The following is a 490,317-nucleotide window of genomic DNA, read 5'->3' on the forward strand; positions in this document are numbered from 1 at the left end:
CCCTCCTTGGGGTTTCCCAGTTGCTGGTAGAGGGAACTGACGCTCAGAGGACATGAGAGCCTTGACTAAAGTGACACATCTGGGCAGGGGAAGATGCAGGCCTTGAACCCAGGGTTCATCCCAACGCCTAACCCTTTTGGCTCCCAGTTGGTAAATGAAAATAAGACAGATTCAGATCTGCCCAGTGAATCCTGACTGAAGGCCAAAAAAGGAGAGAATTTCTTCTGAGGCTGAGAAAATCCAATCTCAAATCATCCGAAGTCCTACCACCTGCTGTGCTTGTCCTTTACCAGTGCAAACCATCCTCAAAAATGGAACGATTCTGTCATGGGGTAAAATACAAATAATCTGGGGTCAAGAAGACCCCTCGGGAGTATTTGGGTCACCACGAGCCCCCTGGGATAATGTGACCATGTGACACTGCATTTCTTTCTCCAAGGAGCTCAGGGTAAAAGCCTTGAGAAGGGAAGCCAGTTGTTCAACATGGTGTTGGGGTTAAAGACAGAGTGAGAAGAGTGGATAAAGACCAGAACTGTTCACCTGCTGCACAAGCGTGTCCCCACACGGCGAATGCCTCCTCCTGGTAGCCTGACTTCACTCAATGTAAACACAGGCTCAGAGGCTGGGCGGCGTGGGGCCTCCCAGGGCTCGGGCTGTGCAGCGTCCTCAGTCTCCACACTGCTTGGCTTGCATACGCCCCCAAAAGAGTTCTGAAAAGTAAGTGCCTTATCGTACACTTCAAGTTGACATCCCCAAATTTTCATGATAAGTTTAAATGGTTGTAAATGATGCAATTTCTGGTGCTTTGTAGATCTTGACAGTTTAAAGTAAAATAAAATTGTTGCATCACTCTTCAAAAAGTTTCCAATGAAGTATAAACACCCGAGCTATTTGAAACCTTCTATTATCCATTCAAAAATATATGAGAGCTCTTTTTTAAACAAAGATTTTGCATCATTTCTTTTTCTCCTTGGAAATGTATTTCCATGCTATTTTCTCCATAAAACTATCCTGATACAATGTATTTTCATGCCTGAAAGTCTTTCACTGATCCTGCTATCATACGACTCTGCAACAAAGAGATATATACATTGAACTTTAAATCAAAATAAACTTCCTGTGACTACAAGGCTCCATGCTCCAGATTTCTTCTGGACCCAGAATATTATTAACCCAAATAGTATTAGTGTACACAGGAGCAAAACAACAAGTTGTATTATGAGCTTTTAAAATAATTATTAATATAAAATGTAAATAGTATTAGAAATATGTGATAAAGGGATGGATACTTGGAAGGGTCCGCCTGATTAAAGGAGGCCTTCTAGACACCAGTGTGTGAAACACCTTTTTCTTCAGTGCCTGGAAGGAACCATGTCACTAGGAAATGGACCCTGGAAGGATGGGGAGTGTGAATGGGGTGACAGGTGTGTCTCTCCTCTGCAATGGGCGAAGGTGGCTGAGAGAGGTCAGAAGAGAAAGGATAACCTCAGTTCCACATGGTCCTCCATCCAGTGTTAAGACTGAGTATGTATGAAATTTGAGGCTCTAGAAACACATTCCATTGAAAACCACTCATGTATCACATGGGTTACTCATACAGCTGTTTGGAGATGCCATAAACAACCCCAAGCACTTTCTAAGCCCACTTGGGAAATTGTTAACATGCTCTGATTCACCCACATAAAAGCAGTCTGCATAAGCTATTTGATATAAACATAGGCATCGACATACCTGTACTTTTGGCAGATTTAAAGAAAGAAATGTGTTTTGGGGGTATTTCATCTGTAAAATCGATTGAAATGGAAATTGTCATTGATTTATCTAGAACAAATAAAAGCAATGATATGCTACACAAATTATAAATGCTCTCAATATTCCTCTGTCATGAAACCATCACGGTTGTGACCTTCCCTCTTATGAATTAGAATCATTGACTGATTTTATGCTGATTGGAGTGGAAACCAATTCAACTAATCAGAACTTGGCAAATCCCTGATCACACGCGGATCACACACAGAATTGTGGTTACACATCAGTCTTTTGGTTGAGGCAGGCAATTATATATGCTGGTAATGACTTCTGAATTCTTGGGACTTAATAGAATAAAAGCTTATTTCACCATGTGATAGCACTTACAGGTGGAATCTAGAATATGGCACAAGTGAACCTAGCTACAAAAGAGAAACAGACTCACAGACATAGAGAACAGACTCGTGGTTGCCAAGGGGGAGGGGGAAGGAGTGGGATGTATGGGGAGCTTGGGGTTGGCAGATGCAAATGATTACATCTAGTATGGGTAAACAATGAGGTCCTGCTGTATAGCACAGGGAACTATATCCAATCTTTTGTAATAGAACATTATAGAAGAGAATATGAGATAGGGAAAAATATATATATATTTATAAAATGTATGACTGGGTCACTTTGCTGTGCAGCAGAAATTGGCACAGTGTTGTAAATCAAATATACTTTAATTTTTAAAAATGTAAAAAAAAAAAGAAAAAAAAAGCTTATTTCTTGCTCATGCTCTATGTGCAGATAGGGTCAGTGTGAGAGGTTCTGCTTCATGAAGCCACTCAGGGGTCCCAGGTGATGGATGCTTCTTTATCTTCTAGCTGCTCCATCTGGATTCTGGGACAGAAGAAGCAGAAGCATCACAATGGGACTCTCATTATTTCAGCCTGAAAGTGACACATGTCACTCAACTCAAATATCATTGGTCTGAACAGCCCAGTAGTGTATTCGAATACAGGTTGAGAGGTACACCGTTCCATGTGCCCAGAGGGGAGGAAAACAGAATATTCTTGGAGCCAAACTGTAGTTAGAAGTTTATAGAGGTGTTACTTTATAAGCAGCAGCAGCCAATTTGCAGAAAAAATTTGCCACAGTTTGGTGATTAATAATAAAATAATGAAGTTATATTTATAGCGCACAATGATTACTGAAGCAGGACTAAACATGAGAAGAGCAGAAAATTTGATTCTGTTATGGAATATGGCAAGACTGGTAAACTTTGAAGGAATGACGGTCTCCAAGTATGACCTTGACCTATAACCTCTCTAGGGGCAGAGCTAGTTCTGCAGGGTCTCATGAAGAGATGATAGGGAATGTCCTGGTGCTCGAACACCGTCAAGTTCTTGGTGGCACCAGGCTCTACCTGGCTGTTGAACGGAAGTCATTTGGCAAGTTAACGATGTCACGGCTCAGAAGACATGGAGTCTGTGGCCACATAAGCCCCCGGACTTGGCTTTCTCTGAGTTAGTGTCCAGATGTATTACAGGTCCTGAACTCACTGTGTGGGTGCTGGTTATTAGTGACAACTTCTCCACCCCCAGGACTGGGAAAATCACCTTTCAACAGTTCAGAAGACAGGGTGACTAAGCCAGTTCTGGTACCAAGTGTAATTAGTTAGTGGGGTCCCTTTCTGAGAATGTAAATATTTAAAACGTTTCCTTTCTGTGTGGCCTGTATCAGTATTCTTATAGTTTGACACAGGGAAGGCACTGCTCTAGGTTGACCCAAGGGTGTCCCTCTAACAGATCCCTAGAATCCATAATCCAAACAGAGCACTATCTTTGAAAAAAACAGAAAAAGAGGGCTTAGGGAATAAGGATCCTTTTTTGTTTAATAAGGTGCCCTTGCTCCGAACATCAGGCAAAGGGTTACCTGACCTATGTCAGATTAGGAAGCAGAGATTTTCTAGTCTACCATGATTTCTGATATTGTAGGAAAACAAACTGGAAATTCATGCCACGGATCTAGGAGGGGTCCATGCAAAGTGACCCTTCGGGAAAGAATAATCAGAGCACAGACATGAACTGAGCGATCATTTCTTGCCATCCATGGCAAGAAGGAGAAGAACCAGGGGTCAGAGAGTGCAGGCATAGGAGATTGAAAGCCAGCTGAAACAGCAAGGGTGAGCTGAAAGGACCGAGAGCTACATTCCTAGGAGGGCTGTGAACTGGACAAGAGCGCTGACAGCTGCTTTCCCATGGCCAGAGAAGGGTGTTTACTCTCAGACCATGTTTTGACGATAACCGAGAACTCAGAATGCATTCAGAGAGGGTAGAAGGAGAGGCGAGAACCTTTGTAAAGCTAGTTAGAGAAGAAAGGTTCTGGAAGGCCTGCTGAAGGGACGTCTTCCGCTATACATTGAGAAAACAGTTTCTCTCCAGCCTGAAGAGTTAGGAAGGTGAAGGGCTGGGGAGGCAGGCGGCAGGAGGGGGTCGGGGAGTAAAGTCAGGTCCACTCCTGGCTGCTGATCCATGAGGCCAAGTGACCCCCCTTCCCAGGCAATCAGTTGTCCTAATTCAAAAACTGGGGGGTGCTGTTTCCCCCACAGGGCTGTCCCAGTGTGAGATGGGATACCAAGGGATGGGTAAGCATCCTTCTATGTAAGCAGTCATGCTGGATTTATTTACCACTCACTTAAGTCTTCACATAAGCCCGATTTCAATTTTATAAGTTAAAAAGGGAGCCGGGCAGGGTGGTGCCAAAGTTTCCTGTCTTTGAGGGTCAAATGAGAGTGGCGAGGAGACCTGAGGGTGTGTTAAGGCCATGTGTGGGGTGAATGGTGGTCCCTCAAAATATGCATCCAGGGAGTAACCTGTGGTTTAGTGGGTTAAGGACCCAGCGTTCTCACTGCAGCTTGGCTTGGATTCGATCCCTGGCCTGGGAACTTCCACATGCCGAGGGCTCAGCCTATATATATATATATATATATATATAGTCCATGTCCTAATCCCTGGAACGTGTGACTGTGACCTACTTAATTACCCTAAGGATCATGAGAAGAAGATGTCATCTTGGATGATCCAGGAGCCCTAAATCCAATGACAGGTGTCCTTGTGACACTGGACTGGAGAGGAGGAGGTTACGGGACCCAGAGAGAGCAGGAGTGGATGTGGTTACAAGCTGAGGGCAGCAGCAGCCACCAGAAGGTGAGGAGGCAAATGGACTGTTCCCTGGGGCCTGTGAAGGGAGTGTGACCCTGTGGGATTTGGGACTTTTAGTTTCCAAAGCTGAGGGAGAGAAAAATCTGTCTAAAACCTCCTGATGCATGGTGATTTGAGGGCAGCCCCAGGACACGGCACATGCAGGCAACGTGTGTTCATGATGGCCTTTGAGCCCCTCAAAAGTGGGAGGCTGGGTCTGAAGGGGGCTGAGGGCTTCCTTCTGGGGTCATCAGGTCACCCACAGCAAGGTAACTTCCCCAGGGCCTTGACGAGGCACCAAAAAATCACTCCAACCATTTAGCTCTTTTCTGGTGTCAGCTCCTCTTTGCAAAGAGCTGAAGGCCACGGGCCTGGGGCCCCATTTTGCAGGTGAGGGGCACCAGCTGGCTGTGTGACTCAGGTTGGACAATATCCCAGTTTGGACCACGCATGGGGCCGGAATTCTGCTCCCAGGAGGGCCGGTCGCCAGGGGCAGGCTATCGACGATGGTACCATTTTCTGTCTTGGGTCTGTCTAGGTCACTGGAAATGACCAGGGGGGATGTATTGGCGCCTGCGATCTGAGGGGCCTTCAGGATGAGGATGGCTGAACGCCCACCCCCACCCCCCGCCGCCGCCCGGTCCCCGCACTCTGAATACTCTGGCCCCACCTTGCGTTGAGATGGGGCTGAGCTCCAGCCGTGTTGCCTTAAATGCAGTTTGTAAAGACAGCCGGCGGGTTTGCGGGGATCTGTCCTGTGGCCTCTGGACAAGCCGGTGAGGAGGAGACATCCCATGTGAGGAAGGGGGGTCGCGCTCGTCAGCCCTGCTCTCTGTTGGGGGAGTTTTCCGGAAGCTCTCATCCCCCTCCATCTTTGCTCCAGCATGCGTGTGTCTTGCGTGGCCTCTGGGTCTGCCTTGACTTGGGTTCGAAGCCCAGGTCTCTCAGGCACTGCCCGAGCAGTCTTGGGGAGGAAAGCTAACCTCTTAGCTACCGTTTTACTCCTGTACAATGGGGGTGGTCAGCCTCGTGGGCAGGGCTGGGTGAGGTCAGGCCCCTCAGGAGCCACGTGACACGTTGTGTTGCCTGCAGGATGCAGGGTGGTAGCCATCCACGTGCTTCGCCTGGATTATTAGAGTTAACTCTCACCAGTACCCCAGGGAGGCAGGTACCACGGTTAGCTCCATGCTGTAGAAACCGGGTGTTAGGCAGTGAGGTCAGGTGTCCAAGCTTCCAGAGCTCATGGCGGGGAGCCCGGGTCTGTGCCCAGTCCATCTGCACAGACCAGGTTCCTCCCCGCAGGTGCTGGAAGTGATGGTCATTAGGATGGATTCAACAGCTGGGCACTAGCCACTTACTCATGAAAACATCTAAGCAAGTAGCCCAGGTAAAGCTGTGAATGCCACACGGGCATGTCCCTAGGCTGGATGGGGGAGTGGTGAGTGACTAACTGCAGGGTGTCCACTTTACCCAGCTGTGGGAGTGGTGGGGAGTCTGTGGGCTGCTGCCTCAGTGTCCGAGGGTAAGAGGACCAGAAGCCAGAGGCACAGGTGGATGGGACCTAGGAGAGAGTGAGATCTAAACTGACCCCATGACCAGTGGTGTTCCTGCTGCCTCCCCACTTTTACCCTCGACTGTGTGGGGCTGTGCCCTTGACCCCAGACCCTGGCGTGCCCTTAGCCCAGGACTCTGAGCAGCTGAGGGGAAGAGCTGGGGAAGCTGGAGGCACACATCACAGGGAAGGCCATTCTGGGAAACAGTTCCAACTCTGTTAAGGTGACTCTCTGCAAAACCAAGCACCCTGAAGTTCCAGGCTGGGCTCTGAGAAGGCCCCATGGGGAGGTAAAGAGGCAGCCTCTTGGAAGGTGCCTTGTTGCTGGGCCATTCGGTTTCTCCATCACTCTTACCCGCCCTGAAATGCCCACCCTTGCATATGTATACACAGACAATCCTTTGGCTTAGAAATGAAAGGATGAAACCTACTCCCAGGAGGTCACTGTTCAAATGCACCCACTACCCTGGTGCTGTCAGCTTCCTCCTGTCAGCAGGCACCTTGGCAGGCAGCAAAGGCCCCCTGAGCATTTGCACTCAAGATGCTGGACAGGTAATTTCTGCAGGTGGCGGCAGCATTTCGTGCTGAGGGAGAGGAAGGGAAGGGACCCTTTGGGCCTTCGACGTGGGAGTTGGGGGCGTTATTCCAGGTGGTTCCTCACAGGTGTTCCTGACTCACAGGGGGAGGTGTGGTGCCTGTCTGCCCAACTGGCTTTCGAAGCTGTGGGCCAGGCAGGAAAAAAGAAGAACATTTACCCATAATCCCACCTCCCAAAGAAAGTTACTGTCAATATTTTGGTGTGACCCCTTTTTCCTAGTTCAAATTATACACCTGTCTTTAAAAGAAAAATGGAGTCATAGCATACATAAAATTTCATAGCTTATCTTCGTTTTGGTGTAAATAGTCTTTTTTCTATGTTGCTAATATTATTCCTTAATGTGGTTTACATCTGTGTAGGGTTGCATTGTATGAATGCTCCCTACTTTATCAACAAATTGGGTAACAGCAGAGGCTCTGAGGGTGGACAGCTGAGGTTCAGATCCCATGTCTTGCAACATTCACCAGCTGTGAAGTCTACCCTTCTGTGAAATGACCCCTATATAATGTGGCGCAGTACAACCTATAAAATGGGGCTAGCAGTCCTTCCTTTACAGAGTTGTGCTGAGGAGCAAATGGCTGTAATGATCTCGCTCTTAATTGAAATAGAATTGATTTACAATGCTGTGTTAGTTTCTGATGTACAGAAAGGGATTCGGGTATATCTATGATTCTCTTCCATATATAGGTCATTATAAGATATTGAATATAATTCCCTGTGCTCTATAGTAGACCTTGTTGTTTATTTCATTTGTAGTAGCGTGCATCTGTTTGTCCCAAAATCCTCATTTAGCCCTTTCCCTTCCCCTTTGGTAACCATAAGTTTGTCTTCTGTGTCTGTGTGTCTGTTTCTGTAAATGGTATCATTTTATTCTTTTTTATGACTGAGTAATATTCCATAGTGTATATTAGGGAGTATATCTTCATCCATTCATCTGTTGATGGACATTCAGGTTGCTTCCACATCTTGGCTATTGTAAATAGTGCTGCTGTGAACACTGGGGTGCATATATCTTCTTGAATTACAATTTTTATCTTTTCTGGACATACGCCCAGGAGTTGGATTGCTGGATCATATGGTAGTTCTATTTTTAGTTTTTAAAGGAACCTCCATACTATTTTCTATTGTGGCTACTGTAATAATCTCTTAATGTTATTATTTAATCAACCTTTTTTTTTTTTTTGCTGTTGGATATTTCGATGTTTCCAAGTTTTTACTCATACAAATGTACTATAATTAACAAATTCAGTGTGCTCTTAATTACCCCCAAAGGAAATATCCATGGTCACTTTAAGGAGTCTTTTCTAGAGTGAATCATGCATTCGACATACAATGAGTGTCCACACATGCCAAGCACTATGCTTTGCACAAAGAAAAATGAACACAGTTCTCCTCCCGAAGATGTTTAAGAAGACGTGGGGAGGGGGTAGGAGAAAGGGTGCATTCACATCCAGGTATCACAACACAGGCAGAGAGAGTGTTCACCTCAGCCCCTTCCACAGAGAGTCAGATCCTGCCACGACAGACAGAAAGATTCCCATCGCCTCCCAAACCCCAAATCGGAATTGTGCCTGGTTTCCCTTTGTCATGTGGAGAATCTGTTACCTGGAAAGGGAGCACCGAGGGCTGTGTTCCAAAGTTAGAAGCCAAGATTTGGGTACACGTTGCAAGACCAAATATTTAGGAAGTAACTTTTTCTGGAAGGGAAAGAACATATCTTAGCTGAAAAGAGAAGTGAAAAACGAAACTGGAGAGGCATGAAGGTAATATTGACTTGCCAAATTCACACAGTGCCTACCTTTCAAAGAGCCTGGCTGTAAATTCCACATAATCCCAGTGAGTTCCCTAAGGCATGTGGTGCGGTCATTTCACTGTCACTTTCATCTGCTTGGTCCCCTGCCCAACTCTAGCTCACCCTTGGTCACCCCTCTGAGAGTAGGATCATGGTATCAACGTGTGTTTGGAGCCAGACCCTCCTGGGCTAAGTCCAGGCTCCAGAGTTTACCAGATGGATGACTCTGGACATGTAAGTTAAAGCTCTAGGCCTCAGTTTCCCCATCTGTAAAATGGGCATAATAATCACAACAGCAACACCAGCCTTATCCTTGCAATGAGGATTAATGATTAGAGCCTTTTCTTATTTTTATCAAAGTATAGTTGATTTACAGTATTGTGCCAATTTCTGCTCTATAGCAAAGTAACCCAGTCATCCACACATACATTCCCTTTCTTCTATTATCTTCCATCATGTTCTTTCCCAAGAGACTAGATATAGTTCCCTGTGCTACACAGCAGGACCTCATTGCTTATTCATTCTAAATGTAACAGTTTGCATCTGCTAACCCTAAACTCCCTGTCCCTCCCACTCCCTCCTCACCCCCACCCCCCACTCCCCCTTGGCAAACACAAGTGTGTTCTCTATGCAACAGTATTAAGTGAGATAAAGTGGTAAAACACCTATCACCCCCCCAGAGCACTCAGCAGTGTTAACTGTCACTATTATTCCTGTATTGCCCTGTGTAAAGAAGGGGCAAACCAATTTTAATATTCGTTTAAACACATAATCAGGCTCATGGGCCTCTGAAACACAGGCTTATAATGCATTCTAAAGCTAAATGGAGGAGCTATTTGGATTTATGTCATTTCTGATTTTCTCTCTTAGCTTGAAAATGGAGTGTGAACAGACCAGAATGAAGAGGCCAGATTTATCTTGTAGCCAACAAGATCTAGATCATCATTCACAGTAGAAAGACGGATAAGGCTTAATGCCTCTGGTAGGGGCGTTTGCATTTTAAACTTCGCCAAAACTTGGCCAAAGGAGCAAAGATGGAGCTGTGAGTTTTCAGACACCAATCAGGGATCCTACAGAGGCATTCTGGTGTGGTGAATGGTGGCACTCTTGAAACTATCCCAGGAACTCATTCACTCATTCCAAACATATTTATTAAGGAACTGCTCTCTGCTGGACATTGTTCTGTACATTTGAGATATACTGATGAACAAAAAGGACAGAGAGCCCTGCCCTTATGGGATTGACATTTAATCAGTGGGGGATACAGACAATAAACAAGGTAATTAATGAACAAGTAGACTATACACTATGTTATACAGGGAGGGATTAAATACCAAATAAAAAGTAGGGAGAGGGGAGATCGAAGTTGCTAGAGGAGCCGATTCGGCAGCTTGTGGTGCAGTGGTCCCTTGATATTTGCGGGTTGTTGGTTTCAGGACCTCCATGTGTATCAAAGCCTCCCGATGCTCAAGTCCCTTTTACGAGATGGTGTCCCTTAGTTGCCCTCACCCCATCTGCGGTTCCTCAACCGCAGATTCAACCAACCGTGGATCCATCCGCAGATTCGCAATCTGTGGATACTGACTTTGGACTGTACTAGGTATGGTGGTGAGGGTCAATCTTCATGAAAAAGTGAGATTTGAGCAAAGTCTTGAAGAAAGTGAGGGAGTTTATCAGGTGATATCTGAGGAGAGAGTGTTGCAGGCGGTGGGGATAGCTAGAGCAAAGGGCGCCAGTTGTGTGTGTGTTTGTGTGGGCACACGCGCGCGCCACGCGCCCACGAAAGGGAGTAGACTTCCTGGAAACCCTGGGGTACAGCACGGGGCCAGTGAGGCTGGAACAAGTGTGAGATCAGTAGGAGGGGCCTTGAGAGAAGCTGTCCCCGCTGTTCACAGGGCCCCCGGGAAGGCTCCTCTGAGGACACGGGCTTTGACTAAGTGGACTGGGGAGCCCTGGGGGTTTGAGCAGAGGTGCTGGGATGCGACACTTTGCATGTGTGGCTCTAAATGTAGCACTGAGAAAATATCAAAGGAGGGGAGGGGGCCACCGGCCTCTGCAGAAACGCAGGTGAAGGACAGGAGGATGTTGGCTCAGGCCCGAGATAGGACATGAGAAGTGGTCACATTCAGAATTTTTCTGTATTTCCCAGAGGATCGGTGTAAGGATGAGAGAAAGGAACCCAAGAACGACCCCAGCGTTTTGGTTCCATCAACGGAGATGGGGGAGGGGCAGGTGAGGAGCAGGTATTGCTTGGAAGAGAAAGAATTCTGCGTTTGGATCTGTTAGGGTTCAGATGTTAGCACTGATTTGGCTGTGTAGCCTGGCGCTCAGGAAGACAGGCCTGGGCTGAGGACACAAATTTGCTGTGGACAGTGGCTTAAGGCCAGGGAAAGAGATGGGCTCGCCCCGGGGAATTGTGCAGTTGGGGAGTGGGGTCTGGGCGCAGGAAGTGGAAGTTTTCCCAAGAGGGAGCTGTAGGCCGCCCTGCCAGGGTACAGGCCGCCCCACTCTCAGGAGCCCGGGCCTGCAGGGGGTGCCATGGACCTTCCTTGTCTGCCCGAGGCACGGGGAGAAAGGTTTGCTGATCCGGGAAGGAGAGGCGCTCAATAGATTCCCGCCGGAGTGGCAGAAATAATTAAGAGGAGAAGGTAAGGATATCCTAGCAGCACGCTGCTCGGCCCGCCTCGGAGGAATTGAGAAACCCCGGGTCTATTAATCTGCTCAGACATCTGGGCACCACTGCCTTGCCAGGAGGCTCCGCCTCTCGGGCCCTTTCCCTCTCTGCCCTCGCCTCTTCCCACCCTCGCCTCTCCACGCCACTCGTGCACCGGTTCTGATCGTAATCGATCGAACAGAGCTGTGGGATCACGGCTCGTTTTGCTGTTTTGCTCACTGGTCCGATCTGCAGAGACTCTAGGTGGGCAGACGGCAGCCCCTCCAGGAATTGCGCGCCAGAGGCCGCGCCGCTGTGGGGGCCGTGCGGGCCCCGGGGGCCGGGGCGGGGCGCGAGGGGTGTGTCCGGGCGGCATGTGGGCAGAGGCGCGGGCCGCCGGGCAAGTGGGGGCTCAGGCCGGGCTCAAGTCCGCGCCGCGCGCCCCGCGCCGTGCGCCTGGCCCCGCGCGCCGCCGCCACATCTGGAAGCGTTCAGCGCGTCCGCCTGGGGCGCGCCGGGCGAGCGGGCGGGCGGGGCGGCGGGCCGCGGGGTGAGCGCCGCGCTCCGCGCTCCTGCCCGCGGCTCCCTCTCGCCGCCTCTGCAGAAACAGCTTCTGCCAGAGCGGCGCGCGGCGCGGCCCGGAGCGGCGGCGCCTTCCTGCCTCCTCGCCCTCGGGACTCGCCGGACCTTTGGGCAGAAAAAGCGGAGCAGAGCCGGGAGGACGCGCCGAGAGCGGGCGGAGACGGTTCAGGCCGGCGGCCGGCGGGCCCCTCCCGTCCTGGGGTCCGCGCTCCCCTCTCCCCCTTCCGCCTCCTCTTGCTCTGCCTCTCCATTTATTTTTTCAAATGCTGTGGCCGCCAGAGGTGCGGCGCTGAATTCTTGGAAGGGGCCCGGATGTGCTGAGGATGCATTACAATTTCACTGAAGGAGGCGGTAGTGGAAAGGATCAGTTTTTGGTTTTTGATGCAATAATGGGAATCAGGTAATCAGCCAAAGGAAAGAAGAGATACTGCAGATCCACGGCTTCCTCGAATTTTGCACGAAAGCCGCCGACCTCGGAGGAGGGATTAGTGCAGACCCGCTTGGGGGTGTTTGACATTTCTTCCTCTTTGTGGCTTCTTCTCCCTTTAAAACAATTCTTGGTCCATGGTCAATGAAAACACGAGGATGTACATTCCAGAGGAAAACCACCAAGGTAAGGCTAGACCCCGCCGCCGCGCCCGTCAGCCTCGCCGGCTCATCGGCGCGCCCCGCGGCCCCGGCCGGTCCCCGACGCGCGTCCTTCTCCCAGAGCGGCCGGGAACCCGCCGGACCCAGGCCGAACCGCGCGGAGCCCCAGCGGAAAATCCCCGCCCCTCCCCCGCCCGCGGCCCCCGAGCCGGGCGTCCGGAGAAATTCCAAGCAGGGGGAAAAGTTCCCAAGTGTCTGCTCCTGCCTCGTTGGCTCGTGCTGGCCGGAAGAGCCCGCCGAACGGCCCGCGAGCCCCAGCCCGGCGGCCGGGGTCCTCGCCTCGCCCGGGGCGCGGTTGGGAGCGCGCGCGCGCCCCCGGCACCCGGCCGGCCGGCGCCCCCGCCCGCTGCCCCGCGCCCCCGCCCCGGCAGCGCGCTCCAGGTGGCGGGTGGGGGCCGGGAGGCAGCCGTGAGTCTGGGAGTCTCGCCTCTCCCTTCCCCTCTCCCTCTCCCAGTGGACTACCCGCCCCCCCCCATCTCTCTCCCTCCCTGTGTCCCTCTTCTCTGGCTCACCTACACCCACCCACCTCGCTGCTGCCGCTGACCCCCAGCGCGCCCACGCCCCGTGTGTTCGGATTCGCACCCACATGTGGGCTAGCACCTGAGGATGTCAGCGGTTGGGATGCGGGCGGTGTGTGGGCTCTGCTTTTTCATGTTTTGAGGCAATAATGAAAGGGTGTGCCGAGCTCACGCGGCTGCACACTATCGCCCAGTGTTTTCCCAGCAGCTCCATCCTTGGCATCAAGTGTCAGCAGCTCCCCCTGTGAGGGGGAAAGGCTTTCAAGCAACTCCCCACTTCCTGGAAACTTTCTAACCCCCCCCCCCCCATATTAACAAGTGATTATTTTTTGGCACTGCTCAGCAGTTAAGGTTATGGTGGAGTGTAGAGGGACAAGTCTTGCTGGCCTGTGGCGGTCCCCAGCTCCCTCTGCCTCCCCCATGGCTTTCTCTGTCTCTGGGTGCAGGCTCTTCCTTGTCTCTCCTGGTTTCCTGAGCCTCCGTGTTTATACTCTTCCTTCCAATCTCTTCCTTCTCAATACCTGTCGCTGTTGGCCCTGCTACTTCCTGGGCACTTAAAGTGTTCCTCTGACGATCAGGCTGTCTCTGCCTCCTCTTTCCAGCCTCCTCCCTCCTGCGGCCCCCATCCCCGTGGTAGCAGGCAGAGCCCCTACCCTGTAGAACCCGAGGCCGCCAGGCAGCTTCCCTGGCCTCCATCCCTCCTGAAACTGATTTCCAGCTTGGCTGGCAGGAAGGGGATTTTGGCCTCTTTTGGTGGAAAGAATTTTGTCCAGGGTCGTGAGTCCTGGGTGAGCCAGGGCTTTGGGGTCACAAGGGCAACTTCTGTCCCTAGATTTCTCTAGGCCGTGCCCCACCCTCACCTGTTCCCCGTCCCCCTCCGGATGAAGCAGTGATGGGTTAGGAGGGAGGCCAGGAGAGACACAAAGGAAAGGGTGACGTTTGTGAAGAGCAGGGATGGATTTCTCCCCTCCGGCCTCTCGGCTCAGTCCCGGCAGCCTCCAAGAGGAGGGCCCAGTGGCCGGTCCCCGCTGTCACTGACAATGGCAGTGGGCTGTGGTCATAATTATTATTCACATGGTGGTGATGGTCTTAGTTCCTGAGGCCTCCCCTCAGTGCAGGACAAACCCTTTTTAGCGCTTTTCCCCCTTCCTTTTGCCCCTTTGTCCCCCCACATCTCCTCCCCACACATGTTCGGGGAGCAGACATTAAAAGTAGGAGCAGCGGCCTGGCCCCGGCGAGGCTGTGAGGAAGATGGAGGGAAAGGCAGTGGCGAGCGTGGCCGGAGCTCTGCTCTCCCAGCCACAGCCGACAACCACTATGGCAACCTGGATTCCAGCCCTCTCCCTTGAAGCTGCAGTGGTTATATAATTCTCGGGAGCAGTTTTGCCTTCTTTCTTGGATGCAGTTCTCAGGTGAAAGAGTACCAGGGTCCCTGTCTCCCCTCATCCCTGTGCCCTGTCCTTGGCATTTCTGGGGTCTTCCTGGGGGTGGAAGGGGGAGGGTGACGAGGTGGGGAGCAGACCTGAAAGCAGGAACATCTTCCGGGAGTGGGTTGCTGTGGCTTAATAACTAAAGGGGCCATGAAACATACCTGGGGGTTGAGGTTTCAGGAACAGAGCGGGAAGACCAGCAAATGATTACCTGGGGTGTATGGAGCACCCAAAAAGTTGCCAGCGGCAGGGCTTACAGACACTGCCTCACAGAGGCACTGAGTGCAGCGGGCCTTTCTCCCCAGCTTTGCAATGGGCTGTGTGTGTGTGCATGAGTTGAGGATTGGGGTCTCTGGTGGGTCGAAGCAGCCTGCTGGGGTCAGGCTGGGAGTGGCTCGTGGGCCTCACCTCCAGCGCCCTATCTGTGCTGGTCGCATGTCAGCCTCCCACTTTTCTGGGCTGATTTTCCATTGCAGGCTCCCGCTAGCAAATGAGTTTCTTAATAGTCAACCATTTAACAAATAAAACATCAGAATGTCGCTTATCTGCTGGAGACAAGGCAGAGGGGGGAACGCATTCTGGGAGAGGAAGACATACCGTGGTTTTCTTTTCAGAGCACTGCTTAGCAATGCAGCAGACAGCGATGACCGTGAGAAATGATGGTACGATGGTCACTGGTCAGAGAACACTGTTGCCGGCTTCTCAGCCTGTGCAGGTTGAGGGAAGCGTGACATTCACGTCTTCCTCTTGGAGGCTGCTTGGAAGAAACAGAGAAAAAGGGCTCTTGAGGTTCCAAATATGGTTCCCAGGACTGCTCAGCTACTTTCAGTGTATCAGAATACTACACAATAGAATACATTACAAGAATCAATTATTCATTATTTCCACGGAGCCCATGCTAACAGTGTTTAAATGTGCGCGCGCGCACACACACACACACACCCTCCGAATAAGGAAAAGCTATTTCAAATAGATTGCACAAGAGCCTAATGCCCTTTGGGGGCCTGGCCATAGCAGCCAGGAATCCTGGGGATGCACCCCCCGGAGACTGTTTGACAGCTGTGCCTCACATTGGGTGAACGGTTCCCTGCGGGTACCAGGCTTTGCAGACTTGATGGTGGCCCCAGGCCCTGAGTCTTGGTGATGACGTGGGACTCTTCCTTCAGTTTTCTCTGTGACTTAAAACCAGCTGCGGTGGGTTCTTCTGGGTGGGAGATGAATGCTAAGGGAGACCTGGGCCTGTCCTGGGTGGGGGTCTGAGGCCTTGCTGACCTTTCCCCCACCTTCCAGCACAGCCCCCAGACCAGAGGGGGTGTGGTTTCTGCCTCTTCCAGGAGGTGGCGCCCCAGGGCTTGGGAGTCAGGAAGGGGCATTGGCCGGTCTGGGCCAGAGGGACAGAGGCTAAGGAGGGCACGTCCTGCTGCTGAGCCTCCTCTGCCTGCCGGCCCCAGGGCAGAGATTGGCAGACCTGAATGTCCCGCAACACACATGCAGGGGCCGGAGGGTGGGAGGTAGCGTGACTCACCTCAGGCTGACCCCCCGCCCCCCAAGCTGCTCTCGGTAAGGAACCTGCTTGGATTTCACTTGCCCCATCATTCTCCTATCCCAGCCTCTGCTGACCTCTGTCCCAGGCAGCATCCCGCTCAGCTGCCCCTGTCACAGTCCTGGGTTAGCTTTCTCCCTGATTGACCGCCAGGGCTTGGTAACCAGAGGGGCTGCTGGGTCCCAGGCCGGGAGTGAGGCCGGTCGGAATGGGGGAGCTGGAAAGCCTGGCCTGTAGGGCTGCAGAGCCTGTCAGCTGAAAGGCAAGAAGGCAGTTTCCTAACTTTATTAGGGGAAAAACACAAAAACGACTGGGTACACTTCACAGCTGATTTCTGTTTATGAGTCTGGCTGGTCTCCTGCTGGGTAATGGCAGAAATGCTCCTGAGACCTAGGGTAGGAAGTAACTGAGATTTGTACTAATTTCCAGTGATGTTTTCCAGCTCCCAATGTTTTCTTTTCTATCCTGGTCCTCACTTGGCTTTCTTGGTTGTTGTGGTGAGTTCCCGGGGTCTGAGGACCCTTGCGTCTGTGCTGAGAATGTAAGTGGGGGGGCTTCAGTGCCCTTCCCCTGCCCCCCCAGATCCTCCTGCCAGGCGGACCGTTTGTCACTCGGCGGTGACCCCTCAGCCAGCGGTGTCTCGCTGTTCCTCGCTGGGACTCTGGAGTCAGTGCTCTGCATTCAAAATCAGGAGACGATTTTATTTTCCAGTTTGGACTGAAGAAAGCTGATAGATTGTTTGGGAGATACCTGGAGACTTAACAACAAGACCAATTAGCGAGGTAATCACACTGATTAGTCTGTTTCAGGTTCTGCCTCACTGTTGCCCAAATTGGCGGTGGGCTCTGCAGAGGAGAGCAGAAGACTGATTTTTTTTAAAAAGGCACGGGGAATTGTTTTGCAAAATATCAGGTGCTAAATATTTAGTGACATAAGTGCTAAACATTCTGATAATGAAACCACCCTCCCAGCCATGGCTGTCACTATTAAAATAATTTAGTAAACACCTGTTTACATGAACCTCAGGGTTAGCTACTGTACAAAACAAGTCAAAGCGACAAAATCCCTGTGGGAAAGCCAAGGGCTTTCTGCACGGATTCAAAGCCAGGCACAGACTCCCCCGATCTGTTGCGGGCCAAGCACCATGGAGGCTGAACCGATTCCTGTGCGTGTTTATGTTTGTGGCTCAGGTCCCAGATGGGACGCTCATTGCTCCAAGGCCAGGCTGCCCCCTGCTGCCTTCTCTCTGGGTTCTGGGGTGCATAGAGGCAGCTGCTTCAGGCTGCGGGGGGGCGGGTGTCAAGGACGCATCAGGTCTTCAGGAGCCTGGGAACCCTAGGGCCTTGCTGCTTCTGGCTGGGGGACTTGTTGGGGGTGCCAGGGGACCTGGGAGAGCAGAGCTGTGGGATGGCTGGGGGCCTCAGGGGGCATAGGGGGAGGCCCAGCTCATTAGGTATCTGGGGGGACCTGGGGGGCACACAGTTAACTGCTGGTGGATCTGGATTAACTTAAGTGGGAATTTAAGGGACAGAGGAGAGCAGCTTGAGCCTGCAGCTCAGGAGGCAAACAGAGGTTGAAAGTAGGCCCTTTACTTCCCTGGAGACCCAGGAATGAAAAGGAACAGTTGATTTGATCTGGTTTTGAACAGAGGTGAGGGAGACGGGGGCTAACTGGCCAGAGCCTGAAACGCCACAGCACCTGGTCCCCAACCCTTGCTATGCTCTCCATCCTGTGGCCTCTTCACGGTAGTCCTCTGGTGGGGTGTTGTGTGTGAGCGTGAGCACGTGTGTGTGTGTGTGTGCGCTCGCGTGCGCCGCGCACACTTGAGTGAGAGGGGAGGGAGGGGCGGGCCCAGACTCATGTTCTCTGAAGGGTTGTCAAGCAGACAGAGTAAATGCATGTCTTGTTGGGAACTGGCTCTCTAGGATCAGAATGTTTTACCGGTGAAAGGAACCTTAGGAACAAAGTCCGCTTCTGATTGAGAACACAGGACCCTGTAGGGTCACTCAGGAGGGTCCGTAATGGAGCGTGGCCTGCCCTCTTCATCCTCCTGCATCCTTGCCCGTACTTGGTGTATGCGGACCCTCTCGGGGCACTGTTTCTGCTTAGACTTGGCTGAATGAAACTCTTATCCTGTCCCTACCCGCCCTGTCCTGACTCCACTTTTGTTCTGGCTTAAAGTCACTTCTGAGATGTTAGATTTTGAAACAGAATTGGGGGTCACTCTCCTTAGAAAGGTTTAAACATTTTTTTTTTTTTTTTTGTCTTTTCTAGGGCCACACTTGAGGCACATGGAGGTTCCCAGGCTAGGGGTCTAATTTGAGCTGTTGCCACCAGCCTACGCCAGAGCCATAGCAACACGGGATCCAAGCTGCGTCTGCGACCTACACCACAGCTCACGGCCACGCCGGATCCTTAACCCACTGAACAAGGCCAGGGATCAAACCTGTAATCTCATGGTTCCTAGTCGGATTTGTTAACCACTGAGCCACGTCGGGAACTCCAGGTTTAAGCATTTCTTACACTGCAAAATTCATGTATGTCCACAAGAAACTCCTACAAAACTCAGATCACTATTTTGTCTGTAAACAGACATGCCCCCCAGCCTCTTAATTGGCTCACTTTGTTTCTGCCCATCAGGGCTCATTTTGGCCCCAGAGGGAGAAAGGCTGGGCAGTGCTGTCTGCCTCCGGGGTTGGGTGCTCTGGACTGGCCAGCCTTGCTGTCAGCCAGGCGAGGACAACAGGTAGAAACCATGGGCAGTCAGGCTGCAGCTGCCAGAGGCCAGGCTGCCCGGAGTCCACTGAGTTTGGAGAACAAAGGCTCCTGGCTCCCTGGTCAGGGCTGGTCCCCCAGACCCCTGCTCTTACCAGGAGAGGCTGAAGTAAGGAGAGGTCTGTGTTCGGCAGGGGCAGCGCATCAGCTAGGGCCTGCCTCTGACCTTCCCACCATCCCTGCGGCCTTTGCCTTCATGTTCCCAGAAACCGGAAGGCCTTTGAGGCTGACCTGGTCTCCAGCTCTAAGACAAGACATGAGCCTGACTCAGACACATGTGGCCTCCGAGGTCCCCGGAGGAAGCCACCATTTCAGAACAGTGTTGCCATAATTTCATGAAATATTCAAGCTGCCCATTTGCCAACAGAGGTTTCTCTCAATACACTTGGCTAGGCGTGGTGCTGCCCGTTGGAACCTAGCTAAAAGGAAAATGAAATAGTCTTGTCTCCTGTCCTTTAGAGAGACAAGCCAAAATCCAGACAGTAAATGAATGTTCTCCCCCGTGTTGCCTGTGGGCAGAAATGTTGAGAAATGTTGACTTGATTACTCAATTAAGCTCTATTTACTTTGTAACCATTGTGTCATGTTCAGTCATTTATATATATTTTTCCTTCTAAAATAATCCATGTTGGGCTAAAACCTTTCAAAGATGTTAGCAAAAGTTAAAAAAAAAAAAAAAAGAAAGAAAGAGAGAGAGAGACAGAAGGAGAAATAAGGCCACACCTAGACAAGTGACTCAGGTCACATTCTTGACTTGGTGTTTTTCTCTGTGAGTGTTAAAGAGTCACGTCTCCTCGTTGTCACCTGTAAAGTGGAGGCAGTAACCCCCGGGCAGCCGGTGTTGCAGGGCAGCAGCGAGGCTCCACACAGGAGTGGGACTGTCCTCCACTATGGGGGTGGTAGCTGTTCTTAGCAGAGAGCAGGACCCTGGAGTTGGAGAAAGTGGCCACGAGACAACTTCCAAAGCCATCCAGGCAGCTTTGTAGGTGGTGTTGGATGGCTGACATTTTTCAAAATTTCAAGGATGGAAAGGTAGAACAAAGAGAAACAGGCCGAGTCTGTCTGGCTGATACTGAGTGATGAAGGGAAAACCAGAGGGGCCTGGAATTTTGGATTCTCTTGACAAGTGTCAGCCAAACTGAACCGGCAGGATCCCAGGACCGTGGGGCCATCTCGATCGCTGTTTCCAGCTGGAGGGTCGGGCCCAGGGAGTCTGGGCTTCCTCGTACCCAGCAGCCGCCCCCTGCCAGGCTGCCACCTCTCAGCCATGGCACGTGGTTCCCGCCTGCAGCTCGAGGCCCAGGCCCTGCCTTCCAAACTGGCTGGAAGTCCTCTGAGGGTTCGAATGTCTGAGTACAGGGCCCCAGAGAGCAGGAGGGGCAGACAGGCGTGTGTGATGAGGCACTTACTTTTTGGAAACTCTTTTGGGGGATATACAAGCCTAAGCATCACTTCTCAGTAAAGGACAGACTTCCTGACAAAGAAAGCTTGGCTTCAGTTGTAAACCTTGGCTTTGAAAAATAAACTAATATTTTCTAAAATATATAGCAGAAGTGCTGGAGGTTTCTGGATAAAGGGAGGGAGCCATTCCCAATCGCATCTTGAGATACTTGTCAAAAGAGGAAAGGGCTTTCCTTTCACATCTTCGGGATCAGACTCGCCTTTAGTTTCCCAAAGCAAAAGTAATCTCGTTGTCACGAAGCCTGCTGGGACACATGCACTTAAGTTTGCGCCTTGCCCCCTCACCAGCCCTCTCCTGGCCACTGGGCCTGTGATCTCTGGGGCCACCCATGTTTTCATCTTCATTTTGAAAATAACCGACAGGGCTGTGTGGCATCAGCTGTGTTATATGTGTAGGGTGGGCAGGGGCAGCTGCGACATCATTGGTGCTCTACGCACCGAGTGCTGTTGCATCCTTCCACCCATCTTCTAGGAGGGCGTTCATGATGTTTTTCAGATGAGGGACCTGAGGACCAGTGGTCTTGAGTACTGTGGCCAAGGTCATCCAGACAGTGTTGGAGCTGGGGATTAAGTTCAGTTCTGTTAGACTTTCCAAGCACGTGCTCTTTCTCTTCTCTCTCCATGTGGGGCCGAGGAAGAAACGACCTTGAGCCAACCTCATGGAGCCTGGCTTGGATTCCCTCTGTGGTCTCTCCACACACCTCCCTTCGCTGTCCCCTCCTCCAGCTGTTTGTTGGTCCCCGGGGTTCCTGCCTGGGCCTCCCTGGTCCTCAGTTCCCAGTGGGGACCCAGATCTGCCCAACCTGGCTTTGAGACGATGGCTCCATGGCATGGCCTTCACCCCATCCTTGGACCATGTCCTAGGTTATTCCCTCCCAGGGAATAAGTGCTCTCTGGCCCCAAACAAGGTTCCGATGTGTTCTAGGATCCTCCTTGCAAGCTGCGCTCCCTGGACTGCAGGTGTTGATTATTTTTAAAGACTATCTTTGTAGAGCTATCATTTACATGTGATAAAGAGACATTTCACACACCTTTAGAGTGTACTCTGCAGTGATCTTTCGTGGTTTTACAGGATTGTACACCCATTACCACTGATTCCTGCACATTTTCATCACCTCCAAAAGAAACCCCACACCCACTGGCAGTCACTCCCCACCCCCCACGCCTTGACCCCTGCATCCCCGACTGACTGTGGGTTCTCACGCATCCTGGGCAGTGATGATAATTCTGTCACTGGGGCTCACCTGTACTGTCTCCTTGTGGGTGGCGCATCCCTGCATCCCATGCGTCAAAGCATGTTGTGATGATCCATGTGATACATGGTTTGCGAGACCAATGAGGCAGTTAAAAGGAGGCTAGTTAGGGACCCACGTGTCATTTGCAGGTGAGATTAAGCACTCTCTTTGAGTTAATGGGAAAAGTGGCTTTAAGATTTATTTCTTGGGGAGTTCCCATTGTGATGCAGAGGAAACGAATCTGGCTAGGAACCACGAGGTTGCAGGTTCAATCCCTGGCCTTGCTCAGTGGGTTAAGGATCCTTTGTTGCCATGAACTGTGGTGTAGGTTGCAGGTGTGGTGAGGATGTAGCTCGGATCTGGCGCTGCTATAGCTGTGGTGTAGGCCGGCAGCTGTAGCTCCGATTAGACCCCTAGCCGGGAACCTCCATATGCCAGGGGTGTGGCCGTAAAAAAAAAAAAAAAAGATTTATTTCTTTTAACTATTGTGGTAAAGCTAAGTCTGTAAGTCACATCTACTACTAGTTGAAGATGTGAATTATGACCTTTTAAAATTTGTTTATTACAAAACATGTATAACAAAGTTTTCTGCTTTAACAATTCTTAAGTATACAATTAAATGGTGCTAATTAAATTTACATTATCGTACATCATCACTATGCTATTTCCAAAACTCTTTCCTCATTCCAAACAGAAACTCTGAAACTTCTAATTGATAGCTCCTCAGCCTTATGTAACATCTAATCTACTTTCTGTCTCTATGAATTTGCCTATTCTAGATATTTCATAGCAGTAAAATCATACAATCTTTGTCCTTTTGTGCCTGGCTTCTTTCACTTTGCATAATCTTCTCAAGTTCAACCATGTTGTATCATGGGTGTCAGAACTTCATTCCTTTTCATGGCTGAATAATACTCCATCGAACAATCCGACCACTTTCTCCTTATCCATTTGTCAATTGATGGACACTTGGGCTGTTTCCACCTTTAGGCTCCTGGCAGTAATGCTCCTGTGAACGTTAGGACACAAGTATCTTGCTTGAGTTCTTGTTTTCAGTTCTTTAGGGTGGATACCTTGAAGTGGAATTTTGGGGTCTGAATTATGGCTTTTTAGTTAGAAGAGCCCATTTCCTGTGTGGCTTCCGCACTTGGAATCCCATGTAGAGGAGGGTGTGAGGTATTAGGAGACTCCACTGTGGCAGTAGTGAGGGGCGAGTACTTTCCCTTAGCTCCCGGGGCCCGTGTTAGAATGTTTACTCTCATGAGGTGTGTAATAGTCCAGCACCTGCGTCTGATGGAGAGTCCTGGATGCCACCCCTTCCACAAAAAACGAGGGTCTCTAGATCCAGTTTAGCCCCACCTTCCTGCCAACTAGGCGTCGTAACTCCACAGGAAATGGGACTTTGGCAAGACAGAGCGATGTAGGCTGTCTGTCTCCGTCTGCCTGTCTGGAGTCCAGGAGTGCCCCGGCCTGGGAACCGTGAGGGCCCCCGGAGAGGCTGGCTCCCGCGGGGCTGGACAGTGTGGCCAGGTGGCGGCTGGCGTGGGGCCTGTGTCAAGCTTTGGGACTGTCTGGGGGACAGCCATGTCCACGCCCTCGCCAGCTTCTTTAACAGCTAAAGTTGAGGAAAGAGGGAAAAACATGCAAGGAAAAAGGAGGAGTGGTGGGAGAGAGTTAGGAAAAGAGGAAGGAGATGAAGGGGACAGTAACACTTGGTGGCCCTGAGTGGGACTGATGGCCAGTTAGTGACTCGGGAAACCCTTTCAGTCTTGGGATGATAATTTTTTTTTAACCTAAAAACTTACCTTTTTTCTATAACCATTTTACCTACATTTTACTTAAGGTGATGTGTAAACAACATCCCTTTACTTTTTGATTGTTCTAAAATGCTTTTAAAACCTTTTCACCTCTACTACATCAACAGTTCTTTCAGGAAAAGAAAACGTCGAAGCAATGGGACATGCTTTGTTATTTCCATTTTTTTCAGATAAGCAACTCTGGGCTTAGAGAATTTGAACAACTTGCCTGGTTAGGGAAGGGGAACAAAAACACATGCGATTTTTTTTGTTTGTTTTTGGGGAGAATATTGTGTTGAACTTTATCTCGTTTACCTTCGTGGGCTCACGTGTGTTCTTCGTTTGATGCCTCCAGGAACCTGTTCAGGTTGGTCAGCTTTCTGCCACAGAACAGCTGAACTGCTGTCTCCTGCCTCTTGGCTGAACCCCTCTTACAGCCTGACTCTCGTCCATAGGGGCGCGGTGTCTGCCGAGGCTCAGGCCTCCAGTCCTGTGTCTGTGAGCTGCTTCTGCCCCAGGCCCAGCTCCGTGACCCTCAGGGTCAGCTGGGCCGTAGGTGTGCCGTGTTCCTTCTCACGTTAGCAGAGCTCCACTGCCTAGGACAGAGTGCAGGTCGGGCCCTCTGCAGCCGATACACTTAGTTTCATCCAGCTTTTCGTGAATCCCCCCTCTTGTGGGTTCTGCCTTCACGTCCCCTCCCTGGTGCTGCTTACAGGTGTGTCTCGGCTGCTGTCCAGAGCTGAAATGTTGCACGGTGTTTCTCCAAGGTCAAAGCCTCTGCCACCATGTCTGGCTGCCCAGGACCTCCTGGGGATCCGAGCTGCACATCTGAGGGGATTACGGTGACTCAGATGTCACATTTGGTGTGCAGTGGATAAGATCCTGTGGCTCTGTTTTTCAGTTATTTAAAAGGCAAGAATTTTGACCTGTGCCCAGCTGTCTGAAAGACCAGGGGATGAGGAGCCTTTTCTCAGGATAAATTGACTTGAAATGCCCTGAAAATGGGGAGGCTCATGCCAGTTGTGATGAAAACAATGCCAAGTTGTCTCTCCCCCTCCAGAATTGGGACAGTCATTCGCACAGTGCTTTTGAGCATCTGTGGGGCAGTCTGAGTTCGAGGAGGCCTTCAGGGTTACAGCCCCACAGTTATCCCTTCCTTTGGAGAGTGTGTAGGCTAGTAGGAGGTGAGAGGCAGAGACACCCATAAGTGAAATAACAGGCAGGACATGCTTGCTATTTCAGGGAGGTGAGGATGAAAGGCTCCCAGTGTAAAGAAGGAGGGGATGCAGTCTGCTGGAGTAAACGGAGAAAGCATGTACCACGGTGGTGACAGCTGAACCTCGGAGGTCGGGCAGAAATAGGGTAGCGACGAGGGTGCATGTTCCCAACAGAAAGAGTGGCATGGACAGGCCTGCATGTGGATTTTAAAGGACGGCGAGTTGAGGTTGGTCAGAGCACAGGCCAGGCGTGGAGAGAGGTGAGTCAACTAGTGAGTTTGTGTCCTGTTTGGTGGGCAGCGAAGGCCATTTGACGTGTCTGAGTGAGGCAGTGGTGTGACCAGAGCTGATCTTCCAGAAGGCTAGTCAGGCAGCAGGGTACAGGATGAAGTGGGGGTGCTAAGACCCACAAGTGGGGGGACAGTTCTCAGGCTGTTGTCACAGCCCAGGCAAGAGAGGGAAGAAAGGATTTTCTGAACAAAAGCTAGAGGGCAAGGAAGCCCTTTATGTACATGGGAAGGGCTGTCTAGGAGGGTGGGGCCATCCAGGTGGGTGGGGTCATCTAGGTGGGTGGGGACATCTAGGTGGGAAGAGTAGAGGGTGGACCCGGAGGGCTCGCGAGGATACCCAGCAAGCATGCAGCATGAGAGTTCATTGATATTTGAAGCTGTGGAAATGGATGAAATGATTAGGGTGAGAGAACTGAGAAATGTAGGGCTGAAGACAGAGCCCGCATATTTAAAGGTCAGGAATTGAATAAAACAGAGGAGCCAGAGCTAGAGGCGTCAGAGAGGTGGAGGAGAGCCTTGCTACTGTGGGGTCACAGAGGCCAAGGGAGTCAATCACTGTCAGAGTGGGATGGGGCGATGGGGAGGGAGGGGAACTGAGAGCCCTCCCATTGAATTTGATGACCTGGTTTGCAGGGGACCTTGAGAGTGGGTTTGGGGTAACTGCTGAGCAGAGGGAGAGCAGTGGAGGGGGGGCACACATGGACCGCTCTTCCAGGAATTTTGACTTTTGAGTGAGAAAAGAGGAGATGGATTTGCTGGCACAGGAGAGATTGGAAATGGAGGCGGGGGTGTGGATGAGGCAGATCTGGAAGAAAGCCATAGGCAGTGGGGTCAGGATAGGAGTGGAGGGTTAACCCCAGCTGGGGAGGAGGGATTCTGGCTTCAGAAGCAGACCTGAGCAGCTAAGCAGAGGACGAGAAGCTGTGGCTTGGTGTCGGGGGTGGGGCGTGCAGCTGAAAGAGATGATACCTACCTCGGGGAGAAGGTACCTACCTCTGGGTGTTCTCACCCCCACCCCCACATCCTATCCACACTAGCCGAGCTTCCCAGCCTAGGACATGGGCTCTCTGGAGGACTGGCTAGCCTTCCTGAAGCGTTAAACCCTGTGATTTGATATCCTTATAATTAAATCAGAATTTCACGTTTCTTAGAACAGAACATTTTGACATTTTTTCTTTACTCTCTCCTCCCTCATAACCCTGCAAGAGAAATGCTACAAACCACTGGAAAATCTCACTTCGGATCCTATTTGAGCTTGGCCATGCCCGAATTTCCCTGTAACCAAGACAAATATCCTGAATGTTTAGTGGAAGGACAGTAACACTTGGAGCGCCGGGGAGACACCCCCTGCTGGCCACACTGAGTTTACTCTCGGTCCAGGGGGCAGTTCATAACCAGAGGGCACCCTGGACTCTGCCCCAGGCTGTCTCATGTGCAGGGGCTCTGGTTGTGAGGTCCACATGGCTGGACGGGAAGGCTTTTCCTGGAGTCTGTAGGGGTGGTGGTGCAGAGCCAGGCTGCAGAGTCAGGCTGCAGAGCCCTGCACTTGCTCCTGAGTTGTCCGCACTGCCTGGCAGGTGAAATGCACAGACGGTCCCAGGCCCAGAGCCCTGCTGCTTTTCTCCAGCTCCTGTACCTACCGTCTACCCCCTCCACTTCAGAGGACCTGACCGCAGGGGTGGGTAACCAGGGAGGGCCGAGGCCTTTGCCTGGAGGTTATTTTCTCTGCCTTTCTTGGCTGGGCAAGTGACACAGCTGCCCATCTGTCTGCCCAGAGGCAGTATGCTGCCACCCCCTCTGGGGCCTGGTGCCCTGTCACTCTGTGTGGCCCTCCCTGGATACCTGCCTGCAGAGCGTGGCCTTATTCTCATGAGCCTGGAGGGCAGTGCTGACCCCAGCCTGATGTCTTGCTGGGTCTGGGCAGCAAAATGCTCTGGTTTCCCTCTCCCACTCCAGGGCAGAGCATTGGCTACAGAAGAAGCTCTGAGTGCGGTATTAGCTGTGTCACTCTCCAGACGACAGGCCCCAGGTGTGCACCTGTGGAGTGTGCCTTGGCTTTGATAGAGTAGAGGAAGTGAGAGGAGAATCTCAAGAGTGAATGACCCGAAGGAAAATGCCCCCTAGTTGGGTGAAGTGATGGAATGGGCCCGGTAATGGAAACACCCACTGACATCTGGGGTGAAGTCACGTTCAAGCAGGTCTGGCCATGGATGGGCACAGGCCAGAGCCTCCTGAGCGGTTACAATTAGGTTGTGGTCTGTTTGAAAGGCAAAGAGGATGACCTGGCACTAGAGGTCATCTACTTGTGTTTGTTCGCTCAGAAGCAAATGAACAGAAGCTGTAAATCAACGACCCTTACGGAGTGCTTCCTCTGTACTTGGGGCCACACACAAGATCTTTGGTGTGTGGTGTGTGCACGTGTGTAAGAGAGAAGTGCCGAGGAGAGAGAGCAGTGGACTGAGCTTGATTCTCCAGGGTAGTGGGCTGCCAGGGCTCAGGCGTGTCTGGGCCCCAGGAGATCTGTGTGTGGCTGTCCCTCTGCCTCCTGCTTTGGCGTTTTTTTAATCGCTCACCTTCCCTGTGTCTGGGGAACTGCACCCGCTACCCCCAGCTGCCTGATCGAGAGTCTGTTTATTTTTTTAACCCCATTTATAAATGACTATGACTTGAATATTGCACAGGGATTAACTGAAATACAGCAGGGGAAAACTCTGTGCATCTGGTCCTGTGTGTACTGTCAGCTGCATGGAGACAGGATCACATAGGCTCAGATTTGTAAGGCGAGTTTCTAAGTTTTCCCTGAGAAAGAATGTCTTGGGGGAGGGGCAGGAAGAATGCGGAACAATCCTGCTTCTTGATTTCAAAAATAGTAGCAAAGAAAAGATGCTTTGGGTTTTAAAGCCCTGGCGGTGTCCTGTGTCTCCTTTGCCTTGTGTGTGAAATGACTGAAGCAGCTCGAATTGGGTGCCTTATCTTACAAGGGATAGCTGTGGCTATGAATCATGCCTGCTTCCAAGAAAGTCTTTAGGAAGAAGCCTTATTGCATCTTGCATTCTCTTCCCTCCTTCTGAATTTCTTTCCTTAACACTGAAGCAATGCTTTGTAGTTTTGGGGCAGTGGTCTATTGTGGTAAAATTCCTCAGTCTTTGAAGTTGCTTTTCTCCCTTTCTTCCTTCCATCTTTCTTCCTTTCTCTCTCATTCACGAATAATGGTTTAGTCTGGTACAGAATTCTATGTGAGCAGTTGTCTCTCTCATTCATGAGTAATGGTTTAGTCAGGTACAGAGTTCTGTATGAGCAGTTGTCTTCCTTCAGCAATTTGAAGATATTCTATTATCTTCTGGGCTCCATTGCTGCTGATGAGAAGTCTGCTGTAAGTCCAAATCGCCATTCTGATTAAAAAAAAAAAAAAATGCTCTCTTTGTCTTTAGTCTTGGGCAGTTTTACAATGTTGTGTTAATGCATTGATTTTTTTTTTTTAAATCTTGCTTGTGATTTTGTGAGATGCTTCAACCTAAAGATCTGTATCATTACCAGTTCTGGAAAATTCTCAGTCATTTTCCACTATTGCTTCACCCCTAGCCTTTCTATGTTGTTATTCTGGAACTCTGTTATTAACATATGTATTGATCTTTTAAATTTTACCCTTTCTCTTAAATGCTCTCCCATATTTTATATTTTATTATCTTTCTTTGCTACATTCTGGGTAATTTCTTCAGGTCTGTCTTCCAATTCACCAGTTTTTTCTTCATTTGTATCTAAGCTGCTGTTTAACCTTTAAATCTATTTTCATTTTTAATGATTATGTCTAACAGTTCTGTTTTGCTCTTTTCCAAACCTTTCATTGTTCTCATAGTGTATTTTGTCTCTTTATGATTTCTGTTCCATATTTTAGATTGTTAATCATTTAAAACATATATATGCTATTCAGAGTCTATTTCAGATTGTTTTATTCATTTCAGCCCTTGGGGAGGGGTTATCCTGTTTTTTGTACCTGCTGACTCTAACTGATGGTAGATCACTTCCTTCTGTGGCATGCACATTTTGAGTATCAGCCCATCTTCTTTGCAAGTTTTTCCTCCATGAGATTCTAAGCCACTGGATTGTAGAGGTGATGCTATAGTGGCTTTTACATTTGCCTCCAGTGGGTAATCTTGGTGATTTCACTGGTCTAGAAGCAGATTTTTAATATTTCTCCTTGACTTAGAGGGTCCAGAGCATCCTGGTACCATGAGAAACAATTCTCACACCCAGAATCTCAGTCAGAGGCAGGGGCACAGGCGTAAAGGATGGACTGATTCCTACAAACAGGACACCTTTTACTTTCCAGCACTGCTGTGGGCAGACCTGCTCTGCTGACCCCCATCTCCTGGTCTTTCCACCATCACAGCCCATCCTAGCTTTCCACTCACATTTGATTGTTAGAACATTTCAATACTTAGGACTCCTTTTACAGACATTCAAAAGTCCATGGACAACTTCAGACTTTACCCAAGGCTTTCAGATTTGTGCAGAGGAAGAGGCTTGCACGACCTATTCTTCTTCCTCTGGTCCTCCCACCCTGGACTTCCAGGACTAGGGCAGAGGAGAGGGGCTCAGAGGAAACACGGCTCATGGCTTTCTGCTTGGTGCTGGCTGCTGTCATGCTCTCTGCCACAGCAGCCATCTCAGTGCTGACTCTTTCTTGGGGCACCTCTGTGGGTTCTTGGAAGGTCCCTGTGGCGTCCTTGCCGTGGGTGATGTGACCAGGCCTCTTGTAAGTCTCACAGCCTCTTTCTGCTGAGACATCCCTCTGGGGTGGAATGCTTTGGCTCAGATCCAGCCATCTACGCGTCATCTGCTCAGCCCAGTGGTGGCCAGTGTTCCATTAACAGCAGAGCTTCAGGCTGCTCCCCACCCCTGTTGCCTTGTCTGCACAGCTGCCCCAGTGCCTCTGGAGAGTTCTCTGGGCCGGAAGCATACACCATCCCTCGGGTGTGTGCACCCCAGACTCGGGAAGACGTGGGTCAAGGCTTTCCCAGGCCTGGTGCTCTGCACCAGGGTGGGCCCCTTCCTGGGCATCGCTGAGGGCTGGGCTTTCTTTATCACAGGCATCCGGTCTTTAGGGATGCATCTGGGGCCTCTGTTTGCTGAGAGGACCTCTCCTTATTGTTCTTAGCTTTGACTTCAGCTGGAATTCCAGGACACCAGGAGAAGTCCCAGTCACCATCAGGTGGCCCAAATCCTTTTCCCTTTCTGGGGCAGGTGGGCAGAGGTTTTAGACTCTCTTTTCTGGGGAGCACATGTTTCTCAGCTTTGTGCCAGGGTCTCAGTTCCAGCCTTCAGCTTTGTGGGCCCTTCAGCTACATCTGCTGTCCTGTGTGGATGTTTAAGTCCCAGCCCTATGCCTCCCATGGCCATTCCCCACAGCGGTGGGGCCTCAGCTCCTTACTCACATGTCCTTCCTTCCTGGGACTGAGGAACCCCTTCCTTTGGTGCTCAGTTCACATTGTTCAGCATTTTTCTGCATCATAAAAAGACTGAATCCCCTGTTTCTTGGTGGTCTAAGCTTGGCCTGCCATACCACTAGACTGGACATTTGCACCTGTGTTTCATAGACCACCAGGAAGCCTTCTTCCTCCGTCACAGGGATGCTGTGGGAATGGATGTGCTTTGAAAGTATGGACACGTTATAGGGAAGAGGTTTTTATAAGTGTATCTCTGCCTGGTTTGTTAAATGACCCTCTGTTGAACTGGGCACTTGGTCAGAGTGTATTTCAAAGGGGAAACTCTCAAAGACCAATGTGACATGTTGCTGTAAGAATTTACCTCCTGGAACTCTCACCTCCCATGTATGGCATCTAATGGTTTCCAGTCTGTCCTTTGGAATTTACTCATTTAGAGCATTTTAAACTTGCAGGATATCAGTCCATTATTTCTTCATTTTATATCATTTGCATAAACGTTGTATATTGGGTGTACAATAGAATATGTATTAGGCACATTAGGTATCTGTTGGATAAAGTGCATTTGGCACATTAGGTCCAGACTGTGTGTATCAGGGGGCTCACTCTCCTGTCTTCACTTGGGAACTAGAGACAGGACAGGCTACCAGTCAGTCCTCAATCAATCAATCAATGAAACACTGCCATCAGTCAGTGTTTGGTGTGTTTCCTGTGAGCTGGCACTGTAGTAGCCACTTGGCATCAGTCAAAATCAAGCATAGGCAACTTTGACAGCCGTGCATGGTGTCCACTGGATGTCAGGGTGACAGTGAGAGGCAAGGAGGTGCGAAACAGACGGACGTCCTCCCTCCCCGTGGTGGCCACGTGGTACGACGTGGCAGTGTGTGTTCCTGATGAGTGAGTGGGTCCTGCAGACTCTGGAAGTCTCGCTCAGTGTTGACGGAGCCCCCTGTGTGGACGAAGCTCCGCCCCCATCCAGGACCACGTGGAACACAAACCAGGCCAGGAGTGGCACAGCTCTGGGGACAAGGGCTTTGTGGACTCAGTGGCTGTCTCTGTCACCAAGGTGTATCTCTGGTTGTCATTGTCCCCCTCTGAGCTTCTGGTAGGCTGTGGAACTTTGCATGTCACCCTCCAGGATCCAGAGCCCTCTGCCTGTACGTACCTCTCCTCCTGTGTAAACATGCCTGGGAAAGTGTTCTGATCCCGCAGCACCATGCAGCGTGGCCCCCACTCTTCCTGGCATCCGTGGATGATGTGAGTGACCGCTGCTGCCCCTGGAGACCCAGAGCCTCCGTGATGCAGAGAGCAGTATAAGACCTTCTCCAGGAGGAGCAGGGCTGCCTGGACCCTTCTCAGAGGGAGGCTGGAATCAACTATTTACATTTTGTATAAATTCAAGTCATTTTGTGCCCTCTCTGGCGTATTTGGCTTTTGTTTAACTGCGAGATGAAAGATTTCATCTTTTTTTTCCAGGAATTTCAGGCATCAGCAAGCATCAGGAGGAATTAGTAAGATGGAGATTATTATTATTATTATTTTTTGTCTTTTTGCCATTTTTCTTGGGCCGCTCCCGCGGCATATGGAGGTTCCCAGGCTAGGGGTTGAATTGGAGCTGTAGCCACTGGCCTACGCCAGAGCCAGAGCAACGCGGGATCCGAGCCGCGTCTGCAACCTACACCACAGCTCACAGCAACGCCGGATCGTTAACCCACTGAGCAAGGGCAGGGACCGAACCCACAACCTCATGGTTCCTAGTCGGATTCCTTAACCACTGCGCCACGACGGGAAGTCCAAGATGGAGATTATTGAGCCTGTGATTTCAATTTCAATCAGCCAAAGGCTCACCAAACCTTAGATGACAAATAGGTTTCAGATCCCTTGCGGATTTGGGCCTGGTTATGGTGCCTGAAGTGCTGAGTGTTGAAAGGATTCTGAGCTGCAGCCTGAGCTCAGGACAAGGAGTGCAGGGATGGATTGGTGATGTCTGCCCTAGACCCAGGATGGAGGGAAGGTGTCTGGCATACCTATTATTTTGGCTGTGCCTGGTAGAGTTGGACAGATGATTAGGCTGTATTTCATACAGCCAGCTGATTCAATCAGTTCTGTCAAACAGCCAATCAGTGGGAAAAAATCAGTTGAAATATATGTTTGGTGTAGTGCATGAAAGAAAGAGAAAAAATGTACCCATTTTTATAAATTCTGTTTTTTGCTTGTTATTCAGCTCTGTTGGTAAATCATAGACATATTTTAAAAAGTGAATTAAATCTGAGAGCTTCTAACTTCCAGTCTGACTTTCTTGAAGGAGTTATTAGATGGCCATCTATTATAGTTTTATTACACAGTCTTGCTAAATAGTTTTCAGAACATTTCACACATAGTATCTCATTTTTTCCTCCCTCGATCCCTGTGATAGAAAGTGATGCTTGGAAGTGACCTGACCAGTCATCACAAGCAGGTGAATGGTTGACCCTGATCCCTCACTCCTTCCTTTGCTCTCTGAATGGTCTATGTCTCCTCTGGGGTCTGGAGGCAATTTCCACCCAGGTGATTATTGTTGCTTTGTGCTTTCTTGGGGGCTGGAGCTTGTTGGTCAGAGCAGCCGCTCAGGATAGTGTGTTTTTTGTTTTGTTTTGTTTTGTTTTGTTTTAGGGCCGCACCTATGGCACATGGAGGTTCCCAGGCTAGGGGTTGAATTGGAGCTGCAGCTGCCAGCCTACACCACAGCCACAGCAACGGGGGATCCAAGCTGCGTCTGCAACCTACACCACAGCTCACGGCAACACCAGATCCTTAACCCACTGAGTGAGGCCAGAGATCAAACCTGCAACCTCGTGGTTCCTAATCTGATCCATTTCCACTGCGCCACAACGGGAACTCCTCAGAATAGTATTGACGCCAGCTTCAGTGGCCCCTTTCAGCAGTAGGCCGATGCCTTAGACCCCATTGCTCTGATAAAATACTTCGGGGTTTATAAGATGGAAAATTTTGTTTGGGAATGAGCGCAGCCCGTAGTCATTCGTACCCTGGAGCTGTCAGCTGGCGGGTCTGAGTCACCCCTCACCATCTCCTGGCGCCCGCGGGCCTCCTGGTCCACCTACAGTGGTCTGAGCTTGGCCATATTTGGCTTTCTCGAGCCGGTTGGCTTTGGAAGTGCCTTTCAACCTGCCAACACCCGAGTGGGGACCCAGATCCAGCCGTACGTTTAAGTGGCAGGCGGTGGGGAGCGCCGGTGTGTGGAGACGTCCAGCAATGTGAGGCCTCTTACTTAACATAAATCAGATCTTGGCTGAGCGTTCTTTGACTGTAAACAGTTTAGTGTCATGACGGCCAATGTCTTCTCTCCCCCACGCTCCCAGCCCAGACCTCGATGTGGATTTGTTTCTACAACCAAGGACTTTGACATTACAAGGGGTTCCTCCCTTCCTCCAGCGTGTTCGTGCCCCCACTCCGCCCCACAGTGGGTGCCCTGCTCAGTGCGCCTCATCCACCGTCTCACTGAATCCTCACCTCCAACTCATGAGCTAGGAGTCGTCTTATCCCCATTTCACAAAAAAGAGAACTGAGGCTCAGAGAGCCTAAGGAAGTTGCCTCAGGTCACACAGCGAGTAAATAGTGGTGCTGGAATTTGAACCTAGCGGCTGTTTTCTGAGCCCCTGTCCTGGAAAAGCCCTGCGTGATTATGTGTTTTCCCTCCTCATTTGGCCAGATCATTGGCCTCTTGAGATTTTTCTCAGTAACTTAAATGGCAGCCCATTCGCAGGCAGCACAGGCCCGTGGGTCTGCCCAGACCTCCCCGAGCAGGAGGGAGGCTGGGCTTGGGAACACATGTGCTCATGGCAGTGGCCTCGTCCAGACCTCAGATTCAGGCCAGCAGGACCCCGGGTCCGAGAGTCTGGTTTGTGCTCTGCCCCAGGTTCCTCTGAGATGGGGTGCCCCCGGGCCTGTGCTGGGGAGACTGCTTGCAGGCAGGGAGTCCGTTCTGGTACAGACAGAGGGTGGTAAATTTAGAACTAATCTCTAGGGACTGTCCTGTGTGTTTATCTGCATTCTCAGAGATAAAAGTCAGGGAGGTGGGTCAGCAAGAAATGCCGGGGTTGACATCCCGTTGACACAGTGGCTCTTTCCCAGGGATACGGGGCAGCCTGATACGCAGGGCCTATTTTAGGGTCTTTCTTTATCGGTTTGGAATTGTCACTGTCTGCACTGCAGGCAAACAAGAGCAGCCTGCAGCTGCCTCTCCTGACTTGCAAAAACACCCTCTCACAGTCTTGCCTTCTGTCCTGTCTCTCCCCAGCCTGCCCGCACACGTAACCTCCCAATTCACTGGATCATTTAGGGCAGAAATTTGCAGAGCAATGTCAAGAGGGGCTGTTTTCACTTCTGGATACTACACACGCCTAATGTTCCTGCTTTGAACGCACTCCAAGAGGATACAATAAATAAGAGAGCGCACACGTCTATCTCGGCGGCAGCTGGCCCCGCGTGGAGCCGGCTGCTTTGGGGGATAAACCACACTTCTTTCCCCCTCTCCTCCCCACCCTCCCTCCCCTCCTTCAAATATATTTTTCATTCATTAGATAAAACAGTTTTCCACAGGACAGGACAGGGCACAGCGATTACATCTCTTGCATCAGATGTTTTGCCGTCATAACATTATTTGCCTCTGGCTTTTCTTCCCAGTTTTATCCCCATTTATTCTAGAGGCGAACATGCCAGTATGAGGCCATTGCTGATCTCTGTAAGATGGCTCAGTTCCACCCAGCTCTTGCTTTGTGTAGGGGGCTTCTTAGTTGGACCTCCTGTGGGGAAGGCCCAGGAAGCTTCCCGCCCTCAGTGCGGGAGGCTGTGCTGGAAAGATGGGGGTTCTGCTCTGCTGTACCTGTCACAGGAGGGGAAACTGAGAAATGAGCATGGGCCATCCGCCAAGGAACCCAGGTGAGGGCAGAAGTACTGGCCAGTGGGACCCTCGATTTGGAGCCAATGCCAACCAGCCAAGGGCGCCATGTTTGGCCACGAGGCTGAACAGTGTTCCATGTAGTACCAACACACTGCCACCTGGGGCATGGATGGACATTTGTATCTGTGCTGTCCAAAGTGGAGTCTAGGTCCAGCTAAGAGCTGTGTGTGTGTGTGCGCATGGGCATGTGGTAGGTTGGTGAGCGTTTTGTGCATTTTGTTTGAATTGGAACATTAGCTAATCTGGACAGTGTTTCATGTTGAGGCTGTCTTATCTATAAAATGATCCTGGGGTCAGACTTTGCAGTTGACTACAGATATGTCTTTTACTTTTGTCTTCTCCTATCTCTTTCAAGAGAGTGGAGAGATGTTTATGTAGAAGTGATCCAAAGTATACAGTGTGAAATACTACAGAGGTTGAATTTTTGCTACCTTTTTTTTTTTTTTTTTTTAAAAGAGCAAGGTTAGTAGTTGGGGCTCCATGGGGCTGATTGAGTTGAGAAATAGAAATAGCCACAATTCATTGACTGTTAGTGTATGCTAAGCTTTGTATCAGGAACTTCACACGGATTGCATAGTTTACTTCTCAAAGCAGCCGTGTGTTGTAGGTATGCGTGCTTTAACCTTACCAAAGAGAGGGTAGGTCCAACATGGCCAGAGGCATGGTGTTCCAGCCAAGTCTGGCTCTGGGAGTGGAGCACGGGGTCTGAGGGTGGAGGATGAGGGTCATGGCCTCAGGCCTGTGACATTTGGGGGATCAGGAGTGGAGCCCTTTGGTAAGGCCCAGAACCTAAAAGAACTTTCTGTTCCAGAAAGGAAGATGAGAAACACTGTTTACTGCTCTGGAGTAGACAGTGAGGCTGCTCACTGTTGGTTCTGGGGCTTCCTGGCCCACCCGGGGGGGAAAGGGGGGCTCTGCCTGTGTCCTCATGGAATGGAGTCTGGATTTGTGCTACTTGCTTATCACAGGAACACTAGGATTAAAAAGCAGACATAAAAACTCTTATCTTAGACTTTGATGATTGAATGGATTCAGAAAATGTTATGTACAGATACTGCTTGGACTAAGTTGTGTCCCTTCCAAGTTCATATGTTGAAACCTTAACCCCCAAGAGATGGTACCCAGAGATGGAGCCCCTGGGAGGTGGTTGGGGTCAGATGAGGTCTTGAGGGTGGAGCCTCCATGATGTGATTAGTGCCCTTGTAAGAAGAGATACAAGAACTTGTCTCTCTCTCCACCTTGTAAGGACTCAGTGAGAAGGTGGCTGTCTCCAAGGCAGGAAGAGGGCCCACACCTAGAACCGGTCACCTGGTCTTGGACTTGTAGCCTCCAGAGCTCTGCAAAAATGCACGTCTGTTGTTTAAGCCATTCGGTCTGTTGCTTTTTTTTTTTTTTTTAAGGGCCGCACCCGAGGCATGTGGAAGTTCCCAGGCTAGGGGTCAAATTGGAGCTACAGCTGCTGGTCTATGCCATGACCACAGCAATACAGGATCAGAGCCTCGTCTGTACAGCTGTGGCCTACACCACAGCTCATGGCAATGCCGATCCTTAACCCACTGAGCAAGGGCAGTGATAAAACCCATGTCCTCATGGATACCTCATGGGTTTGTTTCTGTTGCGAAACAATGGGAACTCCCAGTCCATTGCATTTTGATATGACAGCCAGGCAGACTAAGACGTGTTCAATGAAAATATTCTTCAGCCTTGAAGAAGAAGGGATTCCTGTCATATGTTATAACCTGGATGCACGTTGAGGACATCATGCTCCGTGAAACAAACCAGGCACCAAAAGACGAATCCTGCATGATTCCACTCCTATGAGGTGCTGAAGTCTTCAAGCTCTCAGAAATAGAAACTGGACTGGTGGTTGCCTGGGGCTGGGGGAGGGGCAGGGCAGTTAGTGTTTAATGGGAACAGAATTTCCTTTTTCAAGATTAAAAAGTTCTAGCTGCACCAAGGTGTGCATATACTTAACAGCACTGAGCTGCACACGTAAAAATGGTGAAGATGGTACATTTTGTGTTTTTTAACCCCCAGCACAAACTAGGTACAGGATAATTGGTATCCATATGGTCCTTCAAAAATAAACAGAAACAACTCTGAAGAAACTTCTATATCTAGGGCCCTCAGTACTTTCATAGAATAAGCAATCCTGGCTGAAGACGAGTGAACAAGTGAAAACACAAACCTTAAAGAAAATAAACATCCACGAGGAAGAACTGGCAGATACAACAGCAGGAGGGTTCGTGCCCCAAGAACTAAAGTAACTGGTGGTTTGAAGGGACCATAAGATAAACTCGTGTGAAACAATCGAAGAGACAGAAGAAATAGAAAACCTAATAAAAGAACTGTTCTCTATGAAAAAGAGGAGGTTTGAAAAAAGGGCCCACACAGTACTTTTGGAACTAAAGAGCAGTCATTGAAGTCAAGAACTTCATGGAATGGAGGGAACATTGGGGTAGATACAGCAGAAGCGAAAGTCTGTGCCTGGAAGTTGGGCCTGAGGAAATTGCCCAGAATTCAGCACTGAGGGATAGAGTATTGACTCTGGCAAAGAGCAGTTGAAAGAATCAGGGGCTAGAAGGAAAAGATTCAATACATGTGTAAATGGAGCTCCAGGAGAAATAGAGAAGAAGAACATTATTTTAGAAGAACATTCCAAAATTGAAGAGCAGTGTTGATTTTTAGGTTGTGGTGGCACACTGAATAGTGGATAGGGTAATTAAAAATACATCTCCATCTAGACACTCAGGCTCGAAAACTGCACAAGTGCCAAAGAAAATGAGAAAAATCTTAAAAGCACACAGGGAGGAAAGACAGATCACTGGCGAAGAGCACACATCATCAAAACCACAATGGAGGTCAGAGGACAATGAGCTAACACCATATCCAACTCGAAATCTCTGCAAAGCTCGATTATCACTCGAGAGCCAGGATGAAAAGGCATTTTCTTCTATAAACAAAGACTGAGAGCATTTACCTCGCAAATGATCGTGGCTGAGAGCTACCAAGAGACATGTTTCACAACGAAGCATTCGTAAGTTCTTTACTTTAAAAGGAGGCTACAGTTTAGGATGATTTGAAAACAGGGTCGTTTTGAACGTTGAGCAATAATACGGCGGAAGATTAGTGATAGATGGGGTGGGTGCAAAGATCAGAATTTAATGCGTTCTGAGGTCTTGGTATTTTTCAGAGGAATAATGAACTCTCGTTTAAAATCCTTCACAATTCAAAACAAAAGAGAAATATCCAGACACTGACTTTGGATGCTGGTCATGCACACTCTAGGGAAACAGTTAATGTGTATCGAATTCTTTTTTCATTTATGTTATTTCATTTCATCTCGAAGCAACCCTATGGAAAAGGCATCGCTCCCATTTTGTGAGGCGAGGAAACGGGGTATGTTTATCATTGTACCCCCACCCTTCAAAGCAATGCACAGCAATAGTGTGTTTGGTGAAGGGGACTTAGCGACCCAGTTGAGGTTAGCATGCTGGCTGGTGTCACAGCATCAGAAGAGTGCCACTGGATCCTCTACCCTTAGTCCCCACCTTCTGCAGGGTCCTGCCCCCATTGCCGGGCAAGTGACCTTCTGCACTTCTGTACACGGATGCCCGCGAGCCCTCTCCCGCGGTCTCTGGTCTCCCAGGTGACAGTGTCCTCAGACCCAATGTGCCAGCTGTGCTTTCGCTGCAGGTCATAGGCCAGCAGGCCTGCCTCTTGGTTTTGGTTTCTCAAGCTGGGGCGAACCATCTCCCCAGTGTGTGCGTGGTGCCCCAGACACCGTCCTAGCACTGAGGGGCCAGCGGTGCAGGGAGGACGAGCCTCAGCCAATCCCCACCCGCACACCTGCTAGGCCACCTGCACAGGAGGGCCCCGGGCTGCCCAGGGCCCTGCGGCTACGTGTGGTCTCAGAGCTCAGGTTTCTTTACCCGAGGAGGTGTCCACGAGAAAGCCAGCGCCTGGGGTTGCTAAGCTACACCGGACCCTGTTCCAGTTACACACGGAGGGGCAGGGATGGCCCCACTCAAGGAGGCTCAGTCAGATTCACATTTCAGATAGGAAGGCCTACTTGTCTCTCTGTCTCTGTGTCTCTCTGTGTCTGTCTCTTTGTCTCTCTGTGTCTGTCTGTCTCTGTCTCTCCGTCTCTCTCTTTGTCTCTCTGCCTCTGTCTCTCTCTCTCTGTCTCTCTCTATATGCCGAATAAGCCAGTTAAGTCTGTGAAGGTAGCTTGTGGTTGTGGTTTGTGTTTTGCCCCTTTGCTTGGTTAAATCATAGCCTCGCGTTTGGCTCCTGCATGGCCAGGTGCTTTCAGGCCCCAGCACTTCCTCGGCCGGCCCCCTCCACCTGACTTGCTCGTAGAGGGAAGGGGAGCTCTGAATGCCCTTATGTTAATATGTATGTGATGTGTGCTAGGTTTCTGGCTTCTCACTCCTTGCCATTCCCTCAGGAACATTTTGTGTTTTTGTGCATCTGAGTAGACCTGAGAGCCTATCTGTCTCCGAGAGGGGTCTGTGCTGCGGTGCTAGCCTGGTGTCTTGGAGGCAAACAAGGGCTTGTGCTTGCTGCTGATGGAAGCCATGGGCTCCTCTCCTCTGCTTCTCCCCCAGAGGCCCTGGCTGTGGGTTCTGGGCACCTGCGGCGTTGAGCCGTGTCCTTTGTGGCTAAGGTGGAGCATTTCCATTTGGACAGGGCAGCTGGAGGGTTGGCTTACCCCTTCCTGGGGGAGATGGCTCAAGGCAGGTGGGATGGCGTCCACTCAGCAGTGGGAGGAGCTGGGCTTGGTTCTGCCTCCCCCGTCCCAGATGCAGCCTTGGGAAAGCCTGAGCCTTGGTTTCCCCAGCTGTCAATTCAGGGTATCAGTCATTCTTCATGTGGTCAAGAAAACTGAGTGAGATGACAACACGAGAAATGGCTTTGCACGCTTACAACGCACACTGATGTGGGCATTGTCACTCTTGGTGCTTGGAGAATGGACTAGGGGAGGCCGGTGGCCCTTGCTGTCCCATTGTTCAGTGCCAGAAACAATGAGAGCATCCATAGGTGTTGATCAGTGAGGAGGTGGAGAAGCTGTTGGGCCCTGTGTGGAAGCTGGGTTTTATGTGACAAATGGACGTCTCTCCCTGAGCAGGTGTTTGTTGAGTGCCTGCTGGATGCCAGGCACTGGGGCTGCAAGTGAACGGCCCCTGACTCATGTTTAATGTTTCCTCTGGGCTCCCAGAGCTGGAGAAGGAAGGTGCGTTTTTCTGAAACTTAAGTTTATTCAATGTAAAGGATTGCCCTTTCTGCTTATAATGTCTTTCTTGCTCTTTGGTGATAAATGTCTTTTTTTAAGGAAATGATAGTGATAGTAGATGATAGTTGAGTTTGAAAGATTGCTCAGATAGCAAATTAAAAAAAGGCCTCACTGGTCCTTGAAATGCAGAAACTTAGAAACCGGCCCCTGCAGAGTCACTTCCCATTCCTGAGAGGTGGTCATCTGATTTCGTCTCTGCTGATTCCAGGGAAGGGAGCCGGACAACTTGCCAAACAGGCATTCGGGTTTTGAAGAGCCTTTATTTTTTGAAATAAGATGAAGTCGAAATATATCTGCCCTAAGACTTCCGCCCACCCATCTGACCTCCCTCCGGAAATGTGACCATGTTTCTTCTAAGGATGTTTTCCAGGGTTCTTGCCCTTTTTGCCACCCAGTTCTCTGTGGCTTTGTTCTGACTCTTCACCCTCCTCTGATCTCCTGCCCTTTGCTGGGGTGCCTGGTGGAGTCTGTCGCCCAGGGGGGCTCCAGCTGGGGGCTGACTTGTGCTGCTTCCCTGAATGCAGATTACAGAAGAAAGACGGGTTTTGCTTTTGGCAGCTGAGCTTACTGTGGACTCACAGTGAGTTACGGTCTCCCAACCCCGGGGGTCTCTGTCATCTGAATTACTGAGAAGCCGGGGGCCTCCCGCCTTCGTTTGGGCAGTGATGATTTTTCATGTAAACGTGGGGTTTTATAATCGTGCCTCTTATATTTCATCCTGTCAGTTTGAACAGGTTTCAGACAAGTTCCCATAGTCTCAGCGGATTAAGGTCACTCGAATCTTGGGTCAATCTTCCAACTTACCAGTGGTTCCTCCCAGATTTGTGTCAGCAGCACGGTTGACAAATTTGCCTTCGTCCAAATTTGTAATTCAGTGTTTAAGAAGCAAGAGCCAAGGACAGAGCCCTGGGTCACATCAGTAGAGACCTTCCAAGCTTAGATGCATCTGTGAATCGGTGCTCCAAACATCTGTGCCTGGACGCAGGGCATCTGTGCATCCACTAAGCGCAGATCCACCTGAGTGTGTTGGCTCACTGCTGATATTAGTTCTCTCTCTGACCCCTCCTCCCAGTTCTCACGGTCAGCCACGCTCATCGCCGAACCCATTGTTGGTGGGGTTCTGACTTTGAAAATTACCTCTTCGGCCCACATGTCTGCCTCCAGATTGTATTTTGATTTTATTTATTTTATTTTTTCTTTTTAGGGCACCCCCGTGGCATATGGAAGTTCCCAAGCTAGGGGTCGAATCGGAGCTACAGCTGCCAGCCTACACCACAGCCACAGCAACGCATCATCTGAGCCCCATCTGCGACCTACACCACAGCTCACGGCAACGCCGGGTCCTTAACCCACTGATCGAGGCCAGGGATCGAACCCGCAACCTCCTCGTTCCTAGTCGGTTTCGTTTCTGCTGCACCACAACGGGAACTCCAAGATTGCATTTTTAATTTGCTACTGGACATGGCTAGAATGTTTCAAGTTTTTCAAACTCAATCAATTCATTCTCTGTCTGCCAAAGCAGACAGAGAGCCTTTTTCCATTTCTGGCTTCTGTGATCACTGTTTCAGCAATGGCACCACCGCGTTGGTTAAGCCGGACACAGGGCCCCATCCTCCACATCTTGGTCTTCTTCTCACTCCACAGCAGATTAAGTTATCTGGTCTTGGAGATTCTCCACCCTGGTCTTACTCCTTCTAGTTCATCTTCTACTCTGTTGCCAGAAGGCAGAATCGAGTAATGTTGGTTTTCTACCTTGAGTCCTGTGCTGGGTCCGCGTTGACGGGAAATGATGCTGGACCTCGGCAGCCTGGCCTTTCCTGATCTCATCAGCCTGAGCGCTTACCGCATCCTCTGCCAACTCCATGCTCCCGGCGAACCACCTGCTGCTGGTTCCGGATGCGGGCATTCATCTGTACTTTGCACATGCTGTTCCTTTTATACTTTCTAGTCGACTGACTTTCAGAACTCAGATCACAACACCCTCTGCTTTGCAGCTCCTCCCCTGACCGCTCCAGGTGGGGGTAGGGGTCCCTTTTCTGAGCTGCTGAAACACTGGGGGTGGATCTGTTAGTGACCGGCTCACATGGTGGAGGAGTGGTTGTCTGCCTCTCCCACGTGGTTGGGGCCCCAGGACCAGCTTGGGGCCCAGTTCATGGCAGTTGCTCAGGGTTTGTTGAACAAATGGGGGAGCTGGTGGCCTGACCCAATCATTTCCTCTTTCACCTGGACTGCGTGATCATTTCCTGGCTCTTCTGGGTCTGTGTCTGTGGCATCTCCCCACCAACCCCCAATTCACTGGCCTTGTAATTCTGTTGGAAAAGGGGTGCTTTGACATTTCATCCACATCATCTGATTTCTTATCCACCAAACGTTTAATGCTTGGTCACAGGCTTCTCTCCCTGACCCTGAGTGAGTGAGGGCTGCAGCAGCCCCGAATCCCCCTGGCTGGACACAGAGTACTTCTCGGGGGTGCCAGGATGTGGGCGCTCCTTGCCAGAGGGCCTCCACAGGGGGCTTGGTGACCCAGGCTCCCCTTGGGTCTGTGCGCTATCCTGGTTTTGGGCACCAGAGTCCTTCCCATGCAGCTGATGTGTGGGAAAGAGCAGCCTGTGGCTGGGAGACAGCGCTGGTGTGGGAGGCTCCCTGCCGGACAGGGTGGAGCCCCATCACTTCTGCTCACATCTCACTGGTCAGAACTCTGTCCCAAGGCTGTGTCCAGCTGCCTGGGAGACTGGAAACTGTGGGCTCCCTGTGACCCCGGAGGAATAAGGGCACAGATACTGTTGCATTAAGGGTTCCTGCCACACCCTCAGGCTCAGCTGACCCCACATGTCCCGGGCTGCATTCCAGAGCCCTGCTTGTCCCAGCTCTTCCCGTGCTCCGAGCATGTGGTTATTCCATCTCCCAGCCTGGGCTGTGCTGCTTGCTCTTTGCCTTCTCGTTCTCCAGACCCTCTGGTCTGTTGTACCCAACTCTCTCTGCCTGCCGACTTGGCTGGACTTGACTCCCCATCTCTCTGGTCTCCTAGCAACCCTCCTTGCCTTGCTCACGTGTCTGGGATGGACCATCTGATGCCTGGTAGCTGCCTGCCATCACCATGTGTTCTTCTTGGATGAGAGTTCACTCGGTCCAAGTCCCAACCTGACGGAGCGGGGGGTCCTTTCCGATGTCCGGTGTGCTCAAGTCCTTCCCATGAGTACTGGGATGGATTGAAACTATTTGAGAGATAATCAGAGAGTGCCAAGAATAGCAATGAGAGCCGTAAAATAAGTAAGACAGTGGAAAATACAGCTTTAGGAAGCCAAAAACTGGTGCCGTGGATCTCAGGGAGAAGCCTGAAGGGAAGAGCCGATCTTTAAATACAAGTCAAAAGTTGGTTTAAAATTATTTTAAAGGTGATGGCGCTAGATGTTCTTTTGTTTCTCTGAAAAGGAAGTTAGCTCATCTTTTAGCGTGGAATTTTTAGGTAAGAGACAAAGAAAGATTTGCCAGTTCTAGAATTTGGGGATCTGGGGATGGGTTCCTGAGAGAGGTTAAGTCACGTGCTTTCCTAGAAAAGACCGTGAGTAGGACAGCCCAGCCTGTCCCTTAGAAGAGCAGCTCAAAATCTTTCCCCATGTTGTGTTTTTGGCTCACGCCTCCTTTGAGAGACGCTTATAGTTAAAGTATTTGTCTCTGGGTGATATTTCCCAATGATTTCATAAGAGGAAGGGGTAATGCCTTGTCAGGTTTCAAGAACTATGATGCCTGAATTCCATGACCTGTTTTATCATCCACTTGCTGGGCAGGTCGCTTCTCCCATCTTTGGATGGTCTGCTTATCTGTTAAGTGGGGGTGGGTTTGCAGGCACTGTGGGTGAGAAGTTGTTCACATTTGTCACGAGCTTCCGAAAACAGAGGGGACACATCCTGTACCAGGTGCATGGAGAGGCACGTTTCTCCGCATCTGGTTCTTTGGTTCTTGCCCTGAACCAAACTCTTTGCAAACACTTCTTCTTAGAAACAGCTCTCAGTGAGGCCTGCAGGTGCCGTCTGCTGAGATGGGGGCTTGGCACCAGGAGCTCCATGGGCCTCAGCCTTCTCAGCTGGGAAGTGGTTGTAACCGTGGTGCTTGCTCCTGAGGATGTGGGAGGATAAGTCTGCTAACACAGGCCAAGCTGTGAGAAGGGGACCTGGCCTGAGGTAGATGCTCTGTAGGGATTATGGTTATTTTTAAGCGAGGGTTTCAGAAGGCGTCTCCATCTGGCTTTCTGTCCTGTGACTTGCTGAGCAGCCCCTCCTGTCCCTGCCAAGGACCCGGGGCTGACCTGGGCTTGCAGACAGGAGAAGAAAGACCCTGCCTTGTCCCCATGCTGCCCGAGTTGTGTGGCAGGGTGACCGCCAGTGCCCGGGGGTTGGTGTTTTGGCTTCTGGCGCTTGTGGAAGTGGTCGCTACAGGGGATCACAGGATTCAGGGAGCGTCAGAGGAGCCCCCTGCCTGAGTGGACCAGGCAGCTGGATCCGTCCCCATTCTCACATGAGTCTGGGAGATGCTGGTGGGGGCCGGAGCACCCAGACCCATGCTGAGCTTCTGGGGTGTGGCCTTGAGTCTCTGCCTTTCAGTCTAATGCAGTGTGAGGAAGGCTGGGCTGGGTAGAGGAGGGATGGCAGATGAGCATGTGGAGGATAATAGTGCTGTGTTTACTGGCAGCCAGGGCCTCCCTCAAGCCCCAGTCCACCCCCTGCCCTTCGTGGTGTCCCCTGGCCTAGGGCTCACACCCTGGGGTGAGCCAGGGATGGGGTGGAGGGTGGAAGACTAGAATTAATTTGCAGGGAGCTAAGGCCACACTCTCGTGAAAGAGCCATGTCAGCGGGTGTCTATGGAGCGCCCCCTGTGTGTCTAGCATGGCTCAGGTGCCGGAGGGCGGCACCTGGAGTGACCATACTTGACCCCTGTCCTCGGTGAGCTCATGGGCTCTGGGGACACACCAATAAACAGACCAGGTGTGGCACGCTGGGTTCACGTGGTGATGGGAACCCTCACAGGGCTGTGCTGGGCTTACACTGCACGTGTCACACACTCAGAGAACATAATGGGTTTTTGTGTTTGTTTGTTTTATTGTGGTGAAAAACATGAAACATAAATTTAACCATCTTAACCAGTTTCAAGCGTATAGTTCAGTAGCGTTAAGTATATTCACGTCATGGTGAACTAGAGCTCCAGAACTGCTTCAGTTTGGGAAACGGAAATTCTACCCCCTTTAAACAACTCCTTGTCCCCCCCAACCCCCTAGTTCCTGGCAACCATGCTTCTACTTTCTGAGCCTATGTACTCAAGTCCTCTAGGAACCTCATATAAGAGGATTATACACTATTTGTCTTTTTGTATCTGGTTTGTTTCACTTAGCACAATGTCCTCAAGGTTCATCCACGTTATAGCAGGTGGCAAGATTTCCGTCCTTTTCAAGGCTAAGTAATGTTCCATTGTGTGGGTGGACCACATTTTCTCATCCATTTACCTGTCAGTGGGCACTAGGGTTGCTTCCACCTCCTGGCCGTTGTGAGTAATGCTGCCGTGAAATGGGTTTACTGAGATCTCTTCTAGATACTGCTTTCATTTTCTGGACTATATAACCGGACGTGGGATTGCTGGATCATATGGTAGTTCTACTTTTACTTTTTTGAGGACCTGCCATGCTGTTTCTAGAGTAGTTGCCCCATTTTACAGTAACACCAACACAAAGGTTGCAGTTTCTCCGCATCTTCACCAACATGTGTTGTATTTGGTTTTTGGCAGTAGCCATCCTAATGGGTATGAGGTGATATCTCGGGGTGGTTTTGATTTGCGTTTCCCTGATGATGAGTGATGTTAAGCATCTCTTCACATGCTTATTGGCCATTTGTATATCATCTTTGGAGAAAGGTTTATTCAAGTCATCTGTCCATTTTTTTCATTTTTTATAATGATTTTTATTTTTTCTGTTATAGTTGGTATACAGCGTTCTTTCAGTTTTCTGCTGTACAGCAAAGTAACCCAGTCTCTCTCTCTCACACGCACACATTATTTTTCTCACATTATCCTCCATCATGCTCCATCACAAGTGACTAGATATAGTTCCCAGTGCTATACAGCAAGGATCTCATTGCCTATCCATTCCAAATGCAATGGTTTGCATCTATTAACCCCAGACTCCCAGTCCATCCCACTCCCTCCCCCTCGGCAACCACAAGTCTGTTCTCCAAGTCCACGAGTTTCTTTTCTGTGGAAAGGTTCATTTGTGCCATATATTAGATTACAGATATAAGTGATATATTTTTCATTAATACCCAAAGATTTTGTTTCTGTTCCGCCGATACCCCCAGACATCTGGCATTGGCCAGACCAGTTCAGCACCAGTAGAGGCCAAGGGAACCAGGGACATCGCCCTCGGGAAGTCCCAGGTGTAGGGGTTGCTTATCTCTGTTAGCCAGATAACCCTGACCATTAATTCTGCCTTCTTCCTGTTCTTTAAGCTTTTGATGAGTTTACGCAGGTGAGATGCTGGGGGTTTTTGGTTCCCATTGCTTCTGTGGCAAGTTATCATGAACTTAGTGGCTTCAAAAACATGATTCTGGACTTCCTGCTGTGGGTGCAGTGGGTTAAAAATATGACCTCAGGGGCTCAGGTCACTGGAGAGGTGTGGGTTCAGTCCCTGGCCCAGGAACTTCCATATGCCATGGTATAAAAAACTAATTCTGGAGGTCAGAGGTCCAAACGGGCTCCATCCTCTCTGGGGCTCTTGGGGGAAGCTGTTTCTTTGCCTTTTCCAGCTTGTGGAGGCCCCTCTTCCGCCTGCAAAGTTGGCTGTCCCGGTCCCTCTGCTCTCTTGCCCTCCTCTTAGGACCCTAGAGAGTCCATTGGGCCTGCCGGATAATCAGGCCAACACCCCCCATCTCAGAAGCCTCCCCCTCATCACACCTGCACGGTTTCTGCTACCACGTAAGGTCACACGGTCACTGTTCCCAGCCCCTGGCAACCACCCTTCTTTTCTGTCTATGAATTCACTCTCTAAGCCTTCCTGTAAATGGAGACATGCGGTGTTTGTCTTTCTGTGACTGGCCTCTTCCCCGAGCTGTTCTCAAGTGTCCACGTTGAAGCACGCGTCAGGATTTCCTTCCTTTTTAAGACTGAATAGTAGTCCGCTGTACGTGTAACATTTTGTTGATCCAGTCACCTGTCAGTGGACACTGGGGCTCTTTCCCCCTTTTGGCTATCCTGAATGATGCTCTGAGAATGGGGGTGTCCCGGCTTTCAGTTCTTTTGGTAAATATCCAGAAGGGGGATTGCTGCATCGTATGGTTTCGTTGTTTGAGGGACCACCGTGCTGTTTGCACCACATCCGTGCCATTTTACCTTCCCATCAGCAGGACACAAGGGTTCTGGTTCCCAGGCACCCTTGCCAACCACTGTTATTCCCTGGTGACACCATCCTAGTGGGTTTGAGGTGCCCTCTTGGGCCTTGAGAGCTTCCATGTAGACCTTGTGGAGACCCCAAAGTCCTGGGAAGACCCTGGGACAATGAACTAGAAAAGAATGGGGGGCTGGGAGTTGTCCTCTCTGTTGCCCTTCCTGGCTGTGGGGCCCTGAGGTTGAACTTGCCCAGGCCTGTTGGGGGCAGCCACTGAGGCCAGCTGAACTCCCCCTCCCAGGCCACCCCTCTATTCAGGAGTCAGCCAGCGAGCCCTTATCAGCCCTTGTCCCGAGGTCTGTGGGGAGGAGAGCTGGGCACCCGGGAACTTGGTGGCGCTTAGACCGGCCGGGGCTGGGGGTGGGGTGGGTGATGCCTGGATCACGGGGTTCTGGGAGCAGAGAATCTGGCCTCTTATGGTGTCTGGCTTAGGCTTCTGGCTCGAAGAAGGGGAAGCCGAGAGCCAAAGAAGGAAAGTGATTCGCCCGAGTGCCCAGAACAAATGGCCGATGGAGCTGGGCCTGGAATTCAGCTCTTTCGACTTCTGGCTCGCTTCCTCCCCGCCCAGCCCGGGAGAGAGTCAAGGTGGTGTCGTGTCTGTTTGCAGCTTAATGTTTACCAAGGAATGACAGCCTCAGGGCCACCTGCTTATTTTTTTGTTGCCTTCCCCCTTCCCGTCTGCCTGCTGTCTGGCAGAGGTTTCGTGGGGATTAATGAGATAAACGGCATTGACTTTTCCAAATGCAAGAAGCTTTATGCTTCATACAGAGGGTGGTTATTAAGCGACCTGCGAGTATAGCGGAATCAGCTTCTTTTGTTCCCTCTGGATGAGAAAAAGCGATGTCCAGGAAGAGGACAGAGGCCGTGCCTGGGTGTATCTGTATTATGCACATAGCATGTAAACGCACGACCCCCCACCAGTGCAGTCGCACTGACAGTGGGAGATTCTCAGAGCCTCCTTCCGAGAGGGGGGGCCTTGGAAGACGGAACATGGGCTTCTCAGGAAACCTCTGTATTCTGAATTCTCTGGATAGATTCACTCTTTCGCAGACGGACGCTGTTACTATATGCGTGTGAGATACAGCACTTTTTAGAGGGGGTTGCTTAACAAGGAGGGCATGCGTCTAGGAAAAAGCTATTTTTAATAGAACAGTTTTTGTGTTTTATTTCACGTCACTGAAGATGATTTCCACTCCTTTGGTGGCCTGAGGCTTTGTATGGGTGCAGTGATCCTTGTTAAGCCATACTTTGTATTTGGGTAGAACGTTCATAGACAGAATCTCAGTCCTGAGAGTGTCGGGGGGAGACTGTGTTACCACCTCCATTTCACGGAGGAGTAAACTGAGGCCTTGGACAGCGCCCGCTGCCTGGTACTCCACAGTGTGGCTGGTGGGCCTTGGGTTCTGATATGGCGACGCTGGGCAGCTGGAGGAAAGCCACTCCCTCCCTCCCTCAGATGCCTGGTGCTGCATGAACTTCTCCAAAGGGCTTGCAGTTCCATGATTTGGAGTCTCGGGCCTAGGGGCTGAATCCAGGTGTCCCGACCCCGGGGCCTAATGCCTTTCCCCACGTGTGAACATAGCTGCTCATACTTCAAGGGCCCCGCTGATGCTACATGAAGTTGTTCCGAAAAATCAAAAGACAAGGCAAAAGAAGGGAGCTTGCCTGTGTTTCTCAGCTAATTTTCAAAGCAACATTTTCACTTTATCGCAAGCTGGAGCCTTTTGTTTACAGAGAGCTGCAGCTGCGGACAGGGTGCGAACCAGCCTCAGTCCTGCGCTTCGGTTGGGATCGGCAGAGGGCTGCAGGGAGGGAGTGGTCTCAGTTGCTTGGGTTTCCCTGACATGCTGGGGGCTGGGAGGAAGAGGCTGCAGGTGGGGTCTCTGGGCACCCCCACCCACCGTGGCTGGTCAGCAGCTGGACGAGCATCCAGGGCTGGCTCGGCCACAGTAATTTTGGAAGTGTGCTTAAACAGTCAAACAAAATCACAACTTTTTTTCTTTCTGATTACCGACGAATTATGTATTGTACAGAACTGGAAAAACACGGTAATACGAAAGTGGTCCTTACAAGGGTCTTCCTCTCGGGCCTTATGCTGAGGGCTTCACCTTCCTCAACTCGCTTATGTGATGGTCTCCGAAACTATCTCCATTCGCAAGTGAGGAATCACAGGGACCAAGAGGTCACGTGATGGCTCCCCTCGCCTGGCTGGAATCCCAGGCCAGAGCCCCGTGTGCCAGGCTGACCTGCCCTCTGCAGATGGATGGCACTCGTCTCCACTAGTACCATTTCCGTTTTACTAGTTTCCTTTTAGCCTTTCTTCTGGGAAAAGAAATGTGTTGATAACATTGGGGTTCTACTATAGATGCTTTTTTTTGGACTCGGTTTCTGTGGCGTAATGTTATGTTGTGAAATTTTTTCTATGTTATTTTTCAAAATGCGATTCTTCCAATTTTCTCATGTGACCATGCATTGCTTTGTCCAGCCAGTCCCCCCTGTGGTGGGCTTTGGGGGGTTTCTGGCTTGATGTTGGTGTAATTCACCCCGTGGTGAATACTTGCCCAGCTCATTGCTTGCCCGAGCCCTGTCGAGTCCTTTAGGATGGCTGCTGAGACGGGTGTGGACTGTTTGCATTTCCTAGACTCTCGTTAGGGCTGAGTGGCTCTCCTGACCGGGTTTGTCAGCTCCTGCTCCCGTCTGGGTGTGAAAGAGGCCTGGGCGGAGTTCCAGAGTTCAGCTTCCTTGTCCCTGATGGGGCTGGTGGGGCTCTGGGCATGGCCAGCCCTTCTCTCCTGAGGAGCAGGAGTGCTCTCAGCCAAGAGAGATGCTCCACGCCTGGGCAGGGCTGCACCTCTGCTGCTGGGGGCATCCTGCCGGGGTGCTCGTGGGCACAGGGGTGGAGCTGAGGAGGCACTGCTGGTTCCCAAAGGTGCCTGCCCCCTCCTGGTGACGAAAGTGGGCAGGTGAGTATCAAGGAGGCCAGCCCTCTTGTCCCCTGCCCTCCCAGATGGTGAAAAGGAAGGAGGTTGGGGCCCCTGAAAAGCTGTCCTCCCAAAGCAGCATGGCCCCTCATCGATGGTCTAGTCCTTGTGGCTGGGAAAGGCCTGTGTCTGTGTCTGTCTTTCTGCCAGTGACAGGGCCCAAGCAGCAGACCCCTCAGGGCCCTAGGACAGTTGCATTCTGCATTCATTCCACTCATGCATTCATTTTACACAGCTTGTGCTCACGCATCATGTCCAGGTGTCCCTTGGGAGCAGAGTGGTGAGTAGGATGGACAAGCCCTGCTTCTTGGGGCTTCCCTTCTGGTGGGGGACAGGAAACAGACGTCCACTTACAAGGACATAAGCGCGCTTAGCATATGGCGAACATGCTCATCTAAATGCAGGAGTAACAGCATCTCTGTGAACTTCCGCGTAGAGATCTGTGAAGCCTCAAGGAGAATTCTGCAGTGAGTGTCCAGGCAGCCGCTGTGCTTGGAGCCCGCCTGGTACCTGTGCTGGGATTTCTGAGGCTGGAGTGTGTTCCCATACTCAAGGGGCTTACGGATGGTTGGAGTCCAAAGAGGGTGGGCGTTGGAGTGTAACCCCCTGCGCATTGGTTGGCCACAGCACAGGAGGAATGGCTGGGTTTGGGTCCTGTGGGTGCTGCTCCAGGCCACCGTGGCCTTCTTCCCACTTTCTGCACCCTGCCTGTCCCCAGACATCGGCGACCTGGAGGATTTTCCATTTTTCTAGCCGGTATATGACCTCAGTCAGGGCTGGATCTACATTTGTACTACAAAGACTACTTTGTGGTGACACTTAAAAAGCTCAAATGCTGACTTTCAGTAGCCTTGAATGAATGCTCATCTAGGTCCTGTAATTTGGGTTTGCCATCACCAGGTGGTGACAGGTGCTCTTGTTCAAATTGCAGGGGGTGGGATGTCCCCCTCCCTCTGCTGGGAAGTGAGTGGAAGATGCATTTCCTTTTTCTTTTGGCCACGCCCACATCATGCAGAAGTTTCTGTGCCAGCAGTGACTTGGGCCATAGCAGTGACAATGCCAAATCCTTGACCTGCTGAGCCACCAGGCAACTCCAAGAAGTAGGTCCTTGTGACTGCACTTGATAATCTTTGATTGGAGGGCAGGGTTGACCATGAGGATCTCTGTTTGCTTTCTGGCTCTTCTTCCTTCTGTTCTCTGATGTCAGTATGACCTTGAGCACCACGGGATGGCCGTCTGGTTAGGGTCATCTGCAGATGGAGGCTTGAGTGCTCCTGTGAGAATTCCTCTCAGGGTTTCTTTCCCTTCTTGCCTGCTTTGGACTCGCTGTCCTGTAAGAGCAGAGGGCAGGCTTGGCGTGCTGGATCTCGGGACAGTGGGAACGCCGGTCCTCTACCTCTTATGCTTTTCCTGTTGGTGAGCTTCTGCATGGCTCCAGGTTCTCAGTCAGCCTTTGCCCGACATCAGCAGAGGTGGGATGGTGCACAGAGAAGAGATGGGTTTATTTAAGGCATCGCCTGATAGGTTGAGTCGAGGAGACGGCCTCAGAAGTCCTGGGTCCCTCACTGTGCCTTGTTTAGGGGCAGCTTCGATTCCTGTGGCCACTGGAGGATTCCTGTTCTGAGCATCCCGCCTCCCATGAACCGTAGAAGGATGAAGGGAGAGGAGGGCGAAGGGATCAGGAGGATGCTGTTGAGAATAATGCGGAAATAGCTCGGGGAAGAGGAGGAGCTCATGGTTGACATGCCTAGAAGTCCCTTCATGGGGCTCAGTCTGGGGAGGGGGCTTCCCTCTCAGCTGGGATGTCCTGGGGCTCCCATGGGCCCAGCTTGGGGAGAGACATCAGCTTCCCCACCTGTCCCCTGGGAAAACTAGTCTTTCATCCGTTGAGTATTAACCCCTGAAAAAATGACTTTTTGTTTCTGTGTTGTTTGTTGGATCTTAGACTCTCTTGTGCTTTGAAAATATGTCTTTCTGCATAGGGTGGTTATTTCCTGATCAGAAAATCCACCCACCCGGCAGCCTCTGAATCAGGTCTTGATTGCTTTTTTTAAGTCCCTGCACAAGTTGGAATTTAGGGCTCTGCTGTGCGCTCTCGTTTCTCACCCCTTATCCTCCTCATCCTGCACTTCCCATCACGACTTCGCCTTAATATAGACCGTGCTGTCCACACTGGTAGCTGCTCGCCACAGGAGGCTGTTTAAATGTAAATTGACTGAAATGAGAGACAATTTCAAGTGTTGCCCTAGCCGCGTGTCAAGTGCTTCAAGCCAGTGCCTGGTGGCTACCTTCCTGGACGGAGCCTGTCTGTGCCTGTGCGAGTTCTCTCGGACAGTGCTGCTGGAGCTGCCTGTGTCACTCAAGGTCAGACCCAGTGTGGACACTGCCTTGGCCATTTTAAGAGGAGAGATATTGGAGTTCCTGTGGTGGCACAACAAAAACAAATCCGACTAGGAACCATGGGGTTGCGGTTCAATCCCTGGCCTCCCTCAGTGGGTTAAGGATCTGGCATTGCCGTGAGCTGTGGTGTAGGTTGCAGACGCAGCTTGGATCTGGCATTGCTGTGGTTCTGGTGTAGGCTGGCAGCTGTAGCTCTGATTATACCCCTAGCCTGGGAACCTCCATATGCCGTATTTAAGGGCCTACAAAGCAATGGGAAGTGTTGGGACAGCAGGGTCTAGGCAAGGCCCCCAGGGGTCGTCCCAGAGCCCCACATGGTGGAGCTGGGTTGCTGAGAGGACTGGGGCTCTGCTGTTATTAGAAAGCTGGGGGTCCTGGACGTCACTATGCCGAGAGCTGACTTCATGATCTCAGCACCTGATCCACATCTCAGAGACCAAGAACCCACTACCCTCCCCCTGGACTCAGTGCCCGTTCTGGTGTTGAGTTGGCCAACCCCATGGTCACATCTGTCTGGTCACAGGAGATTGGGAACAGGACGGTGCAGAGGAGGATTTTGGGCGACTAGGTCCTTAGTCCACCAGCCGGTCCGCACGGGGCCGGGAGGGCCAAGCCTCCGCAGGGTGAGCACCCGGGCTAGCGGAGGTCCAGACCGCGGCTGTCTTCTGAGATCACAGCGTCTTCCCTGGGTGAGCGCTGGCCATCTCGGGAGCGCACTAGATAGAGAAGATTAATGGCCTCCTGCTTTCTGCTCATTTGGCCTTTAATGGGCAGAGAAAGCTCGGTTTCTGTTTCAGGTCAGCCGCGATGCTCTTAAAGGGAACGTGGGCCCCTCATCCCTGCAGCGAGATGCAAGCTTCTGGGTGGCAGTTGGCCCGAGACGAAGCACTTCCTTCACACTGCAGGGTTGCTTCCCATCTCCATAAATCAGCTGAGGTTGCATTGTGTGTACAAAGCCTGGCTTCTGTGAATGGCTGAAGGTAATGAGACCAAAGAGTGAGGTCATGCTTACAAAGCTGGCCTGCGACCCCAGCCTCTTCCACACACATGGCTAACTGGGGTCCCCATGCCAGGGGTTTGGGCTAATGTGGAAACAGGAAGACAGGGAGCACGCTGGCTGCTGGGGTTTGAGGTCTGCTTGTTTATACTGGGGGTGTCAAGATTTGAGAAGGATTCCCCAAGCACAGAGCAGAGTGAACAGCATGCTGAGTACATGCAAAGGTCCTGTGGGGCAGATGAGACACTGAGCTTGTCTGAGTGAAATGGGACCCGGACAGCAAGCGTGCGTTGGATTGAGAAGCTCAGAGAAGTGGGCAGGACCGGCCCTTATAGGCTCACAGTCCAGAGTCTGGACTTCAAGGAGATTTAACTGGGAGGATGACAGGGCATGAGTCATGACTTATATTTCTAAAAGGTCACTCTGGCTGTGCATGGAGATGGCACTGGGGACAGGCAAGAGAAGTGAGGGAAAGGTCAGGGCTCCTGCAGCATCCTGGGCAAGAAATGGGTGGTGGCCTGGACCAGAGTGGTGGCACCGTTGGTGGAAATCACAGCCTCTCCCTCCGACATGCCCCCCGCCCTCAACAGTCACAGCCAAGAAGCAAGCAGGGGAGCCTGGGAAGGCTTGTCCTTTACGGTTCAGACCCATCCCAGCCATGTTTCCCAGGTCATGCTTATTATGATGTCATTGTCATCACAAGCTTAGCCAACAGATATTGGCATCTTCTGGATGCGGCCCTGGAGCAGGTGCATGGGTGGAGGCGGATTAAAGAAAAAATCAATGTTACATCACTGAGCAGCTCCCGGCCCCAGCCCCATGCCTCCATCACTGGGGTCCCAGGGAGCACATGGCTTGTGTACGTCTCCTCGCCTGGACCCTGGCTGCATGGATTGTCATGAGGCTGACCTGTGTGTGCTGGGGTTCTGGCTGGTCCTGGTCCTTGGGAGCAGCAGCCATGTGTGCAAGGGGGAGCTGGGCTGTTTCACATGTGGGAGTCACTTTCTCCTATGGGAGGAAGAGTCCAGAGTGGGCACTCCGCTGTGTGTGGCCCGGTCTAAGCTGCCGCCCTGGGATTCGCTCGGGGTCAGAGCGTCAGTGCAGCTGGGCCAGGATGGTGGGAGCCAGAGCCGATGTACGTGGTGGCATCTTTTCTGCTGGCAGCCAGGAGACGGAGCTTTGAATTAGCTTTATAATTTGAAAATTGTTCTCTTTGCATCAGGTGGTTATTTCGTGCTACAAGGAGCCATCAAAACACTGCTGTCCCCCCTCCTCCATGGCTTTGCTCGGGGTCCACACAGTGGGCTTGGCAGGGAGCTTTTCCATTCCTGGCATTCTTGGTCACTGTGCCCGCTTGTCTGGGGCCTGGAGGTCCTGATAGAGCCTTGGGCCTGGCTGGGGAGTTGTCCCAGTTGAGGGGGTGGTAGTCACTTAGAGAAGTGGAGGCTGAGCCAGGCCTTGAGGCATAGCCTTGACGGAGGCCAGCCCAAGGGGCACAGCTGTGTGCATGTGTATGTGTGTGTGTGTGCGTACGTGTGTGCATTCACTGCACTCTTCGTCACACTGCACGGCTGCAGTGTTTGGGCTGCCAGGACCAAAATACTGCAGGTTGCTTTCTCATCCCCCAGCTGGGGAGGGGCTGACATCCCCCTTCCCCCCTGGGCTTGTTCGTCTGTGCTTCTCCAGATGGCGCGCTCCCCAGAGGGCCTCCTGCTCTGGGAAAGGTCCGTGGTGTAAGTGTGAGGTCACTTGCAGTGTGGGGTGGCCCCGAAGTCAGCCCACCAGGATGAGGCTTTCCTACCACCTCTGGCCTCTGTGGGGCCCTGGTCTCAACACCTCGGGGCACCCAGGGTGCGCCCATAACAGCCTTCCCCACGTGACGATGTCTCCTCGCTGCTGCTTCCTGCCTGAGCCTCAAATGTCGCCCATGGCCTCCAGGATTGCGGGAGGTGGTCAGGGCTGTGAGAGGGGGTTGGGGAAATGCTGGGGCCCGCAAGGACAAGTGTGGACAGTGACCTTCAAAGGGGTGTGGAGGAATAGAGGCCCTGTTGTCAGCAGACACCAGGGTTGGAGGGTCGGATGGGGTTGGAGACACGCTGCTTTACATTGTGAGGCAAGAGGAGGGGTTGGTCCAGAAGTTCCAACAGCTACTCAGCATTGTCAAATGCTGGTGAATTTCAGCCCTCTCTGGTGACCCAGTGACATATGAGATCCAGGGCAGCAGGTGAAAATGGACACGTCCCACCCTCCTCATCCCAGAGGCGCTGGGCTGATGGGGCGAGGGGCAGCATCCCGTGAACGTCAGATCAAACACTTAAGGTGTTCTTGGGGTCAAAAATGCAGCCCCCTCAACCTCAGGCCTCCGTAAACTCAGCAGGAAGTGCTTTTCCAGTGGCCACATGAGCGTGCATGTGAAGCGCGTGGGGTCTGTGGGAGCGGGTGAGGCCATCGTGGACGTGGCTAGCAAGTCACCTTGACAACCTGCTAGTGCCTTGATCATCAAGACCTTTCTCTCACTCTTTTCCTCTGGGGTCTCGTAAGAAAGGTGACGGCCGGCTTGCTACGGTCTCCCTTACTTTAAGTTTTGGACCCGCATGGAGGGGTGTGAGATCCAGGACCCCTGCTGGAAAATGCTGGGCTCCCCAGGCATGCGGGTGGCCTGAGCGGCTGGGGACAGCGAAAAGGGTGATGGCAATCAGTGTGAGGTGAGAGCAGACGGAGAATTGAGCGTAGAGGCTCTTCTCCAGGCCAGGAGTGGGTGCGGGGCTCTCATGCCACAGAGAGCAGACGGTGACAGTACAGGAGGCAGCTGGGGGTGCAGTTGCCCACCTCCTGTTCCCATGGCAGACAGCACTCCTCTATCATGTTACACTTTCCCCTTGTGCTCAGATAAGCCTTACAATCCTTGAGATACGTTGTTCTGGATGGTCAGATCAGTCAGTTGCCATGAGACTGGACACCTACCCTGTCTGTAGTGGTGGAAAGGACATAGACTTTGGAATCTGGCAGGAATGACAGCTCAGACAGATAATGAGCTTGTAGCACTGAGCATGCATATTTGGTCTCTTTTGGTTGCAAGGGACAGAAAGCTGGTTCACACTAGCTTAAGCTAAGCTACCTAAGGAATCAAACTGGAAAGCTCAGGGTAATTCTGGCATCAGGTGTGGCTGGATCCAGGAGCCCAGTTGTTCTCTGAGTCTATCTCTAGGATGATGTCTCTGGGTTCTGTCGCTAAGGAGGGGTCATGTGCTCATCTCAGAACTGTCCCAATCAGGCAGTGGGTGTGAGAGGGAGAAAAAGTTGCCCTGAAGGTCAAACCTAAAAGAAGAGTTGGGGGGAGCTGGCCAAGCAAAGCACCAAATGTCCATCTGGATCCAGTGCCGTGTGGTGAGGAGGGAGAAGGGCCTGTGAGACACTGTGCTACGGACCAGCAGCTTCCCTGGAAGAGCCTTGGTGTACCAAGCAGAGAAGAAGATCACTTTTGGGGGGGCTTGCAAGTGATGTTTGTGCCACTGGTCTGCCTCTGGAACAGATGCCAGGCTCTCTGTCCACAGTACCCTTTCTCTGCCGCTTCTCCTGATCCTGCAGCACCTGGCCAGCCAAGGTCACACGTCTGTCCTGGGGTCCAGGCTGAGCTGATCACTTGGTAAACCTTGCAGAATTCTGGGGCGAGGCGCTGTGTCATGGAGACAGTCTCGAAGGCTTCCATTGCCTTCAAACCCGAGCAGCGCAGATGCTTCGACTCTGGATTTCACTGGTTCCCACCCAGGTTTCCTTCTGGATGGTGTCCCTGTACCCCTGTCTGGTCACCCTTGCTACACACAGTGTGGTTTCCCAGATACCAAACGCTCCATGATGAGTCACCCCAAACTAGTGGCTTTCCATAGCACACATCACGCCATCTCCCCCAGTTTCTGCAGGTCAGGATTTCAGGAAGGACTTGCTGGGCAGTTCTGGCTTGGGGTTTGTCATGGAGGTGCTGTCATGTGGTGACTGGAGCAGCTGCAGGTGGCTGGGAATCCCCCCAACCCCCCGTAGGCTGGCTGGGCTTCCCCACAGCATGGAGGCCCAGGGCTGATGCTGCGTGTTTTTGACCTAGCTGAGAAAATCACATCTACTGTTGCCTCTGTGGAGCCTTGTGAGTCAAAACAGTCACAAAAGGCCAGCTCCCTTTCAGGAGGAGGGAGTGTAGGTCCTATTTCTCAGGGAGAGAATGTCAAAGAATCTGCTGACATGATTTAAAACCATCAGAACCTGAAGTTCCTGTTGTGGTGCCGCAGAAACGAATCCGACTAGGAACCATGAGGTTGCGGGTTCGATCCCTGGCCTCACTTAGTGGGTTAAGGATCTGGCATGGCGGTGAGCTGTGGTGTAGGTTGCAGATGTGGCTCGGACCTGGTGGTGCTGTGGCTCTGGCGTAGGCTGGCAGCAACAGCTCCGATTGGACGCCTAGCCTGGGAACCTCCATATGCTGTGGGTGTGGCCATAAAAAGCAAGCAAACAAACAAAAAACCCCATCACGGCCCCCAACTCCTCCTATCTAACACCCATCAGACAGGCTTGGGGTACCTGGATGTGACCTTGTTTTGGTTTGACCCCTTCATTGATTATATTTACTTTCATTTGGGGGGACTCAGGTGCAGATTTGAGTGAATTACAGCCTTTAATTCATTGTATGTCAGCCTTGATTCATGCAGTGGCTCGCACTCGTCCATCCATCCTCCATTCATTCTTCTTTTCTGTCCTCATATCCTATTCTCCTCCTCACCTTCCATAAACATCCATCTTATTCGGTTTGTTTGTGTTCTTAGAAATATGCATTTAATTGATGTGTGTTGCATATTTGTCTTTTTCTGCATCCTCTCCTCAGGGTGTTTCTAAGTCCATACGTGCTATAATGCATACGTCTCATGTCTTGTCCGCCTAAAATGAGGCCGTAAGACTGGAGCAAGGCATGACGCATCCAAGGTCACACAGCTGACCTAGCCTGATCTAGGACCTGAACAGAATCCCAGCATCACACACTGATGCTTCTGTGTGCCACCTCCCTGGTTCCTGCAGTAGTTTGAAATAAGTTTTTTTTTTTTTTTTTTTTTTTTTTGAGTGGTGAGTCTGGGATCCAGAGAACATCACAGGCTCTCTTGTGTTCTCCCAAGTAACTGCTGTCCCCTGTCCTCTCCTCCTGCAGGACCCAGCTATGGGAGCCCACGCCCGGCTCACGCCAACATGAATGCCAACGCCGCCGCCGGGCTGGCCCCCGAGCACATCCCCACACCGGGGGCCGCCCTGTCCTGGCAGGCAGCCATCGATGCAGCCCGGCAGGCCAAGCTGATGGGCAGTGGCGGCAACGCGACCATCTCGACGGTCAGCTCCACACAGCGGAAGCGGCAGCAGTACGGGAAGCCCAAGAAGCAGGGCAGCACCACCGCCACCCGCCCACCCCGGGCCCTGCTCTGCCTGACTCTCAAGAACCCCATCCGGAGGGCGTGCATCAGCATTGTCGAGTGGAAGTATCCTTTGTGCTGGGCGGCTGGGGGGCCCCAGGCCCGCTGGGCAGTGGGCTGTGCTGGCCGGGCAGGTGGGCAGGTGGGCAGGTGGGGGGTTCTCAGATCTGCTGCCTCTGTCAGCCGGATGCTGTCTGAATGCAGATTTCCAGGCCCTACCCAGACTTGACAAGTCAGAGGCTTGGAGATGGGGCCCAGGAATCTGCGTGAATAGCAAGCTCCCTGGGGATTTTTTTTTTTTCTTTTATGTAAGAAGCAGTATTTGAGAAAACAAGCCTAAGGGGTGGTGAAGTATCCCGTCACCAGGCTGACCCGCTAACGGGCGGGATGGACACTCCCCAGCCTCTTCTGCTCCTGCCGAGTGGTGGGCTGGCGCAGGTGCTTCCCTCTGGGGCAGAGAAGCCTGGGAGAGGCCAGAGGGCACTGGTCAGCACCAGCCCTGGTTCTGTGCTGCCCAGGTTTGGAGCATATCAGCATCACTTGGGAGAGTGGGACAAAGCACAGGTGCCTGAGCTGCGCCCAGTCCTGTTTAAACTGTCCAGGTGCCGCTGAAGCAGAGAGCACAGGCCTGCAGTCCTGCAGACAGACCCCTTGGTCTGCGTGGGACCCAATGAGAGGGGCCTGCAAAGAAAATGGCTTTGAAGGGCTGGGCTCTCACCGTGCAATTGCCAGCCCCTTCTCATCTAGGAATTGTGGGATGGGGGACATGGAGAGGCCCCTGACTTTCCCCATAATGATATCGAGCCTATAGAGCCACACGGTCAGTGACGGACAGGGGAGCTGGTGCCTCTGGGTCAGGACGCCTAGAGGGGGCGTGAGGCCTGGAGGAGCTGCACTCACCCAGGTCACGGCTGGCATCCAGATCTGGGTGCCCCAAATCCAGATCTGCTTGGGGGATGCCACCCAGCCCAGAGGGACACACCGGGACCCAGATCCACTTTGCCACCTGAGCTCTGAGGGGTCATGGGTCATCTCAGTCCCCAGGGCTGTGGTTTCCTGTCTCTGACTAACCTGACAAGGAGTCCTGGGCACTCGATAAAAGGTCAGGTGACTCCACAGCCTGGGGAGGGGGGTGAATACTCAGGGCAGGAGGGGAGTCATGCAGGAGCAGGCCTTCGTCATGCATGTGCGTGACAGGCCGTCCACAGAGACCTCGAGTCCTGGGAGGCTGGAGTCAGGCCCTGGATGGGGCAGCCACAGTGTTAACAAGGTGCCCGCCGTGGGCCTCAGCCACCAGCTCCCCAAGGTGGGCAGGAAAGGACAGGGACCAGCCTCAGTGGTGCTGATTGGTGACATCCCCAGATTGCAGGGAGGGCTGGCTGGCCAGATAAGGAGGTGGCCTGAGTGTCAGCCCTCTAGCGCTCCCTGGATGCTGTCACAGAAGAGAAGCCAGCTTAAAAATGCTTGGGCCACCCAGGGTGACACAGCATCACAGGGCTGACCTGGCTTCTCCATGTTGCAGGCAGCAGTTTTTCTTACCTGCCTGAGTGGTTTCCTTGCACAGTCTCTTCCCAGCAGTGCCCAACTTTAACATGGAGGGGCCGGGGACTGACAGCATAGGAGGCACCCACTTTGGGGTATGGGTTAACATTTGGGGTCTAGGGCCGGAGGAGGGCTCAACTGAACTGAGAGGCACTTGCCCTCGTTGGGGAAGCACAGGGCAGATGACTGGACCAAAGTCCGGGGCTGTCACTTTCCTAAGGGGGGGGGCAGGGAGGGGGGCCTAAAAGGGCTGACTTCCTAAAAATGCTCAGGGTGACTTTAGGATGGGCAGCATAGAATAGTCCTGATGCACATAGCCCCCTGTCCCACCCCACCCAGGCGGCCTGACTCTGGGCCCTTGTGCCTCGGCCTCCTCCTCACTCAGAAATGGGATGATAATGGCATGTCCTCCTCGGTGTACATATGTGGAGCGTGGACAGAGCAGGGCCTGGCCCGGAGTGTGCCTTTAGCAAGTGTCGGCCCTGTCTGTGCTCTCTGCATCTCTGCCGGCACCGTCAAGGTCCCCTCGTCTCCGGGCGCTCCTTGGCCAACTCAAGGGGCAGCATGGCCCATTGGAAAAGATGAGTCAGAAGATCTGGTTCTGGACCTGGCTCTGCAGTTTGCCAGTCCGGGATCTGGGAGAGGTTGTTTTATTTCTGCATCTGTCCAATTGGGAGGTTGAGCAGGCCCACTGCAGGACTTGCTATCAAGGCCCTGCAGAAAATGACAGTGCTGGTGGGCGTGCTGGGGGAGTGGACCCCCAGTTGATCCATGGGGCCGAGGAGCTGGACAGCGCACTGACCAGGAGGCCCTGAACCAGGTAATCACTAAGATTCCTGCCAGCCCGAGCTGCCCTGGTAACACAGACCAGAGGCCATCCACAGCTAAGCAGTGAACTGTGGACTCTGTGGTCAGAGATCTGGGTTCTAGTCCTGGCTGGTCAGTGCCTGCTGTGTGTCTCGGGAAGGTTTCTCAGGCTCTCTGGGTCTCAGAGGTTTGGATGTGACGACCTCCGAGGTCTCGTTCTGCTTCAGGATGTGTTAGCTTTGTGAGCGCAGGTTTCCCCAGGAAATGGAGGAGGTCCCTTCTTTCAGGAACATCTGTCCCTGTCTTCTTCGTCCTCCTGTGAGGCTCCACGGACAAGGCTGGAAATTGGCCGTGGTTGGGGGAGTGGAGCCAGAAGAGCAGAAACCAGGCCCTTTCTCTGAAGTCCCCCACCCCCACCCCACCCCCCAGCTCTCAATTGAGAATTCAGGGTGGAAGGGGTGTTATCATAGCTGCCCATTTTTCTCTCAAGAAGGTGTCTATCCTGATAGTTTGATGCAGAAATCCGGGCACAAGGGCCTCCCTGGGTGTGGGGAGTGAACCGTGGCTTATCCCTCTGGACCCCAGCACGGCCCGCGGGAGGGTCAAGAAGACCTGGGACCCAGGGTCTCTGCAGACTGAAGCTGCTCGAGGCCTCTGTGCAAAAACAGCCGCCCTCTGGAGCTCGCAGTGCACACTGCTCAGGTCCTGGACCCAGAGCCCCTGGCCCTCTGCAGGCTCTCTGGAAGCAGCCAGAGAACAAGGGGCAAGAACAGAGCCACTACTCTGAACTTCAAGGAGAAAGGTTGAAAATACTATCTCCAAATTCCAGTGAAAAGTCTTCAAGTCAGGTCTCTGCCTCGAATGGGCGGGTTCCGCCTCCCCCACCCCAGGCTGGTCGAGCCCTGTGCAGGCAAGAGAGCTGGAGGAGGGGGCTGCCGGGGGCTGGCGGTCCTGGGTGGAACAGGCCCCGCTCTTTAAAAGCAACTCCGAGCACACATGAGGGAAAATGAAGTCCGGCTCAATCTAAATAAATAAAAGAAGGGAAAAAAGTTTCAGAAATCTGTGTTTACTCTGGCACGCGACTGGCCTCCACTGCTTTTGACATATTAGGAAAAATTTTGGCAGGGCCCCATGAGAAGCACTTAAAAAGGCATATGTTTCTTCTCAGAATACAAGGGGCTTGGAATGTATTGTTTAAACAAAATTCTTACGAACCTTTGATTCATTTTTAAAATATATATCTGTGTATGTTTGTTTCACGGGTGCTTTCCGTGGCATTACCTTCCTTAACGCCCTCCCTCAGGCCATTTGAAATCATTATTTTACTGACCATTTTTGCCAATTGCGTGGCCTTAGCGATCTATATCCCCTTTCCGGAGGATGACTCCAACGCCACCAACTCCAACCTGGTAAGTGCACCGTGGCGTCTCTGCCTGCCCCTCGGCGCAGACCTGAGCTTGGATCATGTGCATTCAAGCCAGACCATGTTCGCTGCACAGAGGTCGGCCCAGCTCCATCTCGAAGTCTCTTTACCTCTTTGTTCAAATCGGCACATGTCTAAGGTTAGCCTGTTTTCAGAGAGAGGATTGCATTCTGGTGGTCTGAGCTGGGTGTGCATGAGTGTGCGTTCTGGGCGCGCCCGTGGGTGCTGGGAGTGTCCCTGTCCTCAGGGGCAGGTGTTTGCAGGGGCCAGCATGCTCTCGGGATCGTCGGGCGTCGTTTGCAGGGCGTCTGTTCCGCTGGTGGGATTTGCTCAGGTGATCTGCCGATCGGCGCACGGTAAATAATTTCTAGGAAGCTTTTAGGAAAGTTTGTGGTTTGCAGCCAAGATGTACTGTTTAGTGTAAAAGGTTTAATGTTCTTGGGAAAGGCAACTTTCCATCTGGACAGTGGGGAGGCCAGGGCTGGCAGTTTGGGGTTAGTATGTGTCCATGGAAAAAGTGTGGAGACTGTTTACTTTGGGCCGAGGGTGAAGTCATCACAAAGGCCTCTGCGCCGTCTGGGCACGGGGGGAGCAGGCCTGCGGAATGCAGCTGGCCAAACCGGGCGCCGGGGATGCTTGGCCCGCCTCTGCCCTCCCCTCCCAGGGCACCATAGCGCCCACATGACCCCTGTAAAGCGCATCCTTCCTGTTGTCTGCACCTTCCTCTGGTCTGTGAGACTGGACTGTCCTGTGACAGTTTCTGGGAGAAGCGGGAGGGTCTCAAGCCACCCTCCGCTGTCTCTGGCTTCTCCTGATGTCCTGGGGCGATGTGTTTTCCTGCCTTTTAGCCATTGACACTTTTTCTGGGCCCTTCGGCAAGTCCCTCTGATGTTCGGTGCGCTGCCGGCCCATCTCAGGGAGGTGGAGCGGGGGGTCAGACCCCTAGCTGGCTGGTGAGTGGAGTGAGGACACGGCCGCCAGAGCCTTGGCCCAAGTTCATGCAGCCTTCTGGGGCGTGACCTCGCCTCTTAGCAGGCCAGAAACCTTTGCCATGTCGACAGAAATACACGAGGAGTGTCACAGATGGCCCCTGGAAAAGCAGGAGCCTCTTCCATTGGTGTCACTTTTTCTCCCCAAACCCCTGTAGCTTCATGCTTACTCTGAAACCGAGAAGAGAAGAATCGCGTGCAACTGGAAGCCAGTGAAGCATTGGGGCCCCTCAGCCCAGAGCTGGGGACTAGCAGGGCTTGGATGCCGCACAGGTGGGCGTGCTGGGCCCACACCTCTAGGCTGGAGTGGAGGGACTGCGGTTTGGAGGTCACTCCCCAGAGCGATGGGCCTGCTCTAGACCCAGATGGTGGTGATGGTTGCACAATGTGACGACTAAAGATCTCAGGTCGTGCACTCACGTCCGGCCAGTTTCATGGTGTGTAAATTGTACCCCAATAAAGCTGTTTTGAAAAAAGGGTGGCAGAGGCACCAGGCCCACACCTGTCAAGGCAGTAGGGGGGGCTTTCAGGTGGAGGGAGAGCGGAGGTAGGGCCACCAGGATTTGTTGGGGAGTGACACTAGGGATCTGGGGGTGCCCGAGAGAGTGAGGGGCTGGAGGGGTTCTCGTTGCTAAGGCAGCTGCTGCCCCTCTTGAGCCAGAGGTTGGGCAGTGACTTAGTTAAGGAAGCGTGTGGGGAAGAGGAGGGGTTCCTCCACCCTAAAGGCAGGCACGTGCGTGTGCACACATACACACACACACACACAAAAGGACACAGACATGGACACACATATACACACTCACACAGACCCACAGGTACATATACACAAACACATGGACACACATAGATACCAACACACGGACACGCACAGACCCACACAGATACACACGGAAGTGCTTCCCTGGTTGTGCTCTATCCCTGAGCCTTTGATGGACACACGTGCACATACATGTGTAAAGTTTTAATGGGAATCTCCCTGAGGAAGGGTCTGCACCCTGACCTCCTTTCTGCTCTATCCTGGGGCAGTGAGGGCCAATGGACGAATGGCAAGGGGTATAAAAAAACCCCTAAACAGACAACCAAGCAGAGCGCCTCACCCCCCCGCCCCCCTGCCCTGTGGCGGATGAAGCCCCCGCGGCGGATGCATCAGGATGCTGACCTGCCCAGGGATGCTGCACCATGGGTGTCATGGTCAGGACGCGCCCCTTCTTCCTGCTGCAGGAGTTTCTGTCATCAGAAGCCCCTTTGCAAAACTTTCCCCCAAACTGTGGCTTTGGGACCCAGTTACTATCTAGTCCCTGTCACCTCTGTCACCATTTCCCTGCTTCTTCTAGCTCCTTTTCCTGCATCTCCTGGACTTGGACCAGGGTTCTGTCTGCGCCTCTCATCTTGCTTTTCTGTCCTCTCCCTCGGTGAACTCAGTTACTTCTGCAATTTTTCCTTCCCTTTCTACGGAAATTGTTTGTAGACGATGTCTCTGGCTCCAAGCTCTTTCCAGAGGCCTGGACCAGCATCTCTCAGGTTGGCCAGGCCCATGGACCAGCGCAGTGACTCCCAACCCTGCTTGGTTGTTGTAAACGCCTGGAGAGCTCGAATGGCACAGACTCCAACGTTTTGGAAGATCTGACTCAGATTTAGTAGTTCGGGGGCATGGGCCAGGAATATGCATTTTTAAAACTCTTCGTGGTAGGGTGATGTGGTCACTAGGTGCTGTGGGCCAGGGGAAGGACTTCAGGAGAAGGTCACATTTAAGGGCCAGGGCGGGAGTGAGGGAGACAATTTGAGTTCAACCAAGGAGCCCCTGGAAGGTGCAGGAGGAGATGTCCTATCGGGGCAGGTGTGGGTCTAAGCTCTGGTGGCAGTTTTTGCTGGAGAGGGACGGGGATAGGTGGATGGATGGAAGAACCCCAGGCCTGGCTCTGAGTACCTGCTGCAGGTGCAGAGGGAGGGGCAGGGCCTGGAGAGCCTGGACTGTGTGGGTCTCGGGGGAAGGAGGAGGAGGGTAAAGGCCCTTGGTTGGGGGGTTGGCCAGAGAGTCGGAGGGAAGTTAGAGAGAGCAGAGTCTCAGAAGCTAAAAGAGCAGAGACTTGAACACATCAAAATGAACCGGGCGCTGGTTCACACTTGTGTCTGGCTGGACCACAGCATGAGCTGGGCTTGGGGCTCCGTGAGGGAGGAGATCCTGCTGCAGCCTCAGCGGTCCTTGAGGAGGAGGTGCTACAACGATGTGTTGAGTTTTGATGACAGAGACACCCCCTGTCACACCAGAACGGGGTCCCCTGAAATGCAGCTGGAGAATTCCCAGCGACTCTCGTAGCTGGTTTTATAGTGAGACGTGGCAGTTCTGGAGTCCCAAGAGTCACCTGGGGAATGGGCTACAATGCCTGCAAACCATCCCCTGCCCCCGGAGTCGGTGTTTCTAAGCCTTTTGGGAAAAGTGACCAGAATGTTTATGTCCTGTGGGTGGGTCCCCATCAGCGCTCCCTCTCCCCACGGCTCAGGATCTGAACAGAAAGAAAAGACACGTCAACTGCCTAGAGGTTTCCGACTGTCGGGTCCAAGAATAATCCTTTTAGCAGAGACACTGGCACCATTGTGGGGAGGGGCCCCCTGCCCACTGTGGGTTCACCGCCACTCCTGGGTGGCTTCTCTGAGAAATCTCTTGGCTTCCTCCCTTCTCTCCAGCCCCTTCCTCCCCCACCTGCTTAATAGAACCCCGTTTATTTTCCTAGCACTTTGCTCCCTTCTCTTTCCAGGAGATGAACAGTGTTCTAGTATGGCATTTTTTTGGGTCTTTTCCTCATTATTTAAGTAAGGTTCTGTTTGTTTTATGCTCCATCTAACATAGGCTGTTGCACCCAAATCCTTCATCTTTGTTATCTTTTCCTGGTGCTAGTGGAGCAGAAGGAAACGGGAACTGGTCCATGACATGATGCTTCTTTCTGCATCATTCACAGTCTTGTTTTTGGCAGTGCTGCCTGCCACGCACAGCAGCCCATAGAAATGGCACCATGACCCCCTCCCACCGCCACTGCCCTGCAGGTAAATTGGACCACGTCTCTTGAGCCTGTTGCCAGCAGAGTGGACTCATGGTGTGTGGGAACCTCCCAGTTTCCTGCAAGCCCTGAGGTCCACACAGACTTGGCTTAGGTGGAAATATGAAGAGGATATATTTGACACTTGACCTTGTCCAGAGAATAGGGCTGTGTGCTTTCTGGAGCCAGAGCCAGGCAGTACCTGGAGGTGGAGGTAGGTGGGAGGAGGCCAGAGGAGTCATGGGTGGTCGAGAGGGGAGTATGCTGGTCAGAGAGGCCTGAGTGCTGGGAAGAAGGCTTGGGTTGTCTGGTTTCCCACTTATACTGTGAATTGGGGGTGACAGTGAGCATGGTGGCCTAGGCTGGCCATGAGGGTGGGTGAGTCAAGGCACATGGACCCTTAGAGCCGTGCCCACACAGGATGGTGTGTGCTGCCTGGAAAGCTCCCGGCCGGAGGCTGGGGGCCACTGAGACTGGTCCTGGAAACAGGTGAACCCCGTGGCTCTCCGGAAGAGCTTTTGTGGGAGAGGGGGCAGAGGCTTTTGTTTCTGGCGACTCTTACCTAGGGGGCTGGGTGTGTATGCTCTGGTCCTACTGCTCAGGGAGGGGCAGAGGGGCCTCCGTGGCTAGAGAAGGAGCCCTGGGCCCCGAGGCGGGTGAGAGCTGGTGTTTGAGGGGTGAGCAGAGTCACCTCAGCCCTCGTCCTCTTGCAGGGAGAGGGCACACTTTTGTCCTCAGGTTTGCTCTGGGGCAAGAGGTCTCTGTGGGGTGTCCACGCATCACGAGTCACAGTCACGGCAGAGGGAGAGTCAGGGCTGCTGTCGGCAGGTGTGTCCTCACACAGAGGTCCAAGCTCTGCGCAGATGGGCTTGTGAAACACAGGGACAGGTGACCACAGGGTATGGGCCACGTGGTCCCCATCGCAGCCTGCCTGGTCCTCCGGCCTCCGGAAGGTGCTTCATCTGGGAGGGATCCCCTTGGAGGGTGCAGCTGAACTGCTCTGGGCCGGGGTCGCAGGGGCTGACCCAGGAGAGAGGCCTGGACTGTGTGGCCTCCCTCAGTCACTGAACCTTTCTGTTTGCATCTCTCCTGGCAGGTGGGGGCCGCAGATACGGCTTAGTTATTATAGTTACCTTTATCGAGTGACCACCAGGCGCCGGTGCTTTGCACACATGGTTCCTAATCCCTGACAGTAAATGATCATATCTATTTACTTGTTTACTTGAGGGTAGAGACTGGATCATTGCTCTCTCCCCGGTGCCTGGGGCAGGAGCTGGCATACGCCGGACTCTTGATAAATATTTGTTGAGCCAGTGGACAGGAGGATGAGGTGGTGGGGGGAGAGGCAGGGCCCTGCCAGATGGTCTCCCTTTGGTTCAGAGGAGCAAAGTGACTGGTGCGTGAGGGCTGCTGGTGGCTCCCACCCTGTGTTCTGCCAATGAGGGACTTTGTGAGCAGAGCAGGAGGGAGAAGGGAAGGTGCCCCAGAGATTAAACACCCCCGGCAGCGTTAACTTTTATGAAACAAAAGCTTGGTTCTGTTGCAAAATAAATTGGGTAAACACTGAGGTAACCCGAGTTACAGGATTGCTGACCCTGAGTCTCTTAGCTCAGTCCTGATGGGCCCTGTGTATGTGTTTGCTCCGTGTGCAGATGCTGACCACAGTGCCGTGTGCAGACACTGGCCACAGAGTCGTGTGCAGACACTGGCCACAGTGCCATATCTACCCAGTCATTTAAGCCTCCTAATAACCCTCTGGGATCTTGCTCTTGTCGTCCCATTTTTCAGATGAGGACACTGACACCAGAGAAGGAGGTGGTCTGCCCTTGAAACACAGACGCCATGGTGTGGGGTGGGCCTGCGTCCTTAATGTCATGTGACCGCTGCCTCCATGTCCCGAGGCGTCGTGGCTCCCTGGACGGGGCAGGGCGGGCATCCCCTTCCCAGCCTTCACCGTCACAGACAGCACCAGGTTTAGAACTGCCCGTGGTGGAGAAGCCCTGTCCCCAGGACCAGTGCCGTGGGGAGAGATGCAGGATGCGTGGGGAAGCCAGTGCAGGGCAGCCGCACCCAGGCCAGGTGTCTGACAGGCAGAGGGAGCCCCGTGCGCGATGAAAGGGTTCCCCTCCCGAGCGCAAGAGGCACCATCCACTCTGCAGTAGGCAGTGGACAGGGTGAGCGGGACGAGGCTTTGAAGTCTAAGTATGTGACACCTCTTGCTCTGTTTTTATCCATTTGTCTTCATTTGGGGGGATTGTTCGACAAATACATTCACGTGCTGTGTAATGGCACGCCTTTCATGCACCGAGCTCCTTTTAACCTAAGTGTGTTTGAGGAAGGTCTTTCTAGAATGTAAATATCAAATCTCCGGATCTTTAAAAGGAAATTCTGGGTCTATTTCACCCCTTTCCAGTGCTGCACCAGCCTCCGACATTTCGGGTGTTGAACCTGCTGTCAGGCTGCGAAGCCATCGTGAGGCAGGGGGCAGCTCGGTGTCTTGGAGCTGGGGTCCCGGAGGGGCCCCTCGTGCTTCTCAGGGACGGGCCTCAGGATGTGTGCCCCTGCTCCTGTGGCCTGGAAATGGGTCAGCAGCTCCATCCAGCCGTGTGCTCGGTGGGAGCAGGAGGACCGAGGGGCTCACAGGAGTGAAGTGCGTCAGCTCCCGCCTGTGGACCTGAGAACGTCGATTTTGGCTTCTTAGGAGTTTGTCCTCCTTTGCTCCCTTTGTTCCTGCTTCTCCATGACAAGTGTTAGCTCAGCCACCCCCCTAATGATGACAGAGACGTCCACGCTGTGGGGCCACGCTATACCGCAGGCACCGCTCTGAGAACCAGGCAGTGCCCACTGGCCTGGCCCTCTCTGCACCCCTGGGAGACCCTTGAGAGTTAGAACCACCACAATTTAGAGACAAGAAAGATGAGGCACAGAGAAGTGGAGGAGCTTGCCCTGGGCAGCACAGCCATGACGCAGGGGAGCAGGGGTTCCAGCCCAGGTGTCCAGGTGCATGGGTCTCAAGACCCTTAATGCCTATGGGTCCGGCCCTCCGTGGCCTCAGGGAGGGTGTTTGCCTCTGTCATCGGGACCTCACGCAGCAAGTGTGCCACGAATGTGAGGGTCTGTTCACAGTGATGCAGGGGGTGTTGTGTCTGTGAGTCTGGAGGTGTCTGGAGCCCCTCAGTGCTATCTGGAAGGCGCTGGAGATGGATGAGTGGGGAGCTGTGATCTCAAAGCAGGTGTAAGGGCAGTGACCCGAGCTGGGGTCATCGTCCCCAGTTCCGGCTCCACTGTCTGTGGCCTCGTCACTCCACTTCCTGGACAGACCAAGGTGGTGACTCCCACGGAGGTGTCGCGGCTGGTCCCAGAGGAGAAGATGGAAATGCCAGCGGCCGGGGGTGGAGCTGAGTTCTCACGATGGCAGTCGGCACTCTGTCATTGGAACAGACGTGCCCTGCCTGGGGCCTTGACCCCTTTCCTGGCAGGTTCCCCTGTGAACTTTTCCCGCAGCCTCTTCTCAAGATGACTTAGGGATGTGAGAGCTCAGAGCCAAGCTCCCAATTTAGTTCCTGACCTTTCCAGGCTGGATGGGAGTGGTGTGGCGGGGGTGGGGGTGGGGGCCGGGGGCCAGCGGGAGTCATTGGCTTCCTGCGAGGCCCGGACTCTCCCTCTGAGCGGCCCCTCACGGGCACCTAGTCCAGTGCTCTGGCTGTGAGGACTTCCCTTGCCGGGGTCCTGCGGCCTGCCTGGCCTCCTCAAATGCAGAAAACGTCTGAAACACAGGCTTGTCTGTCTGAGGTCTGTGCGCAAAGTCAGGGTCTGAAACATCCTGTCTCTGGAGACAAGGGGGAGGCCCAGAGAGTAACGGGGCATAGGGTGTGTGTGCCAGCGGTGGGGGGAGAGGTGCGGGGGGGGTGTCAGGCCTTGTGGAAAAAGGTGTGGAGGCTGAGAGGTGGCTCTAGTCCCCCCACCCACCAGGCTACAGTGTGTGGATGAAGGGGCCCCACAAGCAGACGGGGCGGCCCTCCCCGCCTCAGGGACAGCGAGCAGTACCTGGTCACTCCCCTCTCCCCGGCACGTGCACGGCCGCTGTGTCCTCAGGAGGCCCCCCAGGTCCAACTGTGGGTGAGGGTGAGGCAGGAGTCAAGGCAGCAGTGGCGGGGGCACGGGCCCCTGGAGCCTGGGTCTGAGGATGCTCACGGGCCCTGCTGCAGGGTGGGGTGTTGTTCTGAGGGTGAGGATCGGGGGGGGGCTTGGTTCCCCCCAGGGGGGCATAGGGAGGCATCGTGAGAGGTATTGTGTCTTCTCACGTCTGGGACCTTCTGTGTGCCGCCTGTGGCCCGGGTGGATGTCACCAAGAGGAGAAGCCCCAGAAGGTGCGGGTCACAGAATCACGATGAGGGCACCTGTGAGAATGCCTCGGGGACACCGGGGTGCCTCTGGAGGCTCTGGTCTTGGCACTGCTGCCCTAGTTACCTGGCAGCTTCTCTGCACCAGGTTCAGGAGGGAGCCATCTGCCATCCCACAGGACAGGTCCCAGCTCCCCCTGGGGGCTGGAGAGGCGTGTCCGCCCAGCTGCAGTGCCTCCTGGGCTCCAGCCTCAGCTTCTGCTCTCAGAGGAGGAGGGCCTGGTCTCCATCTCTGCCTCTAGGCCGAGCGCCCAGTGCACATGATGACAGCCTGTCCTGGTCCCAAAGGTGTCTGCTCATTTGCATCATCCCCCCACTTTGGGGGCGGGAGGCCAGGTTGACCTGAAACTCAGGCAAAGGAGTGAGCACTGAGCTGGGGCTGGATGTCCTGCACGGCCACTGCTGGCCTGGGCCCTTGGGTACAACACCCGACCTTTGTGTGTGCTTCTGTCCCAGGCTCCGTGCCTCCCACTGGCACCTCGTTCAGTCCTCCAGCAACCTGGAAAGGGAGGGGACGGTCACCCCTGTGACCAGAAACACCCTGGTGCTACGCTGGGTGGTGAGGACGAATGGGTGCCCATACCCAAACCCTCTCCTCTCCTGCCCTGACACGTGGCCGGGCCCAGTGTCTGCATCCTCAAGGTGGGGCTGGAAAGGTGAGTCCTTTTTGACCCCGAGGGCGTATGGATTCTTCCTTGAATCCATCGCAGCACAAGCTGACAGCACTCACGCCCACTTGCTAAAGGGAGGACATGGAGGCATAATCACTACACAAAAGTTATTTTTAGGACTCGACCAAAATGAAGGAAAATCAGAAAGATACTTGGTACTGTTCTCCCTCACAGACTGTATACTGCGGGGGCTTTAAAGAGCTTTGTTGCGAAGACTGTTGACGTGGGGTTTCCTGGCTTTGTTTGTGGGGGGGAGTCTAGTTATGTTGGAGGAGATGCTTGTCCTAAACTTACGCTGACTCCCCACCCCCATCCCCAGTGGGACATGCTGTATATATATATGCTAAGGTGTATCTTTGCTTTAAATTTGCTTAAAGACATTGGACTATAAATCTGTAATTGCTGGTGTTGCATTATTTGAAGACAGTGACCATGGTGGGCTGGTTAGTTGGTCCATCTAAGCACAACTGAGCTGGGCCCTGCTGTTGCCTGTGGTCCGCAGCAGGTGGGCCTCAGGCAGAAACGTCCCACACAAGCATGGAGAAATCAGCGCTGAGACAGGGGAAAGTCAGGGGGCGAATGCAGGATTCTGAGATACTAACGTGATTGGTAGAAAGCCCCAAAGACTGGCGGGTTGAAAAGTGGTAGAAAAGGTTTTCCTGGGAGAAGTTCTCCAGGTAAAGCCCTGAAGCCTGAAGCTTGTGGGCAAATGGGCCAGCCCAATGGTCGGAATGCCAAAATTGCAGGTAAGAAAAACAAGAGATACGATGCCATGCGAAAGGTATGATTTCAACCTAGAAACCTAGGTTCTCATGGTTCGATCTAGGGACATTCTTGGAGTGATCTGCATTCACTCGTCCATAAATGCTTACTGAGCACCTGCTTTGTATAAGACACAGCCGTGCTTAAGGCAGATGCCCTCACGAGGCGTCACTCCAGGGAGCAGTACCAGCATCTAATTAAGAGACGGATCACTCAATTATAATTGGCCTCTCAGATATGTATGTTTAGGTTTGGATGTGACTATATGTAAGTTAATATTTCATTTAGGCTGCTGAAAACACAAAACCCAAACTAATGATCGCCTTATTGCCTAGTAGGGAGGGCTGGATCATGAAATCTCTGAAGTTGTGGTGAATGCCATGCTGTAGGGTAGGTTGTGGAATTTTTAATCCTGCTGACATGGCCTCTAGAACTTAAACCTTGAGATTTGCTGGATCAGAGGGGTTAAGAGTGAGGAGGGAATTTCCCACTGTGGTGCAGTGGGATTGATGGTGTCTCTGAAGTAGCAAGGACATGGGTTCGATTCCTGGCCCAGCACAGTGGGTTAAGGCTCCGGCGTTGCTGCAGCTGTACTGTAAGTTGTATCGCCAGCTTGGATTTGATCCTTGATCTGGGAACTTCCATATGCTGTGGGGTGGCCAAAAAAGAAACAAACAGAAAAATGTATTGTAAAAAAGAAAAAAAAAATGAGGAGGAAGGATATGTGGTTGTTGCTTGAAGGAAGGTCACACCTGTTGTCAGGTGCAAGGAGAAGGTTCTGGAAGGACCGAATGGAGACAGCTTGTCAGCTTTTTGCCATGTTGGGGTCAGGAGGGAGCACCACTTTGGAGAGATCATTCAGCAGGAAAATGATGTGCAAAAAAGTTCCTGCCTTTAAAGGATGTTTTACTGTTGAGAAGATGCTGCCTGATGTCATGCGTTACCTCTCAGGATGATTTGAAATTCTCTGTTGCCAAAGTCATTTTTCTCTCCCTGTAGCCAGACATTTTTAGTAAAGCTTGTTTATTTTTATAGAAATTTTTTGCTTTTTAGGGCCTCATCCATGGCATATGGAAGTTCCCATCCCCTTGCGGCCACCGGCCTCCCTGAGCCTCGGTTTCCACCAACTCCTCATCTCGAATCGTGCCGAGCCTCCAGCTCGGGCTTTCCAGGGAGAATGTTTCTAAAAGCTCTTTGAAACCGTGTGGCATTATTCAGATGGAAAGTGTTGTTGTTGTGATTACTGTCGGCCCCCGAATTCCAACGCAGGCTGGTGGCAGATGGAGAGCGGGCGTGTAATATCTGTCCCTGGGCAGGTGTTGTGGGTGGGTATAGACCAGGGACCAGCTGCACAGGGGAGGCCTGGGCAGGGTCCCCTCTCTGGGAGTTTAGGTTCTGATTCAGGTGAGGGGAACCCACAAGAGAATCACGTAAAGGTTGAGAGAGATGGGAAGGAGGTGTGAGGTCAGCCTTCATCAGAATCATCAGAACCAGAATCACCTTCTCGCGATTGTCATTAATAAGTCTTTGCTGAGCAGCCGTGTGTGGCGGAGGAGGCGGGTTGGTGGGGAGTCGCATGGAAAGATGTCCGAGGTACAGACAGGATTCCTTCCTGCAGGGCAGGTGTGGGAAGTGCTGTGGGAAACAGGGAGGGGTGCCCGGTTTGGAGGTCATTGTGAAGGGTAGGGTCCAGACAGACACAGAACCATCTGGAAAGCCAGTCCACATTTCTGTTCATTGCCGGCATGTAATTACCCGTTTTCCCATTAAGCTTGAAGAGGTTGCTTTCCGCTCTCCGCACCTTGTCTTGTTTCCCGGCGGGTGGGGAGAGCACGAGAAAAACCCCGTCATGCCGCCCGTCCTCTCACCATCTCCTCCTTTTACAGGGGTTTGTGTGACTTCCTGTGACTTTTCATTCAAGGTCAAGGTCTGAGGATCAACTTGATCGGCTGTGTCCAGCGCTGCAGGGCAGTGGGAGATCCTAAAAGAGGGACAGCACTCAGTGTAACAAAACACACAAGACTTTCGCAGTTAGAAGGTGGGGGACCAGGAGGCACTCAGTTCCACAGAACACGGGATCTAGGCTTTAGCCCTCCTGACTTTTGTTAGGGAAGGTGATGTAGGTTAACAAGCAAAATCAGGTGCAGGCAGTGACAAAGCCACCTCTTAGTGAATAATAAAGGAAACTACTAGCACCCAGTTACAGGTGCATACCTCTAGGGCATAGTGCAGCTGCTCATGGTTAAGGCGTAACTCCCTTACCTTGTCTTCGAAGGAGACCCTCTACGTTCGAACTCTGCGTCAGCAGTCCTTAGCTTGTTGTGCTTTTGCACAAGTGCCAAGTTTGCCTTTTGCAGAGTTCAGCAGTTCAATGGTCGCCAACACTGACCCGCGTAGAGCCAGGAATGGGGGTTGTGGGGGAGGAGTCCACCAGATGTGGGCAGAGGACAGACGGGTCCCCCTGGGGTCAGAGCACATTCATGTTCGGGAATTCCCATCTGCACCCCCTCATCACCCCAACTCCACGTCTACACAGTTCTGGGCTTAAGGACTAGGGTGACATCTGGAGAATGAGCCCAGGGCACAGAGACACTGCAACCCCCTTGGGGTGTGTTTCAGGAGCCCCAGAGGACTCGGGTCACAGAGGCTAAGTTATGAGAAGGGGGCTGAGCAGAGAGGAAGCTGGGGCTGCCGGGGGTGGGGTGCAGGTGCCGGCTGCCTGGCTCCTTCCAGGCAGGTGTGCGTGACGTTAACAGGACGAGGGGGTTACCACCAGCCTCCTCGGGCAAGCTTGGAGTGAGAAACGCCAAATACAGCACAGCCAGCGCTCCGCTTTAGTGGTATTGGGGCTTCACCTGAGTTACGATCCGTTAGTCCTTCCCGGGGCCGACCCCTTTGGGGCGAGTCCGGTGCTTTCCAGTGGCTTGTTGTCAGGAGCAGACAGGAGGAGAGGCGGTGCAGAGAAAAGTGCAAGGCAGCTTCCGGATCAGAAGGCGAGGAGAGGTGAGGTGACTTGGGACATGAAGGGAGGCCTTCTCAGGAACCTCTCTGGGGAACTGAATAGGCAGCAGTTCTCCCCCAGATGAGCCATTTTGGGAACTTCACCCCAAGCACGTGGGTTTCCCTGCTTTCCTTTCTGGGTGCTAGGATCACCCGTGTCGGTCTCCCAGGTCCCCGTGGGAAGCAATGTGCCCTCAGCGCATCTGGGACCGTTTAGGAGGATGCGGGGGTGGGAGGGCGGTCCATGGGGGCAACTTCTAAAGCTTCTTTGTTGCTTCTGTGTTCACCTGCACACATACACACTTGCACTTATAGAAAAACGGTCAAAGCTTTCAGAACTTTCTGAAGGAATTCACATGAGAAAGTCATAAAGAAATCTCTGAAGTGCCCTCCGAGTAGGGACGGAGGAGGAAAACAGCCTAAACAGATCACAGCGCAGCAGAGCCATCATCCCCGCAACCCCAGAAATCTGATAAATCTCTCGTGAAGTGAACTCCCTCCTGCGTGACAGTCTGTCTGGAGCTGTCAGCTCTGCCTTCGTATTAAAATACTGTGTTGAAAGGACCTGCCACGGAGATATTGATCTCACTCACAGGCCAGGGGCCTTGGATCTTGTCTTCTAGCTGCCACTCACAGACCCGTGTGTTAACCCCACCATTCACGTTTCATATTTAGCCAGATCTCTATGGCAAGGCTGGGGCCCTGATTTTTGGGAACATATCCTGTCAGGGGGTCTGAGTCCCACCTTCCTTGGTCAGACTGATAATGGCTGCGTGGTTGTAGTTCTGCAGCAGGTGTCTGTGCCAGGGACTCTGCTGTTTCCAGCTCTAGTCTGCAAACGGGAGAGCAGGTGTAGGGGAAGGTGACCTGGCCCAGGTCATGGGGAACCACGTTCCATGTGACTCTGCTTATTCTTTTCCAGCCCGCAAAACATTTGCCACCATGCCCAGCCCAGGTATGTTACCAAGGAGCCAGGGGCAGGGTGGTCTGGGTCTGAGACCAGGGGCGAGATGGCTGCAGCCCGTGTGTGACTTGAAGCTGCCTCCGGGCAGGCTGTGTCCATGGGCCTTACTGCTTGTCATCCCCTCTGGCCGGCTCTGAAAAATGTTCTTGGCCTTTCCAGTGGACGTGCCACAGAGAACTTGATTTTTCCCGGCGTCCCTTGGGAAATGATGCTATGCATATGGGAAGATGTGGTCTTGGCGGCCACCCGGGCGGTGGCAGAAACCGTGCCAGATGACATGTGGGGCTTCTGTGGAATTAACGCAGAAACTGATGAGTCTGCAGGGCCTGAGAGCTGACAAGGGACGTTTGAATGTCTGAGGTGAGGAAGAAAGGGCGGCTCTGACCCGTTTTGGGATTGTGTGCTTTGTGCTTGTAACCCTTCAGAAACACTCAGACAAACGCTCATGCTCAGAAGCCTGCCGGGCTGATGTGCGTCCGTTCCAGGCTCCAAGCCAGGGGAAGGAGAAAGGCAGGGCAAACAGCACGGGAACACCGTGGCCCTTCCTCCTGGACTCACTTGAAAAGCCAGGACCTATGTCACGTTTCGAGTGCAAGAATTTTCTCTACTGATGGCTTTTGGAAAACAGGAGCCTAGGAGATGCCCAGCTGTGGGAATCTTCTAGTAGCGAGAGCAGGCTGTTGCTTTTCCTGGTTTTCAACAGTATCTTAATTTTCCTATTTATGAACCATCCACTGCACTGGAAACTTTCTTGGCCCTCTTCAGGAAGGGTTGGTAGCCTGAGCGCAGGGGAGAGGCTTGTGTCAGCCGAGGGCAGCTGGCGGGGCCTGGACTTGGGCGGCACATTCCTCTGGGCAGGTGCAGGGTCCAGGCTGGGGCCTGGGGGGAGGGGACGTGGGCACAGCCAGTGGCTCAGGACCCTGAGGGCACCAGAGCACCTTTCCAAGTCAAGACAAGACTGTCGGTAGGAGGCTGGCTAAGGACCAAGGCTGGGTCAACCGGGGATGGGGTCTCGGGCACAGAGAGCACATGACAGGGGCAGGGACCAGGACCAGGCAGGAGGGTGGGCAGAAGATAAGGGGCTGGCACCTCCTATCAGCAGGGGTTTCCTGTGCTGCTGGGGGGGCCGGCCCTCAGTCCTGCGTTCGGCTGCCGGGATCCTGCAGGTTGAGTTGGGTTCTGGCGGGAGCATAAGAGCAGGACCGGGTCTCCGCCTTGGTCTTTAGAGGAGCCACTGCTTGGGAGAGCAAGTGGTCAGTAACTGACTGACCAACAGGACTTGACCCACCTCCACCCCCGGGGATGGAGCAGAGCGAGGAATCCCCACCTCCTGTTCCCACGGTGACATCCTGCCCCTGGTGACGCCCAAGCTGGGCTCCCAGGCCCACAGCCCACCTTCCTTGGACCATGCATGCATGTCGGGGGTGGGGGGTGGTTCAGACAAACGAGGGCCAGATGTCACCAGTGACAGAAAAGACCCTGTCATGCAGCATCCTTTCTCCCTGTTGTCCATCCCTGGAGCCTGCAGGACAGTGTCTTTCTTTGGAGGTGAGGTTGGGGCTGGGTTCTGGCGAACAGGATGCTGGCACCCCCCTCCCTGCCTCCTGCTGCTGTGAACGCCCTCCTGAAGAAGAGAACAAAGCATGGCCCGAGGGACGGCAGGGCTACAGTGAGGGGCGCTGGTGTCAGCTCCCCCACCAGCCTGGCCCCCTCCGGGGAGCTGGTCAGCCACTCCCAAGAGAGCACAGTTATTTTGGTCTCTGTCCCTGCAGCTGGATTTATAATTCAGGCTATTCCTTGCTTGTTGGGAACATTGATTCTAAAAAAAATTAAAGATAGCAGTTGGATAAGAAGGCCAAGACCAAGCGACACGAAGAAGAAAGGTTACTAGAACAGGGAGCTGTTTCACGTGGAGGACAGTGCCTGGAGAAAGGGTGGGATCCCCCCACCCCCGCCCCCAGCTCCAGACGCTGGTCCCACAGCCCTTTGTGCTCGGTGACACGAGGGCTGTCGTCCAGCCGTATTCTCACAGTGCTGGGAAGTGACAGACACAGTCAGACTGGGAGGCGGGAGAAGAAGGTGCTGGAGTTAATTCCAGAAGAACCAGCTTAGGGTCCAGCTGCCCTTCCCGGTCAGCGTGGCACAGACGGCAGAGGGAAGGCCAGAGACAGCCTCCCTCTGGTCTAACTTTAATCGTGAGTTTTCGTGTCCAGTGAGTCAACGGAGCACTTGGCTCGCCGTTTCATCCTCAAACTGCCTCTTGCCGTTTGCCTGAGGATCTGGCCCTTCCTCCTGAGAGGAATGAAAGATAGCGCTCAGCTCATCGGAGGCAAGTATTCTGCTTGCATAACTCTCCATTTTAGGATGGTGTCTCCTCTTTTAAAAAAATTGCGGTGAAATGTACCTAACATAAAATTGACCATTCGAACCATCTGGAAGTGTCCGCACAGCTCCGAGGTATTAAGTCCATTCACATTGTTGTGCAGCCGACAGCAGCAACACCTCCAGGACTCGGTCGTCTCCCCAGATTGAGACTCTGTCCCCAGTAAACACTGAGTCCCGGCACCCACCCTTCTCTTTCTTGTCTCTGAATCTGGCTCCTCCTGTTCCTCTCAGGGGAAAGCACACAGCGCTGGTCCTTCTGTGGCTGGAGGCCCCTGGACGGAGGTTGGGGAGAAGTGGCGGGGGCCCCAGCCAGGAGGGACTGGGGTCTGTGATCTCTGGGGATGTGCAGACCCCACGCTGTAGCTCTGCTTTCCCTCTGGGCGGGGAGGTAGCCCTGGGCTGAAGTGTCCTCCCCCATCTCACGTCCCTTCCCTGGGGAGGAGGGGACTGGTACCCGCCTTCTCGTGTGCAGCCGTGGACCATGAGTAAGACAGCCGGAATGTGCCTGGCAGAATATGCAGTGTTAACTGTCTCAGAAGAGCTGAATAATCACAGAGCCCCTTCAAGCTCCACCACTTCTGTGGCCCTCTCAGCATCCTCGGATGTGCCCTGCCTCCCTCAGTACAGGGTGGAAGTTCTCTTACATCCTCTGCCTTCTCCGCAGGGACATTCCTGAGGTCTCTTCTCCGACCAGGGAGAGGGGAGATTTCCCACATAAACTCCAACAGGCTTTTCCAGAGGGTTTCCCCGTGATCCTCCATCCGAGAAACTTGGGTTCTTTCTTTCTGATAGCTGGAGGCTTGGTCACCTCCCCCCGTGACAGGCCTGAAGCTGAGATGGCCCCCTGCCTGGGGCATGGGCGGGGCTGGTTGGCAGGGGCAGTGCTGGGGCCTGAGATTGTGTGGCTGGGCAAGCAGGTGGCCAGGGTGGGTGGGATGCCCCTGGAGTGATGCTGGCATCTCTGCCGAGGGGCCTGCTGTAGCCGTGGTGGTCACTGCATCCAGCCTCCTGGAGCCACTCCATGCGTTGGGTCAGCAAAATGTTAGAGGGAGGGAGGGAAGCCAGAGTGGCCGTGATGGACTCTGGGAGGGAGGACCCCAGTTCCCCAGCCTGGAGCCCGGATTTGGCTTTGGAGTCAGCCTCACAGGGGTCATGTCAGAGTGTCCAGGACCTGAGAGGTCACCTGTCCTGCAGATGGAACATAAAAGGCCAACAAGCCCTGTGGCTCAGACAGGTAACCCTACTTCACTTGAACTTCAGTTTCCTTATCCAAACAAAGAGATTACCCTAAAAGGGTCTTTAAGGACATTTTCAGAATGCTCTATAAGTGAGATTTGATTGCCATTTTCTCTCTGTGCTTTGGCTTCCTTAGAACTGCCTGGAATAACTGGCTTGCTTTTTAAGGAGTGGCTGCCCTTGGTCCACTTTCCTCATGTAAAGACTCCATCAGTGGTGGGACCCACAGCTCCCAGCTGTGCCAGGAGAATATTGGATTGTGAGGGGAGACACCAGCCACGTCTTAGAAGACATTGCCAATTCAGAGCCATTGTAGGGGAGCTTTCCACTCACTTTGAAAAGTCTAACGGTGGTTCACGCTTCAGAGAGAAGCATTTGTGCATCTGAGGATCTTCTCTCTTAAACTTTGGGCAAGTTATTGAACTTCTCTTTCTTTACAGCTCACTCCATAGCTCCCTAACACCCCTTGTTTTTATTATTAATGCTGCAAAGGATTTTTTACTAAAGGGTAAAGATGTGGAAAAGAATACGTAGTTGAGGTAAAACCACAAGGATGGAGCTGACAAATGTAAGGTGGGATGAGAGAAGAAAGATGTAGCAGTAATGTCCCTATGAAGCTAAAAACAGGCAGAACCAAACCGTCTTTCAAAGTACATGGATAGGTGGTGAAACCTTCAAGAATAGCCAGGAAATGGGGATGGCAAAAGTGGGTGGTGGCGCAGGCGGGAGGGGGGATGGCGTCGTCTGGGGAGGGTCATGTGGGGTGCTGCCAGTGTGTGTGTCCTGATCTGGATGGTGGTCACAAGAGAGGTTGCTTTACGATTACTCATTAATCTGTAAAAATGTGTTTCATGCACTATCCTGAATATATGTTCTGTTTTATAAAAGTAGAATAAAGTGGCATGGTAATGAGGGAAAAAACCACAGCAGCTTAGACATTGTGATTGAATGCTCTCCTCCAAAATCACGCTAAAATTATGGTAAAGGATCTTTAAAATATGCATAAACCACAAAGATAAAATGAATGGAAAATAAGACAACAGCAACCATATGTGTGTGCATATATATATATATATATACACACACACACACACACATGTATATATTGGAGGACAGGGTTTTTATTTGTTTGTTTTTTTGTGTGTTTGAAATAGACTTTGATGACCTTTAGGGCTCTGGAGTCTTTGCCGTGATCCTTAACAACCATGTGGCTACAACCAACCCACCAACCGCTTTATAGGGCTTTGCCTCACTGATGATTTTGCAGAGGCCTCTCTGTTCCTCTAGTTTTGGTGATGAGCAGCCTCAGTTCAGCGGATCACTGATCAGCACAGAGTCCCTCTACCAGATTTTTCTCTGTAGGCTCACCACAGTTGGATGGGAACACACACGTGTGGCTCAAGCAGGGCTCTGGTGGGTGAGGGCATCTTTATCACCTCTTTTAAAGCTGAACTGATGTCCATTTCACCCCAGAAGCAATGCCTTCTCTTTTTTTTCTTTTTGGTCTTTTTGCCATTTCTTGGGCTGCTTCTGTGGCATATGGAGGTTCCCAGGCTAGGGGTCGAATTGGAGCTGTAGCCACTGGCCTACACCACTGCCACAGCAATGTGGGATCTGAGCCGCGTCTGCAACCTACACCACAGCTCAGCAACGCCAGATCCTTAACCCACCGAGCAAGGCCAGGGATCGAACCCACAACCTCATGGTTCCTAGTCGGATTCGTTAACCACTGAGCCACGATGTGAACTCCCAGCAATGCCTTCTTGGACCATGGTGGTGGGTTAAGTTTGGTGCTGAATCCAGAGCTTGCCATCTTAAGAGGCCCTGGCTCCAGGCAACCCAGTGGTGCCCAGGAGAGACCATAGCAGCTTCGACAGCTGGAAGCCATATGAGATGACTCGATCTTAAGCTGCAGAGAGGAGAAATGAGACAAACTTGCAGCTCACAACTCCCAAAAGGGAGTTAAACTTAGGGTTGGTTTGTGTTAGCATTAGGGTTAGGGTTTGGCAATTAGTGGTCAGGTATCTTTGGAAGGAGAGCTGAAAACTGGAGATTTGTTTCAAATCTGTTTAAGAAGGACTTGGACCCCAGAACCCCACTCCCTCCTAGCAGTCCATACTCCTCCCCACTTCAGTGGGAGACTGGACGGCTGTCCTCTATTGAAGGCCAAGAGGAATCTCTCTGGCTGTGGTGTGGCTGGCACACCTAAGATCAGGACACTAGGGGGGGCGATGGGCTGAGAATTCCCAGCTGTCTTGCCCCTCAGCTTTCACAGAGAAGCCCCTTGGCCTGTGGTCTCTAGGCTGGAGATCTGAATATCCTCCAGGCATCCTTCCAGCTGGCAGTCTGGAAAAGAAAGCCCTGAGGACCCGCCAGAGTCCACCCAGCAGACCAATTCTGCCGCTGCCTCTCTAGCTGAGTCTAGTTGACAAGTCCCCCCCCTCCCCCGCCCCGTCGGTTTTCTGTTGTTTCACTCTTAAATGTGACCCATCAATTAAGATCCCCTAAATATTTGAGGATGTCCCTTAAAATGAAAATAGACACCAAAGCAAACAAGCAAAGGATGCCTATTTAAAACAGAATATGAAAGAATAAACCTTGAAAAAACCCACACCAGCACCACTGATATTCTTTTCTGTCTTTAGAAAGATGAGAGAAGACGTAACTTCCCTTGAAACTGAAACTGATTTCTATGAAAAAGGAACATTCAAGAAGCAACAAAGAACTCTTAGAAACTAAATATGTTGTAGCTGAGAGCTCTGAATCATTGGAAATCAAAATTAATGAATATCCACGAAAGCAGGGCAAAAAAATTAAACTGGAAATTAGGAGGAAAAAAAAAAAAACATGACAGTGAGATGACCAGTCCAAGAAATCCAGCATCTGCTGGAAGTTCCAGAAAGAGATCACGGAATTGAAAGCAGGAGGAAACCAACAGTGAGCCAGTTCTAGGATCCTTCCTACAGCTAGTGGCCGTTGATTTCTAGGTTGAAGGGCTCGTGAAATGCCAGTACACATGGACACATCATGAAAATTTCAGAAAAGGGGGACAATTAGACAATATTACAAGTTTCTAGAGAGAAAAATAAATACATTACAAAGGATCAGGTATCAGGCTGGTGTCAGGTGCTTTAACATGGGAAGCTAGAAGATTGGAGCAGTGCCTTCAAACTTCTGAAGGAACATGATTTCCAGTTGGGAATGTTATACCCAACCAAACCACCACTCAAGCAACAAAGACATTTTCAGATGAGCAAAAATCTCAACTCTAATAACAACAACAAAAACAAAAGAAAATCCCCAAACCAAAACCAGGTTAGCTCCCATGCAGGGAAGCTATTGCAGGAAGTTCTCCACCATGGGGCAGGAGTAAACCAAGACAAACATGGGTTTCAGGAAGGACAGGATCCAGCACAGGAAAAAAGCAAAGAGTATCTGTGCTAGGGCCCCTTCCTAGTTATCATGATACAGAATAGGATGCTGATCCCAATTCAATTATGATACAGCTATTGAGGAGGGCAGGGGAGGATAAGAGAGAGAAATTCTCAGTTCCCATTGTGGAAGAGAAGTTAAAATCTGGTAAGAGGTTATATAAGCATATGATTTTAAAATATGGAATTAGGAGTTCCCTTTGTGGCACAGGGGAAACAAATTGACTAGGAACCATGAGGTTGCAGGTTTGATCCCTGGCCTCGCTCAGTGGGTTAAGGATCTGGCGTTGCCTTGAGCCATGGTGTAGGTCACAGATGCAGCTCGGATCCCGCATTGCTGTGGCTGTGGCATAGGCCAGCAGCTACAGCTCCAATTCGACCCCTAGCCTGGGAACCTCCATATGCCATGGGTGCAGCCCTAAAAACCAAAAAAAAAAAAGGAATTAGGGAGTTCTCTGGTGGTACAGTAGGTTAAGGATCCAGTGTTGTCACTGCTGTGGCTCAGATCACTGCTATGGCATGAGTTCTATCCCTGGCCCGGGAACTTCTGCATGCCATAGGCGTGGCAAAAAATATGTACGGAATTAGCTATACAAAGAAAAGCTAAGGAGCTGCAAGCGGTGTTTGTTAGGAAGGCAGAAATGTGTGGTCAGGAAGAGAACTGTGGACTTGTCTTTTGTTTGCTTTGCGATGAGCCTTTGGGAGCTGTTTGACTTGAAATTATGTGGCTGTGTAACAGATAAAAATGAAAACTGGAAAAATGTCATAGCTTATGGCCGAGAGGTGGCTATCTCCTTTGGAATTATGTCACATAAAATGAGAGTCCCGTGTTGTTTCACACACCTCTTCTTGATCCTCTGTTATGTCCTAGGCATTGAGGCAACTTCTTTCTTCAGAGGTTGTCCCTCTTTTCATTGCCCCCATCTAGACCCTCCTGCTGGTGGCCTGTCCCGGATCTCTGCTGGCTGTAGCTGCAGCTCTGATGCGGAGGCGGAGGGCCAACATGCCTCCTTCAGGCCCATTTGGCTTTTTCTTCCAAAAGGAAGAAGCAGACCCCAGCCATAAGCTCCTGGAGGGCCCAGACTGTGGTATATTTGCTGTGCACAGTTCTTGGCACATATAGGTCCTCAGCGATGCTGAGCACAGTGGTTCCGACAGGCTCTCCTGTCTCTTAGCCTCAGTGTAGACCAAGTATTTACCTTCCTACCTCCCCAGAGCACCCCTTAGCTCAGGCAGAACAGGGCCATTAGGGAAGGCCTACAGTAGCCCCCACGACTGCCCAGTATTTACATTCTTGCTACCTGAAATCTGATGATTTGAGGCTCAATTCTTTGAGTCTTAAAGTATTTGGGAATTTAAGAAAAGTACAAATGCCTCTAAGAGGAAAAATACCATGAGCCATTCTTGTGGTAATTTCCAGCCTGACGTCCTCACACTCTAACATCTCATAAAGGGCATAATGATGGCTAGAGGGTTCTTTTGAATATTTCAAAACACCTAATGGAAACTGCCCATTATTCCAGAGAAGGCTCTAAAGAGTCTGTAAATGTCAGGGTTCTGTGCGCTCAGCGGCCAGAGCATGTCCTGACTTGGTGCCGCCGCTCTGGCTGCCCCACCTTGACGAGGGGCCCTGGCTGGTGGCATCTACCTGTGATAAGTTTAGGGATGCAGGGGGAGGTCACAGGCATCAGTGCCATGTTCTTGGGTGGCAAAACCTTGGCAAAGGCACTGCCGGGCGGTGGGACGTGAACAGGGTCTTGGGGAAAGAGTTGAGGGCTCCGTGTGCTCCCTCCCTCCCAGGATTTGTGGCCGGCTGGGCTGAGGGCAGAGGAGGGAAGCATGGAGCTGAGAGCACCGCAGATCCACTGCGCCACTGGCTGAGGGCAGCCTGGGGGGCCTGCGTCACCTCTCCCCCAATTCAGACCCCATCACGCGGCCCTGTGGCAACAGAGATTAATGCTCCGAGGAGACGAGCGAGGCCAGAGCATGGGAGCCTCACGACATGAAAAATGACGGGGACAGTGGCCTACTTCTCGCCTTGTACAAGTACTAGCACTTTCTGGGCACAGCTGGGTGCTGGGCGGGGGGGGGGGGTGCGGGTGGTGGACACGTGCGTGGAGGGAGGCAGGGATGCTGTTGGCACACGAAGGCCAGGCTCAGGCCTCTGGCGGTTCTGACTTCTGAGCCCAGACCAGAGAAAGCCCCTCTGGAGACCGTGTGAAGCTTTGCTGGTCGGTTTCCTGGTTGGTGACTCAGGGGGTGGAAATGGTTTGGGGATTTTGTTTTTGTTTAGTTTTGAAGGAGCAGCCTTTTGAAGCAGGCGTTGGGGAAACACTAGATTTGGGCCGTGGGGTGCTCTCTTCCTTTGGCCTGGTCCGATTTTGTGTTTCCAGCCAGATTCAGAGGTCACTGACCTCTGTGTATTTACCAGGAAGCCTCAGTTTCTCGTCTGCAAAGTGGGTATTCATGCCTTCTTGCAGGTTTGCTGTGAGTGATAGGGGCTCGGGGTTCAGGTTTGGCTCTGCCCTTCCCCTTCCTGACTCTTTCAGAAAGGATCTTCCTTCCAAAGAGTGAGATCTGGCTGAGGGGGTGACGTCTTCCTTCAAAAGCCTGGCGAGCCTTTGATTGGCCCCTCTCACTGGGCCCCCTTGTTCCCTCCCACTGCGTCCAGACCAGGCTCTGAGGAGCAGACCAAGGATCTGTTTGTGTGGCTGGGAGGAGAGTGCTGGAAGCCGGGAGCACAAGAGGAGTTTGGAGGAAATGAACAAGGGATGGGAGCCTTTCTTTCTCATCATCGCAAAACAGATGAAAGAAGAGGGCCTGCCTCTGAAGCCCATTAGCCCTGCCCATGAATGTCCGAGGGCAGCTCAGTAGCCCAGATACCCATCCTATAGGGAGCCCTGGGCAGGGGATAGGGAGAGAGAAGGAAGTGCCCTCCACAGATGGCAGAGGAAAAACAAGAGGACCAGTTAGAGAGGAATACCAAAGCCCTAGCACTGGCCCGTCGGAGGGGCTTCCCAAGGTGGGCTGTTGTTTTTAGCAGGGTTTTCCTACTAAACAATATCCCTGGCAGTAGTGTGCCTTGGTGGACCACTTTCCTACGAACCAGCACCAAGCAAAGGGCCTTCTTGTGCATCTTCATTAAAACCAGAAAAATTTCTGTTCCTCACTTGCCCATGTGTCTGGAAAACCCATGGATGTGCCACCCCTCTTTAAAAATATGACCACTTGGAGTTCTCATCATGGCACAGCGGAAATGAATGCAACTAGGAACCATGAGGATGCAGGTTCGATCCCTGGCCTTGCTCAGTGGGTTAAGGATCTGGTGTTGCCGTGAGCTGTGGTGTGGGTCACAGATGCGGCTCGGATCTGGCATTGCTGTGGCTGTGATGTAGGCCAGCAGCTGTAGCTCCAGTTCGACCCCAGCCTAGGAACTTCCATATGCTGTGGGTGCGGGCCTGAAAAGACAAAAGACAGAAAAAAAAATATATATATGACCACTGAAATTTGTGTGATGCTTTAAAATTAACAGTGAATTTCCTCATCTGTCATTGGAGCCTCATTAGAGCCTGTAACCCAGCAGTGGTCTGAGTGTCCTCCCTAAAGATGAGGAGACTGCTGCAAAAGTGGCCATGTTCATAGAGTAAGTGCACAGGGAGGCAGGACATGGTCTTCAGATCCACTTCCGGGCTCCTTCCTGTAATCCGAGATGCTTCTTCCGCCCGCTAATGAGCACAGCCACTTTCTTGTCACCTCTGCATGGAAGGCATCCTGTGCAGCCTCTTCTGCCTTCCAAGGGGGTGGGAAACATGGCTTTCTGCTTTGTTGAAGGTTCACAGAAAAATGGGATCCAGAAATGTCTTCGAGTCTGGTCCGGGTGCCAGAAGAGTTTGGCAAATGAGTTTGCCACGCTGCGTCAGGCCAGCCCCCGCCCCCGCCCGCCGCAGACCTTGGATCGATGTTGCAATGACTCTGGCAGTTCCTTACTTTTCCCTTGGCCTCGAAGGCATTCCAGTGATGATGATGGCTTGTCAGGGTCATGGCCCTGGTACAAAGCAAGGCTATTTGTGGCTGATGGAAAACATAACTAGAGCCACCTGCTTGTGAGGCTGGCTTCTCAGGCTCTGGGGCCTGGAAGCTGATGGGTGAGCTGTTCCTCTTGCTGCGTGCAGCAGTTATCAGGGTTGCATATGTGTCTTTAGGTTTGCCTTAGTGATTGGAGAACCAAGTTGTCGACTACCCTGCCATGTTCAACCAAGCCACCCGGTTTCTCCTTCCCACCCCGAGGCCTGGAAGGTCCATCTTCTCTCTCTTTGTCTGTCTAATCTCTGCTTGCCTGCAAGACTCTGCTTCCTCTCTGGAGTGTCAGTTCCAGTGTGCAGGTGGCCCGCTCTCTGTCACTCATGGTGGTGCTCTATTAAATACCCCTCATGCTAGTGGTGAATTGCTTTGTGCACATTTGTCCTGACCACATTCTTTGGGGCCAGACACTGGGTCTGCATTGTTTTTCCTCTGTATCCACGTGTCCGAGATATGGGCACTGGCTGTATGTACTGACAGTCATCTGATGAAACATGGGGGGGAGGGTTATAGGAGAAGATCTGGGAACCCAGAGATACAGTTTTATTACCCGGACAAGTCCTCCTCCTCTCTGGGCTTCTGTCCTCTGTCAAATCAAAGAGTTGAACTGAAGATCTCGGGACCAAACCTAAAGTTCTAGGACGAATAATGGGTTGATGAATCAAGAGAGCCTCCTAGTTTGGCCGCATGCCCGCCCTGAACTGTCCCCTGTTGAGATGTCTTTGGCTTATCACTGGCACCTGTGACTTGGCTGCCTGTAACTTTTTTTTAAAAAGCTCTTCGTGTCTCAGAGGGAGGGCCTAGGGAGAACAGGGAACAGAGACGAGGAGTCAGGCAATCCTGCCTGGAATCCTCGTCCCACCATGTGCTGGGTGTGCAGTCTTGAGCCTGTTACCTTGTTAAACACCACTTTTGTCATCAAAATAGAGTTCAGGATACCAGCTTCACCCAGGGATGGAGGAATAAGGGAGATAAAGCAGGTGTAGTGGTGCACAGGCAGTGTAAGTGCTCAGTAAATCATGGTGAGAATAATACTTATTGTAATTGGGAAGCAGAAGGGTGTGTCTTCTAATCCTTGGATGAACACTCTTTCATTTGTAAACTGTTGGTTGTATTTTTAAGACAATGCCTTTATCATTTGAATAAGCAGTGTAATGATTTGAGGAGAATCATTTCAGTTCTAATAAGAACACTAGCAGTACTAATTATGCACGATGGCATTTTAATAGAGTTCCATAATTTATGGAATTGGAGAGACTTACAAAAACATGCATTGACTCTCTGGCATCTCAGATTCCTGGTGAGTGATTCAAACAGACTACTCTTATTTCCTGCCAGCGCAAATAAATCAAGTGTAAACCTTTACTTTTTAACCAAATTGTAGAAAATGGAACAAATTCAATGATAAGAAACTGTTTTAATGAGACACTTCATTCTTGAGGTGATTTGCTAAAGAGGGACTCTCCAATTTGTTCTCGGACTACTGAAAGCAACAGACCCATAGTTGTAGGTTTTTTTCCCCTTAGCTCTTCTGGGTTTAAGCAACTGAAACTTCTCAAGTATTAAAGTTGGAGGAGGTGGCTCAGTGATCCAGCAATGGAGGCTAAAAAAAGACTTTGGGTGTAAATCAAAATTTTCTAATTGCCTTGTCCTGAGATGCCAGAAAAGCCACTTACAAACCTTGGGTGTCTCAGTCTTACCAGCTACAGAATTCTCATGATGGACGTAACTGGCTCTAGAGAGTACTAGTGAGGAAATAGAATATTAGATGATCTTTTTCTGTTTAAGTGGAAAAAAAATCTATACTGAGAATTACTTTTTAATCCAGTGTGTACATGTATTAGTCTGAATTTCAAACATTTGTAAAATTTTCCTGCACACAATGACTTTCAGAAAACAGAGAAAAGTCTTTCATCAAAGTAATGTCTCTCCATCAGGGAAGGTGAGCTGGACTTAGGACTTCCAGATCACACATGTCTTTACAATTTATGTTTACCTGAGTTTCAACATTGGCTCTCAGAGTCAGAAAGAATTCCAGAAGATAAAGGAGAACCAGCATGCCAAACGTCAGTAACTACTCAGCAAAAAGAAATAATGGAAATGGCGTGCATTGCAGAGGGTGTGTGGCTCATGGAGGAAGAGCCTCAAAGTGTCTTCTGCCTATTAATCCCATTAGCGCTGAGAGGTGGATTATCTCTGGGGAACTGTGTTACATCAGTCCTCAAACTGTGGTCCTGATCCCATTAGGCCCAGCAGACACTCTATGCTGTTGGGATAATGGGCTTGGAGGCCAGGTTTACCCATATTCCTCCAGCTTGTCCCCTTCTCAGCAACCTCATCAGGAGCAGATCAGTGCCTCCATCCTTATCTGTGGGACTAGCTCCCTTACACCCCTCTGGAAAGTGAGACAAACCCAAACAGGATGGGAGGCAGCATCATCTCGGTTACGTGTAGGTCAGCTGACCAATTCTTCATCTGACTTTGGTGTGTATTTAGGATTTTCATGGTGGGTAGACATGCTGTTTCCTTTCAAAATGCCTCTTTAAATTCAAGCAAGCTACCTAAGGAGTGTCCAAAGTGAGAGGCAAAATTGCTTCTCTTGAAGTCCTTCTTTGTCTGGTATAATGGGCAAAGGCGTTTGCCAATTGGTACCCTTTTTATCAAAAAGCTGCTCACAGGCTCAGTGTTGATCTGAGTAAAATGGCAGTAATCACAATAATACCTCCCTCATAGGTAAGGAGACTTGAATGGGTTTAGTGTTTGGTACATGTGCCTGCCTGGCATTATAGAGGGTATTCCGTGAAACTTAGCTAAGATGATACTAACATTCTAAGGGAAAGGTTCAGTAGGCATATTGGGAATTGATATTAAGAAGGAATAAGATCCATATTGGGAAAAATAGGGATCAGGAAGAATACCAGTGAGGAGCCTTCTGAATGTGGGAAAGTGCAGGATCTCTATACTTGGGCATCCATATCATCCTTGTACAGAAATGCCCTACATCAGACACAGCAAGAAAAAAGGACTCGTGCAGTTTCAAGCCTGTGGACGTGGTATGGAGGGGCTACCCTTGAGTCAATGATACTTAAGCCTTTACTATCACACTGTTGCTTCATTCATTGCTTCATTCATTCAGCCCACATTTATTATCCAACTTGTGCTGTATACTGATGTTATCAATAAAAATGACCCATTCTCTACCCTTAAGAAAGATGACCAGATAGTTGGACACAAGTTCATGTGTGATCAGGAAGAATGAAGTACACTGGGAAGGCTTCTTGGAGGAGTTGACACCTGAGATTAGATGAGTGAGAGTTACTTAGTAAGGGGAGAGCGTTTTTTGCTGAATGATGAGATGGTATGGATGCCATGAAGGCATGGATGACAGACAGAGTACTGTGTGTGACAAACCTTGTCTGCCAGTTCCAACATCTAGTCATCTAAGGGTTGGTCTCCACTGATTGCCTGTTCTGTTAAGTATAGATCATATTTTCATGTGTCTAGTAATTTTGGATTATATTCTGGGCATTATCCTTGGTCTGTTGTAGAGCCTATGGATTCTATTATGTTCTTATGGAGAGTGTTAATTTTTTATTTTGGCAGGCATTGAATGTGATTGAACTCAAACCCCAAACTCTACTGCCCTATGGGCAGAGACTGAAATCTCTGATCAGTTATTAATCTTAGCTGGGTTGCTTGGAATCTGTGCCATGCAACAGCTAGAAATTTAGGTCCACAGTAGGTATTTCAGGAACTCCAAGCAGTTCATTATGGTTGGAGGGGAGTGTGTGTGTGTGTGTGTGTGTGTGTGTGTGTGTGTTTTGCAGGGCAGGGACACAGAACTTAGAGAAAAGCAGAGGCCAGGTCATCAAGAGCCCCATGTGTTACACTGGGGAATTTGAGCTTTGCCCTGAAGGCTGTGTTGGAATGCTTTTAATCAGAAGAGGAAAATGATCAGAATTGTGTCTCAGAAACATTGCTTGGCATCTGTATGGAGGATAAGCCAGAAGGGGTAGGAAGATGGTTAGGCAATTCATGGGTAAAGTAGAATTCAGTTTTCCCCTCTGTAAGATGACAGACTGAGCTAGCTTGTTGTTATGTCTCTTGTAGCTTTAACATTCTGATCTTCCCACCAGTGCCCTCACTTGGCCTCCTGGAGCTGGGAGTTTCTGCAAGGCTATGTTTTGCAGAGGATTATACACAGTTCTCTGAGTCCAGACTTTGTATGACCCCATTAGAGAAAAATAAACTAGGTGGTGTTCTATGGTTGTGAATAGATTAAAATAAGGGGGCAGAAGGCAGCACTCATGAATGAACCACGGTGAGAACAGCCTTCGAAGGTCTCTGGCTCTCCTTTCAGACCTGCTGCAGCACAACAGGTATTTGGTTATTCCATGTGAATTGGAAGGGCTGATTGTTAATCTGGCTTTGAGTTTTGCAGCCCTCAAAGGGAAGGAGATGGGTCTGGTCAGAACCAGTGATACAGACCCAATGCAGCTGGGGTACCCGAATTGGGAAAGCTGGGAAGATATGCCGTAATGGTCTCTTGAGAGCCTTGGTAGATGCTGGGGGGGTGGGGGGCGTGTTGAATCCATCCTTTCCTGGCTCTGGACCAAGAGGAAAGCAGAGCTTCCTGGAGCCCTGGACTTCCTGGATACGAAGAGCTCCTTTGTGTCAGATGCCACGCAGGATGCTCTGAGGAGGCCTGCGGTCTGGGGAGGGGTTGTCTGAGGACATACTTACCAGGTTCCATCTGGGAACCGTGGACGGCAGGTGTGGGGTGGGGTGAGTCTCAGACGTTGAGAGAGAGCATTTTCAAATAGTGGAATTTTTGCTCAGTCTTGTTCTTTTGAATGTAGCTTCAGCATGAACAGGACTCTGAGGAAAGGAGTGTCCTTGCTAGTGTGGGATGGGCCTTCATTTCTGATTTCCCTGCTGAGCTTTTGGTCACACACCTGATTTTAGAGGGAAACGTCCAAGGTAAGGGGCCAGGCTGTCGTTCCACTTGGCATGTGGGTGCCTGGGCTGACCTTGACTGCAGGCAGGGCTGGGTCTCACCCTGGAGGTAGAGTACCCACTGGAGCAAGTGGCTTCAAGAAGATCAAAATAATTAGTCAGTTTTCACTGCGACAGTGAGTCACCCTTTTCAAGACACTGTGTTCCAACTAAAGAGTTAGGAGCTGGGGCAGAAGCCGCCTGGCTCCTGTTCCCGGGACTTGGCTTGGGGGTGGGGGCGGGGAGCAGAGGGGCCTCGGTCCCTTTCAGCTGCCCATGCTTTTTGCTCCCTCCCTCCAGCCTCCGGGGGGAAGTAATGTGGGAGAAACCACGTAGGAGGTTGAGCTGGGTTGGAGTGGAGGCAGGCGAGTATCAGCAGAAGGGGGTCTGCTCCCCTGGGCTCCAAGGCCCCTGGGGCTGCTCTGGGGCGACTGGTGGGAGTGGGACCAACCCCACAGGGGAAGGGGATGGGTATCTCTGTGTCCCTCAGCCTGTGTGACTCTGCCGGCCCGTGCTGGTTCAGAGTGGAAGCTTCTCAAGTTGGGCCTGGGTTCTGGGGTCTTCCCTGGAGCATCCCTGATGGGCTGCCTGGCCGGAGCAGAGGTATGATGGGACACAGCTCCCCTGGGAACCAAGTGGGTTGACCCCCCCCCCCCAGGGGCTGACGAGGCCCCCACTCCAGCTAACTTGCAAAGGGGGGGAGCTGAGAAGAGCTGGTGCAGCTGCCCGCACAACCTCAGTGCTGTGGAGGTGCAGGTGACCCTCAAGCCCCCCTCCCTAGACTCTTGGAGTAGACGGAGGAGCATCAGGAGGCGGGGGGGATCCTGTCCAGGCCCTGTCACTTCCTGACATGTGACCCTCGGACGTCACTTAATATTTAGCCCTTCTTTCTGCCCATCCCCTCTCCCCTTCCTTTTCCTCCACGTGTATGTCTTGAGTGCTTTGCAGGGGCTCAAAGTGCTAAAATCCAGTGCAAAATAATATTGACAGGCTGACGTTCTGCTGGCAGGAGAGCCATAGATATAGGTGATCAGCTAATAAGTGAGGTGGATGCTGGGCAGCACGGATGAAGACGTGAAGGGGGCCTGGGACGGGAAGACCTCCCTGGGCAGCGAGTCTGGGCTTCCAGCCCCTTGTCGCAGGTCTGGAGAAGGGTCGTTATAATTGGAGGGACAGCCAGAGCCCTTGCCCTGGGTGTGCATGAGGCCACAGTGCCCTGAGGGGCCCAGAGCCTGGTCTCTGCATCCCTGTGTGCAGGAAAGCTCCTCAGGACTTGTTTATGCTTTGGACCATGAGCAAGAAATAAACTTGGATTGTGTTAAGCCACCAAAGTGTTGGTGTTTATTTGTTGCAGGGTTAGCACCAGCCCAGCAAGCACAGTGTAGCCACTGCGGGTGGCAGTGTGAGAACCTGGGCACAGAAGGGACAGCCAGGGGACGGCTGCACATCCCCACCTCCTTCGCAGTCTCGGCTGGAGGCTCTGTCCTGCTCTGATGCCAACTCAAAGGCAGGCTGTCACGTCACCAGGAGCTCTTGGTGCCCGAATTAAGCAATAATGTGCTTGTCCAATAAGTGCCATATGGCTGTGATGAGTCAAGACCAAATTATCTCAGCTTTAAAAATTGATATTATTAATGGTGATAATGAAATCTCAGAGTCGCATGTCATGCTTTTCTCCTAAAGGGCTCCACATGCCAGTATTAAAATATAGGTGTACCTAGCCAACCCACCATGCCTTCTGAAGAAATGGGGATTTGGGAAAACGGCTTCAGGCTTGAAGGCTCAAATCTCTCTGTCTTTATCTGTACCCCGTAAGGATAGCAAATCTTTCCTAGCAGTAAAGCAGAATAGTGTGAGAGAATTAAGGAAATGGGATTATTTTAATGCCACAGTAAGGAAACGAAACACAAAGAACTACAGCTAATTAGATACTACAAGATGCTGAGAGTGGGTAGCTCGCCCTCTGCACCTTGTCTAGGAGGGAGGGCATGGGGTGGGGCCGGGGGCCAGGGAAGGGGACCGGGCCAGCCTGGGGAGCCCCACTGCCTGGCCGTGGCTGTGACTGCAGAGCTGGTGAGGAGCCCAAAAGGGACTAAGTAAGTACGAAGGGGCAGGTAAAGGGAACCCAGAGAAGATGTGGGGTGTCCCAGGCTGTTGGCTGGACGGGGCATTTACATCTGAGGGGAGTAGCTAGGAAAGGGCTCTGAGTCTCAGGATTCAAGAGTTGCCACGGAAACCACGAAGACAGTACTGGGTCATTCCTCCGTTTCCAGGAAGGTCTCTTGCCATAAAAAAATTCATTAACCTTTTACTTAACAGGTATTAATGAATTGGCTATTATGTGCTTTTCTTACCCCGGAGAAGTGGATAATTCAGGTGACCATAGCATTTATCATCCAAACTAGGACATAGTTGAAAAGGGAGGGGCTCACGGTTAGTTGTCACGTGGGGACAACAGGCACACACAGAGACTGACCTGGCCTAAGCTGGGATGCCGGGTGACCCCACCGTGAGACCGGCCCCGCTGCCCCCCAGGCCCACCCCCTCCCTTCCTCCTCCTGGGACCACCCTCTGGGTCGTCAGGGCCCGCTCAAGCCCCACCAGCCACTCGCCACCACTCTGGCCGCTGACTGGGTCTGTGACCTTGGGACGTCACCTCCCCTTCCTGTGCCTCCCTGTCCTGGTCAGTCCCTGCCTTGCGGGGCGCTGCTGAGGACCAAGAGTCGATGCAGATGTACCTAGAACAGCGCCAACACCGTGTAGGACCTGGTATCATCTCCTCATCTCAGTGAGCTGGGCGCTGGCTGGTAGCTCATCCCACCCCGCCCCGCCGCGTCGTGCCCTCATCTGGGACACAGGGACATGCACCTGCCTTTTATGGGCCTGGAATTTGGTGCATGCCAGCCCTGCTTCCTCCTGCTGCCGACATCAAAGGGTGCGCTTAATACTTTCCACCCAAGTTCACAGATTTATGACATAGCGTATTTAGACGTGGTTCAGGAACATCTCAGGAAGGGACGGAGGGGGTGCCGAGGGGTCGAAAGCTGACCGGGAGCTGGCGCTTGGCCTTATATGGGAGACGTGGGCGGGGACCAGAGGGACGGCGGCCAGCTGCCCCATGCTCTCAGGCCAGGGAGAGACTCTCCACGGCACAGGATGGGCTGGCCTTCGTCTCAGGAGAAAAACCAGAAGGCCTTTCTCTAAACTTGGGGGCAAGGCGCTTGGGCACATCCTTCGTCAGAGGACGCCAGCTCTCCTGCTCCTGGGATTTGCCCTGCACTCAGGGCTCCAGCCAGAAAAGCACAGAACTATTCTAGGTACTTTGGTGTTTTTTTTTTTTTTTTTTTTTTTTTCTTCTTCATTAAGTTCATCTACAAAACAGGAAGTTGTATATTTTTAAAGAAGGGTTTTATGATGGAAAAATTTGAAACAATCAAAGTGAAGCGACTTACTTGGATGATGGGTTCCCATGTACCCCGCTCCCAGCTCCAGCTTCAACAGTTATCATCGTTGGCTGATTGGGTTTTATCTATTTCCCTCAAGACTTTAATTTTTTTTTGTCCCAAGATGTTTGAAGGCAAATGCCAGTTCACCTGTAAATACTTTGGAATGCATCTCTTACAGATGTGGCCTTAAAAAAAAACCAAACGTGTATGTATTAGCTCAGACAACAAAACCCAGGAAATCCTTAATATCATCTACTATTCAGTTTATATTTAAATTTCCCTTCATTATCAAACTATCTTTTGCCACTTGGTTGGTTCGCATCAGGACCCTAATAAGGTCCAGACTCTACATTTGCTGTCTGCCTCCTAAATCCCTTTTTATTTGCAAATGTCCCTCTCCCACTTTGAATGTCATTTGTTTGCTGAAGAAACTGGGTCACTTGGCCTGTAGAATGTCTCGCATTTCGATTTGGCTGCCTATCTCCTCATTTGGTCATTTTTTATTCCTTCATCCTCCTTATTTTCTGTAACCTAGAAGCCAGGCTCAGGCTTCATTTGCTTTGGCGGGCCAAGGGTATTCTGGTGGGGCCATGCCCTTCCTGTGGGGTAAATCAGGAAGCACTTTGGATACCGAATTGGGTCCAGCTTCTTGCTGCTCAATAATCAAAAGAGACAAATGTTAAAGGAAAGGAAAGTTGCTTCTAATCCAAATGCAGGCAATCTGGGGAGATGGTGGACTCAGTGTCCCCCCAACCTCCCCCCCCACCCCAAGATTCTGCTCGGTCATAAAAGCTTTGAAAGGGAAACAGGGAAGTGATCCCAGTTAATCATGGAGATGGGGGGCGATGTGAGAGTGGTCTCTTCTCCCCGCCCCCACACTGCAGGCTTGTCAACTCCTCATGATCTTTCTTAGATGCCTTCTTGTTCACACAGTTTGTCCTCAAGATTATCGAATGGGAGCCTGGGGGAGAGACCTGGTCATGTGTTAATTATTCTTCATTTCTACTTCTTTGCTCTACAGAAAGAACCCACAGAGGTGTTGTATGGTTGAAAGATCTGAAAGGTGTGCTAGGGCTGGAAATGAGGAGAGCATGGGGTGCCTGGTTTAAGGTTAGGGACAAGACACAGGGGCCTCCTGCAAAGAGCTCTTTCCTGTTAAAAGCCACTTCCACTTTCAGTGATGCTTTGCCTGGGGAGTGGGCTAAGGGATTGTCACAGCCCGGCCCTTCCACCCTAGGGTTCCCCACTACCTCTCACCTCATGATTTTAGCAACTATGAATGACCATTGCTCCGGCCCATGAGTTCATTGCAGCTTGTGAAATGCCCATTTCTGATTGCATCGTTCCTTTGCATTTAGTAGCTGGAAGTCTTCTAAAGAGACAGGTCTTCCATCAGCTGTTTCGTTATCTGAAATGCAGTTTGACAGATAAAACAGGACAAGTGTTTTCCTATCACTGATCAATTTTTAGAGTAATGAGTTGGTGCCCTAGCAAAGGAGAATAGATCTTTAATTAACTAAACAGGTATTATTGAGTTCTTACTGTATGTTGGGCATTTTTCTAAATCCTGATGGTTCAGCAGTGAACAAAGCAGAGAAAAATCCCTGCTTTCTTGGAACTTATCTTCCAGTGGGGAAGACAGACAAAAAAGAAACCTGTTTATATATTGTGTTAGGTGATGACAAAGGGGCACAGGGAATGGGAACTGGGTTTGAAAATTTATTTATTTATTTATTTGTTGGTTTGTTTGGGTTTTGTTGTTGTTGTTGTTGTCTTTTGTCTTTTTAGGGCCGCACCTGAGGCACATGGAGGTTCCCAGGCCAAGGGTCTAATCGGAGCTGTTGCCACCAGCCTACGCCAGAGCCACAGCAACGCCAGATCTGAGCTGCATCTGTGACCTACACCACAGCTCACAGCAACGCCGGATCCTTAACCCACTGAATGAGGCCGGGGATCAAACCCTCATGGTTCCTAGTTGGATTTGTTTCTGTTGCATCATGACAGGAACTCCTGGGTTCGAAATTTTAGATAGCGTCAGGGGGGCTCCTGAGAGGGTGACATTTAAGCAAAAAGTTACAAAGGTGACAAATGGGCTGTCTGCATGGTGGAGAGGAGCATTCCAGGCAGATGGGCCGAGGGAATAACAGAGCCGTGTGGCCGGTGTGGCCTGTGAGGCTGCTGAGAGATGGAAAAGGGGGAGTTAGCAGGAGAGGAGGTCAGAGGTGGGGACGGGGAGGGGCCTATCCTGTAGGGCCTTCTAGGCCATTTAAGGACATCGGGTTTCCCCCTGAATGAGATGGGTGGCCACTGGAGGATTGAGGGCCGGGGGATGATATGCCCTGACTTATGATGGAGTAATCAGGTAAGGGCAGATTGGAGTTTAGACTTAAAAGCAGAGAGCTTCCTTCCTTCAGAAAGGGGGGAGGGGGGCGAAGGGGCTTCATCTGTTGGCGTCTGGTTAACAGCTGGACTCCAGGAAATGAGTCTCTCTGAATCCATCCTTGAACTTTCCTAGGTGTGGCATTCTCCTTGGCGCTTTGAGTGCTTCATGCCATCAAAACCCAGGGCAGAAGTCTTCTTCCTACAGACTCCAGACAAAACAACTATATGCCCATCATCCCAGAGAATTGGAATTCCATCCCCTATAAAGGTGTGATCCATGGCGAAATGCTATCCCTTGACCTAATTCCTTGTTTCTTGGCTGTGAGTCTATCAGAATATCTCCGCATCACTGAAGAACTAGTGGTGGCTAGCCAGGAACATCCAGCAGGGAGTTCCTATCAGTCCAGAGCTGGGCCAGCACTTACCGTGCCACAGGCCATCCATGCATGCATGCATGCATGCATGCATCCATCCATCCTTATGTCCATCCATCCAGGGTCACCACTTTAACCACAGCAAGGGTTGGCTTAACCAAGAGGCTCCTGACAATGTAGACCAGGCACCGTTTCCCTTCCATCCCGACTTCCCCAGGCAGCTTAGAAGCACACCTTTTCACGTGTGCTGCCTTCTCAGCATCCAGAGAGCCTTTTTGTGGATGAGCATCTGTCTGTGCCTGTGACTCCTGCCCGTTATAGGCTGCTTATGAATCTCTGGGTGCTTAGCAACCAGGAGAGGAGAGGATGCAGGCAGCCTTTGCGGCTGTCAAGTAGCTGTTTCCCTCTTTCATCTTCTCCTCTGGGTTTGTATCTGCAGTGAAAGCATCCAGAGAGAGACTCAACCTCGACTTAAACAGTGACTTTTTAAATTTAAAAATTAATCTGAATCTAGTTCAAGTAGATCTTGCCTCAGAGAAAGCTTGCCAGCCTCCCTCCTCATCATCCCCTGTCGTTACTTCGGGCACTGCTCTGTAACCTTCTGAGATCTTTCCCACAGGCCTAGTGTGAAGGGGAGATGCACCAGGACAAGGCAGGAGGTGGGAGAGGCTTGGCTTCTCCAGCTGTAGGTTTGCAGAGAAAAAAAGGACATAATAAGAGAAGCAGATTCTTCAAAGAAGGGACCCCATGACTTAGAAAGAGGCTCCCTGCCTCTTGTTAAGAGGGAGGCTGCTTGCTGCGGGAGGAGCTGACATTTGGGGTGGACGACTATCCTTGGCATCTGCCTGTACCAGTCGCCAAAGCAGGATAGACATCGGGGGCCCTGCGCCAGGAGGTGTCCTGAGGAGCCAGGAGCCTGGGGGGGAAGGGAAGAGGGTGCTGCTTCGTTTACTGTGTCTCCAGGAGTCATGCATGGTTCACTGTTTTTCTTTCGAATACCCGTAGGAGGCATGAGCCTGCCTCAGCATTGATGCTGAACGTGAGCTCTGTCTGTGGATGATACAGGTCCATGGAGGCCTGAGGATGGGTCTGAGTTGAACTCTAATTAAACTCGCAGCTGACTTGTGGTATCAGGGCATCTGTGTCTGGGGGCTGGATGCCCAGTCCTAAAATTTGGGCCCTTTCTGGGTTGTTGCAAGAGGCTGCAAATGTCTTTCAGCTCCTGGAAATGCGCTTTTTTCCTGGCCCCTGGGCGAACCCTGCAACTTCCTTCATGACCAGGTTCCCACCAGGGAGCCTTTGGGGCTGCTTGCACCAGCTTCTTAGAAGGGCTTGCGGGTGTGCTCTTTATTCAGAGGAATTCCACGGGTTCCAAGAGGAAAATGAAAACATGGACGCCATGGGGGTCTTTTCTGTGGCTGAAACAACCTCACTTGTTTAACAAGTTAAACAAGCATTAGAATGAACATTTGAGGACTCGGAATCCAGTCTTTTCTTATGCTCTGAATGTTCTCTTGTCTTTCCCAATACCCATGACAGGTTACAGGCATCCGGCCAGGTGGAGCTGGGGGCACAGAGCAGAAGCAAAGGGGGGTGGCGTGTTACCAAGGATTCCTGAGCATCCTTTGGGGCTGCTGGTGGTTAGCTAGTGAACTGATGGTTTTGGTCAGATTCTTGATGGAGCGAGTTGTCTAAAACATATCAGTGAGGTCAGTGCCTTAGACCCTTAGACTCTTGAAGGTCAGAGGGTCTTTCAAGGTCATCCAGCTCATTGCCCACTGAGCGCTTGACTAGGAGTTGGTGCAGGAACACGGCCCCTGTGCCCAGCATGGACCTCGCATTACTGGCATAGAATACAGCATTGCAGTTCGGGCGGTGCTGCAGGAATCTCGGCTCCAGACCTGAACCCATAAACCGGGGGAGAGTCACAAGCAAAGACGTCCAGAGGAATCTGCGGATGGCAGCTGCACCAGGAAGCCACGTGGCGGGGACCTGGGTCCGCGCGCAAAGCAGAGCTGTCTGATCACAGCCACAGGGGGTCTCAGTGGTGACTAGGAGTGTCCTTGCCCTACACCCATGTGGCGCGAGTCCTCTTTGGAGCGCTAACTCTCCTGCGCGGCTTCCTCACCCCACACTGCGTGCGCGAGCCAGGGGCTGAAGCCCTGGGCAGCGCTTCTCTGGGACTCTTCCCTGCGCGGATGGAGACCGGCTGGGCGGTGCGGTCGGGTCGCGCGGCGCCTCCAGGGCCCGGTTCCTCCGCCCTGTGCTGGGGCTTTGAGCTGAGGCGAGTTCCCTGGCGCGCTGAGCACTTTACTCCGGAGTCGGAGCTGATGCCCGCTAGGACATGCACGTTTCCCAGTCCCTGTCACCTGCGCTAAACTCTGTCACGCGTTGAGCACGAGGTCAGCGAATGTGTGCTTGCACGAAGCCCAGGTTCTGAGTGTGAAACGCACGCCCTCTCACAGCCCCGTGTGGATGCGGGGAAGGCTGAGGATCGGGGCTCGGAGGAGAGCGCGGGCCTGAGACCCTGCGGACACGGAGGCCAGGAGCCCCCTCCCTCCCGAGGAAGCCGAATCCCTGCAGGCGGGCAGGACGGGTCAGTGGGAGGAAGGAGCAGAGTGAGTCTCTCCTGAGGAAAGGCTGAGGGAGCTTCTCTGGCGGAGGTGCCGTAGGTCCTGCTCATTTGGACGTGGACGCAGCGGGTAAGTGCCGGGGAGGAGAAGAGGGGGGCGATGCAGGCGGTGCTCCCTGACGCCCAGAGTACTGCTTCTAGAACGTTTGTGCCCAGAGGGAGGCGGTAAATGAGGGGCTGAGGCGCTCAGAGCCGGGCGACCTGGTTCTGATCCTGCGCTTCCCAGCGCCCTGGCACCTCCAGCAGCCACTCAGTCTAGCTCGGTTTCGTCCTTTCAGAGTGAGTGTTGTCACTAGGGCCCAGTGAGGCCACATATCCGCTTCTTGCACGAGGTTCTGTTGCGGACCTACCATACACCTGGCCCTGGGCTAGGGGTGTAGAGGTCGCGGTGGGAAGACCCCCGGTGGCGCCTGCAGGCAGGTGGGAGGTCACAGCAAGCCCAATCACCACCCCTGCGGTTTTCCCAGGGCCAAGTCGTCCTTCGCACGTCAGTGTCTTCATCTGTAAAATGTGGAGCAGCTGAATCAAAATCCTCTCTCAAGTGAACCCCCCCTCGACTTCTCGTCTGGGGCTGGTGTTTCTGAGCGCGTGTGTGTACTATTCAGGCAACCTCCGGACACACCCAGAGACAGCTGCAGGGGCAGCCTGGGCCTTTGAGTGGGGGCAGAGCTAAGATCCTAAGCTTGATCAAAACAGACCATGAGGTGAGACATGAGGTTCTCACCTGCCTGAGACTTAGATCCCAAACTCATGATGAGGAGGCCAGACTCAGGGCAGTTCCTTTGGTGAGCATCCACTTAGACAGCTCATAGTCCAGAGTCTCTGCAGACCAAGATGTCATTGGATTACAGCTCTTGAACCCCATCATAACCGTGTGAGGTGATCACTCTTACTGTTACCGTGTTAGCGATGAGGACACAGAAGCTTAAGAGAAGAGCCGGAATCCGAGGGATGCTGGTCCATGGCTCCTAAATGACTATGTTTTAAGGTGTCGTAAGGTGTAGGCTGAGTTTGGGTTTGTCGTTAGTGCAGAACTCAAGACAGTGGTGGATGCTGTGGGTTCAGGAGGGAGCTCTTTGGAGGCAGAATACCTCCGGAGCGGCGGGTTCTCCCCTAAGAGCAGAGGCCAAAGATGGCACTACCAGGCTCTCCTCCTTGGCCCCTCACCCCTGAGAGTGGCAGGAACACAAGGCAGGGGGTGGGTCACCTGGTTCTGGCGGGGAGGGAACCAGTTGGGGCATCTCTTCAGTTGTCTCAAGAGGTTCTTAAGATACTTGGTTGTAACCAGCCTGAAAAGCTGACGTGGAAAATGTTTCCGTCTGGTTCCCGTAAACGTGAAATCTGTTTTGAATTACATCCCTCTGAGAGAGAGAGGCCAAGAGAGGTTTGGTGTGTGTGCAGGAGAGCCCGCCTCTGAATGGTCTGAAAGCTTTTGCAATTTTTCCTAATTGGTCCAATCCTTTTCTGTAACCAATCTCCTCTCTCTTTTGTCCATCCCATCCCCACTGCCTGCAGCTTTGGATTCCTGGCTGGGATGTGGTTATTGCCAGGAGTTCGGGTGTGTGTTTCAGGTGAGAGCAGGCAGGAGGGAACTCAAAACCCAGGTCTCGCAGTTGAGGGGACTTGTTTTCAACATAACCCTGAGCTTAGGAGACCAGGGCTTTTTTTAATGTTCTCTGTATTTTTGTATGTCTCCTAAGATGCTCCTTAAACTGCTGGGGAAGATTTGTGATGCCCTGAAGTTCAGTGCTGCAGGAGAGGGGTACCCCCAGCTGACTGTGCCCCTGATGGTGGGAACCTGATTCTCTGAATTAGAAGAAAAGACCAAAAACAGACAAAGTTATTATCAACACCATACCCAAGGACTCTCCTCCCCAGGCCTGAGGTCACCTGATTCTGGTGGCTCTACCCTTCAGCATATCAACTCTCTTAAAGTGTATCCACAAACCATATTGAATAATGTATTTTTGCTATAACAAAATTAGAGAGACGGTTGTATTTTTTATAATGTTAAGTTTTATTAAGGATAAATTATTCATTTTGGTCTTGTGTCATAAACTCTATTACACTGATGGATGACTGTGTGTTGAGCTACATTTCACTAGTTGACACAATGTTAACTTTTGTAGACATGGAGTTAAATATTCATTTTCATTTTGCAGACAAATTTTTATATTTTGGACCCAATCTAGTTTTGTTTTTAAGCTTCAGGTATTTTTGTGGGACAGTGGATAGCTCCTGGGATATGGACATTGAGCTTCTTGGGCCTAATGGATAAAATCTCCTCTGTCCCCCACCGCCGCCCCCCACCCCCACCCCCAGAGAGGGGAAGAAATGCAGAAATGGCTTCAGGGAACTGATGTTCCATCTCTAGGCCTAAATTGTGCAGGTTTTCTTGTCTCCTCCTTGGTCTTGTTTTTATGACAACGAAATATAGGAGGTGTTCTCTGGGAGATGTGGGGCCTTTCCAAACATCCCAGGCAGGGAGCATGTCATCAGTTACCTGAGACCCTCTGACAGAGGGATGAATTGGATTCCTCTCATGAGTGTCTCCATCTGCTCTGGTCCAGAAGGGAGGGCAGGGTGAGGGAAGGGCTGCTTCCTCTTGAGCCTCTGATTGGCCCCTTCGTGTGGCTCTGGCTTCATGTGGGCCCTGGATTTCTCCCTGGCTCCACAAAGAGCTTTGCTCAGGTACAGCCATGACAGAGGCACCGCCAGAACTGTGTGCAAACATTGAGCACCAGGGGTGTATTGAGGAGGGAGAGAACCAAGTCTGTACACAGAGAAGGAGGCTGGAGGGTCTAGTCCCTGGAAATGGGGACTGAGCTAGGCTCTGGCCGTGCTGCCCAGGATGAGGGGCCAGGTCTGTCTTCCAAAGGGCAACTTCAAGGTAGAGGGCAGCTGACCAACTCAGGAGGTTGAGTAGGACCTGTGGGGAGAGGAAATGAGGGGCCCTTGACAGCAGTGACCACCTGACATAAGGAAGGCTGCAGGGGGTTGGGACCCATTTTCATCTCTGAGAAGTAGTGATTCTTGAAGAAAAAAGAAAACACACAGAAAGACCCCAGGAAATCTCCTCCGGGAAAGGAAATACAGATCCTTTCAGATCCCTGACCTAAGAGGACAAAGGGGGTCTGGGGGTGGTTGCCTTGATCAAGGTCAGAGCCAGAGTCTTTCAAGGTTGGACACTGGCATGTCTGAAACCTGAGAAGCATCTTTTGGGTCATACCTGGCATTTGTGCATTAAGGGACTAGAACACTCCACCAGAATTAGCTCCTTGTCAATGGGGTGGAATCCCCTCCTCTACACTAAAAATGAGATTATGTGAAACCCTTGAAAATTTATTTGAAAAAGGGAGGGCTTTCTGTGCCTGATGCATTACCATAAAATGACACTGTCTTATTCTTTATTGCCTAATTAGTAATATTGTACTTCAGTGTGAAATGGCGTGTTTAAACATTGCCAATTGATTTAAACAAAGGATTTCAAATACTGTAGGGAAGAGCACCATGAAAATTTGCTGTCAGCCAGCACCTCCGAGGGTGCATTTTGTCACCTCCAAGGGTGCCTGCCTAGCAGGACCTGGCAGAGGGAAGGGCATACCCACCCCCTGTGTTTTCTGGCCTCCATGCCCTTCATCCGTGGCTTAGCTGGTCTTGGGGCTGTTGCTTTTTAATGAACTTTGAGGGTGTGTAGACACACATTGGGCTCTCAGCTGGGCTCTATCTTCATTCATTCATTGATTACCCACCTAACAAGACAGACGTAAACTCTAGTTCTAGGGCCTCAGGGTGCAGAGCAAGTGTTAGTCAGCCCAGGGGGAAATGGGTGTTTTTGTGGAAAATCGAAACAGCTCGATTTGTTCCTGCTCGGTGACGAGGGTGGTGGAGAGGTGAGTGTGTCCTCGTGGTGGCCATGAAAATGAGTGTCTTAGGGTAGCCTGTCTGTTGTGACAAGTGTCCCCCACCCCTGGTGGCTTATTTCTTGCTGACACCAGTTATTTCTAGCTGACACCACTGGATTGGCACAGTGGCATTTGGGTCCCTCGGGGCCAGGCTCTTCTGTCTAGAGGCAGTGCATCCCATTGGGCCTGGAGATTTCCCTCTGGACCCCCTGGATCTAGCTGACAGATGGCGATAAGGAAGAGGGCATGAAGGGGGGCACCCAGAGTTTCAGGGTCCAGCCTAGAAGTGGTGCCCACCATCTCCTGCCTGTCCCGCCGTCTAGAACACTTGGCCCAGCACTGCCTCCTGCAGGGGAGGCTGGGAAATGCAGGTTTGCCGTGTGCACAGGTGGAGAGAAACAGGTGTCTCCGTGGCAGGGAGCAGCCCTCACACCTGGGGAGGCAGGAGCCCCTCCATCTGAGGGGAGCCTCGGGGTGGGTGGGGCTGGTGAATTGATGGGGTTGGGTGCAGGGTGGGGACCGCAGGTGTGAGAAGACATTCAGAGCAAAGGGAGAAGAAATAGCTTGTCTGTGTGTCAGATGGAACTGAAGTGTGGTCCCACAGCTACTGGAGCCATGACCTTGGGCCTGGGGCCTGTGATGTGTCCCAGGCGTCACCTTCCTCCTTTATCCCAAGTCTTCTCAGAGATGTGCGTGTCCCCAGGGACCCTCCATCTGTGGTCACCATGGCTGCAGTCTCACCAGGAGCCACTTTTTCTGACAGACCCCTTCTTTCTGTCCTGGATGAGCCCTGACAGGGACCCTTCCACCGGGTCCCCCACACAGGTCTCTGCAGGTGGCACAGTCCATACCCATGTTTGGGGAAGTTCACATCATTGTCACAGATATTGGCTGTTTGAGATTTCTGTGCTTGAAAAGCCCCTCAGGTGTTTCCCCAGCCTGGGTGTCAGCACTTTATTACTTTTCTCTCTGGCTTTTCCACCTCTGCTACCCTGAACAGCTCAGACACCCCTGCCCACGGTTGCTGTACGGAGCGCTTCCGTTCCTTCTGCCCCCACCCCCGCCCCAGCTTGGATCCCCCCTCGTGCGTCCCCAGCGTGTCTCCCCCACCAGGGCCCATCTCCTTCCACAGGGGAGACTTCTTTCCCCATCACTTTGAAGGCAGAGGTAAATGGAGTCAGCTCTTAAGAGACCTCTTCTTTCTCTGATATTTCACATCACCAAAGTCGGATGGGAGTGTTGCCCCATTAGCAGGGTTGCCGTGAGGCTTACGAAAGGTAACACATGCAGGTGTGCAGGAGCCCAGCACACAGTCACCCTCCATTAAAAGGCAGCCCCACGGCCTCCTGTCCCCGCAGCCCTCAGCGTCACACTGTCCTGTAGTCAGAGGGAGGGTGTGGTGCGGGGGGAGCCAGAGGTGGGGCTGGAGAGGAGAGTGGACCCCACAGCCTCACGGGTATTTTTCCAAGGAGACAGGCCTTCGTCCTCTGCATTCAGAAGTCGGAACACAGCACATCAGCTGCAAATGGGAGGAAAACCTTTGAAAACTGCCATGTGTCTCAGCAGAGGTGTTTTGCTAAGATTCAAGATGTGGCTGCAGGATGGGTTGAGTTTTCAGGGACACCCCCCAGAGGCTGGGGGGAGCTCAGGGGTCCCCATCTGGGGTGGGGGCAGCACGGTGGTCCCCTTGGCCAGCTGACCCAGCCTGGGAGGCCCCGCCCAACCTTGCTGTCCACAGAGGTGGTGTGTGGGAGAGGGACCATGGGGGAGAGGCTGGGGTCCCAGTGCCCCATGGGGCCTCCACCTCATCATTTCTTTACAGGAAGAGAGCCCCAGACAAGCTGGGTGGTCATCAGGGTCTGGCAGGGCCCTGGGGCCGAGACCGTCCTCTCTCCTGCAAATGCGAGGAGGGTCTCCAGGGGCCATCTGGGAGAGGGGGCTCTCCTGCCGTGGCCTGGACAAATCTGGGGCATCTGCCCTCCCCAACACCTCAAGGCATGGGGACGTCTGCAGTTGTGGGCAGGTTCCCTTAAAGACCACTGACCTTCACTGTGCCCCCTGGATGGAAGGAAGTGTCCTCTCTTCCTGCTATGTCCTTGCTGACTCTGAAGTCATCCTCCTCAGGTACCCCCCCTTCTCTGTAGCCCCCTCCCCAGTCCCACCACCTCTTTGGAAAGCTGCTTGACCCCCAGCTCTCAGTTCTCCCGCAGGTACGAGCACTGCTGCTCTGTTAGGGAGCAGCTCCTTTCTGCCTAGTGGCCAGATGGCCCCCGTGTCTCCTGAGGTAAAGGTGGGATTGGGCTAAAGAGTGTTTTTAGCCATACAGTTCTGCAGTTGGAGATTCTCTGTTATTTCTGAGATAGGTTCCTTTGGAAAGCATTGTTGTCACGTGAAAAAAAAAAAATTGCTCTGCCGCAATGTCCTCTGGTCTTGGACAAAGGGAATGAGGTCGGTGCCAGGGGTCGGAAATGGTTTCTACAGGAAGGGGGTGGGGAGGACTGGACCACACGTCCTGACTCTGTGTCCTGCCCTCAGAACCCCTGGAGCCAGCCATTGGCCAACCAGTAAGGGTCTTCCCCTCTGCCCCAACTCAGACCTTGACACCAGATCCCCAGAAGGACCCCAGTGACCATTCAGTTCACCCCTTCATTTTGTTCGGCATCAGTGGAGCTCCCAGCCTTGGAGAAAAGAGATCTCTGGGGCCACTGGTCCGAGCTCTGGGTGGACCTCTGTGAAGAGCTTTCAAGTCAGGTGGGCTCCCAGGCCATGCCCCCAAGCACGCCCTTCCCATTATAGTAGCTGCGGACCTGGACCTCGGGAGAGCAGGGCTTGGTCCTCGGGAGAGCAGAGCTTCCTCTGGGCATGTGGAGCCTCAGTGCCTCCGCCTTAGAGGCCGCAGGCTAACTGATGGAGACTCCCGAGGCTTATTTACGTGCTGATGATGGCAGGGCAGAAGCTCACTGGCCAGGCTGTCTTAATGCCATATTCCTGGGTCAAGGGGTCCCTAGCCCTCCTTGGTTTGGGAAGATCCCCTGCCCAGGTCTTGTCCCTCCAGCCTGAAGACCTGTGGTTGCCAGGTAACAACCTTTTTAGGGGGACTCGATGAATGCAGAGCTCTTCGTTACTTCTCAGGTGATAAACGGTGGTGAAAACACCATCACAACTTCTGGCAAGACTTCTAGGCATAGAGAGAGCCTGAAGGAGGTCCCATTTTCACACAAAAGCAATTTATAAATGATCTCCAACTTTCTTTTAGGCATTGTCCAGTTCGTGTTTCAGACTTAGCAATCTTAAATGGCATTTAGATGACCAGGCTGGGCTGTTTAACCCGTAACACAGCTGAAACACTGTCTAGTTGCTGAGGATCATCATGGGATATAATATTTTTTGCAAGTGAGCAGTATAGGGTTGCTATTCCAGCTTCCCTCTGTCTTGAACCACTTTTGGAAGGAGGGCCTTCAGCAGCTCCAGCTCCAGCCAGAACATAAGTATATTTACCCTGAAGTGTAAGAGAAGGATGTCAGATTCCCCTTTATTCTGATGAGAAGGAGATGGGGAAGGAGCCAAGGCTATACTGCTGTGTGCATCGCAGCCCCAGGAAACAGCAAAGATAGCAGCCAGGTCTCTGCGCAGCCCCGATGGTTTCCTGTAACCATTTCTTCCTGGGTATTTCAAATATCTCATGGACTCGCCCATCAGAGCTGAAAGCAGCAAGGTGGGCAGAGAAAGAGAAGAACCTAGGCATCCAGAGATTTGAGCAGGACCGAACCTGACAGTGGCTTCAGTAACTAAATGTCCATTAAATCCAAAGTGCCGTGAGACTTAAACTGTACCCCAGGAAATCGGACCCAGTCTGTGTTCCCATTGATTTAAAAAAATTAAGACTCAGTGGTATAAGGTATTTCATTATTATTTAATAAAAGCCTATTACGGATTGTAATTTTCAGTGACTGACTTAATTTTACTTATTAATGTTCATTTAAATCTTAGCTTATTGTATGTTCAATGCTGCAAGTACTGGAACCATTGTTCCATAGAAATCAGCTGTTTGGAATTTTCTCATCAGTGTAAACAAGACGCCCCTCCCTTCTTCCAAAAACGTTTAGATTAGTGGGGTTTTCTTACATTTAAGTCAATGATTGACCAGGACCAAACTGGAGGATAATTGTTTTTTGAATCAGAAGCACCAAAGTGAAATGAATTTTATTAATTTCAAAATCTGACATTTTGAGAACCCTTTGATAGGAGCAGGGATTCTGTAAATAACCTCCCAGGGAATCAGTTCCGTGCACCCTCTCTTAAAATGCAACATTAAGAGCTTTGCAAAGCAAGATGTGGGTTCACTGGGAATGTGACTGATTTACATTTTCTGAGTTTAGTGAATTCAAATCAAATTTATTTCCTCCTAAATGAGTTTGCACTAGCGGAAGGCACTTGTATGGAAATGACCCTCTGTCACTGTGTGGTTGCCGGCCCCAGAGAGTGAGGTGGCCTTGGAACTGGAGCCCAGGCCAGGGCTTAGGCCTGGGGAGCCGCCCAAGGCCTCCTCCGTCTTCAGCCTCCCCAAGGACGTGGCTCCCGCCAGGCCCTGAGATGTGGGTCCCGGAGCCCTCCCCTCAGACCGATTGTTCAGGGCACAAGAGTGACAAGCCTTTAGCCCTTCGCTGCAGCTCCTGAGATGTGAGTGCATGGGCGCCAGCTTTTCCCTGTCGTCGGACTGTGGGGACTTTGGTTTAAAAAACAGAAAGTGAACCATGTTTGAGGAAAGGCAACTTCCTACAGTGTCCTTGATAGGAAATCTCTTCATTTCCCTACCAACTGCAGCTCTCAGCCTGCATCGGCTTAAACTCCACCCCACCCACCCCACATGGGGAAGGTTAGAGTGGGAGGATTGGATGGGGGTCCTGGTGTCAGGGGTCACAGTGGGGGTGTAGGACCAGGAACTGGCAGGAGCACTGTAGCCCAGGCCCCTCAGAGGCACGCCCTCAGCCACACCTTCATTTTCTGTGATCTTAGTTTTGAGTGAGGAATGCATTTTGATGTACCTTAATTGTTCTTAAACGCATATTAAGGTCTGTTATCCAGAAATCTATTCCACCTTTCCCTGAAGCCCTTGTAGGTTAGGCATTGGCTTCATAAGCTATCCTTCCTGACCCTGGTGGCCAGTACGTAACTCCAGGTTATTCCGTCTTTGTGCCTATCCTGTCCCAGTGGACCTTGAGGCGTGGTCTCGCTTGGTCTCTGTGCTCTGCCATCTTCGCAGTGGCAGCGCCGTCCTCTGAGAGCTCCCCTGGAAGTCCCTGGACCTTGGAAGCCTGGCGGGGAGTGGCCAGTGTCCAGGGAGTGGGAGGCAGCCCTTCTCTGCGGGCCTGTCACAAGCAAGGAAACCTTCCTAGAAGTGTCTAGCTGACTCTCTGCAGGTCTCCTTGGCCAGGAGTTGGTCAGGTGTCCCTTTAGCCAGGAGAATGGGACTGTCCAGGCTGCTCAGCTGCATCAGGATTGAACTTGATCCCTGGCAGAGGGGTGCACCCTACAGAACCTGCGCCTGCCAGCAGGGAGGGGAGCTGTCGCTCCTGGGGCTGCAGTTCTGCCACCAGCCTTCCCAACCAGGACTCAGAGAACCTGGACCATTATATTTCTCCAGTGCTGCATCACAGGCAAAATATGTGTCCTTTTCTTTCTATGTTATGATAATTAGGGAATGAGAAGCTGATGACCTTGGGCCTCTATTGCCCATCATCTGAGCTGGACCCAGCTGGGCCATGTGCAGACCTTGCTCCCGATAAATTGGACCTTAGAGTCGGAAGCGTTAGTAAAGGCTTCCCTCTGTTTTACAAAGAGGGAAACTGAGGCTCAAGCTGCCGGGAGCGGGGGTGGGACCTTATAGCTCCTTTAGCTGAAGCTTTGGGTGCCTCACATCCTTCCTACTTTGGGGACTCCTAGTCTCCCTGCCCCAGGCAGTCACTGCTATTGTGCACTTAAGTTTCTCTCTCTGTTAAAACCTCCTCGGGAGCTAAAGAACCAAATAGCAGTCATTTATAGCCTAGCGCGAATGTCAGATATTTCGCCCAAGTCTTCTCGAATCCTTGAAAGGCATTTTGAGCTTTATTAACAGGTGTAGGGTGACTGGGGTAGTGGCCAGGAGACCTCGAATTCTCTTCTGGGTCCTCTGTGTCTTGTCCCCAGGAGGTGTCTCTCCTGTGCTCTGTCTCCCGGGGGGCAGTCCCCCACAACCATCCCAACAGCCACCGCTCGGGGACAAAGGGAAGAGCATCCCGCCCCATCTGGCCTTGACCCTTCTTTTAACCGAAAAGTGTTTTGTGAGTAAACTCCAGGCTCTGCCGTCTCCCCCCAGGTCAGAGGTGAGGGGAGGCTCGCGGGCAACCGGCTGCAGCTCCCATGGGGGCCCCAAGCCCCACAGGTGACGTCTGACACGTGCCCCCTCCCAGGCAGACGTCCCTCTCCGTGCGGAGATGCCTTGTTTCTGGAAGTCGAATGCATGATCCCAGAGACCCAGGAAGTGCTATTTGTACTCCACACGTTTCCTTTATTCTGTGCAGGAAGAATCCTGGGGTCCCATCAAAGTCCCCTAGAGTGTCTAGGAAGTGACTTGATTGCCACTCTGAGGGTTGTTTGAAGCGAAGTGTGGATAGTGTTTGCCCCAAAGCGGGGATCCTCTGAGCTGTTCAGATGGAAGCAGCATTAGGGTGGAAAAGGGACAGGTGGGCTAAGAAGGTGGTGCCAGTGGCACACCTGACAACTTGTCTTGTGCCCCCCCCCCATGCCACTCAATGTGGCTTCAGGCCCACTCCTTCCAGTCCCAAGTGCTCTCATCCCAGTGCTGTTGGCTTTCTGGCTGAGACTGCTCGTCATTGGGGTCTGTTCCCCCCATGGGGGCTCTAGAGCCTTGGCTGCCCCCCACTCAGTTCCCCAGCCAGGCTGGTGACAGCCAGGTGCCCCACTCCCTGCTGCCAGCCTCAGGGGACATCCTGCTCATGGGACACAGAGCTAGTTCAGGGTCAGGACTCTGGTGCCTGACCTGGTCCCAGGCTTGAGCCTGTCCTTGATTTGCTCTGTTTTTAGGGCCATTTTCTGAATCTTCCTTATGTCATCCACCTGGACCCACACAGGTTCCCTCAACCGATGGAGGGAGCATGGGTGCCCCTGGACTTCTGTGGATCCCGCATCTCGGCATCGAGTGTGTCCTCACAGCCGAGGGATCACTGAGCAGAATCCAGGCGGTGGGGGCCCCATCCTGTAGGGTCTCCGTGTCAGGCCTGCCCCTCACCCATCTCAGGGCCAGGCCTGGGCTCTGTTCCCAGGGCCCGGGCCACCGTGACGTCTGCATAACACACTTCAAAGGGGCACAGGGCTGGGGAGGCCTGGCTGTTTCTTGGACATCAAACAGCGCTTGCAAAATAGTTAATGACTTATGAATGAATCAGAACCAGACGGATTCAATTTCCCCCAGAATGCATCCTGAAGACCTCTTACACATACCCACCCCCGAGAACACTCAGCCCTCCCCGGGGATGCGGTCTTGGCCACAGGGGCTGGGGGCTGGGGAAGCCCGTGTGCTTTTAGCCCATGAGACTCCCCAGCTCCTCATTCCTTCCTTTCTCCTGGTTGCCACTCTTCCTAGAAGGAGATCACCCATCAGAGCCCTGTCAAAGGGCTGAGTGACATCAGACCATGGGCTCTGTGGTTAGGCTGGGAGGCCGTGTATAAGTTCAAGTCACTCTCCTGCCCATCCGTCCTGGCGGTGGTCGGGTCTAAGTGTCACCTTGGGCCTCATGCTCCACTGTCACCCTGGGCCTTGCCGCAGTCTTGCTTTTGGAGGAGGAGGTGTGTTGTTATTGGACTTGCTTTCATAGAAGCAATAATCAGACACCTTAAAAAATTGTAAGTATTGCTTTGTGTGTCACTATAGCTCAATAGAAAACCCACGGAAAACAGACACCAGCAATCCTCAGGAACAAAACAAATGGACAGTCAGAAGTGGTCTGTTTGGTAGTTGTAATAATTAGAAATTCACTGGGAGGTTGTTCTGTGCCTGAAATGCAGTGGCTCTTGAGATCAGTGGTGTCCATCTGTGTGCATCCGCACGTGAGAGAGACAGAGCCAGACAGAGACAGAGACAAATAGAGAGAGACAGAGAAAGAGACAGAGACAGGGAGAGACAGAGACAGAGATAGAGAGGGACAGAGACAGAGAGACAGAGAGAGACACAAAGAGAGAGGAACGGAGAGAGAGAGGGACAGAGAGGGGGAGAAAGACAGACATAAAGAGACAGAGAGAGCGAGAAAGAGAGAGGGAGAGAGAGAGGGACAGAAGGAGACAGACAGGAGACAGACACAGACCGGGAAGTGAGTCCACGCTGCCCTGTGGTGTGGGTGTTTCGTAAGGTTTTTACTGGCTCCCACCACTGTGTACATAGGGCCCTATTAGCAGTTGCTTGGCCAAGAATAAAGAATCTCTAATTCTGTTTTAGAAATACAATTTAAGGAGCTGGAGTTTAAAATAACTGTCCTGAGCTTCGGAAAACTCATCTCTGGAAACCATCCATGGAAGGATGTTTGTATCCCCAGAGGGTCTCATGGGGCAAAAAGCAAGTCAGATTTTTCTGCATTTCAGGCAGCGGCTCCTGAAAGGTGCCTCATGCATCTCTTTCAGACAGTGACTGCCTTGCTTTTGCGAGAGCCAGGGCCCCTCCAGTGCCCTCAGTCACATTCTCAACTGCAACCAGAAGGTTTAAAATCCAGTACTTTGAGTGCTGTATACCCTCCATGTGTGTCTGGTTCTGCTTTGTGGAAGCAGCTCGTGTCAGAGATGCAGCAAGTCCAGCTCCTAATGCTTAGTGCAGGGGAGGAGACGGGGAGACCGATAACGCTGCCTTGTCTGCAGGGCAGCCCTGCCTTTTACTTTCAGCCCTTTCTAAAAATGGCACATGCAAAGTAAGAAAACAAGTTTATCTGTTGCTGGGAGGAACACAGGCGGGAGAGGAGTCTAGTCTCCAGCTTGGTGTGATTTTATTTTTATCTTTCACTTTTGCAGCAGAACATCAGGGGGCTAGTGCAAAGCCAGGTCGGCCTGGGCTTCAGGTAGCATCATCAGGGTCATAGAGGTTGATTTCACCTGGCCCGGGATGGGGACCGTGTGAAGTTGGGGGTTGAGGATGAGGGGACTCCTCCATGGAGTCTCTTTAGAAAAGCCCAGTTGCGTGTGTCTTTGTAACTCAAGAAGACACCAACCCCCGACTGTCCTTCTCTTGAGGCGGTCAGTCAGTTCACAGGGCACTGGTCTGGGATGTGGGCAGATAAGCAGCCGGGCCTGCTCCAAGACCCCAGTCGTCCTGCAGCTTCTGCACTTGCCATCCTGTCTCTGTGCTTCTTATTTGCACAAGCTCAGGGTAGGGGGGTTGGAGGCAGGAACCAGCATTTGGATTCATGGCTGGGCAATCCAGAACAGTCGAAGAACCAGGAGATAATTTATGTTTTGTTCTGGGTTACTTATTTTTATGGAGTGATAGTGAGAGAAATAATGACTTTAGTTTCCTAAGTATAAACTCCTTGCGCCGGTATTAAAATTCGCAGTTGTTTGCATTTGCTGAGTGCATATCCGCTGTGGGGGAAGAGAACCCAAGGCAGAGTGTGGCAGGGGGTTGAGGGGGAGAAGCCAGGAATTTAGGTGCTGCTGTGGCTTCTCTCAAAACAGATTCTAACGACCACAGACTCTCCGAGTTACATTAATTGTACCTGAGAAAAAGTAGGCAGGTCGATGTTTGATGAAATCCTGTTATGATTGCTTGCAAAGGAAGTTATTGCCAACACAATTCTGGATTTTAACGGATCTGATCTGCTTAAAGCATGATGCACCCATGCACACAATAAGTCAGTGCTTGAGACGAGAGACCTGTTCAGGGAGTCAGACTTAGTTCTTGGAATGCAGAGCTTGGCATTTTAGAGAGAGGGTGCTTTGTCCTGCTCAGACTTTACTGCTGTTGGCATCTTGCCATCACCTGGAGTGTGGTCTCCGCTGTTTCTGATCAGCTGCCCTCCTTCCTCTGCATGCTTATTGCGCGCTCTGCATCTGGGGTGATGCTTAAGCGGAGGTTAGGAAGGTGAACAGTTAGGTGTGATTTCTGCCTTTGTGGAGCCTAAAGGCTGGCGGGAGACACTGGCAGAGGACACAGAACTGCTGGGCACCAGGCCTTCTCTCCTCTGATGCTCTGATGACAGGACCAACCTGGAAGACCCTGGAGCTGGTTCTGTCACCTGGCCCTTGGAGGTGTTTGCAATTTCCCCATGTTTTGTATTGTTAGGGCACCTTACTTTTTGGAATGAGCATCACGATGGCTCTGCTGGTATCACAGTCGTAAAAGGAACCATAAACCACCCAGTGCTGCCTCCCACGGCCACACTCTTGGGGCTGGGGCCTCTTTAGGCATTTTCCAAGAGGAACGGTCCATGGGGCCCCTGCTACCTCCTGTTCTCAGAGAGCCAAGGAGTGGGGTGAGTTCCAGCTGCCTGGACAGCCCCTGCTTCAGGGTGGAGGTAAGGTCGACCCTGGAAGTCAGTGCCTGGAGCCAAGGGGGCACCCCTACCCAGGCTCTGCGAGGCCGCCTCTCGGGGCTGCTGGCTCTCTGCCTTTGGGCTGTAGCCGTCACCCCTGCCTGGTGTCCTGTCAGCGCGGCTCTAGGAGCAGCTGTGGGGGCTGCCTGGGAAGGAGGCGGCGAGCTTGCTGCTGGTTACACATGGACATGGAGACATAGCGGCTTTATTTTTAGGCTTCGCTAATTCTCGCTCTCCTCCTAGTTCTCAGCTCCCTGGCAACAGCTTGTTGTCATGGCAACGCCCATGTTAATGAGTGAGGCTCTCGGTGTGTCTGTTCCACCCCGGCCAGGACAGTGGTTCTGCCTGGAGCCCAGGAGAGGATGGAGGGTTTATAGTTTTGCTTACATGGCCCTGATGCCATCTCGGTTTGCAGGCCTCTCCTCCAGCCGGGCCCACATGGTCTGCCTGGGGATGCAGCTGGTCATCAGGGCCTGGTCCTGAATTCTCAAGGGAGGACACTTCCAACAAGTCCTGGGCGGCTCCTTCCACCCTGGACATGGGCAGGGACCACTTCTTCGGTGCCTCCTCCCAGTCCCTGCTGCCTTGAAGGACTGGATTATAATTCCCTTGAGGACGGAAGAGGCCTCGAAGTGCTTCCTACCTGCTTCCTCATATCAGCATTCCTTCCAAGAAAGGCCCAGGCTCTTAATGCACAATTAGAGATAAAAGGCTGAAACCGGAGGAGGTGATGCTTGGAGTGGGCGTTTCTCAGTTGAAATATAATCAGTCCAACAACTAGGATAATTGACTGGTTATCAAACCATTTTTGCTTTTGATGGTAGGAAAGGAGAGAAGTTATTTGCAAGGCAGAGATTTTGTAAATAAAGAGAAGAGCCACCACTCCAGGAAAGTTTAGAGCAGTGATTCTCCCTCCTGCAAAATTATCTCGGGAGGGGCGTTCAAAACATATCCACTTCCTCTGCCTCAGCCCAGGGATTGGAATTCAGTGGGGCCCAACACCCCAAGATGATTGCCGTACTGGTTGAACCACTACAACCCAGTTGCAGTCAGATTAAACCACTGAAAGATGGAGGCAGACTTGCAGACCCCAGCATGGAGTTCACTGTTTCTCAGGCCTGGACCAATGGAAGACATGTCCTAACTTTAACCTGCAGTGCTATGTTCTGAAATATACATCAGGAATTGAGAAGTTTAGGTGCTTAAAAAAAAAAAAAAAAAAAAAAAAAAACATTGTTGTACACCCATGTACACAGCAGCGGTAGTCACAACAGCCAAAAATGGAAGCAAACCAAGTGTCCACCAATGGATGATGGACAAATGTGGAGGGTGGGGGAGGGTCTCTGCTTACAGGGGAATGTTGTTCCCCCTTGAAGAGAAAGGAGGTCTAACACCTCCTGCGATGTGGACGGACCTTGAGGACATTGTGCTAAATGGAATAAGCCAGGCACGAAAGGATGAGTATCGCATGATTCCGCTCACACGAGGCCCCCGAGGAGCCAAATCCGTAGACACAGAGGGTGGCATGGTGGGTATCAGTGCCTGGCGGAGGGGAAGGGAAGAGCTGTCCTTTAACCGAGACAGAGTTTTTGTTTTACAAGATGAAGAGTTCTAGAGATAGATGGGTGGTGGTGGCTGCACACCAGTGGAAATGGACTTAATGCCTCTGAAGTGTACTCTTAGAAATGGTTAAGACAGTAAATATTATGTGTATTTTACCACAATTAAAAACATTTAATTTCAGATTAATAAGAATCATCTGTTTGTCTGTTTTGTGGAAGAACAAATTTATAAAGAAGAAAAATTTTTAAATCGCCACTTGATATTTAGATGTATTCTTTTCTCAGTGTATGTGTAAGTGGGTACACACACGCATGCACGAACGCACACACACTCACTCACACTGAATCTCTCTCCACTCATGACGTTGCACCCGGGTTTCAGTTGGACTCATGTGGTTTCTCGCTATTTCTTAGCGATGCCATTTTGGGGAGGCTAAGAAAACCCCTTGTTTGCTGGGCCACATGGTATAGTTGGGTTTGGAGTAAGAAAAACTGAGTTCAAGTTGCAGCTGCGACACTCAGGGCCTGTGTGACCTGGGCCAGCTTCCTCATTTCGGGTTGTCCTGGAAATGCAGCACTGCCCCGTTCTCACTTAGGCCCCAGGAAATGCACTGATATTGCAGGACTGGAGGACCCCACCTGCCCAATCTGCATCTCATCCACTGGAGAGGGGGCTGCGGGCAGCTGGGCTCTGAGGTTTAAGAATCATGGCGACTCTGCCCTGCTGTGGCCTGGGGGCACACTGTCCCCGCTGTCTGTCCTGCTGCTGCATTTGAAGTGAGCACCAGGCTTTCAGGTCTGGAGCGAGCGTGAGGTACCAGGTCTGCTGGCCCTCCCGCCGCCGTCTTGTCAGGTGGACAGTGACAATACGCCACGGCACGTGATGGCATGCACCGACGTGGGGTGACACGCAGCAGCCTCTGGGGAGGCTCTCTTGTCTTTCTCAGGAAGTCAGTTTGCTGATGCTGCAGGCCGTGCTGGTGAGGATCGTGGAGAGGCTCCGCCAGGCCAGAGGGCAGTTTTCCCTCTGGGCAGTGAAGTGCCTGAATGGGGCAGAGGAGGGATTGGTTCAAGGGCCTGAGAGAGGCTCGCAGTCCAGCTGGGAGCCGAGGGGAAGGTCTGTGTGGGAAATCCAGTGAGGCTGGCTTGTTCCAGTCAAGGTGCTGTATTTAATTTCACTCTGGGCATCACTTGATCCTGTCTGGGGTGCTAGGGTACGTGAAATATATTTAAGAAGATGTATTTTTTTGGAACCATGGGAGTGCAAGGGCTGGGGGCGGGGACTGGTACAGCACATAGGAAGTGGTCGTTTCAGTTGGGTTGAATCGTGGCAGCTGTGGACTCCCATGGGTTAGCGGGTCTGTGTCTAGTGGCCTCTGCATGGCTGTGTGGTTGCACGTGTCTCAGAGGTGCAGTCTAGGATGTGCCTTCGAGCATATGAGATCCCTGGCCTGTGAGTGGCCTGTGCTGTTGTGCTGGCCGTGCAAAGGGAGGCTCAGGTCTACACCTGTGCTGAGTTCAGCCCATCTGGCAAGGAGGCATCTGAGGATCTGCTTTACCCACCAGCCCGATGGCATCTGATTTTCACAGTCACCCTAAGCACTTGGTTAACGGTCACTACCCTGTGGCAAGGGTGGCCCTGGCCTGTGGTGGCCGAGCAGAGCCCTGGGTTAGAGCCCACAGACCCACCCTCATCCCACTTGCTGGCCCCGAGGCTCCAGGTGGCTGAGTCCTGCCTCTGCTGTGGGTCCAGGTGTGAAGTTAGGAGCCACCATCCCCCCAACCTTCCTTCCACTCAGAGGCCCACCCACAGGGTGCCCACCCCACCCAGGAAGTGCTCCCTCACCATCTGCCTGGATGGCTAGAAACCAGACATGTGTGTTTGTTGTTCAGAATTGGGTTTTGAGGACTTGCCACCCTCTTGGGTTGCAAATGAAAATAGTTGTCTGTCCAGATTTATCATAGGCTTCCAGAGGGGGCTGCGACTAGCCTTCAGGGCCACCTTGGTCTATCCCTCGCCCGTGACACAGGCTAGACGAGGAAGCCGACCTCAAGGAACTGTGACGCTTCCTCTCAGGGCCTCCTGGGAACATCCCCCCCCACCACCACATCCACCTGGTGAGTGAGGACACATAGCAGCCGGGGCTGCTGATCCAGGGCCAAGGGGACCCAGGAGAGTGGCTGACCTGGATGGGAGATGCAGATGGGGAAAGCTGTCTCGATGGTAGGAGGGATCTCCCGAGGGAAGTGCTTCTTTGCCCTGGCATCCAGACTCCACAGGAGAGGGTGGGACATGAGGGACCAGGGGCTGGGCCCCCCATCGTCACCCTGGGCCACTATGGGGAAGTCTGGTCTGTGTGCGCTGGGACCCTGCAGGCTTGTGGCCTCTGCAAACCCCGATTTCCTGGCTGTGGGAGTGGGGCTGTGGTTCTTGTGCTCGTGCAGTCAGGTGCCTGGGGAGTGCTGGCCACCCACCAAGGGCTCAGTGGTGGGCGACCTGGGGGGCCAGGGCTGCGGTGGCTGCCATGTGATCGTTCCTGTGGTCGGGAGGCCTGATGTGTACCTTTCACCTCTTTGAGTCACTCCTGCATTGGGTCTCAAGGTCCTGCAGATCAGCTGTGGTGCTCACCCCTGCCTCACTGAGCCGGACAGGTCCTGCGACTCTAGCATGGAAGCACTTGAACGCACACTCAGACGGGCTCCTCCATGTGGTCACTTCCTAGAGACGTGACTTTCTAACAGACGTAGCTCTGTGTTTCCGGCGTGGTAGGCTGTGTCCGTGGCATGCGAGGCCGCAGCCCCAGCCAGGCTCTGCAGTTCCCGCCGGTCTCGCTGGCGGCGGTGCCCCGTGTCTTTCTCCCAGTTTCTGAAAGGCAGCAGGAGTGGCTACCATAGACGCAGCCCTCCCCTTGCACTGGGTTAGGGCAGCGCGGTGTTTCCTCTTCCTGAGCTTTGTTTACTTGAGTGTGGACCGAGAAGCCCCCCAAGCCAGGCCTCCATCCTCTGTGCATGCGGGAGGTGAGGGATCTTCGTGAACCCCTGGGAGGTAAGGGATCTTCGTGTTTCGGTCAGCTGGAGAAAGAAATCTAAGAGGCCAAACAAAGCGATGGAACTGTGTGGCCATAGCAAGAGTGGCACTTGGAGCTGGGGCCAAGGAAGACCTGTCTGGAACCTTGATGGCAGGAAGGAGCTGGACCAGCAAGGAGAGGAAAAGCCTTTGGGCAGGGGAACAGCAACTACAAAGACCCTGAGGCAGGGCATGCTTGGTGTGTGTCAGAGACAGAGGAGCAGGGCTGGCCACAGCCAGTGACCAGGAAGGTGACTGGCCAGGAGGTCAGAGGGGTCGGCAGAGGCCAGATGAGGACTCGTGGAGAGGCAGCCTGGTTTGACTTCGAAAGCTCCTTCTGCCTGTGGGTTAGAAAATGGATTTGGGAGTGTGTGGGGGGGGGCGTGGGGGGAGACCAGTGGGGAGCCCATTCGGTCAGGCAGGAGGGTTGGAGCCGGGACTGGGCGCCAGTGGTGGAGGTGAGATGGATGGACAGGGCTGGCCGATCCTCTGGGCCCTGTAAACTGTTACTGGCTTTGAAGGGTAACTCGGGAAGAAACCTTCATGTTTATCCCCTTTGGCCCAAGAATTCCATCCTGTGGAAATAGTCAGAAATACACACGGAGACTCTTTACAAGTATTGCACTATAGTCTTACTCACGAGGGAGTCAAACTTGAAATTATCCCCTCCCTCTTCTTGTCCCTGGGGGACTGGTGGCATACTGTGGGTGCACCGGTGTGGTAGAACACTGTTCAGGTGATGGCACATGTGATGGGACACTGTTGAGGTGATGGCGTGGGTGATGGGACATTGTTGAGGTGATGGCGTGGGTGGTGGGACACTGTTCAGGTGATGGCGCAGGACAGTTGGTGGCTTGGGAGATGTGAACTCCACGGCCGAAAGGGAGACTCTATCACAGAGTTGTCTGTAGAACCATCCCAGTTTTGTAAAACGTAGACCCTGTTTACATGTCACAGAGGTCTGGACAGAATATACTCTGTCCCAATAACTGGCATATGGCAGAGTATTAACAACAAGCCATTTCGAGGAATGGAAGGACACATTATTACTTTCTCCCAATATTTATGATCCCTTCACATTTTCTACGACAAACATCTTGAAATCAAGAGTTAAAAACAGTGTTATTTTTAAAACCTAGTGATGGGTGCTCTTCCCTGGCCGAGTATGAACTGGAATCGTGGATAGTGGATGAGTAATGGCCCTTCTAAACACCCAGCCTCACACAAGGCAGCATTTGCATTCAGAGAGTTTGTGTTGAGAAAAGCCTTGGATTTGAGTCAGAGGGACTGGGGTTGGAGCCCCCGCTCTGCCACTTCCTTATGCTCAGCCTCTGCCACACAGACCTGGCCCGCTTCAGCTTTGAGAGGGAATGAATGGTGGTGATGACGGAAGCAGTAAGAACACTCTCATGGAGTTGTGAGGGTTGAACGTGGGGTTGGGGAACATTTTGCAGCAGGAGGAAGCACAGTGTAAGTGTTGATACGGAGGCTGGGTCCTCACATGCAGGCTGAACTGTGGGCACAGGTGTACCTGGGCAGGTCACCGTTTGGCACATGGTTCGGGTGATCCATCCCATGAGTCTGCATGGAGTTGAGTGGAGGGAGGTACCAGCTAGAGCTGGGCTGAAGGAGCCACACGATTAAAGGAGACATTTGGTTTTTAAGGACCCTGGTCACTGGGATCTGAAATGTTCTGTCCTTAGTACAGAATGGACATGCACAGAAACTCAGATGATCAGCTCACAGGCCCTTCGTTTTTAAATTCTCAAGTTGCTCAAGCCCAGGGACATCCTGCCTGGCTCTTCAGGGCTCAGGGTGTGCTGGATGGTGGTGTCCAAATCAGGGCATCTTCGAGGAGAGTTACCCTCCAAAGAGAAGCTGTTTAGACAACAGATCCAGGGCTAGAGCATGAGGGTTTAAGCCCCTGCTTTCAGCTGGCATTTCTGGGAAAAGGAGGTGAGGCGGCCAGGCCTGACCAGGTGTGTGTCTCTGGGGACTCCCAGCCCCCGAGGTGGGGAAACACAGTACACGCCAGGATCAGCAGATGAGCTGCTAGCGAGTGGAGACGAGAGCCCCAGCCTTGTGTGAACAGCTGCTTCCCGGTCCTCCCGCGGCACTTGACCCTGCCAACCTCGGGGAAGATGCCCAGGAAGGATGGTTCCAGCTGGAGCTGCTGCTGTTCATGACATGTACTCTGTGCCGAGTGCAGTGCCAAGAACTTTACGGGTGTCTTCTCCCTTAATCTCGGTATTGCTGCCCCCATTTCACAGAAAAAGAAGCTAAGACTACACAAATTGCCCAAGTTACTCGCCTGGGGCTTGAACCCAGGTTTCTCTGACTCTAAGGTTCATGCTCTGAGCACCTCCACCTCCTCTGACTGAGCTGTTTTTTCCAGCACCAGGGATTGTTTTGAATTCAGTTCCATCGCACGTTTATTAGCAAGGGCCTGTTCTGAGCCAGGCACAGCTCCTAGACAAAAATTAATACGTTGTGGTTCCATCTCTTAAGAAACTTACACACATTACTCTTAAGAGTTTAACGTCTATAACAAGAACTCAGCCCATAATTAACAAATAAACTGTAATATGTAAGTTCAACCTCAGCCAAATTTTGATGCATATCCTAAAAGATGCACAGGAGACATCCTTTGGGAGCCTAAAAAAGGGCAAGAACACCTCCGTTTGGAGAAACCAGAAGAGCAAGCTTACTGTGATGTTGAGGTGGGCCCGAAAGGTGGGCTCTTGATGGGTGGAGATGGTGGGAATTGGTTCCCAGCTGACGTCGCCCTTTGGGTTGTAAACCGAACTGGTTGCGGCAGCTGGGTCTTGCCACAGACCCCGTGTTCCTGGTTTGTTTCTTTCCATAGTTCCGCTTCTCAAAGATATTTGCCACTGAGAGCTCAGAAATGAAGTTTTTATTTTGATGCACATGGTGGGCTCGGGGGACCCACATGAAAAGGTGAGGCTCCTGATCGCCCCTCAGGGCCTCCTCTCTGTGACTGTGACTTCACCTTCATTCTAGAATCTCTCCCACACCTCTGATCCCCCTGGCTGATCCTCGGAACTCGGTGTTCTGAGCCCTCAGACTGAGGTCTGGAGCAGGAGGCACCCTCACCCGCAACCTCCCCTCCAGGGAGGCCCCGGCCGCCCACCCACCTGTTCTGCTCAGTGCCTCCTGGCTGGAACAAGAGCGGTCAGCCACACTGTATTTTATTTTATTTTTTAATAATTCAACTGGTTTTATTATATTTAGAGTTGCCAACCATCATCACAACCTGATTTTAGAAGGTTTCCATCCCAAACTTTCAGTCCGCCCCTCCCTCCCCACAGCCTGTCCCCTTTGGTAACCATAAGTTTTTCAAAGTCTGTAAGTCTCTTTCTGTTCTGCGAGTAAGTTCATTTGTATCCATTTTTTAGATTACACAAGTAAGTGATACCGTACACTGTTTGTCTTCCACCATCCAACCAACTTCACTTAGTTTGAGAATCTCTAGTTTCATCCGTGTTGCTGCAAACAGTATATTTATAATGTTAAGGGATGGACAACTGGGCCAGAGTCTGGTGTGAAAAGGTGACTTTATAGGTCAGGCTCTTTCGTTGGCTCCCTTTGGGACCTTGGCATCACTTGCCATCAATTTCTTGATGAAGGAAAGACAACTTGGCTTCTTCCGTGTGCGCGACCAGATCGGTGTTGGAGATGATTCAATTATGAAGCACCTTGGAGCCCAGAGATGGGAGGGCTCCTGTAGGCAGCCCTGTGCCCAGGGGATGATAAGGGAATATTTGCTTACAAGCTGGTTTCCTGATGTTCGGCAGAAAGAGGACTCTGTACCGGAGCCAGCTGAGGGCTGTTTTCCTTCTGGCACAATTGCCAAGTGCTTTCTGTCACACCCAGATTTGCAGGCCGGGGGAACATGGCTATTGCCGGTTGTGGCTTTGAGAGCAAGTGAATAAACAGTAGCTCTCCAAATGGAAGGGTTCAAAGGCTGTCAAGCCTCCGGCTCCGATTTGCTTTCTGTTCACATGCAAGTCCTTTCACCTCTCTGCTTTTCTGTGTCTCCATCTGGGAGCCATTGCTCACTTTGCCAGGATATCTTCAGTATGAATAAGATAATGTGTGGAGCCCTTTCAGCTGCTGCATCATTAAAAAGCATTTATTCGGCACTTAACATACAGTGACACAGAGAGAATTGTAAAGACCAGAGCCCTGCCCTGCCTGCTAGATTATATCCTAACATCGTCTTAGAAAGGCAGACACTTGGCGGCCAAGGAGAGCGACAACTCAGGATAACTCTTTGTGTCTGTGACACAAATAATGAACCAGGACTGACATGGAACAAGGTCCAGTTGTCAAGATGGAGCTCATGTCAAAAAAAAAAAAAATGTAGGTCAGTGATTGGTGAGTTCTCACCTATCTGGAGCCAAGTGCTACAGGAAGCTTGTTTTGAAATTGTCAAGATTTGGTCCATTGGGACCCACAGGAAGGAGACCCTGGGGTGGAGGGCGGGGTCCTCTGGGAAACTTTGCTTGGGGTTGTGGTTTTTAGGCTTCTGTCAGTGTCTCTTGTCCCCCAGACTCACACTGCAAGTCTGGATCTGAAAAGGAGACAGGCGCGCTATGTGTGTGTTGAGGGGTACGGCTCTGGGGAGCAGGCCGCCACCAGAGCCTGGTGGTCAGCCTGGGATGTAGGGAGGGTGGGATTCAGATTAAGCTGGACGTGGATGGAACCCAGGGACCAAGGCCACTGCACGAGAGCCAAGCTGGTCATCTGCATGTCATGCTGGGGGACTCTCAGAAGTCTGTGTCCATCTGATTCCCCGTCAACTAAAGGCTCTGGAAGGTTAGGCCAGCGAGAGAGTGCCCTTCACTCCCCCAGTGCCGGGCCAGGGGTGATGACATGCAGGCTGCTTACTCATTTGTACCCTGCTTCTGCTTAGGGATGTTTGCCATCCCTAGTAACACACACACACACACACACACATAGAGAGGGTTTTCTTCCTAGGAGGGTAGTAAACCTTCCAAGAAAGGGAATTAAATGAGCTATCCCTTTGTGCTTCTCTTCGTAGTTCAAAGCATCCTTTCACTGGTTTGATCTCATTTGATACCACAAACTAGTTCTCATGTAGGTGAGGCTGATGACTGATGAGATAGACAACCGATGCTTGACCTTGGGGGTCACCTCTGCACAGATGAGGCAGTTGGGACTCAGAAGTCAGACTTGGCCAAGGCTGTCTTGTAAACTGAGGACCAGGACCAGATCCCTGAGCTGCACTTGGCCTTCTCTCTGGAAGGGCCACCTGTATCTGAAGACCTGCCAGTGATGACCCTTCCAAGGAAGGCGTCCAGCCCCCACCAGATATCTGGATTTCCTCTCAATGTCACAAACATTTGGAGTATTATTCTTTGCCACCAGAGCACACAGTGTGGTTAAAACCTGACTCACTGCTGCTAATAATTACATAATGTCATCCTTTCCTCCAAGGAGGCTCCAGCTGGAAGATGGGAGCCCAGATCACCCTTCACTGAGCCTGGGTCCCAAGCGGTTATTAAATTCATGAAGCTTGACTCCCATCCCTTGCCTGTTCTCAGCTCCCTTCCCGATGTTTCCAGAAAGGGTTTCAAGTGTGCTGTGGTCACTAGGAGAGCTCTTGAAAACTCCAGGCATCAAGCTGATTCCTTTGTAATGAGCACGTTGTGCATGTGGCTCTGAAGGGCTACATCTGGGGCCCTGTCCAGGTGGGAGATGCTAGACTTGCCAAAGGCCAGAAAATCCACCCATCCTGGGCCCAGTGGGGGTGGTACCCTATTGCTGGCACTGCCCTGTGTGGAGAGGCAAAGCGTGTGGTTCCCCCAACACTGGCCGCCACCTGTCCCCTCTGTGCTGAAATCCTATTTCCTGCCTTTGCCAGGATGTCCTTCCAGCTCCCCACCCCTCTGCACGGGGCTAATTCCTACCCTTCAGTGTCAGGTTCTCCCAAGGACAGGAGCCTTTCAAAACTCCAGTGCTCACTGTGCAGCCTGCGGGGCTGAAGGGTTTCCCAGATGGGGGTGTAGTCGGCGCCTCATGCTCTGGGCTCTGTGGTCACATGACCTGCATCTGAGCCCACCTCCACTCTTCACTAGCCTTCGGCCACTTGGCCTTTCTGGATTTGTAGAATGGAGATCACTGTCCTGCTGGATGGCATACATGCGGTCTAGAAGCCCCTGCACACCCAGCCTGTGTCCCCACCTTTCAGCTCCATCTCTCCCTCCTAAAGACCCCACAGGGCTCCTTATCCAGGAGGAACCAAAGTGCTTTTACTGGCAGGGGTTACCGTCACCAGAGAGGGGCCCTCCCGTGGTTTGGGGTTGATACACTATATTGTAATGATTCCAGTGGTTCTGAGATGCACATTTCCCCCTAAATTTTAATTTCTCTGAACCTGGGATGCAGTCTACAATAGCAGGTGTGTTGCAGAAGAGTTGGCAGCATTTTTCTCTCTTACTGGTACATAAGATGACGGGTAGGCCTTACAATCTATGACTTCTCTAATTTGATGAAATATGGCAGAAGTTTTTAAAAATCTGAGTTTAAATCCCTTAAACTCAAGTGTCAAATGGCTGCTGTGATCTGCTGATCTTTGATGTCACGTGTCCAGGGTCCCCAAGAAGCAGGGTGCTGTCTGCGTGAAGGAGCTGCAGAGGAGGAGTTTCTGGGCAGCACGAAGCCAAGCTGCATGGTCCAGACTGTGGGCGGGGAGGTGGCAGCGGCAAGCCTGGCAGACGTGCTGAGGGCAGGCGGGTCTGCTGTGGCTTCACTGGGCTGTGCTGACTGGGAGGAGGGGCGGGGATGAGCATCAGAGAGAGAAAGGACAGGGGTGTGTCCAGGCATTGCTGATCCCCCGAGAAGCCTCTGCAGATCTGACACTCAGAGTCCCACCTGAGTGTCCAGAAGGTTAGGATGAGCCGGGCGAAGAGGGGGTTACAGCTGCCCTGACCATCGGCAACCTCTGGGTGGCCGGTCCACGCTCACCTGACCGCTCATGCTCTTTCTCGCCTGAGGGAGTCTGCTTTTCTGGAGCAAGGAGGGCTTTGTAACTAGAATTTTCTGTTTTGATTTGTGTGGGTCTTTCTCCTGCTGTCAGTCACAAAGCCATGAGTACGTTTCCCCAGGACCAGAAGAAAAGTAACACCAGCAACTGACTCTTGCGTGGTGCCTCCGTATTTGGTGCCAAGTACTTGATTTCTGTCAACGCCCTTGATCTTCAGAACCATCCCACCAGGAAGGTGGTCATTATCCTCATTTTGCTGAGGAAGAAGTTGAGGTGAAGGGCCTCATCCAAAGGCCCACAGCTAAGAGGGGCCGGGCCCTTATCCCACCTCCTGCTTCTGCCCCCGGAAACCTTCTCCCTCTGCCCTTTATCAGTCTTGTACTTGTTTGTCCTTCATCGTGTGAGGGCTTTTTGGAAATCATTTGTGCAAATAGACACACAGGAGCTGTGTGGTCACAGGGGAGAGAGCTGTTGGCTTCTGTCTCTTCCTGTGTCTACGTGGTGACTTACTGGGATGTGTGTCACCCCCTCCCCAAGGCGGCACCCTTGGGGAATTTCATTTTCCGTTCACTGGAGCACCTAAGCCTATCCTTAAACGTGGTAGGTGCTCATAATCTCATATTTTCATAAAAAATATGAAATCATTTCTAAAGTTGATGGATGCATTTGGTAACCAGTTCTCCCGTAAGCTTTTCCTTTCTAACAACAGTGAAGAGGAGAACATTTAAATATGTGAATCATAAGCCAAGGTTACGGTTGAATCAGCCTTTTGTGATTTTTTTGGAATCTTCTATACAGGTTAGCTCACCTCACCTCCCAGCCAACCCCGTGAGGTGGCAGGAGACAGGTTATGTTGCCAATGATGAGAACGCCGAGGTCAGAGATGGGATCTGCCCAAGGTCACCAACGCTGGTTTTTTGTTTTATTTTTTGTTTTGGTTTTTATTTTGTTTTTGAAATCAGAGCAGATGTCCGAACCACCATCTCCTGGTTTGCTGTCCATTAGCAGTGGCAGTACCCACACCTGTCGGGTTCAAAGCTGGGACGCAGGCCCCGGTAACGTTCACTGGACTTAAGCAGCAGGAGATCAGATTCCTGTCCTTTTGGTAAACGGCAAACGAGCTGGCACAGCTCTACTCAAGATGCAGCCCCAGCCAGGGGACCGGTCCCGCAGAAGGTACAGCAGCATCCATGAACACGCTTCGTTTGCCGGGCTTTCCCCCCTTTTACAATGATTTTGAAATAAAGTGAGGCTTTTGTAAACATTGGAAAATGGTACGGAGAGTTCCCACAGACCCCTCACCCAGCTTCCTTTGGTGTTAACACTGCACGTGATCATAATACAATGGTTAAAACTCAGAAATGGCCACTGGTACCGTACATATGGTTAAATTCAGCCTGTTTCAATCTCACCGGTTTGCCCACCTATACCCTTTTTCTGGCCCGGGATCTGATTGGGGACCACGTGGCAGGTGTCATCTTGTCTCCCCTGCATTTCTGCCTCAAACACTTGCACAGGATGAGTCTTGTCTGGCCAGAAGCCCTGGATGCGCGTTCCTCTGATGCTCATCGTGATTTGGTGGGGGAGGGGTCATGCATTTTTGCTTCCTGAACACACACGTTGCTTCTGAGTATCACAGAAGCCACCTGCCCTTCACCATCTGTCACATGGGGACCCGCGATGACCAGGGTCTTTTTACTGATGCTATTAAGCTCCATTGAGCTTCTTGACCATAACGCCGCTGTTTCACCATTCCTAATTAATAAATCATCTGGGAGAGGGTTTTTTTAGCTCCTGTGGACACATTGTTTCTTCTCAAACTTTTGCTCAGATTTAGGCCACATCGTGGATGGTGCCTACAGCATTGTCACCATGGTGTCTGCTTCAAATGATTTTCCTCTGGTCCTCTTTACCCAGCACCGGGATTCTTCTATTCAGAAGGACTGTCCCTCCCCGCCCCTCAGTTCTTCTTTATCCCTCGTTTATATCATCTTTTCAGTCTGTTCTGGGGGTCATGGCCCAGCACCTCTGTCACTTGTTTCCTTGTTCTCACATTGTTGGTCTGTTAAGACTGCCTCCCGCCTTCCCACAGGACCCCCTTTTTCAAGCATTTTCTTTTTAAAATTGATGTACAGTTGACTTATAGTGTCGTGTTAGTTTCTGCCGTACAATAAAGTGATTCAGTTGTACACACACACACACATTCTTTTTATTCTTTTCCGTTATGGTTCATCACAGGATATTGAATAGAGTTCCTGGGCTCTAAGGAGGACCTTGTTGTTTATCCATCCCTTGTATAATCGTTGGCATCATCAAGCATTTTCTTGCTTTTGGACCTCAGGATGCTCCAGCATCATCTTGGATTTTCCCTCCCGAGCCCCGGAATCCAACACCTCTCCAAGGAACCGTGGTCCCTTTTTCTGGAGAATGGCATTTAAAAACAGAAATCTGGGGAGTTCTCATCGTGGCTCAGAAGAAACAAATCTGACTAGGAACCATGAGATTGCGGGTTCGATCCCTGGCCTCGCTCATGGGTTAAGGATCTGGTGTTGCTGTGGCTGTGGTGTGGGCCAGCAGCTGTAGCTCCGATTAGACCCCTAGCCTGGGAACCTCTATGTGCTGTGGGTGCGGCCCTAAAGAAAGAAACCTGGGCACCGGCTATGCTCACTGTGGTCCCTTTGCTTTTTGGCGTTAGTGTCTCCTTCATAGAGGAAGCGGTGTGTCCATTCCCATTGTAAATGGCAGTCAGCTAGCTCCTCCTCTGGTCATGGAACAGTCATACTTTGTGGCCCTGCCACTTGGAGTCTTCTTAAGAATCTGTCACCATGTTCATGTGACCCATCTGATGGCAATTTAGAATACTATTGGATTAAAGTCATGGGTCAGCGTATTCTTTCACTCTCTGTGTGCCAGGCTTTTAGGTGCTGGGTTTCAGTGTGGGAAAGGTCTGCTCCCCAGTGAGCTTGTGATGTTGCAGTGTTTTCCATTAAATCTAGGAGACAGGACTCTTTTTCTTTGGTCACTGCAAATTAGGAGAACGCCTCTTTTCAGATTATTTAGCATTCTGAAGCCTTGCCAATTTAGCCTGGGGGATTTTTGACTTTGATTTTAGATTCAGGGGCTGTTGGACTATGAAGAGATTGGTTCCCAGCTCAGCGCCTCTTGGTGCTGTTAAGACCTTTGCCCACGGCTTGGTTCCACCTGTAGGTGGTGGACTCCTTTAGGCCTCATGTAAGGAAGCTGGGGTATGTTTTCTGACCTGGACAGACCTTTGGGGTCTAACTACTCCCTCCAGGTCTCGTGTGGAAGGGCATCTGCCAGCAGGAAGGGGAGAGCAGCTGAGGAGCTGGGCTCCCTCTCCAGGTGCCCATCCCACGGGGCTGGGCACGGGGTGGGAGCAGTGTTCTCCAGCTGCTCTCAGACCCCGAAAGGATCCCTCGGCAAAGGTGTGTCTTCAGAGGTTGTGGCCTGACTTTAATCCACCTACACGTCAAGTGGGTCTGGGCTCAGGGTGAAGGAGACTAACAGCAATGTGGATTGAGGCCACCTGAACATGTGTTGTCCTCACTCCCACCTCTTGAATTGATTTGATACAACCTGGCCCTGTCCCAGTGCTTCCCCCTTTGGCTGGTTCTTAGTTTTCCTTGAACTTTTCAGTCATAGATGGACTTGGAGGCGCCCTCACAGCCCAGAACCGTGTCCCTCACAAGGAGGAATCTGCGGGTTGGTCAGCGCAGCCGTCTCAGACAAATCTGGAAGCATCTCTTACTTTGAGGAGAGATGGAAGTGCTGACAACTCTTTCCAAGGCTGGTGCCCCCTTTCCTCAGTCCCCTCTGGCACCTACTGGTTACATCTTCTGTGGCTCTGAGCAAATGCTCCGTGCACTCGAGGCCGCCTCGCTGCTGGTGCTGGGAGGATGGGCCCTGCGGGCCATGCTCAGGCTATTGCCAGGACTCAGGTCGGAAGGGTGAGGGCAGCAGGGGTCACACGCATCCTCCTTGAAAAGTCACACAGAACCCAGGCATCTGAGAACATGTGCCAGATGCGCCAAAGCTGGGCAGCCAGGGGGCTGCTCCTCAGCCCTGAGCCGTTCACCAGACTCGCCCCAGCCCCAAACCTGGCAGAGGGGTCTTTATGCCTGTCCCAGGTTGTGTCTGGTGCTTTTCATGCCTGTTTTCTCTGTGTGTGTTTTAATACGTGAAATCCACTTTCGAGGACGGCTTCGTATGCCCTGTTCTGTGTGAATGTGGTGGTCTGCCCTTGAGAATTCAAATGAGCTGACCTACATAGCTTAACCATTTCAATTAAAAGTAAGAGGGAGCGTCGCTTGGCAGAGTTGGAGGGCAGGGAGGGGAAGACCCCTCCCGGGAGGGAGCACAATGGCAGGAGGCTGTGGTGGGAAGCCTGGACGTCTGACACCCCGGGGGCTGGAGTCCTTGGGAGCTGGCTTCTTGGTGCTCTCAGCCGGGGTTGGGACCAGCTTCCTCTCCCTGGGAGGGGCTGCAGCAGCATCATTCCAGTGGCTCCTGCACATGATTCCCAGCCAGGTCCCAGGGAAGACAGGGAGAGGAGATTGGAGGGGACGTGCCGTTCAGGGCACAGGGCAGCCCCCTTGCCTTTTACTCTCTGCTCTTCCCTCCTGCTCAGAATTCCGATTGCACGGAAGTCCCTATTTAACGTAGTCGCTCTGCAGCGATGAGGAGCTCACATCTGGAGCTTCCAAGACAGGAAAAGCCACTTGGCCTGGATCCAGCACGGCTGCGCTCCCTGCAACCCGCCCGGCAGCTGGGCGCTGCACCAACCTGACATCGCAGGAGGACAATGCCAAGGGCTGGAGCGACTCAGGGCTAATTGTTTCACCCAGAAAATCATGGGTTAGATATTTTTAAATTGCTGGCTTATTTTGAAGCTTTTTATTGGTAGGAGATCAGGAGATGGTGCAGCCACCGGAGGGGCCATCTACCCATGCTGCCTGTGTGAAGCCCCTGCAAGGCTCCCTGGGCGCAGGGGACAAGGCAGGGCCCTGTCGGGGGTGGGGATGGGAAGAGGACAAAGGAAGGGACGACTGACGGAGGACTGTCTCTGTCAGGCTGGATGGAGGCAGTGGGGTGCACAGCAGACGTAGAAACCACTCCTGGATCTTTTTTGAGGTTCTAGTTCACATCCATCGTATCATCTATCCGCTGACCCTGTGCAGTGCTTACTGGGTGACTGCGCTGCTCTAAGTGTTTTGCATGTATTTACCCATTTGGGGCTCACAGGACCCCGTGAAGCTATTACCCAGATGAAAACTCAGGCACTCAGAGGTTTGTAAACCTGCTCACGACCACGTGCTTCTGCAGTGAAGGTTTGAGCCCGGGCACTTGGGCTCAGAGTGCCGTCTGCTGTAGGAAAAGCAGGTTGTTGGAAGTGTGGGTTCCCTTCTGTCCTGGCCTTACGGGTTCATGGAAGAATTCTGTGTCCCTGAGGGCAGTGCCTCTCAAACTTCAACTTGCGTAGAAGTTATTGGGGATCCTGCTGAAATGTGGATTCTGGTCCAAATGGTCTGGGGTGGGGCCTGGGCTCACTTTCAGCCAGCTCCTAGGTGACACCAGTCCGTGAGGCTGACCTGTGGTCCACACGTGGAGGAGAAGAGCCTTGACTGTCCTGTCTGGTGGTCACTGTCAGGTTGCACTTGAAGACCACGGCATTTAAACAGAGGGCTCTTGCAGCCACAGAAGATCACCAGCACGAGTTTAATAAGTGATCTGCTGGAAAAGAAAAGAACCGCAGTGCAGGGAGTAATCAAGTTTGTTTAAAAGCTCATTTTCTTAGGCTGTGATGGAAAGTGGAGAGTATGCCCTCCTCTTCCATGTCACAGCCAAGGGGCCTGCTCTTGTTCAGCTTGGCGCTTCTGGGCCAGTTTCAGTGCTGAGCTTTGTCTGAGTCACCTTATTTCCAGCTCTCCCAGCCACACCCTGGCAACGTACAAGGGGTCAGACACTAATTCTTATTCCATCACAAAAGCAGAGTCACCCTGGTAACCACATCCTTTGATTCGCCATCGTGCCCAGCAGCCTGGGCAGAGCTGATAGTTGAGGTGACCCAAGTTGCTCTCCTGAGAGATGGAGAGGCGTGGCACCCTGCCCTCGCCGGGCTGTGGGATCTTCCTCCCTATGGAAGAGGGCTGCCCCTCGCTCTGAAGCGTCTGGACATTCAGGACCCGCTGCCCCCCCTGGAATTGTGAGGCCGCCTTCAGGTGCTTCCTAAATGACCAGCACCAGGAGAATGCTGCCATGCTTGGCAATCCTCTTGTTCTTCTGGTTCGAGTTTTGGTGGATAACCACCTCTGAGTCTTGCTGTGTGAACATGTCAATAGTCTGGTTTGTCTGCTTACTGGTAGTGTGGGGCTTATGGCAGATGCAGTAGTGAGGGGGCTGGCAGACTGGAGCCCCCACGTGGTGGCCTCCGGGGGACTCTTGATCTCGCTGTGTGAACTGACTGGATCAGGGCTTTATTTGCTAAGTTAAGGCAGATGGCGACCTCCTGTCATTTGGAACAGTCTCCCATTGCCCCCTGCCCCTCCGGCCTGCCCCCACACCTCTGCTGCTCAGAGGAGGCCCATTTTGTCCTTCTTGTTGGGACGACATCATCAGAGAAGCCCTCCGAGCCTCTCCCCTGAGACCCAGGAGATGACCTAAGGTTTGGCAGAGCTAAGAAACCAAGATGGCCAGTGGAACGTGAGTGCTGGTTTTGCTGATCATTGTGTGACTGGAAGGGGACAGTGGACTGAGAAGCATGAGCTTGGCTCCTGGACTCCTTGAAAGACTCCTCCTGGACATGGACACCCTTTAGCAGGTTGTGCCCAGCGGTCAACAGTTGACCTCTTGAGACATTTCCAACAAGGAAGGAAAGACAGGCCTTCGGGTCTCCTGTGGAGTCTCATTTTCCACAATGCTGCTTTACCAGGATGTGACCTGGGTCCAGACGCTGATTCCATCTCACTCACCTTACTCTTCATTTTCTAGCTAAGCTCCCAGAAACCAGTGTTAATTACCAGCACTCTTCCTACCACCAAGAGGACCTTCAGGAAGGAGCGTCTTAGGTAGAACATTAATGAGCACGTTTGCCGTCAAAGTTAAGACCCTGCTTGCTGCTTCCCTCTGCCTCCCACCAAACTCTGATACCCTTATCCCAGGTCACTTCAAGTGGTGTAAAAGGGACAAGTTTTAATACTGAAAACCCAATATTAATAAATGCGCTTTTGCTCCTGTCTGCCTGTTATTTTGCGAAGGTTTATTTAAAAGCCAGACAGTCCTGCTCCTTCCAGAGACCCTGTTTGGTCTTCATCCTCCAAGCCGACAGAATGAGGTTTCGGAACAAAGCTTCTACACTTGACATGGGAAAACTCTGGTGTAGGAGAAACATTTTCCCCCAGGGCCCCCAGTGTGGATAGTGTGGTGTGTACATCGACCAAGATGTGGTTCCCGTGATGGAGTAACTAGTTCATCTTGACATGATCTTCCCACAGAAATATTGGTGTTGGACCAAAGAAAAACATTGCCGAGTTTAGAAAGACCTAGAGTGTGTCAAAAAGTGTCTTCTTGCTCTCGCCTGAAGTGAGGTTAGGGGGCTGCAGACCCCCAAGTATCTCAGAAGCCCTTCTCTGGCTGTCGTGGTGAAGGGTGAAAGATTGGGGAAGCGAGGAGGTACAGTAGAAATTCCACCAGAATCACGTTGGATCTTATAGGAAAATTGGAAGGGAACCAGTCTGACTGCCTGATTGCCTTTGTGCCAGAATCAATGGGTAATCCTGATGGGACCTTGAAGTCAAGTTAGTGCAGGATGACCTTGGGATGGGCCCAAGGAGTGCTGGGCCGGGGCGGGGGGGCAATCTCAGAGGGTTACCTGGTCCTTTGGGTGGAAGGTCACTGTGTCTGAAGGGCATCCTTGCCCGTTATCCTCTTTGAGAAGCAGAGTCTGGAGGCCGTGCTTGTAGGAGGTGGAGAAGAAAGAGGAGGAAGAGTTTGGAGAAAAGGCTGATGCAGGGACTGATCCAGCACAGTCGTGGGGGCCCTGACCCTGCCTTTAGAGACAGAGTTTCTTATTTGGACCAGCTTGGCCCTCAGCCTCTTCTGTGTCCTTGAGCAAGTGTGTAGCCTTCCTGCACCTTAGCCCCGGCACCTGTCCAGTGGGGATGCTTGTTCCACAGGTTAGTGCGAGGCCCGCATGAAGTGGCATGTGTGAGTCACTTAGCCGGCCTCTCCTGTCCCACAGTGCCCTCACGGTCCACGAGTTACTGCTGCCTCCACATGTGTTACAGTGTCAGTGGGCAGGGAGAAGGGGCTGCATCTCGGGGCAGGACGGGGGCATCGGGGCAGGAGCAGAGCAACGGGAGGTCCTCTGTCCACAGCACTCAGCTTGACCCCATCCCCAGCATCCACTGGACACAGGCCACACACCTCCCCTGCACCTTATTTCATCCCGAGAGGGCTCTTGGGGCCACAGCTGGGTCTGGGCTGCTGGGGGGCAGAGGTAGCACATGGCCCACAGAGGGTGCTGCCTGGTCCCCAAGGTCCCAGGGTTACTCTCACCCCCTTCCTGGGAAGCCCGGCTTCTCACTGGTCCCAGTAGGTGTCAGCTCCCTTCTGTTTCTGGTCTCTTTCTTCCCTCCAGCCAGCCGCCCCCTCTGCGCCCCCCTCCCCCCCATTTCCCATGTTAGCTGTGTTCCCAGGGCAGGTTTCAAAAAGCCTGGCTCTCGAAGGCCATCTCCATGCGGCCGTGTGCCGGCACCGGGCACGAGGCTCAGCAGTCTAGCCCCATCTGTTCCTCTGGCTGCAGCCCCGAGCATCTGTGGGGGGCGGGAAGCCTACCGGTGCCCAGGCGGGGGCAGGGAGGACCTGGCCACGTGGTGACTTGCCTGCAGGGGCCGGTGGGAGACCCACCAGTGGGTCCTGGTGACTCTGGGGCAGGAAGAAAGTAGAAAATGAGATCAAGTTAAAATTCAAATGTTTAAAAAAGTGATTTGTGAAGAGCTGAACGCATTTCTTTCAAGCTGCTTTATTACTCATAAGAATTGTATCAATCAACAGTGAGCGCAAAATTGCTGGGTCAGTCAGGAAATATTGTTGCCGCTGAAGAATCAATGCTAATTGAATCATTGGGGCATTATTACCCGAAATGCAGATAGTCTAGGATGATGACTCCTGGCCCTGGTCTGCAGGATCTGCAGGCCGCGGTGGGTGTGGTGGTGGGTGTGGGTAGATTGTCTTCTGCTAAAAAAGCCCACCTCTTGAAGTCCATGCTGTTGAACAGCTTGACAGGTAAGAAGTTAAAGAAGGTGGAACTCTTTGGGCAGGGCCCGTCCTGTGCGAGGATGCATCTGCACCGTCCCGAGATGTGCACAGTCCATCGAAAACCAGAGTACAAGGCAGGACCTGTGACAGGGTGGGGGGTGGGGTTGCAGCCTGGACACTCAGGTCTGACCCCCTGGCGGCTGGGGCGACCCCCGAAGGAACCCAATGTTTTGTAAGGTCTGGGCCTGCCATCAGCACGGCTGTCTCCCCACCCCCTACTCCAGGCACGTGGAATTGACCCTTCTGCATGGTGGATGCTGATGGACCTTGAGCAGAGGAATGAGAGGCGTCCCCCTCGTGTCTGGTCCTTAGCAGATGATAAAGTGGGCATGTTGGCCCCTGTCCCTGCCCGCCCCCTTTCCTTCCCCCACCCCCGGCCTTGCCCACACCTGGCCTCCGCAGCCCCAAGCCATCCACTCTGCCGCTCTCACCCCTGCTGCCTCCTTAGTCAGTGATCAGTGGCCCCTGTTCTGAATCCCCCAACAATGATGGCCCCTCGCAAAAATGCCCGGGTGCCTGGGTTCCCATGGTGAGGGGCCCCCATCCCACCCCCTTAGGGGGTGTTTTGGCCAATGTGGGCTCCCTCCCAGGGATTAGGTTTGATCTTAAAGACTGTGTCCTAACCCAAAAGGAGTGATCATTGAGAGGATTTCAAGTATTTCTTCGATAATGTCAGACAGAGACCACCTACCTTGGTGGAGACCCTCCTTATGCTGGAGGTGATGGGGTGGGGAGGGAGCGGTTTCCCTGGAAGTCCCCAGCGGCTGGACTTCTGACTTGTAAGGAGGTCAAGCAGCCTAACCTGCCTGGTGCTGGGGCCAAGGGCCCAGCGGAAGGACAGTGCCCCTTGCAACCCCTCCGCGTCCTGCATGGCCTGCCTGACATGGTTCCTCTGACCCTCCTTTTAAATGAGAAGATGGACACCTCGAAGCAGTAACTTGCCAAGGTCATGCAGGGGAGCTGGAGTTCAAGTCCACGTGACGTCAAGTCCAGGTCTTCCCGTTATGCCACACGGTGTACTTGTCTCTCCCTCGCCCATCACCCCCCCCCAACACACACACACACACACACACACACACACACACACGCATGCACGCACATACACAGGCACACACTCATACTCATACATGGGCAGGCACATGCACACATGGGCACACACGCACATGTACACACACACACACACACACATACACGACTCCTCTCCAGACTCTGCCCTGCTCTCGCCCTTTCTCCACATCACTTCCTTTGTCTGTAGGACCTCCTTGTCCTCCAGGCCACATCCCTGCCCTCTGCAGGCCGTTATGTCCTCTCCAGCCTCTTCTATCAGGGTATCCACCAGGGTCCTGGTGCCAGCCTGAGACCAGGTACCCTGTGTATATCATGGTGAGCAGTACCCTATGATGCCTCCATGTTCTCACTGCACCTACCTGGTCCACACGCCCTCCCTCCACCACCAGCTCATGCCAGCTGCCCCTTTACCTGCCCTTCCAGCTCTGTGATTGCCAGAGGCTCCTGAGCAAGACACACGCAGAGTGGCCAAAAAGGAACCCACAGAGAACACTGTTAGTGGATTGTTCTCAGGGGCAGAAATACCACAAACATCCCTCCCTGCCTGGCCCCTGGCCCCTGTTCCTGACTTTTATCCCTCTGCCTCGATACCTAGAGGCACACAGGCATGATTCCTCACACGCCCCAATAATTACTTTTTCTATCTCTTCCACCAGTGAAACTGAAAGAATTGTCATCAGGGGCCATGAGCTGGGCTTGTGTTTCCCCCCTTTTCTGAATGCAGAGGCCCGCTTGCCTGAGACGTCTGGTTGTCAAGGTGACCTTCTGCAAAAGCTTAAAGGTGGGGGTGTCCGTGAGTGTACATGTGTGCATGTGTGCACGCATGCGTGTGGCGTGTGCGGGCGGGCAGGAGAGAGCTCGTGTGGGGGAATGTGTATGTGATCAATCACACAATGTGAGAAGCCTGGAAAAATAGGTCAAAGGAACAGCAAGACCCACTGTCTGTGCTGTGATTCTGAAGTTGGTCCACGTCTGAGAAGATGGATGAGTGGGTTTCGAGCTGCTCTGTGCTTGCTCGGGCTGGGCAGTGCCAGGCCTCCCCGTCCCTGCTCAGCTGCCCCCCCCCCCCCCGCCCGGGGAAAACCACCAACCCAGCCATTTGTCTGTCTGCCCTTGCTCCAAAGCACCAACCCACAGCTCTTGGCTGATGGGGCAGAAACATTAATGGGGTTTGTGGCGAGATCTTTCCTAGCCTGGCTGTATGTGCCATGAAAGCAGGGACTCTTTATCTTGCTTTATCCCCTGTGTGTTCCCATTTCTGGGACACAGTGGTGCTCAATAAAATGTTTTTGGATGCACAAGTTTGCAAAGCATTTCTCCTGTTCTCAGCCACCAGCATCTTCACCTCCTCTCTACCCCAAGGTAGCGCCATGGTGCCCAGTCTCCTGGTTCCCTGCAGTTGCCACCCTCACCCAAGATCCCAGCCCCATAACACAGCCTTGTTCTTGATCCCAGCTTCTCCGCAGCCCTGCAGCTGCAACAGCCCCTGCACACATCCCTCCCTCCACCCGGGTGGCACCCCCACCCTTGGCTTTGCTGTTGACCTGCCTCCTGACCTCGCAGAAGTCTCTCTGTCCTCAGGTCAGAGGTTGCAAACTCAGATGCCTATGGGAGCCAGACAGAGAAACGTGCACAGGTGATGCAGGCCAGGTACGGCGATGGGGAGGGGTGGTGCTTCACTGTCCCAAGCAATGGTTCATTGCCATCGTTGTGTGAAAGTAGGAGAGCAGGAAGATTGGCAGACAGCTGCTGATGCTCGGCCTCTGTGTTAGAGAAGCAGCAGGGGCTGAGGATTGGGGATGGACTTGAGCACGTGTCCTTTTTCTATCATTATGAGCCCTACTCTTTGAAGACAGGAAATCTGGATGTTCGGCGAAACCCATTCCTTCTTAAATGTTGGCTCAAAGAATTTTTTTAAAACTGTGTCAGCCAAATAAAGTACATCTTCCTGGGTCACTGGATTTCCCCTCCCAGGGCTCATGCTCCAAGTGGTGGGGAGACCACTGGTGAGGAGCTAGGGCCCAGCGCTGTACTCCTCGTCCTGCTCTGGCCTCAGTCTCCTCATCTGTAAATGGGAGCCATAGCGTTTGACCTGTCTAGGAAGATAGTAGTGGCCAGGTGCTTGAATTACAATGTCGAAGTGCTTTCAAGTGCCTGGTTTCATTTGACCTTCCAAACAAGCCTGTGTGGAAGGCTTGAAAGGTGCTTTTGTTCTTCATTTAATAGGAAGGGACTAAGCTCTGAGTTAAGTGACCTGCAGATGAAGCTGGTGGAGGGAGAGCTGGCCCAGTGGTTTGGTGTCTTGTGTTTTGAACTTTGGGGTAGAAGGAGCTCCTCCGTCGGAGTCAGTGCTGTGTGGGTCTGTAAGAGGGAGCAGGGAGCTCGAGGCTCTGCGGGCTGTTCCCTAATGAGGCAGGTGTTGTACGTTTCCGCTCAGTTTGGTTCTTCGGTCTGTGGTGACCTTGCTTCTCTGACCAGAGGTGCCTGGACCTGGGAGGGGTCCTGGGCAGAGATGCCTGCAGAGGCTTTGGGAAGAAGTTACAGAGAAACTGGAGGAAGGAGAGAGGTGATGCTGCCTGGTCCAGAACCTCTGCAGCTCATCGTCCCAGGAGCTGCTGGTCCCAGGTGCTGTTCATTTCTGTTTATAAGCTGATGTCAACTTGGTTCACTTGCCAAGACCCCAAACTGGGGTGGGAGGGCTGAGTGGCCTGGTGGCCTTGTGGTCTGGGTTTAACAGCTTCGTGGCCATGGGGCAGCAGCCTCACCATCAAGTGAGAGTAAGGAAGCGACCCCGAGGGGTGGGCAGGAGGCTGAATAACGCACAGCACGGCGCAGACCGCAGGCTGTGATGCCTGCCTGGTGGCCAGAGTGCCTGTTAGAGCCGTGCTCATGAGGCCCGTGTGTGGCCTGGTGGCCAGGCTGAGCATGGAACCCTTGCCAAGGTTGCCCGTGAAATCTCTCCATCCTTTATAACAGAGCCTTTCAACTTGAGATTTTATGAAGACAATGAAAAGAGGCAGAAAACGACTAGGTCTATGTGGCAGAGAGAGAGCAACCTTCAGTTTAAACTTAAGGCCTGAACTGTCCATGAGGGTGGACTAAGTCTGGGGCATCCCAGAGTCTGGGGACCAAAGAGCAGTCCTCGAGGACAGGGTGGTGTTTCAGACTCTGGGAGGCAGCCCAGCCCCCCACCCACCTGCCCCTCTTTGCTGGAACCCCCTTTCCTCTTGCTGCCTCCCTTTGCAACTGGGCTTTTGCTACAAGATTCCTTTTGCTGCAGCCCTCATTAATCCCGATGAGAAGGGGCCTCGGCGCCTGGGGCGCTCTGCCCATCTCCACCTGCCCTGGGACGTGTGGCTGATGCCCACTCAGGGCTGCAGCCCGTTTCCTTCACCAGGCTGGGAAGGCTGCTGCTTCGGGGGTCTGTCCACTGTATGAGGCACTGTGGCCATGCCGCTCCTGTGCAGCCCACAGACCAGCTGGCACCCCCCTCCCCGGCCCAGCCATGTCCTGACACCACCCATTTTTGCCCACTCTCTGAGCTCCCCTCTGACCAAGGTTGGCAGGAGGGCTGCAGAAATCTGGTGGGGGCCTCCTGCGTGTGAGGCTGGGGCCCTTGAGAGCCCTGTCCCGTCCAGGAGCCACAGCTCAGGGCCTCACGTGGCCCCACCAGGAACACGCTGAGGATTAGCAGTTAATGCCGGTAAAGCACTTGGGCCTATAAATGTCAAGTTTAATGTTAACAAACAGGAGGATTAGGTTCATTTATGCAAAAAGGAGCTCTCCTCACAGAGGACACTGGGGGAAGACTTTACTTTTATCAACAAAAACAAACAGAGTAAACTGTAAACTCCGACTCATCATGTCCTAGGCCTCTGTCCTGTTCCCGCCTTAGTATTCGGGCTGGATTCCTCGCACAGTTGTAAACTGGGTTCAGCTGCTGAGCTGGTTGCCCGATTGTGTTTGTGTGTTTGATGTCTTTGGAAGTGGACTTGTGGAAAGGGAGCAAACAGCAGAGACAGCCCAGCCAAGCGTGGGGGCCGCGCCACATCAGGGGCCCGTGTGCTGCTGCTCAGATCCTGGGTCCGGTAGGGGAACCCACCCGTTGCTGGCCCTCTGTTCTCCCTGCTTTGTGCGCGACGCGGCCAGAGAGCAGACAGATACACAGGCCACCCTATGGCATCGGCGCTGTTCTTAGGGCTGTAGCTGCCTAGCCCACGACTTGGAGGTGCTCTCTTATCCCCGTTTTATAGATGAGGAAACTAAGGCGTTGGGGATGCCCATGCGTGGGGAGGTAGGGGCTGTCGTGCAAACCCAGCCCCCGTGGCTGCCATGTCTGTACTTTAACTGCAGCCCCTGCCTCACCCCGTTCTTCCTCAAAACCCAGGATTGACCGCATCTTGGGCCCGGGGAACCCCTCAGCTCTGGGGTTTTGACCAGCACCCCTTTCTTCCTTGGCAATGCGCTGGTGGTGGATAGGGGGACTGAGGCAGCTCAGACAGCTTGGGGTAGGGGGGGGGCGTCCTGAGGTTTAGGAGCCAGTCTCTAGGAAACATGATTCAGTGTCTTCATGGGGCTCATCCCCTGCTGTGGCTCCCATGTAGATGCTGCCTCCCTGCCTCCAGCTCCCCGTGTCCCCCGCCCGCTCCACCCGGGATTCCCATATGGTATGTAGCGCCTGCCCTGGGTGTTAGGTGGAGCTGACATCTGGCAAAATTAAGGGAAGCTGGGGCTGTGGTTGGAAAGGCTACATCACCTTCCCTCCTTCAGGCCTTTGACTCCAAAATCTATGGCTTCTCTTCAGTCATTTGGAGTTTGTCTTCCGGTTTTCACCCTGATTATTCCAGGAGCAAATCGTATTCTTTTCTTGAACCCACCCTGGGTGGTGGGGGTGGGGGTAGGATACACTTGCTCGTGCGTCCTGGAAGTGGGGGTATCTGGCTGTTTCCCAGGAGGTCATGCGTGTGGGCCCTGTAGCAGGGCCCTTTTTCCAGTAAGTCAGAGGCGCCTTTGTCCTTGGACTCCATTTTCCGGTGGCTTTAATTAGCTAAATCTGCATGTGCCAAAGTGAGGTAGAACCTTTGTTGGGAAACTCCTCAGGGATTTCCGGGACAGGGCAGCAGGCGGTGCCCCATTGTGATGGGCCGGCCTGGTTAAGCACGTGACCGCAGGCCTCATCCTCCTGGCCAGCACTTTGTCCCAAGCCTGGGCTCCGGGCGTCCCCTTCTTCCTCCGTTCCCTGCAGGATATGACAGCAAGACTTTGCAAAGGGACAAAAGAAATCTTTCCGGAGACTTTTTTGGGTCTTTAATCACGCATTCTCTTTTCTTCTTCAATTCTGAGCCTCTTTGTCCTTCTTCCTGTAATGTTCTGTCACCTTCACTTACCCTTGTCTTACCTGCTGCTGTTTCTCTTTGTCCCCAAGGGAGGGGAAGACAACTTGCATTTTAGGAACAAAGCGAAAAACCTTATGGAGAAGGAAGAAGCGCTGTGACCCCAGCAGAAAGTGGACAGATGGTTGGGGACCTTTGCAGGGCAGGGGGACAAAAACACTTCTTTTCTTTCCATTCTCAAAAAAAGAAGGTGTTTCTAAAATTGGCTGGGTTATTGGGTATCTTTGTCCACTCAGACTTTTTTTAACTTAAAAGTTCTCTGCGTGTGTGTGTAAAGGGTCTGTGCTTCCTCTGCTGAGGGGGAAATAACGCCTGACATAGGTCACCTGGGGCTTAGCTCACGCGTCCAGGGTAAAGTAATGAAACAGCAGCTCCTCCCTGCTCGCTCACACTGGACGTTCTCTTACTGAGTCTCGGCTGCTCAGGCTACTCTTACAAAATACCACCCAGGGGGGCTTAAACAATAGCCTTCTACCTCTCATGTTCCTGGGGGCTGGATGTCCAGGAGCCCTTGGCCATGGTTCCTGGCCAGGGCCACTTCCTCCTTCTCACGTTGCTCGAGGCCCTCCTGGGTCCACTGGCAGAAGGGGAGAGGGAAGCTCTGCAATCTCTTCCTTGATGTTAGGTCACCAGTCCCACCAGTGGGCCACCCCCATGAGCTCATCCACACCTGGTCACCTCCCAGCCCCGTGCCTCCAGGGACCAACACGCTTGGGGCTTGGGGGACACAGGCGTCTAGGCCACATCTGGCATCCACGTCCTGCTGAGGCACTCTTGTTGGCAAACACAGCTGCTGAGCTGAGCCTCTCCCTGCACAGCTCCTTCCCGGCCACAGGGAGGGCAGAGGAGCTGGCAGCCACGTGAGTATGCTGGGAATCTCCCAGACGCCCCTCCTGGGAAACCTCCTCTACAGCGGGGCCGAGGCCCCAGGGAGCATCCCTTTCCTCAGGGAAGGAGCCAGTTGATTCCCTGTATTTTAGTTAGCAGGCTGCAAGTGAGATGTTGAGCCCATGGTGCTGGAAGAACTGACAGGTGATGTGTGTTGCTAAGTGACGTCCAGACTCAGCAGGAGAGGACATGGAGCAGGGAATGGCTGCCATGGGAACAGAGGGGTCCCTCCTTCGAGGAGGACCACTGGGCGCTGCTGGGCAGGTGCTCAATGTCCAGAGGCTCGGGGAGTTTAGGCTCCACCTCCACTGTCACCAGGAGCTTGGAGAGTAGTGTACCCATGAGGGGAGAGACACAGCCTCAGGCTGCAGGCCCTGCGCAGGTAGGGGAGGTGAGGAGGATGGGCCTGTGTCCTGCTGACGGGGTCCGTGGATCAAGTCGGTGATGGGGGCTCAGGGGCTATGGCCAGTCCATGCGGGTGCCTTGCTGCCTCGACCTGCCTGTTGGAAGCCTCTGCTGGAACCCCCACAGGACTGGGAGCCCCTTACAGCACCTGCTTCCCATCAGAAGGGCTTCCCATCAGAAGGGCCTTGCCTTATTTCCCTACTGCTGAAGTCGGTGGCTCTGACTAGCTTTCAGCTCTCTTCCGGTGCTGGACAGCGATTCCCACGGGACTGGCCCAGCCACATGAACCAGTGTACGTAACTTCTGGTGGGAGATGAGAAATCATTTTATAACCGAACTGCTCTTTTGGTTATGAGTCTCTTGCACCAATAATGAGAATCAATGGTCCTGCAGAGCTCCATAGCTTGGAGTCTTCCCAGCCTCTGAGAAGTGACAATGCATAGGAAACTAAACAGAATCAGGGCTGGGGTGAGAGACCGGGCTTCGGGCACACTCGGGCCACCACCTCCCATGGCCCCCAACCCCATCCTTTCTCTGACCTTCAGGTTCTGTGTCTGTGGAACAGGCTAAAGAACCAGCCCCGCTGGGACGCCACCTGAGAGTCACCCTCCCGCTGAGCAACTCGGCCACAGGAGACAGTCTGCATCCTGGCGTGGTGGGTCGACGTGCTTTGATGAGTGGGTGGCTCAGCCCAAGCCACATCTGTCCCACCCTTAGGATTTTTGCTGCTCTTTGTGGAGTAGCCGCTGGAGTTCAGAAGGCCTGTGCTCCTGCCACAGTTAGAACGGGTGCTATGACCGCATTAATAATGATTTTCTTCAACCAGAGATGGCTGCTCGTGTGAATGCATCATGTGGGCTGCTCCCTGGCTGTACACACTCGGGTGCCTGAAAAAGAAAGTCCAAAAAAGGGCTGGTTTATTCGGTGCCGCCCCTGCGATCTGTCCACAGTCAAGTGACCTCTTCAAGTCATTGGGGCTGACATTGTACACAAACATTTGGGTCTCGGGGACAGTCTGCAAGGGGGAGGGGGACCTGGCAGAGGAAATCAGCCCAGAGCCACAGGTGAGCTTCTGCCTGACCCGTGGCCTGGCCTCACGTGGGCCTCACAGCATATGGGGTGGGGGGTGGGGTGAGCATGGTGGCCCCGGGGTCAAAGCTGTCTCTGTAGGTGGCGGAGGCTGGCTCTGTCCTGCAGGTCTATTAGATTCTTCCCAGAGCAAATGCTGGGCGGGATCAAGGTGTTTGCACACAGCAGCTGCGTGTCGCAGGCCTGTTGAGTCAGGGCCCCTTCCTTTTCTTGCTGAGCTCCTAATCCTGCCCACTCATGCTTCCTGAGACATTCCTGGCTCCTTCCTGGGTCTCTGCATCATCGCAGAGCATGTCCCTGTACCCCGTCCATGGGTTACACTACTCGCCCCCCACTCACGTGGCCTAAAAACCCTGATGACCCCCAAAGAGGGGGACACATGCTGCTGTGTCCTGGGGGGGGCATTTCCCCCCATCTCTGGAGGGTCTACTGGTGCCCATGATGCTGGCCAAGGAGAAGTGAGTTATCTGACCCAGCCACTCTTGGAGCTCTCTTGAATCTCTTTGTCCCCAGAGAGGGGCTCCCCAGTTGCTATGGCTGCCTCCAGCCTGTGGGGAGCCCAGAGTGGTCCTGTTCTTCAGGTGGGTGAGCAGGTCAATTCTGGTGAAACCTCAGGCAGCCAGCCCTTTGTAGCCGCACACAGAGGCCGTGTCCTCCTGTTTAGAGTTTGTTTGTAATGAAGTTTTTAGCTTGATTGCAGTCTTTGTCCTTCCCATACCTTATCTCTTAGTTGGCTCTGAACTTTATGGGAAGAGAGGAGTGTTATCCACCGGAGCCCCAACCCCCTTGGTCATTGATCCATGCACGTTCGGGCTCTCCCAGCCGCTCTGGGCATAAAGGAGGCAAGGCGACGTCCATGGACCCTTTCTTCCCCCTGGAGCGCTATTTAGAATTCTCCAGAACCAAAGCCCATGGCCTCTGTGTTTTGAGAAGGGCTGCTATGGAAATGTTTTTATTTCTCCCTTTCTTCATCTCGATGCTTGCCTGACAAGGGCGTTGGGAATTCAGTGAAATAATGCACATTTGCACTAAGTAGGTCATCAATACACGGTAGCCTCTCCTGTCTCTGGGTCGCCTGTGTCCTGGCTAAATGGAGCTTGCGGTCAGAAAGTTCATTCTGGTGTCTAAGATGTGCCCCTCCTCCTGCAATCGAAGGTCTTTTCTTTTCATCTCATCGAGAGCAGTTTATTAGCTTCAAACATGATGAGGAAACCTCATCTCGCATATACCTGATTTATAGGCCTTTGAGAGAGTGAACTTCAGAGGGCTGAGGGCTGAACGGGAGGCAGTCCAGAGGGTGGGGTGGGTCTTGGGCTCCATCCCTGAGATGGTTAAACCTGCCACGATTAGCCTGGAGTATCGGCTGGCTGGCTGGCCTCATCTGGACAGTCCTAAGTTTGGCTGTGCCTTGTTCAGAGCCAGATGACACGGTCCTGAAAACAGTTCCTGGAGGGGTCCTGCAGGAACCTACAGTTTGCTCTCACCTACTTGAAATGCACGACCTACTCGTTCTCCTGGACCTGCTCTGTGTGTGTCCAGCTCAGGCTCAGCACTGTGGGACCTCTGGGCAGGCAGCCCCATGCCTATCTGTGCTCCACAGGAGGAGTGGGTCAGCAGGAAGTGGCTTGAGGACACGGCCCGAGTCTGGGGTAGCCTCATGCCCTGGCATCCAGAGCAGCCCTTTCACTTCTTTCTTACAGAGTCCTTCCTCCCCTGCCACCTTCCTTTTCTCCCTCCTTCCCTCCCTCCTCTCTCCTTCCCCCCCTCCCCACTTCCATCCTCCAGCTCTGGGTGTGATCTCCATCTGTGACCCTGGTTTCTTGGTTGTCCCTTGGTGCAGGAACAGAGGTGTGGGGTCCGGGGGCCCCATCGCTCCCTTCTTCCTGTCCAAGCAGCAGGGACCTGGCACAGGGTGCACGACTTCACCCGCAGCTGTTGATTCCCAGGTCTGGGCTTCTCCTGATCACCTGAGTCTACTTTACCAATGACAGCCACCCCGAAGGAGGAGGTAAGGGGACATGCAGTCAGACGGCACCTTGCACTCCTCATGTGGGGCCTGGGCGGCAGTGGGCCTGGTCAGCCGCCCGACTGTCCAGGGAGGGGAGGAGAGAAATGAGGACGAGGTCTTCAGATGGTCACATGCGCCACCGCCCACCCCATCCTGAGACCCGAGGGTTTGCTCCATCAGGAGAAAGATCTTGCCTTTCCCCTCTCTTCTCTTCACCACGTGGCAGTGGAAGGGCAGTACCCTGGAGGGGCAGTCCCCTGAAGGGGCTCACCCGAAAGGTCTTGTAAACGAAGAAGACAAAGCCCAGCTTGGTGTTTCTGTTCCGATGGGGCCACAACCCAAATCTGAGCAGCCTCAGCTCCCAGTACAGCCGGTGCGAGAGCTTGGCTGCCCTCCCTGGCTTCACAGCTGACCTGCTGTGTGACCTTGGGCAAGGCAGACTTGCTCTCTGTTCACCATCTGCAGACGTGGATGAAGACGCTGGCTGCCACTGCTCTTCCTGAGGCACCGACCGAGGCCCAGAGCTGTGCCCAGACACAGCCCGGTTCTTAGGCAGGGACACCGCGGGGCGAAGGCAGGCTCCCGCTCCCTGGAGGCCCCGGGCGGCTCACTGGCTCAGAGGAGGCAGACTGGGCACAGATGGTCCTTGGCAGAACGTGCGGGTCACGTTGAGAGAGGAAGCTGGCTCCTCAATTAGAACCGGAGCAGATGGGCCCAAGGCAGCCGGGGGACACGTCCTAGGTGCTCAGGTGTGACAGTGAGCTGGTGGCCTTCAAAGGACGGAGGAGTCACCTGGTATCCCGTTCTTGGAGGAGGGGTGGTGCTCAGAGTGAGTCGGATAGCCGAGTCTCCTCCCTCTGCAGAGCTGGCCTCCTGTGTGCCGGGCAGCCATGAGGCCCGTGGTTAACACTGGACAGCCTGGACCTGGCCTGGCCTGTCCACACGCCCATGGTGTCTCACCACTTGCATAGGAATTGGGGCCGGGGCAGGAGGTGTGTCATAAATGCAGATTCCTGGGGCCCACCTGGAACTACTAGGTCAGGCTATCAAGGGTTAAGCCCAGGAACCCACATTTTAAATAAGCTCCAGAGCTGATTCCTGTGCTTTGGAGTTTGTGTCAAAGAGTGCAGTGACCAGCCCCTTCCTCCACCACTGGCTCTGAGCATGAATGACGTGTGTGCCTGGAATGGTTTTTTGCGAGTCCAACCCCAGGGCCTAGCTTGCCAGATAAGCGCTTTCCTCCCACTTCTCCTCGTTGAATGGAAAATAACTACTCAAATGAAATGGAACTAAAGTGTGGATTGAGCGTTTGATCACCTGCTTGAGAAAGAAATCTGAAAGCTATCATCCTGGCCCCTGATGAGCTTGCAGCATTCTTGGGTTAACAGAACCCAACAGTTAACCAGCTAGATCCGGGCTGAGCCGTAGAGCAGAGGAGGGTCCCGGGCATCCAGTGTGAGGACCTGGGCAGGGGCAGCATCATAGCCACATCCTGTCCACCTGTCTCTTGACTCAGTCTGTTGACCAGACTCAACATGTACTAAAGAAGGGGAAAAATATCCTGGGAAAATTCAAGAGATCGGTGTGGGGCATAGGGGAATCTGCCCTGAATGAAATGTCCCCAGTGGCTATGAGGTTTGAGGACCAGAACCGCGTCTGTTTAAATGATGTATAGCATGCTTTTCCCCGTCCATTCTTCTCTTATGCAAACCGTGTTAAGAGCTGAGTCCTGAGATGTGGTGGGTTCTTTCATTCTTCACGGAAGCCCTCTCAGGGGCTCGGTGGCTCTGCCCCTTAGGTGTTGGGGACCAAGGCTTTGCCCTGGACAGCTGCTTCCCTGCCCTTGGGAGCTGGGGTGCAGCAGCCAGCCCAGCAGAAGATGAGCAGGCAGTGATGGCGGCTCTTCAGGGCCAGGCCTGGAAGTGGCCAGGGGTCAGCCTGTGGCTACGCTGTCTGCCAGGCGCTGGGAGTGCAGGAGCCCTGGGACTGGGTGGAGGGGCTGGTGTGGTGAACTGTCCCCCAAGCCCGTCCCTTCTCCTGCAGACTCCCCAGGCTCGGAGCCGTGAGGGTCACTACTGGTTATGCCACTCTAGCCTTGACTTTCATGCTTGTCAGAACCGCACAGAGGGCCTTGAAACTTCCTCCGCACCTGCCCCTCACCTCTGCTCTTCCCTCCTTCATTTGGGCTTCCCCTTAGGCTAAACCGTATGAACTTTGGCCTACCAACCTGGCATTTTCCTCTGGTCAGTGGAACATCACACACCCAACTTTCTCCCGAGAGGCCGTGATGGAAATGCACTTCTGGTCCACAGCAGGCAGGGACGTCTCAGAGAAGCAGACCCAGGAAAGAGGGCAGGCGTGGCCGGCTTTCTCTGCATGGGGTCCTATCCCCCTGAGGAGTTTGGGGTCCGCCCTGTCTCACCTCTGCCTTAAACCTAAACGATGACATCTTCTTTCTGCTTATTTACTAGAAGCTTTCACATACATCATCTCTTTTAATTGCTTCGAGGAATTGATTTGTTTCCGCTTCTCAATTAACGAAATAATGAGAGTTATATAATAATTTCCTTCTTTAGTTGAACTGCCAGGAAACAGGCTGGCATTTATGATTCATCAGAATAATTGTACTATGTTTCTGGTTGGTATATTTAAAAAACGGTTTTTTAGTTATTAATTTTTGATAGTTGTCATTTTTGTCTCAAGGCTAAAGATGTGAGATTTAAAAATTCTCAGGTCCTTTCTAAAAATGATGCGAGAAAGAAATAATTTTAATTCTATCATAACAACATTTGAAGAAGACATTACTACCTTCGTCTTATATATGTGGAACTTGAGAGGCATAAAAGATTTTGGAGTTTCCTGGTGGCCTAGTGATTAAGGATTCAGTGTTATCACTGCTATGGTTCAGATTCAATCCCTAGCCTGGGAACTTCTGCATGCCGTGAACAAAGCCAAAAAAAATGTTTTTTAAAGAAAAGGTTGGAGTTCCTGTCATGGCACAGTGGAAATGAATCCAACTAGGAACCATGAGGTTGCGGGTTTGATCCCTGGCCTTGCTCAGTGGGTTAAGGATCCAGCGTTGCCCTGAGCTGTGGTGTAGGTTGCAGACGAAGCTTGGAACCTGCGTTGCTGTGGCTGTGGCGTAGGCTGGCAGCTGTAGCTCTGATTCGACTCCTAGCCTGGGAACCTCCATATGCCGTGGGTGCAGCCCTAAACAGCAAGAAAGAAAAAAAAAGTTTTTTCTGAGCCCATTAAGTGGCTCAGGTGGTGCCTTGAACTGGTACAGGTCTAGCTGCACCCTGGTAGTCTTCCATTACACCTTTCCCAAACGTCCCATCATCACTTGAATCTCTTCCCTCTTAATTTCACCAGAGTCATATTTTAAGAGACTCAAATATTTTCCATCTTATTATTGTAGATGCATGAGCGCCATCTAACTAAAAGGAGGTCACTGTATATTTTTTAAATCAAATGGTTAGTTTTGTTTCCTTAAAATGAATGTTTAAGTTTTCAGAGGATAGGAAAAGAGGCAAGAAGCCTTTTTAAAAAGTAGACTTGAGAGATGGATTAATAAAGTGATGTTATGGGTTCAATATAAGTTAACTTGTATATCCTCTTAAATTCCAAAAATCAGTGGGGGAGATGGAATTACTAGTGAGTTAACATGGTTACCAGTGATGGTTGGGAATGTTTACATGGGCCTGGGGAAAATCAGACAGCTCAGTATTTTCTTTACTTTCTTGTGTTTTCCTCCTGGAGGAAAAAAAAAATTTTCAAGGGCCGCAAAGATGCCAGAAAAGGTAGCTTCAAGCAGCTATTATCAAAATGTGGTCTTGAACCAGCCACATTGAAAATCACCTGGGAACCTAATTAGAACTGCTGATTCTGGGGTCCTGCCCCAGATGGCAGAGCAGAACACCCCCAGGTGGGACCCAATACTTTGTTCCAAGGATCCCACCAGGTTTTCCTTTTCTTCCCTTCCTTCCCTTTCCATTTTTTATGGTTGTACCCATGGCATACGGAAATTCCCAAGCCAGGGTTTGAATCTGGGCTGCAGCTGCAACCTATGCCACAGCCGTGGCAATGCCAGATCTTTTAACCCACTATGCTGGGCCCGTGATCGAACCCTCACCTCCACAGCAACCTGAGCTGCTGCAGTCAGATTCTTAACCCACTGTTCCACAGCGGGAACTCCCCACCAGGGTTTTCTAATGTATGCTGTAGGTTGTGACCATTTGGCTTAAAAGGACCTCCAAGATCAGCTGGAAGTGACTTCTTTACTTGGTTATGAACTGGGTAGTTAAGAGATCCCTTAGCAATTAACAATGCTAATGAGGAAGATTTCTACCTTTTCCCTAATTCTCCCCCTCCCCCAAACCTTAGGAATCAGTAGTAGTTAAAGCCCAGAGGTTGCTCTGAGGTGTTGGGGTGAGAGCAGATCAGAATTTCTGAAGGTCCCTGAACGGGAGGAGGTGGTCTGGGAGCCTGGCAGTGTTGAGAGTTCTCTCAGATCTAGGTATGTCACTTCATAGAATTTAGAGCAAGAGTTGTACTCATTAAGATTATATCTTTAACAATTAGTCAATTTATGATTTTTTTAATTGGTAGAAAAATCCTAAGTCCCAGGCTTATAAGTTAAATCCCGGCTTTCTTGGGTGTTGTCATGGTTGCACTCAGAGCACCGTCCTTGCGCTGGCGTCCCCAGATTGTACATGGTGTCCGGGAGAGCCATGTCCTCAGAAACTTGGCCCAGCAACCTCAGCCTGCCGGGAGGGGAAGCAGACGTCTGCTCCTCCATGAGGTCACAACCCCTGTGCTGGCGCTTGGCTGAATCTGGGGAGGGAATATAGGTGGCCCAACCCCGAGAGGGCACAGCCTGCTCCTGCTGGGAGGCCACGGACCAGTCCTGGAGTCAGTGCAGCACGGCGGTCAAGGGTGTGGATGGTCACATGGGTGGTCTGCTGCCCTGAGATGCGGGCAGAGCCCGTGCTCGGTCCTCTGGCAAGAGGCTCCAGGCACGTGACAGTCAGCTGGCACTGCCAGCCGCTTCCTGTGGCCTTTCTTTGAGTCCAGAAGCCATCCTGCAGGCAGTGGGCTGAGTGCAGCCTCAAGCTGCCGTGTTGGCCGGGAACTGGGAGCCCCACCCCTCTGCCGTCTATTAAACACCTGCTGTGTATTCAGCCCCATCTGTTTCTCCCAGCCAGGGAAGGAACAGGGACCGTGACCAGTCGGGGTGGGCTCAGACCTGCAGGGGCAGTAGCACAGCCTCCCCATGGCTGATACCTGTGACTCTGGCCCCATGGTGGGTGTGAGTGGACCTGGTTATGGGGGTCGTGAGTGGCCAGGAACCTGGGGCAGCAGATGTGTCAGAGCCTGGGATTGGAGGCAGTGGGCTGGGCGTGGGTGTGGGGTCTAGAGTGTAGGCCAGTGGTAAGAGGCCAGGAGGTTGGAGAAGGCGGGATGACACCAGGCACAGGGCAGATCCGGGACGTAGCTTCTGGCCCTTCTGTGGGGTTGTGCTTGGGCTGCCCAGTGGGGAGGGGCAGTGCTCACTCAACAAGGATTTACTGAGCCCCAGCCTGTGTGAGGCACAGCGGTCACACCGCTTGTTGCGTTGGTGAACAGAACAGGCAAAGATCCCTGCCCTCAACCACGTGCTGATGTATGGGACATGAGGTCCGGGGCGGGAGTGGCTCTGAGCAGCTGGGAGCCTGGCGAGAGCCACTGCCTGAGTGGGCAGGAGAGGGCCGCCTGGGAGTCCAGACAGTTTGGCGCAGGTTTGGGGCGTGTCAGGTTAAGATGTCCAAGTGGAGATGTGATGACAAGAGGTCCAGGCTGGAGCAGGGAGAACAGGAAATGACAGGAGGCAAGGGAGAAACAAGTCCTGTCCTGGAGCAGATGGTAAATGAGAGGGTATCTCAGACCAGCCTCCAACCCTGGGCATTAACCCCAAGTGCAGGCCCTTTGTGCTCCCTCGTGGGCAGCACAGGGCGGAGGGCAGGGCTGCCCGGCCTGGATGGACGAGCGCGGTCTGGTTATCTCGGAAGAGGGGGTGGGGCTGCCTCTGTGGGGTCCTGGGAACCTGCTGGGGATGCTGCAGGCTCCACTTTTCCCCGACCAGGCCTCTGGCACTGTGGTTCCCCTGGGCCTGTCTTCAGATGCTTGCGGTCATCCAGGGAGGCGGAATTGGCAGATCAGAGTCCCCGATTAGACCTGCGGAACATCAGAGCTGACAGAGAGCATCCTGTCCAACCCGCTCTTCTTACAGATGCGGGAACTGAGCTCCAGAGAGGCCACGTGACCCCCAGGCTAGGAGCGTGGGGCCTGGGGCGAGTCACTTAACCCTCACAGCCGTGCCAAGCATAGTGTCTTCCCAACCACACTGGCCTGGAGACAGCGTGTGTGCCCAGTTCTTCCTGCTCCTCAGCCTCCTCCTTCAGGTCACTTGAGGAGTGATTGACAGCCCGAGGTCACCCCGCCCTTTTGGCAATCTGGCTGCCCCATGGTAGTCTGAGACATGGATTCCTTGGCAGCAGTACTTCCTCATGAAATAACTTCCTTAAAATTGATGGTGCCTCTTTGGCGTCGCTCTGTACCAGGGTGTTCCCCGCCCTGCCCCGGCCGGAGCCATTTCCTCCAGTCTCCCCGAACCCACATTCGGCCCTTATGTTCTCTGCAGATCTCTCTGTCCTTCCAACTGTCTGAGCTGCCTTTTTCCTGACTACTATTTAAGCCTCTGGATTTCTCCTTAAAGATCAGCTCCAGGATGTCTGCCTGACGAGCTGAGGTCATTCCTACCCTTAAGTGACCTGTGGATTAAGCAACAATACCAGGGATTCTGGGACAGTGAGTTTGAGGAGCAGCATCCGTGCTGGCATCTTTCTGGAAGTGGGCAGAGGGCCACTGACCTTCTCCCGGGCTCCAGGAGGGAACTGCTGACAGTGAGGCCCGCTGCCTCACCCTGGCCAGCGGCTCAGGGCTTGCAGACGCGGACCACTACTGCTTCCCAAAGACCCCAGGCCTGGCCTCTCTGAGCACAGAAGTGCTGATGTTCACCCCAAGCAGGGAGCAGGGAGCAGGGAGCCCTCTCTGTCTTACGCTGTGTCCTGCTTGGCTCCCTTGCTGGGTGTCAGCAAGGATGGGGAGCCCTGGGTCCCTTCCTCCTACTCCCTCTCAACAGGGACTCAAGCCTGTTTCGTCTGTGGCTGCTGGGTGGGACCCTGGGGCCCATCTTCCTGCACATGCAGATGAGGCTGTGTTTCTACCAACACTCTTGCTCTGTGGGGCAGTGGGTGAGCCTTGGGGGCGGGCAGGAGCTGCCTGGGCCCAAGCCCTCGACCCTCCCTCGCCGCGTCACCCAGCAGGTTTCTACTGCCTGGGTTCCATCTCCCCCTGGAAGGGGTGCTAGGAGGGCCTCTGGCTCAGGTGTCCCACATTTCTTTGTGGTCCTCTTGTTCTCTGGAGGATCCTGTGTTACTTCTGTGGGCATCTCCACTCCCCTACCAGTGACATCAGAACACCCCCACTGCTGCTCCACGGCCTCATGAGACAAGGCCTCGTCCTTGTGCTCCGTGGACACCCTCCTTCCCGCCACAAAGAACTAGAAGCACAGGCTGCCAAGGGGGACGGGCAGGCAGGCAGTGGACTCAGGCATATCCCTAGCAAAAGCACGCTGTCTCTGCCCCGAGCCCTTGTCTTCCCCAGAGCCAGCCCACTCCCCTTCCTCTCCCCTGAATGCTCCCTCCACTCACTGGCTCTTTAGCCTGTGTTGGAAGGGCTGATGTCAGGGCATGCGACATCACCCTGAGGGGGGCTGCCCGCTGGGCGCCCCCTCAATGGCCAGGCCCTAAAGTAATGAAGTTGTGCACTTGGATCCAGGGCAGCCCAAGGCCTCGGCATCTGCTCCTTCTCTCCCTCCGGGTCCAGGACTCACCTGTGAGGTGGACCGTGGGGGCCCACGGGGTGGCGTGATGTGTTTGAGCCTGGAAGGCAGCTGGTTTCCAAGAGAATTAGGAGCTGGTGAGCTGACACAGGCGGGCATGTGGGGTGGGTGACCTGGGGCCTCACTTTCCCCATAAGCAGGAAGGATGTAGCCATCAGGTCCTTGGCTCCTGGGAAAGCGGGTCTGGTGAGGGCAGGAAAGTTCGTGGGGACCTTTACTGGTTTGTGTGATGTCTCTGTTGGGGTCCCGAAACCAGCGTGGCGCCTGGCCACCAGACGTGCTCGAGAAATCCTCGTTCGGGAGAAAAGACTCTCCTTTAATCCCCGCAACAAACCTGTCAAGCGCACATGATTATTATCCCCATTTTAAATAGGAGCAGAATGAGGCCCAGAGAGGCTAGGCTCTGTGCCCAAGGCCACACAGCCAGGAGCTGCAGAAATCAACCCCGTTGCTCAGTGCCTGTTAGGACTCCTTGGACATTGGTAGGCAGAACGGGGCAGGGAGGAAGCAACTGGGCACCCACTGGAGGCACCATCCGCCCTCACAAAACATAACGTGCCCTGTACCCCTCATGGTTTAATGCCCTTTTGACAGCTGGGGAACGGAGGCCCAGAGAAAGGCCCGGGGGCGCTGCTTGGCCCGACCTGACGGAGACTGTGCGAAGGAATTGATTTCCCGCCTCCCCAAGGAGGGGCAGTGAGGGGGGGCCGGCCAGGCTGAACTCCTCGCATCAGCACCGCTGGGAGGGGCCTCTCCGAGGTTCTTGGGACATCTTGACGTCTGGCTGGCCGCCAGCCTATTCCTCTGACTGTTCTTTTGTTCTCCAAGCGCCCGCCAAACATCTGCCTCTGCTCAGGGCCGATTGCACGGAAAATGAAGAGTGAGGAAAACAGTTTTTTTCCCTGTTGTCATCTAAGGCCCAGGTTTTTAGGGCTTTGATTCTGTCCCAGAATCACCGTTATGCTGGGCCTTGGCTCCTGCTGAGCAGCCCATGTCTTTTGCAAGAGGTCACTTTGTTTTCATCTGTCATAGGACCTAACTTGCTCCAGAAACTTTGAACCAGGTGGTTTCTGAGAGGCGGAGAGACTAGGGTTGGGGGACCTCTCGTTTCCTCTGAGGAGAGCCCAGCTCTCAGGATCTGAGAGGAGGAGCGGGCAGGACGCCCCAGAGGCCAGGGTCACTGGCAGGATCCGGGGAAAATAGTGCTGCGGGGCCGGAGTGCGCCAACCCTGCCGTGTTAGTTGATCGACTCTCCAGGGCTGGGGCCAGCTGCTTTTGTTCCAAAGGATTTCATGGATTAATTCCCTGGGCTTCAGACAATTGTTTCTTTTTAAGAAAGGGAAGTTTGGGGGTAGCTGAAAGGAAATGCCCCTGGCAGGTTGGGGGCTGGGGGAGGGCTGGCGGGGCAGGGGCCCAGATCAGTAGATGGGAGGCCAGCCGCTCCCAGGAGGAATAATAGGGCTTGTGGTGTCCATGCTCCTGAGCTGCAAGGCCTCCTTGTCTCTGCAAGGCCTCCTCCAGCAAGTGCTGAGTCTGGAGGGGGCATTTGGGTGCCTTGTAGGGGAGCATCTGGGCATCACGCGGGAACCCAGCGAGCCCTTGCGGGCCTGGAGGTTGCTAGGCACTTGGGTAGGTTCCCCAGGGAGATGTGGCTAGAAACACCGTCTGCCAAGGATGTGCTGGTCCCCAAAGAGGCAGGGGTGGATGAGGCACTCCTCACTGTCCCAGTTAACCTTGGTTCTTTGGGGGCCAGCATTCCTTCCCCGAGTGGATGAAAAGGCAACCACAGCTCTGGGTGAGCTGGGCATCTGGCAGGATGGGGCCACCTCCCTGCAGGGCCCAGGGCTCCCTGCTCTGCGCTTGCTATCTGGCACCAGCAACCCCACGTGTGGGGAGGGGGTGTCACAGGCAGAGGGTTAAAGGTACTTTGTGAAAACACTGACACTTACAAGGGCCTCTGCATCTACCCGGGGAAGGGTGACCTTTGGGCAGGGACTTGAACACGCTGAAGTCATTCCGCGGAGCCCGGCAGGAATTGGATGCTGGAGCCAGGAGAGTAATGGGGATTAGTGCTTGATTTATAGGCTCTCGAAAGAAAACTGGGCCAGGCCTGCCTGCACTCTGCTCTCCCGAGTGTGCTCGCGGGGACCGGCCGGATTTGCTGGGAGTTCTGGCTCCTCTGTGGGGAGCAGAGCACCCGGCGGGGTCAAGCGGGAGGAGCTGGGAGCCCTCAGTCCTGGACTTAGCATCACGCACAGTCCTGCCGACAATGGAAAGGGGCCGACCTGTGGAGTTGAGAAGGGAGAGTGTTGGTGGCCCCTTTAGGACAGGTCTGGACACAGCTGCCCAGAGGGAGGACTTAATGTCCAACCACGGAAGCTCTACTTTCTCTACAAACCGCCCTGACTACAGAGAGTGGGCATCACAGTGGGAACACAGTTCCCGCTGACAAGGCCTCACTGAGGGGCGTGTTTACAGAGGTGCCCTGGGCCAGTGCAACAGGGTTGTGCCCACTGAGGACCTAGCGGAGGAAGTCGTGTTCCCCGAGCCCAGCAGTTGCTAGAGCTGGAGAGGGAGGACCGAGGGTTGGAAACTGGCCCTGCGGAGACCAGGGACCACCTCAGGGGGGACATGGAAAGAAGGGCCCTGGCTTCCCTTTCCTTCCTCATCAGCCAAACCAACCAAAAGCCAGAGAGCAGGGGAGCCAGGGAAACACGGTCCATAGGTCCAGACACAGACCTAGGAGGGGAGGGTGGCGTCAACAGGGAGCAGGGTTTATGTGTAATATTTGCCTGGTTTAGCCAACTCTGGAAAGCTCTTCCTGAGAAGGGGGGCTTGTAAAGAGCTTACCCACTTTCAGATTATTCTGTTCCCAAGACTAGCATGCTCACCTTGCAAAACTCTGCACAGACTATGGAACTCGGAAATCCCCACATACGCCTCCTTTGTTGGTGTATGTCCACTTTCTGAGGGCAGGGACAGGACGGTCCCTATGTGTGGCCCTATATGTTACAGAGTGCAGTGGCACAGGGAATCTTCCCAACACTTCCAGGCTGACAGGACTCCTGAGTTCTCCAGCAAGGGAATGTGGGCAGGCCTGGCTCCATGATGGACCCAGGCTCTCTGAAGGTGACAGTAAGCCATCCACGGTGAAGGACCAGCCCTGCACCTGATGGAGCCATGGCAGCGAGGCCAGAGCCGGGGAATCAGCAGTGTTCCCTGACCGGTGGCTGACGGCATCTTCCCTCCCGAGGCCGTGAGGCCCGTGTGGCAGCGGTCAGCCTGCTCCTGGGGAGTCTTGATCCTCCTGAGGCGGCGGCCTGGAGTCATGAACACCCAGACCCTAGCTGGGTGAGGATGAGGGCACGGGAGTGCTGAGGGCTGGAGGCCTAGGGCCTGCTCTCCAGGATGAGGACCGAGGGGACACTGGGTCTGGTGGGCTTTGTCATCCATGACCTCATGAGGTGGCCGGAAGGGCCCGGGCAAGTGGCGTGCAGACCAGTTCATGCTCTAGTTCTGTCCCAAATGGGAAAATATCTAGGGATTGAAGTCCAAGGCGCAGCCCTGGATGGAGCTGGCGTTTTCCCTTTTGGCACAGAACAGGAATGGAGACAGCCCAGGCCTTGGGAAGGACCCCAGAGGAATTCCCCCACCAGGCAGGGATGCCTCGGGCCTCAAGCACAGCCCTGAGTTCAAGGCTGGTGTCAGTTACCCAAGTCAGGGTTCCCTGGCGTCCTGGTCTGTACAATGAGGACACACACGAGGATGGGGTCGGGGTCAGAACGTCTGCATGCACGGCCCGGGCATGGGCAGCGCCTGCTTTGTTCTCATGAGGCAGCCCTCCTAGGGTGAAGGGACATCCAGGAGGCCCCCGAGGGGCCACCTCCCTCTCCCCGTCAAGCACCTCTCCATCTAGAAACCTCGAGTCGGCCTGCCTGGGGTACAGTCCGCTTCTCCCCACCTCTGGCCCCTAGCCTTCCCTGCTCCTTGATGCAAAAATCAGCCACCCCGGAGAGGTCTGTGGGCCCCACCACAGACTTGCTTTTACCTCTGGGTTTCCACCTGTGTTTTTAACACTTTCTTAAGAACACGGCGCTGCAGAGATGTGCAGACTTGGCTTTGTAGGGAGAACCCATCCAGGCAGTCGACTTGTCTGTCTTGATACGTCATTGCTGTAACATGGACACAACAGCACTTCAGATGCCGGCAAGAGGGCATCAGTCACCAGGGCTGTGGCTGCTGCCTCTGGCTCTATCTTTTCCTGAAACAGCGTCATGACCGGTATGATGAAGTACTTGTTCTCTTGGGCTCAGCACTTGAATAAGTTCATAGGAAAAGAAATCAGTTTAGGGAGTTTCCGTTGTGGCTCAGCGTTAAGAAGCCAACATAGTATCCATGAGGTTGTGGGTTTGATCCCTGGCCTTGCTCTGTGGGTTAAGGATCTGGCATTGCTGTGAGCTGTGGTATAGGTCACAGACGCAGCTTGGATCCTGCATTTCTGTGGCTGTGGTGTAGGCCAGCAGCTGCCGCTCCAATTCAACCCCTAGCCTGGAAACTTCCATATCCCACAGGTGTGGCCCTAAAAAAAGGTAAATAAATAAATAAATTTACAGACAAGTAAGACTCTGACATTGGTCCTTTGAAAGAGAGACTGCTTGTGTTATGTACGACACTTTGATTTTGTCCCGTTAGAAGCCTACTGGCTCAAGCAGATACCTTGGCTTATTAACTCTAAGCCTAATTGCTAAGTTTTATTTACCCAGATGACACCTTGATCATCTCAGATCTAAACTTCAGTAGCTGGGAGGGGGGACAGGAGCCCAGGACGACAGTAGGGAAGACGTAGAACTGGAGGGAAGGGTGCTGGGCCCTGGAGGCTGACTCTGTCCGTAGCCTGGGTGGCCTGTTTGGGGGCCAGGGCAGGACCGGCAGGCAGCTGGGCCCCTGGGCACCTGCTCTTTCTTTCAGAGCTGGGAAGAGTGTCTTGCTTTTTTCTGGGAGTCAAATCAACGTGAAACCACAAGAAGAATGTAGACCCCTTGTAGTCGTTTGGCACACGAGGCCCAGACAGAGGGCATACACGGAGCTCCCTGGATGCCTGTGAGCTGAGAGGGATGCCTGCAAATCCAGGAACCAGGGTCATGCTCCTGCTGAGAAGGGAGCGGCCGCCGTCCTCCCGAGCTCAGGAGGTGACGGCACAGCTGGACATGGAGGGGAGCCTGGGAAGGGGCCAGGTCCTGGGGGCACTGCCTGCAAAACTTACTGTGTGACCTTGAGCAGGGTCCTTTACCTTTTGGCTCCATTCCTCTCATCTGTCGATGGTGAGGGTAACGGTACCCCCCTCAGAGGGCTGGAGCAAGAATTAGATGTGTTAAGGTATGTTCCATGCTTAGAACCTGGCACACAGTGCCCACGGTTTTAGTAACTGACAGTGGTGATGACGTCATTGTTGTTATCAGAGTATTTTTATTCAGGGTTCCATGAATAAAAGTTCCACCTTCCCATGACCCAAGGTGACTGTCCCCAACATTTGGGGTTTGTGATGATGGCCACTCTGACAGGTGTGAGGTGACACCTCATTGCGGTTTTGATTTGCATTGCTCTGGTGATTAGCAATTACCTGTGTGATTCCTGATTCTCACAGCAACTGTATAAGGTAAGCATTTCTATGTCCCTCTTTCAGATGGGGACATAGAGGCCACCTGCCTAGTTGCTGGTGGATCTGGAGGTTAGGCTGGGCCTCTCTGATTCAAGGCTGTGTTCTTCCCACAGCTCCTCAAGCGTGTGGTGTGGAGCTGAGGCCTTCGCTTTGCTTAGAGGAGCAGCAGGTGGTGGGGGAGTCCAGAGCTGGCCAGCACGGTGGCCCCTGGACCCCAGCCTCAGGCCCAGGACTGATGTATCTGTTGGAGTATGGTGGTCCCCAGGCAGCCCACACTGGCCTTGACAGGGAGTGACAGCTGGATTCAGCTCCTGCACCAGTGGCAGCAAAAATGTGGTAAAACAAGGGGGAAAAGACTGTAATTACCTCTTAACACGTTGCCACGTTTCTCTGCTGTCAGAATGGTTTTACTTTCTGATTTATTTTGATCTGCTTGAAAATGAATTGCCACAGTTGCAATTGGTGTGTGATCCTTGTCCTGCTAGCTAGCGATTGTCATCGGTAGCAGAAGCCCAGCCAATGTGACTTTCCTCTCCTTTTCCCAATTTATGTCAGTTTCTGCGTCAAGAGCAGGGGGAGAGGATGACTGGGTATCTATCCCCCGCCCTCTCCTCACCAGGACCCCAAGAAGGGCTTGACTCGCAGCGGTGCCCCCACGACTGTCTCCTGAACCTACGACCTGAACTTGGCTGCCCTGCTTTCCACCCCTCAGACAGCCTCCCATCTGCTCCCTCCCAGCTTGAGGCCCCCACAGTCCCACTTCCCACCCTTGACCCACCTCCATCTGTTGTCAGGCGCCCGTACCCGCTCACAGAGCTGTTATCCTTGAAACCGAGAGAACCGGGCCTAATGCTGCCTGCCCATAGGCCGCCAGCTCTCTGTGCGCTGTCCCTGGGAGGTGGTGTCTTAGTCCAGCTGTGTGGCGGCCTTTCTCTCAGGCCAGCCCAAGAGCAGAGGGAAGCCAGCACATAGCCATAGAAGCTTAGGTGGAGCAGAGGGAGCCGCCCCTGAGATGGCGAGATGCTTGTTAGTCCCCCAGGATGAGCAGTCATCCACAGGCTCTCACGGGAGGCAGTGGCCATAACGAACACTCCAGAAACAAGGGCTTTAGAGCCAGAAGGAGCCTCTGAGGTCCTTGATCCCAGCAACTTCATCACCTGGAGGAGAAAGCCGGGTCCTACAGTGGCGGAGTGGCCTGCTCAGGATGCAGCTGGGTGGCAGTATGTCTGGGACAGGAACCTGGATCTCCGCTGTGTTCTATCCTGAGGGGCTGGCAGTTTCAAGATGGGGGTAGACTGTGCCCCGTGTGCATCTGCCGTTTCTCCCCTGGGAGTCCTGCCTGTTGGAGCAGATCAGGGATTAGCAAACATTTAGATCCAAAGAACCTGTTCTTCTAACAAAACCCTCCATGGAGAAGAAGGTGCATGAGCCCACCTGTTGAGCTTCTCTGATTCTCCACAGAACCCTGAGGTGTCTGTTCAGAACCACCAGTGCCCATGGGATGTAGTGAGAAAACATTTAGGGTCCCTGTTACCAGACAGATAAATAGATAAAGACACTCCTACCTTGACATGACCGCGTGGGCATGTTTGTCAGAGTAACTACAAGCAGGGACCAGGACTGTGCAAGAATGGGCCTCCCAACAGGAGAGTTTTGATTAGGAGACCCTCGGAGAAAGAAGGCGATGTCTATGGCCTGGGAAGGGCAGGGTTAGCTGGGTCCTGTTGGGTGGAGTGTGCTGGGCAACCTAGGGCCTCCTGGAAGCTGGGCACCTTTGTCAGGATGCAGGGACCACAGAAAGTCTCAGACTTAGACTGGTGGCCCAGTGACACCACCCCAAGTGTGCATGCCTTGCCCTTTGGCCTTGGCCTGCAAGCTGGTCCACAGTCACAAGGGCTGCAAGGTCCTGGAGAAAATGACAGCATGAAGCTGCCTGTCAGAGGCTATGCCCTCCGCTGATGCTGGAGCTGATAATCGCCTCGAGGCTTTATAAGAGCTCCCCACCCTGGCTGGTGCTCCTCATACCACATGAGATGCTATGATGATGATCCCCCATCTCACAGAGGTAGAAACATGGCCTCTGGGGCCCAATGAGCCCCTGGGTGGAAGCACCATCAATAGCAGTGACTCCCAAAGTCACATCAATCAACTTATGTCCCGGAGGTGCACTCAGTCCACCTCTCTTTCCTTGTGGTCAACAGACAGGCAGACATACAGACAGACAGACAGACCCACATAGCCCTCTCTTTCTGACTCTGAGGGCTGGTGAGAAGCAGGACCCGCTCTGAGCTCCGCTCTGTCCTTGTTCTCTAACAAAGCTCTCTTAGGACCTCCAGTTCCGCTGATGTCCGAGGGGCCACATGCCTTGCTCTGGGCATTCAGACTGCATCCAGAAGGACACCGCCTCCAGAGAGGGACCCTCTGTCTTGTGCCCCCTCCACCTGATGACAGGTGACTCCTGTCTTCTCCATTCCACCCCCACACCCGCTTACCGCACACAGGTATATTTTCTCTGGTACTTCTTTTTGTTTGTTTGTTTGCTTTGTATAATGATTTTTATTTTTTTACATTATAACTGGTTTACAGTGTTCTGTCCATTTTCTACTGTACCACATGGTGACCCAGTTACACATACATGTATACATCCTTGGTAATTCTCTATTTCATATTAATGTCTGTAACTCCTACACTTGATCCTGTCACACCTGCGCTGACAGAGAGCAGAGTGGGGCCGAGGTCCCCATGCACATTAGATGCAGACACCACCTGCAGTCTGGTCACACTGAGGTGACTGTCATCACTGCTCAGCGCTGAGCAGGCTGGCCCTGCCACCAGCGCCTGGGGCTCAGAACCCAGCTGCTCCAAAGCCCACAGTAAGGCTGGCCTCACTCCCCACACTTCCCAGGCCGGGGCCTTCCAGGTGCTCTGTCCCTTCCCTGCTGCTGGCCTGTATGCTACTGTTGTCATTTGTTGTAAACATATATATTGCTTGTAATGTTTGTTCATAATACATTGTTACTGCCTTTATTTAAGTAGTCTTTTAGAGGAAAACCACACATACATTTCTGGTACCTTAACTGTTTTTGTAGATCCACATTTGCATCACATATCATTTTTATTCTGCCTTGAAGAGTTCCTTTAACATGTCTGTTGATGAAGATATCCTGGTCGTGAAGTTCTCTGGCTTTCGTCTGTCTGAAGAAAGTCTCTTTTTCTCCTTTATTTTTGAGAGCTCTTTTGACTTAGGGTAAAATTCTAGGTTGACATTCTTTCAGTAATATTAGAGTGGTTGTTCCACTAACCTCTTGCTTAAATTGTTTCCAACAAGAAATCTGCTGTCAACCTTGTCTTTGTTTCACCACATAAATGTGGCTTTGTGCTCTATCAACTTTTAATGTTTTCTCTTTATCACTGATTTTGAGCAATTTGATTATGATGTACCTTGGTGTGTAAATTTTTTGTATTTCTTATGCTTGCTGTTCATTGAGCTTCCTGAATCTGTGGGTTTATATTTTCAAAATTAAATTTGGTGAAGTTTTGGCTGTTGATTTTATAAATTTCTATATCTCTCACTTCCCTATTCCTGTGGGAATTCTAGTTATACATTAATATATGTATATAAACTACTTGACGTTTTCACACAGTTCACTAATGCTCTTTTCTTTTTATTTTATTTTTTAAATTTGTCTTTCATTTTGGATAGTTTCTATTATTACATCTTCAAGTTTACTATTTTTTTGGCTATGCATAATCTGATGTTAATCCTATCCAATGTATTTTTTAATCTTGATCACTGTAGTTTTCATCTCTAGAAGGACTTCGGGGAGCCTTTTAAATATTTTTCATGTCTCCTCTTAACTTTTTGACCATGTGGAATACCATTATGATTACAGTTTTAATATCCTTGTCTGCTAATTCTAACATCTGTGTGATTTTGGGTCAGTTTAGATTGATTTTTCTCCTCTGCTAGGGGTTGAATTTTCCTGCTTTCTTGCATTAGATGCCACACATTGTAAATTTTACCTTGGATAATTTTGAATTCTTATAAATTTAATTCAAAATTGTTGTATAAATATTTTCAAACTTTTTTTCTGGGACTCAGTTAAACTCCTTGGAAGCAGTTTGATCCTTTTTTGTCTTGATTTTAAGATTTGTTAGTCACAATCAGTGCAGCATTTAGTGCAGGGATAAATACCGTCCACAACTGATTCCTCTACCAGCACTCTGTGAATCATGAGTTTTAAAAGTCTGGTTGATAGGCATTACCCTCAGCTCTGTATGAGTAATGGACACTGTTCCCTTTAATCCTTTTGGATGTTCCTATGGCAGAAGGACCCTAAGATGACTCTCGATGGCCCCTGCCTCTGTTGTTCAGGCCTTGGTACAGCCCATTCCCCTTGAGTGTGAGCAGGACTTGAGATTTGTTTCTAATGAATGAAATATGACAGAGTGATGGGACACCTCTTCTGTGACCAGGTAATGTTATATGGAGGATGATGGCTTGTCACTCATATGATCAAGCTGCATTATATGACCCCACTTTAACCAACTGGAGCTAGAAGACCTTCTGTGATCTGGGCTGGAGGATCCCGTGTGGCCAAGTGGCCTCTAGAACCCAGGCTTGGTTTTAACCCCTAAGGTTGTGGGAACTTTTTTCCCAGGAATAATAAACAAATACAGTTCTCCCCTCAGCCTGTGGTGGCTTCCTCACACGGATGCACCTGTCACCCAAGGGGGCCCTCTGCAGGGTGGCTCTCCCTTGTCCAGTATTCTGTCCCAGAAGTCCATCTGCCTTGGTCTCCTTGGACCCTCAACTCCCTCTCTTCAGTCATCTGCGAGGCCCCATTGGGTCCCTTGTGTGTGCCATGGCCTGAAAACGCTACCAGGGCAGCAGGTGGGCAGGCGTGGGGCCCCCTGGTTGGTTTCCTATGTCTCAGGGATCACCCTCTGTTGCTTAATATCCCAGGTCCTGAAAACTCTTGTTTCAGCCATTTTTGTTTCTATTTTGTTTTTGGTTTGGGCTGTTAATGGCAAGAGGGTAAGTCTGGTCCCGGGTGTCCCATCTTGGGCAGAAGCATAAGTCTTCAGTTATGTGACTTTTGTCAAATTCACATAATCGTATAACCACTATAACAATTGAGAGAAAGCATTTCCCTGGTCCCCAAAAGCATTCTCTGCCTCTTTATAGTCCCTCCCCCTGCCCCAGCCCCTGACCTGGTTTCCGTCCCTATTGCTTTGCTTTTTCCAGAATATCACATAAATAGACCATTCAGTATGGAGCCTTTTGAGTCTGGCTTCTCTCAACTTAGCACAATGCGTTCACAAGCTGTCCACGTTACTGCATGTGCCTGCCATTCATTCCTTCTTATTGCTGAGAGGATCCCATTGTGTGGGCACATCTGTCCTTCCAGTGACTTTGGAGTAATTAGTCCAGAGAGCCACATATCAGGGGAGGAGGTCAAAGCCTAGGTCTGCCTGCTTTGCTTCCTTCTTCCCTTCCCTCCTTCCTGCCCTCCCGCCCTCCTCCCTTCCTGCCCTCCTGCCTCCACACCTGCCCCTTGCCTTCCTTTAGAAGACCCTAGGTAGATTTACCCAAACACTTGAGAATGGTTGTTATTTGGAAACAAACCCAGAGTTTTTCAACCTGGACTCTGCAGGCTGAGACATTGGCCTCTGTCCCCCAAGCTGCACTACTGGTGGAGGTGCTGGAGGGAGTAACTCCAAGGGTATGTTTCTGGAGCTGGTGGACTTTGTGTGACATCACCCTTTGGAGGCTGGGTTGGGATGCATCCAGTTCCTCTTGCTTCCTCTTCTTCTTTCCTGTCCCCAAAGGAAGGACAGTCCTGAGCCAACTGGCCTGAGTACATCCCTGGCTTGCTGGACCTAGTGCTTGGATTTCCTCCGCAACAGAAAAGCCTGGGGAGGCTGCTTTGGGAGTGAGGGGGGACTCACTCGATGGAAACAGAGAGTCAAATAAACACCTGGGGAGAATTCAGGCTGCTCTGAAGTTCCTGGGCTTGTGACTTCAGGAGGTGGTCGCATGACCACTTCTCACCATGGCTGCTCAGGAGCTCAAGAGGATGAGGAACAGGTGTGATGCATACCTGTGCACAGTGTCAGAGCCAGCTGTGCCTACTGAGCCCTCTGCAGAGCTGGGACTCACCCAGTTCCTGCCAGACACAAGGGGGGAGCAGGGGGACCAGTGAGTCTCAGGGGAGATGCAGGCTTGACCAGCTCCTTGAAGACCCTTCCTCATGCTGAGGCCTTAGAGCACTTGTTAATGAGGAATATTTGCAGCTTCAAGTAACAGGAAGGAGGTCTAGAATAGCATAAGGGTGCCGCTAAGGACCCAGGCTCTTTATTGCTTCCCTCCTCCTCATCCCAGCCTGTTCGCACTCAGCTCCTTTTCTCATTCTTGCCCATGGTTGATGCAGACCCAGGCATCACACCCATGTAGGTTAGAGGGACAAGGTAGGCGTGGTGCCAGTGACACTCTGTCCCTTTTAACAGGACATGGAGGCTTTCCCAGGAGCCCCCAGAATAACACTATTTGAATTTAATATGCATAATTATCACCTGGGGATCTTGTTAAAACACAGACTTGGATGCCCATCTGGGATGGAGCCTGACATTCTGCATTTGGGCTGAGCTCCCAGGGTGTGACAGTGCTTCTGGAAACAGCATGTTGAGTGCAAGGTACTGATTGCTGGGATTTAGCCATCCAGTTATAGCTAGCTGCAAGTGAAGCTGACAGAGTGGCTTGCTCTTTTCAGCCTTTCCAGTGGAAGGGGACAGAAGAGAAGAGGAAAGACAGAGTTTGGGTCGCAAACCATCAGCTAGAGTGCCCTGGAAAATGCAGGCATGGAGCTGCTGACATCACGAGGTAGACTCGGGACAAACAAGAGCTTTTGCCCTGCTTGGCTGTGTTCCCAGACCCCCGCAGGGCAGTAAGCATGTGTGCTGGGCAAGTGTACTCATTGGGGCAGAGACCCCACTGCAGAACTGCTTGTCTTGCACCTTGAACCTTGCACCATGCATGGTGCCTAGTGCCCGCCCAACACACAGCAGGCCGCCAACAGTGTCTGCTGAACCAAACTGTCCCAGCAACCCTCTTATACAGTGCTGCTTCATGTGGCCCCAGTTCACCCAGGTAAACAAGGGGAATCTTGTAAAAATGCAGATGCTGATTCAGTACACCCAGGATGCGGATCCAGGATAGTTTTTTGCAAATCCTCTTTCTTTTATTTTTTAAATTTAACGATAGTTGACCTACAACTATAAATTATAGTTGATTTACAGCTATAAATCAGTTGTGTTAGTTTCAGGTGTACAGCTTCGGGTTCTTTTCCTTTATGGGTTATTACAAGATATGAGTATAGTTTCCTATGCAGTATGGTAGGACCTTGTTCATCTCTTTCATATATAGCAGTTGATATCTGCTAATCCTAATTTATCTCTCCACCACCCCCTTTCCCTTTTGGTAACCCTAAGTTTGTTTTCTATGTCTGTGAGTTTGTTTCTGTTTTGTAGATAAGTTCATTTCTGCCATATTTTAGATTCCACATATGAGCGATATCTTATGGTATTTGCTTTTCTCTGTCTGACTTATTTTACTTAGTATAAGAATTTCTAGAGAGTTCCTGTTGTAGCCCAGCAGTTAAAGAACCCGACTAGGATCCATGAGGACTCGGTTTCAATCCCTGGCCTCTCTCAACAGGTTAAGGATCCAGTGTTGCTGTGAGCTGTGGTTTAGATCGCAGACACGACTCAGATCCCACGTTACTATGGCTGTGGTATAGCCAGCAGCTGCAGCTCTGATTTGACCCCTAGTCTGGGACCTCCATATGCTGCAGGTACGGCCCAAAAAAAAAGACAAAAAAAAAAAAAAAAAAGGAATCTCTAGGTCCATCCGTGTTGCTGCAAATGGCATTATTTTGTTCTTTTTTTGGCTAAGTAGTATCCATTGTGTATATGTACCACATCTTAATCCATTCATCTGTTGATGAATATTTAGGTTGTTTCCTTGTCTTGATGGATATTTAGGTTGTTTTCCTGTCTTGATGGGTATTTGGGTTGTTTTCCCTGTCTTGTAGTAAACAGTGCTGCAATGAACATAGGGGTGCATGTATCTTTTCCAATTAGATTTTTCATCTTTTCAGCATGTATGCCCAGGAGTGGGATTGCTGGGTCATATGGCAGCTCTACAATTAGTTTCAAAAGAAATATTATATTGTTTTCCATAGTGGCCACACCAATGTACATTCCTACCTACGGTGTAGGAGGGTTCCCTTTCCTCCACACAGGGTGTTGCTTTTTGAACAAGCCTCCCGGTGACCCCACTTTGAATAGAAAGGGCCCAGGACACGCAAAGTCAAGGCCTTCTTCCTGACTCACCCAGCCGAGCGGTTGTGTGGAAAGATGTGGGCAGATCCTGGACACAGACCTGTGAGGGAGGGGGGGTGCCTCATGCGTCTCCAGGGCAGGGCCTGGATGCCTGCAGATCTCATTCCTGCCTCCCTGAGCCCTGCCTGCTGAAAACCAAAGTGAGCAGCACATGGGGTGAGAGGAGAGACCAGCCAAGCAAATCTTTCAACAGCTCTTAAGGCTTGGCTCTAGCTTCCAGGCAGGAACGCGGAGCCCGCATCGGTCTGGCCTCTGGGGCCCTCAGGCGCTGCGCAGAGGGCCTTGTGCTGGATGGTTGAGTCTCCCCAGCCGAGGAGGGAGGAAAGGGGTGGGGGAGAAGTGCATTTTCTGTGAAACTTTGTGCCAGGGGAAAAGCTGAGTCCTCCAGGGCTGGGCTCCGGGATTTTTTTTTTAAGTAGCGGGAACGCAGTTACTGGAATTTCTTCTGAATTAAAAGCCAAACAAAAAGTTTCTTGCGGTTTTAGTTACACAAGAGGCTGCTGCCAAGATGGAATGAATAAGGGCTGCTGAGAGGGAGAGGCAGCGGGAGCCAGGCCGGGTGGGCACTCCGTGCCATCAGCTTTTGGGGAGAGCTGTCTGCCTTGGTCTTCCTCCCAGGATCACAGTGGGGGGGGGGGGGCTTGCGAAGGTGGTATGCGGGAGGGCACGTCCCCCTAGGAGTGGTTATGCATCTGTGACTTACCGCAACCTGGGCCTTGCACTCCAGGGGGCCTTGCTTTGTTCAGATTCCGACCCATGGGCAGTTGGGTCACATGGCTGTTCGGGCCCTGAGTTCCAGGCTTCAAGGGCCTTGCTCAGAGGGAGGCTGTGGGCCACTTCCACTGGCCATCCCGAGGCTTCTTTTTTCTGGGCGCCTCCAACCCGCTGCCTGCTGCCTTCGGGGGCCACTAGGGCTGGCGGCTGCATGTCTCAGACCATGTCCCCGCTCTGGAAATACGCCAGGTCTACCAGACAGGCACCTCCCTTCCTTGGGTCACGTGGGTCGGGGGGATCACAGGAGCCAAGGGAACCCATCCCTCTGAAGTGCATCCTGTGTCATCAGATCCACCACTCAAAGAGGCCCTGGTGGCAGCGTTGACACCACAGAAATCAGCAGAGGCTGCATCCTATCCCCGTTGAGCCCACGGAAAGACCTGCCCGTGAAGGTGTGGCTGAGTTGGGGGAGCCTGGGGGCGGATGGGATCCCTTTGCCTCTCGGCCTTGCTGGCCCCACTGAGCAGCTCTGAGAACCCAGAGCCTGTTCTCCAGAACTCTCTTTGGATCCTTCCTCACTCCAGGGGCTCCTCCTCCTCTGGCTCAGAGCTGGGCTCAGTAAGCTGGGCTGCAGACGATTCTTCTTCTTCTCCTACCCCCCCCCCTTTTAGGGCCACACCCACGGCATATGGAGGTTCCCAGGCTAGGGCTACAGCTTCGGGCCTGCACCACAGCCACAGCAATGCAGGATCTGAGCTGCATATGCAACCCACACCACAGCTCATGGCAATGCTGAATCCTCAACCCACTGAGCGAGGCCAGGGATCAAACCCGCAACCTCATGGTTCTCAGTTGGATTCATTCCTGCTGTGCCACAGCGGGAACTCCTAGATGATTATTCTGAGCTCCCAGCCTCTCTCTGTCCCCATCCACCTTCTCCTATCATCCAGACTCTGTCTCTCTGACCGTTTTTCTGCTCTTTGTTCCCAACCTGCAACTCCTTTGAAGAGACTGCGGATGCCTCCCCAGGGACTGTTTTGGGACGTGTGGGGGGGGCAGGGTATTGTTAGGGGTCAAAGTCAAAAATCCAAGGACAACCACATGGATGGTGGAGCTCAGTTTCTGTTGGAGGCGGGTGAGTGCTTTTTAAAATGTGCAGCTTTTCAGACTTTGTGATGTGTGTAGTTGCCCTAGAAACCCTTAGTCAAGGCCTCATGTCACAGGGAGGAAGTTGAGGCCCACAGAGGTTTCCTGGAGCCTGAACCTTAACAAGTGGGATCTCTTGGGCCCTTGGCCCATTTTCTCACTCTGCTTGGGTGGATCACGGGAGCTGCTGGTGTTGTTCGGATGGACGGAGTGACCAGGCCCTACATCCTCGTCATTTGCATCCGACTGTATCTGTCTTTACTTGTCCTTTTTCTTTTCAAAGGACTTTAAAACTCGATGCCCGTTTGACTTTCCATTTAGAGTTAATGTCAAACTTGCCAAGAAATAGGTTTGGTTGTTTACGCAAGAAGGATTAGGAAACCAGAACTTGACCCCCCTAGGATCTTCTTTAATAAAGGAACTTGAGAGAACATCCCAGTGGCTGGTGTTCCTAGAATACGATTCTTTTGGAGTGAAGCAGGCAGAGAAACACGTACCTTAGCGGGATGCCAGATCTCAGGGGCCAGTGTCTGGAGGATACACGGCCAGGGTCAGAGATGTGGCCGGGAAGGGGCCTAGCCAGGGGCCGACTCTTCCGCTGCAGCCTGGCCTCATGGTGCCTCTGGCTGCTGGAAAACCAGGCTGGTGAGGTTCTTTCAGCAGCTCGCGGTGATGGACGCGGTGATATGCCGGGTGTTGGCCCCTGCTCTGGACGGCCCGCTGGCTGGGATGAGGGGGAGGGGCAAGCAGCGAAGAAACAAGGGGGTTTGGGTCTCACAGGCCATTCTCCTCTGGGGACAGGGAGGTGGAGCCAGGGAGGCATTCCCCCAGTTTTGTTGTTTTGTTTTTCTTACTGAATGAGACTCATCACAGGGTAATGGGATTCTTCTCTCTTCCAAAAGAATGTGCCTCTGGTGCTGACATTGGCCAGGACACGCACCCTGGAATCCCAGTGGAATTTTAAACAGATTTTTATTCCAGTTTTTGGGAAATGAAATCCAGAGTCCACAGGTGGGGGCTTGTGCGCCTGGCCCGGCCTCTGTCACCCTATGCAGCGGGGCCCCCGGGCCCAGATGGGCCTGCCCCCCGCACTCCTTGGATGTGCAGTAGACTTTTTTCACTCTCTGTGGTCTCCTGGTGTTTTTACTGCCCTCTTCAGCATCTTCCAGAGGAATATTCTAGAGGGGGCTTCAGGAATGGGTGCCCTCTCATGGAGCTCTTGGAGGGGGCAGGAGGATGCCCAAGTGGTCCCTGCTCATCCTGACTGAGGTCCCCACCCAGTCCTTCATGCAGTGTCGCTGGAGCAACGACCCAGAGGAAAGGGGTGGACGCGAGCAGTTATTTGGGGAGGTGGGGGTTGGGAGCAGTGCGTTGAGGTGCAGCTTCCTCCTGCAGTAGGGACATGGGCTTGTTCATCCCTAATGGGACCCACCTCCCATTCTGTGGTTCTGGATCAAGGGCTCGTGTGTGGTGGGCAGTGACCGTGCGATTCTCTAATAGCTCTTATTGACGACCACACATCAGGGGGGGACTGATGAAGACACAGGCTCCTGGCCCCCAGAGCTTCAGTGGTTCTGGGGTGGGCTCGGGACTTTGCATTTCTGACAAGCTCCCGGATGCGGCTGGGCTGGGACCGCACCCAGAGCGTCACTGTGTGGTCTCAGTGATGTGACGGATGACAGCTTCTGCTGGTGTGACCAGGCATCAGGCCTCTCTCAGACCCCCCGGGGTGATTCGGTTGTACGGCCACGTCTAAAAGCTGCTTCAGACTGCGGGTTTATTGCATCACTGATCAGCCAGTGCCAAGGCACCATATGGAGGGGTGGACAGGCCTTTGGGGCCCTCTGATCCCTGGGTCATCAGAGGGGGCACAGTCCTGTCTAGGACATGGGACACGGTGATTGTCCTTGAACTTCTGGGAGGTCACGTAAACCTCCAACCCCAGCCCTGCCCCTGGGCCCGAGTATGTGGGAAACTGCTGATGGCCTCGCCTCTTCCCTCAGCCTCCTTCCCCTTCCAGCCAGCTTCTCCATTAGGTTTGATCATCTCTGGCCCGGGACATGAGGATAGACTGTTGATGCTCTCTAGAGGCTTGAGGCTCTTGTGGGATCTTCCTCCTGGGGGCAGTTCAGGCACGGTCACCAGCTGGCCCTGGTGGCCTGGAGACACAGTCTGCTCTGGGCCGCCTTGTGCTCCCAGACGCCCTCCCACCATCGCCAAGCAGCGTGTCCGCACTTGCCTCCTCCTGCATCAGTGCTTCTGGCCCCAGGCTGCACTGCTGCTTGGTTCTGTGTTGCCGAGGCCCAGTTTGGGCGCTGGGCTGAGAGCCTATCCTTGTGTCCTGGGGGTCATGTCCTTGGTGGACCTGAGCCTCCCTGGCCTGGTCCCTCCAGGACCACTCACTGCCCTGTACTCAGTGGCCACACTGTGAGCAGCCTGAGCCAGCAAACCCTGTGGTGCAGCCTCATGGGCCAAGCTGCCTCTACGTGTGACCTGAGGATGACCACGTAAGCAGCAGGCAAGTCATATGGGAGGTGAATTGTAATTAAGTCTGTTTTCCGGCTCAGTCTGCCTGAGAGGACATGGATGCCAAGCGCAGGCTGCCAGGCAGGTTGCAAGGGTTCCTTCGTGCGAAAGGATGGGGGGAAAGAACGGGCCTCATTGAAATTGGATGCCTTTGATTCATTTCGTGCCACATGCAGCCCAGATGGGAAGACCAGCCCCAGACAGGGAGCCAAGGCCTGGAGGGGTGGGCTCCTCACAGGCGAGGCTATGGGGGTGCAGGGGGCGGGGCAGGGCGGGAGATGGGCTGTCCAGTGGCGAGTGGGGCTGTGGGGAGCATGGCAGAGGCCCAGCGTGCCAGAGAGTGTGCAGAGCCCTGGAGGGAGGGATGGGTTGGGAGGGCAGCCTTCATCTCCCACCACTCCTCTTCGTCCTGGGACAGAGGCCCCCTTAGAATGTTTTCTTGTGGAAATCCCCAGAAAAAGGTTGGAGATGTGCTGCAGAGGCCATGAAATGCGAGTCTGCTGCCCTGGCTCTGGTGGATTCAGGTGTCAGCCCTGGACGATGGACTCTCCTTCCTGCAACAAGCTTGTATTGTGCGTGTGCAGCGAGCTGGTGCGAAGGTCCTGAGGTGGCTGTGCCTCTCTGAATATGGGGGGTGGTGGGGTCAGGCCACCCATGCAGTGCTCCATGGGGCTCATGGGTGCAGACTGGGGACACCCAGCTTTGAAGTGATTTTTCAGATCCTAGGTGATCAACCCAGATACTCTGCTGCATTTATTTTTTTGCTTACCAAAGACCAGCCTCCCTGTTTTTGTCATTTATGCTCACATTCATGTAGCTGAAGGGACTCTTCTGAGAAGAGGAGGTTTGCATCAAGTCACAAAGAGTCCAAATATTTGTCTTTGGAGGGTCGCCTGGTCCAGGTCTCCTACTTTAAATGTGAGGATACTGGAGCCAGAGAAGTTAAGGAATTTGGCCAAAATGATGCAGCTGGTCGGCAGTAAGGTTTGGATGGCAGTCAGCCTTCCTGACTCCCAACTCAGTACTCCTTTGATTTACCTCATTGTGTCACCTTTACAAAAATGAAGCTCTTGCAGGGGACATCCTTGGGCACCGACCCCCTGGGCTCTCTCACTCTGAAGAGTTAGTGTTTGAATTGGCTCCGCAGAGCTGAAGTCTGCAGGTGGGTAAGTGTGGACAGGTGGAGAGTCAGCGTCAGGAGAGAGCCTGCTGACCACAACCTGACTCCAGCCAATGTCATGGTGACATGGGGGTGGAGGGGAAGGCAGGAGAGACCTGAGGTCAGGACACTGTCTTCTGGGCCCCCAGGCTCAACAGGGTAGATGCTGGTTTCTGGAAGGGGTGGTGCCGGCCTCTCGGGAAGTCTTGCAGGGATGGCAACTCTGTGTGTGAAGCGCCTAAATGAGAAGAAAGTGCTCATCGCAGGCAGAGAGGTTGCTCTCTTTGGGGAGAAATAATCCGTGTCAGGAACTTCAACCCTGAAGACCTGGCAAGATGACCAGAAGGCAGGGTGGGACGGCTGCAGTGGTGACGTGATTCATTGCACTGCCTGTGACAAGGGACCAGGGAACCCGCCCGGGGCTGCTCTGCCTGGGACCCCTCCTGCTGGACCAGGGTTGTTCTGCCCAGTGTCATGGGGAATGAGAGGGGAAAGCTGTGCTCAGAAAGAGGGTTGGCACATCACAAGATCTTGAATATGTGGGAAAGGATCAATTGTCTAGGACTGGCATTTCCAGTGTCCTTGATCCTGCCTACGGGATATGTGGATATGTGGATGCAGGGATTGCTTCCTGGCTGCTCCAGAATCTGATCTTGTCCTTGGCTTTCTCAGGTGGCTGATCTGAGTCAGCCAGCCTGTGGAGGAGAAATGGTGTGGTTTACAGCACAGATTGGAGTTCTGTAGCTTGGATTTAAATCCTCAGTTCTGAGTTTCTATTGTGGTTCAGCGGGTTAAGAATCCAACTAGTATCCATGAGGATGCAGGTTCGATCCCTAGCCTCACTCAGTGGGTTAAGGCTCCGGTGTTGCTGTGAGCTGTGGTGTAGGCCAGCAGCTTCAGCTCCAATTTGACCCCTAGCCTGGGAACTTCCACACCCTATGGGTATGACCTAAAAAGACAAATAAATAAATTCTCCGTTCTGCCAACCATGAGGCAGATCACTTAGCCTCGTGGAGTCCTGGATCCTTTGTGACATGAGATGCTAACTCATGCAATCTTACACCTAATAGTATCGAAGGTGCCTAGCAGTGGCTTTGGCTCATAGGAAGCCCTAAAATGGTGACCCTTATTAAAACAAAATAGTAAAAGCTCCTTCCTTTGAAGCTGAAAAAAACCTCCATTATTTGGAAATGGAGCAGTCTTTTCATGAGGGAGCCTGAGAATCTGGAAACACCAGCCTCAGCGCTTCAGGCTGGAGCCTGACAGCTGTTGATCTGAGGCCTCTGCTTACCTGGCGGTCGGCCTGCCAGCCTAGGCCCAGGGCTCGCAAGTTCCCTCCACTCCCCACCTCTGCCTGGACCTGGCTGCTTGGTGAGCAGGCGGGAGGTGGCTGGTGGGAAGGTGGAAAGGAAGGTCACCAGTGGTTTTGCGACTATTTAGATGACTTCAAATTGATATGTTTGTAAATAAGACATTAGCATCTGGAGATTTGGTCTGGTCTTGTGTCCGGCATAAATACAGTTTTATTAAAACTTGTCACAGCCGCATCCTGCCATGGAGACCACGGGATTCGGCCGTGACAGAGCTGGAAGCAACTTCTGAGAGGCAGCCCCCACAGGCTTGCTCTGGGCAGCATGCCCAGGCCACTTAAGGGCCCCTGCTGTCCCTTCTGAGAAGCGAGACAGGGACGGTCACCAACGTATAGAAGCTGGTCTGTTTGCCATCAGCTCTGTTTACTGTGGGGGAAGTGGTACGTACACAGGAAGAGGCCTTTCCAGAAATCCTCAGTAAGCGGGGAAGGGAGATCCGTACTAGGCGGAGCCACGTTTTGTTTTGAATTGTGGTTGGGAGGCTTTTTTCCAGTTGAGCCTGTCACCACTCAGCTGGGCTAAATGACTGCTTGGTCTGGGGCTGCAGTGTGGGGTCAGCAGGGACCGGTGGGGGGGCAACCCTAAGATGAGAAATAAGGAGACAGACACCTGTTAAGCACCCTCAGTGCCAGGCTTGGTGTCAGCTCCTGGGGAGGCCTAACTTCATCCTTCAGAAGACGATGGCTCATGAGTGAGACGGCAGGTGTAAATAGGGGAAGGGGTCCTAGGACACAGGCCCGCTTGCTTCTGGAACCTTCTGGAAGGGAGACAAAGTTAGATGTGGTTCTGAGAGGTTGGTTCAGTCCTATGTATGCTTCTGCATCCTCCTCCATGTGCAGAAGGTGGTTGTGGAGGCTCTGAGTATTTGGAGCGGGATAAGTTTGGGGACCCTCGTCACCTTCCCTCTGACAGTTCCCCCCCCTGCACACCGCCATGGCACAGCAAGGGTCAGCAGTACCATTTCAGGAACCAGCCCATTGGAAACCTCCAGCACTTACCAGCTGTGTGACTTTGACCCCGTTATGAACCTCTTGCACCTCACTTAGCCAATCACCAACCCTGTTGTACGTCCACTGTGAGACGGGTGGGCCTGGAGGCACAGCAGGTGTGAGGATGGAGGGGCGGTAGCAGGCTGAACAGAGCGACCTGCCCTGTGTGGCAGGGCCTCCGTCTCTCAGCAGACCTCCCCCAGAAGGCGGACGGGCCAGGCGGGGAGGTGTTTCATGTGTCTCAGGGTCCCTCCCTGCCTCTGTCCTCAGCCCACCCCGTCTGTGCCCTGCAGCGTCAGGCCCATTCTGAGTGCTGTGGTGACAGGGCGTTGCCAAGGAGCTTTCCACGATTGCTTCCTGTCTTTTATTTTCAGGCATATTTATATTTTGAAAAGCCCTTGGCACCTGAGAAAATCCCACTTCCCACAGTAGCTCCCCAGTACCTTCCTTGTCTATGCCTAGGCACTAACACTTGTGTGTGTGTGTGACTCGGTTTTTCTTGGGGGCCCTGCATGCGAATTTCAGGCCTGGGGTGGGGAGGGGACACCTGGACCCTCAAGGCTCAAGGTTCGGGGTAGAGTGACACTTTGACCAGTTGTCTGCACGTCTGTGTCCTGACAGTGGACGGTCAGAAGGTGCCAAGGGACAGGCCTCTTGCAAGGAAACGCACTACTTTATATTGAAGTACAGTTGGTTTACAATGTCGTGTTAGTTTCTGGTGTATAGTGATATGATCCAGTTACACATGCATGTCGCATATTCTTTTCCATTAGATTTATTACAAGATATTGAATGAGTTCCCGGTGCTGTATGGTAGATCCTTGTTCTTTATCCATTCTATATATAGTAATTTGTATCTGCTGATCCCAAACTCCTAATTTATCCTCTCCTCCACATTTCTCTTTAGTAACTGTAAGTTTATTTTCTGTGTCTGTGGGTCTGTTTCTGTTTCATAGATAAGTTCCTTTGTGTCATATTTTAGATTCCACACGTAAGCAATATCATACGGTATTTGTCTTTCCCTTTCTGACGTACTTCACTTAATAGGAGAGTCTCTAGGGCCACCCATGTTACTGCAAATGGCAGTATTTTGTTCTTTTCATGGCTGAGTATTATTCCGTTGTAGATATACATACTGCATCTTTATTCATTCCTCTGTCGATGTGCACTTAGGTTGCTTCCATGTCTTGGCCTCTTGTAAATAGAAACAGCACTACTTTTCCTGTGTCCTCTGAAGATGGAAAGTGAGAGAGATGGGCTCCGTCTTAGCGCAGGTGCCAGAACAGATGGAATAGCTTCCCTGATACAGACAAACGCCCCTCTGCTTGTTAACAATAAGCTCTTGTAAGTACAGGCTATTCCTCTGATTGTGACGTGTTGACAAAAGTGTGGTTCTGTCTGGAAGCAGAGGGATAAATGATATAAACATTGGTGTAATTCATACTTTCAATCCTCTGACTCCACGAATGCCTCTAAACCAAGTCTTTCGACAGTTTGATCTTTAGAATAGTTTTTTTTGGCTTGTTAGCTATTTTATGTACATTCTTATATAGTTATAAGTTTATATAGTTGTTATAAAGTTTTATGTGATTTTATAAATGTATATGTATTTAATTTTCCAAGCCAGATGATACACTTATTTTCATTCATAGCTCTATAGAGCCTAGAAGAGCGCTTGACTAGTGTTAAGAATGTGTTTGATGAATGGCCAATAGATCGGAGACACTTCCAGATTCCGCCATTGCCTATAATATAATTCCTCCTTTCTCTTGAGGTGACAGGGAGCTTTTATAACTCTCTAATGTCAGTTTTTCTTTGGTACTAATATATCAATTTAACCACTTAGTAACTGGCTGATAACATGCACAGGCATTGTTAGGTGCTGGTAGTCCAAGGTAATTCAAGGCCCCATCCACATAGGGAGACACATTCAAACTGATAGAAAGGTAGTGCCTTTGTTTAATTTAAAATGAAATAGGAGTTCCCGTCACGGTGCAGTGGAAACAAATCCAACTAGGAACCCTGAGGTTGCGGGTTTGATCCCTGGCCTCACTCAGTAGGTTAAGGATCCTGCATTGCTGTGAGCTGTGGTATAGGTTGCAGATGCAGCTCGGATCCCACGTTGCTGTGGCTGCGGTATAGGCCGGCAGCTGTAGCTCCAATTAGACACCTAGCCTAGGAACCTCCATATGCTGTGAGTGTGGTCCTAAAAAAATAAAATAAAATAAAATGAAATATCAGTTAATAATGTATTGATACAGAACATGTATTCATAATTTACATGGAAGGAGTGCTTTTGGTCGGATATAAAAGGGCGGGTTCCATAGACAATATATTTGATCTGGACCTTGAAGATATGCAGGACTTGGTTGGATAAAATGCTGGTAGGTAGAGAGAGGAGGAGGAAGATGCCACGCAGAAGGAGGAGCGTGTCCCTGGTGTGAGGTGAGGCTGGCTGGCGTGTTTGGGGAGCCCGAGCCAACAGCCTGGGGCTGGAGCTGGGGGAGCTGTGGTGCACCCTGGGATGGAGCCAGAAGGCCCTGAGTATCTGGGGCCCAGGTCTGTCCTGGGAGGCTGGTCAGGTCCCCGGGAAGGGTCAGAGGACAGGAGCTTGCCCTGAAGCATCGGACGGGGAGGCTGACTCTGGGGCCACATTCTGGAGCTGAAGATGGGAAGTGGGGACAGTCCATGAGGGTGGGGTCCGGGTCTCCCAAGTCGGGCGAGGCCAGCAGAGCTGCTGGAGGAGTGCTTGGTCAGCAGCTGAGGGGTCACCGTGACAGGGACACCCAGACCAAGGCCAAGGCCATTTCACCATCCATCAAGCAGAACCCCCGTGGGCCTGGCCGTCTCTGTGCACCTGGCCCTCGGTGTGCAGGTTACACTGCTGGGCAGGGCTCCCTCCCAGGGAGGCTTGTCTGGGCCCGTCCTGTCCTCTGTCCCACCTCCTGTCCCAGTGCGCTTCCGGGGCCCGAGTCTCTGCAGTCGTCCCCAGCTGGCCTCCCATGTACAGCCCCTGCTAGGCCTGCTTCCTAGCCCTCTTTGCCCTTTCAACCCCTTTGGCTCCTAGAAGCCCAGACAGTCAAGACCCTGGATCTGAGGGGTGGCCCTTGACAGCCCCAAACCGATGCCCCATCAGTCTCCTGCAGGAATTGCCAACGTGGCCGAGCGGGTCAGCGGCTTACTCCCTGTTCTTGTCATGCCCTCACCTGCCCAGGTCCCCCCAACCCCCATCTGAAATGCCTCTCCCTCATCTGCCTTTTGAGGTCTCATTCAAAGCAGACACCTTCAGTGAGGCAGCCCTCCTCTCGTGTCTGGAGGCCCTTACGACGCATCTGGCATGTCTTTCCGTAGCAGGGTGTTTCCTTGCGTCTCCCTGGACTCCGGGTATCTGCAGAATTCCTAAAAGTTACACTCTTCCATGAACGGGTGTTGATAGTGGCAATTCTGGCTCGCCTGAGGGGGCCAAAGAGATGCCAAGTGGTATCAGGACTGGGAAAGGCTTAGCAGGAATAGCAAAACCTACCACTTATTCACGGCAACGGGTCAGGCCCAGTGCTGGGCCCTGTACCGTCCTTCTGTGATCAGATTGCACTAACCACCCCAGGTCAGTGTGCCCCCACAAATCAGTGCCAAGTGCATGGACCGCCATCTGGTCCTGCTGCTCTCCCCCAACCCCAGCACGCGCCCTGACCTCCACCGTAGATTGCGTGGGGCTCTCTCATTGTTTTGCTTTGTGGACGTGCCACCTCTTTATCCCTGTGACTGGTCTTGCCCTCCCCTCTGATGTGGGAGCAGCGGGGAGGATGGAAGGGGTGTCACATGCCAGAGTGCGCAGAAAAATGAGGCTGCTCAGCCGGTGTCATGAAAATGGATGACTCGTGCCCTGTGCCTCCGAGTAAAGATGGGAAAATGAAAAGGGAGCGGGGAAGGAGGTGTTGACAGATGACGGGGAGGCACAGGTGTTTATCCATGCTAATGGCCTGGGCGCAAGGCCGCTCTGCCCTGACAGCTCTGGGGCCAATCCTGGCTAAAAAATGTGGGGTGAATCTGTACCCTTGGGACAGAGGAACCTGAAATCCTGGCTGCAGAGCATGGCTGCTGCATTTCTCCTGTGGTTTTGTGATCCAGAGATTTGATATTTAGGGGAACTTAACCCTGGAATGAGTGGCTCTTTACCCTCTGGATCCTCAGGAAGTCCAAGGCCATCTGCAGCTCTGAACTGTGTCTGGTCGGAGGCTGGAGGAAGGTCACAGGGTCAAAGGCATCCAGGTCCAGTTTTCTTTCCCTTCCAAGGTCACCGCACTGAAACAATTGGATCTGCTTTCAGATATCCTCAACCTGGACCCCCACTGCCCACCACCACTCACACATGATGCCAGGTGCCTTGCCCCAGCCTCCTGCATGGAGGCTGGGGGCACAAAGAAAGACCCTGCCCGTGGCGGCCTCGTTCTGTCCCAGGCCCAGCAGTTGTTCCAGAGCCGACTTCCTGGCTGGCTTGTCTAAAGAAGTTGTGCTCCCGGGGTCCGGGTCATGACCTTTGAGCGCTCTCAGCTGTCATGCCCCTGGCTGGAACCCGCAGCCTCGGTTTCCCCTTCCTGCTGCTGGCCTGGCACATTGTGGTCAGGGAGGCTGCCCACAGGGTCCCCAGTTTTCTTGACGAAGAAGCGGGTCGTTTGTGCTAGAGCTTAAAGTGCAGGTGTCCCTTGGGTGTCCTCAGTGCCGATCTGTCCCTGCCTGCCTGGCGTTTGGAATGTAAGATCAGGGCCTGGGGGCCTCACAGGTGACCACCCTGGGCCCCTGCCAGCTGCAGCCATGAGGTGGGTCCTTCCTGGTCTCATCCCCTCCTGGCTCCCCAGTGCCTCCTGGCCCACCTGTGCCTGGTGACACCAACCACACAGGCCACCAACTCATAAGGGACTTCAGGACGGCCATGGCCCTGGGATCAGTGTGTGTGTGTGTGTGTTCATGGTATGTCTGTGTATATTTGTGTATATGTGTGTTTATATGTATGTGTGTATATTTGTATGTATGTGGATGTGTGTGTGTGGATGTGTCCTGTCTTACTCCTCTTCCTGATTTGAAAGAATTTGGGGCCGGGGCAGGGGGGAGACTTTGCTGCCCCACTCACCTTGCTTATGTGAGAAAGGAGCTTCCTAAAACCAGAGGTGGATGGCCGGGGTCTTTCATCCTAAGAAAAGACAGGTGCCCAGGAGGCGCCTGAGAATCGCAGGGGAGGGTTTAAACATCCTGACGTGGGTGCGCTGGGCCCACCTCTTCCTGGCTCTCCCCGCCTTGCCAGCATCAGTGTTTTTTTTAGGTTCTTACATTGATGCTGACATGCAGCAGGGTTGAAACCCACTGGGCTACATGGGAGGGAAGGGGTGAGGTGGGAAGTGGGCGGCCAGCCAGCTGTTTCCCACTTCCTGCTTGGTGGGTGTTTGGTGGGTGTTCACCAGGGCCTCCTGTCTATACCTGGCCGGGTGGATTCAGGGCCTGTGGACAGAAGGGCGCAGCTTGGGTCAGTGCTTCTTAGGCCTGAGGGATCATCAGAATCACTGAGTGATCCTGGAGAAAATATTGATTCCTGGGTCCCACTCGGATTTGCTGACACAGAACCTCTGAGGGCAGCAGTATTGCTGGTGTTATTTGATTTTGATAAGCAGCCAGATTCACAAACCACAGGAAGGCCAAGATTCAATCCTCATTTTCCAGGAAAGTAGATTTTACACCTTTCCTTTTGATATTCTGGTGGCTCTGGGGTCTGCTAGATGGACTGCGTGTGTGCTGAGGGGGTGGGGGGCCTGGTCAAGACAGCCAGGCTCCTTGAGCCACACTTCATCATCTGTCAAAGGGGAGCCATAATGGGACCCACTTCTTAAAATCATTGGGAAGCGCGAATGGCTGAATTTGGGTAAAGCGTTTGGCTGCCACAGATGCTCAATGAGTAGTGACGATCCTCATCAGTGTCATCGTTTTGTGACTCAAGGAAAAGCTTCGGCCATAAAGAGAAGCATAATATTTAAGGAGGATAAAGTCATAAATGTGGCCCTGACGTCGGCAGCAACTCCAGGGTCTGGGGAGGGTAGATTAACGTGTCTGAACCAAGAACCTCCTTCTCTGGGGACAGTTGGAGTAATAAGATCACCCAGGTCACTCAGGATGTATTTGTGAAGAATGGAAAGCATCAGTGGGAGAACTGTGAGGTCCTGATTACCAGCCACGGGGAATTAACCAGCACCAGTTTATTGAGTGCCTACTGTTTGCAGTCTGGTCTGAGAAGCAGAGGCTGTGTAATGAAGAGCTAAAACTGTGTCACTGGACAGTCCTCAAACACAGGATTCCAGCCGGGGGCTCAGTGGGCCCTGAAGACAGTTGGGGCGGGGAGCAGTCAAGTCAGGGGGCCGCAGGCAAGTCCAAAGGCAAGTAAAGTCCCAGGAGAGGCCACCAGGAGGCCTCCTGGGACAAGCATGACCACGAAGCGGGTGATGAGCAGCTGGCTGGCCCAGGGTCCCTTTGACTCAGGGTTATTCGGCTCGTGGCTGCTGGACAGCTCCTGGAGGTCTGCGGGCATCTACTGCTTCCTGCTGGGACTCCCTGGGGTGGTGGGCACAGCCCAGGAAGGGAGGCAGTCACGTCCAGGGCTGGACTGAGGTGGCCTCCGTCCTCTGTGCCACCATCTATGGGACTTCGGCAGAACACTGTGACTCAGAAGACCAGCTCCATCTCCTGCATTCCTGTCTGTGGGTCTTAAAAGCTTTCCCATCTTAGAAAAATATTTTTAACAGTTAGCTTTTATCCTTCATGTTAGGAATGTTGTGGCCTTGATTCCCCTCCTGGAGAATCACAAAGGCCAGCATTGTCAGGGTTCAGAGATGTCTGACAGTGAAGGCCCCCCAACCCTAGAGCCCTTCTTCCTGCAGAGCACCTGTGAGCTCCTGAGACAGCCATGTCCCTGGCTAGTCCCCTTGGGGAAAACCTGGTAGGAAAGTCCTGCGGTGGGAGTTCCCATGATGACTCAGTGGTAATGACTCTGTCTAGTACCCATGAAGATGTGGGTTTGATCCCTGGTCACACTCAATGGGTTAAGGATCCAACGTTGCCGGGAGCTGTGGTGTAGGTCACAGACGCAGCTCAGATCTGGTGTTGCTATGGCTGTGGTGGAGGCCAGCAGATGCAGCTCCAATTAGACACCTAGCCTGGGAACTTCCATATGCAGCACATGTAGCCCTAAAAAGTGAAAGAAAAGAAAAGAGAGAGAGAGAAAGTCCTGCAAGGCTGAGCATGAAGGAGCCTTAAAGACACCATCTGCCTCTCACTTTCCACATGAGGCGCACAGTGGCCCTGGATGCTGAGGAGCGTTTCCTGAGGTCCCCCAGCCTGGCCTGGGGCAGAGGTGGGAGCCCAGCCCTCTTCCTGGCTTCATATTCCTTGAGGTTCATCCGCCAGAAATAAGGTTGAGGGGGAATGGGCGGGCTTTGCCGTTGAAGGGGCTATCTGTGTGGCCGGAAGCTGTTTTGAAGACATTCTAGATTTGTTTATGGGTCTGTTATTTTACAAAAGAGTATGATCCAACTGATTTATTAGGAAGAAATTTGTAAACTTTGGTGTTTGGGTTTCTGAAGAAGATGCTGTTTGTGAGGCTGGACGATTTTCGTGACGGACAAAGGTTTAGGAGGTGAAATCTGGCCGCCTCTGCTCCTTAGTGAGTGCTGTGGATTCCTACCCAAGGCCTCTTCCTGGCTTTTTAACCCCCAGCACCATCCTCAGCCCTCGGCTGGGGCCTCTCCCAGGACTGGACCAGATGGGAGGCAGAGAGGCCTGGCCTGCATCTTGATGGGGGCAGCCTGTAGCCTGTGGCTCCCTTCCTTCTGCTGGGCCGGGCTGCCCAGTGCTGCGAAGCAGAGGCCTCACCTTCAGGAGGAAGCTGGGGCGGGGGTTGTGGAAGCCTTGCCTCAAGCATCCTCCTGCCCCCTCCCCAAGAGGGCAGGAGTCGCCCATTCCCAGAAGCTCTTCCCTTGAGAGTCGGCCTCCTGGGAGCCCCAGGACTCTGCTCTGCTGGGCGGGTCTGTGCTCCCCGGGTCTGTGGCCGGTCCCCTGTGACAGTCCCCAGTGAGCTGGGTGGGTGCAGGTGAGGAGGGGTCTTCACCCCCATATGGCGCCCTTTCTTTAGGAGGGTTCAGCGCATCAATAGCGTGTCCGCCGGAATGTGCAGAACTATTTTTAGTGCTTTGAACATGTTGACTCTTACATAAGATTCATCAGTGTCTGTAAACTATTCAGTAAATATTCCCTCGTGAGGAGAATGCTCTTTGGTTGCTCTGTTCCCCTGCCCTTCAAGTTCTAATTTTGCAAGGGGGCCAGGCCTGCAGCCTTGGGGAGGGGCAGGCTGGGGCCTGGGGGCCTCGTGGATGCCAAACTTGTGACACAGAGCAAGCCCTGGGCAGGACCTTCACGCAGGCGCCATGGGCACATGGTTGGGACTCTCCCTCTTCTTCTGACTCTCCACCTCCTCTGGTCCAGGCCGGGGTGGGCATTGGGCTGCAAGGGCCTCAGCGAGAACCTGGGCCGTGGTGGGCTGGTGGCGGGGCCCTGGCTCCTTGCCTGCCAGTGTCCAACAGCCTAGAGAAGGAGTTTGCTGGGGCTGCTGGGGAAAGCACCCCGGACCCGCAGCCTAAGAACAGAAGTGTGCTCCGTCCACCCAGGGGCCAGAAGTCCAAGATGGGGCGTCTGAAGGGCGTGTTCCTCCTCTGGCCCCTCTCCTTGGTGTGTGGACAGCCCTTGTCCCTGTGTCCACGCTTCCTCTCCTCATCAGGACACCTGTCAGGTGGGGTGAGGTTGCCAGGGGACTTCGTGTTGGCTTCATCCCTCTGCGAAAACCACTTCTGTCTCCCTGATGTGGGGGTCCTGGGGGTCCGGGCCTTGTCCTGTGAATTTAGGGACAGAGTCGTCAGTGGGTATGTCTGGATGGGCCCGGCCGTGGGTGAGATCCATGGGATAACCTGTATCCAGGTCCCACTGAGGGGAGTAGGCCTGTCCCGGGACGTGTGCACGGGCCCTGGGATCGCAGCCTGTTCTCTGAGCTGCCTCGCTACCTCCCTGATGGGATGTGTCCTTCCTGAGAAGAGGCATGACATGGGCCTGGGGGGCTCAGCCCCTCACCTGCCAGATGCAGTGGGAGTAGGTAGCATTTGTCACCTGTGCTGTCAGAGCTGAGGGTTCAGCTGAGGACAGACAGGGTGGCTGCCAGGGCTCTGAGCTCTGGGAGGTGAAGTGAGTTACTAGTCAGTCCAGACTTGTGTATGTATATGTGTGTGCATGTGTCAGTATGTGCACGTGTGTGCCTATGTGTCTTTGTGTGTGTATGTGTGTATGTCTCTGTGTGCCTGTGTGTGCACCTGAGTGCCTGTGTGTGAGGGTCGGGAGGGCGTCTGGGGCGGCACGAGGCCTTGGAAGGAATCCAGAGGAAAGACCCTGGGCCCGAGTCCTGTGGGGGACGGGCTGCTGGGATGTGAAAGTGCACTGGATGCTCCAGGCCCCGGCTCAGCTGTTTCCCTGGCTCTGGTCCCAGGTGGGAGATGCGGGGTGAGTGGACAGGGAGCCTTCAGCCCAGATGCCGACGGTCAGCGGGCACTGCCCTGCTCGGGCGCAAGTCTCCTGAGACTTTGCCAGGAGACATGTGGACCTGGGGCTGGGGTCGCCTCACAAACAGCTCGTTTGAGCCCTAGAACCTAAGTAGTCATAAAGTTAAGTCCCACACTGCACAGTGTAAAACTCAAGGGAAAACCTTTAAAATGTTTCCCTCTCCTGCTTCTCCCCTCCTCTCAATCCTCAGAATAGCAGCCTTTTTCCAAAACCCACACTCAAGCACTTCTGGAACTATCTCTGTGTGTTGCACAGTCTTCCAGAGAACAGAGGATAAACTTTACTTGTAAAAAAATATCTGTCAGAATGAAGTTGGAGGCTCTCTGGCTTAAAAACAGGCTGACCTGCCCTTCCAGCCACGCCTGGGGTCTGGCCTGGGGACGCAGCCAGCCCAGAGGGTTCAGGGCTGCATCCTTCAGCATGCTGGGGTCCTGATGGAGCACCCCTGGGCGGCCGCAGGTGGTGCTTGCTGCTGCACTTGAGCCTGTTTCCTATGTCCAGGTACTGCTTTGGCAGCAACAATTTCATTGCCAAAGCAAAATCTCTAAGCATCTGATTTTGTTTGACTCCCTTTGTTTAAGTTTAGAGCGAGACAAATTAAGGCTCCAGGGTGCCTGGGGACCAATGCGGGGGTCACACAGCTCCTCAGAGGCCCAGAGCCAGGACAACAACCAGCTCCCCACTGCTCAGGTTCACAGCTGCATGACTGTGCCTCTCAGCAAAGCTTGCTGGGCTGAGCTGCAGGCCTGGAACTTTGATTCTCAAATCTGACTGTGTGGCATAGCCATCTATCCTGAAGCATGAAGACCATGCAGGACAGACCCGGGACGTCGCCTGGAAAGATGCTTCTTTCTTGGGGGACTCTGGATTGAGGTTCTTTCTGCACTGATGACCCTGGCACACCAAAGGGCCTCCCTGCCCTGTATTTGACAGGCAGAGGGTGCACGTCCCTTGGCTTTAGCCCATGCGTATAAGTACCTGGCCACCCCCGCCCCCACTCCAAAGACAAATGCGCACAGTTGCAGACTCTGAAAAGCAAGGGCAGGAACAGAAGCCTCCAGATCCCAGAGGTCATGCCAGGGGCCTTGTTTCAAGGGGAGGTCCCTGGCTCTGTCCCCAGGGTTGATGGTCCAGGAAGTCCGGCTGGAGGCCAGGAATCTGCATTTTTAACCAGCACACTTCCTCCCTCCACCCCCACCCCATGTGGTTTTGATGCAGCTCATCCTCGGACTCCACTTGGTGAAATGCTGACACACACAGTAATGAAGCAAAACTGCTTAATTACAGGAACCATTCCAACACCCACGTGCTAGGCTGTGAAGCAAGGGTGTCCGGTCCATGGCTGTCCAGGTGGGTGAGAAGGAGAGGCCAGCGTTCAGTTCTGGGTGCAAAGGACATGTCTTCTTGATGGTCATTCTAAAAAGCCCTTCTTAGGCACCACTGTACAGGTGGCTTTGCAAGCACCACACCCTGCGGGTCACACAGATGTGGCCCTGTCTTCTGGCCACTTGCAGTCCACAAAGAAGGGACAGGGACATGGAGCAGAACTGGCCATAGATGTGGCCCTGGTTCTTGGGCTTCTGGGTGCACCCAGCACCCTCTGCAGCCAGACAGGGTGGCCAGGGTCCACCGTCCACATGTGCATCTCGATGCTCGCTCCCCGGAGTCACTCAGCTCACTGCTCAGGCACCCAGGGAACCTCTGGAGCTCACAGGGGACCCTTGACCTTCAAGCGCCTCCACCTCACATGCAGCAGATGGAGCTTGAGTCCATGTCTAGATCTGCTGGATCACAGGGCCCATTTCCTTTCTGTCCCCAAAGCCAGGAAGACATGGCCACATCCAGTCTACCCCTCTGGGTTAGAGTGACCGGAAGAGAATTCCTGAGTGCGTCTCCAGCAAACCCGTCTTGGTTTGGGTGAGTGAGAGGCAAAGACTTTGACAAATAATAGGACTTGTGTGAAGCTTTGATTTGATTCGAGAAATCCTGCTAGCCCTGTAGCCTTGTTGACTCATTTGGAAATTTGACTCCAAAGGAGCAAATGCAAAGTGTCTTTCGTAACCCAGCCTCCTTCCTTAGCTCTGAAGGGGGCGGTCATGTGGGTGGAGGCTGGAAGGGAGCACGGGGCCTCCAAGGGAAGCCTGGAGAGCCTCCTGCTCCCAGAACCATTCACTCGCAGGCTCCTGCTCTCTGTGCGTCTGCAGACATCACGCGACAACCTCGTAACGCTCTCAGACCCAACAGGAAAACCAGCTGCGCCTCCATCACCCTCCCCAATGCAGACGGAGTTTCCTGTGACTCCAGGAAGGGGCACCTGGTGGGGGTGGGTAAGGAACAGGCACAGCCAAGGCTGAAATGGCATGAAATAACGTCTAACAATGCCATCCTGGTCGTCAGTGTCACGTCTTTCCCCAGGCTCTCGTCCCGGACTTCCTTCCGTGCCGAGGGCGGCAGAGGTGTGGCTTCCCTCTCTGCTCAGAACCCGCGGCACATCACTCTGGCTCCAGAACTCGCCTGGTGCTTTCCTGTGTCAGCAGCTTGGGGAGAGCAAGTGACACCTCATCTCTCTCGAAGCACATCGAACTTTCCCAAAGAGCAAACTCTGTCTCTTTTAGCAAATGACTTCCAGATGCTGGAAGCAGCGGCCAGTGGAATTTTATTCCCCCCAAACTGCGGTTCTGGGCCACATACTTCTGACTTGAAGGTAATTTGGAATGTAAACATTGCAAGGCGTGTACTGGAATTAATTAAAGCTACCCTGGATTCTCCAAGGCCTGCTAGCCTGCAATTAACTGTTTACATTAACACGCAGCCAGCAGATCAGCCGGAGTGTAGGTGAACCCAGGATTATGACTTTCCCCCTTTACCTTCAGAAACGAGTGAAACTGGACCCAGGCTGACCCGTTTCCCCAGCGGCAGCCATCCATCCTGACATCAGAAGAGGCCTCTAAGCCATCACCCTGGCCCCAGCAAACAGAGGGCAGACCACGCAGGGACAGCAGAACTGGCCCCGCGCATCCACAGCCATGAACCTCCCACTTGCTGTGTCACTATTAGGAGCCATCGAACTAGGAGAGCAAGTGTGCTCTGGTGGACAGTCACGCCCACGATGGCTGGACGGGGAAAACTGTGGCTAAGAAATCTAGAAACAGCTTTGGGGAATAATGACACAAAAACGGGATGGATGTTTGGACGACGAATCGTGGTGATGGTTATATAGCAGCGTGAATGGACTTGATGCTGCTGAACTGTCTGCTTAAAAAGGGTTAAAATGATCAGTTTCAGGTGTGAGTGCTTTATCCCACATGAGCAAGCAGGGTGACTGGGCTCTAAAGGCCCTCGGGGATGGTGTCAGCTCTGAGGTTCCTGGGAGGGTCCTCACCCCCATGTGACGCAAGCATCCAGGGACAGTTCCACACAATCCAGGGTGTGTCCCAGGCGTGCATAGAACATACCGGGAAGCCATGCCCTGGGCTGGCCAGCCCCTCACCCCCCACATCTGCAGAGCTGGAGGACTGCTGGCCAGGAGCATGTCGTACCTGCTTTCATTATGGACGGCAGCCTTTGCACGGGACTCTGGAGGTCAGAGGTCATCTCAGCCGACCAACTCCTCCTACAGGAGGAGAGAAACTTACCTGCCACAGGGTCCACACTGGGCTCAGTGGACATTCCTGCTAATACTAAGAAACAAGCCCTGTAACCTGCTTGTTGGTCCTGTTCTTCTCTCTCTTCTAAACACAGAGTGAAGTGCCAGTTCCTCTTTCACTAGTGCTTTAAGAATTTGGAAATAACATTTCTGTGCCCATCTGTACCTCCTCCGATTCTCCCCTGATTCTTCAGCTCTGATGCTTCAGTTCCTCTGCTTGTGACCAGACCCTCCCCACCTGGGTGTCTTCCTTGGGCCCCCAGCGGGTTTTTTGAGTGATGCCTGGAAGCAAACATGATCCCTACCAGTTGTCTGCTCAGGGGATCTTATGATCTGTTCTGATTTGACCTCTATATGTCCAACAGTGCAGCCCTGTGTTACATTTTAACCCTCACATCATGCTCTTGCCTTTAAAAAAGCTCATGGTCGCCTCAATCCTCCAGATTTAAAGACATGAGTGGCTGCTGAGCAAGTGCTGCTGAGTCTTGAAGTTAGGGAAATTTATTTACCTAAACCCGGAAGTTGACACTCAGGCTTTGGGTGATCCATTATGCTGAATCAGGCCCCCAAGACACCTCAATTCCCTCAGCGCTCCCTGGCCCAGCTCTGAGCTATAATTCTGTAAATCGCAGTGTGATAGAGGTGCTCTGGCCACCTTGTCAGTTGCAGAACCGATCACAGCTGATCCGCCTGCCCTGTCCCCCAGCCTGCATGTCCCCACTCTGTTCCCAAGGCCGAATGCGGCCTCTGCTGGGTGGTGGGTGAACCAGCCCATTGCTGTCCACGCAGGCTGAAGGGCAGTGGGGCTCTCGCCTGGGGGTGGGTGCCTGACACTCTTGGGGCAAGTTAACCAGTGGAGAGCCGGTCACCCCACCTCACTGTAGGTCCGAGTTCAGCCTTTGCTTCCTTGCCGCCCAGACTTCCTTCCAAGCAACTCACCAAGGGTGACGGGGCTATGAGGAATTTCTCCAGGAGCCCCAGGAGGGTGCTGGTTGGCAGGAAGGGAGCTCAGGAGCTCTGGAAGGAGAAGGGACCTGGGACTGGGGCCTGGAAAATCCCCACGAACCAAAGATCATCCCTGCAATCAGCAAGGGACAGTTTGGGGCATTTGGTGTCATTGGTTCGCTGAGAACCTTGCTTCCAAGACTGGGGAGTGGATTTTCTGACTTGAATGAGAAGGCCCCCCACGTGCCCCCTCGCCTCCTCCCCGGGCCTCCCCGGTGCAGACACCAATGGGCTGGCTGAGACCAGGCTTTCAGCGGAAAACGCTTTTACTGCTCTTTGTCTAGTGACGCCTTTTCAATGAGGACACCTCCTGGGAGATGGCCGGTGGACCCCTGTCTGAGCAGCTCCCACACCGCCAGGCACCCTCTCTGCCAGGGAGGCCCAGGGCAGAGTCAGCAGCCTGCTGACTTTCTCAAGCTGTCACATTCAGATGGCAAAATGCAGGACCTCGGAGCGTTTGGGGCAGCTGGACGGGGTCTCAGGGTGGGCACCACTGTGCAGCCCAGACTGCAAAGCAAACTGGTGTTTGCATCCCTCTTGTGGCCTTTGTCACCACCACCCCCAACCGATACGCAGACGTCTCAGCTCTGCCCCCTTTGTGCTTTGCATACATGGAATCCTGCAGTGTGTGTTCTGGGACTCGTTTCCCTCCCTCAGTTATTCTGGGAGACCCACCCGGGCGGCACCTGTGGTGCTGCCTGCCCCTGTGAATAGCATTCCTTGGACCAATAACCAGGTGTTTTTATCCATCCTGCTGTCGATGGGTATTTGGCCCACTTTTTAGAAGAGCAAATGTGTGCCTGCTCCTCGGATACATGTGCCCTGGGGCTGGAATTGTGCAGATGCTGAGCTGTATTGCTGCCGGTCTCTTGAGGTGGTTGCATGGCCGTGAGAACAGTCCTCTGCTGCCACCCGGCTACCTCCCTGCCTGTCCGGGTCTGTCCATCTTCGCCCTCCCTCAGCCTGTGAAGGCCCCTTCCTTCTGAGGGATACAAGGGAACAACTGGCTGCGCCCCCCGCCCCCGCCACTCTCCTGCACCTGCTCCTTCTGGATGGTTTTCCACAGGTGCCTTGGGGTGACTCTGCAGGTTTACACGCAGGCGAGCCAGCAGGAGCCGTCATCTTGTCCTCGTTCACCAGGGTGGGGTCGGGGGTTGGGCCAGCGTGACTCCTGCCTGCCCTTGACGGCTGTCATCTCTGTCTGCCTTCCCTTTGCGCCGGTGGTCTGGGAATGAGAGAGAAACGAGCATTTGCTTAGACCGAATGTGTGGCCCATGGCCAAGGTCCATCAAGCCCTGCCCCCCACACCACCGTGCTCCCCGGGGTTGCCTGTGTGCTGTGTCGACATCTACCATCCTTGGAGGCCTTGGCAAGGGTGTGAAAGGGAAGAGAATCTATTTATTGAGCAAAGAGTAAGTTCTGGGTGCTGTTCAGGGACGTGGTTACTGAGAGAATGAATGACGGAATGACTCCCTGTGGAACAAGTGAAAGGGCTCTGGCTCGCTCCCCGCAACAGAGGTCTTTGGGTCTCCTAGTTCCAGAGTGAGACAGCGCCACAGATGCGTGGCCTTTGTCAGAAGTCTCAGTGTTCCTGACCCCAGAGGCTGGTCTCATCTACAGGTCACAGCAGACTGTAGCGGTCGCGTCAGGCTGCGGCTCTTTGCACTGCGGACTCTCCTGGCCTCTGGGAACCAGGTCTGAGGATGAGACTCGTCACAAGCTGCAGTCGGAGGACAGGCCTCATGCACAGAGCGCAGGCGAGCCGCCCAGGAAGTCATGGGCTCCTCTGAGGCAGCCGGCTCTGTCCTGTTTACCTTCCACTCACCCGGGGCCGACCCCTGAAGCTGGACACGTGTGAGGCACCGACCGGCCGGCCAGAGCAGCCAGGGGCACGGGCTTTGCGGCCTCTTAGCTGTGTGACCTTGAGGAAAAGCCTGTGTTCCCCGCAGACCTTGGTTTCTTTATCTGTAAAATGGGGTGATCCCAGCTCCCTCGGCTGTGTTGTTGTGAGGATCAGATCAGCCAGCGTGTGCAAAGGGCAGGACGGCTGTTGTTGGAGGAGAGAATTCAAGGCACCTTCTCCAAGACATGCCGGCGAGCATCTGCTTCCTGTACCAGCCGAGATGGGGCTGAGAACAGTGCTCAGACAGAGCTGGTCATCCCTGATTCTGCTGGAGGGGCAGCCTGTGGCACTGCTTGGCTGGAGAGGCAGCTGTAGGTTCAGGTCCCTGGAGACAGAGCCCTGAGGCCCAAGACACTACGCAGCTCTTCTGGTGCCAGGAGCACTGCTTGCTCCTTCCTGGCCAGGTCTCCGGCCAGGTATCCATGAAGGCTGCGGGCTGGCTCCCACCCGGTGCACGTGTATGCCATAGAGAGGGCTGGTTTGCTAGGGAGAGAAATGCACACTCGCATGAAAAAAATGACCAGTGATGAGGGAAGAAGGCAGCCACCACTGCACTCGATGTCCTGGGATCTTGTGGCTTAAACAAGAGGCTTCATGCCAAGCACCAGCCAAGTGCCTGAGCCAGGAGAGGGAATCACTGCCTTACACCTGCTAGGACCCTGCCCTCAAAACCTGAACCAAACCAAGACAAACAGGAAGTAACAAGTGCTGACGAGGATGGAGAGAAATTGGAACACTTGTGCCTCGTTGGTGGGGACACAGCACGGTGCAGCCGCCGCAGGAAACAGAGCGGCAGTTCCTCCGGCATTTAGAATATCACCACCAGGAGTTCCTGTCACGGCTCAGTGGTCATGCACCCTACTAGTATCCATGAGAATGCGGCTTTGATCCCTGGCCTCATTCACTGGGTTGGGGATCTGGCGTTACTGTGGCTGTAGTGTAGGCTGGCAGCTGCAGCTCCAATTCAACCCCTAGCCTAGCAACTTCCATATGCCGCAGGTGCAGCCCTGAAAAGACAAAAAATAAAAAATAAAGTAGAACCGCCATATGATCCAGCAATTCCCCTTCTGGATATTCACCCAAAAGAAGTAAGGGCAGGGTCTCAAAGAGATATTCGTACCCCCGTGTTCAAAGCAGCATTATTCAAATATGCAGAAGGCAGAAGCAACCCCATGTGTTCGTGGATGGAAGGATGGATGAGCAAATTGTGGTGCGCATCTACCCAAAAGGGAAGGAAATTCTGACACGAGATAGGACGTGGATGGACCTTGCGGACATTATGCTCAGTGAGATAAGCTACAGTTTAACTCCACTTATGTGGTCAAATGGTCAAATTCGTAGAGACAGAAAGTAGAACAGTGGTTCCCAGGGGCTGAGGGGAGGGGTGGGGAGTCAGTGTTTAATGGGACAGAGTTTCTCTTTTGCAAGACTGTTTGCCCAGCAGTGTGAATGGTCTTAACACTCCTGAGCTGCCCCCTTAAAGATGGTTAGGAGGGTAAATTTTGTATTTATGTATATTTTGCCACAGTTTTTTTTTTTTAATTTAAAATTTAAGAAAAACTTAAAAGGAACTCAGTAAATATTGGCTGCACATAAATCCAGCTGAACTGAAGAAACGTGTTAGAGGGCAGCCCGAGGGTCCTACTGGTGACTGGATTTGCGGACACAGAGGAGCTGTTCCCAAGGGGCAGGGGGTGGCTCCCAGGGACCTTTGCTGTCTGTGTCTAGAGGAGAGATTCTGGGAGAAAGCATCATTAGGCTGAAAGCAGCCCCGTCCTGGAGAGGGAGCCACCCAGAGAATGAATAGCTGACCTCCTGTTCCCGAGCTTCTCTGCTAATTAAAACTTGCTGTTAGTGGTGTAGGGGCCTGGCCCTTGCTGGCTCGGTTGGGTTGTTGCAGCCTAACTGCCCTCCCCTGGGGCTGACTCAGGAGCGTGTGAGGAGTTACCCGTAGGCCCCTTAGTGAGTCTTTCTGCCCCTGGAGCTGGGAACCGCACAGTCAGGAACCCACGAGGTGATGAGGCGTCTTACTCTGCAGATGCCTGGATAGTGTTTTTTCACTGGGTGGGGGAGGGACGGCGGGGGCCATCAGTGCCCTGGTGAGCATGGCCAGTGCCCGGCCCTCAGGCAATGTCACTTCCAGTGGAAGTGGCCTCCTTCCTGCTGATTGCCTCTGGGCATCCCTCCACCCTCCAGGCGGCTGCATTCTTCCCAGCTTTCTCTGTAGACGCTGTGTTGGGCCACACGGTCTCAGGTCTCACCGGGGCTCCTGCCCTCAAGAGGCTGGTTGTCCAGAGGCATCCTTGCCGAGAGTCCCAGAAAGGAGAGGAGTCAGGGTGGCTGCTTGGGCAGTAGGGACACGGGGCTTGGGTGCGCTTACAGGTCCCCCATGGCAGGTGGGCAGGAAGTGAGCGCCCAGGGTGGGGGAGGTGACTGGAGGGGGAGAAGGGAGGGAGAGGAAGGTTAGAGGGGAGGCAACGGGGAGGCAAGTCTGGCTCCTTTTCTGACAATGGTGGCACCTCTGAGGACCAGCCGTCCATCTGCAGAAGGCACTGATAGGTCTCTTGCTCCAGCTCCTGCCTATGTCCCACGGTGGATCAACAGCTCTGGGACCTGTCCTGGCCGGGCAGGGTCCCCATGGGTCACTGCAGCCTCACTGCCCCTCCCCTCGCTGCAGGGGCCTGTGTGAGGAGCAGCTGCCAGGGACCATGCAGGAGAGGGTCCCTCCCACCCAGCTGTCCAGAGGGCAGGCCCTCGGCACCCCCAGCTTCCCACACTCTCTTGCCTTTGGGGACAGGGCCAGGTGGTGCTGGTGGGCTGGACCCCAGGGTCCCCACACAGGGCCCAGGGGTGAGCCTCGAGCTGGCGTGGCTGCACCAGCCTCCCGGGCACCCGTCACACTTTGCTTTGATCTCGGCTGCGGATGTGATGATCTGCCGCAGCTGCAGCTACTGATGTTGGAGGGGGTGCGGGGGCGGGGCCTTGCCCAGGAAGGAAGGCGGCTGATGCGCTAGCAGTCAGGGCCAGGCCCTGGAGACACAGCCAGGCACCCCTTACAGTGGAGGGTCCAGCAAACACTTCATTTCCTAGGGCCTGAGTCATTCCAACATTTCAGAGAAAATGCAGGCTGCTGCCCAGAGCTGAGGAAGCCCACAGCTGTTCCCTCCTGGTGCCAGACACGCCCCTAGAGCACAGCCCCTGGGGTTTGCTGCAGGAGCTCTCAGCTCTGCGTCAGGCACTTCCTCTCCCTCTCAGACCACCAGTGCCCTCCACCGTGCCCTCTGGGGCTTTTCCAGCTACCTGGCCCAGGGCTCGGCCCCTGGACACGTGCCCTGCCTAAGGAAGAGCCACACCATGCCTGACCTCTGGGTCCCCGGCTCCAAAGCTGAGCAGAAAACGGATGTCCAGGGTCAGCCCGTGGCTGCGCTCCAGGCCTGGCCTCCGGGTCCTGTGGGGTCCAGGCCCCTCCTCCCCGCTCCCAGCCTCAACCTTGTTCCCGGCAGCCACAGCAGCCTGCCCTCTGCCCTCCCTGACTGTTTCCCTTGCTTTCATTCATTTCCCATGCATTTGTTGAATATATATTTTTAGCAAAAAAGAAAAAAAGAGCAACCCAAATACCAGCATGACCTGTTCCACCAGGCGCGGCGTCTGCTTTCTTGGTCTGGGGAAATATACACAAAGCATTACATAGCAGTCATTGCAATTAGCGGCATGTGCACGTGAGCCAGCAGCCTTGGGCCCTCCAGGTACCGCTCTGGATTGGAGCTGCTGTAAGAGGCACAGAGGAGGGAGGAGGGGGCTGGCTCTCTGGGCCTTCCCCCTCTAAGGCTGCCTTCTCTGGGACCCACTGTCAGCACACAGCTTCCCTTGAGGACAGTGCTTTATTAAATCAGCCCATCTTAGGTCCTCAGCCTCCATCAGGCATTCAGGCCACAGCAGGGGCAGGAGCAGAAGATGTGCTTGGAAACCTCAGCCTATCTGCACCCCACACCCATCCCCCTCAACATACTAATGGCTCAAGGATAGTTACAGGTCCTGAGGGACAGCCAGACCTGCCAGGTCCCCCAGAAGCCCTTGGACCAGAGAAGGAGCATCAAGGCCATGTCCCCACTGTGTCCAGGCAGCCGCCCTGACTCCTCAGCCACATATTGGGGCGGTATGTGGCTGAGGCTGTAGCAGTAACCATGCATTTGCAGTGGCCAAGTCACTGGAAATTCCAGGTGTGCACAGCCCTGCCTCCCATTCAGGCTCCACTCAGGCCCCAGTGTTGTCACAGCTGCTCCTGCTGGCTCTTCCTGCCTCTCACCTTTCCGGGCACCTCTTTCTGGCTCCCAGGGGCGTGGCAAAGGGGGAGCAGGTGTCTTACTAACATTGGCTCCCAATGTCCCCTGGGTCTGATGGGAGTAAGGGGGAGGTTTCTGCCTTCTGCCTCCAGTTTACGCAGTGAGCTCCACTTCCAGCAGCCCACGTTGACCTGGGTCAGCATCTCTGCCAGCTTCCTCATCTGTAAGGGGGCGGGGGGGGGGGGGGGAGTCTGTCCCTACCTCATTGGTTGGATGGGATGATTAAGTGCAATCCCACTTGGCTTGGTGTTGACATTAATTAATTGCTTAATTCATTAATTCTGGTGAGCACCATGGGTGTCAGGTATGGACGGCTCTAGGTTCTGGGGATAAAGCAGTGACATAGAACTTCCATGGAGTGGTATGTGTATGAGGGTTTGTGGAGGGAACAGACAGGAAACAAGTAAAAAATGAGGGGATTTCAGACAGTAACATGTGCTAAGAAGACAGTAAATTGTATGGGGTGGGGGCCAAGGGCTCAAGCAGAAATTCAAATGAGGAAAAAGGAGCTGCGTGTCATGTAAGGAAGGGCTTTCTAGGCAGAGGGATCCTTTAAAGCTGAACCAACTGTATCAGAACAGGAATTGAATCCTACCTCAGAGGAACATTGCAGATCCAGCTTGGGGTGAACCCTGAGGCCACCTGGGCCTGACCATGCACCAACAACTCTTTAGGAGATGTTCTGAGAACACACAGGGCCAAGCTCCAGGAGGCTTGTGGTTTGGTGAACATTCTCTCCATAGGGCTGAGCAGATCCATCAGTTACCCTCTAGTATCCATTCTTGCTCTTCTTCCATCCTTCTTTGTCCCTTCCTCCATCCTCTGCCAGGAATGTGGATGTGATGGCTGGAGCTCCAGCTATCATGTTGGACCATGAGTAAGAGGCACACATTCTGGAGATGACAGACTAGTGAGCTGGAAACCTCTGGTGTCTGTGACCTTTGTAGAGTGGACTATTTACCTCCATACTTTGTCATGAGAAAGAAAAAATAAACTGCTATTTTGTTTAATTCACAAACAAGGAAGCTCAGACCCCCTTCTTGAGACTCAGATCCTGGGTGTTGGAAGCCTGTTCCTCTTGTATTTCTCAGTAGCTTTATAAATCTTTTCTGGTAGAACCACTGTCCTTATACATCCTTTGCAAATCTTAAACAGTGAAACACAGCGCCGGGAAGGTCTGATGAACGGCACTCCTCCGCTGATTGTGTGATTGATTGAGCGATTATTGATTAGGTTACCTGTCCTGTTTCTACACAGAGAAGATGAAGTCCACTGATGGAGTCAGGGCTTCGGGTTTCCGTCTGATCAGTAACTAGTTCCATGGCCTTGCAGCTGCCTGTGGGCCACTGTAAAGGACAGTTTGGGACCAGGCACGTCCATGCTCCCTCTATCTCTAATAAGCCAAGAGGCTTACCTTAGTTTTCAGAGGCTTTTGGTGGGGGAAAGGTGAGCAGGAGTTTGGAGTGTGCAAACCCCACGGGGAGCTCATCTTGCGACTCTGCTAGTGCAGGACTGGGACAGAGGTGGGTTGGGGGGCGATGGAAGAGAGATGGTGACCTGGGAGGGCTGATTGTCTGGAGCACGGTGACAGTTCAGTTGCCTCTGTACAAACTCGTAAGGGACGACGGACGCCAAAGGAAAAATCTGCGTGACCAGACCTTGGGACCTACAGGCACTGGGAGCTGAGGCTGTACCTGACAACTGGCACCCCACCCTCTCTTCCTCCTTCACCTGAGATCTGTCATCCTGAACGTCTCATTCAGAAATGAGCCCCTGTAATTCCTCCTTTGGAGGGTGGATTCCAAATGCTCTGGATAAGGGCCCATTCTTAGAGCTCAGCCAGAGGAGCGGTCTTGTTCGACCCATCAGAGAGGCAGGGCCGCTCGCTCCCTCTCCCGCAGCGTGGTGGGTGGAGAGGACGTTGGCCGTGATATCCGTGTCCCCCACAGACCCTAAACTTTGAAGGTCTGTCCCAGCAGCTGGTTCTCTCCAGATGGTTCACTGTCTAAGCAGCGTGTCCCTGCTTGGACAGTGGTTGCCCCATGGGCCTTGGTGTAGGTGTCACGGATGTTCTCAGGGATATTCTCACAGCAGTGAAGTCACCATGATTCCAATGTTTTTATCTGTTCTAAACATTTGTCCAAACTTGTCACTTGTCCAGAATGGGTGTTTGTCCAAACTTGTCACTTAGTTCTGTGCCCAGAATGGGTGTTAAAATGACCTGATGGGGGTGTTCCCCTTGTGGCTCAGCGGGTTAAGGACCCGGCGTAAGTCACAGACACGGCTCCAATCCAGTCTTGCTGTGGCTGTGGCGTAGGCCTGGCCGGGAACTTCCACATGCCGTGGGTGTGGCCATAAAAAGAAAAAAAAAAAAAAAAAAGAGAGAAGAATGAGTTGATGGGAGAGGTGGATGGGGCCTTCAAAGTGAGATCTGAACACAGGCAGGTTGTCCAATGTCTGCTCTGTCCACTCACCCCAGGAAAGGCGTTAGGAACCCGAGTGACAGTGGTGGCTCAGCCGTCTTCCGACCAGCATGAGCAGCTTCTATTCTTCCAGAGGGGTCCTGAGTGAATGGACACCCCTGGGCTGGTCTCAGCTGTTGGTTTGCTATCTCAGTGCAATTAGACGGTGGTGACTGGGCTTTTGTGTGTCGGCCCTGTGAGGAAGGCGTCTTAGCTCCTGCTGACGTGTCCTCTTTATTATGCTGTTGGCCACCTGCAGCACACAGACAGTGCAGGGACACAAGGCCACTTGGGGGCAGCCTCCAGGGATGACCACAGGCAGGCAGTGTGGAGGCTGTCCGTGTACAAGCCAGCTGCAGTGACGTCCTGCTTGGTGTCACCCCTGTTGATTTGTTCAGGAACAGCAGTAAGGGTGTCAACAAAATCTGCTGTGAGCACCCCTGGTTTGTGACAGAGAATAGATGAGTGCCTGGGAGTGTTGTCCTTGTGAGGTGGGCTTCTATGTCCCTCTGGCCACCCCTGGCCACGGTGACCATGCAGACACAGCGGTCCTAACGGCATCACCTGTTTTCTTTCTCAGAATCACATCATTTTCCTGTGCAGTATTGCAGATGGTCTTGATTAGTGGGATAATAACACCAGTGTTTTCCATGCTGTTTAATTATTCCAATTTTTCAAACACTTGGAACTTGGTACCAGAATGAGGCGCTGTCTTGGGATTATATCAGTTGTCTGCCACACACAAGCCAAGTAGGGATACTTGCTCACGGGGGAAGGCCCATTCATCTGCAGTCATGGCATGGCCATGGGCGCCGGGCCACCGCCAGGGCAGGTGACACCCTGTGTCCACCTCATTAACAGCGACCTTCTGGCCTGGCATCAAGTAAGTGGTTCCTTGGAGGAGTTCCCATCATGGCTCAGTGGTTAACGAATCCGACTGGGAACCGTGAGGTTGTGTTGTCGATCCCTGGCCTCACTCAGTGGGTTAAGGATCCAGCGTTGCTGTGAACTATGGTGTAGGTCACAGACCTGGCTCAGAGCCCGTGTTGCTGTGGCTGTGGTGTAGGCCAGTGGCTATAGCTCCAATTTGATCCTTAGCCTGGGAACCTCCATATGCCTTGGGTGCAGCCCTAGAAAAAGGCAAAAAGACAGGGACAAAAAAGAAGTTAGTCCTATTCTGCATCTGCCATGTGATCCAGCCCAGCTTGTCACCTTAGACACTTCAAATCCTAACAAAAATCTTGTTTATAACATTTTGACCAAAGGAAACAATCTTTGCCACCAGCCATAGATGCTGTGTGGTTTGTGAAATGGGACCTGTGAGAGGTTTTAAGCCTGGGAAAGCTACAGTCCAAGCACACTCTAGAAGTTTCCTTGGGGGAAAAGAATTGGGGAGGGGGAGACCTAAGGCAGAGAACCAGGCAGGTGGCCATGACATGACCATCATGGTCTTTGTGGTGAATAAAAATTCCCTTCCAAATACTACAGCAAAGTGCAGAAGGGCATCCCATGTCTTTGTGTAAGGCCGGGACAGCTGGTTTTGCTCCGTACGGAGTAGAAGTCTATTGTTAGCAGTTGAGCCCCAGATGGAAGTATAGTTGTTGGTTTGCATTTAGGGGCTCTGCTGTTGGAAAAAAATACATTATCTTTAAACACTGGCCACCCACCCGACGTGATGAGATGCTACCTCTTGGAAAAGCTCACCAGAGCTAAGAAAGACCAGGTGGCCAGCTGGTTGGTACCTCCGAGCTTGGAGGGGACACCCGTGTGCTGAGTGTCGGGGTAGATGCGTCATGGGCACTGTTTGAATTGCCTTCTCCCCACTCCCTCACTCCCTCCCTCCACCTCCCTCGTTCTTTCCTAGTAGAATTTTCCTTCAGTTAAAAGCATGAGATGTGAAGAACTCGCCTCCTCTGTGGGAGATGTGCTAGGATGGGCGTCTCTCATCTGAGAAATAAAGGAGGTAACATTAAAACATCAAAACAGGAGTTCCCATGTGGCTCAGCGGGTTAAGGATTAGGGTTCTCACTGCAGCCGCTCAGGTCACTGCTGTGGTGCGGATTGGATCCCTGGCCCCAGAACTTCCACATGTCATGGGGGTGGCAAAAACAAACAAACAACAACAACAAAAAAAAGAAAACCAGCAACAAAGCAGTTTTGAAAATAATGACTAACACTGGGCTCTTCCAGGTGCTAAGTACTGTTTCAAACATGTTAAGTGTTTTGACTCATTTAATTTCACAGTATCCTATGTGGTAGGTACAGTTGTCTCCATTTCACAAGTGGGGAAGCTGGGGCCTGGGTTTGAATCCAGCAGCCTGGCTTCAGTGCAGACACCAAATGCTTAGACAATGTGCTCCTTTCCCAAGGATCTAAATTATGTGAGATTAGGAGAAAAAAAAACCAGTTTACCCTGCAACCTTTATGAAAACCACTTGGCCAGATGGAGATGCAAAAAGCAATTTCTAAAAACAACAATGATAAATCAGTGATGAAGGGAAGGGTTATATAATAAATGGCGCTGGTACCATTGTTTAGCTACTTGGAAAAAAATATCAGAGCAATTTAGGTCCTCATCGCATACAATTTGCCACAATATATTCCAAGTTGATTAAATAGATTAATGGAAAAAGGAGAAAATAGAAGTAAGTACCAAGTCCCCAGCTGGGGGAGGGCTGCAGTAGTGCAAAACAGTGGTAGAAATTCCAAAAGTTGATGATAGTTCTAACTTCAATAAATTAAAAATCTCTAATCAGGAATAAAAAGTCAAACCTTGGATCTGAGAAACGAATTACCACAAATGTAACATTTTGCCTAATATCTGTGTTTAAAAAGACATCTGAAGGAATAAGAAATTCAAAAAGTTTGATAGACAGAAGGGCACAAAATCCATCCAGACTTTAATAAACATTTGGAAAAGTATTCAACCTAAGTAGTAACTTTTAAAACTAATTTATAAATAAATGCCACATTAAAATCATTATGTATGTGCATACATACTATATATACAGATATATGTATATGATTTTTACACGCACTCACACACACACACACACACACACTTCCCAGTTCTATAGCTGCTGAAATAACTTTCAAGTGACACCCCATCAACAATGAGCACACTGGGCATCCAGCTCTTGTTCTCTAATGCTGTTCTCCACTCAAGGAATCAAAGGCAAAGATGCATACAAGAATCCTGCAACGTCTGGTGCCAGAAACTGGTGTTCCTGGGATGATAGGGATACTTCAAGGACATAGGAGCCAGCTTGAGGGGCCTCCTTCTGGTTATCTGAGATAATTGAGCTTCAATAAATGACATCCATAGATTAAATAAAGTAATTCTCTCTGAGTCTATACTGATCTGAGTTAATGAGTCGGTAAATGAGCAAGAATGAGACAGTGTTTTCTTATAACAAAATGTAGCTAACAAATGTGGAAGGAATGATGGAGTTAGAAAGTTGCCACCGGGTCACTGTCCCATTGCTTCAAGCAGGAATCTGCAGAGCTAAAACTAGTAAGTGACCATTAACAAAGGACAGGATATTCTCCTCATAACATGCGTATTGGTTCAATAGTAACTTCATAGTAGAGAACCTGGACGCCACCTTAACTAGTGGCCAAGGTTAAGCTCCGCACTGATGGGACGAGCCAACATCACAGACCCCCAAAGGTGCATGCAGTGTTCTGTGTGTTCCTGCCACGAATGCATGACCTTGTCCCAACCGTGAGGAAATGTCAGACCCAAACTGAGGGACATTTTACAATACCTTGGCTTGTCCTTTTCAAAACTGTAAGGTCATGAAAGACAAAGACAGATGGAGAGAATGGTCCCGGGTTAAAGAGACTAAACAGACATGACAACTAGATGGGATGCATGATCTTGGTTGAATCCCAGACCAGATTTCTTTTTCTGTCAAAGACATTGGGTGAAATTTAAGGTCTTCAGATTAGATTCAATATTTATCCAAGTAAATTTTCTGATTTTGCCAATCATACTATGTGAGAATGACTTTGTTCTTATAAAATGCTCCCTAAAGTATTTAGATATAAACGGGTGTTTGTTACTTAATCTCAGGTGACTCAGAAGAAAAATTACATACGTATTTATGTATGTGATATGTTGCTAGCGTATATGTCTATGTCTCCCTTTGTCCATGTATCTCTCTGTCTCAGGAGAGAGGATGATAAAGCAAACATGGCAAACCATTAACAGCTGGGCTATTTGGGAGAAGGGTATGTGAAAGTACCTTTTACTGATCTTGCAAGTTTTCTGTAAGTTTGAAATTATTTCAAATAGAAAGTAAAGCCATAGCAAGAGCTCTGTTTCGCCTCTAGAAGCAAGAATAAGCAAATGAGAGGACCACAACGTGGCAGACAAAATCTCTCATCCTCTTGTCGGGGTGGCTTTGCCCACCCTTTCTGAACTGCAACTTGGCAGTTCATATTGAGAAGCCTAAAAATATTTGTAACTTTTAACCTCATTTCTCCTTAAAGAGAATATACGGGTGTGTAAAGATTTATGCACAACACCTTCTTGCGGTGTTGCTTTCAAAGGTAAAAAGTTGGAGACAGGAGTTCCCACTGTGGCACAGTGGGTTAAGGATCCAGTGTTGCCACAGCTGTGGTGCAGCTTACAGCCGTGGCTCGGATTGACCCCTGGCCCAGGAACTTCCAGATGCTGTGAGCGTGGCCAAAAAGAAAAAAAAGTTGGAGACAAGCTAAATATTCACAGCAGGGCTGGTCTGAGCGCTGTGCAATAGGATGGCCCTAAATGACGTCCAGGAGCATTGTCGACAGCGCGACCAGATGCTGCTTACCCCGCCGTGTCCCACAGCATACCTGAAACACAGGACAGCAACGGAATCTCCATTAGATCCAAAATATGCATTACAAGCTCCGGAAGAAAACCTTAAGAGGCTGCCTCTCAGGTGTAGCCTTTTTTCCTTACTTTTAAGTAGTTTTCAGTAATACTGCATTTTGACCATGTGCAAACAGAAAGCAGTAACAACAACAAATAAAGCAGCAGCGAGAGTCTAAAGCTGTCTGGGCCACGCGAGGACAGTCCTCTCTCCAGCAGCCATGACGCCGCAGCCCCCTGACTCACCCCAGCAAGGGTGAAGACAGAGGCTAGAGGCCGGGCCACTGACGTCAGGGTGACAGTGGAGGGTGAGCCTCCCTCGGCTGCCAGAGTTTGGGCCTGGGTCCCCCGGCAGCCCTGATGATGTCTGTCCCATACTCGGGACTCCATGCCTGCAAGGCTGCAGCCTGCCACCTGCCGGAAATCATTGGGGTTTAAAAACACCCATCAAACAAGCAGCTGCAGTGTGTTGTGTTAGGAGCCAGTTCCTTCCTCTGGAAGACAGTCTCCAGAGGTGGTTTTCCTTAGGTCAGTTACTCCACATTGAGCAATGACCTGGAATGCAGAACCATGGGCACGTCCACAAGGGGCGGGGGGCATTACCTGATGGGCCCCCCATGAGACAGAGAGAGCACCATGCCCTCCCCCCACGGGCCCCCACCTTTCCCTGGGGAGCAGGCCTGCTGCTGTCTCGCCTCCCAGACCTTCTCTGTGTGCACGACATCGGGAGTGGGGTCCTGGGTCAGAGACCGGCTCTGTCGTGGCCCCTGGGCCACCTCTCCCTCTGAGCGTTTAAACAGAAAGTGATGACATGGGCCAGCCACATCCCAGGTCACCATGAGGTCGCATGAGGCAGAGCAGGTAAAGCCCGTGGTACATTCAGAATGAAGTTAAGCTGTCACAACTTTGGCCAAAAAAAGAATACATGACAGTGGTGTAGGTGTCTTTCTCGAAAGTACAGCTAGTGTAAAATCAAGGCTGGTCCTAAGGCCATTCAAGTTCAAATGGTTCATAAGCAGTGGGAAAAGCTATGAGATTTTTTATACAGGGAGAAAACCCTAAGCATCCTCTGTTTCTCTCTGACAATTTGCCCAACTATTTTAAGGCACATTGGTTCTCAAGGGAGAAAGTACCATGAAAGCTCCAATGGGGAAGTTTCGTTTCCCTGCCCCTGCTGTGGATATACCCCATGCTAATTTAAAGATCTAGAACGTTCTGATAAAAACCACCAGAATGTGTTAGGTATAATTATTCCAAGTCTGCCCATCTGCTTTCTGTCTCTGGTACCTGTCCACATAGCCAGTTGATTTCCAGAGGATTCGCAGTGGCTTATTTACATTTAGGTTCATGTAAAAGAGCACAGTTCTAGCCCCTGTTTGCTTTTTGCATTACAGGTAGGGCAGTAGTGTTTTAAAGAGCCGTGTTTGTCTCTGTCCTATTTTGGGGCCCAGGTACAGGTCCCTATTTTTAGCAGCTCTGCGATGTTGTGAATCTGGATCTCAACCACAGTGAGTCAGAGGGTCTGGCTGCCCAGAGATGCATGACTCAGATGGGCAGGAATAGTCTGTTCGACGGGAGATGGGGCTTAAGGGGGAGGGGGGTTGGCTTGTGCTTAGTGAAAAACGGAAACGAAGCATAATGTTTAGGTAAAAATCTGTTGCCCTTCTGCAGGGAGCTTTCCCCTCACCCCTGAAAGCATTTGTCCCATACCCGGAAGAGCCTTCTGGCCCCATCAGCATTAGAGTCAACAGAGTCCCACAGGCAGACCTGGAGGGGGGCTGGAGGAAGGGATGGAGCAGGTGTTTGGGCAGGTGAGGGTCCTGGGGAGGGGATTTTTCTAAGAGGAAAAAATGTGAAGGAAAAGGTGGTCCCCCTGAAAGAGGGGAAGCAGCAGATGGTCTCATCTTGATTGGACCAGATTGTTTTTCACCATCTGTCTGTCTGTCCGTCCCTCCATCCTATTATGCGGACTTCCAGTAGACACAGTAGAACTTGAAAGCTGATTGTGTCCTGGGCTCTTTGCCAGACTCAGGGGAGCAGCCCCTTACAGAAGGTGGGAGTGGGGGAATAGTCCAGCCACAAGATCCCATCCAAGGCTTCAGTCTTACCATCCCCAGCTGTCAGGAGCTTGGGCACTGGGCTGGCGTCTGTCCAGGCCCTGCTCACGTGGGTAGAAGGGACCCCGTGTACCTCACGGGATAAGCAAACCCAGAGGAAGCCAGTGCCCTTGGTTTGAGGGCTTCCTTCTCTTTTCCCTCAACTCAGACCTCTGGCGCTAAGTACCTCTGGGCGTGGCCAAGGGGCCCAGTGATCAGAGGTGGCCCCCCTCCAGCCTCTCCTGGGAGCGGGGACGGTCATGTTTTCAGCCGCTGTTTAGATTTTCCAGTGTTCCATGAAAGCTCCTGAATCTCTTCCCCAAATAACAAAGTCCTGTTTGGTATTTGGTGAGCTGTTTGCAGCACGGTGTTCAACTGAGCAGAACTAAGCTGCTGACAAAATACTGTCTCAGCCGTTTAATCATAATGGCCAACATTTGTCTAGGGCTGTGTGGTTTAGCCCCCAGTGCCATCCATCCGGGGGCGTTGCACCCACGGAAGATGCCGGTGAGGTGGGATGCCAGCCTCCTGGTCCCTCTGAAAGCCTCAGCCACCCTCCTCTAACCCCGGTCTGGTCTCAGCCCCCCACGGCCCACAGCCTGCCCCCCACTCTCCACCCTGGGCCCTTTTCCTACTTTGGCCCCTGGAAGGGCTCTCGCAGGATCAAGTCCAGCTCTCAGTACTGGATCCCCTCTGCACAGCTTGGTCCTTCCGCTGTCCCTCCCCGCTCACCAGCAACAACTGTGTTCTCTGTGGACGGGCTGACCTTCCCCGGGTGCTGGACCAGGCCGCGGCCAGCCATAGGTCCCAGGCCCGGCTGTGTGTCAGGTGGGAGGGCTGTAACTCTGGTTTTTTCTGTAATACCCTCTCTGGTGTCTGGCAAGGGGCTATTTAACTAGAAGTACCCCTTCTGAACCAGTAAGTCAGAGAATCTGAATGAAGTGGGCATCTCTGTGGGCGTAGTGGCATCACCATGGAGTCAAGAGCAGATGAGGCTGCAGGGTGGGCTCCTTTTGGGCAAGAGGCTGCCTAAACTAGGTGCCAAGGGAGAGAGGCGACGTCTAGTCAAGGCACACTGGTCAGGACCTGGTGCGTTGCTCAGGTGTGCTGGAGCCCAAAGTGCCTGCAAACCAAAGACGTGCCCCCTAAACCAAAGATGCCCACCCCCTAACCAGAGACACCTCCTTCTCCTGAACAAGACAACCCCACCCCCAAAACCAGAGACACCAGACCCCCCCAAACCAGAGACACCCCCACCCCCACCAGAGATGCTCACTCCCCACCCCACAGTGACCACAAAAGGGTGATCCCAACTGGTCTGTGGGTCCCCAGAGGCTGGGTGAGGCCTGAGGGGTGGGGAGGAGAGTTTGAAGGGACTTTGGAGCAGAGTGACCAGGAGAGTGGGGCCCAGTGAGCCCTGTGGTGTTAGGAGCAGGGGACCGTGGACACCGAGGGGGGCCCTGGAAGTGGGGTAGGAGTGGCTGAGGCCGAAGAGGTCAGGACTCCCCTCCTCCTCCATACGCCTCCCCCTCCCCAGCACACCCCACAGAGAGCGGCAGTGTGACCACTGTGAGCTGGCTTCACTCCTCTCACTGTGAGCTACAGTGTTGTTTTACCGGAAAACTACTTTCGCTCTGTTTTCCAGATTTCAGTCATAGCTTTGTTTTAATTTAAGAAAAAAATTTTAAAGTATAATTACATAAGTAATATGCAATCATTATGGAACAATTAAAAGACATTTAAAAAGTAGGGGGAGAAATCCCTTCAGAATCGTAGACCTCAGGGACACTGGGGTCTTTTTGTGTATATCCTTCCAGCCTTAACCACACAAATGCAGAAAAGTTTTAAAATGTTTAAAAAAGAACCTGCTACATAGTGCTGTGTACCCTGATTTTTCTTTACTTACAGACTATGGCTGTGCTTCTCTGGTATGTATGAATCTACAGCGTCATTTCAGTATGTACCTAGTATTGAACTACACGAAGGTGCCATAATGTGTTGAATCAGTTCCTTGTGTGATCAGTGAGGCTGTCTTCACTCATCACCTGTGTTCTTCTCTGTTCACCTTTACGATATGCACAATGATACGAAGCACAGACAATTGATAGCCTTAATCCACGTGCATCTCTTTTTGCATGTGCCTTTTCCTGACAGTAAATTCCACGCGTGGGATTCCCAGGTCACAGTTACGCCTCGCGCTCTGTGTTGGCGAGGAACACAAATGTTGGTCCAAATCTAGATTCTCAACAGCAGACGTAGGAGTTCCTGGTTCCTCAGACCCATGCCACGTGGCCAGGCATTATCTTTACTAATCTGGAAGGAAATAGCAAACATGACGCAGCACTGGAAAATGTCTTCTGAACCGACCTTCATTCTTTTAAAACACAACCCAAGAACCACCTGTAGAACCTCTAATAAAACATGGCCAGACCCCGGGGATGGGTTGGGGGAGCTTATTTCCACCCAATGTTAAGCAAGATTCTGGTGTGACAAAGGAGTATGGACAGTTCCTAGAAATGTACTGAGATGAGGTAGATTTGCTCCATAGCTGAAATTTCCTTGGGAAAGGAGGTCATATTAAACATTTATCAGTTTAATTTCTGCCCCAGGGCCTTTGTTTCCCAACCTGCTGTGACTTTGGATGACTGGCCAATGTAGACCTCCTGGGAGCCCTGGGCCCCATCAAGGGCCCCACGAGCCTGGCTGTGTGCCCAGAATCTGGGCCTGGATGGGCCCTCCCGCCCTCGCCCTCACCCGTAGGACTTGGGGCCTAGGCACCAGTCAGCAGCCCCAGGTTCCTCAATGTGGGGCTTGAGGAAGGGTTCTGTACCGTGACTATGCGTCTGCCTCCCAGAATTGCCATGCACTTTCAGGAACGTGTGACCAGCTTGACACACCATCATCGTTTCTCTTCTGCCCTTTGCTTTATCATCTGTTCAAATGAGGGATTCAATTATCTGATCTTTAAAAACCCTTTTAGATCCGGTTTCCTTAGGATTTCAAGTTAGCACGAGTGAGGTCCTGCCTCTTTAAGCACAGATTTCCGGCAGCTGTGGTTCAGCTCAGAAAGAGGTGCTTTTGCTGGCTTTGATTTTGCATGGCCACATGCATCTTAATCCACTGCATCCTCCTGCTTGTCCAGCCCACCGTGCCCCACCCGCGTCCTCCTGTCCACGTGCTGCTTTGGCAGATGTTTGCGGTTGTCTCCTTTCCTCCATGGTTTTTGGCATCCAGGTTAGAAGATGAATTTCCTCTCCTTTGGCACCCCCCACCTCCTCCTGTGAGCACCTGTGGAGTAGACCCTGTTCAGGCTCAACTACATTGTTGATGATTGACAGGGAGTTGGACCTGCAGGGAATTTATTTCGGCGGGTCAGCCTCGCTGGTCCTAGCTGTGACATCCTGGTCACTGCTGCTTGATATTGGCCTATTTTCAGCCCATGTGCACAGCCCAAGGCCCCCATTCAGCCTGTGTCTGTATGTACCTCTCACAGGAACCAACCACTAGCTGCTCTGACTTTTCTGCACCTGTCCTGATGGGTCAGAACGTGACAAAGGCCAAGCCACTTTTTGGGAAAACAACACAGAACAGGTTATTGTCATAATATTAGAGGAGGGGACTCAGTAACCATGAACCACCCGGATGTTATCTTTAGAAATGTCTTCCGGAGTTCCCATCGTGGCGTAGGGGAAACAACTCCGACCAGGAGCCATGAGGTTGTGGGTTCGATCCCTGGCCTCGCTCAGTGGGTTAAGGATCCGGTGTTGCTGTGAGCTGTGGTGTAGGTCACAGACGCGGCTTGGATCCTGCATTGCTGTGGCTCTGGCGTAGGCCGTCGGCTATAGTTCTGATTCGATCCCTAGCCTGGGAACCTCCATATGCAGCCATACAAAGACAAAAAAAAAAAAAAAAAAAAAAAGAAATGTCTTCCCCATAGTTGATCCAGCAGCTGAATCTGGCATGATCACTGAGTTGTGATCCCAACTTTCATGCTTGTCGCACTTGCCGTGATGAAAAAAACCCTCCGAGTCTCCACGTCATTCACATACCTGCCTGGTTGTCCTCCTGCCCTGTGCTGTTGCCTGTCGTATATGGGAGTTAATCCAGTATCCTAGTCCTTTTTGTCTCCAGCACTTTGTAATTCACCCTGGGAATTCATCCACCGCTTCCTCATTCGTTCCATAAATATTTACTAGAGGGATAACAGCTAGTTTCTTTGCGTAAAGAGCGTCCTCTGAGCTCGTGGGTGTGGATGTGGCTGCACGTGCCTGGCACACAGTAGGTACTCAGTTCCGGTGGGGCCGGGTCACATTCTGAAGCCTTAGAGCCTGGGCAGACTTGCCTGGATGAAGTTCTTGGCTGCCTTCTTAAGGCAAATACATAGAATAGAACTAAATCTTCTCCTGCTACCTTGGGGCCATTCTTTCGAGCACCAGTGCCTATGCAATGAGGTCACCTCTGCTCTGCAGGGCCACACCGGGTTCTGGGCATGAAATAAGTTCGGAAGCTGTCTCGTGGCCCTTGTGTGTGGTTTTTAGAGTTTGTGTCCTTCCTCGCAGTGAACCCGAGGGATGCTGATTTTCCTTTTCTGTCAACTGCCTCTTTGTGAGAAGCCTTCCCTTTGCTTAGCATTTTTCACATGTACTATTTCATTTATTCCTCACATCGGCTCTGCAGGTTAGATGGGATCATATCAATTTGTTGATTAAAAGAGAGAAAGAAAAACCTGACAGCTTTTAAGAGTTAAGTCGGAGATCCCATGGATAGAGAAGGGGATAGAGAGGGTTCTGGCTCCCAGCCTGGGTCCTCCCTGTGCCAGCCTCCCTCACCTGCTCCCTGGGGCTGGTGACTGCCGCAGGCCCTGTGGAGATGGGCTGTAAAGTGGTGGATCAGCAAGGAGGATGGTGGCAGCTAGGGTTGCCAGGTTTAGCAAAAAAACAAAGCAAATAAAAACCAAAATGATGATGTTCACTTCAATTAGAATTTCAGATAAAAATTAATTTTTTCTTCATATGCATAATTTCCCGTGTACTATCTGGGACAGGCTTATCAGAAGAGAATTACTTTTTGCCTGAGATTCAGATCTAGCTTGTGTCTTGTGCTTGACCTGCAGCCCTAAGAGCAGAGCTTGGGCTGCGGGAGGGTCTGGGACCGGCAGTGATGGAAGGGCCTGCGTGGGAGCGTGGCCGGAATGGAAGGGAAATCCGCAGTGTCCTATAAGGAGGGAGCTGGAGCGCTGCTCGAGCCGGAACAGGACGAGGCTCAAAGCAAACAAGGATCAGCCACTCTGACTTACTCAAGATGACAGTGATTTGTCCCTGAGTCGGGGGTCACCCTGGTCCCTGCGGTGGGAACGCAGAGGACGGGTGCCCTCCCACATCGTCCCCCTGACCATGACTGCTGGAGAATCTCTGGGTCCCTCAGGCAGTAAATGCAGGGTGCAACCTGCCTTAAAAATGCAATTAGGGGAGTTCCCGTCGTGGCACAATGGACACGAATCTGACTAGGAACCATAGGGTTGTGGGTTCAATCCCTGGCCTTGCTCAGTGGGTTAAGGATCCGGCATTGCCTTGAGCTGTGGTGTAGGTCTCAGACGTGGGTCGGATCTGGCGTGGCTGTGACGTAGACTGGCAACTATAGCTCCGATTAGACCCCTAGCCTAGGAACCTCCATATGCTGCAGGTGCAGCCCTAAAAAGACAAAACACAAAAAAAAAAAAAAAAAAAAAAAACCAAAGACACAATTAGGTTCTAATGACATCTTCCAGAAGTCCAGGCTTTCTTAAAATTCCAGGCTATCGTTGTTTGCCCATTAATGAGATCTCATGAGTCCTGCTTTAAGGCTGATTGCTGCCAGCTGTTAGGGTTTCCCTGGGAAGAGCCCAGGTAGAGGAAGTTTCCAGGACACACTGACAGCGGCTCCCTGCCGACCCAAATGGAGCGAGACCTCCTCGAGTGCCCTGTCCAGGTGTTAGTATTTACCACGGGAGCGGGGACCCCCTGGCGCCCCATCTGCATCTCCCTGTCTCTTCCTCTGGTGGCTGGTCTGCACCACAGATAAGAGACCACGTCACTCCCATGTGGCGTTAATATTCAACTAACTCTCCTCGGGTGCCTGTTACAGCAGACACCTGTGGTGATGACCTGCATGCCGCCTCTCGCCACGGCTCCGGGGACCCGGCTGCAGAGGAGGGGAGCGCAGGCGTCTGTGAGCAGGACTGACGTGCCGACAGGGCATGGGGCTCAGGCACGGCCCTCGCCATGAACAGCCTACAGCTGCTTTGTGGGAAGGTCCGGGGTGAGGAAGCCTGGGTGAGAGACCCTGCTGTCTGAGGGCACAGGCTGTGGACCCACCAGTTCTCAAGTGTTTTCACTGTTTAGATGCTTACTTGAATCATACCCTGTTACATGATTGATTCAGGTAACTTTCACAAATGACTCTGGGCATCAGGTCTTGTGAATGTCCCCACTTCACAGATGTGGAAACTGAGACATACCTGGAAAATAGCAGAGCTGGACTTGAACCTTCTGTTTCATCTCGAAGCCTGTGCTCTCAGTGCCAAGGCAACTTTTGTCTCCTCGGCCTTCTGCTCCCCAGGGGTTGGTCTGAACTAGTCACCAGAAGCCATTCCTCCCAACACAGTGACCTGCTGTGTCTGAAGAGCTCCAGTCATAGTGTGGCCTCCCCATGATTGGAATGCTGGTCCCAAGTGGCCCTTCCCCAGTCGGCACCACAGCCCTTCCAGGACTCAGGTCACCAGCCTCTCCCAGCAAGCGGGCGGCCCCTGGTGTGGGAACATCCCCTGCCCTGGCCTATCCCCCAGGTGCAACACAGCTGCCAGTGTCCCTAGAGCCACAAAAGTCCCTCCCTGTGCTTCTGCTGGGTTTGCAGCTGCACAGTGAGGAGGTGGGCAGAGTGGGTACCACCAAGAGGACACTCTTCTGACACCCAGAACCCAGATGGTGGGCCTTTGCCAGAGACCTCTCCTGGGCAGTGCCACCGAAATGTTCTGTCCCCTCCCGGCCCCCTCCCCTCTTGACTGTGAGGTCCCCCAGCTGCCTGAGGCTGTCAGAAGGCCTGTGAGAACTCACTTGACAGGCCCTCTGGGAATGCAGTTCCCCTGTAATTAAATCCTTAGGTTAAAAAAAGTCTTCATCAATCATACAAAGCAGGCTGCCTGCATTTGATGTGTGTGGGTTGCAGGAAGGTTTGGTAAAAAGGTTTGAAGTCCTTTGCAAGGCATGGGGATTCCCTGTCCTGCTGCTCTTTCCCTGCCTCCTTCTCTACCCTGGGGTGGGGGCCCTGTTTCTCCAGGGGTCACCAAACAGGCACCAAACTATTTGTTGGGGAACAGATCCAGTGTACACTCGGGTGTTGGCCTGGCCTCAGTGTGATGTGGGCTCTGAGGGCCTGGGTCTCTCTGAACCTGCGTGTTGCCTGTCCGTGAAACCACGTCCACACTGCCTGTCTCCGAGCAGTGGCCAAGATCAAGTGAAGCTGTGAGACAAGTGCCTTTTCAATACACAGATGGGACTGAGGGCCCATTCCTAGGGGGAGGGGTGGATTGCCTGCTGAGAGGCAGTTGGGGTGCCGGATGCTGGTGGGAGGTCCCATTGAGGCAGCCGGTGGGAGCCAGGACCAGATGCTGTGGCTGGGATGCCTGCCTGGTAGGTGTCCTAGAGCAGAAGTTGAGCCCTGGCAGGATCTCGGAGGGGGCATAGACCCTGCACAGACACCCAGGCCACCTGTCTCCTCTGCCTGGGTCAGCCCAGGGGAGCAGCGGCCCTGGTTTCAGGAAATTCTGAAGCCTGTGGCCCCTCTGGGCAGCTGGGCCCTGCCTTGGCTCAGCCCTTGCACTCCCTCCCTGTCTCCTGCAGGGACATGAATACACTGCCTGCCACCTTAATTACCCTCCCGGGAAGTGGTCTCCATGCTTCGCATCAGGGCCTGGAGCATGGAGAAGGGCAGAGTTCACCATGGGACAGAACAGGGTGGAGAGGCCTCTCTGAGCACGGCAAAGCCCAGGGATCCCAGGGAGGAGGCTGGCCGACTGCCTGCCCCGAGCTGTGTTGAGGGGCCCCCAGTGGTGAGGGGTTGGGGAGCGCACGCTAGTCTGCTCTGGAGGGCTTTCTGGAGGAAGTGGGGCAGGATTTGAAGGGGCAGGATGTGAAGCAGGCTCGAGGCCAGGATGACAGGACTGTCTCCCCAGGGAGTGTGATCAGCCCTTCCTGGCTAGGGCAGAGCTGTGCAGAGGAGATGTGGAGCAAGTTCAGATATAAGAGGTCTTTGGGCTCCTGAAGTGAGGTCACAGCGTCTCAGTGTCCCCTGCAGGGGTGTGGAGGGAAAGGAGCTGTAAAGTGATGCTGGCCGTGTTCTCCAGCGATTAGTCTGCATCTGTTTTCACAGGATTAGAGCAGAGTCCAGAGACAGGACCCCATGGGGACCACTGCCAGGCGGGCTGGGAGTTGCTTCCAAAATGTAGCTGTGGAGGGAATGGGGTGTCAGGAAGGAATGGTTGGGGTCTCTTTCCCAGAAGCTCCTGGACAGGGAGCTGTTCCCCATCAGCTCTGCAGGTGACCCTCCCCCCTGCCCTAGGATGCAACCCTCGCCTCTCTGCTCCCCTCACCTGAGCCGTCATCAGACCCCCACAAAGCAGAGACTGGAGAACAGACCCCTTTGTGCCTCCCAAGGTGACTCGGGAGGCTCTCCAGCTGCCTGCCTGGACTTTGATGAGTCTCATGTTTCTTCAGGAGAGCAAAGCTGCCAGCCAGGGACACAGCTCACCAGGTGGTCCTTACAAGATGCCAGTGGGACAGGACGTATTCAAAAGGGACTGAGAACATGGTGCTGGACCGAATAGCGTCTTTGATTTGCGATTCCTGGGCTGTGAGCCCTCCCGGCTGTGGCTGGAGTTGAGAAGTGTTGTCCTTTTCGGAAAAGACGAGCACTGGGGTCCATCTCCTCCCTGCCTGGCAGGAACATTGGCCATCCTGCCCAGGGCAGTTAACATGGAACTGTCTGCACCTGCTGGTGCCTGGGCTTCTGGCTCCTCCCCGCTCCCTTTCAGGTTCCACCCAAATACTCGTTTCAGAGTGATGGTCCCTCCAGCTCCAACCAGACCTGCCTTTCCCCGCTTGAGATAGTCCACCTGGTCACAGGTAGTCACCTCTCCTTTGCCCCATAACATGTGGTTTATACCTCTTTGACGGAACTGCTGGTTTTTAACCTCATATTACAGCAGTGGTTCACACAGGGACACCGCCCTGGGGAAATCTGTGTCTGTCGGAGCAGAGGCAGTGGACCAGGGGGCAGAGGCCAGAACATTCACATCAGAGGGTCCTCGTCCCCACACGTAATGACACCAAGGTCCAGAAACCCCGTGTGGCTCCATCTGTGAACCCTGGAGGCAGACCAGCCACCTGGTCCTGCCCCCGGATGGAGGGCCGTCCTTGCCTAGATGGCCCCTGAGTACATGGCTGGATTGAATGCATTTAGTTAAATTGAATGGAACTGAGATGCATGTAAGCTGCCCCACGGTCATTAGGCAAGTGCACCAGTTACCCCCAGCTGTCCTTCCGGTGCTGCACTAGCAGGAAGCTTGGAGGAAGGCCCTTTGGCCCCTGAGAGGGCTCGGGGATACTTGTGAACAGTTTGTGGCTTGGGGCGGTGACAGGGAGTCAGTCTGGATCCTCATTGATTCTGCATCTCAGTGACACAGCTGTCCGCTTACCCTCTAGTCCCTCAGAAAGATGGGCAGAGAATGGCCCCAGCCCAGCTTGTCCTGGGCAGGCCTTGGGGAAGCTCAGGACCATCCTGCACCTGCACCAGGAGGCAGCACCACAGCCCACGAAGGAAATACTTGTGTCCGTCATGCACCAGGGCCTGACCTTGACTGTGCACTCAGTTCCCTCGTCTGCAAGTGGGGACAAGGAGGGCTCCCCGATCTGAGGCAGGGGCTGGGGCTGGCCACCTGTGCTCCACTGAGCTGCATCAGGGATCTGCCGTCAGCGTCCTTGTCCCACAGGTGGGGCCCTGGGGCTCCGCAGCTGGAACTGCCCCTTCCCCACCTTCCTCTTCTCCACCAGGCAGCATCTGCCCATCCAGTGTCCTCCCCATAGGTTCTGGAAAACATGAGACCATTTGGCTAGGAGTTTTTCAGCCACCTTTGGAAGGAGATCTCTTCCACTCACTCAGTAGAACCCAAATCGGACACAACTAGAACCGGAGCTTGTGTTCTTGTCTGAATTGGCTTTTCTGTCCGTCCCCCACCACCCAGAGTAACCTACAGTTCCCCAGCACCAGCCCCCTCCCCCAGCTCAAGAAGATCTCATGTGACAGGAGTAGCTGCTTTGAGGCAGCGGCACTTCTGATGAGAGTAGACATTAGCGTGGGAAGCACCCTAAAGCAGGGGCGGCCTGTCCTCACAGGAGGCAAATAAAGCCGCCTTCTTTTCCTGCCACCGTAAGGCCATGCCTAACCTGGGGTGTGTTCAGTTTGGTTCGTATCTGGGAAGTTATTCTCCTCCAAGACTTCTCTCTGGGGACACAGCCCTCCTTGCAAGGTGAGCGATCCCCTCTCCAGCTGCTCGCGATCGCTCGTGAGGGAACAAGAGGCCAACACACACAATCAGCTGTCAGGCCACCATGTAGGGTGGAACCATCAGGAGGAGAAAGAGGTCAGCCTGTTTTTGTCCTTCCTTAGAAAAGAAACACAACCAAACATGCCGCACTTCCCCAGCGGAGTGACTTTGGTCACACCTGAGTCCTGCCAGCATGTGCGAGCCATGTGAGAAAGGTCACGGGGGATTCCTTATCCCGTCACCGTGGAGGCCCCAGAGCGGCTTCCCAAGAGCTGCCATCTCCTGTGGGGTACGCAGGGTCCTACCCGTCTGCTCTGACGGTGCCGGGGGTCCCCTTCTCCCCTCTCATCTGTCCCTGCCTCCGCCTCCCCCTCGGGATAGGGTGCAGAGGGAGGCCCACGTGCGCCTATCCTGTGAACAGTTCTTGGTGTGCAGCTACATCATCTTGTTGAAATCCCATTCCAACCCTTTCCACTTATTGGGCGCAGAGATGGAGGCTAAGATCTATAGGCTTCCTCGGGGCACCTCTGATGGGCAAGGGGCAGCACCAGAAGCCGGCTGTGGTCTCTAGCTTCAGTGCCTGTAGTCTTGGGATGTGTAACTCATACATGCCGGTTTCATTGGGAAGATGAATGCGCCCCATAAGAAATCCAGAAAGAGAGATGTGCTAAATTAGGAGATACTTCCTGGAAGCTGCGTTATCATGGTGACCACAAGTGGTTCTGTGAGGTCACCTCTCAAGAACCATGTAGAACTTGCTGCCCACTTTCTAGCTTCTCAGCAAAGCACCACGGCCCCCTCCTCGCTGGGCAGAGCAGTGACTGTTCTGGCCCCTGAGGCTTCAGGGCAAATCCTTTCTGGGTTCCCTGCCCGCTCTGTTACCCTTTCCTCCTGGGGCACCATATCCCCTCTTCTGGTCCTAGGGACAAACAGGTCTGCCCCGACCTCTGAGCTGGCCCTTCCCTGTTCTCCCCACAAGGGGATCTTCCTTATCATAGCCTTGAAGAGATGCTACATGGCTGAAACATCTTTTCCAAAGGGGATCGGTGCTGACGGCAAAGGTTGGCTGTCTCCAGGGTGACGGATGACCAACCCGCATCCCCCCTTCCATCTGGCTCCATTGCCGAGTCCCAGAGTCTTAGTGTCCCAGCCTGCCCTGAGTCCGCATCCCAAGGATCTGCTGAAAAGCTTGACCGTCCTTCCTGGCTCACTGGGGGGCCAGCAAGTGGACCCAGCCCCGTAGACCCGCCTTACTTCTTTAGAAAGTGCCCAGAAACTTTTGGGGTGTGTTGCCATGGAAATGATTGAGCCTTCCTTGTAGTCCCTCCCTCAGACTTTCTTAAGGAACCTGCCCTCTTTCCGGATCGCTGTGATGCTGCAAGGAGGTTTCTTAAATTAATCCTGTCAAAATAGCCTTCGAATTCTTTTGGAGCAGGGTTTTTTTTTTTTTTTTTTTTTTTAATTCTCAAGACACAAACTGTTCAAGGGAAGAACTGGGAACAAAGACGGGGGGAGGCACTGGAAGAGCTTGGAGAGTTTGGGAGGAAAGCGTGAGCATAACTGTGGACTGGGAGGGGTTGGCAGGTGAGCTGGGCTTCACTGGTGGGAGAGCAGGCTGAAAGGTGACCCAATAACAGGCAACACAGGGTCAGTCTGGAGGCCGGGGATTAGCGAGCTCCATCTCCGGCTGAGGAGGAAAGACGCTTGAGGTGGGTGATAGGGGCGCGTGAGGCTGCAGGGGGATGGTGACCTCAAAGGTGAGTCACAAGAGCTCCCAGCAGGGTCTCTCCCTTTGAGTCGGAAGAGTTCCAATCTGCAGTGTTAGAAAGAGAGGAAGAAAGGGAGGAAGAAGGGCTCTGGCGGAAATTATTAACTTTGCTTCTGAGCTATTGAGGACCAACCACACACCCTGATACTTTTTTTAAAAATGGAATTATATAGAGTATAAGAAAAATTGCAAGTTGTCTACCCCAGCACCTGATCTAGGCTTTCTCCTTGGTAACTGAACCTTGATCTCCACCTGGCACATTTCTACAAAGGCTACCTAGATTTTTGTGTCATGTAAGGCTTAGTGACAATTTCTGGCCAATGAGAAATTTAAAACTGTATGCTATAATTTAACGAAAGCACCAAAAGCCGGTAGATGAGCCTTTTTTTCTCCCCTCCTTCCTGCTTCCTGGAATGCAGTTGTAATGGCTGGAGTTCTGGCAGCTACATTAGACCGTAAGATGAAAGCCAGGCCTTGAGGTCAGGGAAGCAGAACAAAGCCAGCCTAAGAATCCATGACCATGCAGCTACCATCTGAGCCAACCTCCCTTTAAACAGCTTCGTTTGATAGAAAAATAAATCTTCTGTTATTGTTGTTTCATTTATGCAGCTGAACCAAATCCTGGTAGTTACACATGGGTTCCAAGGAGCTGGCATACATGGTCAGAGGGAAGGTGAAAGGCAGCTCGGATAGCAGTGCCACGGCTGAACTGCCGTGCAGCAGACCTTCGACAGGCCAGTGCAGGAAAGGACCCGGACAGGGTGGTGTGACATCCAGCTCTGCCTCCGATTTACCATGACCTTGACCAAGTCTTCATCTCCTCACTTATAAATTGGAACAATCATCTCTACCTCACAGGCTTTTCTTAAGTATTTGATGCCCCACTTATGAGGAGTCTTATTTAGTGCCTAGCTCACTGTGGGTGTTTAAAAGTGGTGGCTGTGCATGTGTGCGTGTGTCTCTGTGTGTCTCTGTGTCCCTCTGGCTCCAGGCACTCTGCCATCCCTGGGCACAGGCAGAGGAAGACAGGAGACCCTGCTTTCGGGAGGTCTTGGGTGCATGAGATACCGAGGGGTGTCTCTCTTAGAGCCTGGATGACTGCCCCTCCCTTGTCCTCTGGTCCTACCTGTTTTCATGGCCCTCTGACACTCTTTCTCTTTCCTGGAGCCATCCCAGCTATTCCTGCCATTTTGTGACATTTCACCGAGTTTATTTCAAGATTATACCATCCAAGGCTTAATTTAGTCTCCTCCTGGTATGTGTGCGTGTCCATCCTCTCCAGCTGGACTGTCAGCTTCTGGAGGCAGAGACCAGGTCTTGGCGTGCTTTTTGCGTGGACTGGATGGCGGGTACTCAGTATTGTTCTTGAGAAAGTGGAGTTCTGCAGGTTAAGCATGATTGTTTGCACTCAATCCCTGGTCGGGCCTGCAGCCCTTCTCCTCCCGTGGCTGCAGGTGTGATGAGGGAGGGAGGGGTGAGCAGGGCCAGGAGGCCAGGCAGACTTGGGGAGCCTTCCCTCCCCAGGTGTGAACCTGTTGGTAAGAGACAGTTTCTTACCCTCGGGAAACCTCTGCACAGAAGTTCCTCCATGGAAATCCTCCCAGAGGCTGTAAGATGCTGTTGGTCGCATGTGATAATGACTTAGGGGACCAAGGTGGAGGGGGCGGGGGGCAGGCATCAGGCAGCAGAGAGGGACTGTCTTTTTCTATCAGGAGAGAGCTCTTAAAACCCACGTGTTTGCTCTCAGAGGGACCCAGGGCTCAGCCCAGGAGGAGCTGCCCAACTTCTCGCCTCCCGGTGCTGCCCTGCAGCTGGCTGAGTCTCAGCTCTGTCTGCCCCCAAGAGTTCCCGTAGGGCCGGGGGACATGCCACCTTGGAGGCCTTCAACAGTCCTGGCTGACTCGATGGTGCCCTGGGAAGTCCTGAAAAACACCAGAATGATCCTTCTCCCTCTGTATCATTTCTAGGTTCCTGGTTTGTAAAAACCCACATCATTTTGAGCTGGCTCCCTAATACCACAGCCCTTTCACGTAACTTGCCAGCCAGTGCTGCTGGGACAGTCAGAGCTGTCGGAGGGGAGTCACGCCAGCTCCTCCCGTCAGTGAGCCCATTCACGGGCACCACATCCCCGTGTGCTCTCCCAGCCTCCTGGCCCGCTGGGGCCCAGCCTGGTCTGTTGGCCTTCCTCTGGAAGGAAGAAGAACGGCCATGATGAGAAAGAACGGTCATGATGTGCCTGGGGGAGGTCGAGGACGATCCCTGGGGCTCTGTTTCAGCCCAGGGGCCAGGTCCTCCTGGGCTTCTTGGAGAAGAAGAGGCAAGGGGTCTTGTGAATGAAGGGGGTCTATGCGTCCCTGGAGCTGGTGCTGAGGGGGCAGGCCAGCAGCGTCCAGGCAGCAGGCAGGCCCCCTACCTCCTGGGCTGGCCACTCCGGGCCCCCAGCTTTGAGAGCTGGGTCAGCAGAGAGTGGGACAGACCTGGTCTCCTCCAAGGGCAGGCCTGATCATCAGCCAGCTGTCCCCACCCCGACCCCATCCCGGGGTCCATGCTTCTGGAGTGAGTCCTTGGACCTCAGTCAGAGGTGGGATCAGAGTCAAGGCTGACGGCCCCTCTTAGCTCTCTTTCTTCCATGCTTGGTGTGATTCTAGGTGAATGTGTGTGAGAATAATGATGTAGGATATGAGAAACAAATGCATATGAGAAATGTTCATGCAAAACGGGAAGTGAAGTAGTTACAGGCATCTCTGTCATTGGTCAAGCCCAGGCAGGGAGGGTTAAGTTTACAAGGTGCATCTCAGTGGAAGCAGCTGGAGTGACTGTGGACATCAGCATGCCCCCCCCACCCCCTCCGTTACTGTGTAGACTGGGAAAGCCGGGCGTGGAGGCCCCATGCAGAAGAGGAAGGAGCGTGAGTTGGGTTGTGGGATGTCCCACAGTCTGCCTGGGTAAGCAAAGGCACGAAAGCTAATTTCTGATTATGGTTGGTAGAATAGGTGCTGAAGCAAAACAGTCTCACTTCTGCTAGAAGTCTCATTCCGTTAAAAAGTGGAGCATTTAAATATGCTCCCACCATGGATGCCTGGGGAGGGGGGCTCTGTGCAGGACTTGCTCTGAGCAAAGAGGGCATCAGGGACTAGAGTGGTAGTGGTCTTGGGCACCTGCTCACATCAGAGCAGCTGGTACACACAGTGCAGCTCGCAGACATCAGGCGAGGATTCTCTGCAAGGCGCAGAAAACTGCCTTGTGATTCCATGAGGCTCTGGATGGGAGCTGGTGCTGGAGAAGCCAGTTCATCAGTGAGGCTGATGAACTGGGAACAGGAGGGGGGTTCGGCCCCCCACTGAGGGTGGCCTCGGCCAGAATGCACAGTGAGGATGCCACAGAGGAACTGGAGAGGTGTGCGCCCAAGATCCGCCTGTCTTCAGGGGTTCAAATCTGTCTTGTCTGACTCTGCCCTAAATAGTGAACAGGCCTCCAGTGTTTTCTTAGAGCCTCTGAGGGGTCTCAGTGAGGTAACAGGACAGGTATAGGGACCAGAGCAGCAAACGTGTTTCTTTTCCCAAGTCCAGAAGCTCTACAAGAGTTAGCTTGGTGGGACTCCCCAACAGACTCCTGGATAGCTTCCCTGAGAGATGGCACGTCTGTCTGTGTTTTAGGAAGGAATCAGTAATTTTAGGAACACGTCAGAATAATGAATTTTCTTTTTTTGTGTGGGGTTACTAGGCTTAGCTCAAAAGAATTCTTAAGATAGTGTTGGTTTCAGTAAGGCACTTAAGAACATCAATCATGGTTTCTTTGCAAAAAATATAGAGAAAAAGGTTTATAATCGGCCAATTCTTAATCAAAGAATGTGGGTTAATAGACGGATGTCAATCTGGAGAGGGGCCTCCAGTTCAACGCCAGGGGGCTCACACCTGCTCAACAGTCTGCAATGAAACTGCCAAAAAGGAAACATCCAATTTGTTGAAGATGCAAAGTTGGGAGATGACTAATGCCATGAATAGGAAAAAAATATTTACAAGATCCACAATGGCTTCTTTCTTAACATGGCAGGAGACCAAATAAACTCAACGCACTTCCTAGGAACTCCCAAATTAAACACCCCTAAGTATTCCAACGAGTTTTAAATTGGCAATGGCAAAGTGAATTACAGATCAATAAGGAGCACACATCAAAGAGGAAGCAGCATTCTCACCGCAGGAATGGAGGAGGGAGAGGCACATTCCCGGCCTGCCTGCCGCACGTGCACTGGCCCACAGCCCCCAAAGAACTGGATTGTTAAAAACCAGGTGATTCAGATGGAGAGATGTTATAAAAACACGATGGTGTGCAAGGTCTCAGAAAATAAACCAGTCATGTCTTCCTCCTGAGACAGCGAAACAGGCCTTAATGTTTCAGGTGCCTGCAATGAATCAAGATCAAGGACACTGGGATGGTGTAAAATGGACCAGTGGTCAACCTGAACCCAGTTTAAATGAGCCAGGGCATTAAGAGCACAAGCTTTGGGATCAGAGACCAGCAGATGAATTCCAGCTCTGCCTCCCTGCTGATGTGGGGCTGTTCACAGTTATTTAACATTCCTAACCTCACCAAAGAAGCAGGGTTTCTGTAAGGATTAAGTAAAAAAATCTAGGTAAGGTGCTTGATGCAGTTCCTGGCACATAGCATGTACCCAGTAAATTATAGCTCTTATCAGTATATCTTTTGATTTTATTGAAGTCTAGTTGATTTAGAATGTTGTGTTAGTTTCTGCTGTACAGCAAAGTGATTCAGTTATATATATTTTTTTTTCTTATTCATATTCTTTTTCCGTTATAGTTTATCACAGGATACTGAGTTTGTTGTTTATCCAGTTTTTATATAAACTTGTTGTTCATCCAGTTTATGTATAATAGGACCTTGTTGTTTATCCAGTTTATATATAACAGCCTGCATCTGTTAATCCCAGCTCCCAATCCTTCCCTCCCTGACTCCTGCCCCCTTGGCAACCACAAGTCTGTTCTCTATGTCTGTGAGTTTGTTTTTGTTTTGTAAATATGTTGATTTGTATTGTATTTTAGATTTCACATATAAATGATACGGTATGGTATTTGTCTTTCTCTTTCTGATTGACTTTGCCTAATATGATAATCTCTTTAAGTTCATCCATCTGCTGCAAATGACATTATTTTACTCTTTTTGATGGCTGAGTAGTTGTCCATTGTGTATATTACATCTTCTTTATCCATTCATCTATTATTAATATTAATAGTATTATTAATACAATTAAGGATTATCAATCCTATGAATATTAGTAATAAAAAATAATGTTATCTCTGGTTACAAAATAGAAATTAGAAGTTATTTTTTAAAACTATTTTGGGAAATAATTACATAAGAAACTGTACATATAATATAAGATTAAATTAATAAGGACAAGGAAATAGTGGGTGCCAGAAGAAAGCAGGTATTACATATACTTAAAATATATTAAATATACTTGTCAGAGTTCCCGTCGTGGCGCAGCGGTTAACGAATCCGACTAGGAACCATGAGGTTGCGGGTTTGGTCCCTGCCCTAGCTCAGTGGGTTAACGATCCGGCGTTGCCGTGAGCTGTGGTGTAGGTTGCAGACGCGGCTCGGATCCCACGTTGCTGTGGCTCTGGCGTAGGCCGGTGGCTACAGCTCCGATTCAACCCCTAGCCTGGGAACCTTCATATGCCGCGGGAGCGGCCCAAGAAATAGCAACAACAACAACAACAACAAAAGACAAAAGACAAAAAATAAAATAAATAAATAAATAAATAAATATACTTGTCTTAATGAGGGGAGCAATGAGTTATGGGGTTTTATTATATACATAGGCATTTCTACAGCATATGTATATAATAAACATAAAGGTTAAAAATCAGGTTTTCTACCTTCAAACCATCAAGATGTTAAAATATAGTCTATGAAATAAAAAAATGAGAAAATGAACATGCACAAAAACACTCAGAAACATACAAATGGCAAAAGTAGGGGTCAAACACATCAACTATGATAAAATATGTAAGTAGGTTAAATGTTCTTATCATTAAAAGTCTAAGACTTTCAGATTTAAGTTAAAAAATAAAGCTCAATTATATCCTGCACAAGAGATACAGTAAAAGCAAAGTGATGCAGAAAGACTGGAATAAAATTAATGTTAGTTAATTTAATGAACAGTGTAAGAACAGAGTGGATAAATGTGTCAGGGAGCCAGTGCTATGAAATAAAAAATCTGGGTGACCTCTGGAAAGGTTAGAAATAAAAAAGAAAAATAAAATTAATAATGAACCATGGCATATGCAAAGGAGATTTCAAAGTTAAGAGAATGAATGCTCAGAAATTAAAAAATCTCAATGGCAACTTTCTGGAAAAATATCAATTTCAGTTTTAGATAATTTGTCCCCAAATCAGAAAAAGATTAAAGTTAAAATTTCATGTAGTAAAAGTAGCATTATCCTAACAAAGGTGTCACTCACACAGATTTACAACAGTCTTACATGTGTATACAGATGAAATTTAATTGAATCCAATGGATTCCAATCAAGTAGGATCTAGCCAATGAACTCAAGGACTATTTAATATTAGGAAAAGTATTACTATATAAAATCAACTAAAAAATAATACTGCACGTGATAAAATTCAATATCCATCTCCATTGAATGGATATTGAATGCTAATATATGCTAAAAAAAATAGTCTGATTACTAGTTGATAAAGGACATCTATCCCAAACCAACAGCAGACATATAGTGGTGAAGCCCAGGAGGCATTTCTTTAAAATCAAGAACAAGGAGAGCGTGGGTGCTAGAACCAGTGCTGGTTATTATTGTGCAACATTTAAAGGATGTGACAAAGTAGGAAGGGGAAGGGAAGAGGCAACATTGTCAATATTGGCAAACAATATGATTTTAGGCCTAGAAAATCTGGCTGAAAATGGAAGGACAAAAGCACTCAGAAAAAATGGCTGGAAATGACACAAATATTTTTTAAAATATCAATAGCTTTATGGGCATCAAAAATTAAATACATTAGACTGCATGAAGAATGAAACTTAACTGATAGACATAAAGAACAGTCTGAATACATGGAAACATAGCATGTTTCTATAGACTGAACCTTTCCAGGATGCCAAATCTTTCCCAATTAATTCGTAGCTTTAAATAATTCCAGTCAACAGCCCTAGGTAGTTTTTTTCAGGGGAGCAAAATGGGAAGAAGGAGGGTACCTGGCAAAAATAATGATAGAGTTATATTCCTTCTTCTACTAAGCAAAATTTATAGTAAAATAATAGTCATAAGTAATGATAATAAATTGCTTTGAAGTACTGGAAACTAATAAAGGAAGTATTTGTCCTAGGTATCTATAGTATTATAGGAAATTACATTTGGAGCCAACATTGTCACATAATTTTAATTGGATAATGATGTTGTAAAGGGAGATTTAAAGTAAAACAATCCATAACATAAGGTTATAACCATTGAGGAATCCAACACACAGTTATTTTAAAAGAAAAAAAAATGATAGTATTAAGGACTTGTGGAATAATAAAAATTGTTTAAGTTCAAGAATAATGATAGCATTTATCTGGAAGGATACACAGGCAGAATTTACCAAGGAAAACACTTGCAGAAGTCTAGAGAGGCGGGGGTCTTCTGTCTAAGACGATCTGTTACGGTCGTCAAACAGAGTAATATGGGTAAAGGGATCCACAGGTAGAGCAGAGAAGCAAAACCTCTGGGAAGCAAAGTCCAGTAATGTTGTTTGCTGGTGTATGGAAGAAAACCTTGGAAAAGAAATGTGTTGCCATGACCTTATGCACAGTGGCACCATTTAACAGTGGACGGCCAGAGCCGTCAAGTAATAACACAGGAGAAAACTTGCATTGTCCTGTTGCATCTCCCCTGTGGCATATACCGTGGACCAGAAAACAAAACCTGCTTCTCCTTGCAAAGTTAGCTTAAAATTAGCTCTAATTCAGGTATGGTAAAAAGAACTCTAAAATGTTTCTCCAAAAAGATGCAATGGGGGTGTGTTTTATTTAGGTGCAACTATGACTCTGAGAACCTACCCTATGGTAAAAGAAGCTTTGAAATCCTGGGGGAAATGAGGGAGGTCAAGGGGCCAGATTGCTAAGTACTGAGGGGGAAATAACTTTACACACCTGCCTTACACATTTAGCCAAGACACATTCATATGGATGGAAGAGTGACATGTGAAATAATAATCATCCATAAAAGCTGGGAGGAAATGAATCATTAACTACTCTCACAGAGAGGGCTTTCTAAACATAAAAGCAATAGGAGGAGTTCCCATCGTGGCTCAGACGTTAAGGAACCCAACCAGCATCCATGAGGACTTGAGTTCAATTCCTGGCCTTACTCAGTGGGTTAAGGATCTGTTGTTGCCATGAGCTGTGGTGCAGGTCACTGATGTGGCTCAGATCCCATGTTGCTGTAGCTCTGGCGTAGGCCAGTGGCTGCAGCTCGGATTAGACCCCTCACCTGGGAACCTTCATATGCAGGGGGTGCAGCCCTAAAAAGACAAAAAAGTTAAAAAAAAAAAAAAAGCAATAGGAGAAAACACCAAGGGAAAGATTGAGGTTCAACTCATAAAAGGTGTAAAACTTTTACACGGAGAAGAATTCCAGAAACTTGGAGTTCCCGTCGTGACGCAGTGGTTAACGAATCCGACTAGGAAGCATGAGGTTGCAGGTTCGGTCCCTGCCCTTGCTCAGTGGGTTAACGATCTGGCGTTGCTGTGAGCTGTGGTGTAGGTTGCAGACGCGGCTCGGATCCCGCGTTGCTGTGGCTGTGGCGTAGGCCGGCTGCTACAGTTCCGATTCGACCCCTAGCCTGGGAACCTCCATATGCTATGGGTTCGGCCCTAGAAAAGACAAAAAAAAAAAAAAAGACAGTGTGGTACTGGTACTAAAACAGACATACAGACCAATGGAACAGAATAGAGAACTTGGAAATAAACCCAGACACCTATGGTCAATTAATCTTTGACAAAGGAGGCAAGAACATAGAAAACAGTCTTTTCAGCAAGTATTGCCGGGGAACCTGGACGGCTGCATGTAAATCAATGAAATTAGAACACACCCTCACAGCATGCACGAAAATAAACTCAAAATGGCTTAAAAACTTAAATATAAGACAAGACACCATCAAACTCCTTGAAAAGAACATAGGCAAAACATTCTCTGCCATCAACCTTACAAATGTTTTCTCAGGTCAGTCTCCCAAAGCAACAGAAATAAAAGCAAAAATAAATCAATGGGACCTTATCAAAATGACAAGCTTTTGGACAGCAAAGGAAAGAAAAGAAAACAAAAAGACAACTTATAGATTTGGAGAAAATACTTATAAATGATGCAACTGACAAGGGCCTAATAACTAAAATATACAAGCAACTTATACAACTCAACAGCAAAAAAAGCCAACAACCCAATTGAAAAATGAGCAAAAGACCTGAATAGACGTTTCTCCAAGGAAGATGTACCAGTGGTCAGCAAGCACCTGAAAAAATGCTCAACATCACTGATTATTAGAGAAATGCAAATCAAAACTACCACGAGATACCATCTCACATCAGGCAGAATAGCCATCATTAATAAGTCCACAAATAAATGCTGGAGGGGCTGTGGAGAAAAGGGAACCCTCCTGCACTGTTGGTGGGAATGTAAGCTGGTACAACCACTATGGAGAACAGTATGGAGGAACCTTAGAAATCTATACATAGAATACCATGTGACCCACCAATCCCACTCTTCGGCACATATCCAGACAAAACTTTCCTTTAAAAAAGACACATGCACCCACATGTTCATTGCAGCACTATTCACAATAGCCAAGACATGGGAACAACCCAAATGTCCATCGACAGATGATTGAATTAGGAAGGTGTGATTGATATATACACAATGGACTACTACTCAGCCATAAAAAGGAAAAAAATAATGCCATTTGCAGCAACATGGATAGAACAACATGGACGAACTTACTGGGTCACCATGCTGTAGGGTAGAAAAAAAATTGTATTGGAGAAGTAACAATTTAAAAAAATAAATAAATAAAATCAGCTTTGCTAGTAAAAAGAAATGCAAGTTAAAACAAGATATTTTTCACTTATAGTGACACATTTATTTAAAAAACAATATATTAACAAAAGTTTTGGTGACATGGACTCTTATGTACTCTGTTAGAAATAGGAAAATGTGTACCTTTCTGGAAACAGTTTAGTAATATATATCAAGGTCTTCAAAATGTCCCTGCGCTTTTGCCAATAATTTTCCTTCTAGGAATCTAGGCTAGAAAATAATTATGCAAAGATTTATATTTATGTACAATGGTGTTCATTGCAGCATTATGTATAACAGCGAAATAATTAAAAATAACCAAGATCAAAGGGGAATATTTAAATAAATGGTGTTATAATTCATGTGATGAGCTAATAAAAATATGTTTTAAAACTTACAAGTCAAAATGCTCATTTTGCATTAATAGTAAGATATAAAACATATGGACAGCATAACAACAAAAAAGGGAAAATATAAATGCATAATATCACATTTTCTATACAGCATAAAAATAAATTCAATTGCCTGAATAAAAGTTCTGGACCAAAACTAATGAGAAAAATGTATTATTAGAAATGTAAGCTTCTGTGCTCAGGTTCAAAAATAGTAATGGAAGAGGAATGACTTAACAATTGCATTTTTTAAAAAAATGAGAATGTTTGTTGCCCACAGGCTGGGAGGTGTGTGGTGAGCCAGCAGCCCTGGGCTGCCCGGCAGGTCTGCGGTGTCCAGGTGGGGCGGACGGAAAGCCCTGTGTGTGAGGTCGGAGCCCATCTCAGCATCGCTGGCCATGCTTCTAGGGCTCGAGGTGACCCCACATCTCACTTTGGTCATGTCCCATGAGGGGACCATGTGCAAACCCTGCTGCATAAACCCCCATAGAAACCCCAGGATGTCCCACCTGGAGAGAATCCAGCGCCAGCATCGCCAACGGCATTAATGGCATGAAGGGCTGTTGTCACAGGGAGAAAAGTCAGGCTAGTCCTGAGTAGCTTCAGGACACGGAGTGGCTCTTGGAGTGGAGTTAAGTGGAGGTCAACTCAAGACCCACGTGGGTGAGAACTAGCTGTTACAACGAGGCCTCTTCTGGAGGAGCTGAGCTGCAGGCCTCAACGGTGGGACCCGGACTGTCCTCAGCACCCCCTTGGGAGCCCGTGGCTTGGTGGGGTGGAGGCCAGCCACAGCAAGGATGTATGTAGCCTGTGGGAGACACGGGCAAGTGCTGGCTTTCTCACCTATGACCTTGGCTGTGTTGAAATCTGTGGAATTAAAGCACAGGCTGTTGGGAGGGCTGGTGGCAGGACAGTACCATCACCAAGCCAGGGGACCTGATGCGGATGTTAAGTGTCTTGGGAAGCAGGGCATGCAATTTTTCTGTCCCTTTTCAGCTGCTCTTACTTGGGGTGGTAGGGGGAGTTCATTGTCCCTTAGAAATTCTCGAAGGAAATGCAGTCTTGGTCTCGGGCCTCAGAGGCCCACTGTGAGCTTTTGTGGGTTTGTTTTGTTGGTTGTTTTCTTTGCACCAGAAGGCGGCCTTCCTTGGTAAACACTTCATTATGGTTAAAACAGTTTATAACATAGAAAACCAAGGACAGGCCCCAGAAGTTTGACGGTGTCCCCAGTGTCTCTAATTTGAAAGAAGACCTGTACCTTCTGTGAGGGTCTCAGTTCAAAGGGAGCCTCATTGGTTTAGGGAGGAACTGCCAGCCCCACCCTCTCCCACCCCCGCTGCTCTGAGCAGACCTTGTGCCTGACACACTCTGGAGTTGGTTGCCATGGCACTGGGAGGAATCCAGTTCCCATAGCAACATTAGGTTGACTCGTTACCTTGCGCCACAGGCAGATCCCAGGCGGTGGCTTCTGTGATCTCGCGTTAATCTGAGAGAGAGGAGCACATGCAATCCTGAGAAACATTCTGTTTCCCTACAACCCTCCGAGTCCTGCGTGCCTCCCCCGTGTCACCACAGTAGAACAGTGGTAACAATTATACATGCATGTTCTTGGACCTAAATGGTGCACCAATGTATTACTTTGATGTCTTCATCAGATTAAGGTGTAGCTGGAGGCTCAGTCCCTATTTCCCGCCTTCTGAGAATCCAGCCAGCAGGCCTGGCAGCCTGCGGGGAGGTTCCCGTCCGCCAGAGACCCATGTGTGGGCCACGTGGCGGCAGCTCTGAGCAGGCCTCAGAGGACCCGCCTTTCCTGTGTGAAGCGTCACCCCAGAGGCCGTGTGCAGCCTGAACAAACTAATGGAGAAGCAGCCCCAGGAGAGGTGGCGGGTCCAGTCTGAAGGCCCCCCGTGGCTCATTCTCCAGAGAAGTTGGGTGTAGTCCTGGGTCTGAGCTACGTGGGGCACCGGCCTGTGGCTCCAGGGCCCTCACCCTCTGGACTCGGGGAAGGCAGGGTAGGACACGAGCCACATCATGCGCAACAGGAAGGACTCCACTGGCTTTGAAGGCCCTCAGCGAGGCGGGGGCTGTGATCTCCCCATTCACCTGAGCGCCTTACAGTTCCCTTGTGACCTCAGTGGTGGACCATCACAGTCCACTCAAGCACCGGCCAGCCCTGTGCTCACCCTGAGGTTAGGGCTTTGAGAAGCACTAATAGATTTCTTCTCTCCTGGCACCTGCGTTCTAACAGGAAGTACCAGGAATGTGATAAAACACAGCAATGTGATGGCGGGTGCTGTGGGTTGAGTTGGGGAGGCCTTCAGTGACTGTGAGCCCCCTGCAGGAAGGAGACTATCTTCGGATGAGCGGGAGGAAGGGCAGCCCTGGCAGGACACCGTGACTGGTACTGGGGCTGTCTATACTGGGAGAGAACAGGATGGGAGTGGAGGGTACCAGCCATGGAAAAAGCAGGGATTTCCAGGGGTGGGTGTGGGAACCATGGAGGGCCTCTCAGCAGGAGAGCAAGAGTCAGACCCCAGCTGCCCTCACACTCTCCAGCCCATGGGCCAAGGGAGGAAAGCCGCGCAAGTCCCGCATCCCTGCCTTCAGGCTCCTAAGCTCAGCCCCATCTTTCTCCCCCTGCAGGTGCACGTGGTCATGCCACCCCCCAGGGACACCCCAGTTCCTTTTGCATAGAGTCCTGGAGCCCACAGGGCCTGGGAACCAGCCAGGTCCCACAATAGTTTTACAGACCACGCAGCTCAGTCTCCAGGGGTCCAGGGGTCCAGCCGGCCAGCATCCTACAGTGAAGGGCTGTGCTCGGCCTGCAGCCCACCTGGTTCCCCTCCCCTTGTCTACTCTTGTCTGCCTTCCTCTAACTAACAGCCATAAAGGTTCGCAGAAGTGCTGAGCTCAAGGCTGAGTGGCCCTGGAGTCCCAGCTGGGGGCAGAGGTGGGGGGACCGCTGTCTTGTCCCAGGAGGAGCGAACCCCATCAGACCTCACGGGGTTGGGAAGGAGCCCAGCCTGGAGCTCAAACACCCTCCCGTACAAAATGCACCTGAGCTTGGGGTTCCCCCTGCCTGCACCCCAGTGGTCAGATAGATGATGAAATGGGGACAGAGGGGCAAATAAACGAACCAGCAGGGTCTGGGTGCAGCAGAACTTTCCTGACTTAGCAAGTGTTGTCCCACCTCCAGAGATAGGCCAGCGGGTGCCTCTGTCTACTGTGGTGAGACCCCACCCCCACCCCCACCCCCTCCCCTGTAATACCTGGCTAGGAGCTGGGATTCACTGGATCCTGCTGCTCTGGGCCAAACGCTGACCAGGAGAGGGCATCCCAGGCACATCTTCCTGCCTGCAGAAATCCCCGTGGGCAGAGGGGAGGCAGTGGCCGGGCCTGCTCAGGCAGTGCCTGCCCGCCTGGGAAGATGGGTGACAGTAATCACAGGGCGGTGATCTGGCCTTTTCTGCAGCCCACCTGCTGCTGCGCTGTCACGCTCTGTGCTGCGCCCTCCGCCTGCGCTGGTGGAGCCGGCATCTTGGCAGCCCCGGGGTAATAATTAGGGTGGGGCTGCTCCCCAGCTGCTGTGATGCTCCAGGAGGGACGAGGCGGGCGGGGGCGGGGGGGACGGCTGGGACCCAGCCAGCAGGAGCAGAAATTCCATGGCCTACCGGGAACCCAGCCATGGAAACTGCAGCCGGAGCTGGGGAGGGTCAGTGCCCCTGCCAGGCCTCCACCTTCCAGACACTTCATGCAGGGCCTGGACAACAGGGGACAGAAAGCAAAGCAGCCTGGGCCCCTGCGTCAGCACTCCCAGCCTCCCGACAGCCCCCAGGATTGACCGTCTGCTCTGGCCCTGCCCAGCACCCTATGCCCTGCTCTACAGGCCCCGGCCCAGAGGGGATTGGGGTTCTGTGTCATTTACCGTCAGTATCATGCAAACTGCCGTTCTAGTTGTGGGGAGACAGGACATACTGAAAAAACACAAGCATGGGTGCAGGGCCCTGAGTGCAGCTGGGTCCTTATAGCACGTAAACACCCATGGACTGGCTGGGTCCCCCACAGCTCCCATGCGTGAGGAAGGGTGTGAAACAGGTGTGTCTGCCCTCTTGATTCTCCACGCCGGCCCCCAGAGCAGGACCCGGGCCTCAGAACCTCACCATTTCCCCTCCGTGGGAACCCAGCAGAGAGTCTGGTCCTGAGGCCTCTGGGTGACCGCCTGAGCTCAGGGCCACTGGCCTTGCAGGCGTCGTGGTCAGAGCCGGAAAGAAGGCAGGCAGTGCATCCTCGGCAGAGCTGAGCTGTGACTTCTTTGCAGCCAGGGCTCCGTGCAATCACCTGCCCTTTTCTGGACTTGAGTTTCTTCCCGTGACAACGGTGACAGTGGAAATAACGCAGTCAGTCATCAGAAGTTAGTGACGCCGTGGAGCGAGTGAAGCTCCGGGTCTGGTGGATGATTCTGCAGGGAGAAACAATTGGGAAAATAGAAAGTGGCCTGCAAGGAGGGCTCTGGGTGTCAGAAGGGAGCACGGGAGGAAGGAGGGGACCAGATGCTTTGTGCCAGGTGGGGACAGGCTCAGTGACCCCTGCAGGCCCTCCCACAGGCAGGCCTTTAAAACCACTTTCCATCAGGTCATCCCAGGCTGGAGGATGACCCCCCACAAAGGCACCATCCTCCTTACCCAAGACCCCTAAGGCCATCAAACTCAGGCACATTTAGTCTGGCCAGCCGGCATAGATAGGGCTGTCCCAGTGTAGTCAGCAGGTGTAGACAGGGCTATACCAGCGTAGGCAGCAGGTGTAGATGGGGCTGAACCAGTGTAGGAAACAGGTGTACAGGGCTCTACCAGCACAGGCAGCAGGTGTAGATGGAGCTGTACTAGTGTAGACAGCAGGTATAGACAAGGCTCTACCAGCATAGACAGCAGGTGCAGACAGGGCTGTACCAGTGTAGGCAGCAGGTATAGATGGGGCTGAACCAGTGCAGGCAGCGGTCTGCTCTTTGGGGCCATTCTGCCCTGGTGATGCTAAATCACCTCGGTGATGAAGACCCCTCCCCCTGGGCAGGACGCCTCCCTGCCCCCACCTCCACCATGAGAGCCACAGAACCTTCGAGTCGGCTGTTCTTATATTTCATCTGTTGGGTCCGTGTCTTTTCCAGCCCAGAGGCCACCTGTCACTTCCGTGACTCTTCTTGGTCAATCTGGTGTTTACTACACAGATTTAGTTTTTTTTGTGGTTGCCTTTAGGCAACGACCTCTGGAGTGGTAGGAAACCCCAGGAAACCAAGCAAGGAAAATACTGTTTTCCTCTTTCTGTTATTTACATATAAATGTCACAAAAATATTCCTATTCATTGGGGTTTTGCATGGTGCTTTTTAAAATCGAGGCCTCATCCTGGGCCTCCCTGGGCGGTGTCCCTCTAAGCAGATGGAGGGCGGGACAGCCTGGCAGGGACGTGTGTGGCGCTGTAGAGGTGCCCGTACGGTACAATTTTCTGGGTCCTGACTGATAAATTACTGTGCGTCTTCCGTGGGCTCTGACGTGCGGTACAATTTGTCCGCGGAACCGTGATGATAGGGCTGTCCTGGGCTAATAATCAAGAGCCTTTATTTAGCTCCTCCAGCCTTTAGAGGAATCGCAAGTGACTGCTCTCGTCCCTTTATCGGCCTTCTCTTCCATATTGTAGCATAAGTGGGAAAAGCTTTTAACCTTGAGAATTTTACTCACACGCACGGGGGGTGCTGGGGTGAGGGGTGCGCATGGAGCAGGGTGGGAGGACCGGCTTTTCCTCGGCCGGCCTCGGGGGAGCACAAGCTTGTGTGGTAGAGCCTGTCCAGCCCGTCCTTCACGTGACGGGTGGGAAAAGCAAACCTGGAGGGTGATAGCTTACTGAGGTCATGCTGCGGATACACCCAGAGGTGAGTCTGGGCTCTGCCCATGTCGGAGGGCCCGCCACCGGCTGCCACGATGCTTTCCCCAGCTTGTTCCCAACACACCCACCCACCCAGTGCTGCCCCGGTCAACACCACCAGCTCAACACTCTGCCCATGTGGCCGGGCGTGCCCAGCACCGGTCAGAGCTGTCAGGGTAAACCGTGTGCCGTCTCTGCTCTGCTGAGCGTATGTGGCAGGCAGGGCAAGTAACTAAACAGTGCTGTGTGGGCAGTGTTCTTGTGATTCAAACCCAGTGTCCAGAAGAAGAGAACACGGATGAGGGGCATCCACTAATGAGCACTCTATCTCCCCTCACTGAACCCGCAAGGGGAGCCTCCCGCCAACTTCCCCAATAACCCAGCCCTAAAGTAGGTTGGTTAGATTCCCAGGGTCCCCTCCCCCAACCCTGAGAACAAGCACACGAGTGTCTGGCAGGTTCCACCACGCCCTCCTGTCCCCATGGGGTGCCCAGGGCATCTCTGTCTGCGCCCGACCCTTCTGGCTGTGACCTGGGAACCTGGGGGTGGGGTCCCACACTGACACGCTCTTTCAAGCAGCAGTTCCTCGCCCCCGGAGGCTCTTCAGCCCCAAGGAAAGACATTGCTCCCCTTCCGCCCAAAAGCAGCCCTCCCTGCAGACGGGTCTGTCCAAGTGGGAATCACGGAGGCTTGTTCCGGGCTGGGAGCTGGCACCAAACAACGTTAGAATTAAAGCCATGATAATACCAATTAACTTGCCTGTGCCATGCTCTCTTCATTTGTTATTTGTGTAGAGATAAAGCCTTAAATAACAGGGCTGGCTCTCTGGGAGTCCCGCTGTGGGGCGTGGGGAGGAAGGCAGTGTCCCCATTCCAGCAAGTCAGACGGATGGTGCTCTGACCGTCCACGTCTCCAGGACCCCTGGGAGGTGTAGCCTCCTTCGAGGCCAGGCCTGGGACAACCCTGGGCAGTTTCCAGTGACTTGGCTGTCTGCCTTCCTGGACCAGTGGGAACGTTGCAGGCTCAGCCTGGCGGCCCATGGCTATGTGACAGCCCTGTGATTCTCTGGTCTTGACTTTGTCACCTATGACTGGGGCAGCTGGGGCTTAGATCAAGGGGCTCTTGAAGTTCCTGAAATTCTATGCAGAAAGTGAATGGCTTCTGGGCATTTTTGAGGGATTAAAGTCCACTGCTTGCCTCTGACTCTCCAAGGGATGCCTGGACTGAAGTTTAAGGCCACTGGGCAGAGGCTCCCTGTGTCCGCCTCGCTCCTCTAGTGAATGATTTTAAAGCTGCCTAGCCGAATGTGTCGGGTTGTGGGACAAATGATGGACACTTGGCTCAAACATCCTATAAACTACTTGCTTTAAAGCATTGACCTCACAGCAACTACTATGGGGTGGCCTTGGTGTCACCCCCTAGCCTGCTGCAGCTCTGGGAGCTTGCTGTACCCCTCCCGAGGATGATCTCGATGCAAGACCTCCAGGACACTCTTGATCCTAGGCCAGCCCTGAAGACCACTCCTGCCATGGGCAGCCTTGCAGTACGGAGCTGAGCCTGCCCCCAACTGCTGCCTCTGACTCCCTCCCACTCCAGGGTCTGTGTCCTGTAGCTTCTTCTCAGATCAGCTGATTTGCAGAGCAGTCACCAAGCAGCCTGTCTCATTTGAAATTTTACTAATGAATTGGTAATCATGAGGTTGACTATTGGGATTGCTTGAGAAAATCTTCCAGAGTCCTTGCAAGTATCCTGGGAGAAAATAGAAACAGCTTTATCTGAGCATCGGAGCATCTGGGAAGATTCTGGGAGACTGATTCCCAGGACTGCCCAGGACCAGCCCTCTCGACATAGGTCCTGCCTCTAGCTGAGGATAGATGTCTCTCTCTGCTGTTTTCCCAAACCCTCCCCTCCAACACCATCTCTTTACCTGAGGTTCAAAGGGTCTGCAGGTGGAATTCCAGAGGGTCCAGGAACTTAGACGGGTAACTTCACTTTCACAGACTTCTTACTAGAAGTGTCATGTGACTCCTTTATGAATATGGGCAGTAAACCGCAGTAGTATCCACCAGTGAAATGCATGGATATTTCCCTGTCATGTCAGGCAGGTTGCAGGTAGCTCAGAAGAATGGTTTTTCCTGCATCAATGCTCAAAGTTCTGGTGGCCCACGAGATTTTGTTATTTGATACATAAAAAAGCGCATATATTTTTACATTGCAAATGTGTCTTTTAACTATTTTTCATAACTGTATTTCACCATACTTGATTTTCTTTGCAACCCTTTATTTCCACTTTAAAATGTTATTCTGAGAAGCAGTCCACAGGCATCGTTAAAACTGCCAAAGGTGTCCAGGGAACAAAAAAATGTTGCAGAACCCTGCTCTGCATCAAGAATTCACATTCAGGAGTTCCCGTCATGGCGCAGTGGAAACGAATCCAAGTAGGAACCACGAGTTGGCGGGTTCGATCCCTGCCTTTGCTCAGTGGGTTAAGGATCTGGCGTTGCTGTGAGCTGTGATGTAGGTTGCAGACGCAGCTTGGATCTGGCATTGCTGTGGCTGTGGTAGGCCAGCGGCTACAGCTCCGATTAGATCGCTAGTCTGGGAACCTCCATATGCTGAGGGTGTGGCCCTAAAAAGACAAAGAAACAGCAACAAAAAAAGAATTCACATTCAGTCCTGTGCTGTTTCTGGCTTGTTTGTGTCCCGGTGGAACCCTGAGCATGTGAGTGTCACCCAGGCCGGGAAGCAGAGCCGGGGGTGGGGACGGCATGTCTGCTAAAAGCTGAAACCAGCCACATTCCCTACAAGAAAGGAGCCTAGCTTGGCAGCCCCCAGGGTGATTTTGCCCTGGAGGCTTATTTACGTCCTCATTAAATCAGGAAATAACCCATGAGAGTTGAAAAGGAGCTTGTAGCAGTGGGAAATAACTTAGAACAGAGCTCATCAAACACTCTGAGACCCATGTACTACTCAGCTGCTCTCAGCTGGTCCTTGGGGTCCCACAGGAGGCAGGAGAGGGGGTTACACGGAGCCTCGGTATTAATCACCTGGGCAGAGCTCAGAGTGGAAGTTGGGGTGGCAGTGTCGCTAAGGGTCAGATGGTGAACCCAACGCCATTGCTCACTAGCCCTGTGATCCATCCAATGTGTTCACCCTTCTTGTGCCTCAGAGCCCCCCACCCATACAAAGGGGGCCTGACTCCTCAGCGCCTGACAAATGTGGCCCCGTTACTACCGACTGTGCTCCTGGGGGCTGGGGAAGGAGAGGGCAGGGAGCCTGGCCACCACACCCATTCCTTCACTTGATCTCCCTGCTGCTCCTGGGTGACCAGGGGGACCCACCCTCTTCCCTGGTTGCTAAGCGCTGGTGTCTTCTGTGTGGTCGAAGGAGGGAGCAGCATACACCCCCAGTCGTAAATAGAAGGGTAGGTTCCCAGAGCAGAGGAAGGGGCAGTGAGACAACAGAGCAACTTGCAAACCATCCCTGCCTCCTCTGTCATGACAGGGCCAACGGCCACGACCATCAGCCCAGGAAAGGACTCAGTATCAGAGGCAGGGCAGGGAAAAGGGCCTCTTTCCCAGGCCTTCCTGGGGAGCGCTCAAAACCACGTCAAAACAGAGGAGCCAAAAATAGAACGAACTGCCCTTTGCCCCTCAGTTTCACAGAGAAGCCAGGACAGGACAGCCAGCTGCAGGGGCCAGAGTGGGGGGAGCGGGGGGAATCCACCCAGGCTTTAACTCCCTCCTCTGATCACTTCCGAGAGGCTTAATGAGCAGGAAATCTAATTGATTAGCATCTCGCCTCTGCTTCCCTTGCTGCCAAAGGTGCTAATGAAGAGGAAGCCACAGAAACCTGAGCAGGCTCCTGAGGGGCCACATGTTGCCCCAACCTGGGCACCTGGGCATCTCGCCAAGGGTCTCTCCCACTTTTAATGCCTACGGACTAATGCCCACTTCCAGAAGCAGTCATAGGGCCAGGGGGAGGATCTGTCTGGGGCCCCGATTCTGGGCTTGTGGGGTTGGCCAAGTCCACCAAGAGCCCCAGTGCATTTTCTTTAAAGAGGCAGTTAGAGTTTCGGATCTGGACTTGGGGAGGTGGGACAAATATAGCAAGAGGGTCATCAGCTTGTAGGTGGTGACTGAACCATGGGAGCCAAGGCCACCCGTTACCCAGAGAGTAGAGTGAGGGGACATCTCAGGACATGGCCGGCGTGGGCAGAGCCGGTGACAGAAGTGAGACCCAGGGGCCAGAGTAGACGGAGGGAACTGGGAAGCGTGGAGCGTGGGACCTTTTCATAGATGGATGGCAGTGTCACACTGTGACTGTGGTGACCACTGTGTCTGACCCCATGGGCATTCAGAGCTGCCGCAGGCGCGTCCTTCTTTAGCCTCGTTTCCCTGGTAACCAGCTCTGTGACTCCCTGCCGCCTCCTAGTCGTCACCCCTTGGGCCTTCATCTTTCCTTTTCCTGAGATGTTTATAAAACCCAGCCTCCCACCACACCTCCTGATTCCCTGTGTTTGCAGGGTTCTTGCCCCAGTTCCACCCGGCCCACCCCTTCCTACCCTGCCCAGTCCCTCTGTCCGTCCTATTTCTTTCCCGGCCATGTTCCAGCTGCGTAGCATGGATGCAGGTAGTCCCGGCCTCGCTTATCTCTCATTATCAGAGTTTACAGAAAACCGCCTGGGTTGCCTCCCATTCCCAGGCTGAGGAAATTAAAGTGGCTGCATTTTTATTACAGCTTCTCTCAAGGATACTTCCAGAAACCACAGAATCCGGGAACCTTATTACTGAAGTGGAAGTTGAGAGGTCACCTCCCATCCCCTTCCTTCTAGGCAGTTGGATTTCTTTTTGTTTTTGTTTTGTTTTGTTTTTGTCTTTCTAGGGCCGCACCCGCGGCATATGGGGATTCCCAGGCTAGGGGTCTAATCGGAGCTGAGCTGCTGGCCTACACCAGAGCGACAGCAACACCAGATCCGAGCCACGTCTTCAACCTACACCACAGCTCACGGCAACACTGGATCCTTAACCCACTGAGCGAGGCCAGGGATTGAACCCACAACTTCATGGTTCCTAGTTGGATTCCTTAACCACTGCGCCATGACGGGAACTCTGGCAGTTGGATTTCTAAACTCTTTATAAATGGACCTTCTTTAAGATTTCTATGTCGACAGTCACAACTCGGGCCTTATGATAGGGCAGCCATGGAATTTTTCATTCAAATAGGCGGACATGCAAGAATGAAAGGCACCCTGACCACACAGGACCCCAGGGCAGCTGAAGCAAGCTGGGGTGGCCTTGGGCTGGCTGGGACTTGCGGTCACTTCCACACAATGTGTCCAGCAGACGGAACCTGAGAAACTCCTTTTTGTGAGAGTTTACTGTTTGTCACGAGCTGATCTCCAAGAGTTTTCTGGGGCCATTGTTTCAGGTGCTGGGACCAAAGTGAGCAAGGTGCAGTTCTGGCCTTGACGCCGTCGGGGAAGAAAGACAGGAATATAGTTTGCTGTGATTCGGTTTGACTAGCTTTGGTTTCTGTGTGGACAAGGAATAGCTTTGTGAACAAAGCAGCAGTGATGGAGGGGGGAGCCAGAGGCAGTGACACGAGAGGGGCCTGCGAAGAATGCGCAGGATTCCGCGGGGAGGCTGCAGACCTGGGGCAAAGCAGGGGCGTGAAGAGCATGCGGCCCAGCACAGTGTGGCCCGGGGTGGGGAGGCCGGGGCTGGGAGTGGGCCCCGCTGAGGAGCCTCCGCTTTTGGGGGCCTCCTTGGTGCCGGGCCTTCGTATTCTCCTCCTGCTCCAGTGTGAGGTCTTGTGAAGGTGGGGGGGGGGCAGGGACTGGAGGCGGCCCCAAGACCCTCTGCCCCACAGTGGGGCGGGGACCCCCAAACTGAGGCGTGTCAGGAGGAGGAAAAGGCAGAGAAATGTCCAGACTGTGGCTGCCAAGACAGGGGAGGGCCACGCTGGTGCCCGGATCCCAGTGGTCCGCTCACGAGGACCAAGGAGAAGGGACTTCCGCTGGCTGAGTCATGGGGTGACAGGGTTGAGTCCCACACTCCTGAAGGCAGTTTGGGGCACGTGTGTGGCAAAAAGGGGGATCGACTCCTGCAGAAAAGTTTGATTCCTTAGTGGGTTGATCAAAAACAAGGTGGTAGAAGAGCGTGGTCAGGGAACAAGGGTGGCTTGAGGGGACTTGGGGACCATCTCACCCCAAAGTGGGGGGGATCGTGAATGACAGGGAGGGCCATCCAGGAAGCTGGGGGAGAAGAGCCCATGATGCCAGGGTGACCAAGGAGAGGCTGTTGGGTCTCAGAACTAGATGGCCATTGGGAACTTTCAGAGGAAGCTTTAGTACCGTGACTGGGCGGAAGCCAGGCCAGGAGCTTGGGAGATGGGGAGCAGGAAGGGCCTGCTCCTTGCAAACAGTTGGAGGAAGGAGGAAAGCTGAAGCTGGAGGGTGAGCTGGGGCTTCATGAAAAGTGCTCCTTTCCAGGTTAATAGAGTCTTGAGGAAGTCGCTATGGACAGTGAGTTAAAGCCCGCCCAGTCTGGGCTCTTGAGGGTCATGCAGGCTTCCCACTGCCCCGTAGACCTGTCCTCTCCATACCCCAGCCGCCAGCCGGGTATGGCCATTGACATCCAACTTGATTAACATTGAATCAAATTTCAATTTGATTAAAATTGAAAACTGGGGTCTTCCATCTCATCAGCTACATATCGAGTGTGTAGCCACGTGGCCCATGACTGCACGTCAGACAACACCCACGAAGCGCGGGCCCCTCACCAGAGCTGCCCTAGGCTTCCCCACATCTGTGGTAGACTGATCACCTCCCATTCTGCCTTTTCGGGTTTCATGGGCTCTCAGCATTATCTGGTGCCCCAACCCAACTCTAAAGTGAAGGAAGCCAGATGATGCTTTTTGCAGAAGTGCTGAAGAATTCTTAGCATTTTAAAGTCGACCTTATCCCCAAACATAGGCCTATGATAAATTGCTCCATGAAGTTAAACAAGAAAAGAGAGAGGAAAAAAATGTAAATAAGTGGATTATTTCTGATGAACCATCTATTTACAGTCTTTTCATAGTTACCATCGAACTATTTTCATCTGATAATTAGCCTTTGTTCATGCACAGAAACTTAATTCTTGTAATTCTTTCCCAGTTATGTGCTCATTAGAACAATTTGGCAACTTAGCCTCCTCCGTCCAGGAAGCCCTGGGGCCCTGCTGGCTGCCCACCTGCCTGGGCACTTCCAAATAGACCTTGAGGGCTGCAGGGAAGAAGAGGCGTATCTGTTGGTGGTGGCAGGTTTCTGAGAAACCGCTGCATCTGGGCACAGAGCAGGTGTCTCGTTCTCTCTAAGCCACTCTGCCCTCTATCCTTCAGAGGGAACTCATCTCCAAGATGCTTGGGTTTAAAAAGGTCTTTCCAGGAGTTCCTATCGTGGCTTAGCAGAAACAAATCTGACTAGTATCCGTGAGGATGCAGGTTCGATCCCTAGCCTTGCTTAGTGGATTAAGGATCTGGCATTGCCATGAGCTGTGGTGTAGGTCACAGATACGACTCGGATCTGGTGTTGCTGTGGCTGTGGCATGGGCTGGCGATTTGACCCATAGCCTGGGAACCTCCATGTGCCACTGGCACAGCCCTAAAAAGACAAAAAAAAAAAGCCCTTTCCGTTGGATGCGCCGAGGTCGGGGATGTGCAGGTGGGAGGTCAGGCCTGAGTTGTACATGTGGGGGTCACTCATGGCCTTTACTTGGGGGAGGAGAGCGAACTGGTTGAAGGTTCTCGATGGCCTCACCCCGCGTGGTCGCACTCACGGACACGTTCAGCAAAATGTGACCAGGTTCACAAGCTGCAGGTACAAAGCTGGTCTGAGGCAGACTTTACTTCAATCAGGATCCAAATTCTGCCCTGTCAACTTGTCTAATTCTATATGTTTACATTTTGTATTTGTTTTCTTTTTCTCTTAGTTTTCTAGGGAATTTTTCATATGAAAATTCCCAGCCTTGTTTTAGCTGAATGAAGGGAAAGGTTTTTTTCCAGGACTCCTGAGAAAGATGGAGGGAATTCGGGCGCCCCTGGTGGCTGTGGTGGCAGCTGCAGGGAGAGTAGCCAGCTTCCCGTCTGGTCCTCAGGGAGCAGGTTCTGTGGGAAATGTCCGGGAGATTCAGAGACGCCCGGCTGGTGGGGTTTCTTCCTGCCTCTCCCTACAGGGCAGGACCTCCGTGTCCATCCCTGAGCCCCAGGTTGGAGCCCTGGAGCCCATGTCCACACTCAGATCTGCCTTGCACTGAGAGTTTGGAACAGACTGGGCTCTGGCCGGTGTTGTCTTATTTAGTACTTAAGCCAGTATCAAGTTTCAGGGCCCCAGTTTTCAAATGGACACACGGAGGCTCAGAGAGTGATTGGTCCAGATCACATGGTCAGGAGATGCTGTTCTGTCTCTCTGGAGCCTGGGTGCCCAGCCTGATCTGCTCCCTGATATTGAACTGTAGGCAGATGGCCCTGGACAGTTGAAGGGGTACAGCTGACACAGGGAGGCCATGTGAATGGTCCAGCTTGGACAGCCTTGGCTGTCACGTCTACCGCGCTGGTTGAACACATACAGCTTCTAGAAAGTAGGCTGCGTTTTCGGTTGTGGGCTGTGTCCTGTGGTTCTGCCTGTGCTGGGTTGTGTATGCTTCAGTGACAGGCGCCTGCTCTCCCAGCCTCCTGCGATGGAAAGACCAGGAAGAGGTGAAGACAAAGACCCCTCGAGAAATCTGGAAATATCTGCAGCTTAGCCACAGCTGAGTGTCTTGCTAGCAAAGCTGTTCCTGCTTCCTTTCCAAGTCTGAGGACACAAAGGGTTCTCTTCTCCGTCTTGGGGGTCGGGGGGTGTGGGGGGCAGAAAGGCAGTCCACCAGGAGTGGCGGTCTGGGGCAGACCCTTTGGGGGCTGTGCTAAGCTTTGATCCAGCTGAGCAATGGCTGGCTGCCCGGGCCTGTGGTCCCCCACAGTCCCTGTGAGGCTCCCGAAACCTCAGGCCCCTGTGAAGAGGGTGAGTTGTTGTCACAAGGCCCTGCCCTGTCACCACCTATTAAATTTTCTGGGGACCTAGCAGCCCCCGGCCTGTGGCCACTCGGCAGCCTCCTCCGGGCCAAGAACTCTGGCGTGAAGCTAGGCCTCTCCCACTATTTACTGTTTCATTAGTGGTTTTCCAAAGGCAGGCGTCCAAGCTTGGCTGGGCCACGCCATTCGGAAGTACGTGAACACTTAATAAAACCAAACTGCTGAAGGATCCCAAACCCAGAAATCTGGTCTCTTAGAAGTCCAGGCCGGAGGCCCGGGGTCTGCTGCATTGTCCCTGGATACTTCTGTGCCACTCATCTGTCTCTGAGCTCTCCAGCCTGCTAGCAGTTCTTAGCTCTTTGGGGCTCACTAACCTCTTTTTGTATCTGAAGAAAGCTTTGGACTCTCCCCAGAAAAGTGCACCCCTGAACATGCAAGCAGCATCTTGCTTAGAGTCACGGGATGCTTACAGCCGCCCTCTGAAGAGGGATCCCGCTGAGAAGCCTGGGCTAAACAGCAGCTGCTTGCAGGATAGGTGGAGTGTTTTCTCACCAAGAAGAGTCAAGAGGCTTCTCAGTTCTTGGTTTTTGAAATGCCAGCAACCAGGATGGGGCCTAAACCACCAGAGTCACGGCTGACCTCAGAGGCCAGAGGGAATTCAGTGCCCAGGCTCAGAGTCCCTGTGGGCAGCTGCTCAGAGCCCTAGGCTTCGGGGCAAGTCGGGAATGGCTGTGGGAGTCAGGAGTGGTTTTCAGCAGGTGCTAATGGCCAGAGCCACGTACTGAGGAAGCATGGTCACCTTGAAGGTGGCCTTGGGCAAGTCCCAGTCTGTAGCCTGCGAATGGTAAAAGGCCAGCAGTGGATGGGGACTGGGGCACAGAGTGTCTGAACAAAGTAGGAGCTGGGTAAACTGAGTGGCGTAGAGGAAGGGGAGTAGTGAGCACCCCATTAGAGGGGACGGTGTCGGCATCGAGGGGGGCTTCCTGCCCTGCTGGTTTCTCAAGCTGGGAGCCTTTGAGAAATCTTCTGTGCCCCCACCCTGCCCCCATCAGAGCTTCTAATCTCAGGAAGGTGAGAACAGAGGGGAGAAGGGGGAGTTAGTGTTTTGGTGGCTGGTTTTGGCAGGTGGCATGATTTGTCCCCAAAACAAGCTCCCTCAGGTCCCCTAGAAGTGTGAACCCCCTGAGGGCTGGTCCAGAAGACCTTGGACCTGCAGTTCCTGAGCCTCTACCCATTGGCCCAGGGCTGGAATAGACCCTGGCTGGGCTGGAGGGACGATGCGGAGGACGGGGCTGCTGGGGCCCTTTTACATGGGGGCGGGGGTGGGGGGCTGCTCACCTCTGTGCTCTAAACCAGAGACCTCTTTTAAAGTCATCTTCTGGAGTTCCCGTCGTGGCGCAGTGGTTAACGAATCCGACTAGGAACAATGAGGTTGTGTGTTCGATCCCTGCCCTTGCTCAGTGGGTTAAGGATCCAGCATTGCTGTGAGCTGTGGTGTAGGTCACAGACACGGCTTGGATCCCGTGTGGCTGTGGCTGTGGTGTAGGCTGGCAGCTACAGCTCCTATTGGACCCCTAGCCTGGGAACCTCCATATGCCGAGGGAGCGGCTCAAGAAAAAGGCAAAAAGACCAAAAAATAAAAATTAAAAAAAAAAAAATAAAGTCATCTTCTGAGTTCCGCTGTCCGGGAGCAAAGCCCAGTAGCCGGGCCTACTTAGCCTTGGAGAGTCTCTGCCATCACCTGCCCCCCGCCACGGCCTGTCCCCGGCAGGAAAACTGTATCAAGCTTTCCTTGGTGACGTTTGTATGAGAAAAGCAATAGCTCTGTTTTCATTTCTCATATGAAGTTGTCACACTGAATACGCTGCTCTAAACCACGTGCGCTGTGTTTGGACAAGTGTCCACCCCTTTGAGATGCTTCACCTGGGAGGAAGGGCAGTGCCAGGGCCCCTGGTTGTTCAGGCTCCCAAGTGCATCAGGGACAACTCAGACCCCACCTTGGTGCCCCAGACTCCAGACCACAGACCCAGGAAAACAGAGCTCTTGTATAGTTTGACCCAGGCCTTCTCCCCTATGCAGGCAGGTTTATGCTCTCTTTTATTAAATAGCTGCTCAAGACGCCCTCAGATCATTAGCGACTCAGAATACAAGCTCCTTGCTCAAAATCTGAATCCTGGCTTTCCTGTCTCTTGACTTCTTGGAAACATTAATGCAAAAGCTTCTGCCCAAAAGCACCGGGGTGTTGATCCCTGCAGGGAATTAGGAGTTTAAACAGTGAGGCTTACAGCAGCAGTGGCCCACTGTTAAAAATGTCACTTTCTGGAGGTGAAAGCAAAGCGGGCAGGTGTCTGAAACTGCCCTGGGGCGGAGGTCAGGTGCTGGTGCTTTGCCTGACCCCACCCATTCCTCACTCCACCTGTGGGATGGCTAATGTTATACCCATTTTACAGAAGTGAGGACTGAGGCCTATATAACATTGTCACTGGTAGTCTGGATTCAGACTCAGCCTCCTTTGACTCTAGAAACCAGTCTTCCTTCATATCTCGTTGCCCTAACCTGAAGCCTAACAGCACAAGGTCCTCAGCAATGGGGCAGCCCATGGAGAAGCAGGCTTCAAGTGGCTTCCACGGAGCAGGTGCTCATATGGTCCACACTGTCTTCATCACCTGCCAGGGTACCAGGCTGAGCATGGAGCAGGCTTTCAGGAGCCCTGGGCCCGCTGGACGGTAAATACCAGCGTCCCTGTTTGGGTTTTAGGGCATGACACTCAGGTGTGGGTGATGACCTCCTGGCCTTTTTCCTGCTTATCCAAGGCTCCATGATCAAGGTTGAAGAGTTGGGGTTTTTTTTTAAGACAAAGCTAAAGTTTGCCTTTTTATTTTCATGCTCCATCACCATCCAAATTTTTATTTGGCCCGTAATGTACATGGTCCTCTGATAGATATTGAATCAAATGAGATTAACAGACCTCTTGACTGCATATTTCAGACCCCAAATCAGACTCACCAATGAAGACATAAGTTGCGTCTTTGAATGGATGGATAGAGAATGTATTGCACATGTGTTCGTGGCACACGCTTGTAGGAAGAGGCACTTGTTCCTGTCTATGGTCCCATCTGATCATAGCCAGCCTCTGAGGTTGGTAGGTGGGGCAGGTGTTCCCTTGGACGCTTGGGGAGACTGAGGCAGGGGTAGGAGGGTCTAGAACCAGCCAACTGGAAGCAACCAGTCTCTGCCCTGATCACTGCCTGGGCAGAGCAGCCAAGTTGGGAAAGGGTGGGCAGGATGGATCCAGAGCCTGGGTGTAAACCTCAGCTTCCCCCTCCCCCTTGAGTTTGGTTTCCTTGACAACTTAACTCAATCTCCCTGTGCCTCTCTTTTCCCATCTTTTAAAAGGGTAAAATAGCACTCATAGGATCATCGTGAGGATTAAGTGAGCTTAATAGCTGCAGAGCAAGTGTTAACTTAATAAATACATGCTTGGTGCGCAGAGAGCACTGAATGTTTGCTTAATGAAACTGCAAACCCGGCTGTGCAGATGGGGCTTCTTTCACCACGTCCTCTCCTTGTGCAAACCTCTGAACGTCCCTGTCATGCAGAGGAAGGAACAGAGTGTCACCCGGTTTTCTGTTAATTAAGGGAGGCTCCAGACATGGCGTGAGCTTCCCGAGGGTGGTTTGAAATCCTTGCCAGAGCGTGATGGGCAAATCCTTGCTCCATGCGTGAGTGCTGCCCATCTGCACCTCCGGCAGGGCAGGTGGAAGCGGGTTACGGGTCTGAATATAGGATGGTGGCTTCCCCCCCGCCTCAAGTGCTGGCACATCCGGCTCAAGAAAACCTTGCATTCCCACCTGGGCCCATGACTTCATCAAAGCTGGGTAACCATCCAGGCAGCACCTGACCTTTCTGACTGTGCTCCAGGCCTTTAAGGATGAGAACGAGGAGCAGGGAATACTGTCGCAGTAGGCTGGGAAGGGGCCGCAGCCCAAGAGCGCAGTTTGAAGGGGCCGTGCCATGTGCTCCTCGGCCCTGAGGCAGACCCCACGTGGAGCTCTGGGGAAGAGCAGCCAGCCAACTGGAGGGGAAGGTGGGAGGTGGCATTTAGACTGATGGTTTCCCAGGCCTCACTCTGCCACGCACTGCTGTGTGACCTTCAGCAAGGCATTTAACCTCTCTGAGTTTCAGTGGTCCCATCTGGGAAACAGGGATATTAATACTGGCTCTGATGATTTCACACATGAGATCAGCCTCACTGAGAGCGTGAGCTGTGGGTGACCAGCCACATGCTGGCAAAAACTTGCATCACCAGCCAGCCTAGGGGTCCCAGTGGCAGTGGGAGCCTCCAGCGCCTGGTCTTGGGAATAGCAGGGAAGTTCTGCAGCACCACCAGCAGCACCAGAACTTTTCTCCCTTCCGGATTTATTTAGAGTTAGGGGTTAAGCCATTGTCAGTTATAATTAAATAATTGTAATACCTAATGAAGAATAAGTTTTTTAGATTTTTTTCCTGCCCATTTGACCCCCTGTAGGGAGCCAGTTTGTTTTGTTTTCTAAAAGGAGAGAGAGCTGGGAGTTCCCATCGTGGTGCAGCAGAAATGAATCCAACTAGGAACCATGAGGTTGCAGGTTCGATCCCTAGCCTTGCTCAGCTGGTCAAAGATCTGGCATTGCTGCGAGCTCTAGTGTAGTTTGCAGACATGCACGGATCTGGCACTGCTGTGGCTGTGGCGTAGGTCGGCGTCTACAGCTCCAATTCGACCCCTAACCTGGGAACCTCCACGTGCCATGGGTGTGGTGCCAAAAAGATAAATAAAAATAAAAAAATAATGGGAGTGAGAGCTGAAAGGGACAGGCTGATCCTGAGGGTCATGGAGCTGGGGGATGAGAATGGCCTTTTCGGGGCAGGGGCAGGGATTTGGGTGTCTAGACGACAGCAGGGACACACAGGGACAGATGTTGGCCTGTCCTGTGATGCAGGACAGGTCTATCATCCCAAAATTTTCTGAAGGTCAGTCTGATTCTCATACCCTTAACTCCTTTCTGACCCGCATCTCCCTCCACGCACCCCCTACCCCTCCACCCCCAGGAATCAAGTTGAAGCACATACAACTGCAGGCCAAAGGTCTGTCTGGTGTTAAGGACCAACTGGGTGGGTTGCCGTTTACTCTCTGTGGAGGTGGGGTGGGCTGCGGATAGAGGTGTTCTTGAGGGTCCGGGGTTGGGGGGGAACTTGGCGATGGAACCGCAGCTCCTGCGCCGGTGTTCCTTCAAAGACAACTCAGCAAGGTCTGGAACCACCGTTTCAAGGCTGCTTTCCTTCGCTTCCCTTTTTTCCCCCCTTTAATTAATTTAAAATTTTTTGATTAAGTGACAGCTTTCATCACTCCTGGCAGCTGCTGAGAGACAAGATAATTTATAGACACGCTGACACTGTATGATTAGGACAAGTACAGTAAATACCAGCTGAGAGGTGACTCGGAGCAGTCTGAGGCCCCATCTCTTCAGCCCACCCCCTCCCCTGCCAGACAGGTCCCAGGTAGATGTCCCCATGTCACCCAGGGATGCAGGGAACCTGAGATGTCTTACCCACTGAAGGTTGGGAGTCAGGGGGTGCTTTCTCAGAAACACTTAATTCTTCATAAGTCCTCTTGTCAGAACTTCCTTGCTGGTTATGGGGGCACCCCCACCCCTGTAGGCTTGGTCCAGGCAAGGCGAGGGACATAGTGTCTCCTGGGCCAGTCACTTCCAGCTGACTGTGAGCACACCACCCGCCTCCCTCTGAATGTTATTGTCCCAGGCCTCACTTGGAAAGGCTGACCCTGCTCCTGGGCCTCCGACAAGGACAGTAACTAAACCACATCAGGGACTCAGCATCTTCCTGAGCCTGCATAGCTGTCGGGTACCCAGCCCTGTCAGGAATGCACCCTGTACCTCTTCACCATGTCAACCAGATGTCCATGGGTCACAGGGCGAAACAAAAGCCCTTTCTGGGTGCAGCCCATTTCCCTGCCCTCCCCTGCCATGTTGCATCCTAAGCACCCCTCTTCCCAAGGTGACGGATGCTTGGCCCAGTCACAAAGGGTCCACTTCCCAGGCCGTTCATGTGCAGCGTGTGCCCTGTGTGTAGAGTTCATATTTATGAGGCAAGATTAAATCAGGGACATTCACCCCTGTGTGGCCCTGACAATGAGATGCTGAATCGGAAGCTTCAACTCCATCCCAGTCAGGGCTCCGGCCTGCGGTGTGTGGCCTCTTCCCACGTGGCTGGCAGGAAGAGCCACATGCCTACCTGATGAAGGAGGGACCCTGGTTCCAGAAGATTAGGTAAACGAACCACATTAAGATAAACCAGGCAGCCTGTCAGCTTCTGGGGGTTGCTCGTTACAGGAAGAAGCCAAGCGCAGCCAAGCACTGTGTTCCCAGTGAAAGAGCACACATTTGTGGCTGGGTGTTGGTGATGGTTCTTTGTGAAGAGCCAAGTGAGCGTGAAAGACTGAGGAAGTCCTGGAAGCGTGAAGCCCTGGGATCTGGGGGAGGGATCCGTGCCACGTGTGTTCCTAGTTGCCTCTGGGTTGCCAGGCACTGTGCTTGGCACACAACACACATCAGTGCCCTGGGAGCCTAGCTTGTCAGGGGCCTGGCACAGTGGCCACCCGGTCTGGACTCCTTGGGGAGGAGCTAGCTGATGGACAACAGGACAGCGGGTGGCTGGACATGGGTAGTCCTACTGAGCCAAGTCCCTTATGATTTCAAGATCTTTTCATGGTAATGTTTGTAGATTCTTAGGAGCTTTCAAAGGTATGACAGAGGTCACCATGCCCATTGGTTACATCCAACTTAACTATGGTACAGCATCAAACCAGGACCTGACCTTGGTGCAAGTGTAAACACCATTCACTCGTGTGGATCTGTGTAGCCTCCACAATCATGACACAGGACTCTCCTGTCATCACGAAGATTTCTGTTCCACTGCCCCTTCATCTCACACCTCTCTTCTGTCCACTGTCCCCACCCCCGGTGAGCACTAATTATTCTCCATCTCTGTCTTTTTGTCATTTTAAGGATGTTGTGTCAGTGACTTTTCACCCTCCTGTGGATCACTTGAACGTTTTAGAGCTCTGTGTTTATTTCCTTCTGGTGTTTCCGACTGTATCTCTTTATATAGCTCTTTTAGTCTTGCTCTCAGTATTACATTGTATACTCATAGTTTATCAGCCTACTGGTATTACATTTACCAGTTCAAGCGAGGTGTAGGTACTTTATCTCCCTTTACCCTCCCTTTTTATTTTTTAAATTTTGGCTGTGCCCATGGCATGTGGAAGTTCCCAGGCCAGGGATCGAACCTAGTCACTGTGGTGACAATGCCAGATCCTCAAATTGCATATCCCCACTCTTTATAATCTAATTGCCTTAGCTATTCCCTCTACATACAGGAGAAACACATTAGTGTCATAATCATTGTTTTAACCATCAAATGTAATGTGGAAAACTCAAGAGAATGAGTATTTACCCATGTTTTTGCTCTTTCTGTTCTTTCTTCCTGATGATGTAGGTCTCCTTTCTTTTAAAAAAAAAATTCATTTCCCTTCTATTTAGAGACCTTTCTTTAGCTATTGTAAAGGAAGATCTGCTGGCAACAAAATCTCTTAGTTTTTCTTCATCAGTGCAAATGCATTTGTTTCCCCTTCATTCACAAAGGATATTCCTGCTGGATATAGAATTTGGGTTGATAGTTCTTTTCATTTAGCACTTGAAGAATGTTATTCCACTTTCTGATACTAATGGTCTCTAATTAGAAACCCACTGTCATTGGAATTGTCCACCCACCCCCCCATCCATGCATGGAGTGTCATTCATTTCTCTCTGTTTCCAAGACTTTTTCTTTGGCTTTAGTTTTCCAGGATTTGACTGTGATGTGCATCAATGTGGATTTTCCTGTTTGGGATTCACTCAGCTTCTTAAATCTGTAGATTATATCTTTTTCCAAATTTGGGGTACTTTCAGTCATTATTCCCTTGAATGCTTTTCCAGCCCCACCCTTTCTCTTCTCCTCCTGGAACTCTGATGACATGAATATTACATCTCTTGTGTTTTCACTTTTTTTTGTTGTTGTTGTTGTTTGTTTATTTTTTTGCCTTTTCTAGGGCCGCTCCCGCACCACATGGAGGTTCCTAGGCTAGGGGTCTAATCGGAGTTGTAGCCGCCGGCCTACACCAGAGCCACAGCAATGCGGGATCCGAGCCGCGTCTGCAACCTACACCACAGCTCACGGCAGCACTGGATCCTTAACTCACTGAGCAAGGCCAGGGATCGAACCTGCAACCTCATGGTTCCTATTTGGATTCATTAACCACTGAGCCACGACAGGAACTCCTGCTTACTTTTTAAAGACTGCATAATTTTACCTGTTTTTCACACTACATAATTTCTGATGTTCTGTCTTCAGATTCACTGCCTCTTTCCTCTCTTGTTTCCATTCTGCTATTGAGCCATCCATTGAGTTTTTAAATTTTCTTTGTTAGAGTTTTCAAGTCTAAAATTTCCTATTTCTTTCCTGAGACTTTTCTATTTTTTTTTTTTTCATTATTTCATTGTCTCAAGCATGCTTGGAATTGCCTGTTGAAGCATTTTATGATAGCTGCTTTAAAATCCTTGCCAGATAATTCTAACATCTGGGCCATCTCTGTGGTAGTGTCTGTTGATTGTCTTTTCTCATTCAAGTTGACATTTTTCTGGTTCTTGGTGTGATGAGTGATTTTGATTGAAAACTGGATGTTCCGGTTGTTAATTAACAGCTCGTGTCATTGCTGGTTTTCTTTGATACCAGCCCAGCAGACAAGAGGAGTGCTGCCTCATTTCTTCCAGACGGAAGTCCAGCTTCTGCATGCAGTCCCTGTTGAAGGTCAGCAGGGCAGGGCCTCCTCTTTGGGGCATGGTAGTTTAGGCTCCCCACTAGGTCTGCCCTGGGACCACCCTGGCTGGGTGATGGGGGGAGGCCTCATCCCCCTACTTAGAAAGCACAGAAGACAGCTTCAGAAACCCTGATCCTTCTGGATACAGCAGCTTGGCCGGCAGTGTGTTCAGAACTGTCCCTACCCTGAGAAGCAACACCAGAGCCTGTCCTGCCCCTGTCCAGCCCTGCCCGGCCCTGAGATTGCTGGAGCCTCTGGCCGTGGCCTTCCCACTGCTCCAGACACCAGCCACCAGGTGGCCTGGCCACCCCCCACCTGCAGAGCTTGCTGAGAGGCACTCGCAAGAATACAATTGCAACACCCCAGCAGCAGAGGGGCTGGGCTAACCTAGCTTCCACCCAGCACCACGGAGATACCTTCCAGTCATCCCTGCCCTGTGCCTTTACATGCAGCTCAGGAGGAGCCAGGAAGCCAGCCCTGTTTCTATGGTGCCCAGGGATGTCTATATTCTTTCATGGAAGAGGCACGGTTGGGAAACTGGAAGGTCTATGGTGACCAGGCTCTGCTGCCCAGTTCTTGGGCACCGTTGGAGAGATTGCCCTGGAAGGAGCCCCTGGGAGCCCCCGGGATGAGCTTGCCAGGGCTGCATGATGGAACCCCTCCTACAGCAGATCTCCAGGGTGCAGTACCCATAAGAGGGCACTCTAGAAGCTCAGTGTCAGGCATAAATTGGTGACGAGCCACCCCATTTGGTGTCTTTTGAGCCCTCCCTGCATCTTGCAAGTTGTGGGGCATATGTGGGGGACGGGGTGGAGCAGGGAGACAGGCAGCATCCAGAACCACTGGGCCAGGGTGTCAAGCATGCTTTGCCACCAGCTTAGGGTCCCATCTCTCCCACTGAGCACGTCAGCCTCATCCCGTCCTCTCCAGCCCACGGAGAGTGCTTCATAAACCATCTCAATCTCTTGAACCAGGGAATAAATAAGTATTTTGACCAATATGTAAATAAGTAGCTATCTAATAGATGCCTATCGAATGCATTTACTGCGTTTTCAAACCGTTGAAGCCAGAAGGAGGGACCGTGTTGAGGGAAAGGCAGTATCCAAACCTAGGTGTCTATAACATCACCCGTGACCCAGCACATTTTCCTACATGGCAGTGTGGATAAGATGAGGCAGCGCTGGGGGAAGACAGAAACATGCATTTTTGCCCAAATCTACCAAATTTAAATGTAGGTGAAATTTATCATGCAACCTAAGAGACTAGGAGAAAGAGCCATTCCCAGCATCTGTCAGCTTTTGCACCTGCCCAGTGCTCTTCCGGAGAATGAGTGAATGAATGACCGAGTAAATGAACAAATGAGTGAGGGAGTGAATGAAGGAGTGAGTGAATGAATGAATCGATGCAATCTGATAAGCTGAGGATGACTCCCCACGCTCCCCCCATGCCATGCTCTCCTGCACCCTCTGGAGCCCTTTGCTGCCTAAGTGTCAGTATGAATTTATAGCACCTACCAAATGAAGCCCCCTGAGATGGAAGTATTAATTTCTTGGTACGGTCGTGTGTCAGCTCAGCTCTGATGGTTGCTTCTGCCACCGTTCTAAAGACTAGAGTGTCTCAGAACCACTCATGGTGCAGCTCGCAGCTGCTGGGTCTGGGCTTTGATGGCTGCTTCTGGCTGGATCTGGCCCCATCCTACCACGTCTCTCACATCCCTCTGCCACACAGTCCCTGTGCCACCCTATCCTTTCCTATTGTCCTGCAAGTGGAGACCCGTGGTTTCAGGGTCTCAGCCCTGAAGTGGTGTGGGTTGGGCCAGGGGTGAGAGGAGAGGGTTACTTCTGGGACCCAAGCCCTTAAGTGTGTCCCTTCACTTGCCCACAGGTTTTAGCGGGTTTCTGGAATGTCCCTGAGAACTTTGAGACATAAAGGCATGAGGTCGAGCATGTTGACCCTGTCTTCTCCCCATCCAGCCTCTGCCAGGGGCGCTGGGCAGAGTCAGGCCTTCCCTGGGAGTCAGCCTGAGGCTCCCAGCCTGGCTCCAGAGAGCCCAGCCCTCCTCACCTGCAGAAAACAGCAGCAGTCGTTTGCAGCCGTCGTTGTGAGGATTAAAGGGTGTTCGGGCGGCGGCTCTGTGCACACCTGCACTTCTGGGGTGAGGTGTGTGCACCAAGACCTTTGTCCACTCCGCTCCCCGAAGGGTAGGGAACACTCTCATTTCAGCCAGATCCTGAATCAGATTAAAAATGGCACAATAGCCAAAAAGGGATCTGGTGACTAACAGAGTTGACGTCCCAAGAATACACTTTTATTTGCCTTTAAATAAAATACCCTGATTATTTTTCTCATCCTCCCAACCCATAGGTTAGAACATGTAAAGCTGAGCAAAAACACCTTTCAGGGACCTTATAAAACATGTTGGGAAGGTAATTTTTTCAGTTAACTAGCTTTGCAAACATTTTTATGGGATGATCTGCTCAATTAACCCGATAATTTGAGAACTTGAAAACTTTGCTTCATGAATGAGAAAATGTCACGACTGACTTGGTTAATGTCCCAAAGCAATGTAGGGGCCCCCCCTGGCCAGGACCTCCCACACCTAGAGTTTCCTACCCTCTCTTAAGCCGCTTAGCTGTGGAGGGTTTTTGAGGGACAGGTGGGGTTCACTAACTCAGGGTCATCCAAGAGGAACTATCAGGTGCACACGGCCCAGCCCACCAGCTGAGCTCCCTGTTGTTAGAGGTTTCCCCCCTACGGAGGCCCCTGGCCCTCTCCCTCTCTCCTCGCCGGCTTCCACAGTCCCCGTGTCATGTAATTCTCCACCCCTTGTTCTGACTGTAAGAAGACAGAGTAAACTTGGCAGTGAGTGAAATACCTTTCTCTCTTTCTCTACGTGGGGAAATTCATCAATAATTAGACTTATTTTTCAATTTTGCCATCTAGATACAGAAAATGCCCATAAATCTTGCCAGATCAAATGGAGCCCGTGTAATTACCAACGAGTAAACAAGGTGATTCTTCCTCCGAAAGATGCCCAACACATTCGTAACTGGCTGATTAAACTACCATGGAAGCGATGATTCACTCTGAGGGGGAGGCAGGAGGGGACAGGGGCAGGGAATGGCGAGCTTTCCACAGTAAAGTGAGGAGCTGGTACCACGGGAGGAGGGGATCAGGAATAACCCCGTGGTGGTGTCACCTCTGAAACAAGTCTGCGATGCCAAGGCGAGCCTCGTCCTTCCTCACCTGGACTCTCTCTTCTCCCCCCAAGCCCCCACATCCTGTAGGAAGATACCCCCAAGCCTTCCTCAGGTCGCTTTACCTACAAGGAGCAGGGGCATGGCAGGTGCTTCGGGAACCCCATGAGGTGTGATTAGGGTGCTCTGGTCTCTAGTTTGCCTGAGATGTTCCCACTTTGCACCTGTGTCCCAACATGATTCTTACCAGTGCCCTCCTTCTCGCTCAAACCCCCCCTTTTTGAGTGACAGACTGTATGGTCACCCCGTGCATCTTGCAGGGAGTCAAGTTGTGAGTCAGCACTGATGGATCCACTGTGGCCGGAAGCATTGGTTGGAGGAGGATTCTGAGGTCACGGTGTGGGTCAACCAGAGAAGTCACAGTGACAGCTGAGCAGCCTCTGCCAGTGGGGCATGTGAGGGGCACAGCTTGAACACTGGACAGGATTCAGGAGATGGGAGCCTATACCCCGCGCTGCCCTGGTGTCCTGCGTCATCTTGGGGGAGGGGGGGTCACTTCCATCAAACGCTGAAGCAGGTCACTCACAGGTCAGTTTCTGAGCCTAATTTTGTGTCGAGTGGGACACCTGAACTCCCTTCTTCCCCAAGATTGTGTGGTCCTGCAGTGATTTCCCAAGGGGAAGCTACACTTTGGGGTGATGCCCACTGGTATTTCCACAACACTTTACATGCAGACATGAGCACGAGCACATGACACAGACTGTTTTCATTCTTCTCATTTGATGGGTGAAAAAATTAAAGCCAGGAGTTTCCTGGTGGCCTAGTGGTTAAGGACTTTGTGTTGTCACTGCTGTGGCGTGGGTTTGATCCTCAGCTCGGGGACTTCCGCACACCGTGGGTGCAGCTGAAAAAAATTGAATTTTTAAAAAATTGAAGCAATTTTTTAAAAATTGAAGCTAAGGGAGAGTGAGGACCAGCACACTGGGCCCAGCAGCCTGAGTTCAAGCCTTGCCTTGGCTCTTAGGGTCCACACCATCTGGGCAAGTGGATGCTCCTTCAGTGTCTCAACGTCCTCACCTGAGAGGAGAGGTGGCACTCCTGTATCCTGATGTGAAGATGGAAGGAAGTAGTGCAAGTGCTTGGGAGCACAGCCGGGGTTTAGAATATGCAGGATGGTAGAAGCTGGTGCAGGTGGTGATGGCGGTGGTAACCAAAAGGTAAACGGCACAGCCGGGACTCTGGACCCCAGGGTCTGTCTATGACCCCAGCACCCACTGTCCCCGCCTGCCGTAGGAGTCCCATCCACAGCAGAACAGGATAATAGAAGACCGTGTTCAGGGCGACAGTCTGCCCATCTGGCCCCAGGAGAGTGTGAGCCAGAACCTAAAGCCCCCTTCCCCGGCCTCAGATCCCCCAGCAGAGGAGGCAGTGGCAACGAGGGCTGTATTTGGGCTCCCATGGGACCTGGGCCCTTCCGAGGGAACCTGGGCTCACGCCGCCTGTCCACACAGGTCAGGAAAGCCCCCATCCACACCCAATGGGCAGTGTGGGCTGCCTTCGTCAGTGTCCCAGGCTGTTTTTCCATTCCCAGTGGGTCTGCACACTTTTCAATCCATTTGCAAGAAATAAGCAGTGAGCCGAACTCCTGTGACCCCATGGGTGCTGCCCTCCCTCAGGTGGAGAGAGCGACGGAGCAGGGGCTGCAGGGAAGAAGACGCGTGGGCTGGAGGCGCAGGGGCGACAAAAGAAAGGTGGGGGAAGTAGGGACGCTGGGGCAGGAAACACATTCGCTCCTTTTTTTTCCCATGGCTCCAGGACCCCTCATCCACTGGCACCAGAAGCCTCAGCGTTGGTTTGGGGCTTTTCTCCTGCCCCCGCCAAGTGAAGTCCCAGGTTTGCCGCCTCTACCTTGTCCTGAGACTTGGGCAAGCTGTCCCCTCATTTTCCTATGAAATGGGGGCTTGACTCGGCATCACCAAGACCCCACCAAACACTGGTGCCTGCTCCTGTTTGGTGGTGTCTGAACCACGGGAATCTCAGGAGCTCCACGGGGCTGCCCCCTGCCAACCAGAGGAGCCCCTCTGTGCACGCCGCCCTCAGACTCCCTGGGCAGATGCGTAAATCACGGCTCCTGTCTTGCCACTGGGACCCCAGGGCTGTTGAATGTGACCCTGGAGACTTCGTGGAAGATGTTTACAGCCTGTTGTTAAACAAAAAGCAAGGTGGTTAGGAACTAAGCTGAGCAGTGTGAGGACGACTCTTCACGCAGAGGAAGTATTACGACCACAAGGGACAAAATGCTGGCCAGGTGGCGAGAGTGCTCTTTTTTATTTTCCTTTTTGCACCTTCAAATTTCCTTAAATTTCTAATATAAAATTTTTTATCTTTGCAATTAGAAAGGAAAATGATCAAGATTCTAGGAAAGAAAGGGACACGGCTGGGGGGCTGCAGGACCACAGGAGACAAGCTCCAGTGGCATCATCTGGTGACATGGGGAGGAAGACGCAGGGCTGACTCCTCCCCAACCTCTGGGAGGCCAGAGGGTGGACAGGGGAGTGAAGACCTTGATTTTAACCCTGACAGCCTGAGTCACTTGTCGCTTCCCTGCTGGCCTCAACTCCCCCTACCCCACCCCAGCCCTTTGCAACGCTAAGCTTTTCATCTGCGTCATTGCTGCCCCCAGCTTTGTAGTCCCCTTTGAAGACCTTGATGGGGCTGAAACAACAGGAAGCCTGATTATCCGAGGCCAGTTCCCCGGGGGCAGCCAGAGATCATGGTGGTTGGGGGGAATCGAGAGGTCCCAGGGGGCTTGGGGATCAAGTCAGAATTTGGCCACAAGGGTTTTCCCTGCTCTGGTTTGGGTGTGCCTCTGACTCGGGTTAGAAAGCCTGTGTTTAGGGGACTGAACAATGAGGTGAGTCCCCCTGGGAAGGTGGGGGGATCCTGGACCCCGTGCAGGGCTAGGGTCAGGCACTGGGAGGGCTGACCCGTGCGAATTTCACGTCTTATCCATCACTGAGCAGAAGAGAAAAGCCTGTGACCATGCTGGGGGCAGAGCTGAGTTTAATGTAAGACACGCGCTACCCAGGAAGGACCAGCGATGTAACTGAGGAGACAAGAGGGTGAGGTAAATGAATGCAGGACTTGCCCTGGGGCTAAGGCTGTGACCAGCGCCACAGGGGTGACACAACAGGATGCTCTGGGAAGACGAGGCCCCTGACCTCTGAAAGTGCGTCTCTCCCCTTGTTTCACGTGTTTAGAGCAGGTTCTCCTTTCTGCCCGTCTGTGTAACAGTAACAGCACTTTGACAGTCCAGCAGCCTCCCATGTATGTTTACGATTCTTACTGCAAGTTCACCACATCCCTGCAGGTAACTTGTCCTGCTACCTTTTTCCAGATGCAGAGATGGAGGCTTAGAAAGCACATCAGCACTCGGGTTCTGCCACCAGTATCTGCCGTGGCTTCGGGGGCCTGATACAGGGGTGACACCCAGGCCCTGACCCCCAGGTGGGCGAAAGTGACAGCAGAAGGAGGAGGTGCTCCCGGCACAAGGCAGGAAATTCCCCCGACAAGTCCTCCCAGTGCAGCCCGGCACACGCGTGTCCTGGTGGAAGTTCTGATGGTGCTGCCAGCACGCTAGGGGCCAGGAAGAGTATAGATGCACACTCGGGGGGGTGTTTGTTTTTTTCTTTTTAGGGTCATACTTGGGGCATATGGAAGTTCCCGGGCTAGGGGTTGAATTGGAGCTGCAACCACCAGCCTACAGCACAGCCACAGCAATGTGGGATCCAAGGCGTGCCTTTGACCTACACCACAGCTTATGGCAATGCTGCATCCCCGACCGACTGAGCGAGGACAGGGATCAAACCTGCCTCCTCATGGATACTAGTTGAATTTGTAACCTGCTGAGTGAGCCACAACGGGAACGTCCACATATGGGTTTTAATGAGCATTATTACCTCATTATTTACACTCTGTGGCTTTGGGGGCACCCCTCACCAGGCCGGTCCACCTCTTTGTCCTCATCTGGGCAGCTAAGGCGTCACATCTGGCAAGCCTTGGTTCCCTGCCCAGAGCATTCTGTGCACCCCTGGGCTTGGTGGCCTCTGGCCTGCTGGCACCAGGATGGAACCAGAGCATGGAGGGGCACATAACGCAGAGACCAAGGCTGCATGAGCGGCCACATAGGCAGGGAAGGGGACCAGGAGGACATGGCGCGTGTCCTCACCTTGCCCGTAGAATGGATGCAGCCCTGCCTGTCTCCAGAGCATCTCGTGACCTGGACAGCCTTGGGCCTGAGCCAGTCTGGGTGCATGAGGTGGGGAGGGGACCACAGCCCTCTCTGCCTCCCCATCCACCCACCCACCCCTGCATTCACTCCTTCCCTGGCTTCTCCCCACTCACGAATCAGGTACCTCCTGTTACCAAATACCACAGTCGTCAAGGGACCTTGAAGGAGGTGCAGACGAGTCCCTGAACCCCTCCCACAGGTACACACATGTGACACACAGGAGAAGTGGGGGCCCTGGGCCAGGCAGGTGCTGCATATCAGACCCTTGTGTAACACTCCTGGCTTTCAACAAAAATCAGACATCAGTGTGGCCCCCGACGAGTCCCTGTGCAGAGGTGCCAGGTCAAAGTGTCCACCCTTCCATCACTGCAAACAATGGTGGAAAGCATTAGGGTCTCCGCTCCACAGCCCCCTGACTGCAGGTCTTTGTGAGGTTACCCAGACCTTCCCACCAGCTTTCTCGTGTGTGTAACGAACAGAACATTCCTTATCTGTCATACAGTCACTGTTAAGATTAGAGCGAATGCACAGGCTCTGACTCAGTTGTTGGCGGCTAGCTGCAGTGGAAGAGGAGGCAGAGTCAGTGGTGGTGGTGGTGACAGTGGTGGAGATGGTGGGGGTGGGACAATAGTGGTGATAGAGGGGGCGGGGATGGTGGCAATGGTGGTGGTGGTAGTGATGATGACAGTGATAATGGTAATGTGATGACGGTGACAATGGCGGCGGTGATGATGGTTATAATGATGGTGGTGGCTTGATGGTGGCAATGATGACCATGAGAATGATGGAGGAGGTGGTGGTGACAGTGATAGGGATGGTAAGGGTGACAGTAGTGGTGGAGATGGTGATAATGACAATGACAGTGATGATGGTGATGACATGGTGATGGTGGTGATAATGACCGTGGTGGTGGAGATGGCGGTGATGATGACAATGGCGGTGGACATGGAGGTTGCTAGTGAGGGTGACAGCACTAGCTGGTGATGGGGGTGGTCCTGGCAGTGAAGGGAGGAGGAAAGGATGTGGGGTGAAAGAAGCAGGGAAGAAATTACCTGCCTTCCTGCTTCACCAAGTGGTCGTGAGCTCAACTTAAAATGGGAGGCACCTTGTAAACTATAAAATTCTGCCCCTCGAACCCTCACTGAGGAGAAGACCCCAGATCTGCAAACCTGCTGAACCCACACCCTTGTTCCTGAAGGGCACTTCTGTTGTGGGTCACCTCGTCCACATGGCTCAAGTGGGTCGCTTCAAGAGACCCTTGGGAAATGCCAGCAGTGTGGGGCTGGGGTCTCTTTGGCCAGAGTGGAAACTGTGACTGTGGGGCTGGGGCTGGGGCTGGGGAGGGAGGGTCATGGGACCAGCGAACGCACAGGGAAGTTTCTGGTTTGGTTTTGTTGCTTCAATAATAGAAAGCAGGTGGGAAGCCTCAGGCTCTAGTTTTTGTAGAAGTCAAGAGGCTTAAAAGTGAGTCATGCTGCCTGGGCAGGAGATGCAGCAGGGCTTCGCTGCGGGTGCGTGCGGGGAGCGGCCCAGGCAGGACCTCTAGGGACCTACAAAGCCACCTGGAGCATGTGTCCACCCCACTGACGCGTGCATGCCCGCTATGCCTGTTGCTGAGCCCGAGGCTGCCGTCCGAGTGTTGACTGTGACTGCTACTTTCCCAAATCGCCGGAGCTGGTGCAATGTTCCCACTTCCCTGGTGAGCAAGATTATGTGTCTAGTCCCAGGGAAGCCACTTGACCCCAAAGCCCTCTTCCTCCATCACTTTGCCCCTCATTCAAAGACACCTCCTAACTCAGGAGTCACAGATGCTGGCTTCCGTCCTGCATGCCTTAGTCCTCAAGGGAGAAGCATGCAGAAAACACACACGTTGTAATGGGTGCTATAACCTGTCTGCAGGGGCCCAGCGGCGGGTGGGGAGCATGAGGAGGGTTTGCAGGTGGAGAAGGGCAGGGTCAGGTTGGGTGTGGTGGGTCTTCAGGTGTGGCTGGAGTGTAGGCTGCTGGCCGGGGATGAGGCCAGAGGGACCATTGGGGTCCCCTGGGACAGGCCTGGGATCCGGGCAAGGGAGGCGAGACCCCCATTCCAGGCCCAGGGGCTGTGCGAGATCCTTAGGCAATGAAACAGCCTGGATGCCAACAAGACCGGTCAGGAAGCTGCCTTATACCCAGCCAGCGCCAGGCGGGGGTGTGCTGAGCAGCAGCGAGGGTAGAAAAGATAGGGTCTGCTCCGTGGGCCGGCTGTTGGTCTGACTCCCTGCAAGAAGGCGGCATTTAGGAGAGAGCCTTTAGGCTCCTGCTTCACCCTCCCTCTGTTTGGGAAATGACACACTAGCCACAGGTCACTAAGCACATGTCCCCCAGAGCCTGATTGGTAATACCTGTCACCTCCCTGCTCCATTACCCAGAGCAAAGCTAACATCCCGGAGCCAGAGTGATGGCCTGGGAGAGAAGGGACTGGCCACACTCTGACCACCCGCACTGCCCACAGACGGATGGCAGCCCCATGGGCCGCGGGGGAGGTCGGCCCAGGGAGAGCCTGCTGTGGGGTGCAGCTGCCTTTGAACTCCAACATGCTGTTGACCTTCTGACCAGCTACCGGGGACAGGCAGCTGAGACAGGTTTACACGTGACCTCAGGCATTTTAGGAAAAACCCGTGAAAGCTAGAAAATCTTCGCTTCCAAAGGGAATGCTGTCTTTTTCTTCTTTGTGGCAAAATAAATCTGCCACTCTAACCATTTTCAAGTGTACACTTTAGGGGCATTAATTACACTCTATCCCTGCTGTCTATCCCCATAGCCTTTCGTTCCCCTCCCTCCCCAGCCCTGGGAACCTCTGATCCACAGTCTCCGTGAATTTTCCCGTTCTGGGTGTTTTGTGCAAGTGGAGTCGCACACACCCTCCCTGTCCTCTTAGGGCTGGCTGCTCACACAGCTATTCCTCTGCGCCTGCACACACCACACTTTCCTGGTGGAAGGTAGGCTCCTTGATTGCTGGACTTCGGGCACCAGTAAAGACCCTGAGAGGGAGGAGGACTTGGGGACCCCTCCTGACACCCTTGCAGCCACGGCACATAGGTGGCCCGTTACTGTCTGGTGGCCCCAATGGACACAGTAACCCAGCGGTTCCATCCATCTGCAGCCATCGGTGACCCCAGGGCTCCTTATTTGGGCTGGGACAAGCCCCCTCCTCCTCTGTGTCCCTCTGAGGGTCCCTGCAGCCCCCTACATTCTGCAGGCCCATCTGTGTGCTACGAGGGCCCTCTGGAGGTGTCTGTGACCCCCTGAATGGATGCAGAGCAGGGGAGCAGAAAGTCGGGGGTCCCAGCTTTCCCATCTTCCTTCCCGGAGGGCAGGCGGGAGGCTGTGCTGAGAGCTCAGGTTGAACGACCCCAAGCCGTGAATCCATCCAACGCCCATGGTGCCACCATCGTCGCACCTTGGGCTGAGATGGAGCCAGACGATGGGGCTTCCTTGTGTTGGGCGCAGGCTTGGCAGCTTGGTGAACTTCTCGGGTGCCCGAGGCTCTGAGTATGAATCCACACCTGGCCTGCCACAGAGCAGGTATCCACTGCACGGCGTTCAGCACGGACATGTGTGTGCATGTATGCGTGTGCAGAAGCGTGCCCACGTGACAGCCTGGCCCTGGGAGCTCTCGCCTGCCACCACTTCCCTCACAGGAAGCACAGGCGTTAATAACCTCGTTAATGAAGGATTCTTCACCAGAAGTTCTGTCTGTGTTCATAGTGACCCTCAGGACAGTGAGGACAGGGACTCCCTGTTCCTTCCATGTCTGGAAGTCTGACTGCCGTGGGCAGAACTGCACGCGGACCAGTCACAGGCTTGACACGCAACTTTGCAGAGACTTTGGAAGGCATGTACCACTTCAGAAGCGGTGTTCCAAGTTCCAAGAAAAAAAAAAGCAATCATTCCTCTTTGCAAGTAAAATCTCAGGCAGAACCCAGAATCTAAAGCCAGCAAGTCACCCAGATGGGCCAGGGATAGAGGGCCGTGCCTTGCCTGTGTGCTCTGTCACACTCCACAGTGTGGACTCCCCAGGCTCCAGTCACCTGTGTGGGACTCGTGGACAACTGAGTATGTGGTTAAAGGTCACTGCTCTTGGTCAAGGTTGGGGGGTGTGTGTGTGGGGGGAAGCCCTACCTTGTCAGCACCCCCACACACACACACCTGAATCCACTCCCTAAGCAGCCCTGGGGAGCTGAGGGCTCTCGATGGCACCATATTTTTTATTTGATGCTGAATTTTAGTTCTTCTCCAAATGAGGATCAGGGGAAGGTAAACGGCTCTCCCAGACACAGAGCCGACTGCTGTCAGAGGCAAGGTTATTGCCATCAAAAGACAATTGTGTCTGCTGTGTAGAAGCTAATAAGGCGGTTGAAAGGCAAGGCACGTGGGCGTGGAAAGAGAGTGGTAACCTCAGGTGGCCTGTGCCCACCAGCACCTGACCAGCCACAGATGCTCCTGGGAGCCCAGGGGCTCTCTGGGGGAATTTTCTGAGTGTCAGACATGGGTGTGCCCATGGGCCCAGCTGCCAGTGGCAGCCCTAAGAAGTGAGCAGGGAGAGAGGAAAGACAGACGAGGAAAGGATGCCCTGGGGGAATCTGTCGGGCAGGAGGAGAGCGTGGTGTGAGGGGAGAGATGGAGCGTCTGAGGGGCAAGGTCCCCACCCTGCTCTGGGCGCCCCTCCCCCACTCCCATGGGGGCACATCCCTGAGGTTCTCTGAGCTTCATCCCCCTGCCTCCCCAGCCTTTCGGATCTCAGGACACAGAGCGGGGCCGGGATCCGCCTGTCCCAAGCTGGCCTCCAGGGTTGCCCAGTTCCCAAGAGCACAGATACAGGAGGTCCTAAGCTGCCCTTGGGCGCGTCCTTGGGCTTGCGACCCCCAGGACTCAGGCAGGTCCAAGGAGGCCACAGGGACAGAACTCACGCAGCCAGAGGCACCAGGCACCAGCGAGGCTGGGGGACGCCTTCCACAGCCACATTGCTCCCCACCCCCGAATGTTTCTATGGCAACACACAAGTATTTAGAAAGGATGACCAAGCTGTTTCATTTGTTTATGGTTTTTTTGGCTTGTTTTGGGGTTTTGAAGAGGGGGTTGGAATTAATTCCGTAAGGACACGCATACCTCTGACGTAGAGTGAATACAGTGCTTTCCACAAGAGCAGGGCCATACACGCTTACACACTCACACACTCACGCACTCAACCACTGGAGACAGCGTCCAGACTTTGTGACCACAGGCTCCTGCCCCTTGCCTGGGTTCTTGTGCAGACCTCTCTTCCTGGCTCCCTTCAAGGTCTGTCTCAGGCCTTAAACGGGGTAGCCTGAGGCATCTTAGGGGCTAAGCGGGACCAGTGAGGGAGTTCCTGGCCCCCGGGGAGGCAATGACGTGACTGGACCTTGGACAGCTGACCTGGGTGCCTGATCAGTGTTCTAGTCTTTCGAGCAGCGGGGCTACTTAGATAACCGCTAAGTTCCTTTTACCTCTAGACCCCGTGGCTTGGAGCAGGATCCTGTCACTTCTGCCTGAGACAATTTCCATAATGTGGACGTGCATCCCCTGGGGACTTGGACCCCAGCCTCAGCTCTCCTCTGGTCCCCAAGCTCTCCAGCCACCCCTGTAAGCCCAGTCTGCCCCGACGCCCCCTCCATGTCCACCAGCAGCAGCACTACCCTGACATCCCGCAGGTGCCTTAACATCAGCATGTCCAGAGTGGACACCCCCTTCCTCCTCCTCAAGTGCCCACTGCAGTGGGAGGCTTCACACCTGTGTCACCTATGAGGAACCCCAGGGAGTGGCAGCGCCCTCTTTCACTGCCTCTCCCCCAACCTCACAGGCAGCCAGAAAACAAACTACACCCTTTCTATCTCTCCAGTCCCCCCCACCTCGTTCTCAGCTCCCCCTCCATGACCTCTGCGTGTGTCACCCCAGCCCTCTACCCCCTGTCACCTCCCCACCCGCAGCACCCCATCGTGACAGTGCCAGAGGGCCACACACATCCCATCCAGGGCTGCTGTCTCCTCAGAACAGAAGCCGAGTGTCCAGGCCTGGCCCCAAAGTCCCAGTCACCTTGCTCCTGCCACCTCTCCAATCCACCCGCCCACCCACCCCCCAGGCTTCTCTGCCCCCACAGTCACCTGGCAGCTCTTCATCCTTTAAGGTTTCATGCCTCTGGGACATCCACCCATGGCAAATTGTGCTTCCCTCTGGGACACGGCACACCCATTGTGCTGACCTCTATCCACTTGTCCCCATCGTCCAAGAGCTCCTCGAGGTTAGTTTCTTCCATCTCCACCCAGCATGTACACGTGTGACAGCGAGAGAAGGGCTTACTGCCATGTTGGTGGGTCCCCCTGAGTCTCCACCTGTTATGTCATATTGTATGGATTAAGGAAGGCTACAAGGGTCAAAGGTCAACAGGAGAAGTCACAGGTCCCCAAGTCCCCCACCCCATGGGAGGAGTATAGATCTGCCCTGAGTGGAGGGACCGGGACCCTCTCCCCCACGGCCTCCTCTTTGCCTCAGATCAGGCAGGGGAGGCAGCTTTGTAGGTGAGGGAATGAGCAGAGTGCGGGGCCAGGCAGCCAGGGGCGGTGGCGCCAGCTTCCCAGTGCAGAGGCCCTCAGGCCCTGGGGGTGGCCATCCTCCCTGCCAGGGGAGGAGAGGATCCGAGCTTGGGTGCTCCCTGTCCCAGCAAGCTTGCCATGTAGACAGCTCAGAGGGGCTCCAGCATCACTTCCCAGTGATTCAGCTCGTTGTGCCACAGCTGTGATGCGTGACTGGACAGGGGTGGAGGCACCTGGGACACAGGTACATACATGACAGCACCTGACCCAAGTGGGTACCAGCCTGCATTTGTTTCCCTTCTCATCCCTGCTCCAACTTTGTGAGTCCTGCAGAGGTTTCTGGGGTGTGAGGGAGGTGGCCCTGTCCCTTGGGGCTAAACGTGAGAGCTCTGGACCATTATGGGGATGGGGCTGAGTAGCCGTCAACAGCTCACCTTCCTCAGGCATCCGCAGGTGTGTTGTGCCCTTACGTAACGTGCTTTCCCTTCATCACTGCCCTGAAATATGTTTTAAGCCAACATCACCCACTTCCTAAACCGCAGCAGTCCCACACACTGATTTGTTCCTGGGTCACAGCCCCCAGTAGCCACATCCCAGACCAGCTCCATGATGGTAGGAGTTCAGGACCAGCCTGCCTCCATCCCCTCCCCACGGTCACCGCCCGATCTGGACCTTCCTCACCTGTGGGCCACTGCTTCTTAAACTTCAGGGTGCTTTAGAAACACCTGCAAATTGTCTGGAAGGCATTGCCAGGCTCACAGCCAGGAGACCCAGCAGGTCTGGGTGGGGCCAAAACGCCGCCCTTTGTAGCTTTGTGTCCCAAATGTCGTCACCCGAGCTGGGCCCGGTGAGGCTCTGTGTCCAGGGGATTGGGGAGGATGGGCAGATTGGGAGCATGGGCGCAGACCTCCCTGCAGGGCCACCCATCTCACCCACCCCAACCCCCTGGCCTCGGAGCACCAGCAGTAGGCTGAGTGGCAGGCCGTGTTCCTTCCTGGGACTCCCGCTCCCACCCCTATTCGCAGTGTGGGTAGAGCCTGGCTGGAAGCAGGGTCTGGCTGAGGGTCCCACAGAGGTGGGCAGAGGATGTGAAGGCAGCCAGCCACCCCGTCTAGTGGGGCCAGTGAGGCGCTGCCCTGGGGACGGTGCGGGGGGGAAGGGCTGGGGACAGCCAGTGGATAAGCCCCCATTTGGCTCTAAGTGAGCTGCCAGGTCTGTCCTGCCGAGTGAGGGCCTGGGGACAGAGCCGCGTCCCACAGCAGAGCCCTCCCGGACCCCGCCCCGCCAAGTGCCACCTCTGTCCTGGAAGCAGGGTCCCACGTCCTGTCTCCATCTTTGACAGAGAGTTTCTTTCTTGGGAAAGAGTGTGCTCTCCCCGGGGAGGTTGGAGCCTCGCAGTCGCCTGTTTCTGCGGCTGTGGGAGGTTTGCCCTCCACTTCTCAGGGCTCGGCTGGTGCTTCGGGGTTTGTGACTCAAAACTGGGGCTCAGGCACCGTTGTGAGTTCTCTTCTGGGAAGGTGCAAGGAACTGGTCACTGCTTATGTCTGATGCTTCTCAAAGATGTGCAGTTCCCCCACCTAGTTTTTGCATTTTAACATTTGATGCCCTGTGGGCCGGAGCTCCCTTGAGGAAGGGACTGTGAGGCTGGTGGTTTAGCCAGGGGTCCCTCCCCAGGTCCCCCACATCTGACCACAGAGGGGCTGCTTCTCCTCCACTCCCTGCAGTGGGATCTCTGCAGGTCAGAACTTTCCAAATCCCCGAGCTAATGACTGTCTTTCATCTGCTTTTGTTTCCTAGGAACGAGTGGAGTATCTCTTTCTCATCATTTTTACAGTGGAAGCATTTTTAAAAGTCATAGCCTATGGACTCCTCTTTCACCCCAACGCTTACCTCCGCAACGGCTGGAATTTACTAGATTTTATCATTGTGGTTGTCGGGTAAGTAAGCCACCCTGCCCCTCTGCCCCCCGCCCCAGTCAGGTCCCTTTGGGAGCAAGTCCCTATCTGTGGGCACGTGGATGGTCTTAGGGATGTTTGGAGCTGCTGTAGGATTTTGGTCACTTTTTTTTGAGTGACCTGCGTCAACATCAGGAGCATGGAAGTTGCTGGACTCTCTGCCACATGCGGATGTTGGATGAAAGTGCAGTCGCTTCTGTTCATGCCAGGATGAACAGAGTGACTGACAGATGCCTTGAACTAACCCAGCAACCGCGGCAGAAGTCTTTAACGTGGTTGTTCCTAATGCATCTCAATCCTTTTAAATTCAGCATCTTTCTCAAGGCTTCAATCTCCCAGGAAACTCACACACTTGTAGAAAGAGCCCCAGCAATGAGATCTGGTGTTTCTGGGGCCGACACAAAGAAGAGGGTGCCTCACAGGGACCAGTTTTGTTCAGGCAGAGAAGCCACGTCTCCTCCTGTGTGAGGCATGAGTTGGCATGGTCTGTATGTCCCTCTGCCCCAGACATGGCCTTAACCTCCACATGGGGATGGAAGCAGGTGGCACGGGCAGACCTCAGACCTCCTGGGGCAGGAAGCAGGCCCCACCTTGGAGCTGCCATCTCTCACTTGTGTGGCCCAGCCTCCTCCCACCATCACAGCGGGAAGGCTGCTCGAGGCCCAGCCCAGATCCTAGCCGTGTCTCCCCGGGCCCGGCCTCTGGCTGATGAAGGCACTCGTCCAAAGGATGCTCCGGTCTGCCGTTTACAACACGGGGTTACAAGGCCAGCGCTGACTCCGCTCGTGTTCCACTCTTCCCCATTGATCTGCCAAGCGGCCACATTTAGCTCCAACTTTCTCTGGAGCTCAGGTCTTGGCTCTCCATTCTCAACCCATCCTTCTCACTCAAAAAATGGCACACACTGCATGGAGGGTGTGACCCAACCACCTCTCTTCAGCCGAACCCCCTTCCTGCTCCTTCCTGGATGGGCCTTATCTCCCTCCTGTCTCCTGGGAAACACCTCTCTCCTTGGTTCCTCCTAAGCAGCCCCTGGCCTCCTGTAAACCAGGGGGTGGGTCTGCCTGCCCTGGGGGAGGTGGGCTTGCCAACCTGAGTGCCAGGCCGAGGGCCCCTCTCCCTCTCTGCCCGGCCACCCCGAAGGCCAGTGCCAAAACAAAGCATTGCTCTCCCCATGGGACCTGTGCCTTCCCCAAGTGGAGGCGTCTCCTCAGTAGAGCCCAGTGATGGAGCTGCTGAAGGGGTGTGGAGAGAACCTTGGAGTCTCTCTGAGCTACTCCCCCAAAACCAGGCACCCAGGAGTCCTCCCACCCCACCCCCAGGCACCCAGGAGTCCTCCCACCCCCACCCAGGCACCCAGGAGTCCTCCCACCCCCACCCAGGCACCCAGGAGTCCTCCCACCCCCACCCAGGCACCCAGGAGTCCTCAGTAGGTGCACCTGCTCGGACCACCTACTGCAGCTTCAAAGGCCTTTATTTCATCCCCTTTCCCTCCCAGCGGGGGCCCCACCTCTGGGCTCACAGGCGGCCTCTCTGTCCTCTTTGACAAGCTCTACTGTCCAGCTAAGGAACAGGCACAGCGCCTGGAGAAGGTCCCCCCGAAACACCCACAGCTGACCCGGCCCTTAGGTACAGGAGGGTACAGAGCAGTGGTTTCACCTCTACAACGTCTGATTGCCGAGAAACACGCTGGCCCTGCACGCCGAGAACACCTCCAAGACCCGTTGCTGAATTTTCTTCCCCTTCAGGGTTAAAAAAGAGGAAAGTTCTGTTCCCTTCACTGAATAACATTTGTGAACATCTTGTACTTTGATAAGCGTATTCCTTTCTTCCAGGAAATACGAGGAACCAAATCTGGTTTGTATTTGGAATGTTGTTCAACAAATGTCCAAACTGGCCTCCATCTCCTAAGGTTTCAGTGATCTGGGTTTCAGTGGAGAGACCATTTCTCTGGGAAGAAAGGGCCCCGCTCCCCAACCCTGGCGACCTCTGCCTGGGATGGAAGGTGCCACCAAGCAACACCCGAAACCCTCAAACTGTCCAGCCGGGGCGAAGGAGTCCTAGAGCCAGAGGGACTTCAGAGGTGGTCTGGTGGAGCTGTCAGGCTCCCAGCCGCAGGGCCCGCTGTGCACATGCAGCCTTGCTCAGGCCCCGTGCAGGAAACAGATGGAAGGGGAGCCTCTCAGCCCTGGCCTTGATGCCTAGCAAGTCCCTCAGGGCTTCCGTGCACGTGGCTAATCCAGACCAGCTCCCTGGCGGCTGGGCCAGCCTGGATCTGAGCCGCTGCCAAGCCCCCAGCCGCACCTCCTGGTCCACAGTCCCAGCTCCCGGGGCAGGAGTCACAGGCGTGCCCCGCCTTTTCCTCAAGACCAGGCCGCCCCGGCTGGTTCAGGTCTGGTCCCTAGCCTTCCTCCTTGGCCCCAGGCACAGTGAATCGGGGGCATCTCTAAGTGCAGAGGCCAGAGGTTGTCCTCAGGGCCTTTTCTCAGTTCCCACAAGTAGCCAGGATTCCAGACTCCTGTTCCCACTGGTTCGCTGCATCTTCTGATCCCTCTCCCTCGACCCCTACCCCCAAAACCTTCTCCTGGAGGCCGTGTTCCCCTCAATCCCTTCCCATTCCAGTGTCAGCAAACATTTTCTATAAAGGCCAGAGACCAGTTTTCAGCTCTGCAGCCAGTAGCCTCCATCCCAACTATTCAGCTCTACAGAGAAGACATCGGTGTGTAGACGGGTAGAGCTGAAGTCTGTTCAGTCTTATGCAGTCCTGGTGGCCCGGTGCTGCCCCAGCCTGCAGCATCCTCTCCCAGGCAGTCCCACCAGAGAAGGCCTCTCCCCTGTACGTTTCACAGCTCAGGGGGGGGCCTGCTCTCCTGTCAGCCAGCTTTCAGAGCACCACACCCCAGCCCCATAGCTGTGATGTTTGTGTCCTCAGACCCCCTGCTTCTCTGAGTGGTGGTCCTCTGCACACCTTCAGGTGTCTCCTCACTCCCTGGGATGTGAGCGCTGGGCTCTCTCCCCTCTCCATCACGCCCTGTCCTGCCATCAGCCTCCCAAAGCTTCCTGGGTCTTTGCTGTCTTCTTCCCCCAGGGGTCCTGACTCTGTCCTGTATCAGCTGCCCAGTTCCTGGGTCACAGCTGGGATCCCCCCTTGACCAGTAGCCACCCCTCCCCCACCATCTCAGCCAATTTCCTGTGTCTAAGCAGTGCCCATCCTTCCAGCTCCCTCCCTCCGGCCCTTGACGCCAGCAGCCCAACCAGACAACACCCGCCTCCGGCCGTCACGTCCACCCCTCCTCCCCCTGCACGGGTGCCTATCCTGCCTCATCATCTCTCACTGCATCTGCTCCCAGCTTCCTTTCTCTGTGCTTCCTTGACTTGCTCACCTGGAAAAGCACTGACTCAAATCACACCCGACCAGCTAGACGTCTGGTACCAGAGCTGTGCCGATGGAGGAGGAGACACAGGGCTGTGCCGATGCTTTCACTTCCCCAGTGACCACCTCCTCCGGGAGGCCGTCTTGGATGACACTGGCCACCCTCCTGCCCGTCAGGACCTTGTTCACGCTCCCACTTTCTCCCGTGGCTCTTCTACACCTCTACTTCACCCTTCAAGCTTTCGGGGCTCCCTCCCCTTTCATGTTTCAGCCAATAACTTGCTACCTGAGAAAACAGGTGCCACTGGAGGAGAACGTCTGTCCGCAGTCTCCTCTCTGAACCGATGAACCCTCCCACCTCCTGGGTGGGCGCCCCTCAGTAGGAATTGTACCCTCCACCTGCTGGAGGGATACAACCCCTCCAGTAACTGCCCCCTCGCTTCTGCATTGTCTGCTATCTGTCTGTTAGAGGATCCTGTTTTAAAACAAACAAGCAGGAGTTCCTGCTGTGATGCAACGGGATCACTGGCATCTTGGGAGTTCTGGGACATGGGTTTGATCCCTGGCCCAGCACAGCAGGTTGAGGATCTGCGTTGCTGCTGGGATGTGGGATCTGATCCCTGGCCCGGGAACTCCATATGCCGTGGGGCAGCCAAAAATGAAAAAAATAAAAAAGCTTTTTAAAAATTTAAAAAATAAAAACAAACAAGAACAACTGATTCCACGCCTTCTCCTGGGAAACAGCTTTTTCTTCTCCTGCCTCTTACAAAATTCCTCAGGAAAGGCTATTTCTCCAGAACGTTCCCCTCCAGCCATGGTGGCCACTGGCCACTGAACAGAGGTGTGCTGTTCGCCCAGAACACACAGCAGATTTCAAAGATTTAGCACAAAACAGAGAGTGACAAATGCCTCACTAAAAACTCTTTGTTACAGTTGAAGTGATAATATCTTGATTATGTTGGATTAAGTAAAATCTCTCATCACAGTTCATTTCACCTGTTCCTTTTTCACTTTTTTATTGTGGCTACTGGGAAATTTAAATTGCACACACAGCCCACATCCGTGGCTTGTGCTGTTTCTTTTGGACATAGTCATCCAACACTCTAAACTCTTTCGAGCATGTGTCTGTCAGCTCTCATCCCCATCACTCCACCAGAATAGACATTGACAGCGTCTCAGAGGCCCTTGTGTTTCTAAGGCTGGTCGGTGGTCAGTTTCCGGTCCTTGTTCCTGGCACACCAGGTCGATTGCTCTGGGACCCTTTGTGGCACCCAGGTACATATCAGAGCAAGGGGCTTGTCACGAAGGACGTGAGGGAATGTGGGTCCTGTGCACATGCAGAAAGAGCCAGGGCACCGTGGGGGGCAGAGGGCACCGCAGGGGGACAGACACTGGCAGCCACGCTCACCTGCCTGACGCTCTGCCCAGGCTGCCAGCACCCACGAAACCAGCTGGACGGGCACAGGGCTGCCCGGGGCCTTGCTCAGACCTCTCTGGGATGGGACCCACCCAGAGGGATTGTCATCTGATGAGGGTCTCAGAACCTTCACACACTTGGACTGGTTCGTGGCTGGAGGCGCCTGCACGCTCCACTGTCCCTGCGGGAAAGCAGGACTCCCTGACATGCCCTCTCTCCTTCCCTTCCAGGCTTTTCAGTGCAATCTTAGAGCAAGCCACCAAAGCCGACGGGGCGAATGCTCTCGGCGGGAAAGGGGCTGGATTCGACGTGAAGGCACTGAGGGCGTTCCGTGTGCTGAGGCCCCTGCGGCTGGTGTCCGGGGTCCCAAGTAAGTGCAACTTCATCCTGTTTGCCATGTGACCTTGTCAGTGTCTCCCCTTCTCCCTCCCTGAAGTGCCAGGGAACCGGATTTCCTATAAACAGGGTTTTCTTGAATGGGTCCTTTGCTCTGAAGGACCCAGCACTGATGTGAGTCCGTTAAAACACACCTGGCCCCCATCTCCTGCTCCTGTAATCACCTGGGGAGTTGACAGCAGTCACACAGCCAGATGGCGGCAGCTGCGCAGAGAGGAGCCCCCAGGCTCTGGGCTGGGGATTTAAGCACATTCACAGCAGAAGAGCCAGTTAGCAAATCCCTAAACCTTGAAGGCCTAGGGGCCAGTGGGATTAGTGCTTCTGTCTGTATTTTTTCAAAGAACAATCAGAAAAACATCAGTGATGTTCAGAAAGTTCCATTTGCCACTTCTCCCAGCCCTCTCCTCCTTTCATGTCACGTGGGGCATCTCCTGCCTCAGAGGCCCTATTTTTGGACTCCCGCCTGTCAGAGTGAGAGCTGGTTCTGCCGACAGGCGGAGAGCGCTCGCCTGAGCCTGGCCCGCGGGCGTGGCGGAGTTACTGTCTGTCAGGAGATGGGTCCCGGGGACAGCCCCCCTCCTACCTCTCCTTCAGACCCCCCCATTACTGAGGGGCCCCAAGTCCTGGATGCAGAGCATCTGCTGCAGCTTGCTCCCGGGCTAGGTCTGCTTTACAAGAGCTCCGTCCACTCCTCCTGTTCGGCTGGTGGTCACCGAGCCTAATTCGGACGTGGGTGCCAGAACATGTCACCCTCGAGTCAGCTCCACCAGGTCTGGCTCATAACTCAAGGTGGAAGAGATCCCCAAACCAAGCTGAGGCCAGATTAGCCTGGAGATGGGCCGGACCAGGAAGACAGAGAGGTCCTCTGGATGCCCACCTTATACTGCCCAGGCACCAGAGCGTGAGAAAGGGCATGAAAGCGTGGGGATGTGAGGGTCCTTGTCGACTGGCCTTGTGCTTTCCACGAACGTGCAAAATAGTGGAAAGTCCTCCCAGAGGAACTGGCAGCAGAGCAGAGAAAGCCAGGCCTCCTGGCTCAAACCAACTCAGCCCACGGCGCCGCATGACCCCCGTAAAGGATTCAGTGTATGTAACCCCTGATCGTCTCAGGCTTTTACACATATATCCCACCTCTTCAATTAACTTACAAGCCCGTGAAGCCCAGAGTTGTGCCCTGTGTTATCTCTGGTCTCTGCTTGGGATGCGGGAACTTCCTAGCTGGATGGAGGCGGGAGCATGGGGCCCTGGACAATGGTGGCCTGTCTTAACTCTGAGCGAGTATAGACATGGCCACACCATGCTGTGACGCAGATTCGCTCTACTTGACCCTAACGACTGGGTCACTAGAAATAGAAACTGTACCTGGTGGCTAAGACCCAAGGCCCTTTTTGCGAAGCCTAAACTATTTGGATTTTCTTGGTCAATCATCCATCACTCAATAGGCCAGAATCAAGGAATGAGAGTCAGGGTGAAAATGAGTTTGAACCTGATTTTAAGGGGCTTGTTATGATGGTGCAGCCCATGTACCAGTGACCAGAACTGTAAACAGACCCCACAGGTCAGTCACCCAATGCTACCATGGATGCAGTGACGCTGACCCGATAGGTAGGTCTGTGATTATCAGGGGCCCACAGTTTTAGAGCATTGGGTTGGGTTTGAGGACACATCATGAAAAATAAACACGGTCCCTTCCCTCAAGGAATTTGAGCATCTAATAAAAAAGTACACTGGTCAACTTTAGCAGCAGGAACAAAGAATCCCAAAGTCTTGGTGACTTAAAACCAGAATCATTTTCACTCGGCTCTTGTTACATGAGGCTGTAACCGGGCTCTGGGTTTGACCGCATCCGTTCTCACCTTGTTTCAGAGCCCAGGTTGAGGAAGCGTCCCTGGAGTCCTTGTGGCAGAGGGCAGACCTCACGGGGGCACACGGTTAAACCACACAAGCCTGTTTTAGGCCTTCGTTCCACATGGCTTCTATCCAGCTGCTCACATCCCAGTGGCCAAAGCAAGTCACATGGCTGCCATTGTCCCAGAGATGGTGGGACACAGATGTGTCCTGTCCCTACAGGGAAAGACAAGTAAAGAGTTGTGAGCAAATAGTACCCACTACCCCCAAAGAGACATGGGGGGTGCTATTAATAGGACTGGTCACAGTAATGACACTGCTCTAGGATTCTTCATGGAGACGAGGGGACAGGGTTGACAGAGGAGCCGGAAGGCGTCACCCCTCCATGTGCGGTAACAGCGGCAGCTCTGTGCTGTGGGCCAGAGTTCTCCCATCAAGACCAAGACTCCATGACCACCTGCCATGAATTCAGGGGGATGTTCTGTTGGTAAAGATGGTGGTCTTGCTGCTGCGGAGCCTGCAGGCAGCTCCAGCTTCCACAGACAGCTCGAAGCTGGGCTTTGCTTTCTGTAAACAAAGGTAAAAGGGAACAGCTTGTTTTGGAGCCTAGAGACAGGGCTGATCCAGCCTTTCTCGCTGGGATAGTGTCTGTGCGACTTTTTTTCTTTTTTAATATTCTTTTTTATTTCTTTAAAAAATTTTTAAAACGTTTTTAATTTTTAAAATTATAGTTGATTTACAATGTCGTACCAGTTTCTGCTGTACAGCAAAGTGACCTGGTCATACATATATATATATGTACATACACACACATTCCCTGTCTTTTATTATCTTTCCAGCATGATCTGTCCCAAGAGACTGGATAGAGTTCCCTGGATAAGCACGACCTCATTGCTTATCCATTCCAAAGCAATAGTTTGTATCTGCCGATCCCAATAGCCCCAACCACCCCACTCCCCACCCCCCACCCACTTGGCAACCGCAAGTCTGTTCTCTTTGTCTGTGAGTCTGTTTCCATTTTGTAGATAGGTTCATTTGCACCACATTTTAGATTCCACATGTAAGTGATATCATATGCTATTTGTCCCTTTCTCACTTACTTCACTTAATATGAGAATCTCTAGTTGCACGCATGTTGCTGCAAGTGGTATTTTGTTGTTGTTGTTTTTATGGCTGAGTAGTATTCTATTGTATATAGCTACCACTTCTTCTTAATCTATTCATCTGTCAATGGACATTTAAGTTATTTCCATGTCTTGGCTGTTGTAAATAGTGCTGCAATGAACACAGGGGTGCGTGTACCTTTGGAATAAGAGGTTTGTCGGGATACACACCCAGGCATAGGATTGCTGGATCACATGATAGTTCTGTATTTTGTTTTCCAGAGTAGAAAGCAGTATGTGCAACTTTTTAAATAGCTGAGGGTGTAGACCAAGGTGGTTAAGTGCCCGGGGCTGTCTGGTTGATCTCTTCAAGGATGATGTCACCCGCATTTCCTAGCAAGCAGTCTCCACATGCACCACCTTTAGCCTTTTTAAAGGGTTTTTGCCATCTGTCTTATTTGGTCCTCATGACAGTGTGTGATGTGCAGCTGTCCACATAGGTGATGTGCTGCAAGGGGTTGTTTCTAGAACAAATAGACTGACGAGTGGTTTGAGGGTCCTGAAATTCCAAGCCCCAAAAGTTACCATTATTTTTTGTGTCCCTGTATGTGTTAAATGCCAGTGAAATCTTAAGATTATGAAGGGAAAGAGATGATTGTGAGGGTACGCGTCTATGAGTCATTTATTAATTAGTTCAACAAAACCCACTGAATTCCCACTTCCTATACTTCTCCAGCCTTCAGAGCAGATACAGAAATGAGTCAGGTGCAAAATGTGTTCTCAAAAAGGCTGAAATGCCAAAGAAAATAATGTTCATAGAAATGATGGTATAGAACAAAAATTGGAGAAATGCAAAAACAAAAAACAAACAAAAAAAAACCTTGAGTAAGATGTGATGGGCTCTGCGACAGGTATGCTTTGCGGACCTCTGTACTTTGGAGAGTGGGGATAGAGATCAAGGCAAGTGGAGGAGGTGGCACTTGGAATAGACCTGGAAGGATAAGACAGGAGGGGCATCCAGGAAATCAGGGTGAGGAAGGAGGGTGGCTAGGGCCTTGGAGTCGTGCACAGTGAGACTGTAGGCAACAGGTCAATGTCACTGTGAAGGTAAAAAGCATCTGGCTCTCCCGCTGAGATGCTGTGTAACTGAGGCTTGTCCACTTCGCTCCGTCGGGATTTCCACAATAGAGGAAATCAGTTCCCACTGCTTGGGAGGCCCTGCTTTCCCTCAGCAGAAGTGCTGAGGAACAGGCATGTGGCACCAAAGAGAAGCCATGAGGGACAGTGAACATTATGCACAGTCCCCCCTCCATGCGAGGAACAGCACCAGCCTCTCCCATCAGCATTTATTCAAGCACTTCCTGTGAGCCAGGACTCTGGGTGGGCGCTGGGGACATAGACCAGCAGGACACCATCCCCTCCGCTGGGGTGCGAGATGCTTGAAGGATTTCCAGGGATGTGAATTTTTATGAGATCGGCTCTTTCTCAGGTAGCAGTGTTATTTCTGGAAGCACACAGAGTAGAAAACAGCTTGTTATCAAACAAGGTTTGCTTCTCACTGAGAGGTGAGAAGGACCACGTGCGGAGAGCGTCGGGCTCTTGCCTCCTCTGTTCCTGTGCTCAGCTTAGAACTGTTACTGAAAAACAATCAGCACCAATCCATCCACACATACCTGCTGACTGGCTGCTCCGTGGACGGCTCCAAGAGAGCCTTGACCTTGGTGGTCTTAGGCAAGAGCCCTTGAATCAGACTGGCTTCCTCCACTGACTTCCTCTGTGACCCAGGGAAAGTCGCTGAGCCTCTCTGGGCCTTAGTCTCCCCATCTGTAAAATGGGAATAATAACAGAAACTATTTCCTATGTTACTCAGAAGATGAAGTGAGTTTATGCATGCAAAGCCCTTGAGCTGTGCCTTGTTTAAACGGCCACCCTTGTGTTATGTCATATACATCATGTGACGTGAGGCATGTCAAAGAGAAATATGTGACAAGACCACTGTTAAGGCAAAGCATTTATGCTTTTAACATAAAGACTCTTAAAGAGCGAAATAGCAGTGTGCGAGCAAAGCCTCCCAGAGAGGCCCGTGTGCAGACTGTGAAATGGACTTGAGGGTCCCGTGATAGTGGCAAGTCCAGAGGGTTTTGTGAAGGAGCAGGATATGAGATGAGCCTTGAGGTTTATGTAGAGGAGTCTGGGTGGAAATGAAAGCACATTTGGGGTGAAAACCTCATTTGTTTGGGTCACTGGCGTGGGTCAGCCAGGCCGCCACAAAGGAGGAGCACAAGCCAGAACTCAGATTCCAGTCACTTTACCCAGGACCAGCCCAGCGATCCCGGGAAGGCCTGGTCCCCTTCTGATCCGTTCCACCTGTAACTTCTAGGGCCTGGGCGTCAGGGGCCCCGAATCTCCTTCCTACTCCACCGTCTCACACCCCACCCGCCATGCCCGTGTTGTGCCAGCCCTCCCTGTACCCCCTTCTCCTCTTCCATCTCCTTGGACTTGGCGCTCTAACCCCCTCACTTTCTAATTTGCTTCCTCTAATTTTCATTCCTTTTGTCCAAAACGGGTCTTAGATATCATGGGGTCTTTACCAAAATGAAGGACACTTAGAAGGAGGGGGCCTGGACACTTACAAGGACAAGGCCTGGGCAAAGGGCCACCCTCCAGCCCATCCCCACCCTGCTTTCCACGGCCAAGGCTGCCCGCCACTGCCCAGCCCACTCAGGACCCTTCCTGCAGCACCTTCCATGGAGGGAGATGTAATAAAACCCTTGCCTCCTTCAAGCATCTCATGGTGCAATTCCTGGTCAGGGTGTCTGAGTGGGAAGTGACAGTGAGCAGGTGTCAACACCAGTCCAGCCAAGTATCCACTCTGCAGACGAGCGAGCTGAATGGCTTTCTCAGGGTCATACAGCTGCCAGGTACCAGAGCCTGCACCGGGGGTAAGAAGGGGATGGTGGTCATGATGGGCCCCAGCCTGTATGGTCCTGAGGCTCACAGAGCCCCCTCCGCATGTTCTCCACAAGCACCCTGAGAGGGAAGCAGCCGGGGGTACGGGTGCCCCAGCAGCCCACAGGCCTGTGTTCACGCGAGGAGCAGAGTCCTTGGGGACAGCTATGCACAGCCTGACCTCTTAATGTTCCAGACAGGTTGGAATCTGCAGGAAGAGAAATCTGAAGCCAGCTCTCTGGGGCAGCCTGCCCATCAGGAAGCGGAGCAGAATCAGGATGGGGTCCCTGCCCCCCACCTGGCCCCAGCACCCCTCACGCCCAGGCAGCTAGGAATCCAAGCTGGCCCTCCCCTGCTGCCCATGATTCCAAGCTGCCCCTGCAGCATCCCCTCAACCCCCAATTTGGCCACTCTTGCCCCATTCCCCACCTTGTGGCTCCCAGGGGCCCAGACTCTGAGGTCTGAGGCACAGTCAGTCCCACTCTGCTGCCTGCCTCTCTGCTCCCTGCTCCTCGCGTTGCCTCAGTTTCTCTCCCTGCAATGTGGGGTGAATGGTGGGTGTTCCTCAGAAAGGGGTGAGATTCTACCTGTAAAACCTGTGGGCTTCTAGCCGCAAAGAGTCTTGCAAACCCACCTCTGAGAGGTGTCATGGACGGGGATGAGCCCCAGCGCCCAGCCCTGAGAAAAGAAGCTCAACAAAGCAAGTTCCTTCAGACAGCGTGTGCCCTCCAGAAGCGCCAGTCCTGCTGCCTCGGGGTTTCACTGAGACGTCATGCAGCAGCAGTAGCAGCACAGGCTCAGCTAGGAAAGTAGTCGTGCTCTGCCCGCGGCCGCTTCACAAGTAACCGTGACCAAAACAGCGTGCAGTCACACGGTAACTTCTTGTGTTTACTGAGGTGCACGGACTCCCAGGAGAAAAATGTCCCTTCTTGACTTGAGAACAAAACGCAGGTGGTAATGACGCCAGGGTCACCACCAGCTGAACGCGATAGTGGACATCTGTGTGAGACTCTTAGGTTTCAAGAGCTTTACTGGCTGGTTCCCGGCGCAGTGGCCCAGGAAAACTGGAACGCTAGTGCTAATTTACACACAGACAGCTATGTCCCCAGTTGCTTCCCCCAGAGCCCTCAGCAGAGTGAGCTCAGGCCGTTTTCCGGGGCAGGACTACCCCCTGCAGGACACGTGCCTCTGTTGTCAGAGATGCCACCTTATGGCAGGTGTCCACCTGGCTCTCGAGATCAGGGACCAGCAGTACCTGGAATGTCGGTTTATGTATATTTTGATGGTCCCCAAACCTTGGCCATAGTGGCTGATGCCCATGCCCCTGAGGGCCTCATGGCAATGTGGGGGACCCCCTGGGCCTGCAGTGAAGACTCCAGGCATTCAAGTCTGGCCATTCGTGTGACCCACCACTTAACCTCCAGCCCTCACTTTTCTTGTCTGGGAAAGGAGAGGTTTGTTAAACTGTAGCTCCTGAGGAGTATCACTGTGCCTCAGGGACAGAGAACGGCAGTGAGCTGAGAGTTTCTTTGGAATCACTAATTCTAGACAGAGTCACAGCCAGGGCATGAACCTCTGCCGATCCCAGCACGGTGGCAGTCAGTTCAGAGGGGCCGTTTCCTAGGCACTGGCCTTGTGCCCAGGACCGTGGCAGTAGTGCCGCTTAGCAGGAGGGAAAGCATCTGAAACCTGGGAAGCCTCACCATTGATCCTCTTCCCTGTCCGGCCCTTCCCTGGAGATCCCAGACCAGAAACTACAGCCAGCAGCAAGGTGACTGTCACCTAATTTAAAATAATGCTAATAATAAAGGCCACTTAGGCTTACAAGTGACCCGTGCTCTATAAAGGCTGGGAAGAAAAATGAGGGGAGAGGAAATGAAGACACAGCATGGTCAGTGTCCCATGAAGGGATCGATACGCAGAACATAAGCCTCGGTCACCTGTGACGCTCGGTCCATTCCCTCCCTCTGGTTCCTGAGGATTCGCAGTTGAGGACATGGACAGTGGAGTCCCACTCCCTTGGGTACATTCCCAGAGCCACCACTTGGCTGTGTGCCTTGGCTTCCTGATCTATAAAGTGGGGGTTAAAATTACACTGACCTCGTGGTCAGTGAGGATTAAACACGTAAGTGTTTGCAGAGCGTTTAGAATTGTGGTCAACGTGTAAGATGCGTTCAGCAAATCTTAGTTTCGCGGTGTTCCTGTGGGTCCAACTCCCTGTCTGCCTACCTTAGACTCCAAGTTGGACTGATTAGAGGAGTGTGCACTTCCACTCTTGACTTTTTTTAATTTTTAAAAAAATTTTTATTGAAGTATAGTTGATTTACAATGTTTTGCTAATTTCTGCTATACAGCATGTATCTCAGGTTTATATATATATATACACACATATATACACACATATGTACATATAGTTATATATACATATATATACACATATATAGTTATACATGTACATTCTTTTTTACATTCTTTTCCATCATGATCTGTCCCAGGAGTTTAGATATAGTTTCCTGTGCTGTACAATAGGACCTCATTGCTTATCTATTCTAAATGTAACAGTTTGCATCTACTGACCCCAAACTCCCAGTCTATCCCATCCCACTCCCTTTCCCCTTGGCAACCACAAGTCTGTTCTCTATGTCTGTGAGTCTGTTTCCATGTTATAGATGGGTTCATTTGTGTTTTACTTTAGATTCCACATATAAATGATATCATATGCTGTTAGTCTTTCTCTTTCTAACTTCACTAGTGTGAGACTCTCTAGTTGCACCCATGTCGCTACAAGTGGCATTACTTTGTTCCTTTTATGGCTGAGTAGTATTCCCTTGTATGTGTGTACCACATTGTCCTAATCCAATCATCTGCCATGGACATTTAGGTTGTTTCCTTGTGTTGACTATTGTGAATATACACTTGGTTTTTTAAAATTCACTTTATTAAAGCAAAATTTATATTCAGTACAAAGGTAGGAGCCTTACAATACCATCTATCTGTGTGATTGTTACACATCTTCTGTTTAGACAAGTATTATAAACCCAACTTCTGTGTTAATATTTTCTGCTTTAAACAGTCAGTTGTCTTTTAAGTAAATTACAAGAAAAAGTAAAATGTAGCCTTTCATATTTGTCCACTTATTTGCTTTTTCTGGAGCTGTCCATTCCTTTCTGTACATCTGAGTTTCCTTCCAGTGTCATTTCCCATTACCCTGAAGGACATGCCCTAGTATTTCTATAAAACAGGTCTGCCGCTGATGAGTGATCTCAGCTTTTATTATCTGAAGATGTCTTTGTCCCATCCACTTCTCAAAGAATATTTTTGCTGGATATAGAAGTCTTGGTTGATAGTTTTCTTTCAGACCATTTGAGATGTTGTTCCACTTTCTCCTGGCCTATATTGTTTCTGATGAGAAGTCACCAACATTCTCATCATGGTTTCCTGTATATGTGCTTCTTTTTTTCTTGACTCTGTCTAGATTTTCTCTCTGTCTTTGGTTTTTAGCACTTGACTATGATGTGTCTTGTCATATATTTGCCCTGTTTAGAGTTTGCTGAGCTGCTCAGATTCATCAAATAATTGGAGCTTTCCATCAGGTTTGGGAAGATTTTGGCCATTGTTTCTTCAAATATTTTTTTTCCAACTCCAATTTTACTCTTCTCTCTCTGGGACTCAAATGCACTTATGTTTGGCCATTTTTTATTAGCTCCTTGCTCCCTGAGGCTTTGTCCAGTTTTCTTCAGTCTTTTTTCCTCTGTGTCCACAGATTGAATGATTTCTATCAATTATTCTTCTAGTCCATTATTTGTGGTTCTGCACTTGTTGGTGCAGATCTGTCCAAAGCTCAAGCTCCTCACCTCCCTGCTCATTTCCCTTTAAGATCTTGTCAAAACTTGGTATCTTGTCAGGATGGGTCTAGAGGAGGGTCTTACTCCAGGGTAAGATGCTGACTCTTAAGATGTTCCCTTTCTGATGTCTCAGTTGGTTTCCCAAGGTCTTAATGAGATATTTACTTGATCTTCCCACTGTGCGGGGCCATGGACACACAGGGAGCCCTACACAAACTTCTGGGGCCCCAAGTCTATCTATCTGTCTCACCACAGCCACCCCATCTGCCCAGATTCTCAGACCAGGAGGACTGCAGTGGTCTGTCTGCAGTTTGTCCTGCAGTCAGGAAATGTTCCCAGTCAGAGAACCGGGGTGTATATGGTGTTCGCCTATGAGGTTCAGTTCTCTCAGGGATTAAAGCCTGTGCTGCTTTATGTCCATGCTTGGAAAGCAGTTGTCCAGTTGTTTAATGTTTATGGTGAAAGGGCTTATCTGATACCAGTTCCTCCAAAATGGCTGGGAATAAAATATACAAGATAATTATATTTTAATGTAATATAGTATAATCCCATATTATTCAAGTTACACATGAATTCATTCATCACACATTTATTGAGGATGTATTGTGTATAAGGGACAGTAGTAGTTGTTGGAAGGAAAGGTGCTAGAATCTTTCTTAAGATATTTGGGAAATAACAACCTAGCAAATTTTAGAGCCAGAGAGGGCTTTCTCACCCAACGTCCTAATTTTAAAGATGTTGAAGCCTAGTCCCTAGACAATGACATGACTGCCAATGTCACACAGCTATTAGTGGAGGGGAGAAAATAGCCTGGCATTTTTTTCCAGTAAATCTGAAATTTCTTTAAAACAAAACCACTAAGTCTGTTTGGAGATTTTTTTCCTCTATAGAAAATTTGACCAGTGCCAAGATCCCTATTGATTCATTAGTGATTTTAGCCATATGGGAAAGAGGCCCATCTGGAATCCTTTGAACATGCATAAAAAGTTTCTTTCTCATGGCATAGAGTTGCCATAATTTGGCAACAATAAATAAGCTTGTTCTTTGTTAAACTCCACCTCACGGCCAGGAAGAGAAAGCTGGGAGTTGCCTGGTTTAATGTATTTGTCAGAAAGAGAGTTAGAGCAGGGTCATGAAGGCCACCTTGGGGTCTCATCCAACCTGGTAACTCGTAGGCAGTATGTCTAATTTGCCACCAAAATCTTGGAGATATTTTTCAAGTTTCCTAAAAGCCACACCTTCTATACCTTTCTGAGAGCAGAGGTGAGACCTCACAGCAACTGTAACCAAACCATGATCCCTTCCTGTTTAATCGTATTATCAGGCATGTCACTCTACACAGTCAGTCCCCAGAAACTTCAGTCCTAGAAGCCCCACCCAGGGTTCAGCACTAAGAGAGTCTGACTGGCAGAGATTGCCCAGCCCTTAGGAATATGTCCATTTATTCAAAGACTCAGGGACCTGGTTCTGAGGTGGGGGTGGGGACAAAAATATAATGAGGAGACTTCCTTGGGGAGCTTCTTCCTTAGGAAGCGCTGGTCATTTTGCTTTCTGAAATGGCAGGCAAGGTAATTTGGATCAGTTGTCTTTCTGAAGACAATAAGAAATTTCTGGGGAAAATATTCTAAATCTTCTCTTTTCTAAAACTTGGAAGAGATGCCTGACAAAAACAAACATGAATCCTCTCTGGAGAAATAACATCATCAAAATTCTCCAATTATTTTAAAAAACAATTTTTTAAAAATAGGGTCTAATCCACAGTACAAAAGAACGAGATACACAAAGAAACAAGACATGAAGGAAGAGGAGGAGAAACTACAGACAATAGAAATAGGCCCATGAGGGACCTGAATAATGGAATTTTCAGACATAGACTTGAAAATAACTGTTATTTACTATACTCAGAGAGATTGAAGCCAAGATTGATAATTATCCAGAAAACCAGAGATATGGAAAAGAACCAAATGTAAATTTTAGAACTGAAGAATATAACAGCAAATATGAAAAATGCAGTGAATTGATTTAAAGATTTGGCACAGCTGAAAACAGAATTTTTTTATTTTTTATTAAAGTATAGTTGATTTACAGTGTTGTGCCAATTCCTGCTGCACAGCAAAGTGACTTAGTCATTTATACACATACATTCTTTTTTATATTATTTTTCATCATGGTCCATCCCAGAAGATTAGATATGGATCCCTGTGCTATACATTAGGACCTTATTGTTTACCCATTCTAAATGTAATAGTTTGCATCTACTAAGCCCCAAATCCCAGTCCCTGCCACTCCCCCTTGACAACTGTTAATATTGTTCTCTGTCTTTGAATCTGTTTCTGTTTTGTAGATAGGTTCATTTGTGCCATACCTCAGATTCCACATATAAATGATATCGTATGCTGTTATTCTTTCCCTTTCTGACTGACTTCACTTAGTGTGAGAATCACTAGTTGCATCCATGTTGCTGCAGATGACATTATTTCATTCTTTCTATGGCTGAGTAGTATTCCATTGTGTGTATACCATATCTTCTTAATCCATTCATCTATCAGTGGACATTTTGGTTGTTTTTGTGTCTTGACTATTGTAAATAGTGCTTCTGTGAACATTGGGGTGCATGTATCTTTTCAAAATATGGTTTTCTCTGGATATATGCCCAGGAATGGGATTGTTGGATCATATGGCCACTGTATTTTTAGTTTTTGAAAGAGCCTCCATACTGTTCTCTGCAGTGACTGCACCAGTTTACATTCCTCGGCGGTGTAGGAGGTTACCTTTTCTCCACACTGTCTCCGTTTGTTATTCTGACTGGTGTGAAATGATACCTCTGTGTAGTTTTGATTTGCATTTCTCTAATAATTAGTGATGTTGAGCATCTTTTCATGTGCCTGTTGGCCATCTGTATGTCTTCCTTGGAGAAATGTCTATTTAGATCTTATGCCCATTTTTTGATTGGGTTTCTTGTTTTTTATATTGAGCTGATTATCAGTGGTTAGCTTGATGTAAGAAGGATTACTACCAGGAGGGGCTGTGAGGGGCTTCTATGGAGCTGGTAATGTTCTATTTTTTGACCCGAGTAAGTTACATGGTTCCATTTTGTGATAAATTATACACTGTAACATCCTTATTTTTTACACTTTTCTGTATGTATGTGATATTTCACAATTTTTTCCCAGAAATGTTTAAAACAGAGGTAAACATGCAGGCCCAGGCATCTACATCATTGGCAGGTGCCTAAAGAAGACTGCATCCTATTTTTCCTGTAGCAGAAAAGAGTTTGTCACCAGTAGGGAGGCAGCATATATGGGCTGGAAAATCATGATGCAATCATTTCTCTTGGATTAGAGCTATTGCAAGAGGTGTGCTTTTGAGAAGGAGTCAAAAGGGAAAGAGGCTGTGGTCCCCCTGTACCGGCATCAGCCATGGGCCAGGGGGTAGCTTGTATATCTGCTATCTGCCTGGATGGTGGCTGAGAGTGGAGAGTTTGCAATCAGGTCAGCTTGGTTTTTTAATTCCAGCTCAGGTGTGTCATCCTAGACAAGTCATCTGTCTTCCCCAAGCCTCAGATCCTATACCTTTATCAAGGTATTTGGAGAATTCAATAAAAATACTGTGTGTAGAGTGCTCAGCACTGTGCTCAGCTCATGCTGGATCTTCAGGAAACAGGAGCTGTTGCTTTCATCATTGTTGCTCAGTCTTGTCTCCATCTTGCCAAATTTATTTTCTTGTTAATATCTAAATTGTTTTCCTATTTTTCCTTTGAGCTTCTCTTTCCAATTCATATTGTTAAGCCAAAAATTAATTCAACATGAAGGTTGATATTTTAATTACTCTTACAGTTTGTAATTTATTAGGCAGCAGAGTATCCACCATTCCTTTCCCAGACCAAAACCCTCCTTTAGTGCTCACCAAAACACTTGTGAGATGGAGAAATTTATTAATATGGAAAGGTTAAATTAAAAATAAATGAAAAGCTCTAATGAATAAAGACATTTTTAATAAGAACATGCAAAAAAATAATAAAGCTTGAGAATGTAGGAAGCTATCCAGGCAAAGGTTCTTCCTCCCTTCATCAGGCACCCTTGAACCTACATGTGATGAGCTTACTCCCCGACCCAGGAGAAAAGCACTGCCTTCCCACTTCTAAACCTATTTTCTTTTGAAAGTTACTAATCCTGTAAGACCATTAAAAGTGTCCATTGCTGGAATTCCCATCGTGGCTCAGTGGTTAGCGAACCCAACTAGTATCCATGAGGATGCGGGTTCAATCCCTGGCCTTGCTCAGTGGGTTAAGGATCTGGTGTTGCCGTGAGCTGTGGTATAGGTTGCAGAAGCAGCTCAGACCCTGCGTTGCTGTGGCTGTGGCATAGGCCAGTGGCTACAGCTCCTACTGGACCCCTGGCCTGGGAACCTCCATATGCCACAGATGTGGCCCTGAAAAGACCAAAAAAAAAGTGTCTGTTTCTTCATTAGCCTAAAAACGTGATCTGTGAGATTTATCACACTTCCAATTTCTAGCCAGTACAAACTGGTTCCTGTAGATCAGAAGTAAGCATAGGCCAGTCGTTTCACCCAGATGATGGTGGTGCTGATGGTGGTGAAGATGATGCTGGGTGTTGTTAACCTTGATGGTGGTGATAATGCTGATGCTGACTGATGATAATGGTGATGATGGTGGTGCTGGTGATGATGATGGTGGTGATAGTGGGGATGTTGATGTTGGTCTTGGTGATGGTGGTGCTGGCGATGGTGATGATGGTGGTGCTGGTGACAATGATGGTGATCTTGGTGATGGTGATGACGATGGTGGTGGTGGTGATGTTGATGGTGGTCTTAGTGATGGTGATGTCTGTGCTTGTATGGTGGTGATGGTGATGATGATGTTGATGAGGGTGATGAAGGAGATGGTGATGATGGTGATGGTAGTCACAACCACGCATACTGATAGGAGTGTGCATTACTAGACTCTAGTCAGATATGAGTGTGGAAGATGAGGACCCAGTGCTGGCTACTGAGGTAGAGTCAGAGGACACATATCTGACCACCCTCCCTAGAAGAGGATTTGGCTCATAAAACTCAGAAGCTCCTGGCTTAATAGAATGCCATGGTGCATATAGAAAACCAATGACACTCTGCCAGCCACTCTACGCTCAGTGTTCACTATGCCCCACATTGTCCCCTTTGCCACCACACCCCCTCTCCACTTCACTCTCTGGCCTGAGGAGCTGACTACTGGGTCAAAGCCTGCCTGCCCCTGCCTTCCGGTTGGGTTCAGTCCATGGCAGGGTTTCTCTGTCCCCAGATCCTTTCCTTCAGGCTGACAGGCTGCCCCGCTCAATGCTCCCTCCACTCTCAGATCTCCTTCCTGATCCCAAGAACCATCTGTTTCTTGCTGGAACCCACTGTTCTGCTACCTGTAACCTGTTTTCATTCTTTGCTAAACACGTTTTGAGTACCTACCATATTTGGCCCATGTAGGAGGGATTCAGAGTCTGCTCTTGATCATGGAACCACTGTAGGTTCTGCAGGGCCATTGTGGGCTGAGTCATGGCCCATGAGCAGAATGGGTGGGGGTAGGCGGGACCTGGAGCCAGGAACTCAGCCTGCGATTCCAGGCAGGAGACAGTGAGTGGGGAAGGGCGGGTGCCACAGTTGGACAGAGAACTGTCTGTTTGGTGAGTTGCTAAGCCAGGTGACTGCCAAGTTGGGGCCTTGTGGGGACCCGTTTTCGGGAGGAGGCTGTGAGTGCAGGGTCATGTTTCTTGAGTGTGAGGAGATGGTAGGACAAGCCAAGAGAGTGTCTAGTCGGCTTCTGGAGTCATGTCTTAAACTGAGAAGGGAGGACAAAGAATGTGTAATTGCCCACTGGACTCACCTCATGGAGGCGACTGTCGAGCCTTTGGAAATGCATTTCCCAAGAGAAAGTTTAGAGAGAAAGAGGGTGTTTAGGGTGAGCCACACAAAGCAAGGAAGACTGACCAGAGAGGGGACAGAAGGAAGCTTCACACACACAAACACACATGCGCCCACACACACACACACCGACACCCCCCCTCCGACACCCCCAACCGCCAGCTCCCGTCTCTGGGAGCCACCTCCCTCCCCCATGCCCCAACGCTCCTTGAGGCACAGGTCTTTGCCCAGCATCACCCACTTCTGCAGCCAGTGGTCCACCTCCCCACCCCTGAGAGCAAAGGCACTTGATGGCCAGCCCCTCAGTCAGCCAGCGTTCAGCCCATCGGGGCTCTGGGGTGAACAGCATTCTGCAGGGAGAGGACAGCAGCTTAGACCGAAGTGTCTGTTCTCTGAAACCCGGGGTGTGGCCCCAAGCGGGGCCGCCCTGACCCTGCCCGGGGCCTGCACCGGGACAGTCTTCCCCCTGACGCCCCGACGCGCTGGCCATCAGCAGGAGACCTGGGAGCTCTGTGTGAAGGCGCTGCTGCATCAGGCGTGGGGTCGCCCTGTCTTAGAAGCATTTCTGGGCGTGAGATTACAGGGGCTTCTTCCCACCCATCCTCCCAGGCGGCAGCGCCCTCGACGGCGCAGCAGGGTGTCCACCTCCACCTTACGGATGACGAGAGCCTCTCTCAGGTCCTGCCCAAACTGTTTCCTCTGAAAGTGATTTCTCCCTCCTCACAAGTCAAACAGAAGCAGGCACCTGGCTTCCCAGATCTTCCAGTAAGTTCTCCCAGGAGGCAGAACAGAGCTAAGGGAAGGCGTGAGCCTGAGCGATGGGGGAGCCACAGGCCGCCCCTCAGTTGTGCAGGCCGCTTTCATCCTCGGACGCACTGGCCCCCCTGCAAGACCCACCTGCCCGCGAACCTGGCTGGGTCCTCTCCATCACGGGCTCAGCCTCCAGCTCACAGGGACGACTTCCTCCTGAGGACACCTTGGCAATCCCTGACTCAGGAGACCTTCACCACACCCCTCCTGGTCCTCTGAAACAGTTGTGATTATGTATCAATTGTATGCTTGTTTGGTTAAGGTCTGGCTTCCTTTACAAGCTCTGTGAGGGCGAGGCCTCCAGGTCCCTCCTGACCACCGTACTCCATCCTCGGAGCATCAGGCAGCCCATGGAACCTGGATCAGTAAACATCCTTTGCGTGAAAATGAAGCATTGACTTAGGGGGTCCTGGAGTCCCCTTCCCTTTCTGGCCAGCTTTGTGCCCCGCACCCCTGTGAGAAACTTGTACCTACCCCCACGCTGAGCCCAGACTGCCGGTTCAGTGGTTATCAACATGGCTTCCTGTAGAGTCGTGATCGGGCCTTCCCGGTCATTTCTGCTGCTTTGCTAATGCTTGGCCAGAACCACGGAGTCTGAAGTTGGGACGTGATGTTTGTGTTCCCACCAGCCAAGAAGCTCTGAGTCAGTGCGGAGTCTGAATGGTGAGGTCAGGCGAACGTCCGCAAAGAGCTTCCATCTGGGGTCTTCAGCGGTCTCCCCCTCCCCCTTCACACCAGGCGACAGACGTTGAATTCAGGAGCCTGGCTCTGCCACAGACACACGGACGATGCCTCCTGGGAGCAGGCTTGGCAAGAGGCTCTTTGACAGAATGGAAGGGCACGCTGTGCCCCAGCTGTGCGCCCACCGCCAGAGCCAAAGTTCTCACTCAACACCCTGCTGAGGGAAGAAGCCAGCTCTGCTTCCCGTGATCAGGGGAAAGCAGCCTGATTCTGAGGCTGGCGTGACCTGGAATTCCCACATCGGACCCCGGCAGGAATCCGGACTGTGGTCCGTGCCTCACAGCAACATGAAGGGAAGGAGAGGCCACGGCAGTCAGCTCAGGGCTTTCTATCCTAATCCCAGCCGCCGCTGCCGAGGAATCCGCTTCCCAGAGCCAGGCCCCCTGGGGGTCTTCTTAGCACCGTCCTCCACGAACCACAGGCGCAAGACTAGATTTCCAGACTATATGTTCAGCGCCCCGCGTCTTCCAGGGTGGTTCTCACGGCCAGCTCCCTGTCCCGTGGCCCCTTGAACAAGCCTCTGTTGTCAGCTCTCACGTCCTGACTTACGGCGAGGAACACGTGCACCTTCCAGCAGCTGCAGCCCCAGGCCTGTCGGGGACCCTGCAGAGGGCCTGGCATCTGCTCGGCGGCCCCACACGGCCCACCCCAGGAGAGCACTTGATGGAGAGAGGCCGCCGTATTTCCGAGCTGGGATTGAGCAGAAGGGGCTCTTTCAGGACAGCTGTGTGCCTGCCCTGAGGCCTCGATAGCCGATAATGTGCACTGGGTTTGAGAGATGGGCTCTGGCTGTGACTGCCCGGCCAGCTGTGAGAACAGTGCCAGGAGCTCGAAACCTGACTAGAGGGGCCTGGGGGCAGCTGAGCCCCCCAGGAGCAGGGTGAGACCTCTGCCTTCTGGCAGGTGTGGTGGGTCAGACAGATTGGGGAGGCTGAGAACCTCCACTGGGGGTGCAGGAGGCACTTAGCACCGTCCTCAGGCCCTGGGACGTGGAGTCAGGCCACTTGGCACCGAACCGCACGCCACCCCTCACCAGCTGGGACACCGCAGACAGGCCATCAACCCCTCCAGAACTCGCTCTTCCCTACACATACAGTTAATGACATACCTACTTCACTAGGTCATGCCAGGAGGAAACGGAACTATTGCCTCACCCCCGATAAGTCCATAAAATGTTAAAGAGGGCTGCGGGTTTCAGGGCCCCAGGGCTGTCCTTCCTCCACTGGCCAAGTCCTCACCAGGCATGTCTCCCCAAAGCCTCTTCGGTCAGTGCTTGCATACCTCTGAGAACAGGGAGCTCACTACCTCTTAGAGCCTCCTGCTCCATCTTAGGTCTGTTTCTTGGACAGTTTCTATTGGTGTTGAACCTAAATCTTTCTGGACAGTCCTGGTTCCATTCCTGTGGTTACAATGACCTCCACCACCTCCTCCTCTTCAAAGCAGTGGGTTGGAGGTGGGGGGTTGTCGACAGCTCCTCCGTGCCTATGCTTTTCCTGCTCCAGGACTGCTCCCTCCCTGATGATACACCTCTTTCTTCTGAAGACCCTTGAGTGGCGTGGCTTCTGTCTTCTGAAGGCAGCCTGGGTGCTGGATCCCTCCTCTGTGCCGAGCAACAGAGATGAAAGGACATGAGGCTCCAGGGCGCTCAGTCGGGCAGGGCCCAGCGCCCAGTGCGAGAATAGCACGTGCTGAGACTGGGAGGCCTGTGGCTGCAGAAGCTCAGGGCATGGTTGTGGCCAGAGTGTGAGGTGTGAGCTGCAGTCAGAGGACTGGACGGAGGCAGGTGACAGGATGTCACTGGAGGGCTTGTCAGGGAGGTGACACATTCCAACTTGTGGTTTGGGAAGAGACGTCCAACCACAGCAGGAAGACTAGGCAGAACCGATCGATGGCAGGGAGACAGCTCATCCAGTGACCAACACCAGGGACCCGCATCCAAAGTACAGACTGTCAGCGGCTCCCTCTGGGTAGTGGGACATGAATGGGTTCTTCCTTCTTCCTGCTTCCCTGATTTCCAATTTCTCTATTATTGCCCTATAATGAGTGTGTATTATCTATACAATAAAGTTATTTCTACTTGTCTAAAGCACTGCGAAATCAAGCTGGCAGGAGGAAAGCGTTGGAGGGAGGATCCTGGAGAACAGGGGCTGGTCTTGGTGCTCAGGGTGGGGACAGGGATGGGAGGGGACACATCGAGGGGGAATTTTGACACCCTGACGGCTGCTTTCACGTCCTTTGGGCCCTTTGCAGCCTGCGAAGTGTCCACTGGGCCTGTGGGCCCCAGAAGCTCACCTGTCCATCTGCAAAGCTGCCTGCCAGCCAGGCCGTGGGGCCACAAAGCCCAGAGCTCTAGTGTGCTAGACTGTGATCAGGATCAGACCTCGTGATAAGACGGCCAAAAGAGCCCAGTTCCAGCTTCCCAGAACGGCCCAACACGAGAGACGGGTGTAAATGCTCAAAAACCTCTTAATGAACAGGTAACCCAGGAAGTGGTTCCAAGAAGACATAGAAGAAAGGAGACGTCTCTGGTTTGGGAGCTCGGGGAAGGCTGCCCAGAAGAGGGGGATGCCTCGGCAGAGAGCGGAGGGAGAAGGAGGAGGTGGTTACGGAAAAGCGTTCCAGCCGAGAGAGTAGCACTGGCTGATGGGAGAAGCATGTGCATTTAGTCCAGGGAGTGAGGGGCTGGGAGGAGGTGGGTGGACCTCCCAGGGCCTAGAAGGGCAGGAAGGGCTGCTGCATCCCGTGCCCCAGCCCCATCCGTGCCCCCCCATTTGTTCCCCCCACCACCCCTGTTCTCATGCCGTGTGACACCTGGGAGCAGAGCCCCTTCTGGCCTGGGTGGTGGGATGAAGGGACCTCCGTGCCCACCCCACCCCTGGGAGCAGCATCAGGGCACTCCTGCCAGCAGACAACCCCGAAGGTGACCTGCCGCCCAGCGGTCACAGTCCTCCTGGGCTCCATATGCTTTAACGGTGTGTATACAACTTGCTAATTAATGGAATCATTTGGATCCAAAAGCATCTTGTTCTAATGGGAGGCACAAATCCCTCCCATGGATTTGCAGGTAAAATTATTCCAGCTTTCCTCGTGTTTCCCCCTTCCCCAGCTCGGCTTAGTAGCTGGGGAGTTCTCCCATTTAGACGAGTGGACACCCCTCCAGATGACGAAGCCCCGCAACCACTCCAGGGCTGGGAGGGGTGCCCAGCCTTCTTCCAGCAGTGCCCAGCGCTGTGGCTGAGCATGGAGAGGTGGAAAGATGCCCGTGCTGGGGATGAGTCAGAGACCCCAAAAGTGCCCATGGGCTGGGACTCAGAGTGTGGGTCCTGCTGTCCGCGTGCCTGAGGCAGCCCCCTGGTGGGGGGGGTGTCCTCTGCACAACCGGCCTGGAAGTGAGGAGGGCAGCCTGGCCTCCCACACTTCTGCCCTGGAACATGGAGACAGTGCACCCCTGTTGGTGGAAGGTTTTCTGGAGCCTGGGGGAGCTCCGGGGGCCTTGCTGGCATGACCCCTCTGCCATTTACAGATGAGCAGATGTGACATCTCCTTTAAACAATGGACATTCTGGGGTGTTATTCATGGTTTAGCTTTTAAGTAAGGGGGCCGAGTCTCTGTAGATAACAGTGCAAGCCTGCAGACCCCTGGGGTGCTCCGACAAGGCCCATTGCTAAAGAACATTTTTATTTACTTTTTCCCCCGAAGGGATCTGGATACATTAAAAAAAAAAAAGTTATTGTGGTATTTTATGCAAAGCACAGTTTCCTGTTCAGCCATTTTTAAATGCACGGTTCAGTGGGGTTTTTGAATGGAGGCCGTCACCCAGGCAGGCCATCACCCAGAGGTATCCCAAGGGGAGTCAGTTTCAGCAAAGGCAACTCCCACTTCTGGACGTCGCACAACCGGGCTAAGCCCTGCTTTCGGCTGACAGTCAGCATGGGCTCCAGTGACTCCCTCCTTGGGTAATAAGGAAGCCCCCATGACTGCCTCTGGTCTAGGGGCTCTCACTGTGCTGAGCACTGCTCCTAGAAGATGCTAGGTGGTCTCTGGATGGGGGATTCGAAATCCCACAGTTCTGGACAGAACAGCCTGTATCCAACGTCCTTCTGTGTGCCTGTGGCTCCCAGGGAGCTGGGAGTCAGGCCCCCTGGATGTAGATCGCAGCTCCCCCCGCCCCCCCCCCGACTCCCCGCCCCCGCATCCCTCTGACTCCATAGCCTGGGGCCTCTCGTTCCTCACTTAAGACTCGGAGAGACAGCTGCCAGCAGAGCAGACGCGCGGCTCCAGAGGGCGGTGTGCGGACGGCGGGGCTTTGTCTTTCAGGCCTCCAGGTGGTCCTGAACTCCATTATCAAGGCCATGGTCCCCCTGCTGCACATCGCCCTGCTCGTGCTCTTTGTCATCATCATCTACGCCATCATCGGCCTGGAGCTCTTCATGGGGAAGATGCACAAGACCTGCTACAACCAGGAGGGCGTCCCAGGTAAGGAGGGGCCTGGCTGGGACCATCCACGCAATGGCCCTACCCCCTCCCATGAGCTGGGGAGGAAGGGCCCTGCCCCTGGTCCCACTGCCCAGAGAGAGGTGGGGACTGTACTTTTCTCTCTCATTTCTAATGTTTGTTTTTTACGAAAAGTGAATCTCTGTTAAAATAGCTAAATGCACGCTCTGTCCGGCACTGCTGAGCACTCTTTAAAGGAGGCGAATGGTTTCAAAGAATCAGAACTAACCTGGAGGCTGTGTCTCTGCCCTCGTCCCCCGAGTGGCTTGTCATCACAAGTCCCCTCTGGGGGGCCTCTGCCCTCGGCCGGTGGACTCTCCCGTCACAACCTGGGTCCTTCTCACCTTCTGGGGTGACAGGACTGCTCCATCTGCCCGGTTTCTACTTCCTGTTGGAGGCCCCCCTTCTGGGGGCGGGCAGACCTCCGGGAGGTGTGGCTGTCCCTTGGGACATCCCCAGCCCTGTCCTACCTGAGATCCCTCTGTCTGAGCTCTTTCTGCAAACTCAGTGTTGCTCACTGGGCCTGCCTGGCAGGACTGGAGTGTGGGCTTGTGGGGTGTGGGACAAATGCTATCCTAAGTCACTAAACTCTCAGCTTGACCTTTTAAAAGGCATTTAGACAGACATTGACAGGGCTGTTAAGCAGGCATATCACGTAATTTAATGCAAAAATGTTGTTGAAAAAATAACCCCAAAGGGGTTAGCAGTGTTAAATTTATGTGACTTTTTTTCACACACACACACAAATCTTTCATCTTAGTTTTCGGCATCTTGGTGGAAAAAGGGGTACATCTGTCTGAAGCATTGATGGGCCCTTATTTTCCTCCGTGTCCACTGCTCCTTGCTCCCACTCAGCCCAGGCAGTGAGTTAAATTTGACCCCCTGCTCTGGTGGGGGTGGGGATGCTGAGGCGGGAAGCATCAGACTAGAAGGATTTAAGTGGATTATTCCGCTTCACACCCAACCGGTGTGATCTGGTTTGATGGGGTGGATTGTCTGGGCCTTTGCACATGGCCACAGTCAAAACAAAAAAGCCCATACTCTAAACCTGTAGTCACAGACTCACACTTGTTTTTACTTTTTTAATGCAGTCTAAGAGGAGACCATTTTTTCCACTGTGGAGAGACTTTCCAAATTACTTGGATCATAATTATATAAAATAAACTGTCACATTAAAAAAAAAAACAGCTCTTTAAAATTGAAGGAATTAGGTCTTGACTTTAGTTAAAATTCTGAGATTTCCATTCTTGCTTAAATACCCAATAATGCAATGAGTAATATTCTGTCCTGTAATTCAAATCCTTCCTTTTGTTCACCTCAAGCTGTAGCTGCCCTGAAACAATATATTTATGTTAATTATGTGGCTTCCTTAGAGCTCATTCTCAAACCTGCTAAAGAGCCGACTGGAGAATGTCTGAAGTTGATGACAATGTATTGAAATGATCAACAACAACAAAAAAAGACAAAAGGAGTTCCCGTTATGGTGCAGTGGTTAACGAATCTGACCAGGAACCATGAAGTTGGAGGTTAGATCCCTGGCCTCGCTCAGTGGGTTAAGGATCCAGCGTTGCCATGAGCTGTGGTGTAGGTCACAGATGTGGCTCAGATCTGATGTTGCTGTGGCTCTGGTGTAGCCTGGCAACTACGGCTCTCATCGGACCCCTAGCCTAGGAACCTCCATATGCTGTGGGTACGGCCCTAGAAAAGACAAAAAAAAAAAAAAAGGAATTGATCAATGACCTGTTGACCCAAACATCTCAGGCAGGTGGGCGTGTGGCAGTGCAAAGTCCCCATCAGTTCAGCAGCTCTGGGTAACTGTGTAGCTCTCATCCATGGCCCCCTGGTTTCTGCCACCCAACAGGGAAAAGGGCAGGAATGGGTTTCACCAACAGCCAGATCCCATGGGGGCCTGTGCCAGCACAGCCCCACATCCTGGAGATCTCTGACTTTGAGGTCAGACCATCAGTGGTCTCGAAGGGCAAGAAAAGGGTGGGTGTGATGGACAGGGCGATGGGAGCCTCTGTGCTGGAGCCGGACAGGGCAGCCCAGGGAACCAGTCTGCTCGAACCTGCAGTGGCCTCCCTGCTGTTAGGAAACTGACCAGAACTGCCCCAGCCAAATGGGGTGGCCAACCTAGGGCCATGCTGCTGTCCACCCCAAAAGTAAACATGACCAGGAAAGTATGTAAACACCACCTGCTTCCTCCCAGAAAATACCCCCGGTTATTTACGTGATGGGTTACCTTCCCCCACTGAGTTCAGAAGAGAAGTTGGCCCCCATCACGGAAGGGCCGCCGGCCCAGAGAGCAGGAGTATCCAAAAACAGACACCAGGGACGTGCCCCCAAGAAGAGCCCCGCCGGGAAGGTGACCTCGCAGTGCGTGGAGCCAGCCTTCCTGCCAGGTGGGGCCAGGACACTGGCAGCAGCAGCCTCTCCTGCCTGCACCCTGCACTCAGAGCTCACTGACCACCGCGCACCTGCACCTGCATCTGATGATGGTCCAGGGACCCTCTCATCACTCCCAATGGAACATGACCCCGCTGCTGTGGGCCCCTTCTAGCCCTGTGCCTAATGCTGAAGAAGAGAGTCCTGTGCAGGCATCTGGGAGCACTTGGCACAGCCAGGGAGTGACCAGGAACCCACGATCCTCAAACCCAGTCCCCGCCCATTTGGGAGACGGTTGCATCACCTTCGGAATGGGTGGGGTCATTTTTTTTTCTTAACTTTAGACTTTGGAGTGAATCACTATATTTTTCTGCAGACTTAGACTATGCAAACAAGCTTGTGTGTCCTACTCTTGATTTTTTTTTAATGGAATGCACATCAAATAATTTTAACACTCTTGGAGTTCCTGTCGTGACACAGCGGAAACAAAATCGACTAGGAACCAGGAGGTCGTGGGTTCAATCCATGGCCTCACTCAGTGGGTTAAGGATCTGGCATTGCCGTGAGCTGTGGTGTAGGTCACAGACACAGCTTGGATCTGACACTGCTGTGGCTGTGGTGTAGGCCAGCAGCTGTAGCTCCCATTCAACCCCTAGCCTGGGAACCCCCATATGCCACGGGGTGCAGCCCTAAAAAGCAAATAATAACAATAATTTTTACACTTTGCACTTATTTTGTGTACTTGTAGATTTTAGAATACACTGGATTTGAGCCATGCTTCTTATCAAATCCGTGCAAGAAAGCTCTAGAGCTGCCCTGAACCGTTGTTCTGCCTCCGGGCTTCCCCTTCCGGCCCCTGAGGACGTGGTCTCAGAAGAGGCGATTTCCTCCATCCCCAAGGCATCTGCGAGGCGCCTGCCTTGTTCCTCAACAGATACAGCGCCATATGTCCGTGCTCTTTGTTTCTGCTTGGCCCATCTGTTTGGTGGTGCTCTGAGCCAGGCCACTGGATAGCTCGCCCAGGCACAGTAATTACCCCCGAGACTGGCATAGAATTGGTTGGCCGAAGCCCAGAAATGAAATCACTTTCATTCTATTCACTCCTTAAGGTTGGGTCCTAAAAAAAGTAATTGGTTTTGTCTTTGGCGATTTCTTCTTGGAACCCCTAACTGGCGTGCTCCCAGATTCTGTGTCCTTGTTGGAATGAACTGCACTTCCATAACCTCTCCTGATCTGTGCCTCTGTAATTTTACCACACACTGGATTTGGACTTTCTGGAACAACTACCTCTCTTCACTTCTGTTTTAAAACAGAGAGCCCACCTCCCGCTCCCACTTTCCTCCCCGGGTCTTCATGGCTCTGAAGGAGAAACCAACACATTTTCACCTTCCAGCTCATTTTCCCTCGCCGTTGAGTGCATGTTGCCAGGACCTGTGAACTTGCGTGTGTTCACATTTTGCAAGTGTCCCCTTTAGTGCTTTTTATAGACACCTATTTTTACCGGATCATTATTGCTCCTTAATTGTTCCCAAATCTTTTAAAATTGTTGGAGACAGATTTAAACTAGCAGAGTAGCACTTGAGCCCTTAGAGCATCCTTCTGAATCTCATCTTTTCTCCTTTATTAATGAGATCACGTCTCCTGGGAGTTCCCCTTGTGGCTCAGTGGGTTGAGAACCGGATGCTATCTCTGTGAGGATGCAGGTTCAGTCACTGGCTTTGCTCAGTGGATTAAGGATCTGGCGTTACTATGGCTATGTCATAGACCAGCAGCTACAGCTCCAATTTGACCCCTAGCCTGGGAACTTTCATATGCCGCGGGTGCAGCCATAAAGAAAAGAAAAAAAAAAAATTCACGTTCAGCTGGATGCCATTTTCTTTTCAACAGATACCTTTGTAAAACCCCCAAATACGTTTTCCTTCTGTGAGGACACTCAGAGCTCACTTTGGCAACCTCCACCTTTTCCAGCGTCTCCCTGTTTTTAGGAATGGAGAATGCTGTGAAAGCTGTCAGATTAGCAGTCACAGTGCAGAGATTAGCAGCATCTGTATTGCCCCAGAAAGCAAGACCGGAGAAAAGGAAATGTATGCTTCCCTCTGTTTTGTTCACTCTCTCCTTTTGCCTTATCTTTCATCATCCCAGCACGTTGGTCGCAGTGACTGAACCCATCATTCTAGAATGCCATCCCCAGGTGGGGGAGTACAGCACAGAATTTACGATCTGTTTGCTTCTTGCGTTTCCAGTCCACCTCCTCTCAATTTTCAGGCGCTCGATATCCACGCTTGTATGCATTCCTTAGGTTTGAGATTCGCTTTTCAGTTTCTATCCTTTTGTCGCCTCCCATTATTTAATCTCACATCCAAATCGCCAGTGATTTCAAAATTATCACAAAAAAAAACGGTGACTGGAATTCAGGTACAGGAATGGAGGCCTCCTGGGGGCCAGAGCCTGGAGCGGGAAACAGTGCAGACATCATCCTTCCCATGTGCTGCAGGGCCTGGGGGGGTCTCCTCGGTCACTGCGCAGGCCTGGACCCAGCCGGAAGCCCCACTGCTCACGGGGACCCCAGCCTGGAATCGACCTGCTGCCCATCAGCAGGTGACCGGATAAGCGCACAGTGAATATGTGGCCGCAGAAAGGAACAGACTCCTCTGAACCTCCGAGCACCACGCTGCTGCAGGAGGATGGTCACCTAGGGTGTGAAACCCCTCGGAAGGCAGGGCTGGGGGGAGTGGGGGCTGATGCAGACAGGGCCTCGGCAACCTGGGATGATAGAAGCGTTTCCAAGTGGGTCATGGTGATAGCTTCACAACTCTAGAAGTTTACAGAACATAACTGAGCTGTCTGTGTTCGCTGATGACTTGTAAAGCATGTAGGTTTTGTATCAGTGAGGCTGTGGGAAAGAGCGAGAAAGGGAAAAAGACACAGCACACCAGTTAGCATGTCTCCAACCACAGGGTTCAATTCCAGGCCTCTGAGAGTTACCTCTTAGTTAAACGTTCGTATTTCTCTGCTGCCTTCCTCTGGGGAGTGACCAGCTCCAGTCCCAACTGAGAAAACAGCCACCAATGAACCATCTCCCTTGCAGAGGTCGTTGACACCTGATTGCTCTGAAACCAGAGAGGACATGGGTGGCCTCTCTGGGGACACAGCTTCACTGCTGCCAGGGGCTGCCGTGTGTTTGTTAGGAATAAGATCTATTCTCTGACTACTGTTTCTTTCTGCATGCATGAGACTGTGTCCTTAATTTCACAAATTTCTGCAAATTCCACGTTGTTACCTCCCATAGTTGGGATGGAGACTCTCTCAGGATTTTACCAAAATGGACATGTTTAGTTAGGCAAGTCTCATTTCAATTTCCCAGTGATCTCCACACAAAAAACATCTTAACTCGCCAATTCCCTGGCAGCTCTCCTGGTGTGTGGCACAGCCCAGGCGCTGCCTGCCGTCACGGTAGATGTTGTTACTCTGTATCCTGAAAAAGCCAAGAATACTCCATACCTGGGGAGCGCCCTCCCCGACACCCATGGCCACTCTGTCCTGATCGGAAGTCAAGAAGGCTCTTCTCCTCTGAGAGGTGCCGTGGCTGGCAAGCCCGGGGCATCTGCAAGGCTCCATGCGGCATGCACCGAACACAACCGTGGCGTTCGTGTCCGGGCTGGATGCAGACTCTGCAGCGGGAACTTTGCCGCCAGAGTGGTTGCCTCAGTTATCTGCTCCGTGGCCATTGGCCAGGCTCTCCTGTCTTTGAGGTCCATGGCCAAGGTTAAAAGTGTTTCCCAACCATCAGTTGAAAGCACTGAGCTCCATCAATGGCAGCCCACCATGAATACCTAGTGCCTTGTCTTGTTTGCTTCGTGTTTGGAGCATTGGTGTGAGCCTGTTCTGCATTGTCACTGTGGTCGTCCGCCGTCTCACCAGCCTCTCCGGTCACTTTTCTCCCTAACTTCTCTCTCCTTTCTCTGCCCGTCCTTCTCCCCGCCCTCTGCTTCCTTCTCTTTCCCCACCCCGGCCATTTGAGATGTTCCAGCAGAAGACGACCCCTCCCCCTGTGCTCTGGAGACGGGCCACGGGCGGCAGTGCCAGAATGGCACAGTGTGCAAGCCAGGCTGGGACGGGCCCAAGCACGGCATCACCAACTTCGACAACTTTGCCTTCGCCATGCTGACCGTGTTCCAGTGCATCACCATGGAGGGCTGGACCGACGTGCTCTACTGGGTACGTGGCTCGGGTCGGGCGGAGGCGGGAGGCTGCCGGCTGTCCCTGGACACCCGTCTGCCCGTCCCCCCCAGGGCATGGGGTGGCATGGCTGATGGAGGCCATCGGCTTCTTCCAGGTCTGCCTGAGAAACAAAGTATGAGGCTTGCACCCTGATGAGTCCCTCTGTAACCATCAGTCCAGGAGAAGGGCCTTCTTTGTTCTCCATAGAAAGAATTGCTGGCACACAGCCCCCGTCCCGGGAGGGACAGGCCCTTCCAGACCCGATGGTTCTCCATGTCGCTTTAGGGCTCCTTCCCATCCATGTCCTGCCTCTGCCCCCAGAAGACAGCTGGAGGGCACAATATTTAATTTCTAGGGCTAAAAAGAAAAGGCAGGCGTGGTCTTCTAAGAGGAAGCCATTTGGATTGAGCTGTGTTGGCATCATGGCAGGCTATTGTGTTTTTATATCTCATGTTAGTCTTACCTCGTTATAGCAGAATAGTCCATCTAACAAATGCACAGCCATCATTTTCACTGCTGACAAAACACTCCTTTGGTTGTATGATGCTCGTTCAAAAATGCCACTTCTTGGGTGCCAGCCAATGAACAATAAATCTCCTCTTACCTTAAAGATGCCCCTCTTATCATCCAGCAGCTGACACTACTTTGCCAGCACTTGAGCTGTTGGGGTGCCAGCTTTTCATAAGCCTGTCCCACGAGCAAACACACCATATTTGATCTGTCTCCATTCTGGCAGACTCGGGTCCATTATTTGTAAAAACTCCAGAAAGTGTAATTTTTTGTCGTATCTCGTACTTCAGCGTGAGAAATGACTTGCCAGAGAGCCCTGTGCTGTGCTTCAGCATCTGAGTAGAAAAGATGCTTATTGCCAGCCTTGAAAATACCATCACGCCCAGTGTTTTGCTAATAGCCGAATGGATTTAGCCATCCTGAGAACCATCCCAGAGCCTGCTCAGGGTGGACAGGGGTGCAGATGGCTCCCCAGGGGCCCAGCTGCCAGACAGAGGAGCCAGTGCCAGGGCAGGCATGGACCTTCCCAGACCAGGGGAGACATTCTGGAATGCCTCTGAGTTGTTCTATGAATTCTGGGCATTGTCCTTCTAAATTGTTTCCCAGCAACTCAAAAGTCCCTTTCCCTCAGTTCTCGGGTTAGAGTCGGCCCAGTATTGCCATGACATGCATCCCTCTCTGCCAAGGACCAGCTGAAACTTGCCCAAGTGCCTTGTACCTGCAAATGGTATCAAGCTGTCCTTGCTTGCTGGGTGCCCTGGGTCCTGAGTGTTCAGACAACACCCAGCTCAGTACAGGGAACTGAGCAGTGGTGTTGCTGCTACAGCCCTGCCCTGCAGAGCAGCCGTGTTGTAACACTTACCCCCAAACCGCAGAGGTCACCCCTCTCTCCCTCCCATGCTTCTACTCAATAAGAACTTGGTTTTGAATAATTTGTGCGATAAAGAGAGTTGAGCTGACTGCATCTAGGCAAACTTAATTTCATTCAGCGAAGCAGATCGAAATCAAAAGTGGCCCTCACTGGTCCTTCCACCTTGGCCAGTCCCTCTGGCCAGCCCAGAACAGAAGTGCCCTCTGCAGAGGGGCCATGGAAGATGTGGTTGTGTGGGACTGGGCTTTGGGGCCTCAGCCCATGAGCTTCAGACCCACCTTGAGTTGCTTTGGAAATGCCTCCCGTGGCATCAGGGTGGGTGTGGGCTGGGGAGTAGGTGTGGTTTGCTTTGCTGATGGCCCCTTCCTACCCTTTCCCCCGTCAGCTCAGCCATTGGTACACCCCCTCCCCAGCCAGATGTGCCCAAGGGAAGCGCTGTCGCCATGACAGCCAGAGTGGGGGCAAGGAGCACACATGGCAACCGCCAATTTTCAGCAGCTGTGTTGTGCTTTCCCCCCACCCCCGGGGGTGGGGGTGGGTTGGCAGGGAGGTGATGGGCTCAGGCAGGAATGGAGAGCATCAGAGGTGAGGGGCAGCCCCGGGCTGGCAGCCCAGCCTCGCCCTGATGTTCTTAGCACCCCTTCTCGAAGGCCATGCCTCTGTGTGTGCATGTGTGTGCACATATATGCCTGCGTGCACACCTACACACACACACCCCTGGAACCAAAATGAAGTCCCCTCATGGGTGTTCATGAGGGAAGGGGCTCCAAGCCCAGGGCGCCTGCTTCAGACAGTTCCTCTCGTTCAGACCCTTCCCGGACGTCTCTCCCTTTCTCCTCCCTCTGCCTCTGCCTCTCTCCCCTGCGGACTCCTCCTTCTTGCTGCTAGGTTCTGCCTCCAGATTCAGACTCTCAGATCTCAGCGTGCTGTGGCCTAAGACATGTAGCTTTCTGATGGGGAGGGGCTGTGGGACGGCAAGCTCAAGGTCAGGCCCCAGAGTCTATGTCTGCACAGCTCCCAGGGGTTCCTCCCACCCCAGCTGGGGTTAGGCTCCCTCAGAGTCTAACGCACGCATCCACGTGGTGCTGCTTAGATGCCCCTGGGTGGGCAAAGCCCGTCCAGGAGGCGATTTCTGTGGAAGGTGGGGGGCCACATCTTCCCCTCGGAAGGGGGTCCTTATGGGGATCAGGTTTCCACAGCACCCTCTGGCCCTTAACCTTGAATCTGCCTCGGTTAGAGCGTTAACACTTAGCACCCATGCTGCTTTAAACGGAGAATTTGTTACCTAAACAATAAGCCCTTGATTTATAAACATATTAAGAAGGAGAATTCACATCTCTCAGAGCTATTATTTATTTACTTATTAGGTTTTGTTTTATTCATTTCGCTGGCATTAGATGAGTCCTTATTACTCAGTAATTCAATTTAACAAACATTTAGTGAGTGTTTACTGTGTCCCCAGGCCCACACTCAAGGAGTTTGGGTCTAACTAGAGAGACGGGGACACAGAAGAAGGTGGCTCCCACACAGGCTGGGCTCAATGAGAGCAGGAGAGCTTCCTGGAGGGGGTGGGCTTTCGCTGGCCCTGAGCTGGATGTGGAGCAGGAGAGAAGGAAAAGCCAGCTTTATGACATTTGGAACCTGGAGAGGACAGTGCTTTGGGTTCCTAACAGATCCAAGAAACACCCCGGCCACCCCAGTGACTGCGGCCGGACCCCATGTCCTGCAGCAAGGTGGCAGGGGCCAAAGGTCTCGGCACTCCTGAGCTTGTTTGGCCATCTCCCTGGGCACTGGCTTTCAGCCAGAGCAGACCCGCCCTCAGATGACAGTCCCTGTAACATGCTGTGACTTTTTACAGGCTCACACCTCCTGCCCCTTGAGCTGCTCAGTCCTTAGGATCCACAGCACCTGTGCTGGACCTTTGAGGGGAACGTGCTGGCCTGGAAAGCTCTCGGAATGGGCTGGGCTGCAGAGTGGCCCAAGGAAATAGGGCTGGAATTGATGTCCCTCCAGCGCTTTGTTTGGGGGAAGACGTGTTGTTTGCATTTGAAGGTTCAAGGCTGTGGTTCCCTCCAGGAATTATATGTGGGGGAAGAGCAAGGTGTGTGTTTGAGCAAAGCCTGGTCCCTGCCCGGAGGCCCGGGGGCTGTAGGTGGCAATGCCAGAGCCTCTTCAGGTGCCTTGCCAGGCGGCCAGGAAATGTCTGGCTTCAGTGCTTTGAGGAGGCCTATCCTTCTTCATCTCTAAGTCAGGGTGTCAGCAATCTGGGCCATTTTTTAAAATATGGCTCTATTTACTCTTTTCTTCTCAACAGCTCTTCTCCAGCTGATTTAAGCCGTCAATCTCCACTCCCACACTGCCCTATTTCAGAGCCACCTGCACCTCGTGCGGTCCCCCTGGGCCATCTAGAGCATGTGGCAAAGCAAGAGAGAAACAGGAGGCTAGAGCCAGCCAGACCAGACTGGGTCCCCTCGTGCTGCTCAGGGCTGTGGGGGCCCCCAGGACCCCTCACCTGTCCAGCCACCTCCCACGCACACCTGTGACCCCCCCCCCATGTTGACCCTCCAAGAGCCAGCCCGCAGCCTGGGATGAGACCAGCAGGTAGAAGAGGGTCAGGGGGAGGCCATGCATCCCTGGATGCCACCCTGGCCCTTCATGAGGCATCTGTGGGTCACGAGGTTACCTAGGGATCATAAGGTTACATTCAGGTCATCATGCTACCTAGGGATCACAAGCTTACGTATGGATCATGAGGTTATTTAGGGGTCACAGGGTTACTGTGAGACTGGCTAGGGGGTCTCTATGGGTCGGAAACTCCTGATGATGCTGGATGTCACTCTCCTTGCCTGTGGCTGGAAGGAATGGACACCCAGACTAACTGGGCCCCAGGAAGCTTCTGAGGCCAGTGAATTCCTTGAGTCAAAGATATGTGGCCTGGAGGATGGCATTTTCCTTGACCTTAAACATTCACAGACGTAGGGCCTAAGGAACCAGCAGGGTGAGGTCTGACCCAGGAAGGCTGCTGGGGCACCAGCCCTCTGTCCTCATCCCTGTCCACCCTGCTCAGGGGGCAGTTCAGCAAGGATGGCCCTACCCTGTACGAGGCACTGTTCTGGGCACTTGGGGACGTGGGTCCTCATGCAGCTGGCCTCCTAGCACAGAGGACCAGCAGGGGACAATAGTGAGTTAGACCGTGGGAAAGTGGTCGGTGCGTGGGAAGAGCAGAGCGGATGGCATGGCAGCAGGCTGTGCCACACACTCGCATACGCAGAGTGAATTGTGACCTGGGGAAGGGTGTGTGGGGAGCCCTCTTCCTCCAACAGCGGCCGAGGCCAGGCCACAGCTGTGTGCTCTGCACGGCTGCACGTCGGGCATGTTCCTCATCCGTGCAGAGAAGTACAAATAGATTTAGGAAGGCCATGGGAGGTGACACCTCAAACCGGTCAGTTCTTCTCAAAGAACACACAGCCATCCCGCAGGCCTGGGCGCGAGGATGTTTCCCGGGGGCCTGAGAGGCCCTGGGGGCAGTGGGGTGCTGTCCCAGCACACCTCTGCTCTGTGAGACCCTGACAGAGGGCCCCCAACCTCAGCTTGCCCTGGAGTCACTCTGAAGCTCGCAGAGTCTTGGGGTCGGCCCGGAAGCCCCTCGTGATCTGATGTGGGTCCCTAGCTCCACTTGGGGGACCACTCTGCACAGCGATCCACACACGGAGGCCCAGCACGCAGAGGTGTGCAGGGACTCACAGCACCTGCCAGCCAGTGCCTCGGAGGCTGGGCCCTGGAGAGGGTGACGTAACCCAGCAGTCCTCAAACTTCAGCTCTGTCAGCTCACCCACAGGGCCTGTGGGCCAAGGGTGTGCGGTTTCACACTAGTTCCTGGGCTGAGGCTGTGGTCTGCAGGCCACGCTTTGGGAGCACCAATGTGGGGCATTCTGGGAGCTTGTGGCTCAGGGAATTGGGAAAGTTGGGAGGGTGTGACCTTCTCAGCGTACCCATTACCTGGTGAATTACAGGCACAGGAACCGTTCCTTGAACATATCAGCCCAAGTGTGGCCTATGGTGCTGATGACGCAGTGCTGTCCACGCCTAAATTTGGGACCTGGGTGTCCCCCCCGCCAGGAAGTCCCCTCCCCACATGTCCCTGCAGGTGCCAAGGCTACAGCTCGTCCACCAGAGCTGAGGCTGCGGGGCTGGGCACAGTGGAAGACTTATCAGCCACATAAACCCAACTGAGCGAAAACCATCTCGTGCGAAGAAATCACTTCTTGAGGTGACCCAGCTTAGTTAGGCAAGGGAGTGGAAAACACTGTTCCAGAAACAAAACAACAGGGACAGCCAGGCGAGATCCCCCAGAGGGAGAGCCACCCGGGTCCTCCCAGCTCAGGTCAAGGTCACAGGGTGTCTGAGTGGAGACGGTGCTGGTGACCGTGGACCCCGGCCTCTGCTCCCAGCCTCCCTGCCTCCTCGCTTTGACGCACTCTGCTTCTCTCTCTCTCTCTCTCCCCTAACTGTCTTTCCAGATGCAGGACGCCATGGGCTACGAGTTACCCTGGGTGTACTTTGTCAGTCTGGTCATCTTTGGATCCTTTTTCGTTCTAAATCTGGTTCTTGGTGTGTTGAGCGGGTAAGCTGACCGTTTCTGTGTCCTCTTTACGACGCAGCTGAGCGAGGCCCCAGGTTCCAGGAAAAACAGAAAAAGTCTCCATCAAGCCGCAAATTCTGATCCCTGGCTGGGCAGGCCGTTTGGCCTCTGACAACCCGGAGGACCCCCGTCCCGGCGCTGCCTGGTCGGTGTCCGGGGCCAGGGGGACGGGGCCGTGCTGGGCGCTGACCGAGCCCCACTAACTGTGGTTCCGTTCTTCCAGGTCAATGATGCCGTGGGAAGGGACTGGCCCTGGATCTATTTTGTTACACTAATCATCATAGGGTCATTTTTTGTACTTAACTTGGTTCTCGGTGTCCTTAGCGGGTAAGCAGGACCGAGGAAAAAGGTCTTGATTTTTCCATTTATCTCATTTACTCTTTCTGCTCTTCCTGGCTTTATTCTTTTTCTGACTCTGATGAACCTGGGACATGGGGCCGCCCCAGGAGCCTTGAAGTGAATGTCCTTGGCCTGGCTGGGCACAGGTCAGACGCTCCAGGATGAGCCCATTGGTTTGGGCCCCTGTCTCCTGCCAGCCCCGTCGCCCTGGCTGTCTAGGTGGGCAGGACGCTTCTCCCTGAACCTTCGGAGCAGTGGAGCCCCTTTCTGGGGTGGGCCTGGCAGAGGAACTAGAGGAAGCTCCATGGGCCGTGGGCTTCAATCCACATGGCAGCCTGGCCGACCACAGTCCAGGGCAAGCTGGCAGTGAAGCCTCAGTGCTGGCCGGGCTAGAGTTCGAAGAATGGAGCTAAAATGCAAACAAGCCAAACAGACACAATTCAAATTCTCTGACCCTGGCTGCAGACTGAGTGTCCATATCTGCAGACCTTCTCTGAAAGGAAGGGCACTCAGCGGTTTAAAGCCATTGGTCATCGGAGGGCAGAGGGACAGAATACGCTATCCTCTCATTCTGTCTGGGTGACTCCAAGTACCAGGCCACCTGATTTTGGCCTTTGCTCAGATGAAGTTAGAAAAGTGGCCGGGACACCTCTGGACAGCCACCCCTGCCCCATGGCCCTGCTGGACGTCTCCTGGGCCCTCTGTCTTCCTCACTGGCCACGCCAAGGCCATCACCTGAAGGCTCCTGGTGACACTCTCTGCCTTTGCCACGTGGGGGAGGGGCCGCTGCTTCGTAGCCTTTTCTTGGTCTCCGGGAACAGGAATGTCGGGGGAAGTAGGCAGAGGAGGAAGACTGCTCCCACCCACCCCCTCTTGCCACAGGAGCATCGAGGTCAGCCCTGGGCATGGGGAGGGACAGAGTCCACTCCATCCTCACCCCTTCCCAGTGGGGTGGGGGCTGTCAGAGGGTCCATCACACCAGAGGACTTCGCTGCGAGCAGCCACACAGGAACTAGCGCCTCCCATCAGGGTGACAATGACACACGGGACAGCAGACGTCCTGGTCAGCTGCCTGGAAGGTGGAAGGGTTTTCATTTTTTGTCTCCAACACAGGAAAATGCCCTGTGTGTACAGTGAATGGTTAGGAAAGCGCTGAAAAACCAAGCTCATCACCCTGTTCTACACGAGCCGGGTGTAGAAGGCCTCTGAACGCAGGCCACACATCTGAAAAGACAGAGACAAGAGATTAGGAGCCATCTGAGCAAGTGAACTCCTCCCGAAGCTCAGGTGGAGAGTGAGGCCTGGACCACGAAGCCCCCCAGCAGGTGTCTGCCCAGTGGTCTCTTCATGAGAGGAGCCCTCCTCCCGGGGCAGACGGAGTCAGACTGTGGAGGGGCAGGAGCGTGGTCTTGAAGGCCCTGTCCTGGCCCTTCTCAAATCTGAGCAAGAGCATGTGTGTGGGCTGCCTGACCCACAGGATTCCAAAAGCCTGGTCCACTGGGGACCCCACTCAGCCCTCCCTTATCCCCGCGGACACCTCCCTACATCTGCTTGCTGCCCCGTGCCTCCCATAGCGCGTCTCCCAAAGCTTCCTGGGCCCTGGTTCACCCTCTGCCTGGACACAGAGCCCCTCCCCTTGCAGGGCTAAGGGGGCCTCTCCTGGCCTGTCCAGAGGGCTGGCACGAGGTGAGGACCCCTGGAGGTAGGGTCGTACTGGCTGAGCATGCATGCCCACGACCACCTCCTGATCAGTCAGGATGGCCGCCCACTAGGCATCGGCCAGCCTTTTGAAGCATCTAGAAATATCCGGAGATTCCCTCTGGGTGACAGCACCAGCTGTAAGGATCTCGACGTCAGGGTCCAGGCTGGGAGCTTGCAGCAGATTCACTCACTTCCTGCCCACGACAATACTGGGAGCTGATGTAAGCGCATCTCCACCCCACAGAGAAGTGAGGTTTAGGTGCGGAAACGAGCGCAGTTCTCACAGGTGGGACCTGGTGGATGGGGTTAACCCCACACGATGTGAATCTGCAGCCTCATCTCCGGTCCGCCATGCTCCACCAGCTGGGAGCTAACACCCTTCATCCCCCAGTTAAGAGCCAGCACGGTAACTCTCCTCATCAACGCCACCCTCAGTTACCAAGGATGCCCAGCTAGCTTGGCGCCTCCGCTCATGGGGACAGAAGAGCGGCCCTCTGCAAAGCTTCCTTTTTCAAGGCAGGATCCAGAGATTCTGGTCATCGGAGGGTTGGGCCATGTCTGGACTCGTCACATGTCTCTGTTCCCGACAAGACCGTGTGGATTGGGGTTAATGGACGTCTCGTGGATTTTTTTTTTTTTAATGGTTCCACGTTCATTATCTGTTGGTCCTCAGAAGTCTCAGGATGGGTAACAATCATTCAAGAACCAGGTTATATGACCTTCCTTCCAGAAATCTCAGCCTCCCACCCATTAGAACTACAGTGACAGTGATCTTGAGATGCTGGAAACTGCACTTGAAGCTGCAGTCGGGTGAAAGTCCCTGGACTCTTCGGTGGTCAGTGGTTGCAAACAGAGAGGACATGTGTCTTCAGGTGCCAAGGGGCCCGGGGTCTCTTAGATGGTGGGCACCCAGCTCTTGTTCTCCTGGGAGTCGGGGCCTGGGACCTGGGGACAAGCATTTTACAGCCTGAAAGCACCCTGACCACAGGTTACTATTAAGATGCTATATCCAGGCCCAGAGGAAGCAGACGTGCCTGGACACTGCCTCGTGGCTGGAGCAGAGGAGGTTGGCAAATGCGGCTGATGCCCATGACTCCGGGCAGGGCTGTTGCATGAAGTCCCCAGCATCAATGAATTCATGAACAGCAGACCTCTGCTCAGGGCAAAACGGGGTCAGTTTCCCGGGAGCCCCTGGCCACCACATTGTTGCTGTCAACACAACTTTCAGCATGTGTGCTTTTGTCTGAAGTCACTGGGTTCAATGCACAGTGTTGCTTTTTCTGCACCTCGCTCTTAGCCAACAGTTCATAAGTCAGGCCCAGACAGAGCTCGCCTGATATGCGTGCTTCCTCCATGAGGCACTTCCCAGCTCCAGCGCTCAGGGCCACAGACGGCACAGCATTTTCATCAAAAAAATCACCCATGAAAGCACCAGATGCGGACGCTGCGGCTCCAAGTGGACAGTTCAAAGGCTCTTATTTAGAGTATGGGCTATGCTGAGGAGGGCAGGACGTGACACCCGTCCCCCCACTCTGTGTGTCCACAGTGACTGCAAAGGCCCCTGGCGTTGCCGGGGGTCACTGATAGGTCTTGGCGAGGAGGCAGATTAGCAGACATGGAGTCAGTAGGTGACGTGGGTGGGCTGCACTTGTCATCTCAGGGCCCAGAGCCCTGGTGTTCGTGCTGACTGACCTTCCACAGGCAGGAACCCACACCCTGACTCTCCCACGTTTGTCCCTTTGGCCGTGGCTGGCACGTACGTGCTCCTGCCTTTGGACACGTCCCACTGTGACTGACCATGCAGCCAGCTTGGTCCTTGGGCCCAGGTGGTTGTCAGTTTAGGGCCGTGTGTTGCCACTTGCTTTGTCCCCTGAGCAAGTGCATGACTGGCATCCAGGCGAGAAGTTGAAGAGAGCCAGGTGCCTCCACCCCCAGGTCCCCTGCCAGGTGGAGTCTGGGGACAGAACCCTGCTCATCTCCATCTAGTCAGAGCCTGGCTGTGCCCTGCTCTCTGTGGGGACTGGGGTGCTGCTTCTCCACGCACCCTCCCCAAGGAAACCATTTCCTTTCCTCCTCGGATGTTCATTCTGGACGCCCGGAGGCCACGAGGTAGGGAGGTGAGCTTCCATTCTGAGGGGCTGTTGCTGTAATGCACAGCTGGGTCCACTCTCCCCACTCCAGTCTAACCCCGACTCAGGAGAAAGATGGGTGGGTGTTTTCTAACTAGAACTTGACCTCTACAAAATATCCCCAAAGGGCCAAAGTGAACTCTGAGCTACTGGTCCATCTTACAATCCAGACCCTCAGCACAAGGATCGGAGGTTGTTGAGTGGGCATGGGTGGGACAGTTGAGAGGGGCCTCGAGCTGCAGGCTGGGCCGATTTGCCAGGGAACTGTGCTGTGAAGTGACCGGCTCCAGCGGACTTGCCCACAGCCCGGGAGGAGTGGCGGATACGGAGGCCCTCCCCGACTGCAGGAGGCAAGGCTGGGTCAGCAATCAGCCTGGCCCTTTTCCTGGGCAGGAGGAGAAGGCACAGCCCGCCGGCAGGAAGCCCAGGAAAGAACAGGTTCCATCCGATTAGAATTGGATTCAGTCAAAGTGAAGAAGGAAATTCCTTCCCAGCCAGAGTACCATGGAGGCAGCTGAGACCTCGTGGCTCAGGGCCCACTTCTCCCGATGACAACGTCCCCTGGACCCCTCCCGACCCCACCCCTCACCGTACAGGGTGGCCGCTAAGATCTTCGTTCCCGAAATGGCTGCAGCAAGTGCAGACCCTGGACAGGGGACACGGGGGCCCAGCCACCCCAGGACCACATAGACTCCGGCTTGTGGGTGTGTCTCTCTTCCAAGGGGAGCATCCGGCTGAGCAAGAAGTCCCTCAGGGTGGACTCCAGCCTCCTGCCCTAACAGGGCTTTGATTCTGCTGAGGGAAGGAGGCATGACCAGGAAGCTACCGAGATGCCCAGTGCAGCACGTGCATACATGCATACTCACTCACATACACACACATATATACTCACATGTGTGCACATACACACTCATGCACACACACACACATACAGATGCATACACACACACTCACTCTCCTTGAGGGCCCATTTCCCAGACTGGACCTCAGAGGCAGGCTGCTCCTACGCCCCTATTTCGGAAGAGGAGGCACAGACTTGCTTTGAGAGTGAGAACCAGCCCCAGTTTCCCTCTTGGCCACCCGGCTCTTCGTGCTCAGAAAATGAATTCAAAGTCAGAGGGAAAATAAGGATAGATGCATAGAAAATACGAAAGAAATAGCCACTCTTAGAAATTTTTCAGTAGGCCCTCTTCTTGCAAATCCCAACCCAATTCCAATTTCTACTCGTTATTACCGTAGACTGAACACATCATTTAACTTTCACATCATCTTGATTTTATGTGTTTCTCCAAGCTGATTGGATTTCCTTTTGAACCTGAAGGGCAGCCCCCAGGACATGTTCCTGTGTTTGGAGTCCTCCCTTGTCTCCCGGCTTATGGGAAAGAACCGTCTCTAGACAGGCAACCGCTCCAGGCATGCTAACCCGGCAGGACGAACCCTGGAAATGAGAGAAAGGAGAATGCGCTGGAGGAGGCCACAGGCTCCTGGGTCTTAGGTTAGGGGTGTACCTGTAAACATTTAACACTCGGCTCTTCAGGGGGAAAAAGCCCTGGTTTGCCTTTGTGTCTGATGACTCCTGTCATGTAAATAACCGCCGTGCACCCAATGGCCTATCTCCAGCCACCCAGGGTTGGCAGAGCCAGTGCAGGGGGTGGCTTCAGCCCCAGCCTCGTCCCTGGAGGCATGGTGGGGCTTCACCTGGTCACCGTTGGGAAGGCGTTTCCAGGTCGTTGGAGAACCTTTGCCAGGAGGGACGGCCGGTGATCATGACACAGACAGAAGGGACGCGGGTTTGGTCTCCCCCATACTTGAGTCAACAAGACCCCCTTCCCAGACCCTTTCCTCATTCCTGAGAGCAGATCAGCCCCGGGCGGGTAGAGAGTGTCTGTGCACAGTGGGGCGGGGGGCGGGCTTCCTGTGCAAAGCTGTAATGCCCTGTCCCTCTTGTCTCCTCTCTCCCCGGCCTGCCTGCTCCGCCCTCCGTCCCCAGAGAGTTTTCCAAAGAGAGGGAGAAGGCCAAGGCACGGGGCGACTTCCAGAAGCTGCGGGAGAAGCAGCAGCTGGAAGAGGACCTGAAAGGCTACCTGGACTGGATCACTCAGGCCGAAGACATCGACCCCGAGAACGAGGATGAGGGCATGGACGAGGAGAAGCCCCGAAACAGTGAGCCGCCACCTGGCGGGGGTGGGTGGGGGGGGAGGGCGCAGAGCCACGCCTGCCTTGTGGCAGGGAGCATCCGCTGCCTTAGAAACCAGTCACACTGAGAAGCAAAGCAAAGCCTTCTCGGCTGGGGGGTTGTGGGGGGGCGCAGGCTTCCTGCTCTAGGCTGGTTCAAAAGGGACAGTCTCTGTGGCACCACCTAGAAACACCGCTGTGCTTTCTCAGGGAGAAGAGCCAGAGGCTTCTCTCAGGAGGGAGATCAGATGCAGAGATCTGGGGAGCTGCGAACGGGCGAAGGGGTGGGTCGGGGAAGTTGGGAGGAACTCGGCGGAATAGCATTAGTTACAGACTCTGGGTCCTGTCCCTCCTGCTGGGGCTTCCCGTGGTAGGTTGTTGGATAGGCTTTTGCTGGGATGGTAACGAGGGTGATGGATGATATTTACTCGCAAGTGTGGGAAAGACAATGAATCGTGGAAATTCAGGCTCTCATCGGATAAGCCTGGTGGTTCTCCAGTGTGGGCCCTGGACCCACAGCACCCACATCACCTGGTTACTTGCTAGAAAAGCGAGCACTTGGGCCCATCTTCAGCTCTGGAAGCTCCGGGGTTGGGCCCAGGCCCCTAGGTGCTTGGGCGTGCAGGGACATGGGACCCAGCGTGTGGGCTCTGATGGCTCTTCGGCTCAGCCCTCTGTGCTGTGACTCTGACCATGCTTTCCTCCTGTGGGCACCCTTCCCTTGTATTTGGTGTGTTTGAGGAGGAGCGTTTCTGGCCAAGGGGCCAAGCAGCTTAAACTGACCCCCACTTGCTGCATGGGGTCAGGCAGGGACAGGCAGGAAGCCAAGAGAGAGAAGACAGGCCCGCTGGGGCTCTGAAGGCTGATGGGGAAGCAGGGTGGCCATCCCTGTGTCCTTATGGAGACCCAGATGGTGCAAGGATGCTCGTGTACTGTATCCTGCCTCATGGCCTTGTGTGTGAGCGTTGGTCACACCCATTGTGTTGACACTCCCGACCAGCGGGATTCTGTGTGTTCCTGCTCCTTAGCTCCTGGGCTCTGGCTGGGAATCTGGGAGCAGGAGCAGGTAGGTGGGAAAGGTGTTGGCAGAAGGTGGGACCTTCTTCCCTGGTTCCAGACATGGGTTGCACACGTCCACATCCACCGACCGCTTCCCTTTCTGATAACTGCTCAAGGCGCAAACACGAAATTAAAACGCACACACAACAGGACATTAACAATGTGATTCAGAAACCTTGAGAGGTCTTCCCACTCTTCTGAGGAGTTCTGCAAGTTGGAAGACGAGGCCTTTGGTGGATTATAACAGTGAGCAGTGATGCCGCTGAGGGTCTTCCTGGAAAGACACCCAGCATCTGTTAACGCTGTGGATGAAATGCAGGTGGTCCATGGTCCATGGTGCTGAGCAGTGTGGCAACAAGTGAGCCGGCCTGAGAGCTGCAGTGACGCGTGCTCTGGAGCACAGGGCCTAATGTCTCAGCTCCCCTGTGCACCCTGGTCAGGGTGGCAGTGAGCATATTTCTTACATGTCAGCAGAAACGTGTGTGTCCACAGCCTGCTCAGCACACAGTGGCCATCACAGAGACACACTCTTCCAAGGACAGGGGCGCTGCTTCCCTGTCCCGCCCAGATGGAGAATTCTTTGCTGCTGGAGCAGATCCAGTGGACAAGGCCCACCTGCCTCCATTTCTGACCTGGCTCTGGGAAGAGCATAATGAATCTCCCGCCCCAATGGACGGAGTCCTGCCAAGATTTGCAGGAGGGAGTTCCCGTCATGGCTCAGTGGTTAATGAACCCGACTAGTATCCACAAGGATGCAGGTTCGATCACTTGCCTCACTCAGTGGGTTAAAAATCTGGCGTGGCTGTGGCTGTGGTGTAGGCCAGCAGCTACAGCTCTGATTCCACCCCTAGCCTGGGAACTTCCATGTGCTGCGGGTGCAGCTCTAAAAAGACAAAAGACAAAAAAAAAAAAAAAGATTTGCATGAGCCCAAATATGGATGAAACCAGGATGAACACTGCTGTTCCTCCCCCGCACTTTCCTTGTGGCTGGAGGAGCCTGGGGTCTGCTTCTTGTTCTCAGCCCTGTCCCAGGAGGACAGAACAGAGCCTGTTTCTGTCCATCGTGGGAACGGTGGCAGGGCCATTCTAGGGGTTGGGACCACGGAATGAGCATCTTAAAAAACAAGACAGAGAGTGAAATAGAAATGTACGAAGAACTGGGATGGAGCTGGGAGGCGAGTCTCAAGGCTGGACTCCAGGGAAGTCCAGTCAAGAGCAGAGCTCCCTTACGTGGGTAGATGGCTAAGGAACTGACAGACTAAGAGGCTGGCAGAAAAGGCAAGCCCATGGCTCAGAAACTATATTCTGATCCTGAGAATGTCAGAATTTTGAAACAAACACAATGGAAGAGATGTTGCTATAAATTACGTGTTTTGACCAAAGTGGGATCTTGGCCTTGAAAGTTGCTAAAAGGTCATAATACGGTGTATTTGCCGTTCTCTTCAGCTCAAAAACTGGATAGTCTTGTAAGAAAAAGAGGAAAAGGGTATCTTCACTCTTCACCATTGGCTCAGGCAGCTTCACTCAGGCCCCAGGTGTACCTGCATCGCACTTATGAGAGGCCACTGTTGCCACATGCTGGTGAGACGGCTCCAGTGTGGAAACAGCTCGGGGACATGTTTTTACCTGGTCACCTGGTTCCTCGTCTCTCCAGGAAAAGCTAGAGGTGCCAACGAGGACATGGGAAGAGCAGGGATGGGAAGGCAACAGGGAGAAAGGACATCGGTGGAAGCTTTTCTCTAATAATGAGGGTCAGTTGGGTTGGCCAGTAAATCGTAGAAAAATACCTAAACGTGTATTTCACTCATTCTTCCACCCACGCATCCATCGACCACCAATTAAAGGCCTGTTCTGTGCCAGGCATTGTTCTAGGCCCTGCAGATCTAGCCATGAACAGAGTCATCAAAAATGCCTGCCCTGGTGGGACAAGAATTGCTTCTCTTCTTTATTTTTCCTCCTCAAGATCAAAGGACGCATGGATTAAATATCCCTGCACGTGACAATCTTTCTCTAATGTCATTAAGGCCCTTTAAATGCAGCCCCAGCCTCGAAGCTGAACGTTTGTGCGGGCGAGCGTGGAAAGGACAGACAGACGGTGGAAGGGAAACACGGTCTGCATGTAGATGAGCCGACAACCAGTGTATTCGGTTCTGTTCTCAGGAGACGCTGCTGCGATTGTCACCAACCAATAGAGCTCACGGCTACCGCCCGCCCTGCAAAGCCTGGGATGGTGTTGTTGAAACAGGGAATCTGAAGGCTTCCGGGAGGGGCAGGTGAAGGGTCCCGGGGCTGGAGAGCAGTGATCTAAATATCACCCGTCCACACTGTACAGGTCAAGTGCTCATGCATCATCATCTGAGTTTTTTTTTTTTCTTTGAAGGCATTTTAATCGGTACAATCAGTTTTTTTCCTTGGACTGACTCGCAGTCACAGCTGCCACACGTCTGAAGCCTGAGACAGGGCCCCACCAGTGTCCAGATAGAGGCCTCAGGGTACAGACAGAACCCTGAGCCTAAGAGTATCCTCTACCCACAAACTCCAGAATACAGACGGACGCCTCCATGGTACAGAAGTGGGACAGCGGGAGCAGGAACCTTCGACCCTTCTCTGGTCCCTGCTACATCTTGACTTAACTCTTCCACCCCATGGCTATGGTGAGACCGTGCCAGGGACCATTCCTGGAGACACAGCGTCACCTGTGGAGCCCCCGATGGCCCCACAGCCTGAAGGGGACAGTGAGGAGCAGACTCGGGGTGGAGAGGCTAGAAGCTCTTCAAATGCATGCAGGCGGGCAGAATTGAAGCACTGAATTGAGTCCCCTTTGAGTCAGGAGAACTGGGTTTTAGTCTCTTCCTTCCTGCCTAGTTGCCAAAGACCCTCGTCTAGTCTTAGCTGCGCTCATGGTGGGCCCTCAGAGAGTGGACTCTGGGCAGAAGGGACCGGGAGCTTTGAAAAGTGGGCCTTGGAGTTTCTGTTGTGGCTCAGGCAGTTAAGAACCCAACTGGTATCCATGAGGTTACGGGTTCAATGCCTAGCCTCGCTCAGTGGGTGAAGGATCCGGTGTTTCCGTGAGCTCTGGGGTAGGTCGCAGATGTGGCTCGGATCCCGCGTTGCTGTGGTTGTGGCCTAGGCTGCCAGATGCAGCTCCAGTTCAACCCGGAGCCTGGGAACTTCCATATGCCGTGGGTGCGGCCCTAAGAAGACAAAAAAGTGGGCCTGGAAAGGCAGCTGGGGGGGACCGCAGATCCTCTGAAAGAGAAAGCTGGTGGTCAGGAGAGCGAGGGCGGCCCCCTCACTCACTCTCTCCTCCAGGGCGTCGTCCTTTCTCAGCTGATGGGGAAGGGCTGTTGGACGCTGAGGTTGGGCGTGGACACGTGTCAGCCTCTGCGGGCTCTCATGGGCTCGAGGGCACCGGGCAGAGGCTCAAGTGGGCAAGACCTAGATGGTCTGGTTTCACCCCCAGGGCGTCTCCTGTGGGCACTGACACCCCCTCCCCCATAGATGGGCAGCCCGGTGCTGCCCCAGGGGAGGGGGGCTTCCTCTCTGCTCCCTCACCCCTCAGCGGGGCGGACCGCCTGCTCCTCCAGGCAGAGGGGCTACAAGGGGCCCCTCTCGTCCCCTTCATCAGAGCGTCTGTAACACTGTCCGTCTAACAGCAAAGCAGGGGGACGGAGGGAAGGAAGGAGGGCTGGTGGTGGAAAAACTGACCTGAAGCATTACCGTAAATAGTCCCGAGTTTGATTTTAAAAGCTGGGGAGATGAGCAGCATGATCCTAAGAACCGTGTTTGAAGCGTGAAAGGCGGTCGTGGTGACATCATGCTCAAGTGAAGAAAGGTCACCGAGGTCAGAAGCCATCCCCTTGCCAGGAGGCACGTCAGCTGTGTGATCCGTCGGCATTTCTTTCCGTTCTGGGCTCCGTGAGCTTGCTTAGAGGAGGGCGTCGCTCAACCAGAAGGCTCTGGGAAGGGGCGCCCCAGCTCCCTGACCGTCCCTTCCTGCCTTGGTGTGCACCCCGGGAGGTGTGATGTCATCCGCCTTCGATGACACAGGACGTGTGGTGCCACGTGGTCACCATGGCTGAGCCTCTGATGGTCCTGGGAACCTGGAACTATGGGGGAGGGGGACTCCAGCCAGGAGCAGCCTCACTGTGCTGGCTCCTGTCTAGTGTCTTTGCAGATACTGTCACCTCCCTGAGGCCACCAAACCTGTTGACAAATGGCTCTGTCCACTCAGCCTGCCCATGCAGCCACCCAGCAAAGTGTTGATTTGATTTTAATGTAATGCTTTGCCAACCTGAATGCAACAGCCCAGCAGAGGCACTGGGGGAAGATGAATCATCCTAAATTTCCCTCTGATCCACTTCCTCCGTAGCCAGGGCTCAGCCCCCGCTCCCACTTCCATGTAAACACTGGGAGGTGAAATCCCTTGTCACAGAAGAAGGCTGTCAGTGGAGGAGAGTGACCGCCCTGCCTCTGTCCCACTTGCTGACGTGGGGAGCCTCACGTGCAGCTGTATGTCCACCCCGGGTGCGTGGCGTGGGGCTGGTGGAAAAAGCAGGTGAACTAGTCAGACGGTTTAGGAAAGACCCTCCTGAGTGACACGCAGCCCTGCTCATTTGAGAGACATCTGTGTGTGCATCCAACACATGTTCACTAGGACAGTGGGATGGGTCCTAGGGGGCTGGTCAGGGGACAGGTGCACATGTAGACGAGTTATAGCAGAGAAGGCAGGTGTGAACAGGTCCTGCAGAAAAGCAGAGGAGAGAGAAGAGGGCTTCTCAATGGTGCGGGCGGCCTGCCTGGGAGCTTCCTGCCTGGGGTGGCCTGCCTGGGGGGTGACACTATCAGTCAGGTGGGCTAAGTGTTGTAAGCAGGTCTCCGCCCTTGATAGGGTGAAGGTTGCTTTTTGATCCCAGTTCCACGTGGGTTCAGGTTGGCAGGAGGGACTTTCGCCATTACACCGCCTACACTGGCCTCAGGGGCCTCTGTGGACCCCCTGTGTCTGGGCAGCAGGGCAGGGAAGGGAGAGGGTGCATGGAGAGCCTGTGGAGGCCAGGCCTGGAGTGTGGGCATCGCCCGTCCATGGGGCCCTGGCCATAACAGCTGTGGGCCCCACATGGCTTGCAGGGCGGGGCAGTCCAAGTGCCCGGGGACAAAGCAGGGGAAGGAGGGGACATAACCACAGGTTGGTAGCAGCTCTCGAGGCCAGAGGGATAGGAAAGGGCATTGAAGCCGAGGGGGCGTAGAGGTAACATGTAGAGGGAGTGGGGGCAGACTTCTGTTTCCGGCACCCGGTTGAGGGGCGAGGGGGAGAAACCGAAGGTCACGCCAGAAGGGGAGGCCGAGACCTGGCCCCAGATGGTCTCAGCTGTGGACTTTATCCTCTGGGTTCAGAGGAGCCACAGAAGAGATCTGAGCAGAGGGACAAGTCCTCTGTGGAGGGGTCGCCGGGCTTCTTTTGTGGACAGTTGACTGGGGTGGGGAGGGGGAAGCAGGGAGGTCAGGGGTCCCAGGGGCTGACGCAGCTAAAGTGGGAGTCACGGCGGGGAAGGGTCAGGCTGGCAGGTGGTGGTGTCCGGAATAAGCAGCTTGGCTGTTCCAGACCTGAGGGTCCCCTGGAGTTGGCCTGTCCTGTCTGCTTGGCCGTGGGGCCCTTTGCCCCTGACAGTCTCCTGCCTGTAACTTTACCCTAAAAGGTGCTACATGTGGAATCCCCAGGAGCTCCCCAACATCTGATCCCTGCCCTTGTGATTCAGAGGCTGATGAAAAAATATGGAGCTCCCGTTGTGGCTCGGTGGATTAAGAACCCCACATAGTATCCGTGAGGGTGTGGGTTTGATCCCTGACCTTGCTCAGTGGGTTAAGCATCCGGCGTTGCCATAAGCTGTGGTGTAGTTCACAGAGGCAGCTTAGATCTGGTGTTGCTGTGGCTGTGGTGTAGGCCAGCTGCTGCAGCTCCAATTCGACCCCTAGCCTGAGAACTTCCCTATGCTGTGGGTGCAGCCCTAAAAGAAAGAAAAAAAGGTAAGAGCTGCGTAGCAGCCCCAAATGGGCTTTGTTGGCTCCATCCTTCCAGGTCGCTCCATCAGCTGGACGAGCTCGGGCCTCTGTGACAGCTGCAGAGCCTCTAGAAGAGATTTATGGCCCCATAGGCTGGGAAAGATTCCATCCTCTTAAACAGCAGTCGTACCTGCTGTGCGCACTGGACTCAGTCACCATGGCCACTTCGCATGCGGGCCTCGTGCTAAGAGGAACAGCACTGCTGCAGGGCTGGGAGCAGCAGGCGGCCGCCATCAGGGAGCTGCCCCGCAGAACGGTGGTCCTGAGGGTGGAAGGCCCCTCACAGACAAGAGGAGGTGATGGTCAGGCTGGGCGGAGGCAGGGAGAAGAGGGATGCTGGAGGCAGGGCCCCCACTGGAAGTATTGTTCCTGCCCCCACCTGGCTGCTGTGTCCTCGGAGATGCCCGCTGCCTGGCCTGCAGTCGGCCGTCTTCCACTGTGTCCTCACAGCAGGGACACCAGCCAGCTCTCTGGCCCTTTCTTATAAGGCACTAATCCCATTCATAAGGACCCCATCCTCGTCACCTAATCGCCTCCCAAAGGCCCCACCTCCAAATCCTATCACACCGGTATTGGGGTTTCAGCATATGAATTTTGGGGAGACACACATTCAGTCCATTGCAGTGATCTTTCTGTATCCCCGACTGAGGCCCTGGATTCCTTCTTTAGCCAAGTGCATGGCTCCATCTCAGAAAATCACAGACTCCTATGATCCTGGGATCCTATGATCCTGTGCCCCAACCTCTGCACAGAACCACGTAGCCCGTCACCCTCACCCTCCTGCGAGTGCCTGGGGGTCTGCCTCCTGTTGGATAGGCTCATTTTCTGGAGTCACAAACGGGCAGGTTTTCTTCCTGCTCATGGTCCTTACAGACCCACCTCCTGTCCCCTAAGAAATATACGCAGGTTTCTCAACACTGCCTCAGGACAGATCACAGGATGTGCTCAGAGGTCACACAGCCAGAACCTGGCAGGCCCTCCCTGAACAGAACAAGCAGTTTTGCTCATTTCCAAACACCTGATTTCAGGCCTGTACTTGGACGTCCCTGTGAAGGCCATAAACTTCCCTCCCCTGCCTCCAGTTTGGATCCACACACTCTCCCCCAGAGGACAGGAGGAGCAAGAGAACTGTTTGCACTTAAGACCCTGTTCTCGGAATGTAGTCCACGCGTGGGCAGTGTCCTCAAAGGCCTTTGAGAAAGGCACAGGGAGAGTAAAATGTCCTATCCCAGGTGACAGCTCCAGATAGTAGCCTAGGACAAAAAAGAAAGCTATACACTCAGATTCATAGCAATATACATTCTTTGCAGTTTAGACTTAATCTGTATGAGCTCATCTGGCTGACCAAACTTACCCCCAGCAAAGCGATCTACAGGGGAAATTCACTAGTCACAGCGCCAAGGAAAGACAGTTAAAAGTTTATCCTTTCCAAAAATATGCATTTGAACTTGGACAAGGTTCTTCAGTGTTGGGTTTTTTTGGGGGTTTTTGTTTTGTTTTTTTTTTCGAAAAAGTAAGGATGTTAAGATATTTTTAGGGCGTTCCCATTATGGCTCAGTAGTAACGAACCCAACTAGTATCCATAAGACACAGGTTTGATCCCTGGCCTCCCTCAGTGGGTTAAGGATCTGGCGTCGCTATGAGCTGTGGTGTAGGTCACAGATGTGGCTCAGATCTGGCGTTGCTGTGGCTGTATTGCAGGCCAACAGCTATATCTCCAATTCCATATGCTGCACCTGCAGCTCTAAAAAGACAAAACAACATACATGTTTTTAAATGTCTGGACAGGGGGAGTCTCTTGATGGCTCCTAAATTCTAAACATGATTTGCCAAATATAACCCTGGTTTTAACAAACATACCCTGAGTCCTCTTCAGAGGCTTCAGAAAGTGCAAGTGCCTCATATGTGGGAACACAGCACCCCAAGATTAGAGGTCAAGAGAAGACAAGAATACAAGCCAAGGAATTTTTGTCATGGCTCAGAGGAACCGAATCTGACTAGCATCCATGAGGACACAGGTTTGATCCCTGGCCTCGCTCAGTGGGTTAAGGATCCAGCATTGCTGTGAGCTGTGGTGTATGTCGAAAACATGGCTCGGATCCCACGTTGCTGTGGCTGTGTCGCAGGCCAGCAGCTAAAGCTCTGACTCTTCCCCTAGCCTGGGAACCTCCATATACCCTAAAAAGACAAAAAAATAAAATAAAAATACGGGCCAAAAGCTGTTAGAGAATGCTGACAGCAGCCCTGGAACCTGTCTTTGCCTCTGTGTGTGTTGGGTTTAGGGAGGGGGAGAGAATAGATCTGATCTCAGCAACTTGCTGAGGAGGCAAAAAGCCCTAATCATACGCCGGCCAGGCTGACTTTAAGGGGAGAAACCTTTGTTTATCTCACCAATTCCAGTTTTCAGATCAGCCTCTCTAACCTTCGTATCTCATTTCAGTGACTCGCAAGTCAGGATCACGGTATCCAGTATCAGGCCAGTTACTATATTATCAAACTTCTTGGAAAATAACACCCTGTACAGACACACACACGCCAGGCACGTACACTCACACCATATACATAGGCAGGAAGACCTTGAGGGCCCCCCTTTTTTTAATGGCACCCGCAACCCATGGAAGTTCTCAGGCCAGGGATTGAATCCGAGCCTCAGCTGTGACCTGAGCCGCTGCAGTCGGATTCTTCACCCATTGTGCCACCTGAGGACCACTTTCTTGACAGAAGTGTTCAGAATTAGAGTCTCGTGGAATTTACCAATACTTGCTTCGGTCAGCGGGTCCGGCTCTTAACGGGAAGTTCAGCGTGATGTTTGCTATGCCCGGCAGAGGCGGAGAAAAAGATCGGTGCTCTCCTGGGGTGGGGGGTGGGGGTTGCCTCTTCTGGGTGTGAAAACTGAGGCCAGTGGTGGAGGGGCCCAGCCCCCTTGACCTACAGTTCCCTCTGCCCTTCCACCACCTCTGGGGAACAGAGCTGGTCGGTCACTAACCATTAGGCAGAGCACCCTGGGTTTTTACCAAGAAGATCCCAAGCTTCAGTTAGGCTTATAGAGCTGCTTCTTGAGTCTCTGAGATGGTTTAAAATCATTTCCATTAATTATGATTTCCATAATCCCTTAATGGATGGATTCTACTTATTTGAGTCATGTCCCTCAATTAGAAGAATTGAGAGCACGGCAATGGGGGGGTGAGTGGCCCTCATCCTTCTCTCCTAGATGGAGGCCAGAGTTTGGGGTCTGCCCAATCCTGATAGTTATAGGAGAACAGGGCGAGTGACTTCCAGGTCGCCCAGTCACTGACGGGCAGCTTGCCTCTCTTGGTTTCCTTGTCTGTCAGATGGGAGGGGTCGGATCAGAGAGCTGCAAGTCCGCCTTCCAGCTCTGGGTTTTGTTCCTGTCATTTGAAGCTGGCATACACTAGCTTTAGCCCTGGGGGTTCCACCAAACCTGGATCATTCTGGTCTATCAGACCCAGAGGAATTCCTTTGATTCTAGAATCCTGGAGTCCCCAGTCTCCTGGAATTTGCAGGATTCTCTGAACCCCATAAGCCAGCTGGTTCTTCCAAAAACCCTCCTGGCACCTCTATACATTCTGGCCTCCCTGCCTGGAAAGCCAGCTGGGCCACCTGCCTTGGGAGCCGCCCCTGCTCCAGCCCTCCTCCCGCCCTCCTTTTGCTCCCAGAACACCTATTCCACGCCTGCATGGCAGTACTTATGCCTGGGAGCTATGTATCCACCTTCCCCACTGCGGGGTTGCGCACCTGTCAGAGAAGGGATGTTTGTGTCCCCGTCATTGTCACAGAGCCTGGCAGACAGTGAGTGACTATTGCTTGGAAAGGAGGGTGAAATTAAGGGAGAAAAGTGAGATCTTGGCCTGGAAGTCTTTGGAATCCCGCCATTGGGAACAGGTGACCTGGACCTGCCTTGTCACTGCCAGGCTAAAATCAGAGAGGACCAGGTCTGGTCCCGCAGAGGGTGTGTGATGACTCAGACACACAAATTAATTTCTCATCCTCTGTTGTCTGTCACCGTGCCTTTCTGACGTCCGGGAGAGAGTGGACTGTTTCTCCATGTGTTCTCCATGAACTTACCTCTTCACCCCGTTCCTCTTCAAACGAATTCAGAGAAGGGTGGGAATATCCCTACTTTACTTCTCTCTCAGTGAGGGTGGCTTGCCAGCTCCGCACGGCAGTGGGAAAGGGTTAAGACAGAACCCAGAGTCAGTTCCCAGCGGCTCCTTTAGGACCGGAAAGCTGAAAGCATTTAAGGCTTGAAAAGGTCACCTCCCTTCCAAGGGGTAGAGGTCTGATCCCACGCATCACGTGGGCTTCGGCGTAGCGCTCATCTCGTTCACTGGTGGGGACAGAGGTTTTTGGACCAAATGTTAGCCCAAGCTGAGACTTACTCCGCTGCATCTCCTGGAAGGAGTGGAAAGTGGCCATCTTGGTAATAAATAGAGAACAGCATCTAATTTGTGAATTCCTTTTTCCATTGCTGAGTCTAATCAGATCAGTGGGACTGAAGGCAATTGTTAGTGACCAAAAATTATTTTCCATACCTTTATCTGGCCAGGAAGCATTACCTCTAATGGAAGCGACGTGCCTCTCTGGCAGTGGTCAGGGATGACATTTGTCATCAGACTAACCCAATTGTTGCATATTAAAAAATATGTTTAGCCCCAAATCTATTTAAAACCAAACTGGATGTGAGGCCCCCTCTCATCTGCTACTAGTGTCCCTGGGTCACAGAAGCAGAAATTCTTTCCAGATGAGCTACAGACATCTTGTAGCAGTGCCAGACCATCCCTAAAGGGTCCTGGCCCACTTGACCCAACAAAGGACCCAGAGTTAGGCGGGGCGGGCCTCCCTGGGGCCCTGGTGGGGTACCGGCACGGCCTCGAGCAGGTGGGGGGAACAGAACAGTCTCTGCCAGGCCTTTGCTGTGGTTCAGGGTGAAAAGGAAAATTAAAGAGGCACAAAAGGGAGTTGGTGCAGCTCTTGTCTGGTTGTGCTTAAATCTTTTGTGTGTGTGTGTGATTCATCACAGTTAAAGGTATGCAGAGGTTGTCTCCTCACAAGCTGCGAAGCTTTTCTAGTGCAGGGACTCTGTCTGGGGCAGTTACTATAGGCACAGAGTAGGGGCTTCATGAATATTCATGAAGGACCGGCACCTGTGGTGATGACATCAGGAGCTAATGGCCCTAAGGGGACCTGGTCACTGCAGCCCCCCTTGGGGATCCCGGCAAACACATATCATGGCCCACCAGTGCCAAGACCCCAGGTGACCCTTAGATATGAAGTGAGTGATCCCGAGCTCCTTCTCTTGGGCCTGCATTTGGCTTTTTTATCCCCAGTAAATCCGCCCAGTGTCAGGTGTTCCCCACATGGGGAATTAGTACTGAACGTCAGGGCGCGGCCCCCACTAGCTCCTCCTCTAGCTGTGTTACCTTCTATCCTCACTTAACCCTCCAGAATGGGCTTCAGTTTTTTGGACAAGAAAGAAGAGGTTCAGATAATCTTCCCAAGACCAGAAAACCCATGGAAGCTTTAGCCAGGACTCGCACCAGTCCTGTCTGTATATAAGAGTCACCCTCTTTCTCTTTTGTCACACAGGAAAGAGGCGACCCCCACATACCTGGTGATGGGGAGTGGCAGGGAGAGGGGACCCTGGCCAGGAGGTCAGGAGACTGGCTCCTGGGCTCCGCTCTGATAACAGCTCTGTGGCCTCACACAAAGCCTTCCCTCTCGGCCTCAGTTCCCCGACTGGTAAGGGGTTCTCCAGTGGTCTCTAGTTTCCTGTTGCTCCTTGAGCATCGTGTTCCTGGGAGCCCCTGCTGGCCCTGTCTCTTTCTTTGAGTCCTGTGTTCTAGAGTGACAGGGGCTGAGCCAGGGAGAGAAAGTCCCTGTTTTGCAGATGCTGCTCCCTGCAGGTGCAGCTTCCTCATCTGCAGGTAGTCTGCAGGCGCCCCCTGGTGGAGAATGAGGTTGGGTGGTGGATGCTTCTGGGCTGCTGGTGCCACACGGAAAAGTACCATGGGACCCAGGCCCCGAGCTGTGCCCTGGAGGGAGCAGGCCCGGGGGTTCCAAAGGCAGGACTCCAGGGAAGGGGGCCTGTGGGGGCTGGGGTCCCTGTAGGCCCTGCTTGAGGTGGGTCCTCCAAGGAAGGTATCAAGCCAGGCTGACCCAAGTGGCCATCCTGGAGGCTGGGAGTAGAGTCCAGCGAGCACTGGACCAGAGGATGAGCAGTGGATGTGGAAGAGGAGATGGACAGGCAGAGCGGGACTGAATCACAGAGGGAGCTGGGGAGACAGGCTGGGTAGCCGTAAGGATATGACAGGAAGGGCATGGGTGGTGCTGAGGGATCTGAGCCCCAGAGCCCTTCCCTCATAGACAGCCAGGAAAGAAACCTTAGGAATCTGCCCCCAGACCCCGCAGAATGCTTGACGGCTTCTGGCAGTGAGCCCCTCCTGCTTTCTACAGACAGCAGGCCTTCTGGGGGCAGAATCTTCACCCACATCCTCCTTCCCTGGAGCCTGGTCCTGGAAGGACCACTCCAGGCAGGGAGAAAAGACTTTCCCGCCTCTGGAGGTGGTGACCGGGCCCCTAGCCCACCTCATCTAAATTAAACCTTCCTGGCATCAGACCATGGGCCCAGCCCTCACTGTCTCAGAACTTGACTTTAGGCCACCCCTGTGGATGTGGCTCTGAGGGTCTGACCCATTGGGCGGGGGGTGGGGGTGGGGGGGAGGTAGGGGGTGTGGAGCACAGCTTCCCAGTCTTTGCCAGAGCAGGGTTCTGGAGCCATCCTGTGATCCTGCTGAGAACTTCTCCACCAAAGGCGTGGGCCATTAACATAGAGTCCTTACCGGGACAGAGTAATGTGACAACGGGCAGCATCCAGCAGGCAGAGCTGGAAGATGAATTAAAGGAGAGGGCTCGGGGCAGAGGGGGACAAGCTGGTCGATATTCTGACAGCTGCCTATAAACTCAGACACGAAATTATGGGGCTGAAGAGGCAGCATGGGGTTGAGAGCTAAAGTGACTCACTTCCCATAAACACCGTTAATGGAGGCAGCCTGGAAATTTAAGGCAGCAATTTGCTTGCGTGCTAGAGGGGGTGAGGCTGAGGCCTGGAGAAGCAGGACTGCTCTTGTCAAGACGGCCCCTCAGTGGTACCCATGTCCACCAGGCTCACGCTGCGCGCCCCTGTCAGGCCTCCTTGGGGGAAATCTGACCTGGGCCAAAAGTTTCTTGAGCAGCAGAAGATGGGGAGAAGACGGAGCCCAAGAGGAAAGAAAGTGAGGGTGAATCCTGAGCTCTTAGACTGCTGTGAACAGCACAGACGGGGCACAGGGCGAGCCACACCCACACAGAACTTGGGAAGAGAGCCCTGGGCCTGTGCTTGGCTGGAATGACCAAGGGGGGTCTTTCAGCCTCTCATGACCTGAGGAAAGGGCAGGTGAGGAGAGGAGGCAGCACTAGCTGGTAAAAAGGGGACCAGATACCTCCACAACTAGCTAGCTATGTGACCCTGGGCAAGTTACTGACCCTCTCTGGACCTTACCATTCTTCCCTGTAAAAAGAAGGGCTGGCCTGCTCCTTATAGCCCAGCAGCACAGGTGGGCTTCGTGAGGAATAGAGGAGGGAGGTAAAACCACCCCTCAGGTCATGTGGCTCCAAAGTGGCAGAGCCAGGATTCAAACTCGAGCCACCTGAGTCCAGAGCCCAGGCTCCTACCCATCTGCTCCGCTTCTCCTAGAAGAGCCAGCGGGAGGCCCAGGGCAGGATTATAAAGTGCTTGGCTCCTCCCGGAACCCCCACCCACACTTTATGCCCCTCTCCTCCCAGTGACCCAGCACATCCATAGGACCCTCCTCTCTCCTGATTGGGAAAGGGCTTTAGGACTCCATCAGATGTACAGGAGGGTAGCCTTAGCATGGCACCTGCCAGGGTTCAAATCCCAGATCTTACAAGCTGCTTGGTTCACTTTGAACAAGTGGCTTCATCCTCTAAGCCTCAGTTTCCTGATCTGTAAAATAGGAACATGTAATGGGGATGTGTAATCTCTCATAGGGTTGTTCTGAGGCTTGAATCAGCCAATATAGACAAAGTGTGCAGAAGAGAAACTGGAATGTGATGAGTGACAGAAAAACCAAGGTTACAATTAGCACACAGATAAAAATGACATTATACCACTCATCCCAAGGGTATTCGTTCTCTGAGGGGTCAGGGCCCCCGAACGACTGGATGACCAGTAGACATCACTGGACTGGGTTGGAGCGGGGTTGGGGACAGTCCGTCTCTCTCCCTCTCATGTCACGCCACGTGGTGACCCTCTGCTAACCCTGGCCTTGGGATCTAGAATGATGTCGTCTCCAACCTAAGAGTAGCTTCGTACCTAAATCAATCTCGTTTCCAGAGGAAAGTCGCACAGGAAGGCTCACCCGTGTCTAGGAGACCCCGTCTCACTCCAGTGATTGCAGAGAGCTGTTTCCTGGGGGTGGGGGGAACGTCCAGCCCCTCCTGTGGGGCCAGACACCTGTTTCCCCATGGTCCCAGGAGCCTGAGGAAGGTGGGGCAGGGTGGGAAAGGAGGGGGGGCCCCAGGGCAGACCTTGGTCTGGGGCAGCTGCACCTCCGCCCCATCAGCCCCATCATAACTGAGGCGGCCCGACTCGACGGCGCCGTCGTTGCGGAGAGAGATTTTCTGCTTGGGAGCGCTGGGTGTTTATGGCCTGCTGGGAGCACAGCGACCTGGTTTCCTTCCTCAGACTGTGGCTGCAGACCAAGGACGGGCATTCTGCCTCCTTCGCTTTATAGCGGTAATAATAATTATTACGATGGCACGTCGAGCTCATATTGTGCCTTTTTAATAAGGTCCCTTTGTTTGGCTTCTTAATATTTAATCCTGTTTTATATTTACTTTCCAATGGTTTAAAATCAACCAGATTTTAATTGCTTCTGTGGAGGCAGCCCTGCCGGGCCGGGTAAGCAGAATGCAGCTGAGGCGGCTCTGGGGACTGCGTGACCTTCCCGCCCCAATCAGCCACCGAGGCCAGCACCCGCTCCCTCTCTCTCTCAACAGCTCTTTCCTCTTTTTGTCTACAGCCTGCTTTTCCTTTTCCACCGCCTCTCTCTTTCCCTTGGAAGAGGCCTTCCACTCACCAGCTAGCTCACTCTAGTCACATAAGAGACGAAGAAAATGAGGCTCTGATCCATCATGTGATCTGCAGTGTCTTAGAGCAATTCTGAGGCAAGGCTGGGACTAGGGTTGGCATTTTCTAGACCCACAGCACCAGGAGCTTCACTGAGACCCTGGCCGGGCAAAGATGTGTAAAGGGAGCTCCTGCTCCATCGGCCTCAGACTGTGAGCGGCTGGGTCTTCCAAGTTCTGTTTTCAGCAGGTGAAGCCGGCTGAGATGCGACACAGTTCCTCCCAGGGGAGTGTCCTGGGGCAGTAACCACACCCAGACTGTCCCATCCTGTTCTGCCCCCTGGGGCTAAAGCAGTTGGGATGTGTCCCCCACCCCCACCACCCCGCCACCGACTTCCCAGGCCCTCAGACTGAACTGGTTATTTGAGCAAAGCTATTCCAGAGGTTTCCTGATGGAGCTGGGAATGCGCTGGACTTGAGGCCAGCTGTTCTCTGCTCTACCGGCCCTCACCTGGGACCACTAACCAGCTTCGGGGATGCCAAGCAGACGGGAGAACTGGAAGATTTATGGAGAAGCTCTAGGAGTTCCCATCGTGGCGCAGCGGAAACAAATCCTTCTAGGAACCATGAGGTTTCGGGTTCGGTCCCTGGCCTCACTCAGTGATTTAAGGATCCCATTTCCGTGAGCTGTGGTGTAGGCTACAGACACGGCTTGGATTACACATTGCCGTGGCCCTGGCGTAGGCTGGCGGCTACAGCTCCAATTAGACCCCTAGCCTGAGAACCTCCATATGCCGTGGGTGCGGCCCTAAAAAAAAAAAAAAAAAGGAGAAGCTCATGCAGAGCAGGTGCAAGGGGCCACAGCCCCACAGCCCCAAACAGGCTTTGATGGTGCTGCCCTGCTGGTGCCTCCGCAGACCAGCCAGTGGGACACCCTGCGGGGGAAAGCTTCTTGATGCAGTTTGCAAAGGTCAGCCCCCGGGGTTCCAGAGGCTCGGAGGAGCATCTGAAGGACAAATGCAGAAGATGCCCAGCACGTGGAAGCAGCCCTGAAACCCCATGGAGATGCCAATCTTCCTTACTGTGGTTCCACAGCCAGAACCGTGGACCTGAAAAGGACCCCAGAGGATTCTAACACCATGTCTCTGGTCTTGAGACTGATCTAATTTAGTCAGGGGTGGGGAGAGGTGGAGGGGGACAAAGTTAATGCTTGTGAAATAGCAGCAAACTAGAAGAAAAACAGATTACAATGAGTTGGTGGTATTAGCAACTCGTGGCACTTTGAATTTTACAAAGTTACCCTATAGGAGGTCCCATCATGGCTCAGGGGAAATGAATCTGACTAGCATCCAAGAGGATGCAGATTCAATCCTTGGCCTTGCTCAGTGGGTTAAGGACCTGGCATTGCAGTGAGCTGTGGTATAGGCCAGCAGCTGTAGCTCTGATTTGACCCCTAGCCTGGGAATCTCCATATGCCGTGAGTGTGACCCTAAAAAGATTTAAAAAAAAAAAAAGTTCCAAAGTTACCCTACAAATGTTGTCTCATTTAGTCCTTCTCAGAAGCCCTTGGATACATAGTACCATTGTCTTTTTTGCAGATGAGGAAACCTGGGCTCAGAAAGATTAACTCACGTACCCAGTGGCAGGCAGCTGCGGCGGGGGGGGGGTGGGGGGAACCGTAGCTCCAATCCAGGTTGCTATTAAAGATGCTCAGGTCCCAGTGTTCTGGGGGCTCAGAAGAGGGGTCTTGGTGGCAGTGTCCTGGAGCCCCGCCCCCCGCATGGAATGAGTGAGATGTCAATGCTTATGAGGCAGCATGCATCCTCGGAAGGTCCAGCTGGCAGAGTTTCAGCTTTCAGACCACATGGGAGCCTCCTTTCGCAGCAGGAAGGCAGCAGTAGTAACACACGCCAGCCGCATGATCCTGCTCCAGCAGAAGTTCATTTTTGCCGTAACAGATGAACAGATGAACAAGTGGCTGTCTGGGCTGGCCCGAGGGCCCAAGTTCCCTGACTCCTGGGACATGCGAAGGGGAGGTGGACAGGGCCTCACCAGAAAGCCCAGAGGTTGGAGTAGAAACAGCACATTCCAGGCACAGTAGGGGCAGGTTTCTGGGGAGCCCCAGGAACAAAGTCAGCAAGAGCTGAGGTGACGAGGTACCCCAGACCCGGCAGCGCAAACAGTCATCCTCTCTCGGCTCTGGAGCCGGGAAGCCCATGATCAAGGCATCAGCAGGCTGGTTCCTTCTGAGGCTGTGAGGGCAAGCCGGCTGTAGCCCCTCTCCTTGGCATGTAGACAGCCGCCTTCCCCCTGTGCGTGTCTGCGCCCTGATGTTTTCTCCTGAAAAGCTCACCAGTCGTCATGGATTAGGCGCACCCTCGTGACCTCGTTCTAATGCACTTGAAAGACCCCATCTCTAAACTCAGCCACACTCTGGATCTCCAGGATTTCAAGCTATGGGTTTTGAGAGGACGCAGGCGGCCGTAACATTTGGGATGGAGTTTGGGGCTCCAGGTTAGGTCGGTGCGGCAGGAAATTAGGAATCCTTTCGCTTGTTCACCATAACTCTGAGAAAGAATATTAATTACACCCCTCATATGCAAAACAAAGGATAAAATGCACATCTGGCCCAGTAAATGGCCAAGCCCATTCTTCACTCGCATCCAATAGTTCACAGGAGCCTGGGGGATGGATCCCAGTGTTGGGCTGACCCGGGAGCCGGGCCCTGGAGAAGCTCAGGTTCGGTGAAAAATGCCTTAAGTTCCTTGGGCTCCCAACCCCACCATCCCACCTCGGCTGCATTAGGGCCCTGATGGCCCAGCCTCTTCCACCAAGAGGAGGTGGGTGAGGTCTCCGCCAGGCTCTCGAGGCCCCCACCTCAGCTCTGGGCCCTTCTCTCAGCAAACCTCAGGAGAGGCTGGCCATCCTGCCCCAGCAGGACACGGCAGAGCCCCAGCCCAGGGACGCAGGTGCGCTCAGAGGCTGGCAGCCCCTTACCCCTCCCACCTCCAAGTAGAAGACCTCTGAGTGCTCACTTGAGTGACCTTGTCACCCTAAACTGACACCTGTCTTTTCCTGGAAGGGAAAATGAACTGAGTCATCCATTCCAGCTCCTCTCTCAGTGCTTTTTTCGTATGGGAGTTTTGAGAAGTGAAAAAATAATGCTACTGGTTGTAAAATTTCTGTTTATTCCAAGCTTTGTGTTGGTTTTTTTTTGGGGGGGGCAGGGGGGAAATAGGTGTGTGAACCGTTATTTTCAACTATTTTCCTTTTTTTTAGTATAGTTTATTTACAATATTACATTAACTTGAGGTACACAATGTAGTGATTCAATCTTTTTATAGATTATATTCCATTTAAAGTTATTATAAAATGTTAGTGCTATTTTCTTGCGCTATACAATATATCTTTGTAGCTTATTTATTTTATACATAGTAGTTTGTATTTTTTAATCTCCTACCCCTATTTTGCCCCTCCCCCTTCCCTCTTCCCACTGTAACCACAAGTTTGTTTTCTATATCAGTGAGTTTTTCTTTTTTGTTATATTCACTAGTTTCTTTTACTTTTGAGATTCCACATTTAAGTGTTAACATAGAGTATTTATGTTATATTTTCTCTTTTTTTGTTTGTCTTTGTCTTTTTGAGGGGTGCTGCACCTGTGGGGCATGGAAGTTCCCAGCCTAGGAATTAAATCGGGGGTGTAGCTGCCGGCCTACACCACAGCCACAGCAACTCAGGGTCCGAGCCGGGTCTGCAACCTACACGACAACTCAGGGCCACACCGAATCCTTAACCCACTGAGCAAGGCCAGGGATCGAACCCGTGTCCTCATGGATACTAGTTGGGTTCGTTACCACTGAGCCACAACAGGAACTCCCTGTCTTTCTCTGTCTGACTTACTTCACTGAGCATAATGCCTTCAAGTCCATCTGTGTTGTTTCAAGCTTCTATTTGACCAATAAGTGTGTTTGGAGAATGGCCCTTCACACAGGTTAAAAACAAGCCTGACCCTCTCTTCTCACAAATAGTCTTTGGGATTCCTGCTAACAAGCAGGAATGCTGGGGGGCCCCTCCTGGGAACCCCTCTCCTTAGAGCCACTACCCACCTGCCAGTGTAGACTGCCACTTCTGCCGGAGTAATTCCTTCTTCCCAGGACCCATTGTTTGCTTTGTATCCTTAATTCATGTGATTTGGGGTTTGGGTCCTATATTGCTGTGTTTTGGTTCATCGATTTGTATAATTTCTTTAGTTTGTTTTTGGAGGTGAGCAGGACCTCCCACATGAATGCCGAGCCCCGTTTCTTTCTCTGCCCGTGGCTGTCTACACTCTCTCTGGCTGTCTACATCCTCTCCATCCTTGTCTTATTCCTGGGTTTTGACACTGACATCTTGTCTGTGGCAGGAGGTGCCCAGCAGCCTGGCTTGTTAAGAAGGAGGGGAGTTTGCCTGGTTTCATCACCCATAGAAACCCATGGTGATGTCCCCTGTGCCCGTGGGTGTGAGTGTGTGCTGGTGTCCACTGGGCAAGACAGAGGGGTGTGTGTGTGAGAGAGAGAGAGAGAAACCTGTCCCACACAAAGCCACCAGCTCATCGTCCCTTCAAACATATTAAGCCATAGCACTGTCCCCTGTTGGGGCTTAGGGTAAGCGCCTCGACTTAGAAAGCAGTGTGGTTCCTCTGGGTACCCTGGCCTGCCCACTCCTGACCTGGCTCCCCCCAGGCCAAGCCCTGCTGCCATCACAGCCCCCCAGCAGCACAGAGTGGGTTCCCTGGGCAAGCGTGTCACGAAAGCAGATGCCAGCCCTGTCGACAGTGATGCCTGAGGAGTTCAAGGTCAGAGATGGCTGAAGATGGGAGGACTGGGGCTCTTGGGTCTTAGGCCTTCCTCAGTGCAGACCAATCCTGGCTCCCAGCCCCAGAACCACCCCCAAGGTCCGGTCTCACCCAGCGGTTCCCTCAGACCTTGGGCCACAAACAGAGTGTAAACGCTGTAAGATCCAGCTGCTCCATTTGGCTGCCTGCCGTACCTGTGTTGCCCCCGAGCCTGACTCGGCTGTGTGAATCCCATCTCAGTGAGGGTGTGGCCCAGGGGCAGTCAAGTGAACACAGGGCAGGTGCCAAGCACCAAATCACATGTGACCGGGGCATCTGACCGTTCCCTGGACCCCATGTCCCTGTCCTGTGATGAGAAAGGAACCAGTTGGGGCTGGGTGGCATCCAGAGTCCCACCTGGCCCCAAACTTCCTTGAAATGACACCTGGCTTGGTTTTCACCCAACTTGATGGAAAAGGGTGGACAGTCAGAAGCATGGGGAGTTGTGGGCTTTCCAGCTGCGTCTTCCACATTCTCAAATGTCTCTCTCACCTGCCCATCTTGACTTCGTCCAAAAGAAAAGAAGCCAGGAAAACCTCATGTCCAGTGACTTTATCCACACAGCATTGTCTGTCCAGCCAGGAGAAGTCTATTCCTGGGCTGTACCAGCCGGGGGCGGGGTGTGGAGGGGGGAACATGTCGCAGGTGCCACATAGCCGTATGCCACACCCTCACTAACAGCAGGTTCCGCAGCAGGGCTGAGCCAGGACAGGGGGAGTAGTGGCCATTCTAGGAATCAGGGCTGGGAAAATGAGGAGTTCACTGTTGCGTCGTATTAAAGGGTAACAGATGGCAAAAAGGAAAGCAGAAATTCCTTTGAGTTAAACTTTTATTGGAAATAAAAACTAATAAAAGAAATGGCTTCTGCTAAGCCACCAAACTGGATTCAGGCTCAAAAGCTCCTGCTGCCCTGGAAATCCAACCCCTGCTGCCTCAGGAGGGCCTGGGGCAGGACTGGGCGGGTTGGTCACAGGGGAACCAGGTGCTTTATGTCCCGGGTCTGCCTGTTGAGATGGGACCGTCCAGGCGTGCAAGAGGAGGGGTTACACTCGACGCCCACCTTTGGGCTACATTTCCTCTTAATTTGGTGGATTCACTCGGGCCCCCAGTCCCATGTCTACAGCGCTAGCTTGAGTCCCAGTACGTGATGCTGGAAACGGCCATTCCCTTCAAGCCGTATTTCAGGCTTGGTCCTAGTGCCTGATAGAATCGACACAGGGCCCAGCCTGCAGGATGAGGGACGAGGGACAGACATGCCTCCAGATCCATCTAGTAGGCCTTGGCAAAGGCGCCCTTTCTACAGACAGGCTGCACCCTAAGTGTGGGGATGAGGCCCCTTAGAATTGATGGGTGGAAAGAAATCAGAAAAAGAAAAAGCTCTTCTTTATGGCGAGGAGGGTACACTGTGGGCAAGCCTGTGTCAGTTTCCCAAGGGCGTGGAGTTGAGGTAGAGGAGGACTCGGGGTCTTAGGGGCCTCCTGCCCCGTCCCCCTTACAGTGTCCTTGGCAGCAGAAGAGCAACCAGTGTGTGGGTCAAGGACATCACACCCTCGGGGGTGACCAGGGCCTCCCTGCCTGCGGCAGCACCCCCTCCCCCACCCGCCCCCTCCCAGTCGTGCACTAATGCCTCTCTCCCCTCCCCCTCTGCACCTTGCTCTGCGACCTTGACTCCACCCTGCAGTGAGCATGCCCACCAGTGAGACCGAGTCTGTCAACACGGAAAACGTGGCTGGAGGTGACATCGAGGGAGAAAGCTGCGGGGCCAGGCTGGCGTGAGTACGGCAGGGCTGGGGGTGGGGTGGGGTGGGGGGGCTTGTGGGGTGAAGCCCAGGGGGAGGGTGGCCCCTTGGCTGAGGATGAGTCCTAGCTGGAGGCTGCTCCCAAATCCTGCACTTCCTGGGGGTCTGACTTTTGCATTTTGAGCCCGTTTCCATCCCATCAGAGAAATAGTGTGTTTGGGGCTAGGGGGCTTTGAAGTCTGTTTCTTCCCAGCCCCTCACCCCCTTTCACCAGAGACTGCGGCGTTTTCAGGCTCCCGGATCCCACTCAACACCCTTTCATTTCTGATCCATAAGACCTGGAAGGAAAGCAAACAGGCAGGAAAATACGGAAACACATGGGTCTTACCTGCAGCTCTGAGTGTGCCATCCAGGGAAGGCAAGCACAGGGCCTGAATGGTAGCCTGAGCTGAGGCAGGTTGACCCATGCCAGCCCAGACAGCGGCCCCTCTGCCATCACAAGCCCTAGCCTGGCTAGTGCTGATGGCAGTGGAACAATTACCATCTTAGCTCAGTTTTAGAAACATCCCTGGGGGGTGCCCCCCCACAGAGAAATGAGGGGCAAATGGTTTAACTGCAAATAAGCAAACTGCTGGTTTCATTCCCAGTGTCTCCAAAGGCAGAGTCCACAGAGTGGAGTCCCGACCCGCCAGGGGTCACGCTGACCTTGTGCGGGAGGCCTCCTTGCATCGCACGGGCTCCCCTGTGGGCACCCGGCAGGTGTGAGAGAGGCGTGGTGACCAGGAGGCGCTGAGGAGGACCGGCCCTGAGTGGGCTGAGCGCCTGAATCTCTCGCGTGTGGACCATGATCTGGGCTCAGCTTCCCCCCGAAGGGCTTCCACGTCTGGGCACACCCGGCCCTTTGGGAAGGTCACGCTGTGGGGAGTCTGCCCTGAGCCAGCCAGCCTCCGAGCCAAGGAGGGGAAGCAGAGCGACAGTTCCAGGGCCCACGGGCCTCGCCATCGCTCACCCTGACAGTGGCACCGGGGAGTCTGCATGGTTAGGAAGCAATTACTGTCAGAATGTTGTTAAAATACGGGGCTAATTACGTTTCTGAGCAGCAGGCCAAGCCTTTCCCTTCTTCCCTCCTTTTGGAACCATACAAACGAGACTCTGGTCGTGGGCCCCAGATGCCACACTCCGGAAGGCAGGTGGCAGGCCCCCAAAGGCCTTTCTGTTGTCCCGACCCAAGGAGGGTCGGAGGGATGGTGATAAGGACTTGCCCTCTGGCTTTAGGCCCCAGTGGCAGACCAAGAGGGATGGCATGCTGGAGAGGGCGTTTCGGGAGGGCCAGGCTCTGCCAGAAGGAGGGCAAGCTTGTCCCCAGAAGGGACCGAAGGGGGCTGGCATCGCCAAGGTCTCCAGCACTTCCTCGAGGACATGCTCTGCCAGCTCCCGCAGCTCTAGGGTCCCCTAAATATCCGCATTTACGCACCTCCTCTGTGCAGATAAAATCCTCATTACAGCACCAGGGTTATAGTATGTCCTTCCTAAAATGTGGTCTTCCCCACCCCTCAGCCCCAATGATGGGAGAAGACTGCCAGCATTCCTGGTGGGAGAAGCAGCCTGCCAGCCGGCTGGGGGCCAGGGCTGGGTGTGACGGGCAGGGCGAAGCTAGCGTTTCTGAAGCTGAGAGTGAATGGCCTGTGCAGTGGGGTGAGGTCCCCACGAGGATTTGCATGTCAGGAGAAGGCCAGGCTGACCGTGGTTCCCAAGGGTGCGAGGCAGACAGAAAGGCACTGCCAAGCGATGTTTTGCTTGGGAGGGGGCAGGCGGGCAGGGAAGGTGACCAGAGGAAGGAACCATCGAGTCTGAAGAAAGAAATGATATGGATGCTGAATCACAGGCAGGGCTGCACGATGTGGAGACCGGCGCTCTGCTCTGAGTAGGGAGAGAGCCACGCTTCGGAGGCACCAGCGTAGCAACAATGAACGCAGTTACGTAGCACCAGGGCTGATGGTTGGGAAACCCACACACAGAAGAAAAAGAACACATAACAGATGGAGAGGTGCCAGGGGAACAGACAGCACGGGCCCAAAGCCACCAGAAGAGGAACTTCAAGCCCAGGCTCTTACTTGTACCTTCGTTCAGCAGTACACCAGCTTGGTGCCGGACCATGGGGACACGGAGCAGAGAGCAGGTTGACACCATCTCTGTCTCCTCAGAGCTCACCATCTGGTGTGAAAGTGAAACTGAACAAGACGGGATAAGCCTTTGGAAGAAGCAGCTATAACGGAGGGCTAATAACGGAGGGAGAGGCCCGGTGAGACCTGCAGGTCAGGAAAGGCTTCTTGGAAGAATTAAAATTTGAGCTGAGAACTGAAGGGCGGGCGGGGGAAGGAAGCTGTTCCAAGCAGAGGCAGCAGTGGATTCAGAGGCCACAGGGGGATGAGGGAGAGCAGGCGACTGTGCCATGGGCGATGTGGGCACCATGAGGGGCTGGCAGCTGTGGCCCGAGGGTGAGGTGATGGGAGGGTAGTGAGGGCAGATCAGGTTCCATGAAAGAGCCGGAAGGAAACTGGGAAGCAGACTGGCCAGAGATGGGGAGCAAGCAGTCCATCCCCCGGCAGTTGAGCCGATGCTCTGGACGACGAGGTCCAGGATTTGGTGGCACCAGTCGTGCGAGGAGGCAAGGAGGTTGATGCAAACGTGTGTCCGCCTGGGTGGCGACCTCAGTGCCGTCTCGCTGTTGTTTGGGGCAAATTGGAACAATTTTCACACAGCAGGTAGCAAAGGTATAGTGCTTGTTACTCTAAGAAGGAGAAAGGCTAAAAACAGAAAGAGCTCCCAAGAAGTTCAGATATTCGTCTGATAACGACGGATGCACATTGAGTAAGTGAGAGAAGCAAAGAGAGTTTGGAGTGTGTCTCGTTTGAAACGTTGCTTTCAGCAGAGACAATCACGGTTTCCTGAAGGGTTTGTCTCGGAGGCTGAGGCAGGAGAGGCCTCCAACGTCAGGTCCAACCTGGTGCTCATGGATTCGTGCTCCAGTGTCCCGCTCTCTCCACTGCCTGTGCTTCAAGAATCCACGTGAGACACTGGCTGGGAATCATACCGCAGAGAGTGGTGATGGGGGAAGCATGGTGTGTCCCCAGCATGGTCTGGAGCCACAGGGCCCTCACTTTCCGAGGACTCAGTGGAATCTGGGGGGTTTCAGAGCAGGAGTGGCTTCGGCGCATCAGAAGTGCAGGGTGAGGGGGGTGTGGACACTGCCCGTGAACCCACAGTGGGACAACCAGCTCTCCAGACCCTGAGCCTGTGGTCACCACCCAGGAGGCGAAGGCTGTGCAGACCGGGTCCCTCTGGTTCCTGGAAGGGGCTGACCTCCTACACCAGGAGCGTGAGGCCGCAGCTCGGGTGCTGTGCTCTGCTTAGCCTCTGGACTCATGCCCTCAGGCAGGACCACTTCTTACCTGGTGCTGAGTCATCCAGTGCTGCAAAGAGGCTTCAGTGTGGCATCCAGGAAGTGGAATTGTGGGATCAGGAAGTGGAATTGTGGGGTCAAGAATATCCGCTCCATTTCCTCTTCAGAATGTTCTAGAACGTCCAGGAAGGACCTGTAGCCGGTGGCCATGCTTCCCTGGGACCACATTTCAAACAGGAGCCTTGGACCCCACACCCTTGTCCGAGTCCCTTCCTTGGGGGTGGGCACTCAGACCTCGGTTCCCCCATATAGGACTTTCTAAGAACCCACTTTTGTGTATGACCATTGGCCTGAGAAGGAACCTCACAGTGACAGCATGGAGTCTGCGTTGAAGACCATTGGGAATCGGCGAGAGAAGATGGGGTCCAGGCCCTGGGGTAGAGCCACAGGCTAAAGGATATGGCCACCCACTCTGGCTCACGTCCTGTAGCGAGGGGTCAGCTGCCCAGCGAGCCTGGCCCAGCTAGGGAGCCGGCACCCTGCTCCCTACCACCCAAGAGCAGCTGGAAGGCATTGGTTCCCACATTAAACCATGGCTCCCAGTAAAATGCCCGGCGTGCCTCCCCACCCTGGGCGGGCACGGGATTAAGCCCTGCAGGCAGTTTCAGGTGGGAAAGGTTGTTAGCTGATGGTTCAGAGCAGCAGAGGCTCTTGGCTCTGGTTATCAGTGCCCCAGAGATATAATTATCTCAGGCACGATGACTCTGCCACCTGTCACATCTTCTGGTTTCATTTTTTTTAATGAAAAATAACAAGAGGGGTTGTTTTCTTGCTTGCAGCAGAGCTCGCTCTGTGCTAAGCTAGGACAGGCTGTCCCCATCCCTGTCCTCATCTCAGCTTGGCACTCCGAGGCCCTATCCTCATCTCTGCCTGCCCATCTGAGCTGTCACCCCACCTGAGGTCCCACCACTGCCCACTCCCCGGGCACCAGGGCCTTCCCGACACATGGCTTTCAATCAGCCCGTCTCAAGTTCCTGCATATGTGCCCCACCAGCCCGCCTCCATCCGGCCTCGGGGCCTCCTTGGAGGGTCCGCCTTCCAGTGCCCCCCACCCCCATCCCGTGATGACCCTCGTGTCAGCCTCCAGCACAGCTTCCTGGGGCTTCTGCCCACAAGGACCAGGTGCTCAGGGTCTCCCACCACAGTCAGCCTCGCATGTGTGCCCAGCCCCGGGCTGTTTCTTCAGGCCCAGGTTCAGCCCCTAGCCAGGCCGTGGTGGGACTGGGCCCCTGTTCAGACAGTGCTGGGTGCCTGCCTGCGTGTCCCGCCTGTGGTGTCCAGCTGGTGAGGCCCCATCTACAGGAGGGCCCCCCCCATCCTCTAGCTGTTCTCTGGGTGCAGCCCCCAACATGCTGCCCAGCTGAGACCACGGCACCTCCTCCGGGGACCACATCTCCACTTAGAAGGTGTTGGATCTGTAGGCGGCTGGTTGTGTCAGCCCTCAGTCTCCCTTCGAACACAGAAACATACCGGGGGTTCTGTCTCCTCAGCTGCTCTGTTCAGGCCACACAGATTTCTGGCACCCACGGGGTCACCCAGGAGCGGCTGGGAAACAGGGAAACGTGTCATGTGGTAACATCTCCCCTTTCCTTTTCAGCCACCGGATCTCCAAGTCGAAGTTCAGGTGAGTGAGCTGCATGCTGCCCTCCTCTCCTGCTGGGTGGTGGGTACCCACCGGGTGGGGGCCGAGCAGGGCTCTTCAGAGGGGCTGCTTCCACTCTGCATGGCTGTCAGAGGGAGGCTCATGGATCAGAGCAGGCGAGTTGGCTCGGGGCTTGGGGTTCGGTGACTTTCCTTCGACTGTCAGAATTGGGTGTGAGATGAGTAAGATGCTAGTTGAGTAGCACGCTGGGTGCTGGGTGCCTACTGATGCATTTGTGGAACACAGTGAGATGATGGCACACTGCCTCGGAACCTTCCCCGGGACTCCTCCTCGCCCCACTGGCCCTTCCAGCCCCTCCGCCCACACACCTGCTGTTCCCACCACGTGGAACTTTCCACAGTTCCTGAAGGTCCCCATTGAGGCTTTTGCCTGGAGCCCTTTCTCTACCTGCAGTGCCATGTCCTTGTGCCTCCCCCGGAGAACCCAGGCTTCTGTTAAGACCTCAGGTGTTACCGTGTCTTGACACCATCTGCAAACTCCCTTCCATTCCTGTAGCGGTTTGCTCAGACCTCTGCCACCTTGCCATGCAGTCCCGTGTCCCCAGTAGGCTGTGCAAGCCTCCAGGGTGTGTTTGCAGGGAGCCCGCTGAGGGCCCGACTGGCGGCAGGCTGCCCCCATGTGTGGAATGGACAGATTTGAGGGGTGGGATGGGAATTTACTCCCACAAAGCTTGTTCGTGCCAAAAATATTGGTTGTTTATGTTTCATAATTGATCTAATCTTGCTTCCCCAGCCTCACCTGCTGTGTAGCAAGAGCATAAATAACGTTCCATTTTAGTCCAGCAGAGCAAAGTAGCCCAAGGATGCATTTTAAACAGCCCCTTAAGCTCACATCCATCCTCTCGTCATTCCTCTCCCCAGGAAGGACACAGGGCTCGGAGCCCCGAGTCCCCTGCTTGTCCCTCTGAATGAGGGCTGCTGAGGGGACCTCCACCAGCGGAGTCCCTGGGCCCCTCCCTCGGCCTCTGACCTTGAAGTCATTACCTCTGATCTCTGGCCCCCAGCTGTGTTGACTCCTTGAGTGCACGGATACCCCCAGACCCTCCAAGGACAGGCTGCGGGAATCGGGAGCTCACCTACCTGCCAGCCCCCTGTCCCTGTCTGCCCAGCCTGGTAGAGCTCTAGGCCAAAGACTGGCGTCCCCAAGGGGCCTGCGGACCCCATGCTATGCCCAGGAGAGGCACCCTCCATTCCCGTGTCCTGGCCTCCCCATGATTATTCAGGTGTTTCTAAAGCTCGGAGCCCGGCTGGAGAATTTAATGAGGATGCTGGTGTCCGACCTTCTGCTCCCGTGCTCTGCTGGGCCAGGAAAATGCAGGCTTCCTCCTCTTCCTCTTCCTTTCAAGCTGAGACTTACTTTATATAAAAAATCTAGAGTCAACTCCCCGAGGCCTAGCTCATTTCAGGACAGAGCTCGAGAAATATGGATAATCCTTTCTCTCCCAGTGATGCTGGGATCTCACTGCTTCCCTTCTGGCATCTGGAGAAGCGGCCGGTACCTAGTGGGGACTAAATAAATACAATAAATACTCGTCACGTAAATGAAGGGACAGAGGGACTGTGCAGCCCCAGGAAGACAACAGGCTTGACACAGACGAAATTTCTGTTTTACAGCCAAAGCGAAGCAAGCGCTTTGTGTTTCTCGCAGTTCCAAAGCCCCACAGGGAGAGAGCAGAGGGATAAAAAATTATGTTGGAAAATGTTTCCAAAACATCATTCTCATGACATGAAAATGAGTGCATCGCAGATGAGCAAATGGATGAGTGAACGCACGGGCTCAGGGGACAGCAGAGAAATCTCGTACTTGGCACGGACCCCCCAGGGTCATGGCCCTGGGGATGTTTGCATCCAGTGTTCTAGGACATATGCTGTGCTCTTGAAGAAAGAGGGGGCACGGGGTCCCCTGGGCTGTGTTCCCGCCTCTGAGACTTGGTTGTACAGATGGACCCCCAGAAAGGGCTTCTCCCCAGCAGCAGAAGTGTGGGGAGAAGTCTTTGTGTCTATCCCCCAAAACCTATTACTAGGTGGTCGGCACTTTCATCGAACCCATTTCCAGAGAGTGAGGGTTGGGTTTACTGAGGCTGAGAAGGTTAGGGTTGGGGTTACTAAGGCTGATAAAGGGTTAGGGTTACTGAGGCTGAGAGAGGGTTGGGGTTACCAAGGCCGAGAGGGGCTCATGCAGCCAAGCCAAGTTCGACACGCAGGACCCGGGCCGCCCAGTGATGGGGTTCTATCTGAGGGTCCATAGCCTGTTTCTCTTCAGTCATGAGTTGTGGGAGGGGAGCTCCACGGCTGTGCCCACAGCATGTGGAAGTTCCCAGGCCAGGGATCAAACCCATGCCACAGCAGTGACACAAGCCATAGCAGTGACACCGTGAGTCCTTAAGAGCTAGGCTACCAAGGAACTCCCCACATGCTCTTTTAAAAACATTCTAGTAGCTACATTAAAAAAGTAAGAAGAAATAGGTGAAATTAATCTTAATACATTTTATTTTACCCAATGTGTCTAAAACATCATTTCCATATATTAATGTTTTTAAAAGTAATGAAATATTTTACATTCATTTTTTTTGTACTAAGTCTTTGAAATCCATTGTGTACTGAGCATCTCAGTTTGGACCAGCCGGTGGCTACCGTACCAGGCAGTGCGACCCTACAGGGTCAATGGCAGCTGCCTCATATAGCCCTACAGCCTGCTGGAGGTATCTGTTTAGGGAATAACAGAGGCTCGTGGTGGATTGAAAATGCCATCAAAACTGTCAAGGTCCACCTGGAGTATTCTCTGCTGCTAAGGTTTCCATGACAGACACAAGAAAACCATCCCCACACTCTGATTTCAGCAGGTGGGATGGAATGGAGAAGGCAAGGGACCACAGGAACAAGGGAAAATTAAAGAGAGAATTTTCCCAACTCAGAAGTGACCTTGTAAACAGTGAAGAGCCTGTTTTACTCCAAAAAAGAATCTAAAATTTGAATTAAAAAAACCCCACAAAGTGGAGTTCCTGCTGTGGCACAGTGGGTTAAGAATCTGGAGTTGGCGTTCCCATTCATGGCACAGCAGAAACGAACCCAACTAGGACCCATGAGGTTGCAGGTTTGATTCCTGGCCTCACTCAGTGGGTTAAGGATCCAGCATTGCCATGAGCTTCGATGTAGGTCTCAGACACAGCTCGGATCTGGCATTGCTATGGCTGTGGCGTAGGCTGGCAGCTGTACCCCTAGCCTGGGAACCTCCATATACCAGGAGTGTAGCCAAAAGCAAAAAAAAAAAAAAAGAATCTGGAGCTGTCTCTGGTTGGAACCCGGTGCAGATTGGATCCCAGCCCAGTGCAGGGGGTTAAGGATCCACCATTGCCACAGCTGTGGTGTAGGTGGCACCTGAGGATCAGATTTGATCTCTGGCCCAGAAACTTCCATGTGCCATAGGTGTGGCCAAAAAAGACCCCAAAGTATTGATCATTTTCTCACTTTAATAATGACAAATAGAATTTGCGCTTCAAACTGGCCTGTTCCATTGGTAAGACTGAATACTACAAAGTCACAGAGGTTTTTGTGGTTTTTTGGGGGGTTTTTTTGTTTTTGTTTTTGTCTTTTCTAGGGCTGCACCCCGGGCATGTGGAGTTTCCCAGGCTAGGGGTCTAATCAGAGCTACAGCTGCCAGCCTGCACCAGAGCCATGGCAACGCGGGATCCGAGCCGCGCTGGCGACCTACACCACAGGTCATGGCAATGCTGGATCCCTAACCCACTGAGGAGGCCAGGGATGGAACCGGCAACCTCATGGTTCCTAGTCGGATTCGTTAACCACTGAGCCATGACGGGAACTCCAAAGTCACAGAGTTTTTAAATGAAGTATTAGAACATAGCTTTGAGGGAGACTTTGGCCAATTAATGGACTTATAATATTAAGGCAACATTTGGACATTCCCTTGGCCAGCTCAGATTCTACTTTGAGGAATTAGTTACCATGAGGAATTTTGTGACATTCGGGTCTCAGAACAGGATTAAAAGTTATGGAAGAGATTCTGCACATTGTAGGTAACTGGAAGGGATTAGTCAAATGAGTGTTGGGGTTTGGATCTGGACACCCTGCCCTGGAGTCTGAAGCCGGGGACTCTGTTGCCCGTTTTCAGTGAAATGTGCCTCCGATGTCACCTTTACTGCTGCTGTCCCATGAGCAAAATTCACACACCCAAATTTGCCCCAGTCTCTCTAGCCCATTTTTAAGTGACTTCTGTATAAAATAGTTAAACGTGAGGATGTTCTGGGTTGCTTATTCTCAACTTTGTTAAAGAAAAGACAGAAATTTGCTCTGGCTACTGTAAAGAATCCTGTGTCAAGCATTTGGTGTCTGCTATTCTAGAGACTTGTGCAAGATCTTGTGCCAAGCAGACTTTCAGGAGCCCCACCCTGTACCCACTACAGCCCCATCCCTGGGTCACAAGAGGTCCAGACCCTTAAGCCCCGTCGCAATGGGGAGTGAATGAATCTGTGTAGATGGTGTCTCCACAGCTCTGCCGCCTGCTGGCCGGTGGTCCTGCTGCGTGCGGTGGTGTGTGGGCCCACCCAAGATCAGGATGCAGCCTCTTCCCCCAGTGGGGAGGCAGAGCCAGACAGTAAAGACACTGACATACAGGAAACAGGGCGTCTTTTCCCCATTGTGGTTCAGAGGTAACGAACCCGACTAGTATCCGTGAGGATACAGGTTCCATCCCTGGCCTCGCTCAGTGGGTTAAGAATCCAGCATTGTCGTGAGCTATGGTGTAGGTCGCAGGTGCAGTTGGGATTTGGTGCAGCTGAAGGTGTAGGCCAGCAGCTGAAGCTCTGATTCGATTCCTAGCCTGGGAACTATATGCCGCACATGTAAAAAGACCAAAAAACAAAATCCCAAATGTGTAGCTGAGCGACACAGACCATACTTGTGCCTGGAGTTCACGGCTGGGACACCTAGAAAAGTGCACCATGACTAAGCAGGTGCCCCAGCCAAGCCCCTGAGTCTGGGTGGGCCTGGAAGGGGAGGCCCTGCTACGGGGACAGCAGGTCAGTGGAAAGGCAGGAGCAGAGCTGGGGTGCATGAGACATGTCCATCCCACCTGCCACCCCTGTGTCTGTGTTCAGAAAGTTTCATTTCTAGAGTAAATGGCTTTCCTGGGGAGTGTGAATGGGAACATGAAGAGCAAGCAGATTTCTCCTCCCTATTTTATCATTTAATTTCTATATCCTCCATGCATATGTAAACACACAAATAAATTTACACATTCTAATAAACCATTCCATTTATTATACAGTAGGAAGCGTTGCCAGGAAACCAGTTGTCAAGCAAAGCTATCTTTTGAAGAGTGGGAGGTGTGTAATTATCTTTAAATACTTTCTCTGGATAGTAATTACTCCACCCCCACCCCAGCCCAAAGCCACGTGACCCCCTGAGTGGCTGACTCGGGGGCGTATGATCCATGGGTGCTGCCCCTTGTGGACGTCACAACCGCAGCTGCGGGAGGGTCCAGCACAGCCTTGCCCGACCCCTGGGGCAGTCTGATCATGGAACATCCCGATCCACGTCCCCGCACATCGGGAAGGAGCGTGATCGAGGTCTGGGTGTTAGGCGACATTCGAATCAGCTCCTCCAAAGTGTGGAAGAAAGTAACCTCTGCTCCTTTGGGCACAGAACCACAGTGATTGGTGATTTCTGGAAATGAGATTGTCTCTAAAACACATTCTGTACAAGTACAATGTACGCTAGTTGAGAGGGTGTCCTGAAAACTGTGATTTTCAGGGGAAAAAAAGCCTTACCAAATTTGTCTGCAGTGTTAATAACACAGTCCCAGGAGAGAAGTAGAGTCCCGCCAGGTCCAGCACCACCACCAGGGGCCTCCCCGGACCCTGCCCCATTGCCTTGTCCCCCCTTTCCTCCCCCACCCCCGCTCTTTCCCAGGTGGTGTGTCTGGAGGTTGGCAGCCCCCACAGTGCATTTGGAAACCATCATTTTCTGAGTCCAGGCATTTCTTCTCTGTGTAGTGACTTTCCACCAAGTGACAGCAGGCATCCCCTGCCAAGGCTTGGTGCTCCCTGGCAGGGGAGGTGGAGGTCGGGTCAGAATAGTGCCTGTAACCCTTCCTTCCCTCCCATCCTGCAACCAGGTGCTCCTGCGGGTCTGAGGAAGCAGCCCCCTCCTCAGACTGCCTCTCACTTTCCAGTCTCAGAGCAGATTCCCATAGAGGTCTGGGAGCAGGATCCCCATGGGCCGCAGGGGGAGAAATAGCAGGGTAGAAACACCAAGTCGTGCTTCCCGTAGGCCGTCTGGGGTTGAGGGAGTGGAAGGTCTGGAGCACCAGAGCCGGCAGCCCTGGGGAGATGTGAATGCAGGTGTCCAGGATGATGGCCGTCTCCCCTCCCACCTGCTGTCCCCAAGCAGGGGCTCTGTTCTTGCCGCCAGGTGGGTGTCCTTAGTGACATGACCTGCAAGTCCATCGAGGCATGTCTGGAGTTGAGCTCCCACCGCCGGCCCTGCAGAGCAACCTCGTGGCCCCAGTGCTGCCTCTCTGGGTCTGCGCCCACCTGGTTACAGGGTCTCCTCCAGAAGCCAGCCAGGACCTTTGGCTGCCTATCCACACCCTTCTCTCTCACCCTCACCCAAGTCAGGGTCAAAGGACTGCTGACTCTGCCTCTGAAATCAGTGTCACATCCTGGTCCCTTTCCAAGCGTGAGGCTTTGCCTCCATCATTTCCAGCCTGACAACCGGAGAGCCTTTATACTGCCCTCCAGCTGGATGCTGAGAGGCTGCTTTTGTTCATTGCTATTTTCCTAAAAGTGGACCCCCTCTCGAGGGCTTGGCAGGGCCCCGTGGTCTCCCCGGCTACCTGTCCTTCTCTCCTTGCACAGCGTGGGCATTTATTAAGTGTTTGGTGAGCGCAGTTACCAAGTAGAGCTGCATGTTTTCTCAGCATCAAGGGGATGAGATTAGGGACAAACGCCAAATCCGTTCATCAGTGGGTTACAGAATGTGAGCGTTTCCTTGGCATCATCTGGCTTCACAGTTATCAGCCTGGTTACACATGCGAACCACTCTGGGGACACTAACACGTGCCAGCAGTATTTGGGGGCTATTTTAAATTACTCAGCCCCCAGAGTCAGACCCTCTTGGGTTGGGGTTGGGAGCTGGGTCCTAGTGGGTTGTTTGTTATTTTGTTAGAGTTTCTTCCCAGTCATTCTCTGCACAGCCAGGACTGACAACCGTCCCTAACCCGGAGACCATGGGAAGTAGCGTCCTGCAGCCCGGGAATCAACTGTAAGGGCCCACATGCAGTGTGAGCCTGTGAGGGGGGCGCGGGGGCACTTACTGTTCTGGACTGAGGGTGTAAACTCTCAAAAGGTTCTCCAGCTCCCCACCTCTCCCCGCTCTGTGAAGGCAGGAACCTTTGATCCAGATTCCCCCTCGCCCTTCACAGACCAGGCAGCTGGAGGCGTGGAGCACCTAGGAAGGGGGACAGGCCACTGGCTCTGCCCCTGGGGGTGTCATCCAGGGGCCCAACCCAAGGGCCAGGCCCTTAGTTTTCTCCTCAAAATCAGGACCCACGGCTGCTTTGCAGAGTTGTGTCAAGAACTAGGAGAAGACTTGAGAAGGGCTGATGTGGTACCAGGCAGACGTGAGGGTCACTAATGGTAACCATCACTAGTCCCAGTACTGCCATCACTACTAGTTAAGCTCCTAAGGCCTGCAGTACTACCTCTAGTGAAGTTAAAAGATGTCTCTTCAGGGAGTTCCCTGGTGGCAGAGTGGGTTAAGGATCTGCGGTTGTCACTGCAGCAGCCCAGGTCACTGCTGTGGCTCGGGTTCAATCCGTGGCCAGGGAGCTTCCACATGCTTGGGGCATAGCCCAAAAAGAAAAAAAAGATGTCCCTTCAGCTTTAGGCCAGCCTGCCACAGCAGGCTGGCCCTCTCGGTGTCACAGATGAGAGTGCTGAGCTCCCAGAGGAGCAGGGCACCCCGAGGCCACACTGGTGATAAGCCTGTAACCTTGGTGGGGCCCTCATCCTCACCCCGGGGTTGCCAGCTCAGGGAGCCAGGTGCTACTGTGGGACCCAGATTTCACAGCCACCTCCCTCCCGTCCTCGCCCCTTTCCAGCCGCTACTGGCGCCGGTGGAACCGCTTCTGCAGAAGGAAGTGCCGCGCAGCCGTGAAGTCGAGCATCTTCTACTGGCTGGTCATCTTCCTGGTGTTCCTCAACACGCTCACCATCGCCTCCGAGCACTACAACCAGCCCCGCTGGCTCACGGAAGTGCAAGGTGAGAAAGGGCCATGCTCGCCAGGCTGACCCAGCCCAGTCTCAGGGAGGGCTTGGCCAAGGGCACGAGGTTGATGGGAAAGCAGCCGGCGGCAGCCACGCCAGACATGCAGAGGGCCTGGCAGCTTACAGGCCAGTACAACCTACAAGCTCGTTATAAACAGACGGGGTTCCCCCGGCCTGGCCCAAGCTGTCTGCTGCCCCAGCGGTCACCACATGTGGGTTGTCAGAGCGGAAGGCACAGCATAGTCTCCAGGTGTGCTGTCCTGAGCCTGTGTGGGTGTGGCAAGCACAGAGCCTGAGAGGGGACAGGAGTGGCCTGAGTGCAAGAAGCTGCCCTCGACTCAGTCGGTCCCGGGGGGATCTCCCTGGCCAGAGCCTCAGCACTGATCCAGGGGGTCAGGCAGACCTGGCCTTGCCCGGGGGAGTCTCCCAGAACCTGGGCAGGCCGTCTCCTGGTGGTGAGGGCAGAGCCGGCCAGGCCAGCCCACTTCTCTTCCTGCGAAATGGGCCCCAACAGCTGCCTGGCCTGGCAGAGCTGCCGGGAGGAGCAGGGGACACAGGGGCACGGCCTTCCCACCCATGCGGCCGAGGGAGCGGGGTGTGGCGGGGCGAGCGTAGGGGATCCCCGCGGGGACTCTGACACTCACAGCGCCCCCTGCGGGTCCCTCCAGACACGGCCAACAAGGCCCTGCTGGCCCTGTTCACGGCGGAGATGCTGCTCAAGATGTACAGCCTGGGGCTGCAAGCCTACTTTGTGTCCCTGTTCAACCGCTTCGACTGCTTCATCGTGTGCGGTGGCATCCTGGAGACCATCCTGGTGGAGACCAAGGTCATGTCGCCGCTGGGCATCTCCGTGCTCAGATGCGTCCGCCTCCTGAGGATCTTCAAGATCACACGGTGGGTGGGCCTCGTTGCCCCGGACGCGGGGCTGGGGTGGGGGTGCCGTTTCCCCAAGGGTCTACCCTGGGCGTGTGAGTGCAGGGAGCCACGAGGCCACATCACTCAGATGGTCCTTTGGCTGCTAGTGGACGGTGCAGGGGTGGCAGCCCCAGGGCTGCCTCCCCAGGTCACAGGTGGCTTCTGAGGGCCGAGCCCTCCGTGTGAGTTCGAGGCGGGAGCAGGGAAGGAGCAAGGGGCTGTCCTGGCAGGGCTCCCCGAAAGCTCGCCAGCAGCTCTGTTTTCGTGGCGCTGGGCTGCTAGAGGCAGACACGCGCTCTTCTAGCTGGACGTGTGCAGCCAAAAGGCAGGCCCGGGTCCTCCGCCCGCTGTCCCCACCCACCTTAAGGCCTCGGGCTCCTTAACCCTCCTTGGGGGCAGGAGTGGGCAGCATGCTCCAGGACAGCAGTTTTTCACCATGTTATGACCTGTTTTGGGTAGTGAAATCAGCATGTTGGGCCACAGTCATCATTCTTAAACAGCTTTATGGAGATTTAATTCACATACTATATAACTGACCCTTTTAAAGTGTACAATTCAGGGACTTTTTTAAAGTGTCCTCCAAGGTTTACAGCCATCACCACAGTCTAGTTTTAGCACATTTTCATCCCCTAAAGCAGACCCCCTCCCGTTCCACCCTCCCCGAGCACACTGCCCTCCGTTCGTTTGCTGCCCCCTCTACAGACCCACCTGCTCTGGACAGTTCCTGTCAATAGGGTCGTGTGACTTGTGCTGTTTCATGACCTCTTTCCCTGGAGTGATAGTTCCAAGTCTCCCCCACGTGGTCCATAGATCCGAACTCTCTTCCTTTTTATGGCTGAGTTACATTCCCTTCTTTGGAGGCACAGTGCATTCTGTTTATTCATCCAGCCATTGGTGGACATGTGGCCTCCTTCCTGCCTGTTGGCTCCTGTGAATACTCTGCCGGGGAGCATCCGTGTTCAGGTTTTGTGCGGACGTGTTTTCCGGGGAGCATCTGTGTGTTCAGGTTTTGTGCAGACATGTTTTCAGGTCTCTTGGATGCGTATCGAGGAGCAGAGTCTCTAGGTCATTTGGTAACGCTATAGCTAAGATTTTGAGGACATGTCAGCCCGTTTCCCAGCGAGACTGGACCATTTTCCATTTCCAGCAGTGAGGCCTGAGGGTTCCCATTTCTCCACAGTCTCGTTCCTAATGAAAGGATGAAACAGGGTAGAAAACAGCAGACTCCCCACCATGAACGTGAGCATGAAAGTGCTGGAGGTAGTGTCTGAGTCTCTGTATAACATGTGCTTCTCGCAGTGGGTGGCCTGTGGTCACCCTCAGCCAGACACGTCAGAAGCACCTGGGGCGGGGTCCAAACTGTGCCCCCAGAAGGACAAGCCTTCTGGCCTTAGCGTGTGAGGGTGGGAGACTGGACGTCACCAGAGTTGTGCTGGGAAAGGTGGGGTTGGTGTCGTTGGTCAGGCCCTGGATGTAACTGTCTGGCTCAGCATACTCTGAACTTGGTGGGGGGGGCAGAAATAGGGGCTGCAGGACACCCATGTGTTTGGGGCTTTGTTCTTGTTTTTTAAATTCCTACAGAAAAGAATTCTTGCCCCCAGATATTGTCGGAGCATCTTGGAGAGATTTAACATCCATTCTATTTTTTAGTCAACAATTTTTGTATTTCTGACCTGAAACTGTTTTAAAATCTATCTTTTGAAGTTCCCATCACGGCTCAGCAGAAACGAATCTGACTAGTATCCCTGAGGATGCAGGTTCGATCCCTGGCCTCACTCAGTGGGTTAAGGATCTGGCATTGCCATGAGCTGTGGTGTAGGTCACAGACAAGGCTCAGATCTGGCGTTGCTGTGGCTGTGGCGTAGGCTGGCAGCTGCAGCTCTGATTCTATCCCCTAGCCTGGGAATCACCATGTGCCACAGGAGTGGCCCTAAAAAAGACAAAAATAAATAAACAAATAAAATATATCTTTACCCAAGAGCTTCCCACAGCCCCTCAAGAAGGATGAGTGGTCTTATCAGATCTCTATAAAGTCTATAAATGCAATAGCATCATCATCTGATTGGAAGTGACTTTGGCAAAGGCCATCATCTTCCTGGTTTCCAGTCCCCAAATCCTCTGGAGAGGTGGGGGACAGGGAGGTGGGGCTTTTGCAAAACAACAAAAAGACTAGCTGTGGGGGTCCCACGCCCCCAAAACCTGTTCCCCGTGCACACTGGTGCCCAGGAAGTACCTGGACTAGCAGCTGGGGTGTGGCAGCCCCTGGAGTCAGGTCATCTCTGCCCAGTCCCGCCTGTTTCTCCCTCTTCTTTTTAATTCTCTTGGAGAAAATGTTGTGGCGTCTGATGACGATTTTTAATGTTTTCTGGCCCAGTGATTGTGATGCTCAAGCCTAGTTGAACTCCTCAAGAGAACTCCCCCACCACCACTCCAGGGATTTCAACCAGCCGCTCCCGGGGGTTCCAAGCTGGTGGCCCAGCGAGCTCGCTTTGAGCTCCTCTGGCCTGATTTCCTGCCTTTTATCCTCTTTCTTGCCTAGACCGATGAACCTTGAGGTATGACTAGACACCCGGGTCCTTAGGTCCCTGCTCTCTTCTCCAGACTATAGCCCCCACCCCTTTAAGACCCTCCCTCTGAGGGCCCTCGACTGAGAAGAGCGAGGAGGAGCTGGGATGAACCCAGCAGAGGCTTTAATTGATTCTAACTGTGCTCGTTCGTATGCACCTGTGCGTGTTTCAGGCTCTGTTTAGAGCCCCAGACACTTGGCTGTACGGACCCCTCCTCCAATTCCAGGCGGCCCTCCCCTCCCCAGGGCCTGTGATCTAAGAGCTGGGGGGGGCGCCCCCCTGTCCACCCCCCCCATCGCTTCTTGCCACGACCTCATGACCCTCGGACGTCCAGAGCGGCCGAACACTGAGTCGCAGGCAACTTGCTCGTACTGAGCTGAAACACCTAAACGTGTGAATGGTTTCTTTCCAAAACACTAAATACAGGCAAAGTCAATATTGCTCTTGTAACACCGTCACTCTTGGTCACTTGTGGTCCCAAATGCTTTTATGAACAGACGAGAATCAGTGGACATACAACTCGTCCCTGCCTCTGTGGGAGCATAAGTCTTTGGTCTGTGATGACCTTGAGCGACGAGCCTACTTACATTTTTTGGTGTTTGGTCAAAATCTAAGCATGCCTTAGGGAGTCTACAGCATGTGTGAATATCATGCACCCTATGGGTCTCATTTTTTAAAAAATAAGACTGAGGACCCCACACCGGGTGATGTTAGCTGATCACTGACCACTCCCGTGCTGTGGGTGGGGGATTGCAGGGCGGCAAAGACTGGGTACCACAGGGAGACAGAGGGGCGCACACGGCCAAGGTAAATCTTTGGGTAAATGACCCATGGGGCCTCCCACCCCGTGATGGGAGGGCTTTTTCTCCTGCTTTGAGGTTCTCTGGGGCTCTAAGTGTTACCTAGTTTCAGCCTCTAGTTGGTCTGCTGTTTGTCAGCTCCGCCTGACGTTCCCTCTATGGGGAAGAAGAAGAGCTTCAGTTTGGTTAAATCTGGATGTGGTTCCGATTACTAATTGCATCTCATTTTTTATACCAATGGTTTTCAAGTGTAGCAGAATCTCTCCAGCCCTTGCTATTTTCCTCTCTTAAGCCTTAAATCCTTTTCTTTCTCCTCCTGTTCCTCCCCTGACAAGTGAGGCTGGGCTGACTCAGCACAGACAGACCCATTGCTGCCCACTGACCATGGGCAGCCTCCCCAGAGCCCCCACTGACCATGAGCAAGCCCCCCAGGAGACCCCGCTGACCACAGGCAGGCTCCCCGGAGCTCCTGCTGACCACAAGTGGGACTCCCAGAGCCCCAAAGTACAAGCCTTTGGCAAACACTCCAGACTCCCAGTGTCCCCCTGTCCTGCCACTCTGGCCGTGTGTGTCAGATCCACCCCCCCACCTCCCAGCTCCTAGTCTTCTCAGGGCCTCAGGAAGGCTCCGAGCTCACTCTGGGCCATTTTCATAAAGGAACTTTGGCGCCTGCCCAGTTCCCAGGGTGGGTCCAGGATCTGTGAAGAAGGCAGCTCAGAATCCAGAGCCTGGAGGCCTCTGTCAGTGGGCCCCAATTCTTGGGGATTAAGAAGACACAGGTGAGGACGACTCTGTGTCCCCTGCTGCAGTGTGACACAACCATAGGGCCAACGCGGGGACTCTGAGAAGCTCAGGGAAGCACCTGCTAAATCCCACGGCCAAGGCCAGGCCACCCTGCCAGTGTGACCAGGTCACATCTCCGTGAGGCTCTGTTCCCGATGTGACCAAGGCTTCCAGTGCAAACAGGGGAGACGGGACCTTTGGGTCTGTAACCCAGGTGGGTTTGACTCTGGAGTGACAGACACAAACTGGGTCCTGGCCCAGGAATGGACAGGTGGGCAGCTAACAGAAGGAGCCAAGCTGGCAAGTTTGACCTCTAGCCCCAGGCTGCCCGGGGCCCTGACCACCGTCATCTAGAATTCTCTTTGGCTCCTGGCCCTGCATATGCCTGTTCAGCCTCCAGCCTTCCTCCAGGCTCTGGGGTCTTACGGGACCAGGGCCTTACTTTACTGAAGTGGTCCTTGGACACCACCCATGGGTCCTGTAGCTGCACACGGGAAGCTGAGCTTCCACTGAATGAAGTCCATCTGCTCCTCCAGGTTATCTCTCCTGACCCACATCCCGCCACCCACTCCCGCCCTCGGGAACGGGGACAGCAGCCCTAGCATAGACTCACCACGTGACTTCGCTTTGAAATACTCCACCACAATAGATCAAAGCCACAGCATGGAGAGGGGTCCTTTTTTGCTCCTCGGAACAAGAACAGTCGGGACGAGTATAAATTTAGCGGTGACCCTCTCTGGAACAGAGAGGCAGTGGGGTGGAGAGTTTGCAAAACTCCCCAGAGCTGTGGGTGCCGTTATTTTGAGGATCTTTTATTTATAGCAGGCCTGGGGCTCTGCTCTGTACCCAGAACTCAGAGGGTGGCCCTGAGCTCTTTGAAGCCCGGGTTTACAAGAGGATGTTTCCGGCTCAAACAAGGCTTGGGTTTTTTCCATCGTCCAGAGACGGGAGGATCCATGGGCACAAACCTGAGGCAGACAGAGCAGCAGCAAGATGCAGACAGGGTTCCCTTAGCCCGAGGTGGGGGGCGGGGGGATGAAAATGAGGAAGGCCAGGGAGTTTAGGTAACAAAGAAAGTGACGGGTGAAAAGCCCTCACATGCACCTGCTGCAGCTGGAGAGGCAGGTGAGCAGGACACACTTTGGGGAGAGTGACTCAGAGCCAGAGGAGGGTTGAAGTGAGACCTTGACCCCAAGGATGGCAGGCAGCAGGAGGCGTGTCTCTGGACCACCTTGTGCTGGGGTGGGGGGCGAGCCCCCGATGCTGGAGGATTCTTTCATGCACGTGAAGAAGAGATGGGGCTTGGTTTTCCTGTTTCTCTACAGGGTTCAAGACTTTTCACCATAGCTTTCTTTTTGGTGCGTGATTGTGTTTGAATCGATTAGGAAAAAAGCCTCCAGGGATGGTGATTATGCCACTAACCCTCCAGTTCATCACCCACGAACCTTTTGAAAGGGAGGGGTTCTGGGACCTGAGCATCATCTGACCTGAGGCAGGAGGTCAGGAAACAGGCTGACATTGAGGGGGCAGTGTCTGCCAGGCCACTGCCACTTTCTTTAAATTGCTCCCATCACCCTGCCCAGAGGCTGAACACAAACAAGACCCTCCACCACGACCTGGCCCAAGGACAGTGGCTTCTCAGCCCAGGAGTGTCTGTGAGCAGGAAGGCTAGGTCAGGGGCCTGGCTGCTGTCGGTCTTGTGAACCAAAGCTGGCAGCTGCCCTCAGGTCTGTGGCCACTGGTTCTGAGCCCCCAGGGTGGACGCTGTCTCCAGGCATATGATTCACATGCTTTTCTGGAAATCCTGCCCAAGCGTCACAAAGCTATAGCAACCCTACTTTCTGTGCAGCAAATTAATGAATGATAGATTTTTTCTCTTTTTCCCTTTTTAAAAAATCGGGGCATACACTTGATCCTTGAACAACATGGATTCGAACCGTGCGGGCCCACTTATAAGCAAATATTTTTCATGTTGTGGGACCACATGGCCCATGGCTAGTTGGATTTGGGGACCCAGAACCTCAGCTAGGGAGGGCTGACTGTAGAGTTGTACTCTGATTTGCAACCGCTGTAGGGGGTGCCCTAACCCCCGAGTTGTCCAAACATCCACCATAGTTGACATATGACCTTGCATTGGTTTCAGGTGGACAGCACAGGATTCAAGCCATGTCCATATTATGCAACAATCACCTTAAGTCTTGGTAACATCCGTCACCTCACACACGTTACAAATTTTTTGTCTTGTGCTGAGAACTTTTTAGCATCTTCTCTCTCAGCGGCTTTCCAGTGTACAGTACCATGAACTTGCTCACCATGCCAACACCGCAGCCCCAGGACTTCCTGATCTCATAACTGGAAGTCTATACCTTTTGTCCCCTCACCCAGTTCTCCCCGCCACCCCGGGAACCACCAGTCCATCCTCCAGACACATGATCTGGTGGTGCGTGATCTGGTGACAGGCGGTCAGGAGGCTCAGACCCCCTCCCCCAGATCTGGAGATGATGTGGGCAGGGAGCCACCTTTGGGCAAAGTGGGTGTGACCCCCCCTGCTCCACACACACACAGGAGTCTTTGTCACCCGCATCCCCTCACCGCCCCTCCAATAAGCACAAAGGCATCATGTTTAAGATTCATTCCTTCATCCAACAAGCCCCCCAACCCCCTAGTCACCTCCTTTGGGCTGTGCTCTCAGCACGGAGGATGTGACCCAAGCTGGTGGGCCTGGTGTCTGGACCTCTCACCCTGTCAGTGATGGGTGAATAAGAAGCAGACTGGGGACAGAGTGGTCACCAGGGGGATGCCTGGTGAGGGGACTTCGAGTGTGGCCTACAGGGACTGCAGGGGTGACACCAGGAAGTTCGCAGCTCTGTGGGTCTGATATCAGTGACTCCAAGGGGGGACGTGGCCAAGGGGTATCTGCAGGTCCCTCTGCTGTGAGGTTCCCTTTCGAGCTGTGATTAAGGAGAAACCCAGAGAGATGTCAGGAACCCTGCCCCGCAGAGACCTGTCACCTGTGATGGTCTGTACCTGGATCACCGGCCACTGGGAAAGGTGATTTTCTAGTTCATTTGCTCAGTCATTCATTTGTTCCTATTATCCATTCAACATCCGTGGGTTAGATTTTTCCAGTGTGTTATAATCCATCACCAGCTCCGAGAACACCATCCATGGCTCCTTTGAGGCTCCTCACCGAGCCGTGGGGGGAGCTGCTGCAGGGACCTGGCGGCAGGGCCATCGGAGTCACTGGGGCTTGTGCTGCATGGCTGTGAGAGGCCTGAAGGGACTGAGGGTTTGGGCTCCCCTGTGGGGCGGGCTGCGGGCTCCTGTCTCTGCTGAGAAGTGCAATCACTGAGAGAGCTCAGGCTACCCGGGCAGCCTGCTCTGGCCATGAGAAGACAGTTCTCCCTTCTCACCAGAGGCTCTGCCCCTGGCTGGCTGTCCCCAGTGGAGCTCTGCCTTCCCTGATCCCCTCCCCACAACCCGGGCCCCCAAGGCCTCCCCCAGCATCCCCTCCTCCCTTTCACACCAACTTTCTCCCTGGAGTCTGGGGCATCCTCGGCCGGCTCCCCTTAGGGCTGGTGCCCACCTGGCAGACAGCTTCGAACCTCAGTGCTAGGCCTGGTGTATTTCCCTCCTGGGCACGGGCCTCGTGAAAATTAAGGCCCCAACCTTTTATGGCCATTAAGACTCTCCCAGAATATTCTGTGCCACTGAAACACAGGATCTCAGAGGGGCTCTGGAACCTTAATCCACAAACAGACTCTCTCCACTCTGATGTGGCTGGACCTTCTCCTTACACATAGGCTCCAGAGTTACTGGTTCCTAAATCCCGGCTTGCTGGCAGGTGTTGGAGGGTCATGTGACAACGCTGGGAGTCAGCATTTGGAAAATGGTCCCTCCTCAGCTTCTCATCTCCAGGCAGCTTTGGGAACTTTAACTGGGGTGGTGGGGGTGGGAGATCCAGTCCAGAGAGGTTCTGACTCCTTGCTTTAAGCAGAACCATGGCTGCCACCCTAGCCCACTGGGCGTCCCAGAGCTCATCACACACGCTAGCTTAGACAGAATTTATTTGAGGATGGAGGTGGAGGGGGTGGAAGGGAAAACCTCTGCCTTCTGCCCTCAAGAACTCAAGTCTGTTTGGTTGAGACAAGGCTGTCACAAATGAGGAACATGTAAGAGCATTTATAGACCAGATACAAATCAATGTGCATTAATATTCTGCAAAAACAGAGGGAGTGTGGCGGGCAGGCAAACTAGAGGTGGAGAGAGGCCAGGTCTGTGAAGGAGAAAGGAGCGTGAGAGACTCCAGGAGGGGAAGAAGTTCGTGTTTACACCCAAACTGTTGGCCCATCTGCTTCTGTCACTTAATATGAAACTGTTCTCGGGAGAGAGGCCGTGCCGGGGTGCAGCTGCAAGGCCACAGCGGGGCTGCATGTCGCTGTCTTAGGCAGTAAGAACAATCCTCCGTCTCCGTTGGTAGCCAGCTGAGATGCTCTAAGCGGAAGAGATCAAGGTCGTGACCCGGAAAGCAGGTGGCCGCAGGTGTCACTGCAGGGAATTGAGACAGTCCTCTCTCGCCCAGCTGGAGGCTTAGTCCCTTTGGTGGCTGCAGTGGGTCCCTTATCCTGTACCGACCCTGTCATAGGCACCCAAGCCCCTTACAGCAACCGTTTGTGTCCCCCCTGCCTCAACCCACTTTTCCAACAGAGGGCTTTTCCCCACCCATCCCAGCAGTGAAGGGCATCATGTTCATGGCAGAGAGACACAGGGCCCCGCCAGCCACAGGCCTGGCCCTGTGGGAGGGATGGGTTTGCTGCAATCCAGGATTTCTCAAACTTGCCTCCTTATTAGAATCCCCCCGGATCCTTGGTAAAAGCAGATTTCTGGGCCCCAAAGTACAGCTATTGAATCAGAATCCCCAGAAGAGAGGCTTTTTACAAAAACCAGCTTTTTGAACAGGGTGACTTTGGGAAACTTCAGGAAACCATGCACCCTCTCTTACCCACGGATGCAGCAATCCACCTCCCAAGAATGACCTCACTTTTGCCCAGGCTGGGCTGAGGGCTACATTCTGGCAAAAAACTTAAAGGCATTTTTTGTCTGAAGATCAGTAGTGATAACAATTATCACTAACCTGTGTGCCAGGCATTCTACTTGGGTCTTTTTTTTTGAGGTGGGGGGGCAGACCTATAGCATAGCCACAGCATACAGAAGTTCCCAGGCCAGGGATCAAACCTGAGCCACAGCAATAACCCAAGCCAGTGCAGTAACAACACCAAATCCCTAACCCACTGTGCCACAAGAGAACTCCTTTTTTTTTTTTCAATTGAGAGTCAGAATTAGGAATTCCCGTTGTGGCTCAGCAGAATCGAACACAACTAATATCCAATACCTGGCCTCGCTCAGTGGATTAAGGATCCACTGTTGCCATGAGCTGTGGTATAGGTTGCAGACACCAACTTGGATCCCACACTACTGTTGCTGTGATTGTGGCTGTGGCTGTGGCCTAGGCCAGCAGCTGTAGCTCCAATTCGACCCCTAGCCTGGTAACTTCCACATGCCACTGATTTGGCTCCAAAAAAAAAAATGGAGGAGAGAGAGAGGTAGAAATATATTTTTCTAGTTTTATTGAGAAATAATTGATGTAATTGTATATAATAATAATATATCAGTGTCTAAGGTGTGAGCAGGATGGTTTGTGTTATATAAACTGAAATGACTGTGACAGTAGGTTTAGTTAATATCTATCATTTCATATAGATACAGTGTGAAAAAGGAAAACAAAGTATGCTTATGATAAGAACCCAGGTTCCACCCTGTCTGCTTTGCCGTGTACCATTCAGCTGTGCTGTTACACTCAGCGCGTTCCACGTTTCATCTTTGTACTGCTTTATCTTGTAGCTGGGAGTTCGTACCTTTTGACCACCTTCCTCCAATTCTCCCCCTCCAACCTCCCCCCACCACCACCACCTCTAGTAACCACAAACTTGATCTCTTTTTCTGTGAGTTTGGTGATTTTTTGGTTTGTTTTTGGTTTTGTATTTTTTAGATGCCACATACAAGTGAGATAATATGGTATTTGTCTTTCTCTGACTGGCTTATCTACTTAGCATTAGGCACTTAATGTTGTTGCAAATGGCAGGATTTTCTTCTTCTTTATGGCTGAATAATATCCTATTGTTGATATGTACTTCACATTTTCTTTATCCGTTTATCCATTCATGAACACTTAAAGCTGTTTCCATGTCTCGGCTGTTATGAATGATTCTGCAATGGACGTATCCTTTGGATATATTCCCCAGAAGTAGAATTTCTGGATCCTATGGTAGCTCTGTTTTTTTGTTTTTTGTTTTCTTTTTTACGGCCACACCCAAGGCATATGGAAGTTCCTGGGCTAGGGGTTGAATTGGAGCTGCAGCTGCCAGCCTACACCACAGCCATAGCCACACCAGATCTGAGCCACATCTGTGACCTACACCACAGCTTGTGGCAATGCTGGATCTTTAACCCACTGAGCAAGACCAGGGATTGAGGAGTTCCCGTCGTGGCTCAGTGGTTAACAAATCCGACTAGGAACCATGAGGTTGCGGGTTTGATCCCTGGCCTTGCTCAATGGGTTAAGGATCTGGCGTTGCCATGAGCTGTGGTGTAGGTTGCAGACGTGGCTCGGATCCCGCGTTGCTGTGGCTCTGGTGGTGTACGCCACTGGCTATAGCTCGGATTAGACCCCTAGCCTGGGAACCTCCATATGCCACAGGTGCCGCCCTAGAAAAGGCAAAAAGGCCAAAAAAAAAAAAAAAGGAGTTCCCGTCGTGGCACAGTGGTTAACAAATCCGACTAGGAACCATGAGGTTGCGGGTTCGGTCCCTGCCCTTGCTCAGTAGGTTAACGATCCGGTGTTGGCGTGAGCTGTGGTGTAGGTTGCCGACGCGGCTCGGATCCAGCGTTGCTGTGGCTCTGGCGTGGGCCAGTGGCTACAGCTCCAATTGGACCCCTAGCCTGAGAACCTCCATATGCCGAAGGAGCGGCCCAAGAAATAGCAAAAAGACAAAAAAAAAAAAAAAAAAAAAAGAGAGAGAGAGAGAGAGAGACCAGGGATTGAACCTGTGCCCTCATAGATACCATGTCCTGCTCTTAACCCACTGAGCCACAACAGGAATGCCAGTAGTTCTATTTTTAACTTTATGAAGAACATCCGTACTGTTCTCCATAGTGGCTACACCAGTTTACACTCCCACCAACAGTGCAGGAGGGTTCCCTTTTCTCCACACCCTCTCCAGCATTTGTTATTCGTAGACTCGGGATCGTGCCATTCTGACCAGTGTGAGCTAATACCTCACTGTGGCTTTGATTCGCACTTCCCTGATTAGTGGTGTTGAGCATCTTTTTATGTGCCTGTTGGCCATTCGTATGTTTTCTTGGGAAAAGAATCTAAATATTCTGAACAGTTTTTCCTCCTTTTTAAAAATTAAAGTGTATTTGATTTAAAGTGTTGTGTTGATTTCTGCTACACAGCAGAGCGATTCATTTATACATATATACAGATTCTTTTTCATATTCTTTTCCATTATGATTTATCTCAGAATATTGACTATAGTTCCCTGTGCTCCACAGTAAGACCTGTTGTTTATCCCTTCCATATGTAATAGCCTGAATGTCCTAACCCTAGCCTCCCAGTCCATCCCTCCCCTACCCTCTCCTCCTTTCCGCCCACTTTTTAATCATACTATTTGGGGCATTTTTTTGTGGGTTTTATTGTTGTTGCTCTTAAGTTGTATGAGTTCTTTGCATATTTTGGATATCAACCCTTTATCGGATATCTGGTTTGCAAATATTTTTTCCCATTTTGTAGGTTGTCTTTTTGCTTTTTTGATGGTTTCCTTTGCTGTGCAGAAGCTTTTTAGTTTAATGCAGTCTTATGGTTTATTTTTTATTTTGTTGCTGGCAGGGGTGGGGGGCTTTTTAAAAATTATTATTTCATGGAATCCTCCCAATAACTTAATGAAGTGCGTGCTACTGCTGCCTCTGTTTTTTTCAGATGGGGGCAGGGCGGAAAGGAGGTGGTCCCCCGACTTGCCCAAAGGCACCTACAGAGCTGAGTCAGAATCAGGCTCCTGACTCCTGGCCCTCAGGTTCTCTGATACACATTCCTGGTCCTGAGTTAACTCACTCACACGTTGACTAGGAGCTGGCCAGCCCAGTTCACACCCAGCCCCAGCCCAAGGAGAGGGGATAGAGGAGGGAGTTGTCATCGATCTTAATGTCTCTGGTGGGTGTGTCCAGGGGAGAGAGGAAGGATGCTAACCCCCCACTGCCCGCAGGTACTGGAACTCCCTGAGCAACCTGGTGGCATCCTTGCTGAACTCCGTGCGCTCCATCGCCTCCCTGCTGCTGCTCCTCTTCCTCTTCATCATCATCTTCTCCCTCCTGGGGATGCAGCTCTTTGGGGGGAAGTTCAACTTTGATGAGATGCAGACCCGGAGGAGCACGTTTGATAACTTTCCCCAGTCCCTGCTCACCGTGTTTCAGGTATGGGCTCTTCTCTGCTGGGATTGTGACCTGCAGGGAGGGGGAGGGGAGGTCAGCCAGTCTGTAGCCCCCCCCAGCCCCAACCCCTTGGAGTTCCGCTGTTGGATGGACCCCTGGGGAAAAAAGATCCAATTAAGCAGTTTAAAAACTGTTTCTTAGGCATGGACACCTTCATTCAATGAGAGCCCAAAATATAAACAAAAGAAAGCAGGCCGCTCGTGCTGGGAGGGGAAAGGAGGGTGGTGGGTGTCTTTTCTGCCCATCACGCTTGCCCCCCAAAAATACCATCAGATTTGTGACTTCGGTGATATCTTGGCTTAGAACCAAGCTAAAGTAGCAGTTGAGATGGGAAGCAGATAGATTTCAAAAAAATTAAATAAATAAAAGTAGATCGGTTTACCTAGTAACATGAATAATATGTGGCTGTTACCCCAGTCTTCAAGATTGCACCTAAATTTCTAATGTTTGAGGGAAACAGGGGACCATGTGGCCCCTCCACCCCGCAGGTCCACTAATGGTGGCTCTGCACTTACCTGCGGGCAGGAGGAGTTTGCTCAGGAAGTCCTCCAGTCGATCAAACCACTGATGCAGTGGCCACGCTCTCAGTCTAGGGAGAGGGTCGGACTTGCAGGGGTGGCAGCTCAGAGTCCTGGGGAGAACCGAGGGCAGGAGGAGGGCGGGAGGAGAGAGGTCAGAGCGTCAGCAGAGCAGTGGGGCAGGGCAGGGGCGTGTCGGGGTTTGCTGTTGGTCTAACGCTGTGTCCCTTATTGGTGGGACTGTGTCATTCAGATCCTGACCGGGGAGGACTGGAATTCGGTGATGTATGATGGGATCATGGCTTATGGCGGCCCCTCTTTTCCAGGGATGTTAGTCTGTATTTACTTCATCATCCTCTTCATCTGTGGAAATTGTATCCTTTGCTCCTGCCCCCCGACCCCCACCCCGCTGCCCTACCCCTCAGCCTGCAATGCCAGTAGGTGTCCCCAGCAGGTCCTGACTGGGGGCCGTCAAGGTGCCTGGGGCCCCCGGCAGCAGGGAGAGGCCTGTGCCAGCGGGTCTGGGTGGGATGCGAGTCCATCCCCAGCGACTCCCTGGCACGGCGGCCCTGGTGTTGTGCTGTTGTGCACCCTCTCACTCCCACTCCATGTGAGGCTCCGGCTCCCCTGGCCTGGTCCCCTGCTGAGGGAGGATGCAGCCTCCACCCTGAAATGACCTTCCCCCTCTCACCCCGTTCTCTGGCCAGGGTCCCTCCCTCTGAAGCCACCCTGCAGGATGTTAGCCGTGGGCAGGCGCCCCCTCCCATCCTAAGCCTGTGAGCTTGCCTGCAGATGGGTCTAAACTAGAATCGCAGAAGATCTGGACACAGAGGCCAGCAGACAGCCTCGGGCACACCCAAGGCTGTCCACCCTGGTGATCTGGAAATGGGGTGAAAATAGTGCCTCCAACCTAAGGGTCAGGCGAGATTCAGCAGAGTAACGCAGGCTCAGCCCCTGCCCTCGGGGGCCAGGCCCCTTACCTCCCAGGGGGAACGGTGCCACCTGGGAGCTGTGTCGGGGCTGATGTGGTTCCCTGGCCCGAAGTGTGTCTGTCCACATTGGTGGCAGGGGAAGAGGCCATACATTCTGCTCCAGTTAGGAGCTCGGCTGGGGTCTGGGGCTCCTGCAGAAGTGGGCGGGCAAGCGGGCAGCTCCCCAGCAGGGTAACGGCAGCTCTGCGCCACGTTCTGCTGGAGGCAAGGCTGTTTATAATGTCACTTGCAGCCAGGCATCTCTGAGGGAAACAGAAACCAGCAATTAAAGAGCAAGGCTGGGCTCCCTGCCTCCCCGCCCCCGGCCCCAGCCTGCAGTCTGCCTCCTCCCACCCCCAGAAAACCCAGGGAGCCAGTAGGGTGATGGGGAGGGAAGGGGGGCTCCCTGGGCTTGGAGCCCCTCTGTGTCCTGTGTGTCCTTCCCCCCTTCCCCCTGAGCCCACCAAAAACCCCAAGTCCAAGGGTCATTTTCTTTAAGAATGGACACAAACAGATATCCTACTGAACGTGTTCTTGGCCATTGCCGTGGACAACCTGGCGGATGCTGAGAGCCTCACCTCTGCCCAGAAGGAGGAGGAAGAGGAGAAGGAGAGAAAGAAGCTGGCCAGGTAACCCCTCAGGGCCCTGGCCTGGTTCTGACATGTGCTCCCGTGGGTGCTGGGGAGAGCCTCGGCCCCAGCCCGGCCCGGCCACCCCTTCTGGAGCCGGGGCTCCTCCCTAGGGTCATTTGGGCCTCTCCCTAATCCTCTGCTGTAAGTGGGGACCAGCAGAATCCCCGTCCCTGGGAAAGCGGTGTGTTCCCCCCACCCCCACTGCCCGTCCAGGAAGCTGGAGGGATGGGGACAGACACTCCAAGGCGAAATCCAGCTCCCTCAGGAAGAACTAGCCCTCTGACTGTTCTGTAACCCTTCTCCCGTGTTGAGAGGACACGGTGGGGCCCAAGGCTGTCCCTGTCATTATCCAGATGAACTGTCCTAGGCCACATACCTGCTGGTCCTGAGGCACCTTTAGATGGTTTAGCCAAGGACTAAGCAGCCGAGAAGCTGGAACCCAGTTCCAGACAGAGTCAGGCGAGGCCGCCACGTGGGTGGGTCCTGAAGGTGGGTGGACACAGGCCCCAGCAGGCTGCACCCCTGGCCCCAGCGGACCACAGGGCAGCACCCTATTCCACTCAGCATCCCTTTCTTTGGCCAGGACTGCCAGCCCAGAGAAGAAGCAAGAGGTTGTGGAGAAGCCAGCAGTGGAGGAGACCAAGGAGGAGAAAATCGAGCTGAAGTCCATCACGGCAGACGGAGAGTCCCCACCCGCCACCAAGGTGAGGGGCCGTCCCCTCCAGTGGCTGGGCCATGGCCCAGGGAAGGAGGGTGGACAGCAGAGCTGGGAGTGCAGAGAGAAAGCAGGCCGGCCTCGTGTCGATGTCCTGGGCCCTTTGCAGAGCGACGGGCGTGGGTCTGCATCCACCGCTCCACCTAGACTAGGGCGCAACTTCAAGGCGACCCCAAGCCTTTCTGACTGGACCCTCCTCCTCTCTCTCGCTGCCTAGATCAACATGGACGACCTCCAGCCCAACGAAAATGAGGACAAGTGTTCCTACCCCAACCCAGAAACTGCAGGTACCGGCCCACTGCCTGGCCTGGGGGGTGGGGGCTGGGGGTGGAAGCCAATTCTGAAGCCGTGTGCAAGTGGCTGCGTGGTGGTTCCAGTTTCCCCCGCAAGAACTGGCCCCGCCAGGCTTCCCCGTCTCACCCTTCTCAGCTGGGGGAGAACGCTGCTCCTGGTCTCCTCTAATAACAGCGGAAGATAGAATATGCCATGTTGGAATGGTGCCTTCAGGTCCTTTGCAAGCTGGATCCTGCATACATTTAAGGTTTTACTGTCACCTATGTTGTAAAATCATTATTGGGTTACACAACTTATTAGTGTAACATATGCGGCAGTGTCGTGCTCGCTTAATGAGAACAGTAAATCCCAGATCTGTGCCACCCTTACCCAGAGGCGGTCCTGCCTCCCCAGACACCCCACATGCTGCTTTCCAAGCTGCTCTCAGGCCTCTTCCTGTAAAAAGTGCTCTCCCTGACTCAATGTCCTGCCTGCCATCTCATCATAAATCCGCAGGCAGGCTCCCCCGACAGGGTTTCATGTCAGAAGCCCACCGGCCACCCTCAGGAGTCACTTCCCTGCCTTAGGAAACCGCTCGCCCTGTGTGAGCCTGGCCTGCCAGCCTTTTACTGTGAATTGCAGGTATTCTCACCCGCCTGAAGCTCCAAGTCATTGCAGACCATCAGGGCACAGCTGTCTCACTGACACCCCATCTCGTGCAGGCTGGGCTGCACGGGGTCAGAACCTGGTGGGTGGCCGTGAACCTAGGGTGTCGTGACCGCCCCCCCCCAGCTCCCCAGTTCTGTCTGCTGGGAGAGAGGGCTCAACTGCCTGGGGCTTGGGCAAAGAAGGGTCCCTGTGCCAGGGACCAAACCCTTCATGGACTCAAAGTCCTTCTGGGCGGAAACTCACAGAATTTCAAGACAAACCAGAAATATCGACCAAAGGCAGTAGGAGGGTCTTGTCCTGATCCTGAAGGAACAAAGAAGCTTTCAGATGACATTTTTGAGGTAATCAGGGAAAACTGAATGTGGACTGGGAACCAACTGATTTTTAGTGGTTCTGTTCATCTTGTTAGCATAATATTATTACCGTGGTTCTGTGCTGTGAATGCTGATGGGTCTGTGGCCGGAGTCTAAGGTGTGTAGAAGGCGGCAGACATGCTGACGCAGGAGCCTCACATTTCCTTGTTCTGAGAAGTTATGGTTTCCTCTTCCTGTTTCATGTCAGAGGCCCACCGGCCGCCCCCATGGAATCAGAGGACAGGTAGAGGGGAAAGGACCCCCGGGGGCTGTCACCACACCAGCTGTCCCAGAAGCCTCTCTGAGTTGAGGATTCTAGAAGCAGCTTTGTTTTAGACTGAGCAGCTGTTCCCACTTTCAGCTGACTCCCTGCCTTTGCCCCATCACCTCGCCACCTTCTCCACCTCCCCCAGACCAGGCTCCATTTCCCCTGACCCCAGGCACCTCCTGCCACTGGTCTGCTGGTGACCGTGCCGTCCTGCTGCGGCCCCCAGCACCCCTTGAGCCTTTAAAGCATCTCCTGGGGTTCACATTCTCACCCAGGGGTGGCGCCCCTCCTCCAGGAGTCCACGCCGCTTCCCAGCCCTTCTGCTCCTACCCTGCCTCACAGCAGCTCCTGAGCCCTTCAGCAGTGGCCTGGCCTGGCCCTCTGGCTTGTCAGTTTCTCCCCTAATCTGCCTCTTCTGCTTCCATGGCCTCTGGGCTGCTGGCCTTGCTGGGTCCACCTTCCCAGATGCCCCTGGGGAGGCAGCAGCGTGAGCTTTCCTCCTGCCCTGGTTCCAGCCAGGGACCCAACCCACTGGAGGGCACTGCTTGCTTGCCCTGCCTCCTTTGCCCTGGGCCCCACTCCCCCCACCCCCAACCGCCCGGCTTTGCTCTCCCCGGGCTGCTGTGTCTGACCCATCCAGGTCGCACCCAAAGGCAAACTGACCTCAGCCAGCCCTCTCGAGAACAGCTGCAGGAAGGACCTAGTTCACAAAAAGTGGCCACACTGCCTGGCGGTCAGTCCTCCCGTCACAGTTTGATCTCCAAAGTGCTCTGGTGGGAGTAAACCTCCCCGCTTTGCCTACAGTACGTTTTAGAAACACCTATCGCCCGGGAAAGAAAGCTTTGTGCCAAGATGATGCTTTCATCTAATTGATTTGTTTACCTGAGTGAACGTACAGATATTCTTAAGTCACCAAGAACTTCAAATGAACAAGTACTGTGAAGAAGAAATGTGATGACGCCAGACCCCTATGGGGTCGGCCTGGCCTGCTGGGGGGTCAGGAAGAGCAGCAAGGGGTGGGGGGCTTTGGGGAGCAGATGGGAGAGTTGGCGAGGAAAGCCAGTTATTTCTGGACCATCCTGCAGCCCCAGACACAGAGCTGGACTAAAACGGGAGGCATCCATTTATTGACTTAGTAACTGTTTGGAAGACCTGCCGGGGGGTGGAGCGGGGAGGGGGGGGCCGATGGGCAGGGGGGGATAAAGGCCCCAGAGGAGATAGAGGGGCAGCTGTTCTCAGGGGCCCACATTTCCAAGAAAGCAAACCAACCAGAAAGGTAACATCGGGAAGATGGCAAAATTAGGGCTCCATGAGCATGGACAGGCGGGCTGGAGGCCCTGGCTGTGTGTCACCAAGGCCTCTTTGAGAATGTGACATCTGGCTGAACCCTGGTGTGCAGAAGTTGAGGAAGAGCCTTCTGGTGGCGGGACCATCTGGGGAGATATCTGGCTTCAGGGAGTCCCCGGAGGCCGGGGACGGAGGTGGGACAGCCCCAAGGCCACACAGGGCAGGGCAAGGCTGGTCTGAGCTGACGTGGTGGTGACCTCCGGAGGCTCTTAGCTGATGGAAAACAGGGACCGTGAGGGTGCTTGTGGAGCCTGCCAGGTGGGATGATGGCAGGGGGCAGGGCACCTCTGGGGACATGGAGGGAGCAGCCCTGGGAGGCAGAGCCAGCTGGACGGAGAGGTTGGAGAGAGATGGGGGTGCCGAGCTGAGCCAGGAAGGAGAAGATACCCAGTGCGGGCAGTGCAACCCCGACCTTGCTCTGGAGGTTGGCCTTTTAGAGCCACTGGATCTGGGGCCACACGGAGCCTGGTCCCAGGGTAAGGCCACGGCTTTGGGTCAGTGAGCATGGCCTGAGGTATTAGAATCAGTGTTTTTTGCTTGAACAGCCAGGAGCAGAATCACAGCGATGAGAATGGGATCATGTGAAAATCCATGGGTGACGAGAGCCAGGGGCGGGCACTTAGCTTTGCTGTGGGGCCGCATCTGGAAAGTGGCAATACACTGCCTACCACACTTCTCCAAACCTCCAAGAACAGCAATGAGCAAACCAAGAGCCCCCAGCAGCATGAGTTTGATCCCTGGCCCGGGAACTTCCACATGCTATGGGTATAGCCAAAAAAAGAGAAAGAAAGAAAATGAAGAGTCCTGAGGGATTCTGCGGGCCACCCTACAAAGACCCTGGCAAACCTCCATCACCGTACGAGTTTGGGTTTGTCCTTCAGAAATAGTTTCCTTTGGCAGTTCGCACTGTGGCACAGGGGGTTAATGATCTGGCTTGTCTCTGTGGCAGTGCCTGTTCGATCCCCGGCCTGGTGCACTTGGTTAAAGATCTGGCATAGCTGCTGCTGCAGCTCAGATTCTATCCCTGGCCAGGGACCTCCATATGTTGCAGGTGCAGCTGAAAAAGAAAAAAAAAAAGTAGTTTCCTCTTAACCCCCACACGCAGGATGAAAGAGCACACACAGTTCATCACGGGCTTAGAGGAGCACGAATCTGGCAGATGTGCTTTTCTATAAACACAAATGAATAAATAAACATTCAATTACCTGTTCGCAATATCCGTGAATAAGAAAGTGTTGGATCATTTAGAAAAGGGAAAAGGGATTTAGGAAACTGAAAAGAGAACAAGGAGCCAGGAGGGACCTGAGAACCTCCAGCTGATGTCCACATGGAAATGCGGTGACCTAGGCCTACTCTGGGTTCACTGATTTTGCTTTAATAGGAGACTTTACCAAGGTTGGTTAGAAAGCATCAGCCACGGTCTGGACTGTCTTTCATCCTGTGCCCTTCTGCTGCTGAAAATATTGATTGCCTGCTGGTCAGCTCCAGGTACTGGAGAGAAGGAATTGGAGTCGTGCCTATGATCTGCGGGTCCTCCAGAAAGGCCGAGGGTCCCCAGATGCCTCTTGCTTGATAAAGAACCAGTTTCTGCACCACCTGGTTTCGTGGTAACCAGGAGAGAAAGAGCAGAGTCATGGCTGGTCCCTGAACTGAACTTCCCAGCACCATCTCTCCATCTTTCCCCCCAGCCTTCTGCTAAGTCCCCTTCCTCATACAGCAAATGTTGGTGCAGGCGTGTGTCATCACCAGGAAATAAGGGCTGTACGTGCCAAGCATGGTTTCTCTCTGCAGGGCTTTTGGCACAGAAGGAGATGGAGCAGGTACTTTAAAGTCAGGCATCCGAGGCATTTTGTCCTGAGTGCCAGGTGAATGCGGGAGGCGGGTGGTGCTGCAGGGATTCCCAGGAAGGTCATTCCTGGGCTCAGGTGTTCAGGAAGGCCATGTGAAGGTGCTGGCTAAGGTGGGGTGCGTGCAACTTGGCAGAAGGGCCAACGGGCAGTGCAAGCAGGGAAACAGCCGAGCCAGGGGCCTGGACAGGAGGCTTAAAACAGCAGAAATTCATCCTCTCGCAGGCTGGAGCCGGGAAGCCAGACATCCAGGTGTGGGCAGGGCCGAGCTCCCCCTAGCGGCTCTGGGGAGAATCCCTGGGCTGTTGGCTGTTCTCCACCTCCTTCCTTCTTCCCTGTGCGCCTCTCCTTAGGACACAGTCCTGGGAATCAGGGCCCACCTTAGTCTAGCATGACTGCCACATAGCTAATGACATCTGCAGGATGCTTTTTCCAAAATAAGGTCACATTTGCGGTTTCAGGTGGGCATGAATCTGCAGGGAAGTCGGGGGACACGCTATTCAGCCCACTACAGTGAGCATCCAGAGAATAGTTTGATGTGAGTGGAAAGTCTGTCCAGGAATTAAGACAAAGAGCAAACTGAGAAAGATGCTAGACAATAATTTACAGCCTAAGAGGGTCTCCCAACGGTGGATATCGAAACAGCATCATTCTGAGTATGTATGTGCTAATGTGCTGTCACCCCATCTTGCAGGTGGGGAAACTGCAAGGGCTCAAAGACGCTAAATTAAATCCCCACGGTCAGAAGGAATCAGGGCCAAGATTTGGATCCAGGCATTGGCAGAAGAGCCCATGCTGTTAACTTCCATCTCCTCCTAAACATTTTTGTTTTTGTTGTATTTTTAGGGCCGCACCCATGGCATATGGAGGTTCCCAGGCTAAGGGTCAAACCAGAGCTGTAACCAAGGTCCTGTGCCACAGCCACAGCAATGCCAGATATGAGCCTCATCTGCAACCTACACCACAGCTCACGGCAACGCCAGATCCTTAACCCACTGATCGAGGCCAGGAATCGAACCTGCTTCCTCATGGATGCTAGTCATATTTGTTCCCGCTGAGCCACAACAGGAACTCTGCCTCCTAAACATCTTTAAGTACATTTGACCAGAACAGGACAGGCAGTTTCCTTCCATAGGCAGTGAGCTTGTCTTCCTGTGGTCCGCATTCAGTGTGGATGCTGGCCCAGAGAACAGAGTGCTTCTGTAACTGGTGTCAACGTCTAGACCTTTGGGCAAAGGGCCTGCTACGGCAGCATTACGGCCTCACTGTCTCTACAGCACAGTGTTGAAGCATTTTGTATTTTCAGGAATAGGGAGAATGTTGATTTTAAGCTCCTGGAGCCTTCAGGATGGGGTTATTTGCCAGGGAGTCAGGTCAGCTAAGCTACGCCCTTTCCCTACCTGCAGCCCAGACTGGCAAGCACACCTGGCAATGCTCTAGTCTCATCTGGCCCTCTTTTTAGGGCCCTACAACTAGGATGACCACCATCCCAATTTTCAGGAGGCCAAGGGGGTTCCTGGGGTGTGGGGAGTTCTGTTTAAAAACCAGGACAAACCAGCATGAGTTGGTCGCCCCCCCCCCCCCCCCCCGCCCCACGACCCACTTCTCACGTGCTGCCAGGAAGTTTTCCTCCAGCGGAGATGAGCTGCAGCCGGCCCACAGGGAGAGCTGGTTGTCCTGGTTGGCCTCTTCGTCTCCAAAGATACAGCTGCTGTCTGATTCCTGCCCGTAGGAAGGTGTCTGGAAGTAGGCAGCACCGTGGTAAAAATAAGTGGGAGCCATGGACCTATTTAGAAGGGTGCTTTTTTCCTGCAGGAGAAGAGGACGAGGAGGAGCCTGAGATGCCCGTGGGCCCGCGCCCCCGCCCCCTCTCCGAGCTGCACCTGAAAGAGAAGGCGGTGCCCATGCCAGAAGCCAGTGCCTTCTTCATCTTCAGCCCCAATAACAGGTGTGTGGATGGTGGGGAAGGTGGGGCTCCTCTTGCTCCATGACCCAAGCCCAGCAGGTGCCAGCGTCCTCAGCCTCCAACCCCTGGGACTCTCCCAGCACCGCACAGCTTGTGTACACAGGCACTGATTTAGGGAAGGGAGTCCTGGATTTCAAAGCAGAAGACCTGCGTTTGCTTTTCTCTGCATTTTTTGATAGCGTAGGCTGCATTTCTGTTCTGTTGGTGACTACGCTTAAAGCCTAAAGTTAAGATCCCAAACTTTCTCCCCTCAAATAGAAGGAGTTAAAATAGTTAAAGCACTTTTAACTCCTCCCACCTCTCCCACCTTGTATGTTATGGTTGATGAGTGTGTTGGTGCTGGCCGCCTACTTCAGCGAGTTAGACGTGATTGCCGTTATCATCACATAGACCATGTCTGTTTGGGTTTACATACGGTTACCGTTGTATTCGTTCATCATTTTTCACGGATCTCAGTTCATCCTTCTGCAATCACTTTCTTTGCTCCTAAAGTACATTCTTTAGACGTTCCTTTAGTTCCTTTATGGCAAATTCATTTGGCCTCTGTTTATCTGTAATTGTTTTTATTTCTTCTTCTCGAAGGATAGTTTTGCCGTATGTACACATTCTGGTTGACAGGTTTTAGCCCTAGAGCATTAGATGTATTATTCCCGCCACCATTCCTTGGTAGGAAACCACGGCCCTTATCTCTGCTGCTTTTAACATCACCTGCTGCCTCTGGTGTGGGGCACATTTGCTGCCAGATGTCTGGATGTGGATTTCTTTCCATTTATTCTGCTTGGACTATGTTGTGCTTCCTAGGTCTATGGGTCTATATTTTTGTCAGTGCTTGAACACCATTGAAGCACTTTCATTCTTGGAAAGTTGTAGGATAGTCGCTTTATATACCACCTGTCTTCCTTCTCTCTGGCTGGTCCGCTGGGACTCCAGGTTGACACGTGTTAGACCCTCCTTTCTGTCTTCCCTGAGTCACACATTCACGGGTTCATGTCTTTTATCTCCTAGTCTCGCGGTTGGAGTTCAGGGCCATTTCTTCAGATGTATCTTCCAATTTCTCAATTCTCTCTTCAACTCTGTTACTGCATAAACCAGGTTTTATATCCAGGTATATTTTGTCATTTCAGATAGTTCCATTTGCCGCTTGGTTTTCTAGATCCATCTGTCTATATCTGAGTTTCTTATTGAGTCATCAGCTTTGTGGTCAAGTTCTTTTTCCAATTAAATATTTCCAATATATTTGCTCTATCATCTACATCCGGTATTGCCAATATATACAGTCTTTGGGGGTCCGAATCACTTATTTTTAGTATCTTCTGGTTTCCCATCTTAGTAGTTTGATGGGATCTTGATCTTTGCTTGTGACCTTCATGATTCCCATGGACCTAAATTAGGACTGGGAAGCTTTCTTCCAGATCCTCCTTGAGGGTGTTGGCTCAGCCGAGAAGTCCCAGGCCCCTCCAGCTTCCTGATAGCCGTGCCACTGTCCTCAGTCCCCTCTGCCCATCCGGCTGCCTGTCACACAGACCCAGCTCAGCAGATTGGTTTGTTGTTTCTTTTTTTCAGGGGAGGGTCACTGCAGACCTTCCTGACTCTCATGGAACCAAAACTGTCCCAAAGATTTTGTTCCTTCCAGGATGTGGTGCTTCTGCATCAGTAAGCTCCATCAGAACATTTAGTCAGTGACATGCCAGGGGCAGAGTCTGAAGGCCTGGTTCAAGCCGGACACACCCCCATGCACACACACCCACACAGTCTGTAGGCTACATGCACAAGCCCCTCCATCCTGGTTTCAGTAGCTTTAGCTGTACAATGAAGATGATAGCCACACCCTCGCCCTTCCTGCTGCCCAGATGAGTCAGTATAAGACACCCTAGGCACTGAGGATCTCCCAAGGGTCAGGTGTGTCCTTCTTTGTAACTATGCTGAGGTGTGGGATTGAATTACTGCCTCGGGAGCAAACCTCCTCAGAGTCCAGGCTTGACCAGCCTCATAGCATCCACGTCTCTGGGTAGCTCTGTCATTCCCTGTACAGAACCATATGAAGTAGATCTTATAAAGCGGTCGTTTTGAATGATGGGGAAAGAAGTCCCCAAACGAAAGCCAGTGGATGACATCCCAGCAGCATTAGAAGATGTGGAGTTTCCCAGAGGTCTCCAGCATGGCCCCCAGAGTGGCAGCTGTGTGTAGCTGGGGGTGGCAGGCCGGAGGGGTGTGGTGGGGTGGGCTGTGGCTGTGGTCATGTGGTCACCCTGCAACAGGATGACTCAGGGCTGGAGGGCCCACTGCCCAGCCCGCAAGTGCCACCTGCCAAGGTGGATTGGGGCCCCTCCCCCGTGTGACATCCCCTCCTCCCGCAGGTTCCGCCTCCAGTGTCATCGCATCGTCAATGACTCCATCTTCACCAACCTGATCCTCTTCTTCATCCTGCTCAGCAGCATCTCGCTGGCCGCCGAGGACCCCGTGCAGCACACCTCCTTCAGGAACCACGTACGCCCCCCTGTCCCTTGCACTAGCACCCACTGCACCCCACCCAAATGTGACCCGGCCTACCCACAGCTTCTATGGCTGGCTGACCTCCTGGTTCAACCCGAGTGCAGCTCCAGCTCTCAGGATCAGAGGCACAGCAGATGCTTCCTTAAGAGATGAGAGCTTTGGTAGAAACCCAGACCATTAGCAGGAAAGAGAATGTGGACCCGGCACCTCAGCCCAGCCTGACTGGCATGTCAGGACTCACTACCCTGGCGATTCCTCAGGGCTCTGCTGCCCTGTAACTTAGTAGAGAGAGGCCACTGACTTCCTGCGTTGCCCCCAGGCCTCTGGCCAGTCCTTGTCCCTGGAGGGCAGTGGCGGGTGGGTGCTGTCATGAGACTGACCTTCCCAAGGAGAGGCTCCGCAGAGTAAAATCCAAACTGGAGACCCACCCCAAGCTCTGGTGAGCAAGAAAAATAATTTCAACATCTCCAAGCCAGGAAACTTAGTCAGACCACAACCAAGTGGGCATGAAGCAAGGAGTCCAGCAGCCTAAAGCCAGACCCCTGCCAAGCCGGCTGACGGTCCTGCAGCCAGCATGGTCCACAGCCTCCCTACTGGGAAAGGCAAGCCTCGCTGTGACCCACCAGCAGAGACCCAGTAAACAGGAACTCTGGAGCCTCCCTGACCCTGGGTGCGCCCTCCTGCCCTGAAGGGCACAGCACCTGCTTAGGCCCCACAGAGCAAGGGGCTAGCTGAGCCATGCCAGTGTGGGTTAAGCATTTTGCATCTTCGCACAAAAAAAAAAAAAGGAAACCCCACTCTGTCCTTTTGACAAGCATCCCAGGGGTCTGATTTGGGTTTGTGAATAAATTGAATTAAGGAAGAAAGCACCCGCCCAGACCCAGGACCAACAGAGTCAGCCTGGAGCTTTGCTCACCCATCTGGGGCCTTGGGGACCAGTGCTGTGCCCAGGCCTCTGGCCCCAGATTCGTTTCCACGCCTCAGGCGGGAAGGCTCTGTGCTTCGGGAGTGTGACTCCCCTCTTGGACCCCGCTGACCTCCCCGGCTTCCCCCATCCCCACCCTGTTTCTCTTTGTTTTGCAGATTCTGTTTTATTTTGACATTGTTTTCACTACCATTTTCACCATTGAAATTGCTCTGAAGGTAATCCGCCCCCTCCTCTCCTGTCCTCCTGCTGTGCTGGCTCTGGCTGCTCTGTCCTAACACACGCTTCTGTCTTGGGGTCACTGGGAGCCACTAACCCGGGTGTGCTTGTCTTTCAGATCCTAGGCAACGCTGACTATGTCTTCACTAGTATCTTTACCTTAGAAATTATCCTCAAGGTAATGCACGCGGCAAAGCCTTCTTTCTCCCTCTCTGTCTCTTTCCTCTCTCGGTTCTTTCACTCTCGTTTTTACTCTCAAGCCTGAAACTAGACGAATTTGTTTGCCTCACTTTGTGCCATGCACTTTGTCAGGCTCGGAAGCCAGAAGAAACCCCCGCCCCCACCCAGCCCCCAGCCCCAGGCCCTCCTGTCAGCCTAGGAGAGGCCCTTGGCTGGCAGTGACGGATGCTGGCCCCGCACTGGGCACCATACACCCCCGCCCCACCTCCGGGAGCCCTGGCGGACCCCAGCTAGAACCTTCCTTGCCCCTCCTGCCCAGAGGAAACCCCCACAAACCAAAAAGTGGGAAAGCTCAGGGGGCTCTAGAGACCCCCTGCCTGGGCCCTCAGTGCCTGTTGTCACCACTGCCCATGGGATGGGACCAGGCGGGAGTGGGTCTGTGTGACTGATCGCAGGCCTGATGCCAGTCTCCCAGCCAAGGGCTTTGGACAGACCCCTGCAGAAAGCCTTGCGGCCTCGCCCCTTGCCCCAGGTGGAGAAGGGGCTGTGTCCCCAAAAGCTAAGGCAGCCCAGGAGCCCAGAGCTGACAGCTCCACCGACCCACTCCAGCCCTGTCACCCGAGCACGGTAGCACCACCTCTGAGCAGCTCGGGTTGACGGAGGTTTGCCCTAAGCTTTCTTTTATTATTTCTATTAATATACGATTAATATATTACTTACGTTTACTCTGTTATAATTTCTAAGTTTCCCAGTCCGCCCAAGGCAGGACAGCGAGTGTGAGCAGTGTTCTCTTGGGGGTCACCCCGGCCCCAGTCAGATGGGCCACGGGCTGTGACACACACGCCGCTCAGGCCCTCCCAGAGGCTCACCCGGGATCCTGCCCACCCTCCATGTGCTGCAGCCCCAGACCCCCCTTTCTGGGCCTGAGGCACTACCCAGTCCTCAGGCACAGCCCACTTGAGTGGTCACCTTCTGTGCCTTGTTTTTGTCCAGACCCCCTAGTTCCAGCTGAACGGACCCTAAGCAAGAGTAACCAGGAGCGATCACTTTTCTCTGCAACCCCTGGGGGTGGGGAGCGGACTTTCCTTGACTTCAGACTCAGGGAGGCCGCACACGTCCAGAGCGCTTTCCGGTTCTCAGGGCCTCCTTGGAGCCCGTTGCAGGTTTCAGCGGCACTCTTTCCCTTGGGGCTTCATCCCTTTACATGCCCTTCCTGGCCAGCCCTCCCTCTTCTACCTGCTTCTACACTGATTGTGTTTCTGGACAGAACCCGACCCAGGCACCCCCTGCAGCCCGCCCGCTGGGCCCCTCTGCCCTGCCCTCAGGGTGGTGTCCTGCCACGGCACAGGTGCCTAGCGTCCAGGAGGGTGGCTAGTGTCAGGAAAGGCTTGTCGGACCATGGCAGTGGGCCTGAATGATGCCAAGGGCTGTTCCACGGAGGAGGGAGGAGGTGGAACCAGGGCCCATGGGTAGAAATTACAAGATAAGACGCACTCAGTGAGCAGAATTGCTGCCTGGAGAGTCCAATCCTCTTCTCTCCCCAGCAGGGCTTTTCCTGGGCACAGGTTAAACCCTGCGGAGCAGGAACAGGGAGGGCGGCAGTCAGCAAACAGGGTAAAGGGGGACATGGCACTGAGCACCTGAGCCCGGTCTCTTCTGACGCCCTGAACGCCACTTTCACACAAATGCCCCATTTTCCCAGTGCCTACTTGCGCTTCTGCAGCCAGTCTTCCTCTGGCCCTGCCTGGGTTGGCCTCCCTGCACTCATGCCCACACACACACACTCTCAGGACTGCTGACAAACAGGAGCCCAGAGTCACAGGGTGGAGGGGATACTCTGAGCCCCGTTGTCCACTATCCAAGGACACCTTCTACATGTGATGGCTCTGCCAGAGCTTGGTGAGGCCTCACCATGTCCAGCACTTCCCTGAGACTGAGAACGGCGTGGCAGGCAGGCCCCAGCCTCCAGAGCTCACAGCCTCCTGACTAACATGAGCCATGGTGGCACTGGGGTCCCCCCACACCCCCAGGGCCCAGACCTCCCCTGAGAGACAGGGAAGGAGCCCTCCAGATGGAGGGCCTTGGGGACAGACCTCCAACTATATTCCCCTGCAGCCCTTTATATAATCCACCCACTTCTGGAAACTCTTGCAGGACACAGTTGCCTGAGTCCCCTGTGACCCCCTCCTACAGGAGAAAAGTGGGAAGAATTAGGTTGCAAGAGCTATTTTTGCCAATTTCCCCTGTGTTTGCTTTTGATCCGCTCTGTGGACAAGCTGCCTTGAGCGCGCTCTGATTCCAAAGAGATAAATTGTGCCGCAGGTGATGGGGAGCCGCTCCCAGACTCTCAGCCCTCAGCTCCAAATGTCCCCCTTTGGCTGTCGCTCCACAGCCCCATGGCCTTTCAACCCTTCACCTGGGTTGAAACCCTTCACATGGGCCCTTAATTCACATGAGCAAAACTGGACAGACAGTGGTGGAGCATCAACAGCAGCTCTAGCCCGAGCTCTGGGTGGTGAGGTGGGGGTAACAGCAAACCCCCGACAGTCATCCCCCCAATGTGGTCCCTTCTTAGTCTCCAAAGGGCTGTCAGTGCTTCTGTAGTGCCTCGCATCTGCAGGAAGGGGATGCCGCTTCGTGGAGGGGGACACTGAATAGTTCCCCCAATGCCCCCGTGCAGGAGGAACCCAGAATTCAAATCCTGGCTCTCTGGCCGAGTCCAGTCTGTAGTGAAGCTCGCCTGCGTGGAGCTTCCGTCTGCAGGATGGTGTAATTACAAGCTTGCAGGGTAAAGGTGTCCTTATCCTATTTCTCAGAAGAGCCCTAGGGAAGTTGGTTAACTTGCCCCAGGCACTCAAATGAAACACGTCAGGGTGGGAGTCAAACTCAGGGGGCCCAGCTCCAGAGCTGTGCTCTTGCTGTGTTGCACACGGCCCGGCCCCTCTGAGCACAGCTCTAGAACCAGGCGTTGGACTGGAGCTCAGGCTACTGGCCACAGATCCTCAGCAGTGTTTGAGGCTGGGAGGTGGCAGATGCCGACTGCCATTCTCAGGAGAACGTCTTCCTGGCCATCATAGTGACAGACTGTTCATCTTTGCCCCAGGCTGAGGGGCTGCCTGGGACTAAACCAGGAAAATCCTGGGGAGCCAGGGTGGCTGGTCCCCCGATGCCTGAGGTGGAGAGGGTTTGGAGAGGAGGCAGAGACCTGGGTGTGCAGGGACGCTGGCCAGGGCAGATTCAGTATCTCAGGCTGGAGCCACAGACACGTGCTGAGGGGCAGCGGGGGTGGGGCTGGGGCTGGGGCTGGGGGCCCATGAAAGGGCTTCAGATTTGGGACTGAAGAGCCTGGCCGCTGACACGTCCAGGGCTGGGAGACTTTGGGGTGCAGTGTTCGTGGCCCTGAGTCTCCCCCTTCGGTCCTGCCTGCCCCCAGCACTCTGCCACCTCCCAGCTTTTGTCTGGGCCCTGCGAGGGGTGATGTGGGGGGTGGGGCAAGGGCTCTGGAGCCCGGCCGCTCACGCCACGCTTCCCTGTGCCTCCCCAGATGACTGCCTATGGGGCCTTCCTGCACAAGGGCTCCTTCTGCCGCAACTACTTCAACATCCTGGACCTGCTGGTGGTGGCCGTGTCCCTCATCTCCTTCGGCATCCAGTGAGTGGGTCCCCGCAGCCCTCAAGGGGGCAGGAACTAGGAAGGTGTCAGAGGGGACAGCGGGAGCCTGGGAGGTGCCGGGCCACAGTGGGGCTGTGATAGGGACGGGGTAGGGCCTCCCTGGAGGCTTCGGTTTGTGGTGTCTGTGTCCCCAGTGGTGTGACGCTTGGGGTACCTTGACCCCAGCAGGAATCTGTTTCAATGTCTGAGTCTTGCCAAGCAGACAGGGAGGGCCCAGCCACAGTGAGAGGACTGTCCCCAAGGCCCTCCCACCTGCTCCTGGGTACCCTCAGCCTCCAGGCCTGCTAGGGCCTGGCCAGCCCAGTCCCGACCCTCCTCACCTGTCTGCAGTCAAAGCACCTGACAGGAGAGGGCGGGAAAGGGATGGCTGCTTCTCATACTTGGCTGTTCAGGGCAGTCACCTGAGAAACTCTTTTAAAAAGACTTTTCTGCTGGATCCTTCGCCCAGCATTTTGATGTAACTGGTCTGAGCTACAGCCAGGGCTTTGGGGGTCGGGTGGGGAGGGGATTTAAATGTGGTTCCAACTGTGAACTTGCTCAGGTTTAAAAGGATCTGATTACTGGTTTCTCCCCCAAATCTATCAGCTGATAAAGTAACCCTGTCCTTTGACTTTGACCTTGACTTACGTATTCTGTGACCTCACAGGACCCATGAGGCAGGCAGGCCAGGGCTGTTATTAGCATTTTATGGACAGAAAGGCTGGGGTCAGGACCTCACACTTGGCTCAGGTCACACTAGTGGCAGAGCAGAGGCATCCTGGGGCTCCTCCTAAGGGTGTTTTCAGCCTAGAAGGAGCAGAGACGGGGACTTTAGGAGAGAGAGAGAGATCCTTTACTGTGATCGTCAATCATTTTACCCCAAACTGTCCACCTGGGAGCCTGCAGGTCTAGATTCTAATCCCAGCACGGCCACTAAATCACTCAGCCTGAAGCAGGAACTCCCACCTCAGTCTGACCTACAGTATTTCAAGTTCATGGTGATAGAAGCCACCACTGAGCCAGCTTACACGTGCCAAGAGTTCTGCTGGATGGTTCCTGTGTGTTTTCTCACTCAATCCTTGCAACAGACTCATGGCAGTGACTGCCGTCCCATTTCACAGTTGAAGAAATGGGCTCAGAAACCTTATGAAGATTATCCTCAGTGGCTGGGGTTTGGCAGAGGTTGCCTCACCCTCAGCTTCCTGGGCACTGTACACACCCCTGAGTAGCACATTACACCGCTAATGACTCGTGGTAAATGCTTTTCCCATGACCGGTTCACAATGAGAGGGGCCCGGCCCCAGGCCAGCTCCGGTCCCTACAGGAGGAAGACCAGGGTGGAAAGTAGTCCCGAGGAGAAGGTCCCGAGCAGGCTTCCCATTTCTCCAGTCTGGCTGGGATGTCCCGCCAGCACTCCCTTCGCCACTGTCTCCTGGCACTGCAGGAACAGGAGAGCCTCACCTGCCCGTCCTCTCTCCCAGGTCCAGCGCCATCAATGTGGTGAAGATCTTGCGGGTTCTGAGGGTGCTCAGGCCCCTGAGGGCCATCAACAGGGCCAAGGGGCTGAAGGTGAGCTGGGCAGGCCTGGCCGGGGAGCCCCCAGCCCAGGGAGCGTCAGCTGGCAAAGGTGGGGGGGTGCTGGTGGAGGCCACATGAAGTGACCAGTGGGTGGGAGCTGGGACCCTTCTGCCAGGCCCTCAGCCCAATTCCAGTCCTGGTTCCCTGTGGAATGGAACCATAACCAAGGCTGCCATTCACATCCCGCCTTCTCAGCAAAGCTTCTGCCGAAGGAGACCCACACACCACCCTGGCCCACGTGTGGTGAGGTCTCTGCGCTGCTGCCCAGGAACAGGGAAGTTAGCAGGGCTTTTGCCCCTGGGGTCACCTAGAGCCCAGTGGGGTGGGGCTTCCACCAGATCCATCACCCAGTGACCCCAGAGGGTACTTTCTCTTTTCGTCTTTTTTTTTTTCAGGGCCACATCTGCAGCATAGGGAGGTTCCCAGGCTCAGTGTCGAATCGGAGCTGTAGCCGCCAGCCTACGCCACAGCCACAGCAACGCCGGATCCGAGCCACACCTGCGACCTACACCATGGCAAGCTACACCGGATCCTTAACCCACTGAGCGAGGCCAGGCATCGAACCCACATCCTCATGGATTCTAGTTAGATTCATTTCTGCTGAGCCATGATGGGAACTCCCGGCGCTTCCTCTTTGAGTCTGAATTCCCTGAGGGTGGTGAGAGCGGCCACGCGCCCCCCTAAGGGGGCTCAGCCGGGCCCAGAACCGAGCCCCTTCCGTCCACTTGCAGCACGTGGTGCAGTGCGTGTTTGTGGCCATCCGCACCATCGGGAACATCGTGATCGTGACCACGCTGCTCCAGTTCATGTTCGCCTGCATCGGGGTCCAGCTCTTCAAGGTAGGGTCTGGGCTCTGGTCAGTGGTCCCGCTTCCCGCCCAGCAGCATCCCCGACCCAGACGGAGCTGCAGCGGCCACAGAGGGGACAGTGCTGGGTCACACGGGGGATGTATGCAGTCTCCACCACAGCCCCTCCCAAGCTCTAGACATGGAGAGCCCTGGTTCCCAGACCCACGGAGGACTAGTTCCCAGCCCAGAGGAGGACCAGTTCCCAGCCCCGGGAGGCCAGTGTGGAGGCATTTCTGCCCCACCAGTGTCCTGCCCTCTGCCTTAGCCAGGCCCCTCCCTCTCGGAAAAAGGGAAGGGCTCTTCTTTGTCCCCTCGTGTCAGTCACCTGCCTAAACCCGCAGGGCCCCAGGGGCTCCCCCCAGCACCAAGTCTCCTCCACACCTCACAGCAGAGCCCTCCTCCAGGGCTCACCTTGCTGCTGGCTGGCCCTCGGCAACAGGACGCCGCTCTCCCTCGCCCGCCCTTTTCTGCCTCAGTCCTTCTCTTCTGCCCTTCTCCATGCGGGGCTCTCACCCCCTCCCCTTGGAAAACTCCCCTGAACCCTCCACAGACTTCAGCTCCTTGCCCTGCCTGCTCCACCTCCCTCTGGAGGCCTTCCTGGGAGGGGGGCGGTCCAGCCTCCTCAGACTGGAGTTCCCTTTGGCTGAGTCCCCGCAGCCCTGGGTGTGTTTGTGGGCCGGCTGCTCTCTCTGAGCCGAGATGCCCATCTGGGCTCTGCAGTCTTACGCTTTTTGCCCCGAGACGCCAGCACAGAGCTGGGCTGCAGAGATGACCGCTCATCAGCTTTGACTGATGTCTTGATGAAGGAGCGTCTCCAATCACTTTGCTCCTCCGCCTTCCAGGGCAAGCTCTACACCTGTTCAGATAGTTCCAAGCAGACGGAGGCCGAATGCAAGTAAGTCTGGCCGGTGGCACCGGTGCCCGGGCTGCCTGACTCTGGGCGGTGGGTGGCTTGGCCTGAGAGGAGGGCAGCCCATTCTTTCCTCAATGGCAGTGACCCTGGGTGGGCTCTCTGCTCCCACTGACCATCTATTCCTGAACGTTCTCCCACTGATGTCCTTCCCAACGGCTGGATCTGTGGGTTTAAGCTTAGCCAATCCCACCCCGCCCCCAAGCCAGGGGTCCCTGGTGGGTGGGGTTGAGGGGAGAGGGGAGAACCCAGAATCAGTTCTCTCCCCCTTTCTCAGGGGGAACTACATCACATACAAGGACGGGGAGGTTGACCACCCCATCATCCAGCCCCGCAGCTGGGAGAACAGCAAGTTCGACTTTGACAATGTCCTGGCGGCCATGATGGCCCTGTTCACCGTCTCCACCTTTGAGGGGTGGCCAGAGTGAGTACGCAGATCAAGGCCAGTTTTCCTGATGTCCCACCCTCCTTCCCAGAAATCATACTTATCTGTGGCCTCCCCAAACAGTGAGGCTGTGTTTCTAGAACCATCTGCAGGCCACGGTCACTGCTAAAGCATACCTCTTCTTCTTTTGGAAGATTTCAACATTTTGGAAGTTCAACCCCAAACGTGCTTCTTTTAGCTCCCCTTCCCAACCAATACTGATGCAGCGATGTCTGTCATCACCCTCCTGGCGTCTGGGAGACAGTGGGGAGGGTTTCCCCAGGTGGGCACCCTTGGGTCACCCGGGGATTCAAGGTCACACTCCCAGAGGGCGTGCACGTGGGTGAAGACGGCAGAGATGCCCACTGATGAGACTCTCCTTTGAAGGAGCCCTGTCTGTATTCACAGTGGGAAGTTCCCGCAGAGGCAGTGCTGCCAGGCCTGGACCAGCACATCCCCTCCAGGCCCCTCCCAGGCCTTCACACTGCATCCCTCCACCAGGAGTGCCCTGTGCTCCATGTACCTCTGCACAGACACCCACTTCCCAGAGCCCCCATGTGTATCCCAGTGTCACGATCATCTAACTCAGATGATTCTAGATGTTTCTAAGTCAACAATAGCACATGGATCTTAGGTGGGAGGCACCATTATTAAAAGGCAGCATGATCAGTAGTACCTGGAGAACAGCGAGCAAAGAGCATGCGTATCCAAGGCAGGAGAGGAGGGAACCCCATCCACGAAGGGAAGCGGGACTGCCAGGCACGCAGCCCAGCCCAGGCGGACGGCCGACACGGGTGACCCAAGTCTAAGCCCCACCACTGCTGAATGAGCCTGCGCTGTTTTTTATCTATATGGGTATTCGCCGCCACATAGATTTATTTTATGTTCACTGCAACATCCTCCTCTGAGTCTCTGCCAGGGAAACAGCAACGCTGTTGCAATGTTTACCAATATTTCCAGTACTTGAAATCAATGCCCATGGCTCCTGTCACATCTAGAGAGTTCTTGACAGTTTCAAAACGCCCTCCTATATGTTACAGCCGCTCCCCGGCCGGGTAGGAAAGTCGGGAATCACTGTCTCCATTTTGCAGATGAGGCCTCTGAGGCTCAGAGAGTTTGGGTGGTTTGCAAGTTGCACAGCTGGGGCTCGAACCCTGACCTCCTGACTCTCAGCTCAGAGCTGTCTCCCACCTCCCTGGCCTGGGGACACCTGGGAGCAGCGGTGCCATCCCCTCCCCTGCGGGGCTGTCCCCTCAGGCTGCTCTACCGCTCCATCGACTCCCACACGGAGGACAAAGGCCCCATCTACAACTACCGCGTAGAGATCTCCGTCTTCTTCATCATCTACATCATCATCATCGCCTTCTTCATGATGAACATCTTCGTGGGCTTCGTCATCGTCACCTTCCAGGAGCAGGGCGAGCAGGAGTACAAGAACTGCGAGCTGGACAAGAACCAGGTACCCAGCCCGGCCCAGGAGGCCGTGGTCAGGACAGACCCGCATCCCCTCCGTGAACCACAGGCTCAAGGGCAAACCCTGCGGGCCCCAGCTCCAAACGCTTGCCCGCCGGGTCCATCAGCCTCCCACATATGTAGACTCCATGGGGAAAGATTCTTGCGCCCCCCCTAGAAGCTGGCACGTGGCGGGGGAGGCGGGGATGTGTGGAGATGGGAACAAGAGCGAGAGGGCCAGAAACCTCTGTTTCTTAACTAGAATGCAGAGGAAAGTCTTAAGCAGGGAGACGTGGCAGCGCCAGTCCTTGGATGCGCCCTGTCGTGAGGAGCCAGGCCAACGGGTGGGCTGGGCTGTGCCGCCCAAGGAGAGCCCCTGCCCCCCCCCCGCCTGGGAGGGACTTGAGTTCCACCCCCCAGGCCAGCCAGACCCCTGGTAGCGCTGACCTCAGCACTTCCAGTTCAGACTCACCTTCTGGCCCCCCAGGCCAACGTCTGATTGTACGAAGACAGGAAGGAGGGAGGCCAGTTAGTGAGCGTGGACAATCTGCTACTACTAGGTCATTAGGGCAGAAAGAAAAGATGGGGAGCAAAGTGCCCCGAGGGCTGGGGTAGGAGACAATCGGTAAGAAGGCCCACGGCAGGCAGCAGGTGTTTATCGACGTCACCAAGTGTCCACGATGCGGCGGGCATCACTGAGATGGAAAGAAGCGACCCCAACCCCTTGAGTACGTTCTGAGAAGGACATTGACTAGAGAGGGTACCCCCGTGGTAGGGGAGTGATGGAACATCGGGAAACGTCCAGGGAGCATCTCAGCCTATAAATGCACTGACACGGTTCATGATTTCTCAGACCCCAGAAAACCACCCCCACGGTGTGCAGCTTCCTCTGCATCCCCCCCCAACCATCCTCCAGATTCCTGTCCCCTGTCCCCCCAGCGGCAGTGCGTGGAGTACGCCCCCATCCTCCAGGTTCCTGTCCCCTGCCCCCCAGCGGCAGTGCGTGGAGTACGCCCCCATCCTCCAGGTTCCTGTCCCCTGTCCCCCCAGCGGCAGTGCGTGGAGTACGCCCTCAAGGCCCGGCCCCTGCGGAGGTACATCCCCAAGAACCAGCACCAGTACAAGGTGTGGTACGTGGTCAACTCCACCTACTTTGAGTACCTGATGTTCGTCCTCATCCTGCTCAACACCATCTGTCTGGCCATGCAGGTCAGTCCAGGGCCAGTGACGAGGGCGGTGGGGGGGGATCGGGGGGAGTAAATACTCCACGGGGGGGGGGGGTTGTCGCCATCACACTGGCCAAGGGGCAGGAGGAGCAGCTTCACAGAGAGACGAGTCTCCTCTTGAGGGTGCAGGACATACAAGACCCGGGTTGATGAGATGGAGAACGGGGTGACCTTGAAGTAGCCGTCACTGTCAGTGAGGCATCACCTGTCCTCAGAGGTCCAAGCCACAGGGACCCCCTGAGAGCCAGGAATCTCTGCACAGTTGTCCACCAATGGGACCCGAGGTGGGGGCTCGGCCTCCCGTGTTTTCAGAGGTGGAGGGGAAGGGAGGGACCCCCAGGCTCCTGAGTCCCCCTGACGGCCCGCAGGTGTGCCCCGTCCCTGGGCCGGGTTCGGGGACGGGGGCGGGGGCAGGGAAGCCGGCTCATCTCGCGGCCTCCCCACAGCACTACGGGCAGAGCTGCCTGTTCAAGGTCGCCATGAATGTCCTCAACATGCTCTTCACCGGCCTCTTCACGGTCGAGATGATCCTGAAGCTCATCGCCTTCAAGCCCAAGGTAGGCTCGGAGGCGGAGGCAGCGGCTGGGGCGGGGATCTCGGGGAAGGACTGACGGAGATGCCGCAGGGCTGGGGGCAGCGGCCAGCCCCTGAAGGATCTCCCCCCACCACCACCACCCCGCGGTCTGTGCCCCAGGGCAGAGCCTCCCTCCAGGAGGTTGGCTGATCCTCTTCTCCCACTCCCGCCCCGGCCCTGGCGCACCATCTGGAAGAGACTGGAAACCAAACCTCTGCAGGCTCAGCCCCCAGACCCCCCCGCAGGCTCTGTTCTCTACCCAGGGCTGCGTTTGCCTGCGTTTGTCAGTGTCTCTGCCTACGGAGTTCCCACCTCAGGGCTGCTCCGTTGCCCCTTTGTACCTGCAATGTCTGTGCCTTGCTGCATGTAAGCAGCTTCTAGAAAAAAGGGGTGCGAGAGAAGATTAGAGCCGTTGGCAGCATGAGACAGGGCAGGGGGATTCCTGGCACTTGGGTTATCTGTGCCCTCCCTAATCAGCTCACCCGTACTGCTCGAGGGCTGGGCTTCACTTGGGGTGGCTGCCCTGAGGGGGCGTCACGGGGGCTCAGCTGGAGGGGAGGAAAAGGGGCACTTATTCCAATAGGCTGGGCTGTGCAGCTCTCCCAGCCTTCTCTTCCGCACCTCCACTGGCCTTACCAGAGGCGACACAGGTCAGCAGGAGGCGACCAGCAAGGGCCCTGGCCAGGTATCCCATCTTCACTCAGATGCTCACCTGCCCGAAATTAGCGGGGGCGGGAGGGACAGCCCTTGGCCGTCAGATCCCTGTTCATAGACGAGATCCTCGTGCTTGAATTAATATTCAGCCAACATCTCAGTCAGCTACGGGCACTGCACACATCTCATTGCGTGGACCCTCTAGACACTTCTCCTCGTGTCTCAGGAAAGCCGATGGGTCCCCTCCAGCGCTTTGCTGGGCTAGGAGCTGGGATACCTGGTGTCGAGGTGCCAGCGGGTCAGGACCATGGAGGTCAAGGTGCTCCCTGTAGGGCCCACTCCCCCAGCGCAGCCCCAGGCCGGCCCTGATCAGGCCTTGCCCAGGGGAGCAGCAGCCCAGCTGTGAGGCCAAGGTGGTGGCTCAGGGTCAGCCCTGAGCAGCGAGGCCAAGCCAGGCCAGCATGGTCTTCGTCTGGAAGTCTGAGCTGAGAAAGGGCGGCTGGCCTTGGACTTGCCGACCTCAAAGGCAGCCTTTGTCTTATTTCCAGCCTCGCTTGTGCAGTGAGGGTCCTGGCTGTGGTGCCCCCGAGCAGAGCCATTTCCATCATCCATAGAACTGCTTTTTTTGTCTTGGGAAGGAAGGACTGTTGGCCCTGCCCCGGGCAGGGATTCCTTAAGGACATGGACATGTTAGAAAGAGTGGCCACCAGCTGACTCCTTTCCCCTGGGCTCGTGGCAAAGGGACAGACGAGGGCTGGGCCAGCAGAGGGAGGCTGGGACAGGGAGGGGCTGCAGGGAGCTGTCAGGGAGGGCTCTGCCAAGAACAGCAGCCAGTGCCCCGTCTACCCCGTCCGCTTTACTGCATCCAGAACCTCCTGCCTTGAAGACCCAGCACCTGGTTCCCCTTTGCCAAGCTGTCTTCCTCACACAACCACATCCTCCAGCCACCTGGGGCTCCCCAGGGGCACCCCTGCCCCACACACAGGCGGTAGGGGGCTTCTGAGGCGGAGGGCCAGTGCTCAGACATGGACTCACCATTTCCACTGTCTCCTTGTCCTCCATGAGGAAGATGCCCCAGGAGGGGGCCCGATGGGTGGAGGAACAGGACAAGCCCCCAGTAGGTGACCAGGGAGGGGACCTGTCTGCACCCACTGAGCCCTCCTACCTTGCCCTCAGGTACTGCATCCTACTTGGGCCGTGATTTCCCTTGACATCCACATCAGCTCTGCCAGCGCGGGGCGGGGGCGGGGGGGGCACGCGCAAGGAGAGGTTCCGAAATGAAGAAACAGAAGCACCAGGGTGGGGGCAGGGTTCGAGGACCTGAGTTAGAGAAGGGGCCCCCGAACCCTGCCGGGGCAGCCTGGGCAGATGGGGCCGAGCTTCTCTAGGTGCCAAGCAGACCCCACAGGCAGGAAATCCCATGCCCAGTGCCGGGGCCAGACTGCCCCTTAGAGCCAGTAAAGGACCAGGAGACAGAGGAGAAAGTGGGGTGACTGGCAGGAAAGGAAACAAATCAGGGCCATTTCCTCTTTTGGAAACTGGGTTTGTCTTCAGCAGCTACTTACATTCCCAGCTAAAATCTTCTTTCTCTCCGGCTTTACCTCTGGCTCCAACCCCACCACCCGCTGTAATTCTCCTTCTAACTGTTTTAAGTTAGATGTGCATTTCTGCATGAGACAGTAATTTTTGTGAGGCTTCATTTCTGACAAAGCAAAGTTTATTTCTTGCTTAATCATCTGCTGCCCGCAGATCCCACCGAGAGAAGATTCTAGGAGGCTGAGGACAGGAAGCTCAGCTTCGCTCAGCATCACCTCGAGGGAGCCGGGAGGGCAGGTGGGGCCCGCGGTTCAGACGTGCTCTGTCCTTTCCATGTTCATCCCTCAGTGAAGTGGGGAGACTGGCCTAGCAGGGCCTGAGTGGGGTCACAGCCATGCCAGTCCGCGCGGGCTGCTGTGATAGATGCCACAGGCCGGGGGGCTTAGAAACAGCAGAAACCTGTTTCTCATGGTCTGGAGGCTGGAGGTCCAAGGTCGAGGCACCAGCAGGGCTGTATTCTCCACAGGCAGAAGGGTTAGGGAGCTCCCACACCTGAGGGCTCCACCGACATGGCTTAGTCACCTCCCCGAGGGCCCCCAACGCCATTCCAGCCTGTGCACCTGTCAGGGGAGCACCCTGGGGAAACAGGACACAGAAAGAATTCCAGCCCCAGGGTGATAACCCTGACATCCTAGGAGGAAACCCCCTCCACCCAGCCACTCCGGTCACGGCCAAGAGTTGCTGGCGAGGGAGGCAGACCTGCACAGGCCTCCACAGCTGAGAGGCTGGCCGCCCTAGCAGGGTGACCATGCCTTAAGCCAGCAGGCAGCTCTCCCAGGGAGGGACACAGAGCCCCTGGTGTGTGGCGCTCGGGGCTGGCCCAGGTCAGGGCTCCCAGTACAGGGCTCCCTGACCCTCTGGGAGGGCCATCTTTGTTTTGGGTTTGTTTGTTGCCTCACTGGTTTTGTGTAATGCCAGTCACGTCTCACAGAGCTCATGTTCTTCCCGACACAGGTTTGGGAATCTGCAGGGGGCAAGACCGACATTTGGGATTGAGTGGGTGGGACCAAGGTTGCTAAGTGCCCGCGACGTGTGGGACTGGTCTGCCCAGGGGAGAATCTCCCTGTGCATCGTGTACAAGCGTTTGGGGAATGTCTGCCTGAGGAACCCGCAGGTCCCGTTCAGGAGAATCTGTGACTCGTGGCTGGTTACCCGCCAAGATTCAGTGCTGATAAAACTACATTAGAAATAGGAATGTTGGGAGTTCTCTGATGGCCCAGCGGGTTAAGCCTCCTGCGTTTTTACCTCTGTGTCTCAGGTCTCTTGTGGCGCAGGTTTGAGCCCTGGCCCCAGAACTTCCATATGCTGTGGGTGTGGCCAAAAAAAGAAAGAGAGAGAGAGAAAACCTGAAATAAACATTGCAACTTTCATTTAAAAAAAAAAAGAAAAAAGAAAAAAATATGAATGTCCTGGAGGTTCCCTGGTAGCACAACAGGTTAAGGATCTGGCGTTGTTACTGCTGTGGCTCAGGTTCGATCCTTGACCCGGGAATTTCTGAATGCCTAGGGTGTAGCCAATAAAGAAATATGCACGTCCTCACCAACATGGAAAAGTCAACTTAAAAACTCCCAAGAACCAGCGAGAACATTTCCTTTTTGAAAATTGTGTGGAAACCTGGACATTCTTTTAGGCTGGTGGGCTTCAGTCCATCTAGAACCAAGGCTCCCTTTTTGTAACAAATACTTTGAAATACCTCCTTATTTTTCCTTACATAAAATTCAGAGGAAATTTAAATCTTTACGTATGGAAAAGTCACAACTATACACTAACATAAAACTGCATATGTAATTCCTAAGTTACACGGTAATGGGAAGGAAGATCTGTAGGGCAGGAGAATTCATTCCACACAAAACGTAGAGCCAGTAAGAGCAGAGGTGAGGCCTCAGAATCACAGCTCAAAGTCAGTATAACCCACGTGCCTTGTTTGCACTTGGCACCCACGTAGTCCCTCAGGACCCAGCACCGTTCTCCCCTGGACAGGACTGTCCCACAAACAGCAGGACATTCAGCATCCGTGGCGCCACCCTCCTAATCCTCAGTGCAGGTGGTGGCCCTGCAGATGCTCCCTGTGAGAGCCACTACCTTGGGCTAAAGGCAGGGCTTCATCAGCCTCTTACTTAATTTCACACAAAACCTATTCATCCAAACCATCAGCGGGACCCCATGACCCCTGCGACCCAGAATTGCACCCCAGGTGTCTGCCACCTTTAAAAGGGCCAGGAGGGAAGAGAAGGGAGGCAGGCAGCCCCTGGCCTGGGCCTGCGGGGTGGCCCCCGTTCCTCTGCACCCTATTGCTGCCTGCCCACCAGTATCCCAGACCAGGTGGGTGCAGAGGGCTGTGCTGGGGTGCCTCCCTGGACCGAGTATTGTTACGTGGGGACAGGCCCTCCCCTGTCTAGAGCCTGAGGGCACAGAAGTCACTAGGAATGATGAAAAATGATTACAGGAGACTCGGAAAGCTTTCATGTAGAAAAGACAGTGTGAGCTGTTACGTTTCATCATTTAATGTGAAGGTTATTCACGCTGTGGGATGCGGCCGTGGGAAAGTCCCTGGGTTCCCGCCACAGAGAAAGAGAGGAACCCACCGCATCTGGGAAGGGGAGGGGTCCCCACACCTGCAGGTGGTGGCATCCAGCCTGGCCCTGCTGGAGGGGGAAGAAGGACTCCCTGCCACAGAGGCTATGGCAAGGCCAAGACCAGATGGTCATGGGAGCCGTCACAGCCATGCTGCGTGAGTGAACTCCTGACCCTGGCCAAGCCCCGGAGGCACGGTCGCTGTTCCCATAGGAGGAGGCGGGCGCTCTTGTTAACTCCTTAGGAAGTGGGCACAGGTTCGGGGGCTGCAAGGTTGCAGTGGGTCACACCCGCCCAGCCGGGCAGCGCTAAGGGGCGCCAGCCCTTTAGGTCTTTGGGTGGGGAGGGCACAGAGGTGAGAGGGTAGGACTATCAGCCCAGGTTTGGGGGACTCTCCCCAGGGCCTGCTCTGCTGGGTGGACCAGGAGAGGGTTCCAGGAGGCCAGACAGCTCCAAGCTCACCCCCAAGCGAGGGGTGAGTTGTCCTCCCCACTCCCCCCAAGGCTGCTGTCCTCTGCCTTCCTGTCCCCTTCTACAGTGCTCGCCATGTCCCTTTGACCTGAAAGTGCCTGCATCCCTGCGATGTGTCTGCGCGTGCCTTGTCCCCTAGAACCCCCGTTTTGGCTGATGCTGCAGTGGGATCCTGCCATAAACCTGCACAAAGCGGCCCTCCCCAGGCCCCAGAGGAGCCCAGCCGACAGCCCTGTCCCCTCACCCTCACTGGGGGGCTGCGCGTCAGGTCTGGCTCGTGCTCTGCCCACACCTTGCACACTTCCAGGGGCCCAGAAGCACTCACTGTGTGTCAGTGAGAACCATAAATGAGTGACGGTCTCTGAAAGTCCCCCAAGGGAGAAAAAGCTTATTTCCTAAGAAAAATCAGAGCCCATGTCCAGTTCAGAGGGTGTGTTCCCCTAAGAACCCGGGGCACAGCTCCCTTCACCACCACCCACCTGGGCCTCCCTCGGCCCCTGCCTGCTGCTGCCCTTTGCCCCCCACCCTGTTCCAGGCTGTCTGTGCTGTGACATTCTGCAGCCTCTGAAGGGACATGTTTGCGGGTGGGAGCTGCTGAGGGAGGGCTGCTGGGGGCCGGGAGCAGCTGTGCGCCAGCCATGCCTCCCCCCAGATGCCACTCATTTCCCTGATTACTGTTATGTCTGAATGGCATCCTAATGTCATACAATTTATATCATCTCTGCGTGGTAGCAGTTACCAGTATGACTCTGCTGCCAGCTGAGCCCAGCCCCCCCAGTACCCAGAACCCAAGAAAAACCAGGGCTCCCAGGACCGGGGGCCGCCTCCCACACCCACCCGCTGACTCTGCTCACCCAGTGCCTCTCTCAGACCCCCTTCCCTGACCAAGCACACACCAACCTCCCACTCTAGGCACCACCTGCCCTGGAGGCCTTGACCCCTTCCTCCAGCTTCTGCAGAGCATCTCAGAGGCCCTGCTGCACCTCTCCCTCTCCCCCATCCCCAGCGTCCGAGTGGTCCTCCCTCCCTCTTGTCCACCTTCAGGGGCCTTTCCCATTAAACCCTGCTCACCTGTCCTCCCCTAGCATCTGTAATTCCTTCCTGTCCTCCCTCCCTCCAGACGGCCTCCCACCCCGTCTCATGTGGCCACGTCTAGTCCCACAGCCTCCCATGTTGATCCCTGAGCTCCGTGTGGTCCTGGAAGGGAGCCGTCTTGGGGCAGTGACCCTGGACAGAGTCCGAGACACCTGTCCCCACCAGGAAAATCTTCCAGTCACCTCCTCTGAGTCCCTTTGCTTCTTTCTGCTGGATCTGTTAGAGGCAGCCAACGTGGAAGGGCAGGAGGGAACAGAGGAGAGGAGAAAGTGAGCGGTGGCAGTAGCCTTGCCTTGCAGCTCCTGAGGGCGGGCAGCACGGCCCCGGCGAGCACATCTCTGTGGCTTCTCACACCATCCGTGTTAGAGCTTGCGCCACCTCTGAAAAGATCACAGCACAGACCCTGCTCTGGGTGGGGAAGGGGCTGGGAGCCCAGAATTCAGGGGCCAGGGCACATGCCTGGACCTCCCTGCTGCAGCCCTGCTCTCAGGACCGGAAACGGAACGTGGGCCCATGTAGCAGCCACTCCTCTCTTCAGGGCACAAGAGGGAGTAATCTGGTCAAGGTCACCCAGCCAGTAAGTACCAGAGCTGGACCCCAGACACGCCACCTCAGGGATCACACCCCAACCACCACACCTCATTGCTTTGCTGCTTTGCTTTCCACTTGGAATTGCTCCAGGACGGAGTGAACCAGGGCACAGATAACCCAACAGAGGAACGTGCAAAAGCCCTGTGCACGTGGACTGCATCGGGTGATGCTTTGGTGGCTGTTTTTCCCAGTAACCATGTGCTAAGAGGAGATGTGTCAGTTGGTCACACATCTCCTCTGCCACAGCAGCCTGAGAGTGGAGGGTCAGCACACTCGGGAGAGGGATTATTCCCATCAGCCCGGTGACTTGCCCAAGACCTGCAGGGTCAGGGTTGGAGAGGGAAGGCTTCCACCCCAGACACTGTCCCCGGGCAGTCAGCCCTGCCTGGCTCTGGGGAGCTGGATGCTGAGAGGTTTGGTTTACCACTTCCAGGGGAGCCCAGAAATCCCTTCCCCTGAGCCTGACTTCTACCCTCCTGTTTGGGACCCCATCACCAGGAAAAGAATGAGTGACGGGTATGACCTGGCTCCTGGTCAAACTGATTTCATGAGAGGAGAAGTCTATGATATTTTCCCCACTCTGCTTCCTCCATCACACCTCGTATCACCCATGGTTTCCAGCAAATGAGGAGAGGGGCGGAAACAGGTTGGGGTGAGTGGGGGACACTGAGCTCTCAGGCTCCAGAGAGCGGGATCAGCCAGGTGTCTCCCTGGTCACCTGTAGACACACACGGAAGGGAATGGGTGGAAGGAAGGGCTGGCAGCAGGACCTGAAACTGTGCTCATGGTCCAGCTTAGAGGACTGATGGGCTTGTGGGACTGAGGGGCAGGAAGAGGGGCGGACAGGTCAGGGGAAGCTGCCTCCTAAAGGGACCCTGTCACCGCCCCCCATCTCGGGCCATGTGTAGCCTCCCCAGCTGGGAACCAGTGGGTCTCTGCAGCCAGTGGGGGCCTTGCTACTGGGCCCATGGGACAGAGAGGTCAACCAAACACCTCTAGTAGCACAGCCTGCGGAGGGCAAGGGCGGGGCATGAGCCTGGCCAGCCAGCGGACATCCCAGCAAATGCCGGCCTTGGAAGGCTGAGGGAGGCCGTGGTCACAGAGGAGCTGACTGTCCTGTGCACGGACACAAAGGAGCCTGAGAGGGGGTGCCCAGCATGCTCGGGGTGGAGGGGCTACAGTGTCCCCTGGGGTCTGGCTCCCCCCATGTGAGGTGCCCCCAGCTGGTTAACCTCTGCCTGCCTGCCTGCCGCCCCTTCCATCTCTCCCTCAGCCACATTGCAGACTGAGACCGCCTCGCCATCTGTTTCAGGTCCTCTGGTGAGTGAAAGACTGCAGCGCCTCCTCCTCCCTGAGCGCCGAGACGCCCAGGCTGCTCTCCTCCTGCCCCCAGGCCCCAATAATGCTTTGTTACTGGTTTCCTAGGCTGATGCTGAGTGTTCCTGGATTCTGCTGTGGTTCCAGCTTTCCCTTCCCTCCTTCCAAACAGCTCTGCCCACAAAGATGGTTTTCCTACCTAGAGGTCCCCCCAACAACCGCCGTGTTTTCGACAGCCTGGTTTTAACACTCATGCGTATCTGTCCTCCTGTGGGTCTTCACTCTCTACCTCCCCGCCCTCGAGATCATGCCCTGTGTGTGCCCACCTGGGAGGGAGTGGCTTCCTTCCGGCTCATAGCACGTGACTCAAATGAGAGCTAGAGAGACAGAGACAGAGAGAAGTCCCTGCTTCAGAGGCTCTGGGAGATTCAGAAAAATACTCTGGGAAGCCAGCAGGACCCTCACCTGATGCCAGCCCCGGCCAACCCCTGCTTCCTGGGCAGGCTGCCCAGGCTGCTTTCTTGTGGCAGGAGTGCCTGGGAACCACGAGGCCCCTTTCTCTATGACCTGACCTCCACACTAAGAGCAGCAGCCCTGGAACGCAGGGCTGGTGACCCTCTGAAAGGGGCATGGCTGGGAAGTGGGGGCGAGGGAGCTGGATGGAGCCAGGGTCAGAAGTGCAGAGGGAGCTGGAAGAGGCAGCCGGGAGCATCTCCAGGGACCCTGGGTGCTCACCCACCTCCACATCCATCTCCCAGAAGCCCAGGCCTATGTTGCCCCCTCTGCAGGACAGTCCTTGGGGAGCCAAAGGAGCAGTAAATGCCACCAGGGAAGGGTGACTGGCCCTGGCGTTCTGAGTGTACAACTGCCACTGCAGGTGTCCCCTGCACTCTGAGAAGCAGTGGTCCAGACCCAAGAACCGTCCTCCCTTTGCAGAGTCTGCCCACCCAGGACTCGGGGACCCTCCCAGCAACTGGGACAGCCTATCCCTTGGTTGACCAGTTGTCCAAGTACCTCAAACAGTCTTTTAAAAACATTCATCTGTTCTCTTCCCAGAATATAGTGTCACACAGAGTCTGTGTGTGCAGGATAAAGGGATGGAGTCAGAACACGGTCTCGCCCCCACCCCTACCCCACCAGACTGCCTTGGTGCCCTTCCTTCCTTAGATGCCTATGTCCCTCGCCCCCACCAGCCTGCAGGGAAGGTGTTGAGAACTCCATTCTCCTGGGTGGCATTGCAGCAGGGTCCTGAGTCAGAATGACGGGGCAGGGGAGCAGGGGGGACATCCTGGGAGATACCCAGAGAGACCATCTAGGGTCACCTCCCACGTTGCCAAACCTTGGGACTGGCCCTGCCTCTGTGTCCTTTCAGTCAGGAAAGCTTTTGTCCAGAAGCCCTAGGACACGTCCAGGGCTGGCATGAGGGTGACCTTGTCATCCTTGACAAGGCTGCTCTGAGGACCTGGTCCCTGCCTTTTTGAGCTTCACAAGTCACCCCTGAGCCCAGAGGGCCCGGCCACCCTCCTGGACCACACTTATGGCTGCTCTCTAATTCCAGGTCCACATCTGTGTCCCCTCCCTTCCTGCAGACAATCCCTCTGATGGAGGAGGGCTGGAGACCCCTGAGGTGCTGGCCGCAGGGCCCATCCAGCCCCATCCAGCCTGGGGCCTGCACATAACAGCCAACCCCCTGCCCTGGGGAAGTAGGAAGGGCCTGGTGCAGGGGTGCTGCAAGGAGGCCAGGGCTGGAGGAAGAGGACAGGGAAGGCAGGCCCAAGCGGGGACAGGCCCCCCTCCCTCCCGGGCTCGGACTCCGGCAGCGACGGCGGCGACAGCGGCTCTTTGGTGCGCATGCTCTGTTCTTGTCTGTCTAACCTTCCTTTTCACTCCCGTCCTGCCGCCGTGTAGGGCTACTTTAGTGACCCCTGGAATGTCTTTGACTTCCTCATCGTAATTGGCAGCGTAATTGACGTCATTCTCAGTGAGACCAATGTGAGTATGACTCTGCCCGGACGCCTCCTCCTCGCCTCCGTCCCCCTCTCTCTCCGCCTCCTTTTGTTTATTTTTGGTTTCCTGTTCTCCCCTCAGTCATGCTTCTCTCCACACCTGCCGCCGTCCTGGGGGACATGAGCACCCCCTGTCCCCACTCTGCCGCAGCGCGGGCAGGGGGGAGGTCCCTCCTCGGGCGCCGACGCAGCGCCCCACTAATCCCGCTTTTGTCAGGCTCCGCGAGCGGTAGGTGCCAGGCGTGCGCCTCCAGACGGTAGAGTGGTGAGGGTCCAGTATGCCCACATAACCTCTTTCTTTTCTCATTTTTTTCTCTTCTCTCCTTTCTCTCATGCTTTCTTTTTTTTTTTTTTTTTTTTTTTTTTTTTCATTTTCCTCTTTTGTTTTGTTTTTCTTTGTTGTCGGTTTTTCTCCCCCCTCCCTTGGCTCCTCTGCCCATGCAGCACTATTTCTGTGATGCATGGAACACATTTGACGCCTTGATTGTTGTGGGTAGCATTGTTGATATAGCGATCACCGAGGTAAACGTAAGTACCGCGGCCCTGCCCTGCGACGTCATGCCTGCTCTCATGCCACTGCCATTGCTCTCTTCCTATCTCTTTCTCTCCCCGCCCCCCCACCCCTTACCTCCACCTAGGAATTCCTGTTGGTTTGTTTGACTTGGTTTAAAGGGTTTTTTTCTTTTTGCTTTATTTTAATCTTTTCCTTTTAACTTTTGGAACGAGCTAGGCCTCCCTTTCCTCTGGAGTTCTGATCGCTGCATCCTTTTCTCTCCCCTTTACAATCAGCCTGGCATGACCCACACTGTACAGGAGGATGCAGCCCGGGGTCCTGGTCGGACCCGAACCCAAACCCTTTCCCCCACTTCCGCCCCCAGGCCTTGGCCTCCCCCACCCCCCAACCCCAGCCTTTGTGCCCCCAGTGTCCTGGAAAGGATCACTCACCTGGAACCAGGTGAGGGCTGGGACTTGGCCGGCCCTACCAGTCTATCATATTCGTGCTGAGAGCCCCTCCAGGCCTTTTTGGGAGTGGAGGGAGAATGGCCTGCCCTCTTCTCAGCAGAGGCCCCAGGCCGGGTGGGGGGCCAGCCTTCCTACTTGCTGTGGGAGTCCCAGCACCCCTGTGAACCTGCCCAGAGAGAATGGAGAACCCACCTTGCCCTGCCTGGCTCTCCCCTCCCTGGCCCCACCCCTGCCCCCCCTCCAAGGCCCTGTGCCTCCCACTCCCCCGGACCTGCCTCCTCCTATACAGCCCTCCCAGTCCTGCACATGTCCCGTCCCGGCATGTTCAACCTTCTTCTTTACCTATAGGCAAGCCTTCTTGCGGTCGGTCCTTAACATGTGTGATTTAGTTTCTCGCCATGATTGTTCCTCGGTTAAGAGACTGGGTAGCATTTGTACCACCTTTGATGCACTGAACTATTGAATAACAGCATGGAGCAGGGGCACTAGAGTTCTGATCTCAGGTGTCAGAAATGACCCCATGACGGCCACCGTCTCTCCGAATGTCCTTACCTGCCCCTCCACCCTGCGATTGCTGCCAGTCAATTGAACAGATGTAATTTTACCTCCTGATCCCCCTAATCAGAAGCACTGCCTGCCCCCCGCAGCAGATGGGTGTTAGGAGGACACTCACCCTAAGGTCCCTTATCAGCCTCTCACCCCCTCCCTGCTCACCCTGCAGCTCAGAGTCCATTGCCCCTCTGTCTCTGGGACCAGGATTGTCTTTGTCCTATGCGTGCGTGCGTGCGTGCGTGCGTGTGTGTGCGCGCGCACGCGTGCGTGTGTGTGCGTGTGTACACTATCCCTTGACCTCTTCCCATAAACCATCCCTCAGCACCCACCCCCACCCTGAGCACACCCTGCGTGGCTGGACAAGCCCCAAGTTGTGTCCCAGGCGGTCAGGGCCCTGAGGTCGGACCAAGGGGCCCTCTGGAGGGACCAGGGAAAGGTAGACGGGCCCTGTGTCCCGGGGGGACTGTCGTCACAGCCCACAGTGTGGGTCCCTTGGGGACCCATGCCAGGGCACTTGGAACTGATGGCAGGGAAACACAGGGAGATGACAGCAGGCTGCTCACTGGGTGCCAAGGGTCCCTCAGTCCCGGGGTCCTTGGGACTCTCATGATTGGCGAGGTCACGTTATCACTCCACCTGCAGTTCTCTCTTAAACTACTGCTGTGTTTAAAGAAAAATAATGACAAAGGAAAAATCATCTAGTGATGATTTCCCAAAGTAGCCACTCGGGATAGGATGGTGCTGGCCCCAAAGGCGCATGGAGTGGTTTCCATTACACCTGCCTCGGCATCCAGCTCTCGTAGCTTTCTATCCTGTGAGTTGAAAGGACCAGAAGCTCTCAGCCCAGCCACCCCCGCGGTGGAGCCCCCCACCCCCACTTTGCTCACCTCAGGAGGCTCCCCACTCTCTAGACCAAGGAGGTTGTTAATAGTCACGCAGAGGGTTGTCTGGGGCTAAACAGAGGACAGCACTTGGGACAGAAGCAGAGGCGCATCCAGGGGCCCTCTGCTCCACAAGACTGTCCCTTCCTCCCACATGCCCATGGCTTCAGGACAGAAAGGACACACGTGTCAACCAAGGCAGGGAGAAGAAGGCAGGGCGGCCGCGCTCAGGCGGAGCACGCAGATCCTGCTTCCCTCTGCCTGAGGCGTGTGCGGGTACTTCAGTGCTGGGCCTTGAAGCTCATTTAAAAGCCCCACCTAAACGGTAAAGCGCTAGTGACAGAGAGAGACCTGGTGCCCAAGCAAAGGACGTTCTTTCCAGACCTCCTGTGGACACACCATCAGTGTGTGGAGTGACAGCTGACCACCCACAGGCATCACAGCCCTGGATCCCATGTACACCTGGACTCTTGATCCACAGGTCCGCCAGATCAAAGCAAGCTTGCTGACCACTGCCCGTAACTCAAGCCCTGGTGGGCATGTCTTGCAGCGCGGACGTGGCCCAGCATGAGACAGCAGCCAGGATTGTGGGGACCAGTTCTATGAGCAAAGTCACTTTGTCTTGGAAGCAGGACCCTCCACCGTGTGGTTCTGCCTTTAGGCTGTTGGCAGCATGGGGTCTGGGCGCCCTGGGATAGGGGGAGCTCGGCCCCAGGGCCTTTCCCGGGTGCCACTCCTGGCCTCCCTGAACTTTCTAAGCTGACTGTTGTCACCAGACCTCATTTTGCAGACAAATGCTGCATTCCAGCCTCAGAGGATCCTTGAGGGATTTTCACCTGCAGCTCATCATCTTTGACTTTTTCAAACCTACGCACACCAGCTCTTATTTCTCTCACGGACGCCCTGCAAATATTCCCTGGTTCAAATGCCCCTCCCTTCTCCGGCCTTTGCCAGGCTCTGGTGCCCTCTCAGGAAGTGGATTGCCCAGCAATGCCAGGAACTTTGTTCAGGCTTCCCATGACATTGGAGCCTCTCCTTTCATGTGCCGGGGTCCACTGTGGACCAAACAAAGCCCATCCTCAGAGCCCCATCCTCAGGCAGGGGGACAATCAGACATGAGCACAGAAAATAAGGAAATCACCCAGCATGGGAGAGGCTATAAGTGCTTCGGGAAGAAATAGGGCCCAGTGAGGGGATCGGAGGAGCAGGGAGCAGACAAGGCAGGTGCTGTTTCCGGGAAGATGAGCTTTACTGAGGAGGTGATGTTTGAACAAAGTGAAGGCGTGAAGGAAGGGAGGTGTCGCCTTGCACATACCCGGACGGGAGCTTTCAGGTCTGGCCGATCAGGGAGGGCACCGGAATATGGTCTGAACCTGAGCAGGAAGGGGAGACACTGCACCTCTGAGAAAAAGTGTCCCGTGACCCAAGGGGCCCCTTTGGGTCAAGGGTAACGCCGGAGCTCCACTTGGAGGGTCATTGCCACCATCTGGATAAAAGGGGACAGAGCTGCAGCAGAGGGGTCCAGGTGGTCCAGCTCTCAGTCTGCTCTGAAAGTGGAGCCCATAGCACCTCCTAACAGACTGGACATGGGTGGACGTGGGCGAGGGAGAAAGAGGCACCCGGATGCCTCGGCTCGGGGCCTGTGGGGCAGGGTGCAGCTGGTGTCAGCTGGGCGGGAGTCGGGGGTAGCACATTTGCACGAGGAGGACGGGGCTTCCAAGCATGTCTACTAGGCTGCCAAGTGGCAACATCAGGTGGACAAGCTGATCCCCCATCTGAGGTCTGAGGTCAGGCATGAGGACAGCAGCACAGAGATGGTAGTCACAGGCCTGAGGCCCTGACGGGTGAGGCGCTAAAGGAGGAGGAGAGATGGGCAGGGCTGAGCGGGGCCTCCAGCCTCCATGCTCAGGGCCACCTGTGGTTGACCTTCTGTCTGTCACACTGGATCCTGCATCAGTGCCCAGACCAGGCACCCATCCTCTCCCAGCATCACCTCCTCCTCCATCTGACACTTCCAGAGTTAGTGTCTCACCCCCTAAGGAAGACTTTACCTCTTGCATTTGAAGTTATATTTTCTGGAAGGAAAACCCAGAGTCGACACCCTGTGACTGTTTGTGGAAGTTCCTGGGGCGTCAGAAGTGCCCCCTCCCACCCCTGCTGGCATCTGGGCCGATGGCCTCCCCATCTTCCTCTCCTGGGTCTGACATCTGCTGCACAACAGGAAATGCTGGGAGGCTCAAACCTCCCTGTGGACACAGAACTGTCCCCAGTCACTGATGAGGAAGCCAGGTGACCCAGAAGAGTGAACCCGTCTTGGAGCCACGATGTCCTTGAATGCACGGGGGCCCAGGTGGTCCCAGAGGCCCCACAACTCCACACCAGGCACTTCCTGACAACGACCCTCCCATGTCCTCACAGGCCCTGCTGTGCACGTCCTTTCCTAGAGCGTCCAAGGCCCATGAGAGTCAGAATTTTCACGTGGAAATTCTCCAGAGGGCAGGCTCTGGGGGGACCTCCAGGTGGGGGAGCAGGACAGGCTGTGTAAGGGAAAGCACACCAGTCCAGGGGCCTCTGGACCAGGTTCAGAGAGGGACCCTGGAGGACTTCCTCGGACACAGCGCCCTACTGCAAAGTGGCCCAAGCCTGACATTAAGGCGAGATGACAACCTCCGCCTATAGGTTCAGGATAAAGAGTGGGAGAGGGGGTCACGGTGCTGCTCTTGGGGAGTGAGAGGGCGCCAGGGCACCACCTGCCACACCTCAGGTAGACTGTCCTGGATGCAACATCTCGGGGGCCCCTGGCCCTGGGTCCCTGCCCTGGGGGCACTCAGAATCTATGGGCACAGGAGGTATAGACTGCCCCACTCCTCTGCCACTGGACAGGAGGACATGGGGGGATCCCAAGGGGGCTGGAGCAACACTTAGGGGGTTGGGGCTTGTCAGTCAGTGTCCGGGGCACAAAGCGGGGCCTCTGGTGCTGCCCCAGTGGTCCTTTGACCCAGACCAACAGAAGGACTTCTGATGGTGACCTCACTGCTCCCTGGAAAAGTAATGCAGGGTTTGGCTCTGCCCAGCACGGGCCTGGGGCCAGGGGTGACGGGAAGCAGTCTCCACAGTCAATATTTGCTGCACACCCATCCCTCAGGGCTGTCAGGGCTCACAGCCCTGCTCATGCCTCCCTCTACCCCAGCCTGGCCCACAGCGCCTTCCCTGCTCCCACCAGGCAGAGAGGGCCAGACTGGGCACCACTATCTAGACAGGGGTCCGCGTGGCCTGGGCTGGTTCAGGGAAGATTAAACCAGGATTGGTGGTCTCAGGCCAAGCTGGGTGGGGTGCACACGGTCCTGCCACCTTCCTACACCCCCATTTCCCTTTGCTGGTCCCTCCCTGCTGCTCCTGAGCCCCTCCAGCATCCTCCCCTCGCAGGACCAGTGTTTCTAAGGTGGGGGACTTGGGGAGGAGGCTGCTCCCTGCCTTGCTCCTTCATAGTCCCATCTTCCTCTTCCCTGCTCCCCTCCTTCCCACATCCAATTCCAGGTCTCCATTCATAGCAGAGCAGAATGGAAATTCTGATTAAGAGCTGCTGCTTTTTTTTTTTTTTTTTTTTCCTGCTTTTTAGGGCCACACTCGCTGCCAGTTCAATCCTAAACTAGGGATCGAATGGGAGCTGCAGCTGCTGGCCTACACCACAGCCACAGCAACACCAGATCCAAGCCACATCTGTGACCTACACCACAGCTCATAGCAATGTCGGATCCTAACCCACTGAATGAGGCCAGGGATCGAACCCACATCCTCCCCCCGGATACTAGTATGAGGATGCAGGTTGGATCCCTGCCCAGCTCAGTGGGTTAGGATCCGGCGTTGGACCCTAGTCGGGTTCGTGACTGCTGAGCTGCAGTGGCATCTCCACGAACTGCTTTTGATCACGCATGTTTTCTTCACTTGCGCTTTAAATCTGAGGGCCAGGACACCTTCCCTCCACTGTATGTCCAGTTGACGTGGCTTACTCAAACCTTGGAAGCCCTGCATCACCAGTAACCCTGGCCCACTGGCTGTGCAGACAAGGAGGAGGCGGAGGAGGGGGAGAAGACAGGGGAGGAGGAAGAAGAGGAGGAGGAAGAAGGAAAAGGAGGAGGAGCACAAGGAGGAAGCAATCCCTTTCGCACCTTAAGAGCGATTTTTCAGCAACCTCTCAGTTTTCCAAGAAGCCATGGGATGTTAAGAACCAGGAAGCATCAGCGCCCTTGGAGAACGTCTGCAGACCTGGCGTCCCCTTGGTCCCCTTGGCATCCTAGAGAGAGGACCTCATGTAGAGGAAGAAGGGGTGCTTTCCGGAAACAAAGCCTTCATCCGCGGAGGTGATGCTTCTCCCTGATCCTGAACTGGAGTCAGAGGCCATCTCTCTCTGCAGCCAAAGCCGCCCCAGGTCTTTGGCAGTTGAAGCACCTGGGGGGTCTGCATTCGAGTGCCCACGTAAGGGCAGAGGCCGTCCTCTCTGCTGGCCAGGGCGTGTCAGCTGGAACCACCAGCCAGGACTCTCCGGAAATGCTCCACCTCTACCCCACCCAGCAGGAATAACCTGATGTCACTTCCACCAAGTGCAAGAACAAATTAAGTTCACTGCCCCAATATCCTTTAACACTTGAAAATGACCAGATCGTTAGAAAATGGAGGCGAAGGATTTGGCCGCACAAACATGGGCTCCCTGCTCCCCACTCTGGATGGACTCGCTGCTTGGGGACTTCAGGGAGGGTACCAGGCTCCAGGGCCCCGCACCTTATGGGTTCTTGCACCCCTTCATCCCCAGGAAGACGGCTGCTCCAGGGGTGCTGGGAGCCAGTTTGGGAAGAAGTCGGAGGTGGAGTTTAGCTCAGAAGGTGGGACTGATGATGCTCGGTGCTTCCTCAGGATGTGATTCAGGGAGTCACAGCGGGGGGCAGGCAGCGCTCCCCAACCTCCAGGTGGAAAGCATAGATGAGGTGCCCTGACCCCTCTAGCTCAGGGAACTCCGCTTGCAGCCGGGCAAGGGCACCAAAGTCTGGCCAGGGTGTCCGGGGTGGGTCCTCTGAGGGCAGGGCCGTGTGATGGGCTTCTTCCCTCTCCCTCCACTTAGAAGTCGCTCTGAGGTGCTTTCTGGCTCTATTACAATGCTTAGTTATTTTTGAAGCTGTGGCTCTTGTACACTCAGCTCCTCATTAAGAACAGGCTTGTGCGAGTGACTGACAGGCACTCTGCCCCAGCAAGTCAGAAGCACCTTCCAAAGAGCAAGGCTTAAGGCCCAAGAGAAAACTGACCTATGAGTCTCCAGATTCTCCCAAAGCGAGGCTCTCTGGGGTGCCACCATCACCTGGGCTGGGTCCCCAGAGGCCCCATCCTTCTTCTCGCCACGGCCGGCCTAGTACCTCCTGACTCCTCCTGGTCTCCTGTTGGAATGATGCACCATAAGGATGACGTGATTGGCCACACTGTTAAAATAGTAAGAGATGCTCAAGGTGATTAGGACAGACTTAAAGGTAAATCTTGGAGTAAAATGTGATTTAAGTAAATGAGATCTTACACAGGAGCATAAAAGAGCAAAAGCAGCAAGAAAGTGACAATGAAGACATTTAAGAATCCCAAGTGAAGGATTCTGAATGTTCAAGTGAAATAAGCTGTTTTGGAGTTCCCATCATCACGCAGCAGAAATGAATCCGACTAAGAACCATGAGATTGCGGGTTCAATCCCTGGCCTCGCTCAGTGGGTTAAGGATCCAGTGTTGCCATGAGCTGTGGTGTAGGTCGCAGATGTGGTGCAGATCTGGCAATTCTGTGGTTCTGGTCTAGGCCGGCAGCTACAGCTCCAATTAGACCCCTAGCCTGGGAACCTCCATATGCTGAGGGTGTGGCCCTAAAAAGACAAAAAAAAAAGCAGTTTTACTTTTTCTAATGGCTGGGGATTAATCCATTTGGGCCACGTGACCCAGGTGGGTCCTCTCAGTCTCCTTCACCTGGTCCCATCCAGGACAGGGTCGAGGCATTTGCCCAGGGTTCTTGGGAGTCATGGGCAGCTTGGGGGGTTCTCAGGGCAGATCCAGAAGGGAGCACTGGCCCAGTGTGCTGCCTGCAGCCCCAGCACTAACTGTGGTGTGGACCTCCCCCCATGACCCTCCCCCACTGAGCCTGGAAACACGGAGCTCCATTAACACCGGCGCCCAAGCCCTTGACCCTCCTGGAACTTCCTCCGTGTGTGTGTGTGTGCGCGCGCGCGCCTGCCTGAGCAAACTTCCTCCGTGTGTGTGTGTGTGTGCGCGTGCACGTGCACGTGCACGCCTGCCTGAACGTGCATGTGCCTGTCCGTCTCTGTGTTCTCCTGCTGGCCCAATCCCGGATGCCCCACACCCTCTAGGCACGTGGGTCCACCTGACCACTGGTTACTCCCCAGGAAGCAGAGACAGATCTAGAACCTGTTCCGTAAATGACCAGAGAGGCATCCTGTCCCTTCTTCTCCTCCCCTGCCTCACCCTGTTTCTCCAGCCATCCTAAAAAGGGACACCTACCAATTTGCCATGGCAAAACAAGGAATTTGCTGAGAAATCTGTTACCAGAAGTATTTTCAGTCTGTGAGCCAATGTCTAACTGTGCACCTTTCCGTTCTTCAAAAGCCCCATTCCACGTTCTCATTGTTTGTACTTTGAAAACAGAAACACAAGAGCAACCCTCTGAAAGTGGAGCGTAAGAGTGAAGTCATGGCCTTCTAGAAAGAGCTAGCAGCTCAGGGGTCAGGGCCAGTCCAGGGTAGGCCACCTCTGGGTACAGGGGTTGCGGCGGGATGCACCTCAGTGGCCAGGCTCCTCAGCTGCTGCCCCCAAAGGAGCCAGTCAGGCCCAGGAGAACAGCTGCTGAGGTGTCCGGTTGTGTGCAGGGCTTTTGGATTTACAAAGCAAGTCCACCCTTGTGTCTCCTGCCAGTGGACGAGGTTCTTCACACCTGTGGACCAGGAGCTGGCAGGACCACCTCCCTCCTGGGCCTCATGTTGAAGGCTGGCCGCTACTGCAGTGGGGTTGAGGACCACCTCTTTAGATGGTCCTTGGTGGTGACTCAGCCTCAGTCGCCCCTGAGCCTGGGGGCTGCTGCCCTGGCTCCTTTGCTCCAACTCGTGTGGGCCAAGACCTGCCCTGCACATAGGCGAGGCCGCCCACCCTTCGCTGGCAATGCTGGTGCGTGCAGTGCCCCCCGACCCAGGGGCTCTCTTAGGACACACAGCTGATTAAAAACCAGCAAAACCTCCATCTTCAAGATCCAGAAGACCTCACTAGAAAGGGTGTGAAGGAGTTAATCTGTGGCCAGCGACCGTTCCAGGTAGAACCCCTGAGGGTCCTGGCCACATGGGAGCCCTGCCAGGCACAGCCCAAGGCAGGGACGCCCAGGACTGGCCAGGCCTGTGCTTTGCGCCCCTCCGCTCGGCCCCTCTTACCCTCTGCTGCCATGGTGTTGCTCCTGTGTTACCGAGACCTGAACGCCGGTGTCTTCAGTGGAGACGCGTTACAGCTTGTCTCTGTCTGCCTTTCTTTAAAGCCAGCTGAACATACGCAGTGCTCTCCCTTTATGGTAAGACCGAGCCTCCAGACCACGCTCTCAGCTTCTGTGACCCCCTCCAATGTCCCCACTCACACCCCCCAGCCCCTGGTCTCTCGGAGCCCAGCTCCCATGCATGTCGTCTGTGTCTGCCGTGCACCTTGCCTGCCTGGTCTGTGAGCTGTCAAGTGCTGTTGCTGTGACTTTTCCGTCCCTGAGCTTTCCTGTGGGTGGTAATTCACTGTGACCTTGACTGTCTGACAAGCCACTGGGAGAGAACAGGACCCAAGGGTCATTTCCTGTTAAACGTCCTGAGGGCTCCGCTGGCTGATCTCTCCAACTTTAATCTGGGGGTTCACATGGGGCCACAGGCCATGGGGAGGCCTCTCAGGAAGAGAGGAAGAAGAGGTGAAGCAGCCAGGACGGAGAGGCAGGGCTCCCTCCCAATCGCCAGGCGTCCAGAGTCCCCAGCCTCCCTCAAGCTCTGAGTTCTAGGTCCCAGGAAAAGGTTTCTGAGTGGGCGGTTGGATTTCCACCACTCTGACAGCGTCCCCTGTGAGGTGCATTACAGTTAGGCCCACCCACTTCCCTGCAGCAAATTGTTTGGTCAGGGGTCACTCCTGCCATAAGAGTCCGTGATTTGCTTTGGTCAAAGTGATAGAGAGGCTCCCTGGTATGACCTTGAAGTGTCTTTGGAACAGCCCTCTCTGAAATGCTGTGGTCACACACTTCAAAAGTGAGCCAAGTGTGAGTTTCTAGAAGGACTAGGGAGTGGGTTGGTTCCCTGAGACCTGAGAGTCAGCAGACAAGGCCAGACGGGGTTGGCAGGTGGTGTTTCTAGGAAGGGCTGAGCCCCTTGTCACAGGTCATTAGGGCTTTGGGCAACAGCAGCCTCACAAGGGCCCCAGCCCAGGACGGAGCTCAGACTCAAACGTGACTTTGCTTTTTACCTAGTCAGATGCACCTGCCCCTGCAGCACGGACTTCCAAGCCCTTGCTCACAGCTGGGGGTAACACAGCTTGCTCCTCCCTTCCAGAGTTACAAAGCCATCAGCCCCCTCTGGGGGCACAACCTCCTTTCCTTTGAAGGAGAGAAAATAGAATTTCAAGTGGAAGCACAGGTGATAGAAATGCAAAGACTAAGGGCATCAAAGACTTCAAAACACAAGCAGGAAGGGCTGGGGGCAGACGGGCCTGCTGCCAGCTCCCCCCACCCCCCCACCCCCAGCAGCCTGCCTTGGAGAGCAGCTCTGGTTCAGAAATAGAAGGCTCACCGTGTGCTACTCCCCACAGCCTCGTTTCTATGCTCCCTCAGGGCAGAGCAGTGATCTGCGTGGGAGGAGAGGCCTCTGGAGCCCTGGCCACACAGTGACCATCAGCCAGCCACGGGGTTAGAACCAGGAGCCGCCAGGTCTCCAGCGCTGGGGGGGATTTCCAAGGGTGTTGTCAGGGCAGATCCGACCTGGAGATGGTTAGAAATAAAGCAAGAGGAGCCAGGAATTGGGAAGCAGGGCACAGGGTCCTAGCAGCAGCCCAGAGATGCCTCCTAGCAAGGGCCTGCGGCAGGAGCAGTAACAGGAAGCCTGAAGGTCCGTTCTCTCCTGGTACCCATGGGGCTGGGGGTCTGCACTAGCTCTGGGGAACCGGCTAGCTTCCTGGGGGCCACCATTCCCAGCTCCCTCGCCAGTGTGGGCAGGAGGAGGGTCAGGGGTCAGTCTGTGCTGATCGACCGCAGACCTGGAAGGAGGGCCACGGTCTGCCTGTCCTGCCTCTGAACCCTGGACAGGCATATGCCAGACCCAGGGTCCCTCAGACCCAGCAGCCCCAGGCCTAGCCCCCCTTGGCTGGCCTGGCCTTGGCCTCTTCACCCAACCCCGCCCTCCATCCAGGATGCCCCTGGGGAGACCACCTGTCCTGAGCAGGGCCCTAGGTCTTGTCTTAACTGCAGCGGGACTCACTTTCAGCTCCCCTGCCTCCCCCTGCCCGTACCCCCAACCCCCCAGGTATGTGCAGCTTGAGGCTCTGGGGCAGGGGGCGTGCCCGGAAGCAGGGACCACAGGCCAGGCACTGTCCCAGCACCAAGCAACAGCTCAAGCCCACCTGCAGCCACAGGGGCTGTGGGAAGTGGGGGGGGGGGGTGACACAACAGAGTGCTGGGTCATGGCCGGGGCACAAGACCCCTCCGTGGGCAGCCCACTCACCCACCAGGACCACCAGTGCCACCAGGATATGGCACCCTCAGCCAAGTGGGGCATGAGGGAGGCAGGGCCCTCAGGGGCCGCTCTGGGCCTAGATTCAAGGCACATGGAATTCCTTGCGGGATCTCCTCCTGTTCCCCCGATGGCGTTAAGACTGGGGGCGGTGGGGAGAGGTTCTGGCCCAGGCACAGCGGGGCTCTGACGAGGCTGGGGCCGCACCCACCTGCGGGCACCCAGCAGCTAGTGCAGCTGACCTGCCACGCCCCGCACCCCTCCCTCGGTGTTAACTGCCACCTCCTGTCGGTGGCCCCAGAACGCGGAGGAGAACTCCCGCATCTCCATCACCTTCTTCCGCCTCTTCCGGGTCATGCGTCTGGTCAAGCTGCTGAGCCGCGGGGAGGGCATCCGGACCCTGCTGTGGACCTTCATCAAGTCCTTCCAGGTAGCACCCACCCTGCCCACCAGGCGCCCCACTGACCCCGCTGGGGCTTCCGCTTTCTCTCCATCCTGGGTTTCCCCAAGAATGGGGCCTAGTGAGGGGACAGGTTCGAAAGCTGTGGACAGAGGTGGTCTGATGACCCCTGTAGCCCCTCCCAGCGGGGCATCATCTGCTGTCCCTACCTGCTTAGAACTTAGCCAGACTCCCTAGGACCCTGGTGTCACTCCACTCGAGGACACACAAGGCTGCCGACTGCAGGCCTCTCTCCTCCCTGCAATCACTTCCTTGTGTAAGAGCAGAATAGCATGGCCCTGGCCCCTCTCACAAGTGTTATGTGAGCCTGCAACTGAAAGAGTCTCAGCTGTTGGGTCATTGAATTTTTTGGAGACACCACTGCAGGGATCCCTGAACTGGCAGTTTCTCCCACTGGCCCCATGGAGACCCAGGGACAAGTACAGGGTGGGTCCTGCCGAAGTGCACCCAGAGCAAAGGACTCTGCCCTCAGGGTGCCCCCAGGCACCCCCCTCCCACCAGGCCAGGAACTTCCCCTCCCTGGCCCCCTGCTCCTGCCCTGGGTGGGAGCAGGCCTGGACGCACCCCTGGGGTCCCACAGCCAGCAGTAACTATCCAGGCTACCCCCTCCTCACCTACCTCAGCATTTCCCGGACTCAGGTGGGGGCTGAACACCCACCAGGCAGGACACGCCCCATGGTCCCTCGGTGCCACCTTGTGGTTTCATGGGCTCCGTCCCACAGCTGCCCTGAGCCCCTCCAGGCCCCTCCAAGAGACGGAAGTCATGCCGAGTGAAGAGAACACAAGGACCAGCCTCAGACAAGGCGCCTCCTGGCGTTTTGTGAGCCTAAAATACTCTAAATGCACAAAACCCCTGAGGTCACTACACTTCTTCCCATTTTCAGAGGAGGAAACTGAGGCTCAGAGAGGTTAAGTCCATGCCCCAAGCTCTACAACTAGAGTGGCAGAGTCAGGATCGTGCCCAGGCTGCCATGTCTGTTTGCATTTCCTTAGTTCTGACTTTCCTACACCTGCTGGGCCAGCTCCCCACTGTGGGAGGGGAGGGACCCTGGTGTGTCCTCCAGCTGCACAAGGACAGCTGTGTGGCAGGAGGGCGTCTTGCAGATGGTTTTTACTGAGAATGGGAGGGAGGGTCACACTGGGTCACCCCCTGCACTCAGAGCCTACTCCTCTGGCTGCACCGCCCACCTTTCCGTGCTTGGCGCCAAGGTGAGGGGAGGGGTCAGCACCGGCTCAGCCCCTTCCTGGGCACCCACCGCGTCTGTGGGGCTCCTGGAAATACCTCCCCAAAGAGGCAGCAGCTACAGAGACCAGCCCCAGGGAGGGGTCCAGCCAGCTGGTCCCCACCCGCCGGCCTCACGCTCTGTGACCCCCCCCACCAGGCCCTGCCCTACGTGGCTCTCCTGATCGTGATGCTGTTCTTCATCTACGCCGTGATTGGGATGCAGGTAGGCCAGGCTCCGAGGGCTCCTCTGCCTGCGCTTCCTCCACCCCCTCCCAGCCCCACGTCCCCAGCGCCCTCCACCCTCCCTCCTCCTCTTCCTCCTCCTCTGAAGCCAAAGAGGTCACCAGCATTAGAGCTGCCCTCACCCCGTGATGTCCTTTAGGTGTTGCCCCCTGCCATTGTTCTGATCCCCAAAGGGAAACCTCTCCCAAGAGAGGTCCCCTGCAAGAAATAGCGGGGAGCGTGTGCCACACAGCACCCCCTCATTGTCCAGGTCTGAGGGGCTGGAAACCACCCCGACCAAGTGGGGGGTGGGACTGGGTGGCCAGCGGGCTCTCTCCATCGAGCAGGTGTGCACTGCACCTGGTCCTACCCTGACCCAGTCTGCAGCCTGTCTTCCGGTTCTGGGGGGGTACCCAGCCCATTAACCCACACCGGGAAGGCACTTTCCCTCAGCAGCTCCTTCACTGAGAGCCCCCCACTTGCTGCTGCAGAAGGACCCCAAGGTCCACAAGCTTCGTCCTTTTCGGATGAAAAGAGCAACCTTGCCCCCTGATGGAGGGTTGCCTTTCCTAAGATAAGCACAGCTTGAAATGGCCAGGAAGAAGCAGAGAGGCCTCTGATTTCAAGGCAGAGCTGAGCTTGCCCAGCCCCAATCACTATTCCACACCGCAACTCCAAGGGCTGAGTCTGGAAGAGTGCTTGGGCCCTCAGAGCTGACACGGTAAAGGCCCTGACAGAGATTAGAGTCCGAGTCCTTGGAAGTTGCCAGAAATGGATCTTAAGCTTTCTCACCACAAAATGGGGTGGAAACGACGGCCGTGTGAACGGTCTCTGTCTCGGTAACAATTCTGCAACGGCATCAAATCATCACCACGTTGTGCACTGCAAATACATGCCATTATTTCTATAAACTATTCCTCAATAAAGTTTTTTTAAAGAGAAAAGAAAAAATATTCTCAGTAATCTGCAGGAAAAAAAAGAAAGGGAGGGAGTGTGGAAGGAAAGGAAAAAAGAAAGAGGCAGGCCGGTGAGCGCTGGTCCCTGTAGCAGCAGTAGCGGTGAGGCCTCCACCTAACCCCCAAGGACCGGGGGCACTTTTCTTTTGACCCTGGTCCACTGTGGTGGGAGGAGGGGGGCTGGACAGTGCCTGCCCCCACCCCGAGGCCCTGCAGGTCACAGATGGGACCCCTCCCAGTTTATGAGCCAGCCTGTCTGGGGTCAGCTGTGACCCTGAGGGTCCACCGAATGATGGGGGGGCCAGGACCCTCCGTCCACGGCTCACTGAGCCCCATCTCCTCCCCCTGCTAGGTCTTTGGGAAAATTGCCCTGAATGACACGACGGAGATCAACCGGAACAACAACTTCCAGACCTTCCCCCAGGCCGTGCTGCTCCTCTTCAGGTGGGTCTGTGCGGGCAGGTGCACACCCACACAGGGTGGCCTGGGGTTCCACATGCCATGTGTGTTCTGCATGCCATGGCGCTGGAAGAGGTGGTGAGCCCTTACCATCCTCGGGGATCCTTCCAGAAGATCCAGGAGCCTCCCCATCAGATAACTCCACCTTCACCATGACTTCAGAATCCTTTCCCCACACCTAAGCCCAAGGGTCATTATTGCTCAAAATGTATTAAATCAAAATGACAGGCCCCTCAAATGTCAGGCCACAGTGGTGAGAACACAGGGACCTTGTCAACCACAACGTCTAACAGCACTGATGCCTGAGCCACATTTAAATATGAGATTTGAAGTTCACTGATCCTTAGCCTAGCAGTTAAGGATTCAGTGTTATGCTGTGGCTCAGGTTTGATCCTGGCCTGGGAACAAAATTAACTTATTTTTTAAATGTACAGTAAGTCAACTAATAGACGGAAAAAAAAGAATCGCAAAATAACCTCCAAGTATGAAGGAATACCTTTATCAAAATAAAATCAAAAATTAGTGAAATATAAAACTAAAATATTTTATCAACAAACCCTAAAACTAATTCTTTGAAAAGACCAATAAATAGAGAAGCTTTCATCACACCCAATTTTTTTAAAAAGACACATCAGGAATAAGAAAAGCAACACAATTACGCTTACACAATTTCACAATTGTGGCAGTGATTTTTAGAATGATGAGAATATTATGAACAAATTTTTGCCAATATATTTGAAAAGTCCAGATGAAGTAGGTGCTTTTTTTTATATAGGAAAATATAAATCAGAAAAATTGTTTTCACAAGGAATTTTTAGGAGTACCCTTGGCGCAGCAGGCTAAGGATCTGGAATCACTGTAGCAATTCCAGTGGCTGCTGTGGTGCAGGTTCCATCCCTGCCAAAAACTTCCACATGCCAGAAAGAAAATAATTTTTTCTAATTAACCACAAAAGAAATCAAAAACATAGTCAAAATTTTAGTCCTCAAAAAGGCCCTAGATCCAATATATTTATGTATAATAGTTACCAAACTATCAAGGAGTCATTCCTGTGTTACATAAACTTTCCAGGAGTAAAAAGGGTAAGAAACCCCTTTCCATAAGATAATATAAGGCCCATAAAAAAGGAAAGAAAGCACAAAGTATAGACATGAAAATGTGTAGACAGAACTATCATTGCTTATGAACAGCAGCTAATCCACGTAGAAAACCCAAGCGAGAGTTCCTGTTAAGAACCCCACTAGTCTCCATGAGGATGCAGGTTCCATCCGCGGCCTCTCTTGGTGAGTTAAGGATTCCAAGTTTCAGCATAGGTCACAGACATGGCTCAGATCTAGTGTTGCTGTGGCTGTGGTGTAGGCCGGCAGCTGCAGCTCTGATCCAACCCCTGGCCTGGGAACCTCCACATGCCGCAGGTGCATCCCTAAAAAAAAAAAAAAAAAGGAAAAAGACAACCCAAGCAAAGCAACTCTGAAGCCTTTACAATTCACAGGATCAGAAAAGCAGTTAACACAGAGTTCCCCTCATGGCGCAATGGAAACGAATCCGACTAGGAACCATGAGGTTGCAGGTTCAATCCCTGGCCTTGCTCATTGGGTTAAGGATCCGGCATTGCTGTGAGCTGTGGTGTAGGTCACAGATCTGGCATTGCTGTGGCTGTGGCATAGGCCAGCAGCTGTAGCTCCGATTAGACCCCTAGCCTAGGAAGCTCCATATGCTGCAGGTGCAGGCCTAAAAAGCAAAAAAAAAAAAAAAAAAAAAAAAAAAAGAAAGAAAGGTGGTTAACAAAGGCAAACAATCAGTCACTTTTGTGTGCTGATGGTGGATTAGTCTAGTCCACCTGCTGTAACGAAATACTGTAGGTTGAGTGGCTTAAACAGCAGACATTTCTTTCTCACATTCCTGGAGGCTGGAAGTCCAAGATCAAGGTTCCAGTCTGGTCCTGGTGGGTGCCCTCTGCCCCCCTGCCTGTAGACACAGTTTTATTGCTGTGCCCTCACGCAGTGGAGAGAGGAGAGACTGGTCTCCCTTCCAGTTCTCATGAAGACACTAATCTCAGCACGCAGACCCCGCCTTATGTCCTGATCCCAGCCTAAGTGCCTGCCAGTGCTGTCACGTTGAGGTTTGAGGCTTCAACATATAAATTCTGAGGGGACAGGAGCATTCAGTCCATACAGGTAATAGCTAATCCATAAATAGAATAGATGAGATCTTATCTACCAGCTGATACTGCAGGTCGTATCCAATGCAATAAGATATGAATAAATCAAAGGGTAAGAATCGGAGAAGAAAGAAAATTCAATGCCAAAAGAATTGATCCAAACTTGACATCAAGAAAATGAACAATCCAATTTAAAAATGGGCAAAGGACTTGAATAGACATTTCTCCAAAGAAGACATACAGCTGGCCTGTGAGCACACGAAAAGATGCCTGACATCACGAATCGTCAAGGAAATGCAAATGAAAACCACAATGAGATACCACCCCACATCTATCAGGATGACCACTACCAGAAAAACAGCAAGTGCTGGTAAGGATGTGGAGAAATTGGAACCTTCGTGCATGACCAGTGAGAGTGTAAAAGGGTAACAGCCACTGTGGAAAATGGTGGTTCCTCAAAAAATTAAAAATACGATCCAACAATTCCACTCATGGGCATATACCTAAAATAACTGAAAGCAGGATCTCGAAGAGATATTTGTACACATATGTTTATGGCAGCATTATTCACAATAGCTAAAGCATGGAAGCAACCAGCATGTCCATTGGCAAGTGAATGGATTAGCAAAATGCAGTCTATACATACGGTGGAATATTATTCGGCCTTAAAAAGGAAGGGATTTCTGACACCTGCTGCAGTACAGAGGGACCTTCAGTACCTGATGCTTAGTGAAATCAGCCAGTCACAGAAGAACAGATTCTCTGTGTGATTCCACTTACATGAAACTCTTGGAATAATCAAAATCTAGACACAGAAGTGCAGTGGTGGCTGTGGGGTGTGGGGGAGGGGAGGATGTGGAGTTATTGTTTCATAGGCATAGGCTTTCAGTCTTACAAGATGAAAAGAGTTCTGGAGATGGATGGTGGTGATGCTGTCACCACAGTGTAAAAATATTGATACCACTGAACAGTATACTAAAAATGGTTAAGATGGTCGATTTTATGTTATGTGTTTTTTACCACAATTTAAACAACATCTTTTAGAAAGTCAGTTGCCTATGTGACTATACAAGAGAAACCACAGAACTAATAAGAGAGTTCAACAAATCTTCCATGTTCAAAGTCAACTTTATTCCCTCGACAGCTGTTGCATCTGTTGCAGTACCTTTTTCAAGGTTCTGTCTACAACAGCAGCATTTTATTTAAGTAAGATACCTAGAAATAATCTAACAAAAGATGTATATGGGAAACTATAAACTTTCATTAAAAGACATTTTTCAGGGCTCAAAAGACCTAAATAAATGGGTTTGTGGCTTGGAGACTTCATAGCATTAAGATGTTAAATTCCCCTAGTTAATTTATATTTGGATGCAATTCCAGTAAGACACTCAACAGGATCATTCATGGAACTTGACAAGCTGATTCTAATGTGTCCACGGAGTTTCAAAGGAAAGAGAAAAGCCAAGACGGTTTTCAAGGACAGCAGGCCAGAAGGACTCATTCTCTGTACAAGATCAAGATTTCCTAGGAGTTCCCATTGTGGAGCAGTAGAAATGAATCTGACTAGGAACCATGAGGTTGCAGGTTCGATCCCTGGCCTTGCTCAGTGTGTTAAGGATCTAGCGTTGCCCTGAGCTGTGGTGTAGATTGCAGATGTGGCTCGGATCTCAAGTTGCTATGGCTCTGGCGTAGGTCCAATTGGACCCCTAGCCTGAGAACCTCCATATGCCACTGGTGCTGCCCTAAAAAAAGACTTCCTATAACCCTGGAGTAATTGAGACAGCAGGTACACTGGAACCAAGACAGACAGACAAACCCAGAGAATGGGATGCAAGACCCACACATCTGTGGAAGTAGGATCTTCTGTGTCAGAAGAGGTATTTCAAATCAGTGGGTAAAGAAGCACTGTTCAGGGGAGTTCTCAAGTGGTTCAGCAGGTTACAAACACAACATAGTGTCCATGAGGATGCAGGTTCAATCCCTGCCCTTGCTCAGAGGGTTAAGGATATGGCATTACTGTAAACTTAGTAGGTCGAAGATGTGGCTAGCATCTGGCGTTGCTGTGGCTGTGGCGTAGGCCAGCAGCTGCAGCTCTGATTTGACCCCTAGCCAGGGAACTTCCGTATACTGCAGGTGTGGCCATAAAAAGAAAAAAAAAAGATTAACTATTCAATAAATTGTATTAAGAAAACTGGTTATCTAGATAGAAAAAAAGCATTATTTCTACCTTGTATTGAGCCCCAAAATGAATTCCATATTACTGTATGAAATTATTATGAAAAAATTTTTTGGACCTTTTAGAACACAAAGGATAATATTTTTATGACCTAGACTAGGGAAGGATTTTTTAGACAAGATGCAAAAAGGACAAAACAGAGGAAAAATTAGATTCTGACTACTTTGAAAGGTAAGACTTAGGTTCATCACAAATATACCATAAATAAAGCTGGAGACAAACCACAGACTGGAAGACATTGCTTGCAACGCATATAAGTGACAAAGGATTAATAGAAGACTCAGCTTGGATCCCGGGTTGCTATGGCTGTGATGTAGGCCAGCAGCTATGACTCGGATTCAACCCCTAGCCTGGGAACTTCCTTATGCCTCAAGTGCAGCCCTAAAGAGCAAAAAAAAACAAAACAAACAAACAAAAAACCCACACAGAAATGCAAGGGAGGTTAAAAAAAAAAAAAAAAAAAAAGCCTAGAGAAGGAACCTATAGATTAAATGAATCTTAAAAAAAAAAAATTAAAAGAGGAATGAATGATCATTTCCCACCCTTCCTATAAGCAATGTTTTTTAAAAATTCACTGATAACAAGAGTTGGCGCGTCCAAGCTCAGAAACAGAATAGAAAAGTAGTGGGGGGGAGGGAAGTACTGGGGGGGGGAAGGGAGGGGCTGGTCAAAGGGCACAAGCTCTCAGCCATAAGAGGAATAAGGTCTGAGCTCTAAGCTATGACATGGCAACTAGCTGATAACACTGATAGTGTATCATCTAAACTTGCTAAGACAGTAGAACTTAAACGATAATTTCTCACCAAAGAAGAAAAGTATGGGAGGCGGTGGATGTGTTCATTCGCTTTGTGGGAGGCGCCCTTTCACGATGGTGCCACAGAGCACGCCGTCACCATCTACACCCTAAGTAGACTGGTTTTGTTTGTCACTTATGCCTCAAAAGCTGAAAAGAAAGTTGCCAAGTCTGTAGAATGGTGGCGTCCCTCCTGCACTGATGCCTGCAGCACAAATTGGACACACACCTGGAGAACAAGCAGTGTCTAGTAAAGTAAGGACACACCCGTGCCCTGTGAGGCTTTTCCCTTCTTTCCTGTCTTGCCATCACAAAGAAACCTGCAGTCACCATGCAGGGCTGACTGGACACCAGCTTAGAGGTGGAATTGCCAGCAAGACAGGAAAGTAAGGAAAAGCCTTAACAGGACCGTGGGGTTTTTAAATAGTTGTATTCATAGAAGGTCTTCTGTACAGAAGTTAAGATGAATGAACTAGGAGTTCCTGTTGTGGCTCAGCGGGTTACCAACCCAACTAGTATCCATGAGGATGTGGGTTCGATCCCTGGCCCCATTCAGTGGGTTAAAGATCCAGCATTGTCATGAGTTGTGGTGTAGGTCGAAGACGAGGTGTGGATCCCATGTTGCTGTGTCAGTGGGTGTAGGCTGGCAGATGCAGCTCCGATTCAGCTCCTAGCCTGGGAACTTCCATGTGCAGGTGCGGCCCTAAAAAGAAAAAAAAAAAAAAAATGAATGAATTAGAGCTAAAATATATCCACATGGCTAAAAACTTAACGTGGATTGCAAAAAGAAGGACTTTGCAAAACAGATTCACAAACATGGAAAACAGACTTGTGGGGGCCAAGGGGATGGGGAGGGCGTGGGGGGAGCTGGAGTTTAGGCTTAGTCAATGCAAACTATTATATTTAGAATGAATAAGCAACGAGGTCCTGCTGTACAGCACAGGGAACCATATCCAATCTCCTTGGATAGACCGTGATGGAAAACAATATTAAAAAATATATATATATATATATATATATGACTGAGGCACTTTGCTCTACAGCATAAAATTGGCACAACATTGTAAATCAACTATACTTTAATAAAAAGTTAAAAAAATTTTCAACAGGGGGACTTTGCAGAAAAGGTCCAGTTTGTTACCTTTTCCATAAGGTTTTAAGATGTCAAACAATGCCGTGTGTTGTCATATTCAGTGAATGCCCAGCGTGGGGGGGTCTGACAAACCCCAGACTCAAATTAGGGGCTCCTGTGGGGAGGAGCAAGGACAAGGAGCCGTGAGAGGTGGCTCCAGGGTATGGTGGCTCCAGGGCACGGTCTCTCTGCCAGGTGTGCCACAGGGGAGGCATGGCAGGACATCATGCTGGCCTGCATGCCAGGGAAGAAGTGCGCCCCCGAGTCGGAGCCCGGCAACAGCACGGAGGGGGAGACACCCTGTGGCAGCAGCTTCGCCGTCTTCTATTTCATCAGCTTCTACATGCTCTGTGCCTTCCTGGTGAGTGGGGGGACCAGCTGCTGGCTAGTTACCCGTCCTTGGCAGCCCCACCTGGCAGCTGGGTGAGGGAGGCCGTGCAGCCCACATGTGGGGTTCTCCCCACCCGCACAAGCCTGAGGCGAGCGGGTCAATTCCACGTCCGAGACACCCTCGTTGCGGAGGCCGGTGTTTTCCGTGGTGCCACACGGCTAGTCTGTAGAAACCTTGGCTGCTGCCCATGGGGCCTTGCCGATCCCATGCGCAGGAAGGCCCTCTGGGAGCAACTGTCTGCACCCTCCGTTCTCCGCAGATCATCAACCTCTTTGTGGCAGTCATCATGGACAACTTTGACTACCTGACCAGGGACTGGTCCATCCTGGGTCCCCACCATCTGGATGAATTTAAGAGAATCTGGGCGGAGTATGACCCTGAAGCCAAGTAAGTCCCCAGAGGGAAGCTGGATCCCCGAAGCCAAGAGGGGGCTGAGTGTCCACCTGTGGAAGGGGGTCAGGATGGGTGAGCACCGGGTAGATCCAATACAAACACCAAGCTGCACAAGATGCCAAGGTCAAAGGTCAAGGGCCAGCAATAGGAGGCCTTCGGCTAAGTTAAGAATGTATCCGCTATTTTCAGTTGAACAGACAGCCAAGAGGCCCTGGTGTTAGGAATGACCAGTAAGCCCCCAAGTCAGGGCGTCTGGGGTCAGGCAGTTCCTGACTCCATTCCTGCCTCAGGTGCATCAGTCCATCCATCGCATTTGGTTGACACTTGGGAAGTACTTTTTGGTCAGCTAGTTAATTGAAGCAACAGTAAATACTGAGATGATTTGCGTTACCTGCTAAAATCCCTTCCACCTTAAACATAGCACTGATGGAGAACTGCTCCTTAAAAATCTAAACATGTGTCTGCTGGTTGGAGCGTTGACTGTGTGGTTCTACAGCTAGGCACAAGTTTGGTCACCAGCGTCCAGCTGTGACCTTCAGGAGAGCTCGTCCCTCAGGGACACCCTCACCCCCAGTCCACGGGTCCCAGGCCACTGGCTGAGACTGCGACCTCCCACTGACCTCCCCTCGTCTCCTGCCTCTTCCAGGGGTCGCATCAAACACCTGGATGTGGTAACCCTGCTCCGGCGGATCCAGCCCCCGCTGGGCTTCGGGAAGCTGTGCCCTCACCGCGTGGCTTGCAAAGTAAGAGATGAGCTGGGTCCGTGGGGAAGATGGGGAGGCCAGATGCCCACTGGTGACCCCGTCAGGGCACTGTCCCTTTAAGGGAATGAGGACAGCATTTTCTGTGCCTAAAGAAAGAGGCTGAGCCGGAGCAGATGCTGAGGGTCCCTTCAGCATATGGGTCCTTGGACTGGGAGGGGCCCGTTCTGCCCAAGGGCCTGGTCAGAGTCCACTCTGGGCTGCACCCAGGCGTCTGGAGGACCCTCAGCCTCAGAGGGAGAGCTTCAGTTTCCTTCCTGGGAAAGAAACTGGAGAGAAGACAAGGGCACTAATTAAATGTGAGAAATTGAGGGCAGGGGCTGTGTCCAGCCTGTGTGAGGCCCCCAGATGGGCCCTGTCCCTCTGCGGACAGGGTGCCAATCCTCCCAAGGTCCCAGACAGTCCACACTGCCCCTGAGGTTCAAGAAGATCCAGTTCCTGGGATCATTAGAACCTGGTCAGCACCAAGAGTAGCAGGTGGTCCCTACGTGATGTGATGAATAGCGGTCTGGACCCTCCAGAGTGGGTTTGTGGTGCTGGTCCTCATGGGCCTGCTCCTGCGCTCCAGTGGTGGCAGAGTCCTGGGTGGTGGGGCATAGCGGGGAGGTGGTGTCGCAGTTCTGGTCGGCCGGGGGTGCAGGCATGATTTTCAGTACTCAGAAGAGCGGGCTCAGGCATCTCCTGCAAGCCTCCCGTCTCCGCCTCCCTGATGGGGCCTTGCTGGGCCCCCACCCCGAGTGGCAGAGCAGACCCAGGGAAGGGGCTGGCCTGGGCTTAAGCTCCTGCAGTGGGAGCTAGGGTCGAATGAGGACCAACTCAGGGACATGGGCCGGGGAGCCTGGAGGCCCCCAGCGTCCTGCTGCCTCAGGCTTCTGTGGGGCCGCTGCTGTGATGACCTGCCCTTCCTCCTCCCCAGCGACTGGTGTCCATGAACATGCCCCTGAACAGCGACGGGACCGTCATGTTCAACGCCACCCTGTTTGCCCTTGTCCGGACGGCCCTGAGGATCAAAACAGAAGGTAAGGGTCACGGCCCCTGGGGAGAGCCACCCAGAAAGGCAAGCAGACCAGCAGCGAGCTGCAGCTCCAGGCCTGCGCCAGTTCCCTTTGCCCTGAATGGCCTCCTGGCCTCTAGCCTATCGTTTCAAACCCTAGAAACCCTCCCCGGGCGGTACTTTGAAATCCACAGGTGCAGCTCCAAAAGCAGGATATGCACGTAACCTGAAGCAGTGCCCAGCCCCATTTTAACCGGGATCATCTCAGATGTTCAACTCACTTTGCAAATTAAAGTGCAGTGTGGGTCGGGAAGGGGTCAGAGTTGACTGTGGTGGAGGTCAGCACACACCACACCAGGACCATACTGGCCCAGGTGCTCAGCCAGCCCACCGGTGGGGGTAATGGCCCTCCCCCCACTCCCCTGAGCCCCCTTAGGTCTGTGTCCCCGAGAAGGAGGAGCCGTCAGCAGCGGCTCGGCTGCAATGACCTGCTGTCTTTATAACCAGTTGGTTCTTCTGACCTGCACTGGAACGGCTCCAGACGGACCCACGGGTTTGCTCCCATCCTATTCCAGCCTTTTGTGGTGTTAGAGCTGGTGTGAGTTGCTGGGGCCCAGCACCAGCCCAGGTCTCAGAATCTGCCTCCTGAAGCAGCTGCTCAGATGATTCATGTGTGTGCAGGGTCTGAAACCCACTGGCCCAGTAGTTAGAGAAACACAGATGGGACAGCCCGTGCATTTTCTCTGCCTCCCCACGGCTCTGTCTGGAGAGCCCTGGGTGGGAGACAGGGCCGCATCCTGATGACGCATGATGCTCACTGCTCCCCCTCTGCCTCAGCTTCTTTGCTTGTGTGGAATTCCGTTCTGTGGACAGGCTAGGAAGGGCCTTCTCTCAGCTACTCCTTCACAAACCAGCAGGCATCTGAGATGAAGGAAGAGAGGAACAGGGCCAGGAGGTGCCTGTCAAAAGATGAGCCAATGTAAAAACTTTTAAATAGTTCAAGTTCTGATGCCAAACCAAAAAGACACTAAGGCTAAAGGATATACCCTCAGCAGCCAAGGCCATAACTTAGTCTAAACAGGTGTAAATCGGCCTATTTCTGACGAGGAAAGAATGGGACCCACATTTAATGTAACATGTGTGTAACTTGGGGGAAACTTGGAAGTTCGCTGACATGTTAGCCTCAACTGTCACCGGTGGTGGAATCGGCAGTGACTCCTAGTCACTTCCTTTACCTTCATCCTTGGCTTGTGTTACTCTCCAAATGTTCTACGATGACTCTGACAACAACTCTGTCCAGCAGAGCAGGTGTCCTTTTCCAAGGAGGGAAGAAATAAAGACCCCTGGAAGGGACGTGCTGTGGTCCTTCAGGCTTGATGCAAAGTGAGGATATAAATTTTCATCCCACGGAGGGTGCAACACCAGTGCCTGCAGCCGTGACTTGGTACCGTCAAGAGGCCCAAGCTGCAGTCAACGAGCCAGGCGTGCACAGCTCATCCCGAAGAAGCGGGCCCCCGAGATCAGGAAGAAGCCAGCCGCACGGGAACAAGCCAATCCAGGACTTAAAGGGAGCTTCAGACAGACGTTTGTCCACCGAGCAGCACCATCCCTGAGGCACCATTCTGCATGGTTCACTTGAAATTCCGCTGGGCGGGTAGATCTCACGTCCAATGTTCTTACCGCCATTATATCAAATTTAAAAATACAAAAGGGGGTTTCCCATTGTGGCTCAGTGGAAACAAACCCGACTAGTATCCATGAAGATGTGAAGAGGTTAAATCCCTGGCCCCGCTCAGTGAGTTAAGGATCCAGCGTTACCATGAGCTGTGGTGTAGGTTGCAGACATGGCTCAGATCCCACATTGCTGTGGCTGTGGTGTAGGCTGGCAGGTGTAGCCCCGATTTGATCCCTAGCCTGGAAACTTCCATATGTTGCAAGTGTGGCCCTAAAAAGCAAAAAACAAGTAGAAATAAAAATTTTAAAAAGAATAGGAGTTCCTGCCATGGTGCAGCGGGTTAAGAATCCAACTGTAGTGGCTCAGGGGCTCAGGTCAGTGCAGAGATGCAGGTTTGATCCCCAGCCTCACACAGTAGGTTAAAGGATCTGGCATTGCTGCAGCTGTGGCTCAGATTCGGTCTCTGGCCTGGGAACTCCCATATGCCCTGGGAGTGGCCAAAAAAGTTAAGATAAATAAGTAAATAAATAAGACTTCTTAAAACCTAAAAATAAAAAAAGGAATAGCTCCCAAAGGGCGATGGTGCCAACTCAGGGACAGCCCACCTCAAACCTGTTGAACTCTCAAGCCCCAAAGACAAAGGTAAGTTCTTAGAAGCAACTAGAAAGAAATGGGATAAAGCATTTAAACTGGAGATAATATGTCTCACAGAGTCCTCACCCTTTGGACTGTTGAAATGAGAGGATTCGGAGAGAAATTAACACCCGATTCAGAGAACCAGTGCTCCTCACCTCCAGGTCCAGTCCCACACCTGTCAACCTTTGGGGCATAGAAGAAAGATGTTCTGAAACCCTCAGATGGTATAAAGCAATCGCCGTGAAGTTCCACGGTTATGTGAGTCATTGTGAGAACAAATAAAGTCTTGGGGAAATGTGACAGATCCTTTTGGAAGACGTATCGGTGCCCAGGTCAGCTGTAAAACATGATCACAAACTGGATGACTTAGAACGGCAGAAATTTACTCTCTCACAGTCCAGAGGCCAGAATTCCAAAATCAAGGTGTCACAGGCTTGGTTCCGCCTGGAGGCTGAGGGAGGGTCTCCTCCACCCTTGCCTGGCATCTGGTGATGTGGGAGGCACCACACCCATGGGCCAGTAGCTGTGTCTCTCTTAACACGCCGCCTTCCCTGTGCATCTCTGTGTGTCCCCTCTGCTTATAAGGACACCAGGCATCACACCTTAACTAATCACACCTGCGAAGTCCCTGTTTCCAACTAGGGGCCTATCTAAGGTTCCATGTGGGTGTGAATTTGGGGGCACCATTTGGCCCGTGGTGGAAGAGAGGTATATTTGAGCATCCTATTAACCGGGTCTGCTTCACTGCCCATGTCGGAAATGGCTAACCACCTCTCCCAGGAGGGCCTGCCTATGGAAGGGGAGGCCCAGCCCCCTGCCCCCGGAGCTGTGCAGCCCAACCCGCATGCCGCATGCCGGAACTCAGGGCCCACCCCCTGGCACCGCCTTCCCAGCGGGTCCCTCCAGCATGGCCATGGGGCGGATTCCAACAACAGAGCCTCTGACCCAGCCCCTGCCACCTGCCAGTCACAGTCACCCCACCAGCTCTGGGCTCATACTTGAAGGCCTGGGGTCCCGCCATGGGATGGCAAGTTCCCCATTCAGGGGCCTCCAGGCCATGGTCAACATGTTGACCAGGATGCATCCTCTTCCTGGACCAGGGGAGAGTCTCCCTCCCAGCTCGCCCCAGGGGTGGGCAGTTCATTCCCTGCATATGCAGGACTGGCCCTGGGCTGGCCCGGCAGCCCTGAGGCTGCCTCTCAGCTCCGCTCCCAGCCTGAGAGCTCTCATCTTCTGGCCCCTTCACACATTACTTTTGTTTTGTATTTTTTTTTTTAATTGGGGCATAACCGACGTATAACATTGTATATCAGTTTCAGGTGAACAATATGGTGATGCCATATTTACTATGATGAAATGATCCCAAGTCTAGTTGCCATCCATTACCTCCCAGTACAGTCGTTTCCCTTGTGATGAGGACGTTTAAGATCTGCTCTCTCGGCCACTTTGGCACACGCGGTGCAGCATTGCTGAGCGCAGTTTCCATCCCAGGGTGCTTTTATTCTGTAACTGGGAGTTTGCACCTGGGAACACTCTTCTTGTAAAGAGCCCCAGCCAAAAGGAAATAAAGGAGTTCCTGTCAGGCTCAGTGGTAACGAACCCGACTAGTATCCACAAGGACGCGGGTTCAATCCCTGGCCTGGACCAGTGGGTTAAGGATCCAACGTTGTGGTGAACTGTGGTGTAGGTTGCAGTGTGGCTTGGATCCCACATTGCTGTGGCTGTGGTTTAGGCCAGCAGCTACAGCTCCAATTTGACCCCTAGCCTGGGAACCTACACATGCCGCAGGTGCGGCCCTAAAAAGACAAATTTTTTAAAAATCCCCTGGGACAGGTGCAGGCCCACTGGATAATCTCCCTACCTGAAGGGCAGGTGTGCCTTATGACATAACCTGACCACAGGTGAGATCCCCAGTTCACAGTCCCAGGGGTCGGGCAGGGCCTGTGTGCATCAGTGGTGGTGGGAAAGAGCTGGGGGCGACTGGACCCAGGCCCCCACATTTGCTCTCCTGCTGGGTCTCAGTTCCCTTTCCAGGGCTGTCAGGCCAGCATCCCAAGGCTGCGTGGACAAGGGCCTGATTCAGTCTGTTTTGAGTGGCAAAAGTAGACCCCGAGAAGCCCCAGGCCTCAGGACCTCATCTTCCATTTTCTGCTTCCACGCCAAGGTTTGGCCACCTCCTCCCGGCAGCACAGGGGGCTCAGCAAAGGGCTTCGACACGGAGGCCCCAAGCAAGCTCGCTCCATGTGGGTCTGCAGGGGGGACCCCGATTCCTCCTGATCACCCACATGTCCCTGGCAGCCCTGCCCCTGTGCTCTCCTGGCAGTTCCACCCGGCAGCCTCATCAGTCCCAGGGGCTCTGGGAGAAGCAGCAAGTAGGGTTGCCATGGCCACCGGGCAGCAGGCAGGGAGGAAGGGGACAGAGGGGGACAGCGGGAACCCAGGGAGGAAGAAATGGAACTGGTGGTCATGGCTATCTGGGGCAGAGTCCACCCTCGGCAGCCTCCCCTCCTGCCCTCGGGGGCCACTGGTCAGCCGGCCTTGCCTCTCCCTCCACGCAGGGAACCTGGAACAGGCCAATGAGGAGCTGCGGGCCATAATCAAGAAGATCTGGAAGCGGACCAGCATGAAGCTGCTAGACCAGGTGGTGCCCCCCGCCGGAGGTGAGTGTGCGGCCAGCTCCAGGGTCCAGGCTGCGCGAGGCCTGTCCTTTCAGGCTGCTGCCCAGTCCAAGCCTGCAGGTCACCAAGGAGGCCGGGCAAGGCCCTTGGATGCCTGGCGGTTTGGTAGAGCTCCAAGGAAACTCTGAAAATTAGAGGTTTTCCCATAACCCGCTGGGCCAGTTGCAGCAGGAGGGACGAGTCCTGGAGAAAGGCCAGCCCCGGGCCCTCCTTGGTGGAAGTTCTTTGGTTCCTCTCGGGGCGGTGTTTATAGGCCCTGTCAAACTGGCCCAAATATGAGCATAACACTTTAGTAGGAAATATTTTAAAATCAAATGTTTTTCAGTAAGTAAATGTTCTGGCGTACCCGTGCCAGAAGCCGTAGTTGAGTGACAAAACATTTGCCTGCACCACCTACTTGTGAGGAACAAGTTTGTGTTTAAAGGAGGCAAGACAGTGCTGAGTGTTCTCGACGTTTTTGTGTTGGTTACTTTGATGTAAGGGCCACCAAGGTACATTTCACATGTACCCACACCTTCTTTAAGGCACACACACAGGGAGGTGCACACGCGGGCCTCAGTGCAGACCCATGGGGTCTGGCCCAGCGGGTGACCACGCGCGAGGTGTCGTGCCCTTGGGGCTACTGTTTTCCAAACTGTGAACCCTTCTGGGTCAGGTTGAAACTAAATAAACTAGTCTTCCATCCACTTAGTCCAGGTTACATTCCTGGGAGTGCAGGTCCCACATGGCGGAAAGTTAGGGTCTTAGGTCTGTGGTTAAAAGCGGTATTCCCCCACCCAGAAGGTCACTCCGGCCATGACCTTGAGACCCCTGCAGGGTGCAGATCGCTAAGCTAGTGTTTAGTGTTTGCTGTGCTTTGTGGGGCACATCCGGAGGCATGTCATTAATGCCAGCAGCACCCCCAAAGCGTGGGGATGCTGAGAAAATCTCATCTGTTCCCAAAACATTCCTTAAAAGTATCTCCACCCCTGCTGTGACCGAGGACGCCTGAAAAGGAGGCAGGACAGGCCAAGCGCCACCTGGCCTGGGGTTTCACACACATCCTCGCTTTGCCCTCATCTCCTTTCTGTGATGTCTGCTCTCGGAGCTGGTTCAGCAGCTGAGTAGCTGACCCCAGGCTGCTGATGAGTGACTGGCAGGTTCAGGACCCAAGTCCAGGTCCAAGGCACCCAGAACCTGGACCCAGAACCAGGTCAGAGGGACCCAGAACCCAGCGGCTCCTCCCGCTTGCGCTTGTCCCCTGGCTCCCAGCAGACAGGCTGGGGCATCTCATCGATATGGGGATGGGGCCCCTGGGTGGAAGGCAGGCACTGCTGTGGACACGGTAGTTCTCACAAGACATCCAGGAGCCGGGAACCATTACAAGCACCAGATCCAGCCCAGCAGCCTTTCCCAGGCCCAGCAGCCCCCACCGAGAACCAAGAGATAGAGCAGAGAGGCTGCCTGCAGGGCGTGAACTACGCCCCTTGGGGACCCACTGCCTTCTCCAGCCCCAGTTCATTCCAAGGCGGAGGCTGCGTCTGTCTTGTGTAACTTGGAGGCCAGCCCAGCAGGGTCCCAGCCCAGCCACCGGGTGAGAGCAGGAGCTGACACCCGAGCTGAGGCAGGAGGCCTCCCGGGCCCCTTCCATCAACCCCTCCGCCAACCTTTAAGCAGAACGCTTGCCCTTAGGGGACTGGGCAGTTTATGGTGGCTTCAGAATCACATGAGAGTTTGTTAACAAGTCAGAAGTTTAAAAAGCAAAGTAGAAAGTAATTTCGACAGATAGGCTACTTCTGTGGGGGGTGAGAAGAGATAAAAATGTATTTGCTTATTTGCAGGAAGAATTTACGTAACGAATCTCTGGGAAAACACTCAAGAAATGAATGCAAAAGTTTCTCTAGGAGTTCCCATCATGGCTCAAAGGGTTAAGCCCCGACTAGTATCCCAGGCAGATGATGGATGGGTGGGAGAGAGACCTTTGACTGTACACATAACTTTTTATATTTTTTTTTCTTTTTGAACTATATGAATGGAGTGCCTCTTCCAAAACATTAAATTTAGAAAACTTAAAAGTTCGGGGAGTTCCCGTCGTGGCTCAGTGGTTAACAAATCCGAGTAGGAACCATGAGGTCGTGGGTTCAGTCTCTGGCCTCGTTGAGTGGGTTAAGCATCCCGCATTGCCGTGAGCTGTGGTGTAGGTTGCAGACGCGGCTCGGATCCTGTGTTGCTGTGGCTGTGGTGTAGGCCGGCAGCTGTAGCTCCAATTTGTCCTCTAGCTTGGGAACCGCCATATGTCGCAGGTGCTGCCCTAGAAAAGACAAAAAAAGAAAAAGAAAACCTAAAGTGTGGCTACTGAACAAAAAAGGTTCATGCCGCCTGGCTGAGCTCCCCTGTTTACCCTCCAACCCCTGCCCTTCCTCTGTCTCAGACGATGAGGTCACGGTTGGCAAGTTTTACGCTACGTTCCTGATCCAAGAGTACTTCCGGAAATTCAAGAAGCGCAAAGAGCAGGGCCTCGTGGGGAAGCCCTCCCAGAGGAACGCCCTGTCCCTGCAGGTGAGGACAGGGGCCACTCCCCAGGGAGGGCCTGGTCACCTTCCTCTGACCTCTGCAGGGCCCACATCTCTCACCGGCCGGCTGGAGGCCAGGTCCCTTTCTGAGAGCCCCGAGGCTTCCCGAAGGTGGACTCCTGCAGGGGTGACTTTCCCCCTGCCCTGCTTCCACTCACTCCCCACCATGGTCCTGCAGCCACAGCCTGAGAGTTGGTAGGGCCGGGGGTGGGTGGGGGGGCTGCTCTGCCAAAGCTCCCGAGACCACCCCTCCCAGCAGGCCCTCATCTCCCCGCTCCCCTCTCCCCCCGTGGACAGACGGTTCCCTCCCCACACAACACACGTTTGTGCCCGTGCTGGGCTGCCGCAGGGAGCAGCAGAGGGCCAGGGGGGTGTCGGGTGGGGCGTCAAGGTCCTCACATGTCCCCTGGGCTCCAGGCTGGCCTGCGCACCCTGCACGACCTCGGGCCCGAGATCCGAAGAGCCATCTCTGGGGACCTGACGGCGGAGGAAGAGCTGGACAAGGCCATGAAGGAGGCCGTGTCCGCGGCCTCCGAAGACGACATCTTCAGGGTAGGCGGGCGCCTCGGAAGGCTGGAGGGCGGGCTGGTGTCCTGGTCCAGGGAGGAAGCCCTGAGGCCACAGCAGAGCGCCCAGGCCTCTCCCAGCCCTTCCTCGTCCACGCGAAGGTCTTTCTCAAGCTGGGGCTCCCAGGACAGAGCAGCTCAGAGCACCCCTGGCCCTCAGAGAAGGAGGGAAGTCATCATTTTCCTAAAGAAGGGTCTCCAAAGAGATACTTACACCTCGGTCGCTGCAAAGCGGGAGCCCTTGGGCCACATGTAATCCACAGACCTATTTTGTTTGCCAACATTTGAAAATATGGCTCCTTCAAATAAAATGTAGACATCTGGCCTTTCTCAAAATCACCAGAAGATGTACAATATTGGGAAGCCAGTGGGATCTCAACATAGAGCACGAGGTCCCCAGGTCCCAAAGTCCCCTCTGTTCTCAGATGCTGAGGCTGCCATCTGCTGTAATAGCAAAAACTAGTGACTTCTGGGGCCCTCCCACCCCGCTCTCGACACGCATCCCCAGGGTATTTGGCTAAGGACCCTATAGCAGGGAGACGCTATAGCCGTGCCAGGGCCTGCTCACCCGGCCTCCCGCCAAGCGCCCGGCTCCCAGGCAGGGGAGACACAATGAGTGAGGGACCCGTCCCCCACCTCCCCCTCTTTGCAGTGGAATGTCTGTTACCAAATGGCCTCAGGGTCACAGCAGCATGTCAGTGTGAGCCCAAGAGACCCCAGCCTTGCAGGTGGCTACTTGCCCAGGACTAGGAGGGAGTGTTGGGGGCAAACCCTTGTTCTGATTTGAAATTTCTAGGCCTCTCCTGCTGGGAAGGGGACCACAGTATAACTGATGTCGTAACCAGGTGCTCTCACACTCAGAACAGTTTGGCCGGCGCAGTTTCCAGCTCAGTGAGCCAGCTGGGTTCCAGGGTTTGCTTTTGTTTTTGTCTTTTTAGGGCCACACCCATGGCTTATGGAGGTTCCCAGGCTAGGCGTCGAATGGGAGCTACAGCTGCTGGCCTACACCAGAGCCACAGCAACTCAGGATCCAAGCCATGTCTGCAACCTACACCACAGCTTATAGCAACGTCGGATCCGTAACCCTCTGAGCGAGGCCAGGGACCTAACCTGAGTCCTCATGGATACTAGTCGGGTTCATTAACTGCTGAGCCACAATGGGAACTCCTGGGTTCCAGTTTTTAAATCTCATTAGAACCTAGCAACTGCAGGCCCACCCTCGGCCCCACAGCACCTTGCAGCCTCAGTGAAGGGTCAATACCCCAACTCGGCATCGAAACTCAATCCCAGTGTTGGGAGTCTGTCTGCAACCCCCAGAGCAGCAGCCTCCCTGCCTCACTGGTTCCAACAGAAGGCCCTGCCCCCCACCCCCAGCACCCTGTTCCCCAGGCGTTTCGGGGGACCTCTGGGCCCCTCCCTTTCCAACAGCTAGGCTGCCTGGCCTGGCAGTACTCTCACCACCCCCTCCCGTCCTGCCTACAGAGGGCCGGCGGCCTGTTTGGCAACCATGTGGGCTACTATCCAAGCGACAGTCGGAGCGCCTTCCCCCAGACCTTCACCACCCAGCGCCCTCTGCACATCAGCAAAGCGGGGAACAGCCAGGGTGACACGGAGTCGCCCTCCCACGAGAAGCTGGTGGACTCCACCTTCACCCCCAGTAGCTACTCATCCACAGGCTCCAATGCCAACATCAACAATGCCAACAACACCGCCCTGGGCCGCTGCCCCCACCTGGCTGGCCACCCCAGTGCGGTCAGCACCGTGGAGGGCCGAGGGCCCCCCTTGTCCCCCGCCGTCCGGGTACAGGAGGCTGCATGGAGGCAAAGCTCCAAGAGGTAAGCAGGAGGCGCTCCAGGCCTCACGCTGTGGCCAGAGGGGGTTGGGGAGGAGCATTCGGCCCCCAGGCCTGCCCCTCACCGCTCAGGCTGGGGTGGAAGCTTCTGCCAAGACCCCGGCCAGAGGGCTGTGAATGCTGCCTCCCAGGTCCTGAAGCCACACTTGGGGAGGCACGGTGGCCCTACTGGCCAGCAAGGGCCCCAAGGTGCAGGGTCTGGTCACGGCCTCCTCTGCTCCCTCCCCTACCTGAGCAGAGGAGCCTCGGCCCCAACTCTGTTCCCCTGGGCCTTTCTCCAGTCTCTACCCACACGAGCCTCTGGCCCAAGTGGGATGGGACGGGGCTACACCCCTTGGTTATCACCTTCTCATCCCAGGAGGGTGTTCTGGTGGCAGGAGGCCCTTTGCTGGGGCATTTACCTGCCCTGCCCCAGTGTGGGATCACTCCTGGTAGTCCTGGTGGTGTCCCCCCCATCCCCTGCTCTTTAATGCCCCAGGATACACTGCTAACGTGTTCTGGGACAGCAGGTGCCTCTTCCATGCTCCGAGCCCATTTACATCAGCAGCTCCAGATTCCCAAGGCTGGGCCTGGCAGGTCAGGCCACTCCACCCTTGACTGAGCTTCCCCTCTGGAGCAGGCCAGTGCCCCCCCACCCACCCACCCACTTCCCCTGCAGGCCAAGTTCTGTGGCAGCCCTCCTTTCTGACCCTCAAGCTCAGAAAATGATCCAGAAAGATCTTTTCTAGATCCCTGGACAAGTGTCCTGAGCTGCTCACATCCCAGGAGCCCTCCTCACGCCCTTTGCTGGGTGCTAGCTCTGGGTCATGTCATCCTGCTGCAGCTCAAGGCAGTGTGCAGCTCCGGCCTCATGTCTTACACATGGAAGCCCCCAAGGTGGTTCTGCCTGCCTGCCATCATCCTCATCCCAGCTCATCCATTGTGCCCAGCCAAGTGCCCCCCATCCCTCCCCCCTACGCCTTCCACATCTCGTGTGTCCTTCAGGCTGTGAGGAGGATGCCATCTGTCAGATCCTGCCCTAGAGAACATCCTTGACCCTTCCTGAGTGGGTCAAAGCTGGACACTGACAACAGCACTCAGCTCAGAGGGGATAAAGTGGGATAATCCCCCTCTACGCCAGCAGGTCTGAGCATGAAGTAGGCCCCATCACTAAGGATCTATAGGAAGAAAAATGGGAGAAGACACTGAGCTGGGCACAGACAGAAAAAAGGAAGACAGATGGCCAAGTGAGCAGAAGGCCACAGCCCAGAGGGAAAGCAGCTCAGTCCAAGACACGTTCTGGTGTGGGAAGATCTCGAGCATAGGAGGGACTCAGGCCCCGGAGGGGAACTCAGGCTCAGGGGGGGACTCAAGCTCAGTGGGGACTCTGGATTATGGGGGGAACTCAGGCTTAGGAGGCGTCGGGCTCACTCCCTTCTACTTAGAACAAACCCCTATGTAAAGACTCTTCTCTGTGCCTTCACTCCAAAGAGTCAACATCAAACTCAGAAGCATGTCAAATATGACACCAGGTACTTACCAGCTCTGCCCAACAAATGCCAACAGGCTTAGCTACCTCTATAGTAGCGGGTTGGACAGCCCCCTCCATGGCCCCCACCCTTATATAAGAGCTGATTGCCCCACCTTTCAAAGCACCATCTCATCTCCACTTTGTTCCAACCAGCCTCTGAGTAGGGCAGGGCAGACAGTTCCAGATTTACTGATGGGACACTGAGGCCTGGGTGGACCAGAGAGAGTCAGGCTCAGGAGGGACTCAGACTCAGAAGGGACTTAGGCCAGAGGATAAGTGAACTGGGGTCGGAGCTCAGATCTCCTTGGATCCTAACCCAAAGGCCTTTTTCCTGCACGGAGCCCAAATCACGGTAGCATTTCTCCGCCCTGCGGCTCCAGCATCAGTTCTGTGTGTGATGCCTTATTTGCTGGGGGCGGGGTATGGGGGGAGCCTGGCTGTTTCAGACTTTGGTCTCTGTCCCCGACGGTTCAGGCACCTCTCCCAGGAGAGCCAGCTAGCCATGGTGTGTCAGGAGGAGGCCTCTCGGGACGAGACCTGTGACGTGAGGGCGAATGAGGACGAGGAGTACGGCAGCGAGCCCAGCCTGATCTCCACAGAGATGTGAGCTCTGGGGAGGGTCCCGGGGTGATGGGCAAGTCCCTAGATTCCTCCAGCAGCTGCAGAGCAGGCGGAAGCCCCTGACCCTCATACACACAGGCCTTTGGTTAGTTTGGCCTTGCCTCACGATACGATGCTTTCAGGAAGAAATCTAACATTGTTTCCTAAGCTTTTTTGGCTGCAACCAACCATCATAAATATAGTTTATAATGAGACTCAGTGCCTACCTGCAGATATTGACTAGACAAATATTCAGGAAACGGCTTATAATAGAGCTACCAGCAGAGGGCGATGTTGGCAGCAGCCGCGGAGAGTCGAAATTTCTCAAAAGAGGTTTTTAAGTTGCACCTCCATTAGGAGGCTGTGACATCCGCTTGCTCGGTTACAATCAGCACTTTTAAAAGAAAGCATAGCACAGAATAGCATAGGATAGGATAGAAAAGGACAGTAAGAAATGCTGTATCACAAACATAGTATTATTTTGTGGAGCCTTTGCTTAATTGCCAAGTCCTGTGAAATATGTTTGTGACTGTGGGTTGCATTCACAGAATTGAAGCTGTGTGAGAAGCTTTCCTGAGAGGAAACACTTTATCATAAGGAAGGACCAGGCTTTTAGGCTTTTGCTTTCCTGAGAACGCAGATTAATATAGGACCACACATGAGAAATCAGAAAAGCAGATGCTCCAATCATTTGGGCTCTTGGTGCATGCTTGGTGCTTCAGGCCCTCTGCTTAACTGGGGATGAACCAGCCTCAGCAGCCAAGGGGACTTTACAAACTCGTTAGGAAGCTAAGAGGATCTCTGAGGAGGAAAATGAAGGAGATTTCCTAGGTAACTGCTCATGTGGTTGTGCAAACAAGGGGAACAGACACTCAGAGAAGGTCAAGGTCAGGGTGACCAAAACAGGCACCAGGCACAAGGTCAAACAGAAGACAAGTCTTCCAGAGTGGGTACAATTTGGATAAGAAGAAAATGTAACAGCGAGGGTGACCAGGCTGAAAACCAGAGGAAAGGCGGGGCGAGTTTTTTAAAGAAACTTCCCTGCTCATCTGCAAATGCTCAAGGAGCAACAGTTGCTGGGAGCACAGCCTCTGCCCCCAAAGGACCTGGAGTCACACTGGGCTGCAGTGGCCTCGTCTGTAACACAAAGGGCTTAGGATGCAGGCTGCTCCACAAGGGACTGTGAATCAACTTAGTGTGCAGCAACTGGCTTTTTCAATGAAATACGACAGACTAAGGTAGACCAGAAGTTCTAGAGCGCAGTGGGTACAGTGAGGGTAACTGTGGGCACGGATCCTGGCCCCCTAGGTGCACTACAGCCATGAGAAGCTACTTCTGGCCGAGTTCCCATTAGAATGGCTGAGGAGCCCTTGACCCAAAGCCCCCCAGCCGCCCCTCACTGACAACAGCACATTTGTTCTGGGCAATTGTATCTGCTCCTGGTGACCAAGGGTGGGCAGGCCCGGGGGTGTGGGGGGCACATGCGTGGGCTCACACGGGGCATGGCCATGGTAAACAGCACCCTCATGTGCCAAGAAGGAGCCCAGGCCATTCTGTGGGCTCAGAATTTTTTTCCAAGTTTCTCAGCCACGTTGACCAGGGTCGTCCCCACTGCCTCTCATCAGAAAACACACAGGACACAGTTGGAGGAGCGGAAACATCTGTAGTAGCAGAGAGCGGGCCACAAGTCCAAGGTGGCAGCCTCTGCTGCCCCACGGCTCTTATGAGAGCACAGAGTGGGGATTCCCTTCACTAGGGCAGAAAAGCAGATTTCCTGGGGGTGACGGCTGCCCTGTGGGCCTCCAGGGACAAGTCCCAAGCATCCTCTGTTCCAGGCTGTCCTATCAGGACGACGAAAGCCGGCAGCTGACACCTCCTGAGGAGGACAGGAGAGACATCAGGCTCTCTCCGAAGAGGGGCTTCCTGCGCTCCGCCTCCCTGGGTAAGCCTGCTCTCTAGATGAGGCCACCGGTGGTCACTGCCCCCAACCCCAGGTGATGGCCAGGCACACAGGAGTGACTGAGGAGCCTTGTGGCCTGGCTCAGAAGGTTGGACTTCTAACCCCAGGGCAAGGCTGGACCCGGGCTGGACCTGAGACATGCTCTCGGTGCTGCGTCTCAGAGAGGGGCGGGATGAGGAAGAAGTGGGGGGTGAAGAGGGCGGAGCCAAAGGACCACTACAGAATAGCAGGCCAGGGGCCAGGAGAGGGCGCAGGGGGAAGCCTTGAATCCTTGTGCTTCCCAGGGTGGTAGGTAGCCGTGGTGGCCATGTCGGCCATGTCCCCTTCTCTGCTGACCCTACTCTCTGCTGACTTTGCAGGCCGACGGGCCTCCTTCCACCTTGAGTGTCTGAAACGACAGAAGAATCAAGGGGACGTCTCTCAGAAGACAGTCCTGCCCCTGCATCTGGTTCACCATCAGGTAGCCCACACCTTGGGATGGGCCACTGCCCCTGTCCAGCAGGCTAGACAGCCCCCCGCCCCATGATTGGAACAAATCCCCAAGATGCTAGTCATCCTTCCCGTCTCAGACCACTGCTGTGTCCCACCCCTGGCCCTAATAGCCCCACACAGGTGAGAGCCTGAGCAAGGACCACGCTCTCCAGGGCAGGAGGCTGGAAGGACCTGCAGCTCCAGGATCGGCCTGACAGTGGCCAGAGGTTCCCTCCTCAGAACTGGCTATGGAAAGGGCAAATGAGGTTATACCTAGAGCTTCAAGACACCTGGACATTTTGCTGAGATACAGAAATGACCAAAGAATCGTCCAGCAGCATGGTCGGGGCAGGGATGATACCAGGAAAGCTGGTCTGGGCAGATTCAGTAGCGAGCTATCTCTAGGCCTGGGTGACGCCAACTGAGACTGGAAAGCCCAGCCCCCAGTAGCAAGTGTATTATTAATGCCTTAGAGCAGTTGAATCACCATCCAAGCCCTGTCTCTCACCTCCAGGCAAGTTAGGGTCTAAACCAGACTCTCAAACTGCTTACTTCTTTTTTTTTTTTTTTTTTTTTTTTTTTTTGTCTTTTTGCCTTTTCTAGGGCCGCTCCAGCAGCATATGGAGGTTCCCAGGCTACGGGCTTAATCGGAGCTGTAGCTGCTGGCCTACGCCACAGCCACAGCAACTCAGGATCCGAACTGTGTCTGCGACCTACACCACAGCTCACGACAACGCCAGATCCTTAATCCACTGAGCAAGGCCAGAGATCGAACCCACAACCCCATGGTTCCTAGTCGGATTCGATAACCACTGCGCCACGATGGGAACTCCTGTTTACCTCCTTTATTATATGCGTTCTTACCACAGGCTTTGCTTTAAATGATTTTCTTACCCCCAAAGGCATTCAATGCCAGTCAAAGCTTCGATCAGTGTAAGACAGCCAGTGGCACTCAACCAGGGCGATGGTATTTCCGCTCAAGTAAATACACTGTTTTGCTCAGCCTGGGTGCCATCACCTACATAGATGGGGTCTCCACGGGGCTTTCTGAAATATCAAGCATAGCCCCACACCTCCCTTGGAGCTCCAGGGCCTCAGGGCCCCAGGACCATCCAGAGCAGTAAGTGAAGGATGCAACCGTGTAAATAGTTTAATCACAGTACAGTATAAGATTTGAACAGAAGTTCAAAGGCCAGCTGAGCCAGAGATTGGCAGGACGTCAGGCACCCCGGCCAGGGTCGTCAAGGTGAGAACACTAAGGATTGGACCTGTCTAGCTCCTGGCGGTGCACAGACACCCTTCCCAGGCCTTATTCGCCTGACCCTCACATCAGACCCGCGACGGAGGCACCCAGAGGGCAGAGTCCCACACCTGCAGGGGATGCAGGTGTGATTCTCTCCAACTACCAAGGAAACCAAAATCCAGGGAATTCCCAGCCTACGGGGATAGGGCCAGGGCTAGCGAGCAGACGACCTTGACGCCACCCCACCTCAGTTCCTGAACAGGAGAAAGATCCCTGCAGACAGAGAGGTGCAGAGTCTATTTTAGGGTGGTTGGGACTAACCCCGGGTCTTAATGGGTGACCAAGAGGGTGTGAGTGGCGGGCTGTGGGGCCCACTGGAGCAGGAGCTGCTGGGAAGCGGAGCCCCCCAGCCCATGCTCTTATTTCCGCAGGCTTTGGCGGTGGCAGGCCTGAGCCCCCTCCTGCAGAGAAGCCATCCTCCCGGCACCTTCCCCCTGCCATGCACCACGCCCCCCGCCACACCTGGCCCAGGCTGGCCTCTGAGGCCTGTCCCCACCCTGCGGCTGGAGGGGGCCGAGTCCAGCGAAAAGCTCACCAGCAGCTTCCCGTCCGTCCATTGCGGCCCCCGGGCTGGGGAGCCCACGCCCTGCGGGGCAGGCAGTGGCCCCCGGAGGGCCCGGCCGGTGTCTCTCACTGTGCCCAGCCCAGCAGGGACCCGGGGCCGACAGTTCCACGGCAGCGCCAGCAGCCTGGTGGAAGCGGTGAGTGGCTGGGAATGGAGAGGAGAAGGGGGCCCTGGTTTTCTCCCGAGCAGAGGGGGTGTCAGATCTCTGGGCCGGAAAGACCCTTACTCAGGCCTCGAATCCTAGTGAGCGCCCAGCACCCAGGCGTGGGCCACAGCTGAGAAATAGTGGTCACACTGGTGAGGGAGCTGGCACGAAGGCAGAACCATGAGGAAGGCTGAGTAGGACAAGGGTTGGTGGGGAGCAGGCCAGATAGAAGCGGAGGTCCTCCAGGCTCATCTGCTTCTTCCCAAGGCCATTCCTCGAGCAGCCTCCAGGAAGGGGGCAGACACACACACACCCCCACCCCGTCCCCAGGACCCTCACCCCTAGAAAGGCAGCCAGGGGCACTGGGCCAGGTGTCACCAGAAGGGAGTGGAGGCTTCCTGGAAAGAGTGACTTGGAGGCTCTGGGGCACCGTGGAGGCCCAGTGGGGGTTGGGGGGACCAGGGCAGGCCGGGCCCCCACCGCTTTTTGTGTGCCAAGGCTCCCTGTGTTTGATGACGGGTTCCCCAACCCCAAAGTCCTTTCTCCAGCCTACACACCCCCAATGCCCTTCCCAGCAGGCGTGCACACGCAGGTGCACACGCATGCACACAGGCTCTTCCTGATGGGAGCAGTCAGAAGCCCGCTGTGCTGGTCCCGCAGGGAAGAGCTGACCCAGGAGTCACATCCTCCTTGGTTCCTCTCTGCCCGCCCCCAGGTCTTGATCTCAGAAGGACTGGGGCAGTTTGCTCAGGATCCCAGGTTCTTGGAGGCCACCACCCAGGAGCTGGCCGACGCCTGCGACATGACCATAGAGGAGATGGAGAGCGCCGCCGACAACATCCTCAGCGGGGGCGCTGGGCAGAGCCCCAACGGCACCCTGCTCCCCTTTGCAAACTGCAGGGACCCAGGGCCGGACCGAGCAGGGGGCGCGGAGGACGCGGCCTGGGCGCCCGGCCCCGAGCCCCGCCAGGGCGAGGACGAGCTCCTGGACAGCAGGGCCTTCGCCAGCAGCCTGTAGCGGCCGGGCCGGAGACGCCGGCTTTTTTATTTGTTTCAATGTTCCTAATGGGTTCGTTTCAGAAGTGCCTCACTGTTCTCGTGACCTGGAGTTAACCGGAACAGCGTCTTCATTCATTTCGTGGGGACAAGATCAAGTCGGGTGGCCAGGAGAGAAGCAGCCGCAGTCCGTGTCCGCGGGGAGCGGTTGGGGCGGGGCGCCGGCACCAGGAAGGGCCCCCACCCCGCACCGCCAACCCGGCTCCCCCCAGCCCTCACCAAAAGGACCCTGTGCCAAACGGGTGTCTTTCAACCTTGCTTGTAAAAAAAAAAAAAAAAAAAAAAAAATCATTTTGCACATATTCTGTATGAGCCTCACTGTCCCCATAGAGCCAGGGCCCGCGGATTCACAGAGGAAGGAGGACCCGGCCCCACCCACGCTGGAAGAGGAAGCCAGGGAGGGGCCCCGCACCACCGCCCACCACCCCACCTGCAGCTGGATCCCCTTTCCTGCCCGGCCACGCGCGCACATCGCATCGAGGCCAGGGGAGCGGGCACGCCGGTGGGACAAGACCGGGTGCTGCTGAGCTTCCGTCCAGCGCTCTTTTGTTCTGGGATTTGACGTTTTTCTTGACCGCATGTTGGTTTTCTTTGGGGGAGGGTGTTTGTTTTTAATTTAGTTTTGCCAGGGGGAGGGGAGGAAGAAGAGTGTTTACAAAGTTTTGCAACCACCCACCTTCCTGTTTTCACTTTTGCAAATGTAAATTGGGTTTGGTTTTGTTGTATTACTTAACGGTTGTGGTTTCCTTTTCTACGGAGGATGCAACGGAGCCGCTGTAGGAGGGTTTTACCAGCCATTTTGTACGCCCAATAATTTGTTATAATTTCCTTAGGTGGTGACAAGATTTGGGGGTTTGGTTTCATAATTTAAAGGTAATCAAGAGTGCACTCGGATAGGATCTTGCACATTCGTGTGTACTAGTGGGTGCCCGAGAGAGGAAGCACGCATGAAGCACACACAGGGTCTCTGCGTGTGTGTGTGTTGTGTGTGTGGCAGGTGTCTGTGTGAGGACGTGGTCCGTGCCCACCAGTTAGCCCACGGCTCCCCGTTTCAGGCCTGTGGGGAGATCCGAATCTGGGGCCATTTGAAAGCAAAAACAAACCACTGTCTCTGCTTCTGAAATGGGAATCAGTAACTCTTTTGCATTTTCTGTCCCACAAGATATGCAAAAACAATGCAATAATATTCATTTTAAAAAATACAATTGTGAGTTGTGTTGGCATTAAAGCTGTATTTAAAAAAACCACACAGAAATTTAAGGGAAAAACTCAGAAGGCGTTTTGCTTCGATTTGTTCCGTGTAATGTTTTACTGCATTGATGGTGTTTCTGCTGAAGAGACCGTTATACTTGAATTCAGGTCAGTCTCAGTATTTTACAAATATTTTTTTAAAACTGAATTGCAATTGTGCCAAGCGAATATAATGAATTGAATTAAGTTTGTTTTTGAATTCACTTCTTGTATATTTGCTGCATGTAAGTAAATCATTTTGTATTTGGAGTGTGACAAGCTTTACCTTTGAGCTCTTAAGTGCTTTCCTACATGTGGTCGGGAAAAGGGAACAGCTTTTCCTTTCATGTGTGCGACAAGTGTGGGCACCACTTGTGTGTGGGGGGGGTCCCGACGCAGGCTTGAGCATCACTGTTGCGCATATCTTGTGTTCGCTTCTGTTTCCCTCATTTTCCCCAAAACTCGGTGGCAGTGCATCCGTATCTTGCTTTGAGAGACAGGACTCATTCCAGACCCACTCCATCCACTCCACCCCAGTTGTCTTGATTTGTAATTTCTTCAGGAAGAGCTCCTCGCTGTGTGCGGCCCTGAGATGCCCTGACCAGCCTCTTTCGTCATCTGCTGGCATCGGCGTCCCCCATGGGAGAGGTGGCAGCACACGTGTTCCTTAGGGAAGTGTTCTCTGACCGGAAGGATGGAATGGTTGGAGGGGAGGGCATCCTCGCCGGGCACGCTCTGCTCATACCAGGTCCCTGAGCTGGGCAGCTGGGAAAATCCTTTCCGTCCAAAGCCAAGGCCGTCCTGCTCACTTCTCCACCTTTCACTCACTCTGGAGCAGGATTTGCTCCAGCCAGCCCCTCGTAAGTGGCAGCCAGGGAGGAACCAGGATGTTGGGAGTGGGAGCGGGATCAGAACCCGAAGCCTCTCGGGGTGTCTCTTTGCCGCTACCTGGATGTCACCCAGGGTGCCACTTCCTTCAAACAGACTACAACAGTGATGGTTGGAAAGGGACCAGTTTGGAGGAAACAGGACCCAACAATTCATCTGGAACTTTCCCATTGAGCCTCCTCCAGGCCTGGGGCTCTTTCAGCCCTTCCTGGCACCTCCTTACGTGAGCAGTTTAAAAATCAAAGCCGGGGACGCCCGCTCCTCAGTGAAGAAGATTTTACTCTGATGACTGACGTGCAGGCTGCCAGGTTACCTTACAGCCTGGAGACCGAAGAGCCGCTCCCTGTTTCTCCACGTCCAACCCTTTCACATTTTCTGGGCTCCTTGTCGGTGCCATCGAGATCTCAAGAATTTAAGTTCAGGTCCTGTGTTTCCCCAGATGTCCCCCACTGTGCCACCACAAGATTTTAGTTGTAATGGACAGAGGAGCCCTTTGGGGTTAATGCCTGGTCCTAGCCGTATGCTTGGCCGCTGGAGAGACATTGGAACCTTAACTGACCTCACACATGCACACACTCGGCCTTTTTGTGCTGCCTCCTGTCTTCTTTTTGGACTTTCCACCTGCATCACCTGCCAGCTCCTGCTTGGCGCACGCAGAGCCCACCCTCACCCTACACGGAGCCCACCCTTGCCCCTCCGCGCGCATGTGCAGGTTTGCTTCTCCTTTGCCTTAAGCTCTGTCTCTGTCGGGCAGAACTAGGCGTCCTCCCTGCGTGCGGGGACACTGTCAGCGTGGCAAGGGCACTCAAGCCGCCGTGAAGGGAAGTGTCTCAGGTGGGAGGGCCCTGTGCAGGAGAGGGTCTCGGGAGCCTGAGTGCATGACTGACCAGTGCAGGCTGGACACGCGACACGTCGTTCTGAGCCTCTTCCACTGCGTGGCCTCCACCTCTGCATCCAAATAGAACCTCCCCTGTGACCTCGTAAACCAGAACCAGCAAGTCTTCTGAAAACCCTGAGTGGTGGGAGAAAAGCCACGATGCCCGAGGACCCCAAGGACTTGAAGAGTTCAAGTTCCAGGGTCTGGCAACCTGATTTGTTGTCCCCTGGCTGGCAGCCTCTTGTCTCCAACCTGGTCTTAATAGCTACTCGCCTGCTGGGTTCGATTCCCAGCTGTCTCCTGTCTACCCCCTCCTAGATGGTTTTTTAGGTCTTGGAGTAAAAAGGAAGACTTTCCCCCAGATTTCAGCTTGATTCATGAATTTTTCTCTGCTTTGCTGCAGAAGTTCTTTGTCCTGGTCCCTTCCCCGGTCTTCTAAGTCTGACTAGAGACCCAAGGACAAAGGGACAGCCCCTCCTCGCTTCATCTTTATCTTTCTCTGCGCCCCTGCTCCTGTCCCCAGCCTCATCTGGGGAGCTGCCCAGCATGTCTCCAGGATATCTCCAACTGTTCAGCTGAGGGGACCCAGCAGAAGTACCTCTTCCAAGGCCAGTGGGACTTCTTTCTGAGGAAGAAGAGCACCCAAGAGGGAAGGACTTGGAGGTCATCGAGGGATCGGAGCGCTTTTCCAGGGGCCAGTTGATACATTCAGGCCCCCACCCCTAAAGGCCAAGAAATAGGAGAACCTAGAGCAGGTGCAAGGAGGAGCCAGTGGGCAGGGCTCGTAGCCTCATAAACCATAACCACGGGTGCAGCTAAGGAAGTGACGGCCTGGCCGCCCTCGAGAGATACCTGAAGAACTGGCACATGACTGTCTGAGAGTCAGAAATGGTCAGCAAAGAGGTCAAGGAAAGGGGCCTGGTTTCAACCCTCTCAGCCCCCAAGTTAGTCAAACACCTGCTGACAGCATCCAGGCTGGTTCCGCTTTTTACGTACCTGGCTCTGGTCTGGGAAAGGTGCCAGCCCAGGACCTGCAGGGAAGTGGGGGCCAAAATGCCCCCCATATGTCTGGTCTCATCTTATGGAAGAAAGTGTCCTGTACCCGCTGTGGCCAGGACAGTGGACAGGCTGAGCCCTCAAGCATCCACTTTGGAAGAAGAGAAAAATAAAACTGGGCTCTGGCCTTGTTTCCAGCCAACCCCCCTCCTCTCTGGGAGCACGGGGTATCTGCCACCACGTCCCCCGTCCCTCAGCATGCTAGCCAGTCTGCCATCCAGAGCGGGTTCCAGCAGGATGGAAGGCAGAGGGGAGGCCCTGAGCTCGGCCGGGTTTCCCACAGCCTCATCTGAGTTGGGATGGGGCCTCCCCTCCCCTGCTCTTTTCCCTCCTCCCCCAGGTCAGTGAGTACAGATTCTGACAGAGTTTCTTCATGAAGCCGTCTCTGGTTTTAACTTTATCTTTTTATTTATTTATTTATTTATTTTTGTTTCAAAGCCATGAAATACTGCTCTGTGGGGCCAGATAGCAAGCCATCAGATTTCCATGCCGTTGGGACACCTGAGCAGCACACACACACACACACACACTCACTCACACACTCTGACCCACATGCACACGCACACAGGCACGCACACACCCTTAGTGGGCAGGTGCTGGAGCTCGGGACTGAGCAGAGACTCACAGCTTTGTCCTTGTCTTAGACGGCTGGGCGCTGGCCAGGCGCTGACCAGACAGGGAACCAGGGGCACTCCCCTGGGTGGATGCGAGCCGTGGGGACCTGTTATTACTGTGAACTAAGTATCATTTCTCTTCATTGAGAAAATTCCACCACCCTGCCAATCAAGAATGTTCCCCCCACCCCCGTGACTTAAGGAGACTTGGTCCACGCAGACAGGTGGTAAAACCCCGAAGGCTCCCTGGTGTCTTAGAAAAGCCGCCGGTGGGCATCTGCAGCCCATGTATCCTTGTGTTGGGCAAATGAGTTGAAGCTGAGAGCAGAGTCAGAGGTGAGATTGACCGTGAAAACCCCCTTTCTCCACTAGATGAGGTAAGACCAGATCATGGGACGATCTTGGCTGTCACATTCAGATCAGGCGCTGGTCTGGCCACAGGCGCCTCCACTTCTTGGGGTGTCCGGGCACCCCAGCTTTCAGAATCTAAGTAGTCTTGGTATGGACACGGCCCCTAGGAAGGTAGTGTGATGCTTAATCCACACGAATCAGGCGTTTGTGACCAATTTGCCACCTGAGATGACTCGTGGGTGAGAACGCGTCTCACCAAGGTGACCACAGAGCCGCTGTGGGCCAGGGGAGGGTCGTGCCTGTGGAGGAGATACAGGTGGGCACAGTGGTTCCTGGTCACCGTGAGGCCTGGAGGGCCTGCGTCCCACCGTCCTCAGCATCCCGGGGGTTTGTAAGGGAGGTGAGGGAAAAGGTGGCGCCAGGCAGGAGCCGGGAGGCGAGGCGTCACTGGTGCCCCTGCCTCCCAAGATTTCCAACGTGGAGAAGCCACCCCCAGGCTTAAGAGGGGAAAAAAGAGCTTGAGACCCGACGGTTTGTAAGCAAGGGGGGCTCCCAAATGCCATGACCCCTCGCTGCCCGCACCCTCCGCCCTGAGTCGGCACATTCCACTTGCGCTCCAGTTGCCAGGACCCCCATCCAAAGGCGCATGTCCTCCCCTGCCCCCACTGCTGCCCCAAAGCCTCGTGGGAAGAGGGTCTGGCTCCGGAGGGGGTGCTGTCCAAGGTATGAACAGGTTTGGACAAGGCAGTGACGGGAAACACACCCGTCCACCAGGAATCAGGGTGGCAGGGCCCTGGAGGGTGAAGCCCCGGAGTGTCTGTTACACGCAGACTTTTCCTCTTTATTTGGACACCCCCAAGCAACAAGCGGACACCTCCGAGCCAGAGGCCAGACCCAGCCCCTCGCCCCTCCTCACCTCTGGTCCCAGTCAGCCCACCTTCATCCCCAACCCGCCGAATCAACGCTTGTTCTCAGAGACCGTCGCTGCCCACCCCACCCCGCAACACCCCACACCTCCCTCGGGCCCCCTGGCTTCACAGCCTCATGTTGTAAATACGGTTGTACAGTTTGTAATCATCAAATAACCCGTGTCATCGGCCTCGCCTGCGCCCCTTCTCACCTGGAGAAAGGCCAGGGAACGAGAAGAGCTTCAGGGCCATCTCTGTGTGAGACGCTATGTATATTCCTGTAAGATTGCATTTTTATCTACGGAATGATGTTATTTAAAAAACAAACAAAAAAACCCAAAAAACAAGAATTGCAAATAAATTTCTTAACAATGGCTGCTTTGGTTCAAGAGTCTTCCCTCTGCCGTCTCAGCCCATTTCCTAGCCGTCTCCCGAGCCCACTCAGCCCCCAGATGCCGGGCTCTGCCTCCTGGCGGGAGGAAGGCAGGCACACATGCGAGATCTGAGCCCAGAGCTTGTCTCCAATCCCATTTCAGCAATTAGCCTCATCGCCACGCCTTCCTGCCAGTGGAAAGGGGACAGAAAAATGGCCAAAGGTTGACGGGACAGAATGGGAAGCCTTCAGTGGGTAGTCCACCAAACACAAGAGCTGCCTAGCCCCCAAATCCAGTATCAGGAAAGACACGAAATTGGTTTTCAGTGTAGGAGGGAAAGGAGGGGGAGGGGGAGGGGAAGTAAATGGTGCATATTAAGGCACTTCGAAGACTACAAACATGCAAGGTTCTTTTGGGGGCTATTAAACTGACTGAGACAAACTTTCCAGAATAAGTCCCTGTGTAACATAACTTGTCCTGGAAAGAATGTGTCTTAGTTGGATACAGCTATGACGTCCCCTCCTTGGACGATGTAGTTTCCAGTCATTGCCCCCACCCTCTTCCTCTGCAGAGCCCCTCTGCCCCAACCCTGTGCCCCAGCCAGATTCTGAGCTCTAGAACCCGGGCTGCACCCCCAGGACCTGCCCCTTGGGCCACAGCAATGATCAAAGTGCCAAAGTTTGCAAACGCAGCTCTAAACCAGCTGGAGCAGATAAGAGACTTGACTGACCATAGTGAGTTTGCTCTGCCCGAGTTTGGAATGCAGACAACCTCCCTGCTGCTTTGCTCTCCTGTCAGCCTGGCCTTCACGCCCTCCCCTCTCAGGTGGGCTTCTGCCCACTTCTCCCCTTCTCCCCACAAGGGGGATGTGGTTATTTTTTCAACTGGTTGGAGAATTAGATATTAACTGGGTTAGTTACTCACGGTGGAAAGTCAGTGGACGCCCAGGACACTCTGTCCTGTGCTTTATTTTTCCTGCCTCCAGTTCCAAGCAGAACTAAGCCTTCTTTCCGTGTAGCTCCATGTGGCTCTCTCCCTGTTTCCATATGGCCTTTGGGGTAGGTGGGCCCCACGAACTCTCCATCTCCTACTCCCATAGGCCTATCTGATCACATCAGCCCAGCAGGTCAGGCTAGAAAATCCTCAGGTGGAGTTCCCGTCGTGGCTCACTGGTTAACGAATCTAACTAGCAACCATGAGGTTGTGGGTTCGATCCCTGGCCTTGCTCAGTGGGTTAAGGATCTCGTGTTGCTGTGGCTGTGGTGTAGGCCAGCAGCTATAGCTATGATTAGACCCCTAGCCTAGGAACCTCCGTATGTTGTGGATGCGGCCCTAGAAAAGACACACACACAAAAAAAAAACGAAGAAAGAAAGGGGAAAAAAAATCCTCAGGTGCCCATGAGCCAGAGTGCTGGGCAGCCCAGCGTACCCAGAGCCCCGCCGTGCAGTTATCAGCCAACACTAGAAAGCCCCAGGTTTGTAATTGACCACACACCTCACAGAACTGTGTCAGATCAAAAAACGAACTCCACAGCAAAGGAGGTGACAGGATCAAGCCCAGGGTGCCTCCCCAACCACCCCTCCCCCAGAGGTGTTTGGATGCAGGAGCCGTCAGCTGTGTGTCCAGGGGAAGACCCGTCCAGGCAGAGAGATGAGCATGGGGGTCCGTGTGGGGGTTGCTGGTCAGGTTGAAGACAGGACAGAACCCACATCAGCAATCTAAACACGGAGAGGTTAACACGAAGGCTGGTTAACTGCTTACAGTGGTCAGAGGAGGACTCTAGGTGTCCGGAGGTTTCCTATCGGAGGACAGCTGCTCCCTCTGGGGTGGAGGGAGCGTGGATGGGAGGATGGTGTGGCTGCAGGGGAGGGAGCAGTCTGCGGGGGACCAGGGTGCAGTCCGATCCGTCCCTTCCACCCTTTGACTCCCAGACACATGTGTCCAGGCCACGTGGGAGAGAGCCATGTAACGCAGCCTGAAGACAGACTGGCTTTCCAGTCTGCTGGCACCGCACCCGAGTTTTCAGTGAGCCACTCCAGGGGAGGGGTGAGGTGAGAGGTGAGAAGGTGCCCTGGGCTTGAGTGGGTCACATTCTCTTTTCTCTGCTCCTTTTCCAGCCTTCCCAGGATACCTATCACTAGACTTTATCTGTAATAATAACAAAAGCACTGGCCACCTATGGACCAAAAAAGAAAAAAAGTTACTATTTGACTGTTCTTTTTTTTTTTTCTTAAATGTCCACACCCTTGCTCTCTCAGCACATGGAAATTCCCGTAGGCCAGGGATTGAATCCCCGCTGCATCTGTGACCTATGCTGCAGCTGGATCCTTTAACCCACTGCACTGGACTGGGGATCAAACCTGCGCCCCTGCAGAAACCCAAGCCACTGCAGTCAGATTCTAAACCCGCCATGCCACAGCAGGAACTCCCATTTGACTGTTCTCGCTCTTTTTTTTTTTTTTTTTCTCAGTCTTTTGTCTTTTTAGGGCTGCACCTGTGGCATATGGCGATTCCCAGGTTAGAGGTTGAATTGGAGCTATAGCTGCCAGCCTACACCAGAGCCACAGCTATGCAGGATCCGAGCTGCGTCTGTGACCTACACCACAGCTCACAGCAACGCCGGATCCCTAACCCACTGAGCAAGGCCAGGAATTGAACCTGCATCCTCATGGATATTAGTTAGGTTTGTTAACCACTGAGCCACAACGGGAACTCCCCATTGACTATTCTTAAATGGTATTAAGTACATTCTCATTGTTGTATAACCATCACCACCATCCATCTCCAGCACTTTATTGTTTTCCAAGATCAAAGCTCTGTCCCCATTAAACACTAACTCCCCGTCTCCCTCCCCTAGCTCCTAGCAACCATCCTTCTTCCCGGCCCTAGGAATTTGACTCCTCTAAGAAGAAACATAGGAGTTCCTGTTGACTCAACAGGTTAAGGATCTGGTGTTGTCACTGCTATGGCTCTGGTTGGGAACCTCTGCATGCTGTGGGTGAGAAAGAAAGAAAAGAAGGAAAGAAAGAAAAGAAAGGGAGAGATAGAGAGAAAGAAAGGGATGAAGGAAGAAAAAGGGAAAGGAAGAAAGGAATAGTATTTGTCCTTTTGTGTATGGTTTGTCACTTAGCATAATGTCCTCAAAATTCATCTATGTCATAGCCTGTGTCATTATTTCCTTCTTTTTTAAGGCTAATATTCCAGGGTATGTACAGACCACTTCGTGTTTATCTAGTCATTCATCCATGGACACTTAGCTTATTTCCACTTTTGGGTCTTGTGACTAACACTGCCCAGAACATGGGTGTACAAATATGTTTGGGCCCCTGAAGACACTTCTTACTAGTACAGACCCAGAAGTAGAATTCTAGATCATATGGTAGTTCTATGTTTTATTTATTTATTTATTTACTTATTTATTGCTTTTTAGGGCCGCACATGCGGCATATGGAAGTTCCCAGGCTAGGGGATGAACTGTAGCTACAGCTACCAGCCTATGGGAGTTCCCGTCGTGGCTCAGTGGTTGACGAATCCGACTAGGAACCATGAGGTTTCGGGTTCAATCCCTGGGCTCGCTCAGTGGGTTAAGGATCCGGCGTTGCTGTGAGTTGTGTGTAGGTTGCAGACGCAGCTCGGATCCCGCATTGCTGTGGCTGTGGTGTTAGACTGGCGGCCACAGCTCCCATTGGACCCCTAGCCTGGGAACCTCCCACATGCTGCAGGTGCAGCCCTAGAAAAGACAAAAAGACAAAAAAGGAAAAAGAAGAAAAGAGGGAAATTTACTCGAGCCAAACTGAAGATTATAACCTGGAAAGCAGATTCTCTGAAAGCTATGAGAGCTGTTCTGCCTGTTAGGAGTCATATACGTTTTTGAGACAAAAGGATCATACATCAAAATGACAAGCTGATATTTTACATAAAGGTCACCAAGGATACCGAGTCCAGGGAAGCACATACACAAAGTGACAAGCAAGTCACCATGACCCCCTACAGAGCTGGGAAAGGACGCTATTCTTTTAAGACTTTACACTGCTAGTGTCGTCATCAGAGAAAGAAAAAAACAAGATCTTTATGGCTAAGTAGGCCTCCACTTTTGAGGGGCTCTGGTTAATGTGTGATGCAGACGCACACGCCACCCATCAGGAAGGGAGCGGGCCCAAACACACGCAGAGAGAGGATTTTTGTGTTTAACTTTGCTTGTCCTGCCTGAAAATATAAACTTTACCTCAGCCCCACACTGGGCGCCTTGTAATAAACACCGTACTTTCCTTCCCCACAATCCGGTGTCAGTAGATTGGTTTATTGTGGACAATAAAGTAGACCCAAGTTTGGTCCAGTCACAAAAGAACCAGCCTCACAGACATACAAGCCAGTGGTCACCGGCGGGGAGAAGAAAGGGAGGTGCAGGAGGGGGTGGGGGGTTAAGAGGCACCGACTACTGTGCATAAAGCAGATAAGCTACAAGGATATACGTACCGCAAGCGGGATGGAGCCTTTATGTTGTAATAACTTCAAATGGAGTGCAATCTATTAAAATATTGAATCACTATGTTGTACACCTGCAACTAATATAATAGCGTAAATCAACTAAATCATTAGGAAAAAAAAGCTGATTATTTATACTTAATTCTCATGCACACAAAACTGCAGCTCTCTGTGGCCTTGGGTAAATTATCTAATCTCCTCAGAGTCTATAAAAGAGTCCATAAAATCCCCACCTCACAGGAGGTTGTGAGGCCTGAACAAGATAACCGGGTGGAGCCCTGCCAGGGCCGGGTGTCAGGGCTGCACTCAGCAAATATGGTTTCCTCCCGCCCCCACTCACCCCAGCCGCAGGTTTCCTGAGCTCACTGGTAAAGCTGCGCTATGCAAACCAGAACTGAGGTCCGAGGGCCTAGGAGAGGAACACATCGGGCAGAGAGCCCAAAATACAGGGGCTGGGAGCAGGAAACGGCTTTAGCCTCTGGTCACTGCCCGCTTCCAGCCATCGCCCCAGCATCATAATCAAGTCTGGCTGTGGGACCCCCACTTCCCAACAGCCTCCTTGGGATCTGACTTCTGTCGCCCTCCCCACCCCGCTGGAACCTGTCATAGATCTCATGGACACACTCAAGCTCTCCAACCAGGGTCTTTCTGAGTGTGGGGCCTCAGGCTGGGGTTGGCTAAAGAATCCAATAAAAGTTCATGCAATTACGTCACTCTGCTGGTCACCACGGCAACCAAGTGTTTGGACTCAGGGTGGATTATAGTGAGACAGACCGTGGGGGTGGTTACACACCTGTGACTCTCAACACAGCCTGTACACTTCGATCATATGGTATGTGACTCTATCTCAACAAAGCTGCCCAAAATGAACAAATAATAAACAATCTGACCTCATGGCCTCCTGATGTGATGTCACACAAAATAGACAGACTCTTGCCAAACTGTTTAACCTGAATCAAACCCAGCCATTCAACCTCATTTCCATCCTACAGGAAGTACAGGAAATAGAAAAAAAATCACACAAAGAGACATCAGGAGGAAACCGCCAGACAAACAGAAAATATGAAGTATTCAACGCCCTTTCAAAAAACAAAAATGGTGAGGGAAATGTCCTATATTTAAAGAGACCTAACATAACCTCCTGCAGTATGTAAAACTTAAGTGAACCCTGGTTTATGAAAAGCAACTATAAAAATAGTTGGGTCAGGAGTTCCCGCTGTGGCACAAAGGGATCAGCAGCGTCTTGGGAGCACAAGATGCAAGTTCCATTCCTGGCCTGGGACGGTGGGTTAAGGATTTCATGTAACTGCAGCTGCGGCTTAGGTCACTACTGTGGCTCGGATCTGATCTCTGGCCTGGGAACTCCACATGCTGAGGGGCAGCCGAAAACAAAAACAAAACAAAAAACAAAAAACTCCACACATTGGGACATTTGGGAAAATCTGAATATGAGCTGAACTTAGGTAGTTATTGTTAAATTCTTAGGTGTAATAAGGTGTTATGTTCAGGTAGCAAACTGTCCTTCCTCTTAGGAGATGCTTGCTGAAATATTTGGGGTCAAGTATCACGGAATCTTAGGTCGGTCACAGGTCGGTCTGTCCACATAACAGAAAGCTAAGAGCGGGCATCGGAGGCCAGCAGCGGCGGTCAGAGTTCACAGGGAAGGAAATGCAGCCGACGGTGGGCTTAGGATGAAGAAAGAAAAAGGGTGAAAAGCGCACTTTTCCGGAGACAAAACTGTCAGCGTGTAGGATGAAATGGCAGGGTCCGAGGCTGGAAGGAGGCCGCCCGGGGGACTGGGGGTCTTGCAGGACCGGGAAGGAGTGGACTCAGTGCGCACGCTCCAAAGCCAGGCTCCTCGGGAAGGGAAACTAAGTAGAGGTGAGCAGCCAGGCGGACCCTCAGCAGACGTGGAGCGTGTCTCTGGCGAACACGCCGGCTCGGCTGGGGGCACAGAAGGCCGAGAGCAGATGAGGCCCAGAGCCCGCGCAGCTGCTTGAGGGCTAGCGCACCAACCCTCGCTCGGATCCAGCGTCGGAGCGCAGAGCTGTCCCTGCCTCAGGAGGCGGCAAAGCCAGCGAAGCCGAGCAAAATCGGGGGAAAAGAGCCAGGATAGAGAGAGACAGGGACTGCGGGAAAGGACTTCCTCTGACGGAAAAGAAAACTCAAGGGGAAGGGGTTAGAGTTTTACCGGCTGACGGCAAGAGCGGGGGTGGAATACGCGAGCAGGCTGAGCTGGAGTGCAGAAGACGCTGGCCTGGGGTTCGCAGCGCAGGCGGGGCAGGAGGAGCACGGGGAGGGGCCTGGGGGTGTCGGGGAGGAGCCGGAGAGGAGCTGGGGAGGAGCCAGAGGAGTGCGGGGAGGGGAGCGAGCAGGAGCCGGGGAGGAGCGCGCACCTGGGACGCTAGTCTGGGAGGAACCCGTGGAAGGACTGTCCCGGCCCGAGCCTTCCCCTCCGCGCCGCCCGCCGGGGGCAGGGCTGGAAGCCGGAAGCAGGCGACTTGGGACTCGGCCGAGGGGAAGCCCGGGGCACGCCCTCGCTGCGCCCCCAGCTCGGGCGGCAGCCCTCCGCGAAGGGCCGGGGCCATGCGGCCTCTGCGACACGGGCAGCGCCTGTCCCCGGGGTCTCCTCTGGGGCTGCTTCTCCTGCTCCTCTTCCTGTTCCTGCGCGCGCTGGGCCTGGGTCGCGCCGCCCCGAGGCTCTTGGACCACCCGGCACCCGTGTGCGCCCAGCAGGTGAGACTCGGCGCGTTACCCGAGAGCGGGGGCCGAGGATGCTGCCAGGTGGGGAGGGGTCGGCCCAGGGCTGAGGGCCGAGGGCGCGGGGCCGCCGAGTGGGCAGGAAGTCTGCTCGGGGTCTCCAGGGTCCGAGGCTTGGGCACAACAGCGGGCCGGCCTGGGGAGGGTTCCCAAGAGCGGCGGGAGTTGCGGTGTGGACCCGGGGGAGACGGGGTTTTCGGGGAAAGATCGCGCAGCGCGGGTTGCACAACAGGAGCCGGCGTCCCGGCGGGAGGGGTGGCAACTCCGCTGGGCCCCACACTTTGGGGAAGGACTAGGAGGCGCGGCCGGCCGGAGACGAGGCGGGCTGGTTAGAAGAGGGTGGGGAGGGGCCTGCGGAGGGCAAGGCGGGACTGGACCGGCTTCCGGCCGGGGTCATCGAGCCCTCCTCCACTGGAACCCGCGCCCCTAGGGATCCCGTGTTCGCAGCCCCGACGCTCCGGCCCCGGCGCTGCGGGAGGCACCCTCCGCGAAAAGTTGTCCGGGCAACTTGCTGATCCCTTTGGCCGAGCCCTGGGGGGAGGTAGGATGCCGCCCCTCCAGCCCCCACCACCTGGGTCTGGGGTCCTGCGGGTCTAAATCCGCCAGGCAGTTGCCCTGCTGTGCCCACAGGAATCGACACACCCACCGCCGGTAGTGGCCTTGGGGTGGAGGCGGCCCTTCAGAGAAAAGAACCCCCGTGCTGGGCACACAGCCTCTCCCGGCCATGCTGTCCTCTCCCCTGGCTCGTCTTGCTTTGCCTGCCCCCCCACTTCCACTGACCCTAAGAAATAACGCTCAGTTTCTGAGTCACAGGATGTGAAACACTAAAGCTGTATTTCTCATCTAATTTTGTGGAGGATTTACCACAAGAGGGTGGGGTAGAGGGCCAGTGACCATTTAGCAGAAACTTTTCTTAACATGGAAGATGTTGGGAAATGTCCTCGTGACTCCCATTCCTGGGCAGAGCAGGGACACACGCTCAGCAGGTCCTTCCCCGGGGGTGGATGTAGAAGTATCTCCTGTCCAGGACCCAGGTTCAGGTTTTGATGACCATTTACCAGGTGTCTGCAAAATACAAGGGACTGAAATGGCAAAGACACACTCCCTGAACCCTGATGACCAGGGCAGTGAATCACCCAGCAGTAGGCAACTGCAGCGCCAGCCAGCCTGTGGCCAGTGCTCTTTGTACAGCCAGTGCGAGTGCGACGTTCCATCTGGGAAAGAGACACTCCTTCCAGCCGAGTGGTCTTTGGGCAGAGAGGATATTTGCGCAGCCCTGAGGGATGGTGGAGGCTTCAAGGCAGAGATCTGGAGCTCTCCATGACATGGAAAGAGCTGAGCCAAGGCCTCAGAGGGGGTCAGGATGAGAAGCGGAGGGTGTGTGTGGCAGGAAAGTGAGAGAGAGATGCAGCTGGAAATGGAGGGCAGGGCTCCACTGAGCTGGACTGAAAGGGTGTGACCTCAGCTGCTCAGTGGAGCAGAGGTTCAGCCTCATTGGGGGAGGGGGGGCGGCGGCAGGGGGCACTAGAGAAGAATACTTGGCCAGATTTGTCTGTCTCCCTGGCTGTCCCTTCCTCCCACCTGCTTCCCGTACACCTGGCGCACAGACACTCCAGGGCCATGGGCCCCCTGTTCAGTGATTAGTGTCTTGGAAAAGAGATAGGCTTAGCCCTCCAGATGTCTCTGCTGCTGGTGTTTCTGTGGATGCAACACCACATAGTGGCGGAGGGAAAGCCACGCACTGGACCTCAGAGGACTTGGGTTTGCAATCCTGATTTCACTACCTACAGCCCAGTGCTGCAGGCACAGGCCGTGGGCACGGACAGATATCTGTGGAGTGGAAGGAAGGAGGAGAGGGTGAGTGGTGAAGCATGGCAGCTCTGCCCGAAGATCAGTGATCGGCAGAGACCACCACAGTTTGCCCCTGGCTGCTTGGATTCAGCACCTCAAAACCCAGGGGACCCTGAGTCTCCCCTCCACCCTGTCCTCACCAGGTTACAGGGAGACCACATAACACGCTGGATGTGCTAGGGGCTTGTGGGGCTGGGCGTGCCAGGCTTTGCGCCAGCCTCTGTGCCATGACATCGAGAGCTCTCAGCAAGCTGGCACCATTACCCTGTCTTGGAGAAGTTAGGTGACTGGCCAAAGTGGTTCAAAGCAGGGCTGTGTGTGGGACTTCCCAGCCCCCTTCTCTTTACCAGGTGCTTGGTGATGTCTGGGAAATGCAGGGAGTGGAAGTCAGTCTTTGAGCCCTTCTTTCACTCCTCATCACTGTGCATGGGGACTGTAGCGCCCCCTCACCCTTGTCATTGTCATCACCACGTGTCCCCATGGATTTCTTCAGGAGAGCTGACATAGAGCTCTTCTCAAGCTCATAAATAATATTCTGATCCTACTACTTTTGAAGTGGGCATTTGAAGTCAGGAAATCACAGGTGATTTGTGGGTGAGAATAAAACAAGATCTATTCTAGAATCCAAAAAAGACCCTGAATGCCTTTTTTACGTTCTTAACTTTACATCTGCAGTTCCCTGGTGACTCAGCTGGTTAAGGATCCAGAGTTGTCACTGCTATGCCGAGGGTTCGATCCCTGGCCCAGGAACTTCTGCATGCCACAGGTGCAGCCAAAAAAAAAAAAAAAAAAAGGAGTTCCCGTCGTGGCACAGTGGTTAACAAATCCGACTAGGAACCATGAGGTTGCGGGTTCGGTCCCTGCCCTTGCTCAGTGGGTTAATGATCTGGCGTTGCCGTGAGCTGTGGGGTAGGTCGCAGACGTGGCTCAGATCCTGCATTGCTGTGGCTTTGGTGTAGGCTGGCAGCTACAGCTCTGATTAGACCCCTAGCCTGGGAACCTCCATATGGTGCGGGAGCGGCCCAAGAAATGGCAAAAAAAGACAAAAAAAAAAAAAAAAAAAAAAAAAAAAACCCTTACATTAATGTATCTCATCTAGAAATTAAATACAAGGGAAAAATCTGCTATTCCTTCCCCTAAACAAATTAATATTTTCATTTGTCTATCTCGCTTTTTAATCTTTTCCTTTAGAGTAACATCATAGATGAAATTCTATCTTTTAATTAATTATCATCGAGGTAATAATGATGACTTTTTTTTGCCACACTCACAAGTTCCCAGGCCAGGGATCGAATCCAAGCTGCAGGTGGGACCTATGCCACAGCTGCGGCAGTGCCGGATCCTTTAACCCACTGTGCCGGGCCAGGGATTGATGCAGTCGGATTCTTAACCCACTGCACCACAGCTGGAACTCCTGTGATGATCCTTTTAAAATAGTACAGGAGTTCCCAGTTGTGGCTTAGAGGGTTAAGATCCCAACATGGTGTCTGTGGGGACTTGGATTCAATCCCTGGCCTCACTCAGCAGGTTAAGGATCTGGCATTGCCACAAGCTGTGGTGTTGGTCACAGGTGTGGCTCAGATCTGGCATTGCTGTGGCTGTGGCATAGGCCAGGAGCTGCAGCTCTGATTCAGTCCCTAGCCTAGGAACTTCCATGTGCCGCAGGTGCAGCTGTAAAAAGAAAAAGAAAAAAAAAAAGAAAATGGCGCAAAGATATTTAAAACAAAACTCAGCAGATCGCTGCCCCAACTCTCGCCACCCCCAAAACTGTTGTCCAAAAAAGATGTCACTTGTACATCTTCTAGTGTTTCTTCTGGCATTTGTCTCCATACTTCTAAACATACTGATTTTGCTAGTCTTTGTTTTTTTGTGGGGGTTTGTTTTGTCTTGTTGCTTTTTTAGGGCCGCACCCGCAGCATATGGAGGTTCCCAGGCTAGGGGTTGAATTGGAGCTGTAGCTGCCGGCCTCTACCACAGCCACAGCATCACAGGATCCAACCCACATCTGTGACTTACACCACAGCTCACAGCAACGCTGGATCCTTCACCCACTGAGCAAGGCCAGGGATCGAATCTGCGTCCTCATGGATGCTAGTCAGATGCCTTAACCACTGAGCTGCAATAGGAGCTCCTATTTTGTTATTCTTAATTTGTAAATTTTAGATCTTACCTACTGACTAACAATAGAAGAAAATTTAAATGTCCTATATTACCTACTCCTACTGCTTCCCACTGTGGTCCTATCACAATTTCAGTTTGCTCAATGGTCCGTGTTTTTATTATAACAAGTAGTAATCTTCACTACCTAGGCAATTATGTGTACTTAGGTTATATTGCTTTTCTGGTATAATTTCTTTCTCCTCCTATAGATGATACTTGATTTAATTCTTCACTTCCATAACTTTCCATGTGTTTCCATAGTTTAGGGTTTTTTTTCTATCCGATTTTTCATATGTTTTTCCCTTGACTATCTGAGAGTCCATCAATTCCATTCTGTACTCTCCAGCCCCTGCCTGGACTGATGACTCCCCAGGCCTGTGGTCCCATTGGCATCCGAGATACCTACCATGTTCATGGTTCCCGTGTCTTCCTTCTCAGAGGTTAACTCCCTCGTTTAGCTGGAGCACATCCTTCTGCAGCTTCTTAAGAGAAAGTACTAGGGTATAAGGGGTATATATACAGAGAGAGAGAGGTTTTGGTTTTTGTTTTTTAAGTCTTTACATATCTGAAAATGTCTTGACCCTACCTTTACACATTTGTGATAGTTTGGCTGAGTATAAAAATTTTAGGTACAAGATACTTTTCCCTCAGAATTTTGAAGTCATCATTCTGCTGCCTTCTAGCCAACAGCACAGATGCTAAGAAAGCCAGGACCATTCTGATTCCTGTCTCTTTGTGTGGTGCCTATTTTGTTCCTCTGGAAACTTTTAGGATCTTCTTTTCAAGCCTGGTATTCTAGAAGTTTTGTGATGTTAGGTCTTGGTCTAGGTCTTATTTTCATCTGTTGTGCAGGCCATTGAGTGGATTTTTTTTTTTTTAAAGAGCCTTTCCCGAGGCATATGGAAGTTGCTGGGCCAGGGACTGAATTCAAGCCACAGCTGCAACCTACACCACCGTTGCATCATTGCCGGATCCTTAACCCGCTGCACTAAGCCAGGGGTCAAAGTGGCATCTCCACAGCAACACAAGCCACAGAAGTAGGTTTCTTAACCCACCTGTGCTACAGAGGGAACTCCTGAGTGGATCTTTTCAATTCTAAAATAATAGTTCTAGAATTTCTTTTTAATGTCTTCCCTCTGTTTTCTGTGTAATCTTTTTCTGGAAATGCAGTTAATCATGACTTAGATTTCCTGAATTGATTCTCTAAATTTATTTATAAACTGTTTTTCATATTTCTTTCTTTCTTTCTTTCTTTTTTCGGCTGCACCTGCAGGATGTGGAAGTTCCTGGGCTAGGGATTGAACCTGTACCATGATGACCCAAGCTGCTACAGGGACAATGCCAGATCCTTAACCCACTGAGCCACAAGAGAACTCCTCTCCTACTTCTGTTCATATTTGTTCTACTTTTGGACTTCATAGGCTAATCTTTCTATGGAACTTTTTATTCCGAGGGGTTTTTTTGTTTGTTTGGTTTTTGGCTGCCCTGCAGCATATGGAGTTCCCTGGCCAGGGATCAGATCTGAGATGCAGTTGCAACCTTTGCTGTGAGCATGGCAACACCAGACCCTTTGCCAGGCCAGGGAATGAACCTGCATCCTGGTGCTACAGAGATGCCACTGATCCAGTTGTACCACAATGGGAACTCCTTCAAGGTTCATTTGTATTCTCTGCTTGCTCATTTTTCCATAGTACTCTGTCCTTGTCATAGAGATACAGTATCCTCTCTTATTTCTTTCAAACTGTTATAATTTTAATTGTTTGTTTTAATTCTATTCTGCTCACGGCCTTGTCTTATTTCCTCCAAAAGCATTTTTTTTTTTTAATTTGGGGGTTTTGACCTATTTTCCATCTAGGAAACCCTTCTCAAATATCTGATGAGAATTCCCACTGTGGGTGTTGGGTGATGCTCAGATGTCGAAATCAGGGGGTGCCAGGATTCTGAGATCAGGGCAGGAAAAGAGAAGTTAAGGGGCCCCAAATCCCACATAGAGCCCTTCCCTCCACCCCCACCTTCCACCTCTTGGCTTTATACTACCTTCCACGGTACCCGATCCCTTAAGACCTCGTTCTTGGAAGGTTCTGATGAGCCTTCCTTCTCGCCCCCTCCTCCTTTTAAAAGTCTGTTCACATGTCTTGTCCACCGAGGTTTCCTCTTTGTCCTTGAAAAATTCATAAAAATATCTCTTCCCTGCAGTGCTGATGTGGTTTGGGGATGGGGAGAAGATAATATGTGTACAATGGTCAACAGGCCAGGACCTCCGAGGGAATTTTTTAGTCTATGTTTCACTTTCATGCCTATTTTTGTTTCATTTAGGTCTTTCTCCCCTTATCTTTCCTTACCCCATCTCCTCTGTGTCCATCCCTTTACCCCCAGGAATCTATGTTTACAGCCTGATGCATGTCTGTCTGTGTGTTTTTATATGCTTATACGATCATATTCACACATATGTAAATATACAGGGAGCATTTTTTCATCACTTATTTCCATGGAAAATTGGATCATATAATACAAGTTTCTTTGCAGCTTATTCTTCTCACTCATAACACATCTTGGGTATCACTCCAGGTCAGCAGACATCTATGCAGTGAATTCTTTTTAATATGTACATAATATTCTCTAGACGATGGCAGTCTTTTCCACCACTTCTGTTTTGGTGACGTTAAGATTCAAACTAGAGCTCACCTTATTCACCACTCTTTTTTTTTTTTTTTTTTTTTTTGCCTCACTTGCAGCATTTGGAAGTCCCAGGGCCAGGGATCAAAACAGTGCCACAACAGTAACAACACCAAATCCTTAACCCACTGCACCACAAGGGAACTCCTTCATTCCCTATTTATGTTGACTTATAATATGGCATTATTTTCAGGTATAGGGCCTAATGATTCAGGTGGGGTTTTTTTTTTTTTTTGCAGATTATATTCCATTATAGTTTATTACAAGATATTGGGTACCATTCCCCATGCTGTACAGTACATCCTTGTTGCTTATCTACTTTGTATATAGTACTTCATATCTGTTAATGCCATTCAGTCGTTCCCTATTGATGGGCTATTAATACCACAAAAAAAGAAGGGCAGTTATGCACTTTTTAAAGCTAGCGTGAGCTTAATTATAAAACTTGATAGATCAGCCACAAAAAGAGAAAGTGTAGGCCAATCTCACTTATGAATATAGGTGCAAACAATTCTATATAAAAAATTATCAAATTGAATTTAGCATAATATGCTAGAATAATGCACCATAACCAAACAGGATACATTCGCAGAATGCAGTTTGTTACCTCGAATCTATGAACATAATTGATTATGTTGTACATTAAAGGAGAAAATCTACAAAGTTGTGTACGTAAATGCTCGAGAGATATTTGATAAGATTCAGAAGCTGTTTTAATAAAGCCAGTAATAATAAATTAATTAAAAACTGGTGATAGAAGGAAAATACTTACAACAGGGATGTTCCATAACCAGTCTGAAGTGGTGACATGGCCAGGTTACATCTGTCACAGGAGATAGAGGCTAGACACCTACCAGCCTCCTTGTTAGTCAGCTGACTGCATTTTCAGACCCTCCCAACCTCCCCTCGGTCACATGACCTGAGCCTCTTGCTCCTCTCCTGGTTTCTGAGTAGATGCCGGTGGGCAATAAGGAGTTATCCAAATGGGCATGTTTAACTTTTCTAGAAGAACTCCCGTTTCAAGGTGAGAGAACCCATTTCCAGTCCTCTCTTTGTGCCTCAGTCTGAGGAGGTTCCAACCCTCCCCCAGGAAACGGTGGCACTTGCAGGGAGAGCAGCACCGCTGGAAGGTGGCAGTGAGTGGGAGGAATGCCTAGCAGGGCTGTGATGGCGCTGGGACCAGGGGATCAGCTGCACAGGATACCGAAGGCCTGGACCCCAAGGGCTAACGAAGGGAGTCCCAGAAAGGTGGGGTAGGATGGAGCGGCACATCTGGACCGGATCCTGGGAGGAGCGCTAGCCCGCGCGGGAAGCTGGCAGCCTCCCCCTCCTCTGCCTTCAGCCCTTGCTCTCTGCCAACCCCGGCCCCCTACCCATGCCGCCCATGTGGGAGGCAAGAGCATGGGAGATTTTGCTGCAGTTTCCTCGTTGTAGAAGCGGGCAAGGATGCTGTGAGTGTGGTGAAGACCCATAGATGATAGCGTGCGAATCTCTGGGATTGGGTGCCTGCCCTTCCCACGGGGATTTGTAAGCGCTCAGTGGACCTTACGCCACTGATCCTGTAACCGCGACTGCGGATCTTGTGCCTTGTTGCTGAGACCAGAGATGTAGGGACCTTCTGACGAGCCCAGAAGAATCCCTGGTTTTGAGGTGGGAAGTTCCCAACAACTATTCAGAAAAAGCCAGTTCCATTTGCCATGTGCTACGTCCACATCTCACAATTTCTCGGTCGGCAGGTTGAGGAAAGTGTCCCCCTCGGCAGGTTGAGGAAAGTGTCCCCCGAGAGTGGTCCCAGAAGAGAGGGAGGGCCCGTGCATTTCCTTCCTGAGAATGAGCCCGGCAGACCACAGCCTGGCCTGTGAATTAAAGTTCTTTTCTCTGCTGTAATTACCTGCTTCTTTTTTCTGCAGGGGCTAAACTGCACGGTCAAGAACAGTAAGTCCTCTGTTTTTCTTCTCGTGTTGCCTGGTTGATGAAGTGCTGACCCCATGCTGAGCTGACAGCATCTGCTGGGCCTGCAGTTGGGGACAAAGGTCCCAGCCTGCAGCAGGCAGACCCCCAAGACTCAGAGGCGGCAGTCAGGACAAGAGGCACAGGACCGTAATTCGGGCTTTTGAAAAACTCTCTGGATACTGCCCTGGGGCATTTATAATACAACTCTTTGCCAAAGCTGTCACTGTGGAGTGGGAGACTCCGTGGTGGGGATTTTGCTTTGTGCTTTGAGTCAAGGAGGAGGGGCATAGTTCAAGTTCTTTGCTGATTAGGGACCTGGCAGGTAAAACAGAGCGATGCTGTGGCTGCCCCCCGCCTCCTGCCCCACTTCCAATCAGTGCCCCTTCTCCAAGCCAAGGGTGTGCTTTCTCACCTCTCCTAAACCGCCCTTTAGACGTTAGGGCTTCCCTGTGACCCCAAACAGATGCGGGAAAAGCGGGCAAGGTAGGGAGGCTGGAAGCCCAGCTGTGGTCCTGGGGTCTCAGCCTGATCCAGAATACTGGACCCCAAGAAGTGTCTTGCTTTGGGCTGCATCCCTCTGGTTCCTTGCAGAGCCTGCAAGTCTCTGATCTCTACCTCCCAGGTACCTGCCTGGATGATAGCTGGATCCACCCTCGGAACCTGACCCCCTCAGCCCCCAAAGACCTGCAGACCCAGCTGCGTTTTGCCCAAACGCCACGTGGACACCTGCTGCCTGTGGTTCACATCGAGTGGGCGCTGCAGACAGATGGTGAGTCGGTGTTTCGTTCCTGAGAATCCACAGACTAGACCACTCAGCCCTCCCACCAGACTCAGAACTTGGCCCCCAGCCCTGTGCTCATACAGGGGGTGGGGGGCACTTGAGAGAAAGGACCCATCTCTTCACGCGGTGAATCCTTTTTCAGTGTTTCAGATGTGAAACCATGGTGATATCTTCTCATCCCACAATCCTTCAGGAGAGTCCTTTCTTAGGAGTTCCCTTGTGGCTCCCTGGGTTTAGGATCCAGCATTGCTGCAGCTATGGCATGGATTCGATCCCTGGCCCGGGAATTTCCACATGTTGTGGGGACAGCCAGGAAAAAAAAGAAAGTCCCTTCTGCAGCCATTCTTTATCACCCTGTAAAAAAGAAGTCAGTTGGTGAATCCTCTGACTGCAGGACTGGCAGTTCTGAAAGCAACACCCCTGGACCTCTCCAGGGTAGAGCTGTGCACGGAACAGGGAAGAATGGTTCACAAGTGCAGCCCAGATCTGTGGACGGGCCTGAGGGAGCTCTCTTTCTGAGTCTGAGACTCTACAACTGCTTTGGCCTCTTCAAGGACGGGACATCTGACACCCACGTGGTGTCACCAGCACCCTGGCCACAAATTTGCAAAGCTTCCGCTTATAGCCCAGTGTAAAGTATCGATGGTTGGGAGGTCCCGTCATGGCTCAGCAGTTAACAAATCTGACTAGCATCCATGAGGATGCAGGTTCAATCCCTAGCCTTGCTCAGTGGGTTACGTGAGCTGTGGTGTAGTCCAGTGGCTACAGCTCTGATTTGACCCCCAGCCTGGGAACCTCCCTATGCTGCGGGTGTAGCCCTAAAAAGCAAAAAAAAAAAAAAAAAAAAAATTAAAAAAATAAAGTATCGATGGTTACCTGTGCCCAGCTGAGGTGACTGCAGGGCTGTGGCTAATCCAGCCCAACAGGGGAGTTGGAAGGAGCAGGAAGTGGAGGGTTGGGGGCAAACAGGGAAGTGACCCCCAGTGATCAGTCATCACTGATCGGTGGTGTCTGTGTCTCCTCTCCCCACCCACCTCCAGCCAGCATCCTCTACCTGGAGGGTGCCGAGCTGTCTGTCCTGCAGCTGAGCACTAACGAGCGTCTGTGCGTCAAGTTTGAGTTTCTGTCCAAACTGAAGCATCATCACAAGCGGGTAAGACCCTAGCCCAGTAGGCAGTGGTGACAGTGGGGAGCAGAGCGTGGCCCTCTGCCCTTCCTTCCTGCGTCATAAAAGAGCTGGATGGGGGTGGGGGGCTCTGCCAGACCGAGCTGCAGTGCTTTCTGCTGCAATCCCCGCTCCTTTTGCTGCTCGAAGCAGAAGTGGATTCTTGCTTAGTTTGGTTAAAGCACTGGTTCTCAGAGTGTGGTCCCAGGACCAGCAGCGGGAACGTATTAGAAATGCAGGCTCCAGGGCCCCATCCAGACGTCCTGAATCAGAGGCTGGCGATGTTTAACCGGCAAGTGGTGTGAACAAAACCATCCAGGCAATCTTGATGCAGGCTACCTGAACACTGCTGGTTTACACCTGCAAAGTGGCAATTTGCAGAGTCCCACAGACACAAGCAGCAAAGACAGATCCCCTGTCCCGTGTTTAGTTGGGATCCCCAGACAACTGCCTGGAGGCTGGTGAGGACCAGGGACCCCCACCCCTTCCATCAGGGTCACGAGTTGGAGTCAGTATGTGTTATCCGCACCATCCAGAAAATCTGAACCACAGAGGTGCCTTCAGGCCCAGGTGGGTAGGAACCTCACAGCCCTCCCCCCCACTTCATGCTCCAGAACATTCTCCAGAGACCCCTGGCTTTCCCCTTTAAGGAGGCAGACTCACAGTGAGCAGCTTTGGGCTGCCCCTTGGGCTCCACTCCCTGCCTCTGGAGTTGAAGAGGGCTGTAGGGTGTCGGCGGGGGGGGGCTCTTCTGACCCCGCAGCCTTGGGCCCCACCGTCTCTGATGAGGCCAGTCTGAGTGTTTTAAAATAGGCAGGAGAGACCAGAGGAAGCAAAGGACAGAAGCAGATCCCTCCGATGTGGGATATGGCGGTTGTGGTCGTTTTCTCCTGACTTTGACCGATCTTTGGGGGGCGAGTGGGGTGGTTTTGGGGCTCAGAGGGGTGAGAGCCGTGACCTGTTTGACCCTCTCCTTCCTCCCTCCCCCTAGTGGCGTTTTGCCTTCAGCCACTTTGTGGTGGAGCCTGACCAGGAGTATGAGGTGACCGTCCACCACCTGCCTAAGCCCATCCCCGACGGAGACCCGAACCACCAGTCCAGAAACTTCCTGGTGCCTGGTAGGAGCACCCCCCGCCCCAGCCACTCCTGCACCCCCACCTGCAGAGGAAGCCAGCGGGGGGCCGGGGGGGGCGGGCGGCAGGGGCAGACATCAGCCTCCCTGGAGCCTTTCTCTGCCACACACAGTGGGGACCCTGGGGGCCCAAGACCTCAGGGGTTTTGTGGGAGCCGGAGTCCCTCCCTCCAGCTTCCTGCCCAGAAAGTGTGTCTTGGGAGAGCTGGGACCCCCTCCGGTTCACCGCCTCCCACCCACCTCATCCAGCACCATCCTCCTTCCCCGCTAATTCCTCCCGCCAGTGAGGCCTGCCAGGATCATCTTCCAAAATGTCCTATGATGTCTGTGCACCGTCTGCTTCTCCCCAGAATCTCTGCCACAACCTACATCCTTACTGTTCAGAGCCAGCCTCACCTGGAAGCCCAGCCCCCTGAGGGCTGGGTCTGAGCCTTGCACCTGCCCTGCACCCCTACCCCTCACAGATTGCCCTGCACGTGGGAGGTGATCGGGAAATGCCTACTCAGCCCAGTGATGGCTTTCTTTGTCCCCAAAGCACACACGCACACACCTGCACACAGGTACACTCACAGACACACACACACAAGTACAAACAGATGTGCACACATGGACATGCACACACAGACATGCACACCCGCGCCGTGCGTATGCCAACTCCTCACATGGCTTTGCTTCCCTTCGCATCCTTCGCCACCCCTGACAGTGTGTGTCTTGATACGTTTGTGACGTGACATTATGCTGTTTGCTTTCATGGTCTCCTGCTGGAATGTGTTCTTGGGAGGGCAGGACTTTGTCTCATTCATCACTGTATCTCCAGGGCCTGGCACCTACTGGGGGCCCAATAAGTATTGTCTGATGCGGGACCTCCCCCCACCCCCTTCTGTCCCTAAAGTAGACTGACTCAGCCCCTGTCACTTCATGGCAATTCACACCTGTCACATGTCTTCTTAAACCAAAGTAAAAGCACTGCAGTCAAGGAACTGGGCAGGTGGAAGAGACATCTCTGGCGAGGTGGTCCCCACAGGGTCCGCGGGTCAGCAGCACCATGGAATGCCTGGGAACTTCTTAGAAATGCAGCTTCCCAGCCCCGCCCTAGATGGGCTCAACCCCACACGACTGATGACACAGGAGAGTTGCAGAAACGCTGCCCTGGGGGACCAAGCCCATCCCTTTGAAGGGCAGAGGCAGCTCCGGAGGGAGTCCCGTGGCGGGGGTGGGGGTGAGCATGGGTGGAGCTGGAGTGGACCAGGATAGCTCAGTCCCAAAGCAAGTCCAGGGGCTTACACCTGGATCTGGAAGCTCCCCAGAGAGAGGGGAGAGCTGAGTCAGCCAGGGCATCGTCGAGCCCAGTGGCTTCTTTAAAGGGCCAGCTTTGATCAGGCTCCCCAGAAGGCAGAAGACTGTTAGCCCCAGTGTCAGGGAACCTTCAAGGCAGGGGCGTAATGGTTTCCTTCTGTCCTGTCGGCAGACTGTGATGACCCCAGGATGAAGACCACCACGCCGTGTGTGAGCTCAGGTAACCGCGGCTGGCGGCCCTGTGGGGGCTTTGCTGGGGTGCACATGGGCACACATACGCCTGTGCATGCACGCGCCACACGCGCCCTCCCCTCATGCCTGCACCCCTGTGCCCCGTGCCCGGACAGGCAGCCTGTGGGACCCCGACATCACCGTGGAGACCCTGGAGGCCCACCAGCTGCAGCTGAGCTTCACCCCGTGGAACGAGTCTACCAACTACCAGATCCTGCTGAGCAGTTTTCCACACACGGAGAACCAGAGCTGCTTCCAGTACATCCTGGATCTGCCCGCGGTAACCACTTTTCTCCGGCTCTTTCCTAACCCTCCTCTTGGCCCAGAGCCACCTCCCTAAGCCTTGAGGCCTCAGTGCTTGGACCTGGGCCGCAGGCCCACACTGCTGCATAATTGCTCCTGCAGCTGCCCTGACGGACCCCAGCCCTGCCCCCACCACACTCCCCCAGCTCTCTTTAGTTTGGCTCTATTAATTGCACTATTGCAAAGAGGGTTGGAAGACTTTAAGGGGTGGAAATGAGGACAGAGGGGACGGTGAGGAAATAAGATGAAGCTGGAGTGGGGCTGGGGCAGGACACCCGCATCAGTCTCCACAGTCCCGGCGGCCACAGCAAAGAGGGACACTGGGCGCTGGATCTGGTCCTGAGCTAACACACCCAGGGCCCAGGAGGTGGGCTTCTCCTGGGGCGGGACCTGCCAGGCCTCACCGTCCCCTCACCCCCTCCTCTGAAGGCGTCACAGGAAGCGTCCCAGCGGTGCTGCAACATCACAATCCCCCTGTTGCCCTCCAGCTGGTGCTGCCGCCACCATGTGCAGGTAGGGCGTGGGGCACGAGTGCAGGGGTGGCTGTGGGCTCCTGATTCCCTGCCCCCTCCCATGACAGGCCACCTGCCCAGCAGACCCTGGGGGGCGGCAGGGTCCATGGGGGGCCCGCGCCCCCAGCCCTCTCCTCCCCTTGCTCTGCCCTCCCAGATCCAGCCCTTCTTCAGCAGCTGCCTCAACGACTGCCTCAGACACTCCGTGGCCGTGCCCTGCCCAAAGGCCCCACACACTCCAGGTGGGACATGCGGCTGCCAGGGGCACCTCCGGGGGTGAGAGGGTGAACGTCAACAGCCTGAGCTGAACCCTGACCCGGTCCTGGGATTGGGGGTGGGGGCAGAGTTTAAGCCTGCAGTTTGGGGCCTTGGAGAGACTCCCAGCTTAATTCCTACTGCCTTTCATTAGCTATGCAGCCTTGGGCGAAGCACCTAACCCTTCTGATACTCAACTTCTGTGCCTGGAAAAATGGGGATTCTTATTGTTATAGTTATTGAACAAAGTGCTTTAACATGTTCATTTTAATTCTACAGACTGTGAGTCATAGTACTATCTGCTAAGTGCTGTGTGCTAGGTACTGTGTACTAAAGTACTGTGTACTAGGTACTGGACAGTATGTACTGTGTATTAAGTACTAAGTACTATAGAATAGGTACTGTGTGTTGTAGTCCCAAGAATATGTCCTGTGTACCAAGCACTGTATGCTATATACTGGGTACAGTGTACTGGGTTCTGTGAATACTGAGTACTAAGTCTTGAGTACTGTGTGCTATATACTGGGTACTGTGCACTATGCACTGGGTACTGTGTAACACGTACCATGAAGTGGAGACTTCTCCCCCAGTTCATAGGTGAAGACACTGAGGCAGAGGAATATCAGGTACCTCGTCCAAGCTCACATACCGAGGAAGTGGCAGAGCCCCTGTGCTGTGGCCAACGTCCCATCAAGAAGCGCTTGCAGCCTGCATGTGGCCACAGCCAAATGCCCATCAGAAAGCAGCAGGCCTCGCGCTGACCTCCGGTGGGAGGCGGGTACCTCTCTGTAGACCACCAGCTCAGGAGTTCCCTGCAGATAGGCACGCGAGGTTTAACCCCTGCCAAGGGCAGGGGGTTGGGCCAGGGTCCTCAGCAGGCCCCGTGCCCATCGGTGGTGGGTGTTGTGATCCCTACTGATAACCGGGTCTATTCCGCTTGGTTCTCATTGCAGACGCTGTTGAAGGTGAGCCGACTCCTTCCCAGGCTGTGCAGCTGGAGCCCCCGGGGCACGTCCCTCAGGGTCACAGGGAGGCCCCGCCTGGCCTGGTGTGGAGCCAGGCAGACAGGCTACACCAAGTGGCAGCCAGGCTGGTGGGATCATCACCTGTCCTGGTGCCAAAGAGGGGCTGGACCGTGGGTGGGGCCCCAGGGCCAGGGTCACTGGCCTCCTGGCCACATCACTCACCCAGTTCTCCCCGCCACAGACCTCATGCCCCTTTGGGTGTACGGGTTCATCACAGGCCTCGCCATCCTGCTGGTGGGTTCCGTCATCCTGCTGATCGTCTGCATGACCCGGCACCTACCCGGTAAGGGCGGAGGCTGCGGGCGGACCTGGGGCTCCCCCCGCCCCTCCTTCCCATACCCCCTTTCCCCCACTCCCGCTCTGAGGCTGTGCTCAGAGCGCCCCCCCCATGCCAGCCCTTCAGCCTCGTGTGGGCCACCCCTCAGCTCAGCTTCAGCAGCTCAGAGGCTGCGCGCAGGCTGGCCTGGGCCCAGCCCCGAGCCCCACCACCTGCTGTCTGGGCAGATGGCTTCATTCCCCAGCCACAGGCTCCAATTTTGTAAGGTGGAAATTACAATGCCACCCACATCATTAAGCAATTGTGAGGATTACGTGAACCCTTCGCATGGAGCCCGGCACCTAATACGTGCCCATGTTCATCGCCGCGGTCACCTCCCCAGGTCACCCGGCAGTGGTGGGAGACACGGCCCACTCGGGTAGAGGCCCAGAGCCCCTGAGAAGTGCTGCCTCGGCCCCTCTGTCAGGAGGAAGCAGTGCTCCCAGCAGATGCTCAGTGAGCTGGTCCCTATTTCTCTTCCAAAGGAATTGTTCTGAGACATCTTATAAGATTTGTGCCTCCTGCAAGGACACTTGTAGAGTATTTTTTCTGATATTTCCTTTCCTTTCAGGGTCCCATTGCAAAAAATATGAAAATGGCACCAAATGCACAGGTGGGTACCTCCCGGTTTGGGTGGCCTGGGTTTGGGGTGAGTCCTGAAGGGGGACTGGGAGACGGGCTCCTGTCCTTGGCAAGATGTCGCCTGCGGGGGATCCCCCCCACCAACCCCGAACAGAGCAGACCTTAGACAGCCACGCTGGCCTCAGTTGTTAATCAGTGAGAGGAGGGAAAGGCACCACACTTTTTTTTTTTTTTTTGTCTTTTTGCCTTTTCTAGGGCTGCTCCCACAGCATATGGAAGTTCCCAGGCTAGGGGTCGAATCAGAGCTGGAGCCACCGGCCTACACCAGGGCCACAGCAACGCGGGATTCAAGCCGCATCTGCGACCTGCACCACAGCTCACAGCAACACGGGATCCTTAACCCACTGAGCAAGGCCAGGGATCGAACCCGCAACCTCATGGTTCCTAGTCAGATTCGTTAACCACTGCGCCATGACGGGAACTCCGAAAGGCACCACATTTTGTGAGGAGAGGTGCTCCCTTGAGCAGTGACTTCCATCCATAGGCAGGCCTTTGTGTCTTTTCAGAAAAAAAGGAATTTTATTTAACATATAGCTAAAGGCCAGGTAAGAAAGGGAGGGATTCTTTCCCTGAGGGCGCAGGCTGGTTCCAGGCCTCAGGAGCCAAGCTCTGCCGGTGCAGGCCCTCCGCGGCCGCCGGCGGGGGCTGCCCTTGGCCGGCGGGGTGTGCGCCAGCACGGACACGTCCGAGCCACACCCTGCTTCCCTCGTTGCCCCCAGATGTCCTGCCCGCCACCAGCCCGAGCCCCCCACCCCTGAAGCCCAAGAAGGTCTGGATCGTCTACTCGGCAGACCACCCCCTCTACGTGGACGTGGTGCTGAAGTTCGCCCAGTTCCTGCTCACCGTCTGCGGCACCGAAGTGGCCCTCGACCTGCTGGAGGAACAGGTCATCTCGGAGGTGGGGGTCATGACCTGGGTGGGCCGCCAGAAGCAGGAGATGGTGGCCAGCGACTCCAAGATCATCGTCCTGTGCTCGAGGGGCACCCGGGCCAAGTGGCAGGCCATCCTCGGCTGGGAGGACGCCGCCGTCCAGCTGCGCTGTGACCGCGGGAAGCCCGCAGGGGACCTGTTCACGGCGGCCATGAACATGATCCTGCCGGACTTCAAGAGGCCAGCCTGCTTTGGCACCTACATCATCTGCTACTTCAGCGACATCAGCAGCGAGGGCGATGTCCCCGACCTCTTCAACATCACCTCCCGATACGCGCTCATGGACAAGTTCGAGGAGGTTTACTTCCGCATCCAGGACCTGGAGATGTTCGGGCCGGGCCGCATGCACCGCGTCGGGGCGCTCACGGCCGAGAACTACCTGCAGAGCCCCAGCGGCCGGCAGCTCTGCGAGGCTGTGCAGCGCTTCCGCCGCTGGCAGGCCCGGCGCCCCGACTGGTTCGAGCTCGAGAACCTCCGGTCAGCAGAGGACCGGGACCTCTGGTCCCTGGACGAGGAGGCGTTCGAGGAGCCGCTGCCACCTCTGGGAGGAGGGATCATCCGACAGGAGCCCCTGGTGCGGGAACCCGCCTCTGAGGACCCTTTGATGGTAGAGCTGCTTCTCTCGGAGGAAGGAGGGGGCCCATGGAAGCTGGATCCCCAGTCTCAGCCCTGGGGACAGCTGCTGGCAGCCCAGACACTCCAGACCTCAGTGGTCCCCATGGAGACGGTCCCTCCCACGCAGACGGTGGAGCCCATCCCTCGCGCTGTGGGGAGCGGCCCCGGCCGGCTGGCCCTGGTTGGGGCAGGTGAGGCCTGCCCGCTGCTGGCGGGCCACGGCCCCTGGCGGAACAGTGTCCTCTTCCTGCCCGTGCACCCCGAGGACGCGCCTGCCCACAGCACCCCCACATCATCACCCACCCGGCCGCCGGAGTGGTCGAGAGGGCAGCTTGATGGCTCATTGCTCCCACTCCTCCAGCAGAGCACAAGCTGCAGGGCCCAGGACCTGCTCACACCACATGGGGAGAAGCAGCGGCAGTCTGTGCAGTCTGACCAGGGCTACATCTCCAGGGCATCCCCACAGCTGCCTGACCCGCCAGGGGAGGCAGAGGGGGAAGAGGAGCAGCCGCTGGCCCCTGAGGGCCTGGAGAGCCTACGGAGCCTCCAGCTACAGCTCTTCTTCCAGGAGCTTCTCAAGAACCCTGGCCTGGGGCTCCCTGAGGACCTAGCGGACTGAGGGTCCGGGGTGTCACTGCCGTGGCTCAGGTGCAGTCCCTGGCCTGGGACTTCTGCGTGCCTAGGACTCCACCACCTGGCCTGGGGCCGAGGGAGGCCACCTGGTAGGGACCTCCCAGACCCAGGGAGGTGAGCACACATAACGTGTGCACATGTGTGCTCGTGTGGATAAGTACATGTTGTGTGTGAGATGTGTACCTTTAAAATATAGATCTTGATTCCATCCCCTGAACTTTTCCACCTCTGACCTCTGGGCATCTTCCGTCCCCACAAGAACCCACAGCCCCTTCCCAGGAGCTAAAAGCAGCATGTCTGTCATTCATTCACTCAGCCTATTCTGTGCCTGGCACGACCCTGGCCTTGAGGATGCTGCCCACCTAGCAGAATAGCAAATAGGATGGGGCGAAAGATGCAGAGGCTGGACAGAGGCCTGCCCAGGGCTGCCAGGTGCCCAAAAGGGGCGCCTGCCTGGGGAGAAGCTCCTGGAGGAGGAGATCTCAGAACTGCAGGAGAAGCCAGTTTCCCGGGGCTGTGGCTTAGGGGCCTGGGGTTGGAGGGGGAGGTCCCCGGCGGCTGGGCTGGCAGCAGAAGGCTAGGCAGTGGGCCCAGCCTGGGGAGGCCTTGCGGGCTCCTTTAGCAGGATGAGCTGTTGTCTGTAGGAGGCTGAGGGCCAGACATACCCAGGTCATTTTATTTTTCTTTCTCTTTCTTTTTAGGGCCACACCTGCAACATATAGAAGTTCCCAGACTAGGGGTCAAATCAGAGCTGCAGTTGCTGGCCTACACCACAGCTCACAGTAAGGCTGGAACCTTAACCCACTGAGCAAGGCCGGGGATCGAACTGAGGCCTCATAGATCCTAGTCGGGTTCATTACTGCTGAGCCATGAGGGGAGCTCCCCAGGTTGTTTTTGGAGACAGGAGAGAGAGGTGAGTGTCATGACCCCTGATGGCATTAGCAGAGGAGAGACACTCATGTCCTAGCCCACATGTGGCCTTGGTCATTGGTGCTACAGCAAAGGGTCCTTCCAGGGCTGCTGGCCGGACCCCAGGGCTGTAACCCCCAGTTGAGGGAGCACTGAGCCCCCAGCCCTGTCCACACAGGGGTCTGCCCTGGACTGAGGGTTCTCTGCCTGTACCCCTGAGAGCAGGAGAGGATTCTGAAGTGTGGTGGGAAATCAGGTATCACTGGGTCCAGACGCCTACCGGCTTTCAGAGATGTTCCCTCAGCTTCCAATGAGCACATACTAAACGTCCAGAGTGTGGCTTCCACGGGGGACTCGTACCTTGCTGGAGCCGGGTCTCAAGCCTGGTAGCAGAATGGCCCAGAATGACCAGTGGTCCTGGTCCCAGAATTACACTCTCCGTTTGGATTCATTCCTCGAAAACCCCTTGCTTTGCTGGCCTTTGATGCCAGGTGTCCCCAACTGGCATTGTCCACTGTGTTCCTTTATCACCAGGGCTGCTGCTTTTACCCCCAAAAGCTTTACTGAGATTCAGCCACATCCCATACAGCTCACAATGGACCCTGTTCAGTTCAGAATCCAGCAACCATCAGCAACTAGTTTGGGAACACTGTTCTTACCCCCTAAAGACACGCAGCACCCTCCTCATCAGCCCCAACCTCCCCGCCCCTCGACAAGCACTAATGCATTGCATCAGTGGCTTTGCCTGTGGACACGAGTGTAAGAGGAGTCATGAAGTTCCCACGTGCTTGACCCTTATTTAATGTCCCACTCATGTCCCCTCCCCCTTCCCCAGAGCCCCCAGACAAACACTGGTCTTAGCTGGACTGAGTACTGGAGATCCCGTCAGCCTAAGTGTGGTGTCATCAGCCAAACACCAGGAGCATCATGTATGAATAAGTCCAGGCCTCTCTTCATGTTGTTCTGAACCGTGGCTAATAAAATCCTAACTCACCCAGCAGGGCCCCCAGAGCAGGTGTCCTCCAAGCTAGTACCCCTGCCTCTGGGGCCCTCTCCTGAATAGAGTGAGCAGGAGGGGCTCAAGGAGGTGGATGCCCCCCGGCCCCCTCACCCGCGAGCAGGTGCAGCTGCCTGGGACCACATGGACCCTGGCTGAGGCCCAGCTCCACTGCCTGCCTGGTGGTGACTCAAACTGAGTCACCTTCCTTAGGTCAGGCTGCCGCCTCTGACACTGGCAGAACGCACAGTCACAGGGCGTGAGCAGGATCCATCCCCGGGACACACTGGCCACTCCTGCCACCCCCGCCCTGATGCTTCTATGGTCTCTGACTCTCAGTGAGCCGCCGATCCTGGGTTAGAGCTGGACCTGGGCCTCTTGATCCAGCTGCTCTTCTTGTGGCATGTTCTTCCTCCTCCAGTGCGTGCTTTGCAGATGATAAAGCAATGCATACAGTAGGAGCTCCATTAATGTATTATGTGAGTGCATGTGCTTGTCCTGGGAAAATGGAAGCGACCTCGCCCAGCCCACAGATCTGGGCTGTGAAGCTGGGGTGCCCGTTGCTTTCTGCCAGGGGGGACCTGGACTGCTCTCTGCGTCCCGCTCACAGCCTCCCTCGTCACCCCTCCATGGCCTGTAGATCTGTCTCCTTTTGCTTGGCCTCTCCTGGCACCGGGTCCACACTCTCTTCTGTCCACTTAGGCAGGTGAAGGCAGCCTTGCCTGCCAGAGGACGGTGGAAGGATGCCATCCAGGCCCCTCACCCTGGCTCCTCACACCTTCATGGGGGTGGGTGTCCTGGCCCCTCCCTTTCAGTGGCCCGAGAGGAGAGGGGGCACAGCTGGCTGGCTTCTGCCTGCCCAGCATCTCTCCACGGGGCTCGCAGGATCTGAGTCCAGCCCTTGCTCGTTAGCCAGAACCAGACAAGGAAGGGCACGCCAAGTCCGAAGGCTGCCTGGGGCTGACAGACGTGGTCCAGACCTGGACTCCCCTCCTGACCGTAGCGTGGCCTCCAGCAAACCACTCCATCCTTCTGGGCTCAGGGGAAGGGAGGTGAAGCTGCCCAGAGGGGCTGGGAGGATGATTTCCTGTGCATCAGGGGCAGGGCCTGCCGAGCACAGGGCCCCTGAGCTCCACGCCGCCTCCCCACACTGGGCTGGCTGCAGGGCCAGGACCCCCCAGGACCCCCTCCCCTTCACCGAGTGGGTGAGCGGCAGCTCAGCCCTGAGAAACGTAACATTCATAACACACTTAGTCAGATCAGCGTCCCACTGTCCATCTGGATTTAGGGAAACATGAAGCTGTGGTCTTTGCTGTCCCGTGACAATTACACACCTAAAGTTCTGTCCCCAGTGCCACTATAAACGTCTTGAAGAAAAGGACCATTTTCGCACCTGTCACCCCATTTACATTTAACTCTTACTGCAGCCCCTGAGGGAGGTGACATTGCTCCTGTGCGGCAAGTGAGGGCAGGTCTAGGAGGCCAGCACATAGCAAGCAGGGGCAAGGCCAGCCCAGACCGGCCCTCCGCCTCTGCCTTGGCCTCCCTGGATCACCAGCAGCCCCAGCAGAGGGTTTGACTCGCACAGGCTCTCAGTGCCAATGGGAAGAAACAGCTGTAGTTTTATTTTTGTGCAGACTCGATGTTCTCTCGGACTCCCGAGTCACCCCTGTGTTAAATACAAACACGCATGGATTTCCCTGGGGCTCATTCGGTTAAGGATCAGGCGTTGTCCCTGCTGTGGCTTGGGGGTCACTGCTGTGGTGCAGGCTTGATCCCTGGCCCTGGGGAACTTCCACATGCCGTGGGGGTGGCCAAGAAAAAACTAGCATGGCCTCTTCACCTTCCTGACCAGAATTCGTGCTCCCGGCTGGGAGAAGGGGGCAGAGTGTTTAAAAAGTGTTTCCCAGCCTTTCCCCCTTTGGCAAGTTATTCTCAGAAAGAAAAGGAAAGAGAGCTGAGCCCAGGGGTGTTGGCTCTGCCGGGGGAAGACCGGTTGGGCCTCATGTCAAGGCCAACCTGCTTCCTTGAGAGCCTGGACCACCCAGAAGGAAGTCGCCAAGGTATGCCCACAACGTTGACACAAACCCACAAAATGACAACAAAGGTCACAGTGACATTTAAGAGTTTAGTAAGGAAACTAGGACAGGAAAGATCTTAAACCATACAGGAAGCTTGTCACAAGTCTCAAGTTTTTTATTTTCAGAACAGAAGCTGGTTTTATTTTTAAAAAGAGACGGGGATTTAAAAAAAAAAAAGTGATAAATGCTAGCGAGGTGCCACTTCCATTCTTGAGGCTCCGACTGCCAACTTGCTGTCTTCCACAAAATCACAGGGACCGGGAGCGAGGGCAGGTCCGACTGTAACCATCCTCAGAGAGGGTCCAGTCCAAGCCCCGTCCTGGAAGGAGTGAGAGACCCCGGGGAGGACGCACCACGGCAGGCAGCCTGGGATCCGACCCCAGCTTCGACTCTGTGCCCGGGGCTGTGGTCACGGACCTGGGCGAATGGCACACCTCCTGTCTGCTAGACCTACAGGCAGCACCTCCAGTTTGACCCCGCGCTACAGATGCCCCTAGAAAACAAGGAAAAAGGACCTTTCGAGGCATTTCTTGTTGTGAATGGGACAAGGAAAGTAAGAAAAAGGACTCAAGAAAAACACACCAAAAGGAAGGGGCTGACCCCCTGAGCACAAGTGCTGGCACCAAGTGTCGGAAAGGGGACGTCTGTCCAGGGAGAGTGGGTCCGGCAGCCGGGCCTGAACGGGCCTCTGCCAGAGTCAGCCGGTGCCACCAGCCTCTCAACATACCTGGGAAATGGCATCTCCCTGGAAGCCATCACAGCCTCCCAGCGGGACACCCACCAGCCTTGAGATGTCACAGCCGGTCACTCAGCAGGGAGACCACCGTTCAAACAGTTGGAGAAAGGGGGTGGGGCAGGGGCCAGCCGGGCCGGCCATGGCTCAGACACAGTCCTGCTCAGTCACTGAGGTTAGGTAGCAGAGAAATAGCAAAGCTGGAGAGAGGATTCAGCTCTCGGGGGCCCCCAGGGTCTGGGCTCCAGAACTTTGACCCCATGGACTTCAAAGAGAAAGAAGAGGCGTCCTGGGGGAGGGAGAGAAGGCAGCAAAACACAGTTAGTTGCAAAATCCAACCTGCTGATGCGGGGCCTGGCGGGCGGGGCTGGGAGCACACGCACTCTCCTCCCTGCTCCCCACACCAGAGCAGGAGTCGCAGGCCACCAGCCGCTCTTTGTCTGCCTGCTGTGGACAAGCACCCAGGAAGCTGGGTGAGAGAGAGGGGCCCCAGGCCAAGAAAGCTAAAGCGATGTGTCCCTCAAAGCTGGTGGGTGACAGAGTCAACACTACAATCTATGACTCCGGGCCCTTTGTCCAGGGCTCTGCACCCATGCAAAGCGCCTCAGGCACAAGGAGGGGGAGAAACACGGGTTCTTCCAACCTGCCCCCACCCCATCCTTCCTCTGTAGAGGAGAGCGAGTGCCCCCGGCCTAGCTCCCAGGCCCCTCCTGCACTCTCACCACCCCTAAAAATACCCGCCCTGCCACAAAGATGCCAAGAGAGGCCCTACATCAAGAATAATCCCTGGATGCCACCTGTCATTAACCTCAATGTAAGAAACACCAGGGAAAGAGGCTGGGCGGGATATGGCTTGCCTGCCCACTCCATGCAGGCATCTATTCCCTAGACACTTGTGACCAGAGCAGAGCACCAGGTCACCACCACCTTTTCAGGTCACACCAGGCTTCCTAGAGGGCGGAAGTAGGCATTCCTAGGTGGGAAGCGGTATTGCCTGCTCCCTGGGGCCCATGGGAACCCCCCCCCCACATCTATCCAGGAACCCCACCAAAGCTGTTCTTTTGAGCCCAGATCTGACCAGCTGGCAACAAACTTCAGGAAGGACAGGAGCTGTGGGTGCAGAGGGAGGGAAAGAGGGAGGGCAGCCGATGGCTGACCCTCCACAGACCCTGTAATGACACTGGCACCAAACCTCAACTGGATCTGGTGGCCACGGGGAATGCAACATCTGAGTATTTGTCTTTATTTTTGCAAAAGCAGCATCAGCGTGTGATGCAGCGGAAGTGGAAAGCACAGAGGTAGAAACACGCACTCACCCCAGAAAGGGTGTAGTTTGGTCCTTGGAGTATGGACCTCCGCTCCCCTGGCTGAGGGAGAGGAGTGGGAGTGAGGAAGGTCCCAGTGAGCTTCCCCCTCAGAGAGGGCAGCCGGGCAGCCCCCAGAGCCCAGCTCTGTTTGGGAGATCATGGCCAGATTCAGGTAGGAATGAGGAGTGTGTGGTGGGGAGGGCAGGGACTCCCCAGAGCTCCTACTGATTGTGAGGGGCATGGGGTAGACACAAGGAAATAGCACACGCAAATACACACACACACACACACACGCAGACTTTGCATCCACCATCTGGAAGAAATGCAACCGACACATGGCGGGGGTGGATTCTGGGTCAATTTCAAGGCATGGGGCAATGACTACTAACCACAGCCTAAAAGAAGCTGGCATATCCAAGCAACAGGGTGGCCCAGGGCCCAGCACCCCCTGCCTGGGCACCCCTTTCCCTCTATTCTCCCCCACAAAGGAGAGGAACTAAGGTGAGGTGGGGAAAGCCAGAAGCAGAGGCACCAGCCCCTTGGAGGCAAAGATTAGGGAAGGAAGGGCAGGAGAGGAAGAAGAGAGTCCACGGACCGCTCTCCATCTCCTTAGCAGCTGTCCGCTCCAAGTAGTCTTGACCGGAGGGGTTCTAAAGGGCGCCCTGGCCCTTAGCCCTATTAGCAGTCACCTCTCCCAGAGACTGATCCAGTCTGGGTGACAGAAGGTCAGAGGACCGGCAGCGGGGTCTCCCAACCCCAAAGCAAGCCTCCCAGACCCCTCAATTCTGGGATGCCACAGCCAGGGTGTTGACATAGCCGTGGGCGCCCCCCTCATCCTCTGAGATGCAGTGGGCCAGCTGGGGGCCTCCGGTCGTGGTAGGGGCAGAGGGTGGAGCACCATAGCCCGCCCGGGCCCGATTTGGGGACGCTGGGGTCCCCCGGTCCCAACAGCCCTCCAAGGCTTCCAGGCCGCGGCAGCCCAGGAAGAAGAGGTTCTTGAGCATGAAGACGGAGAGCGGCTGCTGGTAGCTCACGGCCAGCAGGCAGCGCAGCGCCAGCAAGGGCACGTCCACCAGGCAGCCGCCCAGCAGGCGCAGCAGGCGGCTGCAGCTGCCGGGCCGCGAGGCCCGGCCCCGAGGCGAGGCGGCCGCTGCGGCGTGGAGCTCGTAGAGCCAGAGCACCGGCGAGGCGAGCGCGAGGAAGTAGACGGCGATGAGCAGATAGCGCAGGTGCGCGGGCAGCGGCGCACGACCGTCCAGCATCAGCTCCACCAGGGCGAAGCTGTCCAGCAGGTCCAGGCACGTGCCCAGAAAGCAGCCGGCGGCGCGGTGCTGCTGGGGCTGCAGAAGCAGGGGGCCCGCGGAGCCAGGGGCGGCGCCCGCCTCGCCGATGGCCCGCACCAGGCTGTAGAGTAGCGGCGCCGACAGAGCCATGGTGAGGCGAAAGCCCGTGGTGCCGAAGGGCGCTCGCAGCTCGATGAGGTCCAGGATGGACGTGCCCAGGATGAGCACCACCTTGGGCGTGAAGGCGATGGAGTAGATGAGCCAGGCCAGGTAGGCGAAGGCGAACTCACCGGCCGCCCCCGCCGTCCCCGCGGGCCCCGGGCCGCCAGCGCCCCCGCGGCCGCCGCGCACCTTGGCGCCCGCAGCCCCAGCAGCGGCAGCGGCAGCAGGGGCGGCGGGCAGGTGCAGGGGCGCGACGTGCGGGTGGTGCGGGTGGTGGGCGTGTGGGCTGCCCCGACGGCCCCGGCTGTTCTTGGCGAAGAAAATGGCCCAGCCCGCCGCCACTACCAGATCGGTAGCGACCCAGGAGCACCAGTACAGGTCGGTGACGGCGATGAGGTACACGTCCAGCAGGCCGCCCTGCGCCAGAAGCAGCGCCACGGACAGAGCCTGGTAGCCCCAGCGGCAGCCAGGGCCAAGGGTGCAGCCGCGGTTCCCGCCCCCGCGGCCCTGCCGGGACGGGCGGCCGCAGCAGCCACAGCACGAACGACAGGAGGGGCCGGGGCCGGGACCGCCCGCGCCCCCGACGGCCCCGGCCACCACGCCCGCGCCCAGGTCGGCGGCGGTCATGCTGCACGGGGAGGTGGGCGTGGAAGCGGCGGAGGCGGCGGGGGTCCCCGGGGTCCCGGCGGGCACCAGTGGCCTGCTGATGCTGGCGCTCTCGTCGTCGTCCTCCCGCTCGGCGCCCGCGCTGCTGCCGGAGCCGCCGCCAGTGCCGCTGCTGGTGCTGCTGCTGCTGCTGCCCGAGCCGCTCCGGCCTCGAAGAAACGGGGGCTGCAGCCGGGCGGGGGGCGGGGCCGCGCGGGGGGCGCCGAGCGCGGGGCGCATTGTCCTCGGCTCCCTCCCGCCTCCCCGGCCGGAGCCGCGCGCCGCGAGCCGAGCTCCGTGGCCGGGTGCGCGCGGGCTGCCGCCGACGCGCGGTGACGGTGGCGGTGACGGCGCGTGAGGCGGCCCCGCCAGAGCTGGGGGCGGGGCGGGGAAACGAGGATTGGATTCAGGGCCGGGAGGGGGAAAGCCTGGCCACCGGGTCGCGGGAAGAAGGGGAGCGGGTGCCGAGGCGAGGAGTTGGGGCAGGAAGGAGGACTCAGCGGGCAGAACCAGGAGGGACGCCGGGCGGGGCGGAATGGGAGGTGGTCGGCGAGGTCCCACTCGCTGAACCCCTGGGGCGTTAGGGGACCGGATGGCCTTGGTCTCTGTAGTCTCTATATAGACTGTGCCTCCGGAGGACCAGGCGGGAACCTCTGCAGGCACCCCTGGGCCAATCCGGCCTCTCTCCAAGGCTCTTAAAAACCAAGGGAAGAATCAGGCGATACTGATTACAAGGACAAAGAACAGGAGCCCCAAACATGCAGCTCTATTCCGGGGCCACCCTGGGTGAGGTACCAGTTTCCAGCGAATGGAGCAGCTCTGTGAATGTAAATGCGCTTGGAAGTAAGGAGCAGTAAAAGGATGGTAGGAGTTGACCCTGCCAAGTGGGCTTCAGTATTCTCTGAAGTTCTTAAAGCTGGAGTGGCAACAACAGTAACATGTAGCTAGCAGAGGAAAATAAAGGGACACCTAGAGGAACGGCGCCCTGATAGAACAAAGCCCCAAGGCAGTGGCAGGGAAGGCTGCAGCCCCGCGGTGGGCAGAAACACAGCATCCTGCATCTACAAACTCAGGGCCCATCCTGCCTCACCCTCTGAACTTAGTCCATGTTGGGGCTGGAACAGGGAAGCAGCTCAAGAAGGCAGCAGGTGGAGTTGTGCCTGTAGGGGTTTAGGGAGCAGGTGGGGTGCCTGTGTAACACTAACACTCCAGCCCATCAAAGCAGGGCAGGAAGCTCTCCTGCCCCTTCTTGGTCCTCCACATACCTGAGGCTGCCTCTCGCCTGCCTTCATTTCACCCCCTTTCCACATAACACCTCACAGGGAGGGAGGGGACTCAGGGGGACAATGGAGGCTGGTTGCCTGGCCTTGACCCTAAATCTGCTTCTCGAACAGGGTCAGTTTGAGCTGCATGGCTTTCTCCAGTCTCTTGGAGGTCTGTACAGTTAGTCCTCAGTAGATGTGGGGTTTAGCACTCACAGCCTACCCCTGGCACACACAAGCTCTGTGTCCAGTGGTCACACAGGCAGAGCAGGTGTGGCGGGAGAGCTGGGCTCTGGGGCGGTGGTCTCAGCTCCACCACTTTACCTGTGTGACCTTGGACCAGCTATTTCACTTCTCTGAGCCTCGGATTATCCAGCTGTACAAAGGGACCAATGTCTACGTTCCCAGGCTGTTGTATTAGAGAGGTTGTTACAAAAAGAGAGAGGGAGGCTGCAAGTTTGGAGGGTTGGCCCAGTGCCTGGTGCAGAGCATGTTACAGGTGGCTGCTGTTATCATCACAATTCCATTCAGCATCTGTCTCCACCTCCCAGGAACATTACTCACAGCACAGGCCACCAATGACTGTTTTCTGGGCTGAATCCCTTCCTGAGGCCACATTCCTAGCTCCGCTCCCTGACGGCTTTGCACTTCAGTAGGTGCCAGGGAGCAGAGCAGCTCTCGTTACTGGTCACAGGCTTCACAGTATGAGAGATTCAGCCCTGCCAGCTGGTGCCAAGACCCACCACACGGGCAAGGTGGGCAGTAAAGAGCACCAGCAGCCTGTCCTGTGTGAGCATCACATCAGGGCAGGTGTCAGGGCAGAGCAGCTCCTGGTTACAACTCAGATTGAGGAGCTGCCAGGTGCTCATGGGGGTGATTACAGCCAGGCTCCCCCATCTCCCCCAGGAAAACACCAGCCAGCAGCTAACCTCCAGCTCAGGAAGCAGCTGAAGAAGGCAAAGAACGGGGCTTCTGAGGGAACAGTGGCAACTCTGCCCCTGACCCTCCCACCCTCCCCCAGCCAGGCTCCCAGCTCCCTCCTCTCACCCCGCAGGCCAGGTCTCACCCACAGCTGCCTTCAGAGGACAGGCCTCCTCCCTGGTAACTTGGGTGCTAATAGCCCTTTGACTTAATCCGTGCCTCTCTAGGAAATGGACTTCACTGGCTCAGAGTAGCTTCTGTATGAGTTTTTTTTTTTTTTTTTTTTTTTTTTTTTTTTTTTTGGCTTTTTCCTTTTTAGTTGCACTCACAGCATATGGAGGTTCCCAGGCTAGGGGTCTAATTGGAGCTGTAGCTGCCAGCCTACACCACAGCCACAGCAACGCGGGATCCAACCATGTCTGTGACCTACATCACAGTTCACTGCAATGCCAGAACCTTAACCCACTGAGTGAAGCCGGGGATCGAACCCACATCCTCATGGATCCTAGTTGGATTCGTTAACCGCTGAGCCATGAAGGGAACTCCTATGTAAGATTCTTTAACCCAATTTCTTTCAAGTCTGAGGCCCTGAATAAAAAGACCACAGAGGAGTTCCCTGATGGCTCAGCAGGTTAAGAATCCAGTGTTGTCACTGCTGTGGCTCAGGTCACTGCTGTTGCAGGTTCCATCCCTGGCCGGGAACTTCCACATGCCATGGGCACGGCTGAAAAAAAAGACCACAGATCATAAGGATAAGCGGTCAAGGCACATGGCAGAGTACACAGGTGGTCCAAGTGTCAGAGGGAACTACACTTTGCACTGGGTTATGTCTGATCTTCTGTGTGCACGCACGCACGCACATACACATGCGCGCGCGTGTGTGCGCGCACACGCACAAATGCACACAGGCACCACACAGAGCCTTCACTTCAGCCTGGAAAGGGCTCGACAAAGATGTGACTGGGATGAAAAGAAGTAAGTTGAAAAGAATTTCTCATTTATAAAGTGAGTAGAAACATACCACAGGGATCTGTAAAAGGGAAGACACAGGATCTGTGCTCACACCTTATATATGATACCCGGACACAGAGGCAGAAACAGCTTGCTCTCGGCCACGCAGCCAGTCAAGGGCAGAATTGGGGTTAGAGCCAGACCACCTCCCAGCCCAGTGTTCTGACCAGCCTAGGGTGGCGCCCTGGGAGCTTTCCATCCAAAAAACTAAGCAGCTTTCAATCCAAAAATCCTTTCCCTGGAGTTCCTGTTGTGGCTCAGCGATAACGAATCCAACTAGTATCCATGAGGATGTGGCTTGATCCCTGGTCTTGCTCAGTGCGTTAAGGATCCAGTGTTGCCATCAGCAGAGGTGTGGGGCGCAGATGCGGCTCGGATCTGGCATTGCTGCGGCTGTGGCTGTGGCTGTGGCCAGCAGCTACAGCCCCAATTCGACCCCTAGCCTTGGAACTTCCATATGCTGTGGGTGTGGCCCTAAAAAGACCAAACCAAACCAAACCAAACCAAAATCCTTTCCCTAAACACCTGGTAAATGGAGGGAAGGACAGGGTAAGGCCCGTTGGAGACCTGCTACCCTTGTCTTCTCGGAGCAGAAAGGCCAATGCTCACCACTGTCCTGGGTAGCAGCAGCAGGCGGGCTGGGAGGGAGGAGAGATGTCCCTTGTCAGCTCAGAAGCAGGAAAGCTCAGTGGGCAGGGCCAGCATCGCCAGCACTAAACCAAGACCCGTTCCACACCAACCTGCTGTCTGTTGTCATTGCCGCCCTCTCCACTTAACATCAAGAATAAAGAGTGGGTCCAAAGGGAGCTGTCGGAGGCATGTGAAGCCTCTCAGGGGCTCCCGTGGAAAGACTCTAGGGGCCTCTTGTTCTTGGAACTTCAGAAAAGGCCAACTCCCAGAAAAGGAAAGGGAGTGGGGCAGGGAGCTGCGGCTGGTGCAGGATGACTCTTATTAGGACCAGAAGCCTCAGAACCCCTTTGAGAACTCTAGAGGGAGCCCTCTGCGTCCCCGATTCAGGGTGCCTCTGGTGCCTGGGGCCAGGAGTGGCCCACAAGGATGCACTGCACCCTGGGGGGCAAAGGACAGTCCCAGCATCAGTGCCTCCATGGGTCACTCAGCCCTGGGCTGGCTGCTAGGCCCCAGAGACCAAAAAGGCAAGTCCTTTCCTAGCAGTCTGGGGTGGGCAGGAGACAGAGGCATGCACAAGAAGCACAGGCAAGCATTGTGAAGGTCATGACCAAGTGCTGGACAGGGTCTGGAGGAGCAGGGACAGGAGTAGATGCTCCTTAGCAGCTGGGAGGCAGGCTCAGGACTGCAGGGCGTCCCAGGGAGAAGGAGCAGGATGGACAGCGGCCCCCTGCCCTGAGATGGCAGGGCTCTGCTTGAGTATGAGTTACCAGGGGAAGACCGTAGATGAGCTCTCGGGCAGGGTCAGGTCACAGAGGACCCCTTGGGCCAGGCTGAGCTTGGGCTGCATTCTGAGGGAACCGGGACCTCTCACAAACAAAAATGTAACATGAACGGATTTGCATCGGAGAAAACTTTCTTTGCAGCAGAGCTGAGGGGCTGGAGGGAAGAGAAAACGGAAGCAGAGACTGTTCCATTCTGACAGTACTGTGAACAAAATGTAGAAAACCTCCCAGCTTAGCAGAACGCCAGGTAAAACTCATCCTTTAAAATGCAGTTAAGAGAGTGAGAGAAGGCTTCCCCATTCAGGAAGAGGGCACTAGGGCCAGCATGGCTGGGGGAGTGAGTGACAGAACAGGTGCCTTCAGATGTGTGGCCCATTCCTGTATAGCAGGAATGCTGCCCAGTATAGTGGGAGCCAGCCACAGGCAGCTCCCTAAATCTAACTGTATTGAAATTGGTATCAGTTGAAATAAGTTCAAACTTTAAATTCAGTTCCTCAGATGTACTCGCCACATTTCAAGTGCTCAGGAGCCCCACGTGACTGGTGATTCCTGCTTGGAACAGAGATATAGAGCAATGCCATCCATGGCAAGCTCTGCTGCGCAGCACTGATGTGGGTGTGGATTTAATAGCCAAACACAGAGAAGAGACCTGGGATCCAAGCCCAATGAGCCAAGAAGATGGAGCTGAACTTCCTGCATAAGACCAGGACTCAGCGAAAGGGCGGACAGAAAAACAGATCTCCACCAAACCAGGAGACACATGCAAATGGGGAAGCGTTGGCTTAGGCCTGAAGTGGAATAAAAATCCCTCCTGGGAATTCACAGCCACTGGCCTATACCACATGTAGATTTAAGGTTTGAACAATCTCAACCTAAGAAAGGAACAAAAATATTACTGGTAAGCTGGCAGTAACCATGGATGCCCAGCAAAAGCAAATACAAAAGTTCTGCGGGGACACACCAGGAATCAGACCTTAAAGGATCCCCACAGATAAAGCACCAGTAAAAGTGGTTCACGATCCCAAATTACAAAACACACATGGAAATAACCCATCATGAATGAAAACCAGCAGATGAAACAGATAAGATTAGACCCCCAAGAGGTTCCCGTTGTGGCTCAGCAGGTTAAGAACCTGACTAGTATCCATGAGGATACAGGTTTGATCCCTGGCCTTGCTCAGTGGATTAAGGATCCAGAGTTGCCAGAAGCTGCAGCGTAGGTCACAGATGTGGCCGGGATCTGGTGCTGCTATGGTGGTGGCATACGCCTGCAGCTGCAGCTCCAATTCGAATGCTAACTGGGGAACTTCCATATGCTGCAGGTGTGGCTGTAAAAAAAAAAAAAAAAAAAGGGGGGAATCCAGCTGCAGTGGCTCGGGTCACTTTAGAAGCACAGGTTTGATCCCCAGCCCTGCGCAGTGGGTTAAAGGATCTGGCATTGCAGCAGTTGTGGCTCAGATTCAATCCCTGAATCACAATAAACTCTAAACAGGATGAAGGAAAATAAACATGCTCCTAGGGCTTGGACGTGAAGCCAGACAGTAAAACAAAGAACAACAGTTCAATTGACAGCAGGCTTCTCATCAGAAATAATAGAAGCCAGAATGCAATGGGTGGTAAAAAATAAAGATAAAATGTCAGTAATTACAATAATTTCCATATGTTGTGAACACAGCCAAAAAAAAATTTCTTTTGGAAAAGCTGGCACAGCTATATTGGGGGGGGGGCTATATTAACATTAGAAAAAAACTTTATACCCAATGAAATTATTAGAAATAAAGAATTTCACCATATAATGATAAACGGTATATAGAACTGTAGTTAAGGGCACACACACTAGAGATGGATTACCTAGGTTCAAATCCTGACTCCCCCACTCAGAAGTTGGGTGACCTCAGTCAAGTTATTTAACCTCTCTGTCCTCAATTTTCTCATCTCCAAAATGGAGGCAGTAATAGCACCTACTTCATAGAGTTGTTATGAGGATACGTAAATTAATACATTGACAGCATTTAGAAAATGCTGGCACATTGTACTGTATAAGTATTTGCTGTTATAAAATAATCAAGTTCCAGAAAGACATCAATTCTGAATTTGAGTGTAC

General features: G+C 53.4%; 3 protein-coding genes and 1 long non-coding RNA gene across 55 annotated transcripts; 3 read left to right on the forward strand and 1 right to left on the reverse strand.

Moving 5' to 3' along the window:
• The first annotated feature begins 11,444 nt into the window (after positions 1-11,444).
• CACNA1C (calcium voltage-gated channel subunit alpha1 C) lies at positions 11,445-449,768 on the forward strand. Of its 50 annotated transcripts, none has more exons than XM_084957093.1 (48): positions 11,445-11,524; positions 59,717-60,038; positions 63,625-63,730; positions 271,294-271,433; positions 276,472-276,611; positions 298,161-298,319; positions 304,744-304,940; positions 310,845-310,948; positions 317,126-317,298; positions 340,131-340,221; positions 345,249-345,275; positions 353,436-353,596; positions 354,270-354,495; positions 366,988-367,195; positions 367,985-368,105; positions 369,217-369,331; positions 369,918-370,038; positions 370,267-370,336; positions 376,622-376,754; positions 379,130-379,259; positions 380,528-380,587; positions 384,134-384,240; positions 385,722-385,809; positions 386,550-386,657; positions 387,509-387,561; positions 387,854-388,000; positions 389,258-389,459; positions 390,503-390,661; positions 391,125-391,235; positions 401,459-401,542; positions 402,001-402,084; positions 411,510-411,542; positions 414,020-414,148; positions 415,561-415,626; positions 416,934-417,025; positions 423,558-423,723; positions 424,013-424,140; positions 424,793-424,889; positions 425,824-425,926; positions 430,771-430,872; positions 433,301-433,428; positions 433,860-433,994; positions 435,491-435,843; positions 437,845-437,973; positions 439,806-439,912; positions 440,290-440,390; positions 442,076-442,405; positions 443,130-449,768. In XM_084957093.1, the coding sequence occupies exons 2-48, from the start codon at positions 59,755-59,757 to the stop codon at positions 443,430-443,432; spliced, it is 6,411 nt and encodes a 2,136-aa protein (XP_084813219.1). In that variant the 5' UTR covers positions 11,445-11,524; positions 59,717-59,754; the 3' UTR covers positions 443,433-449,768. The 50 variants fall into 50 exon arrangements, with proteins under 50 accessions (XP_084813219.1, XP_084813218.1, XP_084813229.1 ...); XM_084957092.1 differs by lacking the exons at positions 310,845-310,948; positions 380,528-380,587 and adding exons at positions 311,190-311,293; positions 380,349-380,408; XM_084957103.1 differs by lacking the exons at positions 310,845-310,948; positions 380,528-380,587 and adding exons at positions 311,190-311,293; positions 380,349-380,408 and having other exon boundaries at positions 304,756-304,940.
• On the forward strand, positions 330,067-337,350 carry LOC146403464 (uncharacterized). The gene is made up of 3 exons (XR_014804101.1): positions 330,067-334,871; positions 335,100-335,242; positions 336,815-337,350. It is a non-coding gene; the product is annotated as an uncharacterized LOC146403464 (long non-coding RNA).
• Positions 449,769-456,601: 6,833 nt separating the features above from the next.
• Positions 456,602-475,707, forward strand: IL17RA (interleukin 17 receptor A). Of its 3 annotated transcripts, none has more exons than XM_021092984.2 (13): positions 456,602-456,990; positions 465,612-465,636; positions 466,277-466,423; positions 467,476-467,588; positions 468,592-468,718; positions 470,201-470,248; positions 470,376-470,539; positions 470,992-471,075; positions 471,232-471,316; positions 472,283-472,294; positions 472,536-472,637; positions 473,242-473,283; positions 474,032-475,707. In XM_021092984.2, the coding sequence occupies exons 1-13, from the start codon at positions 456,841-456,843 to the stop codon at positions 475,474-475,476; spliced, it is 2,544 nt and encodes an 847-aa protein (XP_020948643.2). In that variant the 5' UTR covers positions 456,602-456,840; the 3' UTR covers positions 475,477-475,707. The 3 variants fall into 3 exon arrangements, with proteins under 3 accessions (XP_020948643.2, XP_084813331.1, XP_084813332.1); XM_084957206.1 differs by having other exon boundaries at positions 456,791-456,990; positions 472,283-472,422; XM_084957205.1 differs by lacking the exon at positions 472,283-472,294 and having other exon boundaries at positions 472,521-472,637.
• Positions 475,708-479,577: 3,870 nt separating this feature from the next.
• TMEM121B (transmembrane protein 121B) lies at positions 479,578-483,925 on the reverse strand. The gene has a single exon (XM_021092985.2). It carries the CDS (start codon positions 483,845-483,847, stop codon positions 482,297-482,299), a length of 1,551 nt encoding a protein of 516 aa, XP_020948644.1. The 5' UTR covers positions 483,848-483,925; the 3' UTR covers positions 479,578-482,296.
• Between the last annotated feature and the right edge of the window lie 6,392 nt (positions 483,926-490,317).

Source organism: Sus scrofa, chromosome 5, assembly GCF_054392235.1.
Source record: "Sus scrofa isolate SSC_HxYL_T2T_F1_AM1 chromosome 5, Sscrofa_HxYL_maternal_Yorkshire_Landrace_v2.0, whole genome shotgun sequence".
Taxonomy (NCBI): Eukaryota; Metazoa; Chordata; class Mammalia; order Artiodactyla; family Suidae; genus Sus; species Sus scrofa.

Bases quoted from the DNA above. Each gene is read 5' to 3' on its own strand.
- CACNA1C (XM_084957078.1), top strand. From the start codon at position 12,676: ATGGTCAATGAAAACACGAGGATGTACATTCCAGAGGAAAACCACCAA. The intron at 345,276-353,435 runs GTGAGTGAGCTG...GCCCCTTTCCAG, and splicing joins ATCTCCAAGTCGAAGTTCAG to CCGCTACTGGCGCCGGTGGA. The intron at 354,496-366,987 runs GTGGGTGGGCCT...CACTGCCCGCAG, and splicing joins AGGATCTTCAAGATCACACG to GTACTGGAACTCCCTGAGCA.
- IL17RA (XM_084957205.1), top strand. From the start codon at position 456,841: ATGCGGCCTCTGCGACACGGGCAGCGCCTGTCCCCGGGGTCTCCTCTG. The intron at 470,249-470,375 runs GTAACCGCGGCT...GTGCCCGGACAG, and splicing joins CACGCCGTGTGTGAGCTCAG to GCAGCCTGTGGGACCCCGAC. The intron at 471,076-471,231 runs GTAGGGCGTGGG...CTGCCCTCCCAG, and splicing joins GCTGCCGCCACCATGTGCAG to ATCCAGCCCTTCTTCAGCAG.
- TMEM121B (XM_021092985.2), bottom strand. From the start codon at position 483,847: ATGCGCCCCGCGCTCGGCGCCCCCCGCGCGGCCCCGCCCCCCGCCCGG.